The 546,621-nt window shown below is 57.6% G+C and overlaps 38 protein-coding genes and 1 long non-coding RNA gene across 91 annotated transcripts; 19 read left to right on the forward strand and 20 right to left on the reverse strand.

Annotated features, from left to right (window-relative positions):
* Positions 1–9,745: 9,745 nt before the first annotated feature.
* LOC117641231 (tubulin alpha-1 chain) lies at positions 9,746–12,158 on the forward strand. Its single transcript, XM_034378386.1, has 3 exons — positions 9,746–9,902; positions 10,577–10,799; positions 10,894–12,158. Exons 1-3 carry the CDS (start codon positions 9,900–9,902, stop codon positions 12,018–12,020), a joined length of 1,353 nt encoding a protein of 450 aa, XP_034234277.1. The 5' UTR covers positions 9,746–9,899; the 3' UTR covers positions 12,021–12,158.
* A 33-nt stretch (positions 12,159–12,191) lies between these two features.
* Positions 12,192–15,702, reverse strand: LOC117641230 (NHL repeat-containing protein 2). Its single transcript, XM_034378385.1, has 11 exons — positions 15,470–15,702; positions 15,176–15,342; positions 14,940–15,099; positions 14,535–14,809; positions 14,325–14,465; positions 13,692–14,254; positions 13,344–13,569; positions 13,054–13,266; positions 12,842–12,955; positions 12,588–12,762; positions 12,192–12,518 (listed from the first exon to the last, which is right to left on the reverse strand). The coding sequence occupies exons 1-11, from the start codon at positions 15,618–15,620 to the stop codon at positions 12,268–12,270; spliced, it is 2,436 nt and encodes an 811-aa protein (XP_034234276.1). The 5' UTR covers positions 15,621–15,702; the 3' UTR covers positions 12,192–12,267.
* A 311-nt stretch (positions 15,703–16,013) lies between these two features.
* Positions 16,014–24,245, forward strand: LOC117641530 (poly(U)-binding-splicing factor half pint). 3 transcript variants are annotated; one of them, XM_034378953.1, is made up of 15 exons: positions 16,014–16,180; positions 16,794–16,971; positions 20,456–20,512; positions 20,592–20,749; positions 20,896–20,942; positions 21,444–21,565; positions 21,665–21,887; positions 21,972–22,182; positions 22,269–22,380; positions 22,461–22,685; positions 22,760–22,872; positions 22,978–23,115; positions 23,200–23,285; positions 23,365–23,474; positions 23,591–24,245. In XM_034378953.1, the coding sequence occupies exons 2-15, from the start codon at positions 16,866–16,868 to the stop codon at positions 23,698–23,700; spliced, it is 1,818 nt and encodes a 605-aa protein (XP_034234844.1). In that variant the 5' UTR covers positions 16,014–16,180; positions 16,794–16,865; the 3' UTR covers positions 23,701–24,245. The 3 variants fall into 3 exon arrangements, with proteins under 3 accessions (XP_034234844.1, XP_034234842.1, XP_034234843.1); XM_034378951.1 differs by lacking the exon at positions 16,014–16,180 and adding an exon at positions 16,187–16,387; XM_034378952.1 differs by lacking the exon at positions 16,014–16,180 and adding an exon at positions 16,187–16,387 and having other exon boundaries at positions 22,981–23,115.
* Positions 24,246–24,339: 94 nt separating this feature from the next.
* LOC117641531 (protein krasavietz) lies at positions 24,340–28,285 on the reverse strand. The gene is made up of 9 exons (XM_034378954.1): positions 28,129–28,285; positions 27,347–27,418; positions 27,088–27,264; positions 26,735–27,021; positions 26,542–26,663; positions 26,363–26,465; positions 26,144–26,284; positions 25,835–26,054; positions 24,340–25,764 (listed from the first exon to the last, which is right to left on the reverse strand). Exons 2-9 carry the CDS (start codon positions 27,405–27,407, stop codon positions 25,613–25,615), a joined length of 1,263 nt encoding a protein of 420 aa, XP_034234845.1. The 5' UTR covers positions 27,408–27,418; positions 28,129–28,285; the 3' UTR covers positions 24,340–25,612.
* Positions 28,286–28,661: 376 nt separating this feature from the next.
* On the forward strand, positions 28,662–33,687 carry LOC117641528 (carnitine O-palmitoyltransferase 2, mitochondrial). 6 transcript variants are annotated; one of them, XM_034378944.1, is made up of 14 exons: positions 28,662–28,788; positions 29,318–29,395; positions 29,473–29,516; positions 29,630–29,812; positions 30,516–30,740; positions 30,825–30,966; positions 31,057–31,213; positions 31,316–31,473; positions 31,557–31,669; positions 31,736–31,932; positions 32,329–32,498; positions 32,588–32,813; positions 32,896–33,085; positions 33,162–33,687. In XM_034378944.1, exons 2-14 carry the CDS (start codon positions 29,360–29,362, stop codon positions 33,292–33,294), a joined length of 1,974 nt encoding a protein of 657 aa, XP_034234835.1. In that variant the 5' UTR covers positions 28,662–28,788; positions 29,318–29,359; the 3' UTR covers positions 33,295–33,687. The 6 variants fall into 6 exon arrangements, with proteins under 6 accessions (XP_034234835.1, XP_034234836.1, XP_034234838.1 ...); XM_034378945.1 differs by lacking the exon at positions 28,662–28,788 and adding an exon at positions 28,943–29,081; XM_034378947.1 differs by lacking the exon at positions 28,662–28,788 and adding an exon at positions 28,977–29,135.
* Positions 33,688–33,774: 87 nt separating this feature from the next.
* LOC117641527 lies at positions 33,775–43,429 on the reverse strand. Of its 4 annotated transcripts, XM_034378943.1 has the most exons (16): positions 43,169–43,425; positions 41,695–42,496; positions 40,116–41,547; positions 38,928–40,032; positions 38,712–38,780; positions 38,569–38,631; positions 38,258–38,477; positions 38,066–38,160; positions 37,648–37,986; positions 36,307–37,423; positions 36,026–36,180; positions 35,836–35,929; positions 35,574–35,753; positions 35,246–35,487; positions 34,794–34,925; positions 33,775–34,496 (listed from the first exon to the last, which is right to left on the reverse strand). In XM_034378943.1, the coding sequence occupies exons 2-16, from the start codon at positions 42,491–42,493 to the stop codon at positions 33,927–33,929; spliced, it is 6,612 nt and encodes a 2,203-aa protein (XP_034234834.1). In that variant the 5' UTR covers positions 42,494–42,496; positions 43,169–43,425; the 3' UTR covers positions 33,775–33,926. The 4 variants fall into 4 exon arrangements, with proteins under 4 accessions (XP_034234834.1, XP_034234832.1, XP_034234831.1 ...); XM_034378941.1 differs by having other exon boundaries at positions 38,258–38,453; positions 40,116–42,496; positions 43,169–43,426; XM_034378940.1 differs by having other exon boundaries at positions 40,116–42,496; positions 43,169–43,426.
* A 1,315-nt stretch (positions 43,430–44,744) lies between these two features.
* Positions 44,745–45,870, forward strand: LOC117641191 (tetra-peptide repeat homeobox protein 1-like). Its single transcript, XM_034378335.1, has 2 exons — positions 44,745–45,379; positions 45,834–45,870. Exons 1-2 carry the CDS (start codon positions 44,745–44,747, stop codon positions 45,868–45,870), a joined length of 672 nt encoding a protein of 223 aa, XP_034234226.1.
* Positions 45,871–51,260: 5,390 nt separating this feature from the next.
* LOC117641486 (neuronal acetylcholine receptor subunit alpha-10-like) lies at positions 51,261–106,112 on the forward strand. Its single transcript, XM_034378853.1, has 10 exons — positions 51,261–51,331; positions 75,578–75,714; positions 89,702–89,856; positions 98,851–99,034; positions 99,536–99,752; positions 99,883–100,017; positions 101,023–101,219; positions 102,594–102,735; positions 103,650–103,706; positions 103,996–106,112. Exons 1-10 carry the CDS (start codon positions 51,268–51,270, stop codon positions 104,208–104,210), a joined length of 1,503 nt encoding a protein of 500 aa, XP_034234744.1. The 5' UTR covers positions 51,261–51,267; the 3' UTR covers positions 104,211–106,112.
* A 155-nt stretch (positions 106,113–106,267) lies between these two features.
* On the reverse strand, positions 106,268–107,598 carry LOC117641485. Its single transcript, XM_034378852.1, has 4 exons — positions 107,440–107,598; positions 106,945–107,079; positions 106,634–106,879; positions 106,268–106,553 (listed from the first exon to the last, which is right to left on the reverse strand). Exons 1-4 carry the CDS (start codon positions 107,521–107,523, stop codon positions 106,398–106,400), a joined length of 621 nt encoding a protein of 206 aa, XP_034234743.1. The 5' UTR covers positions 107,524–107,598; the 3' UTR covers positions 106,268–106,397.
* Positions 107,599–108,301: 703 nt separating this feature from the next.
* LOC117641583 lies at positions 108,302–110,114 on the reverse strand. Its single transcript, XM_034379047.1, has 4 exons — positions 109,563–110,114; positions 109,270–109,482; positions 108,719–108,918; positions 108,302–108,508 (listed from the first exon to the last, which is right to left on the reverse strand). Exons 1-4 carry the CDS (start codon positions 110,030–110,032, stop codon positions 108,330–108,332), a joined length of 1,062 nt encoding a protein of 353 aa, XP_034234938.1. The 5' UTR covers positions 110,033–110,114; the 3' UTR covers positions 108,302–108,329.
* A 480-nt stretch (positions 110,115–110,594) lies between these two features.
* On the forward strand, positions 110,595–112,090 carry LOC117641584 (U4/U6.U5 small nuclear ribonucleoprotein 27 kDa protein). Its single transcript, XM_034379048.1, has 4 exons — positions 110,595–110,753; positions 111,125–111,307; positions 111,415–111,533; positions 111,639–112,090. Exons 2-4 carry the CDS (start codon positions 111,138–111,140, stop codon positions 111,833–111,835), a joined length of 486 nt encoding a protein of 161 aa, XP_034234939.1. The 5' UTR covers positions 110,595–110,753; positions 111,125–111,137; the 3' UTR covers positions 111,836–112,090.
* Positions 112,091–116,778: 4,688 nt separating this feature from the next.
* Positions 116,779–135,560, forward strand: LOC117641727. Of its 2 annotated transcripts, none has more exons than XM_034379302.1 (7): positions 116,779–116,927; positions 129,191–129,282; positions 132,183–132,351; positions 132,925–132,982; positions 133,561–133,882; positions 134,597–134,888; positions 135,085–135,560. In XM_034379302.1, the coding sequence occupies exons 1-7, from the start codon at positions 116,813–116,815 to the stop codon at positions 135,381–135,383; spliced, it is 1,347 nt and encodes a 448-aa protein (XP_034235193.1). In that variant the 5' UTR covers positions 116,779–116,812; the 3' UTR covers positions 135,384–135,560. The 2 variants fall into 2 exon arrangements, with proteins under 2 accessions (XP_034235193.1, XP_034235194.1); XM_034379303.1 differs by having other exon boundaries at positions 134,597–134,920; positions 135,085–135,222.
* Positions 135,561–135,705: 145 nt separating this feature from the next.
* On the reverse strand, positions 135,706–187,248 carry LOC117641726 (serine/threonine-protein kinase MARK2-like). Of its 15 annotated transcripts, none has more exons than XM_034379292.1 (19): positions 187,095–187,248; positions 185,429–185,634; positions 182,582–182,632; positions 174,926–174,994; positions 152,524–152,679; positions 152,389–152,442; positions 152,094–152,279; positions 151,827–152,019; positions 151,505–151,725; positions 150,888–150,987; positions 150,347–150,459; positions 150,027–150,273; positions 148,653–148,835; positions 148,410–148,575; positions 147,176–147,307; positions 146,058–146,297; positions 140,324–140,356; positions 139,256–139,364; positions 135,706–139,164 (listed from the first exon to the last, which is right to left on the reverse strand). In XM_034379292.1, exons 2-19 carry the CDS (start codon positions 185,507–185,509, stop codon positions 138,946–138,948), a joined length of 2,553 nt encoding a protein of 850 aa, XP_034235183.1. In that variant the 5' UTR covers positions 185,510–185,634; positions 187,095–187,248; the 3' UTR covers positions 135,706–138,945. The 15 variants fall into 15 exon arrangements, with proteins under 15 accessions (XP_034235183.1, XP_034235182.1, XP_034235180.1 ...); XM_034379291.1 differs by having other exon boundaries at positions 150,876–150,987; XM_034379289.1 differs by having other exon boundaries at positions 151,490–151,725.
* A 27,412-nt stretch (positions 187,249–214,660) lies between these two features.
* On the reverse strand, positions 214,661–220,078 carry LOC117641192. The gene is made up of 4 exons (XM_034378337.1): positions 219,838–220,078; positions 216,442–216,625; positions 215,768–216,353; positions 214,661–215,679 (listed from the first exon to the last, which is right to left on the reverse strand). The coding sequence occupies exons 1-4, from the start codon at positions 219,846–219,848 to the stop codon at positions 214,661–214,663; spliced, it is 1,800 nt and encodes a 599-aa protein (XP_034234228.1). The 5' UTR covers positions 219,849–220,078.
* Positions 220,079–233,872: 13,794 nt separating this feature from the next.
* On the forward strand, positions 233,873–238,428 carry LOC117641774 (actin-related protein 2). Of its 3 annotated transcripts, none has more exons than XM_034379393.1 (10): positions 233,873–234,030; positions 234,519–234,629; positions 234,960–234,974; positions 236,218–236,297; positions 236,368–236,503; positions 236,580–236,789; positions 236,934–237,083; positions 237,167–237,260; positions 237,382–237,566; positions 237,652–238,428. In XM_034379393.1, the coding sequence occupies exons 1-10, from the start codon at positions 233,983–233,985 to the stop codon at positions 237,820–237,822; spliced, it is 1,200 nt and encodes a 399-aa protein (XP_034235284.1). In that variant the 5' UTR covers positions 233,873–233,982; the 3' UTR covers positions 237,823–238,428. The 3 variants fall into 3 exon arrangements, with proteins under 3 accessions (XP_034235284.1, XP_034235283.1, XP_034235285.1); XM_034379392.1 differs by lacking the exon at positions 234,960–234,974 and adding an exon at positions 235,493–235,510; XM_034379394.1 differs by lacking the exon at positions 234,960–234,974.
* A 1,499-nt stretch (positions 238,429–239,927) lies between these two features.
* On the forward strand, positions 239,928–254,890 carry LOC117641771. 2 transcript variants are annotated; one of them, XM_034379386.1, is made up of 24 exons: positions 239,928–240,267; positions 240,364–240,670; positions 240,747–240,953; positions 241,026–241,193; positions 241,331–241,461; positions 241,549–241,884; positions 241,956–242,259; positions 242,338–243,020; positions 243,100–243,245; positions 243,330–243,552; positions 243,636–243,761; positions 243,842–244,022; positions 244,106–244,339; positions 244,425–244,700; positions 247,448–247,542; positions 247,649–247,827; positions 248,033–248,343; positions 252,491–252,984; positions 253,059–253,271; positions 253,364–253,657; positions 253,739–254,065; positions 254,148–254,385; positions 254,505–254,659; positions 254,754–254,890. In XM_034379386.1, the coding sequence occupies exons 1-23, from the start codon at positions 240,181–240,183 to the stop codon at positions 254,642–254,644; spliced, it is 5,700 nt and encodes a 1,899-aa protein (XP_034235277.1). In that variant the 5' UTR covers positions 239,928–240,180; the 3' UTR covers positions 254,645–254,659; positions 254,754–254,890. The 2 variants fall into 2 exon arrangements, with proteins under 2 accessions (XP_034235277.1, XP_034235276.1); XM_034379385.1 differs by lacking the exon at positions 254,754–254,890 and having other exon boundaries at positions 254,505–254,693.
* Positions 254,891–255,680: 790 nt separating this feature from the next.
* On the reverse strand, positions 255,681–259,867 carry LOC117641775. Of its 2 annotated transcripts, none has more exons than XM_034379396.1 (7): positions 259,636–259,867; positions 258,956–259,111; positions 258,653–258,870; positions 258,498–258,572; positions 258,276–258,422; positions 258,072–258,186; positions 255,681–257,990 (listed from the first exon to the last, which is right to left on the reverse strand). In XM_034379396.1, exons 2-7 carry the CDS (start codon positions 258,978–258,980, stop codon positions 257,839–257,841), a joined length of 732 nt encoding a protein of 243 aa, XP_034235287.1. In that variant the 5' UTR covers positions 258,981–259,111; positions 259,636–259,867; the 3' UTR covers positions 255,681–257,838. The 2 variants fall into 2 exon arrangements, with proteins under 2 accessions (XP_034235287.1, XP_034235286.1); XM_034379395.1 differs by having other exon boundaries at positions 258,498–258,575.
* Positions 259,868–260,013: 146 nt separating this feature from the next.
* LOC117641772 lies at positions 260,014–265,526 on the forward strand. The gene is made up of 11 exons (XM_034379388.1): positions 260,014–260,160; positions 261,021–261,391; positions 261,467–261,526; positions 261,615–263,309; positions 263,399–263,606; positions 263,689–263,859; positions 263,946–264,079; positions 264,157–264,290; positions 264,801–264,953; positions 265,041–265,189; positions 265,264–265,526. Exons 2-11 carry the CDS (start codon positions 261,028–261,030, stop codon positions 265,469–265,471), a joined length of 3,276 nt encoding a protein of 1,091 aa, XP_034235279.1. The 5' UTR covers positions 260,014–260,160; positions 261,021–261,027; the 3' UTR covers positions 265,472–265,526.
* A 936-nt stretch (positions 265,527–266,462) lies between these two features.
* LOC117641773 (gamma-aminobutyric acid type B receptor subunit 1) lies at positions 266,463–281,359 on the reverse strand. Of its 3 annotated transcripts, XM_034379391.1 has the most exons (12): positions 280,261–280,382; positions 279,235–279,393; positions 279,046–279,144; positions 278,446–278,968; positions 278,202–278,353; positions 278,001–278,130; positions 277,654–277,923; positions 277,192–277,354; positions 276,407–277,109; positions 276,184–276,318; positions 275,347–275,458; positions 266,463–273,564 (listed from the first exon to the last, which is right to left on the reverse strand). In XM_034379391.1, exons 1-12 carry the CDS (start codon positions 280,282–280,284, stop codon positions 273,560–273,562), a joined length of 2,475 nt encoding a protein of 824 aa, XP_034235282.1. In that variant the 5' UTR covers positions 280,285–280,382; the 3' UTR covers positions 266,463–273,559. The 3 variants fall into 3 exon arrangements, with proteins under 3 accessions (XP_034235282.1, XP_034235280.1, XP_034235281.1); XM_034379389.1 differs by having other exon boundaries at positions 266,463–275,458; XM_034379390.1 differs by lacking the exons at positions 266,463–273,564; positions 280,261–280,382 and adding an exon at positions 281,257–281,359 and having other exon boundaries at positions 275,198–275,458.
* Positions 281,360–281,820: 461 nt separating this feature from the next.
* On the reverse strand, positions 281,821–301,567 carry LOC117641769 (ATP-dependent helicase brm-like). Of its 13 annotated transcripts, none has more exons than XM_034379373.1 (17): positions 301,366–301,567; positions 300,857–300,890; positions 300,254–300,639; positions 299,102–300,142; positions 298,657–298,871; positions 293,016–293,135; positions 292,056–292,434; positions 291,864–291,929; positions 287,725–288,899; positions 287,425–287,626; positions 284,384–287,343; positions 283,964–284,266; positions 283,630–283,856; positions 283,413–283,542; positions 283,149–283,317; positions 282,934–283,065; positions 281,821–282,845 (listed from the first exon to the last, which is right to left on the reverse strand). In XM_034379373.1, the coding sequence occupies exons 3-16, from the start codon at positions 300,621–300,623 to the stop codon at positions 282,935–282,937; spliced, it is 7,488 nt and encodes a 2,495-aa protein (XP_034235264.1). In that variant the 5' UTR covers positions 300,624–300,639; positions 300,857–300,890; positions 301,366–301,567; the 3' UTR covers positions 281,821–282,845; position 282,934. The 13 variants fall into 13 exon arrangements, with proteins under 13 accessions (XP_034235264.1, XP_034235266.1, XP_034235269.1 ...); XM_034379375.1 differs by having other exon boundaries at positions 300,857–300,983; XM_034379378.1 differs by lacking the exon at positions 300,857–300,890 and having other exon boundaries at positions 299,402–300,142.
* LOC117641740 (inositol monophosphatase 2) lies at positions 296,816–298,430 on the forward strand. The gene is made up of 5 exons (XM_034379320.1): positions 296,816–296,842; positions 296,934–297,140; positions 297,282–297,678; positions 297,757–297,862; positions 297,949–298,430. The coding sequence occupies exons 1-5, from the start codon at positions 296,816–296,818 to the stop codon at positions 298,217–298,219; spliced, it is 1,008 nt and encodes a 335-aa protein (XP_034235211.1). The 3' UTR covers positions 298,220–298,430.
* A 463-nt stretch (positions 301,568–302,030) lies between the features above and the next one.
* LOC117641245 (formin-binding protein 1-like) lies at positions 302,031–340,296 on the reverse strand. 3 transcript variants are annotated; one of them, XM_034378404.1, is made up of 12 exons: positions 340,059–340,296; positions 313,108–313,223; positions 308,706–308,756; positions 308,467–308,614; positions 308,122–308,379; positions 307,839–308,024; positions 307,533–307,754; positions 305,762–305,859; positions 305,426–305,683; positions 305,218–305,340; positions 304,969–305,132; positions 302,031–304,884 (listed from the first exon to the last, which is right to left on the reverse strand). In XM_034378404.1, exons 1-12 carry the CDS (start codon positions 340,080–340,082, stop codon positions 304,724–304,726), a joined length of 1,809 nt encoding a protein of 602 aa, XP_034234295.1. In that variant the 5' UTR covers positions 340,083–340,296; the 3' UTR covers positions 302,031–304,723. The 3 variants fall into 3 exon arrangements, with proteins under 3 accessions (XP_034234295.1, XP_034234293.1, XP_034234292.1); XM_034378402.1 differs by having other exon boundaries at positions 304,969–305,120; positions 305,762–305,889; XM_034378401.1 differs by having other exon boundaries at positions 305,762–305,889.
* A 733-nt stretch (positions 340,297–341,029) lies between these two features.
* LOC117641886 (eukaryotic translation initiation factor 4B) lies at positions 341,030–346,544 on the forward strand. 3 transcript variants are annotated; one of them, XM_034379646.1, is made up of 13 exons: positions 341,030–341,057; positions 341,710–341,814; positions 341,888–342,057; positions 342,643–342,756; positions 342,837–343,020; positions 343,102–343,569; positions 343,658–343,946; positions 344,031–344,136; positions 344,209–344,318; positions 344,408–344,499; positions 344,590–344,737; positions 345,075–345,141; positions 345,219–346,544. In XM_034379646.1, exons 1-13 carry the CDS (start codon positions 341,045–341,047, stop codon positions 345,273–345,275), a joined length of 1,923 nt encoding a protein of 640 aa, XP_034235537.1. In that variant the 5' UTR covers positions 341,030–341,044; the 3' UTR covers positions 345,276–346,544. The 3 variants fall into 3 exon arrangements, with proteins under 3 accessions (XP_034235537.1, XP_034235539.1, XP_034235538.1); XM_034379648.1 differs by having other exon boundaries at positions 344,590–344,611; XM_034379647.1 differs by lacking the exon at positions 341,030–341,057 and adding an exon at positions 341,064–341,336.
* Positions 346,545–346,658: 114 nt separating this feature from the next.
* Positions 346,659–350,356, reverse strand: LOC117641885. The gene is made up of 14 exons (XM_034379645.1): positions 350,294–350,356; positions 349,919–350,136; positions 349,580–349,805; positions 349,369–349,504; positions 349,153–349,291; positions 348,892–349,079; positions 348,572–348,813; positions 348,312–348,471; positions 348,016–348,237; positions 347,743–347,933; positions 347,456–347,656; positions 347,147–347,370; positions 346,910–347,042; positions 346,659–346,833 (listed from the first exon to the last, which is right to left on the reverse strand). The coding sequence occupies exons 3-14, from the start codon at positions 349,696–349,698 to the stop codon at positions 346,731–346,733; spliced, it is 2,058 nt and encodes a 685-aa protein (XP_034235536.1). The 5' UTR covers positions 349,699–349,805; positions 349,919–350,136; positions 350,294–350,356; the 3' UTR covers positions 346,659–346,730.
* A 4,457-nt stretch (positions 350,357–354,813) lies between these two features.
* LOC117641887 (lysosome membrane protein 2-like) lies at positions 354,814–368,212 on the forward strand. Of its 3 annotated transcripts, none has more exons than XM_034379649.1 (9): positions 354,814–355,289; positions 355,723–356,094; positions 362,864–362,955; positions 363,035–363,195; positions 363,305–363,446; positions 364,375–364,569; positions 364,649–365,048; positions 366,315–366,568; positions 366,658–368,211. In XM_034379649.1, the coding sequence occupies exons 2-9, from the start codon at positions 355,752–355,754 to the stop codon at positions 366,856–366,858; spliced, it is 1,788 nt and encodes a 595-aa protein (XP_034235540.1). In that variant the 5' UTR covers positions 354,814–355,289; positions 355,723–355,751; the 3' UTR covers positions 366,859–368,211. The 3 variants fall into 3 exon arrangements, with proteins under 3 accessions (XP_034235540.1, XP_034235541.1, XP_034235542.1); XM_034379650.1 differs by lacking the exon at positions 354,814–355,289 and adding an exon at positions 355,432–355,579; XM_034379651.1 differs by lacking the exons at positions 354,814–355,289; positions 355,723–356,094 and adding an exon at positions 359,489–359,745 and having other exon boundaries at positions 366,658–368,212.
* A 1,680-nt stretch (positions 368,213–369,892) lies between these two features.
* On the forward strand, positions 369,893–402,642 carry LOC117641195 (scavenger receptor class B member 1-like). The gene is made up of 11 exons (XM_034378340.1): positions 369,893–369,900; positions 370,727–370,899; positions 397,301–397,392; positions 398,743–398,906; positions 399,082–399,223; positions 399,298–399,498; positions 399,593–399,830; positions 399,956–400,114; positions 400,206–400,321; positions 400,414–400,539; positions 400,670–402,642. The coding sequence occupies exons 1-11, from the start codon at positions 369,893–369,895 to the stop codon at positions 401,054–401,056; spliced, it is 1,806 nt and encodes a 601-aa protein (XP_034234231.1). The 3' UTR covers positions 401,057–402,642.
* A 146-nt stretch (positions 402,643–402,788) lies between these two features.
* On the reverse strand, positions 402,789–427,525 carry LOC117641344 (scavenger receptor class B member 1-like). Of its 2 annotated transcripts, XM_034378583.1 has the most exons (12): positions 427,422–427,525; positions 427,161–427,258; positions 420,372–420,608; positions 409,308–409,399; positions 408,519–408,679; positions 408,282–408,426; positions 407,372–407,572; positions 406,934–407,124; positions 406,562–406,860; positions 404,577–404,695; positions 404,120–404,245; positions 402,789–404,037 (listed from the first exon to the last, which is right to left on the reverse strand). In XM_034378583.1, exons 3-12 carry the CDS (start codon positions 420,571–420,573, stop codon positions 403,732–403,734), a joined length of 1,842 nt encoding a protein of 613 aa, XP_034234474.1. In that variant the 5' UTR covers positions 420,574–420,608; positions 427,161–427,258; positions 427,422–427,525; the 3' UTR covers positions 402,789–403,731. The 2 variants fall into 2 exon arrangements, with proteins under 2 accessions (XP_034234474.1, XP_034234473.1); XM_034378582.1 differs by lacking the exons at positions 427,161–427,258; positions 427,422–427,525 and adding an exon at positions 422,609–422,913.
* Positions 427,526–430,692: 3,167 nt separating this feature from the next.
* On the reverse strand, positions 430,693–436,056 carry LOC117641345 (lysosome membrane protein 2-like). Its single transcript, XM_034378584.1, has 12 exons — positions 435,913–436,056; positions 435,405–435,508; positions 434,263–434,405; positions 433,951–434,042; positions 433,710–433,873; positions 433,479–433,626; positions 432,888–433,103; positions 432,566–432,808; positions 432,326–432,476; positions 432,112–432,230; positions 431,747–431,860; positions 430,693–431,652 (listed from the first exon to the last, which is right to left on the reverse strand). The coding sequence occupies exons 1-12, from the start codon at positions 435,970–435,972 to the stop codon at positions 431,398–431,400; spliced, it is 1,809 nt and encodes a 602-aa protein (XP_034234475.1). The 5' UTR covers positions 435,973–436,056; the 3' UTR covers positions 430,693–431,397.
* Positions 436,057–441,634: 5,578 nt separating this feature from the next.
* LOC117641196 (epidermal retinol dehydrogenase 2-like) lies at positions 441,635–442,487 on the forward strand (the record flags this gene model as incomplete). Its single annotated transcript, XM_034378341.1, has 4 exons — positions 441,635–441,715; positions 441,798–442,037; positions 442,145–442,377; positions 442,478–442,487. Coding segments are annotated over 4 exons (564 nt in total), but the record flags the coding sequence as incomplete, so codon positions are not given.
* A 194-nt stretch (positions 442,488–442,681) lies between these two features.
* Positions 442,682–444,643, forward strand: LOC117641396. Its single transcript, XM_034378676.1, has 3 exons — positions 442,682–443,083; positions 443,404–443,532; positions 444,229–444,643. The coding sequence occupies exons 1-3, from the start codon at positions 442,845–442,847 to the stop codon at positions 444,572–444,574; spliced, it is 714 nt and encodes a 237-aa protein (XP_034234567.1). The 5' UTR covers positions 442,682–442,844; the 3' UTR covers positions 444,575–444,643.
* Positions 444,644–444,919: 276 nt separating this feature from the next.
* On the forward strand, positions 444,920–447,212 carry LOC117641744 (uncharacterized oxidoreductase SAR2567-like). The gene is made up of 6 exons (XM_034379327.1): positions 444,920–445,053; positions 445,142–445,390; positions 445,507–445,735; positions 446,088–446,214; positions 446,696–446,827; positions 446,944–447,212. Exons 1-6 carry the CDS (start codon positions 444,952–444,954, stop codon positions 447,053–447,055), a joined length of 951 nt encoding a protein of 316 aa, XP_034235218.1. The 5' UTR covers positions 444,920–444,951; the 3' UTR covers positions 447,056–447,212.
* On the reverse strand, positions 447,194–448,367 carry LOC117641747. Its single transcript, XR_004587498.1, has 2 exons — positions 448,233–448,367; positions 447,194–447,636 (listed from the first exon to the last, which is right to left on the reverse strand). It is a non-coding gene; the product is annotated as an uncharacterized LOC117641747 (long non-coding RNA).
* A 69-nt stretch (positions 448,368–448,436) lies between these two features.
* LOC117641197 lies at positions 448,437–460,724 on the reverse strand (the record flags this gene model as incomplete). The annotated part of the gene is made up of 4 exons (XM_034378342.1): positions 460,452–460,724; positions 455,451–455,534; positions 450,674–450,754; positions 448,437–448,576 (listed from the first exon to the last, which is right to left on the reverse strand). Coding segments are annotated over exons 2-4 (276 nt in total), but the record flags the coding sequence as incomplete, so codon positions are not given.
* Positions 460,725–461,485: 761 nt separating this feature from the next.
* LOC117641745 (ADP-ribose glycohydrolase MACROD2-like) lies at positions 461,486–463,211 on the reverse strand. Its single transcript, XM_034379328.1, has 8 exons — positions 462,997–463,211; positions 462,825–462,865; positions 462,473–462,751; positions 462,237–462,353; positions 462,061–462,164; positions 461,914–461,944; positions 461,765–461,838; positions 461,486–461,681 (listed from the first exon to the last, which is right to left on the reverse strand). The coding sequence occupies exons 2-8, from the start codon at positions 462,844–462,846 to the stop codon at positions 461,595–461,597; spliced, it is 714 nt and encodes a 237-aa protein (XP_034235219.1). The 5' UTR covers positions 462,847–462,865; positions 462,997–463,211; the 3' UTR covers positions 461,486–461,594.
* A 137-nt stretch (positions 463,212–463,348) lies between these two features.
* LOC117641746 (mitochondrial import receptor subunit TOM20 homolog) lies at positions 463,349–465,963 on the forward strand. Its single transcript, XM_034379330.1, has 4 exons — positions 463,349–463,571; positions 464,032–464,126; positions 464,215–464,388; positions 464,492–465,963. Exons 1-4 carry the CDS (start codon positions 463,442–463,444, stop codon positions 464,543–464,545), a joined length of 453 nt encoding a protein of 150 aa, XP_034235221.1. The 5' UTR covers positions 463,349–463,441; the 3' UTR covers positions 464,546–465,963.
* A 401-nt stretch (positions 465,964–466,364) lies between these two features.
* Positions 466,365–468,577, reverse strand: LOC117641743 (porphobilinogen deaminase). Its single transcript, XM_034379326.1, has 7 exons — positions 468,350–468,577; positions 468,184–468,256; positions 467,896–468,079; positions 467,701–467,786; positions 467,446–467,627; positions 467,044–467,360; positions 466,365–466,951 (listed from the first exon to the last, which is right to left on the reverse strand). The coding sequence occupies exons 1-7, from the start codon at positions 468,422–468,424 to the stop codon at positions 466,777–466,779; spliced, it is 1,092 nt and encodes a 363-aa protein (XP_034235217.1). The 5' UTR covers positions 468,425–468,577; the 3' UTR covers positions 466,365–466,776.
* A 286-nt stretch (positions 468,578–468,863) lies between these two features.
* LOC117641741 (conserved oligomeric Golgi complex subunit 7) lies at positions 468,864–472,528 on the reverse strand. The gene is made up of 13 exons (XM_034379322.1): positions 472,298–472,528; positions 472,070–472,159; positions 471,903–471,983; positions 471,600–471,836; positions 471,347–471,530; positions 471,066–471,259; positions 470,757–470,976; positions 470,392–470,666; positions 470,180–470,300; positions 469,927–470,100; positions 469,614–469,834; positions 469,268–469,496; positions 468,864–469,176 (listed from the first exon to the last, which is right to left on the reverse strand). The coding sequence occupies exons 1-13, from the start codon at positions 472,298–472,300 to the stop codon at positions 469,007–469,009; spliced, it is 2,199 nt and encodes a 732-aa protein (XP_034235213.1). The 5' UTR covers positions 472,301–472,528; the 3' UTR covers positions 468,864–469,006.
* A 49-nt stretch (positions 472,529–472,577) lies between these two features.
* LOC117641742 (heterogeneous nuclear ribonucleoprotein 87F-like) lies at positions 472,578–479,390 on the forward strand. Of its 3 annotated transcripts, none has more exons than XM_034379323.1 (8): positions 472,578–473,131; positions 474,973–475,118; positions 475,206–475,326; positions 475,522–475,945; positions 476,031–476,153; positions 476,237–476,359; positions 476,443–476,506; positions 477,997–479,390. In XM_034379323.1, exons 1-7 carry the CDS (start codon positions 472,748–472,750, stop codon positions 476,490–476,492), a joined length of 1,371 nt encoding a protein of 456 aa, XP_034235214.1. In that variant the 5' UTR covers positions 472,578–472,747; the 3' UTR covers positions 476,493–476,506; positions 477,997–479,390. The 3 variants fall into 3 exon arrangements, with proteins under 3 accessions (XP_034235214.1, XP_034235215.1, XP_034235216.1); XM_034379324.1 differs by having other exon boundaries at positions 476,031–476,054; XM_034379325.1 differs by lacking the exon at positions 472,578–473,131 and adding an exon at positions 473,959–474,119.
* A 21,773-nt stretch (positions 479,391–501,163) lies between these two features.
* LOC117641382 lies at positions 501,164–538,790 on the reverse strand. Its single transcript, XM_034378646.1, is given in 5 exon segments — positions 501,164–504,563; positions 504,566–505,257; positions 512,412–512,813; positions 535,673–536,221; positions 538,497–538,790. Coding segments are annotated over 4 exon segments (2,169 nt in total). The 5' UTR covers positions 536,142–536,221; positions 538,497–538,790; the 3' UTR covers positions 501,164–503,957.
* Between the last annotated feature and the right edge of the window lie 7,831 nt (positions 538,791–546,621).

The raw sequence follows: 546,621 nt of genomic DNA on the forward strand, positions 1-546,621 counted from the left end.
AGGCAGATAAAGAAGTAGGGGCACTCGACGCGTAGCGACAGCCACACGGCGCATCTCCGCCAGGACGCCGCCAGGACGCCGCCAGAGCGCCGCCGAGCCGGTGGCCACGGCTCCGGAGATTACTCCACAACACCGCGACCGAAGCTCTGAACGAAAAACGAAAACAGAAGCGCGGCTCACCTCCCGTCAGGCATCCCCGAGCAGGTAATCCAGTGGGGCACGCAGGCACGCAGCACTCGAGCCTCACTCACATTAGCGGCAATCACTTCGGGCCAGTCAAGTTGACTGAGTTGACCACTTGAGTGCCGCGCACGGCATGGTGCCCGCAGCACGCCGAGACGCCCAGCACGGCGTGCGGCTTGACGACAACTCTACTCCACCGACCGGAACTTAGCGGCAAATCTCTCAACAGCACTAACAGTCGGCGCCGCCGGTGGGACTGCTCCGTGTCACTCGACAATACTTTGGCGTTGCCTAACCAGGTCGCCTGCACCTCAACACGCCCGTCCCGTCCGTTCCCGCCACTCGCCCGGCAGACGGCTCGCGCCGCGGCCTCGACCACGTGGGGGGCAGGCCGCGTGTAAACAAATCGGCGCGCTGCCTCCGAGACGCGGGGCTTGTCGGTCTTCGCGGCTATTCGCGGGTCCTCGCGGTGCTTCGCGGCTTCGCGGCTTCGCGCGCCGCCGGTTCGCGAGAGACTACACCGTCCCCTCCTGGCCGGCGCCGCGCGCCGCCTCGCACCCCGGGCCCGGCGCAGCCATGGCCCGGCCCCGCCAGCAGGCCCCCCTCTCGGCACGGCTAGTGGCGCGCGGCGCGCAGGCCCTGCACCGCGGCACCGCGGCACCGCGGCCTGGCTAGACTCGACCGCCCGCCGGTCCCGCCGGCAGCGCAACAAGCAACAAGCGGCATGCCCTGCAGGGGCTGCAGGGTGGCTGTCGGCGCAGGCAGCACTGTCAGCGGCAGCAGGGCATGCCCTCTCCCTCTCTCCCTCGGGGCGCTCCAAACCGGTGCGAGGGAGACAGACCTACGGCCGCACTGCGTGGAATCGGTCTACCGGTGCCGCCATGGGCACGCCACATACTCACATGACGCCACACCCTGGCCGCGCCCTCGGCTACGCCGCCGACTCTGCGGCCGCTAAGTCCGTCACCGCCAGTGAACCGCGCACCGCGCACCGAGCACCGCGTCGTGGAAGCAAGCCAGCACCCGCAGCCGCGCCAGATGCGTTACTCGTTACTCCGCTGCACAGAAATTGCAGCCAGCCGCGGCAGCCGCCACGTGAGCCAAAACGGACCGCCCGCCGCCGGCCCTCGCGACGGGGCCCTCGCTCTCTTGCAGACTGGTTCCGAGAGTCGTTTTCGTTGTTCTGCCTCTCGCACTCATGGGGCGTTCTTATGGGTGCGAGAGAGACAGAGCGATGAAGACGACACTCGGAGTCAGTCTGGTGGCTCGCGGTGGAGAGAGGTCCAAACGCGGCCAGTTGGCCCCACGGGAGGGAATAAGGGCAGGGCTCGGCGCGGCAGGGCAGGACTGGGCAGGGCAGGGCCCCGCCCCCAAACACAGAGCAGTGGAAAGTGGACGTGCCGTTATCAGGGTCCTGCAGCCTGGTCAGTACGTACGGCCCAGCGCGGCCTGGTGCGACCCAGCCCAGCGCGGGAAGACTGAGCAGTGACACCACCGCGGTGACGCCGTGCCAGCACCGCCCTGCCGAACAGGGTTCGTCAATTTGCGCGCCACACCCGCCACGCCCGCCCCGCCCGCCACGCCACGGATAAGAGACTCGGCGGGCAATTAGTTATCGCCGCGGATCCGCGTTATCGGTCCTGCACCGCGCCGCGGTGTCGGGCGCGTCAACATCTCCCGCAGCCTTCACTTCTTTTTTCCAGGCGCGCGGCGTCCTCGCGGCGATCCTGGCGGAGTGGGAAAGTTGCTGCTGCGAACAGCGGGCCAGAGGCATCCCGCGGAAGCGTATTCGCCCGCCCGGCGACGCCAAGGGGCGGGGGAGGGGGGGGAGACTCTTGGAGCGCCGCGACGTCGCTGAAAGCGGTGCGCCGCGCCGGGCGCCGCGCATACCACGCAAAGCGTTTGAGAGCTGAAAGCCTCAGCCCGCGCGGAGCGGTGAGAAGTCGCTGTCGGCGCGGCCAGCCAGTCGGCCAGCCAGCGGCGACATGCAAAAATGGGGTGGGTTTCAATAAGGGGGCGGCTCATACTGGCATGCCTGTGGCCTTGCCCGCCCTGCGCGCCGTCGCCGTGCCCGCCGTGCCTCATAACCACGAACCACGCCGCGGCGCCGCGACGCCCACCCCTTTCATTACATTCTCGACACCCTTTCCTCTTCTTTCCTATTTCGCCATTCACGGCCTCGGCGGGCCTGGGCCCACGCGGGGACGTTCGCCCCCCGTGTGGCGCCGTGCCTGCCTCCGCCCGCCCTGCCTCTGAAGGGGACTTGGCCGCCGCTTCCAGGGAAAGGCCGCACTTCGCCCGTCTGTAGGCAACGCTTGCTCCATCGCTCCCTCCTGGACCTCTCTCTCTGGATTCGCCGCCACTCGCCGCTGCCTCGCCGATGTGAGACTCGCGGCATGAGGAGGAAATATCGCTGCTGCCTTTCGTGCCAGGTCGGGACTCTGCGATGCGAAATACACAACCGCAGCAACACAACTCTGAAAAACTTTGGCCGCGCGTCGGAGCTCGGCCACCCTTTTAGTGCGCTAGTGTGCGGCCGGGGGAAGGGGAGGGGATGTACGTCACCAAACACAAATCGGAGAGAAGGGTCCGACTGTTTCCATGTCCAACAACACCCTCCCCTCACGGCCCGACTCGGCCTTGAGAGCGCCCGCGCAGCGAAGGACCCGAGACCGAGGGCCAAAGACCACGGCGCGGGAGAGGCGCCCGCGGCCGGCAAAGAAAAGCACGCTCCGCTTGAGCAGGCAGGCAAGCAGGACCGGCCGACCTATTCAGAAGAGTCTGTCTCAGTCTCGCTCGTGGGCTCGCTCATGGGGCTCTCCATGAGGGTGCGAGAGAGACAGAGCGTCTCTTCTGTACCGCTCGGCAGGCCACCCTGCCTAGGCCACCCTGCCTAGGCCACCCTGCCTAGGCCACCCTGCCTAGGCCACCCTGCCTAGGCCACCCTGCCTAGGCCACCCTGCCTAGGCCACCCTGCCTAGGCCACCCTGCCTAGGCCACCCTGCCTAGGCCACCCTGCCTAGGCCACCCTGCCTAGGCCACCCTGCCTAGGCCACCCTGCCTAGGCCACCCTGCCTAGGCCACCCTGCCTAGGCCACCCTGCCTAGGCCACCCTGCCTAGGCCACCCTGCCTAGGCCACCTGCCTAGGCCACCTGCCTAGGCCACCCTGCCTAGGCCACCCTGCCTAGGCCACCCTGCCTAGGCCACCTGCCTACCAAGGCCACCTGCCTAGGCCACCCTGCCTAGGCCACCCTGCCTAGGCCACCCTGCCTAGGCCACCCTGCCTAGGCCACCCTGCCTAGGCCACCCTGCTAGGCCACCCTGCCTAGGCCACGGCCATGCCTAGGCAGTGCAGGCCAGCGCAAGGCAGGCCGAGGCCTGCCCCTGCCAGTCCCAGCCTGCCGTGACGCCGTGAGGTAGGCCACCCATCGGGCGCAGCAAGTGGTGTCGCTGTAGCTACCCATGGCGACGTTGGGTAGACCACAGAATGACTTATGCCGGTCTGCCACGGTAACTGCCATGCTTGCACTGCACAACATGACATACCGTCCGTACAAAGAGCAGGAACCTTTACCTCGGCGGCCGGGGTCACATGCCACACCGCACCAAGTTCCCAGTGAGAGCAGTCTTAAGGACGGCCATGTCTCGTTTTGCAGTGCAGGCGCGCATGTGTCGGGCCCGAAATGGCCTGTGCGGTCTAGCCTTTAATGGTAATGGTGAGGTAGGCCACCCACCGGGCGCCGCAAGTGTGTGGTGGGCTGTCCCCCTCCCAGGCGCGTTGCGGTGACAGACAGAAGCGCCACTGCAGGTACCTGCAGTCTCTCTCTATCTAGTTCACTTGACTCCAGTTGTGCATTGGGTGGTATCAGAGTCTGCGGGGGCGGCTGGTCGGTCGGTCATCGCAGGTCTTCCCCGGAGCAAACGCCGAGGCGTGGCGAGAGATGGAGGCACCGGCCGCAGCGGGGCACGCAGCAGCGCGGGGTATCGACAAGGACTGTCGGGAGATGGCAGCACCGTCGGGCCCGGAGCAGAGAGGTCCTGCAGCGCGGGGTATTGTCGGTCGACTGGACGAAGACGAAGCGTATCTCGCCATCACCATCATCACCATAATCATCATCATCATCATCATCGTCGTAGCTAATAGGCAATAGGCATCTAGAAGCTTTTAGCGTTTCAAGTCACATTCACATTATTTGGTTAATTAGCAAAAGTTGCGATACGAGTGCGTGCGCTGTATTCCTGATAAAGTTTTCGACTCTCTGACCGAGGGTGAAGCAAGCCAAAAGATCTCCCGAAGAGACTGTCAAGAGTTTTTGACTGAGCGTCGACGTTTCCTCGATCTTGGACAGCGACGACCTGACCTCAGCCTCGTGTCAATCAAACTCATTCAAAGCCTTCCAAGGAAAAGAAGAACAGAACTGTCGAAGCGAATGCCGGATTTCGGGGATAAGGTTGCTCTTAGATTTCACTCCTCCAGGGACAGAACTCTTTCTGTGAGGCTGAGTCATCGCCTCGTTGGAGGGTGGCGGTGGCCGTGGCGGTGGCCGTGGCGGTGGCCGTGGCGCCGGGGAGACCGTTTCGGGGGTTGGCTGTTGCGTGCGCGGCGCCAGCTAGCCAGAGCGCGATGACTCACCCCGGAGACCAAGGCGGTAGGGGTTGCCCCAGCGCTATCGACCGGCTCGTAGGGCCGACCGTAGGGCCGACCGTAGGGCCTTGTGCCTTGCTCTGTCTGCCGGGCCGCCAGCCCCGAGCCGCAGCACGGCTAGCAATGCGAGATCGGGACACCGGACAGGGGTATTACATGTCTCATGCAATCTTATCTGCGGCCGATGTCGCCCAAAAAGGCATAGCCGAGCCGCCCGTGAGGAGCGTCCCGCGAAATCGGGTGGGTCGCCAAGCGGCGCCGGCCACGAGGGCAACCCAGCGTACCGCATCCCAGCGCCTGCATTGCGACTGGCAACGAAACGCTCTGTACTGCCGTGCGGCAAGTCGACTAATTCGTTCTGGCAGTGAACTTCCCGCGCCCCAGCTTGCCTTGCCTCTGTGGGCCTCGGCGTTAAGTTCATGCATATACATTATTGACAGGAAGCGCACACACTGATGTCACTTTTTCGGGGCCGCCTCCTCCGCGCCTACGAGAGGCCCCCGCCGTGTGGTACCAGACCCGTGGGGCCCCTCGCTCCCCGTCCCGGCGGCGTCCCGGCCAACGCCCTGCCCCGCGCCGCCGCCGCGCCCCGCGCCTCACGCGGCCCGGCAGTTTACGCCCTCCTCGGCCTGCACGGCCTGCTCGGCCTCCTCGCGACGCCCATGCCGTGCGAGACAGAGACCGCCGCGGATAATGAGTCACATAAAGCGGGGCCGCGTCCGAATGCGCGGCTGCCCCGCCACTGCCGCCACTGCCGCCGCGTGGGCGGCCCGGCAGGCCCGGCAAAGGAGCAGCGCGGTCCGCGTTGGCGCCGCGCCTCCGTGGACAAAGTGCTGGCCAGCAGAGCCAGCAGATCCAGCGGGCTGGTCGGCGCTTTGTCTCTCTCGCACTCGCGGGGCGTTCCGTCGTAAGGACACAACGCGACGGCGCCGAGGTCCAAGAAGCCCCCGGCACGCAATTTGGTGGGTCCCAGCAGTTCCAGCCATCGAGCCCGTCAAGGCTTCAAGGCTGGCGGTGCTGGGCGGGATCCACCCCGCCCCGCCCCGCGCTCGAGCAGCGACAGCCGGAACAGACGGCAGTCGGGGGAGGGCCGGGCTCGCAGGGCTGGGGATATCCATGGAGGCTGGCGCTACCAGGCAGTGCTGGGTGTGCTGGGGGAACGGAAAACGGAAGGGGTCTTTATTTAGTCCGTGAAGCGAGGAGGCGAGGAGGGAGCGGCCAGGCTGGGTTGGCTCGGGCTGCAAGGGCTGCACTAGAGGCTGCACCAGAGGCTACACTGCCCGAAACGGCTGCACTGGCTGGTGCCCCGAAATAACACCGTCTCTCCCCAGCGTCTTGATCGTGAAACGGGCGTCGAGAGCGCCGCGCCGTCGACCTGCACTGGAAGGCCCTCGCGGGGCCCCTGCAGTGCGCCTCTGCGTCTGGCGTCGTGTGGCCCAGCCAGGAGAGTCACTCCGTCGCTCTGTCTCCGTCGCACTCATGGGGCTCTCCATATGAGTGCGAGGGAGACAGAGCGGCTCGGCTGGCCGCGGCCCTGGCCGTGCACATGCAGGTCAGTGGGCAGGTACCAGGTGGGCAGTGTGGGCTCCGCTCGCTCCGTCTGCTGCGCCGCGAACGCGGTCTGGCTCACGCCGCTCACGCGCGGCCGCGCTGCTCGCTGGACTCAAACCGCGATGCTAATTGGGGGCCGGGCTTCAATGACGAAGGGCCGGCCGGGAAACGGGGAAACGGCCCAACGGGGCCCCGGCCGTCCCGGCCGCTGGCAGATGGGAGTCCATGCGCCCCGCGCTGTCTCTCTTGCACTCCCGTCCCGTGTCTGGTAGTGTCTGGGTGGGAGAGAGACAGCGCGACTTGAGCTCTGTTCGGCACCAGCCGGCACCAGTCGTGCTCGTTCCCTTACTTGGACATGACCGCCGCGCCGGTGGAGGAGCAAGGGGTGGGGGGCGTCGTCCAGGCGCTCGCGGGGAAGTGCGGGGCCGCGGCGAACACGGCGAGCAGGAGAAGGCCGCAAGTTGCCGGCAGCGAATTGCGAGTGAATGAATGAATGAATGAATGAATGAACGAACGAACGAACGAGAGCGAGCCGTGCAACACGCTGATGTGCTGATGCAGATCAATCAGCTCTTTTGCCGATTTCCAACGACGCCATCATCATTATCATCGTTAGCGCCTGGTTCATGGGCGAGGCTGGAGCCAAAACACCTACTAACGTGGATGTGTTTTACCCAAGCGCCGCCGCGGCGAAGCACAGTCTGAGCCTTACGGGGAATCGTGCCAGTGGCCTCCCGACTCCTGGAGGGAAATAGGAAATGCGGGGAGATGGGAAACGGCTTGGGGTTTCTTTATCCCTTGACTGGGAATCTCCTCGTGGACCACTCCAACCACTCCGCTCGGGCATCCCCCGCCGGATGATCCGCTCGCCGACGCGCACGTGCAGGCCGACGAGGCCGACGTCCTGACAGTGGTGGATCCAGAGTCGGCCCAAGGGGGGGTCAAAGTAGCACTTTTTGCCTACTTACAGGGACAATGTGGTGCTTTTTGCCTACCTTTCAGGCGGCTATCTAGGGGTCAAGGGGGGAACAATTGTCCTTTTGCCCCCCCTCCCCCCCTCTCCCCCTGGATCCGCGCTTGCGTCCTGACGACGAGCAGGCTCTGGGGGCCTCTCGCCGTCCTAAACGGAGACCTCTACTCTAAGGAGAGCCACCAATGCGCCTATGGATGTAAATACCGGATTCTATGTCCGGTCCGGTGCCTATGTTGAGCCTCTATTCTCCTGCGGCTGCCCTCAACCGACTCGGCGCCACTCCGAGTTGCGCCCTGGCTGCGCCCGGCGCCCAGCTACGCCGCTGGCCAATGCTCAGCAATGCTACGTAAGGTGATGTCGGCAGCTACGCCGCTGCCTCGCCACGTCCACGCCCTCGTCGGTCGGCCAGCACACTCTGAGAGTCGTTGGCGTCGCTCTGTCTCTCTCACACCTACGAGGGCTCCCTGAGTGCGAGAGAGACAGGCCGACGCAAAAGACTCTCGGGATCGGTCTGCAGGGCGACCAGCCGCCCAGCAAGGAAGGCACGGCAGGATGTGTGGGCAGGACGGCGTCGCGTCGCGCGCGGGCCGAGCGGGGCGGTGCCTGTGACAGGGGCCGGGGCCAGGCCCCTCTGAGTGGGCCGAGCTACGCCTACGGACATCCAGTGCCGGCGTACTGGCGTACGGTTACACTGTGAAAAAGTCAATCGTCAACCTGGAGCGGTACAATTTAGGAACCCGCGCGTGTGGGCGAGTGTAGGTCTTGGGCTGAGCACGCGGGGCACCGTGGACAACAACGATTACAGCTTCAAAGGGCCAAGCGCCCGACGGCATTGCGTTGCCACCACACCAGCTGCAATCAGTCCGGTTTTCGTCCGTCAGTGGACGGTTTCTGGTGCGCCACGTCATGGGGGCGTTAAAAAGCGTTCGAAGCGCCAGGACAGGAGAGCACAGCGAGCTGAAGCCCCAAGCCCAGCCCGTCGTGCCCCAGGCCCCCCAGGCCCCAGCAGCGGCCCGAGGAGGCAGGCTGGAAAGCTGGCCGCGAAGTGAACGGCCACGGCCTGGCCACGGCAGCAGAGGAGCATTCCAGGAGAAAGTGACGCGCAAGTCCTGCTATGCCCCGGCTACGCTAGCTACGCTACGCTACGCTACGCTACGCTACGCCGGAGAGCTGGAGACGGCAAGACGGCCGCGGCCAAGGCGTTCTAGGCGCTAGCCGCGATGCAGCCTAGATCGAAGGAACAACCGCATCGCGCTGACCATGTTCAATGCAAAACAGAATGGGGAATGCGGGGACTCGAACCCCGGAGAACCGCTTTTGGCTGCGGCTGTGCCGCAGTGGCGGTGAGCAGGGGGTGGGTGGACAGGGTGGACTGCGGGCTTGTAAGCTGGTCTCTCTCTCTCGCACTCGTCGCATCGCTGGTTCGGTGCGACGAAGGCAGGTGCGGTTTTGCGATGCGACACGTCGACGCTGAGGCGGCGCTCCCGTTGGTCCGTGATGACGTCACGGCCAACGCGGCAGCGTCGCGGACGTCGCGGCCTCACCGCGGCGCTCCGGGGTACAGTGGTACAGTCCGTTGCACAAAGTCCGCCAAGCCGGCAAGCCGCCGGTTGTGGCCGAAAAGCCCGATTGCGCCGCACACCCTTCACGGCAGGGTAGCTGAGGCTCGATGGTTCGATGCAGCCCCCAGTGAGTGCTCTACAGACACAGTGCATCTTTATTCCAAACAGAAGAGCGTCAGCTTTCCCCTCGGGAATAACTGACATTCCCTGCGTGCGATACACCATGCCAACACCCATGCGAGTGAATGTGCTGCACCAGAAAAAGCAAATCTCCTACCCCCGTTGTTCCTGAGGGAGGGAGGGAGGGAGGGAGGGAGAGGGCGGGACGGGAGGGTGATAGTGACAGGTTATTGTGAATTGGGCCAAACCTATACTTTTTAATGGTTACATCTCTCAAAACCATACAAGCGACTTTACAGAGTATCCTCTTCTCTCCAATTTTCCCATTTTTGACTCGTCGCATGCTCGTCGCCTTTCGTGTTGGCGATCAGAAATTACACTTTAGTGCTTCGTGAACACGTCGTAGGAAACGAACTATACAGAAGCGACAGCAGCGACCTCGGGTGAGCGAAAATCAAAGCGCCATATGGCGCGAAAACACATTCCTGCACATTTCAACCCGATATTTACTTGCCGGAGGAAGGGTGGGGACGAATTTTTTCATCAAAATACACGGAGGATACAACTTTTTACCTCAAAACATCTAAATACGCCAGAAGGAACGATTCTTCTGCTCCGGGAGCGGCTTTGAACCGACCAATGGCAGACGAGGAGAGGGCGACGGTGGTGGGGAGACGACCGTTGCCGCTCGTCGCAGCCAATGAGCGGCCCGGCCTGGGCCAGACCGAGGTTATATATACGGGCCGCACGCGCTTTCCCGGCACAGTCAGTTTGGAGAAGCACCCTTACCGCTTCAACGAACGACATCCCTCGTCGTGAAACCCTCTCTCCCTCTGCCAAGACAAACTCCTCAAACCTATCAAAATGGTAAGTTCGCGTGTGATTGTGATACCGACGTGATTCTGTGCCGTGTGCCGTGCTGGAATAGTGATGGGTTTCTGAGATGCCTTTGGGGACCGTTTGCACAGTGGGCTGACGGCCCGCAAGCCGCTGCTCGCCCTGATCCAACCGCCATGCTGAGTGCGGCTCGCCTGTCTTTTCGCTTTTCGTGACGAGAAACTTTGGCCGCGTTGTAGCGTATGTTACAACCACGCCTCGCTTTAGACGTCCGTTGAGTCAAACTAGGTGAGCGGCACCTTGCTGACGTGCCGCTTGCCGGGCCGCGCCGCGCCCACGCTGCAAATGGCGTCGGTGACGCGAACCGGGCCGAAATCCGGCCGGTGTAGTTTTCTACCACGTCCATCTTCGATCACGAAGCGATTTCCTGCTGACTGCCATTTTGATCAAAGTTCTGGGCGTTGGTTAACTGGCCTCAATCGTTCGGGTTCGGATGCCCTGCAAGTTCTAGTCAAGGGTTAGGACTTCGTTAGGTCGGTCTGGGTGTGGTCGAGCGGAGCCGAGCGGAGTCGGGGCTGCGCTGATTTTGGTCACCTCTGCATCCTTGTTCTTTCTTCTTTTAATACGTGGTGCAAACCGGACGTTCTCCTAAGGCAACTCGATTGTGGCAGTTTTCTTACATTTTTTGTTCTTTGTGCTTACAGAGGGAGTGCATTTCCGTTCACGTTGGCCAAGCCGGTGTCCAGATTGGTAATGCCTGCTGGGAACTTTACTGCCTGGAGCATGGCATCCAGCCTGACGGCCAGATGCCGTCTGACAAGACCATTGGTGGCGGAGACGACAGCTTCAACACCTTCTTCAGCGAGACTGGTGCTGGCAAGCACGTTCCCAGGGCTGTGTTTGTCGATTTGGAGCCTACAGTAGTTGGTGAGTCATTGTTGCTTCTTGCAACTTTCTAGTCCATATGTAGGAGTATATTGTGGTTGGCAGCAATTAAAAACTGTTCATTCCTTCATTACAGATGAGGTCCGCACTGGTACCTACCGCCAGCTCTTCCACCCGGAGCAGCTCATTACCGGCAAGGAGGATGCTGCCAACAACTATGCTCGTGGCCACTACACTATTGGCAAGGAGATCGTTGACTTGGTGCTGGACCGTATCCGCAAGCTGGCTGACCAGTGCACTGGTCTTCAGGGCTTCCTGATTTTCCACTCCTTCGGTGGTGGCACTGGCTCTGGTTTCACTTCTCTGCTCATGGAGCGACTCTCTGTTGACTATGGCAAGAAGTCTAAGCTCGAGTTTGCCATCTATCCTGCTCCCCAAGTTTCTACCGCTGTCGTTGAGCCCTACAACTCCATCTTGACCACCCACACCACCCTGGAGCACTCAGATTGCGCCTTCATGGTTGACAATGAGGCCATCTACGATATTTGCCGCCGCAACCTGGACATCGAACGCCCGACCTACACGAACCTCAACCGTCTCATCGGCCAGATTGTCTCCTCCATCACTGCCTCCCTTCGCTTTGATGGAGCCCTGAATGTGGATTTGACCGAGTTCCAGACCAACTTGGTGCCTTACCCTCGTATCCACTTCCCCTTGGTTACTTATGCCCCTGTCATCTCTGCTGAGAAGGCGTATCACGAGCAGTTGTCTGTTGCTGAGATCACCAACGCTTGCTTCGAGCCTGCCAACCAGATGGTGAAGTGTGACCCACGTCACGGAAAGTACATGGCTTGCTGCATGTTGTACCGTGGAGATGTTGTTCCCAAGGATGTCAATGCTGCTATTGCTACCATCAAGACCAAGCGTACCATCCAGTTTGTTGACTGGTGCCCTACTGGCTTCAAGGTTGGTATCAACTACCAGCCCCCAACTGTTGTTCCCGGTGGAGACCTTGCTAAGGTGCAGCGTGCTGTGTGCATGTTGTCTAACACCACAGCTATTGCTGAGGCGTGGGCCAGATTAGATCACAAGTTTGATCTGATGTATGCCAAACGCGCCTTCGTACACTGGTACGTTGGTGAGGGTATGGAGGAGGGAGAGTTCTCTGAGGCCCGTGAGGATCTGGCTGCCTTGGAGAAAGATTATGAAGAGGTTGGCATGGATTCCGTGGAGGGAGAGGGAGAGGGTGCTGAAGAATATTAATCCTGTTCTTCCTGTATGATCTGGCAATTTCCTGAAATCTCAAGTTTGAAGCCTGTCTGTAGATCGACATTTATGTGCCAGTATTATGAAGCTTTAATTTATTCAGCCAAACAGAATAAAATGCTTGACTTGACCTGCCATGCGTATATTTCCTGATCCCAAACAAACTCATTCACTTTGAAATTTTTATTTGAATCTTGAATAATTTGTTATAAAAACGGAGTCAGTAGTATTAGTGAACAGCTCTTCACAATGCCAGTGTAGATTTATAAATAACTTCATTAGTACTCTTGGCATCACATTTAACAGTAAAGGACAATGATGGAGTCGCAACTTTACAAACACTGTCAACACAAACAAATAACTTTGTCGTAAGTCGAATTTTATTGAGTGATTGGTGCTGGTGCTGATCGTATGCTGGTGCAGTCACAGATATAGAGGCTGTAGAAGACTCTGAATCAAATACGCCGCTTGATGCATCACATTTCCAGGAGAGACCTGTAAATGGAAATATCATTTGAAGCCTTTGACAGAAACAACTATATCACAAATTAGAAATGTTCTCACCAGGTAAATGAAGACTCCACCGCTGAGGTGCACCTTCAGTGAGCTGAAGTTGAGGAGGTAGAGACAAGCCCACATGTAACATAATTTTGCCACCAAAATTTACTGTAAGTGGAATTGCTTTCAGTGCCTCATCGGTTTTATCTTCCGGCTCTTTATCTCCACAAATAAGAGCCAACTGAAAGTAAGACATGGGACTTAAAAATGGAACAAATGAAGCTTTTTCACAGATATTCAACACTAGAATAGTTTTGTACCTCAGTTATCGTACATGTACTAAAATTGAAAACTTTTATGGTGTGGTTGTTTGTATCAGCAATGTACAGTTCAGTTCCAGTCTTATTAACACACAGCCCGCCAGGTTCATGTAGCTGGAAGGTGAAGACAGGAAAGAGTTATGGGCTCATTAAGATACTGTGTGCATATGAAAAATATTTTCACAGTAATTATATTAGCTGGAAAGACAAACCTGAGACTTGAGTCCAGAAAGTAGATTACCAGGCTTACCAGTTCCAATGTAAGCCACACATGAATTAACACCAGGTTTAACAATTTTGATTTTGTGATTGTAACTGTCTGCTACGAAAAGGCTCTCACTTCTATCATGCCATGCTACTCCAAGGGGGTGCTGAAGTTTTGCATTGAATCCGTTTCCATCAATATCACCAAAGGAAAATAAATCCTACAACCGAGGCAACAAAATTAAACAAAAGCAAAAACCTGTTAAGATAAAGAATGACAAAAATATAATAAGCTTACATCTGGAGTTTTGCTTCCTCCGACAACTGCTGACACCTTTCCTGTTTTTAAACTTATACTTCTTATACTTGAACTTTCACTGTCTGCAATATAGATCTCATCCAACTTAGAACTGTACGTCAAGCCAGATGGCTGGGCAAAGGAAGCTGATCGAGGATATGAGTTGTTTCTGTTAGCTTCACTTCCCGATCCCGCAACATTTACACAGGTTCCAGCAACAAAAAACCTGCAAAGACCAAGGCAGTGTGGATTACCATAGAGGGAAGTCTTTCAAAATAACAAGATTATTGCAAATTTTGTGCAAATCTTCTGGTTTGTCAAATGGCTCCTTTGTGAATTATTACTTACTCTTTCCCCCACCATGTTGTGTCTTGGAAGAATAATGCCCAAATTTGATGACATCCAGCCATAGCAATGAAAAGCACTTCTTGCTCTTTTAAAGATTCTTCCTCTGTTATTTCTTGAGCAAATGCAGAGGTTCCCGGCGGTGGAGGTGCTGGGATACAAGGGGGTGCAGGGGCTGGAGGCATACAAGAGGGTGCAGGGGCTGGAGGCATACAAGGGGGTGCAGGGGCTGGAGGCATACAAGGGGGTCCAGGGGCTAGGGGCATAAAAGGGGGTGCAGGGGCTGGAGGCATACAAGGGGGTGCAGGGGCTGGAGGGATACAAGGGGGTTCAGGGGGTGGTAGTACAGGAACTCCACTTAAAGAGATGTGCCCAGGGGGAGCAGGAGGACAGATGGACATAAATGGCTGAGGAAGATGACGTGTTGAGGGCACCTGGCGGCGAACGAAGCAAAGATCCCAAGGAGAGGAAATACCATTTGCATTGTACACTGTGCTACCATCATTGCCGGCAGCTTTTAGTGTGTTTCCAACAATGGTTATTACTGTTTCTTTCGTCAGATCTATCTAAAATGTTAAAAATAAAAATCAAGGAAAGAAATGATGATTGATATAAAAAATTGCTATCCTTACTTGCCTTTCGGATGGCATGATTTTCTGTGTCCGCAACAAAGAGGACATCACACTGAGCAAATGCGAGTCCTTGAGGAGCATTGAAAAGAGCGGTGCTGAAATTACCATCAGCAAACCCAGGCTTCCCAGAGTTGCCTATGACATGCTGGAATAGAAAATACTAGGTTTTCACTGAGATGCAATGATTGATTTCTTAAAATAGAAACTTACTTACTTTAATTATACCATCAGCGGAAGTGATGATTACAGTATGCAAACCGGAGTTTGCAACAGCAACTAGCTCCAAACCATCTTGCTGAGTAGTAGAAGTTATCTTTCCAGGAAACAAAAGTGGCCCTTTGAGGACTGACGTGGATGAGGAAAGTGGTAGAGAATGAGGGGATAACTTTCCATGAGATCCAAAATAGGTGACAACTCTGCTAATGAAATCAACCAGATGATCTGCGTTGAACTCTCCGACCAATTTGTATAAAGGCTGGCCTTCAGGGCCTAAGAAGAAAAAGTACTAAAATGAAATTAAAAAAATGAAGCAACAATGAAAGACATATCAAATAGCCTAACAAAATAAAAAAATGTTCACAGAGCAAGAGAATAATAAAGCACAGAAACAGCAGCTTACCTAAGACAAGTACGGTTGGCCAGCAGGATATACCTAACTTGGACCAGAGCTCACCCTCACAATCATTCACAACTGGATGAGTGATGTCATATCTCTTAAGAGCAGCTGATATATTTTCAGAGTCTTTCTCATTGTCAAATTTGGCACTATGAACACCTATCTAGAATTTGAAAAATAAAAGCCCATGAGACATATGTCAGATCGAAGATATTAACCAAGTGTACCTTTCTACTCACAACAACAACTCCATTTTCAGTGGAAAATCTTTCTTCCACCTTCCGTAAATGAGGGAGTATGTGCAGGCAGTTAATGCAGCAGTATGTGAAAAAATCCAAAACAACAATTTTGCCTCGAAGTTGACGCCCAATAGAAAGTGGCTCGGAGCAATTAAACCACTGTAAACCTAAGAACAAAATTATTTTCAAACAACAATAAAAGGAGTATTTAAATGGATAAAATAGAAAGGAAGACATCAACATTTTTCAATATAAAATAGAGACTCTCTTTTTGCGGAAGAATAGACTACTAACCAACTTCAAAGTCACAAATGGGTTCCACAGGTGCCTTGAAGGGGGCGGGTGCCGCACCTCCGCTGGCAACAATTTCAGCAGCAGCATCAAGACTTGCAAAGTCACTTAAAATATCTTCTAATGTTTCGACTGTTTCGGGAGAATTTTCCATTGAACCGGCCTTTGATATGGAACTACGTGAAGTTCTGACACTGTCTGTCAACACAAGTTTCAAGAGCAAGGTGCAGGGGGAGGGGAGGGGGGGGGGGAGGAGGAGGAAAGCGTCTGCTGGCTGCTTATTTAAAAAAAAAATTTGCTCACGCTTAAGCATTTGAGTACCAACGGCTGATATTGAATGTGGCCACCTTAAAGACTCAAATTCTCTAAAGATTGCATCCAAGTTCAATTTTTTTTTAAATGATGCTTCCCGAAGACAACCACATTTCTAGTTCGTAGGGCTCGAAATAGAAAGAGAAGTAGGCTTCCTCCTGTGTATGTTCGTAAGGCAGTTGGCAGTCCTGTAAGAGAATTACAGTGCCACCAACCACCAGATCCCGGTGTTGTAGTTCCGGTTGTCAGAAACAGACGAAACTGTCTAGAAGCAACAGTAAATAGCTGCTCTTATCAATATTTATTCCCTCTTTGCTTGGGTCTGGGATCTCTTATGATCTAAGGAAGTTTATTATATTTGTAGATTTATTATTATGTTGGGGGTCTTTCTTTGAGCAAAGGGTGAGTTTGCCGTTTGCTTAACTCCCTTCCTCGTCACGGCTGGTCACGGCGAAACGGCACGGCGTTTGTGACCAAGTTGTCGTGCACCTTTTTCCTTTCCCATTACATGTTTTATTTGTTTACAATTTACGTCTGAAGTGAAAAGCATCGTTGTCAGCAATGGCTGCTTCGACAGATTTATCAAACGTTAACGGATCTTCAAACTCAGTGAGTTCAAACGAGGAGTTAAAATGTCAAGATGGCGTTCTGATTTAACTTTCAGTCTACATGGTGTTTAGTTGTATAATTTATTTGTGCACCAAACTATCAAAATTTTTAAACACATTCCTGTATTTCATTAGCTTTGAATTCCCTTTGTACCTTCCTATGTACCTCAGGACGCCTCTGCAACGTGTGGAGATGAGGCCCTTAACCTCCGAATACTACTGTTGTTTTCGTGGTTGTATTTGCGTCCGTGTCAACTTAGTCAACTTGTATTGTTGCTAAAATCGATAGTCCAACTTTGTCCCAATTATAACGAGATTATTGAGTCTTTTGTATAGCAAACAGAGCTGGCAAGTTATAATCCTAAACAGTCAGTGTTGAAACCATTTCTTTTACTGTTGTTTTCTAGGACAGCACTTCATCGTCACCACCACCACCCCCTGTACCTCCTGAGGAGATTAGAGACACTGCTATAGAAGAGATGGAGAATGGTGTTGGTGAAGTTCATATCAAGGCCATTAAGCGAGAAGCTGAAAATGGGGTCAAGCCGGAAAACGGAGAGCCAGCAGCCAAAATCAAGAGAGAGAGTAAGTACACTTACCAGATACTTTGTTTCTTCTCTTCCCTTCCTATAGTCTGTTACATTCATTGTGTACCAGGTTTGTTGAGTTATCATAGGAGATGCTACTAGGTGGGCAAAGTTACTGTGCTTAAAGGGTCTCAGATTTTGTTGGGAGTCAAAGTGAATTTGGTGTGAGGTAGAATGAACTTAAATTGATGACTGTAATTAATTTTTGCCATGAGTCAAAGGTATAATGCTGAATTTTGAGGCGAGCAGGGGTGTAGCAGTGTAACATTGTTCAAAATTCCCATTACCTGCTCTGTTCTCTAGACTTGGGTGAGCAATCCTCTTCTGTTTAGTGGTCTCTGCAATATTTTGTCATTGCTTTTTGAATTTCCTTTTGTCCACAATGTGTTCATTAGAAGTATTTCACTTGCAATGTGTTAATTAATTTATAAATGTAAAGCATCCTCAGTGTTTGTGTTAGTCTGAGTCTGTACGTCATGGTTTAATATGCCAAGAGGCTTTATGTCTCTTGCTGTTCCACTTTGTTACATTATCAAAATAATGAGTTTTGGGACAGATACCAGTCCCTTGTAGAGGGTTATTAGTTGTTTCTACTTGACTTCAGCTTTTTTAAGGACTCTCATATGGGCTTTGAGCCGGCTTTGAGGGATAACGTGTAGTCGCACAATCGAACACACATTCATACATTAATGGAAGACGGTTCTCTGGGTCTTTGGTATGATGAGGCAGTTCTCACAATTACTTCACTGCAGTATTGTCCTCAGCATCCCTTATGTTTAGTATTAGCTCAGTATGAGAGGTCTCTTGATTTTTTGAGATCATATTTCTAATGGAGTTTGTGTGGTCTGTTTCTGAGTTGTTACAGAGAGGCCCTTCAATTGGCTGACACCAGTGGCTGTCATTACTGTATAGTTTGACATTATTTTGTTACCTTATTAGTGATGACTCAAGCCTTGTAGTTCTCAACAAATCTTTGTAGTCAGAGAATACTTGTGTGTTTATCTCTGCTTATTAATAGGGGTCATGTTATAGTTGGATAAGTAACTATATAAGCAACTTTAAGACCAGCAATGCTGCTTGAAGATGCTTGTACATTTTTCTATGTTTTGTTTAATTTTATTTTATTTAATTTTTCTTGATATGCATATTGTTAAAAAGCAAGCAAAAAGGGACCTTTTCAAATAAAAAAAGGAAAAGAATGATTTTTTTTCATACTAAGATAAAAGAAACTGGTTAATAATTATTATTGAAGATCTAATGACCACCTTTCGGGGCTTGGATGTATGAATGTATGAATGTATGATGTATTTGCTTTTGTGATGCTCAGTGCCTATGTATCCCTTTTTGCTGGCTAAGTTGGCATTAATTTTGTGCTTTGATTTTTTTTCCTCACCATTTGAGCTACAGAGGGAGGGAGGGAGGATAGTTTGTTTGTTAAAGATTGTTTATATGTTTGGCTGTTTCATAATCAACACACTCCAACTCAGCTAGAGGAACGATCTCTCCAGGAACCCAAGGAAACTTGTCGGAAAGGTTTTACTTGTGCAGATATATGGTGTTAAGTGTAGTGCATTATTAGTGGTTACAAAGCAGTAAGTTGTCGGTTTTAAATTTGACATTGATTTAAAGAAAAGAAAAATTGTCTTGCAAGATTTAGACACAAATGAAAAGTTTCCCATCCCTATTTTGTACGGCAATTTACAATTCAACTATTTTCCTCTGAATGTTAACCTCAAGTTAATGACTTGTAAACTCTCAATTGAGTTTAGGGTCAAATGCCTTCATTCTGGCGCACAACAGAGTCTCTTCAAAGATGTTACTTCCGTATGAGGGTCAAAGTTTTAATTTTCTTGTTTCTTTTCTCTGTTTTCTGTGTTGTTTCATGGGTAGAGTTGCGTCCTAGCCTAGCCCAGGTGTTTTCAGCGATCGCTGCGTACAAATCGGGGACAGAGACCCCCGATTTTCATCGTACACAGGGGTAAAGGTCATCTTATGCCTCATGTCGCCACAAGCATTTCTTGTTTGTGTGGTACACAACCCAGACATGCTCCGCTTTCATGCTAATAAGTAATTTTGTATCTTATTCCAAAAATCTTTTCTATTATTCCTTTTAAATTGAATATTACTTCCAAAAATAATCTTGGTTTAATGTCCACCAATTACCAGCTCATCTTAATTTATAATTTTAAAAGTCATCTTGAAAGCTTGTCTGACTTGTGAACCACATCATCTTCTCTGTCCCCTACCCTTTCATTATTTGGGGTTTTCCAATTTAGTTTTGTTAAAAATTTCAATATATTTGATGATTTTATAAGAATATTTAAGACATAATAGGACCATTCAAATTTTGGCCTTGAAGTTGTGTTTTCACTTTCCTCCTTATTAGAATATTCATTGAGCCATTTTGGCCAACTTCAGAAGTTTGATTACCTGTTGTATTTTCTGTTTTGCTTTTGAGCAGTATTGCAAAAGCAAGACTCAGTGGGAAACGTCTGGAGCGTCCCCCACCCCCTATTTTATGATATTTCTCGCAGTATATGTATTGAATAAATACAATTGGTAGATATTATTTTTATTCACTCTGGAATAAACAGAAATAATCGCCTGTAGCCCCGGAAATATTTTAAGAACATTTTAATGTAATCAAAATATTTTCCTCCCACTCTATGATGACCTGCATGCGCAATTTCTCTTAAGATCTGACGCAGCTAGCGTAAGATCTGTTGATAGTAGCGTAAGATCTGTCGCGACGAAAGATCTGTTTGGAGCTCATTAGGTTAGTATAGGTTGGACTATTTAATTTCAGAGTTTGAGGGAAGGCTTCCGTCAGTCCACATGCGCATCTGCCCCGCACCATTCTGCAGCGAAGCAACCTCACGGAGCAAGCCTGCAATGAGAAATGCCCCATACAGCTCATCCAGGAGGAAAGAAGAAAAATTTAAATTATTATAAAAATAATCTTAAATATTGTTGGGATGATGGGCGATTATTTCTCTCTATTCCAGAGTGAATAAAAATAATATCCACCCATTATATTAATTCAATAAGTAAATTGTGAGAAATGTTATCAAGCAGGGGGTGGGGGGACGTTCCAGGCGGGGCACGCTCAAGACCGTGCCCAACTCAGCTTGGAAACAAAAATTTAAAGTACATATCTGTATTTCAATGAACCTTGGAAATGCGTGTTATAGTTCAGTAAATAGTTTAACTGGGCAGAGTTCATGTAGAGTTCCATTCCAGTGGTAGAACTGGAGCTGATCACTCAAATACATAATTAACAACAATAATGATAATAATATCTCAAGTGTAGAGGGGTGAAGCAAGACTCAGTGTGTCAGGTACTTTTGATTGATTTGTCAGGTTTAAGCAAGATGAATAAATCTATCAGGAGGCTTAAACCAGGAAGTCTTACGACAAAGACGTGTAGAGGAGGTATTAATTTCAATTGTGTTTCCATTTTTAATTCTGTTCCTTATTTGTAGGTGTTCACGCATCAGAACCACTCTACGACCTAAAGCAGGATGGTCAACTTCTTGCTGGTACGTCACAGTTCCAATATGACTTTTTAACTTGTTTGTTTACGATTATCTTGTTATCAATTGGATATTACTGTTGCAGGTGTCGGTGCAAGGTCAACTCTTCAAGGTATACTAGGTGCTGGATTACCTAAACTGTATTCTGAACAGCAAGAAAATGTAGCAAGGTCAAAGAAATATGCAATGGAACAAAGTATTAAAATGGTCTTGATGAAGCAGACCCTTGCACACCAACAACAGGTATTAAAGTTGACTTAAGTGGTTATTATCTTAGTAGGACTGTGGTTGTCATATTGTGGTTTGTTGTGGACAACAGCAGTTCTATCTTTTTGAAGTTTATATTTAATAAAAGCTTTGTCTAATTTATGGTTTTGTTTCACTTCCAGAAAGCCAAGTCGTTCCATCGGCAACAAGCTTTAGTTCTCATGTGCAGGTTAGTGCCGGAATTTATTAATGTATATTTGCATTCATACACAACTCCATTGGATTGGGTAATTTTAAGTCAGATCATGGCTCCTGTACTTGGGTGTGCAACACCTTTTTTTAAATCATCATTAGTTTTGGTGCTTGTGTAAGAAACAGCTACATAAATTAAAAACTGGCAACACAAGTCTGATTAAGTTTCTTTGGAATTTAACACTATTAGTACAGAATGATTACATTTATTTCTTGTTTGATGAGCCAGTTGAGCACCTTAATGGTTGTCTCCTGTCTTAATGTGGAAATTCAAGTCAAGCTGATAAGATCTGACTGTACTGTAGTGAAAGTCTCTTTATATTTGTTGCAAATTTTACTACCATTGTCAGTGCATGCTGATTTAATGTACCATAAATCCTGTTTGATGAGCCGGCTCAGCACTCAGGTAACCGTTTACTTTACAATATTGAAAATGGTCTTTACATAACCCCTCTGCTTTGTTTGTTTAAATTTGCAGGGTTTATGTTGGGAGCATCAGTTTTGAACTGAAGGAAGACACAATCAGACAAGCATTCCTTCCGTTTGGCCCTATAAAATCCATAAATATGTCTTGGGATCCAGTAACACAAAAACACAAAGGTAATGCCTTATTTCCCATCTTAAATTTGATTTCAATCCACTTGTTTTACTTGGTTGGTTTGATATTTTTAAATACATGTTTGTCTTTGTTGTGTTTAGGTTTTGCGTTCGTTGAGTATGAAATTCCAGAAGCAGCCCAATTGTCTCTAGAACAAATGAATGGAGTTATGATTGGTGGCAGGAACATCAAAGTTGTGGGCCGTCCCAGCAACATGCCTCAAGCACAATCAGTCATTGATGAAATTACAGAAGAGGCCAAACAATACAATAGAATTTATATTGCATCCATTCACCCTGACTTGACTGAAGATGACATAAAAAGGTAAATTGTTTTCTTGTAGAAATTTTCTTGTCAGTGCAACTGTTGTCAAACTTATGTTCTAACTTTCAACGTTGTTTCCATCAGTGTGTTTGAAGCATTTGGTCCCATCAAAAGCTGCAAACTAGCTGCAGGTCCTACTCCAAACAGACACAAAGGATATGCTTTCATTGAGTATGAGACTCAGCAAGCATCCCAAGAAGCAATAGCCTCTATGAATTTATTTGACTTAGGGGGGCAATATCTTCGTGTTGGACGTGCTATCACTCCCCCCAATGCTTTGCAGGCTAGACCCCCTGTAAGACCTCTTTATTTTCTCCCAGAACTGTTTCCATTTTGTTTCATTTATTGTGATTTAAAACTGGAATGTGTTTGCGGTTGCAGAATCCAACTCAAGGTGCAAATCTGATGCCAACTGCCGCTGCTGTTGCTGCAGCTGCCGCCACTGCCAAGATTCAAGCCATGGATGCTGTGGCAACAAACGCTGTAGCTTTAGGTGAGTTCTTTGGTTGAGCCCATTCTGCATTCTGAGCTTCTGAAAAAGTGACGGTATGATGCGTCTTGACCTGTGTGCAGGTATGGCAAAGCTTAACTCGTCCCTCGGGGCTCAAGCGGTTGCTGGCATTGGTGGCCCCCTGACTGCAATTCCAAGTGTACTCGGAAACCCAGCCCTTCTTGCAGCAGCTCAACAACAGGCGGGCCTACTTAACAGTGGGCTTGCTGCAGCACCTGCTGCTGTCATTCCACCACCAGGAATAGCCATTCCACAGCTAAGGGCACCTGCACAGATCCAACCAGTTGGTAAGAGGTGGAACATTATTGTTATTAATTTGCTCAAACTCTTAAACTAATATTCTATGTTTGTTTCATTTTAGCTCTGGGTCAGTCCATTACTCTCCCGCCTCCAGCTGTAGTAACTCCGACTGCTGTTGGTCAGCCTGTAGCACAAGCACAGGATGCTTTCAAAAGGGCTCAAGAACAAGCCCAAGTAAGAAATAGCACTTTTAAATTTGTGCTTAAAATTTTAACTTTTCTGGTTTTTATTATCTCTTTATGTTTGTTTTTGATGTTTCTTTTTCTTCTCACTTTTTAGCAGAAACAGCAGGAGGAGCTCCAGAAAAAGCTTCTTGAAGAGGCTGAACCGCAAACACTCAGTGCCCAAGAAAATATATCAATCAAGGGACAAAGTGCCCGACATTTAGTAATGCAGAAGTTGATGAGAAAAGTTGAGGTACAACCAAGTGAACAGCTTGTTTCAAATCTTGTGGTTAATTTCTAAAATTAGGAAACTATTCATTTTGTTTTTATCTTTCAGAGTCGTGTAGTTATTTTAAGAAATATGGTTGAACCAGAGGATGTAGATGAGACATTGCAAGAAGAAATACAAGATGAATGCAGCAAGTATGTTATTTTACAAATTCTTCTAGATTTAACTGATCTACCAGTTTTATTACATTTTCATCAAAATTAAAAATTACAGGTATGGTGCTGTTGAAAGAGTAATCATTTATAATGAGAGGCAGTCAGAAGAAGAAGATGAAGATGCAGAAGTAATAGTTAAAATATTTGTAGAATTTTCACAGATGAGTGGTATGTACTATTACTATATTAGCTCTGTGACAAACTCTGCTGTAGAGTTTCACAATACTGTCATTATTTATTTATTTATTTATTTATTTATTTATTTTTTTAATATTTTTTTTCAGAGGCTGAAGGTGCCAGAGATGGTCTTAATGGGAGATTTTTTGGAGGAAGAAAAGTGATAGCTACCCTTTATGATCAAGATCTGTTTGATCATAATGACTATTCAGGCTAATAATATTTGTATTATGTTTGTTTGTAATGATTTGTTCAAGGGTTTTGTCAGCACCCTTTCAAAGCTATTTAGCTTTGGCATGTATATATTTTTAAGCTTTGAGATATGCATGTGTAACTGTCTGCTTTATGTAGGTCAAACAAATCCGACCAGTCCTTCAACAATTTTGTCATGTTCCACCTTGAATGGCTGAACTGAAACTCACATTGCATCCATCCAATCCTATATCATATAGCTCCCCCCCCCCCTTTTTTTTTGTTGATCCCCGCCTATTTACTTTCATTTTGTATGTTCTTAACTTTTTGTTACATTCAAGATTTATTTGGTTGGTAAATTTTTGTTGACCTATCAAAGATGAATTAATTTCTGTTTTACATTTCCATTTTAATTGTGGATACATGATAGATGCAGATGACTGACTACAATGGTACTGTTTCACTTGCTTCTTTGATGATCATGAGCACATAATTGGCTGCATTTTAAGTGTTGCCATGTTTATAAAGGAATAATAAAGTCAAAATCACCTGTTGATGTTTTTAAAACAAGTGTTACTTTTTATGTCACCCTGAAACATGAGGGAGAGAGACTGTAAGCACAAAACAGCTCCAGGGAGGGATTTGATCAAGGTGGAAAACTGGCAACTTGGAACAATTCATTTATTTCTCTCACAAAGTTATGACTTTAATAAAAATAAACCATGACCTTCTCCATCAAAGAATAACAGGAAAACATGATTTGTGAAATGGTGTTACAAATAGTGATGAGGCACTAACTCAAGTTTCTTCCTAAATGCCACTGTATAAAATGGGATATACTATATCGATCCTTTCCACAAGCTGAGCTTGAGATTAACACAATACAACTGAGCAAACCCTGCTCAAAATGCTACTATAAAAATTCTGAAAGAGTTTCTAAAATTATCACCCTAACATTAAAAGAATAAAAGCTTTACTGCAATAGAAGAAAGTACCTGTTACCTTCCAAAGCTGCACACACAACAGAAGAATAAAATTCCTATGGAGGCTCATCGCAGACAATGAAAATAAATTAATTGATTTTCCCCTGTTCAATTTATCGAAAATGTAGGAGTATAACACAAGGTTTTTAATTCCCATAGTGAGATTAGGGTTGAGGTCTAAATGGACAGCACAAAGGCCGCAAATTAAGGTAGGACAAAAACCCTGACCTCAACTGGGCGATGTGTGCGAGTGGCATGCCAGGGATGGTTCACATGTTTATCCAATGAGAACTTGCCTTGAACATTGGCAGAAGAGTACTAATTCTATTTCCAAGACTGGCATTTTGGTGCCCTTTTAAACGTTCACGTAACAAAGGCTGTTCAGTTTCTGAAGAGATTTTACAACAGTTGTTAAGATTGTCCTCTGAGAGGATCACCAAAATTGAGTGGTCCATCAACAACAAGACGCTTGCTATACGATTCATAATTTACAGACCAGATGCTGGGGGGAAATAAAAATCAACACCAACATCCTACATAGCCTTTGTCACATCAATCCTAATTTTAACCAATGGTTTAAACAGAAGCATGGCCGAATTTTAATAAAAATTCAGTCAACTGTGAGAATAATTCATTGGTAGGAACTGTTTCCAACACTAGAATTTGACCAGATTATATAAGAACATTAAATCCTTGAATATTGTCATCTGTAAACTATTCTCACCTAAGAAAGCTGGCAAAACTACAAAATTGAACCAGTAAAGATGAGTATCAATTGGAGGCAATGTAAGGCACCTATTGATCAGTAATGACAAGACCAAGGAAGACAGGTTCAAATACAACAATTTTAAATAGTCCTGATACAGTCCATGTAAAATATATTTTTCTTTGTTAACATCGTGTTTTTCTAGCTTAAGATGGAGCAGCCACTTCAGTATAAATGGGTTCGACAGGTCAGTCATCCTCCTCCCCAGATTCAGACTCTTCTTCAGCGTTCTCAAGCCAATCCACAAATTTCTTCATCTGGTCTAAAAATAGCATCTTTCCTTTTGATGAATGATCCTCCTTGTACCACTTGATAATGACCCCTTCTGACAGCACATCAGCTGCAAATAAAAATTACTTCTTGTCATTGAGCCCAGCAAAATCAAACAGAGCAACAGTTGGAACACTTACTCTTGTAGAAGAGCAGGACAATCTTCTGGAACACCTTCATGAAAATCATGTTTCCATAACAGAACTCCTGAACCTTGAGCATGAGAGCAAGCTCAGAACGGGCAGTAGTTGTGAATGCCTCCAATAGCAATGTATATTGCTTAAGATGCTTGAGTGCCTGTTCGGCCACTAGCTCTTCCTTTTTGTTCCATTCAGCCTGAGACATGACAGTCGACCAGACCTAAAACCAAAAGATTTGAAAACACTATTAATTGAGCACTTAAATAAAAATAATGAAGACAAATGATTCAAAACCAAATAAAAACGTACAATGCCAATGATTTCATGTTCAGGGATATTGTTCTTGGAAGCCAAGTCCTTAATGTCAATGATAATATCTTTGATTGGGCGTCCCTCTTGCAGTTGTTCCTCCAGCTGCAGCTGCAGGTCTCGTTTAGCTCCTTGACTTGCCTAAAACACAAAATAAACTACTCTAACAACAAACATTATCAGAAGGGGAACAGATTCAAGAAATTTGAACTATCTTACCTGAGCTTTGTGAAGTTTGACTATATCAGCCAGACCTTTCTCTTCAAAAACTGCCTTAAAATGCTCTTCTGTCCTTTTGTTGGTAGGGAAAAACTCCATCAACCTGAAGATATACAGAAAGATCAAAATTGTAATCAGAAAGATAAGATAAAAATATGGACAACCTTGAATCAACTCACTTTCCCTCCAGTCCACCTTTCTTGAGAGCAGTGACCAAGCTTGATAATCCTTTCTCATTTTTCCATGTAACAAAAACTTCCAGCAAGAAGTCTAAAGCAAGGTTGTCCTTAACAAGATGTTCCTGTAAAAAAGGAAATAAAATAACTAAAGGTCTTAAATTATGCATTAAAAAAGGTAATCTATCATACTTACATTGCTCAGGACAAGTAAAACGCCTGGAGGAACAGATCCATTCGATATCCACAATGCTGTCATTCGCGCCAGTTTTCTCCTTTCAGTTTCACTGAATCCTTTGATAAAGACAAGGACTTTCTTCATCTCTTCCTCAAACATCTTTTCGAGGTACTTGTATCTCCTCATCAACTTAATGAAAACCTGTTCATAGTTGTGCATTGACTCCATGTCCTCCGGTGCGCCAAACAAACAGCATTCTGTCTTGCATGGTTTGTCACCCTCCATGGCAATGGAGCCCCCTGGCACTGAAAGAAAAACAAAGGTTATATCTATACTCCTGACTGAGCACTTAAAAACAGAACACAACGTACCCAGCAAACCACCGGCAATGAGGATGTCAAAGAGAGCTTCCCCATATCGGCGGTAGTCCAATTTGGAACCAGCTGTGTCAAGGTACTTCGACACAGCCTCTAAATCTGTGCCAGCTTTGTCCAAACCCAACAACACCGAATCTCTGAACCCTTGAGGGTCATATTTCTCTTTTTCATCTGAAAAATAAATAAATAGATAATTGATGAGATACTGTAAATGTAACATTGCAGATAAATCAATGACCTTTGAATTACAAACCTCTTTTTCTGGTCTTGATGCGCTGACCTGACAACACGGGCTTCTCTGTTTTTTGACTCATACAACAGATGGCTGAAAACAAAAAAAAAACAGACTTAGGAACACTTGAAAAACTTCGTTTCAGCAGAAGTCAAAAAGAAAAGAATCCTAACCTAACTTATAAACACAACATAATATTGACTTTATAAAGCAGATTTGGAGAAAAACGCAATTGAATGCTATAAAGACAACTGACAGATTTGGCTTGCATGCAGACGAGAAACATACAAGAAGGCCAAGTTTGAACCGGACAAATAAAAGTTTGACAAGACATTACACAACAGCTGAGGTTGGATGAGTCATCTGATATTACCGACAAAACGATCCTTTCAAACGGACCGCGAGAGGACTCACATCATGACAAAAAATACCGTAGTTGTGCGCGCAATGTGTGACCCCACGAAATTACAGAAGAAAAAGAGGTCATTGTCCACATTAAACCAAAAGAGGCACAATGACATTACGAACCGTGGAACACCTGCGCATGCAGCTCTCACACAACACAGCTGTACCAGTGAGACCATGCATAGGAGGACATTAAAATCACCACAGAAAATGCGACAAATAGCTTACTTCAAGAGGATTGGACTAGAAAAATATAAAATGCGGCGTAGGGTTGGCTCCGCTTTCTAAACTGCGTCAGTTGAAAATGTTCGCGAAGTGATGGAACCCGCCAAATCCTAGTAAGGCTGAGCTACGAACTAGTCTGATACTCACTTTAAAAAGGTACATTGAATACTTACTATTTAACCTGTGAGAAACAGTACTTCGCCTCGGGGATAGGCGTTTGATTTGGAGTGAGATCTACGGAGTACAGTACGCAACGTGTGAGACTCGGAGAAATGTTCTTCCGGTCATGTACTACTTGATCCAAATCGAGGGTTAAACTGTTAAACTAATTTAAACAAATTACTCTTTTAAAGACTCAAAGTTATGTTTAAAAAATTGAACACGAGTTAGGAGAGCTATAAAAGACGCTCTGGATTTTTTAGAAGCTGGCTTGGAGTTTTTATTCGGTTGGTTTTTGATCATAGAGGAAATCCGGTTACCTACCAGGCTGTGCAAACTTTGCACAAATGACATGAAATTATCATGGCTTTGTTACTCATTAAAGGAGAATGGAGTCTTTGATTTGAACTTGACCTTTTCTGCATTTGATTATTTTTTATTTACAAAAGTGAGTTCTGTAGTTAATCGGGAGACGATCTGGTTTTAATTTATTTTCTTATAGTGTCCCCCTGCCCCTGGCCCGCCTTTTCCTCTCTTCCACTCTCCCCCTCTCTCTAACACACCACACACACACACCAGCACACCACACATACACGCACACACACCCCTCTCCCTCTCCTACTGCCCTGCCCGGCACACGGCACACCAATCAATTAATCTGGGGAATTTCGATGGTAATGGATCAATGTTTTATTCGCTGACGACCAATTTCTAAATCACGCGATGAACTCTATGATCAAAAACATCGAATGTACCACAGCATAGATTAAGGGCGGATCCTTCACACCAGCTGCGTGCAACAGCTAAGCTAAAAAACACTTGCTCTCTGTACAGTAGTGCCAAAGTCGTAGTCGTAGTCACCTTTGAAACCCGAGATTTGTCCACTAGTGCAACAGTTCGAGGGTCATATTGCTGGATGCACGTGCACAGCCTGTCAGTCTGTGTGTTCGAATTTCATTTCGTTGATGTGTGTACTAAACAATCTTATTACTTTAGAGTTGCTGTGACAAGTTTTGTACAGGTTATGTTTATGATTTGTAAACAAATCAAGCTGTCATGCAATTTAAAAAGTCATGCTTCGTCGATGTGTCAGTAATCCTGCCCACGAGTCAACCCCGTCCATATTTTCCGTCAGAATAATCTCTCTGTTGTAAGTGTCGTTGATAACTTGAATAAGTGTGTCAAATTCTGTTTATTTTTTAGCTGTGGTGAACGTTGTGAGCCTCAACAAGTCAAGATTTCAGGATGAATTTACTAAGAGTATTATACCAGGAGAATGCTGTAAGTGTGTTTTAAATTTCAAACCGTTTTCAGTTCTATTCATTTTTAAAATTCCTCTATTTTCTCTCAATTTTTAGATCAAGTGCTCTGTTTATCAGTTTTCACTTGTCAGGTGGAAAAGGTAAGAAACTTATTTATGGAAATATCATTTAGCATGGAGTATGATCTCACCTCTTCAATGTCCATAACTATAAGCCAAACCACTCTCAACCATGTACCAACTATCTGTTCAAGCTCAACGAACAAGGATGCATATAATTACTGGCAACAAAGCAAAGTTCCAACACTGCATTTTCAAAAATCACTTCCACGACTGCCAATTCCAGAATTGTCCAAGACATGTGAGCGCTATCTGAATGCTCAAAGACCCTTACAGGATGAATCAAACTACAGAAAGACAGAAGTCATTGTTCAAAGGTAAGGCATAGCTTTAGAAAAGAAATAATCTCTGTCAGTAGGATTGCTCTCTGTTTTCCCCCTCTTTTATCATTTACTTAACTGTGTGCTGCTTTATTCTCAAGCTTTTCATCATTCTACATCATCTGGCTTACTATTGTGTCAGTTGTGATGATCTTGATTGCTTTTCTCTACATGATACATCAGTATCAAAGTGAGATACCTCTTTGTGAAAGAGCTCAGCTTTTGTCCTCAGTCATGCAACTTTTCTGTTTCATTCATTATGCATATTGTGTATTCACAATGCAAATGAGAGGATGTCTGCTTGCACTCCTCCCCGCTTCTTCTCTCCCATTTGGTCAACACCCTCAAGACTTTTGGTTCATGTGCTGAGGGTAAGCACATTTTCAATACTCCATTAAAAAGGGCTCCCAGCTGCAGAATATATTACTATTCAGTTAATTTTTGGAGAGTATCATTCGAATGTAGTCCAATTTATACCAGTCCTTCAATTATAGTACTTTTTTTCATTTATTAGTGAAATTAAGCCAAGCTTTTCATTTGGTATTTTTGGCATGTTGTTTTAGTAACTGTCACTTTATCAAAAGTATGAATCATCTGTCATCTATAACCACATTATCAGATTGTTCATAAAATCAAACTATTTGAGGAGGCAATTTAAATATTTTAAACCCTACATTTTCTCTCTTTTTCTTTGTTTAAGATTTTTAGCAGAGGACGGCATGCAACTCCATACCGAACTGAAGAATCAGGATCAAAAAAATAAACACACCAGTTATATTTCTGAACCATGGTTTGACATGTATCTGCGAGACCGCGTTCCATTACCAGTAAACTACAATCCACTGCTAGTCTTTGTTGATGATCCCAAAAAGGAGTACAATACACAACTGATCCGAACAAGTAACCTCCTAATCTCTTCTTTAAGGTAGAAATTTCAAATGTCATTTTAACTTTTAATGTTACAATCCTTTGTTACATCAATATCTGTTTGTTACTTGTGAACTCAAAGGTTTCTGAAATCACTTCGTGAAGGGGTTCTGGAACCAGAAGTATTCCACCTAAATCCTAAAAAGAGTGATACACAACTGTTCAGATCAGTCACCGGTATGTTGCCCCCTTCTCTGAGCTGGTACGGTGCTTATATGTTTAATGTAAGTGTTAAGTGTCCTTCCTCTGTTGGCTATTTCATCAAGCTTTATTATTATTATTATTATATTTAAACTGGGCTTTTTGTATTTCAGGCTTTTCCCCTTGACATGTCACAATATGATGGTCTGTTCAATGCAACTAGGATTCCAAGGAAAGACAAGGATCAGATTTATCGGAAGTCAGAGGCTCGTCATGTTTTAGTCTTGAGAAACGGAAATTTCTTTGTATTCGATGCTATTGATGAAAATGGTGTGTTGGTTTGTCTCTTATCAAACAATGTATGCTCTAGTATGCTATTGCCGTATAGGTTTATCTTTTCAGTAAACATTTCTATTTTTTTTTGTATCTTAGGAAATATTAAGGAACCAATGTACATCAAAAGCTGTCTGAAAAATATATTAGACAGCAATAGTGCCCCCAACAATTTTCCACTGGGTGTCCTCACCACAGAAAATCGGGATGTATGGGCTGAAGTCAGAAGTCATCTAGAAAATTGTGGAAACAAGGGGGTATGTGCATAGTTACAGTTTGTATGTGTTAAATTTATGCTTAATCTGAGGAGTTATATCTAAGAAATAAATCTTTTCCCTAGGTTTTAGAATTGATTGATAGCAGTATCTTCTGTATTTGTCTTGATGATAATTCTGTCGGTGAAAATCCTGAAGTCATCACAAGATCTTTTCTTCATTCTGATGGAGTTAACAGGTAGATTATATTTTTCCTGCTCACATCCTTAATGTAATGTGATAAACTTATTTATATTCCTTTTAGGTGGTTTGATAAGTCCATCTCCCTTCTTGTTTCAAAAGATGGCAAGGCAGCTGTGAATTTTGAGCACTCCTGGGGTGATGGTGTTGCTGTGTTAAGATTTTTTCAAGACATATACAAAGATTCTGCAAACCATCCTCATGTTCATCCTGGTTCAGAGAAATCACTTATTGATACAAATGCATATGTCCGCAAGCTTGGTAAGTTTCTTTATCAATTGGTTGGTATCTTGATCACTTAATTTTTAAATTTATGTACAAACAAATTAAAAGCAAAGTTCCAAATCAATAATAATTTTCATTTTTAAAAGTAAAAGGTACTTGAGACAATCACAGTGCCATCTTTGGTCCCTTGATCTGAGAGGTTCCCTTTTGTAATGAACTCAGAAAGTCACATACGGGTGCCAATGTGTGACCATTTTATGCAGTAACTTTGGATGGCCATGATTTAAAGTTTTAACTCGAAGTGCCATTTTTTAACTGCTAATCACCTTGGTGAAGTGACACATCCCCTGTTTTAGAAGTGTTATTTTCTTATGCATGTCTGACTGCTGTGTCACTCTTCATGTTTATTCTTGGCTTCTTGTTTGTTTTTAGAATTTGCTTTGGATGATAAATCCAAGCAAGACATTTTGCTGGCCAAAGAAAGGTACAGTGCTTTCACCAAGTCACTTGCTTTCTCCTTCTTTGAGTATCCCGAATTTGGTCGAAATCTATGCAAAGAGGCTCAAGTGAGCCCTGATTCAGTGATGCAGCTTGGATTTCAAGTAAGATTGCCCATTGTTCATACCATTGTTTTGTTTTAGTACTGACCTGGAGGACTACATTGTGGAACTAATCGAAAATTCTCTTTTAGCTTGCTTATAATAAGTTAACTGGTCAGTATGTTGGGACATATGAATCATGTAGCACGGCCGCATTTAAACACGGTCGAACGGAAACTATGAGACCATGTACAATTGCTACAAAAGAATTTTGTGAGGCACTCAGGGGTTCAAATCAGCCTAAACCTCAGATATTGAAGGAAATACTTATGAAGTGCTCAAAAGTTCATGTCAACCTTCTGAAAGAAGCAGCCATGGGTGTGTCCATTTCTGATAATTAGTGTAACTTTTGTATATTCTGGAACTACATTAATAATTGTATTTAAATGCGTTCTCACAGGGGAAGGCTTTGATCGACATTTGTTTGGTTTACGCAAGCTTGCTGAAATGAAAGGTTTGCTACCAGAAATATACAAGGATCCAGCTTATACACATATCAATCATCATATCTTGTCCACTTCCACCCTGTCATCAGATGTAGTGGCCCTTGGTGGCTTTGGGCCTGTTGTTAAAGATGGATTTGGGATTGGGTATGTACAGAATGAAAACTTAAAATTACCCTAAAAGTGATGGACCCAATCTTATATGAGCCTTTGTCTCCTGCAGGTACAGCATTTATGACAATAGACTTGGTTCTGTAGTAAGTTATTATGAGGGACATGCAGATGGTAGTGGCTTTAAAGAATGTTTAGAAAAGGCATTTCATGATTTACACCGGGCCTTGCTAGCAAAATCATAGTTGTCTTCCACTTAGATATTTCAATTCAATTTTTATGTGAGAAACTGAACTGTAAATGACTATCTTTTGTAACATTATTTTTTACATATCCAATCAAGAGTATTTCTTGAAAAAAGTACTGTTAAGTTTTGAAATGGGTGGGACACATGTTAAGATGCTTTCTCTTATGTAAATATTTTGAATGTCAAAACTGTCCTCATTCCCAATGTATCATCGATTGCAATCGTAGCTCCCTTTGTATTTGCATCTTCTGTACTATACTTGACCGAATAAGGAAAAAACAATGGAGAGATGAACAGTGCTTTTCACAGTTCTTGTTTGTATTACTGTCATAAGTGACTTACTGCCTGTACTAAAATTAAAGTGTTTGGAGTCTAACTTCTCAAAACAAGACTACAGATGGATTTATGCTCAGCTGTCTCCCCCCACATTCCCTTACAAGATAAGAGGAAGTAAGGACTAAGAATAATATTATGAACATAAGAAAGTATGAAATATTTAATCATCAATAAACACTCATAAACAATTACAAAACAAAAAGTAATTAACGGATTTTTCAAAAAAAAAAGAACATGCTTATTCAATTGATAAGAAAATACAAATAAGAAGAAGAAACAAGCACTTTCAGTCTTTCAATGCTGTCTTGGCTGCCGGTGTGGATGAAACCTACCCCGATTGTACTGACCACGGAAGGATCCTAATCCATACTGACTGTATTCCACGTTAGGGTGTCGGGGTCTTGCCCAGCCATAATCGGAAGGCACTGAGTAACGCGCATTGAAAGGCATCTCAGAATTACTTCCACTCCACTGATTTCCTTCATATGGTGCTGAAGGAGGATTAGGTACTGTCCAGTGGCCTGAATTGGAAACATGAGAATGCTGATGACTACGGTGGGGATGCGCATCACTAAACCTCCTTCCAGGGAAAGTCGTTGGTTCATCTCTGAAAGAACTTTGTCCTGGATACTGGATATCCGATCTCTGCCCTTCTTGAACTCCTCGTCTCTTACTGACATATCCACGTACAGAAAGACTATCTAACTCCGCAACTCCATGGACAAATCCTGACTTTATTTGAATTGGTAGTTTTGAGAGTACTTTAAGAACTCTTTCTTGCATGGCAGGGACAGATGGATCTATGCTCGCTAGATTATCAGGAAAAAGGAACTCTTCGGGTGCTCGAGTCGGTAACTGGCATTCCTGAAAAATAAAAAACAGTAAAAAATGTCAGGTGACAATAAAAAGTGCAAGTCAGTTTTTGGCACAAACAACTTTTCATTGTTTACTTCCTTAAAATTAACAATGCCACCAAAGATTGAGGGTGAGTCAAAATAACTACTTTATCAAATTCAAAGTGGATCCATAATAGATCATATAAGTGATGAAAAATCAACAGGTGATCAAAATTGACAGAAGAAAAGCAAATCTTTAGACAAGACACGACTTGTTTGCCAAGAAAAAATTACGATTCAGCCTCTTTCTTCATATTAACTTTACCTTTATTTCTACAGCAATTTGAGGAATTTCTCGAACATTACAGAGGTGGCAATTTAAAAGGAAAGTGAAAATGTTATGCACCTCATAAACATTCCACACAGAATGCAAATAAATGATGATTCTTGGACAACCCTGAAAATGTATGACATACATGAGGAAAAGCAGATAACTAAGAGGGTGGAGAGAAGAGGGATAGGCCTTGACAATAACATGTTCTAGTTGCAAGAAATACAGTACAAGCAGGTTATAAAAAATCAACTAGAAATTAAAAAACACTTTGTAACTAGCACACAGAATATGCTCATTTTGAGGTCTCAGTATTAAAACAGTACTTCAGTATTGGCTACTTAAATAACCTGCTCTGACCACCAATTCAATACAATTTACAAAGGACTGGAAATACTAGTTCTTATTATAAAATAAAGGTGAAAAGGCAAAATGATCCAACATACCTCAATTGATAAGGGAACAGCTTCATTATATGGCTCCTGTTGTAATATATGAAGCATTTCAGGAGTACAAGCAGTGTTGTTAGGTAATGTAGAAATGTAAGTAAAAATAAGACGATTTGTCTCAAGTCTGTAAGGTTTGAGATTGTGTTCATTATAAGCCCAAACCAAAAGTGATAAAACTTGACTGGTTTGAGCAGACTTCACTAGTGCTCGTAGAATATCATCAAAAAACTTCGTAACATCTGTAAAAATGAAAATGGTAAAAAAATTTAGTTTAATAGCTTATCAGCTCAAACACCTGAAACTTAATTCATGTGAGTTCTCTCACCTATTTCGTAACTTTCTTTGTACTCCAGCATTTTTCGAAATAAATTCTCAGCATCAAGTACATGTTCTTCAAGTTTTTTGCAGTGATTGAAAATGGTTGAACAAACACTATCCCTCAACTTCCCATCACTTGGCTTTGAATCAATTGACCAATTTTGGGGAAAGCCATAGAAACAATTGGCTGCAAAGTATTTTTTTTTTTTTTAAATTTGTCTAACTTGGCAAATTTATCAAATTATAATAACATAAATGGTGGTACTCACAAATAACTATGTCCAAAGCTTCTTTAACTTTATCATTTTTAACACAAACCCAGGCTGTTATTAAATTTAGGTAAGAGGAGGAGTGTTTATCCAGCTGAAATAACAATATCATAGAAAATGAGGGTCAACATAGCTTAGATTGATAAAGCATTACAACATATAAACCATCACTAGATTTCGAACCACTTGCCTTCACACTTAAAGGGTCCAATTTTTTCCACAAGACTTCATGCACCTCATTAGCCTCAGTAAAATGATCTCTCTGTAAAAATTCTTCCAGCATGCTAAGACCAACAGGTATCATTATCGGCTTCAATTGGTCAAATAACTTCTTTGGTGTTTGAGCTGGAAGGAAACATTATAGAGGTGTCTTTGAAAAAACAGAAGTACAACACTGATATAAACAGGAAAGCAAGACAACGTAATTGGAATTTGGCATTAAAAAATAACTTAGTTCCTAGTAATTCTTACCTTCAATAGCTTGTAAAATGCTCTTAAATTTTGTTTTGCTTTCATTCGAAGGTAGTGACAACAGTGTATCTGTAACACATTTTATCCTAGTAGTGTTGTCAGGATATTTTGTCCATCTGATTATGTACTTTGCAGCTTTACCACACTTGTTCTGTTTAATATGGTCAATCAATGGAGAAGGCTGAGGCACACTTCTGCTTGGGTTTGAAATTTTGACAGGTGATGGATTAGGCTCCTCATTTTCATTAAAAGGTTGTGGTTCCATGATCTTTCTTTTCTCAGTCTCAGTGTTAACCACTATTTTCAGCTTCAGAGGAGAAGCTGCTTGTTCCAGAGCAGGGCTCATGTGTACGGGAGCAAGAGTTCCATGATTGTTTAAGTTAAAATTAGTTCCAGTTGTCACCTTTATGGTTTCAAAGGTTGCTTCCAGATTCCTGACTACTTGGTCATTTGCTTGCAACAGACTGGACTGAACAAATTCTGGTTGAAGTTCTCCTTCCATGATGTTAAGATTTGACTCACCAGAACTTTGAGCAGCACCAATATCTTGTGAATTTCTTCCATTTTGCAAGTTTTGCACAGAGCTACATGGACCATGAGATGCCAGACCCAAGACCGCATTATCTTCTCTTGGTTGCAGAGTGTCATGTTGATTGCTATGACTGACACTGCTGAGAGCAGAAGATGCAACCAGGGTGAATCTTGGAGTATGAAAACCCGTGGTTGGACCTGCCGATGACTTGATTTTTTCTGCATATTTAACACAACAGTCATTCTTTAAAGGAATTTTGAAATGATCAGCCAATTTCTGAGCTCGTTGTGAAGTAACTTCATATTGTTGCAAGACAAACAAAAGTTGATGAATGTAATGCAACAATTGAAACTCTTCAGGCTTACGAGGCTGCTCGATTATTGGGCTCCTCAGCAGATAATCGCAAACTTCTGTATGCGATGCAATATCCCGAGATTCCTTCAAGATGTCTCTTAAAATTTCACGCATAACATTAGCAGGTATTTCATAATACGGTATGGTCGCTAATATCTTAAGGCAGAACCATAAATCAGATTCATCCTTGATAAAGTCTTCAAACAGCTTGTCAACTATGCTGTCTATTACCTGTAATGGATTGAAAATGGATGTTATTGACATATAAACAAGTTTAAGCTGGTAAAAACACAGGAGGCCTCACAAAGTCAATTTGACAAGCTCATTTTGACCCATATTCATTCACATGATCATATTGGTTTAATACAACACTAAGTCAAAAGGGTCCAACAGACATCTTCAGACTGTAACAGGTGAAAATAAGAACTAGAGGCAGAAATGTAATTTTAACTTACAACATAATGTTCTCTGAGAAGATTCTTTTTTCGATGTAACAAAACTTTGAGGATGGTTCTGGTGCAGAAAGATGGTTTCAACCCACATAAAGAAAAGGCTCTTGCAAGCTGCTTCCAACAATTAAAATCAGGTTTTATCATTTTTTTATAGTTGTCACAACAGATGCCCCAGAAATCATCAGCTATATGCTCCAGAGCTATTCTTTCACAGTAGTTTCCCAGCATTTCCACAGTTGAAGAAAAACAGTTTTCCCTCCAGTATGGATGGATAAGCATCTTTCCAATAAGTTTAATTGACTCTCCTTTCACATTACCATCATTCAAATTAAGCTCAGGGAACTGTAACAAAAAACTAAATAATAAGAATTGAACAGAAGATGACAGGCATGTATCTGAATGTAGCCTGATCCATAAATACCTTGTGTATCTTCAGACAACCATCAGCATTACATGTCCCATGATCTAAATGGTTTGGACAGTAATTCCCAATGAGGGGGTCCACAATTGGATCATCTAACACAGCAAAAGGAACATCCATTAGGCACTGCACAGTTTCTGGATAATGAAGCAGATCATAGTAGAGTAAACTAAAAAAGGAAGCAATACTTGCCTGCTACCTTTGGACTCTGCAAGGGTATGGGACATGCATTTTGACGTAAGTCAACATCTTTCAGACTCATCTGAAGGTGATGCCCTTGATCATGTATAGGATGAATGCCAGGTGAGCTCTCATTACTAGTACTTGCAGCAAAGATAGATTGTTTTGGATCACTGATGGGTGCAATGGCTCCATTAGGACGCATAGTCTGCAAGAATTGCAATATCATCATCTACGGGGGGAAAATTAAGAAAATAAAAATAATCACTAGATGTTGGTTTTAAACAAAAAAACTATGAGACTGTAAAAGATGCATGAAATACCTGTTGATTTTCTGAAGTCTGATTAACCAAGTCCAGTGGAGATTTAGCTGTCAAAATGGGTGCCTGTAATGAAAAAAAAAATGCTGCATTGAAAAACTGCAATTATATGAGCACACAACCAAACAAAGAGGGCAAAAACATACTGGCACGGCTTGAGCCCCTAAACTTGAGGGCAGACAGAATTCCGGAAAATCAGGTAAATTCTGGGTGTCCTGAAAACAAAATAGAAATAATCAAGCGGTTTCAAAAACACCACAAGGACTTACACCAAGATCAGCTAGTCCTTATTTTGAGATCTTTGATTTAGGTCAACTGTGCTTTCTAAAACTGTGCAAGACTATGATAAATATGAAGATTACCTGCTGCAATGGCATTGCTGTTGATGTAGATGGAACAGCGAAAGATGGAGAGGAGTCAGGAGTTTTAAGGAGGCCTGTGCTGTGATATGGAGGTGTAGGCAAAACTTTTTTAGGAGGTTCGAAATAAACCCCAGGAAATTCCATGATCAGCTTGTCATCCCCCACATCACATTCAAGAGGTTTGTGGGAGAGTTGTAGATTTGAAATTTTGTTGGTTTCCTGGATTGCAGTTCTGCATGTTTCGGGTCCTTCACGAGTTGTAACAGTTGGTGCATTTAACAAAGCCCCTTGCTGTATTGTATTGTTTCCAGAATACCTCTGATCAACAGTCCCAGTGCTGATTGATGGATTGTTGATTTTTGCAGGAACTGATGAGGAAGTTTTTCTTGCTTTGCTTGAACTTGAGACCTGAACATTTGAGATTTTTTCTTGGCGAGTCTTACATTTGACTCCGGCCAATTGTGAAACTGCACTTCCATGTGGAACCTGAACTGGACTGCCAGATGTGCTTGTAGAGGAAGATAATTTAGAAAGTTCAGTTCTTGTTGTCATTTTTAGACTTCTCTGTCTTCTGTTCTCTCCCTTCATATCATCTTTTACACACATGAGATTGCCAGTGCCTTCTTTATCACTTGCTCGTTGTGGTGAAACTAATGGTCCTCTTTCATTTACCTTCTTTTTACTGCATTTGACGCTCTTAGTTTTCAAGAGATCATGACTTGAGCTGTCATACTTTTCAGAAGTGTGATTTTTTGCCATCTTATCAGACTCAAATGGGTCGGTTCTAGGACTGGAGATCAACTCAGTATCATCATCACCCACCAGTTCTCCCGATTCAACAGAGTCCCTCTTAGATTCAATAGGTTTACAGGACGGATACACTTCAACAGGGATCCCTATCACACTTTCTTTGGGAGATAATGGGGCTGGTATGTGTTTTTCCAGCATACTGCTGTCATCAGCAGGAATAGTGCGATCATCATCATCACTATCTACTTCCATATCAGATAGTCTCCTACTGTCATCAGAGCCACATGATGCAACCGAATCCTTGTCACAGTCTCGAGCCTGCTTCACCAAACGGTCTTCCGTCTCATCCTCATTCCTAATAAAGGAAACAAAAGAAGACAATGAAATTGGCACATTACATTAATTGTCATAAAACACTAAAAATTGGGGAACACTTACTGAAAGATGGTGGAATCAGCATACAATGACATTGCATCATCATCGTCACCCGTCCCTGGCTCATAATCCAGCTCTTCTTCCATTCTTAGTTTTTCCATTGGATTAACATATTTCTTTTGCGCATGCCAGTCAAAAAGTGTGTCTGACAGCTGACCATAACTTTCAGAGGATTTAATAGGATTCTTTTCAACTCTAGGCTCTATAGGTTTGGACATTTTTAGAGGTTTACCTGTTCTTTTGGCAACATTGCAGCTTTTCACATTAGCAGCGACCCTTTTCTTTAAACTGGCATTTTTCTTTGGAATTGCAGGTTTTATAAAATGTTCTGTACTAGGAATCTTGAAGGTATTTGAGACTGAACTCGTGTCCCTGAAAGATAGCTGGTTATCCTGCTCTTTGGTGCTCACTTTTGGTGGGCTTAGTTTTCCTATAAGTTCTGGAGAGAGCCTTTTCACCATCACTTTTACTTCCTTAAAAACAACATCAGAATGATCTTGTACAGAAACTTCAGGTTTGACCAAAGTTACACAATTTTCTTTGTCCTTCACAACTCTTTTCTTCAATAAAGAATTGTGTTCCAAATCAGCAAACTTCCTTTTCAATGCAGTAGCATTTGTCTTGCCTTGTTCTTCAATTTCAGCAATGAAGTTATGCTCTAAATCCTTTTGATGAGTTTCATCCAATGCATGCTGAGGCCTAGATCCCATAAGAGAAGCGGAATCTGTCAAATTATCAAAGTGTTGTTCCAGATTGTGGTGATTATCGGCACTTATGTTAGATTCATCTTTGGTGAGCTGGTGCCCATGACCTTCCTTTAGCTTCACAACACTGTCCTCTTTCGTAAGCTTTCTTGAGTATTTTCTTGTATTCTGAGGTGTTGTTCCTTTCAAGTTCTTCACCAGGTGATTAGTAGATCCTACACCCCTAGACAAAGCTTTGAGTTCTTCAGAGTTCTTGGTACTGTCCTCGACTTGAGAAGGCCTTCTTGACTTCTTCACTGGAAATTCATTGTCACTAGCTGCTTCTTTCACCAGAAAATCAGCAGAATTTTCTTGTGTAGGCCCAGACTTGGTTGTTGGGGCAGTTTTTGTACTATCTTCGATTTTAGATGTCCTCTTGAGCTTCTTTATGGGAGATTCTGTGTCTCTTGCAGTTTGTTGGAAATCAGCTGAACTTTCCTGAGCCATAGGTGTTAGAGCTATGGGAGAAGCCTCTGAACTGTTTTCCATTTTTGGAGGCTTCTTTGACTTCTTTATAGGATATTCAATGCCACTTTTTGTTTCCTTCTCCTGAAAATCAGCAGACTGTGCTAAAGGTGCAACTATTGGAGCAGGTTCGGTACCATCTTCTAATTTTGAAGGCCCTTCAGACTTCTTCAAAGGAGATTGAATCAATGCTTTGTTCTTCACCGGTACATCAGCAGGAGCTTTCTCTGTCAAGGAAAAACTAGTTGCTGGAATAATCTTAGAAGAATTCACCCTCCTTAAACGCTTACCTTCATCTGAGTAACTCTTTGAATGTTTTGTATCAATGCTACTCAATGACTTGTGGTTGAAATTAAAATTTACTTTCAACCCACCTTTTATGCTCGGAATTTGTTCACCCTCATCTTCAGAACTCTTCACAGATCTCGGTGCAGTAACTGCATTGGCACCTGCCTTGCGGATCTGCTCATCATCCTCACTTCCAGAGGTTTTCACAGATCTCCTTCTTGACCTGGATGATTTTGGGTCACCTTTATTCTGGTTACAAACCACCACATTTTCCGTACGACAGGAACTGCCTGAGGCTGCAGCCTTGGAGGCAGATTTTTTATCTCCCATGCGGGTCTGTTCATCATCCTCACTTCCAGATGTTTTCAGAGATCTCCTTCCTGACTTAGATGATTTTGTGTCACCTTTATTCTGGTTACAAACCACCACAGTTTCCGTATGACAGGAACTGCGTGAGGCTGCAGCCTTGGAGGCAGATTCTTTACCTGTTGGCTTTGAAACCTGCTGAGATGGTGCCTTAGGAACAGTACTGTTCTTAGATGTTTCTTTCTTAGGTGCTTCTTGCTCTCTTTGACTCAATTTCTCTTCCCCTATTCGACTCAATTCCTCTTCCCCTCTTCGACTCAATTCCTCTTCCAATCTTAGTTTCACTTCCTCTGCCACTCTTTGGTTAACTCCCTCTAACACTCTTTGGTTAAATTCCTCGTCAAGTCTTCGCTGTCTTTCCTCATGCTCTCTTTCCGCTCTTTTCTGTTTCTCTTCAAATTCTCGGCTCATTTCTTGGAATTTCGCTTCCAACATTTGTTGAATAATCTCCTCCATTTTAAGTTTAGATTCTTCAAGTCTGGTAGGTGATGAATCTGCTTCTTTACCTTTCTTGCTCATGACCTGAAATCAAAAAGACAAAAACATGTTAGGTTATTCAAGTCACAACACTGCAGTTAGCCTGCCAAAAAAGTGTAAAAGAGATGGGAGCAAATTCTACTTGAAGTCACAAGCATGATGGGAAGGAAAAATATCATCTTAAATTGTTACAGCGGCAGATTATATTGACACATGGAAATCCAAATTCTGATGGATAATCAGATACAAGCAAAAAAGGTAGAGGTCTCAGGATACATAACCCCCAACCAGAGAGTATTGGAATTTAGACTTCTAAAATTTCTCCAAAGTAAGTTCATGAAGACATTAAAGATTCAAGAGACGTAGAAGGAACGCAAAGAAAGTAATTAGGGAGGAATGAAGTTGAAGGGTAAAATGGTCTAAATCCACAAATCTCGGCACGGGCAATGGGGTCCGTTTAGGTTAGGATACAGGCAGCAAGAGTGGCGGTGCAACTACCTTGAGAGGCAGAGATAACAACAAAACGATGAACGCAGAGCGAAAGCAGTGTAAGACTATCATAAAAATGAAAGTTTGGAAGTACATACTAAGTGACAAATCGTATTAAAAGTGAATTATGTGAGCTACCCACGGCATTCCCTCTGCGCTGGGTAAAATATGAGGAGCGTGCCAAAATCCTATGAGCGTAATATAGAACCAGATCTCAAAAATACTCACAAAGGAGACATGCAGAATGCGAGCTGCAAGTCAGCAAAAGGCCCTTAGAACAAAACGATCAAACGATATAAAGGCGCCGAACAAAAAGTATAACTCACACAGCACTTTGTCACTAACAACAACGTGTGTCAATGTAAGCTCCCCAACCTAGTGCAGGAACCTGTTGCTTTTCTAGACGGCTTCATTTGTGATTCACCGTCCTTGAATAAAAAATTAATAATAATAATATTCTTTTAATTTTTTAGGAAGTATTTTGAAGCAATAACGCAATACATTAGACACTTTGCACTTTCACAGCTGGACTCAAGCTAACGCTAGTGATGAGAAACTAACATATCAGTAGTAAGCGATAGTATGCGAAATATATCAAGGGGAAATTGCGCGAAAAGCGCGAACCCAACCCACGTTTTACGCAGTTTTACGCCCGTTACGTTTGCTAGAGTTTCTGAGCACTTCTATACCGGCTCCTATGGGTAAAGGTTATAGTTTAAACTCATAGAAAAATCATAACTCAATGGAAAAAATCTTGATAAACTTCAAAAAGAAATGATACTTCTTAAACTGAAAGAGAGGGGATTGAATGGACTTGGTGGAGGGTGGGGACTGTTCCAATGGCCGATGTCCCTGGAAATAAAAAAAAAAAAAGACCGGCTTTGATGGCTTTGATGGTGACGAACGAGCCTGACAGAGCCGACGGGCTGCGAGACGACCATCGTTGTGCCGCCTGGATCATGGAGTAAGATTGTAACGCCTCCTGTTGTGGATTGTGGATGGATATCAACTCGCGACGGCGCTCTTTCTCCGCCCACGTGTGAATCGTAAAATGGGTATGGGCGGAGTTCGATGCGTTCGACGTCATCACACACAGCAACCAACCTGACGAGGTGCTTCCGGGCGCTTCGAACCAGATGAAGCAGACCAAGTAAGTGCCTTGCGGCTGTCTGTGAAAGAAGAAGAAAAATCATCGTATTTTGCAGCGTGCTCTAGTGCTATCCCCTTTAACAGTCCCAACCGACACCTTTTTAGGTCATGGCATGATGTAGGAACCTCCGTGAAACTGCATTATGATAGAATGGATACTTTCGCGAGTCTTTGTACCATCCCCATGGTCTTCCCTGCAAGGAGAAGCTGTTTGTCGAGACTGGAACTGCAAGCCTATGAAAAGGCAGAGCTGAACTCCCTTAAGTGAATCACCTGGTATGTCAGTATGCATATCAGCATCATTGTCTAACAACCAAAAGCCGATGGGCTTTGTCGGCAAGAGCCACTTGGATGCAGGTGGAGTCCTATAGGCCCAAGGGGCATTAACGACTCTAGATGCAGGCAGCGGAGCGAGGCGAGTCGTTTCGTCGCTGTCTCTGCCACACTCGTCTTCATGAGGGTGCGGGGGAGACAGAGAGACAATCCACCCTTCTGAATCGCTCGGTTGACCATCCACCGCGGTCGCACCGTGCCAGCCGGTGCCAGCCATCATGCCGCCCGTGGGCCGCCCGAACCTCGTCCTCGCCTCGTCCTCGCCTCGTCCTCGGGCGACCAAGTTCCTCTGCCTCTTCCCCGTCCAGCAGCGAGCCGGCCCATGGCCGTGCCCATGGCCGTGCCCATGGCCGTGCCCATGGCCGTGCCCATGGCCGTGCCCACGGCAGTGCCCATGGCAGTGCCCATGGCAGTGCCCATGGCAGTGCCCATGGCCGTTCCCATGGCCGTGCCCATGGCCGTGCCCATGGCCGTGCCCATGGCCGTGCCCATGGCAGTGCCCATGGCAGGTGCCCATGGCAGTGCCATGGCAGTGCCCATGGGGCATCAGTGCCCATGGCAGTGCCCATGGCAGTGCCCATGGCAGTGCCCATGGCAGTGCCCATGGCAGTGCCCATGGCAGTGCCCATGGCAGTGCCCATGGCAGTGCCCATGGCAGTGCCCATGGCAGTGCCACATGGGCAGTGCCCATGGCAGTGCCCATGGCAGTGCCCATGGCAGTGCCCATGGCAGTGCCCATGGGCAGTGCCCATGGCAGTGCCCACTGGCAGTGCCCATGGCAGTGCCCATGGCAGTGCCCACGGCAGTGCCCATGGCAGTGCCCATGGCCGTGCCCATGGCAGTGCCCATGGCAGTGCCCATGGCCGTGCCCACGGCAGTGCCCACGGCAGTGCCCATGGCAGTGCCCATGGCCGTGCCCATGGCCGTGCCCATGGCCGTGCGCTGGAGCCCCGCGTTGTGGGGCGTCGCGCTGGGGCGTCGCTGGAGGCTGGTGGCGGGCCGGGCTGCCTGGGCTGGGCCATGGCTGGGCTGGCCCCGTCTACCCCGTCTCGCAGTCTGCGTCCAGCCGCCGCGTCGCGCAGAGAAGGGAGAGCGGGCCTCCCCACGCTCCCTCCGCGCCCTCCTCCGTGCCCCTCGTGTCCTGCGCGCCCTTCGCCTGGAGCAGCGTCTCGTCGACCTATGTGCGTAGCGTTAAGCCCCGATCAACCAATCAAATTTAATTTAATCAAAAATAACTCGGCTGGCATGTGGTTTTTTTCAATCAAATCTTGAATGAAAGAATTATAAACGGTATCAATCGGAGACATTTTTTTTGAGAAAGAGATCAGCTTCCCGATTAAAAACTCATTCTGCTGATATGAATCTGGGAAGTCCATGTTGCCGTGTACTTTTCTGATGCGTCTTACCACAGTAGTTTAAGATGTCCGTACGTGGACGAGGAGAAGTGACGAGGCCAAAACGAAGGGCTGCGTGCGATAGGCTTTCTAAACTAAGTACCCTGGCGTCGTGACTTACTTGTGAAGGTCTGTGGTTTGCCACCGCGACACGCACCGCGACACGCACCGCGACCGAGCAGGCCCAGGCCAGCGGGTGGAAACTCTATTGCCGAAAAAGACATGCAAAGGTTTTTTGTGCAGCTTAGATCTCGGAACCCAGAGGTGGTAGGTAAAATCCGAGGTCATATTTGGAATCCTCATAAAATTTCACTCGGCGTAGGGTATGTTTGGAGCGGGAGGTCAAGGAAATGGTCGGTCATTTTGCAATGAGAAAAAGAAAAAAAGGAGAAAAAACGCTGTGGGACCATGATCGAAACGTTGCATTGTTTTTTGGTAACACTTAATGCAAGAGAACGGGACCTCGTAGGTAAATTCTGAGGTCATATTCTGAATCCTGAGGAAATTTCCTGTGCATTACGCTGCCTGGGAGTCGTCAACACACCAAAATAACAGAAAACCGTTGCCGTGAAACTGAGAGAGGGTATGCAGCGATTGTATTGCATAAAATTACAAAACAGTGTGCCGTTGACTGCGTGTTCTAAAGGGTACAGACCCTCCTTCTTTAAAACTTATAGGTGGAATGCACACACGAAAGCACGCTGAATTCATATCTGTACTCAGAATTTGAATTGGCCTTACCGTTGTCTCACATTAAGCATGACCAAATAGCAATTTTCGGGATAAAGCGTAAATTTCAATCCTGGCCCCAGAGCGTTTTTCACCTGTTTTTTTACTTTCGCATGGCAAAATGACTGACCATTTCCTTTGCCCCTGGCACTAAATATGTCCTACGCCGAGCGAAATTTTATGAGGATTCCAAATATGACCTCGGATTTCACCTACCACCTCTGGGTTCCGAGATCTAAGCTGCACAAAAAACGTTTGCATGCCGGTTTTGGCAACAGAGTTTCCACCCGCTGCCCAGGCCTCGGCCGAGGGGGGAACAGCTTCCCACATTCGTTGTACAAAATTTGGCCACATTCCACATTCAGGCGGCTAAAACGCCTGTAAGTAGGCAACATGTGTGGCAAAAACGCCAGAAATCTTGCACATTCTTGCACATTCACACAATCATTGTACACAAAATTTTACAGTGGGTCACCCCTCGGCCTCGGCCCAGGCAGGCAGACACACGCGCTCAATGCAAACTCTGCAACGAGCTAGCCCGGCCTGGCGTTTCCCGTCACCATTTTCGTTTCATTCCGAGTGCATGCCTCGTCCTGTCCTTGTCCACGCGTGGCTGCCCGGGCCAAAGCTCCAAGTTCCCGCGTGCGACGAGCCTGGCGTGAAATATTCATGCACTTGTTCTCCCAGCCACACGCCGTGCGCCGAATATCGAATCAATGCGTCCGCTGTTTTTGAGGTCCGGGAAACAAGTAAAGGCAAGAAAAAGCGTGCGGCCCGCGCGGCAAACTGTGTGATAAATTGATCAACTTCCAGGTGCGCCTTCCAGGCACACCGCGCCTGCAACGCTGCCGCGCTTTGCCGTGTGCCGCGCCGCCGCGCCATTCCCTCCCGCGAAGTCCCGCGCCAATGTGACAAACGCCCCAACTTGGTTGCGTAGGAAAAAATAAGGCTACTTCACGCCTAAAAACGGGAACGGCATTTGGGCCGTCAATGCGGTGCATCAGAGCTGTGTTTGCTGTTTCTTGTTGTCGGTGGTGCTGGGGCTGGCTGGGGCTGGCTGGGGCTGGCTGGGGCTGGCTGGGGCTGGCTGGGCTCGCGATGACGCACTCTAACCGCCATTTACTAAACTTGCACGTGTCATTAATTTGTTATCAAGCCGTCGCGGTTGGTGTGCCTCCCGCCCCGCCCGCCCCGCCCGCCCCGCCCCGCATTAGAGCAGGTTGTTTCCGCGATGTGTTTCGGGCCCCTTCTATAACAGGGGCGCCCCGCCCCGCGTCGTGGACGTGGCAGGGGGTCCCCGTCGGCCGTCTCGGTGTCTGAGTGAGGACCTCGAAGTGCTGGTGTAATGGCAGACGATCAGTTGTGGTCCAGCCTCAAGTTCAAGTTCAAGCAGTGAAGCGCCTCCCCGCGTGCCAAGCGTTGAGGACATTGCCTGCCTCAGCCTTGGCCGGGGATCCCGTCCACCTTCAGGGCCTTCATGACCTTCAGGACCCTCTCGCGGTGCAGCTGCTGCAGTGTGCAGTAAACACGGAACACGGGCCGCCTCCACCGTAAAAGCGTCGCCAGGGATTCTCGGGATGCGTCCCAGTGTTCCACTTTGCCGGAGACTGTCTCGGGAAACGCGACAGCATTCCCGCGGGGCCGCGCGCGGGGCCCTCCTGGCCCTCCTGGGAACGGCGGAACGGGGAACGGGGCGGGACGCCCTCCTCTAAACAGCCCCGGGAATTAATCGACTGTCCTGCAAATCGGAAAAGAAGAAAAGAAGGGAAACATGTCACGTGCCTTGCTCGGCCGCCGTCGGCCGCGCCGTGTTGTCCTGTTCCTGTTGCGGGGAGCGTCTGCTTAGTCTGCTCAGGTCTGCTTCTCTGCTCGCGCCCGTCGCGCTGCCCACCGCTCAGCAGGCAGGCGGCCACCGCGCCGCACCGCGCTCCTAGAGCAGACTCGAGAGGCTGGACCGCAATTGATCGTATGCCATTTCGGGCCCGGCAGTGCCCAGGCACTGCCCCGGTCGCATCACAACCGGCCACCCGACCGCACTCCCGCGTCGCGCTAAGGTGGTGGCCGGTGGTGGCGGACACAGACGATGGGGTTGGCCGGCCGAGCCAGCTTGGGCCGGCGGCCTGCGCAGGGGCGTGCGGGCGTAGGGCCGCGTAGGGGTGCCTAGAGCTTTGCTGCGGCGGCGCGCCAATTTGTGCTTTTGATGTTGTCGCCTGGCTCGCGATTATTCGGCCGGGGCGTGCTAGGCGAGGGATGTTTCAAGCTGGAAACGAATTGGGGGGGGGGGGAGGCAGCACCGCGTTGTGGGGAAGGCTGCTGAGTGGTAGCCGCGTGCTCATGCCCACAAACTAATGCACATCACCCAACTTTACCGTAAGTCAGTGTGGTCTGGCGTGCCGTGCCGCGCCGTGCCATGCCGCGCCGCGCCGGTCCCGCCCGTCTTGCTTTGGCGCATCCCAGCATCCCGTGCGGTCGGGCCGCGTGCCTCGCTTGCCTCGCTCGCCTCGCCCGCTTTGCCGTAATCGCCGTAATGCGTGACCTGGCGTTCGGCGTACCGCGTCCAACAAGTTACGCCCTGCGATATCAGAACGAACGTCGGGGGCTGCGACTCTACGCGCCCGTCGTGCACCGTCTGTGGGCCGTCGCGCCCCTCGGCTTCCTCGCCGCCCCTCGCCCTCCCCTCTTTTCGTCCCGATTGACGAGATTGACAAGGGCACAATTAGATCTGCCAAGTTGGCGGTGTCGGTGTCCCAGAGGGCGACGCCAGGGCGGCGGGCGCGCCGTGGGCGCCGTCAAGGCCTCGGGCCGCCCCCGGCTAGTCATCAACAGCGTGATATTTTGAATGCAGCGTGGCGGTGGCTGCGTGTGGCTGCACAGCGCAGCGCTACGCAACGCTACGCGCACTCGATAAAGTTCACGTTGCTACATAGTGATCGGCTGTGGCTGGTGATCGAGTAAAGTTGACGATTCGGTGTGAAGACTATGACGGGTCCGTCAAGCGTGCTGAGAGACAAAACAGCATCCGCCCTTTTTAAAAAGTTGCATTTTACAAAACCAACGGCAGAAAAAGAATGCCGAAGATTGTCTATCGTCTGCGGAGGGGGGATGATATGAAAGCCAGATAGCGGACGCGCTCGGCTCGGCCATTCCTTCTCGGCGACCTCATTGCCGCCGTCGTGCGTAAGCGGCGCCCGCACTGCAGAACCGGCAGGGACCGGCTGGGGCTGCAGGCCGAGGGTCTAAGAGACGAGCAGCAGCAAGCGGCAAGCGGCCGCGATTCGTATGGGCGCCACGCACTGGTGCCGATTGCCCGCCCCGCCCCGCCCCGCACCACGGCGGCGCCTCGTTCAAATAGCGCGCCGTATTTTAAGTCTCTTTGTCGGCAAGGCCGGGCGCGTGCGCCAGCATGCGCGTGTCAATGGGAGGGCCGGGGATATATGACCACAAAGGATCCCCTCCCCCCCCCCTTCCTTCCTCGAACTCCGGCCGAGACGGGAGAGGCGCACGGCACCGCAAGGCACCGCAAGGCACCGCCCGGGCTGGCAAACACCTGCCAGACACAACACCGCCGTGGGAAAGGAAAACAGTTGCTCTTTAATTTCATTGGTAAATTGACTGAGAGCGCTGCCTTCCGGTTTGGCCTGCGACAACCGCCCCGCCACGCCCCGCCCCGCCCCTCGCCCCCCCGCGCCGGCGCCGCCAGCCTCATTGTTTGCAGGACGTGACAGGCATTAGGAGCGCCTCCCGACGCCGCCCTGCTCCCTGCGTCCCGCGCGTGGTTAAAAGCAAATAATCCCTTAGTGCTAAGTGTACTGGTGGCAAAGTGAGGACCGGAGATAAATCCGGGCGACAACGTTACTCCACGAAAATAGGAGCCTTTTCTTGGGGCGAAAAGAGTGCGAGTCGCGTTGAGAAGCGAGGCGCGAGTCCGCGGCCGACAGCGACTCGGCACGGCGACGCGGGGTCGGAGTCAAAGCGGGGCGTCCAGAAGTCCAGATTACAGGAATGCAGAACGGGAGGGAAAAACGAGGCGGAGCGGAAAGTTGGATGGTTGGATTAAAAAGGGGCGAGGCGGGGACGGGCGCAGGACCCACGTCCACGCGCTGCGGCGCTACACAACTCTCCAGTTATCGGTTTTGGAGAAGTGACCGAGAGGCCGGAAACGGACGCTGCCCTGTCCGGCCGGGGGGGTGACAGTGACTGCAGCCTGCCTTTGTTGGCGCGGGCCGCGCGGGGAGGGGGAAAGGGGAGGGGAGAAGTTGGCCGCTTCTCGGTGCGCACGACAACTTTGCATGCAGGCAGGCCGAGGCAGGCCGAGGCAGGCCGAGCTGTCCGCACACCCCGAGTGTGAATGCCCACGCTCGAAACGTGGGACCAGCATCGATTGGTCTTGTCAGCTTATGAGGGTGGCGGAGTCCAAGTTTTCAAGTCTTTGAAGTTTGTTTTAATATGACTGCAGCTGCATTGGCCTGTTCGCCCCACCCCAGCGTCGCCGAGTCTGGCAGGCCGGCAGGGAGTCCTCGACGCAGCGTGCCAGCGTGCCTGCAGGCGAGCCGAGCGGCGGCTGCGAAAATAAACTGCTTGATCTTGTTGCAGCCCGTCATGGCCGTCCGCGCCGTCGGCGCCGCGCCGCAGCCCGGGCCGCCGCCGCAGCGCTGGTAGTGGCGGTTGGTGAAGGCTGGTGGTGGTGCGCTCGCCGCGCTCGCCGCGCTCCCGGACCAGGCCATGATGGCCGCCAGCACGGCGGCGCTCCTCGGCCTGCTGCTGTGCGGCCTGCTCTGCGGCCCAGGTGAGTGACTGACTGACCCACTTCCGGGGTGTGAAGCGGAGGCGAAGCAAGCGAAGCCTCGAGCGAGGCTGCTGTCGACCGCCCGCTGGGGTGGACCCCGCTGGTCCCCGCTGGTCCCCCTCGGCGAGGACGACGGCGTGCCCGGCCTGTCCCGGCTAGTCCCGGCATCGGACGCGGAAGTTCGCCGCTCGTTTTGTCTGCGAATGGACTCGATCTGCGTTTTCCAATCCCCAACTTCCCGTCATATTTAAGATTTTGTTTCGGGGGTGCCACCCTCGGCCGGCCGGCCCTCGCCGACGTGGCCAAAGGGGAGGGGAGGGGGAAGGGCTGCTGCGGGACTCACAATGCCGCGCAAACTAATTAACAACTTTGACGCGATCAAGGTGGCGGCGGAGGTGGCGGCGAGGGCGGCGCACTTGCAGTGGTAGTTATTCCCCCAGCCGCGCCAGTCACACCGCGCCGCAACGCACCGCAGCATCCGCAGAGACGTCTGCCTTTCTGACGCCAAGGCCGCCAAGGCCTCCAAGGCTACCAAGGCCGCCAAGGCCTCCAAGGCTACCAATGCCGCCAAGGCCGCCAACGCCTCCAAGGCTACCAAGGCCGCCAAGGCCGCCAACGCCTCCACGGCTACCAAGGCCGCCAAGGCCTCCAAGGCCGCCAAGGATACCAAGGCCGCCAAGACCACCAAGGCTACCAAGGCCTCCAAGGCTACCAAGGCCGCCAACGCCGTCGTGGGTACCAATAGAGTCGATGGCGGGACCAGAGTCGTTATTGTCGCCCTGCAGTGCCTGCCCATTATTGCTGTTTGTATTTTCGCCGTCGGCGGCGCGGACGGCGGACGGGGCCGGCGGAGCGTGGCGGAGCGTGGCGGAGGGGACTAAAGACTTTCTGAGCGGGCCGCTCAGTTTCCCCGCTACACTATTGATTCTTTCTTTGGGCCGTTCAACTTGTCACCGAGTCCGGGCCCGCCCGCCTCGCCTCGCCAGCGCGGCGCGGCTACCTTGTTATTTTTTATTTTCGCACCAATTACAATGCGCGGGGATGCTGCCTTCTTCAATAATTGTTTTCCACCCTTTTTCCCCCTTTTCTGTTAACTCCTTCTTCGCCCCGTCCCGGCCGTCCGGGCCGTCCCGTCTCAAGCGCGGCGGGCGCGGCGCGATTCTAAAGAGACTCTGGCTTTGTGTTCAAGTTTGGCGCCGGCCGCCATGCGCTTAAAACTTGCCGGTCTCTCTGTAAACAGAAAACTTTATTTTTCACTCGCGTTTCGCCGTAAATCCACTCTGGGTTCGTCCGGCCCGGCAGAGGCCCGCTCGAGGCCTACCGGGCTGCTACCGGGGCGCCCTGCAGTCGGCAGCCCCGCCATCTGCCGCGCTGACCCGCGCTTAGGCCGCCAGGCCTGCAAGGCCAGGCACGGCGACCGGGCGGGGCGGAGCGAGCGCCCGATGGCGGCGGGGTAGGCAACGCGGTGCACTGGGAGGCGCGGCGGGTCGGCCTACCCTGAGGATTGCAGGCGTTCCCTTGGGCGTTCCACGTTCCACGCCGCGCCGGCGTCCCCTTCTTGCCTGTGCACCTTGAACCGCGTCGCGGCGGCAGGGCGGCAGGCCAGGGAGGCACCGGGCTGCCGCTGCCGCACTGACATGCGGGCACGGTTAATGCCGATGGGGGTTCCGCGTTCCGCTAGAGGCGCTAACGCGCCCCGCGGCCCGGGCAAGCCTTGCCCAGGCCTTGCCCAGGCCTCGCCACGCGCCACGCGCGCCAACCCCAGCGAGCGTGTGCCGAATCGGCTCAAAGCAGTGCTGCCGACTGCGATCCAATAAATGAGGGCGGACTGACGGGGCGCGCGAGGCTGTGGTTGTGTAGTGCTACCGCCGACGCCGCGCTGCTCCCCCTCGGCGCCCTCACCTTCCCCCATCAAGTCGGGACACCTGCTGACGGTCACATTGAACTTGGCTGAGAAATTGGCGCACGTCAACTCAGAACCCCGCCACGCCACGCCCTGCCCCACCCCACCACACCCCGCCCCGCCCCGCCACACCCCACCCCACCCCACCTCGCCCCCGCCGGAGCAGGTTCTTGTCGACGTTAAAATTATAGCGGTCGTCCGCCCGCCCCCGGGCCGTCTTATTCTGCCGGTGAAAAGTAGCGTCGGGGAAAAAGTGACAAGGACGCATTTTTAGAGTGCCGCAGAATGTTATGTTTCGTTCCCGCCAGGACCGCGGCTTGCGGCTTTCTCGCCGAGACACCCCTTGACACTAAATGGCAGTTTTCGTTCCAGATTTCCTTTTTGTCCCTGTTTTCTCGCCTTCTCGCCTCCCGCCGGGTTTTTCGGCCTTATTAGCTCTTTCAGCCGCATTAGACTGGCGAAAATGTGTGCCGTCTAGGCGGCCTGTGTTGCGCACTGGCCGCGCACGTGGTTTTAATCCGATAATTAATCAGGCAAACTGCCCGGGGCTGGGGGCACGCCTTAATGCTGCAGCTGTGGCGGGCTGGCGGTGGGCCGGCCCCCGCGGACGCGCGGACCCTGCAGCCAGGCCGGCATCCAGCACGGCAGCCAGCCTGCAGCCAGCCTTCGACCAGCCTTCCAGCCAGCCTGCAGCCAGCCTTCGACCAGCCTTCGACCAGCCTTCTAGCCAGCCTCCGGCCTCGGGCCGCAAGCAGCCCCGTTATCATTGGCTGAGAAATGGCCAATCTCTCCATCAGCGTCAGCCTGCAGCTGGGGAGCGCGGCGCGGCAGTCGCAAGACGCTCGCTGGTCGGAATCCCGCGCGGGGAACTTTACAGTGCCTGGCAGCCTGGCGGCCTGGCGGCGAGTTGGCCGGAGTTTTAAAGCGCGCGTGCCGGAGTCGTTCCCGGCATTGCGAACCCATCGGAACGTTTGATTTCCCGGATGGGGTCTGCACGCCGCGGCACGCCGGCCAGCCAGCCAGCCTCTGGAGGTCGAGTCCCACAGCCCGCCGCGCTGGAGTGCTCCTGGAGTGGGTTGCTGCAAAGCGCGGCTCCGGAGGCGCGCGCTCTAGACTGACTGCCATGCCGGGGCTCGTCCAGACTCGTCTGAGGCAGCCCTTCTTTTCCATTAGGGCCGTCTTGGCGGCCTCCCCCGCCGCGCCGCGCCGAGCCACGCCACGCCACGCCGCGCCATTCGTCATGCTGGATACACTAAATGGGCCGAGGCGCCGAGGCCAATCATTACCAGCGGCCTAATGAGCCGCCATTGATGCGTCGCGATGAGGGATTGTCGGCCGTGCGTCTCCACTGTCTCGACAGGGCTAGTACGGCGTCCGCCGCGCAGCGTAGTGGACAGCGAGCGCGCCTTCGGAGTGGAAGGACGCTGGTTCAACGCCTCCTCACGCCGTCCGTCTTTTGTTTCGACATTTATCAAACCCTCTCGGCTGCTCGAGTGAGTAGACCGTCGAAATGATGCCTCGGACGAACTAGGGGGGTGGGGGAAGAAGACCTGCGCGTATTATGGCATCGCAGCGCATCGCAGCGCATCGCAGTCTTGCGAACGGAATCTCCAGCTTATTGTTGGCAGCCTTTGCTGCGTCGGTGTGGATGAAAGCGGAAAGGAATTTTTCCGCCAGAGTGGTGACGGGCTGCCGACCCGGTATTTGTTGTTATTGCAGCCGCGCCGAGCCGAGCCGAGCCGAGCCGAGCCGAGCCGAGCCGAGCCTAGCCGAGCCGAGCCGAGCCGCGTCGAGTTGCGCCGCTCCGCCCATTCCCTTGTTATATTAGACGAATCGATGCCGCGCCATCGTTAGATAACGCGAATGGCGCCATTTTGGGTTCGAGTTCCCACGTGCAGAAAATAGGGCAACAGTGACAACAGAAAAAGTAGAATCAAAATCCTGTTTTTCTTTTAAAAAAATAATCAACAGAGTGGTCTTAATCTCAGTCAGTCTGAAGGCCTAGTTTTGGGACTAGGATACCCTGCAGGGCTGGAGTGTAGCCAACCCCCGCCCCGCCCCTCGGCAGCACTCCCAGCGGTCAATCGGGGAGCCCTAGCAAACTCTTTGATGTCCTCACCGCCAATTCCTCCCTTCGCCTGCGGCTTGAAAAGAGTTAGTTATGTCGCCAGCTACCTGGGCCGAGGCGTGAGGGAGTCTGCGCGTGGTTTTCACTCTGTGTGTGTGAGAGCGAGAGCGTGTGTGTAAGGCGTTGTGTGTGAAGAGGTGGTGAGAGATTTGTGGTCCTGTAGCCGTCTGGACGGTCTGGACCCGTGGCCCTCCCTGTGATTCTGTGGTCCCATGTCGCTCCTGTGTGCTCCTGTGATCCCCGCCCGGCCCGCGCTCGCTGACCTGTGGCCCGCCCCGCCCCGCCCCGAATGAGTGCGCCCTTTGCATCGTCGGCGTCGCGTCGCTGCAGCGTGCTTGATTGATGTACGTTATGTGTTTGCTCGGCACTCGGCGCTATCCAGCCTGCATCCAGCCTGCATCGGTGCACAACAAATCAAATAAGAGCCGAACAATCATGGTCTCTTTGCCGCGCGCTGTCCGCGCGAGTGTGTGCGCGTCGGCAACATCAAGACGGACGGACGATTGGCGCGTTGACGGACGCACGGACGGACAGGCGGGCTGTGCAGGTGCAACACACAATGCCCTGCCTGTCCTGGCCTGGCCACTGTCTCACCCTCGTCAGCCCGTCAGCATACCGTCGGCTCGGCCGTCGGCGCCCCGGGGCGAGGTAGCGGCCCGCTCTGCCTCGCTGCGCCGCGCACGCCTGTGTCAAGGTTCGCGGGTTCGCCTCCCGGTGCCAGCACGCAGCCGCACCGCCTCTTCTGCCCTTTCTGCGGCCAAAAAATAAATTGCACCGCAGCAAACACCCAATATTTTTAAAAAAATTGCAATTTTGAATTTGGTGGTTGAGGGTTAAGTATGAGGGGGGGAAAGGGGCGCTAAATTTTGTCTGTGGGGTCGCTTTTATTTTTAAATGGGGTTCGAGCCGTAAAAGGTTGAGAACCGTTGCCCTCGGGCCCTGGGCGCGGAGTGGCTCAGAGTGCTGCCGCCAGGGTCACTTTTTCGCCAACCAATGAAGTGCGCCGGGCACGCTCTATACAGTGCGAAGGTGGCGCACACCTCTTGCCCTTTCTATATACTGCGACACAGCTTGCCCCCCCCCCCCCTCCCCTCTCTTCCCCTTTCGATCTGTAGTCTGATTCCGAACCTCGCGTCCTGTCTCTCTCGCGCCCAAGAGGCGTCTCGGACAGGTGCGAGAGAGACGGAGCGACGACACGCCGCGCGGAATCCGCCCTGCCGCCCTTTGAGGACGGACCGACAGGCGGCTCAGTCGCCTCGGGGGACGAACCGGCAGGGGCGGCCAGGTGGGAGAGGGCGAGAGAGAGAGAGAGAGAGAGAGAGAGAGAGAGAGAGAGAGAGAGAGAGAGAGAGAGAGAGAGAGAGAGAGAGAGAGAGAGAGAGAGAGAGAGAGAGAGAGAGAGAGGGGGGAGAGGAGGCGCTACGCTCCTACTCATTACAAGAGCTGCCTTTCAGGGGCAAGGCGTTTGTCCGAATCTTCCGAGTGGAACAGCAGGTGTCTCGTCGAAGCTGCTACCCCTTGCCCCCGGCCGGCGGAGTGGTGCTGAGCTGAGGGTGGTCGTGGTCCAGGCAACCTCCTGTCATTTTTTTCGCACACAGGATTCTTCAAGGGCGAACAGCATTTCGCGAGATTCCGCAAAGATTTCATGATATTCTGCAGGATTTTTTCCTCTATGTCATATTCTACTGGACTTTGATGGGATTTCACTTGATTTCGCGGAATTTTTCGGCTTCTCAAGTGTGTAAAGAATTTAGCGAGTGTTTGTTGCTGCGGTGGTGGTGGTGGTGGTGGTGGTGGTGGTGGTGGTGGTGGTGGTGGTGGTGGTGGTGGTGGGCGGTGGCCCGACTGGCGTGTCTGGCCGCCGGGCTGACAGAGTCCCTTCCAATGAGCCTGCCAACGCTGCCGGGGCCGACAGAAAGGAGAGCACGGAAAGCTAGGAGAAAACATAATAGCGGGAAAATGTGTGTGTGCGTGCGTGTGTGCGTGTGTTCTGTATGTGTGTGCTGCGGCGATGTTGCAAAGTGGAGCGTCATGTTTTTGTTTATAACGGGGGCAGCCTAACCTTCTCCCTTCCCCCTACGCAAAAACACATCATGCGCGCGCGCGCACACACACAGGAACACGCCAAAGCGGTGCGGGAACACACACGCACGCACACACACACAAACACACACACACACGCACGCACCTACACGCACACAGGTGCCCTGCACGAAGAAACACGGCAGGCTGGGAGCTGCGGGGCCGAGCCAGGCGATGGGTTGTTGTGAGGAGGTATAATAAATTGGCCTGTGTAATCGAGATACTTTGGGCCGATATATTAGAGGGCTGGGATGCGGGCTTGTGGTCAGGGGGTGCTGTTCGTCTCGCGCAGCCCTTGTTGTTGTTGCACTCACATTGCTTTATTGTTGTTGTTTTCATTGTGTCACGCGTGCCCACGCAAATGAGGATGTGTATGGGTGTGTGTGCGGAAAAAAAATTAGTAAAAGAATATCAGTGTGTGTTTCACAATGTGCTGATTGGAGGAGAGCGGGGGAGGGGAGAGAGAGAGAGAGAGAGAGAGAGAGAGAGAGAGAGAGAGAGAGAGAGAGAGAGAGAGAGAGAGAGAGAGAGAGAGCAACGCCTAATGAGTTCCTTTGAACGCAGCTCGAATCTCGCTCTATACTTGTTCGGCCCGGGCCGCGCGCGTGGCCTGTGAGTGTAGTGTATGTGTGTGTGTCCGTGTGTGGAAGGCGGTAATAGAATGTTGGCGCGAAGGGAAGCGCAGCTGCTACCGCAGACAGGCAGCGGCCGCAGCGCAGAACCCTTCCATCGGCGCCACTCCGCAGGCAAGGTGTGCGGCGTCTAATTTAGTCTGGACGAGATGGGTTCGGGGCACCCTGCCCGCCGTCCGCCCCGCCCTCGGCCCCGGCCGCCCTGCTTGGACCTGCCCTGCCCCGGCTGGCTCTCAATCAATCAGAGACCGAGTAGCGTGGCAAGGCGTGGCGCGGCGTGGCGCGGTGGCTGCAGCGGGGCACAGCGGACCACGGAGGAATGCGGGGCTGAGATTGCAGTGCAGCGCCCCGCCACGCTGCCGTCCAGGGCGTCCGGGTCGGCCTGCGAGAGGCTGATTCCGAGAGTTTTTTCGTCAGTCTGTCTCTCTCGCACTCAAGGGGCACGCCGTGTAGGTGCGAGAGAGACAGAGCGACGATTAGGACTCTCGGAATGAGTCCGCAGGGCGCTCGGCTGCGGCGGCGTCAAGATTAAAGACGCCATTTGGGCGGAGTGACTCTGGGGCGCGCCAGGACAACCACCAGCAAGCGGCAGGCGCGGCCGGCGACAGCAAGCAGGCCTCGGTGACGCAGAGCTTGTGCTGCTGGAGGATGAGATACATAGCGCGACCACGGTCTGGATGGCCTGGCCGTGGCGTAGGCCGGCAAGTCAGCCCCGCCCAGCCCTGCCTGCCCTGCCCTGCCTGAGGCCCGGCTCGCTTTATCTCGGTCACAGTGTGCCCCTTGAATGGCCCTGAATGCACAGTTGTGCCTGCGAGCTGAGCTGGGGCCGGCCGGGGCGGCGGGGGCAGCCGGGGCGTGTGGCCCTGCTGCTGCTGCCGTGTCCACAGTCTGGTGATGGATCGGTGTACAAGGGCCGAAGGACCGAAGGGCCGGGCGCCGCGGGGACCGGCCGTGAATTAGCAGCTTGTTGAGTGCTGCCAACAAATTGCCCGCCGGGCCCCGCCCCCGCCGTCCCCGCCACCCCCGGCCACCACTCACTGCACCGCCAGGGCGCCAGCGGACGCGACCCCGTCGGGGGCTATCTGGCCGGCGTGCATACAACTTTCTAACGGGGACCTGGCTTCAGGTTAGGGCGGGGTCGCTACAGCAGCCCCGCCCCGGCCCGCCCCGTGGAGCCAGGCCGCGCCAGGCCGAGCCAGGCGCCGGGGGCCCTGCCACGGCGGGGTGGGGGTGGGGCTGAATGTGGAAACAAAGGCGGCGTCCAAATCCGTGCAGTCGCGCCGTGCGTCCCGTGTGGTTCCCAAGTGGCTGGATTAATCCTTGCATGGCTGTCGCTAGGCGGGCTAGGCTGTGGCAGCAAGCCGTGCCGCCGCGCCGCCGTGCCGCGCCTCGCAGTGCCGTGACGCCAAGTGAAGCAAGACTGGCTGCGCCCTTGCTGCGCCCTTGGCTTGCCGATGGCCGCGACTGCTTCCGGCGACGGCCTGCCTCCCTTTTCCGGCCTTGGCCACCGCTTCACCACCGCCCCTCCACCATTCTCCACTGCTTCGCCACGCTGCCGTCGGCCCGCCGCGAGCTCCTTGTAGCCATTAGCGCGCCGTAATCCCATTGCAGTTGTTTCCCTCTTATTGACATTCCAGACACTCCTTTGTTGCCGTGAGTGGCGGCGAGGCGCCGAGCCGCCGAAGGGTTGTTTGTCCGACTGTCTGCCGTCCGCCTGGTCGTGCGCCTGGCCGTCCTTCTGCCTGTCCGTCCGTCCGTCCGCCCGTCTCTGTGGGGTCCGGCCATACCTTGGCATCATACCGCCACCCTGATTTGCATGGCATGTATATGAATGGCCCGGAGAAGAGACCTCGAAGAGAGAAAGAAGAGAGGAGGGGGAGGGGGAGGGTCATTGGTGGCCACTCCAGCGGCGCGGCCACCTCTAGGAGCGCACTCTGCCAGAATTATTGTTTTCGCCGAGGCCGGCCGAGGCCGCCAACCCGGCGGCGCGGAAGGCAGCAATACGAAAACGGCGCGGTGTTTGCGCAGACTGCAAACAGCCGCCGAGGCCGCCGCGCGTGTGGGGGCAACAAAAATATGAAATATTCAATGTTTAGGGGGACTTGAGGGGGAGGACGGAGCGGGGGCCTCATTAATAAGCCGCCGCATGTCACGCACGCGCGTTCGATCACACGGCAGTGTTGACTGTGCGCGCACGCCAAAGCTACCCAAAGCCAGCTCAAGAGTTTCTCAATCCTTGTTGCTTTTAGCAGCGGAGCCGAGCGGAGTCCGCCACGGCGCGTGGTCGTAGACTAGTCGTAGAGTACGCGGCCGTCTGCCTCGACCCGGGGACAGGTCGGGCAGCTTGCGTGTTTCGAGCGCCGGGTCCCGTCGCTCTGTCTCTCTCGCACCCGTCCAGGGTGCTCCTCGAGAGCGAGAGAGACAGAGAGCTCGGCCGGCAGGCGTATGCTAATGGCGATATTCGCTGTGGGATTGTGTCCTGCCAGGCTCGGCCGGGCTCGGCCTCACTGCCCCGGGGGCGGCTCGGCGACACGGCGACACGGCCCCAATTGCTGCCACCGTGCCACTCACTCCGCGCCGCAGAATGATTCGTAGAGAGTCGTTTTCGTCGCCCTGTCCCTCTCGCTCCAACGGGACGCCCCTGGATGCAAACGACTCCCAGCCTGCAGCCGATGCGTTTTCCCCCGCCACTAGGCTGCGCGTCAAAGTAGTTCCCGCCCGCCCCGCCCCGCCCCGCCCCGCCCCGCCCCGCCCCGCCCCGCCCCGCCCCGCCCCGCCCCGCCCCCCCCGTTCACCGCGTTTCACGGCCCGTTGAGGCGTCCATTGGGAGCGTTGACGATAAACGGCGTTGGTCCGGCAGTGGCGGCAAGGCGTGCGCGTCGTTGAGCACGGAGCGTTGACGGCGTGGCCGGTCCTCCACGAGGTCCTGCACGTTGTCCTAGACGCCACGGCGCGGCGACACGGCACGGCGATAGGCCCAAACTCAATCCCGGCGCGTTGATGGCGTTGTTTCGGCCCGGCGCACCCCTTGTCTGACCCGCGCCCCGACCGGGCCGCCGGGCGCCGTGCCGGTTGGCATCGGCAACCCTCCGGCTGGCCCCACCAGTCCGCCAGTCCCGAGGCCGGGGCCGCCCCGACGACAGTCGGACGACTCGAGTTGCGGTGAGGCCCGGGCGGGCGTTCCGGCGGCGCTCCGCAGTCCAGTCACTTCCCAGACAGTTATTGGCGGGCGAAAGGATGGCCTCCACTTGGCGACCGCGGCGGCAGGGCGACGGCGAGGGGGGAGGGGAAAGGGGGGGGGGTGCTGATTATGCCGCACCTGGGCAAAGCTGCGAAGCGAAGGGGGAATTAGTTGAGGGTCCGCCACGCCGCCATCGCCATGCCGCCGCCGAGACCGCGGTCGCCGCTCGGTGTCCAAACGGCGGCGGCGCGGCTCATCGCGACTCGACCGCCGCCGAGAAAGTGACCGGACTCGAGACACAATCGAAATTAATGGATCTGTTGAATGCGCGGCCCCCACAGCCCCCACAGCCCCCGCGGCCCCCGCGGCCCCCGCGGCCCCCGCGCCCCCCGCCCCCGCCCCCGCGGCCCCCGCGGCCCCGCGGCCCCGCGGCCCCGGCCCCGCGGCCCCCGCGGCCCCCGCAGCCCCCGCAGCCCCCGCAGCCCCTCGAGTCACGGAGCGCGGCCCGCGGCGCCGGAACGCTTCCTCGCGACCCCCCTCGCCGTCCGACGACAACGACGGCGTCCTGGACAACGTGGCGGCAACCATTTCCTTTTCCAAAGGCCGCAGGCGGGCAGGGGACGAGAAAAAAAGGGCCACCGTCCCAGAGGCAATTTGTTTCACTCGCTTCTGATTGGGAGGCACGCTTGCGGCTTGGCTTGCGACACTCGTTGGGGTTAGGCCTGTTATTTATTCTGCCCGCGTGCCGCCGGGCCGCCGGGCCGCCGGGACGACTAGACGGTTCGCTGCATCGCCGCGTGCGAATCATTCGAGCCTAATTGGATACCCGGCGGACAACCGGCACGGCATGATGATAGACAAGCAGGCACAACGGGCTGACGTCGCTCTCTCGCACTCATGCGGGACGCCCGACGAGTGCGAGGGAGACAGGCATGACGAAAGCGGTGTTCGGAACAAACAGACAGCCATTGTACACTGGGCCAGAAGACAGGTGCAATGCAACCGGCCAAAATTCTAGATGCGTTTGAACACCAGAGTAGGTAACCATAGCTCGAGTCGAGCTGCTCGACTCGCGCCGAGCGTATGACCCCCCACCACCATGGATTCCTCGTTCGGAGAGCAATCCATTGGTGGGGTCAAACGTTCGCTTTGAGTCCCATTCGGCGACTCTCGAGCTCAAAACGCGTACGAGATTTTGACCGCCTCACCGGCCTTCCGGCCCACTGTGCCCACCCCTCCGATCGCCCGAAGCCGCCGGCGAGCCGACGCTTCGACGTCACAAACGGATTCATTTTACTTTTCATTTAACAGAGAAAATGCTGTAACCTCGGATGGGCGACATTGTCGATGCCCGACGGGACGGGCGAAATGAAATGAAGGACGTGGTCGAGAAGAGGGTGGGCGCTGACAAGCTCCGTGACAAGCCTCGTGACAACCCTCGTGACAACCGCACGCGAGGTCGCGGTCTCGGTTTCCGCTCCATTTGTCGGCGAGCCCTGCGCGGCCTGCGCGCGACGCGCTGCTGATCCGTGTTCCGATGCTGATCCATCCGCGTCCCGCAGAAGACCGCCGTCGTGCAGTTCGTGCAGTGCCCCCTCCCCGATTTGCCGCATTGCCGCTCGCTGGTCCCGCTGGTTCTCTGGTCGATGGCGGTGCTACGCGGTGCTACGCGGCGCGCCGCCGGTGATGCGGTTTTGACCAGCGCGGCGTAGCCTTTGAGCGCGGCCTCGCAGCCTCGTAGCCTCTCAGCAGGGGGAGCCGGGACTTACCTTGATGTGGAAGCAATGTCTTGGCAGGGGATTCCAACTTATGGAGGCTGGGCGACAACGCGGCAGCCAGGCAGCCAGCCAGGCAGCCAGGCAGACAGCCAGCCAGGCAGACAGCCAGGCAGGCAGGCAGGCAGCAAACAGATGGACAGGGAAAAGAAAAGGGTCGTTACGGAGCCTGCCTGGCTGCCTGCCTGGCTGCCTGCCTGTGTCGGAACAGCCCCGATGATGGCGTCCGCAGCCGAGCGATAAATGAAGTGGAAAAGGTAATGAAGGCCAGGCCGCATCAGGGACTGGTCGGGTCGGGGACTCGATGCAGATTGGGGCGGTTGGGGCGCGGCGGCCGTGTAATGTTTCCTGCCGTTAGGGCAGCCCCGCCCCGCCGCGCCCCGCCCCGCCCCGCCCCGCCCCGCCCCGCAAGCCCTTCCGCGCTGCCATCAACCTGGCGCCGCCACTGCCGCTTGGATGCCGAGCGAAGTCATCATCTTGTTATGCGCAGGCACCGGACCCATAAATCCGGTGACATTCCTTGAAAAGTTGGTAATCTGATTTGGCAGAGCAGAGCGCATGGCGGGACGGCACGGCGGGGCCTCCAAGGCGGGGCCGCGCGGCGCGGGGTGCACGCTGCAGCCGGAGTGAGCCGTGAGGGCAAGCTGCCACGCGCTGCAGCAGTCCTCCTGGACGCCCTTTCTCTCCAGGACCCGACGACGCGCAGTGGACCAGAACGGTGGAGGCGGTCAAAACTCCGGACGCGTTATGAGCTCCAGAGTCGCTAAATAATGGGTGAATGCTCACTACACTGTGCAGCCCGTACTACACTGTGCGGCCTGCTGTGTCGTGCCGCGCACTGGCCCCGCCCAGCACAGCCCAGGCCAGGCCTTCTGCTGGCGACAGTGCCGTGGCCCTCGCATACCAATGCTCCAGGGAGCCACCAACACCACCAAGCATGCCGGTGCACCGCGCAGCCCCATCGCCCACAACTTCCATGCCGGCGTGCTGGCGTCACTTCGACGCGCGTGGGTCGCTCTTGTGCGGCTTCTTCGCGACTCTGCCATCTTCAGCGCCATTGTCGACTTGCTGACTAATTTCCCGTCCTGTGTGCGCCACCGGCTGCCTGCCTGCCTGCCTGCCTGCCTGCCTGCCTGCCTGCCTGCCTGCCTGCCTGCCTGCCTGCCTGCCTGCCTGCCTGCCTGCTTGCCTCGTCGGAATCGATTCTGCCCTGCAGCCGCGCGGCCCCGCGGCACCGCGGTGTGGTCGGTCCAGACGCCGCGCTGCCGCGCTCCGTGTTTGGCAGGTGCGTCACGCGACACACTTGTCTGTGTCAACATCGTCACATCGTCACACGTGACCCTTTGTGCGCCGCGTCCCGCGTCCCTGTTTGTTTTTCGGTTTCGCTTGGCTCCGCTCCGCGGGACGGCGGTGCGGCGCGCGACCTATACTTCAATCGATTTGAACGGCCGCGCGCTTCCCGCTTCCTCTCTCCGCGGCGACGCGACCGCCTCTTCTTTACAGTGTGTCAGGTGGTTGCCAGTTTCGAATAACGCGCGGATGAATTAGCACGGCGCGTTTCCGCGCAGTGTTGCGCTGACTCACTTCCACCCACACTCTAGGACTCTACGCCCCACAAGTGCGAGCGGGGCAGGGAGGGCGCTGTTCGAAATCATCTCGCCGCCCCGCGCGCCCCCGCCCCCGCGGCCCCCGCGTCGTCGCCGTGAGAGGGGCGTAAAGTCGGGCCTGCACTGCAGGAGCTTTACTTCGCTTTACTTCGCATTGCTTCGCGTCGCTCTGCCGTGCGGCGCCGCTCGCAGCGCGGCTAAGTCCGTCTTACTGTTGTCCCGACGAGCACACGCGCGACTCGGACGGACGGACTGACGGACGGACGGACGGACGGACGCAGCCTTCAGTCCCACGTCAACCCCCGTCCCGCCCCCACTCCAATTAAAACAGGTTTTCTTTCATAAATCCCCGCAACATCGGGATTGCAGGACCGTCCCCCGTCTCTTGCCGTCGCCGCGGCGTGACAGCGGCGCACAGCGGCGCACAGCGCGCAGCGTCGGGATCGTGGCCCTCGCTTTTTTGCGCGCTCGCGCCCCCAAGACAGCCCGGCCGAAGCGGGGCGGGGCGGGGCGGTTGACGGGCACGGTTACGCGGAGGGCGCGGCGGAGGCGGCGGACAGGTGTTGATGGCAGGTGGTGACGTGGCTGCCGGAAGATTGGAGACGCGGAGACAGCTTCTCAGCCTCAGATATGCCTGCGTTTTATTAGCCCCAGAGAGGACCTCGAGAGGACCTCGCGTTATCCGCAAATAATTGCGCGGCCGCCCGCGTGGTGGTGCGTGGTGGCGCGAGCGAAGCCTGCCAGGCCCTGGTCCGGCCGGCCGGAAAGTCTTTCATTACGGCGGAGTGGGGGTGGGGGATACTCAGCAATTTGGCGCGAATTCGCCCGCGAGCCTCGCAACGCTACGCACCGCTCCGAGCCGAGCCGAGCCGAGCCAAGCCGAGCCAAGCCGAGCCGAGCCGAGCCGAGCCGAGCCGAGCCAAGCCGAGCCGAGCCGAGCCGAGCCGAGCCAAGCCGAGCCAAGCCGAGCCGAGCCGAGCCGAGCCGCGCGTGGAGGCCGTCGTTACGGTGTGACGGAGTAACGAGCAGCAAATGGCGGGCAAACGCGGCAAAATGGCAGGTGCCTCTCTTCGCCTTTGAGGGACGGCAGACATCGAGTTACAGCGCGTTATTCAGTGCCAGTGGCAGTGCCAGTGGCACCAATCGGGTCTCGACAGACAGACAGACAGACAGACAGACAGACAGACAGACAGACAGACAGACAGACAGACAGACAGACAGACAGACAGACAGACAGACAGACAGGCGGGCGGTCGGGCCGCGATGAGGCTAATTGGTATTCATCTCCGGAATGAGATCGAAAAGAAACACGTTTAGGGACACGGACTGACGCAGGGCGGCGCGGGGCGGCGCGGGCAACCCCGGCACGGCGCGAGCCCTCCGGCGCCACCGTCGTCACCCCTCCAGCACCTCCACCAGGTGCGCGACGGCAGAGCGGTGGTGCCGCGGGCAGAGATTCACGCGCGCTCATTGCGTTCGGGCCTTCGGGCCTTCGGCACGTTGCGACGCTGAAAATTTACAGTCGAGGGCCCTGTTCAATAAATGAGCACAGGTGTGCGCGGCGTTCGTTCGCCCTGCAAGCATGCATGCTGCATGTGTCTCTCCGTGCCGCCCGCCGGCCAGGGCGCGGCGTCGTGCCCTGAACATGACGGCGGTCCCAACAGATCATTGTGGCCAGCCTTATGCGCAACGCGCTGCGACGGGTAGGCCACGCCGCGGCACGGATGTCTCGCGGGCTGGCCTACCCTCGCTCCCGCAGGCGCTCCCTAGGTGAGTTGGAAGACCGGTGGAGGTGGCCAAAACCCTAAACGCGTCTAGAGTTTTGGCCGACTCCTCCGGTCGCCTGGCCCACTGTGCGCCGGTCGGCCGGTCGGCCGAGGCGAGACGGGGCTGCCGCCGCTGCCAGCCACCACAGCGCTCGCAGCGGCCCTGGCGTGCGGGCCACCGCGCTGCTCCGCTGCTCCGTTGCTCCCCTGCAGACCGACTCCGAGAGGTCCTTTTCCTCGTTCTGTCTTCCTCGCACTCATGAGGCGTCCCCTATTGGAGCGAGAGGGACAGAGCGACGAAAGCGACTCTCGGAAACGAGTCCGCTGCTCCGTTGTGATTGATAGACTGCGTCAGATGCAAATGGAAAACTGGCGTCGCGCCGCGTCGCGCCTCGCGGCCCGTCACGGCCTGACACTTCCAACACAAGGAATGGGAACAGACTCGTCCGCGGGCCGCGGGATGAGCGAGTGGCGGAAAGAGGAGGACGCGGTTCGACGCGGTTTGACGAGGTTCGACGCGGTTCGACGCGGTTCGACGCGGTTCGAGGCGTTTCGGGCACGTCCGCCGTCTGGCGCGGCGTGCCGCAGAGGCCGCCTGCGTCTTGTCAATCTCCCCTCCAGCTCCAGCACGCCCTTATCACGGCTCTGTTCCTCATTCCCTCGGCGAGAAACCGCCAGGTCAGCAAAACGCGTGGAACTGCGAGGCCGGGACGGGCCGGGCTGGCTGGGCGTGCAGCTTGACTCCGAACTGAGCGTCTTCGCTCGGTCTCACTCGCACTCCTGCGGGACGCTCCGTGAGAGCGAGAGAGACAGAGCGACGAGAGCACCGTTCGCAATCAAACTTCTGGCCGCCACAGCCGGCAGCGCCGTGCCGGGCTCTTCGTTCTCGCTCTCACTCTCACCCGGCAACAAACTTATCGGGCACGGCGGTGCGAGGTGGTGCGTGCGCGCTTCAATAACCCACGCGGCCCGCCGCGCCAGGCCTATCGCTCTGTCTCTTTCGCACCTCTACAGGGCGCCTTACGAGTGCGAGAGAGACAGAGCGACGACTCTCGGAACCAGTCTGCAGGGCGGCAGGGCTCGCTGGACGTCTCGTCAGTCAAGTGTCGGTATTCGATTCGACGGAGCGGATATCCTCGTGGCGTGAGAACCTCTCCGAGAAAAAAAAAATGGATTTGGAGTCTCTCCAGAGGGAGTTTTTGCGGGGATCGGGGCGCTTGGTTTTCTTTGGCCGCCGATCCCCGGTTCCCACTCGGGCAAGCCAAAATAAGATGGCATTTCCTGGAAGCTGCAGCTCTCACTCGCAGTGGAAGCAGCCCCGCGGTGGACGAACGCGGACCGTGTTTTTACCAGCATCATTACCAAGCGACGAGCCTGTTTAGTCTTGAGACTGAGGTTCAGCCTGGTATTTTTTGTCAGCTCATTTCTCCGAGCCTCCGACTTCCAACGCTTGTTAACGGGCTTTAAAGGGCCAGAATCACATCACAGGGAAGCGCTGCGAAAGAAGTTGGCCAAGTCACGTGGTTAACCCCGGCAGCGATAACCGAAACCCGTTCGCGGCAAATTACAAACGCCTTCACATTCGTCTTCATTGTTGGTGCGGAATGAGCGTGTAAGTGTTTTCCCCTTTCCCCGCGCTTTTATCACCGGGGTTAGTTCGGGAGCGGCGCGCGGTGGTGGTCATAATTGCCAGCATTCTGGAGTGTAGTGGCGCGGACCGACGCAGACGGCCGGGCTGGGCCGCTGGGAGGAAAGACTTTCCGAGCGGAGCGCCGCGCCGCCCGCTCTGGCGCGGCACAGTGGGCCAGAAGACCGGTGGAGGTGGCCAAAAACTCTAGAAGCGTTTTGAGCTCGAGAGTCGCTAAACAGGCCTCCAACCGAACGTGTGACCCCACCAATGGATTGCCCTCCGAACGAGGAATCCATTGGTGGGATCACACGTTCGGCTCGAGTCCCACTTAGCGACTCTGGAGCTCAAAACGCGTCTCGAGTTTTGGCCGCCTCCACCGGTCTTCTGGCCCACTGTGCGCGGTTGGGCTCGTCTTCGGCTGCTACGCCGCGCCGGGGCCGGGGGCCGCGGAGCGCGGACGGGGAGGGGAGGGCCGCGGGCTGCTGGACGGAGGCCCTAATGAACCTGTTGGACGCCCCTTTTTCATCAGCCCGTCTCCACCATCACCATACACAATAATCACAGCGAGGTGATCCCAGAGAGCGGCGCGTCGTCGCCGTCCCCTCGGCAGGTGTTGGCGGCGGCGCGAAGCACGCGAGGCACGCGAAGCACGCGAAGCAAGCCCCGTCCTCGGCGCCCCGGCAGGCCGACGCCGCCTCGTGCCTTCCACCACACAACTTGGCGACACTTTCTCGGCTAAGGCGGTTCCCGTGTCAGCCTCGGCCTCCGCCTCGGCCAACTCGACTGGAGCGCCCAACTTTGTATCGCGTATTGATCCCCGGCTACAGTGTCAGAGGTGTAATATGAATAAAAGAGCGGGCCGCGACGCGGGAAACAGGAAGCAGATTAAGGGCGAGTCTCTGGAGGCATATTAATATCGGGGCTTCCCCTGCGACTGCGGGGCTGCGGGGCTGCGGGCTGCGGGCTTCGGCCGGGCCCGGCAGACTGGGGATGGATATATGAGAGGAGAATCAATCCCACCCGTTGAGGTGATTAACTTCTTTTTCTGGACGCCCCATCCCATTTATGAAGCGATTGGTTCGGGCCGGCCAGTCTTGATGACGCAGTGCGACGCGGTCCCCGCCTTGCGTTCCGCCTCGGTGCCCCAGCGGGGGCTGCGGGGGCTGCGGGGGCCCCAGTGCACCTCGGCCAATCCCTCATCCTCGGGCAGATAGCATCGTGTGGTGCGGCAGGCCGTGCGGCAGGCCGGCAAGCCCCGATACCCATCGGCCCTATCGCCCTGTTTCCATCTTCGCTTTCATTTACTTTGCAACTTCTTCCCCGGGCTTTCCCCGCCACTGCTCCGCGCAGCCCCGCGCAGCCCCGCGTTTCTCCGCGTAGCTCCGCGTTGCCCGCGGAGATTGCATCTCATTCGGAAATTCGAAAACAGCATCGGAGACAAGGTAAGGCGGGCGCCGGGGCCAAGCAGCCCCCTCGGGCCGCTCGGGCCGCTCGGGCCCCGAGCCGAGACTGCAGGCATTGCTATGCTAATCGTCCAGTTAGGGAGGCATAATGCGGGGCTGCCTTGGGGACGCTCTCGAGGACGCCGAAAAGGAAGTCAAGTGTCCGAATGGCAGGGGAAATGCACACCGCCACCACCACCACCACCACCGCGCCGAGCGCAGGCAGCCAGGGCCAGTGCCACCAGATTTAAGGTCCCGATCGGAACTGTTAACAAGGTTCCCTCTGCCCCCGCTACCGCCCCCGCTACCAGTGTCTCCGCCCATTGTTGCACTGTTCCTCGCTGGCGCCCGCCTCCGCGCCGCCCCCGCCCCCGCCCGTCGAGAATATACACAAAGAAAGGCTTGTCCGTTTTTGCCTCTGCCTGGGCTCCTCGCCCTGCCGTCGCCGCGCCCCGCCGTGGCCCCGCCGCCCGCCCTCCGTATTGACTGACTGACTCGTGTGCCGCCCTGTGATTGTCCTGCCGGCCTGCAGGCTCATTCCGAACGGGGCGCCGTCTCCCTCGCACTCGCGGGGCGTCCCCGCCGTCCCCGCCCGGTCCCCGGGAGGTGCGAGAGAGACAGAGCGCTGCGTTCGCAGTGTGCCTGCCGGGCTGCCTGGGCTAAATGGCGGCCGAATCAGAATGCGCGCCGCCGGAAGGGCCGGAATGTTGAGGGGACCGCCAGGCCCTGCCAAGTCCCGCCGGACCGCCGCCGTCGCCAGGCCGTGGCCGCCGGCGGGGAGAGGCGAGTCCTTGAGGTCCTGGTGCCACCGGCCGGCCCGGCTTGCCCGTCCTGATGGACCTTATGTACGCAGGGTGCCGCCGCACTGTCCGCCGCCCCGCCGTGGCGTCGCAGAGACGCAGACTCCGAGAGAGCGCTCGCGTTAGCGGTGTGTCCGCCTGCTCGGCCCGGCCCGGCCCGGCCGCGGGGAGGGCGCTTTCAAAAAACTTGTTTCCCGCGGAATCAGCACGCCGCACGGAGTATGAGGCGAGATTGTGTTTCTAAACATCTCTGTCGCCGCCTCGCCCGCCTCGCCCCTCCCCCAGCAACATTTTGTCCAGGACGCGCGGCGCGGCGGGGCGGCCCACTTCCAGTCCTGCCTCCAGCACGTGATGCCGGAATTCTGGACTGGAAGGGACCGAAGTGTTTGCCTGCCCCGTGCGGCCCCGTGCCCCCCTTCCACCGCCGCCGTGTCTCTTTCTACCCGGCGTGCCCCTCGGGGTGTTTCCACGGCTGCACGGCGAGGAGTCTTTCCCGGCCGCGGAGCCCTGCCAGCGAACGGCCGCCGAACGAGTAACTCTTAGCCCGGCTTCGAAAGCCACATCGGCCCGCTTTTCCCTTTTCTCCTCCTCCCCCAGTCGGCCGTCATGTCTGCGTCAAGCCGGGCATTGCCGGCCGACGCCCCCCTATCGGCCGCCCCCCCACTTAGGTGCCCCCCTTGGCCCAGGGGGACTTGTAGGCCGCCCGTTGCAGCCCCGCTTGCCCTGAGCCCGGTTGCCTAAATTCCACCGGCCCCGGCCAGTTTCGGGATTCCCAGATAGTCCGGTTTAGTCCCGAATTTTCCCGGACCGGCCCCGCCGTCTGGCAACTGCGACTCGGTCGGCGTCGTCAGCACGGCCCCGGCGCGGCCCTGCCGGCCTCCGGTCTTGCACAACACACCTGGCCGTCGAGCCGAGTCATCAGTTGCGGTCCGGTGCGTGTCGCGGCCGGGTCGAGGGGCTGCTGGCTCGTCGCCACGCCGTCAAGGGCCTGATTGACACGTCAGCTCAAACTCGGCGAGAAGGCGGAGTGGGGGCGGGGGGTGTTCTCCTCTACCAGTGGCGACTTTTGGAAAGGCCGCCAAATAGACTGGCTCGCGGTGCGGCACTGGTGCGGGGATTACCGCACCGCCACCGGGACGACCGGGACGGTCATTATCATCAAGCGGAATTATTCGCGCCATAAATATGTGAGGGAGGTTTTCGCGGTTCGGCGGCGCCGTGGCGGCGCGGCAGCCACCAATGCCATGAATGAATCATGGACTCATGGATCGGGCGGCGTGACGCGGCGTGACGCGGCGTGACGAGGCGCCGTCGCGTGCCCGCGCAACCGGCAGTGCAACCGCGGCAGCGCAATCGGCAGCGCAATCGGCAGCGCAATCGGCAGCGCAAAAATTTTGGCCTATAATCGGCAACACGATAAATAATCGGCGCGCAATCGGAAAGAGTGTGATTGCAGTTCGGAAGGGATGCTTGTTCCGGCCGGTCTTGCGGATGTACTATCATTAGCGGCGAAGGCTCGACCCATCCACCACCCGGGGGGCTCTCGCCGCGCGATTGCACACTCGACACGGCGCGACACTGCGGGACACAGCGGGACACGGTGCGACACGGTGCGACACACCAGCCGGAAAGACAAAAAAAGAAAGGATGCATAAATGAATGCAGATTACCACAGAGGTGTGAGAACGCCAATATATTTCGAGCGTCCGCCACGCGGCGCGGCGAACGGCTTTGGCGCCAACGGGGGCGGAAATTCAAAACAGGTAAAGCCAAATTGGCGCGCTCTCTCTCTTTCTCCCCCTCCCTCCTCCCTCTCTCTCTTTCTCGATGTCTCGCTCACAGACATACTCAGGCGTGCGCGCGCACACGCACGCCACGGGCCGCGGGCCGTCTCGTCTCGTCTCGCCCCGACGGCCGGAGTGTCTCTTTGAAGGAGGCGTCTCCATTCCCGGCCCGCCCGGAGCCCGGCCCGCACAGTGGGCCAGAAGACCGGTGGAGGCGGCCAAAACTCTGGACGCGTGTTGAGCTCCAGAGTCGCTAAACAGGACTCGAACCGAACGTGTGACCCCACCAATGGATTGCTCTCCGAACGAGGAATCCATCGATGGGGTCACACGATCGGTTCGAGTCCTGTTTAGCGACTCTGGAGCTCAAAACGCGTCTAGAGTTTTGGCCGCCTCCACCGGTCTTCTGGCCCACTGTGGCCCGTTTGGCTTGCCCGGCCCGCCCGGCCCGCCCGGCCCCACACCTCCGAAGGCTTATTCTGATTGACTGTGGATTTAGGCCGGCAGGGCCGCGCGGACCAAGCGGGCCGAGCGGGCCGGCCGACGGACTGCCGCAAAGAGCCGCCGCCGGCTACCTGGCGGGGCGGGGCGGGGGGCGGGGCGGGCGGGGCGGGGCGAAGCAGTGCGCGGGGAGCACCACGGCCCGCCCCCGTTCCACCCCTACTCAGCACGCCGTCGAGCGCGCGGGGCGTGCTTCGCACTGCTGAATCGTTTACATCGACAATAAGGGATGTTGCCTCACCCTTTTATGCAAATTAGTGTCGCGGCTCTGTTGCCGTGTTGTGTGTCTTCCGTCGCTGTGTGCGCGTGTGTGTGTTCGTCTGTGTGAGCAAAGAAAGGGCTGTGTGCAGATAGATGCGCACTCTCAGTCGCAAGCCGTGCCTCTGTCTCTTTCATTGGAGGACCGTGCCGTGCTGTGCCGCGCCCCGCCCCGCCCCGCCCCGCCCCGCCCCCCCGCCCCGCCCCACCCAGCGCAGTGCGGCCTTGTAGCGATTAAGAGGCTGGAGTGGCGGCGTTCTGGGCGTTCTGGGGGCGCTGCACTGGGGGTGGCGCTCAAAGGGGGTGCTCCAAACGCGGCGTTTCGAGGGGGCGCTAGAAAGGGCGCTCATGGGTGGCTCTCGAAAGTGGATCTCTAAACTGGCACTCTACTCTACCTCAGGGTGTTTCGTCTACCTCAGACCATTTTTTTTTGTTGGCGAGAATTTCCCGTCCGCTGGTCCGGCGGGGAGCGCCTGCGGGAGCGAGGGTAGGCCAGCCCGCGCGACATCCGCGCCGCGGCGTGGCCTACCCGTCGCAGCGCGGGCGGCGGCGGCTTGCCTCGGCTGTCCGAGGAGGGCGTTGCGTTGCGTTGCCTTGGCACTCCACTTGTTCGACGCGGCGTGCGTACACTGTTAAGACGCGTATTCGCCGAAGTGATGCCGCGGCAGAATGGAACGGCCGATTGCAGGAAGGTGGGGCGTGGCGAGGCGTGGCGAGGCGTGGCGGGGCGTGCTAATGGCGGCGCCAAAGCCGGCGAGCTGCGAGGAACGCCAACGACATTAGGCACGGCCCGGGGCGGGGCGGGGCGGGGCGGACCCCGAGGCCGATGCCGGAGCCCTTCCAATTACCGACGAATTTACACGTTTAATACTAGTCGCCGTCAATTCCGGTGTCGCCGCCGGAAAAGAATTCGCGTCGGTTCGCAGAGTGCCCACACCTCCGCGCTGCCTCGCTGCCTCGCTGCCTTTTGTCTCGGCGGCGGGGGGATTCGATCCCACGGCCTTACACCCACCTCGCCCGTGTGATACAGGCGAAGTCTCCCGGGACGAGACACCGCCATGCCGCCACACCGCACATGACGTTTCCATCACGCTGTCACGGCGTCTGGCCCCGGCCCGCCCCGGCCCGCTCGCTCCCCAAGGAGAGTGGCGCCTCGCAGCGTGGCAGCGCAGCGTGTTTCGGCATTGTCGCGGTTTGTGTGGCACGCAGCCTGCGATCTGCCTGCGATCTGCCTGCGATCTGCCGGGGCCTGGCAGCATCGCGCGACGCCGTGCCACGGTGGGCCGGAAGACCGCGGTGCAGGTCAAAATTCTATGCGCGTTTTGAGCTCCAGAGTCGCTAATCAGGCCTCGAACCGAACGTGTGACCCCACCAATGGATTCCTCGTGCGGAGAGCAATCCATTGGTGGGGTCATACGCTCGGTTCGAGGCCTGTTTAGCGACTCTGCAGCTCAGAACGCGTCTAGAGTTTTGGCAGCCTCCATCGCTCCTCTGGCGCCAAGGCAACACCTCGCTGTGTGGACACCGCGGACATCGCCATCCGCCGGGACTCACGTTGCGTTCTATGGATTTTATCCGGTGTTTTAAAATTCAAATCAGCTTGAAAACGTTTGGGTTTCATCATTTTTGTTGACTTTGGGTCGTATTGGTGTGTGTACACGCGCGCAAATTCTTCTGCTACCTCGCGTCGTCTCCGCCAGCCCGTTACCCCGCAGTAGGCATCGGCTGGCCTACCCTTCGGGTTGGCCTGGTTGGCCTGGTTGGCTTGGCCTGGTTGGCCTGGTTGGCTTGGCCTGGGTGGGCTGGTTGGCCTGGTTGGGCTGGTTGGCCTGGTTGGCCTGGTTAGGCGCTCGGACGGCCGGGCCCTCGGACGGTCCGCTAGAAGGTGATCTGTTCTCATCCGATGACGGTAAACTTTTTTCATCGAGCCGGGGCCGCGATTCGGGAGGCGGAATGCAGATTCCATCTGGAAAGTAAGAAGCCGGGCCAGCCAGGCCAGCCGCGCCAGCCAGGCCCCAACGTGACCGCGAGTCGGAACGCTATTATATTTGCATTCCTCCCCGGGGCCCGCCGCCCCGCCCCGCCCCGCCCCGCCCCGCCCCGCCCCGCCCCGCCCCGCCCCGCCCCGCCCGCCGCCACGCCGGGGGCACGAGCCGTGTTCCGGAGCAGACAGACGGAGTTATGGCCGGCGAGGATTCCGATGAGGGGAGGGGGAAGCATCACTTTGCCTCGTGCCAACCGAAGCGTACCCGTGTCGCCGCGAGGAGTTAGTTAGCTGTCGGAGTGCTTTTTCTTAGCAGGGACTTCCAGGAGAAGATTTGGAGAAAAAAGGGAGGAAATTAAAAAGCGATTGGCTTGGCAGTATTTTACTCAAACACGAGTCTTATGGAAGGCTTGGAGTAGTGCTGAGGGTTGAACCACGGACCTTGCATTCGACGCACCATGCCGTGAACGCCTGCGCCATTTATTTAACACTGAGCACCCAAACGCTATGAATATAGCGTCAACTGGTGCAGTGCAAAAGCATTGCACATGAAGTGCAATGCCTTCCCATGCCCATGCATAAGCATAGGGCATTTTCGGGACTCATTGCACGTAAGGTGCAATATGGCTGAGGCATTGCGCGTATGGTGCGATTTCTCAGTGCATTGCACGACGTGCTTCGTAGCGTTTGGAACCTCAGTGAACATTCACTCGAAGTCACACGCACCCTTTTGATTGGCTGGTCTCTTATCTGACGTGTTTGCGTTCTTGCAGGGCTGTGCGACGAGATGGAGTACCAGCTGACGCGCTACCTCATGGACCGGTACGACGCGTCGGTGCGGCCCGTGGAGAACGCCTCCATGCCGCTGCAGGTCACCTTCGGCGTGTCGCTGCACCACATCATCGACGTGGTGAGTGACTGCATGGGTTGGGAAGAAACAAGCCTGCGCCCAGCGACGCCCAGGGCACAGTGGGCCAGAAGACCGGTGGAGGCGGTCAAAATTACGGACGCGTTTTGAGCCGAATGTGTGACCCCACCAATGGATTGTACTCTCGAAACGAGGAATCCATTGGTGGTTCCAGTCCTGTTTAACGACTCTGCTGAAGCTCAAAAAACGCATCCAGTGTTTTGGCCGCTGCGCCGGTCTTCCAACACACTGCGCAGCGACGCCCAGCGAGTGATCGAAGCATTCCATTTCTTGTCCTTTTGCCGCCGCGCTCGCTGCCGCCCGCCTCACGCCTGCCGCCCCCTCGATGCTTTTCCTGCTTCCCTCAAATCCTCTCCCACACGGCATATGTTGGGATGGACCCAGACGAGCGCTTCGGCCCGTATCAGCGAGGGCTTCCCTGTATCCCCCTCCCCGTTCCCCCGGTCCCCTCCCAGGAAATTGTCCCACAAAATGGATGGTCAGGCCGAAGCGACACGCCGCCGGGCCGAGAGAAGTATCGTGCGCCCGCTGCTCTCTGGAAGCGGAAAGAGAAAAAGGGTTTACATGAAGGTGTCGGGCACGTGGAGTGTGAGCGGTCGTGCCCTTGCCGGCAGGGATCATGTGTGCGGGGCCGTGGCGCCGTGACGCGGCCTCTGGAAATAATTGAGTAGGCTTTCGGGGACTTTGGTCCGGGACTCGCGACTCGTCAAGAAAAGGCGGCCTTGTGGATTATGGGGCGTTGACGTGCAAGGCCGTGGGGCGGGGCGGGCACCCCGTGGAGGCTCCAGGCCGCGCCTCGCCGCGCCCACCTCATTCCAGCAAATTAGGCAGCCGAAAGTCTGGCGCGGCGGCCTTCTCTCCTTTTTGCGGCGGCTGTGTGATTTACGCTGTCTGTCCCCGTCGTCCCCGTGCGCGAGGCCCGCGAGGCCTTGCCGGCCCAGCCCTGCCAGTCACTCGCTCCGCCGCGGCCACGCGGTGTTCCAAACAGAAAGCGTTAATCAGGAAATAAAAAGTTAAGCGCTAAGCGACGGTAATGGTTCTGCTCCATTGAGGAGAGGAGGGGGGGGGTTATGATTTAGGCAACAATATCAATCTCCTCCCCCACCCCACCCCACCCCTTGGCGGCACCTTCGGAAGGGGACGATGATTATGGTTCCTTTATTGTGTGATTGCGGAACCCCCGGGGGCGGCGCCCCCCCCCCCCACACACACACACACACACACACACACACTGGTGTACGTGGAGACCACCTCCGGAGCCAGCTTGTGCGAATGATGGCGCCTCCGTTGCAACGCGGCACACTTGGGGGGCTGCAGACAGGGAGACGGGGCGACGCTTTGACACTTGACTGGAAAATCGCTGACTAACAGACGGACGGACGGACGGACGGGCAGGCAGGCAGGCAGACAGGCAGGCGGGCAAGGCGGATGGATGGGTCGTTAACAGCTCGTTGCTCCTCGTCGCGCTGAACCACACACACAGACACACACCATGTGCCATCCCCGATTCATCCCCCCTTCCCCCTCAGGATGTAACAACGCCGCTCATCCCGCAGTCTTGGAAGTAGCTGTGTCGCTCTCGGCATCCGCGACCTCGGCGCCCCGCCCCGCCCCGCCCCGCCCCGCCCCGCTTCCCTGCTGCTTTGCGCTGCGACTTTGCCGAGTTGAAATTTGTTGCAAAGTAGAATTTCGCGTTTCCAGGACAATAATTTTACAGCAGCACGGACTCATCTCGTCTCGGCTCGGGTTCGCGCGTCGGCGCGCCGTCCCCCGCACCGCCTTCCCACGCTCCACACCTCGCTTGGATCGCAGTGTAGCGAACTGGCGCAAATAATTAATAACTCGGCGCACCGCACCGCGCACGACACGGTCCGGGGTTCGAATCCCAGCCGGGCGGGCCGCTTTTCCCATCAGTCGGGACCGTCGTCGGACGACGCGTGTAGCAGGCAGCATAAGTCGCCGGGCCGGGCTCGGCTCCGGTCCTGGATTCGTGTCAAGAGACGTGTCCATCTGTGCCATCGGCTTGCCATCGGCAGGACCGGGGCAAACAGGGACGGAGTGCTCCCCTAGCGGCCGCCACGGCCCGGCCGGCCCACCCCGCCCCGCCCCGCCCCGCCACGCTATGCTATGCCGTGCTCCCTTATCCCTGACAGTGATTTACACACTTTTGCCTCGGCCCGCCGCGTCCCCGCCTCGTCCCCGCCGCGTCCCCGCCACGCCCCCGCTGGTCGTCGAGAGCCCCCGGACTCCGCTACGGCGCTGCGGCGCTGCTCGGCGCAGCGCGTGTCGCTGTCAGGATCCCCCAAGATCCTCGCGGCTTGCCGAGGCTAAGGCCGCCGCCCGCTTCCCGCCGCGTCACGCCCGAGCCCTCCATGTAGTGCCCTGACATGTTTACAAACGCGCCGACGCGCCGACTGGCTGCAGGCGACTGGCTCGCCCCGGTGCGGCCATGGTGCGGCGCTGGGCCTGCCTTGGCCTGGTGCGGCACCACGCTTTATTGAGATGTTGGCCTGGAGACTGGTCCGGAGGCCGGTCCTGGAGACTGGTCCTGGAGGCCTCGTCTTGGAGGCCAGTCCTGGAGGCTGGTCCTGGAGGCCGATCCTGGAGGCCGGGCCTGCAGGCCAGCCCTCACGGCTTGTCCTCGAGACCGGTCCTGGAGGCCGGTCCTGGAGGCTGGTCCTGGAGGCCGGCACTCAGGCCTCGTCTTGGAGGCCCCGTCCTTTCCCTTCCAATTGATAGAATTGCTCAGTGGTCCGGCACGGCGAGCATGTTGTTGTCTACCGCAGCGCCGCCCTGCCGAGCCCTGCCCTGCAGAGCACCGAGCCGACCCCGAGTCAACCCCCACCCCGTGTCTATTCTCACCCCCACCTCAACGCAATCAGTCTACACACCTTCACGGAAAAAAGACTTTGTTGAGGTGTTCAACTCTGCTCGATGGACTGGAACCGAGCTGGGGTCGAAAATCTGATAACTGCAACCAAAACCTGGTTGGTAGAGGACCACGCACTTGTGCGACGACAAACAAACCTGCTTGTTCTTGTACGAATTTTTCGTCGTGCCTACCAGCTTTTGGTTGCGGGCACCGGATTTTCGATTGCAGCTATAAGGTTTAGGCTCTTGAACAAAGTTAATTACCACAACAACGTCTTTTGTTTTCCGCGTTCCAATCAACCCTTTCGGCGGGGGGTTGGTTGCGAGACTTTCGGGTGGTCTTTGTCTCGTGGACCGCCCGGCGGGCGGCGCAGCGCAGCGTGGCGTAGCGTGGCGTGTCGGTAACTGGAATATCAGAGGGAAACCTGGCCGTTCGGCCCGTCCACCCACAGTGGTCTATTCACCGGACTAGCCCGGCGTGGCACGTAGCCCCGCGCAGCGCGTACCGCGGCCAACCCTTGCGGTGGCTGCGGCTGTGCGCGCACAGCGAGTGTGTTCTATCCCACACGTTCCTTACAATGGCGTGGCCACACGCCTCCACCCCAGAGTGCCCTGTCCCGGGTTCAAATACCGACCTGGGCCGCCGCTTGCCCGCTCTCTCGCTCTGGACGTGTTACAGTGCGGTGCTGCGGCGCCGCGGGGCGCAGGGAGGAATCTGTCCTCGGGGAGGTAATCATGGAGCCGGCAGCAGGACGGTCTCTTTGTGATCGATGCCAGGAAGTTGAGGCCCGCGGCCAGAGGCGTGGCGGCGGCGGCGGGGACAGGGGCGCGGCGAGGGGAAGCAGAGACGCAGCGCGCGCAGCGCCTAGCCAAAGGGTAGAGGCCGAGGCAGCGAGGCGCCGAGGCCTTCGGCAGACGTTAACGAGTTGGTTGCAGGCGCGGCGCGGCGCGGACTGTTCCGAGGCGCTATTGATCATCCGAATAATGGAGGAGGCCCGTATCGCATCAATGGCTGCACCGCCACCGTTTCGTCCGGAGTTTCGCCGCTCTGTCTCTCTCGCACCCATGCGGCTCGCCGGCTCGCCCCTGGAGTGCGAGAGAGACAGACCTGTTTACGCGCCTCCGCCGCCGCGCACTGCCGCCCTAATAACGTTCCTATTTCACCGCGCGGCGACGCAGCGACGCCGGCAGAGCAATTCCAGACAGTAAAGCGGCGCTGGCCGGGTGAAAGTTGAGCTTCTGTAAACGAGTTAGCAGCTCCTTCAGGGCTAGGGCCCCGTCCCGGCCTGGCCCGCGTCCCGTCCTGGCTATGGCAATGCTGGGTGTCGAGGCGCGGGCCGCGCGGGCCGCGGCTGTGCCGTGCTGGGGTGGGGGGGAGGCGAGAGGGGCGGATCGAGAGGGGCGGCGCGGCGAGGGGTGGCGGCGCGCTCCACGCCACCCCCTGCCCACCTGGACGGCGCACGGCGGTGCGACGCGGCCACCTCCTCGCCGGGCTGCGGGCCTGGTCCTCCGTTCTCCTCTTTGACTTACCTGGCGGCCTACCTCGCTGGAGGCACCTGGAGCCGCGCTGGAGCCGAGTCACCTGGCCGGTGGAGGCAGAGCGCCGCCCCACTGGACGCCCCCCCCCCCCTTTCCACGGCCCGTCCGCACGGAGGGCTGCGGGGCCTTATTGCTTGGCGCGGCTGCCGATCCGATGCAGCGCCACTGGCGGGGGGAATTCACTCGTCGCGGATTGAGCTACCCGAATCAGAGTGAAAATTCGAGTCTTCGGGAAAACTTAACCCAGCCTGGTTCAAGTTTACTCGAGGCCGCCTGGCGGAGTGCGACGTGTTCCGAGTTTTCCGCGGCGACGACAACGACGGCGTCCCCCGGCGGTGCTTTCCCAACTCGTTCCCCGAGTACGAGACCGTCGCCGCTTCGGCGGCCACTTCGGCGGCCACTTCGGCGGCCGTTTCGGGCACCGTCTTGGCGGTCTCGGCCCGGAGCCGTTAGGGCTAGGGCTCCCCGTCCACACCGAATCCCGCCGTGTAATGAGTCTGGGGTCTGGCCGGTGTAGGAGGCGAACTGTACCCGTCGGCGCAGAGTACCCCCGGGTGCACAACGCCTAGGGCCATAGTACCCTGGGGTACATGACGACTATGTTCAATGTACCCAGGGGTATAATGCGCCTAGGTGCCAGGCGAATTGTACCCCGGGTACAATGCGGCTAGGCGAAATGTACCCCGGGGTACATTTTGCCTAGGCTTATTGTATCCCCCGCCGGCCGCAGGAGGATGCACGTCGCCTAGGCGCAATGCACCCCTCCCGGATACAAAGAGCCTAGGCGAGGAGTATCCCCTCGGCCGGCCGGAGGGGGATACAATAAGCCTAGGCGCAATGCATTCCACCCCGGATACAAAGAACCTAGGCGAGGAGTATCCCCTCGGCCGGCCGGAGGGGGATACAAAAAGCCTAGGCGCAATGCATTCCACCCGGATACAAAAATCGAAAAAAAAAAGAAGAAAAAAGGGGGGCCCTTCTCCCACCTCCGCACACAGGTCGGAGGGCCGCCTGCAACTTCGGTGGATCGGGGGAACCGGTGCTTTACAGGCGGCGACCCCAGGGGTTCTCGTCTGTATATGGGCCGGGCTTGAAGGGCGGGTTTGACAGTCTCTCTCTGCCTTGAGAGCCTTTGCTTTTCGCGGGGTGGTCTGTACCAAATGTACACCCGCTGTCCGGCGCTCTCTACCAAACATACAGCTTGTTTAAGGGCCAGCTTCAAAGGACTTATCATCTCCTCCCGACGAATCAGGAGGACCCACCCGCGACCAATTACGGGTGGCTGGATTGACGGATCAAATACTCCGTCGCTCCAGTGCCGAGGCCAACCCGCCGAAGCGCAGTTGCTTTTTAGACACCCCAGCGAAGTGGCCAGGTGAATGTGACTCTGACCACTACGCTATCAAGCTTGTACGTCTGGCGTCGTGTTGGACAACGGGTTTGAGTTGCAGTGGAAAGAAGCCAGTCGAAAAATGTAATGAAATGATGGGAGTCGATCCCAGGACCCTACTGCCGGGACCGCACGACTTTTGCCGCTCGCCCACCACAGCCCATGACGAATGGAGCGGCGTGAGGCGGGCTCTTGACGCGACAGGAATGGACCGACCCGGTCAAAATTTCACAAGAAGTTTGGGGAGTCGAACCGCCGACCTCAGCACGGAGAAGCGACGCCTCTACTCCCTAGACCATCACGGCACATGCAGTTCGTTGGCTGAAGTCACGGTTTTCAACCACACTGGGCGAGGCAGTAAAATTAAATGTTAATGTTTGTTAGGAATCGAACCCCCGACGTGTGGGACTGTTCTACACGGCTCCGCTCTGGTGGCCTCAAACCGTTCCACAAAAGAAAGGAAATCGGAAAAAAAAATTGAGATGCCGGTATTCGAACACCGCACTGTGCAAATGCGATCGAACATCTGTAACATTTGCACAGTGCGGTGTTCGAATACCGGCATCTCAATTTTTTTTCGATTTCCTTTCTTTTGTGGAACGGTTCGAGGCCACCAGAGCGGAGCCGTGTAGAACAGTCCCACACGTCGGGGGTTCGATTCCTAACAAACATTAACATTTAATTTTACTGCCTCGCCCAGTGTGGTTGAAAACCGTGACTTCAGCCAACGAACTGCATGTGCCGTGATGGTCTAGGGAGTAGAGGCGTCGCTTCTCCGTGCTGAGGTCGGCGGTTCGACTCCCCAAACTTCTTGTGAAATTTTGACCGGGTCGGTCCATTCCTGTCGCGTCAAGAGCCCGCCTCACGCCGCTCCATTCGTCATGGGCTGTGGTGGGCGAGCGGCAAAAGTCGTGCGGTCCCGGCAGTAGGGTCCTGGGATCGACTCCCATCATTTCATTACATTTTTCGACTGGCTTCTTTCCACTGCAACTCAAACCCGTTGTCCAACACGACGCCAGACGTACAAGCTTGATAGCGTAGTGGTCAGAGTCACATTCACCTGGCCACTTCGCTGGGGTGTCTAAAAAGCAACTGCGCTTCGGCGGGTTGGCCTCGGCACTGGAGCGACGGAGTATTTGATCCGTCAATCCAGCCACCCGTAATTGGTCGCGGGTGGGTCCTCCTGATTCGTCGGGAGGAGATGATAAGTCCTTTGAAGCTGGCCCTTAAACAAGCTGTATGTTTGGTAGAGAGCGCCGGACAGCGGGTGTACATTTGGTACAGACCACCCCGCGAAAAGCAAAGGCTCTCAAGGCAGAGAGAGACTGTCAAACCCGCCCTTCAAGCCCGGCCCATATACAGACGAGAACCCCTGGGGTCGCCGCCTGTAAAGCACCGGTTCCCCCGATCCACCGAAGTTGCAGGCGGCCCTCCGACCTGTGTGCGGAGGTGGGAGAAGGGCCCCCCTTTTTTCTTCTTTTTTTTTCGATTTTTGTATCCGGGTGGAATGCATTGCGCCTAGGCTTTTTGTATCCCCCTCCGGCCGGCCGAGGGGATACTCCTCGCCTAGGTTCTTTGTATCCGGGGTGGAATGCATTGCGCCTAGGCTTATTGTATCCCCCTCCGGCCGGCCGAGGGGATACTCCTCGCCTAGGCTCTTTGTATCCGGGAGGGGTGCATTGCGCCTAGGCGACGTGCATCCTCCTGCGGCCGGCGGGGGATACAATAAGCCTAGGCAAAATGTACCCCGGGGTACATTTCGCCTAGCCGCATTGTACCCGGGGTACAATTCGCCTGGCACCTAGGCGCATTGTACCCCTGGGTACATTGAACATAGTCGTCATGTACCCCAGGGTACTATGGCCCTAGGCGTTGTGCACCCGGGGGTACTCTGGGTCGGGGGGGTACACTTACACGCCGACACCGGCCTGGCCGGGCCTAGCTCGCCGGGGACTCGCAGAGCAAGCACGTCGGCCAAGGGGCCTCTGTGTGTGTGTGTGTGTGTGTCCGTCTGTGTGTCTGTCTGTCTGTCTGCCCGTCTGTCCGTCTGCCTGGGTGCTCTGTGTGCACCGTGTGTGTACGACGCTACTTTGATTTGAAGCGGATTTGTTTATTTGGGCGCGCTGGGTTTGGCTGGCTCGGCAGCAACACGTCGGCCGCTGGAACGCGTCGCGCTTTGAAGCACGCCGCGCTGCGCTGCTGCGCTGCTGCGCCGCTATTGGCCGTTCGGCCGGTCCGGTCGGGTCTGGCGGTCTGGCGGTCTGATAAGGGCGGAAAAAGATTTTGGTTGGATGAGCGGATTGGCTTTTTTTCCGCTCTCTCTCTCTCTCTCTCTCTCTCTCTCTCTCTCTCTCTCTCTCTCTCTCTCTCTCTCTCTCTCTCTCTCTCTCTCTCTCTCTCTCCGGGCCCCGGGTGGGTCCCAAGGGCACAGACATCCCAGAGCGGCTTGCCTGCGCCCTGCCCGCCGTGGTCGCTTGCCGGCCCGGTCGCGCTGCCTGCTCAGCGATTTCGCCAGGGGAGATGCGCATGTTCGTTAGATGAGCGTCGTGGGCCATGTTGCTTTGTGGAATTTGTGCGTGTCCACGCTGCGCTGCTCGCGCCGCGGCGGCCCGGTTCGCCGCCTGTGGAGCGCGGCCCGCGTTAATTGGGTCGGAGGCGGGCTCATTTTTTCCTTGCTTTTACTCAGATTCAATCTTGTAATCCGGAAATGAGTCGCGAACAGCGAACCGCGTTCCCTGGGGACGCCTTGCCGATGCCTTGCCGATGCCTTGCCGACGCCCCGCGCGTTTTCCTCAGGTCCAGTCCAGACTGGCCGGTCGCTCGGTCGCTCGTTAAGTAAGCAATGTGTCCGCCTGGCCGCGCCGTCTTCGAGCTGGGCGCTGCGGTTCTTTAAAATAAAGGGGGAAAAAGCATTTCTTTGTCTAACCAAGGTAATTTACTTTCCGAAGAAAAGTTTAAAGATTTAACGAGGGGCGGGGGGCATCGGCGCGCTGTTCTTGGGGCGCTGTGTGTGAGTGCGTTTGTTGGACGGACTGCTCCAAGAATTGACCAGGTCGAGCTAGTCGGCCCAAGTTTACCGGACTGGGTTGACTCACAGTGTGCCTGAAGACGGTGGAGGCGGCCAGAATGCCAGACGTGTTTTGAGCTCAGGTCACTAAACAGGACTCGAACCGAACGTGTGACCCCACGGGGTCGACCCCACCGATGGGTTCCTCTTCGAGCGAGGAATCCATTGGTGGGGTCACACGTTCGGTTCGAGTCCTGTTAAGTAACCTGAGCTCAAAATGCGTCTAGCATTTTTGCCGCCCCCACCGGTCTTCTGGCACACTGTGCGACTGGGCCGACGGGATGCGACGGGATGGTGGATGCGGTTTCTGGACCGGGCCTTTCCTGGGCCTTGGCCTCGGCAGACTTGGACGAATTTGTTGCTTGGGAGTAAATAACTACAACGCCGGCACAATGGTGTCGGGGAAATGTCGCGGAAACCCTTTTTCAGTCCTTTCCGCGCCGAGAATTAAATGTGATGAACGGAGCCGCGGACAAAGCGGCACTGCGGGCAGGGCGACAGGGTCCAGGCCGGCCAGGCAGGCCAGGCAGGCCAGGCAGGCCAGAGCCACAGCGGCCGCGCCGCGTCCTCGGCCGCAGAAGGCAACGCGGCGCAGTTTGGAAATTAACTTGGGAATGTAATTTAATGCGAAACAAACCCTGGCTCGGCGGCGGCTTCGGGCCCTTCGGGGCAGAGGCGGGCTCGTCTCCCCGCGTGCAGGCCATCAAGGCCTTCAAGCAGGCATCAACATCGCCGCCCCCAGGCGAGATAACCTGGCGCGCCGAAAGGGCCACGCGGATATGCCACCTGCTGGAAAGGGGAAGCGTTTTTTCATTAAGCTCACGCGGCTGTGAAATTCCCACTTAAAAAGGGAAGGCCTGCAGCCCATCGCGTTTGCACCTGGCCGTGTCCTGTGTACAGTCCTCTTTTTTTGTCACCGCTTTTACTGAATGCAGGACCGTATGTGGCGCCACACATCAAACGCTATCGCTGGGTATTCCCTGAGCGACGTCCATGTGTCTCTGTCGCGGCCGCGCTACTACGTGTTGGACGCACCCTGGAATATAAACAGAACCGCAGTAACTCTTGTGTCGCATCACTTGTTGGCCAGGACGTTTTCTGTCCTTCGTTTGATGCACGGCGTGCCAAAACCTTCGTACCTGTACACTCTCTCAAACATTCTTTTCCCTTTTGGATTTTTTAAAATTAGATTTTTACTTTTTAGTTAGTTTTTCTTTTGTAAAAAATGAAAGCCGTCTGGTTCTGAAGCCGTCTCACATCCCACGTGAAATTTGATTTCCCTACAGGGGCCTATTCCGGGAAAATCGAAAGAGCGGAAGCTTGCCAGTGGAGCGTCACGGCCAGGGTATTCCTCTTCATTTATTTTTAGTTGCTCTTTTTCGCTAAAAGAAGAAAAAGAGGCTGATCGCTGGCGTGCCTTATTTAGACCCCACGTGGGGGACTCGCTCTGGACCCGCTGCAGACAGGCCGCCCCTGCCGGCTAGAGCCGACCGGTGTGAAAATGGAAAAAAAGACGTGGAGTCTTTGATGAAAGTGGCGGATGCTTTGCATACCTGCGCACTGCAGCGGAAGCCTACGCCTTCGGTTCGGTGACGTGCAAGGCATCGGCTTTCTTTTTTTTTTTCCGCAGAGCAGAATTTTTTATTTGGTCGGGGCCAGGTTCGCCGTGAAGAAAAGCCACACATGGATCGGGAGTGCTGCACGGGGCCACGGGGCTAAGGGAATCCGCTTTCTTGTTTGAGTTTGAGCCCCTGCCCCGCCCCACCCGCCCCGCCCCGCCCCGCCCCGAATGGTTTGTTCCCATTTCGCCTTCAAAGAAAGTACCTCGCGGCGGGTCTCATTCCGGTTGCGTCATTGCCAGTGACTTCCGATAAAGATTACGCAAGTTCCACGTCGAGATTCTCGTGCATATTTATTTCTTCCCTCCTTGACAAATTCCTAATTTTGGCGCAGTTTGCGTGTCGAGATGCGCCCCTTCGGTAACCCTGCCTCACTCGCGAGGCGACGACGCCCCTTATCACAGGTTATCACCTCAGCGCGCGCCGCGCAGTCGGTACGGCCGGCTGACTCTCAACAACAGAGCTTCCGTCGCTCTGTCTCTCTCGCACTCGCGGGCCGCTAGGTCCTCCCGCGGGGGGCGCGAGGGAGATAGCAGATGAGCCTGCAGCAGCGTGGGCCCTGCGGGGTAATCTCTGGAATTATTCGTCGAGTTTGTGTCGCCTCGCGCCGTTCGGCCGATGCGCCGCGCCACGCCGACGGGATAATCCACCCGCCCCGCCCCGCCCCGGCCGGCTCGACTAATTCAAACTGAATTCGTTAATTCGCTTCGGCCGCGGATCCCAAGGCTGAAAAAGTGAATCGTTGCGGTGTGACCGACTTTGCTGAGGAGGCGGGAAAGAAGACCGGAAGTAGACCGGAAAGTCTGGTGGCGACAGTTCACCGTATTATGGTGAAACCTGGGTAGGTAAAACTGACTTTGTACCTTGACCACCTCCGCCTCATAGCTCTTATTGTGCCCAAGACATTTCGTATGTATTTCGTACCAAATTTTCACCATCGGAAGTAGACCGGATGTAAACCGGAATTGGACCGGAAGTAAACCGGAATTGGACCGGAAGTGGGGCGCCGCGCGGGGCTCATTAGGCTGGCTCATCCCGACCGCGCAAACGCGCGGATCGGCGCGGAGCGGACGGACCTCGAGGGACTCGCTTTCTTCGTACTGTGCCAGACTCAAGGATTCCCAGCGCAATTTCACCATCGCTCTATCTCTCTCTCGCTCGTGGGGCGCTGCGTAGGTGCGAGTGGGACGGAGCGACGAAAGCGGACTCTCGGATGTGCTGCTTGCCGACTCTCGCGCGCCGCAGCGCGCTCTGCACGCTGTGGCCACCAAGAAGGCCATGGCCGTGGCCTGGGCCAGGAGGACGTCGCGGGGGCTGGCTCGGCTCGCGTTGGTTGTCCTGCACGGCAGCGTCGGCACGCCCAGCCTGATGATCGCGGTTGTAATTCAATTTGGCAGTTCACCGGAGCGGGCCGCCGCGCCTCCGCCTGGCACACTGGTGGCTTGCTTGGGCTGCTCCTGCTTAGCGCGTCTCAGAATACTCGGCACACACGCGGGAAGGACTCCCCTCCCCGCCGCGGCGAAAAGGGGCCGCCGTTTGGAATTTGGGGCGACACCTGCGGTCTGGGGGGGCTCGTTGCTCATTCCGAGCGGAGCCCCTGTCTCTCTCGCGCCCTGCCGGGACGCGCCGTGAGTGCGAGAGAGACCGCGGCTCTGTTCGGGGTCAGCCTGAAGATGTGATGGATGGCCGTCGGCGGGGTGATGCCTCGCGTCGTCGCCGTGCCCTGCAGGACGCGGTGGCGGTGTGCGGCCGACCGTGCCGTCAAGCCGTCCGCTCGGTCCGCTTCGTCCTCCGCTTCGTCCGGTCCGGTCGGCCGGAGGGTTTACTGGCTGCGCGTCGCTGCCCCGGCCCGGCGGACCTTGCCGCCGACGGTCCTTGAGGTGGGTTGTGCTTCTCCTCCGCTTGGCGGCTTGAAAGGGGACGGCGCCTCTCGCTCCAGAGGACCTCGTTTCTTCAGCGCCTGTCCCTTTTTTCCGCCCTTCACATGTCCTGCTGCAGGAGCAGGGCCCTTGAGCGCCAAGCAGGCCGTCGCAGCGTGACCTTGAGAATGCGGAGCGCGGATTTGTTCGAACGGGACGGGGAACAGGATCAGGAACCGCCATTGTAGCCGCGGAAGAGACACTCACGGGTGCAGGATTCATAATGAGAGAGAGAGAGAGAGAGAGAGAGAGAGAGAGAGAGAGAGAGAGAGAGAGAGAGAGAGAGAGAGAGAGAGAGAGAGAGGACCATTGTGCCTGGCGAGGTGAGGCCGGTGAGGCTATTCTGGGACACGACGCCTGCCAATGCCGCTCCGTTATGGGGCGCCTCCGCCACCAGCCTGTCCTTAGCTCCCCGTCTGCCTCCTGGCCACGCACCTGCCCGGGCAGGCCGTGTGAGTGGGCGTGCCTTCTCAAGCACCAGCTGTCCTTAGCCCCGTCTCGGCTTGTCCTGTGTCCGGGGCCGCACACCTCGGCCCGAGGGCAGGCGGGGCGCCGCCCGTCCAGCGTGGAGAGATGGGAGGGTGCTCAAGAGGAATTTCTAGGCGCGCCAAGTACACCGGATACGAGGAACGGCAAAGTGGCGCTGGATGTGGCAGAACTGCGTGGGCGGAGTGGACGAACCGTACGAAGCCTATGGGCCTGCGGAGCGACCCGACCGGAACCAGCGAGAGAGGGAGGGTGGCCCGAGGAGATTTTTAGGCGGCGCCAAGTATCGCCGTGATTACGAGGAGGGTCGGCCGAACGGGCTGGCACCACTCAAGTCCGCTCAATGCCGTCGGGCTGGAGTGTGACCAACACGTACCAGAACCGCCTTGGCCTGCCTGAAGCAGCCAGGAGCCGGCAACCAGCAGCCAGAGCAGCTGCCAAGCGCCGCTTTTATAGGCCGGAAGCAGCCAGTCCCGGCCAGCAAGGCGCAGGCCGCCAGCAGCCGCAAGCGGCCACCAAGCAGCACAGCCGCCAAGTCAGCCGGCTAGAGGCGCCAGCCCAGCCTTAACAGCCAGCCAAGCAGCCAGCCAAGCAGCCAGCCAAGCAGCCAGCCAAGCAGCCAGCCAAGCAGCCAGCCAAGCAGCCAGCCAAGCAGCCAGCCAAGCAGCCAGCCAAGCAGCCAGCCAAGCAGCCAGCCAAGCAGCCAGCCAAGCAGCCAGCCAGCCACAGCAGCCAGTCAGCCAGCCGCCCCGCGCGAAACGCGATACTGAGCGGCCATACGTCCCAGCCAGCCCGGCATGCCGCGCCACCGCAGTCTTGGCTGTAAAAGCGAATAGTCTGTTGAAGGAGGGTGTGCCCCGCGTGCGGCGTCGGAAGGACAGTCCTCTTTATTGCACACTGCAAACAGGAAACGTTTTTGGCTATTCATTTTATTCATGAAGAGAACAAATCTTTTTAAGTTATAGACGCAACTGGATAACTAATTAATTTTCTCAACTTCCTCTCATCTTTGTTTTATTTTTTGTGCATTAATTTTCTCAACCGACTTTTAAAAATATTTTTTTCTTCTTTTGTGCAGGACGAGAAGAACCAGATCCTGACGACGAACTGCTGGCTGACGCAGATCTGGAAGGACCACCACCTCCGGTGGAACTCGTCCGAGTACAACGGCATCAACGTGGTGCGGATCCCCTACACGCGCGTCTGGAAGCCGGATATCATCCTGTACAACAAGTGAGTCGCTCTGGCTGAGCGTGTGTGTGTGAGTGCGTGTGTGCGTGTGTGTGTGTGTGTGTGTGTGTGTGAGTGTGTGTTGGTGTCTGTGTGTGTGCGGCTGGATCGCCTACTCGCGGGTCTGGGAAGGCAGACATCATCCTGTAGTACAACAAGTGCGTCGCCCTGGCTGTGCGTGTGTTTGCACGCGTCGTGTCTGTGTGTGCGTGCGCCCCTCCGAGGTCGCGTTGCCCTTGAGTGGAGTCGCGCTGATGAAGCGGCAGGAGGGATTCTGCCGACGCACGCACCTCGATGGAGTTTTAAACGGTTTAACGAGAGGGCTGGGCGGCCTGGGCGCTCGGATGCGGGAGGGGGAGAGGTTTATAAAGTGACCGTGGGAAAGGACGCGTCCTCGTTACTGCCAATGTGTCGCGGCTCGTCGGCATAGCGCCACAGCGTGTCAGCAGACTGTCAGCGCGGCCGCCACGGTCGCGGGGAAAAAGCGGCAGGGTGTCATTAACCCGTTCGTTCGTTATTTCATTGCGCCGGGAGATTTAGTCGCGTCGACCCATAAACTTTGCACCCCACTCTGCACCATGTTTCTCTTTTTTTTTTTGTCAGTGTGGTGATGGTGGTAGCGGTGCTATAGCTGCGCGCGCGGCGACCGTGGAGGCTTGATCATTATGAAAAGGGCCTTAGCGCTGCTGCTGCGAGCGCGGGGGCGCGCCGGGTAGCCGCGGGCCACGGGCAGGGGCGTGCAGAATAATTCACTGAGGCAGCGCGGCGGGGCGTGGCGCGGCGTGGCGCGGCGTGGTAACGCAGTTGCACCGCCCTGTAACGCATTGCGCAGCCTGCGCGGCGGCGAAAGCGTTTTAGCTGTCGCCGTCGACGTGTGTGTGTGGTGTGTGTGTGTGTGTGTGTGTGTGTGTGTGTGTGTGTGTGTGTGTGTGTGTGGATGAGTGTGAGTGCTGCGGCGGGACAAAACACGCGGCACACTTCACCACTGCTGCCACCGCCGCCACCCCATCGCCTGCAACCCCCCCCCCCCTCTTCCTCCCCGCGCGCGTCCGCCGATGCATGTGATGCGGTTAGACTGACACGGTGCATTCGCGGGGAGGGTAATAAAATTGGATCTGCCATTTTTGTCGTCACCCCGGCTGTATGCTGGCGCTGCGACGCTCGCGCACTTTGCCGTTGCGGGCCGCGGGCCGCGGGCAGGCCTGCCGGCGTGGCGCAATCACGCGCTCCACCGTCAAATTGGCTTTCGTGCGCGCGGTCGCGCACCACGCGTTTGTTCGTCACTCGCGGCGGCCTCTGACGTGGGCCGTCGCCGTCAGCACGTCTCCCGGCGGTGGCTTTGTGACAGTGTACAGCCCGCCGCGCCCCACCGCGCCGCGCCGCGCCGCCGGGACTCCCGAAGGGGATTGCACGGCGAGCCGCGACACTTTAAACTTTCACTCAAACTTTCGATGGTTTCTGGCGCTCGTCAAAACCGTCCGCCGCCCCGAAGGCTCGAAAGCCCGCGGGCCCGAAGACCCGCGCCGAAGGGCCGGAGACGGCGGCGGGGTGTTGCTCGGAGCCCTCCTCCCCGCCCTCGGGCCCGTCTAGTCCTTTGGGCGGTCTTTACGGCCTGGGGGTCATTCACCTGGAGACGTAAAGCTTCTTTTTCATTAATTGTTTATGCCGGCGCGTTATGTGCCATTACCCTGCCCGGGGTGCGGCCCGGCCTGCCCCCGCGGCCCCCGCAGCCTCGGCCAGCTGCCGCGAGATTGACCGCGGAGCAGCAGCGGCAGCGCCGGCCGGGCGTGGGCAGCGCGGCGCCGCTTAGTTTACGCGACGGGAAAGGCCAGAGGGAAAGGCAAAAGGGCTCGCCAGCCCCCCTCCCTCGCCACCATGTGCACCGCGCTGTCGGAAAGTGGAAAGCTCCCCGCGGCCTTTCCCGCTTGTTTGTTTTTCCGATCCGTAATTGTGGCGGCAGTAAAGATGATGTTGTTGGAGCGGGGCGCTGAGCCGGCCTGGCCTCGCCTCGCCTGCCCTGGCTGTCCAGCGCCTAATCCTCGCCCCGCGAGGCGGCCCGAGGCGCCCCGAGGCCGGGCAGTGCCTCGCCCTTGTCCGCCATCGGCGCGCTGTTTGCCCCGCTTTCGTTTGTACTGTGTCGCAGAACGTGTGCCGATATGGCCGGGAGGGAAAGGGGAGGGGGAGGGAGGGGGAGTCGAGTGCCCGATACGGGTTGTCACGGCGCGGGCACGGCGCGGGCCGCGCGGGCACGGTTCGGGTGTGTCTGCTCGGAGCAGGGACATAAATTAGACCGCTGCAACCTGCGCGGCAACATGCCATACCTCGCGAGCGGCCGCGCTGCGCGTTCCGCGTTCCGCCAGCCAGAGTCCCTGGCGCCCCTCGAGTCCCTGGAGGCCCTGGAGTCGCCGGAACAGCGCGGCGCACTTATTGGCGTCTTTCTTTCGCGGCCCCCTGCAGCACCGCCACACCGCCAACACCGGCCAGCAACACGCCACCCCCACCCCGCGGGCCAGCCGGCACTCCCAACTAGCCGCGCTGTATCTTGTTGTTCCAGCGGCTAGGTGCGAACGCATTGTAGCCCGACTCGGGCTGCGCAGCATTGCTCCATCCACCGTAATCTGCAGCGAGTCCCCCCCCTCCCCCACTCCGGCGTCAGCGCGGCAGCTTCACGTGCAGGCCCTGCAGCAGCCCGCCGAGGCCGCCGCGGCGGTGACGGCACTCCGCGGAGTCGGGGCTCATCAGATGGGCGGGGTGTCTGGCAGGGCGCGTGGCGGGGCAGCCTTCGGGGGCCTCGGGGGCGGCGCCGTTCGAAGTGAGTTACCGACGGCATCGCTTCGCGGCCTCACGACCGCCCGGGCGGTATTTCAGCCCTTTAACGCTGTGCTTGCAAAGACTCGCGGGTAGTTTTCTTCAAAAAAAAAAAAGAGAAAAAACAGCATAACGGAATAAAGAGCTATTCCATCGATATACTGTACGCGCTTCGCGAGTGATGCAAGCGCTGCGGGGGCGGGCCGAACGCGGTCGAGAGCTCGACGACGGCCAGCCCTGGGCGAAGACGCACCCGCCAAAGTTGCGGCGGGGAACACTACACTGTGGGCGGGGAACGCGGAGGCTGGCGTAGCGAGCACCAGCAGAAAGGTCGCGGGTTCGAATACCCGCCGCGGCATCGGGCTCATTTTTCCTAGTGTCGATACGCGGCGTACCTTTCTGCTTAATGCTGCGGGCACTCTCGCCCCGCGCCGCCCCGCGCCGCCACGCCACGCCACGCCCCTCCTCACCTCCCAGCGCCTCCACCAAGTCCCCCTCCTTGTTCTCCGGTCCCCGGGATTTGCACTGGCGCAACGCCTTAATGGAATTTTACGGGCGGTGCACTTGGAGAGTATAAAAGACGCGGCCAATACCGCGCGGAGTGTGGCCCGGTCGGGCCCGCTCCTCGCACCGGCAGCGAGCGCGTCTTGGCCGAGCGAGAGAGAGATATTGTGTGTGCGTGTGTGTGTGTGTGTGCGTCCTCGTCAACTCGGGTAGGTGGCGCGGCGAAAAGAAGCAACCGAGTCCATTCACCGTGTGCGCTTCGATATCCGGCAGGAAATCCGCATCAGTCCCTCGGCCCCCCTCCTCCGACGCCGCCCTATCGCTGGCGCTCTCTGGCCGCCCCGCCCCGCCCTCCCCGCCGAGCCCCGGAGAGCCCCCAAGAGTCCCTCGTCCCCGTGCCGGCGACGCGCGTGTACGTCGGGCTGCCTACCCGGCGGTCCGCGGGCGGCGGCGCGGTGGCCGTGCCGCTCCGTGGAGGCAGGCCCGGCGGGGAGGGGAGGGGAAGGGAAGGGTCAAGGCGAGCTTATTTGCTGCCCTCCTCCGCGTGAGGAGCAGGAGGCCTCTTTGCGGTCCGTCACCCGCAGTGTCGCCCCAAAAATAAAAACAAATTTGAAGCAGCTTCTTCTTCCTCTTTTGTTTTTTGCTCGGAGGATTAGTGGGCGACTATAAACTGGGTCGTGGAGCGGGGCGTGGCCGGCCGTGTGGGGCCGAACACGGCGTGGTGTGTGTGTGTGTGTGTGTGTGTGTGTGTGTGTGTGTGTGTGCCCACAATGCACTGCAAACGGCCCGATTAACGCCAGCGCCAGCCGAAAGTGCATACGGCGTGCACTACGCGCGGCCAAACACCAACACGGGACACGGGATGTGCTGGCGTGCGTGCGAGCGCGCGTGGGTGTGTGTGTGAGCGCGCCCGCGAGTGTGTGCGAGTGCGCGGCAACACTTGGCTTCTCATCAGGGCGGGTAAGAAGGGCGATTTATCAACATCATGCGTGCCGTGCTCGCCGTACAGCGTCGCGGGCAATGCATTATGGGACGCGAGGCATTTTTTCAACTTGTTCTATTTTTTTTGTTTTTGTTTTTGCAGGCTGGCTTGTTCCGGTTTTCGCAGCGATTGTGGTCCCCGCGTCCTCGTCTCTCGGGCGACCGCGCTCTTTCTCTCTCCCTCTCTCTCTTTCGCCGTTTCTTTGCAACACGTGTTTTAATGGGACGAGGCTGGATTTGGTCCGTCATATCAGCACAATAGCGAAATTACAGAAATATCTTTTGTTTCAAAGCGCGTTTTAAACGACAAATTACTTTTGGAGAAGTGACTTTTAAAAAATGACTCTGTCCAGGATTGAACAGCGCGGTTCCACCACACTCTGGTCGCATTCAGGGATTTGCTTGCTTCTCGGTCGCTGTGTCGCTCGTCGCCCCGCTTTGACTCCGCGCCTTTGTTGCCGTCGCCGGGCCTGGCTTCCCCACGCGCGGTCGCGCCCCGCCCCGCCCGCGCCCCGCCCCGCCCCGCCCCGCCCCGCCCCGCCCCGCCCCGCCCGGTTTAATGAGACATTGATGATAAGTAGTGCCGCATTGTGAGGTTTGACTCCCAGCCCTTGGTGCACCCTGATTGTCCCCCCGACAGTGCCGGCACGACGCGACCCCTTTCGGGGCCGCGGAAAAAGGCGGCGCGGACGGACGGGCAGGCGGGCAGGGACTGCGGCGCTGCGGTGCTGCGGCTGTAAACTGTGAAACCCAGAGGCAGATGTATCGCCCGATATCTGGCGGCATTGGCTGCCAATGGGCGACTTTTGGGACGCGCGAGTTTGGCAGTTGGCAACAAAATAAAACAAAAAAGATGAGGCGGCCGGGTTTTCTTCCCCATAGCCGCAGCTTTTTTTGTCTCCTGTTTTTTGGCGTGCGTCACTTGCTCCCGTCCCTTAATCGTGAAAATCTGAATGAGCGGCACTGTGGGGGCGGAGAGGGGCTTTTAAAGCCAGGGATGCCAGCGAATTGGGGGGGGGGGGAGCGCTGCCGCCGGGGGACGCTGCCGGGGCCGTAGTTGGCGGGAAGGGTCAAGTCCCGCAGCAGCTCAAGGCATTTTCATTATGTTCGGCGAAAGAAGATTCCGTCGGAACCTTTGTTTCCGGCCTACATGGCGAAGGCATGGCGAAGGGGTGGGGGGAGTATCGAAAGCATTGCAGGCATCCGCCAGGCCGTGGCCAGGCCGCGGCCAGGGTTTTGCAATGCATTGTCCGACGAAGAACGACGAGGAAGTGGCGGTGCCGGCGGAGCCCCGTGCCGTCCGCCCCGGCTCAAGTTGGCAGTGTGGCGGACGAGAAAGAAATGGGTGCGGTCCGAGGTCGCCCCGCTTCGCCTGGCTTCGCCCCGCTCTGGCCGCCCCCTCCCAATCAGACCCGGAGCGCTACACAACGTTTGGAGCTTTCTTCGGTGTCGGTGTCAACGGTTACCGACCAATCGCCATCTCGGTTGATGGTGCGGCCCGGACCGGCAGACTGATTCCGAGGGTCTTTTTCGTCGCTCTGTCTCTCTCACACCTGTGCGTGGCGCCCGTGAGTGTGAGAGAGACAGAGCGACGAAGACGACTCTCGGAACCAGTCTACTGGCCCGGCCGCCCCCTCGCACTGATTGCCCGTCGTCGACGTGGTCGTGGCTCGGCCGTTGGGGCCGGGGGCTCTGGGACGGGGGCGGACCAGGTGCCCTGAGGGCGCCAGCCGGGCAGCCAGGCAGCCAGCCAGGCACCTGGCCAGCCAGCCTCGCGCTCAGCCTCCAAATCCTAATGACTGTGGTGTCCTATTCGCGCTCGCTCGTATTCCCGGCACCTCCATGCCACCAAAACAAACACCAAGTTCTCTTCGGAGTTTGAACTTCGGTCCGTAGCTTTTCGGCCACGGTGTCCTGTGTCCTCCTACACGACCGCGCTCTCCTCGCAGTGTGGCGACACGAGAAAGCGCGTGTTGCTGCGATGTTTGCGGCGCTGTGCTCCGCGCCGGCGGCCAGCGAGTGCCTCGGCGAATGCTGCTTTTAATGAGGCCGCTGCTTATGGTTATGGCGCCGTGTCAATGGAGCATCCCGTCGGGACCCGGCACTGCACTGCACTGCACTGGCCTGGCCCCGAGCACGGCCCGCATGCATGTCCAGACCGCCCAGACCTCGCCGTCCAGCGCGTCCAGATGGTGTAATTGTCGTGGCGGGAATGCGGAACGCGGCCGGGGCGGGGCGGGGCGGCGGACAAGTCACACCGATGATGGGGAACCAGGCGGAGCAGGGGGCACCACCGGAACCAGGCAGAGCAGAGGGCACCAGCCCGTCGAGCTGTCGTTCTGTCCCTCTCGCACTCATGACGCCCCACGGGTGCGAGAGAGAGAGAGAGAGAGAGAGAGAGAGAGAGAGAGAGAGAGAGAGAGAGAGAGAGAGAGAGAGAGAGATCCCGCCGAATGAGAATTAGTGGCGCGGGAAACATACGGGCACGCTCTCAAAGGCGAGTGGCAGCGGGCCGCCCCTCCGGCGCCCCTCCGCCATTTTAATGAATGCCAACTTGCCCGCGGAACAATAACAACGGGCGGCTCTGTGTCGCTGGCGCTAGCTGTCTCTCCGGTCCGCTCGAACGCTCGGCGGAACGCTCGGCCCGCCGATTCGCGGCGCAGGGACGTCGCGCCCGTTCCCCGGACGTGCCGAAAGCAGCGGCCACCTGGAAATTGGTTAGACTGAGCCCGTCGACCCGAATCCCGAATCTCGGCGTAAGGGCTTTTGACTGTCACGAAGGCGGCGGGGAACTTGAGACAAGCCCGCCTCTGCGCGGCCGTGGCGTGGCCGTGGCGCGGCCCGCCCCACGACGGCCATCCCTTGGGCGCCTCCCGGCCGAGGCAGGGCGAGGCAGGGCGAGCCAGAGCAGGGCGAACCGGGCGACTGATATTGAGATTCCATCGCGCGCCGCGTTAAATCACTAGGCCACTGTTGCCCCCTACCCCTGCTTGGGCAGGGCCCGGGTCAGCCCCGGCCCCTCCCCGAGGCCCTGATCCTCGTCACGCGCCACAGCGCCGCGGATTAAGAGTGTCGTCCCTCCTCACATTTATTCGTCCCGTCTCCTCTCCGACCGGCCCGCCCGGCCCGCCCACGCTCTGCTGCCCGCCGCCCCGCTGTCCCTTTGTCTCCTCTACAGATCTACGTTTCAATCAAAAAGTTGTCCATAAACAGAGGCCGTTTGAGTTTTGCCCTCACTCGGATTGTTAGAAACACCAAAACTACACAACAAAAAATATTTATGTCGACCAAAAAAGCGCGATGAAGAAAATTTACGGAAGAGGTTTTCCCGGCGATCCAGTCCCCCCCCCCCCCCCCCCCCGGCATGGTGCTTGCTCCCAGCACTTCCCTCTCTCACCACAAGAGCAACCTCGCAGTAACCCGAGCAGGCCTCGTCATTGGACACGTCCACTGCGTGTAAGAGTCCTCTCATAACAGGCCACCTTTCCCGGTGCGGGATTCGAACTACTATCGTTTGCTTCGTCTCTCTCGCACGATGGAGCGCGCCGAAGGAAAGCAGAAGAGACCAGAGAGCGACCCAGTCCAAAAAAACCATGGGGCATCCCATGAGCCATGGCGGTGCATGGGATGCCATGGGCCGATTCTTTCCATGGGAACGATTCCCCGTGATTTTTGGAACAACTTCTCATGGTGTCTTGCGACTCATGGGGAAAGGTACCATGCAGTGTGAGTCATGGGAAGCCCTTCCTTGCCTTGGCAGAGTCCCTTGTGAGTACAAAATGATGAGATCAGTGCCTGATTTGGATTTAATCATTTCATAGGTGAAGTGTCACCCCCTAAACTTTTGACGCTACATCCGATTTTGCAATCATATTTTGTCTGGAGGGCACCGTTGACATGATATGACCTATAATTGAAAATTAGGCGGGGACTTCAACGCACGAGCAGGACTGCCTTCCCATGGGAAGTCCGAACCCATGGAAAAGTTCACATCATGGGGAAGGTCCTCCCATGGTGCTAGGCCTGCACCACGGGAAACGACCTCCATTTTGCATGGCATGCCACTTGTCCATGGTGCTGAACCGCAGTCTCATGGGATTTCAGTGCGCTGTCATGGGATTTGTGTCATGGGATCCCATGCAATCCATGGTTTTTTGGGACTGGGGACGCAGCTCTGTTCGAAATGAGCCTCCAAGGCCGTGGGGCCCCGAGGCGGCGTGGGCGTCGAGGTGTTTCTTTCCGTTCGCGTTCACGTTCGCGCCGACACTTGGCCGTCGGTGGTGCGCGTCAGCGGCCCCGCCTCGCGTCCCGCGGCCCGTCACGAATTAAATTACCGCGGAGGGTCGCGGCGCGGAGCCATGGCGGGGCCCCGGCCCTGGACCCGCGGACCGGAGGGCCCCCGCGGCCCTAAACGTCCGCGCGGCCCGGCAGCGCTCCGCCGCGCTTCGGCCTCATTTTATCTGGAACAATACCCAGCGCCGTGCCGCGCCGTGCCGTGCCGCCGTGCCACGCACACCCTGCCGGGAAGCACGCACTAAACCGGCGCGGAAGGGGAGATGGAATATCCCGGCGGCTGCGTGAAAGAGCTCCTGCTCTTGAAAAAGGCGCGGTCACGCTCGGCCGCCGGGCTCGGCCGGGCGGCGAGAAAGCAGCAATTAAACGGCTTGTTCAAGGGCGTGTGTGTGTTTGTTTTGGCTTTTGCAGCGCCGACTCCCAGTACAGCACGGCGGCCATCAACACGAACGTGATCGTGTACAGCAACGGCATGGTGACGTGGCTGTCGCACGGCATCTACCGCTCGTCGTGCGACATCGACGTCGAGTTCTTCCCCTTCGACATCCAGGCCTGCAACATGAAGTGGGCCTCGTGGACGTACGACGGCTACCAGGTGGGCGTAGACGGTGTGCAGACGGTGTGGAGACACACGACATATTTTATTTTCCGGTGGATACAACCGTCTCTGGCGTGCGCCGTGCCGCCCGCGCCGCCCCGCCCGTCGTGTCAGACATGCAGCAAATATCGCCCGCCTCACCGGGGCGTGGCGGGGCGTGGAGTTCGATTATCTTCGTCTCCGTCCCGCCGAATGGGCGCGAGCGAGACGCAGCACTGCGTACGCACCGAATCCATTTCGCGCGGGAAATACAAAATCTTGAAAAGGGAGAGGGGGTGGGGCGGCGGGGCTCTCGGCAGACACAAATCGGGGGAAGCGGAGACGCCGGGGAACTCGGGACTCGGAAACGGGACGTCGATGGCAAGGGAAGTCGGGCCGAAGTCTGTCCAATGACTGGCCTGCAGGAAGCACCAGCAGCAACGCCAAAATGCGTACGGCCTTTTTCACAGTGGTCCTTCTCAGCGAAAGAAAGTGGCACTCTGTCTTTGTGTTTGGCAGCTGGACCTGGTGAAGCAGACGGAGGAGGGCGACGTGTCCAACTACCAGGCCAACGGCGAGTTCGACCTGGTGTCGTTCGACGCCATGAAGCACGTCGAGTACTACTCGTGCTGCCCGGAGCCCTACCCGGACATCACGTACGTCATCCGCATCCGGCGCCGGCCCCTGTTCTACGTGTTCAACCTCATCCTGCCCTGCATCCTCATCAACTGCATCGGTGAGGACAGTCTCATTGCGGGCGGAGTGCACTTTGCGCCGGTGCACTCCGCCGCGCCCAGGTGCGGCCAGGGTGCAATTTCGGCGACACTGCTCTGCTCATGTGTGTGCGTGTGTGTGTGTGTTGGCAGCCCTGCTTGTCTTCTACGTGCCCTCCGAGTCCGGCGAGAAGGTGACCCTGGGGATCAGCGCGCTCCTGTCCATGACCGTCTTCCTCATGACAATACGAGAGTCCCTCCCCCCGACTGAGAAGACTCCCCTTATCAGTGAGTAGTGGGGCCGCGTGGGGCCGGGGCGGGACGGGGCCGACGGGGTCCTTCTCGCTGTCACGGCGAGGGCCCGCCCGGGGCCCCACCCCGCGCGCGGCCGCGGCGGCCAAGGCGAGGCGACGCGCCGCGGATTACCAGGGAATCGGGCTTCCGGTCGGGCCGCGTGCTCCGCGTGCTCGCGGTGCTCGCGCGGTGCTCGCGTCGCGACGCGTCGTGGCGTGGCTTGGCGTTGATCCTTCCTTTACACGAGTGTGTGGCTTCGGGTCATGCTAAGAGGATAAAGGCTGCACTGCGCGCCGGAGAGGGGGAAGGGGAGGGGGGGCCAAGATTGGAAAGCCAACAAGAGAAGTTGCCGTGTAGCTGGCTGCCTGCCTGCCTGGCCGCCTAGCTTGCTGGCTGCTGCGCAAGAGTTTCTTTCGCGTTGAAGCCGCCCAAGCAGCTCCATTAGAGCTAGAGCGGATCCGGGCGGGGCGGACGGGGCTGGCAGACGGTACAAGACACATCCCAACACGAGTGGATAAAGTTTGGCCCAAATATTTTCATGACGAGCTGGCTGTTCCTCGGCCGTTGCTGCCAGCCCCGCCAGCCGCCAGCGTAGCGCGGGGCTGTGTCGGCCCTTCGGCCCGCTGGCCCTCGGCGCGGCCGGGCCATGTCAGCGGGAAGGGGCATAAGCAGCAAGCAAAGGAAATGATGTGGGGGTGGGGTGGGGGTAGATAGAGCCCCGTCGCTCCAGCTCACTGCACTGCCTTGTATGGCTCGGCGTTCTATTCCGTCTCCTGGTCACAAGCTGCTTTCCAAAACGCGCTCCGTTCCGTTTTCCTGTTTTTTTTTTCCTCCTCCGAGCTCCGCTGCTCCGAGGGTAGCGCCCGCAGAGTCGAGGGTAGGCAGCCCGCTCCGCTCGCGTGCGTGGCGGGCCGGCCTGCCACGACCATCCAGGCGCTCGGGGCGTGTGTTGCAACGCGTGTTGCAACGCGCGTTGGCACGCCTGTTGCTTGCTTGCAGGCCTGTACTACGGCGTCAGCATCTGCCTGGTGTCCTTCGCGTCCGGGCTGTCCGTGGTGACGCTCAACGTGTACCACCGCGGCGTGCGCGGCACGGGCGTGCCGCCCATCATCAAGACCATGGTGCTGCAGCACCTGGCGAGGCTGGTGTTCCTGCGCTTCGAGCCCCGCGACAAGGCCAAGGGGCCGCACCAAGGCGCCGCGGCCGCCGCAGCCGCCGCGGCAGCCCACCACAACGTCAACGTAAGTCGCCCCGCCTTGATTGCGGTTCGCTTTCGTTTTCGTTTAATCACACCTTCCTACACTGAGTTCCGAATGCGAGTGAAAGTGAAAGTAAGATTGCTGGTCACGCCTGGCTTGCGCCCACGGCACCCCGACGCTCACACCCCGTGCAGTGCACACAGCCTTCTTTGCCACGGCGCAGCTGGCGGACAGTGGAGTGGACGCGTCTGCCGTCGTGGGAATGCGCCCACAAAGAATCACTCTGGAGCAGTCCGAAGTCCGCCCGGCCACCACACTGCATGACTCCATGACACCGCGACTCCGTGACGCGTCAAATTCTCTTAGGCAGATGGACATTTTCAGGAGCAGCCCGCTGGCGGCAGATGGGCCAACATTTGGGGGTCCAGCCGCAGGGCCCGCCGCGGCGCGCCACCGCCCCCACGGGCGCACCGAGCTAGTTCCCTTACCCTCCTGGTGAGCGCGCCACCGTCGCCCGCCGTGGCCCTGTTGGACAGAGCGGGTTGCCAACTCGAGAGGAACTTTCCCTTTGCCCAGTCAGTCCAGTTTGGTTCCAACTTTTTTTTTTCGAGCGTTTCCGATACGAGCCCATGTTTGGTCTGGCGCTTCTTTTTTCAAACTGACAACTTTTAAATAAAAATGATTCGACACATATGATGCCATGCGTTAGTGCATTTTTTTTTCAAAGGCCGTGTCACGTTCTTGTGCATTCAGGGATTGCAGGGAAATTTCCCCCGGTTGGCAGCACCGATGACCTCAGTGGGCTACTAGGTGCGAAGTGTATTCCGTAATTTTGCTCGATCAATGTGTTATGTTCTGTGTCGTTTATTCGTACTGTCGTTTTAGTTACACCAAGGGTACCCACACACCGGGGCACCCTCACCACTTTTGTTTCTGTTTGGCCGGTTTTCCAGCCGTGCTTTTTGTTCTGGAATGACTGTGTAGTGAGAACACCTGAGCCTGTCTTGGTACTTCCCGAGTACGGCAGCACTCCTGCACTCTAAATGTTGTACAGTGAAGATTCTCCATATTATGGTGAAAATGTTCCATATTACGGTGGTGCAGCTGACTTCGTAACATACCATTCAGAATTCACTGTAGCTTATAGATATTTTGACAAATTTCGTTGGTATTATGGAGAAAATCTCCACCATGATATGTTGGTGCAGCCTTTCACCGTAAGACATTTACTGTGTGCTGCGCCCCGACTCGCGCGCCGAGCCCCGACCCGCTGGCATGTCACCTGTAGCGATTGTCCTAGCGACGCACCGGCCCTCCGTCCTCGCCTCTCCTCGCCGCCTCGGCCTCGGCCTCACCCTCGCCTTCTTGCAGGACGTGACGCGGCTCGGCCCGCGGCCCGACAAGTGGATGCCGGAGGACGCGGCCAACGCCGACCCCCAGCAGATGAGTCCCCGGTTCAGCATCCGGCAGCGGCCCAACGCCTCGCGGACGCCGGACGGACGGCCGGACGGGCGCCCCGACGGACGTCCCGCCGCCGACGCGCAGGGCAACGGTGAGCCAGCACGGCGCGCACGGCCAGCGACGCGCCCCCTTCGCGGCGAACAAAGCCTCCAGCGAGGCCAGCGAGGCCGGCCTCGGCTAAACGCCGCTAATGCTCGCGCCAGAAGCCGCCGGGCAAAATCTTTCTTTCTCTACCGCCATTATTTTGGCGCCTTTTTGAGGGCACCGCTTCGCCGCTTTCGCCCTCACATGCCCGGGGCGCGGGCGGCCAGCAGCCCGGCCAGCCCGGCCAGCCCCCGCGGCCTCCACACAGCCTGTTATTGTGCACGGCCACGGCGCCACGGCCGGAGAAAACCAACAGGACGCAGAGTGCCTGCTAGTGCCCTCTCCTCTATCTAGTGTAATCCGCAAACCGGCCTACGCCCCTCGCCCCTACCCCCTGCCGCTCCCGCTGCCCCCTCCCCCAAGACGATGAGTAAATCCGGTGGCGGCAACAAGGCAATCGTGTGCAAGTGCACTGCATTGTAATCTCGGAGCTTGGTGGGGCACGCACGCCTCAGGGCGGGACCGAGCGCTCCCTCCCCCCCCCCCCTTCCCCCTCCCCTCCCCGCCGCCCCTGCGCCTCGGAGCGCCTCATCAGCCTGCCGCAAGGCTTGTTTGGGAAAGCAGGGCGTGATTCTGGCCCGCTGCACATGCGCCCAGTGGGGGTAGCGGCCCTGGCGATGCCCTGGCGGTGCACTGGCGGTGCACTGGTGGTGAAGCTGCCCTACGGTGCCCCTCCCCCTCCCCTGCCGATGCACGCGCCGTTTCCGTGTGACACCACGATGGCGGGCTGGGCCAGGCTGGGCCGGCTTAGTCCGCTCGGCTGCACCACTGCGAATGCCTCGGCGAATGCCGTCTCTCTCATGCCGGTGGTGCTTCTTGCAGCGGCCTGGGCGGGCCACAACAGCAACAGCGGGGTCCTCAGCGGCGCGTTCTCCGAAGGTAACAACTTTCTTCCTCTTCTTTGCGCTTTCTTCTCTATATAGGGCCGCAGCGCGAAGCGCGAAGGGCGGATTATTGGAAAAAACGACGCCGCGCTGAAAGGCGGTGTTTGAACCTACACCCTGGAAAAAGGATTCCCCGGGCCCTGTCGCTTTGTCCACGCACGTGGCAGGCTATCCACGCAGAGGGCCGGGTTCCAAAGTTCAAGGTTCAAACACCGGCTTGCGCGTGCTGTTGTTGTTGTTGTTGTTGTTGTTGTTGTGTGACTGTGCCTGTGACGCGTGCGCAGACCTGGAGGCGCAGTTCGTGCGCGTGCTGGTGCGCGTCAACGCCACCATCGAGCGCAACGAGGCGCGCCTGGCCGAGCAGGAGCGGCGCGAGACGGCCGAGCTGGAGTGGAAGCAGGTGGCGCTGGTGCTGGACCGCTTCCTGCTCTGGCTCTTCATGGCCACCACGGCCATCGCCTCCACCGTCATCCTCTGCGGCTCGCCCTACGGCCCATGATGGTGGACCTACGAGGGCGCCACCGTGCAGCCCAGGGAGCGGCCCCGCCTGGAGCCGCTGCAGCCCCTGCAGCGCCCCGGGAAGCACTGAGACGTCGCCAAGCGCCGCCAAGAAGGCTTCGCTTTCCTTTGGCGCTCCGCGCTCCGCCGCTGCGCTCTAAGCCGCTGATGCTTTCCTAGTTTGGTCCGGACCTCGCTGCTAGCTGCCCCGCCGCCGTGTCCCGCTTCCAGCAGCGCTTCCAGCGAGGCGAGAGGCGCCGCTTTCCAGCTGACCCCTCGCTTGTCTAGTGCTTCGAGTAGTGACGCCGTTCGCTCTCGCCTCCTTCAACTTCTTGCCTCACTATTTCGCATTTCTTACCCCCCCCCCCTCGCATTTCTTATCCGCGCCACTCTGCCCTTCCCCCCCCCCCCCCCCACCACCACCACTTCAAATTTCTGCCGCTTTTCACTCTTCAAATCCCCCCTCCCCCAGAACAAAACACGTTGAATTTCTCCCCTCCTTCCACCACGACCTCTCTTGGCTTCCCCCACCACCACCTGCCCCCCGCGTCTTGCCCTGTCCTCGCTAGAAACCTTGAAAAGTCAGCGGTTTGGCGACATGGACGACTCCCGTCCATCCAGCGGCGCGTTCGAGCGACAAAGGCCTCGTCTCATCCCTGTCGTGCCCTCGTAGGTCACCAACGTCACCAACCAATCGCCACCACCGAACAATTCGTCCAGAGCGAATCTCTCTCGCAAAGTGGAAACTTGACTCGTGTGTGTACAGTGCAGGCGCGGATCGAGTGGGGTGCAAAAGGACAATTGGCCCCCTAGACAGCCGCCTGAATTGTGGGCAAGGCAGCCCTTTGCCCCGGTAGGTAGGCAAAAACATTGCCCCTCCCTCGGGCCGGCCCTGGATCCGCCACTGCCGTCGTGTTGATGTGCGCACAGCGCACAGTGCTCCGACTTGTGTTGACTGCTCAGCGTGCTTCCGGGCGCTTTGCGTAGATCACTGAGAGGGGCGCCTCTAGTGCATTTATTCGTTTGTTTGTTGGCTTATCCGCCGCACTGTACTTATACAGTGGCGTAGATTAGATGGGCTCCAGTCGTGTAATGTGCCATGTTCCGACACACAGTACCTGTTTTGTTTGCGTCTTAAATCGCGTGTTTGCCAAAGATTCACAGATTTTCGTTAACGGACCTTATTTTGTCTCATGTGCGAAACTCCGTATCAATTGTATAAAAATTTATATATTCTTTTTTATTTTAAATGTAAGGACAGTTCCTCGACTCCAAACGTTTTCTACTTTGTCATGTCGTTATGGCGGAGATTAACAAAACGTAGAGTATTTAAGGTTAAGCGTTCTAGACGCACCGTATCTATGAAGACTACGAGTTACCGAATGTGAAAAAGCAGGTCTCAACTTTTTGTCAAATTCAGAATTTATTACACTCGGGACTTTCCAAGTGATTTGTGTACATTAGTGACATGGACTTTCTCAGGGTCTGCCGCCAGTTGGCTAGGGTTGTGACTATCCTCATTTTGATTACTACTAAGCAAAGACCCTGCACAAACAATTATTGGGTAAGACTTGACAACTCATGTGCATAAAGTCCATTTAAAGTTCAGGGTGTGCCATGAAAAGCTATGGCTGAGATCGTTCCCCCCCTGTTATTATTAGCCGTTCTCCAAAGTTTACTTACTTGTTTGGTGAGTGCATTGCACTTTGTATTGACAACGGATAGCGTTGACGGGATGAAGCGTCCTCTTCGAGCCGACGGCGCCGACGGGCTCGAAGGACACCAGGCATGTGGAGCGTGCCGAACAAATCTCATTGAGGAATCACAGGGTAAAGTAGGAGTCGTGCCTACTCATTTAGCGTCTTTCTAAAAGTTCGTTTTCATCGTTGTTTGGTGGCACCTTCATCCCCATACTAGCGTATAACTATTGGACTTAATTACTATGTGTTACCGATCGTTTACATAATTTTTTTATTTGATTTCTTAAGTAGTTGCGCAGGGAAAAAAATATGTACAGTATGTACGACGTAAACAAATATTTGAAATAAATATAATGTATTGGAGATTCCTGGATATCACTTTAATGCATCTGTACCTGGATTCCGAGATGGATGATTGATAAGTAACGCAAGCATTCATACACACACGCACACTCACACACAAACACACACGCACACACAAAAGCGGCTCATTCGTATCGTTCGGGGAAGTCGTCGCTCTGCAGGGAGAGGTCCCTGATGCACTTGGAGGCCGTCTGGTACGCTGGCTTCAAGTCCTTCACCGACTGCTTCAGGCCCGACACGGCCTCACTGTCGAACTGCTTCAGCGTCGGCTCCAAGTGGCTCTGAAAGGCGAAAATGGTCAAGAATTATGATGCCGTTTGGTTACTGACCGCGGCGGATCTCGGCCCGGGGAGGGGGTTACCTGAACTGTCTGTACCACGCCGGCCATCCCCTGGTCGGACAGCACGTCCGTGAAGAGGCTGAAGATCTTCTCGTCGTACCAGGCGATCTGGCGCACGATGCTCTGGCGCAGCTTGTCCTCCAGCTTGGCCCTCACGGCCTCCGCCGACTTGACGTACTCCTGCTGGCAGACGAGGATCGCGTCGGCGATATCCGTGCCGGCCGGCGCCCCCGCCACCACGCGGGCACCCCACTGCCGCAGGTAGCCCTGGCAGGACACTGTGTAAGTAGAGAGCAAAGTCTGCGGTGGACACGGTTACAAAATTTTGTTACCTCCATCGTGCTGTTGGTCTCCATGAGTTGCTGCAGGGTGCTCTGAGTGGTGCCCTCGGAGAGGATGGTGTGCCTCTTGACCACCTTCTGGCAGGCCTCCACCGACTTGTACAGGTCGCCGTCAACCCCTTGGGCCTGCGAGGGAAGAGGCAGAGAATTGGCCATGGAAGAGCGGGCCACAGTGGGCCAGAAGACCGGTGGAGGCGGCCAAAACTCTAGACGCGTTTTGAGCTCCAGAGTCGCTAAACAGGCCTCGAACCGAACGTGTGACCCCACCAATGGATTCCTCGTGCGGAGAGCAATCCATTGGTGGGGTCACACGTTCGGTTCGAGCCCTGTTTAGCGACTTGGCAGCTCAAAACGCGTCTAGAGTTTTGGCCGCCTCCACCGGTCTTCTGGCCCACTGTGCGGGCGGAGTCGGTCACTCGCACAAACACGCGCGCCCTTTTCCTCGGCAAACAAAAAGCCAATAGAATATGTATGGTGTCCGTATACCTGGGCGCAGCCCGCCAGGTGGAGGAGGCAGGCCACCGCGAGGCTTGCTGCCTGGCCCGTCCGGCCCGTCCGCCACCGCGTCATACTGCTGGCTTCTTGGCTGCTTCGCGTCGCCGCCACTCGAGACGACCGGCCGCCCGGCACTGGCCGCCCGGCCTAGCCTAATCGTGGAAAGGTGCATCAGTCAGTGCTCCGGGTATTCCTCTGCGGGGGCTCCTCGCCGGGGCCTCGTTGGTTTCCCAAAGCCCTTTTAGCGATTGAGAAAATTAATTTTGGGCCCTGAGTTTCCATCATGGGGGCCCCACGTCCGGGGGAGGGGTCCGGGCAACACGGGGGAAAAAAAGCAATGAGAAATGTATGTGTCCGGATACGGGCGCAGCCCCCGGGAGACACCCCGCGGCTTACCTCCGGTACACGAAATTTCCAGGTTACTGTGGTTTTTGCGCCGGTCCCGCCACTCGAGACGACGCCCCGGACTGCCCCGGCTTACCTTCTAAATCATCTCCGATTATTTCCCGTCTGCGGTTCCTCCCCGGCTAGTGCGAAACCCTTTCACCGATAAGAATAATTGGCTGAGGCGTTTCATCCCGTCGGTCCGAGCACGCACCCATCGGGCACGCCACTGCGTGTTCGACTTCTGCTGGCACTTCCCTCCTTCCCCGCGCCATTTTTCCAATTCTCATCATCGAGTCTTGAGCCCTTTGTTCAGGAAATAGGGGCGCTTCGTGGGTACACTGTGAAACTGAAGTGTGTATACAGTGCACACTTAAGTGCTTCATGTGTGTGCTCAGCACACACTTTAGTGCTCAGTGGTTAAGTTTTCAGGAGTGAGTGGGTTGAGGTGAGAGGTGACGATTGAAAGTGGAGCGACTGCCAGGCTAGTAGGAACTTTATTGCTGGCTGTACAGTTCGAGCTGCAGGTTCTCGCGGATGGCGTTGCGCTGGTAGTGGACCTCCTCCTTGCAGAAGCCGCTGAACAGCCACGGGCACGCGTACTCGATGCTCTCGGTGCAGAGGGTGGCCATGCCGCCATCGCGCGGCGCGAACCGGAACTCGGACAGCGTGGGCACTGCGGCAGGGGGTAGCGTCGGCTCGCTAGTAGAGCGGAAGCGCGGGGTAGCGACACACACGCGCCGGAGCGGCGGCCCGCGGCGCTACCCCGCGCGCGGAGAGACGTTATCGGCAGCATGATAGAATGCTTCCGGCGGCCCAAGGCGGGTCCTGTCGGCCACGCACGATTCGGGGGCCCTCTGCGTGATTGAATTTCAGATGTACTCACGGCAGAAGAAGTCGGTGTAGAAGCAGGTGCTGTGCGTGGAGCGGATGATGAAGTCGCTGCCGGGCTTGGCGGGCAGCACCTCGAAGTGGGCGGTGGCGTAGTTGGTCAGGGACGGCATGCCGCTCAGCCGCTCCGAGTACCGCACCGTGTACTTCCAGACGCCGTGGTTGCCCGCGTCCGAGAGCAGGTCCCAGTCCAGGCTGCGGGGGAAGTTTCCGGAAATTTCGAAAACAAGCGTTTGGCCGGGTTGCCTTCTGTCGACGCACAGTGGGCCAGAGGACCGGTGGAGGCCGCCCGAATCCCCGACGCGTTTTGAGCTCCAGAGTCGCTGAATGGGACTCGAACCGAACGTGTGACTCCACCAATGACTTGCTCTCCGAACGAGGAACCCATCGGCGGCTTCACACTTTCGGTTTGTCCTGTTTACCGACTCTGGAGCTCAAAACGCGTCTAGAGTTTCGGCCGCCTGCGACCGTCTTCTGGCCCACTGTGGGGGCGTGCGTCATGTTTGGCGGGCTGGCGGGCTGGCGGCGCGCCGTAATGGCACTCACATGGTAGGGTTCAGCTTGGGCATGTTGCTGAAGTCCGAGACGAACTCCCACACGTCCTTGGGCCTTGCCTGCTCGATGACGTACTCCTCGTGGTGCAGGTAGGCCCTCGGCGACAGCAGCAGGTACAGCACCAGGGCCACCACGACGCACACGCCGGCGCGGCGCGCGCACAGCGAGCCCCTCCGGCCCAGCTGCTGGCCCAGCTTCCTCGACCTGCCAATGCAACCGCATGTCCGGCGCTGCTTCGAGTCCGAAAACGAAAGCTACCAATAACCAGCGCTGCGTGTACTCACGTCGAGACTGTCATGGTTGTTGCTACTCCAGTTGCTGCCGGCTGCTCGGTTTCATGCTGACGCGGACACGTCCGCTGGTCGCTCCGTCTTGGCACGGACTGGCGTTCTGCGGCTGGACGGCTGGTGACGGTGTCAGCCAGCCAAGGGCTCCTCAAACCCGCGGCGGGAGGGAGGCCTGGCCGGGGGCAGGCGTGCCAACACGGCCAGCACCAACACACAGCCGCACGGAACGAGGGTCTTACGGTAAACGGCACGGAGGATGAAAATGGGCTCTGGATCAATTCGCTGCTTGCGGATTCGTATCGTTGCCTGTGCCTATATGCAGAGCCGGGAACACCGGGACGGGCGGGGTGAGGGGGCACTGGGCGGGAAGGCAGGGCAGTGGCACTGGCCGTGGAGCTCGTTGGGATTTCAACGCACTTGAAGGAATTTCTAGGAGTAAGGGCGAAACAGAGCTGTAATGATGCCATGGCCCGGAGCAATAATGCAGTGCAGTGCGTGTCCGACACACGGGGAATGCCATGCCGTCCTGCTTACGCTGTCCCGCCGCTTTTCGATGTGGCACCATGGTGGCACGAGGCTCCGCAGATCGGATCGGCTTACTGAGAAGGGTCGACCGGATGGCCGCCTATTCGGGCCGGAAAGGGGGAAAGGAGGTGGAGGGGGCATTTTGGTTATCAAGTTTCGGGGCAGACAAACCGTGCTACCGTGCCCGCTCTTCCTAGAAAATTTAAGGCTTATTCGAAACCTTGGAAAAGGCAAATAACAACACAAGTTAATAACAACAGAAAAGCTGTAAAATAAAACGCACGGTCAGCATCATTTCACTTCATTGCCATCGCCTTGTGAATAAATAACGATTTTAAAATATTTGAAACTAGATTTTAAAGAGTTGCCTGGGTTTCGTTCGAATCAGCGGTCTCAACTCTCAATGGAATACTTTTGCAAGTCAGTCTAGTTTCGTCTGGCCTCTGACGCGTAATGGTTTGAAAATTGGCGTTTTACCGCCCTCTGCTCTGTCCCGTTCCGGTCCACCTCCGCCATGACACTTTCAGTTGCTATGCTTCCGGTACGAATCCATGCCTTGTAACGCTTTGCGTTTGTTTTACGTTTGTTTTGATTTTGAGTGGTTAACACACAGGTTTTGATAAATTCTCGCCGACTTCACCTATCTTCATCGGTCACACGACCGTAAGTATCTTTTCCATGTGGTTTGTAATTGTTGCTGTTGTTGATTTCGTAATCTTCACCTCCCTTTGCTGCCCCAGGAAGGGCTCCACAGTGGCTTGTAGGTTATGTTATGTTTGGAACGTTTCTGGAATATTCATAATATTGTTCTGAAAAGCACTTACATGTCTCTAGTATACTTTAATGTGATATGTGATTCACACTTTTGATATACATGAAAGAACTGACGTTAGTTTCATTTTTATGAAGCGTTGTACATCTGTCACTATGCCCCTCTTACAAACTGGAACCACATTATTACTTTCCCTTGGCTCTACAGTTTTTATCATTCTTTGCCTGTCATATAAACACTTTAATTTCTTTTCAATTCTCAGGTGGAGTGCAACCATGGGCAAGAGCCGTTCCCCTTCACCCAGAAGGAGGCGGAGTCGCTCCAGGGACAACAGAGACCGTCATGACAGGGATCGGGAGCGCGAGCGAGAACGAGAAAGAGAAAGAGAGCGCGACCGGGATCGCAGGAGACGCCGCTCCAGGGAGCGAGAACCCATCAGGAGAAGGTACAAACTGTCACTCTAATAAATCACTGCTTTGCGTGTCACGAGCTCGCTCAGCCTCGTGTTGACTGTGATTGTTCAGTTTCCTGACGGATGTCTCTGTGTTACAGGTCAGAAGATCGGGATAGAAACAGGGATCATCGACGCTTCTCAAGATCAAGATCAAGATCTAAGTCTCCTGCTCCTAAACCAAAGGCTCGACCATTTGCAGCACCCAAAGTTGTGTCTGGTAAGCTTTGAATATTCGTATATGATTTTTGTCTTATGTCACCGTTAATATTTCCTGTTGCGTTGTTATGATTCCAGTGTGCCTAACCAATTAATTTATTTCCAGATGCTGACCTTGCTGGGAAGACACCTGAGGAACAAGAAATGTTGAAGGCAATGGGATTCTGCTCATTTGATTCATCTAAGGGGAAACGAGTTCAAGGAAATGATGTTGGAACTGTCCATGTTATTCTGAAGAGAAAATACAGACAATACATGAACCGGAAAGGTGGTTTCAACCGACCTTTGGATTTTGTCGCTTAATTTTTCTGTGTTAAATATTTTTTACCTATTATTTACTTTCACTCCGAATTTTTTGTCAGATTAAAGTTTTGTTGTAGGAGCAAGTGTTTTGTGGATAAATGGGATGAAAGAGTGTATGTGTTTGTGCTGTCTGGTATGTTAAGTTTTTGACTTGGTATAGATATGATTACCGGTATTTTGTTTTTGTTACATTACCAGACTGAAGAATACAATTGTACATAGCTGTGTATCTTAATAAATACTTTGTAAGGAGTATATTTTGAAAATTTTGTTTCCCTTTCTCTTTTTGTGGATACCAAGAGTACAACTAAGCCAAACATGTATCTATCACTCAAGCTAAAATGCAGACGAAGAATATTGCTAGAGGGGAGGGAAGACCACATTCTACTTCATTCGAGGAGTGGGGAAATGCCGAACAAGCATTCTACCACATCTCAGCACATCAGCCTATGGATCGCACCTGATGAAGAAGAGAGCCTTGCCAAGCCTGAGGTCCTCCTGTGAGCAAGTCCTCGCATCCTCTTTCTTTTTCATGTTTTCAATTTTTGATGTCAGCGAGACGTCTTGGTGACTTGGCGTTCTCCCTGGGCAGCTCGTTGGGCGGCGCGGTCCGAGGGGCGGCCGACTCGCCCCCCTCCCCTCCCCATTGGTTATGCAGCAGCCTGCGGTCATGCTCCCATCATGAGAGTCCGCTGGAGTTGGCTGGAGTCCGCCCGGGCTGCGAGTGCGACAGAGAGGGACGCTGGGCGCCGTCCGTGCCGGTCCCGGACTGCGGACGCGCTTGGGACGCAGCCCGACGGGGAGCCTGCCGCGTGTCGCTTGACGGCCTGGTCTGCCCAGGTGTCGTGCAGGGCGGCAGGGCCAGGCAGGGCAGGGCGCGCGTGCGGGGGAGGCCAGCTGTTCCTTCGCAGGCAGACTGATTCCGGAAGTCATTTCCCTCACTCTCTCGCACTCATGGGGCGTCCCGAAGAGGTGCGAGAGAGACACAGCGACGAAAGCGCCTCTCGGGATCAGTCTGCTGTTGGCTTGTTCGCGGCGGCCGGGCACTGCGTGGCTGCGTCCCGTCCAGGCACGCCAAGGCTCGCAAACCAGCCGCCAGCCCGCGGGCATCTGTGCGTGACCGCTAAGTTGAGCACTTTGGGCGTCGCACCGCGCAGCCACGGCACAGCCATGCCGTAGGAACGACTCCGTTCCGGGGTAGTTCTCTGCAAGCATGCCAGCAGGGAGGGCAAGGCAGAGAAAAACGGCTCGACCCTTTGCACGGCGCGTGACCCCCGTTCGGATAGCGACACGGAAGGGTGACATGACATTCATATTCCGCTGTTCGGCCCTTCTCAACGCGGTTGATGCCCCTTTTATGGCGGTGTAATATCCCCGCGAAATTCTAGTGTGCATTCTTTTTATTGTGGTGGTGCGCCTCCACGCATGAAGAGGGTCGCGGGCTGCAGTCATGACGGAAGCACTTTAAGAGGAGAGGGTGCTGTCTGGCGGAGCGGAGGGCCGCGCTGCCGCGCTGGATGTCCTGCAGGCCGTGCTGCAGGCCGTGCTGGGGGCTCCTCCAGTGACGGACGGGGGGCGGGCGGGGCAGGCTGGGTCGTTTTAAGACGCGCGCTCCATTAATTTGTCCCCGTGACTTATTGGCGCGCCCCTCCTCCGGATAAGGAGGAGGAGGGGGTGACTGGGGTGGACAGATAGGGCAGGGGAAAATCGGGTAAAAATGACGTCGACCTTTTTTATAATTGCTTCCTCCTGGCCCGTCTCGCTAATCTGCTAACATGCAACTAAACGCCGCTAAGCTGTCGGGCCATTAACAGTCATTTTGGCAGCGAGGGAAGTGACACGGGGACAGGGAGGGTGGCTGCACGCGTGGGAGGGAGGGAGAGGGAAGACAGTTCATAATAACTCACTCAGGGTGACGTCACCGCCTTGCCGCCTTGCTACCCTACCCGCCGTTCGAATGAGTCACCGTACCAGGAAGCCACCCCTTGGAGTGCACCCCTCCGCTCCGCTCCGCTTCCAGACCGTCCGGGAGCGCCGCGCCAACCACGCCGCGTGCTGCGGAGTCAAGAGTAGGGAAGGGAGAGAGGCGGCGTGGCGTGGCGGCCCGGCGGGGCGGTGTCGGCGCGCCGCGCCGCGGCTCACTCGGTCAGTAGCCCGGGAGGCATCGTGAGGCTCGCTGCGCTGCGTCGCTGCGTCCGTGTCGCCACCCCGCCGCTCGCCGGTCGCACCACGTCGCGGGAACCTCACCGCCGGGGAAGTCCAGGCCGAGCCGTGCGTCGCGCGTGCGTGCCTGCGTGTGCGTGTCTGTGTGTGTGTGCTCTGCTCTGTGGTGACATCCTGGCCGGCATGCCGGACGTGAGGACTCCGGCCGATAGCCGCGCCGGCTGCCAGGCCGGCTGCCCCGCCAGGTGAAGAGGGCCGTCCCCGTGATGCAGCAGGCCCGGCACGAGGACAGGCCCGCACCGCGGCGATGAGCGCCCACCCCGTCTTCCACAGCCCCAGCGTGCCGCACCAGCGCGGTGAGTCTTAGTCGCCGAGTGCGAGGCGTGTGAAGCGTGTGAATGGCCGCATGGCGACTTGCTAACGGAAGCGCCGTTCGGCCGCCTCAGCGAATCCACGCCGATGCGCCTCGCAAGGCTGTCAAGAACCTTGCTGAAAACATCGGCCTGTCTGTCTGTCGTTTGCCAGGTAGGCTGCCCGCCTGTCCGCCGCGGTTAGTCTAGTAATGGAAGTCGAAGTGGGCGCGGGGCTGGCATCGGAGTCTGGTCAGATCCTCGAGCAAATTAATCCCCCTTCCCCTGCCGTCCCACCCGCGCACAGAATTCTTGAGCATTCGACCGGGCCAGCCCCCGGCAGGCAGGCAGGCAGGCAGGCAGCCGCCTCCCTCACCCCCTGTGGCGGGGGCGGGACCGTTCGTCTCGGCTGTCAAATCTAAGTTGTAGAATCCAATCTATCTTGGTGTCGTCCTGGGCGAAAAACTCAGAGACACTCTCTGCCATGCGATTGCTTTCCGCTGCGCTGCACTGCCGTTTGCTCTGTGCGTTGCAGTGCGTTGCAGTGCGTCGCGAGCTGCACTCCCCCTTCTAATTGCGATGCAGATCCAGCGGCTGCAGTCGTCCTCCTCCTCTCGGATGATTTATTTCCCACGGCCCGGCCGGGCCTGATAATAAAACGCGGAATAAACAAGCCGCCCGAATCGCGGCTCGAGAGTTCCCTCTCTCTCTTTCTCTCTCTTTCTCTCTCTCTCTCTCTCTCTCTCTCTCTCTCTCTCTCTCTCTCTCTCTCTCTCTCTCTCTCTCTCTCTCTCTCTTTCTCCCTCCCTCTTCCAGCCCCTCGTCTTGGAGTGTTTTCGCGCCAGCCTTGGCCCTGCCCGCCCCGCACTCCGCGCACCGCACTCGGCAGCACTGCAGCCCGATGCCGAGAGTCGTCGCTCTGTCTCTCTCCCACTCGAGGGGCGCCCCCCGAGTAGGTGTGAGAGAGACAGAGCGACGACTCTCGGAATCAGTCTATGCTGGTCGTGAGAATTTCCCGATGAACGCCGCAGTGGTGGCCTTATCGAAACTCGCCGGCCTTCCTCTACGGTGTTTCTCTTTATCTGTTTGCGGCTCAAACTGAAATGTTTCTGGCCGCTCCGGCTTTTTGTCGCGCTGAAATTCATCCGTGCTCCTGGCGCGGCGTGGCGCGGCGTGGCGCGGCGCAGAGAGGTGACACAAAGGAAATAATCTCCGGCGCCGCGGCAGAGGCAGAGGCAGCGCTATAGTCGAATGGCTGCTGAATTCTTTTCTGGACAATTTACGGCGAAGGCGCTGCGCGCTGCGCGTGTGCCATGGTGCCATCCGCATTCCACTGCCAGGCGCTGCCAACGCCAGCAGCAGCCCTGCAGCCCTGTGTTTGCGGCCGCGCTCTTTTTCGCCCTCCAGGCTCCAGGCGCACAGTGGGCCAGAAGACCGGTGGAGGCGGCCAAAACTCTAGACGCGTTTTGAGCTCCAGAGTCGCTAAATGGGACTCGAACCGGACGTGTGACCCCACCAATGGATTGCTCTTCCGAACGAGGAATCCATTGGTGGGGTCACACGTTCGGTTCGAGTCCTGTTTGGCGACTGCGGGGCTCAAAACGCGTCAAGAGTTTTGGCCGCCTCCACCGGTCTTCTGGCCCACTGTGCCGCGCCGCCCCGCTCCGTGCTGTTTTCACATCCCCGACCACGGGACGACAAACAGCAGCGCGGTCCCGTCGCTCTGTCTCTCTCGCACCCGTGCGGTGCCATGCGGTGCGCCCCACGAGTGCGAGAGAGACGGCGCGCGGCCCCTCGCGAAATGACACGGGCGTTTAATTGAAAGACGGGCGATGCCCGGGCCGCCATTGTGTGAAATGCCCGGGGCACCGCGCACCGCGCGCCGCGCCACGACACTAGCAGACGCGTCACTGCAAAACTGGCGAGCACCGCGACGTGACCTTTGAGAAAATATCGCGGAAAGTAAGCGGGCCTAAAGTTCATGCCGAGTCGCGCGTCGCGAGGGCTAACCTTTCAAGTTTGTTCAATTTCCAGCGGGCTTATTACTGCCCCGGAAAGGGCTGGGCCGGGCCGGGCTGGGCTGAGGTTTAAACACGGTTTGATACTGCGCGGCGGGGAAAACGTTTCGACACGGGATGTTTTTATTGTGGTGACGGGGCGTGCCCACCAGAATCTCGATGTGAATCCGGACCGCCTCCCCCGCCTCGTGAGGTCATCGGCATCCCAATGTGAATCCGACTCGATTGCTTCGATACTCATCTGTGTCGTCTGTCTCTCTCCGTCCGCAGGCCGCTACCGCGACTGGCTGGCCGCGCCCACGTCGCCGGCCCCGGACTCCAGGCTGTCCTGGCTGTCCAGGCTGTCCAGCGAGGCCCCGGCGGCGGACTGGGAGCTGTACCCGGACAGCCGCGAGAGCGCGGCCCCGTCGTCGCCGGCCGCCCCCGCGGCCCCCGCGGCCCCGGACATGGCCATGCACCCCCCGGACCCCGACCCGGAGGTGGACAGCGCCCTGGACGGCGCCCTGGGCAACGGCCTCAGCCACGGCCTGCACCGGTGGAGGGTGTACACCCGCAGAGGAGGTGAGTCCACCCCGTATCAGTCAATCCCTCGGCGATAAGGGTGGCCGAGCCGAGGCTGGCGCAGCTCGGGGTAGGTCGGCATGACGGCGGCAGGGCGGCAGGGCGGCGGGGCCGCGCGGGGCTTGCTTTGCTCTGTCGATGCCGAATGTACGGCTTCGGGGAAGGAGGGGCGGAGGGGGCACGTGGGGGCGGTATTGTGCCCCGATGTGTCCCGACCGGCTGACGGCTGTTGATGCAAAGACAAGTTGCGCGGATTGGAACCACAGAGAACGCACGCATTTGCAATTACAAATACGAGCGAGAAATCGACTGGCAGACAGACAGACAGACAGTCGGACGGACGGACTGACAGACCGGTTCATTATTCCAGCGGGCGACGAAGGCAGAACAGCGCACGCAGCCCGTGAGGACGCGCGGTGCGGCTGGAGCGGCTGGAGCGGCCCACGCCCGCTGCATCGCTGCAATCGCACTGTCTGGGCAATGCCGGGTTTCCAGGTTCCCGGGTTCGAGTCCCGGCGCCGGCGGGGACGCATTTGTCCCCTTCGGAGCGTGCTTCAGCGGCACACCTGGGCCCGGCCCGGCGCAGCCCGGCGCAGCCCGCTCGGCCACCCGGGACGCTATCTGTCTCTGTCATTCCCTCAGTGCCGCCACGCCGTCCTCTCTCTCTCTCTCTCGCGTGTCAAGGGCGGCGATAGGTTTGTACCCGCCGCGCGCTTAAACGGTTCCAACTATCGTCCGTGTGTTTGTTTGCGCGCGCGTGTGTGGGTGGGTGGGCAATAACACACACACTCGCACACGGCGGCACGTTGTCTGTGACGTCCGCTTCGGTCTTATCACCGGCGACGTGAGTGGAAAGAGGAACGGGAAGGGAGGGGGGCGCCAAAGGAGGGGGCCGCTGAGCCGCGAGCAGCCAGTACAGTCCCACGCCCCCCGCGGCCACCGCGAGGAGCCGCGAGGCCCGCCAAGCCCGGCCAAGCCACGAGGAGCCGCCAGCCACAGTGTGGCGGCGCGGCCCGGACCGCGGCGGACCGAGCGAGCCACCCGGACGGCCTGCACGGCGACGGCCTGCACGGCGACGGCCTGGACGGGCAACTGGACGACCCGGCGCCGCAGCCAGTCTGGCGGAGCCCCAGCGAGGTGAGCGTCAAGCCCTTGACGGCGGCCTCGGCGCCTTCAGCCTTCGGGCAGGCCGTGCCGTCACACTGCCGTGTCGGGCGGGTCTGCCTGCCACCCGGGCGGCAAGACGGCCGCGTCCTCGGCCGTGATGAGGACGGACGGAACCGGGACGCCGTCGTCGTCGCGGAGTGAGGGCGTCGCTTTCGATCTTGCTCAATCCCCGAGGCCGTCGCAAAGCCGCCCATGCCGCCCGCCGCCTGCCCGCCGGAGTTCGCCACCCCGGCCGTCGCCGCCCGTTTACGGCTTATCGTCTGTGTGCATACCCCTCCCCGTGCCCCGCCTGCCCCGCGTGACGTCACGCCGCCCCGAATCCATCCCCATAGATCCCTAGTTCCGACACTTCTGTGCCTCCTGATTACACGCCCGGCAATCTAATCCGAAATTGGTGCGATGGCATCAGCTGATTGAGTGGGGTGCCAAGTTGGGGCACTCCTCCTTCTTCTCCTTCGCGCGCCGCCGCCCCGCTTCCCTCGTTCTCGCGACGTTCCCGCGCCTTCTCCTCGTGTAATGCCGTTGTCGCCGTGAACAGCAAGGGCCCGAGCCAAAATGGAGTCAACTTTGCACTTTTCTTTTTTTTTCCGCGCATGAGATTTATTCTCTCTCGTCCCCTCTCGAGGCTGGATAATGTGACGTGGGAACGACGTAACTTGCTCGCGCCGAAAAGACAAACTTTTCATCGGTCCCACAAGCAGTAAAGGCTGCCCTTTTTTTCTGGCCTCACTTTGCGGGGTGTTTTGCCGCCTTTAGTTTTTTGCCGTGTAGATGGTTTGGAAGAGACGAGTGGGGTAATCTGGCCGTGTCACAGCACAGCGCACAGTGTGGTGGCGCGCACAGTGTGTGCGGTCAGGCCGGTCAGGCCGCGATGCCCGCATCAAGGCGCGCCCATTTTTCCGCCCGCTGGAAATGATTATTTTGTGGGGCTGCTTTTAAAAAGAATGGAAACACGGCTAGCGGGCTGCCCTGCTTTCCTCCTTTTTCAGCGCCAAATGAAACAACAAGCTGAAATATCTTTCGCTGACGTGATACAAGCGCTGGCGCGGCGTGGGGCGGCCTGGGGATGGGGGACGAGGGAGCGCCATAGTATCGCGTTACACACTTTGCATGGTGCAGTGCCATTTTATCACTCGTGGAACTTTTGCTAATAATTGGGCGAGGCGTGATGAAAACATCCTCACCCTCTCTCCGTCTCTATGCGTCATGGTCATGGAGCCGTTTTTCTTTATTTTGCGTTTCGTTTTTTGTTACTTTTGCTGGCCGCCTGCATCGTCCGCGCCGGTCCGGCCGCGCCGTCTGCCCTTCTTCCTTCCTGGCTGCTGCTTGCGGGCTTGCAGGCAGATGCGAGATACCACTACCGCGGTCACTCTGTGTGTGTGTGTGTGTGTGTGTGTGTGTGTGTGTGTGTGTGTGTGTGAGGAGAGAGAGAGAGAGAGAGAGAGAGAGAGAGAGAGAGAGAGAGAGAGAGAGAGAGAGAGAGAGAGAGAGAGAGAGAGAGACAACGGCCCCGCGGCCCTCGCCCGGCCGCCGCATGCCGCATGGGGTATGGTCAGGGAGTCAGGGAGATGCCGGCTTGGATGCCGGCACGGCCCGGCCCCTCGACGGACCCGCTGACTCGCTGCCAAGCGCGCTGCCGGCCTGCCGGCCGACTAGAGACGGGTGCAAATCACTTTGGCAAGGCCGCCCCGGCAGGCTGCACTTCGCAGGCAGGACCTTCTGTGACGCATCGCGCTTCGGTTGGCCGCCCCTGCGGCACGCCCAGACGGCCCAAACAGTGGGGCGGCGAGGGCGGCGGCGCCGCGGTCACCGCGTCGACCCGTCCCGGACCTTTCCGGAGCGTCCCGGACGTTCGCCTGGAACGTTCCACTCCGCGCCGAGCCGCCGTGCCGCCATCGCCATGGTGCCGCCGATCCGCGGAAGGAAGGTGTGCGACTGTACAGGCTGTACAGGCTGACGCACGGATGAATTGCCGCACGGGCCTCAGTGTCGGCACGAGCGCACCGTCTGTCTGTCTGTCTGTCTGTCTGTCTGTCCGTTCGTTCGTCTCTGTCCGTCTGTGTGTCGTGCGGAAACACTCCTGCGCCAAACTCTTAGTCCGCGTCGGCCCGTCGCGGAGGACGCGAAGTCCGTGTGTGTGAGTGAGTGTGGGCGTTTTGAATCGCGCCGCCGTGTGTCGTACAGGTGATCCAGGACAGGTGCAACAGCGGCTTCGCGGGGGAAGGGGAGGGGGGGGCGGTCTGCTGCGATTGGCTGATCAGACAGCCCGTGGGAAGACGCGACATTATGGCCTCTGGATAGGCTCGGCCGACCCGTGGACTCCTAAATGGGGCCACGCCAGACCGCGGCACGGCGGCAACGCGCGAGAACGTCGTGGAAATGACATGGACAACATTTGCATGGAGATTGTGTTGCTTCCGGGCGCACCTCAGGCAGGCCAAGGCGAGGGCCAGGCCGAGCGCACCGCGAGGCCCTGCTGCTCGCCGTCCAGGTGGGCGTCGGCGCCTTTCGTGGACGCGGGGACCGCGTTGTGGTGCAGGGGGCAGCCCGCGAGGAAGCTGAAGGCACCGCCAGTGATGCGCTTTTACTTGAACGTAGATTACGCGCGGCTTTAAATAACGGGCAACTCGCACAGATGAGTATAAATCTAGCCGTGTGCCGGGTTCCTAAAATTTCACGAAGAATTCTCCGTCACGAATTATATTATTCGCACACGGAGAGCGCACATTTACATTCTGACGGCGTCTGTATGCGTGTGTATGTGTGTGTTCGTGTCGGGACCAAAAAGGCAGAGGACTCCACTCGGGATGGCGCCTCGCCACGGGCACTCGTACATACAGACAGACAGGCCGACAGACAGCAGACAGACAGACAGACAGACAGACAGACAGACAGATCTTCCGCGAAATGCAGCACGTTCAGCCAATGCCAACGGAGTGGTGCGGCATCACACGCCGCTTTGCAAATGCGTTCTGTCGACAAAATGTGAGTCAGCGGCCCGAATGTGTGTTGGGCCCCTCCACCGACGCCGAACGCTCAGCGTGTCTGTGTGAGTGTGTGAGTGAGTGTCGCGCCGACCGGTACGTGACGGCCTTGGGCCTGCCGCCCCTGTAAAAAAATTTTAGTGCGTTCTCGTGCTTTTTTGGTGCGCCCGTAGGGGCATTATCGTGCAATCGAAGGGCATTCACAGTGCTTTTTAGTGCGAACATGGAGCCGCCGTAGTGCTTTCGTGCAATCATAGAGCATTCGTAAGCATTTTAGTGCGAATGAAGTGCAGTGGAAAGGCAAGCGCAGCGCATTCGTAGAGCGAATTAGCGCTAGCGTAGTGCATTCGCAGCGCGCGTAGCGCAAACGTAGTGCAGGCCGCCCAAAGGCCGCCCCCCCCGCGTCCATCAGCCGCAGGGCAGCGCCTGGAGCCAATTTCAAACTTGACCGAATACACATCACCCTACAGAATTAGATTCGTCTCAAAAAGACAAACAAAAAATGTCAACACATATCATGGGTTAAAAGGGAAAATGAAAGAATTATTGAATTTCCAATGTTTTTTTTGACCATTTTTGCACTCAAAAAAATCCAATAACTCTTTCTTTTTCCCATTTTAAGCCATGACATGTGTTGACATTTTTTTTTTGTCTTCTCGAGATGAATCTAAATCTGTAAGGCAATGTCTATTTGGTGAAGTTTAAAAAATCCCCTCATCTCAGCGAAGTTAAAACCCCTGCAACAAAGCCGCTCTTGTCAAAATATCCCACCCCAAGGTGGTCCGAGGTGAGAGATTGGGTCACGGAATCGGTTTAAACATTGTGGGCTCAACAGTTACCATTAGGACCTATCAACACTAAGAGGGAGGTTGGCCAGCACAAACAACACCTGAGATATTTACATTTTTTCTACTTTGAAAAATTTTAGCGGGAAAATGTCGCTTTTTGATCTTATGATAGTTTAAGTTGTTTGCTCAGTACTGGTTTAAATTTTCTTCTTTTAGTCAAAAAAAGGGAGGAAAAAAATGGTCCCGACCAAGTTTTGAACGTTGCTTGGTTTGGCCTACTCAAGGAATTTTGTCGAAATCATCGAAACTGTCATCCCCAAAATAATCCACCTAAGATTTGTCCCTGGTGGGGTGGGTCTCATTTCACTTACTCTCCTCTAATAAACAATTACTATAAGGTCCCTGGGAGCAACAATCTGACAGGAATTATCATGACTACCCTCATTTTAGATAGAATCTAGGGTCAAATCTTAGGTGGTTATTTTTGGGGGTGACAGTTTCGATGATTTCGACAAAAAAACCCTTTAGTAGGCCAAACCAAGCAACGTTCAAAACTTGGTCGGCACCATTTTTTTTTTCCCCTTTTTATGACTAGAAAAAAAGAAATTCAAACCAGTAGAGCAAACAACTTAAACTATCATAAGATCAAAAAGCGACATTTTCCCGCTAAATTTGTCAAATGTAGAAAATGTAAATATCTCAGGTGTTTTTGTGCGGGCCCAACCCCCCCCCCTTAGGTTGATAGGTCCTAATGGTAACTGTTGAGCCCACAATGTTTAAACCCATTCCGTGACCCAATCTCTCACCTCGGACCACCTTGGGCTGGAGATATTTTGACAAGAGCGGCTTTGTTGCAGGGGTTTTAACTTTGTTGAGATGAGTGATTTTTCAAACTTCACCAAATAGACATTGCCTTACAGATTTAGATTCATCTCGAGAAGACAAACAAAAAAAGTCAAACATGTCATGGCTTAAAATGGGAAAAAGAAAGAGTTATTGGATTTTTTTGAGTGCAAAAAAGGTCAAAAAGACATTGGAAGTTCAATAATTCTTTCATTTTCCATTTTAACCCATGATATGTGTTGACATTTTTTTTTTTGTCTTCTTGAGACGAATCTAATTCTGTAGGGTGATGTGTATTCGGTCAAGTTTTAAATTTGGCTCCAGGCCCTGCCCCCGGCTGATGGACGCGGGTGGGGGGGGGCCTCGGGGGGCCTGCACTACGTTTGCGCTACGCGCGCTGCGAATGCACTACGCTAGCGCTAATTCGCTCTACGAATGCGCTGCGCTTGCGCTACCACTGCACTTCATTCGCACTAAAAGCTCTACGAATGCTCTATGATTGCACGAAATTGGCCCACGGCGGCTCCATGTTCGCACTAAAAGCACTGGGAATGCCCTTCGATTGCCGATAAAGCACTACGGGGGCACCAGAAAAACACGAGAACGCACTAAAATTTTTTTACCGGGGCGGCCTGGGGCTCTGCCGGGCTCTGTGGACGGCCCGTCGGCCCGTCGGACCGTCTGGTCGGGTAACGCATCATCTATTTTTATTGTTGTCTTATTGCCGCTCAAAATAAACAACTTCATCCGTCACTGGCGGCAACCATACACACGCTTGATGGGAAGCCGAGGCCCAACAACGCCAGTCGCGCTGTTGATTAAGCATCGTCGACATCTGCAGCCTTTTGCCTCATTAGGCGTTTCTTTCAAGGTTTCTTTTTCGCGTTGGAAGTTCACTTGGCGTGCACGCCTGGCCCCGCGACCGACGCTCGCCATGTGCGAAGCTGCGCCAGCCAGCCACGCCAGCTCGGCGAAGCTGCTGAAAACCCCAACCGCAATCGCGTGGAACATTTTGGTCGCGTTCTGTCTCTGTCGCGACGGGCGAGCCGGACCAACCGAACGGGCCGAAGAGGCGAGCTGATTGAAATGTGCGCGCTGCTTGTCGCGCGGGGCGTGGGACGGACCGGGCGGCCGGACAGGGCAAGGCGGACTCGGCGAAGTGTCCCGGCCTGCCGGTCCGCCCTCGGCTGCTCCCTGCCGTCGGCCCCATCGGCCCTGGCTGGGCTCGGCCTTGGCGGCCTGCGCGACATCAGCGACACCAGCGACAGATAGCCACGGGTCACTGCTGCCGCGTGCCGCGCGGCGCCGCGGCCAGAGAGAAGAGAATGCCACCGAAATACTCCCCCCCCCCCCTGTTCCCACCCCGTTCCGAGAAGCACGCGCCGCGACGCATCGGCCGCCAGACAGCCCGCAGCCCTCGAGGCCCAAGCTCGAAGCGCGAATCTCGAATCTCGAAGCGCGAATCTCAAATCTCGAATCTCGGATCTCGAATCTCGAAGCGCGAATCTCGAATCTCGAATCTCGAACGAGGCGATAGGGAACGCGACTAAGTGCGGGCCGCCATTGCACCAAGCCGCTTCCCGACTGAGAGTCGTCCCTCTCTCTCGCACCCCTATGAGAGCGAGCGAGACAGAGCCATCAACCTGCTCGTCGCGCTTTTGTCGCCGGCCGCCGGAAATGGCAACGCGTGCTCGGCGCGCTCGCGCTCGGCCACGCGGCACAACATCCTCTCCTCGGCGCCCGCGGCTCCGCGCCCGCCCGCCTCCCACTCGCGGTCACGGGCATCGCGCAGCATCGCGCAGCATCGCGCAGCGTCGCGTCCCGACGTCGTCCTCGGCCCGTCTATTCCACTTTTCAGCCGCGCTTCCACCATCCGCGCCGCTCGGCCGAAGAGAGTGCATTAGGCTTTTGTCAGGTTATTGACATTTTTACTCGCGGGCTGCCCATTAATAAAATCCCCCTCCCCCTCACCCCTTCCCCTCCGACGGACTGCTGCCCCCAATTACCCGACGGACTGATGATGGCTGGCTTTTGAATTTGGCGCGTTCCTTTGTCTCGCCGCCACGCCCCGCCACGCCCCGCCACGCCCCGCCACGCCCCGCTACGCCCCGCCAGTCGGACGTCCAAACAACGCCGTAACTACCACCCTCCCCTATCGGAGTTGGCCGGACTCTGCTCTCCATCGCCGTCACGATGATGATGATGACGATTCGGAGTGCGACCCGTATTGTCGCGTGGGTTCGAATATCAGCCGCGCGGGGGCCTTTTGGGCCTTCGTCCGTCCGTCTGTCTGCCGGTCCGTGCCTTCCGAATTGGTGGTGCCAAATGGCTGGCAAGTGGCCGCCCCATCCATTACAAGCAAGGCATGCACGCGGCAAGTGGACCGGCATGTATCCCGTTACGGTTGTACGTATGATATGGGCGCGGCCTGTAGTAATTGTTGGAGCTTGGAGCCGAGCCGCCTCGTCCCCGGAGCCCGCCCTGCGCCGCCCCGACGACTCGACGAGCCGACGAGTTCGAGACTATCGAGACTGTCGAAACTGCCGAGACTATCGAGACTATCGAGCGCCCGTTTGAGGAGAATCATACAAAGTTTGTCAGCCGATTGGCTTCATCGTTGGCAAGCGCTTTCGCGTGGCGTGCCGTGCCGTGGCGTGCCGCGCCGCGCCGCTCGCGTGAGTTGATGTGCCTCGCAAATGTAGCCAAGCAGAGACCAAACTTTTCGCGCCTTTCCTCGCACGCTGGCTCCCTTATTTCTCTTTCTCTGATATTTTTCTTTCCCTCTGTTTTTTTTTCTCCTCCTCGTCGTCGGAGGAGGCGCAAGCGGCGCGAGCCTTCGCACATGGCGAGCGCGTCGAGCACGCACGCACGTCGTCTGCGTCTGTGTGTGTGGCAGTAAGCCGCGTAGGAAAGACATGGCGGAAAAAAGAAGGGACGTCTTGGACTCGAGGCCGTCGAAGGACGCTTTGCATTTGGAATTTAGGCGGTGCAGTGTGGCCAGACTTACGCCATCCCATCGTTCCTGGGCCTGTCCGCCGCCGAGCAGGCCTCGATGTTGGCGGCGGGGCGGCGTGGTGGCCGTGGTGGTGGCCGTGGTGGTCGCGGTCGCCCTGTGGCCCGTCTTCCCAAGTTTCCCCTGATACGTCACTCCGTTTCCCCGCTCCCCGTCAGCCGGCACCACGGCACCATTGTACTCCCCCGCGTGACGTCACGCGTCAGAGAGGGGAAGTTTGTGTGTACACTGCCAACAAATTACCGGGTCAATCAAACATTTACGCGCGCCGCCGACTACCGCCAGGTAAAATTTACTGAGTAATTACTGTGGTTTCCGCTCGGGCGACCGGCTCGGTCGGTCTGTCGAACAAGAGGATTAAAAATGCATGGAAGCAGTGAAGAGAGGCTTTTGTTCTTCCCGTCCCCGTTCGTGCGGGTAGTCCATTCCGATTTCCGGCACGGCGGAAGATTTCTGAAGCGGCCATTGTATGGAGGCTGCGTCTCGGCTGCGCGAGCCACATCGTGGCGCACGCGAACCGAGTGGCGAGCAGTCGGACTGGAAGCTCGAAGCTGGAAGCCTGCGGCGGGGCGCCTGCAGCCTGGAGAAGGGAAGGGAAGGGGGAAGCTGCAATATCGAGCACCCTTCCCGGCCTTCCCAGTGACTGTGCAGCAGAGCAGGGGCTTCGGCCTTTGGGCTTCGTTGGCCCTCAGGGCCGTGTACGCTGCGGATAAGCGGGGCGGGGCGCCGAGCCAGGCTCCTGGAACATGTTTCAGCACGAAGCCGCTATGGCCCGCGACTGCAGCGACCGCCTCCGAACTCGAACGCGCCGTGATGAATGGTTCTGACGCAGCCCCGCCTTGCCAGCCTTGCCAGCCTTGCCGCCCCAGAGGGCCCAGACAGTGTGTCACTCGCAGGTGTGGCGCGGCGCGTTGAGTCATTGTGGGTGGTCAGTGCCGTAAGGACTCCCCCACTCCGGCCGGGGTGCGTGCTCGACGCACCGACACACCACCGCAACTTTGCGGTCTTGTCGCCCGCGGTCGGTCGCTGCAGCACTTTGGCGGCCCGGGTTCGACTCCCGCCGCCAGCCGGCGCTTTCACTTTGGCCGTCGCACTGGGAGGCTGGGAGGCTGGAGGGCTGCGGGGCGGAACACCACTTAAATGCCGTGTCGCTTTAAATATTCACACCGCCGCCCGCCCCGCTCCGCCCGCGCCGCCCCCGTCGCGTAATGGGCCTCTTTCTTTATTGACCCTTCCGTCCTTCTCGGTCCTTTCCGCAGTCCCTAGTCGTCGCGCTGGTTGTTGCTCGCGTTGTTGTTTTTATGTTTTTTTTCGGCCAAGACGGCGAGCGGCGAATTAGAAACGAGAAAGGATTTCGGTGTGGGCAAGAGATAAGGAGGCAAGGCGAGCCAAAGGCTGCCTGGCTGTGCTGGTGGTGCGGGCCGGGCCAGGGCGGGCCAGGGCGGGCCAGGGCGGGCCGGCAGGGTAGTCTTAGGGTCGGATAGTCCCTTCATGACGGAGGAGGAACCAAATGAAAAAGCAGAGTTTACACTCCCCGCCACTGGAAGGGCTGGCGGTGCTGGCGGGGCTGGCGGGGCTGCTGGGAGGGCTGGAAGGGCTGCTGGGCTGTCAAACACGCGGCCCCCTCGGGGCCCATGCAGGCCGAAGCAGGATGTGAGGCCCCTGCAGGGCCGCGGGGGGCAGCCCGGCAGCCCGGCCCTTGGCCCTCGGAGCTCGGCGGTGAGCGCGGTGAGCGCCCTCCTTGAGCCCCACCTGAAAAGCGGGGCGTCCGCGGCGACCCTTTGCAGTGGCGTCGGCGCGTCGGCGGCGTTCCGGTCGCGTCGACACGTCCCGACACTTCCGCGAACTGCGTTCCGCTGTTTCCGGCGTGTAGTGGCGGGCCCCGCGGCCCCCGGACCCCCGTCACGCCCTGCCCCCGCGCACGTCGCGGTCGCTTAGCTGTCTCCGCCCGCGCCCCGCGCCCCGCAGCAGCCTCCCCAGAGGCCCCGGGCCGCGCCGCGCCCCCGCGGGGTGGCCGCGCCAGACTCCCGGATGCAACGAACGCGGGGCTGGCCGAATGAATAAATAACGCAACGTGCGTGGGGGCACCGCGCCTACGGGGCGGTTAGCGGGCCGCCCTCGCCCTCGCCCTCCAACTCGAACCTCGCTCGGCCCAGCCAGGCACGCCAGGCGGGGCGGGGAGCGCGCCGTGCAGCAGGCAGCCCGTCGGACGGCCGTGCGGGCGAGTGGCCTACCCGCCGCGCCGCAGGGGTTCCCGGACTGGCGGCGGCGGCGGTGCGGCGCTACCATTCGGATTGGGGTTCGTGTCGCGGCACGGCACGGCCACATTCAGATTGGGGTTGCGCTGCTGCGCGACGCACACAATGTCTCCCTTTGTGCCCTAGGCTGCCTGTGCTGCCGGCGCGGCTGGCGTGCCCTACTTGACGGCGCGGGGGTCGGGGTCGGCGTCTTATCAGATGGACTGGGACGTTGCGGCGGCGGGGCGACCGCCGGGGACCTCCCCCGCCCCGCTGCCACAGCCGCTGCTCCGTCGCGCCCTGCGGCCTTACTTTATGGCTGGGCGCCGAGCCGGCCGAGACGAAGATGTCCAACCTGGGCGAGCCTGGGGCTGGGGCTGGGCCTGGGCTGGGTCGGGCCTACGATATACTGCAGGAATATTCAGGACCTGGCAGTGCCTGTCGCGATGTTCCTCCCCCGCAGCTCCGCCCGGCGCAAGGCGAGACTGCGCTACACCGGTTGGTTACCTACCTTCGCCGTGGACCGCTCCTTGTCCTTTCTTCTTCCTTTTTCTTTTATTTCGCCGTCTTTTTGCGACCTGCAGCTGCGTGCTGCCCCGGTCCCTGCTCCCACGGGGGTGATGAGTCATGAAAAATTTTGGCTGTAAAGCTCGGCTGGGTAGTACCGTCGCCCGGACCGAGGCTAGAGCAACCTGCAAAAACAGTGTCTGGCCCAGTCTGCTTCAGTCTGCGCCGCGCCGCGCACTTCGGCCAACTCTCGGCGCCGACAACTTCCGTGTGGCCGGGCTCGGTATTTAATTGGCGCAGCGTGGCTGCGAGAAAAAAAGGGGGAAAAGTGAGAAAGGAGTGGGAAGTAGGAAGGAGGAGGCGGCGGCGCCCCACGGCGAGCACTGGCCGGGCAGGGTGCGGGACGAGCAGGCCGAGCTGGCCGGAGCTGGCCAGCATGCGGGAGGGAGGGCGCCGCAGGAAGTCGTTTTTGCGCGCAAGAAACGCGCGTCCCTCCACCGGAAACTCCGGACGCATGCTGCTGAGGCTGCTGATGGTGCCCAGCCGGCCTCTGTGACGAGCGCCGGGCGCCGACGGGCCGTTTCCGGGCAGGGCCAGGGTGCCAGGCCAGGGTGCGAGGGTAGTCCAGGGCCCGGGCCGGCCCGTCCGGGCTCCGGGGGCGTGGCGTGGCGTGATTACAGAGCGAGCTAACACTGTGTGCGTGTGTGTGTGTTTGGTGTTGCAGATGAGGCCCCGTCGGGCGAGAGCCGCGGCCACTACGTGCGCGCCCCCATCTTCCAGCAGTCCGTCACGCTGACCGCCAAGATGTGGCCCGAGGTGAGTAGCGCACAGTGTACAGTGTGGTGGGTGGCGGGAATGGAGCCGTGCTGCGCGGTGCGGCGGCCAGTGTGCTGCAAAGTGGAAATTGGCTCCACATTTTGCTCTTATTAGCCCTGCCGCGGTGCCGGGGGGCTGTACGCGCCTAGTCACGCACAGGGTGGGGGTGGGGGGTGGTGCCGGGCGAGGCGAGGCGGGCCAAGAAGCAGGCGTGAGGTCCTAATCGGATGACGAGGCCGTCGTCTGCTCCCCGCGCCCCGCGTCACGAGAAAGAATAGGCCGGCCAGCCTTTCTGCTCGCTGGCGGCAGGGCTGGCGGCAGGGCCGGGACAAGGCCTTCTTGGGCCCTTCGGTCTGCCAACGTGGGCCTGGGCCGCGCCCTAATCCCCTAAGCCCTTTTTGCTCTCCCTTTAATTCATGAACTGGGCCGGGCGGGCAGGCAGGCAGGCCGCGCTGCGGGGGCGCAGGGCGCAGGGCGCAGGGCGCAGGGCGCAGGGCGCAGGGCCGGCGAAGGGCGCAGGGCGCAGGGCGCAAGGGCGAAGGGCGCAGGGCGCAGGGCGCAGGGCGCAGGGCGAAGGGCGCAGGGCGCAGGGCGCAGGGCGCGGCGGCCGTATACCGCGACGCCCTTTGAAGCCCCGCCGCGTGTTTGTGTTGCCGTTCTGCAGTGAGCCAGTGGGCCGCACCCCGCACGCACGGCGACCTTCACCGCCACGGACATGGACCGCAAGCGCAAGGCCGTGGCCGACGGCCGCGTCGATCGGCCATCGTCCGGGCTGGACGGACCGGCCCACCGGAGTGTCATGTTTATTCCACTCGGGCAATAAGATGCAAATGGGGACGCCGGGCAGCGGGAACTCGGGTTCGACTCCCCCGCGCTGCAAATCGGCTTTGCACTGAGGCGGCAGCGCGGCAGCTGGGATCGAACTGGTGGTCGCCGCTGGATCCGCGGGGACGTGGGGGCACAGCCGAGTGCGGCGGGGCAGGGGTCGGGCTCTGTGACTTATTGTGCTGCGGTCGAGCTGGCCGCACGGGGTTTAAGCGCCCCCTGGTGACTCCGCCCCCACCCCGCCCCACCTGCCCCTCCCCGATCACGGCACCTTCCCCCCAATAACGTACACACTCTCCAGCCACGGCTGGACGAACACCACGTTAATCAAGACCAATGATGCGACATGGCACACCCCACCCCGCCACGCCACACCGTAAAAACAGGAGAAATATCGCCGGTGTTGGCCCGGCCGTCTTCCTGCCAGCGCCCCTGCAGTGCGGCGGGTAGGCAAACCGCCGGCACGCCTACGGGACGGGTGGCCTATCCTTCATTACCATTACCATTACGGGCTTCCTGCCGCCGCTGCTGCTGCTGCTGCTCCACTCCCTGTTCCCCGTCTTTCATACCGGAGTCCGCTCTGGCCCCCCGCGGTCCAGGGCTATTCTCGCCTGCGCCCTTACCTGAAAGCGCCCTTTTTTTCCCTTTTTGTCCTCCGGCCTCCCTGAAAAGACGTCGAATGAGGCGGAGGTAGGACAGAGCAGGTCATCGGCGTCCTGGGTTTCAATCTCCCCCTCCCCTCCGGCCTCCCTGAAAAGACGTCGAATGAGGCGGAGGTAGGACAGAGCAGGTCATCGGCGTCCTGGGTTTCAATCTCCCCCTCCCCTCCGGCCTCCCTGAAAAGACGTCGAATGAGGCGGAGGTAGGACAGAGCAGGTCATCGGCGTCCTGGGTTTCAATCTCCCCCTCCCCTCCGGCCTCCCTGAAAAGACGTCGAATGAGGCGGAGGTAGGACAGAGCAGGTCATCGGCGTCCTGGGTTTCAATCTCCCCCTCCCCTCCGGCCTCCCTGAAAAGACGTCGAATGAGGCGGAGGTAGGACAGAGCAGGTCATCGGCGTCCTGGGTTTCAATCTCCCCCTCCCCTCCGGCCTCCCTGAAAAGACGTCGAATGAGGCGGAGGTAGGACAGAGCAGGTCATCGGCGTCCTGGGTTTCAATCTCCCCCTCCCCTCCGGCCTCCCTGAAAAGACGTCGAATGAGGCGGAGGTAGGACAGAGCAGGTCATCGGCGTCCTGGGTTTCAATCTCCCCCTCCCCTCCGGCCTCGCTCCCTCAGCCGCCGAGGCATGGCGAAAACAAAAGTGTGAGTGTCCCGGCTAGCCCTGGCGGCCATGCCCTGGCCATGCCCTGACTGGCGGTCCTCGTGTCAAAGTACAGCAAGCCAAGTTTTCCGCTGGCGCAGTGTTGTCTCGTAGTTTCCGCCCTGGCCCTTGCCGAAACGGCTTCAAAAAATAGTTGCGCAAGTATTCTAAAAGCGGCGTGGGCCTCGGCGCCGCTTTGACCAGGCAAGGCAGCTGCGCCGGCTGCGCCGCGCCACTCTGCTGCGCTTCTTCTTCTCCTCCCCCTTCTTCTTCTTCGCTGCGCCGAGGCTGCCGAGGCTGTGCCGCCGCGCCCCTTTGGCGTTCCTTGCCTTTTAAATGTGAGGTGGCCGGTGAGGGGCCGGGGCCGTGCCCGGGGCCCAGGCTGGGCCCTCACTGAGGGTCGCTAAGCGCCTGGGGTACCCTTGTGAAGCACTCGACGCCTGCCTGCCTGCCTGCCTGTCCTGCAGTGCGGCCTCGCCACGCCTCTCCTCGAGAGCCCCCTGCCCCCGCAGTGCAGCGGTGCAGCGAGCCCCTTACACACAGACGCGGCACGCGGACATCCCCCTGCGCCCTGCAGTGCCCTGCCGCATGCGGGGCCGAGTAATGAGCCCAGCCGCGCCATTTTCACCCCCGCAAATCGAGTGACTGAGCGAGTGACACTGTGGAACCAACGCGCGAAGCACTCGCCGCGGTCCTCTTCCTTCTCGGTTGCAGGTTGCAGGTGCACTCCACTGTTCCGCGGGCCGTAAACCATAAACCTTTGTTGTTGTTGCAGGAGGGCGACGGGGCGGGCGGCAGCGCGGGCGGCTGGTCGGCCTGGCGGGTGTCCGGGGAGCACCTGCCCCTCGTGGTGGGCGGGGTGGCCGGGGGCGCCCTCATCGTCATGCTGGTCGTGGCCGCCGTCGTCTGGAGGCTGTGCGTCCTGCGCCGCGACAAGCAGTACCGTGAGTACGCCGCACCGGCCGCACGCCGTGCGGGGAAGGGTGGGAAGTGAAGGAGGGGCGGACCTGGAAATGGAAAGATTAAGGGGTGGACTGGACGGGCGGGGACAGGCGGACGGTCCGGCTTCGATCCCCGCCAGGAAATGAAGCTCTCCAGCACGTAGCACGTTGCGTCGACGGCCGGCCCCGCGCGCCCCGCGTGTCGTGTCGCAGATGAAATAATCGTGTTGAACCCTCCTGTCGCGCATCGCGCATCCCCGTCGCAGAGACGAGCCCGGCGGCCGTGACTCGTCGCCGCCTTGCCGCTCACTCACTCCGTGCGGTATAAGTCTCTCTCTCTGTTTCCCGTATGGGTGGGAGGGGGACAGCGACGGGGCCTCCGTGCCCCCGCGCGGCATCGGCCTGCTGTCATGGCGTGTCCCCGTCGCGTCCCCGTCGGGGCGCTGCGCCGCGCCGCGCTTCCCTCGCGTGCCTCGCGCCTCGCGCGACGGCGGGGCGGACAGCTCGGAGGACAATCTTCTAGCTCTGCTACTGCATTTGCATCCAGTGAGTAATGGCGTCTCCTCCCTGCCCCAGGTGTCCGTATGGGAGAGTGTGCCCCGGAGCCGCGGCCCGTTCAGCCAGTAATGCCGAGGTAAGAAAACTCTTTCCCCCACCCGCGTCGTGCGAACACCACACACACACACACACACACACCCACGTACACTCACATCATACACCCACTTACCCGTGCACACACGTTACGCTTATACTTTATTTCTCGGGGGTTGCTGTGTTCCAGAAGGCCTGGAATGTGTTTGCACTGGTTTTTCAACATAAAATATTACTTTCCAGAGCGAAAAACATCCCCTTCCCGGCCCCGCCTCGCACCCCGCTCCGCCCGCGCTGCCATGCGTGCCTGGCATTCCCGCCGCTATTCCCCGTATCGACAAGGGGGAAGGGGTGGGGGAGGGCGCCGACCACACATGCCAGTGTGGGCGGTGTGGGCGGACTGAGGTGATAGGGGCGGTCGCTTGCACGAGTTGCGGGTTGCGGCCGCCGCTTCGGCTCAATAATTTCGCCCGGGTGTACTCACACGGAGTGTCTGCGGGCCTTGCACGCTGGACACACACAGACACACACTCAGACACACACACACACACCACTCAGACGTTCAGATGACAGTACGTGTGGGTTTACTCCCATTCCAACCACCCTCGGTTTCTGTTCCAGCGAGTCTGCGGTGTTCGCGTCGCCCGTGTCCGGCCGCTGGGCCTACCAGAGCCGCTTGCTGGGCTCCCCTCACGGGGGCAGCGGGGGCAGCGGGGGCGACTGCTCCCCCCGGGGCACGTCCACGCCCCCCGCGGGGCTGCGCTCCCCCGTGCCGGGAACGCCCCCGCCGCAGGCCTGGGTCTACGGGGACACCATCGTCGCGGACCCCCTGCAGCGCGACGCCTTGCAGGCCATGCACAGAGCGGCGTCGGCGTCGGCCTCGGCCTCGGCCTCGCCCAGCCCGGCGGTGCACCGCTCCATCAGTCTGCAGCTCGCTCAGCAGGTGGGTGTTCTCGGTGCAGACAGCCCAACAGCAGCCAACAGTCGCAGACGCTGGGCCGAGGCAGGCAGGCGCTGAGCGAGCGAACACGGCCAGTGGACCGTCGTCAACAGACGCGCTGCTGTGCGTTGCTGGCGTTGCTGCCGCTGCGAGCCGCGCCTGTCTGCCTTGCGCCCGAGGAGCATGGCCGAGTCCGTGGCACTCGCCGCTGCGGCCGCTGCCTGGCTCCGAGACGCTTCGGCCACCGGCTCTCACTTCTTGCTGGGCTGCTGCTCGCCCCGATCGTCCCGACGGTACTGCGCGCAGAACGACGACGTCGACCGCACGGTAACAAGGGGGCCCTTCCCTCGGCACCGTGTGCAGGGTGTGCAGCAACACGCAGTCAACGGCGTCAGCGGGGAGGGGTGCAAATGGCGATGCCGGGCGATGCGGTATCGTGTGCGACGGAGAGGGAGAATGGGCTGCAGTCACGCCACTGGGACGGGGTGGGGGTGAAATACTAGTGAAACAGGCGAGGTGAGGTGAAGCAACTCCAATATCGCCTCCGTCACTGCCCATGTCCATGCAGTTCGGGTCGGGGCGCTGGTCCCCGACTCGCCTCCTCGACGCCATGGAGGCCGTGGTGGCGAATGCGTTCGAGTAACGCCGCCGTCCGCAGGAAGTCTCGTCCACCCACCCGGTTCCACCGATTGACACATTTCTCTCACCTGCTTCCAGAGCCCCGTGTCTCAGGGCGGGCGGCGCGGCTACCCACACGGCGCGGTGCACGGCGGGGCCCACGGCGCGGGTTACGGCCCGAGCCGGCACCCGGGGCGCCCCCTCAGTGTGGTGAGCTCCATGGGCAGCTACTCGGCGGGCTGCAGCCCGGCCACGCCCCGCCACTCCGCCGTGCTGCCGCCGCCGCCACCGGAGTTCCTCCTGCCGGACATTTGCGAGTTCAACCCCGGCGCCGGTGCCGCCTCTGTGGGCCCCGGCGCCGCCGCGTCGGCCCAGTACGCCTCCAGCAGCGGTAAGAGTCGGATCCACCTGCATGAACCTTAGGTAAATTCAAACCGGAAATGTAGCGAGCTGGTGCCAGCGCTTAAGCCGCTATTTAGAGGTCCCACGCTGGTCCAGATCGGCCGCTATTCTGATTTTTGTTATCATTCCAAAAGTGGGCGGCAAGGAGCAAGTTTTCTAATGGAGGCGCGCCTTTTGTCCCTCAGTCCTGGATGACGCTGGCTCGCTGGACGGCGACAGCCTCTCAGAAGCACTTCGCACTCGGTCGCTGCCTTCCAGTGTGAGGAACAAGCAGAGGCCCATCGCGTCTGAGGAGGACCTGGACCAGTTGTACGCCAAGGTCAACTTCAGCAAAAAGCGGAAGAACCGAATGCGGCACGACGAGGCCGCCATCATCGCCATCAGCAAGTCCAGGAGCCAGTTCCTGGACAAGGTGGCCACCGACACGGAGACCCTCGTGGACAACGAGGCCGTCATCGTGTACAACGAGCGCACCGCGCTGTAGGGCCCCAGGCCGCCCCGCCGCCCCAGGCGTGGTGCAGCCCCTTGTCTTTTGCGTCAGATGTGGACAATCAAGTGATTCATCGGATGCTAAGTAAACGCGAATAATTTCCACACGGTTGAGTTGTGTGGTTGACTGATGTATGTATTGATTTAATAATAAAATGTCGTGATATTTATATTTGGAAAGTCGTACGTATTCCGACAAAGTATTATTTCCTTGACTTGTTCAAGGTAATCCCATGGCCCATGGACATTCAGCTTGCTGCGCCAAAGGAACCAAATGTAGGTACTGGTGCGGCAGGTTAAATAATAACTCAACCAAATAAACTTAATTTTATATCTTCATTCTTTTATTTGCTTGTTAGGACAAGTTTAGTATAAACACTTTTTGCACATCTCTCTTCAGTACCAGACATCTCTTCAGTATGCTTATGGTCCCTTGTCCTTTCTCCAATGTTTCAGTATAAGTGTTCCACAATTACATTTTGTTGGCCTGTACCCAGATTTGGCAGTTGCCGAAAGAAATAGGTAGAGTTCTACATTAAAACATAACATGGAAACGATACTGTAAACAAGATTTACCAAGGTAATACTGCGCTTAAAATGAGCTGTAACGGCATAGCATGGGCTCTTTAAAAATGTAGTGTTTTGAGGCCTTTTCCTCTCTTCCACACATACTACCTAAACATTTGTATCACAGATGGAGAGATGAGTAATCAGTTTGACAATCACAGACAGATGATAGAACATTTGTAAACCACAGCTAGTACAAAATAACTCAAAACTGGAGTCAAAGAAATAAGCTTGTAAAGCAAATCAAATTTAGTACAGGATCTATGAACCGGAGTGCTTCAGTTCACAGCTGTGCTGTGGAAGTTCAGGGCAGAACAAGAGGGTCATTCCAGTTTATCACACGACTGTGCCCTGCCAGCCACCTGTCATATTGCGCCAAAAATGAGTAATAAAAGGCACTAGAAACAAACAAACAAAAAGAAGTTATAAAATTGATTTAGAAAACCCATTTGGATCACTATCACAACTTCGAATTCATTCATGTACAGGTCAAATTATTGTGGATGCCATAAAATTATTATACAAGTATAAAATCACGGTTTAAAAACACTATCCAAATAGAATGAATCAAAAGTATGAATGAACACAATGGATTTTCGCAGCGTGCAAACAGTTTAAGGAGTTAACACAATAATAAAAAATAATAATACATTCCCACTCTCAGATTCTCACAAATATGGACTCAAGAATAGGAGGGGTATGACAACAGAGCAGCAACAAAAAAGCATCCAGACTTCTCTCAGGCCATCTATCTGATTGCTTAAGATAGATCACAAATTTAAAATATTTACAAGAAATTAAATATTAAAGAAAGAAAAATAATACAAAGAGATGAGGCTTTGGCTCTACTATTTCACAATAGTAGTGCATTCCATCTCATGTTGAAGCATCCAACAAAAGATATGAAATTCATTACAAACTTTAAACATAAATACACATCCTTTAACTTAAAAGATGGCAAGCAGTGCAGTCTGGGATGTTACAAAAATGGGGGAGGGGGGAAGCAGAAAACAGACATGTTTTGTTTCATATCAATGCAGGGGATTTTGCTTTTAAGTCCATGACCCTGCAAGTCACTTGTAAATTGATGCAACAACTGCTTGGCACTCCTGAATGTAAAAGCATTAAATAATCAATCAGCTCTTTGTGAAAATAAAGCTCAAAGCAATTTATGCAAAAAAAAAAAAAGATTAAAAAAAAACAGTTGATAGACAGTAAAATAAAAGTGGTGCCTCTGAGGATATAAATTAATGAGGGTTTACAGAGGTAAACAAAGTTTCTTTTTCCACAGAAAATTCATGCTTCTCATAGTTCCAATTAAATGTATCCAATTAAAGATTTAGCATAAAATACAAGTAAGCTATGTCAAGTATGCGAACAAACAGTAAGAAAAAACATTATGTCAGGAGCATGAAGGAAGAGATGTTTCATGTTCTTTCTCAACTCCAAGTAAGGTACACATAATTGACATAACTTTTCTTGTCCTGTCTGACTGACAAACTGTTAACTCTACTCATGACCTCATGATTAAGTACCAGAAACAACCAAATTAAAATATACACAAATTAACATGTTCACTCCAAAACAAGAACCACAGTTCTCGAATTGAATGTGTTAAATGTTAATATATGCAGGGTACAATGTCATGAGCTTTACTAAGAGATACTTGGGGGCCGTTCAAAATAACATTATGCTGATTTGAGGCCACTAACCAAATCCCACAGGAACTTAAACTGAACACATTGGTTGTAAGGAAACCACTTGTGGAACCAATCTAAAACTTTACATTTTTGTTTCCTGAAAAAAGCATAATGAAATTCATGGACAGCCAGACCATTTGGCAGCATGCAAATAACATTTCAATATTCACGCAAGTTTTTGTCTTACATTGTCATTTCAGTTCTACGAACAGACAAAAGTGAACAACATTGTAAATACACCTCTAAGATTTGGCCTAGAGGCACAAAATTCCATGATTTTGACAAAAGTGAACCATGCTAAATGAAAATATATGAATGACTACGTAATTATTCATAATTAAATGAGTTTCATGATCTATCATCTGGTGAAATTAAAGGAATATGAAAGCTACCACAATCTTCTCAATGCAAGAAACACATACTCAACTTGATAGGATTTACACAGGACATAACAATACAATGTCTATACATTTGTACAAGACTTAAAGTTCAGCTAATTAACAGCCTACACCAGCACACTGAATGCTGCCCGGTCAACACTGTCAGTTTCCTTCATATTGATTCACAATTATTCCTAGGGGACTATTGAATAGATAAGAAGACTGCAAAGACTGTACATACTTCTTCCACCAAACCAATATTTTATCATTTGTTCACTGATTAAAACTCAAGACAGCTATTTACAGTGAGTTTTTTTTTGCTTTGTACAAATTGACAAGATTTGTTTCATTCGTTTTTTAATCACGAATGCTACAGAACTTGTATTACACATGTTGGTTTTGAAAACAGGAACAGACATAAACTTGAGCGGCTTCACCTTATATTGGGCACACAACACTCTCGCGGATTGGCTTAGTAATGCTTCTTGAAACATTTATGTCCTCATGGGAAGGCTTCAGAGAATTTAGATGTTAAAAATTAGTTTCTGGAGGGAGATATGTCCATCAAAACCATATTTGGGAACCAAGTAAAATGAACAATAAATTTGACATGGGGAGACAAGATATGAACAGGCGAGAGAAACAAGTCTTACAATTGGTGTTTGGGAGCGAACTATTCCAATGTTTTCTGGTAATGCAAGCTTCTTCATGAAGCTTGTTCATGCGATTCCTGACAACGGCCACGAGTGGGTAGCTTTAGGAGTTGGCGAAGCCTTGTAATCCAACCAGCCCGCTCATGAGCCGAAACCCTTTGTCAGGCATTTGAAGAAGGGAGGGGGGAAGGCACACAAGGAGAAGGTGAAGGTGATTCTGCCTTCTCTTCATCTGCCTCCCCCTCCATTACAGGTAGTCACAGTTTCAGTTCATTAGCTATCTTGGATGCAATATTTTTGAAGCCAATTGATGTTCCAGATATGCGCTTGAAACGAACACCATTCAGAGATAGTCGAGGAAGTTTACACACTTCAATTTCCCACTGGACTAAGGAGTCTGTGTTTGGGTCTCCGTGAACACACAGAAGAAGGAATCTTTCCCGCTGCTCATAGTCACAGTTGTTGGCGTCCAGCACCTAACATAAAAACACAAGTTTTATAAAAAATTATTCAATTTTGATTTTAAAGATTAAAAAGCAACAAATGTGAATGAACAATCATTTTTACCTTTCTAATTTCTGACATGATTTCATTTGGGTCCCTGGATGACGTAGTTTTCATACTCCAGGTGAATCTTAGAGAGCGTGGTTTGGCTTGATCATCATTTACTGCACCACTGAAGAGAAAGAAAACAATCAATCAAAATAATGAATGTCTATCTTCCACCATCCCATCACCTCATAGCCAAAATTTCTACAGAAAGGGTTAAGGTCTGCAGTTGTCATATTTCTTCTTATAAGTGGCTAAATCCATTACCATAAGATATACAAAGAAAGGAGAGAAAATTCAAAGAAACAATTTTGATGCAGACAGCCCAGAACCAGTTTCTTTACATTTCTCTAGCTGTTTAGGATAAGTGGATAGCTGAAAGAACCAACACCTGGTATGTGTGGAGTCCCAGCCTACTCAGAATAACGCCAAGAAACACTCGAACAATTACACCTTACGATGTATTAATTTGTGGTCAAATCACAGATGAAAAATAAAAAAGAAACTAACAAATCCTGAACATTTATCCCTTAGTCCTATAATTTGCAAGACTTAAAAAGTACACAGTATGCTGCAGAAGCTCATGCTTGAAATACTGGCTCAAAATAGACAATATCTACCACCACCATGAACACAAGTAGTACACAGCTTTAACTGAAATCGAGAAGCAGCATAAGGACTACCACATCAAAGCAGAATAGTATTTTTGGAAACCAACAAGATTATTATTGCAGTAAAAATAGAAACATCTTAAAAGAACAAAATAGAGCCGCTTCAGGCAGAAAAATGGATTGGAAGAAATATATATTAGAAGTTATGGTTCACTTAGCAAGAGACTAAGAGACTATGATAGAGATTTTGACAAAAGGTGGTTCACTAGTAGGCAATTCCAAATGTCCCTTAGGTCAAGAAACCATTATTGTATGCATTGACAGAAAGAGAGAAAAATGGATAGTGAAGAAAGATGCCAATAGTTTAATAGTTAAAATCACTAATGCACTTCCATTCCATGTGCAAAAGATGGTGAATAGTCAATAAGAAACATGCAAAGTAAAATAAAAAAAAGGTCACAATTCTAAGACATACCTAACTAAATGCTTAGGAGGCGGATCCATGGGGCTGAAATTAAAACATAAAAGAAAAATCAAATATAAAAATTCCATTCAAACACATAGTAGCAAGAGCAAAACACAAATGCACACACGACCGAGCAAACATTCACAGTGAGGCAAAATCCTGAACTTAGTAAATCACTACAACACCTTTTATGGGGTCAAATTACGTTACAACCAAATACCAAGCAAGCTGAGACAATAGAACACTACAGTATGTTGCAGTAGTGCTGGGATTTAAGTATCGTATTTAAAGCGGAAAAATGTCACTACAAATGGCAATTAACCAATACCGCATATTTGATTAAGACATGCCTTTCATACACCATCTTACACTGCAAAATAGTACCTGAGGGGATGGGGTAATAACTATAGGGCAACAAAAGGAGAGGTATGTTTTTCCCAAATGGAGAGAAGTTAAACCAGCCATGGTGCAAATAAGAAAACCAAAAACAAAATGAACTCACTTATTTGTTGAGAAATGAAGATTAGAGAAATTTCTGAAAAGCGAGTTGAGGGTAAAACCACCTTAACAAGTATTACTGCAAAAACTAGTAGGATGAAGGGACAAACAGATCATGTTTTGAGCGTCACACCATATAAAGGTTTCCAACAGGCATCTTTAGAAAAATTACATGGATGTAGTTGAGTTTGATGCAATGCACCTTTTAAGTGCTTCTTTTCTTTTCTTTTCTTTATTAAAGGCTGCTTGGTAGCATCTTTATAAAACATATTTTTACGCAACAAGAACCACAATCTTGATTAAATTTAAGTTGGAGATTCTATCATTTTATTTGAAGCAAGCATTCACAGGATTATAGCGGCACAGGCGAGAGTCAGAGACAAGAGCAAAGCTCTAGCCAGCAAACCAAACTACAGAACCTGTTGCCACATAGATAAAGAAAATTGAGTCACTTTAGAGCAAGGAATAAATTGTTCAGAATTTTTAAAGTAAAAGCTACCAAAGCTATTTGTGATATTGCCAGGTGCTGAGAAAACCAGATAAGTGATAGTAACATCTAACATCAGGTCCATACTAAACAGCAAGGTGTTATTGATAATGATAGGGACACAAAGGTTTCCTCATTATGGCAGAAAACAAATGAAGTGAATATCATCTTTTATTAACATGTTAACACCACATGATTGAGTCAAAACAGAATGCTCTAAGGTAAAAAGGAAAGAGGGCATTTAAAATCATTTACATGCAAGAATTTTATTTCAATTTGAAAAAGTATAAGTTGATACATTTAGCCCAAAGGACTTTTCAGAGTAAAAAAGCCACCATGACTACCTCAGCTAAAAGTCAGCTGCAGCAGTCCCTTGACTAGATCTTCAAACAAAACTAATTCAAAAAATGACCAAGGTAAATAAAAGAAAAAGAACAAACAATTAAAGTGGAATTTAAAATGCTTTAAAACAGCAGACCATTCAAAGATGGACACAATACAGGTTGCAATAATTAAAACAAGTGTTGACACTTGAAGTACAGTCTATATACTTCTGATCAAAGCCTGCCAATTTCAATTCTCTAGAGTATTATGCAAAAAGTATTCTACAAAGGAATATAGAGACAGACACAGATTTCCTTTTTTTTGCACATTGCTTGTGTAATACTTTTAAATGTGTAAAGACATACTCTGAAGATGATTCTATACACATAAGAGATGATGTTTCTGTGCATTCTAATAAAAAATTGTTCTGAGCTTATAAATCAAAATTATCTCACTTGGCAGTATAGAGATAGAAAAAGAGATTGTTTTTCCATGCATCAGGAACACATCTGACTCAGACGAAAGCTGGTGACATAAGCAGGAGCCAATCACCAGGGGGTGTTACACTCGAGTCATAATTCAATAATTGACAAGGCTAGGACATACATCAAACAGCATAACAAATTAAGATAAGAAAAATCGAACAAAAGAAGTTGGAAAAAAGGTGAGGAAAGCGCTAAAGGTCAGTCATTTAAACCTTCCTCGTGTCAGAACATTTATACAAAGAAGGCACAAAGTACAGATCTCTGCTGTGTTGTATCAAATCCTAGCCTATCGATAAAAAGCTCCCAGTCAAAAACTGAATGGAGCAGAAGTGTGTTCAAAACTTCACTTTGATCTTCTAAGGAACAGACGTCATTTAACAGTTATCAGGATAATGCCAACCAGGATTGCCCAAAAATAAAAGGAGAAATGCATTGCTGCCAAACATTTACTCTTTCACATCACTGAAAGAGCTCTAGGTAGGTAATCTGATCTAATATAGCAATATTAAGGCACTGCGATACTCAGGGGACTTTAACACGAAAGCAAAATCAGCTCATCAAAACCCATATTAAAACATACTTGTAGCAAGTTTTACACGCTCACTACTTTGTAATGAACAATGTTAACTACCCTTTCAATAAAAACATCTTTCTCTCTCTCTTTCTCCACAAAGAGACATAACAAGTAGGACAACTACACAACATAAAGAGATTGTTTGGTGCACCAATTTCTCCACGGACATAAGTCTTTTCAGTTGAACTTAACACCACAATCTAAAATAATTTATGATTTAAAGTATCAGTGGAATACTGTCATAAAATTGGCTGATAATAGCACACCTTCAAATAGTCTCAAAAAATTTAACTACCAGGAAAAGTCGTTAACATAAATGAAGTGAGGTAAGTAATGATGGTTTGCAGCTGTCAGGACAAACGTAATGCTAAAAAGTAAGGCAAATTTTACTGAGGTAGAATACAGCAGCTCTCAACACTTATCAACTTAAACCCGCCAAAACTGTTAATTCAGTGTGTTCTTTAAATGAAAAAGTCCTTCCCGTAAAAGAAAGGTTGGCACATTTAAAAAAAATAAAAACATTGCTGTCTAGGTCGAAGAAAATTTTCAGCCTTCAGAAATTTACCAAGTCACAAAAAAGAGAGAAAGAAAGGGGGGAAAAAATAGTTTCTACTTATTCTTACTCGATAAAAAAATACTTATAACAATATAACAACAATATCTGAATAATCACAAAGAAGCAGCAGACACACCACAATTGATTCCGCTCACACCAAATTAAGGACACGACAGATGTGAAAGGTGTGCACAGGTTGCAACAAGCTTGCAAATGACCCGAATATGTACACAAAAAAATTTCTTATATACACAAATATCACTTTTTTTCAGAGCTGAACACATTCTGGCTTCACATAGGTAGTCTGCAAGTCATGCTGCTGCACTGCATTGTCTTTTCTGCATCCCAACACACCTACCCACACAACACAACACGCACACCACTTGGTTCGTCTGCATGTAGGGCGTGGCGCGTAGCAGCGTAGCGTAGCAGGCTGGTTTGCTCTGAGGTGGTGTCGGGGCCGGTGCCTGCCTGCCGGACGGGAGGGCCACAGAGCGCAGAGCCAGCGACCCAGCATGGCAGCGGCCCATTGGCAATGGCGATCCATTAGGTCCTGAACGCAAGCAGAGAACACTGCCTGTCAGATGTGTTCAGTGCCACCAGCCACACCGACAAACCAACCCTCAGAGCAGGGACCACCAGTGAAAGCCTTGCTTGCACAAACTCCAAAAAAAAAAAAAAAAAAATCTTTCTTAATATTTTATTTTAAAAAGTAAAGTAAAAACAAAAAGAAAAGAGCTTCTACAGATGATTTATTCCTTTCCTTTTTCTTTTTCTTTCTTTTTCAACATTTTACCAAAGCAGATGATGCTGTCAACGACACAAGGAAGACTTCTGCATCTCACACTTAGATTTCACAGAGTATCGCATGAAGCAGTTATTCCAAAGTACACATCCATCATAAATAACATGATCAGTGCAGAACGAAAAATATGTTCCGTTCATCAATGTAAAAATATTGCACTATTTTTCGCACTGAACGTGTTAATGAAGGATTACAAAACATGAGCAGCGTGCACCATTCAAAATATTAAGAAATAACAGCAATGCATTTCTACACATAGTGAAAACTTTATGGGAAGGAAGTACAAATGAGATGCACAATGAGTTAAGTTTTAAATTAAGATAAAAAAAAAGAAAAGAAAAAAAGAAAAGAAGCAATACATCTAAGTCAAAGTCTCAAAGAGCATTCTTTATATTAAACGTAACAGCAAAGCTTTCACAATGGTCTCTGTTCTTGAGGATGATGTTAACACAATAAACCACAAAGGTAAAAAAAAGGGGGAAAAAAAAGGAAAAACCCTTCAACAATCAAAGCATTATAAACCATTAAGTTAAATCATTGTGCATCTCCATGACCAAATCTACAACTAATGCTGCCTGCGTTGTCAGTTTTTCTGTTGCCCTAGACGCGTAGATGGAAACATCCTCTGAGAAGTCGATTTTTTCACATTCTCACTTCATGCACTTCGTTCAGTTCTTGAAAGGAAAAGAAAACCTGCATTCCCACAAAGAAAAAGAATGCCACTGTAATGATACTTTAACTTAATGGTAAATTGATATGCTACCAATTATAGAAGACAAACGCGTCACAACTCTACAATCACAAAAGAAAATTTTATCACATTATTGCTCCAAACATTATCCAAAGGAAAAGTTTGTTGGAATAAAACTTTATAATCTTCCTTCAAGATAAGGAAGTGGGTAAAAAAAAAAAAACGAAAAAAAAAAAAAAACAGCTCCCAAAAGACCCTTTTCTCTACCTAAAAGACATTTTGTCAAACCATAAAAGGGAACTATGTCAGATGTAAGAACTGTCTTGAACTATGCAACCATGACTGGCCTCACATTATTTCAGGGGGGACAGACGGGTCCTGGACTATAGCCTGAAAGTTAGTTTAGTGTAGGGGAGCTTTTGTATATTGGCATATAAGGACCACTTCATACTTTCGGTGGGAAAGTACGGTGGCAAATAAAAAGCAGTGTAGAAAGTTAAGATGGGCAAGTGCTTTCAAACCACATCTCAATCTAGCTGACTCATTGAAATGTCTGGTATGAAAATGAGAATTACAGCACAAAGTTGTGTAGCTTAATGAGGCAGACCGGACTGTCAACCACAGAAAGTCTTAAAGCAACAGATACTGAGTGACAAAACTTACAATTCTGACAAAAATTCGGTTTTGTTTTGTTTTGGCTGAAATTTTTAGTGACTAGCTAAGTAGAAACAAATGCAATGCCTAGGCCTTATATGCCAAATGATGGGATCACATGGCTTAATCTTGCTTGACTTTGGAGGGAACTGATGTGTGCTACTATAAACTTCCCTTGGAGATAGAGAAACAATTTAGAAACTATACTTGGTAATATTGTGAAGCATTTTAACTCTGTGCAAATGCAACTTATTACAAGGAAAAAAAAAGCAAAATTAAGGAAAGCAAGATTTTCCAGTGTGACAAAAGGGTTATGCCTTGCCATGCATCTAAGATACTTCTAATCACACGCGTCTCTCAGATACATGAGTTAGTGAGCTCTCAGCATCAGCCTCAGCCTACCATAATGAATTGTCCACAAAAAACCAACAGCCAAAAGACTTGACACTACAAATTAGAAGGGAATATTTCCAGAATTAGGGTTTAATCAAACTGAGATGTTGATCAAGGAAATGAGATGATTTAGGTATTCAATACCTATGCACATCTGGCAAAAGATAGGTATTCCACAAAAATGAAACAAAAAATGAAAAAAGAAAATCTGTTGGCTATTGAGTTTAAGTAGGGGAAAGTTGGTAAAGTTGCAGTCAAAATTTGAATAACACTCACCGCTTGGAGAATCTTGACGATAGCTTAGAAAAGAACGATGATGTGCGGCCATGAGGGATGGCAGAGGTATCCTGCGACTGGAGAGGGGAAGCACCATATGCCGACACAGACCCCGTGTGATTTCTGGGCCGGTTCTGACCACTGTGGAACGTCGATCGGCTTGGCACATTTCTAGGGAAAGGTTGCTGAGCTCGGTTGCCAACAGCAGGAGAAACGGGAGGTCCTCTGGTGACCACACTGCTGTAAGCACACAAGCAAACACATTGTCAATTAAGAAAATGAATGGAGGTCATGAAACATAGACAATCAGCTAAATCAACATGCAAGGTGTAATTTACAGAGTCCTCTCTACAGGCATCACCTGCAACTGTGTAACCACACATAGATGCTACATTTCAATTCACTTTCAACTGATTATTTTCAATGAAGAGCCATTCACACTTTCATCCCTTATTTCAATCAAAGACAATAGAGGGTAGGAAAGGAAAGGAAGGAAAGGAATAGGAACCAAATGTTTTTAACAGCTAGGCAAAGTGCAGCCATGTGATACTCCTGCAGCTGACAAAGAACCACTTTGCCTTTTCTATGCCAAGCACTGATTACTTGACAATAAAACCAGAAAAATATATAGAGCAAACATATATGAAAGTAGACTAAAGAAAAGAAAAGCCTGTAGAGGTAACGCTCCTAAAATTTTCACCTACTTCTACCACATGAGTGAGACTTCCTTGAATACAGCCAATATACCAAAATACTTGAGATGTCAAGTTCAGAAAATTTCTACACTTCTAAACATGCAAATAAATGAGTAACAATATGAAACATAACTGATAAAAAAGTACTGACTTCACTGTCAAAGAATAAGACATCTGTTTCGATTCTTTTAAAACATGAGAACTCTACAAACAACATAGATACTTCTTTCATACTCTACATGTTCTGTTTATGAACAGGACAACCAGATCAAAAAGCTACAGTTATTAATTCAAGAACTACACATTTTATGGTACAGAAGTTCAACTCTGCCCTAACTACAAAAATAATAGCATTCATTTTTTTGAAAGCTGGGTTGCAAAGCAGCGCAATGTCTCAGAGCAGAGCAGAGCGCAGCATACTACCTTTGCCTTAAGGTATCAAGAGTTTGGTCAAGGTTCGAGTGGTCGGTTCGGCCGGAGGTTGAAATGCTGGCAGACTTGATATGCCCCTTCACAGAACGGTTGACAGAAAGGCTGTCGCCCGCCCCCTGTCCGCTACAAACAAGACGGCTCATGTCAGGGACAAAGCGTCACACACATCATGGGTAGGGTAGGATAGGTTTTATAAAAGCTGGGCTCACGGCCATGCGCCATGCCCAAACATTCCCGCAGAGAACTGTTATTAGACTTGATGCTCGAAAAAGTTAGTGTTTTAAAACAATTGAGGTTGACAGAAAAGTTTCCTTCAATGTAATATATACTTTACAGGGAAGTGCGTACTTGGGTGCCTCAACAGGAGACATTTCAAAATGAGATATGCTCCAGTATTCCGAACAGAGCCACAGTAAAGCATGTACTACATTCTAAGAAATGTCAATACTTGTCACTCTCCCATTCTGCTACTATGGAGTGTAAAAGTGATTGTAAGAAATGGAAATTTTACTAGTGATAATTGTCTAAGTTACGATAGATGTTGAAAAGGCAAATCATATCACATGACAGTAAATAAAAGTAAAATTAATTAAGATTTAAAAAAATGTCAAAGAAAAGAGTTGGTCACAGTCCTCAGCTAAGCTAAGAAGCCGTGCCAGGAGAGACCAAATGTGTACAGCAAGATCTTGAACATGCAAATGGTGCCTGCCTATCGAATTCTGACAATAGAGTCCATGCCAAAAAAATAAGACTGAAGCTAAAGTTTCTTTTTTCTTTGATGGTTGTTAAGTTTTGTGGTGTTTAAATGCTTTCTCTTCCCTGACCAACATCTCATTAACAGGGTGCCTGGCAAATTCCTAATTCTGAGCTTGTAAATGCTGCACATGATCTACGTCTGTCCTACGTTCAAATTACCACATTCTTCCTCTATATCGCACCTTTTTCTCCCCTTTTGAAGCCTTCTCAGGCCTTCAAAGCGAGGCTGGCTTAAATTAGCATGCTGTAGGAATAATGAGAGTAATAAGAGAAATAAATAATGGCATACGAGGTATCTAAAGACCGGAAAACTCACTTATTGCAAAGCAGGGTGTGTGAAACCTAAATTACAAATAAATTGCCAGGTTCTCTTTTTTCTTTTCCTTTTTGTGTGTGATTTGTTTGCTCATAGGATGTTGTATGTGGTCAGGAAAGAGTGACGTTAAGTGTAATAAGGTCAAAACCTTACCTAGGAGTTTCTGAAGACGCATTGCTCTTGTCGTCAAATGATGGCTTGTTAGCATCATAAATGCTGCGTCTACCAACAGACCCAGCAGATTCCAATTTTCTGTTACCCCCTGACATGGTACTTGATTTATATCCCATTCTGGGTTTGCCAGGACTTGCTGCACTACCTAAAAACAAGGAAATTACTTAAGAACTCACATGAAACTGAATGACACGATAAAAATAGAGGTCCAAGGTGACTTACTTGAGTCTACAGGCATATTAGTTGAATTCTTAACTGGGGTTGGTCTTGTTGCAGCTGATGCAGAATTAATTCTAGCAGTGTTTTCTTTGATGGTGGCAGAATCAACTGTGTTTTGTCGTTTGAAGTTAGAAGTAGTTGAATTGTGGTTGTGGTTTGAAGAATTTGGCGTTCCTGCTGGTACACCTGGAAAACAAAATCAAAGTAAGTTGGGGTATTCAATATCTTCCGAGAGGGGTAAATCAGCATGAAATAGATCATAACACTTAATAAATCAACAATTGAAATGCACACAAAGAAATGCAATAACAGATACTAAAAACACCAAGACAACAACGACAGCCAGATCTAAACTTGGTGAGAGATTCAATGAAGGAGGTATGGGTATGGGAAGAGAAAAGTGTTTTTTTTTTCCTCTTCAATGCTTTGAATATGCACAGATATCTACTACAGTGATTTAAGGAAAGCCTATATGACATAAGGCTTTCTCATGCTTTCATGTAAGTAAGTTTGATGATAGCGCCCCCCCACAAAAAATGGACTTGGAGATGCCATTGCCAACCCCTGAGCTACCAACATTCAGGACAGGAATGAAAGAACACAAAAATGCAGGAAGATGTGCAAATACCAATACAGAACATGCTCACATCCACTATAGACCAGGACAGAAGCTTCATTTAGTTTAGGACAGACAAAAAGAAACAGAAAGGGTGACGACACATGATACAATCAAAGGCATTGAATGATTGCAGACTCAGATAACCATTTAAATACGTACTAATAAACAGAACGGTGACATAAAAGGTTCTAGAAAACAGAAGCACTGGTCTTAATATTTGAGCAAAATATGTTCTGCATTTTCTAGAATAAAGTGCCAAGGTGAGCCCAAGAAAAATGGTGCAAATAAGTGACACAGGCCTGTCTAGTGCATTGAGAGTACCACAGCAAGACAGCGTGGTAACGTCTAAGCCAAGACCGGCTAGTCTGGCTGGCTTGTCTAATCTAGAGTCCTAAAGTGGAATCTAGGGAAGAGCTCGATGTAGAAAAAAAGGGGTTGGGGTGCCAACCGCAGGCATAGGCATAATCTAGAGCGAAGGAAAGTGTTTGATTCAAGGGCAATAGATAGGTGGGGAGGCTAGGCAAGGCATGGGGCGGTGCGAGGCCGGGTGGACATGGACTAGGTGACAAGGACGGTCACGTGACATGGCCGGTCCGAGTGACATGGTCCAGGGCAAGGCCTAAGGTCCAGACTAGGGCCATGCACGGGGCCATGCGCGGCACGCGATTCGCACGCGATTTGCACGCGATCTGCGCGACTAGGACGAGCAAAGATGCCAAGATGCCAGGCATGAGGCGAATCCACGCAAATCCCACCACCTGAGGCTGTCCCTGTTGTCGCACTGTTTGCACACGCCGGCTGGGCCTGAGCGTGCGCGTGCGACTCACGCAAGGTTTCCCCACCGGACGAGGCCCTCCTGCTGGGCTTGGCGTTGGTGGCCGAGATGGAGCGGTGCACGCCCCGGTGCACGTGCGAGGGCGACTGCGCGTTGCCTGACGACACGGCGCCGGGCGGAAGGTTCCAAAGCGACAGCGAACTGCCCGACCGCGACCCATCGCTCTCCGGCTGCAATCAGGGCAACGACATCATTAGGACATCATTTCAATTTACCACCCTAATCTGCCTCAGATGTACTTACGTCTGTGTTTTTCCGCCCTAATAAGAGGTAGGTGGCGAAGACGTCATCGTATTTTGCTTGTGCCAGGCTGTCTTCAATCTCGCTTCGACTGTATCCCATACCAACAAGTGCTTCTGTAAACAGATGTAAGGAAGAACCGATTACTGCACTTTCAACCCAGGTAGATAAATAAGTCCAAAAAAGCACAGTATGATACAAAGAAAAGCAGTCTCTAAGAATTATCATTGAAGAATACACATTTGTTACTGAATACAAAAAACCCAATAACAAATAATGTAATGAATGTTTGTTGTATTAAAACTTATAATACACCAGACAATAAGATACTGATGACCATGAAGCAAACGCACACACACAAACACAGCATACATACACACACTCTTTTTCTCCAAGAAATCATTAAAATTTGATTGAGGTGGTTCAACTAATATTAGTATTTTTAAGAGTTACTGTATTGTGACTTTAATAAACACGCACACATCTAATTCTACTTCTAAAACACTACTTAGTAGTAAGTTAAAGATCAAACCTGATGTCATACCTATCCTCTTCAAGTCCTTGAAATCTGGTTCTGGTTCTAAGTACGGTTTGAGTTCATCTTCTTCATAACCCAAATTCATCCATTTGTCTTTCATAATTGTCTGAAAAGGTAAAAGAAGAATGAGAACAAGTATTTACAGACTACAAGAGTCACACACCCCAAATTGCATTGTAAAATTGTTAAGACAAATTTACAAACTATGCAGACATAACACAGTGCAGACAAAACACAACTTTCAAAACAATATTATTTTTTTAGATAAGGGGAAGAAAAGGCTGGTGCAATCTTACATATGTACAAACAACAATAACAAAAGTAATTGACCATGCTGATAATGACTTTTTAGGATCAAATATCAGATTTATTTGTGCACAGATGTTGAGCAATGAATGTACTCATGCATGAGTGAATGGCTCACACAATAAAAACAAAGGAAAGAACAAATCTACTTTCAAGAAGTGTGGCCATATCTCAAAAGTATAAATAGAGAACTCATTGCATTAATAAATATGACATCAAACCAAGACAAACACAAAGCATGGTACGTGTATACTGAAGCACCACATGGAGCCATCAATAGTTTTTGTTAATTGTTTTAGTACCTGAGTAGAATTTACCTCTAATGACGCCCTCTTGGCAGGGTTGAGGACCAGAAACTTCTTTAAGAGGTTCTCACAATCTGTTGACATGTAGAATGGAATTCGGTACTTCCCTCTAAGTACTCGTTCCCTTAGTTCTCTCAAGGTGGTGCCATCAAAGGGCAGGGACCCACTGACAAGGGTATACAGGATAACCCCAAGTGACCAAACATCAACTTCTGGACCATCATACTTTTTGCCTGAAAAATCAATCAAACCAAGTTAAAAACTCAACGAACAATTGTGACCGAAGAAAAAACAACTTTGAAACCAAAGCCACTAATTAATTAGAATTCCATACCTTGAAACAATTCTGGCGCAGCATATGGTGGACTTCCGCAAAATGTATCCAATTTGTTACCAGGTGTGAATTCATTGCTAAACCCAAAATCGGCAATTTTGATGTTCATTTCACTATCAAGAAGTAAATTTTCAGCCTTGAGGTCTCTGTGAATGATCTTTTTTTGATGACAATACTGAACTGCAGATACAATCTGAAAAGACAAACAACATGAACAAACAAGAACACAATATTGCACTAAATTGTACATTAGGGGTAAACACTAACCTGCCGAAATTTAGCTCTTGCTTCCTTTTCCTTCATTCTCCCATGGAGAACTAAGTAATCAAACACTTCTCCTCCACTTGCATACTCCATCACCAGGTACAGAGTTTTCTCAGTTTCAATGACTTGAAATAGTTTAACTATATTAGGATGGTCTAACATTTTCATTATTCTAACTTCCCTAAAAAGCTGTAACAAATAAGAAAAATTAACAAATGTGGCTCTTGCAAGATGAATAAGTGCTGAAACAGCTGGAGAGGTTACATTAATCAGCATGTCCAATTAAAAGGCTCTTTACCTTTTGTAAACTGCCAGGATTTAGTTGTGTCTTGTCTATAATTTTTATTGCTACCTGTAAACAAATGCACACATTAAAAAATCTTACGTCTTTTCACTAATCAACAAATAAAAACAAATTTACGGCGAACCTCACCTCCTTCCCCGTGGGAATATGCTTGGCCAATTTAACCTTGGCAAAGTTGCCTTTGCCGATGGTCTTGAGCAGTCGGTATTTGCCGATGTGGGGTTCGTCTGAGGTGCGGCTCCTTGAGGAGGGCGTGCGGCCACCGCCACCGGTGCTCTCCCCGCCCTGCAACACCAAGAGGAGCGAGACGGTCAGGGCGACGCCAGGGCAACAAGGCGGCGGACTTGAGCGGTACTAGAGGGAGTACGCAAAACTTCGGCATTCCGCCCTCGTTACGACAGTCGTGTCACAACAGCGAGCCGCACAACCACAAAACCGGCCGCCCACTCACACAAGCGCCGCGTTTGACGTCACAAACCAATCACACACACATGCACACACACACACACATACACACACTCGCGCGTGCGCGCCCTCGCCTGCTCTCGATATATCGTCGACTGTCTGAAACGCTCCGAAGCGGCGAAACCAAACAGACCACATTGGCAAGATACCGTCGACGCCGACGCCGCGGGGGCTGCCATTGCCATTCATTTCCACGGGCGACTTGGGCAAAGCGGACCAAACAATCCCTCCGCACCAACGTGCCGCCTCGGCACTCGTTTTCTCCTCCTGCCCGTTCTTCTCCTCCTTCTCGGAGCAGCAGTGTCGTGTTCGTGTCCACGCGCCGACCCCGTCAGACCGGGGCAGGTCAGTCCCTCAACAGGTGGGCCTGCCTGCCTGCCTGCCGCGACGGGTAGGACCGGTGTAACCGCGGACCGGTGCACCGGTCCCCGTGGGTATTGGACCCTCACGGCGGCGGCCCTCGCGGCGGCCGCACCCAGAGCGGCAGGGAAAGGCAACAGGCAAAAGGCAAGGCACCCGAACACACCTGGAACCCACGGACCACGGAGTGCGGAGCCGCAGGGCGATGCAGACAGGCAGAACAGTTGGCCAAACTGCTACACGACTGAACGGCGTCTAGCGTCCGCTACCCGAGCCCTGCCACTATTCGCCAAAGACAAAGACGGCAAGCGACGCGTCGCGGAACGACAAATTTACGCCTACTGCCTCAATTGGACTTCCCCCTCCCCTCCCCGCCGGTCGGCGTGCACGCTGTGTACCCGCCGGCCGGCCGGGCCTGAGAGGGGCCCCCTCGGGGTAGAGCGCGAGCACGGCCTGGAGAAGGGCACTCCGCACTCCCAGCGCAACGCCGAGGCTGCCGGGGCTGCCGGGGCGGAGGGCGGATGCGTACGGCAGCGCGGCTGGAGGCTGGACCGGGCCTCGCACCGGACTGGACGCAAGGGCTTGCGACACACCGCGGCGCTGTCGACACCGCCCAGCCCAGCCAGCCCAGCCCGTCATCTTGACCGCCGTCATTGTAATCAACAAGGCCGGCCGGCGCGGCGGACAATGGCTGCCCCTCCCTTTCACCCATGCACGCACCGCGCACCGCGCACCGGGACCGCGGCCGAGGCCTGGGGCCGAGCCAAGGTCGACGCCATGGCTACCCCGCCGGGCCGGGCCGGGCCGCGGCGCAGAGTCACTTTCACTCGGCTCGTCGCAGCACTGGCACAGCCTCAGCGCACCCACCGTTGGGGCGCCGGAGGCCGGGGCCGAGGCCCGCATGGAGGCCGTCCTGGACGTCGACTTGGCCGCCGTCCGCGCCGAGGAGAAGGTCGACGAGGCCGTCGTCGTCGAGGCGAGGCCGGAGACGCGCGACGGCGGCGGCAGGAAGGCCGAGGCCACCGGCAGCGCGGCAGACGTCCCCGACGCCGGGGACCGGACCGGCGACACCGCGGACACCGAGGGCATGTGGGCGCTCTCCACCCACATCATGGTGGGCGTCACGGCGCCGCCGCGCCCTCGGTCACACTCGCTGCACCACTCGGTCAACAAGGCACTGCACTGCACAGCACTGCACACGCGCGGCGGGGCGCAGGGCCGCGGCCTGGCCCAGTGTTCACTTCACACCGTGAACGCGTGAACGCGGCGAGCGACTGACTGACGCGGGGCGGCGGGACGCGGCGCGGCGCGCACCAGGACACGCAGCGCGCAGCGGCCGGGAGGGGGCGGCGGGGCGGGCGGGTGACTCAGCCGTGCGACTGACTGGAAGGCATGGCTGGGCGGCTGGGCCCGGCTGGCTGGCCTGCCTCGTGGCTTTCTCTCTCTGCCGGGCCTGGAGGGGCCTGGAGGGGCCTGGAGGGGCACGGCCGGCACGGCACACGGCCCACGTCACGACCGTGCCACCGTCTGTGCCTCGGCCACCTTGGGCACCTCGGGCCGAGCCGAACGACCGTGCCCCCTCCCCGTCATCATCCTCCGGGACTTATCCAACAGTTCACCTGCCCGGCCCGAGCCGAGGCCCCAGCCATGCCCGTCCGCCATGCTCCATTTTCAAATGCGCCGTGCTGGTGACGGCCCGTGGACTTGTCCAGGCCGCGCCAGCGCAGCGCCGCCACCGGAACGCCCTATCCGGTTCGCGGGGTTATGCAAACGCCACGCCGATGAGTTTCGCGTTTCGCGGCATACACACACACACACACACTGACACGCAGTGCCACTCCTCGCGCCGCTCGACCCATTAGGACACATGGGCGGTATGGTGGGCAGCGCGGCTAGCGCGGCTAGCGACCGCGAGGACGGCACGGCAGCGGATGGGAGGGGGCCGCGGGGCCGCGGGGGGCCGGCCGGGCGTTGCGGTCACTTCCGGACGAGCGTGGAACGGGTTCCTCTGCAACCGGAAGCCGAGCCGGGAGGTAGGGGGCGGCCAGAAAGATGCATCTCGGAAATTAAAGACGGGCCCCACCAGCCGGGGCACAGCGCGGTCGACATCCGGGGCGCAGGGTCCGCCGCGCGAGCAGCAAGGGGGCCTTGTCCGCCGCGCCCCGCGCCTCCAGCGCCACCGTGGACGACGCGCACGGCGGTAGGCAAACCGAAAGCTCGCCCGCTGCCGGGAATGGACTCGAGTCGGCAACTCCACTGCCAACTTGCAACTTGCGCGACGCGCAGGACAACGCCACTGTAAAGGTCACATCCCTCGCGGTGGGCCCACCCCACCCCACCGCCTCCCACCCTACCCCGCCCCACCCCAATCAATTCCATGCACGCCGAGCGCAGAGCGCAGCACTTTTGTTCCAAACCACTCTCGACAATACGTAGTGGCGCGGCTCGGCACTCCGCACCGCAGACACGCGAGTCGGTCCTCACCTGCAACAGAGAGAAAAAGACACCGTCAGCACGCCGCCAAATAACGGCCAAAAACAAAGACAGAGACATTAGTTTCTCGGGTGCGGGGTAACGCGCCATCGCCCATCGGCCCGGGTAAGAAAGCTCGGAGGCGCGCCGCGGAAAAAGTAATCAAGGCGGCGGGCAAGAGGGACGAAAAAAAGAATGGAAAAGAAAAGAAAATAATAGAGAAGAAACAGGCACCCCCCGGCAATGCGCGGCGCGACGCCAGGGCTGGGCCGGGCCCGACCCGAGGGAAACTCACACAGCAGCCAACGCCGAAAGGCGAAAGGATTCCGCGGCCGCGGCACCGCCGCGGGGCGGGCACGAGGGACAGGAGGATAACCCGCGGCCCAAAGTGGGAAACGCGGCGCCGTCCACGCCCACGCGCACCCACACCATTATCGCTCTTAATTCTATTAATATTGTTTCCCCGACGAGAGCTGGCCCGCCGCGCCAGCGCGCCGGCACCTTGCCACCGCGCTTATCAGCGCGAGAGAGACAGGCGCCGGGGCCCTTATCAGCAAAAGCTCTTTTCACGCGGCGGCGTGGCAGCCGGCGCAGCCAGCGCAGCCCGCCGACACGCCACTGACGCATCACCTGCACCGCCCGGCCGCCTGGCGCCCTTCAAGATTATCTTGTCCTATGTTGTTATTGGCCACCTTTTTGGTTAAAAAAAAAATTGCAAATGTAGTTGTCTACACTGTGAAACCAAACGTGGACAACTCCACACTTCCTGGTGTGGAGTAAGTCTCCACACTTGGAAGTGCAGAGTTAGCAGCCTCCACACTTCAAGTGTGGAGCAGCTCACATGGCCCCTATCTCTTAGCATGGTGCAAACGTGGACAACTCCACGTTTGAAGTGTGGAGACTGCAAACTCTGCACTTCCAAGTGTGGAGACTGAAAATTCCGCTCCTCCGCATTTCAAATGTGGAGTTGTCCACGTTTGGTTTTACAGTGTAAACATTACAATTGGCCAATATTTTATTAAATTCCTCAGCGGCGCAGCGCGGCGTTCTACACACTGGAAAGAATGATTTGTCCGCGGCAAGCCGAGCGGACAGTTTCCAGAAAAGCCGGTGTGCCCACCATCTTTCTCACCCTCGGGAGGATTTAATAAAAAGGAAGAGAAAGAAAGCAGCCAACTATATAAGCCGCCGCTGCCGCCCCGCCTGTCGCCCCTCACCACTGGAGCCAGAGCCGCCGGCTGGAACCGTTTCCACGCGCCATCAGGCTGTCGGGCCGCACGAGTGGCGTTCAAATATTGCCGCCAAATGGCCCTGCCTCGGCCCTGCCCCCGCCTGGTCCGTCCGCGCCGTCTGCGCCGCGCCGCCACGCCCCCGCCACCCCCTGCGGGGCGCAGCGGCACAGCGGCGCAGCCTCGGACGAGCCCAACCCGGCCCTGTCCAGGTGGAGCCAGAGCCAGGCCTCGCATGCCCCGCAGGGTCAACCCGGCCGCGCCGCGCCTCGCCGCCGTGCCGTGCGCGCCAAGCACTTGTTTGTTTATTAATAAGCTGGCCTGAAATAGCCGCGAGCACGCGGCCGGGGCGGACACGGCCGTGCAGACATGCCTTAATGAGACGGCGAGGGCACGGCACGCCACTGCAAAGGACACAGGCGGGGCAAAGCCTATACTCTGACCAGAGAACGAAGAGCCCTGGGTCCTCGCGGTCGAGGGCTGCCTGCAATGCTAGCCAAGGCGGCAGATGCCATAAACCGCGAGAACACAGGGCTCTTCGTTTTCTGGTCAGAGTATACTTCGCAAAGCCCTTCCGCCGACTCACAACCCTTCCGAATCGCTTCGGTCGGGCCGGGGGACGGGCCCCACTTTCCGCGAGGCCATGCTGAGTGAGGGAGCTGACGGCGCAGCGCGCAGCCCCGCCGGACGAGGGCGACGTGGGGGTGGCCCGGTGGGGCCCAGTGGGCCGGGCCTCGGCCGGGTAGGCCAGGCCGCCTCGGGTGGCGCTGGGCTGCTGCGCTGCTGGGCTGGCGCTGCGGGCCAGAGCGAGAGGGAGACCGCCTCACCTGTGGCCCACAAGTCGCGGGGGTGGCGTCGGGGGGCCGGGGGCCAGCCGCGGGGGGCGGCGGGGGCGGCCGCCACTGCGCGCCCAGCATCGCCAGCGCCTCGCCCGCCACCGCCCACGCCGCGGTCAAGTACTGGAACATGGCCCCGCCCCACACACAGCCTCCGCCCCCGCCCCGCCCGCCGCGCGACGCGGAAAAAGAGAGCGGATGCGTCGGGGATTCGGCGGCGCATCCCTCGTTTGACGGCGGTGCGCGCGCTACTGGCTGCCAGGCCAGCCCCGGCCAGCCCCGCCCAGCCCGTCCCAATCAACGCGCCGCGCCACGCCCCGCCACTAACGAGGCCCGGGGCGCCGACGCCAAGCCACGCCGAGCGCGCCGCATCGCACACGTCGGCCCCACGTTAATCCACATCGTTATCCTTTGCAAATTTTTCCCATTTCGGCGGCCGAGGCCACGCGTGGCTCACGCGCTTGCTCACGTGGGACGCGCCGCACGTGCACGCAGGGGCGAAAAGGCGCCCCTCCCCTCCGCCCGCGGGGAGAGTCCAAGTGGGAGAGAGAGGGCAGGCAGTGTCGCCGCGATGAGTACCTCTCTGGGGGGAAGGGGGCAGCCACACCCTTGCCCTACCCTACGCGCCCGCCCCGCCCCGCCCCGACCCGACCCGTCCCGCCCCGACCCGTCCCGCCCCGACCCGTCCCGCCCCGCCTGACGCCTCGGCCACGGCTGGCGGCGCCACCATGCGCTGCCCGCCGACGCCGAGAGCGCAAAAAAGGGGCAGACGGAGACACGAACTGCAACAAATCATCCGACTTTTGCGAGCAGCCTGCAGCCCTGCCGAGCACGCCGCCAGGCGGAAGCTCGGCCCGCAAGCTCGGGGTGCTGCGCCTTCAGAAGATCGGCGGAGGCGGCCAAAACTCTCGACGCGTTTTGAGCTCCCTAGTCACTAAATGCGACTCGAACCGAACGTGTGACCCCACCAATGGACTGCTCTCCGAACGAGGAATCCATTGGTGGGGTCACACGTTCGGTTCGAGTCCTGTTCGAGGACTCGGGAGTGTGTTGGCCGCCTGCGCCGGCCTTCTGGCCCACTGTGCGGTGGGCTGCGTTCGGCTGCGCCTGGCTGCGCGCGGTACAGCTGTAGCGCCGCGCCAAACGTCAAGCCAACCCCCTGCCGGCCCGGCCTGCGCCTGGGCCCTGCGCCGCTCGGCAGAGCGAGGGAGACGCGAGATAGAGGGGGCGGCCAAGAGACGGGGGGCCGCGGGGGTGTGCGACGGGGATAGGGCAATCAATAGCGAGGGGGCGAGAGAGACGGCGGCGAGCGCGGCGGCCAGCCTGGAGGAGCCAAAGCCCCCCGCCAGGACGGACCGAGTCAAACGGAAGGCGCGGCGCCCCTCCATCCGATTATGACACCCCCGCACTCGATAATGGACCAAAGCAGTCGCCCCCCCCCCCTCCACCTTCATCAGCAGGCCAGCAGGCACCGCCGCCCAATTCACTTTGTGCGCTTTGGCGCCTCGTCAGAGTCAGAGTGGCGGCAGTGCCGCGCTGCAAAGGGCTACACAGTGCGCCAGAGAGCGCGGCACAGACAGACAGACGGGCCGGGCGTGGGGCCCGTGGGGGCAGACAGCCCCACCACGCCAACCCTGGCGGAAAAGAGAACGTGGAAGTTCCGTGCTTTCAACGTGTTTTTTTCACGTTGAGAGTACGATTCAAACCGTGGTCTTAACGCGGAAAAGTGCGTTGAGAGCACAGATTATGAAACATAGCGCGTTGAGAACGCGTTTTAAAGCACGTTGGTTGCACGTGAAGAACACGTTGGAATCATGAATTGCCACCCGCAAAGCACGTTGGAAATGCGTACAGAACGCGTTGCGAGTTCGGCCGTCCGGGCGCAAAAGTGCGTTTAGAACGCGTTGGATGTGCGTGCAAATCACGTTTTGGGGGCGGGGCTGCAACAAAAGGACGAGCCGGCCGGGGCGAGGGGGGAAGCAGGTAGACCGTCTCGGCTGGAAGGAAGGGATCAGTATACACACAGACACACACACTCACACACATACACACACTCAGAGAGCTGAAAGAAGGACTTTTGTTAGTAGTAGAACCCCGAACTCCACATTGCTGGACTGCGACACTGCCGACTACACCACCGATGAGCGCTGGGGAGCGGGCCCCGGGACGGCGAAGACTCCGCGCGGGCACGGACGGCACGGCCGCTCTGGCTGAGGAGGGAGTGGGGGCGGGAGGCTCGCGCCGCCGGGTAGACTCCGGCAGGCAGGCGGACGGCGATAGGCAGCCAGGCCGACGGACATTGCAGCGCAGAGCGCGCTGGCGCGGCCAGGACTCTAGTTACGTACGGCATTTACGCGGTGAAGACGCCAGGATGGGACTTGATTTCTCTGCCTGCAATGCCTACGGTCACGGCCGTTGCTGAAAAGCTACGCTTCTTGGTTTAGAACCTCGGATACGCCCGCTTGACTGCTGGAACTGAGGAAACTGGGGGACACATGGGTACAAATCTTCCGGGGGCTTCAAGCAACGAGGTCCCGTCCCGTCACCACCCTGGCCTCGCACCTGTCACTTTCCCCAATTTTCTCTCGACCAATCAGCACACTGGATTTTCGGCCGGCGTGCAAATTTCTCACAGAGAACTTCCCCTTTCATTGGCCCTTTCTCAAGACCGCCTTTGTCAGTTGCCCTCATTTTTTAAACACCTTGTTATTCTCAGTAAAGGTGGATTCCGCGTCCCCAATTACAGATGAAATCCGATTCCCGAAGCCACCATAAGCGTTTTGTCGCACTGCCACTCTCGCTCCCACACTATAAACCTAACTGTCTAGTAAGTACACACAAATGCATGCTTTCAAGTACACACTTACAAACGCATGCTTGACCCATGGAGTTATGCGGCGTCAAGTATGCGTTTGTCAGTGTGTACTTACAAGCATCCATTTGTAAGTGTGTACTTAGTAGACTGTAAGGTTTGCAGTGCAGTGGCGTCAAGGTGCGAAACAGGGCGTTGCGGCGTGGCGGTGTGGGTGCACCGCGGATTAGGAAAGGGGCGACGGAGACCAAATCGTCTAATCAATACACAAGGGGAAGGCGTTGTGACCGCGTTTCGTGAAGATGCGCGCTGTGATTTAAGTTACAAAACATGCGTTCAACGCGTGACACTGCGTTGGGAGTGTGTGGAAAGCGTGTTGTTAACCCACAAATAAAGTGCGTTGGGTGAGCCTTTACAAAACGTAATTTAAACGCGTTATCACGCGTTGAGAGTGCGTTCAAAACACGTTGTTGGTCCACGAGAAAAGTACGATAAAAACGCGTTCTTGAATCGTGTTTTCAACGTGTAACGCCGCGTTGAGAGTGCGTAAAAAGCACGTGGTCGATCAACAAGAAAAGCGCGTTGAGAGAGCGTGCATGAATCGTGCTTTCAACGCGAAATTGTGCGTTGAGAGTGCGTAAAAAGCACGTTGTTGATCGACAAGAAAAGCGCGTTGGAAGTGTGTTCAGGAATCGTGCTTTCAACGCTTAATGCTACGTTGAGAGTGCGTAAAAAGCACGTTGTTGATCAACAAAAAAAGCGCGTTGAGAGAGCGTTCATGAATCGTACTTTCAACGCGTAATTCTGCGTAAAAACTGTGTCAAAAGCACGTTTGGTCGTCAAAACGTACTCTCAACGCACTTGCAACGCGCTCTCAACGTGAAATAGTTGTAGCGCTTTCCGCCAGGGAACCGCTGGCCTAGCCTAGCCTGCCCTGGAGAGAGGACCAAAATCAGCATCCTAACAAAAAGAGGTATCACCTTGGGGGTCTCCGACTCGGTCTCCGACGGTCCCCGCCCCCCAGCGCGCCTCAGCCCCGTTCACCCCTCCCCCCCCCTCACCCCGTCGCCCTTGCATCGGGCATGCGATGGGACCCGCGCGGCCCAGAGCACCTCCACTTCATCCCCCCCCCTTCCTGCTCCGCGCTCACGGAACCATTTCCCAGCGACAAAACCGTCGCCGTGGGACCCATGGCCGTGCGTGGCGAGGGTTGTCACTGCCAACACACCCGCTGCTACAATGCCCTGCTCCTGCTCCGCCGCTCCGCCCCCCAGAACAAAAGGGCTGCTGACAAGAAGAGGCTTGAGCGCCTGGAGGGTGGGCCGTGCCGCCCGACAGGCCCGGCCACCGGGTTGCCTACCCGCCGCTCGCACGGCGCTCAGGACGCGGGCGGAGCAAGGCGGCGGGGATTATGATTTGGGACCATTCGTCACCCGTCGGACGGACGGACGGACAGACAGACAGACAGAGCCAGAGGCCCGGAAGCGGGGAGACACACTGGCGGTGGCGCGGTGACGCGAGGACGCGACCGCGACGACGCACCGCGGCCCTGATAACGGCCAGCCGAGCGTGACAGCCGATTCAATTTCCTGCGCGCGCCCACGGGACCGGCCTGCTCGGCCTCCTCCAGCGAGCGGCGCGGCGACGAACGGCCGGCGGGTGGCCCACAGATGGCAGCGCAGCGCGGCAGCGCCCGAGGAAGGGCTCACTGCACTGAGGTCCAAAGCGTACATCGTGTTTTCATTTTTGATCATTTACGACTTTTCAAGACCGCAAAATTATTCGTTGATTTGTGATTTCATGTGAATCATGCATGTTTTGCTTCTCCTCGTGCCACGATTTTTGCCTAGTGACCTCCCTCGACAGCGTCGCCATCCGTATCCGTATCGGCTGGCGTCCCGTCCCGGCGTTGGGCGCATCTGCGGCCCGTTGGCCCGCCACCGCGCCGGTCCGCCCGATACCGGTTGGGTTCGCGCCTCGCGCTTCGAGCACTTGGCGCGCCTTATCGGCCCCATCGGCCCAGCGGCACAGCGGCCCAGATAGCGGCGGCCGCGTCATCGGCGAGCATCACTCCGTGCAGCATCGCCAGCGCCAGCGCACGGCCACGGCCGCGGACTCACGGTCGGAGCCACGGCCGGGCAGGTGCACGGCGGACACGTGTCGCCAGCACGTGCTGCCCCGCGGCACCGCCGCACGCCACCAACCAGACCGCCCTCTCCCAACAGCCCGCCCCGCCCCGCCCGACCAAACCGAACATCGACTTCCTGGCCTAATTCAGTGGCGGTGCTAATCGGACCCGCCCCCTCCGCGGCCCGGGGCGGGGGCGGCGTGTCTGCGGGGTGGACGGGCCGGACACCGTGCCTGGAGAGGAGCGCCTCGGGGGCGCCTCGGTGAAACAGGAGGCGAAGAAGGTCAAAGTGTCAAGTGAAGGGCCGAAGGGGAACGGGCGGAGTAATTACAAGCAGAGCCGCCACCACTTTCCCGCGGGGAAGCTCGCTCCCCCCCCCCCTCCCCTCCCCCTTTCCCACACCTGGCCCACCTGGCTCTAACGAGACGAGACAATGGGGCGGCAGCCCGGTCTTTGCCGAAGCCTCTCCGGAAAGGCTTAGAGAAAGAACCGCAGAAATTAGTGGCGCCGCGCGGGCACTGCCGGGCAGCGCTTCTGCTCCTCCGTCCGCCAACAAGTCGCCCAAGTAAGCCAACCCGCTCCGCGCTGCTCCGCGCTGCTCCCCGCTCGTCGACGCGTCTCCGCCACCCCCTCGTGGCTCAAATCCGGCTCCGACCGCCCTGGCCGAGGCTGCCGACGCTGCCGAGGCTGCCACCGAGGCCCTGGCCCACCCCAACCTCCTCCCCCGCGGCCCCAGCGCCTCGCGCCTCATCGCGGCCCGCCGTGCCCGCCGTGGCGGTAATGGGTGCCGCGGGTCAACATGACCTTTCGGCTCGGGCCGCCAGTGTGACGCGCGAGAGCACGCTGGCCGCTGGCTGGTCGCTGGGCGCACGCCTGCCGAGGTGCCGAGGTGTCGAGGTGACCCACTTACCAGGAGTCGCGTGTGCGGGGCGTGCGAGCCGCCCTGGATCACAATGCGGCGAAGGTGCGGCGGCTGCGGGCCGTGCGCCGCGTGCCCCGAGCTGACCCCGGACGACGAGCGGTGCGTGGCGGGGCGCGCGGCCGCCTGCCCGGCGCCCTGCTGGTGGTGGTGATGATGGTGATGGTGGCGACCGCCGCCCTGCGGCCTGTGGCGCGGCTGCGTCGCCAGGGCGTCCGCCATGCTCGCGCCGCCCGAAGAGCCGCCGGACGCGTTCCCCGAGGACGACCCCCCGGAGGACGAGCCCTTGTGGGTCTTGAGCGTGCCGCCCAGACCGGAGCCGCCGCCCGAACCGGAGCCCCCGCGAGGCCGGGCCACGACGGCCGCCTCCTCGTCGGCCGCGCGCTCCGGCTCCGCTTTGGGGGCTTCGACGCGCACGGGGGCTGCAACCTCCCCATCGGCCTGCTCCGTCGGGGTGGCAGCGGGGGCGCCGGAGCCGGAAGCCTCGGGGGCGCTCATCGTGGCGACGCCTGGGCGGGCCCGTCCGCACTGCCTGGGCACCGCCAGCGCCCGCTCATCCAGCCCCAGCCTGGGCCTGGGCGGCCTGGACCCACAGCTCCAGCGCGGCCCTCCCGCCAGCCCCGGCCACGCCTCGCCTGGCCTCCCCGGCCTCCCCCCCGGGTGCTCCTGGTTCCCCGTCTCGCTCGCGCCCCCGGCCGGGGGTCGGGATCAACGACAAGGACGTCCTGGCGCACGCTCTCCAGCCGACCCACCCCTGTGCCGTCCCGCGCCGCCCTGCCCCGCGCCGCCCCGCCCTGCCCCTCCTCGCGCTGGCCGCGCTGGTCGATACGCGGGGGGCGCTGCTCGCCACGGCCCGGCCCGTCACGCCCCACCCCACCAGTCAGCTGTTGGGAGGCGCACGCCTCGGCACGCCCCCGCCCCGTGCGCCCCGTCACGACGCCGTCACGGCGCACGCGAGCAGCGCGCCACGGTTCAAACCGCGCGCGAGTACGCGAGGGGGGCGGAGCGCCGAGCCAGCGGAGTGGAGCCTGAGTGCCTCACTGACCGCGGCAGAGTCCCCGCGCCCCAAATTGCCAATATGCCGCGCCTTGCCAGGCCTAGCAGGGCCTTGCCGCGCCGTGGGGTCGGAGAGGGCGAACATCGAGTGGTAGGGAACACGGCAAGCAGGCGCGCTCCCCGCCCCTCGGCGCCGCACCCCCGTCGTCGTGTAGTACGTCGGCGTGTTCCCCGTGTTCCCGGCCCGCATGGCCATAACGGCACTCACATGTCGGCGTGCTCGGCGTGCCCGCGCCCCGCGCCGCGGCTGCGAGGCAACCGTGTCGCGCACACAACACACTCACCTGCAACAAACAGAAACCAGAACACCTGTTGTAGTCGAACCCACGCAGTCAAGCACGCACAAGGCAGGGAGACAGAAACACAGAAAAACGCCGGCCGTGTTCCCAAACCCGCGAGGCGCGCGAGGCGGCCGGGCGCAGCCGGGCGTGGGTACCGCGGCGCGGCCAAGGCACGGCTGCATTTCGAGTCGCGGCTTCGCGGCCGACCCACAGTCCCATTCCCAATTCCTCCTCCTCCCAGTCCCAGTGCACTTGCACATTCATTCCGGAGCGGCACGGCTGGGCAGGGCGTCGACAGCCCGGCTGGGCCCACCACCTGCCGCCCCGCGGGCCCGCGCAGCCCTTCCGACCGTCTGTCTGTCTGTCTGTCTGTCCGTCCGCCTGTCCGACCCGCCGTCTGTCCGCCTGTCCCCCTCGACCGCGGCGGCACCTTTCCATTAACGCCAGTGATAAGTTACAACTGGCGAGCGGCGGCACGGCGGCCCAACAACAAATGGGGCGTGATTAGCTTTGGCACGCGAAAATAAAGTATAACGTGACGTCACGCACACACACAGTGTGTCTCATCGCCCACACAAGCGCCACACGGGCCAGTCCTTAAGAGAGCCAACCAGGCGAGCGCCCTCCCCCCCTCCCCTCCCCACCCGTCTCTCCTCTCGCCTTGCCCGCCTCGCCAGCCTTGCCGTCGTAGGTCCATCCTACGCCTCGCTCTACACATGCTGCAGCAGGTCCGACAGACGGCTGCACCCAGCCCATGGCAGCCTATGGCCGCCACACGCTCACATCCTCCACCAGACAGAATATACGTCTTTCTGTGTGTCGTCGTCCCCGGACTGTTCCCCCCGCCCCTCTCCCGTCTTTCGCCCATCCGATACACTTGGATGACAGCGGATACACCAGAAAAGGACGCGCATCGACGCACACTGCCATTTGCATTTCGACACGAAAAAAAAAGAAGAGAGGAAACTGCAACGGCACGCGCGCGCCTTCAGTTTCATTTTCATTTCAATGTTGTTTGCGGTTTTTTTTTCGCAGTCACAACAACACGCCATTTGGGGCAAACAAATAATCAGCCGAGTGCCGGACGACCGTGCTTGACGAGCGTGCTTGACGCTCGAACTCGAGTCGCGACTCCAAGGTGGCGGTCGCGATCGCTATCGGTGCTATCAGCCGGCGCAGCCAGCCACCTTGTCAGGCCGCGTGCGGACTCGCGGACACGGCGCACTACCCGGCGGGGCGGGGCGGGCCACAGTGGGCCAGAAGACCAGTGGAGGCGGCCAAAGCTCTAAACGCGTTTTGAGCTCCAGGGTCGCTTAACAGGACTCGAAGCCAGCGTGTGACCCCATCAATGGATTCCTCGTTCGGAGAGCAGTCCATTGGTGGGGTCACACGTTCGGTTCGAGGCCTATTTAGCGACTCTGGAGCTCAAAACGCGTTTAGAGTTTTGGCCGCCTCCACTGGTCTTCTGGCCCACTGTGCGGGCCGCGGGCCCCAAACTAAGACCGCCAGCCTTGCTATCAAGGCGCCGACACGCCCAGCCTGCCCAGACCGCCAGGCCGGCGAGAGGGCCAGCGGGTAGGCAGCCAGCCACGCCCGCCCTGGCCTTCCGCGGCGTTCCGCGGCCAGCCCGTCGGGCCGTCGGGCCGGCCTCCACGTGCTAATGGCGCAGGCAGCGCAGGCAGCGCGGCGAGGCGCGATATCCGGTGCACCAGGCCAGGCCGGCAGACTAACGGCCGGCCAGACACAAACGGCTGCAGCGCCAAAAACAAACCCCCTGACGTCACAGCCGCTATCTAGTCCTGTGGGAAACACACCGCCGGGGCGGCGCGGCGCTGCGTGGCGTTACCTCGATGTGGTAGTTGAACGTGTGGTGGCCCTGCGCGCGGCGCACCACGGCGGGCGAGGCCTGCGGCGAGGCGGACGACGACGCCGCCCTCTTGGGCTGCTTGTTGAGCCAGCGGCGCTGCACGCGCGGGGTGGGCGCCTCGGCGTGGCCGTGGGAGTCCGAGTGCGTCCGCGACAGCGTCACGGGCCGCCGGTTGGCCGCGGCGCCCTGCACCCGGGGCGCGGCGCCCGACGGCAGTCGCTCGGACTCACGGCGCACGATGCTGGTGCCCGGGGTGCCCTGCGCGCCCTGCGCGCCCTGCTGGGCCTCCAGGCGCTGCAGCTGGCGCTCCATGGCGGCCAGTTCCCCCAGGGGCCGCCGCGCCAGCTCGCGGTCCGCTTCGGCCGAGTCGGCGGGCGACACCACCGTCTTGGGCACCATGGCCGCCAGCCACTGCGTCACTTGCGCCGGGTCGCCGCCGCGGCGGTACTGCTCCTCCACGGCGCGCAGCTCGCGCAGGTCATCCTGGCTGGGGCCGGGCTGCAGTCCGGCCGGGGCCTCGTCGTCGGCCGCGGCCGCCGTCGTGGACGTCGACTTCTTGAGCGTCCACTCCTTGAAGAGAGGCTTGCGCCGCGAGTCGAGGCGCGCGTCCACCGTCATGTTGTGCTGCATCCTGGACACGTCGGGCTTCTCCGTCTTGAGGATGTCCGTGAGCCGCACCAGGCCCGCGTGGCCGCCGTGGCCGCCGTTGCCCGAGTCCGACGAAGAGGTGGTCGCGGCCGACGTCGCGGACCCGGCGGTCTCGGCAGCCGTCTCGCGGGGCGCTTCGCGGCACTGTGGGGTGCGCTTCTTCCAGCCCAGCATCTTGAGGGGCATGCTAAGGGACACGCTCAATCATGACTCGGCTCGGCGAACGCGGCCAACGCACACACCAACACAAACACACCGACCAAACTCGCGCACGCGTGGATCGGCTCGCGACTGGTTCGTTCGACTCCGCGGTTTGCCCGTCCCGTCCGCGCGAATGCCGCCACGTAGGGCACGAGGTGTGCGGCGCGGCGGGGCGCGGCGGCGGGGAGGACACCGGGCCCCCACTCCCGAACGGGTTCCCCTCCATTCCATTCTCCATCGTTAGCTTCCTCTCCGTCCGCCCGTTCTCCCTTCCTCTCCCTCGCCTTCCCGCCTTCGAGCTTGTCGATGTTGATAAGGCCCGCGCCAGATAAAAGGCTGGCCGAAGGTCGTCGGAAAACACCTATAGCACCGCACCGCCAACACCGCCCCAACGACGGGCGGCCCCGCTAAAATCCCATCCCCGAGCCGGCCGTCGTCGGCGTGGTCGGCGGGGGGCCTCGCCGAGTAGAGGGGCCGGGCCCGCCGGGCTGGAGCGGGGCACCGGCGGCTCCACTACTAGCGCCCCGGCCCGGCCCGCCGGCCAAGAATATCGCGCAGCAAAAATAAATCCAAGGCAGCGCGAGCGAGCAGCCCGCCCGAACCACTGGCGAATGGGAAGAGCGACGAGCCAGCGCGAACTCCATCCAGACGTCGAGGAAAGGGCCTGCCCGCCCGGTGCACCGCGGCGCCGCACAGTCAGCCAGAAGAGCGGTGGAGGCGGTGTCAGAATCCCGGACGCGTTTTGAGCTCCAGAGTCGCTACAAGGGACTGGAACCGAATGTGTGACCCCACCAATGGATTGCTCTTCGAACAAGGAATCCATTGATGGGGTCATAAGTTCCGTTCGAGTCCAGTTTAGCGACTTTGGAGCTCAAAACACGTCTGGAGTTTGGGCCGGCGGCGCCGGTCTTCTGGCCCACTGTGCGTCGAGAGCGAGGCAAAGTGCGAAGCCTGCCAAGCCCGCGGAGCACGTCCCGGACCGCCCAGCGTCCTCGGCGTCCTCGAGTCGCCGCGGACACACCGGCCTTTACCCCAGGCACGGCGAGGCGACGACGGCGCCCGAGTGCACGTTACACCCGGGCAGTCAACAAGCCCGGGCTGGGCTGGCCGCGCCGGCCGCGCCGGGCCGCTAACGCGGGGTGACACGCGCTCGCCAAGTCCATCGAATACAATTACCAGAGTCGTGGAAGAAAGAGAAAAAAACAGTCCCCTCCCGCTCCCGCCCACTCCTTTTATCCACCACTCAAGTGACTTAATCCGCTCCGATACGCGCAGCCGGCCGACCCATCGTCGAAAAGAAAGGAGGCAGCGCCGGAAAACGCGTTTTCAAAAAGAATATTCCATTTCTCTATTTTTTTCAATTAGAGTTTGTTGTTGCCTTGGAAATTGCAGCCGGGGCCCCGCCGCTGCAATTCGGCAATTCGTCCGCTTTTCCGGTCGGCAACGGCACGGGCCGCGCTGCGCTCGCTCCCACGGCCACCGGCAGCCAAGAGCAGCAGTTTGGCGGTAATCGTCCACACCGTGTCATTTCGACTGTTGTGTGTGTGTGTGTGTGTGTGTGTGGCGCCCGAGTGTTGTACCGGCGAATTGTACACCGGCAGGCTGCGCGCTGTGCGCTGCGCCGCCATGGGAGCAGCCACGTCGGTTGCGGACCGGCCCCGGCCTTGAGACGTCAGCGAGCCGGGCTAGCTGCCCCCGAACCCAACCCAACCCAAAGTGAGCAGCAGCGGCAGCAGCGCGGTTGACTTTAAAAGTTTCGGACGGCGGACGCGACGAGAGTGGAAAACCGGCAGCCCGGCCACAGGGCGGCGCAGGGCGCTGGGCGGCGCGGGGAGGGGTGGACGGGAGATGTACGTCGCGTCGCGGGTATTTACTACCCTCAACTAGTACGAGCCGAGGCAGTGGCGTCTAATTGCTCCAAAACACAAACACGGACACACACCCACACACACAGAGGCCCTTTACTCAAAGCGATTCAGGCCCCAGTGTCACTGTCTTGTCAAACGCCGGCAGCGCCTGCCTCTCGGATGGCAATCTACCCCGCGCAATCGCGGCCCTGCCTTACGTCACACGGACGCGCGCACGCACGCACGCACACAGACGCCGAGCCGAGTCACTAGCACACACACACACACACACACACGCACGCACGCACCGAGTCTCGCGGACACGCGCGAAAGGGGCGAACAGGCCGCGGGGCCGGCCGAGCCACTACTGATCGGGTACCAGAGCCCATGCACGCTGCACGGCGCAGATAAGCCTCGCCGGGGGCCTACACGGACTCGCCGCGAGTCGGAGCGAGACAGAGAGGGGCGCTGGACGGCGCGCGTTTCCAGTGCCGGGAAAACAAGGCGACTGGAAAGGCAAGGCGCCAGCCGCCACCCGATGGCTCCATTCAGCGCCAGGCCAGAGGCAGCCTAGCGCGACAGCAGTGTGGCGACAGTGGCGAGCAGGCCTGCCGTGCCTCGTGCCTACCCTGGTCCTGGCGGGGCGGGGCGCTATTGTCGGCGCGCTGACAGCGGCACTATCAGGCGGCAGGAAGGAGCGCCGGAGGGCCGGGCAGGGCCACCGCCGCAAGGCACTCCACGGCCAGGGGCGGCACGGCTAGCGCCAGGAACACGGCACGGCGGGGGATGCGAATGGCGAATCAAAGAATCATTTATGCCAAGCCGACTAGTGGGCCCGACAGCGACCAGAGGCCCGGCCGGCAACGCGACGGGGGGCCGGTGCACCGCGGCCCCGGTGGGGCTGGTGGGGCTAGCAGGCGGCCCAGGCGGGCACGCTGACATGGGTCTGACGCGGGCCCCTATCACCACGGCGACAAGCCCCGCCGCCACGCCATCCAGGCACACACTAGTTTCGGCGCCCCACACGGCGAGGCCTTGACCCAGAGCGGAGCAGAGCGTTAGCGGGACCGAAATATGCCCCTTCGCCTCTTCGCCACGTCTCGGTGGGTCGGTCGCAAAAGGGCCCCGCAAAGGGCCCGGCCAGGCACACGCAGCCCGCCACACTGCCACAAACCGCCCCCGCCGCGGTCCCAGCGGGCCCCAAGCCCGCAACCCCTGCCGGTGTGAGCCGCTGGAGCACGCTGGAGCACGCTGGAGCAGGCTGGAGGCCTGGGGCCGCCTGGGGCGGGCTGGAGAAGATGGGTCATGACCTCTTCGCTCGGGTCCAGCCGCGGAGCCCACATCAACCGCGGCCTCACGATGAATGAAAACCGAAAATTTCTCCGCGAGAATGGGAGGCTGATAGTTGAACCAACGCCCCGCCCGGCGAGCGCCAAGCCCGCCTAGCGCCAGGCCCACGGCCCGCTGCCAAGGAGGAGCGAGGCGCCATCTGCCGGCGGCGCCCCGCACTGCAAAGCCCGGGCACACGGCGGCTCGACGGCACGGCGCAGCGCGCGCAGCGTCGCGACGCCAGTGGCGCCCTCCAGCGGCGGCCTCCCCAAGCTCGACGCATCTCGTCTTCTTCGCGGTTTACTTCACACGGGCGGGAACGGGCGGGGCGGGGCGGGGCGGCGGGGCGTAGCGCGCGGTGAGTCATAAGCAGTGGGGCGAAGCGTGCAGAAAAAAAAAAGACAAACCCGCCTCCGCGGGGAGTAGAACCAACGACCGCAAGCGCTGTCCGCACCGTCGATAGTGGTAGCCAAAGCCGCTGCAGCGATATCTTTTACCCGACAGAGCGGAAAAAGTGAGAAACATCTAGGCGGAGAGGGCGTCCAGCCGATCCAGCCAGTGAGACGAAGCTACACGTCTCAAACCGCCCTGTCTCCTAAACCATATTACGTACAATAAAAGACTCTTCTCTGGCTGGACTAGGAAAAAAGGAGAGTAAACAAAGTTAACTGTGCACACCGTTGGCCGCAAACGACCCCCCGCGGAGGCAATGTGCACGCACGCCCCCCCCCCCGGTATCCGGAATTCCTTTCATTTATAATTCGGGTCGATGGAATCGGTGATGCGATTGCAGCCGGCGACTGCACTGTCCCGCCGCCAGTGCCGCCCCCGCGACGCTCTCTAGTGCTATTTCGAGCTCGATTTCGACCCCCCACCCCCCTCCCTCGGCGCACACGTGCCAGACACGTGCCCAGGGCCCCGGCCAGCGCGCAACAACGGTAACCAACACTGCCGGCAGGACGACGAGGTTCCGGGTTCAAACCCCGCCACCGGCACTTTTGGCCGGCCTTCGTGTTGGCGGCCCTGCAGTTGGATGAGCTGACCCCCGCGGCCGGGGAGCCCGGGGCACTTACCCCCGCGGCACCGGAACCGGCACCGGAACCGGCACGGGCCCTCCGGTGCACTCTGGTTCCGGTGCCCTGCGGACGCGTCGCTCATCCTCGGCCGGCCAGAGCCACGGCCCAGAGCCACGGGGCGCAAACACGCCGCGTTCCCACCGCCCGCCCCGCCCCGCCCCGCCTGCAGGTGTTTTGTTTACACGGCTCGGCAGCGCCACGCTGGCGGCGCTACGCCAACGAGACGGACGCAGCGACGCAGCACGCGGCGGCACGCGGCGGCACGCGGCCCGAGGAGGCAGAGCGCGGCCTGCGCGGCGGCACGGCAGCCACTTTGCAATTTCAATCCCGCAGCCAGCGTCTACCGAGACGCCCCCTTCCCCCACCCTGGCGTTCGCTGCCATTATGCAGCCAGCCAGTAGTGCCCTTGCCCCACATGCAGCGCGGCGGCGCGGCGGCGCAACGAGGAGCCCCGAGGCTCGGGGGCCAATTGCCCCGGGCCCCGGTCGCGAGCACAGTGAGGGCAGTCCGGGAGTCGAACCGGGCCGCGCGACCCACCGACGGGCACGCCTGGATGGACGGATGGATGGGCCCAGACTCGGCTAGCCAGGCCACCACCCGGGGGGCCACCTGTTCACGGCTTCACTCACTCACACGCACACACTCGCACGCACAGCCTACGGGCCGATCGGACGGAAATCACCAAGGCTGTCTGATGACGTCACGGCCCCGCCCTGCCCACCCCTTTCACACGGCGGACCCACTCCACACGTCGCCGTCGGCGCGACGTCGGCGCGCAGGCACTAGACCGCCACCGCCACGCGCCACGTTCGCGACGGCGGTCCGGACCGTCCTGGCCGCGGCGGGCGGGACGGCGTACGACGGGCACGTCGATCACCACAGCACGACGGACACGACGGACTCGGCACTTGATCGACGCGTCGAGGCAGACCGAGCTAGCCAGGCAGGCAGACCGCCGCACCGCCGTCCGTCCCAGCGCGACTCGGGCTGACGGACGAACTGAGTGGTCCGCGGGCCGCGCTGAGCTGTCGGCGCCGTCGGCGCCCAAACCGAACCAAAGGCCGCGTCCGAAACGGAAAAAGGACAAGAGGAAAATAAGGCGAGCGCACGCCGCGTCACTCCCCCTCTCTCTCTCGCACTCGAGGAGCGCGACGGGGAGCGACGAGGACGGAGCGCGTTGCCATTAATTAAGGCATGCGGCTCGGCGCACCGCCACTCATTGACCACATCCACCAGCCGGCGGACGGACCGCGACGGACAGACAGACAGACAGACAGACTCGATGCTCTAATACACATTAGGGAGAGTAAACAAGCAGAGTATATTTAGCGCGAGGGGCATCACACCGCTAGTCCGCCACACCAGGCAAAATAAACACAATGGCACTTGGCGCAATGGATTCTGACGGATCATGCCCGATCGGCGCGGAGCGCCACAGCACACTGGTGGCGCCGCTAAGTCTAGGCCGGCCGGCCACATGCACTCGTGCAGCGCGGCCAGCGCGGCCCGAGGGGCCCTAGAGGGGCCGCCACGCCATCCACGGCGGCGTCCGAATTCGCATGCCGCGCCGCGCGTGCTCTGGTGGGAAAGAGAATCGAGAACGACAGACAGCCCCCCCCCCCTTTTTCCCGTGGCCTTTCGCAAACAGCTCGTTCGTTCAGAATTAATCCCTCCATCACGAGAGCGGGCACCACAAAAAAATAACAGAACGTCACCACACAAAAGTGTAGCAGCAGAGAGCATGGCACTACGCCGGTCGACCTACAAAAAAATTGGAGGGGGGAGGGGGTTGCCGCCAGGCAAGCGCGACGAGCCCAAAAACGTCCCGACCGCACTGGTGCGAACCTGGCAGAACCTGGCAGAACCGCGTCCACCACGCTCTTGAACCGCGGTGTGTCCGCCAAGGCAGCCAAGGCCGGCGCGGACAGGGACAGCCTCGCCGGTCCTCGGCCACTTATCCAATGAGGCAGGCCGACGGTGCCGACGGCAGGGCCCCTAAATATAGGCAAGACGCACAACGGGAGCGACAGACAGAGACAGAGAGAGGCGAGGCGTCCACCCCGGCGGCGGCATAGCTTCTCGGAAACGCGGCACCGCGGCCGTTACGTGGCCATTGTGCGGTAACCGGCACTAGCGGCACTTGACGGCAGAGAGCCGCTTGTCGAAAACGGGCAAACTTTCACACTAGTATAGCACCGCCGCGTGCCCTGGAAGCAATCACAGCGCACGGCCGCTGCAAAACCAAGAGACGGAGAGACTGTTCACGCTGGATTAGTTTTACCGCCGCGGTGGCGGTGGCGAGTCCCGATGCTCGCGGCGAGACGGAGACTTTCACTGCGGCACGGGGCAGCGCGGCGGCGGCCCACACGAGGGTGGCGCCGAGGTCGCGGCGTTGCGTTCCTCCCGTCTCCACGCTGCGCGGCCAGCGTCTCCAGCAGTGCAGCGTCCAGTTAGCGTCGCGACAGTGCAATCGACCAGTTCGGGGATCAATGCGCCGAACAAGCCAACAAATACACAATGGGCGCCGACTTTGATCCAGCCCCGCTGGCATCGCGCGCCTCGCGAGGGGGGTGCAGGGGGCCGCGGCAAACAAGAGGAGCGCGGCCGCCACTCGCCACACTGCAAAAGAGTGGCCCAGCACGCCGGCGGCCCCGCCCCCGCGGAACGTGACAACGTGACGGCGGCGCTGCTCCGGCAGCTGGCGGCGCGGTCCGCCGTCGTCAGTCAAGTTCCTGCAGACCTTGAGCTTCAGATGATTCGACACTGCTGCCGCGGCGCGCCCCCCGCCCACCGGGACCACGGCGGCAAGTGCAGGACTAGGCCGCCGCGACGGCCGCGACGACTACACTGGTCAGTGGAGAGACAACAGACTCGGCGCGCGAGGGCCCTCCAGCGCCAACCCTCTCCTGCAGGCGGCCTCTACCAGCCTCTACCTCCGCCAACCTGGCCCTGGCGGGTCATTGCCATTTCTCTCCCCCACCCACCACTACGCTCATGCGGCTCACCTTGCTGGGCGTGCTGTCCCCCCGGCCATGGATCGGGTCCTTTGCTCGAGTACTCCGCGGTGCACATACCTGAAACAACAACAACACAGCGTCATTACACATGCAGCGAGGCCGGCAGGCACACGACCAAACACTGGGAGGGCCGGGGAGAGGGCGGAGATGGGATGTATTCCTGCCACGTACGGGGAGCCCCTGGCCCCAGGAATGCAGAGACATTCTCGGGGACGCCTCCACTTTGAGGCGCGAGACGCTATTAGCATGGGCGCAGCGCGCGACGTGGCGTGGCGTGGCGTGGCGTGGCGGGGCGTGGCGCGGCGCGGTGGCGCGAGCCCGGGGCCAAAAAGGCGGGAAAGCCTGATACGGACACAAAAAACAACGCGCAGGTGGCGCGGTGCCGCACGCGGTGCCGGCACGCCGTTCAAAACACCCCGCGCTCTTCCCTTGAGCGAGCCGCCGAGATAGCGTCACCGCGATGATGACCGTGACCCACATCAGCGCCCTGCCCATCTCGTGCTTGCTCGCGATCCGCCTCCTTTTTACTTTCATTTCCAAGCAAGCGCACGCTCGTAAAGCGACACCGTCGTTTTGGAAGTTGACGTCGTTTCTGTTGTCCCCTTTTTTTTCCGCCCCGGTCCCCGGCGGTCCCCGCACGGAGCGCGCGTGCACGCCGCAGCCTCGCGTCAGTACAGTGTGCGCTCGTTGCCACAATCACCGAAGGTCAACGCGGGGGTCAACAGGGCGGCCCGGCCGGCCGGCGTCCTCCCCCACCCCGTCGGGCCGTCGGGCCGGCAGGCCGTCACAGGGACACCGACAACAACAACAGCGAGGGGCGCCAAACAGCGTTAGCCGGCAGGCCGTCACAGGGACACCGACAACAACAACAGCGAGGGGCGCCTAACAGCGTTAGCCGGCAGGCCGTCACAGGGACACCGACAACAACAACAGCGAGGGGCGCCTAACAGCGTTAGCCGGCAGGCCGTCACAGGGACACCGACAACAACAGCGAGGGGCGCCTAACAGCGTTAGCCGGCAGGCCGTCCAGGGACACGACAACCAACAGGAGGGCGCCAAGCGTAGCCACCGCACAGGGACACCGACAACAACACAGCGAGGGGCGCCTAACAGCGTTAGCCGGCAGGCCGTCACAGGGACACCGACAACAACAACAGCGAGGGGCGCCTAACAGCGTTAGCCGGCAGGCCGTCACAGGGACACCGACAACAACAACAGCGAGGGGCGCCTAACAGCGTTAGCCGGCAGGCCGTCACAGGGACACCGACAACAACAACAGCGAGGGGCGCCTAACAGCGTTAGCCGGCAGGCCGTCACAGGGACACCGACAACAACAACAGCGAGGGGCGCCTCGGTAGCGGAGGCCGTACAGGGACACCGACAACAACAACAGCGAGGGGCGCCTAACAGCGTTAGCCGGCAGGCTCGTTGCGACGAGTCGTGTCGCCGCTGCCTCCGTCGCACTCACGGGGCGTCGCCCAGAGGTGCGAGGGAGACGGCGGACAAACGCCCCTCCGGCGTCGCTCGGCAGGGTAATTGCGTTAGGGGCGGCACGACGCGTGGACGGCACGCGGGGAATGCCGGCGGCCGGCCGAGCCTCGGACAGGGCCTACACCGCAAGCAGAGCGGCCCAGCGCGGCCGGCGCGCCAACTGGAGCGCGCCAAAAGGGAAAACCGAAACCCCAGCCGGAACCCCAAATCGGCCAATTGGCGTGATTCACCGCGTTCGCTTCGTTCCGAGCGCGGCGCCGCGGCAGGTTCCGCTACTGCACTGCTAGTGCCGTCCCGCGCGTCCCGCCATTGTGTGTGACAGCCGCGACAGCCGCCCGCACAATGGACTGAGTCATCCACTCGGACGGGCAGCCCCAAACTTGCCCTGGGCCCCTATCTCGAGGGGGCAACCTTTGCCTGAGGCCTGTGCAATGCCTCTGTATGGAAATGCCCCGCCTGGGCCCCGCCAGGGCGCGTGGCTCACGGCCGGGCCGCGGCCGGGCCCAAGCCAGGCCGACACGCTTGGCTCGGCACCGTGTCACCTCTGGAGCGCTCTGGTCACCTCCACGGCCAGCACGGCTTGCGCGGGCTCGGCCACCAAATCGCAGCAGCGCCGCGCGGCCTTGCCTGCCTTGCCGCACATCTCATCAGAGCCAATTTGCTGCGCCGGGCGGAGGGGGAGGGAAGGGGGGGGGAGGCTGGAGCGCCGCTGGAGCACGGCGTCGCGGCGCCCCGTCCGTGAGTCAGAGGCGCCCTCGCGCTGCAGTGCCTCGGGCGACTCGACGCGGCGCAACTACTACCACCACTACGAGGCGTGGCGAAGTGGAGCGTGGAATAGTACAGCTCGCAGAGAATGGATCCCATCCCGGGTTATTTTCCTCGCCGCCTGCCGCTGCAGCTGCGGCCGATGTGGCCGCTGCAGCGGCAGGTTGGCGAGGATCGCGATGTCCTTGGCCAGCGCAGTGCAGCGCAGTGGATGAGTCATCAACAAAGTGACGGGCGCCGAGTGCACTTGCGCCGAGTGCACTTGCGCCGCCAGTGCAGGAGTCGGGTTTCGAAAGGGCAGGCAGCGCCGCTGCGCCGAAACGGCTGCGAAACACCGACCGACGCGCCATGCACCTGCGCGCGCGTCGGCCGGCCGTCAGCACAACTCGCCATACGCTTGCGCACCTGCGCACACGCCGCTCGCTGGGCCGTCTTGTCTTGTCCGAGGCCAGGGGCGGAGCTGCCGGCCCGCGGTGCGCCGCCGTGCGGCGGGACAGCCTGCCTCCCGGGCGGACGCCGCCAGCGGGTCTAGAGACCCTCGGGTCTGGAAGCGGGTCGGTTCCGAAAAGAGCTTTTATCGTCGCTGTTTCCGTTGCACTCGTTGGGCGTCCCGTCTGGGTGTGAGAGGGACAAAGCGGCTGTGCGGAATCAGTCCGCAGGCCGGCGGGCCGGGAGGCGACGAGCGCGACGAGCCTCGCGGCGGCCCCCAAACCGGCCCCACGGGCCCCACGCCCACTCGGCGCGCGCGGCGCGCACGCGGGTCAGTCCCCGCCAGGCTCGGTGTGAGATCACCGCCGGCCGCCCGAACCCATCCCATCCCCGGGCCGGGCCCGGAGCGTGCCGCCGCCTACAAGTCGATCGGCGAGTGCGCCGGGACGGCGCTCCGTTCCGGCCCCCGCGTGCAGGTTACCGCCACGCCCAGCCGATTCGCGGCGGTCCAAATCGGTAGCGATTAGGACCGACAGCCGGCCGGGCCTCCTCAGGGCGGAGCGCGGGACGCGGGGCCACTGACCGTACCGCGCGGATCCTTGGAGCACTCGCCGCGCCGACGTCCGTCCCCCCGTCCGCCGGACGACCTTTCTTCGCGTTCGCGCTGTGCGCGCTGCCCGCTACGCGCTGCCGGACGCGGCGGACGGGACGGACGCGACATTATGCCCGGTGAAAGGCGTCAACAAGTGTCTCAGGGAAGAGGAAGGGAGAGGCGGCCGGCGTGGCCGTGAGAACGAACCAGTCCGCGGCAGTCCGCGGCGCCGCCTCCGTCGCGAGTCTAGCCGAGTCGACGCGGTCCGTCCGTCCGGGCGTCCGCGCCGCCGCCGTCGCGACGCCGCCGACCCTGTCGCTGCCTTTAGCCTTTACCTGAGCCCTGGCGCGTCGCGCGGACGAGTGCGGCCGGTGCACCTCCCTGCGGTTGCTGACGGAGCGCGAGCGCGCTGCGGCGACGTGGTGGCTGCCGTTGGCGCTGCCGTTGGCGTGGGCGGCCGCGCTGCTGTGGCGGTGGCGGTGGTGCTGCGCGGACGCGGCCGCCGACCCCAGCGCGATGGGGAAGGGCTCCGCGATCACGGGCGGGCTCGTCACGCTCTGCTTGTTGGGGATCACCATGTCGGCGGCGCGCGGGCGCGTGCTCGTGCTCTTGGACCGCCGCAAGAAGCGCAGCATGTGGTTCTTGACGGTGGCGGCGAGGGGCATGTCGCTCGCCGACCGAGTGTCACCGCTCGAGCGCTTGGCCGGCTTGGCCGCGCCGAGCATCCCCCCGGGCAGGGGGCCGGAGTCCGTCTGGGCCGTCTAGGCCGTCTGGGCGAGGAGGCTTCACGGCGGCGTCCTCGGCCGGGTCGGCATGGACGCGAAGAGCCGTCGCGCCGTCGTCTGTCGAAGGTGTCGACCAACTGACCACGACGAGCCGAGTCCTGGGGTCAGAGGGGGCTTGGGGTTGGGTTGCCACCAACGGGGAACGCAACCCGCAGTGTCTCTCAGTGCTGGCTGGCTGGCTGCCCTGGCTGGGCGGCCACGTGGTGGTGTTCGTTTCGGTGTTCCGCGTTCTATTCTCTGCGCACCGCTTCCTACATGCGCCCCAGGGGCCCCAGGCATGGTCCCCACTCCCCCGACGCGCCTCGCGCGCCTCGCCTCCCCGGCGTTTCCGGGAGCTTTCCGGGTGTCCCAGACTGCGGCGCTGCGCGTTGCGTCACCAGGCGATAATGCCGAACGCAACAAGGGGCGCAGGGCGGCAACGGACCGATCGCGGAGAAAACGAGAAAACTGCCGCGCGGAACGAGCAGACGGCGACGCGCGAAGGCGCCAATCCCGGCGGGACAGCGATCCCGACCATCTCTCTCTCTCGCACTCGCGCGGCGATCCGTAGGTGCGAGAGAGGCCGCGCGACCAGGCGGAGGGCCGAGCCTCCAGCCAGCGGGTACCGGCGGGCCAGGTTTGGCCAGGTCCGACGAGGATGACGAGCAGCCTCGCTTCCTACTTCGATCCCCCCTCCCCTCTCTCCCTTCCCCGCCCGGAGGAACGTCATCCCATTTTTGGTCGCGCATCGCGCACTACAGAGAACCGCGGAGGCGGAAGGCAGTCTGCGGCGTCTGCAGTGGGACAGTCCGTCAAGGGGCCGTGCTGGCCGTGCTGGCCGTGCTGGGCGAGCCGCTGGACACGACGCCGCGTTGCCGCGCGGTGCCCGCCAGGCTCCGCCAGGCCCGCGGCCTGCCCCGGCCCCGCCCCCTGGGCCCCGCTCCAGCGCCGGGCCGGCAACGCCGCGGCCCGCGCCACGCTCTACGCCCAGCTCGCCCAGCGGCCAGCGTGCATTCCGATGGGTACCGCGCGGGTACCGGCTGGGCGCGACTGGGAGCGCGCCAAAACGCGGAACTAGCCGGCTGGCAGGCCGGGCCGGTGCGTCAGCGCGTCGCCGGGCAAAATAAACAAAGGCGGGCGGCGGGACTCGAACCCGCGGACGAGGCATGTCCCAGAGCGACTGCAGCTGCTGCGCAGTAGCGCACACCGCGCCACGCCCACCCGCCGCGGCCATGCACCTGCAGCGCACCTGCAGCCTTGGCCGCCGAGCCGAGGATTTGCATACGAGATGAGGAAGACCACGACGCCAAGACGCCAGCGAGTCCCCTAGTCCCCTCCACGGTGCGCGCCAGGCGAGGCGCTCCAGACCCGCGCCAGCCAGATTCAACCCGAAATCTCAGCGGATGACAAATTTATAGCCAGCCACGCCATGTCATGGGGCGGGCCGGGGCGCTGCGAGCGAGCTTATCGTCAAGCGGCTGTAAATCAAGGCGTCCCGCCGCGCCAATGTCAAACAGCAAGTAGCAAGGGCGCGGAGCAAGGCGGGAGCAAAGGCGCTGCCGCGCAGCCCTACTGCCCAGTCCGCGCACGTGAGCGGCGTGAGACACACCGCGAGCGCCCCCGCGTGTCAGTAGTGTCAGCGATTCCGCGAGTGCGCACGCGACGCCGCGAGGAAGAGAGAGAGAGAGAGAGATCGAGCACGCGGCCGCCGCGACGCTTGAAAAATAGAGAAAAGAAAAACACAGTCTAGCAGCGCGTATAAATTCTTCAGGCCATATCTATTCGCCGCGCTGCCGCGCCAGTCTGCAAGTTTGCAGTCGGCAAGTTGGCTGCGCAGACTGTACCACGTCGGGCGGCAGAGCGGCACGTGGAGGACGCCAAGGCTGCCAACGCAACGCGGCGAACGCGGCAACCAGACGCAGGCCTTTCTTGCGACTCGCGGCTCCCCGCGCCCCCCGCGTCTCCGCGGCTCCGGCCACCGGACCCGCCCTGCCGCGGCAGTGCCGCCCAGGCCCTACAGTGCACCGGACAGCCCCGCCCTTCGCGATAATGCACGGACCGCGCGAAGGAGACAATGCGAAAATGACGCCGCCCCGCCCGCCCCGCCACACCCGCCGCGCCGCGCCCCGCCACACCCACCCCTCCCCGCCCCGCCCGGCCGCCAACAACAAGTGCAGGCTGCTGCAGCGTCCGCAGCGTCCGCGGCCAATTACAATCCGATAATGCGGGGCAAAGTTTCCCAACGCGGTCGCCATGTTTCCGAGCGGCCTGACGCGCGTCACCGCCACGGCCTCAGAGTGTCGGCCCAGCTGCGGCAGCACGTCGCAATCTACGCCGTCGTCGCCGTCATCCTGGTGCCGGCCAGCCAGCCAGCATGGAGACACAAAGGGACAGGGGTCTAGGGGGTGGTCGCGGACACCAACCACCAACGGGACGCCGGGGACTCTTGCTTGTCGTCGGCGAGGAGGACGATGACGATGATGAACAAGAAGAAGAGGATCCAATCACATCCCTCCGACCACGAATCTTCGGCGGGTCTTTCGCCAGTCACTCCACTCCGGGCGCTTTACACCGTTTCGACCAACGGGCACCCTATCAGACCAAAAACTCAGACACACACCAACTTCTCGAGGAACGCACCACCACACGCGCTGCGACACGCACACACACACGCACGCGGAAGCACTCGCGGAGGTAGTCGTCGGGGAAGTCCCAGTGGCGGGCGCGCGTCGACACGACCACCTTGCGTGGCCACCGACAGAACACTGAGTCAGAGAGACCGACCGACCGCGCCGCGCCAGTGTGCCGCACCGCGGACGGAGGCCGCGCCAGCCACGCCACGCCAGCCGCGCCAGCCAGGCACACCGGCACCGCGAGGCGGGACGGGACGGGCGGGACGAGGAGGCCCAGCCGAGCGCGGGTCTGCAGAGCCAAGCCGGGCCGCGACCACCGCGAGGCACCGCGCCGACCTGCCGGCCAACCTGTGCCGTGCAAACCGAAGCCACGCGGTCGCCGCGTCCGTGTGCAGCGGGGAGCCTCAAGCGACCTCGTGACGCGATAACCCCGCCGCGGCCCCCGCATCGCCGGAGTGAGGCAACGCCAGGCAACCTCGGCGGTGGTAGAAGATAAAATAAAAATTGGCCTCATGGCTTATCGGCGCGCGGTGCCCGGCGGTGCCCGGCATGCACAACATAATTAGGGGCGGCCGGCGGGGCTTCTCCGTGCAAAAGGACGAGGGTCACTACGGAGAGCAGCCCGGCCGAGCGGCCGAACGACGGCAGGGTAGCGCGACGGGGAAAGACGACGGCCAGATCGATGTACGTCCGCTAGTCGCCACGCCACGCCACGCCGCGCCAGGCAGCGGGGTGAAGTGACGTCCAGTCCAGCCCGGCCGGCCAGCTCCGGGCTGCACTGCCAGCCCCGCCAGAAGACACGCGACCGCATCACTATAAATACCCCAGCGGGGCGCGGCGTGGCGCTAGGCGGGGCTGCCGGTGGCGTGACAGGGCCCTGATTACCGCGAGGGGCTTCACGGCGACGCGCCGCACGGATCATGCCGCGGAAAAAGGGGGTGGCAGGGCAGGGCAGGTAGAGTATACTCACCGCTGTCGTCAGTTCGCCCTGCTGCGCCGGCTTGGTCGTGCTCGAACTCACCTGGAAAGGACAATTTTAATCAGATAGGCGTTCACCAGGACAAACACCGCCGTGCGGCACGCCGCGTTTGGTCCGGCGAGCGGCCGGGCCGGCACGGGGCGGCGCGTGGCAGAGCGGGGCGCACGCGCGGCGCCGGGCCGGCTGGGGCTCCCTAGGCCCCGCGGGGGGCGTGGCGGCGCGCAGCGCGGAGGGGAGAGCGTCAGCCCTATCGATTGCAGTGCAGTGCAGCCACACCAAGATCGAGCCGAGGCGAGCATAGCCGGCTGTCACCGGGCCGGGGCCCGGGCCGGCAGGGGCCCAGAGCAATGACACCAGAACACCGGCGTGCCAACGCCGGCCGCCACCCCGCTGTGCACACGGCCTACGGCGCCTACGGGCCGCCCTCGCCGGGGGAGGAAATATTTACCCCACTTCCGCCAACGCCGCGCCCCGCCTTGCCCGCCTTGCTCACCGAGACAGCCCCGCCCCTCATTTCCATGTTACTGTAAATAAAAACAACCCCGCGGCCACGACGGCAAGGTCATGGCACCGCGGACGGAGGACGTCCACGGCGCAGCGCGGCCAGGGCGGCCAGCGCGGCCCGCCCGCCGACAACGAGCGCCAGATACACACGCCATTTATTTTGACAGGCAGAGGATACTGGCCAAGCCCCCCGGCGTGCGCACCGCGAGAGCCGCCAGCACCGCATGCGGGGCGTGGCGGGGCGGGGCGGGGCGGGGCGGGGCGCGGCGTGGCGGGCGGGGCGGGGCGGGGCGGGGCGGGGCGGGGCGGGCGGGCGGGGCGGGGCGGGGCGGGGCGGGGCGGGGCGGGCGGGGCGGGCGGGCGTGGCGGGGCGTGGCGGGGCGGGGCGGGGCGGGGCGGGGGGGGGTGGCGGGGCGGGGCGGGGCGGGGCGGGCGGGGCGGGCGGGGCGGGCGGGGCGGGGCGGGGCGGGGCGGGGCGGGGCGGGGCGGGGCGCGGCGTGGCCATCCGAGGGCGTGGGGAGGGGCGTGCAGTGTAGTGGCGGCGCTAATGTCAAGGCCGAGCAGGCGGGGGCGGAGCGCGGCTGTCGCGACGGCCAGTCGTCCGACTCCCCGACGCCTACCTAACCACCGTCGTCGCCAAGGGGCCCTGCACTGCACCACGCCCCCTGCATGTCACAGCCCCTGGGCCCCTAGGCCGCGGGGCCGCGGGCCCGCACCCCTCCGTTGCAGGTCACTCAACCCGATACCTCCCCCACCCTCCGCGCGGGGCGGCGCGGGGCGCCCCGACCACGTCATCGAGATCAAATTCCCCGTCACATTTCCAAACGGTGGCGCGCCACGTCAGCGTGCACCCCGCGAGGCCACAGGGCCGCAGGGCCGCAGGTGGGGCGGCGCGGCGTGTCGTGGGCCGATCGGCGACCCTCCAGGCCTCCAGGCAGTCCGGCCAGCCCCGGCCCCAGGCACAGCACTCCATCGCGGCGGCCACTTCCTCGAGCAACAAGCCGAACCCAGTGCAGCCAAGCGCAGCCAGACGCCGCGACGCGCCATATTTGAGCAAGCGACTAAAATAGCGCCACGCTGAGTTATTGCTCCGGTGTGTGCGCGGCGATAAAGGACTGAAGGGCTGCTGACTGACTCCGAGAGAGTCTCTCTTTCGCACCTGCACGGCACGCCCCGTGAGTGCGACAGAGACAGAGCATCAGTCTGCGGGGCTGAAGGCGGCGGCGTTATCACGCCAACAGCAGCCGAATCAGGTGGCGGCGCGTCTAAAGAGCGAGATGCTATCGGCGGCAGTCGAACCCGCGCCCTCGGCCGCACCGGCGCCGCCAGCACCGCCAGCACGCGAACCCGGCGTCAAGACTAGGAGGAAAAGGGGCCGCCGGGAGTCGAACCCACGACGACGACAACGGCCTCTGGGCCCGTGCGGCCGTCGGTCTACCTCTCCCGTGCGGGGCGCCACATGAGTGCGAGAGAGACCTCCCACTCGGAATCGGTCTACTGGCCTGCTCCGCGGCGTGCCGTATGCTCGCGCGAGGCAGCGTCCTGCCCTTGGCGAGGCGGGGCCGTAAGGGGCCGGGCCAAGGTCGGGGCGGAATCCAAGTGACAGGACGGGGCGCAGGGCAGGCCGGACTCCTCCGGATCAGCTTCACTTCACGCCTTTCTGCCCGACACGCCTCGTGACCCCCCCCCCCTCCTTCCCCTTTTCCTCTTTCCTCGCCCGGGCTTGTCGCCTGCCCCGCCACGCCGCCACGCCGCCACGCCCTGCCAGGCCGACGCCCCCTCCCCCTCCCCCACGCCCGTCGCGGCGCCAGGGCACAAAATGACAGACACGCACACACAACCAAATTCAGGAGCGAGGCCCAATATGCAGCACGAGGACGGAGGACGGCGCTCGCGCCACCTGCCGAGCCGACGCCGATAATGCGAACAGCCGCATGCAGAACACCCGTCCCCGCACTGTCCGGGGGACAGCAATTGTCTGGCCAAATTGATCCCCATACGCATATCACGGTCTGCATACAGCCACAAGAATTTTTACTTTTCTATGCAGCCATGCATGGAGAAAAAGACATTTCCAGGCCCACAAACTTTCTCTTACTCTTTCTCAAATTTGACACAGCACTGTTTAGGCAAAGATGCCATTCTGTACAATGATATAGAAAAGTAAGGGTATAGTTCATGACAAATGACTCTTGATTGATTTTCATAAATGTCATCATTTGCCAAACTTTGAGACCATGAAAATGTTTTACTAGAATACGATTCAATTCTTTTTGTCTTTATGACATGCATTGTCTCATGCCTTAATTAAAATGAAAAGAGAACTGGACTTACCTTTCCGCTAGCATTACTAACATGGTCAGCGGGTACAGACTCTGGCACAGTCTGCAGTGTAGGACGCATGCCGGTCGACATCGTCGCCAGTGTGAACAAAATGTGAAAATGCACACGACGCAAAGGTCACAATGTTCAGGTGTACCCAGCTGACTGTCCTACCATCCAGCATCAAGTTTGTGGATCTGTACAATGACGCATTACACCTGTAGAAACAAAACCACAAGTTAAACACATAAAAGTGCAATAGCAAAACCCACAGAAAATAAATTTAGAATCAAACGCTGCAAGTAAGATAAGACTACGTTTAAGTTGAAGTCAAGTTAAGGCTCCAGATCAGGTTACAACAAATGGTCAAAACACAAGCAGATAGGTGTGGGTATTTTTTCTACATGGATTTGGAAAGGTTTCGCATAATCTTTATCCAGTTTCTATGACCAACACTGGCCTTATCTGATAGCAGAACACACACAAGCCTCACAATCTGAACCAGACCAAATAGAAGACTGATAAGAGGCATCTGCTATCATTACAGCAGACACTCACTAGCCTTGCAGTACCTGAGCCAGCTACCACTATCCCTCAGAACATCCAGCAGGCCTCAAACACATGTAAGTACACATACCATTGAATCATTATTAACTATCAAGCAGTTCAGGAGCTTGATACCATGGTAAAGTTGATTTCAATGGTACACAGGTACAATGAAAATGGTTATCAGATATTCTATGAGTAATAGATCCTGATCATGTAAACAGTAACCTAGATAGGTATAAATATTAATGTAATAATTCCAAATTGAACATCAAAAATGACATTAGACTGCATAAGAAAGGGTAAAAAGTCTTTTCTATACATATAAATCATGTGCAACCATAAATCAAGCTTTCAACCATTCTTAAGAAATACATAGACCATGATGATCTCACAGGACTCAAAATAACTGAGCTACAGGGGGGCTCCAAGAGGACCCCCCAAACACAAAATTTTATTCTGCTTTGAGCTCAGTGCTCAAACTAACAGGCATTTCAGCCTTTAAATTAACCAAAGGCACAGCAAATACGCAATTGACCAACATCTTTCAACCGGATTGACCGAACCTGAACTGTATCAGGTACTTGGAGGTGTATTCAAACCACAAAAATAGGCCAACAGAGAGTTAGGTTAGTTGGCCTTTAAAAAGTTTTGAAGGATCGCTGTACAATTCTGGTTTCTGACTTTACACACATTCCCTTTGCAGGCAGCGACGTCCCAAAATGAGCTGGGCTCTGCCCAAGGACGCCGGCTCAATGAAAAGCCCAAAGACATGCCAGCAGGACATCCAAATCTGTTCCCACAGGTCGAGTCGAGTCGAGACGAGCACTCCAATGGCAAATAGGCTTCTCGGCTGTCCGTTCGCAGAGGGCAGCCGCAGCCGGCCGAGGCACTGGGATCTTGACCATTACTACACCGCGTCTCGTGCTCACTTTGGTTCAATTTGCGAATGCCACCCGCGGCGCAAGAGCAGCGGCTAGCCGGAGAAATGCTTCAGTGTCACACCAGCCACATCCACTCGACCGAGTACGGGCCATCCCGCACTCACAAAACAAACATTTTTTTCTGCACTTGATCGCACGTCGACATAGGATAACCAATTTTTAGGCAATGCGGCACCAACTATACTAACCCATTTAGGAGTAATAATTTTATGTTTTGTCAAACATAAACGTAAACGTCTTCGGTATTTTAATTCATTACAAACTTTTGCTTAATCCAAGATGGCCGAGTCGAGTTTTCCCCTTGCTCGTAACATAGAATTGTGTCACTGCGCAACTCGGGCCGATCCAAGCTTCTGATTGGTTGATACGTGAGTGACGTCACCTCAGGTAAACGTTCCCTTCTTTTCACGGATCTCAGGTGCCGTGTTCGGCGCGAGTTTCACTCAAAACATGAATGGAGCGTGAACCAGAAAGGCTGTGTTTATTTTCGCTCCTCGTGTATCTTTTCTTATCTCTCGTCCAGCCATTCGGCGCGGCCTTTACAGGCAAACAGAGAGTTTTCTCTTTTCACACCAGAGAGAACGGCTGTCACTTGCTTGTTGACGACCCTACCGAGGGAAAGTCAATTATTGTGTTGAAAAGGAGAGGTAGCAACTCTTACACACTCTAGTAATGTCCCTTTTAAAGTTCAGAATCCCTATACGACTTGGGGTTTGTGAAAAATCAAGCGCAAAGGCCCATTCAAGGTACTTTTCTGAAACACAGCAGCGCGCGAAAATTTGAATCCGGCAGAGCACCGTTGACGTTTAGGGGGGGCCGGCACCTCCGTGGGAGGAAATGAGGGAATTCCCTGACACATGTGGCATCGGACGTCGGCCTGCACTACTGTTCCACATCGGCTCTCCTTCCCGTCACCGGGTTTCTCCACAAAACCTCGCCGGTCGCTGTCTGGTCGTTTGCGCGCCTGTACACTAACCTCCTCTTGACGTGCTTGACGAGCTGGCGGCGGTGGCGGCCCACGGTGGCGGTGGCGCGCTCCCTCGGCACCAGGCCGCACCACTCTGCTCGCGCGCCGAGCTTCCAGCGTCCCCCGCCAGATGGCAGCATCGTGTTGGCGAGCGGCAGCACCGGCAGCACCGGCACGGTCGCGGCAAAGACGAACGCGTTCGCGGTGCGGACACGGATACGACCTTGGAGGAGGGCATTTGTATGGAGTGGTGATTCCCTGGTGCACCTTCCTGTTTGTCAGTCTCTAGCGCCCTTAATATGTTACATAGAAAGCAATGCCGTAGCTTATATTGCTCCATAAGGACCACGGATGAACGATTTGCACCCCTTTCCGACCATTACTTTCATATTTCACCTTTAAATCCCGAATAACTCAGTAGCTCGAGCTGTCTGGAAGATTGTAGAGAGAGACAGACTCTGTTTTGGCGCGGCTCAACACGGCCCGGTCGGCGCGGCGGGGTGTCATGGCGAACGGCGGACAGAGGCGTTGGCGACAGTTCTCCATTTTTATGTTTTTGTGAAATAAATCAACTCATTTAATTTGCCAAATTGCTTAACCAAAACCGGGTCATTTTCCCCTTGTTTAAAATGCAGTTTGGGAACTATCCAATTCTTTTTATCTTACTAATTTTCTTTTGCTGGGGTGTTCCCATTTCCCCAAAAGTCGTGCCGAAAGGCTGTGTTTTTGATCGCCCCCGGTATCTTTTTTTATTCCAACCCAGTTCTCCTTCGGAAACAGAGTTTTGATTTTTTAAACCCCTGCCCTGTTTTAAACGCCCTACCAGGGATACTAAACTTGTTTAAGGGAGATCATTTACCCTATTTTAATTCCTTTTACGATTCAGAATCCCACCGGGGAAAAATAACCTATGGGCCCTTTCGGTACTTTTCTGCAGACGCCTGAACCGCATACAACCGTTACGTTTAGGCCACCTCCGTGTAGGAAAGAGGGAAATTCCCGACAGTATTGGCTTCGGATTTGGGCCTGACTATGTTCCACATGGGTCTTTCCCCGCACCGTTTCTAAAAAGCCGTGTGTCTGGTCGTTTGGCTCGTGTGCAAACCCCCTTTGACGGCTCCAAAGTTGGGCGGCGGGGAAGGCCAGGAGAGAGAGGCCGCTCCTCGGCCCCAGTGCCGAACCGCTCGAACGCCACTTCCAGCGCCCGCCAAGGCCATGTCGGGGAGGGAATTGCTACTCCATCCCCAAAGCCCTTCCTGCGAAGGATACGACGAAGCAAGCCTGGAGAATGGGGAATGGGGCACGGAGCACGCTGCCGAACCGAACTGCCATCAGGTGCACCAGACTCCGAGGGACATGTCTCTGTCGCACTCTGGGGCGTTAGTCTGAGTCCTTCGCTTACAGTAGCTGCTTACTCGAACGCTAGAGGTCTGCTGAGGCCTAACAGCGCTGATGATGATGATGATGATGATGATGATGAGGGCGCGGGGCGCAGCTACGGCAAGACGGGCAAGGGCGGGGTCCTCGGAGGTGGCTCGGAGGGAACGAGGAAACGCCCCGAAGAGGCCGTTTCCCTCCCTACTCATTTCTGGAGGGTTCAATGTTCAATGACTCCCGGCACCCTTTTGGCACGGGGCAGCATCGTTCCCCTCCCCCCTCCCTCCCCCATCTGTCCGCACACACTGGGAAACAAGGCGGCTTCGACGGCAGGGCAGACTGGACGTGTAGAGTAACGTCCAACTCACTCCTGCTTGGGCACTACCGTCCTCCTGTTCGGTTAGACGGCGTTTTTGTTGTCAACAGCGGCAGGCCGATTCCCAACAGTCTTCTCCGTCCCTCTCGCACTCATGGGGCTCCGACTGTCCGTGCGAGAGAGACGGAGCGACGTCGAGGACTGCCTTGCAGGACGCCGCACAGAAGGAAAAGGACCGTCCAGGTGTGGATGCTTGTCGCGTGTGACGCGTTTCGTATTTTATTGGAATCACCCGCATGTGCCCGGCCGCCCGGCCTCGGGGCGGAGCGGGGCGGGGCGGGGCGGGGCGAGGCGGGGCGGGGCGGGCGGGGCGGGGCGGGGCGGGGCGGGGCGGGGCAAGGGGTAGAGGATAAGGTGACAGATGATGGCCGCGCGGCGCAGCCCGAGCTGCCAACACGAAACGATTAGCCCTAGAAGAGGTGAGCGTCTCGGACGCCAGGAACGCATCGCAACCCACTTGCAGCTCGCCACAAACCGTATTCCACATGCCTACAATGCCGGCAATGCGACAAATCACGCTTGACCCACCGCTAGACACCAACCACCAGCAGGGTTGTTGCGCCGCCGGGCTGGGCCACACAGAGTCGAAACCGCTGCAATGATGGGAGATTTGAAAGAAAGAGTTGCGTCCGTATTGTTGACACGCGCGCGGCAGGGCACGCCACGGCACGCGCGCCGCACCTCCAAATCCGAAATGACCGGAAGCGCATTGTGTTGGCAGCGCGGTGTCTGCTATTAGCCCGGATAAAGGCGGCACCACAAAGGACTGAAAAGGCCTGAAGGGACCGCAAACAGGCCGGATTTAATAAAGTGGATCAAGTCTCGTTGTCAATCAGAATGGCGATCGCTGATTCGGCAGCAAAAATCGCAGTCACTCTGTGCCCCTCCTGCACCCCCCACCCCCTTTCCACACACCACCACGCCCTCGGCCACGCCGCAACCCTTTGGTGCCGTCTACCCTCTTCACTTGATTTTATTTCCCGGCGTGTTGATGGGGTGAGTGCTTTGGCTGACATTGTGTCCCGCGATGCGGTCGCTTCGGGATGAACTCTCTCTAGAAAACGGGAAATAATGAGAATGTCACAATATTTTGTTTATTTGCAAAATTCAAATTCAGTATTTCATGATTTCCTGCATTGGTCCCTCTTCAAGACGCCACTCGATTTCTTCGGCGATGCGCACCCCTCTCCTCTCTTTCCCCATTGTGTAAATATTTCGCACCACTGCGAAGCACTGCGAAGTGAGCAGTTAATGCGATTACAATTAGGGCCTGTTTACGGGGGATCAGCTTTGCTCACTTCGTTCACTGTGCGCCACCCTCCCTTCCCCGCCCCGCCACGCCCCCCCCCCCCCCCCCCCGCCCCGCCCCGCCCCGCCCCACCCCAACCCGCCCCGCCCCACACCCCTCCCACTGCTGCCAACGGCCGCTCGCTGCAAACAACGGGTTCGCGGTGAGCGAGGAAGTCCGGGAAAATCGAGGAAAATCCATTTCCACGCAGCCAGCGGAAAATTTGAAGGGACGGGGGGTGATGGTGGGCTCCTTTGGGGGTCTTTCCCTCCTGTTCTTTCTTACAGGAAGCCTCAGTCTCATGTCCTGTCGCGGGTTCGAGTCTCGGCGCCGTCGCAGGTGACTCGTCCGTCACTTTCGCCTGCCTTCGCCTCCCCGGACCACGGCAAGACGGCAAGACGACCTTGAAACAACAAACTGGCGCTGCGTCCGCGGCCTCCGCGGCGCGACGTGTCAAGACCCTAATGCCGTGTTGGATTATGGAGGGTGCGAGGCCCTCCAAACTAACTAAGTTATTATACATTATATTTTCACGTTATTTACATACGGCAATAATAGCGATATATTAGGGATGGGCCGCGCGGCATGGTTTGCATACAGGAAGTGTCATCCATGCATGTCAGAGTCTGTCGGAGTCTGGGGTCGCAGCAAGTCGGCAGGGAAAGAGTTTCGGGAGCAGTGGACTTCTCGCACCGACACACGCACGCACACACACACAGGGTAGGAAAAAAAGAACCCAGGGGTTGGAATTCGCCCCCCGCCCCACCGCGCCCATCGACTCCCCTTTCTTTGTTGGCGACTGTTTGGTTGGTGGCGAGGTGGCTGGAGAGTTCATAGGGTGAACCCTGCCCGATTGTCTGTCCTTTTCTCTCTCACACGCCCTCCAGCTCCATTGGAAGAATAAGACAGACAGAGAGGGAGAGAAGGCACGTCGGAATCTCGAGGCCTGGTTCTCGACCCATGTAGATGGGATGGGAAATCTTTCGCAATGTTGTGATGACCATTTTAATGCTCGTTTTAGCGAGGACCAGCCCGTGCAGCGGGGCACACTCAGACTACCGTAACGAGAAATTTCTAGTCCGGGGTCAATGTCAATATTTATTTTCTATGCTTCATAATTCCTATTGGAACTGAGAGGCAGTTAAACTGAAAAGCAGGCCAACTGAGAGAGAGTCAGGCCAACTGAGGAAGGCAGGCCAACTGAGAGTCAGGCCAACTGAGAGACAGTCAGACCAACTGAGGAAGGCAGGTCAACTGAGAGGCAGGCCAACTGAGAGGCAGGCCAACTGAGAGGCAGGCCAACTGAGAGGCAGGCCAACTGAGAGGCAGGCCAACTGAGAGGCAGGCCAACTGAGAGGCAGGCCAACTGAGAGGCAGGCCAACTGAGAGGCAGGCCAACTGAGAGGCAGGCCAACTGAGAGGCAGGCCAACTGAGAGGCAGGCCAACTGAGAGGCAGGCCAACTGAGAGGCAGGCCAACTGAGAGGCAGGCCAACTGAGAGGCAGGCCAACTGAGAGGCAGGCCATAACCGCTCCACCCCGCTGCTTGCTGGTGCTGCCGGGGCGTGCGGGCCACGCGCCGGCAACGCTCCGCAACATCGCGCAAACGGCCCAGAAAAACGACAAATCGGCGAGCATGCCTGGAGCATGCCTGGGGCACGCACGCACGGTGGCCGCGACACAACAAAAGCCGCAAATGATCGGCGATAACCGATAAATAAACATCCTCACTAACAAGACGAGAGGAAACCACCCAAAACATCCCTGCGCCTCCCTCGCGCCGCGCCGCGCTCCCCTCCGCACACAAATCAGTATCTGTTTCCCCGTCCGCCTTTATTCCTTTCCCGGCCCTCCAGGAGCCTCATCAGCTGCAATATGGAAACCTTCGTTGGACTTAAACGCAAAAAAATGCACGTACGTACGTACAAACAAAACCAATCGATTGCTGAACTACTGAAGGTATCAAAATAGAGTCTGCCCATTGCCGTTCGTCAAGGTTACCCAAGCAGTGGACTTCCCCCGAACACCATTATTTTTTTTTTTTGCCTCAACTTTTGGCAGTGCAGCGAGGATGCGCTCAAGATCCTTCCAATACAGTAACAATACGTTTCGGAACGCGCGCACCCCGCGGAGTTCGCGCCACGCCCCACCACTCGTGTGCGTGTGTGTGTGTGTGTGCGCGCGTGCTTGCGTGTGTGTGTGCGCGCGCGCGCGCGTGGAGCATCCCGTCATCTACATGCGTAAATGGCCGGCCTCGGTTTAGCCCGGCGCGTGCGGCTCCGCCGGGCCGCGCGCTGCCTTTGTCTAACATGATTCACTCCGGAAACGGGACGGAGCCCGACCCGAAAGCTCGCCGCACTCTTCACCGTTGTTGTGCTCACTGTTTGTTTATACAAAACGCCTCTAAATCATCGTTTCCCGCGGCGCTCGCGTCGCCAAGCCCGGCCAGCCCGCTCGCGCGTCGCACGCCGACGGCCGAGCCGACGGCTGTCCGACGGTGGGTGTCACCGCTTTCCCCGAGAGGAGCACAGTCCGGCTGCTTCCACGGGCTTCCGTAAAATTTGAGCAGAAATGAAGGCGAAGTCGGAACTATAGATTCTACAGAACACCGGCCAACCAAAATGAAAACCAGCAAAATTATAGCCAACGCTATCAGAAATTATTCATCCCCCTAAAAAAATTGGTCCCGCGCGACGGGTATTATTGAACCCTCGCCATCAACATAGCACGCGGATATTTTGCATCCCACTGCGTCATCCGAGAATCGGGCGCGTCTGGCGAGTAGGCTGCCTCGCGAATAGATCAAAGTTGGCACGCCGTAATGAGCGTGTCATTTGTTGGCGGGAAATACGTCCGCATTACGCATTCACGAGGGTGCGTGATTCGCAACCCTGCCGAGTACATCTCATTAGATGAATTGCAAATTTGCGCGCCTCCTCATTGGCTGCCGCGAGGAGTGCGACACCAGCTAATTTTACGATTGATTATATCGGCCGGCCGGCCTGGCCACCCGGCGCGGGGGAAAGGGAGAGAGGGAGAGAGATAGACGCGTGGGGTGGCGGAGTCATTTCCGCGACGGGGATGCTTTTACTGAAATAAAAAAAAGGGGGGGCAAACGCTCTCAACGTATTTCCTGAGGCATGGTTTTGTTTCACAACTCTTTCCCCGTGACGGAAAACCCTTTTTTGACTGTTACAGTGTTGCATGTTCCCGATCTGAGTAGTAGGTGCGTAGTTTTGTCTCGGAGGAAGAAGACCGTTGGTTTTTAGATATTATTGTATGAAAAATGAAAGCTGAGATATCGTCCAAATCTTCCGCGTGTACCGCGGCGATGGGACGCGCCGGAGATGTTCCCATGAAAGTTGAAATAAAAAGTTATCTATGATGTTGGGCTTTTGTTTCTGAAACACAATCCAGGACAATAACGTCATGGGAAAGGCATTTCCGATCGGAGTGCGGGTGTGGAGGGTTGGGGTAGGGTGGGGGAAGGGTGGGGGAAGGGTGGGGGAAGGGTGGGCGGCGAAGGGGTGCGTCGGGGGAGGAATCCGATACTTTGAAAACCGTGGTCAATTATCGAGTTAAACATTCAAGTGTGTACGTTGGGAAAGAAGGGGAGGGTGATTAGGCCGTTGTATTAGTTCCACGTTTTTGAAACGTCGCAAACTCTTGCTGTTTTTCTACGTCGTACGACCCGAATTGTTTCGCCTCCCGGGAGGCAGCAGCTCTGGTGGAGTCCTTCCTGGCGGAGTCCTTCCTGGCGGAGTCCTTCCTGGCGGAGTCCTTCCTGGCGGAGTCCTTCCTGGCGGAGTCCTTCCTGGCGGAGTCCTTCCTGGCGGAGTCCTTCCTGGCGGAGTCCTTCCTGGCGGAGTCCTTCCTGGCGGAGTCCTTCCTGGCGGAGTCCTTCCTGGCGGAGTCCTTCCTGGCGGAGTCCTTCCTGGCGGAGTCCTTCCTGGCGAAGTCCTGGTCGAGTACTGGCGAGGCCGTGCCGCCCGAGCATAAAATGAACGCGTGGCGGCCTGCCGATAACCATCGGGAACCCCAAACCGCCCCCTCCCTCCGCGCGGCACTCACACGCGCCTCTCCGCCAACCGCGAAATAATAAACCGCGCCGCGCACAAAATATCAAATTTGCAGCGCTATCTCCGACAGGCTCTGCAGTACACTGCTAAAATGAGTTCTGTTTGTTTTGTTCTGCTATTCTTCTCTCTTGAAGGTTTCGATAACGCACGACGCACGCCCGTGCGCGTAAGTACGCGCGCGCGCGCACGCGCACACACACACACACACACACACGCGCGCGCGCGTTGACACTCACATACGCAGTACGAAGCGAGGGCTGCGGTGTCACCTGCTTCAAGCTAATTACCTACCTGAGTTGCTCACACACACGCAGGCACTCTCACACACGCACACACTCGAGCGATTAGAGACCGCGCTCCTCCCCCGCGGCCTCCCCCACGCCCCTGCCCCGGAGTGGCTCGTTTTCTCCTCTTTCCGTCTCTCTCCCTCCACCGGCGGGCCCCGCTCCGCTCGCTCTGCTCGCACCGTGTGCCGTGTGCCCCGCTCTGTTCCGGGATCCCACCCGCATGGCCGCATGCTGCACACGATCAGAGCCAAAGCCCCGCGCCGGGCCGTCGCGTGGCGTGGCGTGGCGTGGCGTGGAGAGCCCCCCCCCGTGGAGGGGACCAGATAGAGCAGTGCAAATAACCAGGGAAACGACGTGCGCGAGTGGTGGAGGGGCCGAGCGGCAGTGCCGTCACCCACGGCCCACGAAGGCCCACGGCGGCCCACGGCCACCCCTAGCGACGCGCAGAGGACCTTTCCCACCTTTTCCCTTCCCTCGCTCGAGAAGGACACTGAGGATCCCCCGAGGAGGGACACCTGCCGCACAGTGGGCCAGAAGCCGGTGGAGGCGGCCAAAACTCTAGACGCGTTTTGAGCTCCAGAGTCGCTGAATGGGACTCGAACCGAACGTGTGACCACACCAATGGATTGCTCTCCGAACGAGGAATCGATTGGTGGGGTCACACGTTCGGTTCGAGTCCCATTTAGCGACTCTGGAGCTCAAAACGCGTCTAGAGTTTTGGCCGCCTCCACCGGCTTCTGGCCCACTGTGTGCCGCCAGCTGCGTCCGCGTGATCCGCCACCTAGTACTCCATGGACGACGTGGAGCAACAACCATTGAAAGCATTGGCATAGCACATTCATTGCAGTTTTACTGTTTTTTGGAGGAGGGCGGAGTGAGTGGCCCTCCCCGGTATCCCCGCCATATGGCCGCAGCTTTACTGTCCGTTAGCCACGCCAATTGACTCACAGTCACTCGCAGTGCGGAGGGCGGCAGAGGGGTATCATAGCGTCGACAAGTTGACAACTTGTGGCATGGCGCGAGGCATATGGCTCCGTGGGGTACCTCGCTGTCTGTCTGTCCGTCCGTCCGTCTGTCTGTTTGCCGGCACGCGTCCCGGTGGGTCAACCCCCGACGCAACCCCCGGCGCACGCGCGCTGCGCCGGTATTTAAAACCATCTGTCGGGGCGGGGGTGCGCCGACGCCGCGGCCGACCCGCAACCAGCACGCCGAGCGGGCCGCCACCGCGCCGCGCGCCGCGTTGGACACGCCCGTTCACACTTGTGCCGCGTCACCGCCACGCCGCCGCGCCACTGCGCCCCGCGGCGAGGCTAGGGCGACGCCAACCACACCGAGTCATCCATTGGACCAGGCCGAATCAGAAAAACAAAAGGAGGAAGCACACGGTGACGACAGGCGGCAACTACTGGTCATTCGGTGGGGAGGAAATGACCTCAAGTGTAAAATACATGTGTAACTGCACCAAACAAAAAAACATAAAAAAGGACGTGGCGAGTTTTTGTGTGATCGTCAGACAGGTCGGGCAAGTCCAGCACCGTGTCTTGATGATGAGCGAAGGGAGACTTCATAAATTGAAAACGCGCCGAGCCCACTTAACGTGCGGCCATTAATTTAAATTTAATGATAATTAAGTAATTTAAGATTGGCCGACCCGAGGGACTCTCGAAGATCCCCCCGCCACGTAGCCTGTTTTAGGCGGCAGTCAGAAGGTTCGTTACTGCAAAGGTGAAACTTTTCCGAACGTTTTGGCCCATACTCTGATGGCACATGGCTCCCAAGCCCTGCTTAAGGCCAAACTACAGGCAGATGTGAGACCACAGCGTTTCGTAGACGGAGTAAAGTCATGGCTCTCCAGATGTTGGCCTCTTACGACTTTGAGATTTTTGTCCAACTTTGATGGAACGCAGCTCCCTAACTAAGCTGGCTAATCGTGCGCCCTGCTCGGGGCTCAGTTGTAGAGACCGCCCTACAGGGGGTACCATGAACAGCCGGGCCAGGCCGCGATGACTCAAATTTAGCCGGCCAAAGTCCGTCTGTCTCTATCGCGCCCGCCGCCGTCCACGCGCCGGTCACGGGCTGCTGATCACTTGACCGTGGAGAAGCTGCCTTCATCGCTCTGTCTCTCTCGCACCTCTGCGTGCCACTGCGGGTCGCACTGTGGGTGCGAGAGAGACAGAGGGCCGTTCGGAGTGAGCCTGCTGCCTATCTCAAGTGGCGATCGCGGAACGGCCAAAGGGTGTGGACCGGCCCAGCCTAGCCCAGCCGCGGCCATCTGGAGGTGGGGAGGGTGGGTGTGATCTCGGTTAGTTTGTTGTTTCCGTGAAGCGGCCGCTGTTGTTGCGTAAGTAGCCCCAAATGTAGATAAGCAGGTCCTCGCCCCCTGTCGGGAAGTAGTAGATGAAGATTCCGGACTATTTTCAACACCAGCAGGGCAGGTTCGAACAACAGAAGTCATTTCTCAAAACGGTTGCTTTCTGGACGTCGCATTTTCAGCAGATGATACCTTTATTTTTGCTGTGCACTCACGTCACAGCACAGTGCATCGTTGCGTTGTGCGGTATCTCCGTGCCGAATCTCGCAGTGCAGCCTCCCCTCGGACCGCCGGCCGGACCCCCTGGCCGGACCGCACCCGCCTTTTGTTTTAATGGAAATTGCAGGGAAAATATTAAGTTTCCCAGCGGGAGACAAAGGGGCGAAAGGTGAGAGCAGCGGCACGAGGTAATTTATGGCGATTTCAACGGCAAGCACGGCTGTCTGCGCGAGTTGCAGAGGTGATCAGAGGCGTGGAAGGACACGGACATTCTATTGGTCCTTCCGGTGGTCGATTGCAGTCAATGGCTTTCAAAACAACCTAATTTTTTTAAAAAAGTTTTTAAATGGACACCAAAAAACAGGAACTGAAACACGAAAACGGGGCCGTGTCTGGGAATGCCGCCGCATGCAGTATACGGTACTGGCCCGGCGGGAGGCTTCCCCCTCCCTCACACACACACCACCACACCGAGCCGACACCAAACCCTACAATTGTGTGCCAATTAAACATTGACCCCTCGCGGCACGGCGCGGCACGGCACGGCTCCCCTCCGAATACCCCAACAGCTGACTGTGCGCTCGGCTCGGCTCCGCTCCTGTTATCGGCAGACGAATCTTTGTACCATCCCCGTCGTCCTCCCCTCCCCACGATTTACTCCATCACATTGTCATACTGCCGCCTCTCATTCTGATGCATGGCCCCACCCTGAGCGCGCGCGTGTGTGAGCGTGCGTGTGTCTGTGTGCGTCTTCGCGCTCGCATATCTCTGTGCGATTGCGGGTGTGCCCCCGCTCTGAGGATGCCGTGCATTCAAGTCCCTGCGGCGGAGTCAGTAAGTCAGTCCAAAACAACTGAAGCTATTAATCGCTATGAAAAAATAAAAAACTATTTTTTTAGAAATAATTAAAAAGAGCCCCTCTTTGGTGCCGCCCCACCCACCGGTTCCTGCTGGGGACGGGCTGCACCGAGGCAAGCATCTAGGCGGCTGCATAGGACGCCTTTTAAATGACTGTCAATTGACGCCACGCCGCCCTGCCCCCGCCCCGCCCCGCCACGCCCCGCCACGGCGCTTCAGCGCAAGTGAGAAGGGCCGGGGGCAAGGGGGAGGGCGGGCAGGGGCTTGTCCCATAGGGCCGGTTAGCTTAGGTTATGATACATCGTCACGAAGGCAAGGCGGCTCGTACTTATGGTCGCCGTCGCCTATGTTGACAGCCCCTCCCCCTCTCCCCTCCGCCCCCTTCTGTCCAGGCCCTCCCGACCGACCAATTGCGCGGGGACGAGTCATGAAGAGTCCGTCTAGACTGGCGGCAGACACACAGACAGCGACGCATCTTGGACCTTAACATTGGAAATCATTTCAAGGGCAACAGGGGCCGCGCCGCCGTGCACTGCCGGTCTCTGTCTGTCTGTCTGTCTGTTGTCTGTCTGTCTGTCTGCCTGTCGGTCGGTCTGTCTCACTGTGCTCGCGGCCCAAATACCCCCAGGGGGTTAGCCCCGCGCCCGCGAGGCCAGCAGCCACCTCGCCGAGGGGTTGGCGTGGACCCTCTCAACTGCCGCCACCCTGGTGCACCCTGCCGCCAGTTACGTGGCCAGCCATGTGAACTGATGGCAACACATTTTCCGTGTCACTTAAAATCCTATTATATATCGGATTTGTACTTTATGGGTTCGGATCGGCCTAATTCCCCGCCACTGGAAGAAGGCGAAGGCGGGGGAAGGAGGCTTTTCTTCGGTACCAGACGGAGGAGGAGCTAGCTTGCCCGATCTGGGCGATTTCTTGCCTGCCGAGGACGCCGAGGACGCCGAGGAGGCCGAGGACGCTGCTCGCGTCAAGTGAGTAACAATGGCTGCAGTTTACTTACCCAGTGGGGTCCGTTCCAGCCACTTAATGCACGGGATGATTACTATTACCGCTAACAGCGTGCCAGCGTGGACGGCGGGGAGGAGCAGAGGTGGTGGGGGGCGGGGCTTCCTTCCTTCTTCTTCCTTTTCCCTTTTTTGTGCGCGAGCGAATCGTCTCGGTGGTGGGTGGGGTTTCGGCCGAGGCCTTGTTGTGTGGGTCCTGCTTAAACGCCGGCACGCGTCCGCGCCAAGTCAAACCATGCTGGTGGCGGGGCGGCGGGGCGGCGGGGCGGCGGAGGGTGTGAGAAAATCTGCCCAGCGGGGGGAGGCGAGCTGCCGAGCTCCAAGTCCTCCTTCCTGCCGGCCGGGTGGAGGGAGGATGGGGGGAGTCCTCATCCTCGATCCTCGGCCCGGACTCATCAATACACTATAAAGTATTACGTGTTGTCTAGCACCCCCTTTCGCACGCTGGACCTTCCCGCCCCCATCCTCCACCCCGGCAGCCACCGCGGCCACGGCGGCCACCTCCTGCAGCCTTTGTCCGCGCCGCCTGCGCCGCCAGCCCTGCTTTCTGATGTGATTCATCTGTGGTCGGTTCAGGGTTCAATTGGGAGTCCACGCCCCAAGACGGACCGTCCAGAGAGTCCAGCGGTCCAGGCAGTTGGAGCGGTCCCACGAGCGCAGTGTCGAGGAGCGGGGCGGGGGCGGGGCGGGGCGGGGCGGGGCGGGGCGGGGCGGGGCTCAGCGCGGCGGAGCGCCCTGCGAATCTTGGGGCAGGCCGACCCGCCGCACTGGCGTGTCGTCGCGATGCCTACCCGCCAGGCGCCCCGAGCGGCCGGCTCCGACAGCGTCCTACACGATCGGGCAGCGCCAAAACGAAGCTCGCAGCTAATGCACAATCAGTGTTTGTGTAAGCGCGTCGCGCCCCCACCCGCCTGAGAAGCGAGAGGTGAAGAGGTTGCGTCGGACCATGCTGGTGGTCGTCTCGCCGGGTCGAGGGGGTGCATGCAGTGGTGCAGCAAGCAGTGGTGCAAGCACGGCTAGGCTGGCCAGGCCGCGGCCGCGCCGGCCCAGCGGGGGGCTGGGAATCCGGCCCCTCCCTCCCCTCCCCTCCCTCCAGCGCACAGGAAACACTCGGGCTGTTTGCCGTCCGAGAGGAAGCTGTTTGGCCGGCCGGCGGATGACGACTTGGTGACGCTGCATGCGGCGCACTGCCCAGCGTCCACCTCGCCGCGGAAGGGTTGCCCATTCACGGCCACGCGACTCGCAGTGTCGCGGACGCACATGCAAATGCAATGGCCGGCCGCGCGATGTCTTTATCAACAAACCGTTTCAACCTCTCTCCCTCCCCTTCCCTTTTTTTTCGAGCCCAATAAAGGGGGAGGTGGGAAAATTGCCCGCGCGACGTATCAAGATCCGCCGGCCGCCGCCACCGCCTTGTGAACTCTTCCCCGGAAGTCCAGCAGACGTCTCACGTGCAACATCTTTTGTTCTAGAAGGCGCCGTGTCCCCCCTCCCCCTTTTACTTTGTCGAGGGGCGGCGCGGGGAGGGAGGGGGAGAGAGGGGAGGTAACATCTGAGACGAGGCGGCCGGGTTTCCACTAAAGAGTTTGTCTTCCTTCTTTTCTTTCTCACGACGAGCGAGACAAAGCGCGGCCTGCCTGGCGCCGTGCGGACTTAAATGAACTACCCGGGTCGGAAACCACGCGTTTATCAACCACACATTTTATCAACTTTGAAAAATTTTACCACAGTTTTTGCACTGCTTTTTCATTATTGGTTTCAATATTTTTAAAAAAATAAAAGAGTTTTGTTTTTCTTTCAGTGTTTCCCAAAGCATCTCTGGCCGAGGGTCGAGGGTCGACGACGGGGCAGTACACTGTGTGGGCCAGCGCGGGGTTGTCGGAGGGTGCGTTCCACAGCGTTCGCCGCGGCGCTGTGGACGCAATGCGACGCGCCTCCGCTTCCGGTCACTTAATTGACCGCTTTCCGGGCGAGTCGCGTCACGCCGCCACTCCGTCACTCGGCCACTCCGCGCCTCGACCGCCGGACGAACGTGACCGGCGTCTCAAGCGCCGAAAACGCCGAGAACGCGAGGAAAAAAGCAATGGTTTCAAGGAAAGTTGGACTGGGTGCAAATAACCGAGCGTGCCGAGCCCTGGTCGAGACAGAGTGGTGGCGCAGGGCGGCCAATTCCTTTATCTGGTCGCAGTTTTGAGCGAGGGAGGACAAAACCCGGACGAAACACACAGCCAAGCACTAGTTGCCGTGAGAGGCCACCAGAGCGCGCGGCGCGCGCCCCGAGTTGGCGCTTTGTGTCTCATTTAATTTGCGTACTTTTGGCTTTGTTATTGCGTATCCCAGTGAGTGTGTGTTTGTCCGCGCGCGCGTGTGTGTGTGTGTGTGTGTGAGTGCGGTGCGCGAGTGTACGTGCGTGTCTGTGTGTATGTGTGTGTGTTATCAGGAGCGCGATGCGGGTAGTGTGGTGTGCGAGAGAGAGGGGGACAGACGGACAGCAGCGAAACAAGACTGACAGAGGCAAAGAGCGGCGCAGAGTCCCAACACGAGAAGTTCTCTCTGACAATTACAGTGAGCAAGCAACGCTGTACGCCGCGCCGCACCCTGTTTGCTTTGCTTAACAAACTTAAAAGCTATTTTGAAAAAAGAACAACTTGAAAGAGAAACGTTGGGGGCGTGGAGTAGCGCACAACTGGAATTTCTATTTCCTGAAATAGAGACACCATGTTTTTGATCCAACTTGAGAAGGACTCTGATATTTGTCAGAAGTCGTGAGCCGAGTAACTGACTGCATGGGGTTCGAGTCTCGACGACAGTCACGTCTTCTTCAGTTTTCCCCTTTCTGTCCCGCCTGCACTGGAAAACCAAACGTGGTCCAGACCGCACCACTGGTGTGGTCAGATGGATGCCATTTTGACCACATCAGTTGGTGTGGTCTAGACCACGTTTGGCCACTTTTGGTGCGGTCTAGACCACGTTTGGCCACGTTTGGTGTGGTCTAGACCACACCAAACGCACCAAACGTGGTCTAGACCACACCTACTGGTGTGGTGAAAATGGCATCCATTTGACCACACCAGCTGGTGCGGTCTAGACCACGTTTGGTTTTTCAGTGTGGTCGTTCCCCCGAGAAGTGAAACAGTGTTTCTCCCTGCCAGGGAGCGCCGCTGACGGGCGGTCCGACGCATGCTCGGTGTGCACCGGCCGCGCGGGTCCGTCCCCGGGCGGTGCTGGGCGGGCAGGGGCAGGCGCTGGGGCAGCCGCGGGGCAGGCCGTGGGGCAGGCCGCTGGGGCAGGCCGCTGGGCAGGCCGCTGGGGCAGGCCGCTGGGGCAGGCGTGGGGCAGGCGCTGGGCAGGCGCGGGGCAGGCCGCTGGGGCAGGCCGCTGGGGCAGGCCGCTGGGGCAGGCCGCTGGGGCAGGCCGCTGGGGCAGGCCGCTGGGGCAGGCCGCTGGGGCAGGCCGCTGGGGCAGGCCGCTGGGGCAGGCCGCTGGGGCAGGCCGCTGGGGCAGGCCGCTGGGGCAGGCCGCTGGGGCAGGCCGCTGGGGCAGGCGCGGGGCCTGGGGCAGGCCGCTGGGGCAGGCCGCTGGGGCAGGCCGCTGGGGCAGGCCGCTGGGGCAGGCCGCTGGGGCAGGCCGCTGGGGCAGGCGCGGGCAGGCCGCTGGGGCAGGCCGCTGGGGCAGGCCGCTGGGGCAGGCCGCTGGGGCAGGCCGCTGGGGCAGGCCCACGGCAGGCGCGACGCCCCGCCCCACCCCGCCAGCCCCGCCCCCAGAGTGGTGGGGGCTGGCTCGCCACGCACGCCGTTTTCACGCCAATTTCTCCGGTACCTCGTCGGCTACACTGTTGCGAGGAATGGGGCACCGAAGAGGCGTAAGAGGCCCCACGTCGCGACGACAGCGAAAGCAGCGAAAGTCCGGGAAGGGCCGGAGCCGCGGAGGGGCGTTTCGAGCGGTGCCTCGGTCCTGCAGTCCTTCGGGCTCCGGCCCTCCGGCTCCGATAATCCCAATCAGGCGGCGTGTTTGGACTCGGCGAGGGCCAGGGGCGGCCAGGGGCGGCCAGGGGCGGCCGAGGCCTCTGGACTGCAGGGCGGGGCCCGCATGGGGCCCACCTGACAAACACCCCAACCCCTTCCCGAGGGGCGCCGCATCCAGACCCGCCAGGCCCACCAGGCCAGCCCCCCGAAGGAGTGCAACAAGAGAAACAAGAGCAAAAACTTTGCCTGTCCTCGCCACTTTCACGGGCAATCCTCCCCGTGCCTAATCCGCCCTGACCTCTGTCGGACGTTGAGCCTCGGGAGCGGAGAGGGGCGGGGCGCGGCGGGGCGGGGCGGGGCGGGGTGAGGCGGGGCCTGGGCGATAAAATAAAACGATCGACTGCCGGACTCGCGCCGACGCGCCTGCCGCCGTGTGGGGCCCTCTGGCACACCGTGCTCGTCGAGCTCGTGCCTCTGGTCGCGTCGCAGGGAAATGCGCGCCCGTGTGTGTGTGTGTGTGTGTGTGTGTGTGTGTGTGTGTGTGTGTGTGTGTGTGTGTGTGTGTGTGTGTGGGTGTGTGTGTGTGTGTGTGTGTGTGTGTGTGTGTGTGTGTGGCGCCCGGTGTCAATGGCCACTGCCTCATGTTGACATGTGTCTTCATTTCATTCGGGTGGCAGCTTTCCCCGCCACGCCGTCCGTCGTGTCGCTCGCGTCGTCGTTGGTGTCGTTGGTGTGGCGGTCGCGTCGGCGGCGTCGTCACCGAAACTCTGCACTCGGACCGACTCTCCCCGTCCGGATGCAGCGGCGCTGTCCGCGCGCCACGGCCGTACTCGGCCGCACTTCCACGGGATATTTCACGCAGTGCGGTGCGGACATTGTTAATTAGTCCCCGCCATGATTAGCCGGCAATTTATCGGTGCGATATCGGTGATTATTTTTGAGCGGGTAAATGGCTGGCGCGTTATTTATGAGTATTATGGGTATCAGGTACTCGGGCCGACAAGGTAATGCCAGGGTAGCCGGCAATATAGGTCACAACAGGCCGGCGAATAGGATAGGCGAAAGAGGAAAAAATAAAATAGGAACGGACGAATGAATCAGCCTCGGCTTGGCCGGCCGCTGAGGCTCGAATTTGAGCGCTCGCATTAAGGACGACGAAATTGGCAAGGCGATTGGACAGGTCCTGGACGCGTCCTGGACGAGTCCTGGAAGGCCCTGCTGGACCAACGGGCCCTCCAGCGCACCTGAGACCGGTTCCAGAAAAAAAAAGAAGGAAAAAAAGGCAAAAAGACCAATTGCTCTTCAGAATACGTCTCGTGCGCTGTGTCCGCAGCTGCCCTAACAACCGCGTGACAATCCGCCAGCGAATATTCTACACCGTTTTATTGCTTTAACCAATACTGACCAACACACGCCAAAAGGGTGCCCACACTGATCCAAACCATAAAACACCCAATTCGGTTAAAAGAGTGCTGTTCTTTTCAAATAAAAAGAACATTGAGAACGCTCAACAATATAGTAGCGCCGTTTTCTCCGAAGTGTTGCCCAAGCAACCAAAACAAGGAGTGAAATAATGAGAAAGGCCACCGCACAATGACCGACCTGTAAACACACACACACACACACACACACACACACACTTTCTCTCTCACACACGTGTGCCTTTGATTCGATGACACGGCCGTCATTGTCCACCTGCTGCGCATCCATTACCACCTCACCCACACCCGAAGGGCGAGGCGGCCCCGCCACTGTGCCCCGCCGCGCCCCGATCGGGTTACAAATGACACGGGCAGCGCAGGATTAATGCCCCACGCTGTACTCAGTGTGTCGTCGCCATCCGTGCTCGGCCCTCGGCACGGCCCGTGCGAGTCGCAGCGGTACGTCTGTTCGGTTTTCGGTTTCGCCAGAGGCGGGACAAGGGTACCACTACGCCACTACAACATTTTGATTGTTTCTATTTTTTTTTCTCTTCCTACCCGGGGCATAAAGTCCGGCGTGGATAGGCCCGGGGCGAGCGGTGGGTCCGTCCAGCTGGTCCGGTGGCCGTAAAGGGGCAACTGTGTCGCGCGACGCGAAGCCCGAGTGAAGCCCCCGCCGCACCCCGCGTGGGCACGGAGGGCACGGTGGGCACCCCCGCCGCGCCCCCTTCCAGAAAACGCAGCGATAAATTGATGGAACGGTTTGTTGCCGCAGCGAGCCACCGCGAGTGTCGCCCAGTGTCGCCCCCGACGTCATCTTTTTATTAACCACCTGGCGGACGGCGCGGTTAGTATTCGGTGAGGAGAAAAAGAAAAACTTTATGGCGGCAGATTCAAAAGTGGGAGACGGCCGGCCGGGGGAATGCTAGAGTAGTTTGCCCGAAGTCTTTTTTATCGTCCTCGTACCGGCCACCACCGGCCGGAGCCATTACATGATGACAAGTTTTGCTGGGATTAAAGATAATCTGACTGGCAAAGATTATTGGTGATCGCCACCCAAGATGCTGCCGCCCTGCCCGTGCTTTCGAAACCGATACCTCCAGCCACCTACAATAAAGTTGGTGTTGATTTAGTGGGGATGGCGCGGTACTCTATTCTCTATTGGCCCTGCTTAATTACTGGGTGCGAGGGAGAAGGGGAAGTGAGATAAAGGAAGCCCTTGTTCGGAGCGCGCTCACCGCTCAGCCGACTTCCGAGACCCGAACCGGAGGGGGGCCGAAGCAACATCGGTAGCGTTCGTCGGCCAGCCTGTCCTTCCGTGACTAATTATCCAGCGAGCCCCGGGGCCCCGGGGGCCGCTGGGGCCGCCACTCCGTCAAGACAGTCAAGACCGCCGGGCCACATTCTAGCGGCGCAGCGGCGGCGAGTTGTTTGTCACGAAAAAATTCGCAATAAATTAGGAAACTACAAAAGGCCCGAGATTCTACGCGCAGATTCGGCCTCGGTATTCCCTTGTTCTCCTGCCTAAATGTCCTTATCTGAAATTTACGGCCGGCCCCTTATGACAGAAGCGACGCAGGGCTGACACTCTTAGAGAGTTGTCTGACGGGCGCGCCGCGGCGGCCCTTGGCCCGGCTGGCCGGCGCGCGGGGGAGTCGCGGGGAGGCGGCCGCGGTTTATCTCCGAACAGAATAGGACAGAGTGTCGTCCGAGGTTCCGGTTTTCACGGCAGCACGCGGCACGCCGCGGCGCGCTCCGATTCTGCAACAACGTGGGACCACCCGCCTGGAGCCGAGTGCTGGGGCCGCTGGGGCCCAGGCTGGTGCCCGGCCCGGCCCGGCCCCCTGCAGCCTGCCTGCTAGACTCGGCTATGCTCGCTGGAGAGCGATGCGAGACGAGGCGCCCTGCCGCACGGCCCTCGAGACAAAGCCTGTCCGCGGCGCCGCGGACTCCTCGGATTCCATTCATTTTTCGCTTCGCCTGTGCCCCGTGCCCGCCGCGGCCGCGGTGTGTGTTCTGGCTCATACATCACCCTGATCCCCCGCCCGGGGCGGCGCGGGGCTGCGAGGAGGCTCCGCTCGTTTTCGTACCTACGAATTAGGAGTCGTTATGCGATCGTCACTTGTCTTATCCACGTCCGATACCGGCCGGTCGGCCGGCCGGGCCGTGGCGAGCCCAGCCGGACGCGGCGACGGCGCGACCAGCGCGACGCGACACGCGGTGCTCGCCCGGGATGGTTTTCAAGGACATGTCGCCCTTATCTGAAATAACGCGGCAATAATTATGCGCCCCGCCGCCTCCTGCTTCGGCCTGGCCGCGGATAAGGCGCTCATTTGCATGTCCTGCATCGCGAGCATCGCGCCGCCCTCAAGGATCCCCTCGGCCTGCCTGCCGTCCGGGAGTCCGGCAGGGACGCCGCCGCGAAGCGCAGCGACGCAGTTGGAAAGTCGCCGTTTTGGAAAGAATGTAGGCGGCGGCCGGAGTGTTCACGTTATTGAATGAGCGCGGGCCGCGGGAAGAGCCGCGGGACGTTGCCCAACTCGCCATAAGTCATCGGCGAGGATCCCGATCCCCCGCCACGCCGCCACGCCGCGGCGCCCCGGGGGGCGTGCGCCGGCCGGGGCGGGGCGGGGCAGCCCGCTCCGGCGTCGCGGCCGAGGCTTCGGTGTTCGGAAACCGGTAGCGGCTCGCTGCACTACAGTAGTTGTGGCGACGCGTGGGGCCTGGCGGGGCCTGGCGGGGCCCGGTGGGCCGCCGGGAGTTTGGCGACACGTCGTGGTGACGGGCCGACGGGCCGACGGGGCGGCCTGACGGCTCGGGATTTATCGGCCTTCTCACTCGGGGGAATAATGGAATTAACGGCTCGGCTGCCGCGGCGCGGCTCAGTGGGCCGGAAGACCGTTGGAGGCGGCCAAAACTCTAGACGCGTTTTGAGCTCCAGAGTCGCTAAACAGGACTCGAACCGAACGTGTGACCCCACCAATGGATTGCTCTCCGAACGAGGAATCCATTGGTGGGGTCACACGCTCGGTTCGAGTCCCTTGGAGCTCAAAACGCGTCGACAGTTTGGGCCGCCTCCACCGGTCTTCTGGCCCACTGTGCGCGGCATGGCGTGGCTGGCGAGGCACGGCGCGCGCACGCGGTGGCGGCGCGGCGGCCCATCCCCGCGGTGGCGCGTGGTCAAGCCCTACAGTGGGGCAGACAGAGACGTCAGGGCGGCCGTGCGCCGAATCCCCAATGCGTCAATTTGGTGGTGGAACGTGGCCTAATTGGTGTGGATTGGGTGCGCCGGCCGCCCCAGTGCGCTGCAGCAGCGCGGGCAGCAGGTGACCGTCGTGGCCTACCTGGCTGTCCGCGGTCGGCGATGCGGGCCAGACGACGCACTGTCGCAGCCTGCGGGGCGGCGGCGGGGTGTGCTCTAAAAATTTGTCCCCAGGGGAGAGACAGAGCAGAGAGAGGGGGAGAGGGAGTGAAAAAATCGGGAGAAAAGGAATGAGATAAGACACAAGGAGCGGGCGCGTTATTGAAAACGCAGTAACAAGGCGTCATCGCCGCCCTGGCCCTGCCGCCCGATGACTATCGCGTGTTGGTCCACACGGCCCCATGGGGAGCACAATGCCGCACCGCGCAGTGGGGCTTCCCTCTGGAGCTGGAGTGCATGAGCGGAGTTTGAGACTCGCCACTACAGGCGAAGTGGCACTGTGCAAGCGAGGCGCTGGTTCAGTTTCCGCGAGGTGCTTCGGCCTGCTTCGCCTGCTGCGTCGCCGCCGCCGCCGCGTCGTGGGAGTCGCCTCGGACATGACATGCTTTCGGACCGGAAGCAACGGCCGGCGCGGACGAGTGGACGAGCCCGGTGGCGACGACAGCGACGCCGTCAGCGTCACACACGTGTGGTCAGTACCGGAGGACGAACGGCCGGGCAAGCCGAGCAAGGCACGGCCCCGTCGGCCCGCCGGCCCGCCGGCCCCCACCCGGATCCGTACCCTCACTGGTACACCTGGCCGGTCCTGGCTGCCTGGACGGGGCCTGGACGGGGCCTGGACGGCGTGGACCCCCGCGCGTGCTCTATGCCCGTCCTTGTCGCACGGCGCAGCGCGCGGCGCGCTCCGTGGGCAGGTGGCGCACGTCGCAGCCCCGGCCGAGAACAGGCCGGCCTGACTCTTGCAATGAGCGTCCGGCGAGGCGCACTGTATTCGCAGTCGCGGCGCGCTTGGCAGTGCAGTGGGCTGCACGGGGGGTAGGGAGCTCGATGGCGCGGCGATAGCACCCCTTTGGTGTCGACGCCGACGCCCCGCCCCAACCCGCCACGGCCACGGCGCGGCCCCCGCGGTACGGCCGCGAAGGGATGACAAACAAACCGAGGCGTTTCTCAGGGCGATGCCGCCGCGCCGCTGCCCCCTCTATCGCTTCCGCTTCGGGGTCCGGAGTCCGGAGGGTGGTGGCCGTGCTGGCGTGGCGCTTGGCGAGGCCCGCGATAAGGGAGTAATCGTCTTTTAATCCCGCGGAGGGTCGCGCCTCGGCCGCCGCCACTGCCTCGGCCACCGCCACTGCCTCGGCCACCGCCACTGCCTCGGCCGCCGCCACTGCCTCGGCCACCGCCACTGCCTCGCCCCGCCACGCCCGCGCCACTGCCTGCCGGCCATGCCTCGGCCCCGCCACTGCCTCGGCCACCGCCACTGCCTCGGCCACCGCCACTGCCTCGGCCACCGCCACTGCCTCGGCCGCCGCCACTGCCTCGGCCACCGCCACTGCCTCGGCCACCGCCACTGCCTCGGCCACCGCCACTGCCTCGGCCACCGCCACTGCCTCGGCCACCGCCACTGCCTCGGCCACCGCCACTGCCTCGGCCACCGCCACTGCCTCGCCCCCCACTGCCGCCACGCCTGCCTCGGCCACCGCCACTGCCTCGGCCACCGCCACTGCCTCGGCCACCGCCACTGCCTCGGCCACCGCCACTGCCTCGGCCACCGCCACTGCCTCGGCCACCGCCACTGCCTGCCACCGGCCACCGCCACTGCCTCGGCCACCGCCACTGCCTTGGCCACCGCCACTGTCTCGGCCTTGCCGCCACTGCTGGCCCCCCGTCTCGGCCTCGTTTACGGCCGCGGACGTTATTCCGTCCGTTCATTTCCCTTTTCCTGCAGGGAAATGCGTGCTTTACTGCCCTGCCTGCCCTGGCGTAATAGTGGCCGAGGTGTCCCCTGTCCCACGGCACGGCACGGCGCAGCCCGGGGCGTTGCGCGTTGCGTTTACGACGGGGTATCGTTGCGGTTGTCGGGTTGTCCACAGACCGCGGTTGTCCGCAGCACAAGGCCGTCCTGCCCACACCTGGCCCACCGCCGCATCCCAACCCGCCAGCCAGCCAGCCAGCCAGCCAGCCAGCGTAAAACAGTCGCCCCCCATTTTCGGACCCTCTCAAACGTCTTTACCCCAAACGGTCGCAACACACACTCCCACAAACACGCACAGTGCAGATTTCCAGATAGACCGCTCGTCTCGTCTCTCGTTTCTCGTCGCCCCGCTGCTCTGATTTCCTTCCTAATGACCCTCATGGCCAGGCTGCCGAGCTCAGCCCGCGGTGTCGATACGTCGACAATGAGACTGTTGCGAGATGGCCGGATAAGTCGCCGCCACCCTCGAGGCGGCCTCCACGGCGTCCTCCACGGCGTCCTCCACTCCGGCCGCGACGACGGTAGCGGCACTCGGCCGATTAGGGCGACTTGCCTAATGGAGGTGATCAGTTCCCACAGTGACCCCCGCCGGTGCTAAAAGGTCCGGCACGCCGGGCGAGTCGAGGCGAGGCGATGGATATCTCCCTATCGCTTTTACCTGTTGTCGTGTTCCCCGGCGTCCCCCGGCGTCCCCCGGACAAGCCGCGGCCGCGGGCACGCCTCCGCACGACTGCCGCGGTGCGACTCAGCGCAACTCGCACGCCGTACGACCGCGACCGACACACCGGGCGAAATTAAAATTAAAATGAAAACGAAGGCCGAAGGGCAAACGCGGCGCCCCAAGTTTGAACTCGGGATCGGCTCGCGCCACTTTGTGTACTTTGTGGCGCGGTGCCCGCCGGTCCCGCCGGTACAAATGAGCGCGTTTAATAGGCCACTTCCGTTTCCGCGACGTCGTCCGTCGTCGTCCGTCGTCGCCTGGAGTGGTGCCGCGGAGGGCCTCGCCTTCCAGGGGGAATGATACCTTGTGCCGCCCCTGCCGCCCTGCAGCCACGCCCATTCCCACGCGGGGCGGGGACGTCCCCCGGCCCCCCGGCCCCCGGGCCTCGCGGGGAGCAGAGACGGACCTGATTCCGGGCACAGAAAGGCCTGAAAGTTAAACAAACTTCAGCCAAGCGGCGTTTAGAAATAATGCACAGTCGAACGGAAAGCTTGTTACATGTTCAAGAGAACAATGCCGAAAAGTGGATTGTTGATTTGGCCGGGATTCGAAGCCGAATTAGCGGGGCGGGCGGAACGGCGTCGTAACTAACTGAGCCACCGAGACAGACGTAGCGCCGCGCCACCCTCCGACCGCCCGGCCTGGCCGGCCTGGCCCCTGACGCGTAATTGGTCGAGCGGGAAGTATTAATCGCTGCCTGAATTCCCTCTCATAACGGGCCGGATCAGGACGAGGAGCGAGAGAGAGAGAAAGACAAGGAGGGGGAGAGAGGGGGAAGGCCCAGACGGATGGAAGTCGCCTCCAACTACTTGAACAGTATTTTAAAACATATTTAAGGTTTCGTGGGAATGGCCCGCGCGCACACACACGCGTGCACTCGTTTGAAAACGTTTGCGGTGTGGGAAACTGTTTGCTACTTTGTGCGACTTTGTCGTGCCCGGCTCGTCGGCTCTCTTCGATGCGCGGCGTGGCTGCGTCGCTTCGGGGCGTCCACTCCACTTGTGCCGGGCGGGGCCGCCGGCCGCGCCGGCCGCGCCGTCCCCCCGCGGCGCTCGAGGACCCAGAGCATCGCGACGTCCCCCGTGCTGCAGTACGTACTACAGTAGCGTGCTGAGAACAAACTCGGCCGCGGTCGGCCAGTGTTGCCAATCCTCCCCGGAGGCGCACTCGATCGGCTCCGGCGGCTCCGGCAGTTCCAGCGAATCACCCTCGCCACCTCGCCCCGGACATCGATATTCAAAACGCGGACCCATGCCGCGCACTTAATGTTTATTTACTTTTTATTGTTCATAACCATTGCCATATTTGTGCTTATGTAAGATACATAAATTAGGGACAATATTTCCATTTTGTACTTAAGTGTTTATAAAATTGTTGCTAAATTTATGTGAAAACATTACATAACATTCACCTGCACAAACACGTCAATTCTTATGTGCAAAAAGTCCTTAAACATTTATTGTGTCCCTAAGAGCATTTTTTCCGCTCTAAGAAAATTCCTTTGGCCTAAGAGCTTTTCTTCTGCCCTCAGGGCATCTTCAAGGCATTTCCTCTGAAATTAATCGATCTAAGCCTCAAGCTCCAAACTACTGCTTGAAAATCTTTGTTTTCATTACGGAAACACGTTACGATGTGTTTCAAACCCGTTGGAACAGAAACGACGCAGCGTTTGCGATTAAGCTGCGACTTCTACGGTGCCACTCGACGCTCCACCGGGCTATGCAATAATACAACCCAACCCGCCGCCAGTCCGCACACACGCGCTGTTCCCATGAAGTTGACGGCCAGAAAAAATAACATATACGGATAGGAAATAGCGCGCTACGCTCCCAACAAGGTATTCCAAGTGATCTGTTTTTTGGCGAGGGGTGGCTAGAGTGGCGGCACTGCAGGCCGCGGCCTAGCGGCGGGGGGCCGTGTCGACGTTCGTCGTGGACAGCGCGGGCCGCGTGCCGGCAGCCAGAGCGACGGAGCCAAAGCAAAACATCTGCTGCGGGGCCGACATCTCACCCTCTTGACCACAAGTGTAAAAAAAGTTAAAATAAAACGAAAAGCGAAAAGTGCTGCATGTCCTCGACGCGCAAAAAGAATGGATACGACCGGGAATCGTGCACTACATGTCCCGCAGATGGTCAGTCGTTAAAATGACGTCAAAATGAATTTTAGCTCCCGTGCGGTTGGGCCATTTCGACACATTTGATCGATTTCTTCGCATCGTTCTTATGAGGAGTTTTGGTGAACTGGGAAATAATGTCTCCGACCGGCTACGGCTTGTCCCATGGAAATCGGGTGCTGAGTGAAGTGAACCGGTGAAAAGTAGATCCCCAGCGCGCTCGGGACAGCAGCACTATGTGCTTGGCAAGTGCTGCAGCGATATCCACACATTATTTGTTACACATCTGCCGAGGGCTCAGCATGGAAACGCCTGCGGCGGCTTCCGTAGTCGCAACGCAAGTGGCGCGCAATACTTCAAACTTCTCTGATATTTCCCCTCCCTCTGTTCTTTTGCATTCTCAATCTGCCCCGAGGCGGCGAGTGGTAGCCCCGACCTCGGCTCTGGTTCGTCATTGATCACTGTGGGACCGTGCGTGTTTCGGCTTTGAGGTGTGGAAAAATTATGCGCAGAGAGTTGAATTAACCTTTTCTTTATTTTCTTTGAACGAAACTTTTTTGGTTCCATTCAATAACACGCGTTTCGCAACACATATTTTATAATAAACATGTACACTATACATTTAGCAACCACAATATTACACCTTGAAGTTTATTAAAGTCTTTTTTAACAAAAGGAGATCAATAAGTTGTTGACTGGGCGATTCCCCTTTCCAAACTAATTACAGAAAAATTCTAAATCACAGTGGGCAGAAACTTTGTTTTCTGCTTACAGTGATAAGAACTTCAAATATCATAAAGTGAAATCGCTTAACACAGATGTTGCTCTTTGTACTATAACAAATGACTGGTGATGATTACAAAAGAAACATGAAACTTTATATAATAGGAACTTTGCTTTGTACAGTTTTATTTACAATAATATCATATATCTGTGCAAAATAAACCTATCATATAGATACAACGGGATCGCGGAATGGATTGGACTCATTCGACGCACCCACAGAATGCACTAGATTGTTACACTCATTATTTAACAAGAAAGAATTAAACAAACGTTACTTACGTAACCCAATAAACTTTTCATTATGAAATAATTTTTGAAATATATGAAGTACTTTACAATTGACTATAAACACACAAAGACGAAAAAACAACTATTGACGAGTATTTCAAAGAAACGTCAGCAAATGTCAACAGGAGAACCGTAACAAACACATAATATGACTAATAGTAGAAAAAACATTCACAAATCTTAAAACAAATAAACTGCATATGCTGGCATTTATTGGTTTCATATCGCAGTCGGTAGGTCATGGCTCTATTCACACGAAGACACTTCGTAAGACACTCATCACTCCGCCAGTGCGCGCTGCTCGCGCTGCTTTGCGTGGCCGGTCTGGCGGACCCGTCCCCGGAGGGGCTCTGGAGGCGGACCGTGGACGCCGAGGCCGTCGTCGCCACCGCCGCGTTCCACTGCGAGAAAACGGAACGGCCACAGGGCCGCTGGCGCCGCTAGTTATCACAACCGCCCGTCCGCCAGACTCTGCGCCACTGCAACTGGCTGGCCGTGCTGGCCGTGCTGTCCCTGCCTCACGAACACACGTCCCCGCCGTACACGTCGCCTGCCCATTTGCCGCAGTCCCGCCGAGGCACGGGCACGGCGAACGTCCTGGCGTGGCAGTCCTTGTCCACGTCCACGCCCGGGTGCACGCCCGCGTGCATGCCGTACCCGTAGTCCTCCATGTTGTTGTTATTGTTGTTGTTGTACTCGCCGTACTTGTAGGCGTCGTAGTGCTGCCAGTCGAGGTGCTGCTGCTCCGGCAGGTCGTCGCCGGTCACGTGGAATCCCCAGGCCCGGAAGCGGCCGGGGTCCTCCATGAGGCTGTCCGCCTTGAGCTCCGGCTTGGGCTTGACGTCGCACAGCCACTCCCCGGAGCCGCCGGTGGCGGTGGCCACGGCGGGGGCGGGCTTGGCGGCGTCCGCCTCGAAGTAAGGCGTGTCGCCGGGCGCGGGCGAGCAGTGGCTGTTGCCGTACACGTCCATGGGCACGGCGCCGACGGCGCCGACGGCGGGCGGCGGGGGGAAGGCCAGGCGGCCGCTGGTGCTGCTGTCGTCCGAGCACGTCGTCTGCTCGTCCGAGTGGAAGCTGGTGTTGCTGTTGCCCAGCACGAGCAGCGTGGGCGGCGACTGGCCGCGCTCGTACGCGCACGACCGCACGGGCTGCTGGCCGAGGCCGCCGAGGCCCTGCTGCTGGGGCACGGGCATCGGCCGCAGTGGCGCGTCCAGCTGGAAGATCTCCTCGGGCTGGAACAGGTCGCCGTCGATGTGCGGGAAGTCGTAGCGCAGCATGTCCTCCTCGGGCACCAGGAACTCCTGCGCGGGCTGCGGCGGCGGGTACATGGCCTCGGCGTGCGAGTGCGCCAGCGGCAGGGGCTGCATGGCGGCCGCGGGGTCGTCCAGCCAGTAGGGCGCGGCGTGCTGGGCGCCGTGCGGGCCGGCGTGCGGCGCCACGCTGTAGTTGACGGACGGCGGCGGCAGCGGCTGCAGGGGCTGGAAGGGGAGCGTGGGCTTGCACAGGCACTCGAACGGCGGACACGAGCACGAAGAACCTGCAGCAAGGGACGACAACGTCACGCACAGTCCTACAAGGACCCTCCCCAGCGGAAGGCCACACGTCTGAGTCCGACGAGTTCTCACCTGCAGGGTCCGCGATGAGGGGCGGCGGCAGCGTCCGCGGCCGGGCGGACTGCGCGGCGGCGACCTGCGCGACGGCGGCCGCGGCGCTGCTGGCGGACATGCCGCTGGCGCGGAGGGCGCGCGCCCCCCGCCTCAGCACGCGGCCGCCGCGAAGGCCTCTCCTCGTCTCGACGGACGTCTTGACCTCGGGCCGGGGGTGGTCGTGGCTGCCCTTGGCCTGGAAGTAGACGGCGTGCTCCGTGTGCCTCCAGAAGTGCGTGACGGGGTAGCCGCAGTGGCCGCGGCACGGCAGCACCTCCAGGCGGCCGGCGCAGGCGCGGTTGGGGCACGCCTTGCCCTGCTGCTTCTTGCGCGCCTTGTCGCAGATGGCGGGCCGCATGTGCACCTTGCCGCCGTCCGGCAGCATGCAGCGCGCCGAGCACACCAGCACGCCCAGGCAGGACTTCTTGAGGATGTGCACGTTGTGGTTGTTGGTGTTGCGCATGGCCCAGCCGGACGCGTGGCGCTTGGCCTCCTCGCTGGCCGCGGGCAGCACCAGTCGGCAGTGGCCGTCCGCCCACTCCACCCACTCGTCGAACGCCGAGACCTGCGGCAAGGGGGAAAGGCGTGGCGTTAGGAGGACTCGAAGCTGGAGGCCGTGCTGTTCTTGCTGTCGGCCTTGCCGCCGGCCTTACCTTGGGGATGGTGGTGTCGTTGATGTCCCAGTCGGCGTGCTGGCTGTGCGTGCTGTGCGCGCTGTGCGTGCTGGGCTGCCTCGCCGTCAGGGGCTGAGGCTGGGGCGCCGCGGCTCGCGGGCTGAACCCGGACACCGGGAACCGGACGCCCTCGCCAGCTGTCGCGCAGGACCCTGGCTCCATCCTGGGGCGGGGCAAAAGGAGACGCACAAAGTCAGAATGAGGCCTTGCTGAGCCTGAGGAGAGGATTTCGTGAACATCACGGGAGACTCGAATGCGCGAGGCAGGCAATAGCGGGGAGTGCCCGCGAGTCGGTCCGTCCGACCGTCCGTCCGTCCGTCCGCCCGTCCGTGTGTCCGCCTGCACTATAATCCCGTCCTGCCGTCAAGTCGACACCGGTCGCATCAACATCAAAACCACGGGACGGTTCTGATCTCTTCATTGTGGGTGCAACCTGTGGCCTGGTGTGTGTAACCCGCCTCGCGGCCGCGGCCGGCCCACCGCGTCTATTTCCTACATTATTCTCAAGTTACACTCCCTTTGTTTTCTTTTTGCACTTCTGGTGTTACCACAGACCAGCTCGATTTGAATAAAGCGAGGTTTCTTTTCCCCTTTCCGTGAGATTCCACTTTTCCCGCCTCGACTGGATTTCGGCACGGGCTGGGTGGCGGGGCGCGGCGGGGCGCGGCGGGCCCAGCCAGGACCACACAAAGCAATGGCTTTATCGACGCGGTCCTGGATGTCCTGGAGGAGCGGGGCGAGGAGGGGCCGAGGAGGCCGAGGGACGGGTCGGGTCGGGACGCGACCGGTACCGCACCAGGACCATAAACGGAACGCCAGCCCAGCACTTCCCGAAAAGCGCGATGCACCTCGCCAATAAGGAGTTGTGGCCCGTCAGCCGCCAGCCCGTCAGCCCGTCAGCCCGCCAGGTAGGCAACCCGGGGACGCGCCTGCGCCACGGCCCGGCCTACCCGCGCGTCCGCAGGGAGCGAGAGAGAGGGGGGGGGGGGGGCGACGGTCAGGCGACCCGTTCAGTTTTGACACGGCCGACCATAGCCGCATTCCTTGGCGACACTTCGGTGTCGTCTCCTGGTGCGTCCGAATCGGCCGGCGTACACCGCCAAGCATCCACTGCGGCGGCAGGGCCGCGCCAAGGGCCGGGCCGGGCCAAAGAGTGGAGGCGCCGCTCTGCGATTTAGTAAGCATTCACGTCCACGAAAACTGCGGCCACGAGTCAATGACGAGCGGCCGGCACCGCGACGGACTGCCAGAGAAAACGTTTTCCTTTTTCGTCGTAAATCGAACGAGCTTATTCATATCGTCCTGCCTTTTATCCGAAAGAGGAACGCAACCGCAGCAGCAGTGTACACTCGGAACAAAAAAGAACGTAGCGCAGGAACAAAACGCGTCATCCCGAAGTCAGAGTAAATCCAGTTTGCGGCCCGACACGGCGGCGCGGCGGCGCGGCGGCCCATGTGACAAGGTGTGTCGTGTGGCGCGTCACCGCGACTCGGAGACTCGGACCACACCGCCTCCCTAATCTGACACGCGCGCCGAGCCTAAACACTATAAAACGCCACGGCGGCGCGCCAGCGGACAACCTGGAAGGGGAAGGGGGGGGAGGCCGCTAATTGTGCGCCTTCCCATCGTGAAGAAGGCCACCGTACTCTCCGTCGGCCTGTCGGCCTGCACGGTGGCAACGGCATTGCAATACGGTGCGATGCGCGATGCGACGCACCGCAGCGCGCTTCTTCGCGGCGCCTCCGCGGCCGTAAACAAGTGCCACCCATTGCCCGTCTCTCTCGCACTCGCACGGCGCGCGGCCTAATGAGCTTGGCAGCGGAGCCGCGGAGGGAAGTCCAGGCTGGTCCTGGCGCGGCGGCGCGCGCGCCCGTCCCTGCGTCCTATCCCCGGAAATGATTGACGTGTCCGAAGTGTTGCGCTGGACGGCCTGCTTGGCCTGCTCGGCCTGCGCGGGCATTCCTCCGCGCTGGGCGATAAACCCGAGGCGTCGTCGCGGACGTGGCGGCCGGCGGCCACGGCGCACGGCGACCGCCAAATAGAGGACCGCGTCGATGAAGTGACGTCAATACGGGGGGGCGGTAGCGGTAGGTAGCGGCAGTGGTCCGGGCGCCAGTGTTGACAAAAGGTCACTCGATGTCGCTATCGCGGAGGTGGGATTTGTAGCGAGCGGTGTACTTCGCGCGCTACTGCCCGGCTCGGCCCGGTGCCCGAAGCCCGGTTCAGCTCGGCCGGCTCGGTCCGGCTCGGCTCGGCTCGGATGCCGTACGCGATGCTATCTCCTCTTTGACAGAGTCCGAGAGGGCCGTATCTCTAGCGGACCTTAATGGCGACACGGGATGGCTCCGGCCGAAGCCCTGGCCCGCGTGCAAACGCTCATAATTTTACAAATTTAGCTTTTCGTTTCCTGAAACCTGACGCCGTGCCTGGCCGTGCCGAGCCGAGCTGCATGGAGACAGCCGCGCATGTCCAGCATGTCCAGCATGTCCAGTGGGGCCTAACGACCAGCCGCTGTTATTAGTGGCGCTTCTGCAACCCCTGCCCCCCCCCCCCTTTTCCCCCATCACCGCCCCGGCCCAATCCGCGCTCTGCAGACAAAGCTTGTCGGTACAGTGGCAAGGCGCCACTCGCCCGCACCGCCGCGCCGGTGCACCGCCACGCACCGCCACGCACCGCCCGTCGGCCGATCAGCAATTTCTCATCCCCGGGACGCGCGTCGCCGAGACTCCAAGTCTCCAGGCGTGGCGTCGTCCTTCAGGCAAGGCAAATAAATTGTCGCGGCCGAGTCCCGGAGTCGGCCGGCATATCGCCGTACCCTAGTAGCGCGTCTCTGCCTGTCAGTCGGCCGTCAGTCGCCTGTCGGTGACATTTCTGCTGCAGAGATCCTCGGCCTGCCTCGGCGCGTCGTTCGGTGCCTCTCTTGGCACGCGCAGCCTCGTCAATGTTGCGCGTGCATGTGCGTGTGTGTGAGTGTGTGCAAGTGCATGTGAATGTGTGTATGTTCTGGTCACGCCAGTCGCCAGCCAGCCCAATCAACTCGTTGCACGGTCAGCCGCAAATTTGGTTCGCTCGTTTTCGTGTTTATTCGACTCGAGCCTCGCTCGTACGTCGTGCGATAAACATGCCATTTGCAAGGGAACGCCTCAATCACAAGGAGGCTTGCCTTCAACACAGCGCGAAAAGCTTCAGCTCAAAGCGTTCTACGACGATTCAATTATCAGTACGTCTCTGTGCTCTTGCTGCAAATGTCAGTGCCAAGTTTCAACGTCATGAGACTAAGTCAAGCAAGTCAAGCGTTCAGAACGGGAAAAAGTCTTCCCGTGTGCACAGATCGCAACGTAAGTCAATGCTTTCAACGACCGCTCTGAAACTTACATGATGACCATCTCGAACGGTGGTGGAGTTGTTCCGGTGCGGCCGCCGTGATGACTTGAAGGGTAAAGATCCTTGCCGGGCCGCGTCACGCCGAGCCCGCCACTGTTACACTGTCGTCACACTGTCGTCACACTGTCGTCACACTGTCGTCACACTGTCGTCACACTGTCGTCACACGCGGCACCACACACACGCGCACTCACACACTCTCACGGCCGCCACGCGTGGCTCGCGTGCTGCTCGTCGGTCGTCCCGGAGTGGACTGGCGGGCCGCCGCTGGGCCGCCGTCGCCGCCGCCGTCGCCGTCCCGAGGGTCGCGGCTCCGGAAGCGTCCCCGCCGCCCCCCGCCGCCTCGCCCCGCGGCCCAACGCGCCGCTCCCATTGGCTGCGGCGCTCGGGGGCGGGGCGACGCCGCTCAGGCAGCCAGGCAGGCAGGCAAGCCACGCCCCCCGCCAGGTCTTCCCCTCCGGACCGCGGCTCCAGTCGCTCCAGTCCGTCGACAGCACTGGAAAAGCAGTTAGAACAGAATTTCCTACACTCGGTAAGAAAAAATGACCATTTCCTACTCTGTTTGCAAAATAATCAACGCTTTTGCCTACAATTACTGTTTAAATTTTTTTTAAAATAAATTGTTACAACCATGACTTTTAAAAAACGAAATCCAACTTTTACTGCTGGGCTTTGCACCCTTCGCCCAGCGCCCCATCCAGGCTGCACGCCACTCCAGCCGGCCCGCTGCCCCCGAAGCGCTCCGAACACAGAGCGAGCGACAGGCGACAGGGACTACTTGATTCGAGTCATTTCCCGTTTTACCCGCCTCCTGTTTCCCCGTTCGTTTTTTTTTTCCACCGTCCGTGCGGCCGGGGTTTTGGCGTTCCCGCGCCGCGCGCCGCGCGCCGCATCCTCCCAAATAATCGACGAATCAAATCCTAATCGTGTTGCCTCTTCGAGTTATTTTCTCCTCTCCCCCCCAAAAAAAGAGGGAGAGGAAAAAAAAGTATAGAGGTTTGCGCGCGTGGAGGTCCGACGTATTAATGGGAGTCTGCGCGTGCCGCGTGGCCGCGTGGCCGCGCGCACAAAGGCAGGCCAGGTAGATACGTGCGTGTTTTTGTGTGTCTTCGCAGTCTTCGCGGTGACGCAATGAATGGAATGGACTTACCTGCACCCGCTGGCACTTGACTGACGCGAAAAGCACTCACGAGGCGCGCCGCGGACTGTCCGGTCGCTCGAGTCGCGAGGCCCGGCGAAGCCCGGCCAAGCCCGTGAGAATTTGGCATCCGATTGGCGACCCCGTTCCGCCCTGCTTTACCGATCCATCATGCCGCTGCCACTGCACTGCAAGGCACTGCACTGCAAGGCACTGCACTGCAAGGCACCCCCGCGGGTCCGACCCGCCGGCCTCCCCGTCGCCTTGATCAAGTCCCCTCAGTGCCACCAGCTGCCTCCGCACCGCGCACGCACAGCCCTTGCTGCGTGATCCTCCGCAACTTTACATCTTCGCGCCGTTCTTTTTTATGTTTTTTCCTTTCGCGGATGTCAGCAGCACTGGTCCTCTTTTCTTTCCGTCTTTTGTTTCACAGTGGATAGAGATAGAGTGTGTTTGCAAACGCACCTTTCCGCGCGGTCCTGGTGGCCCTGGCCCTGGTGGGGGAGCGCGTGGACAGATGACCCGTCCCGACACCAGTCACCGCGAGGTGGCGGGGTCGTGAGGATGGATGAGTTGCCCGTCAATAGCGCAACGTCCGCGACGTGTCATTTGTTGCACCAGTTTCGGTCAATCGAATTCGGATCGGCAGCGGTGGCATCGGCGCAGCTGAACGAATCGCCGTGTGTTTTGCGCTCGCATTGTTTCCCCCCCATTCGGCTGCAGGGAAATCCTGCACTGCCTTGGATGCGTTCGCCCCTGGCTGGGAGTTTCGCGCGCCCAGCGGGGATCGAACCTCCGTCCCGGTCCCCGATCGGAGCCATCGCGTCGGGACGGGGGCGAGGCAGGGCTAGGCGGGGCGAGGAGGGCGAGGTCGAGTCCCATGCCGATAGTGTCTCCACCTTGGCCGATACTTATCGGCTCCCCGCAAGACTGCCGCCTTTGTCCGCCGGAAGTGGAGCACTGTGCCGAAAGCCGAAATCGAAGTCGGAATCGAAGTCGGAATCAATGCACGTCATCGAGTATCGCACTGGCACCCTCCATGAGAACGCGAGGCCTCGCCCGGGGAAGCCGAGGCGGGAGGCGGATCAGGGGAATGGAATGGGGGCGCCCGTCTCGGACCTCGTTACGAAGGGAGGCTCCGTTTCATTCGAGGAGTCCAGCGGTCGGGTCAGGTCGACGTCTTGATGGGTGGGGCGGCGCACAGTGGGCCAGAAGCCGGTGGAGGCGGCTAAAACTCTAGAAGCATTTTGAGCTCCAGAGTCGCTAAATGGGACTCGGACCGAACGTGTGACCCCACCAATGGATTGCTCTCGGAACGATCCATTGGTGGGGTCACACGTTCGGTTCGAGTACCATTTAGCGACTCTAGAGCTCAAAACGCGTCTAGAGTTTTGGCCGCCTCCACCGGCTTCTGGCCCACTGTGCGGCGGCCTGTCAGGGCGGAGGAGACTTGAACGCGGGTGACTCACAAGAAAGTCACACGCACACACGCACACGCACGCAAGGCTGCAGGGGCACGGATCGTTGGCGCTGCTGCTGCTTCGCGGTGGGTGGGAAGCACAAGAAGAGCACCAGCATGTCCCGCGGCTCCCACGGTGGCGGCGCGATGCAACGAGATGCAACAACTCGTTGCAATCACTGGCATTGGATCCATCAGATGATCGGCGAGCCATCGGCAGCCATCGGCGGCCATCGGCGGCATCATCCCCTAAACCTCAACTGCCGCCTCCGCCCGCATGCAAGTGCGGAGCCGAGCCGAGCCGAGCCGAGCCGAGCAGAGCCGAGCCGAGCAGAGCCGAGCCGAGCCGAGCCGAAGCCGACACCTCCCGAACGCATGCACACTTTTGGCCCACAAAAAGCTCCAATTGTAGTACTTACTTCTTTTGCATGGCGCGCGTCGCGTCGCGTCATACGGGCGGCGAACCGTTAAGTTGTCGCCTCCAGTCGCGGTCGCCCTGCGCGCCCTAGCCAAACGCCAAGTAGAGCCCTGCCGCCGCTCCACAGGCCCAACTATTCCGGACGTCTAGATGATCTCAATTTTCACCTTCGGGTTGGAAGTGAAAACCCAAGTCTGGAAACTGATATCCGCAAACGTCCGGAATATTTACACTCATGTCAAGTCGTGCGTGTTCAAGAAGAGAATAGGGCTCTGGGCTAATCCACCGGTTTAAATTTTCCTGTGCACCATCAAATAATTTTTCTCTAGTTTCTTCCTTTTTTCCAGTTTCTTTCTTTTTTTCCAGGTCGGCGGTTGTCTGGAACGAGCCACGTGCGCGATACGCTGTAGATTTGTACCGCGCAGCCGCAGGTGTGGGGACAGCAGGCGGGCGTGGCCGGGGGGAGGGGGAGGGGGGGGGGCACGCAGTATGCGGGGCATATCAAGCAGTGTCACTGGGCCCTGCAAGGGATCGCCACTAAAAGCATCAGCGACTTTTGCCTTTCGCCATCACACTATCATCGTAAGGTCCTGCATTAAATATGAACCACTGTATCCATGTGTTATACTTCACGCTAAGTTTAAACCGTGCTTAAAATTCCCGGAGCGGCCAATGAACCTCTTCAGACAACATCGCACCGTGTGTGCGTGTGTGTGCGCGTGTGTGTGTGTGCGTGTGTGTGTGTGTGTGTGTGTGTGAGTAACTCACTTTGGGACGCGCTATTGGTTGTTTAGATGCTGCAGTGCGATAAGGCCTTCGAGTCAGCTGTCCTGAACCGCCACCGCGCGCCACCGCCCGGCCGGCCGCAGTCCCGCGCCCCAACTTTACTTCAAACATTTAATTTTTGTTGCTAATCATGAAGGGAAGTGGCCGGCGAGATAGCCATCGCACCGCGACGCTTTTGTGTGTTGAGGTGCGGTGCCACGCGCAGCCTGGCGCGGCGCGGCGCGGCGGGAAAGAGTTTTCGTCTGTCATTTGCAAACGCCCCCGCGCGCCGCGGTCCCCGTCCCCCACCCCGCCTCCGCCAGCGCGTCCCCACAGCGTCGCGACGCCGCCCCGCCCCGCCCCGCCCCGCCCCGCCAGGCTCGAATATCATCCGCATGAGAGGAACAAAGATAAAAGGCGGCAGCCCTCCCCGACAATTAAACTCGCTCTCTCTCCTTGTTCCCCTTCACACTGTGGACATGAACTGTTTCGCCCCCTTCCCCTCGCCCTCCCCTCACTGTCCCTTTTTCTCCCGACGCTGTAGGCCCTTCATCGCATTATTCTAGCCGGGCATGGAGAAGAAGAAGGAGAAGGGGAAGAAGGAGGAGAGGCGGGAGTACGCGCAGCCCGAAATGCCACCAAAGTTGAGCCTCGCTCCTTTTTGGCCCTTTCCCCTTTGCGGCCGGAGGAGAGACTGCGACGCGTTTTAGTGCGTGCGTGTGTGGCGAGAGCGTCCCGGTGCTGGCCGTGCCGAGCGTTGAGACAATCAAACCAAAGGCCAGTCAATAGCTCCATAATTCACGGGGTTCACGAGTGTCCCAAGGCGGTCTGCAGGACGGTGCGGTGGGTGCGGTCGCTGCGGTCGGGGGCTGGCAGTGTGGCAGTGCTGGCAGCGCGGGCAGGCCGTCGCAGTCGGACGCAGCCGGACGCAGCTCGGCTTGGCGCTTCAGCCTCGCGGCTTGCATGGCTTTCAGGGCTTGCACGGCTTGCCCACAGGGTGGCCACGAAACGCGAACTGCGCGAAGCTCGCCTCGCCGCCTGCCAACTCGGCCTGGGCCGTCCCGGGAGGCAGCGCTGCGTCCGGGCTGCCTACCTGCCAGGCGGCATGCCAGTGCCAGTGCCGGCGCACTCAACTGGACTGACGGGGACGCCGACAACCGGACAACGCCCACCAGTAGACTCATTCCGTACAGTGCGGCCGTCGGTCTATCTCTCTCGCACCGCTTCGGAGCGCCCAATGAGTGCGAGAGAGAGAGAGAGAGAGAGAGAGAGAGAGAGAGAGAGAGAGAGAGAGAGAGAGAGAGAGCCGCCGCGCCGGCTGGATGGCTGGGCTGGATGGCTGGATGCCCGCAGGGGCAATCAATTGGACGGATCGACTCGTGAGCCGAAACCGACACCGAAACCGATCGCGTTTGTGACGTTGTGACACCGAGCCTCCCCCGCTACCTGCACCGCGGCGTGCCGTACCGTGCCGCGCCGTACCGCGCTGGCGATCACAGATGGTGATGTTCCTTTTAATTTCGCGTGCCTAGCGGTGCGTGGGCGGCGGGGCTGGATTGGGGGAGGTGGGGAGGGCGCGGCGGAGGGGCGGGGCGTTGAGGGTTCATTATAATTTGTGGTCCGCACGCTTTGGTGACGTCAGCGGCAGATGCTGACACACGCGGCGCTGGGTGCCGTACCGGCTGGACGTGGCTTCGGTGCAGTGCGCAGCGCGTGGTGCGAGTCGGGCCAGTGGGGCGGACGGCGCCGTCTCCACGACGGGGAGGTGGTGTAGTGGGACGACGTCGTGCAGGTGCAGGGCCCGGCAGCGCCTTTGTCTTTGCTGGCAGCCCTCCCTGCCACGGACCCCCAACGTGGCTGCGATCCGGGCGGGGCCGCCTCCCGGCCCTTCCCTACGGCCCTACCCTACGACCCTTCCATACGACCCTTACCCATGGCCCTTCCGTACGACCCTTACCTACGGCCCTTCCATACGACCCTTACCTACGGCCCCTCCGTACGACACTTACCTACGGCCCTTCCATACGACCCTTACCTACGGCCCTACCGTGCGACCCTTCCCTGGCCCTTCCCTACGACCCTTCCCTGCGACCATTCCCTCCGGCCCTTTCCGTAAAACCCTTCGGCCCCGCCCAGGGCTCAGTTTCAGCGGCTGGACCGTGACGGACTCTCAGACTGCTGGTAATAGACTCATTGTTGTTACAGCAAAGCGGAGCATGAAGGGTTGCGGAGGGGTGTGAATGAAGGAGGGAAAGGGGAGGGGGGGGGGAGGTCGTTGCGTGGCGCGGTGGGAACGCAGCAGGCTGCAGCCGTGGCCAGCGTCAAAGGGATGTCTGTTTGCCGAGACCGTGTTTTCCGATCGGATGCGATCAGACTCGGCAGGCGGACGGACGGACCGCAAAGTTGGGGCAGACATCAAAGTTGCAATCAGTTAGTAATCGATTTCGGTCGGTATTCGAACGCCGAGCCCGCGCCCCGCGTGGAGTGCGCCGAACCGACCGAAAATATATCGGCTAGGTATCGACGGGGGTCGACGGGGATCGACGCGGCCGGCGCTGCGTGCGCAGCGTACCAAATCTCTCCGGGCAGCGTTCCGTCGGCACGCGGTGGCGCGGGCGGCGTGTGGCGCGGGGCTGGGGGTGGGGGTGGGGGCGGGGGCGGGGGCAGCGGACCGCGACGCCGGCGAGGGGTGGCCGCGGGGCTGGCGTCCATCTGTTGCCTATCAGCATCTCTTCAAGTGGCCACTTTGTCCAGCGCACGCCCCGCCGCGCCCCGCCACGCCCCGCCACGCCCCGCCACGCCGCGGGGGTGCGAGAGGTGGTAGCGGTGCCTGGGTCCCTGCCCAGACAGGTGAAGGGCAGCGAGGACACCGCCGGCACTCCCCGCTGCAGTGTGCGGCGCGGTGCGACGCGGCGCGACAGCACGCCGTGACTTACGTCCCCCACGGCGCGCGGCGCACGCGAGCACCTGGCGGCCGCCACCCCCGCGAGGACGACGACGAGGACGACACAAACGCTGCCGGCCGGTGGCTACCGGTGGCCCATCCAGCCTGCCATTCTTTCATCGCCCGAAAACTCGATTTCCATATAATTGTGAGGCAAACACTCGAAGCACTCCCGGCTTATCGCAGCATCGAGCATCTCGGGCACATGCCGCGGCGCATGCCGGCCGGCCCGAACTTGGTTCATTATATGCAGCGGCCTGCCTGCCCGGCTTGGCTACCTCGGCGGCGCGGGGGCGGAAAAAGTGGACGTGCCCCCGTGAACACTTCATTACGCGAGGGACGCGTCGCTGCGTCGGGGTAGAGGAGCTCGTTGAGGTGGCGCGCGCCGTCAGGGAGTGCCAACCAGTGCCAACCGGTGCCAACGCAACGAGGAAAAAGAGTGTGTCTCTTAAACGGGTGGAGTGAAGCGACCGTCATGCCTGGGGTCAAACAGTCAGGACATTCAATTGAAATCTGTCACCCAAGGCATTACTTTCGGGAACGCTAGCCGCGTTTCAGAGACTGAACACCTGAGAAGTTTGAATTCCGGTGGCGTATTTTTGTCTCCAAAACCGATGAGGTCTCGATGAAGCTCCGTCCGAGTGAAATAAAGTTAGGTGGGAAACCTTTGCATAATAAGCTCCGCCGGGTGGGAGCGTCCTCAACAACAACAACGTTACAACCCCCCCGGTCGTCAATCACGGGCTGTGACACTCCTCCGGACCCCCTCGTCCCCTCTCTCTCTCTCTCTCGCACGCACGGCGTCGCCCGGCCGGCGGGAGCGACAGAGAGAGAGAGAGACAGAGCGCGCAGCGACCGCACGGCAATCACGGGGCTGTCTCTCTGGCGTCGCCTCGTCCTGCCTGCGGTTATCGATGTCTGCGTCCCGCGTTCGCGATATGATGCCATTCGGAGAGCGAAAGTGGAACGCGTGTTGTTGTTTGCATGCTGCCAGCGCGGCGCAGTGCGGTCCACGCGGTCCCCGCAAACGGCCTGCTCGGCCTGCTCGGCCTGCTCGGGGAAGCGCCAACCGTCCGCGGGAGGGGAAGGGGAGGGGATTTGGTTTGCCAGCCGTTGTCCAGGTGGGCCCAGGCAGACTTCGCGGGCCGCTCCATTCCAGTGCGCCCGCAGAGTCGGGCGTAGGCAACCCGCTCGCCTGTTACGCGTCAGGCTTTCGCCCCCAGGCTGTATACACGTGAGACTACTACAACTCGTCGACCCACAGAGCGAGACTTGCCCAATACAATTTCCACGGCGAATCCAAGACGGGGCGAGGAGACAGGCACTCCATAATAACACGGTGAAAAGGGTGGCGGCAGCAACTGTTTTGATTCCGGAGATAAGGCGTCGGCGCGGCCTCTTTCACGGCCCCCTTCACGGCCTCCTTCACGCCTCGTCGTCGCCCCGGGGCCGGGACCATGGCACGCTGGACCCCCCGCAGCACCGCCCGGCACAGCCCGGCACAGCCCCGCCGCCGGGGTGCTCCCGCGTGCGTTGGCCGAGCCGGGCCGCGTTTTCTAAAGGCGCGCTTCAGATAAAGACCTCTGGAATCACCTGACACGCAGCGCCCTAATCGAGCGGGGGTAACGCCCTGCCGCCCGGCACACTGCAGCACGGTGTCTTCGTCCCCACGACGCCGTCCTCGGGACACCCGACACCTGGTGGGGCGTGGCCGGCGGACAATTAACGATCCATAAAGGGAGTACACCGGGAAAAATGGTCTCGATGAGGTAGACGACAGGGCAGGGGCTCAGCTTCGTTGAAACGTTTGCGCCTGGAGTCTTATGACAAGCACTCCACTTTCTGCCGCAGAAGCTCTGCGCGGGGCGCGTTGGACTCCCTGCAATGGTCTCCCTACAGGACGCCTGGACTCCTGGAGCAGGGGACGCCGAAGACACTGTCGCCCGTCACCCCCGCCGCGGGGGCAGTCAAGGACACCCCCCTCGAAGGCCTCGAGGCCGTCAGGTAGCCGGCGACCTGGAGCGACCTGGAGCTGGCGGCACACCGCGACACGCGCCGTCTTCCGGGAACGGGTTCATTTCAATTTCATTCGATGCATTCTTCCATTCATTGTCCGGCCGGCCGTTCGGGTGTCAAAATAACAAACCCCGGCGGCACCCGGGGAGCAGCAGGGCAGCCAAGTCGCATTCCGAGGGCCTGGTGCCAAAACTAGGGACCAAACAATGACCAATTAAAAGCCCTCGGCCAGGCTCGGCCAGGCTCGGCACGCGCGGAGAGGTTAAGGCTGTGACAATATCCGAGCAAATGAATGAATATTAATGAAGGAATAATATCGCTAAACAGCAATCCATTTATCAGCCAATTAAAGGGGATGGGTGGGAATGGAAAGCAGCGTCTGTTCCGGCACGCGACCCCTATATCACTGCAGGCGACACAGTCAAAATAATAGTAAGAAAACATAAATTTTACGGGACTCGACTGTCAAGGGCAGCTTGCTAAAACTGTAAATTAGTTCACTGTGAAATTTCATCTCGAGGGGACGCGGCCATCCAGCTGCACGCGGACGGCATCGAGTTCCCGCCCGATCTATCGATTCGGCGTCGATACTTGATTCCGACACTGGCAGCCCGTTTCCAGTTTTCTGCCTGGCTTGTTTCCCCTGTTTGCCAATTAAAGGCGCACACAGCCAGACACAGACACACACAGACACACACACACACACACAACACACACACACACACACACACACACACACACACACACACACACACACACACACACACACTGCAACGAGGTGAGCGCGGTGCCGCGGTGCCGCAGATGACGGAGTTTAGGGGCGGGCTCGGTGTTTTCCCTTATCTCGTTTTTTTGATCGTGTCGCACAGCTTCGACTAGTAGTTCGGCACTGTCCCCACTCACTCTCCGCATATTTTTTTATTCTTAATGGTCGTCGCTGTCTCCTAACACTTTGTCGTTTTTTATGTTGCCACCAAGCATAAAAACGATGTGTGTGTGTGCCTGACTTCCCCGGCCGTACCCCACCCCACCCCCCGCTGCGGTCAAAGTGTGCGGAGCTTGCACGGACGTATAGAGTACTCCACGGCCACCTTTCTATTTCCAGTTTCTATTTATTTTTTTCATCTCTCCCTCCTTTTTGCTATTTACATAGCCCAACGCAAAATTTTCAGTGTGCCGCGTTGGGCGCGTTGGTTTTTATTTTTAAATCTGCCTGAAAGTGCAGTGAATCGTTCGCAGCGCTACTGCACCTCGCAGCGATCGGGACCGCATCATTTGGAAGTTCCTCTGGCTGGAAAGGGGTAGGAAGCCAACCCTTAGATAAATGGACTCCGAGCAGCACCGATAGCGTAGACCATACGTCACTGAATTTTTTTTTTTGTATTTCCACTTTTTTTATATTAAATGCTGGAGATAAACTTGTCTTTCGCACGCCCATCATTAAGGCCGGCTGGAATGACATCCCGCGGGCTAAACGATGTCACGGGACGAACGGGTGCAAGAGAGAGACGTTATGGAAATTTTATGAACCAATACAACACATTATAACTTTTGAGACTCTATGTACCGTGGCGTCTCCCGGCAGCGCCGGCACCAATCACTCATGAGTGGTGGAGCACTCACGCGGCAAAACCCGACGCCAACCCGGAAAAAAAAAATTGGATGGGAAGTGGTTAAAGGGCCGAGGACCGGTCCGGGGGAAACTGGGCGCAATTCTAGGCCGCGTGCTTATCCATCGGCTTGCTCCACTGCTGCTGCAACTTGTTGGACGCCCTCACCCAGGCCCTCACCTCGCCCGGGCTCACCCAGTGTGCCCAGCACCCACGGGCTCGTGAGCCAGAGGGGCTACCCCGGCCCACCGCCGCGCCCCCCAGTGGCGTGCATTGCATTTCTAGCGCGAACCGTTAGCCCGTATGGGCGGCACGGCGGCACGGCGGCACGGCACAGCGGCACGGCGTGGCGGAGCACTGTACAGTGTACGAGGTCGTGCACTTGTTCGATTGCACCTGCCTTTGTCATCGGGACTTGTTATCAGCGAGGCGCAGTGGCTACGCGCTCTCTTTGCTCGTTGACGCTCACTCTGTTTCTCCTCCTTCTTTTTAATTGGAGCAAAGCGGGCAGAGGGAAGGGCGGCGGGGCAGCGTTGCGCTTTTCATCGTCTTCCCCTTCGGGCCGCGTCGGGCCGTCGGGCGCCCAGACTTCGCCCAGGTAACACAAGGGGAGCAGCCGCGCTTTGTCCCAGGTATGGCCTTTTGTGGTGAGCGGCGCGCACCCGTTTAGCACGCACGCACACACACGCGCGCGCGCACACACACACACACACACACACACACCACACACACACACACACACACACACACACACACACACACACACACACACTACCCTCGCCCCCCGCTCTTCATTTGCCTTGGTCAAACACATTCAGCTCGCCCTCCGCTTTTGTTCTCGCAGCCTCTCACTCCGCTCTCCTTCTGCTCCTCGTCTCTCCGTCTTTAGCGCGCTTTAGCGTCATTATGTCCACATTGTTCGCGGAGCACGGCGGAGCACCAAATCGGCGTTCGGTAAACACTGCACAGGGGTGCGGCGAGATTGCGGGGTCGTCTGCCGGAATGGGCGCCGTCCCGAAGTGGCTACACTGGGTGTGTGCCTACACTGGACAGGCTGGACACGCGTGCCAACACGCAGTGACCTCGGCGTCACGGACCATCGGGCGGCGGGGTGGGCTGGTTCTGGACAGCGCTTCCGACCACCAAAAGTATACATTTCGGTGCATCTTTTGCTCGCGGCCTCCGAGTGGGGTGGGATGTGTAGCTACCCGCGACTTGTAAATTGATTTCGCGACCGCCGCGGGGTAGACACTCACGCCCCCCGCCCCGCCCCGCCCCCCGCTGAGGGTGGCACTGTGATATCCGATAAGGCAACAACAAGCCTCGCACTTCACGCTCCATTTGGCGACTATTAGGGGCGGCTCGCCACGGCCGAGGCCACGGCCGCGGCCTGCAGGCTGTGGAGGGCTGCACGCGGCGGGGCGCGAACCGGGGAAGCAGCGAAACAGGGACCAGCCCGTGTAACGGCTAGCCGGAAACAGGCCACTCGGTGCAACTCGGTGTGCAGCCAACGTCCAGCCTCGTACGCAAGGCTCGCGCAGGCCGCGACCCGAAGCGACTTCATTGTCGGGTATCCGATCGAAACCAGCGTCAACGGCCAGCCCATCCGAGCTGACCGGGATCCGGGACCAGTCCCGGTGCCTTGGCCGCGTTCCCAGCGCCGGGATGGCCGCGTCCGCGGGGACGCACTTGGCCACGACCTCGGCCACGACCAGCCAATCTGGCCGCACTCGCCCCTCCTCTCACCTGCGGCATCGCGGCGTCTCACTCCCCCTGCAGGGCATGCCCGCCGTGGAGGCCGTGGAGGCCCTCGAGCACAAGGAAGCACGGCCAGCAAAGCAGGGAAGGCGGCGGAGCGAACAATCGCTGTAAATGGCACGGTAAAAGCTGCCGACGGCAGTGCCACGGCAGCGCCGTGCACCGAGCAGTCCGGGCACGGCGATGGGGCACTTGAGCAGCTCGAGAGGCCTCGCCACAAGTTACACATCGTGAGAACCACCAGCACCCGCCGTGCGCGACCACAGGACCTCGGGACCACAGCGCAGTGACGCTGCTGCTGCACCGATTTCCACCGTCCCGACGGCATTGTGCTCCCTGAAGGTGGGCAAGAAGCGTCCCTCCGCGGAGGGAGCGAGAGAAAGCCTCGGTTGTCCTCGGCACAGCCACCGGCCCGCCGACGCGATGGCCGCCGTCCAAGTTAAATTAATTAGTCCCTTTGATATGCGAAGACGACGCGCTTCGCTTCCGATCGCTTCCTTGAATCTCCGCCGCCGACGCGGCAGGCTGGGCTGGCGCGGCTGGCGCGGTCTGCAGGTGGAAACTCCGCCCAGCCCTCCTCTCAAGGCGCAACTTGGGCGGTGATAAGACGCCAGCCGCTCCTTGGCGGTCCCCTTCGGCCTCCGGTCCGCTTCTCCCCGCCGCACATCCTCCACATGATTCTCCTCCCCGTCTTGGCCGGGCCTCGGCTTATCGGCGTCCCTCGCGGAGGCCGCGCCGGACGGCCCGGATTATTGGATTAATTGCGCCACGCCGAGATAAGAGCGGAGAGGGCCTTTGCGGCGCTCTGCGGTCAAGCCTCTTTGTCCTGGTGCTCGTCTCGGCCGCCGCCTCGGCCGCCTCGGTGGCGTCTTGGCCGCGGCGCGCCCGGCCTCGGGCGGCGGGCTTCGCGCACGGCGCGGCCGCGCGGCGGGCTGCCTACTCGCGGTCGCCAGGCGCCGCCCGCCGCCCGGCGTGGCAGCTGCTCTGCAGTGCAGGCTGATTCCGCACGGCGTTTCGTCCCGTCTCTCTCGCGCCGATGCGGAATGCCTCACGAGTGCGACAGAGAGGCGAAGGCGCTGTTCGTGATCGCTCTTGTCGCTCTGCAGGCCTGCGAGGCACTTGGTCTGTCGGGCGGAAGCAGATAAGGCGATAGCGCCGCTCCTTCCGGCGAGACTGGCGAGACTGGGACTCCGCGGTCCCCTCGGACACCTGCCGGCCCGCCGGCCTGCCTGACTCGGATTTGCCCGTCATTCTGGAGACGCCGTGGGATACCGCATACCGTGACCGAGGGACACCGCGCCGCGCCGAACGGATCAACCCGCAACATGAGGGAGGACGGCCTGCTTGCCGGCCAAGCCAGGCCCGGCGTTCTGTGGGACTCAACTTCACCCCCAGCGTCCCCGCCCCGACGGTGCCGGAGGCTGCAGGCCTGGCTGTCCCGCGGGTTGAAGATACTCCATGGCGCGACGCGACGCTACCCCGCGCCTCCCGACGCCATGGAGTATTCACACAGTGCCGAGCCATTGGGTGGCGATGGCAATCGATGGACAAGGCATAACAAATTTCTTCGAAACGGAGGGTGTTTGAGCCATTTAAGGTTCGTGTAAAATTACACGCAGTTGTTTTGTCAAGCGAAGGGCAGCGCAAGCAAAGAATTTGTTTTCCATCTTTATAGTTTAAAATGTAGCGCCAGTTTTCCCCCGTCGGGTCACCAACAACGCAATACTAAAATTAGTATTACCATCGAAACGCAGATGTTACAAGCCGCATATACTTAAGTTAGCCATACACCACTGTCGTTTTTATCTTCAGAAATCCGATGTAATGAAATTATGGTGCTCAAGTCAAAAGGGCCGTCCGAATCCAAAACATGCCGGAGTTGGCAGTGCTCCAACTCTTCGGTCTCTTCCCACTCCACTCTTCACTGTTCAGTGACGTATGCGGCGAATGCGAATGATGCATAGGGAGTGTTCGCTGGGGGGTTAGATAGTCATCAAAATATCTGGATTGACTCGTTAAATTTTAACAATGGACAAAAACGGGAAGAAGGTTATTGTTTGCGACAATGGAACAGGGGTAAGTTGATGCGAAGCAAGTGTAGATTTGTCGTAAGATCGGAAGACCGATGACTGCATCGGCTGACCTAGCCTCACCCACTTAGGCCTGTCTGTCAAACAGTTTCCTATTTTAGACAACACTTCTGTATTTAGCCCACATATAACATTTTTATTTTTGCCCCATAAGAAATTTTATGTGGTTGATGTTCATTTCCGAATCATTTCATGCAAAATTGTAAATTTGTTCTCCTTAACCTAAATCTGTGTTGTTGTCATAGAGTTACTTCATTTATTTTAATGTGAATGGAGATACCTGAGGTATCCTCCTCCTGTTTTTCTTGTCAATAATTTGATATCACTTCTGTAGCAGCGGTATGTTGGTTGTAAATTTTTCGTCTCCCACTACACCATGTAAACAGTAATTTTCCCTGTTACACAGTAGTTTTCATAAGTGGTGTTCTTGTGTTTATTTCTTGTTAATGTGATATTTCTACTCTGTTCTTTTAGTTTGTCAAATGTGGCTATGCTGGATCAAATTTCCCGGCCCATATATTTCCTTCCATGGTGGGACGGCCTATCATCCGAGCAGTCAACAAAATTGGAGACATCGAAGTGAAGGTACAGTTCCATCACTTAACATTTTTTTATGTTGTATATTTTGTATCTATTATTACAACAATGTGGTTAGTTGCTCAATTATGTGTTCGTATTTGCTATGTGATGTATTGTCCATATTATCCACTGTTGTTGTCAACATTGTTTTACATAATTATTATGATACCAAACCAGTCTTCCAAAACTATGTAGAAATCTTGCTCATACTTTGACAGATTCAGCTCAAAAAATATTTGGTGGCCCAAGTTGTTGAACAAGGTTTTCCCTAAGTATATAATGTTTCTCACTATTAGGGACAGGATTCTATATATGTCGGTAATTTCTCATTTCCAGGAATACTGTGTCAGAGTAAGAATTTCGCCTATTCGTAAGCTCTCCTGTGAATGTTTATCTCTGTTTGATTTTTGTTTATCTCTGTTTGATGTTTGTTCATCTCTGTTTGCTTTGATCAGAGTGTTGTTTGGTCCACCTTACGCACTGTGTGAGGCTGAAGAGATTCAAACCATAATCAGTGTCACCTAAATCATGACATTACATTTTTTTGTACTAACCTTGAATCCTGAATCCCTTTTAAAACAAGTCTTGTGCCTTGATACGTGTGTAAAATGCTCCATGCATTTCATTAACCCGTACTTGAGTAAATTTTTACTAAATTTTGTTTCAAATAACTGTGCTTACTAATATTGTGGAGTGGATAGGTAAACCTTCACATGCTGTTTCTGCCATATTTATGGTTTTCCTTTTTTAACCGTACTAACAATTCTAGGGACTACGTTGGAGTTGAAGTTAGGACTCTGTCTTTGATTCATAACCATTCTTCTAATTCCATTCTGTTTCTGTTCCCTACGAACATGTCCGATTCTTAGGACTTGGCCAGTATGCCTGTAAGTACGCATGGTCTCTTATAATATACTGGCCTTCGATGTAATTTTAGATAGCTGTGTATATAGTTTTAGGAAATTTGGTATGGGTAAACATGTAGCACTATAAGTGAAAACATTATACAGTTTGTACACATTTCATCATAGATTTATTATAAATAGAATTTTTTCCTTGCTCTTTGCACAAAAGTTGTGAAGTTTATAATTTTGAATGCAAGTTGTAACTTTAGGGTGTTGATATAAATATGTGGTTTCTTTGTTGCCTTTTTTGTAGGAACGGGCATGTGGAGGAGGGGCTTCATAAGTGTGTGTGGGGGTGAATGTATATAATCCAATTTCTGTAGCAAGATTGTTTGATGGTTTGTAGTGTGTAGGCTGTGATTTAAAAGTGTTTTTTGTTGTCTTTGCTTACTGGCCCTGGATTGTTTAAGCCAAGAATATCATTTAAAATTTAACATTTATCTGCACCTATGCTCAAAGATTCTATCCTCTCCTGAGTTGGCATGATGTATTTGCAAGCAGCATGATCAGCCTGCCTGAAAAATGCCCCAGTGAACCTAATTATGTTATGTTATATTCTTTTCTTATTCTAAGAAAAGAGTTAAATTTTTGATAGTTTGTATAAATTAAATTTGTTTTTCAGTCTCAAAATTTTCAGGCAATTTCCTCCTTTGTCGATTGAAAGCTAAAAAGGTATTGTTTGTTCTCAGGATCTTATGGTTGGAGATGAAGCAAGCAAATTACGGTCAATGCTTGAAGTCAACTACCCAATGGAGAATGGCATTGTCAGGTAAGTTTTAGTGCTCAGTGGCTCTCTGTTTAATTTTGACTTCTCTCTCATCTGATGTTTTCTTTGACAGAAATTGGGATGACATGTGCCATGTTTGGGATTATACTTTCGGCCCAGAAAAAATGGACATAGATCCAAAGGAATGCAAAATTTTACTCACGGAACCACCTATGAATCCAACAAAGAATAGGGAAAAAATGATTGAGGTATCCACAAGACATTTGTCTTAAAACCGTTATCTCTGTAAGAGCATTCCTTATATATTCTGTGTAAATGTTACAGGTTATGTTTGAGAAATATGGATTTGCTGGGGCATATATAGCAGTTCAAGCAGTACTCACACTCTATGCTCAAGGTCTCATCACAGGTGTGGTGGTAGACTCAGGGGATGGTGTAACTCATATTTGCCCAGTATTTGAGGAATTTGCTCTCCCGCATCTCACCAGACGCCTTGACATTGCTGGACGAGACATCACACGGTATCTCATTAAGGTATCAGTCAGTCTGTTTAAGAAAATCAAATAGTTATCTTACATAACATTGTGTGCTGTATCTACATACACTTATGATTTGGGAGACTCCTGAGCTAACTATCAATTTTTTATTTATTTTTTTGCTTAATCTTCTGTTTTGCAGCTTTTGTTACTTCGAGGATATGCTTTCAATCATTCTGCTGACTTTGAAACAGTTCGAATGATGAAAGAGAAACTCTGCTATATTGGCTATGACATTGAAACTGAACAGAAGTTGGCCCTGGAGACAACAGTTCTTGTTGAACCATACACAGTATGTATTTTTGTTGTATTTTTCACTGCAATTCAAAAGTACTTATTTCTGCATCTTTCTTATCCTGCGTCAATTTCTCTCAGCTTCCTGATGGCAGAGTAATCAAAGTAGGTGGTGAAAGATTTGAAGCTCCTGAGGCACTCTTCCAACCGCACCTTATCAATGTTGAAGGCCAAGGTAATCCCCAGTTTATTAGTGAAAAAATTTAAGCACTGTAGTACAAGTTATTGCCTTGTCTTGTTTAACAATTGGAAGCATGTACAGCTCTTAAACGTCATTGGTTTTTTTTTTTTGCCAGGTATTGCTGAACTCGTTTTTAACACTATTCAAGCTGCTGATATTGACATGCGGTCCGAACTTTATAAACATATTGTTCTATCTGGTGGTTCTACCATGTACCCTGGTTTACCGAGTCGATTAGAGCGTGAAATCAAGCAGCTCTACCTGGAAAGAGTGTTGAAAAATGATACTAATAAACTCTCCGTGAGTATTTAATAAAGTCAAATGATGCTTAATACCAAAGAAATTGCAAGTTAAGCGGCATCTAAATCATGTATTAATTTTGCAGAAATTCAAAATTCGAATTGAGGATCCACCTAGGCGGAAAGACATGGTGTTCATAGGTGGTGCTGTGCTAGCTGAGGTATCCAAAAATTCAGACACCTTCTGGATGACAAATGAAGAATATCAAGAAAATGGAGTTGGAGTTTTGAAGAAGCTTGGAGCCAGGGGCAACTAAGGTACCTTTCTGTAGCTCATCATCAACATTTCAAGCTGAAAGAAAACTTCTTGTCTTAGATCAGATCCATTTTTTAATTGATGTTATGAAATGAAGTCCAGGTGCTTCAGTGTGTGCTCTAGTCCACGTAAGTGTACTACAGTATTCCAATTCTTGCTTTCTATTATAAGAAAGGTTACCGTTGTGATATTCTCGGAGCATTTAAGACAAGTGTTCTTGTGAATTTACGTAACCTTGTTATGAGAGTATGAATGTAATGTTAGGTATGTATCTAATGTTTCTGGCTGTCCCAGAATTATTTTTTCTTTTTTGTACATGATAATTGCTCCAACACACAATTGCTGGGTTCATATTATGTTTACGTATTGTAGATAATTAACTACCAGTGCTGCCAGCAAAGTTGATAGTAACAACAATTTTTAATAGGATTTTGTACTGATGTTCTATTTGAGATCTTTTTCTCTTTTAATCATGTTCCAATACAACAGTACTGTCCACCTACTGTCAGTTTTGAGATTTCTGCTGCAAGCATTTGTATTTTGTTTAACTTGTATGTATAAATTCTTTCCCCAGAACAGGCTTGAATATCAGTACAAATATGTTTTAGCCGCATTATTTATTTCCTATTCTTCATCTTTTTCTCTGCTATGTAGATTGGTGTGCCTCTGCTGAAGTTCCTACTAGGCTGTAGAGGGCACTTTACCACAGGGTTCACTGACTTAACTCAAGCCCTCCATACTGAAGAAAACGACACACTATTTAGTTAAGCTAGTGAACCCTGCTTTACCATCTTTTATTTGATACAACCTGTTGTATTTATAAAATAATAAAACAATTATTGTGTATGTAAATGCCATATATTTGATATGATTGTAAACAGTTTTTTAGCTTAAGGAAATCATTGGTACTTAATGTTGCGGTATTTGATTCAATTTTTTTCCACTCCTTTCGAGTTTTCTTGGTTTTTGCTTTCCTTTCTAACTCAGTATAAGATATTGGACGTGGTGATCGTCTCGAGTTGTGAGAGGTGAGGAAGAAGTATCTTCTTCATTATCTTTCTTTGAATTAATTTTGATGCCAACCAAAATTACCTTTGTAAAAACATGTGGCTTAACCCTTCTTGTTTTCTTTGTACAACTTATTGCTCAGGAAGAAATACTGGATGGGAAGTAACCTTGAGTGTACTCATGTTTGCATTCCATTGCTTGTAGAGCAAATAAGTTTTTGTACCCAAATATTTTTTCCCCTGTCCTTTTATGTTATTACAAGTTTATTTCTTTGCGCTTATGGAAACCATATGATTTCATAAAGGATTTATAATAAATGTGAGTATGTGTAACAATCTTTGTACTGAATTCTGTATGCATTTACTGTTGTTCTAATTTTATATGAAATTGTTAAAAAAAAACGGATGAATGCAAATAAACAATACAATGTATGTTATATGCTTGCTTTATTATCAAGTCAAAGTGAAAGTCAAACAATCGTATAGGAACATGAAGGACCTTATTACCTGTTGAAGAAGGGAGGCAAACACATTTGCTTACTGAAGTTGGGGTCAGTTGCTCTGCTGACTCCACCCCACATCGAACTTTGAACTTTGTCATTTGTTGATTCCCCAAGCATTTCCTTGAAAGGGAAACTGACAACAGGAAAACAAAACTGAAACCAGGCCGTGGTCCCCGTGGCACGTCAGCCAGGAAGCCGACAACAAGATTCCCGTGAGGTCATCGCTATGCGTGGGGCGTGGGGCAGTCCCTTCGCGCTTCGTGTTGGCGGGAGGCGGGGGCTTCCTCGCCTCGGAATGCCCAGAATGCCCAGCATGTGCACGACGGAGGCGCAGACGGAGACCGGCACGCAGCGCGCGCAGCGTGATGCAATGCAGGCCTCCTCGGAAGCCTCGGCTGCCTCGGCGGACGCCGCTTCGAGAAAGTCGTGAAATGGTTCTCATGACCAATGACGGAGGGGAGGGGAGGGCGGTTTGGCTAACGGCGACGTGCGTCCATGTCGTGTCCGCGCCCATTGATTCAATGAACTGGGGGAGGGGAGGCCGGCCTTATCAACGCCCGTCCGTCCGAGCGAGCGAGCGCGTCGCGGAGACACAGCAGGAGATAAAGATGGGAAAAAAGGGGTTGCTGCTGCTGGCTGCTGCTGCTTGCGGCGGTCAGAGTCACAGCGACATGCGAGGCCCCAGTCAAGACACAGCCGCGGAAGCAGAGCCACACTGAGCAGTGCGAACGCAAACAGTCCGAGTCGGAGACAAACCGCTTGCCGTAGGCCGCAGCCCCAGCGGGGGCCATGACAAGCGCGTTCAGCGAATAGTCCCCCGAGACTGCACCAGCGCATCGACGCTCCGAGATGGCCGTCAAGGCCCTGGCCGAGGCCGCGCCCCGCCTGCTCTGCGGGCTTTTGCTGCTGCACCTGCTGCTGCAGGGCTGCGTCGCGGTGAGTTGGCGTCGTCGTTGGCGGCGCACCGGGGTGTTCCGCGGAGGGTGGGATGGTCGCGGATGGTCGCAGTCACGGCGCTCTATGCCTTGGCAGATTTACGATCCCGGTGACGACCTGGACGACGTCACCACCCCCACCAACTTCGACGACGACGAGGGCGCCGGCGTCCTCACGGTGCACGCGGGCAAGAAGAAGCCGCCAGTGAGGTCCTGGGGCGCGCCCGCCGTGCCGCCCACCCCGCCCCCAGCCCGGGACGCTCGGGACAACCCCTGCCCGGAGAGGGGCTGGAGGAAGAAGCGGGCGGCCAAGGCGGCCAAGCCGACGCCCGTCCGCATCAAGCTGGACCAGACCAAGGCCAAGCGGGACGTCAGTGACTACCACTGCCCGGAGTCCTGGAAAGGTGGGACATGTCTGCGTCGATGTAATCGGTATTTACATAGTTGTCGTCCGCCTTGACACGTTCCTCTGACGCGCAGAGCTGAACTTCCTGGAGGTGGAGGAGCTGGAGTGCCCCGACAACGCGACGGGCTGGTTCCCCTTCCCGCCGGACTGCCGCAAGTACCTCAACTGCTGGAAGGGCCGCGGCTTCCTGCAGGCGTGCGCCCCGGCCACGCTGTTCCACCCCATCCGCCGCGAGTGCGACTACCCGCAGAAGGTCAAGTGTCTGCCCAACTGCCGCTCCGGTGAGTCACCACTTGGCCCAGTTGCATTGGGCGTGGGGCACTGTACTTAAACTACTGTGTGTCGGGGCGTAGGTCCGCCAGCCCGCGGCACCGATAGCATCATCGACGGCGACCCGACGGACTTCGAGGACCCCGACGACCCGAACGCTGCCTCGCCCCTCCTCGACGTGCGCTCTGCAGCGGGGCCTCTGAGGCGCGTCCCCCCCGGACACGCCGACGCCACTCCACCCCCTCGCGCCGGTGAGTAGAGAACCGAGATCGAGAGGTAGAATCTAAAGGCGGAGCCTGTGCCGCTGGACTCGCAAGTGCGGCGCGTTGCCTACCCCGCACCTCGCAGGCGCCAGCCGCTCAGGGCCGCTTGCTCCTTGGCGTTGCAGGCCGCGGCCGGCGGCAGACCTTCCACAGCGCGCGCCTCGCCGGCGCCGGCGGCGTGCAGTGCCTCATGGAGGGCGGCACCGGGCTCGCGGCGCACCCCGTCGACTGCACCAAGTTCATCAACTGCTGGCAGGTGCGTCCAAGTGATACAGTGGAACGGAACGAACCGACCGCTGCTGCAGGCTGTAGGGGATTCTAACGGGATTCTGTTCCATCTCAGGGCAAGCCCCACGTGCAGAGCTGCGCCCCCGGCACGCTGTTCAACCCGCGCTTCAACGCGTGCGACCACCCCAACAAGGTGCCCGAGTGCGTCAACGGCAAGCGAGACCCCTCAGCCGCCACGGTGGCGGCCACGACGGCGCGGCCATCCAGCTACCGCCAGCAGGACTACACGCAGAGCTACACGCAGGGCCACCAGCACGGCGGCTACAACCAGTTCGGCAACCAGGGCTACCAACCGCCACCCCGGCAGACCTTCCACAGGCCGGGCCCGGACGGCCAGGACGCTGACCAGACCGCCGCGGCGAGCTCTTTCCAGGGATACGGACCGAACCAGGTAAGGCTCGCGGCCGTTCGGTCGTGTTGCCCGCTTGGCGAGGGGCTTGACAGCGTGGCCCTGCTCCACAGGTGGCTCCGCCGCCGGGCCCCAAGGGGAAGGGCCTGTACCCAGAGCTGCAGCCCCTGCAGCCAGTGCAGCCCTCGCAGCAGTACGGCGGCGGGTCGAATCCGAGTCGAGACACCAGCCCCGCCAGCCCAAACCCGGACTCGGAAGTGGAGGACTTCGGGATCGGCTCTGCTGGTGTCATTGGGCCCCTACCCAATGGGCGGCCTCAAGATGGCCATCAGACGGGCCACCATGCCCACCACGGCCAGGGAGCCGGCCACAGCGAGGACTGGCACAGAGACCACGGCATCCCCATGCCTGCGCGAGGTGGGTGTTGGTGGTGGTGGCAGCACTTGCCGCCTTATCTGCTCTGATTCGCCGTAAATGAAGACGTTTTTATTCCAGACCTACCTCCGGGACACAGCCCCGCCTACCACCAGCAGCACCACCATCACCACCACAACCATCAACACCAACCGGGCCACAACCCCCAATGGCACAGGGATCACGGCGTTCCAATGCCGGGTGGACACACCCCTTCTCAAGGATTCAGACCACCTCAGGGGGGCTACACCCCACAGCCCAGCGGCTACACCCCAACACAGGGTGGCTACAACCACCAACATGGGAGCTACAACCCTCAGCAGGGAGGCTACAGCCCCCAGCCAGGTGGCCGCAATCCGCAGCAGGGAAGCTACAACCCCCAAGGAGGCTACAACCCCCAGCAGGGCAGATATCCTCAGGGTGGCTACACCCCACAGCCAGGCGGCTACACACCTCCACTCGATGACTACAACCCCCGGCCGAGTGGCTACCCCGGCGGCTACCGCCCCCCGGGCTCGCCGAACAACCCCCAGTGGCACCGCGACCACACACCCACTCCGGCCGGCGGCAGGGGTGACTACGGGGGCCCGACCACGCCGGCGTACCCCGCGACCACGACGTGCGAGCCGGACACTGACTTCGACCTGGACCCAGAACTGGACATCCGGAACGGCAACGGCGTGGATTTGGAGTCCGGCTCCAGCAACTGGCTCGACGTCCTGGACCGCACCAGGAACTTCAGCCGGCCGCAGTCGGGACAGATGGTACAGTATCTCGCGCGCTGCGCGCTGCGCTCCCGATGAGACACTGGGAATTTGACCTTACCCGCTCCTCTGTTGGCAGGTGCGCATCCGCGGCGGCCCCACGCCCCTGGAGGGGTACGTGGAGGTGATGGGGCCCGGCTCCCAGTGGGGGTCGGTGTGCGACAAGCCCGCCAACTGGACCGTGGAGGAGGCCAGCATCGTGTGCAGGACACTGGGCTACGAGAGGTAGGCGTTGCGACCATGCCGTTGGGCGATGACGAGCTTGCGCGATGACCATGATGACCATTATGACCCTCTTTGACGTCGCAGGGGCGCCGAGCTGGCGTGGCAAGGCCGCCCCCGCAGCGCCATGGGCGTGCTGCCCGTGCACGTGGAGGAGGTTCTGTGCACGGGGCAGGAGCGCTCCCTGGTGTCCTGCTCCATGCGCTCTGGGGACGCCGGCGAGGGCTGCAACCTGGAGACCCAGGCCGCGGGCCTGCGCTGCTTCCCGAACTACGCGGCGCGCTGCCGCCCCGGGGAGAAGCCCTTCAAGGTAGGGCGGACGACGGACGATGGGCAAGGCCGGTAGTGCAGTGACAAGACAAGGCACGCGCTGTTTTTTCACCTTCTGCGCAGGGATCCTGTTACTCGCTGGTGGTCCCTAGGCAGGACCGCAAGGTGGACGCCATCGCCTTCTCGCAGGACGAGGCCATCAAGCACTGCAAGACGCAGGGCGGGCACCTCATGGACATCAACAGCCAGGTCAGTCTATGCGGGACGGGCGGCGTCCTTCCTTAGCCCAGATTGGCGCCTCGCTGACGCGTTGCCTCCCTTCCCCGCAGGCGGAGAGCGACTTCGTGTCCGAGTGGCTGACGGCGTCCTACCCGGCGCTGGGCAGCGTGCTGACGGCGGGCGTGGGCGTGTCCGTGCCGGGCAGGGACGTGTGGGTGTGGGAGGGCACGGGCGCACCGTTCCAGTTCAACCTCTGGTGGCCCGGCCCGCCCAGCAAGGAGTTCGATTCGGGTGAGGCACACTCTAACGCTGCTCTGTGGTTCCCGGTGGTACGGAAACGATGACAACGGCCTGTCCTTTCCTTCCCGCTACAGCCAAGGCCCCCAAGGTGGGCGAGCGGTCGCTGTGCGTGCTCCTCAAGAAGGACTTCCCCTGCAGCTCGTGGCCGGGCGCTGGCGGCGGTGCGGGCGGCTCAGGCGGTGCGGGCTACGGCAACTGGCAGGGCGCGCGGTCCTGCGGGGCGGAGTACTTCTACTGGCACGCCGAGGACTGCGCCATCAGGCAGAAGTCGTACCCCTACGTGTGTGAACGCAGAGCCGATGACGTGGGTGAGTGAACCGGGGAGGGAATGCCAGGCAATGCGAAGCGCGAAGCGTGCGGAGCTGACTGTAACGCCGCGCCCTCGTTCTGCAGGTTGCCTCGGCCCGAGCGGCACGGAGTACGACGGCACGGCCAACGTGTCGTGGATCGGGCAGCCCTGCGTGTCCTGGGACGCCCCGGCCGCCGTGTCGGCGCTGCGCTACCGCGTGTCGGACGAGGTGCGGCGCGCCACGCTGGCCGGCCACAACCACTGCCGGCGCGTGGCCAGCGGCAGCGCCTCGAGCAGCGACCCGTGGTGCTTCGTGGACGCCGGCAACGCCGGCATCAAGGCGGAGCGCTGCGACGTGCCGCTGTGCAGGCAGAATACAGGTACATTCCAGGAAGGGGACGACGTCGACGACGTGCGCCCCACGCCGTCCCTGTACCAGCCCAACGGCAGGCCTCGCCCGCCCGCGGCGCCCTCTCGCCCCTTCCAGCCGCAACCCTACCCTCCCGCTCCCACACCGCCACCACCACCCAGGCCCAGCAGCTGGGACACGGACGACCCGCTGGCTGAGCCGATCGGCACCGCCACTGCGACGGGGCGGCCGTGGCCCACGCTGCCGACGTCGAGGACCTTCGTGAGAGAGGACGGCGACGACGCGCCCTTCGAGACCACCACTTCCTGGCCCGACCCGTTCGCGGCGAGGGGGCGCGCCACCACGCCCGGCTCTTGGTTCGGTGCGAGGCCCGGGCGGGGCGGGCCGAGCGGAGGGAGCGGGGCGGGCAAGAGGCCTGTGACGCCCACCGCGGCGCCGCGCCCCACCACGACGACATCGCCTTGGAGCGCAGACAGCGATGACTGGCCCGTCAACTACGCACCGGGATTCAGCCACCGCGAGGAGGAAACCCCGGCCGCGCCGCCCTCACGAGACCTGCTGCCGCCCTACGACGACAACGCGCCGCCCGCCGGCCCCACCGGCGCCACCGAGCGGCCCTGGCCCACGCTCCCCACTTCCAGGACGTTCACGTCGCCGCCCACCACGCCCGCGCCGCCCCGCGACAGGGAGGAGTACGAGGCGGGCCGCGAGGAGGACTACCCCTTCGTTCCGGACCCGCTGACCATGCCCTCGCGCTCGCCCATCGTGCCGCGGACGGGCTACGGCGAGCGCCCCGACCCCCGCAGGGGCTACGGCTTGCCCGCCGCCGCCGAGTCCAAGCCCCCCGTGGTGACGGCGCGGCCCCCCGTCGAGCTGTACCGCAACCTGCTGCTGCCCGGCTCCGACTACGCGCCCTACCCGCAGCGCGGCGACGGCCAGGGCCCGCCCTCGTACCGCGACGTGTTCGGGCTGTTCCCCGCGCTCGCGCTCAACTACCCCGGCGCGGAGCGCGGCGCCGACGCCGCCGGACGCTACCCCGACCCCGCGCTGAGCTACCCGCTGCCAAGCCAAGGCACTCCGGGCCGCAGCGACCCGTACTCCAACGTGGGGTACTACCCGAACCGGCCGGCGAGGCGCGGCAGCGAGGAAGCCAACTCCGAGAACGCGTCCGGCGACTCCAGCTCCAGGGAGCGCGCCGGCCGGGGCGGCGGAAGGGAGGACCGCGATGACTCCGGCGAGTGGCCGCCCACGTTCAACGGGCACTCGGGGCCCGCGGGCGGCGCGGTGGCATCGCGGCAAAGTCGCACCGCGGAGCAAGCAGGGCAGGCAGCCCCCGCCGCCACCAACCCGCCCTTCCAGAGGCCCAGCGCCGCGCCCAGCGCGCCCACCGCCGAGCACGTCATGAAGATCCCCAAGCCGGGCGAGAAGCAAGCGAGCGGCCTTCAGGTCACCACGGAGAAGATCTTCTTCATGTGAATGGGCCTTTTCATCCGTTTTCCTCCACCCCTCCTCAATCCGTTTCCTTTCGCCAGGGCGCAAAAGGCATGAGCAACCTGAGCCCACAGCGAACCTCTGTTTGTTTTGTTGACATTCGTGATTTAAAAAAAAAATGATAACTTGAGGGTTCAATGTGTAAATTTTCCGAGAAGGCGGCAAAGCGAAGAGGAGACTCGTGCACTTTATAGACTGTTGTGTTGTTATCTCACTCATTTTATATTTTTATTTCTCATTTCTACTTAACTTCGATTATTTATTATTTATTACATCCCCAGTGTGAACGCTGTGATTCGAATTAGAAACAGAGAAGGTCAGCCAACTTTCCATGTCCTATTGTATTTCTTTTTTTATTTTAGCTGAAGAAAAAATAATAATAAACGTGACCTCGTATTTCTCTTTAGTTTTTCGTTATTTTGTTTTTGATCCTTATTACACGAGAATGAGAAAGAAGTAGGCCCAACACGCGGCCACAATGTTGATGACCAGAGCAAAGCTTTTGCAACACATGCAACATTTCATAAGTGCACGTTTCTTCTCGGAAGCTTGATTGGGCGAGGGAGGGGAGGGGGAGAGAGACCGTCCGGCCACGTCAGTCTGCCTGACCTTGAGACGCCGATGTGGACAGTGATAATTAGGCCACGGCCAAGGCGCGCGCGGAGCAGCGTTTCAAAACAGAAAATAAGCCGTTGTGTTTGTCTGAGAGGCAGCAGTGGCAGGGAAGGCCGACGTGCCGAGAGGGGAAGGCGGGAGGGGAAAGGGGGAGGGAAGGGGCGACGCAAAGACCTGTCCGAGTCCACACCACGCAAGGCTGGTGTTCTGACTCGCGGCGTGCGCCAGGCACCCTGCGCTTCGTTTTGGCTCGCGCCTCGACGAGCTCGCCTCGGCCGCCGCATGGCCACCGCCAGCTAGCAGGCCAATGCCGAGGAGCGTTTCGTCGCCCTCTCTGTCGCTCTCATGGGGCGTCCCGTAGTCCCGTGGGGGTGCGAGAGGGACACGGCGACCGAACGACTCCTCGGAATCGGTCGGCAGGCCCCGCGATAAGGTGCCGTACACTGCAGGGGCACGGGGGTCAGGGCGCTCGGCGCGGCGCAGCCACGGCCGCCATGGCGCAGCCGAGGCCGAGGCACGCGGCGTGCAGTGGCGCAGCGTCGACGACCAAAATAAATATAAAGGGCGTTGGCGACGTGGACGCAGCCCCGCCTGGAAGCGGCCTGCCACTCTCTCCCTCACTCTGATGCAGTCGTCCTGTCCTTGTTGCAGCCATCAGCAGGGCCGCCCTACACTGCGGGCCCCAGCAGTTCGAATGCGGCCCCAACGAGTGCATCCCCAGCGTGTGGCAGTGCGATGGTGAACCGGTGGGTCGGCGTTGAGGTCGGCGGTTCGAGCACCCCGCCGCCGGGATTACCCTTTTTGACAGTGGCGCAGGGAGTTCGAGCCTCACTTTGGGCCTCCGCGTTGCAGGACTGTAGCAACGGCCTGGACGAGCAGGCCTGCTCCAACTACCTGCTGGACTTCAAGGCGGTGCGGGCCGCCAAGCTGGAGCGCCACGACGTGGAGCGCTGGCTGCACCTGGACGCCAATACGTGCGCGCGCCGCTGCCTCGACTCCACGGAGTTCACCTGCAAGTCCTTCAGCCACAAGTAAGGCCAAGGACTAAGGACGCAGTACGCGTCACGTCGTGCAGCGGCGCAGGCGGAGCGCCCGCGGAACTCAGGGTAGGCAACTGTGTGCGGCCGCGTGGTGCGGGTCTGCCTACCCCGAGTTCCGCGGGCGCTCCACCGCACTGGCCGCACGTCCCCGTCCTGCCGTCCTGACGGCGACGCGCCCTTTCCTTCCCCTCCCCAGGAGCTCCACCAAGGTGTGCCTGCTGAGCGGCTCCAACGTGGGCGAGACCGGGTCCCTGGCGACGGCGAACCGCACGGCCTGGACGTACTACGAGCGCGTCAAGCTGAGCGTGGCGTGCGACGGCCCAGCGCGCTTCCAGTGCGCCAACGGCAAGTGCATCAACGCCACGGACAGCTGCAACGGCAGGGACGACTGCGGGGACCGGTCCGACGAGGCCCCGGCCGCCACCAGCTGCACGCCGGCCAAGATCGGCTACGAGCTGCGCCTGGCGGGCGGCAAGGCCAAGAGCGAGGGCCGCATCGAGGTCAAAGGTCGGTGCAGGCACGTCGATGTCGCTTAGAGAAGCTCCAGACAAAAAAAACCACTTGGTCGGCGACATCCTAGGAGCGGGCGCTTGTGGTGTTTTATCGGTTCCTTGTATGTATACGAACTGCCGAAAAGACACTTGGACGAAATCCGACACCCCCTGTGGCTTTGGTACGGGTCTAAACACCCCAAAAACAGCTGTTTTCGAGGGTTTGGGACTAGATGGGTTCTCGCAAACCGAGATCCAAAAAAGTACCCAAATGGGTCTCAGATACTCAAAAAAATGCGCTCTTTCGAATGCCGTGTCGAACGAGGCTCTACGACGTCGGGTTTGGATGCTAAGGGCTCTCAAAGTTGCTCAATTTCACTATTTTTACTGAAGATTTGAGCATATCAGGGCCGTTTGAAGTAGACCATCGGCGATTTCGCTCCTCTTTGTCTTAAATGGTGCCTACCCATAGGTAAACACCCCCACAAAATTTCAGCCATGTCAGGCAATTACTAGAGGAACTGTGAACAATTTAAGTTTTGGGTCATTTTACCACTGGGCTTAGGTAGTTTTGGGTCCAGAAAAAATAATTTTTTTAGCTATCTACTTTTGATCAGCACCTCTTGAAACGCCTTTTTAACATGGTGCCTCAAAACTTTTTTTCAAGGACAAACTTGTCTTTTTCTAGCTGTAATTGGAACATAACTTGGACATACGGCTTTTGGTCTGCCTCATACGGTTTTTGGTTTGCCGCATACGGTTTTTTGTTTGCCCTATACGGCTTTTGGTCTGCCTCATACGGTTTTGATTTGCCGCATACGGTTTTTTGTTTGCCCTATACGGCTTTTGGTCTGCCTCATACGGTTTTTGATTTGCCGCATACGGTTTTTTGTTTGCCCTATACGGCTTTTGGTCTGCCTCATACGGTTTTTGATTTGCCGCATACGGTTTTTTGTTTGCCCATACGGTTTTGGCTGCCTCATACGGTTTTTGATTTGCCGCATACGGTTTTTTGTTTGCCCTATACGGCTTTTGGTCTGCCTCATACGGTTTTTGATTTGCCGCATACGGTTTTTTGTTTGCCCTATACGGCTTTTGGTCTGCCTCATACGGTTTTTGATTTGCCGCATACGGTTTTTTGTTTGCCCTATACGGCTTTTGGTCTGCCTCATACGGTTTTTGATTTGCCGCATACGGTTTTTTGTTTGCCCTATACGGCTTTTGGTCTGCCTCATACGGTTTTTGATTTGCCGCATACGGTTTTTTGTTTGCCCTATACGGCTTTTGGTCTGCCTCATACGGTTTTTGATTTGCCGCATACGGTTTTTTGTTTGCCCTATACGGCTTTTGGTCTGCCTCATACGGTTTTTGATTTGCCGCATACGGTTTTTTGTTTGCCCTATACGGCTTTTGGTCTGCCTCATACGGTTTTTGATTTGCCGCATACGGTTTTTGTTTGCCCTATACGGCTTTTGGTCTGCCTCATACGGTTTTTGATTTGCCGCATACGGTTTTTTGTTTGCCCTATACGGCTTTTGGTCTGCCTCATACGGTTTTTGATTTGCCGCATACGGTTTTTGTTTGCCCATACGGTTTTGGTCTGCCCATACGCGTTTTTGATTGGCAACACATACCGGTATTTGCGCAAATCAAAAACGTATGAGGCAGACCAAAAGCCGTATAGGGCAAACAAAAAACCGTATGCGGCAAATCAAAAACCGTATGAGGCAGACCAAAAGCCGTATAGGGCAAACAAAAACCGTATGCGGCAAATCAAAAACCGTATGAGGCAGACCAAAAGCCGTATAGGGCAAACAAAAAACCGTATGCGGCAAATCAAAAACCGTATGAGGCAGACCAAAAGCCGTATAGGGCAAACAAAAAACCGTATGCGGCAAATCAAAAACCGTATGAGGCAGACCAAAAGCCGTATAGGGCAAACAAAAAACCGTATGCGGCAAATCAAAAACCGTATGAGGCAGACCAAAAGCCGTATAGGGCAAACAAAAAACCGTATGCGGCAAATCAAAAACCGTATGAGGCAGACCAAAAGCCGTATAGGGCAAACAAAAAACCGTATGCGGCAAATCAAAAACCGTATGAGGCAGACCAAAAGCCGTATAGGGCAAACAAAAAACCGTATGCGGCAAATCAAAAACCGTATGAGGCAGACCAAAAGCCGTATAGGGCAAACAAAAAACCGTATGCGGCAAATCAAAAACCGTATGAGGCAGACCAAAAGCCGTATAGGGCAAACAAAAAACCGTATGCGGCAAATCAAAAACCGTATGAGGCAGACCAAAAGCCGTATAGGGCAAACAAAAAACCGTATGCGGCAAATCAAAAACCGTATGAGGCAGACCAAAAGCCGTATAGGGCAAACAAAAAACCGTATGCGGCAAATCAAAAACCGTATGAGGCAGACCAAAAGCCGTATAGGGCAAACAAAAAACCGTATGCGGCAAATCAAAAACCGTATGAGGCAGACCAAAAGCCGTATAGGGCAAACAAAAAACCGTATGCGGCAAATCAAAAACCGTATGAGGCAGACCAAAAGCCGTATAGGGCAAACAAAAAACCGTATGCGGCAAATCAAAAACCGTATGAGGCAGACCAAAAGCCGTATAGGGCAAACAAAAAACCGTATGCGGCAAATCAAAAACCGTATGAGGCAGACCAAAAGCCGTATAGGGCAAACAAAAAACCGTATGCGGCAAATCAAAAACCGTATGAGGCAGACCAAAAGCCGTATAGGGCAAACAAAAAACCGTATGCGGCAAATCAAAAACCGTATGAGGCAGACCAAAAGCCGTATAGGGCAAACAAAAAACCGTATGCGGCAAATCAAAAACCGTATGAGGCAGACCAAAAGCCGTATAGGGCAAACAAAAAACCGTATGCGGCAAATCAAAAACCGTATGAGGCAGACCAAAAGCCGTATAGGGCAAACAAAAAACCGTATGCGGCAAATCAAAAACCGTATGAGGCAGACCAAAAGCCGTATAGGGCAAACAAAAAACCGTATGCGGCAAATCAAAAACCGTATGAGGCAGACCAAAAGCCGTATAGGGCAAACAAAAAACCGTATGCGGCAAATCAAAAACCGTATGAGGCAGACCAAAAGCCTTATAGGGCAAACAAAAAACCGTATGCGGCAAATCAAAAACCGTATGAGGCAGACCAAAAGCCGTATAGGGCAAACAAAAAACCGTATGCGGCAAATCAAAAACCGTATGAGGCAGACCAAAAGCCGTATAGGGCAAACAAAAAACCGTATGCGGCAAATCAAAAACCGTATGAGGCAGACCAAAAGCCGTATAGGGCAAACAAAAAACCGTATGCGGCAAATCAAAAACCGTATGAGGCAGACCAAAAGCCGTATAGGGCAAACAAAAAACCGTATGCGGCAAACCAAAAACCGTATGAGGCAGACCAAAAGCCGTATGTCCAAGTTATGTTCCAATTACAGCTAGAAAAAGACAAGTTTGTCCTTGAAAAAAAGTTTTGAGGCACCATGTTAAAAAGGCGTTTCAAGAGGTGCTGATCAAAAGTAGATAGCTAAAAAAATTATTTTTTCTGGACCCAAAACTACCTAAGCCCAGTGGTAAAATGACCCAAAACTTAAATTGTTCACAGTTCCTCTAGTAATTGCCTGACATGGCTGAAATTTTGTGGGGGTGTTTACCTATGGGTAGGCACCATTTAAGACAAAGAGGAGCGAAATCGCCGATGGTCTACTTCAAACGGCCCTGATATGCTCAAATCTTCAGTAAAAATAGTGAAATTGAGCAACTTTGAGAGCCCGTAGCATCCAAACCCGACGTCGTAGAGCCTCGTTCGACACGGCATTCGAAAGAGCGCATTTTTTTGAGTATCTGAGACCCATTTGGGTACTTTTTTGGATCTCGGTTTGCGAGAACCCATCTAGTCCCAAACCCTCGAAAACAGCTGTTTTTGGGGTGTTTAGACCCGTACCAAAGCCACAGGGGGTGTCGGATTTCGTCCAAGTGTCTTTTCGGCAGTTCGTATACATACAAGGAACCGATAAAACACCACAAGCGCCCGCTCCTAGGATGTCGCCGACCAAGTGGTTTTTTTTGTCTGGAGCTTCTCTTAGCGCGGGAATGTCGGCGATGACAGTGACGCCTGGAACTCTCTCGCAGTGAACGGCATCTGGGGGGCGGTGTGCGACGACGGCTTCGGGCTGCCCGAGGCCGACGTGGTGTGCCGCGAGGCGGGCTACCGCGACGGCGCCGTCGAGGTGCTGAGTGGCGGCGTGCTCCCCGCGCCGTCCAAGCCCCTGCCCATCCTGGTGGACGAGCTCATGTGCGCCGGCAACGAGACCTCCCTGATGCGCTGCGAGCACGCGGGCTGGGGCGTGCACGACTGCACGGCCGAGGAGATGGTGGGCGTGCGGTGCGCCACGGCCGCGGGGCTGGAGTGCAAGGCGGCGGACACCGCGTCCCCCGAGCTCCACGGCGGCTTCGCGTGGGGCGCCATCCTGCAGCTGGCCACCAAGCACTGCCGCCAGTCCAGCCGCGCCTGCCCGGAGAACCACTGGCAGTGCGAGTCCGGCGAGTGCGTGCCCGCCAAGTTCCTGTGCGACTCCGTGGAGGACTGCAAAGACGGCAGCGACGAGCACACCAAGCGCTGCGCGGTGAGCCACTTCCCGTGTTGCTACCAGTGCCCCGTCCGCGCTTCGCGAGCTGACGCAGGAGCCGCGTGTTGCAGGAGCCGATGAGCATGCGCCTGGTGGGCGGCGCCAACCCCAAGGAGGGCCGCCTGGAGGTCAAGGTCTACGGCGAGTGGGGCACCGTGTGCGACGACGACTTCAACGAGGCCGCCGCCATGACGGTGTGTCGCACCCTGGGCATGCCCGGCAAGGCCGCCGTCAAGAAGGAGGCGCACTTCGGCCAGGGCCAGGGCATCATATGGATGGACGACGTGAGTACTCCCCGTTCGGCCCTTCGGCCTTCCCCTACGAGGCCAGCGAGTGCTGGTTGGTGCTAGTGGCCGGACTGCCGGACTGTGCGCAGGTGCGGTGCGCGGGCAACGAGTCCGCCCTGGAGAAGTGCCGCCACGAGGACTTCGGCGTGACCAACTGCAAGCACGACGAGGACGTGGGCGTGGAGTGCCTGGGCGGCGACGAGCAGGCCGCCACGCGCGCCCTGGAGGAGAAGGCGGCCAGCGACCGCCACGTGGACATCAACAAGTACCTGCCCAGCGACTGCGGTACTCGGCCGCCCCTGGAGGACGAGTTCACCCCCACGGTGCAGCTCGCCAAGGTGGTGTCGGGCCGTGGAACGCCGCGAGGAGCCTACCCGTGGCAGGTAAGGGCCGCGGGGTGGAGACTGGAGACGGAGTGCTTGAATTAAACCAGCAACTTGACTCATTCCGCTCAACGAACGCAGGCCAGCATACGCGTGCGCTCCGGACTCAAGTCGGTGCACTGGTGCGGGGCTGTGCTGGTGGGGCCGCAGCACGTGCTCACCGCGGCGCACTGCATGCAGGACTACACCAAGAAGGCCTACTTCGTTAGGGTCGGCGACCACAACTCGGAGGACGAGGACGGGACGGAGCAAGAGTTGGACATCGAGTCGCTCCACTCGCACGAGGACTTCAACAAGAACGTGTACTTGGAGAACGACCTGGCGCTCATCCGGGTGGCCAGCCCCGGGTTCCGCATGACGGACTCTGTGCGGCCGGCCTGCATGCCCAAGCACAACACGAACTACGCGGTGAGGACGCTTTCCAGCGCTGTGGTTGCCGTTGTTTTGCCGCTCCCCTCGACGAAATAAGCCAAAGCCTTTTTCGCTGCAGCCCGGCACCAACTGCTCCATCTCCGGCTGGGGCTCCGTGGGCACGTCCGGCGCGGGGTACTCGAGGCTGCTGCGGTCGGCGTGGCTGCCCATCCTGCACACGGACGCGTGCAGCGCGCCCAGCGTGTACGGCAAGAAGGCCATCGTGGCCGGCATGTTCTGCGCGGGACACCTCGACGGCGGCGCCGACTCCTGCCAGGGCGACTCGGGAGGGCCCATGGTGTGCCTCTCAGACCAAGGTCAACTCTTTACATCTATATGCATAATTTGCTTTTCGTTTTCTATTTTATTTTTTATGACATGCAGTTACATGGGTTTGTTGGAGGGTATGAAATACAATTTTTTCTGTTGGTTTCAGATCGCTTTACTCTGTACGGAATCACCAGCTGGGGTCATGGCTGTGGAATGGCAAACAAACCTGGAGTCTACTCCAATGTGGCTCACTATTTGGACTGGGTGCATGACAAGATTCGAAAGTCTGTTCTCTCCTCTGGCTGAAACGATGAGAGGAAGGTAATTTATTAATGAGAATCCATTAGTTTAAAAACTGTGTTTTATTCACTCCTGCAGCTAATAATCTCAACATACATTCAACATACATTTTCAGTATAAACTAAAAACATTTCATCAAGATATGATACTACCAGAGCGGGATAAACATATGTAATTTTCGCAAAAATCGACACTGTAAATGTTCCATTACAGAGAATGAATAGAAGACATCGGCAAACTTCTGGGTCAGTTGTATTACCTTAAGTAATATACTACAGCAAAATGCTCCTTCATGAGTAATGTGGTTATGATGAGTATATTACGGCAATACTGAAGCAAACTTCATAAACGACATTCCTTAAAAGGCATATTTGTTTTAAAATCTTCTCTTTTCAGAGGAATCAGAGGGATCCAGCCCTATAACATTCACACACTGCCACTTTCCCTTTAAGGCACAAACTAAAGGAAAATGGCAGTTTTTCCTTTGGTGTCATAAATCCAAATGGTCACTATTCCACATCCACGTACCCTGTAGAGTTCATCATGTGGCATATGGAATCAGTGGATAGAATAGGACAATACACATTTTCTTAGAGCTCAGCCTTCTATAAAAAAATAAATATGAAAACAGAAGGACATACACTTTTCAGTAGGAAGATGCCCAAGTGCTTTAGGACAGTATAGTATATTTATATGAGGACTTGAACAGGAATGTAAACCACACACATACACACACACACAATACCGGTACGTCAAATCCAATATTCTCTGTTCAGACCTAAAACAGAAGGTGGAATGGAAAATGTAATGACTTAAGTTAGACTTACAGAAACTTATATAAAGATGCTGTCAGAACAAATGCAATTGTTGAAGTAAACAAGGAAAGATGCATTAATCGAAAAGGGAGACTGACAAACGAAACAAAAACACTTAAATATAATTCAAAGCTTACGGTAGCTACAAAATGTCTTGGTGTTGCAGGTATCACATATCTCAAGCTAAATTGTGAAGCGTAAAACCATAATTCAACAAAACGCTAACATGAATATTTAGTCAATTTTATTAATTTTGAATCCAGTTCAATAACAATAAACATGATGAAGACTCAATTTCTGTTTCAAAGCTTAACACACTTAACACAAAAATATCACAAACGCAAACTTGACAAAAAGACAACAGACTGGTATCAGCTGCTCTTTCCAAACTGACTATGATGACTAGGAGGAAAAATTAACGTTGGATACATATTTTCCATTACTGTCACACTTGATAGGCACAATAAGATTTCAAGGTATGAATGCACAAACCACAATATCTTTGTCATCAAGAAAAGCTGCAAACTAATGCACATGCATCAGTTCTTGAATATTTCTTGCATGGAATTGCTAGATTAAAGATAGATAGATATTGATCAATCTGTTAAGATCTGATGCATCTGAATTAGTACTTGAAACCTCCGACTAAGCATTCAAACTTGACTTTTCAACCCCAAGAAAGGGAGGAATAAAATAAGAAATAAGGAACAAAAAACCCAAAACTTAAAAAATAAACAACAGAACAACCAAGAAAGAAAAAAGAAACATTCCTTCTTTTCATCAAATAAAATGTGTACAAAATACAACTGTGTTACAGAATGACTCATTCACGTAACATGTCCCAGCAAAACCTTTTCAAATTACAAAAAAACTTGTGCCATTCTGAAGAAACAAAATCAGAGCAATAAAAATGTCATTAAAAATCTTAATAAACAGGTTTTTTTTTTTTCAGACAATGTGAGAGATCAAATAAAGTAGAAAATGCCACAAAGCAGGAATAAATTTTCATAAGGTCTTGCATAGTCAGTATACAAGAAAAGGTGATGGAAATTGAGATAAGAACTAAATACTGGTGTAAAAAAGGAGTGAGGAATGTTTTTAGGAAGCCAGTGTAATACCATGCTCAAATTGAGAAAAACTAACAATAAAATTACAACTTTCTAAGTATTTGTCAAGGATGAGGAATGTTAGTCAAGATAAATCTTTTAATAATGGGAGAGGGCCAGCCTTTCTTATTGGAATCAAGTTCAACTTGACTTGAACAACACAGCCCCCTAACTCCAGAGCTAGGGCTGTCAGAAAATGAGAAAGAGAAGACCGGAGAGAAAAATAATTCAAGTAAAGTTTTGAAGAGAGACAGAGGAAAAATTAGAGAAAACAAAATTAAAAACTTTGCAGGATAAACAAAATCAAATCAAAAAGTCATAAAAAGAAAATTACATAAAAACTTTGGCATTTTTGTACATTAAAATTAGCAGTAACCACTGCGGATAAACAAGAGTCAATGCAACAAGCACAAAGTGAGAGGTGCAAAATGACTAGAATGTTTCATCACACCATATTGGTGAATATAACTCAAGCCAGGCAAGAATAATAAACTATAAACATGAACACTGTATGTTAAAGCTCTCGCCATAAATATTTGAAGAAATAATTTATGATAAATATGTATTTTTTTAAATGGAACTTTACATGCACAAGAACGTAAGAAAAGCTGAAAGTAGAAAAGTGAGGAGTAAACCTCTGATATTGATATCATTCCTCAACATGCAGTTTCTGAGGTTAAATAGATGTAGAGTGACAAAGTTTGAGAGATTTGTTTGTTGAGGTCATTGGAAAGAAATTTCTTGGACCAAGTCTGCCAAGGCGCAGAAGGCAGACATTGTCTAGGAATCACTTTCAATGAAATGACAGTTATTTCACTCCGATTGCTAAGACTAATACTTACTAATACAGCTTAACTTATGCATGCAGACAGAGGCCTGTAGCTACAATTCTTTGGACAGTATAATTTTCTGTGTAAAGGCTTTGACATGCTATCAGGTTCGAACATCATTATAATCATCATCATCTCACCTTCAAAATTGCTCAAATTGTTATCGATTGTGCTACTTTAAAGACTGTTGTTAATTCAACTTACACATATTACTATAGTTACAATTACCAAAAGCCCAGGGATAAAACTTCTTTTTTCTTGTTTTTAAATTGAGCACATAAGACTGGTATTCTACAAAAACGCATATGCCAAAAGGGATGACTTGACACCTATGGCTCTATGCCACTAACATACAATTACAGTCTGAAGGGGGTTAAACTTTCCTTACTTCAAGTGACAGAACATTGAAGACTTTGTAGTACTTAATTGCTATTCCAATCTAAATAGACTTAATTAACACAGATGTTTCCATCAGCCTCAGGTGATACCAGCCTTTCGTTGTCATCTCCACTTTTGCTATGCAGACGGCGCACCTCAGACAGCGAGCGCATTGGGGCAGGGCTTAGAAGAGAGAAGCCACTGCCTCCACTTCCTGTACGTTCTGCAACAAGGATATTTAAATTAAAAAAAAAACATCAAAATTTGTTGCAGACTTAACAACCAAATGAAGATGAAAAGTTACCCTGAGATGCAGGGCTCCGCAACAACTCCCGAGCCATCTCTTCTAATACTAAAGCACCTCTGGGCTGGCGGGGTGAAGCCATTCTGCTTGGAGATTTTCTTGCACTTCCATGGTCCTATAAAAATGAAATTTTATAAATACACAAATGAAACAGGAAAAGAATTTTAAAATGTAAGAGGTCTTTGAAAATGATAAAATAATTACCTGACTAGACTCATCATCACTGCCCGGAAATCGAAAAGCTTTATAATTTGGTGATCGAGGCCATGATGTTGGAGGGGGAGACCTGATCATATGCTCATGAATTTCAGGCAAAGTAAAAGGATCTGGATCTGAATCTGATGGAAAATCCTGAAAGTAAGGTATTTATTATTAGTAATTAGTAATTAGATTGTAACTTTCAAGAGCTAGGACGTAACATAGTACCTGATTCATGAGGTTTATATCATCCGATTCTGATTCTTCTAAGCTGTCTGCAAGACTTTCACGGCTAGCAAGTACCTGCTGATAGAAGAAGACAACAGAGATTGAAGTAAAGTTTAATGTATGTTCTCTCAACCGAAGTTAGAGGTTGAAATTACCTGAAGAAATGGGTTGTCCTGTCGGGATATTCGAAGAGCTTCCATATCTTGGTCAATGTCTCGAGTGCGTCCAGGAGTAAGTGTAAGGGTAGACAGGGCATGGGCTGATGAATTCGACAACACACCCACGTCAACACCGCTAACTGACAGGGTAGATGGGACTCTGGGCACTGCATGGACAATAGTTATTGGACCTGACTGAGGGCCAGGTCCAAAGCCTGTCGAATAAACAGTAAGAATTAAACATAGCTTGTTAAATAGACTTTTAATATTCTGGTAATTAATCTATAACTGACTCCTCACCTGAACCAAGATAGTTGTTATCCATTTCTCTAAAGAGATGCAGCAGCACAGTTATCACAAAAGAATGCAATTTGCAGAGAGGAGGGGAATGCCATCTTGATTAATCTTGTGTCAAAGCCCATTTGGGAGAGAAATTAGAAAAGCATGAATTGCATCCTGCAGAAAAGAGTTACGAGACATTAGTGGGAACTTTCAAGGTTAGCAACCAAGGTAGGGTAACTAGACTTGGTAGGACAATAAGCACTAGATCAGAATTTTAAACATGGAGATGAAAAGCAGTATATGCGTGCAATTTTCAGATAAGAAGAAAAAAGCCAATACAGCAGTTTTAAATGTCAAACAAAAAAACAAACATGAAAGCCACACAACAAAAGCAGAATAAAATAAAAACTTCTATAGCTTCATGTTCAAACAAAAAGATTGATTGTTTATTCATAAACATGATTGTTTGGGGATTTAAAAAATAGCAACAGTTAAAGAAATGGCTGCAATGCATTCTCAACAAAAAGGTTAGAACATGATGAAAATGGATAGCATTATTTATAGTGAACACCTCCGTCATTCCGATAAATTGCTGATGGAGTTTAAAAGAAAAACATACCTAAATGTGCCACAAAAAATGAGCTAGGCAATAATAACACATTCTAGAATCCGTAAGAAGGAGATTACATTCAGCTCACCTTTCAGATGGCGAAGCTACTAAGCTATTTTCTCTTCATTTATGTCCAATAACCGCTGTTGGAGGAGATTTGTCATCAAATTTTAACGAATTTAGGACATTTTCGACGTCAAAGCACAGCAGAACAGAAAATAGGCATAAAGAACTATATCAGTTGACTCCAGTAGTAGCAGCAGAAAACGAACAAGACACTATCGATGCAAGGATAGTACTGCCAACCCAACAACACAAACTACGAAAAATTTCAAGATAAAGACTCGGAAAGATTTGAATTTGGCCGATCATATTCTACCTAAGCTCTATGAGTCTGAGTTTCCTACTTTTCTCACCGAATCATAGGTCACTTGGACCCAGTAAAACCAAAGTTTATTTTCCCTTTGTTTCATCGCAGCTGCAGATAAACGGAACGGAGGCGAGGACGCAACAGCGCGTCACCCACCACCGTCACACCGTCACAGCACCACAAGCACAAGCACACAGCGACAAGCGTCAGCGTCAGGTCAGCTTCGGCGTCTACAGATTCACGGTAAGTAAACGTTTGTCCTTCGCTTCACTTTTCTTTATCTTACTCGATCAGTTCGTGCACCCATCCGACCGATTTTGTTCGCGAATATCAGAACGCGGGATCAGAATTCCGTGAGAGATAAACCTCGTTGCAAGTGGACGGGCGGGCGGCAGGGCTATCGGCTCCTTTGGGAACGATTTGGTTCAGTTTAGGCCTGGATGGAGGAAACTAGGGGCAGAGGGGTGGGATCCGAAAGCGAGACGAGACGAAATAGTTGGTCTAGTCGCTGCGGTCGCTGATAAGACGGCCCTCGTGTGCTCTTTGTGTCGTTCTGTACCAACATTCTGTTGGTCGGTGTCGCACTGCCGTGTCGCGTCGTTTTGTTTGGCGGCGTTGTGGCTTGGGGCGTCGCGTCGGCGTCACTCCCGTTTGCCGCTGACTGCAGTATGTCTTTGAGAAATGGTTCGGAGGGTTCTGTTCGAAAGCAACTTGATTCTAGCCGCGCGGAATCGGGGCTTAGATATTTGTGAGCGCAACTGACCGCTTCAGTTTGCGTACATTCAACAGGTTTGCTCGTGCATTGTCGCGGGAGAGGGGAAAGGGTAGGGGGTCCTCCAATTAGCCCTGTCCTTAACTTAGATATTCTGTATGTCATGGTTTTTTTCAAGAGTAAAGTAGCTTATTTCCTTCAGTTTATATCACATCGCTCTAAATTTGACCCTGTAGCTTCCCCTCTTTTTGTTGGGGTATGGGGTGGCATCATTATGAGCTATGTCATGGTCTTCAAAAGCCCATCAGTCCGCATTGCTTTTGCGGTGTCTGAATGTAAGGAATAGCAGTTAAAAATAATAAAACTAACTTTCAGCATTCTTTCCCCTCAGGTGCACAATGCCTCCAGTACTGAACACTTATGGTGTTAAGAAGAAAAAACGTGGCCGCTTGCCAAAATTTTTGTTTGAGGAAGATGCAGAAAATGATGATGTGTTCGAATCCCTAAATATCGAAAACATTAAAGAGACCAAAGCATTGCTGGTAGAAAAACGGAGACCGAAATTGAAGAAGAAAGAGACTGTGAAGAAGCCTTTCTATTCCTTGGGGCTCTCTGATGATGCTGATTCGACCTTTGATAGACTTCTCAAGGAAGGACCTACTCAAAGCTTACCTTCTCCACCCAAATTTTCTGACTCTTCCACGTCTTCAAATGATTCTGATGAATTTGAATTTAGGAGGCTGTCACCGAAGAAAACTTTAGGTAATTTGATGCTGCGTGCTGCTTACACTCATGTTCCCGTACTTATTGAATATTATCCTAATTTCGTTTTTGTAGGAAAGAAACAGACTAATAGAAATTTTAAATCAGTTGTGAAGACTAGGAAGGTATCTGAAGGTAAAGTATTCTATTGTATTTTTATGTGCTAGAATTTCTTTAGTATCCACCTTGTTACTTAAGTGTTGAGATTTTCTTTGCTTGATAGGAAGAGGGAGAAAGAAATTAAAGAAATCAGTGGAGGATAGCTTCTTTACCAAAGATGAAGAGGGTGCAGTCAAGCTAAGGAAGGAAGCGAAGGGGGAGGACAGCTTCTTTACAATGCGAAATGTTATTCAGAACGCTGGTCGACAACATAAGAATGTTTGTAAGGAATCGTATGAGACCACCACTCCTATGCTTTCAAAACGAACAAAGAAGCAGCTTGAAGCCTTGTCTCCGATACTTCCTATTAACTTAACAAGCACACCTGTTGGAAATATGATTGGCAAACATTTTGAATCCCCTTTAAGCTGCAGGCTCTCGCCAGGTGATGCTGCATTTATGCTGAATGAGTCTGCATCGGTGAGGAGTGCTGCAAATGTCAGTGTGGACATGTTTGCATCTTGTGAGCTGGAGGAGAATCAGAACCTCATTGCGCCTGATAAAGCTTCGAGTGAGGACCATCCAAGTTCCCCTGAGCAGAGTATGGCAAACATTCTGCCTGTCAGCAACAGCTCTCTTGCCAATCACGTTGAATGTGGCGTCAATCTCTCTGGGAACTGCTCAATGTCTTCAGTAAATGGATGCCAAGACTCTGAATGTAAGAAGCCGACTGATACCCAAATTTGCGTTGCTTCTGATGAGTTTGGGGATGGCGCACATGAATGTGGTATGTCCTGTGAGCAGGCTACAGCAAGTGCTTCAAATATCAGTCGTAGCTTTCAAGATTTTCCTGAAAAGTGTGGTAATCTTTCTGGAAATAGCGCGTTGTCGCCGGGTGAGGACTCCAAATGTAACAGATCAGTGTCCAAACAAATTGATACCCCAAGTTTGATTGTTGTAGATGAAAATGATGGTATCTCACATGTTGATATTACGGGGTATGCTGACAGTGACATGTCTGGTCATGATGCCATTGTTGATGACGTAAAGACATCTTCATTACGAAGAGAAATTTGTTCAGAGGAAGGGGAAGAAATAGTTTCCAGCAACACTTCTGACCCTTCAATTAAAGACTGTGTAGTCATGCTATCTAGGTGTGACTTGACGGGACAGCCTGTCTTGTGTGTTGATACCTCGCCTATGGACTCATCCAACTCCCACAACAGGACTGAAGACTTCAACATTTCCCAAAACATTTCATGTCAGAATGATGTCATTTCTTCCTGTCATCAAGCCTCACCAAATATTATACCTTTGAAGCAATGTGAGGTGCTGCTACATAGATGTGATGCTGAACAGTTTGTTGGGACCCCATTTTCAGTTGAGACTATGGATTCTAGCAGTTGCCCCGTGCTTGTACCTCACAAAACTAATGATGTTTGTAATTATAAGTCAGAGATAGATCCTCGTGTGCCTTTTGATTGCAAGATAACATTGACTCGGTGTGATAATGTAGAAAAAGATAATTCTGAATTTAGCTCTACAGCGATATGTAGTCCATCAGGAAGTTTGATCCCAGAAGCTAATTGCGAGTCATTTGTTGGATTGTCATGTGCTAGACCAGATGAGAGACGCAGTACTACACCAGAGCCAGTTGTCTTGAAACCAGGCAAGCACTGGCGTAGGTCTCTATCTATTTTAACCAAATTCAGAAACAGTTTAGATGAGCCTAGCAGTAGAAAATCCCTTGAAGGTAAAAGTAAAGGAAAACTCTGGGAATCCTCTGTCAACTCCCTCATGCAGTTACAGCCAAATAGAGGTGAGCATTTCTTTTTTTTGTGGTGGATGAGGTTTTGGTGTTTTGCTGTCTTGAATCTGCATGACTTTCAAGTGCGATATGGTTTACAGAAGAAGTCATTCTTGAAGATTTCGAGGGTAGTGTCAGTTCTTGTCACACAAACGAATCACAGCGCAAGGATTTTACCCACTCCGACGAAGATGATTCTGTCATTATCTGTGAAGCATCATCTCGAACTGACAATGTTACAAGTTATGAAGTCTTGAGCAGATGTGGGCAGGAAGAGCCCCTTCCATTCCTTGATTGTTATCCTAGTAGGTCAGTGGGTCGACCTTCGCCACTTCCTTGAACACTGGACGTAGTTAAATATGTACTTCATATTAATAGTTATTATTTTCAGTATGAAAGAACAGTGCCAAAAAATTGGAGAGGGTGTTTACGGGGAAGTATTCCTGTATTCTGGAAACCCTGTATCAGTTATTAAAATAATACCTATTGAAGGTAAAATGGAAGTCAATGGGGAGCCACAGAAAACATTCAAGGAAATATTCTCTGAAGTTTGTATTGCTCAGTAAGTTCAGGACAAAGCTTAGTTTGTATATCATTGTTTTGATTCTTTGCCAGTGGGTATAATGAACATTTTTTTTAATAAAACAGGGAACTGAGTGACCTTAGGAAAGGCACTTGCAATGCTACTTGGACATTTAATGAAGTTCAAGCTATTCGTTGTGTGCAGGGGTCTTACCCAGCTTGGCTTCAAGATTTGTGGCATAGCTATAATGATACCAAAGGTGATTTTAATAAGATTAATTTCAGGTGTCGTCTTTTCTTACTTTCTTTTCTATATTTTGTATGTAATTCCTACCAGGCTCTGAAAATGACTGTCCAGACATGTTCCAAGAAGATCAGCTGTTCATTGTTTTGGAACTCCGCCATGGTGGTAAAGATTTGGAAAGCTTTGTATTTAGCTCTGCTGACCAAGGACTTGCCGCTTTTAAACAGGTGAGATACACTCATTGCCAAATTTTACTTTTCCAGCCACGCTTCTCCGTCGGTTCCTCTCCCTCGGCGAGTGAGTTTCTGGCTCATGTTGCCCACTCATGACTAGACTCTCACTCGTCTAGGGATGTGAGCATAAAGCTTTGAACCATTCATCATGTCACCTTGACCAAGGATCATGGCGTCAACTGTTTCACCAACTCCATACGTGTTTTTAGCTGTTGCTCTTGACGAGTGGTGTCCTAGTGCATGTTGATTTTGAAACCATGACTAGACACACACTCGTCCAGAGAGGCAGTGAGTCTTCAAGTTGCTTCTTTCAGCATTTTTTTCTATCTGTTATTAATGAACACCAATTATATGATTATTAAAAGATGTAATAGCACAGATGATGTGTTGTCCTTTATTGATTATGAATTATCTATGTAGCTCAGTAACAATACTCTGTCCTCAATCCTTGCAAAGCTCAGTACATAACACTTCCGTTTTGTTTTGTTTATTTTTTCTGTCTAGATTGCACTTACAGTAGCTGTTGGGGAGAACGCTTTAAATTTTGAACACCGTGACCTTCATTGGGGCAATGTGCTTTTAGCTAGTACAAAAACTAAGGCAGTCGATTTTGTGCTGAATGGAGAGGCTCGGAGTGTTCTCTCAAAGGGTGTCGAGGTACTTCATTAAGCCAACGCTCTTTGTGGTTACTTCTTCACATTTCATTTTGAATTTTATTTTCTCTAACCTGTTGTAAATCTGCAGGTTTCAATAATAGATTTTACACTCAGTAGAATCAACAATCCTGACACAAGAAGTGCTGTGTACTACGATCTCTCTCAGGATGAAACCCTGTTCACTGCTCAAGGAGATTATCAGTTTGATATATATAGGATGATGAAAGATTATTGTGGGTAAGTTAATGCTTGGAAACAATTCATAATCATACTTTGATTGCGGAACTCCCTAATGTAATCCCTAATTCCAGGAACAAATGGGATGGTTTCACTCCCAAGACCAACATAGCATGGCTTCATTACCTTCTTGATAAATTCTGTACGATGGTTCGCTATAAGAATAGGACAAGCAAAGTTCATACCAGTGCCTTAGATACACTTAATGAAATGAAAGATACTGTTTTAATGTTCAGTGATGTGGTCTCATTTGTAAATTGTCCCCTTTTTTGTAATAAGTAACGTTCTCTCTTGCGCTGCTCAATCATGTGAATAAACTACCAGTGAATTTTGTTCAGTTGATGTCTGTTTTCACCCACCATTTTCTGAAAAATACTCAAATTAGGTGAACGGACATTTAATTAATCGTTCATTTTTAAAATTAGCTCAAGTAATGGGTGGAAGACTCCCCTGTTAGAAGTACAGAGACAGACCGTAGCGTCCTATGAGTGGCCTACCCTCTGTGCGCCTCGGCTGAGGAAGCTGCCACACGCGAAGGGAAGTGAGCTCCAGTTCGACTTCTCTTAGAGAAGGTACTTCTTCAAACCTTGCAGTATGTCCCCAGGGGCGCCGACGCGTTCGTCTTTCAGGGGAGAGCAACAAGCGGCGTGGCGCGCCTAGATTTAGACGTGATTATGTTGCAGCATTCGCTAACGTGAATGTACATGACAAAAGTGATAAAGACTCAGGCCCTACCAGCTCAGGGCGAGGCCTTATGCGTCGAGCCAGTAAGGAGAAGAGTTTTGCGCCCTGGACGCCTCTGAACGATGGCGCCGGGAAAGTAGGCCACTCATTCGACACGACACAGCGCGGTGAAGAGAAATTTTTGGGCGTCCTGGCTGAAAGAAAAGCCAACTCACGTTTTTCCTCCTGTAAAGAGGCAAAAGAGCTCCCCCTCATCCGACGTGTCGAATGGGTGGCCTACCTTCACGGCGTCATTGTTCAGGGCGCAGAATACTTCTCCTTACAGGCTTACAGGCACGACTCTTAAAGCCTCGCCTTGAGCTAGTTTTCCCGTGACGGTTTTCTGGTGTGGTGAAGAGGCTGCGCACGATTGGTTGCCTACCTTTCCGGCGCACGCTCCAATGATTCCAGTTTTTTTGCAAATGGTCCAGAGACTCTGCTATGGATTTCCGTGCGCAGTCCCGGGTGCCTGGAGACGTGGTCTCCCATTCTGAGACTCTTCAAACTCACTGCACTGCATGACAATAGGGTTCAAATTAAATAGAAAGGCTCCGGAGGTTTGTCACCATAAAAAATTTATTGAAACATTCAGGTAGATGAGATGAAAACAACCGATGCAACACCAGGCAAACCACTTATTGACCAAAGTAGGAACGCAAACAAAAACAGAAATAATCAAACAGTATTTTGTTTCAGAGTAAAAAAGTGGAGGAATTTCAGAAATTCTCACGTTCTTGGTCCGTGTACATTAATGTCAATGGGTCTGACAGATTCCTCCAGCGGGTGTCAAATAGCAATCCTCAAACAATGCAAAGAAAAACAAGGCAGTAAAATCTCGGTCCAAGTTTCACTACTTTTAATAGAACTGAATGGAGCGCATAATGGGCCAGTGGCGCGAGGCAATCAAGAAGGCAAGGCAAGACAAGAACTCCTTTCCACAGGTTTTTCGACCCGCGGCCACATTCATCCTGCTTGGGTGTCTCCCATTCCCCCCCCCCCCCACCATGGCAACCACGCAATGAAGATGGCAAAACCAAAGGCGCGAAAACGCCGCGACGTGACACGTCAAACAGTAGGGAAACTTCGCACGAAGCGTTTCCGCACGTCACAATCATCGTTTCTGACGACCTTGATTTTGACATTCTCCAGGAGAGCGGAGGGAAAGCGCGCCCTGGAATACGCGCACTGCGGTAACGCCCCACTCCTCCCTATGTACAGATCTACTTCCGGAAACAGTGTGCGGCTGCGACAGGGAACGCGCGGAAACCAGGAACAGTCCACACCGCCTCTCGGCCGTGCTTCCGGGGCCCCCTGTGCAGGCAGACTGCACACCGTCCACTGCGTCGGCCTCAGCGTTAGCCTCAGCGTCAGCCCGGACGCGCCAACACGTCGGCAACCACTACTACACCTAATCATCACTGGCGGCTAAATGAGGGGAGTCCGTCAAAGCGTTCCCTCGCGAATAACGGGTAAAACAAAAACAAAACAACACTTACAACGAGTATTTACACTTGTTTGTACACGAGATACAGACCGTCGACCGTGCCCCGAGAGGGGCCTTCCTGTCGCGTCCAGCTAGTTTGGTGAGTATTTTTTCACTCATCAAGCACGGCGCCGTAGCGCCGAATGCTTGAAGATTCAACGAAGAAAATAGAAGAAGAAATAAATCGAAAGAAAGAATTTGGCTTTGGGGTCACTCGGGGAGGTAGTGAGCGACCGCCAGTTCACTCACACATACACACATGCGCGCGTACACATCAAAGGATATTGCTAGAGTTTTTCTGGCCTTGGGATCATGGTCATCATAGGTCAAAATATCGCACTCCATCATCGAAGTGTGCGATGCCGCTCCGATTGATTCCCTTAAAGGTCTTGATGGAGAGCGACATTTTGACCAACGACGACCACTAGCCCAAGAGCGAGAAGAACCGAAGCAAATCCTTTGACTACACATGCAGCGCGCACACGCACACACACACGCACACTGAACTATTCTAGCCTACTATGTACATTATACAACTTGCCATGGTGCCACCAGCGCCTTCGCTTGTCCTGAGTAGTGCGGCCCCGAGAAGATAGGCAACCCACACGCCAGGGGCCTTACACTTAGGTGCGTAGGGCCTTAGAGAATGATGAAAACAAGGACAAACATAAATAGTAGTTATCTAAAGCTAACTTACTATGTATCGTCCACTCAACGTCCCTTGCCCCTTACCGTTAGTTAGATTTACAGCTACGAAAACGAGTTTTAGTGTTTTACCTGAGACCAAAGGGGACTGACCCAGAGGGCGCGTGTCTACCCTTGAAAAATAGGGAAATAAATCAAGAAGGAAAATTAAGATGTCATGCGACCTTAGTCTAGGCTTATGCTAATGAGATAGAGTGTTCCCGTTAAACCCCCTCCCAAACCCCTCCCACTTCCCCTGTAAAAGCACCATCAGATCCACCCGCACCCCCAAATTCTTCTCCCTTCGTTAACTTTATATAAACTGTACAGTATTGTTAGCTCAATGGAAGACTTAAAACAAAGAGGTAAAACTACTGTATGGATACTGTATGGTACAACTTACATAATAATGGTACCGACTTATGCCCACATTTGCCCATTTTCATAGGCAGAGAAAATTGGAAAATTAGGAAGAACAAACTTAGGCTTAGAATTACGTTAACTTATGGTCCTTCTCAACACTAGATTCCCATCCCCACCCCCGTTTAATCTAATTCTAAGGAAGCCCTGGACAGGCTGGCCAACACACGGAATTGTTCCTACCCCCAGAAAGTGGCCTTTCAACTTGCGATGGTAAAGGGGGAAGTCCCCACACACACGACACGCACTCACACATTCACACACTACTAACATCCGTGCCATCGCCGACTTGGGGGCTCTGGCAGGCGGACTCTACTAAGAAATTGGTGTCTCGATGCCGATGCCGCAATGCGGAACTCCTAAATTATAGAATTATCCTAGAGAGACTTGATTGAGCTTAGAATTGCGTCACATGGGCGCCAACTCAAACCCAAATCAAAGGCCTTGCTCGTAAAGTTCGTCATTAATTACTAAAGCTCTACTTACAAAAATAACTGCACTCACTCACTCACTCTCCCGCGACCCATTCAACTCGCACGCTACGCACTGTCACTCGCACTCACACTCGCCCACTCGATCTCAGACGCTCTCCACTCTCACACCCCTCGCGCAAAACTCGCGCACTCCCAAACGCACTCCCACTTACTCCCACCCTTTCCCACTCACTCACTCCTTTTCACTCCTATTCACTCTCACCCACTCCCACCCTTTCCCTTTCACTCCCACTCACTCACACTCTGACTAGGCGCCGCCCCACCGCACCGCAGCAGGGCCGCCGGTGCGGCAGGCGTCGCCGCTACTGATGTCCACTTCATTGGGTAGATGAGAGACATGACCCGACAGACAGTCACATTAGAAATATATGTACATCCTAACTAGGAAAAGTCACTTGGAGACATTTGGGCCGCGAAGTCGTCGGGATCGACGTCCTTCAAAATGGAGGAAATCAGGAGAGAACAGACAAAAACTGAAATGACCTCTGCTTTCGCCTACCGCCTACTTTATAAACACCCTCAGACCGTCAAAAGAATTACTCTCACTCTCTCGCACACAGTCACTCCTAGTCTAAAATTGAGAAAGCATGGTCCTTCCCCGCGCGCTGCGTCAGCAATCTGCACGGAGACAAAGCAGTAGACCACGAATGGGACTCGTAATTAATACGATGGATCACGACTGGCGTGGAACCGCGCGGAACCGCGGTGGTGAGAACGCGAACTAAAGGTCAAACACGGTGAAACGAAACTGGAACTACGTATTTACAAGTCTACAGAAAAGTGGCTTGCTGCGCACCAACGTCACTGCATGGTCGGAGAATCTCATGTTTATCCAGAAACAGGAATTGTAGATTTTGAATGTGTTTTTAGGTTTAGGAAGAACAAAATTCCATGACGCCAGAAATTTACTGGTTGATTTAGACACTTCTAGCAGAACCTGAAGCTAATATCGAGAAGAGAACCGTGGCGACCCTTGCAGTGGAGACACGCAGCAACCAAGACCTCATACCCGCTCGGACACTATCAACAACTCCCAAGGACCCTCCACGGGGCCTTGCCACGAAACTCAACGCACAGAGGCAACTTACATTTAGAGGCGGGTACACACGTATTGTCATGTCAACGCAACCGCGGAGGTAGAGGAGTTGAGGAACACATGTCTACAATATTTACAGCTTAGAATTAAATTTAGTGAACAGTCTAGTCTATGTACGATGGGTTGGAGCGTATGGTTCGGCCCGTCGAGCAGGCACTCACCTCAAAATGGGGAAAGAAACTCGAAAACGGAACGAAACCTCTACACTAGTATTAAAGTAACTTACGGTTAGCGTGAGAGAGAAATCTTTGCTTCTGCTCTCGCGGTCCTTCTAGTTTCAGCGGCACTGTGTCCATTTTTCAAAGAGAACGAGAAACGAAAGACCAAAAAGGAAACGAAAATCCGTCACTTCTATCGCATCTTCATGCACTACAACTTAACCTACACTTAAGACTATTTCAGCGGTTGGCCCTACACTACAAATCCGTTCACCTCACCCCCACGCCTCCCCGTACTCTACTTAAGCTAATATGGCACTGATACACGATGTGGTATAGTGAGTTTGGGTCGAAGAGGATCCGTCCCGAAACGACCACAATTAAGACTCCTTCGACTCCATTCGCAATGGCCCCTACACACCAGACACATTTACAAAAACACGCGCACACATACTCACACATTCCCCTCTCCCTCTGCTCACTCCCCACCCCCCACACGCTCTCTCTCTCTCTCTCTCTCTCTCTCTCTCTCTCTCTCTCTCTCTCTCTCTCTCTCTCTCTCATACACACACACAAACGCGCAAAGGCACGTGTATGATAATCCTAACTATATCAACCGACTGCCTGACGACGATAGGGTCCGTCGACGACGAGACTCCCTGAGAGAACGAGAACGAAAAGGCGGCCGGCGGACCTGGAGTCGACGCCGGCCAAATCAAGAAAAACCTTACATTCCTATTTATTTACAGATGATTACTTCATATTTGAGTGGCTTTGCTGCGTCGTGGACCACCTCGCCACGCACCAGCGGCGCGTGGCCGAGGACTAGTCTAAGGGTTGGCGGCTAGGCCGTCCAAATTGAACCTAACTATGTACACTAATTGTGTGACATTCGTACATAACAGCGTACCTACAATGGGATTCCCTATGAAGATACGTTGTTCTGTCAGATGATCACTCAATGTCGGCACTTTCTTTGGGGTCCACGCGCACTTTGGCGTCAGCCGAGAAGGCGTCCACCTCAGTGCGAAAATAAAAGAAAACGAACCTTATAGTACCTTACCTAGATAAATACAGTTTAGATGAGTATGTGCACCGCGCAAGGTGGTGAGACACCGTTGCAGAGAACGACCAACACAACGATAAAGGGAAACCAAAAAGAACCTTACTCGAGCTTACAGAGCCCTTGCTAATGCTAAGTAACGCACATGTACTGTGAGGCACTGCGCAGACAATGCACTCTCAGATAATGCACATGGTACGTTCCGGTCACGATTCGCAGACGAATGCGTCGGGCACGGGAGCAGGCGTGGCATGGCGCAGGGCTGCGGGCTGCTTTCGCGAAGCTTCACAACCAGCAGCCCTGGCGCCGCGCCGGCTAGGCTTGCCACACTCCGGCCGCGCACCGATAGAACGCTCAACTAAAAGTACGGCAAATAAAAGTGTCCTTACTGCTAGCTAATTGGCTTGCACCAATACGACTACGCGATTACACGATTTCAACTTTCCAGGGTGTTTCCACAAGGGTTCGTCTGGGACGAAACCCGATAACGCGAAACAAAAAGAAAACTTCAACGAAACACACTTACTTACACTACCGAGGGGGCGGTGCCGCAGTGCGCGTTCGGCGCTAAACTCACCAAACGGAAATGAGCTTTTTTCGTGCGAATTCCCTCATCGATTCAGAAAAACAAACTTTTGGGGAAACGCGCACGAAGTAAGTCCATTAGCATCTGGCGCGAACGCACTCGCGCAGTCCGCGTGGTTGCCATGCATGGTGTATCCCACTCTCCACTCCCGCCCAGCACTCGCAGCACTCCCAGCCAGCTTAGAAACCCCTTCTTGCCTCCTACTCGGCCTTGCCTCGTCTTGCTTGTTTTGCCGCGCTTTGCCTCACGCACACGCGCCAGAGAAAAGAAAGAAAAAAACCAAATCGATTTTGAGGCGCTTCCTCGCATGCTCCATGACATCATTTCCCCCGGTCCGTTTCTACCTGAATGAAGAAGAATGAGTCTCGATAGAAGAGTCACGACTGCAAGTACGAAAAATCAGGGCTTTGCGCCGCTTTGCGTTCCCCCGGCAGCAAAACACAAAGCCCCCCTACCCTTTGCTTATGATACAGTGCCGCAGGGGGCTAACTTCGCCGCCGCGGACGCCACAAATGCCTTGATTTCTATTCTGTGAAGATGAAATGTATGAAACTACAAGGGGAAAGAAAAAAGGCCTGAACTCCGAATTTCACTTCCGGTCAGAAAAAGAAAACAGAATGAGGGCGACAGCGAGGCGAGTGCTGGGGGCTGGCCCTGCCCGGCCGCCCCCGCCGCCCCCGCGCCGTCTGGCTGCGACTCGCTGCCGCCGAGTCTACTCTACGGCCCGCGAGGCCCACTTCCGGCCCACTTCCTGCTCATTTCCGGCTCAATCGGAACCACTTCCGGCGCACTCCCTTGCACTTCCGGCTCAATCCGAACCACTTCCGGCTCACTTCCTGTCAACTTCCGGTTCCTTTTGACTCACTTCCGGCCAGCAGGACGAGGCGCAGGCGCCCCCCGCCCTCCCCCGGGGCACGCCACAGGCATCCCCTGATTCCTTGGTTTCGTTTACGTTCCCCAGGGCGAGGGCAAGGCGCGGGGCTTCGCGAGCAAAGTTTGCATGAATTAGGCTACTGTTTTCAATACGTACAGACTAAAGGATACACGAAATCAGTGGGTGGACAGGGACAGGGTCCGTGCAATCATGGTGCGATGAGCTCTTATCTGCCGACTATTCTAGCAGAGCCTAACTGAAGAACAAGAAGAGGACGATGAACAATAAAAAGCACTGGAACCAGTAATAGAAATCGCCTTTTTTTCGAGACTTTGGCAGAAATAAATAATTAAATTCAGCTTTCTTAAATTTTTAGATTGAAAATTAAAACAAATTTTCAATAAATTTCCAATGTTTAGAGTCTGTGTCTGGTTTTTGTTATCCCTCTCATTCTTCGGTCTGGTTTCTGCTAAAATAGTGTCCAATCGATCGGATGACTACCAAATCACATTTCCTTCTGCACCATTAGAACACACCGCGTCACCCGTCCCAACACTCTAAAATCCTTTACAAGGAAAGTCTTGGCCATGCATTATTGTTTTGTACTTGGCGCTCGTTTTAGGTTACTTTGTAGCAGTCTCTTGTTGTCCAAACGCAACGCGTGTTAGCTTTGGCCTCTTATTGATCTTTTCTTTCAGTCTCTGGATGGCGCGCGCCAGCGCTGGGTGGCCGTCTGGCGTCAGGCCGTCGGCTCTTGGCTCGTGGCTGTCCAGTGATGGGCCTGATGGTTCAATCTGTGCGTGGAAACAAAATCCCCGTTAAAATCACAGCGACAGTTGGAAACGCAGCGGCATGCGAGCTGCCTTTCAAACGTAACCATGTTTTTAATGGTGCAGGCCCGCCACTGCCGCCACTCCGCAGTCCCCGGCCGGGGCAGGGGGAGGGGGAGGAAGCGAGCCGGCACCCATCCGGGGGTCCGTCCACAACGTCCACAGCCCATTGTGCGCACTCGCTTTCATGTGACGCAACTCCCAAATTTATGAGATTCCAAAACGATGCGACAGTACAATCCCAACCATTTTGCACAAGACCCGCGTCGAGGATCGACTGGGGAGGACTCGTGGACGGATTACCGGACGAAAGTGGAAAATCTCGTTACAACCAAGAGCCTGCAACCCGTCCGAACAACCACAGTGGCACGCAGTCACGCACACAAAGAAGTGACCCGCGTCTCATTTTGAAAATCACCGATAAATTTGGGAGAAGCTGCAAGGACGAAAGCGACGCCCACACTGTCCAGTCACTGAGCCAATGAGGAACTCGCTGTTTCGTGTCACTTGTTATAACGAGATTTTACTGCACAATCAACAAAAAATTTAGTATAATGTAACGGCTTATCACTAGACACTCATACAGAAATCACAAACAGATTTTGATATATTTCCAGAGTTTTGCTGAGCAATGAAAAAGAAGGCAGTCTTAAGGGATTCGCAATTTCACGATGAGATGACCTGCGATGTTCTGATGGAAGCGATGTGGATCCTGGCTCACGATACACTGACATAAAGCTAGACGTCTAAATGGGGAAACGGGGACAGGAATGGGGAATGTCTCGGGAAAAATTAATGATCGCAAGTAACGGAAAGTTTTGGTTCGATATAGGAAAATACATGCTCACACTCACAAAATAGGGAAATGCAAATATATAGATTATCTACGGTTCTAATGTGTTACGTCTAGGGTTATTATCCGTTACAAAGGCTGTGTGTTTGAAGGGGTTCCAATTCCACATCTTCACAACGAGGTAATGAGGTAAGTCTAGGTGTGTCGGGCCGAGCGCGGCTGCCCGGGCTGCCCTGCTCGACCGTCACAATGATTGTCTCAGTCTGACAGGGTGTGACAGTGTGGTCCTCAAAATGTACCAGAGTACCAGCACAGACGTCTCGGGAATCGTAAACCCTACCGAAAAGGTGCGGTTACAGACATCTATGCATCTACACGGTTCTTTAAAATGATCAAAATAATGAAATCGATGGAAGCTGGCGCTTCTTCCAACGCCCGCGCCCGCGCTGCTTATTGGCCACGCGAGTTACTTTTTGGCAGAGGCGAACGAACATTCCGATTGTTACTTAAAAATGCGATTTGGAAAAGGAAAGTGTTAAACGTTGCAACGAGTACTCGAACGGGGAATGTGCTGGAAAAAGGGGTGGGTGGGTGGGTGGGGTGGTGGGTTCTACAGCTAAGTTACGGTTACACTGTGCGACGCGGCCCGCCCCAGGCAGGACCAGGATCCAACTTAGACCAACACGACCGACAGGAAAAGACCCCCAACCCCCCGCAGTCCACGCCGTCCACGCAGTCCACGCCAGCTCGTTGTCCCACAAAAGCCTCCTCTGTCTTCTGTGGAACAACAAGCGGCCTGCAGGCCTACAGGTACGACTCTGAAAACTCCAAGTCGGACGTGGAGGCGCGCGAGGAACGGGTGTGCACCGAGAGCCCGCCCCCGAAGGCCGAGTCCGAGGTGCCGGCGTCCGTGATCAGGTCGGCCACGATGAGGCTGTCCTTGTAGCCCGCACCTGTGTGCAGCAGTCCCTCCGTCGTGCCGCCCCCGCCGCCGCCACCACCGCCGCCCCGCCCCGCCTCACGCTCCTGCAGCCTCTGCTTGAGCGCGCGGATCTTGTCCTCCTTCTGCAAACAGAGATACGATCCAGTCAGGTGGAGCGCCTGGGGAGTTCGCTGCGCCGTCGAGCGCGCGTGCGTTGCGGGCAGGCCTACCCTCCCGTCGTCGGGCGCCGAGGCGCTGGGTAGGCCGTGCCGTCGAGCGCGCGTGCGTTGCGGGCAGGCCTACCCTCCCGTCGTCGGGCGCCGAGGCGCTGGGTAGGCCGTGCCGTCGAGCGCGCGTGCGTTGCGGGCAGGCCTACCCTCCCGTCGTCGGGCGCCGAGGCGCTGGGTAGGCCGTGCCGTCGAGCGCGCGTGCGTTGCGGGCAGGCCTACCCTCCCGTCGTCGGGCGCCGAGGCGCTGGGTAGGCCGTGCCGTCGAGCGCGCGTGCGTTGCGGGCAGGCCTACCCTCCCGTCGTCGGGCGCCGAGGCGCTGGGTAGGCCGTGCCGTCGAGCGCGCGTGCGTTGCGGGCAGGCCTACCCTCCCGTCGTCGGGCGCCGAGGCGCTGGGTAGGCCGTGCCGTCGAGCGCGCGTGCGTTGCGGGCAGGCCTACCCTCCCGTCGTCGGGCGCCGAGGCGCTGGGTAGGCCGTGCCGTCGAGCGCGCGTGCGTTGCGGGCAGGCCTACCCTCCCGTCGTCGGGCGCCGAGGCGCTGGGTAGGCCGTGCCGTCGAGCGCGCGTGCGTTGCGGGCAGGCCTACCCTCCCGTCGTCGGGCGCCAAGGCGCGCCGCGCCTTCCCCGAACAACAACTCACCTCAGCGATCAGTCTCTGCAGTTCCGAGTTCTCCTGCACGATCTTGCGGTACTTCTCCTCGTCCTCCTTGGACCCAATGTCCGGGTTGTACTTGGACTCGGCGTGGTCGCTGGGGTGGCGGATGACCTCGATGACCTGGAAGCAGGCGGTGCGTCAGCGAGGCCCCACTGCAGTGCACTGCACGGGCCGGGGCCGTGCCCAAAGGCCGTGCCCCGTCACTCACCTTGGGCACGAAGATGAGCGCCATGGACAGGAAGCAGCAGAAGATGACGGCGAGCGCGACGAAGGCGAACACGGCGTCCTGCTGCGACGCGATGACCAGCGTGACGGGGGCCGTGATGAGGCACAGCACCACCACGTTGTAGATGGACATGCCCACGTAGCGCGAGTCGTTGATCTGCTTGACCTTGATGGAGCGCGTCTCGTAGGCGAGGAAGAGGCCGAACACGAGCACGACGCCCTTGTAGCCGTAGATGACGCCCAGCCACACCGTGTGCTTCTCACTCTCGCAGTGCTCCAGCTGCGGCCGGATCTTGACGTCGTCGTCGGTGTTGTTGGGCTCCTCCAGCGGGAACTCCTCGATGCTGCGCTGCAGCGGGTCGTATAGCTGCCACGTCATGAGCAGCACCAGGTCGATGAGCAGCAGCCCCGTCACCATGGTGTACAGCTTCCAGGGCTCCACCTTCTTGGTGTCGGGCTTGTTGTGCGTGGTGAGTCGGTGCACGCGCCACACCTTGCTGAACATGGCACCGTACGCCAGCGTGAAGCCGATGGACAGCAGCCAGACGCGCGCCTGGCACACGAGCGGGTACACACCCGGGGACACGAACTGGCCGTCTAGCCCCAGCAGGAACACGCTCCACAAGCACGTGATGACCCCCACCAGCATGATGGTGTTGCACACCGGGTGGGACGACTGAATCACCCTAAGTTCGGAAAACGACGACGGGTCAGCACGTTAACACACACAAAAGGCAAACGTCGGAGACTAAAAGTGTGGTTGCGAACCTTCGGTGGCGGTACCAGATGTTGAAGATGATGAGGCCGATGGCGGCGACGATGCCCAGACTCGAGATGCTCCACATTGCAACATGGCCCCGGCCCCAGGGAACCCGTTGGAAAGCACCGGACGGCCCCGGACACGTGCGGTCACGACGGGGCACCTTGCCGCCTGCGACAGAAGGAACAAGGCCCCAAAGCACTGTGACCCAAGCATATTTTGAACGGAAGGGGTACGACTGAATAAAATTTAAACGGAGGGTACACGAGAAAAACGGAAACTTTCCGGAGACTTGTGCTTTGGGAACCCGGGGGGTAAATGTTCGGAGATGAAGGCCACGGCGACGATCCCCGTAGTTGCCAAGTACGGACGGCCAGGGAAGTTAGACCAGGACTTTGTTCGGTCTTGATTCCGACCTCACAGAGGGTATTTGAACCCGGAGCTGCGCCGTGAGTCGAGCCCCGCCTTACCGATCCAGCGCTCCTTGTTGGCCCAGGTGAGGTTGTCGGCCTGCGTGTCGTAGTAGCCGAGGTTGACGTAGGAGCCGTTGATGACCTGCTCGATCTGCGTGAGGGCGATACGGTCGCCCTGCGAGCTGAAGGCCACCCCGCCCGACACGCCCAGGAAGCGCGTCGAGTTCATGGCGCTGTAGATCTCGTCGGCGATCTCCTTGTTCGTGTACGTGAAGTTCTTGAGGGTCTTGCCGTGCTTGAGCAGCTTGCTCATGGTCTTGTTGAAGGCTGAGAGGGACGGGCATGCCCGCGTTAAGGATGGACGCAAACGTGGAAACCATTTTCGAATCGATTTCGTGACTCACCCAACGCCACCGACCACACGGCGTCGTAGGCCAGAGGTGCCTCCTGGTACCCCTCCGGGTACCGCTTGTTCGCGATGTCGTACTTCTTGCTCAGCACCTCGTTGAGCCTCAGACGGAAGTCCTCGGATGTCTGCAAAAAGAAGCTCGTCAAGAAGGCATGGCCACGGCAGCGCTAGACCGGCTCAACGGAGACGCACTCACCATTTTCGAAATGGTGGTCTCCTCTTTGTTCTGGTTCCACATGAGGGCCTCGGTGGTGAGGTGGCCCTCGGCCGCCATTCGCATCTGCTCCGCGGTGCAGTCGATGGACTCTCTCTCCAGATTTTGCTCGAACCAGTTGTCCTCGTACCAACCTGCGGTGGGGAATGGAATGGAATAGAATCGAGGGCGAGGCACTTGAACCAAGCCGCGGCGCGCGGCGCGCTTGGCGGCGCGAGCGACTCACCGATGAAGAACCAGACGTACTGCTTGCCGTACAGGCCCTGCTTGAAGACCTCGCACAGCACGCGGCGCGCCGCCACCACGTAGAACAGCCCCACGATGATGCGGGCGTCTTGGCGGCGCAGGTTGCGCACCGCGTCCGTCGGCTCGCTGAGGAAGCTCTGGCGCGTCACGATCTCGATGCCCGCCACCTTGCAGCGCGCCTCCAGGTCCTCCACCGTCGAGATGAACACCTCCTCGGCCTGCTGGAGGATGGCGACGCGCGACCAGCCGAACTTCTCCATCAGCTTGATGCGCGTGGGGTTGTGCACCGTGGCCGAGGGGTGCGTCCGAAACAGGGTCGGGAATCGGTTACGGTCCGACAGCGCGGGCGAGCTGGCGCCGTAGCAGAGCACCACCAGGTTCCACATCTTGGCCGCCTCCGCCACCGTGGTGCACACGGTGGAGCAGCCCGCCAGCAGCAGCAGCTTCTGGGGCTGGTTGTACACCAGGTTGTACATGACGGAGGCGCCCAAGCCTGGCTCACACTGGAATGAATCACTCGTTTAAGGCATAATGTCGAAACAGCAGGCTCAGTTCGTTCCATTCCAATCGCTCCGCTCACCTCGCTGTCATTCCAGTGCAGCTTGAGTTTGAAGCCTGGCAGGAGGTCGCGCCGGTTGTTCACATCTTCGAGGGCGAGGTTGGCAGCGGGTTCACAAGCCTGCCAGTAAAGACAGGCCTTAGTACTTCCTTGATCCTAGAACTCCTGCGCCCTCCTCAACAAAATAAGCAAAACGCACAAATGGCTTACCTGACCCCCCTGCCAACCCCCTTCTCCCCGTATGGGGAAGATCCCTCCGATGTGAAGAACGTTGTCGTCGTCATCGTCGTCGGCTGACGCCGCCGCCTGGAGCACATGCTGGCACCCGAGCAGGAGCACCAGCAGCAGCGCCAACGGCAGCGGCGCCAACTGCCAACACATATTTTAAAATGAATGAATGAATTAATAGCATATTTCCATTTCACGGCGCTTCTCCCACGACCACGTGAGGGGCGACTCGGGCCACTGGCCCCGGCGGCCCTGGGGGTGCGCGCGAACCGCGAACCACGCACGAAGGACTTGGGAACGGCGGCCATCTTGTCCATTGCTCCCTCACTCCCTTCCCTCACGGCCTTACCCTTACCTCGCGACGCCCTCGGCGGCCGCGGACTGTTGCTGCACCGCCACTGCCCGCCTCGGACCCGGGCGTGACGCCACCGTCACGGAGAGGCATAAGGCCGTCACACCCCGTCGCCACGAAGGCACGCGAGCGCGCCGTCACGAGCACGCCGCCATGGCGCGTCACAAAGACGTGACCCCTCGTCACGCCACATCCCCGCCACGCTCGTCACGTCACTGCGTGGGCCGCCGCGTCACTGCGAACCCCGAACCCCATCTGCGGGCTCGCCGCGGCTGGGAACAGGAACTGGGCAGCCAAACCCTCGGGGCGGGCAAACCCACTAAAACCCCGGAGCCTGCAGCAAAGCGGACTGAGCTGCCAGTTCCGGTGACAGCCGCCAGGTAGCGCTAGCGCTGGGCCCCGGAGCTGGATGGGAGAGAGCAAGGGTGTGGTCCAGAAGCAGCGCTCAGCTCAGCGCCACCAACCCCTCGCCGCCCCGCGCCACCCCCGACGGGCCGCCAAACGGGGCGGCTCGTCACGGCCTGGCGGGGCTGGCGCACTGCGGGGTCACGCCGCCAGAGGGCAGCAGCGGGAGGCGGGCTGGATATTGATCCCCTCCCTGCGCCACAAACACCTACTGTCGTCGTACGTCCCAAATTACTGGCCATGGTACTCACCCGGTGTCTTTCGAACATCGCCATCACTGGGGCCTCGTCCTCGTCCCGGCAGGGGAGCGCGGGCTCTGGCCTGGCCTCGGCCCCCGGCACGGCGGGCACGGCCCTCGCGCCATCACGTCTTGCTTGGCCTCCAGGCCGCGCCCTCTGCGCCCGACCCGCCACTCGCGCCGCGCGGGGCTCGACTCCAGGACTCACTCCAGCACTCGGCCGGCTTGGCCCCGCCGCCCCCTGCGCCCAGCGCCGCGCCCGCCCGCCCCCTACGCCCAGCGCCCTGCGTGACCCGGCCCGGCCGAGTCCAGGTCGTCTAATTCACCCCCTCCTCCTCCCCCGGTCTAAGCCGCTCATGCTGACACCGCTCAAATTGGAAATCTTAATCACCGCCCGCCCACCCCGGTGCTCCCAACGGCCCTCCCAGAGATCACGAAGCGGAAGACGGCTGGGTTTGGGCTTCCGTATCCACCCACAGTCCGACCCGACGGCCACCGACAGCCTCCGCCTGACTGACAAAACTTGGCGAAAGGCCACTGCAGGACTGCGGTCATCTCGTGACAAACCCTCTGAGACCATGAAGGAACAATGAATGCTCCGTGCCTCGGCAACTCCTTCCGTCGTCTTTAAGTCCGTCCAATATGGAACCGGGGCATCTCTCCACTCGCGTTCTGGGACATTCCCTAAAAACCCGTCGGTTACGCCCACGTCTCCGTCCCAGCCAAACGTCCCGGCGCCCACACTACAGCCTCCGACGGCCAGGCCATTTTGGCAACAGGTACAAAGTCCCGGTGCATTTCTGAAGCGGGCCGCCATGACGCGCCATGACTCAGGTCAGGACCGCAGTCCGGTCCGTCGCGGCCAGTCAATTTAACTTCTCCTCGACGCCGACCCGGCCGTCGCCGAGGAGCGGCAGACGCCGGCCGGGGTGCCGCGGGCGCCAAGCTTCAGTTTGAAGCCACTTCTGGGCCCGCAAGGCGCGAGACACCAGAGAAATCGCAAACTTACCTGGCACATAACCAGCGCCTCCTGTCAGGGGGAGCTCGGCGCCGTCTTCTCCGCCATCGATTTTCCAGGCATCAGGCTGGTGCACTTTGAGAGCGGGCGAGGGGAAGGGGGGGATGCAAGCTCCCCTCCGCCAGGACCATGGTGTGGGGGATGCGCCTTTGGATGGAGGACCGGGAGGCAGCGGCGCAGCGCGCAGCGGCCGTGCAAGACTGGCAGTTCATCGGGCCATTTCGATTTTGGAACGCGCTCCGGGCTGGCGGGGAACGGCCCATAGTGATTACGAAGCGGAAGTCGGGTGGCCTCTCGCATCACAATCACAATCCGAGTGCCCAAAAGTCAAAACCTTGGCGAAATGCGTCGCACTAACAGGCTACAGGCTCAAATGCACTTCCCTGAATTTTTCATGTTCTGAATGCGGCTGATGTGTTCAACTTTTACTCGTGCTGTGCCCGCGACTCTACCTCCTCCAGATCGTTTTCTTTCTTTTGTTTGGAATCAGTAAGTTTTTCTTTGTCTGTGATGAGAGTAGGGCCAGGTTGAGAAGAAACGCAATAGACAGCAATGTAGACAAAGTCAATTAACTTTATTATGATGCCACTAATCCATTACAAAATTTGCCTGGCATCTTAGGAGCAGAGATCTACAAAGAAATGAGATTGCATTTCCCTCAAATCATTAACATAATGACATTTGCTATGGTTTTCACCTAACAGGACACAATTTAAGGTGAGATCCATGTGCAATGTAATCTTAGTAAAATTGAATATACTACCACAATAGACTCATCCAAAATAGGTGGAAAAAAATGATCAAAGGTCAGAACGAACTCTGTTCTGAAAACAGAAGGGGCTAATCAGAGAATGTTCATCATTACAATTTTAAAACAATTAATAAAAATAAGTAGACTTAACAAACAAGCATACCAAAGACAATCAAGTTCCAGTAAAATGAACAGTAGCTAAAAGTATTACTTCATTCCCTTGAAAGCAGTACATTTAAACCAACATTTTTATACTCCTAAAGTAGAACCAAAATGAAAAAAAAAATTCATTTCATAATCTACAGTTACAGAATACTGGAAATGACAAAATTTAGTGAGACCAGGTATATTATCATAATATAATGCAGATCCAGATGCTTCACTAACATTGATAATCATAAAGGCAAGCAAAGCATGAGACAAGAATGAATATGCATTGGATGAAACTTCTTTGGAAATGCATTCTGAGGTCATGATTTCATTAGCCTTGTCCACCAATAAAAAGAAGTTAATAAATGGAAAGGTTTTACACCCAACCACCACCATTACTCCTGCCCAGACAAATATTGCTATTTACAATAAAATACTGTTGCACGATCATATAATACAGAATAAAAGACAATAAATATGTACAAAATAATCTACATTGAAGACATATCCAACAATGATCAAGTCACTAAGACTTCAGCTGCACATATTCTGGCATCAGTCGACACAGCACCATGTACAGAGTTCATAAACACTTATACAAAAATCATCAATAACATCCAAGCATAACTTAAGATTTGCTTTGTTTTCAGCATTACTCAATTCTTTCAGCATCACGCCACTGAAAGAGACCACAAAGAAAAGATTAAAGTCAGTGCATTAAACTTTAAACCAATTTAGACTCGGTCGAGAGGATTTAGAGGACTTACCTCAATCATCTTCCTCCTCTTCATCACTACTGACATATTTCCTAGAACGTTTGCGTCTCCCTTTCTCTACCTTCGGAGGTCGGCCACCACGCTTACTCCTCGGCTTTGATTCTTGTTCAGACTCCTCATCATCTATCAATCATAACAAATTTGTTAACAAACTAAATTGTAAAAGTAAAACAAAACCATAACCACCAACCACATCAGTAGTTTACCTTTATCAGATTCTTGCTCCTGATCTTGCTGCACTTGTTGACGAGCATTAGTGAAGACTGACTGAAGTACAATTGAGTCTTCATGTATGAGAGATTGCTCTTTGTTGTACAACTGAGCGTTTTTACAGAGTTGCATAAAGTCTTTTTCAAGATCGTCCATTTCAAAGTACTTGAGGACAAAACAAGAACAGAAGAAATTAAAATTAGTAAAGGAAATTATTGTTAATATTAAATAATATTTAGAAGAACACAAGAGACACTCACTTTAGATTCACTAATACGGGTCAAAATTCTGTTAATATCCATAGGCTTTTTGATGACTTCATAGTAATCAGGAAGAGCCTTACGGGAAGGAAGCTTCATGAATGGTTCACTAAGAACTCTTCCTTCCTCACTGTAATTAGAGGAAACAGACAACAAATCAGCACCAAGTAAATAATTGACAGTGTATGAACAAATAATTCATAAAAATATACCATACCTATCAGTGTACTTCACAACAATTGTCATGATTTTCTTCATCTGTTTCTTCACTTTTGGGTCAAGTGTGCTTTTCTCAGCAGCACCTCTCCTCTTCTTGATGGACAAGGGCTCGTCTTCATCATCATCATCTTTCTTTCTCTTCTTACGGCCCTTTTTGGAAGCTGGGCGCCTATCTTCTTCCTCTTCTTCCTCCTCATCGTCGAAGTCACCAAGATCATCCATTGCCTACATAAGGAATAAAATAGAAGATAAAACAAGTCCCTCACAAGGTATATTAGCTAACTTAGTACATGGGACAGAAAAAAAAAAAAGAAAAAAGGGGGAAAGCTCACCTTAAACCATTCTCTTTCAGTAAGACTATCAGTGTAATCAACCTCTTTCCTCTGCCTAGTGCCACGACCTAGACACTGCTCTGCTTCCTCTTCCTCATAGGCCAGGCGTTCCAGCTCTTCCTCTCCCTTTAGGAGCCACTCAGGGAGTTCACTTTCATCCACAAGTCGTGACTTGCGGCCCGAACCCTTGGCTGCATCCTCACGACGTCTATCCAAGTCCATCTTCTGGAAGGCTTCAAACTCACTCTCTGAGCGAGCCAACATTTGGTTGACCACTTCATCATCCGGAACCTCATTCTCTTCCTATATTTAAAAGAGCATAACATTTTTTTAAGAAGAGATAAAATTAACACCATTAACAATTGCAAACAGAATTCAATCAATCAATCACTAGAAAAAAATCAGAAACACAAAACCCACCTCATCATCAGCATCATCCTGGTGCAGAATGGTTTGCAGGAACTGCTGTCTTTCAGAACCAGTTGATTTTTGGTCAAACATACCAGCTTGAATAACTTTCTCATCCATATTCAGCTTGTATCGAGCAGCAGCTAAAATTCTCTCCTCTACAGAGTTGACAGTCATGAGTCTCAAAACCCTCACTTCATTCTGCTGACCAATACGATGAGCTCGATCCTGGGCTTGCAAATCTTGATGAGGGTTCCAATCAGAATCGAATATAACAACTGTGTCTGCAGCTTGTAAATTCAAACCAAGACCACCAGCACGAGTACTCAGCAAGAAAAGGAAGTATTCTGATGTAGGGCTGTTAAATTTCTTAAGGAGATCACCACGATCCTCTGCTTTAGTTGTACCATCAAGTCGAAGGTAACTGAAATTTCTCCAGGTAAGGTAATCTTCCATGATTGTCATGAGTTGTGTCATTTGACAGAAAAGAAGCACTCTGTGGTTTGTGGCCTTCAATTTGGGAAGAATACGATCCAGAAGCTCAAATTTGCCTGAAGTTCTATAGAGTTCTGGGCCTGTGACAGCTGTGCCTGTGTGCTCACTGTATTTCTCCTCAATTTGTTGGAACATGAATGGATGATTACATAACTTACGTAACTGCACAATCGTGTTCATTAAAGCCTTAGCACCACCCTTTCCTTGCTTTCCACGTTCAGTACCGTCAGTGAGGAGCACTCCCTTGCTCTGCATGTGTCTGTAGAGCACACGTTGAAGACCAGACATGTCACACTTAATGATGTATTCTACCTTATCAGGCAATTGAGACTCTACTTCCTTCTTGAGACGACGCAATAAGAAAGGTCTCAAAACTTTGTGAAGACGGCGAATAATAAGGATTGTTTCTTCTTCATTCAATTCTACCTTCTCACCAGTTGTTGCAAATGGTGCATTGAACCACTGCTCGAATGTACTGACAGATTTGAAGATTGATGGCAGGAGGAAATTCAACAAAGCCCACAATTCTGGCAATTTGTTTTGCAAAGGGGTTCCTGTCAAAAGCAGGCGATGAGGTGCAATGTAATGAGTATTCAAAACCTGAGTCAGTTTACAGTGGTGGTTCTTCATACGATGGCCTTCATCGATGATCATGTACTTCCAATGAATTTTAGCTAGAGTTGCTTTGTCCTTGATAACATATTCATAGGTTGTCATAAGCACATTAAATTTGCTATTTCTCATCTGAGCTTGTAATGATCGCCGGGCTTGTGGAGAACCCTTATAAGCTAGGCAAATGACAGAGGGAGCCCATTTTTCAAACTCCAAAACCCAATTGGACAAAGTAGAAAGTGGGACAATGATTAAGAAAGGTCCATTTACTTTCTTTTTCTCCATCAGATAAGTAATAAGGGCAATTGTCTGAATGGTCTTACCCAAACCCATCTCATCTGCCAAGATACCATTCAGATTATTATTGAACAAGGACACCAGCCATTCCAGACCCTTGACCTGGTACTCTTTGAGTTTACCATTGATAAGAATATCAGCTTGCTCTGTGACATGCTCATGAATAGTATGGGCAATGCTGTAATATGTGTGCTCTTCTCCTTTCTTTCCATATTCATCATCTTCCACCTTGGTGTTCTTCTGAAGAGCTCCTTTCTCACCTTCTTCACCCTCTTTTTCTTTCTTCTCGCCTCCCTCTGTTTCTTCTTCCTCATCATCAGTGTACTCTTCAACACACTCCCATCCTGGATTCTTTTCTAACCACGCATCTACTTCACTGGCCATTGGGGCATCGTCACCAGAAATCTCTTTACCAGTGGCTACCTCTCTGACGGTTACGCGGTAGTCTTCCTCATCTTCCTCCTCTTCATTGCCTTCTTGCCCCTCTTGACCACCTTCACCTTCCACTGGCTTCTTCTTCCTCCGTCTGCGTTTCTTTTGACTGTCTCGCTGCTTGAGCTTCTGCTCTAATTTATGCTGCTTCACCATTTCAGTCAAATTTCCAATGTACTCATCAGTTTGAGAAAGCAAGAATGCCAAACGCTTGTCTTTCTTTTGATCGATAAGCTTTCTGTAACCTTCTTCATCTTCAGCCATAAGACGGCGCATACGCTCTTTTTCAATTCTTTCTTGCTCCTTCTTTTGTTCCCTTTCGGCATTGGCGTGGTAATTCATAATAGCTTTGTTCAGACGGCCAATACGACCAAGGTTGTTGCGATGGAATTCTTTAAGGTCCTTGCTGTGTTGCAAGACTGTGTCAAGGTATTCCTTATGCCTCTGTCTGCGCTTCCTCTCAGCTTCGATCTTGAGTTGCTTCTCCAATTTTTCAGTAGCACGTGCTTCACGCAATCCTTGGCGTTTCGTTCGCTTGTAAAGTTTGATATTATGAGCTGTTTCAAGAGTTGTCATTGCACGGGTGTGTGCAACAATATCACTTCTCAGCTGACGCTGCAGGTTGAGAACACGCAAAGCTCTCAACTCAATCTGAGCCTGCAGTTTATCCTCTTCAGAAAGATTAGGGGGCAGATTGCTTAGAATTTCAATTCTGGATTGAATATTTTCTGCCACCTTCCTTTCACGCTCATCCAATGTTGCGAGCGGATCTATTCCACTGGGTTTGGGCATGGTCGTAGTGCGGGCATTCTTTCCCATGATGCTGGAAGTGGTGCTCAGCACCTGTTGCTGGATTTGGTGCGCTCCTGGGGGCAGACCGCCTTGATGCATTTGGGGGTGAGGAGGCATGCCTGGACCGATCGGGCCCTGGTGCATGGCTCTGCTCTGCATGCCCATTGGACCCATTGGGCCCATCGGACCCATGGGTCCCATCGGAGACATGCCCGGGTGCATCGGGCCGCCAGGATGCTGCATGGGGCCATGTTGTCCCATTCCAACCATGGCACCAGGATGTCCAGGATGTCCAGGGTGTCCAGGATGCCCTGGATGGCCTGGATGCGGACCCATTGGACCACCTGGAATACCACGAAAACGTTTTAGAAAAATCGTTCTTCAATTACACACTATCAACATTTCTCCTCAAAGACGATACACACCAGGATGAGGTCCCATAGGCCCACCGTGCTGGCCTGGGTGCGGTCCCATAGGACCGCCCGGGTGTTGGCCCATGGCGCCGGGATGTGGCGGGTAGCCCATGGGGCCACCTGGATGCATGGGGCCATGGGGGCCGTGAGGACCGTGAGGGCCTTGTGCAGACGGAGGACCACCTGGCTGTGGACCCTGAGGCATCATCTGACCCTGAAAACAAAAGACCAAGTTACAGACTCTGAAAGTAAAAATTTTTGAAATCAAGAAGCAAATTACAAGCCGGTTGAGTAGAAAAAGTGAGTACTTACATTGGTGTAGGACCTCACCTGGTGAGGAGGGCCTCCAGGTGGTGGAGTAGGACCGGGACGCTGTTGCATCCCTGGCGGTCCCGGAGGACCAGGAGGGCCTGGCGGACCTTGTTGTGGCCCTGAGGGCATTCCATGAGGGCCTGGTGGACCCGCTGGGCCTTGAGAGCCAGGCGTGGGTGGTCCACCGGCCGGTCCGTGAGGTCCAGGCGGTCCTTGCGGAGGACCTTGAGGCCCTGGAGGGCCGGGTGGGCCCGACAAGGGAGGTGTTGCAGCGCCGCCAGGTTGTCCCTGTCCTGCAGGGCCTTGAGATGGAGGGGCAGATCCCGGAGCTGCGGTGGGTGGCCCCGGGGGACCAGTAGGTGGCCCACCATGCGAAGGACCGTGGGGAGCACCATGAGGCGGCCCTCCATGGGGAGGCCCGCCATGAGGAGGAACGCCGTGAGATGGTCCGCCATGGGGAGGTCCGCCATGGGGAGGCCCACCATGGGGAGGTCCACCATGTGGAGGAATGCCATGTGGAGGAGCGCCGTGTGGAGGAGCGCCATGAGGAGGTGCACCATGTGGAGGTACGCCGTGCGGAGGAGCGCCATGAGGAGGACCGTGGGGCGGTCCATGAGGCGAGCCGCCATGAGGAGGACCGTGGGGTGGACCGTGGGGTGGACCATGAGGACCACTGTGTGGGCCACCGTGCGGTCCTCCATGAGGACCTGCGTGAGGTGGGCCGTGAGGTGGTCCGTGCGGCGGTCCGTGTGGCGGGCCGTGGGGTTGACCATGTGGTGGGCCATGAGGTGGGCCATGAGGCCCGCCATGAGGTCCACTGTGAGGACTCCCATGGGGAAGGCCATGCATACCGGTCGGAGGGCCACTTGGGGGCCCCGTTGGTGGGCCCGGGGTGGGCGGCCCGCTTGGAGGGCCTGATGGAGGGCCAGATGGTGGGCCTGAGGGTGGGCCGCTTGGAGGTCCTGGGTGGCCGGGCGGTGGTCCTTGCGGCGGAGGCGTGCCAGCGGGCCCGGGTGTTGGAGGTCCTCCAGGGGGCATTCCTTGGGGTCGCGGAGACGGCGCGCCGTGTGGTGGCATTGCCGGGCCTGGCGTCGGAGGCCCAGACGGAGGTCCAGACGGCGCTCCAGGCGTGCTAGGAGCAGGCGGTGGAACGGCACCAGCTGGTGTCGGCGAACCTGTGAACAGTCGACTGCAGTTAGAAAACGACAAACAATGCAGCACATTGATGCTGAAAAGAAGAAAATAGTGTCAATTGAAACATGATTTCAAAATAAGTCAAAATACACAACACAGACATTGAGTAACGTTCTCGTAAGACTACATATGATATGTTAGATAGGAGAAAGCGAAAGAGTACTTGGCTAACTTATGATGCGAGATGATCGAAGCTCGAAATAACTTGAATGCATTTCAAAAAACATTCTTCCCATCATTCTTTTTAGTGCCAAAGCTCAATAGAGCAATCATCAGTTAAAAATCATCACATCGGTACTTTAGTTGAATTAAATTAAGATTGAGAAGAAACTAGTAGAACAATACTACTCGCATTTCATGCAAACAAGATGTGCTATCATATTTGCATATAAAAGCTTCAAAATTAACATGCATTTTCATAGACACTTATACATAACAAAATAAAGATAAAGTAGTAATTGGATTGTGTTTAAAATATTTGTATCAAATAGAATTGACAGGGGAAATTTAAAATGATATGACTTTTGGTTTGACTTTACAGACAAAGGAATAGACACGTACATGAGTTTTAAAATTTACTGTAAATCAATTTATACTGATGGGGTGAAGGAGCATTGTGGCTTCTTTGGAAAATTGTGTATCATGGAGTGAGGTTGGTTGACAAAGGTTACAGAAGAGGGGGGACTTTGAAATTCCTGCAAATTATGTGCCATTAGAATTACATCAATGAAGATCTAGCCTTCATTCCATTTCAAACATGTCCTGCTAGAGTGAGAAAAAAAATTGATGCTTGGGTTCGTTTCAAGTTGTTCAGGTCCTTGCCTAGACAAAATAGATTAAAGATAAGTATCAAGCTTGGGAGAAGAATGGAAAGGAAAGTCCTTCTGTGGAAACTTAAGTTGAAAATTTTTCCTGAACAATAATCCAAAAATACAGACCAACTCAAAAGATAACCAAAATAAATTCAACAATTAGTAAAAAAAAAAAAAAGCCGAATAAAGTTTTTAAAAAACAGCGTTTGCAGAGAACGCCAAAAACAAAATGAAACAGCAGCTTGCCTCAGCAACCATTTAAAAAAATACAACAAAATAAACAAAAATGACAAGAGTAATAATTGAAAAGGAAATCTCTAAGACAGGACATGCCATAATGTGCCCGCAGCACACTACCTCCTTCCACTGGGGGTCCCACAGGGGATGTTGCTCCATGCTGACCAGGGCCTTGGGCGCCTGGTCCGGCTCCAGCTCCGGCAGAGGGCGGAGTGGGAGGCTGTGGAGGGCCTGGAAGGGCCTGGCCCTGGGCGGCGCTCTGAGCGGGGCCCTGAGCGGGGCCCTGAGCAGGGCCCGGTGGAGACCCTTGGGCAGGGCCAAGGCCGGCAAGGGCAGCGCCAGCAGGGGCTGCGGGGACACCGCCAGCGACGGCGGCAGCGGCTCCCTCTGGAGAGCCCTGAGACGGGACTCGCGAGCCTTGGGGAGAGCTAGGAACTTGCGAGGGCACGTCGGGGGAGGTCGACGCCGGAGGGCCCGGTGGGCGAGGGGACGGCGACGGAGCGGCGTGAGAGGACGAAGCCTCGGCGTCGGACGCTGAGGCTTGCGGTGACGGCGCCGAGGATGCTCGCGGCGACGGCGACGGAGATGGTGCTTCCCTCGCCACTTCCGCAGGCTGTGGAGACGCCGGAGTGCGAGCGTGCGGAGGCGGCGAGGCTTGCGACGACGAGGGGCCCTGTGGCGGCGACTGGCGGGCAGCCTGGGGAGAGGTCTGGCGGGGGGTCTGGGGGGCGCCGTGGGGGCTGGCGGGTACTTCGAAGGCGCTCTGGTGTCCTTGGTGAGGACCTTGATGTGACGACTGCGCGCCGTGGAGCATAGGCCCAGGGCCGTGATGACCTGGCAGGCCGTGAGGGCCCTGCCCGTGGAGAGGCCCGTGCAAGCCTCCGTGCGGTGGGCCGTGCAGTCCGGCGTGGCCGTGGAGTCCATGGGGGCCGTGGAGCGGGCCGTGTGGCCCGTGCAGCGGGCCGTGCATGGAGCTGAGCGGGCCGTGCGGGCCGTGCACGCCGCCGTGCGGAGGGCCATGCAGGTGGGGGTGGCCGTGGTGTGGCGGCCCTGGCCCGTGGCCGTGATGCAGAGGCCCATGGCCGTGGTGCAGGCCGCTGTAGAACGCGTGGGGGCCGCCGTGTGGACCGCCGTGGGAGGCAGCGTGGTGGCCACCGTGGGGAGCGCCGTGGGGTACAGCAGTTGAACTGGAGACTGGGCTTGGGGACGGCCCGCGCGGTGGGCCAGGCGAAGGTCCGGGAGAAGGACCTGGAGATGGGCCTTGAGGACCTTGTCCTTGCATGGCCTGGGAGGCACCCGAATGGGCGTGGGAGGGGGCGGGAGGAGACATTTGAGGCACCTGCGAAGGCTGGCTGGATTGGGGAGACACCTGAGAGGAGCTCTGGTGAGGAGGCTGTGGGGTCTGAGAGGGCTGAGGAGGGGTTGGGGGAGGTCCTTGATGCGGTCCTGGGGAAGGGCCTTGAGATGGGCCTGGCGAAGGTCCCTGCGGTGGTCCTGGAGAGGGTCCCTGTGGATGCGGATGTGCCTGGTGGGGTCCAGGAGAGGGACCCTGCTGTCCTGAAGATCCATGAGGCTGGCTCTGAGACGCCATTTGAGAATGCAGCTGAGAATGACTCTGCAGAGGACTTTGATGAGGACCTTGATGTGGTCCGTGAGAAAGGCTGTGAGGATATCCATGAGAGAGGCCATGAGACAGGCCATGTGCAAGACCATGAGGCAGGCTGTGAGACGGGCCATGTGACAGACTGTGTGAGAGACCATGAGATGGGCCATGAGGCAGGCTGGGGCCATGGGCCATGCTGTGAGGTAAACCGTGAGTGTGGCCATGACCCATATTTTGCATGTGACCCTGCGAAGACACATGACTGAAACCTTGCGAGGGTCCTCCGGTCATACCTGGTGCTCCTGGAGTGCTTGGAGTGGATGGGGGCTGGCTCGTTGCAGGAGTAAGTGGTCCAGGCCCTAAAACCAGCGAAAAAAAAAAAAAGTCATTTTGTGTCTTTGTGAAGAGCAAACTTTGATTTGTTAAAAAGGAAAAGAAAGAAACCTAAAGGAAAAGAGTAAACACATTCAGTTCACTGTACACACCTGCTGGGCCTGGTGGAGGCTGTTGGGGTCCTGGAGTCGGAGGGCCCTGGTGAGGTGAAGGTCCCGACTGAGGAGGGACTTGTGCTGCTCCAGATGGGGGCGGTCCCCCTGGCGGGCCAGAAGATCCGGGTCCGCTGCCCGGTCCCGGAGAAGCACCTGGGCCACTTGGAGGTTGTTGGAAGCTTGGTGGAGTTGGGCTCTGAGTTGAAGGGGGTGCTCCTTCGATTGGCTTGCCGCTTGCACCCAGTCGAGCATGCGGGGGAAGCAGGTTCCTTGCCATGCTACGGTATGATATGATTTGGAACCGCAGCATGTTCATTTGTGTCGGTGTGAACTGGTACTTTTGAGGCATCTCACTCTGTTGAGAGCCACCGAAGCCCTGAAAAACAGACAAATAATACAAAATCAAAATTCAATGTTCAACAACTCTTTACGCAGAGCAGGCTCTGAAAACACACATCTGCTAACACTATGCGGGGTATCTAATAATGCTATCTAATTGCACGATCTCAACCAGGGTTCTAGATGTCTAGTAACAAAGTTCAATAATACATTTCTTTAAAGTATAGTTAATACACATACAGTTATAAAATATTATGCACACAAAAACAAAAGAGAAAAAAACAGAACACTCTTGAATGATGACCAAACCAGAGAAAATAATAGAGTTGAAACAAAACAATGTACCATGCATGAAATCGCATCAGGCTACAAATATAGTACTCAATGAAAACAAACATGAGCCCGCAGTCTTCAGTATTCTACTATATAACCAGTCACGAAGTTGGCAACTGGGAAGCAAACTGTTGTGAATAATGACAGCAACACACCCTCCAGCATGCAAATTAATGTCCATTTACAGGGGATGACACAGCGAAACGCAAAGGGACAACGTGTCATGGAGAACACTACCACAGCGGACAAATACCACTACCACAACGACCTTGAAAAAATACGGACCTGCATGGGGGGACGCCCGCGCATCATCATCTGAGAATATCGAGGGTCTTCCGCCATACCCTTGTCTTCCATGGAGTCCACGCTCCGCTGCAGGGCAGTCAGGTTTTCCTGGCCACAGCCCTGCCAACACCAATTGCGTCTTCCTTCATCTCTCCTTCTACGCAACTACTAGCCCACTCAAACTAACGTCACATACTATTTCAAGGAGACTGACAGTCTTCTCCCAATCATCAACAAACCCAATGGAGTGAAACCTAACCCTACAGGTGTAGAACAACAAGTGCTCTGAAAACGTTCGCGGGGCCCCAGAACTACATGACAGTTCCTGGCAGACGACTGTAGGCAACCTGGCCGCTGGACTTCCCTACTTGCGGCGCGACTCGCGACCTAGGTGCAAAGAGGAGATGCGGCTAGGTACAACTAGGTGCAGACTGCCTACATGGCACCAAGCCGACCAGGCCGGGGCAACCTAACCTCATTTCCATACGACAACAAACACTGTTATCACTACACCGCGGCGAGCGGACTAGCAGACTACCGCGGGCCGTCCCGCGGCTGGTCAATCTGACTTGTAAGTCAATGGCGGGTAAAAATGTCCTATGGCGCCAGACGCGGCCAGGCAAAAGCCCGGTGGGCGGAAATTAGAGCAGAGAGCGACCTTGGCGACGGCGGCGACGACGGCCTTATCTCGACTGGGCGCCGCGGCCGCACCCTACCCCGCCCGCCCCCGCACCGCGCCTCGCCTCGCCGGCACCGCGGGGAAGTCGACTCCTGTACGTGCACCATGCACCCCTTTAAAATTCAGCAAAGCCACGGCGGCCACCGCTACCACGAGAGGCAGCGGTGGTGCTGCCGGACGAGGGAAGGACATGGGGGATGGGATGGACAAGGACCGGTGAACGGCGCGCTGAAGGCCGCCGTCGGAATCGCGAGTTGACGAGTTCTGGCGCCATTTTTTTGCAGGGTTCAGGCGGTCGCATCGAGACCGCGGCAACGCATCTCGGGCGAGAAGATGCAGGTGCAAGGTCATCGCCGTTATCTCATTACTGAGTCGAGTCGAGCAAGTCGGCGGGTCTGCCTGAGAAAGCCCAGCCGGGGCCACGCCTGGGGAGCCGAGCCGAGGCGGGCACCCCGCCGGCCGGAGACTCGCCAAGGGTAGGGGTGGGAGGTGCACGGGTAGCCCCGGGCCTCGGGGTGCCCGGCAGGGGCACGCTGCAGCACGCTGCAGCACGCTGCGCAGAGCACACGGTTCTGGGGCTGCATCACGCCCCGGCCACGCCGTCAGCACGTGATCCGTGCGTGGCCGGGAGGGCCGGGACGGGGTGGGGGAGGGCGGCCCTCTGCCTCGGCCGGCCGGCATAGTCCGTTTGCCGAAACGTGCATCTTATCTACTCTGTTATGCACGGCGCTATCAAATCCGCGCGCGAAGCCACACCGATCGCGTCGTGCTGTGAGTCAACCGCGGAAAGCAGCGCGAGCAGCGCGCGGCCAGTGACGCCACGAGCCTTCTCCACCCACACGCAGCCCGCGCCGCCCGCCGATATCGGGCGTGGCCGTCAAAAGGGCGCGCACCGCTGGGATTCGAACCCGCGCGACCCGGCGGCCACGATCACGCTGCCTGCTGACGCCAGGCGCGTGCCGCCAGTGCTGCCCGCCGGCCGAAGCGTGCGCTGATCTCTGCACCGGCGGACACCTGCAGGTGCAGTGCGGTGCAGCTGCCGCGCGCCGACTGGCCGGCCACACGGCCAGGGGTTGCGCCACGGCCGTCTGCGGCGTGTCTGTCCGCGGAGCCGACACGGAGCGGGTTTATTTCGTTCTGGAAGGTTTGGCCGGCAATCGGCAAACATCCCCCGGGCGCGGCGCGGCGATACGAGGGAAGGGCCGCGGCCGGTCGCGTGCCGGGCCGGCGAGCGCGGGGCGGAGCGGCGGAGCGGAGCGCGCCGCAGCGGAAAAGTTCCGGCCGGCGCAGCGAACTACTCTTTGCGCTGTGCACGCGTTGCACGGGGGTTGCCAGCAGCACGCTGGGGTGAAAACATTAGTACTCGGCAAACACGCCCCGCCCCGCGGGGCCCACGCTCGCACCGCGTGGACAGCCACACGAACGGCGGCACGGCGGCCACGCCGCAAATGACGAGGCCGCGCCCCACTGACGACGTTCCCGCCCGTTCAGATGCGTGTCCTGTCGTTTTCATCCGCCGGTTCAAACGTTCAAACCACTCGCTGGGCCGCCATGCCGCGCCACGCGAACACTGTTTGCAATTACGATAAGTGCAATCACGCACCGAGCCCGTGGCGTGCGGGGCGTGCGGCCCGGCCGGGGAGGGGGAGGGGCACCCCCGGGAAATGTTGGAAATATTCCGCCCTCGGCTCCCTTTCTCCTCGCCATGTTCGAACCCTGCGCAGGCTTAGGAAAATTTCGGCGGTCCGGGGGAGTGGGTCAACGCGCCTCCAGCCGCTCCAGCCCGGGCGGGGGAGAGGGGGCGGGGAGCCCTGCCCTATCCCTTCGCAGGCTTAGGGCAGCGTCCCTCACCCTCCCAAACTAAACCTGACGCACGCAACTACCTGTGGAACTTTCCATGATCAGAAAGCCGTGCCACAGCGCCGCTGCGCCGCCACAACACAAAAGGGGGTGGGGTGGGGAGACAAACAAGAGGAGAAAAAGGCCCTAAGAAAAGGAGACGGTTCTCACAGGACGAAAAATTCCCAACTGCAGACACCCCCTGCACTGTAAAATGTAAATTCTGAGCGAGGGCTGTTATGCATACAAACGGCCTAGAAAAGTTGCAACTACACAGCACATACAGTACCAGTGCGAAACAATTTGAACCGAGGCCCAAAAGTCGTTAGCAAAAGCATGTGGTGCTGACACATTGACAGGGGCGAAAATGATTTCCCAAATCGGGGGAATAATTTAGCCGACCCCATCAACGCTAGAACGGTCAGCCGGAGGTCGAGGACAGGAGAACCATTTAACGAGACATCCGCGTGCCCCCCCTCTTTTCCCCTAGAAAAAGTTAATGGACCGCCAGGCTGGGCGAACAAATGTACAAATAGCCCTTTGCCTACACCTGATCATTGATGCTACAAGCCTCCCGAGGCGGAAAATGAAAAAGATTAAAATGGCGCCCACTACAAGTAAAACATGACATGTGGATGTTGCGGGTGATTTAACGGCGCCGTGATAAGAGTTACTTTTGGATGACGAGGCAAAACACACAACGTTACACTTGAGCAGGGGGACGCCAAAGCTTGCCGTAAGCCAGCCGAGCGCCACGCTAAACATTTACCCCAACGTCGCGTCACGGCCACGCCGCCACGCGGCGACAAAACCGCGACAAGATTGGTCCCGGGGCCACGTCCGGAAACTTGTTCTCTCATTCAGACTGCTCGCAAAACACCGACCAAGGGACAAAGTAGCCAAACAAACTGCAGCACGTAAACTCGAGCTCTCACGGCGCCCGTCAGCATGCACCACGCCAACACGCTCAGACAACCTTCCGCGTAAAACGCACCTGCAGACAACAGTTTCATTCCCCGGAGAGAGAGAGAGAGAGAGAGCGAAACCACACATGGCACGTGGAATTTAGAATTCCAAGTTGAAGCAAAGCAACAATAAAACTTCGGAGACATACTAGTCGAACGCAGATCCAAACAAAACCACGCACCTCCACTGCGGGGAAATCAGACACGGTCGAACACAGGCGTCGCCCTCTCACCCACTTCAAAGCAAACTAAACACGAGTTCAAACATTTTCGTCTTAGAATGTTCAAAAATCAAAACATTGCCAAACTTTGGGCCGATGGCAAGTTTGATGGCGCTGTTCAATGTTGTTGGCGAGGGCTTGGGCCAATCAGGGAGCTCGCTCGCCCCGGCCATGCGGCTCCCCCACCCCGCCCCGTCTGTTTACCCCCGGCTAGCATAAAAGCAGAGCGCACCGACCCGAGCATCACAGTGTGCCTGAGCTTCCCATCCGAGACGCATCTCTCCGCACAGCATCGCCTGCCCGACGCCAGTCACTCTTCTCGACGAGCATCTTCACGTCAACCAACTCCGTCAACATGCCTGGACACGATTTGGACTTATACTTCAACACCGCCCTCGGCCTCGCCAAGGAAGCCGGCAAGGTAAGCAGCACTCTTGGTTACGACTTTGTGGCAGAACGGCTTGTGTTCGAGTTGGCCGCGCTAGAGCCGTCCCGTCCGCGCTGTTGACTCGCTCGCCCCATTCGACATGTGCGTGACATGGCCCGGTACTTGTTGTTGTAGATCGTCAAGGAGGGTTTCCTGACCTCCAAGAACGTGGTGGCCAAGGCCGTCTCTTGGGACTTTGTCACCGAGTACGACCAGGCGTCCGAGAAGTTCCTCATCTCTGGCCTGGCCAAGGCCTTCCCCGCCCACAAGTTCATCGGCGAGGAGACCGTGAGCGGCAGCAACGAGGAGCCCGTCCTGACCGAGGAGCCCACCTGGGTCATCGACCCCATCGACGGAACCACCAACTTCGTGCACGGCTTCCCCCTGACGTGCATCTCCATCGCCCTGGCCATCAACAAGGAGGTCGTCCTCGCCATTGTGTACAACCCTGTCTACGACCACATGTTCACCGCAAGGAAGGGCCAAGGCGCCTACCTCAACGGCGAGAGGATCTACGCTTCAAAAGAAACCGGTAAGTCAATGTCCCACTGTCAGCGAAATTGAGTTTCTTCCTAGGCAAATGCTAACTTGTTAAACTTTGTTCTTGCAGACATCAGCAGAGCTGTAGTCGCCCTGGAGCTTTCACTTGCCAGAGATCCTAAGCTTCACGACAAGATCATGAACAGGGCTAAGAGCATCATCTCCACCGCCACTGGGTAAGTTCAATTCTATGGAGTACAAGTTTCCACAAATGAAAGTTTTCTCTGTAATTGCTGAGACTAACAATTTGTTCCACCCACAGCATCCGTGTGACTGGTTCCTGCGCTCTATCCCTCTGCTACGTGGCCTTAGGAAGCTTCGAAGCCTACCAAGTTGACCACCTCCACAGCTGGGACGTCGCAGCAGGCTCTCTCATCATCACCGAGGCTGGCGGTGTTGTGGTAGACACCAGTGGAGACAAGTTCGACATGATGGCACACCGAATTCTGGCTGCAGGCACACCCCAAATTGCTGAGTCTCTATCATCACTCATCAAGAAGGCAGATGGTGAAATGAAAGCTATTGCCAGCTAATCCTTTGAACTCTGTGATATTATATGTAGGATTTTCTCCTGAACTGCGATAATTTGCCTCTGTGAGGTCTGTACAAACTGATAGATATATAATTTTAATTTTAGTCATAATGTAACACCATCTCATGTACGGCATAAGATTTGTGTTAAATTTTAAATTGAAGACTGCACTTTTATACATATGATTTATAATAAACTCGAGTATTTTTAAACTTCAACTTGTGATTTTCCCCACCTGACCTTCAAAGCACACATTATGAATTGAATGGAATATGGAAAAATACTACAGCTTTCTGGTTGCCAAATACATAGAAGCAGCACACTAAGATGAAGTCAATTTCAGCAGTTATTGCCATCAGTAAAGCCTGTGCCCACAGTATCTGCCATTTACTCGACCCGCTAGCTCCATCCATGCAACGATATACTACTTGCACATACCTGGGGAGGACCCGGATTCGCCATGCCATGCTGGAATCCTTGGCCGAGTCCAATGTTGCCCGAAGGCCCATTCATGTGCATTCCTGGAGGTGGGCCGTGCCCAGGGTGGCCTGAGGGCTGTCCAGGACTTTGAGCCGAATGAGGTGGAGGTGCCGAGTGGCCAGGTGTATGAGGTCCCGGAGGGCCAGCACTGTGTGGTGAAGATGGAGGGTGACCTGCAAAATGATCCAAAGACGGGGATACATATAGCTGACAGTCACTTTTTCTTTCAGTGAAAAATTGGTTAAACTTCAAAGTGCTTTAAACTTATGTAGCAAATTGACAAGATCAAGCGAAATTTTACATAACAGAATAATAGGTGAAGGGCATAACAAAATGTTAGTGCTTTCTTGTCTTTTTATTACTAAAATAATCTCAATAACACAAGGTAGGCACCATGCCGCACCTGAAGGAGTATGGCTTGGGGCTGGGTGGGATGGGGGTTGATGGCCAGAGCCAGGGTGACTCTGATGGCTAATAGGATGTCCTGGGTGTTGACCAGGATGCTGGCCAGGGTGTTGGCCTGGGTGTTGGCCAGGATGTTGGCCGGGGTGTTGGCCAGGATGTTGGCCAGGGTGCTGACCAGGATGCTGGCCGGGGTGCTGCCCTGGGTGCCCCTGCCCCATGTGACTTGGGTGGCTAGGGTGGGAAGGACTCTGTCCAGGATGACCCTGGCTTGGGTGAGCTTGCCCAGGATGTCCCTGACCAGGATGAAGAGGGTGGCCGCCAGATCCGGGATGTCCTGATCCAGGGTGTCCGGGAGGATTGTGTCCAGGTCCGCCTGGATGTCCTGACGACGGATGGCCGGGGCCTCCTGGATGTCCTGAACCCGGGTGGCCAGCACCAGGGTGGCCTGAGCCAGGATGACTTGATCCAGGATGCGATGCTCCAGGGTGTCCGGGTCCAGGATGCCCAGAGCCTGGGTGCCCTGAGCCAGGGTGGCCCGGTGAGGGGTGGCCAGCTCCTGGGTGTCCAGATCCAGGATGTCCGGAAGCGGGATGGCCAGATGATGGATGCCCAGGCCCGGGATGGCCGGAACCAGGATGTCCTGGCCCAGGGTGGCCGCCGTGAGTCGGTGCAGAGTGGCTGCCGGGATGCCCCTGACTGGGGTGTCCAGGTCCTGGATGTCCTTGCCCTGGATGTCCTTGACCTGGATGGCCTTGCCCCGGATGTCCTTGTCCTGGGTGTCCTTGTCCAGGGTGTCCTTGTCCGGGGTGTCCTTGTCCGGGGTGTCCTTGCCCCGGATGTCCTTGTCCAGGATGTCCTGGACCAGGATGGCCTTGACTGGGGTGTCCTTGACTGGGGTGTCCTTGACTGGGGTGTCCCTGTCCTGGATGTGGTTGGCCAGGGTGGCCAGGGTGGCCCGGGCCGGGATGTCCTGCCTGAGAAGGATGACTTTGGCTGGGGTGACTTGGCCCTGAATGTTGATTATGGTGGCCAGGGTGTCCTGCAAAACAATTAAATAAAAAATTAATTTAAATATGAAACTAAGAACACAAACATGCTTTTACAAATGGCACATGATAAAAATAATAACTGATAATTAATTAAATCTCACCAGGATGTCCTTGATGGCTTGGGTGGCCAGGGTGGCCAGGGTGCCCAGGGGGTCCTTGCGAAGGATGTCCATGATGGACATGATGCGAAGGAGGCCCTTGGTGCTGTCCCGGGTGACCAGGCGCCCCAGGGTGGCCAGGCCCTGCATGCTGTCCAGGGTGCCCTGGGTGCCCTGGGTGAGGTGGATAGCCTGTGGGGCCTGGGCTGTGTGGGTGGTGGTGAGATGGAGGCCCCATTGGTGAAGGAGAATGTGATGGTGGAACCATCCCAGAAGGTGATGGCATAGGGGATGGCGACTGTTGTGGTGGCCCCATCGGAGATGGAGTCTGTGGCGGGGGCATGGGAGAGGATTGCGGTGAAGGGCTTGCCATCTTGCCCTTCACTTATCTGCAAAACGCAATAATAAAACGATAAAAAACACAAAAGTTAAATGGAGTTGGAAAATTTATTACAATATGTTGTGATTTCATAAATGCACAATTCTAGCTAGTAGTTTTAGTCCCAGGAGAATACACATGAATTTTAGTTCGAATTTAGACAAAAGGAAGTGTTTTAGAAACAAATCAGTAATGAGCAAATGGTTTCACAGTGAATTTTTACCCACAAGAAAGACAAACCGCTACGGTCGACAGCCCAAACTGAAGATTGAGAAAATTACACACTACATTTTGAGTCATGGGAGAGGTTAGCAACGCCCCAGCAGTTTCTAATACAGATAACCTCAAAGGGCCCTAGCAGACAGAAAAATATTGTAAACTGACCGAGAACTCTGATATCACCGAAATAATAAATAAAATTGTCCATTAAATACGTGAGATTGCATGATTTCTCGTACAAGAAAATACTTGAAGCCGTGTAAAATTTTGCTCCCCACTACCCTTCCAACGACCCGGGTTAGGCCACAAGACGCAGCCCGGCTCCCACACGGCTTAAAATTGTGCACATAGCCCCGTTTGCAGTCTCGTCTGAGAAATCAAGTGGAAATTGGAAGTGTGAATTTGTGTGAGACAAATAATGCTGTATTTGTAGCAGTATATCTACAGAAAGGTCGGGAACGAGGCTACCCAACCATGAATAGGAAGCATCGAGAGACGCTAAAAGTCGGCTACTTACTTTAGCTCTTGGAGCTTTTCCACTAGATTAAAACCATTCAAACGTTGGCTCCCACTTCTCACATATTTGAGGTGAAATAGAAATTTGTTCACCAATTTTTCTGTTACGTAAATTCATTCGATAAATGTAAATAAGTCTCTGATTCGGCGAAGCCGTCCACTATGCCCAAATAAAAACAACACCGCTGCTGCTTTGCTGACGGACGCCGTCTCACTACCAACTTTGACACCAAAAATACTTCGGTTCCGAAAATTTATTATTTGAGCACCGTTATCTTTTAGTTGAATTACTTATTTCCTGGATAGCTCATGGTATTGTTACATATCTTTGAAGATCTTAACTACAACGTGAAAACTGGAAAATCTTACGGAAAGAACCGCAAGCGGTCGTGGAGGAGTCCAGCAAGCCGTGACTGAGACACCATCACTTTCCAATCACATTTTTTAAATTAAAGTTCCCTTTGGCCCAGTAAATTGCGGTAAATTGTTGAAAATGAACTAAGATTACGCAGATTAGTATTTTCCTGGGTCTGTTTCGGCCAAACTTTAATTCATACTTTTTTTTTGGTGTCCCAATCGTTTATTTCCTCGTGAAAAAATAAAATTGTTGATTACGGAGTAAAATGGTGGAATGGGATGGTAGAAAATAAAGGTCACACTCATATATTCATTGTGAAAGTTTAATACTATAGATACTCTCAGGCATCACTCACACAATTTATCACATAATAATCAACTCTCCTCGCCAAAATTGTATGATGTTGGAATCAAATTTTCAGAACATGGCAGATGGTTACACCAAACACTATACAAAACGTTTTATTCACACAAGAACTCAACAATCGAAATACTTAAGCGCTGTACAGACTTAAAGAACAAAAAGCATAAAACAAAAATTTTGGATCAGCAAACTTGAATTAAAACTAGAGCTTATCTTCAATATACATGGGACGGATAAAAGTAAAAGAAAAGATTTGGTAAGTTGATCCTACTACGTACATGAACCACATGAAGCAATGGACAAGACTGTAATCACCGAAAACTTCATTAAATTAGGACATGACCTCACTGAGAGCCTTGGAGTAGATAGAACTTCCCACACAGTGAGCAGGTCCAGGCAAAAAAAAAATCGTCAAACTAGGAAAATAACATTTGAGTACATTGCATCCTTAATTTAAACAAGAAGTCAAGACAACGTCCATTGCGGAAAAGAAAGAAAGAATGTCATGGATACAGCTTTTGATCTACATTAATTAGGTATTGAGTCAAACAAAACATGTACCTTAGAATTTTAAAAATGAAGAAAGAAAGCAATTAACAAAGTCACAGTGAGAGTAGGTAAGGAATGCATGTATACTTATGAGTTAAGTTGCTGCCAGTTAATAGTAGTAGCGACTCAACTAAGGCCCACTAAGCGAGGATGCGGTTCCTCCACCAACAAAAGCGGGTCAAAAATAAGATAACATCTGCACACAAGCAGCAGAAGAAGAAATGGATTAATTCAAATATTAATATTGACAAATACACATGGTTTTACACTTTATTTATTAAATACAAATTCACAGAAAAGTAAATAAATTGAATCTGTACATGTGAAAGAAATATCTAACATAAAATAGACAAAAATCAATCTTGAAATAAAATTAAACAGTGCAAGATAAAATAACAAGAACGTTCTCACTTTAAAAGAATACCAACTGAATTCTATTACTTTTATGTACATCAAAAGTCACCATTTTAAAATAGACAGAAAAGTGACATGTAATTAGAACTATTTACAGAAAATATTTACAGACAACAGACTATTCTTATTTACAGGAACACAACATATCAACCTGAACCACACTGTCATACCATAGCTAACATCAGTCATTCTAGAGCATTTACTTATTAGATTTTCCTAACATATTAAATATTACCTAAAAGTTGCAGCACACTACAAACAGGCCTCCAAATGTCAGCTGAATGGTCACTGCCCAGTCTACAAAAGCAAGGTTTCAATAAAGAAAGCATTGTAAAATGCAATTGGATTGAAATAAAAAAATCTCCAAGACAGGAAGACCATACAAAAGGAGAGAAGAAAATACAGGGCAAAAAAGCAACAAGATGGCTAATATGACACATACTAAGCTGACATTTTCCTCGAGGTGTGTGCTTGCAGAACATTTACAAGGAAGAAATGCAAGACACAAGCCCACTTCACATAACTTTCATGTCAGCAATATTTTGTGGCACTTTCTAAGCCTCACTGCAATTGACCAGTGTGCAGATAACTTTCTACGTAGTTAAATGATTTTTAAATGCATTGATTGGCAACAAGTTTCAAAGGATTAAAATTTTGAGACCCAGTAAAGGCTCATTGCATTACAAAGAATTTTCTACAAAAGAAATACAATAAATTACATCAGAACAGTACATGATAGAGAAAGCCCTAAAAGCAGTTGATGAGTGATTTCCACCTAAAACTGCCTAAATTGCATCAGATCAATACAAATGCTGGTATCATAAAACATTGAAACAAATAATGCAGGAATCTTTCTGTTGAAGGGAGTGGGGAGTATAAACATAATTTTGGTAGGACCTGTGACGTTACAAAATATAATTCCCTTGTGTCATGAAACTTCTTCACTTATACTCAAACTACACCACACACCTTGTAATACAAAAATAATTATATCTTTAAAAAAGTGAAGCACAACTTGTAACTTGAACAATACCTCCATAATTAACAGTCTTCATGAGTGATGCTTGTACTGACTCTTGCTCACCACCTCACAACAGTTTCACACTTTTCTTAGATCTAAAAACGATATGACAGCAGTTGCAACAAAAATAAAACAGCTCATCGAGTTAAATTTTGCTAACAAATCTAGAACGAAAGCAATAATCAAGGCAACAATTCTCCAAATCCTTAATTGTTACTCTTTATTTTTACGTCAATTTGTAAAATGAATATATTTCAAGGGGTGCTTTAAGAATTACACAATCTAAAATGTGTAGCTTAAAGGTATGTAACTAGACATGACATATGTCCATACAACCCAAGTATGCTACTTGCCGACTAGAGTGATCGCCAGATCGATCTATTTTAATGACAAGTTATGTAAACAAATGAATTAAAACAAAAAACTTCACTGCTCATGTACGCACATAAGCTGAAGCACAACAGTTATGTTAACAGCACCCGCTTGATGTCGTAGATGCTTAGTACCAGTAGAGGGTGAAAGTTTGAGCAGATGATAGCCACCACACTGTCTCTGACTCCCTTACATATTGAGAAACCACTTGACCTTGTTCAAGTGGTGGGCCAATGTACTACGGGCAGATGGACGATTAACGTCATCTGCCCGCATGGGGCCCTAGGAGTTATTGAACAGTGTACATTCAATGTAAGATGTTGGGACAAAGCCTTCCTCGGTGTCTCCCTGTCTTCGAACTCGCGTCCACCCATCTCCTTGGTCCAACTCAATGATGTGGAGTTCTTCACCATCGTACATTGGAATCGAACCCTCACTGGTGGCTAGAGTAAGAAACACGATGAGAGATAAGTTAGGGCTAGTACACTTTAATGTTGTTACTTTTAGTTAAACACAACATAGCACACCTTCAAACGGATAAAGTGCTCTGCACATTCCTAATGCAGGAAGTTGGTCGGCATCATAATACTCGGGTTGAGCATTGCCATCAATGTCTGTAGGCTCCGGTTCATCTGAGTCCGGCAAGGAAGTATGTGATGTGCCCAGTCCTGACTCGGGGCTGTGTGAAGAGCTACATGTTACACACCAGTGTCGTTAGACACAAAAATATGACTAGATATTGGGAAGATTTTAAGACTTGATAGATAGTGACTTACTTGTGGGATGGAAGAGGGGTTCCTGGAGCTGACTGCTTGTTATTTGTTGTGGGGTTTGAAACACTTGAGTCTGATGCTGAGCGGCTGAGAGATTCTTCTTCCCCACCCGAACCTCCACTATGTCTGATCAAAAAAATTCAAAGCATATCAATCAACAAGAGCAAAAATGCAACATAAGAAACATCGAAGAGAATGAACTAGCATTTACCTGTGATTACGCTGCCCCGCCCCATTAATCAAACGAGGAGGTTGTGATTTGAGCCGTCGGCCGGGCACTGAGGGGGATACATTCATGATTGAAGCACCATTGTCCTGAGCATCCTCAAGATACATTTGGAACTTGTGTTGTTCCTGTCTGAGCTTGTCTAGCTTATGGCCACTTTCATTTAGCTGACCCTCTATTGACATAGGATCACCCAATGCTGGATTTTGTTCATAAACTCCTTTCATTTTCATTAAACCATCCCTTCAAACAAACAAATATTTTCCGAATGAGGACACAAGCCAAAGTGCACTTAATTGATGAATATTTTATCTTGTATACCTGGCAGCAGTCTCTTGTTGAATTTTAGCAGAAATTTCCTCTAAACGTTGCTGCAATTTCTTCTTCCTTTGATTGGGAGGTAGGTCACTGTAGTCCTCCTTGTTTTCACCATAAGGAGATAGATTGTTCTACAATGTAAGAAGAAACAGCAAATTAATTGCAAGCAATAAAGGGATATAAAATACCTTTTCTTATTTCTTTCAGGAAAGCATGTTAGTTTTCTTATGAGCTAAGAGGAATATAAGCTTAAAGCTACATTTGTACATTAAATGAAGATTTTAAACACTTCAAGACAAAAGTTAGTCATAGTACACTTTTATGTAAAAAGCTGTTTATCTTTTCTAAAAAAAATTGACAAGACCAAAATGTAATAATCAGAACATATGTTAAAATATTTCATAAGGAACCAAAGGAGACAGAGAGAAAATCTCTAGATAAGTGGGATAAGAAGTGCTATTATAGGAATATCTAAGCTTCTCCTCTGATATAAAGCTAGGGAAAGCCTTCCTTACATAAAACCTTGATAGATTCATCAATGACAGAACAATTGATAAGAATAGAGCCATGCACATGCAATTGAAGAGACGCCAACAAAGCAGCAACAATGGATTCAGAATAAGGTCAGTACACAAGCAGTTTCTTAGACTCGATGGCCACATTATGTTCTTTTAATGTGTCTGGCACATTCATACTTACAAAAAATAGCAGCAGAGAAGGCCAGACACCACCAGCACCAAGTTGCAATGAAATTCAGACAGGGATAAGACCAAGATTCAGTCAGAGAGGGAAGAGAATTAAGGCAGACCAAACCAAAGTTAAAGTCAAGCAGTCAGTATTAAAACTGATGAAACAGTAAGAGAAAATTGATGTTTTGGTCAAATTTGGATGGTGTACTTTGGATCATTGTTTATTAAAAAGGACCTTCAAGAAATAACAGAGGGCTGTTTCCCAGCTTCTAAACCACAAGAACACTTCTGATATTTTTCAGTGATAAGATAAGTAAATGAAACCAATCAATTTTTAAAATGGTAACTACATTCAAACCACACAACTGACTAGTAAAATACTAGGATTTATAATTTTAGCTAAAATGGAATTGCCTACAGTTTTCAAATTTTGAAGTGCAACCACTCAAACAAAAAAGAGCCTGGTCTTACTTTGATACAACTGATTGTATGTTAAAATACATACACTCCTTAATTCTTTTTTGCATACCAAAAGAGCCAGGACTTGTAAAACAGAAAACTTCAATACTCATCAATGATTACTTGTGCAGACAAGTATTACACCAACCAGGTAATTTTACACAAACACATGCATAGTATTGTACGACAAAAAATGGTAAGTTCACAAAGACTTTTGTTTCAGATCTGAACAAGTCAATAAAAAAAAAGAAACAAAAAATTATTCTCTCAAAGAAAAATCATCTTTAATTTAAAATATGGAATTCTGAGGAATAAGAGTAAGTCTGACAGAAAGAATTAACCAGACATACCCATAATAGGGAGCAAAAGCAAAAGAAAATTTGGGAGAGATGCACATTCCAGTGAGAAATGAATCCCGTCAAGTAAACGTTCAGCTGCAGTTATTTGTAAATACTGTACTTCCAAACAAGGTAATTTTAGGCAACGTATTGAATGACCATGAAGCTCCTATAATTTAACTTTATGACAGAACTGCAGGAATTTTCTGGATGCACACATGATGTACTTAGAAATTTGCACTGCAAACTTTTGTTGCAAATTAATAATAAAATGTGAAAGGTACATACCTTGTTAGAGCTGAAAATGTTAAAAATTCCTACTCTCTTCTTTAATTTATTAGCAGACATCGTTCCTCTGACTGTTATGGCCTCTGGTCTGATGGATGTGATGGCATTATTTATAATCATTGGCTGTGCATCACCACTCTTCAGAGCACTGAGATCTTCAAATTGGAAATCACCAGGAGGAATGAAGCCAGACTTATATCGTTCTATCACCATTTGTGTGTCCTATAACAAATTTAAAGTAATGAGTGTCATACAAGGAAAAGTAAAAGAAAATTACAGTAATGTACAAAATTTGTAGATGCTTACCTCTTTTTCATTTATTTGATCTGCTGCTCTGATAATTCCGTCTAAGCATTGGTTTATAATTGGAAAAACACTCCTTTCAATGTCTACGGATTGTGTCATAAAATTCTTTATGTTTTTGATTCTTTTCTCATCTAGCTCTTGCAAGTGTTGGAAAATATCTGGCATAAGATGCTGATAGTGCTGTGCCTAAATTTTAAACAAGTAATGCATGTTATCTTATGTTTGTAATGCAATACTGTAGCATCAAAGCAACCCCGCTATTTCCAAAAGGAAAGCAACTAACCTGAAGGTCATTAGTTTTTTGTAGTTGATTGGCATACTCATTTTTTGCATCTTCACACTGTTGTGATTTGATTGTCATGTTAGTTCTTTGCTTTTCAACATCCATTCGTGACAGAGCAAGGTCTGCATCAGCTCTCTGATAATTGTCTAGGGCTCGCTCAGCTTCTTTGAATGCCTTCTCATAATTTTTACGAGCTCTTTCAAGAGTTGCTATTTGATTGCTCAGACTTGTCATCATTCTAGCTCCATCTTGTAAATGCTAAGAGTGAAGAGAACAATAATTAATCTCGAGCTTTAAGAAAATTTAATAAAAGCAAACATTAGAAATTTTGAGAAAAAGTAGTACCTTTTTCCTGTCCTCTTTAAAATCCTTGACAAGCATATTAACTTCGCGGATAATGTGAGTCTGCAAATTTTCTGCGATAACCTCATGCTGTCCAGCTAAATCATTGACCTCATTCATTACAAGTTTGAATGCTCTGCATGGGCTGTACCTGTAGGCACAAGATTGAAAAAAAAATTATCAGCACTGACACAAGAAAGCGACACTAAATAGGTGTTGTTTCCTAAAAATAAGACACCCACTGATAATCTTCCTCCTCCTTCTTCTTGGGCTGGTGGTTCTTGACAAGCCTCCTGGAACAGAAAAGAAAACGAGTTGAAAATGAGAGTCTTGGGTGGGTCATCCGAACGTAGCCATTTGGGCCAGAGCCAGGCGCCAAGTCGGGTCACGTCACGTCACGGGTTTAACCACCGCCAAGCCGAGTGCCGAGCGCAGAGCGTGGCGGCCAGTGCGTCTTGCGCTACGCCAGCTGCGCTTGGTTTTGAACCCAGGGCATCTCCGTGGAAAAGGTCGCCGTGGCCCCCCTCAATGCGCTCATCCCGATGCGGTGCGGGATAAGGCATTCTCTCTGGCCGACACTGCGCTGGCTGGCTGGCAGGCTGGCTGGCGGGTCAGTAAACTGCCGCACTTTATCGGCAAGTGATATGGTGGCGCCGTGCACGCCGGCGGGGCGGACGGCGGACAGGTGCATCACACTCTCGGGGAGGTGCACGCGGCGCGCAGCACCGCTTTCCTTCCTTGCAGCATTCGACGCCGTCCTCGGCGGCGCCGACCCGACCCGACCCGACCCGACCCCGGTCGCGTGGTCGCGTCTTGCGTCAAAGCGACGCCGCGCCGCACCGACGGCCACAAGTACGTGGGCGTGCTTTGTTGCACCGGTCCACGCAGTACGGAAAGGGAAGGTCACGCGCGGCCAGACCCAGGCCCGCCGAGCCCGTCGCGGAGCGGAAAAAAGAGAGGTGAAAACACCGAAACCCCTTCTCCCGACCCGAAAAAAAAGACGAAAACAAACGACAACTCTATTTCGAAAGCACACTAGGGCCAGGGCCTTGACGATTACGCGGGGTGACAGCCGTCGTTTTTTTCCCCCTTGCCACTCCACTGTGCCCCTTTCGCGCGACGCGCGCCCCGGGCAGGGTCATCCCATCCCCGGGCCTCGGCCGCGACCGCCGCGACGACGGGGCCCTGGTCCCTGGTGTCTGGGGGCGGGCAAGGCAGTGGCGCGGCCACACGGGCACGCGGCCACGCGCTCCTTGTAGGGGACGGGGAAGGCACGCCGCTCGCCCCGCCAAGGGACACGGCAGACACGGCCGCGCGGCGACACGGCACACGGCCGGGGCGTTCCAGTGCGTCGGTCCCAGTGCGTTCCACTTGGCTCCGCGTCCCCGTCCCGCACCGACTGGTGCCGCACTGCTAAGCGATTCCCCGTCTCTCTCGCACCCAGACGAAACGCCCCGCGAGTGCGAGTGAGACGGAGCGACGAGGCGAAACCATACCGCTGATGCCGCTCTCGGCATGACGGCGTGTCTCACTTTTGCAGCAGTGCAACAACACGGCCGCCAGTCGATCAATCATGGCAAGGCGGGCACCGGGCGGGCACGGGACACGCCGAGACCGCGAGACCGCGAGGCAGCCATACACTTGGCCACTTAGAGACATCTGTTGCGCGGAGCGCACTTGCACGCCCTGGGCGTAAGTCCATCAACTTGGCACCGCGGGCCGATGGCCGACGGGCACGCGGCTCGGGTGCGCGGTGCGTCGCTATTGGCGGACACCTCGGCCGCCTCCGCGCCTCGCACCTGTTGTGGGCTTTGTGGGCCAGCTCGGGCGTCGGGCACCTCGCTGCCCTTTGCGCGGCCGTGCCTGGCCGTGCCCGCAGCGGCTAAAGTGTCTGCAGTGCCTGCAGGACTCCAAGTCGCGAGTCCCCAAAGGCCAAAGGACGAGGTTGTCACCGGAAAAGGAGCGGGGCCAATTTCACCCCGACAGACCGACTGGCCGCCGGGCGGCAGGCAGATCCCGAGTCTCTCTCTCTCTCTCTCGCACTCACGGGACCGAGAGACGGGCCGACGAAAGCAGCACGGCAGCACAGAGGCCGCGAGGCCGGGCAGCAGCACGCGCGCAGCCTTCGCGTCCCCGCGAGGCTTGCTTGGGCTTGCTGCCCCACCCCCGTCCGTCCCCCTCCGCCCCCGCTTTGGCGTCGCGGTCACGGAGGTGCCACCGACCGGGAGCCGCCGAATTAATTCGCCAGTATAGTGGCGGGCTGTGCTGCCTGGCTATGCCGCCGCGGCCCACGACGACGCCAGCCCGCCAGGCCGTTCGGGTCGGGCGTGCGGCGCGAGTGGCGCGTGCCCCGCGCCGGCCATTATTGAGAAACGGAGAGTATTTGTCCTTGCTCCGCGCTGCTCCGCGTTGCTCCCCGCCGCCCCTCTCCCCCGGCCACACGGGGCCACACAGGGCCACACAGGGCGGGGTGCGGCGGGGTTCGCCTTCCGCGAGACGGGACGGCGGGGCGTGGGCCGCGTGGGTCGGGTCGGGGGCACAACCCTTCCCCCTCACGTCGGCCCGGGCCGGCCCGACCGTGTCGCGGCGAGGCGCGTTGGACGGCTGCCCAGAGCAGCGCGCGTAGCAGAGCGACAACAAAGTCCCCTCCCCTCCCCCTACGAGGCCCACACGACGACGGCGCACACAACGCCGCCGCCGCGCCGCGACGCAAATCCCAGGACCGCTCGTCGTTTTTACAACTCATTTATTCCCCCGCGTAGTTGGAAAGCGAGCCGGCGGCGACAACGCGGCGTTTCGGTTTTTAACGACATCGCCGCCGACACTTCGGCGCGCGGAGAAACGCAACGCCAACACGTGTCGCCTTGTTTCCTGTTTCCCGTTTTCAATTTTTATGTCCCTTTATGCCCTTTCTTTTTCTTTCCGTCCGAGCGAGCGAGGGCGCGACGCGACGACGCAGGGATGGACCGGCCGGGCCCGGCAGCAGAGCCGAGCAGAGCAGGCGGACGGACGTCGGCGGCATGCTGCCTGCAGGCGGCACTGTGGCGGCACGGCGTGGACTCTGTCTTCTGAACGGCCCCCGTTTTCCTTTCCAGTCTCCAGGCTCGCGGCGACACTGGAAGCCAGCTGGAAGCTGGAACACACTCCCCGGCGAGACAGAAAGGGCGCGGCGACAAGTCAAGACGTCAAGACGCACACGCGGCAAGGTCGACGCGCCGCTCCTGCCTGCCTGCCCGCCGCGCCCTGCGGACGGCGTCACGGGCGTGACCAGGGCGTGACCACGGCGTGACGCACGGCAAGTGGGGCCGTGACTATCGCCGTGCCTTGCCGTGCCGTGCCGCGCCGCCAAGCTACCGTGCTGACCGCGGCGCCGCGGCGTGACCAGCGTCGGGGAGGTCGCTCACCCGCGCGAGGCAGCGCCAGGTAGGCAGCGCCATCAAGGCGTCGTCGGCGTCGTGACGCCTCAGCGACGCCCGTCCCGGCGACGCCTTGCCTCGCCGGCCTCGCCTCCCTCGCCGGCCTCGCCCACCGCGCTGGCCTCCACTCCGCCAAGTACCCGAGGCAGATAAGGGCGTCGGGGCTCCGGGCCCCAATCGACGCCAACCCAACAGAACCGGGGCGAACCGAATGGCGAGGAAAGAGAGCGGCGGCTCCGGCGGCAGGGCGGCGCGGGGGAAGGGGGAAGACGGCCACTCCCACGCCGGGCGAGACGCGCACACTCACACACTGCACACTCACCGGCAGGCAGGAAGCAGCGCGCCGCAACGCCAAGCAACGCGCAGCAACGCGCCGCCCACGAGGACAAGACCCTCACCCTCACCTCCGACACTGCAACGCAACGCCGCAACGCCCCGACGGTGGGAGATTGAAGCCGGTGTCTCCGTGCGTACGCGCGTATACGCAATGCCGAGGTCACCGCGGACGCTATCGGACACCTGCGCGATAACGACCCGACCCGGCGAGCACGCCGATAACGCACCGCGACAGCGTGCGCGGCACGCCTCACTTCCCATTCCGCGCGCCTGCCAAGTCCAAGTCGGACGGTATTCCTGCGGGGTGCGCCCTTTCGCGCGACCGAGAGGAGCCACGGCCCGCCAAGACGCCGCCACGCGCACGCGTTGGCACGCGGCGGCAAGCGGCGGCGTGCCTCGGGCTTGGCCGCCTTCGGGTCCTTCTGGCGCCCGCGGACCCGAGCGCAGGCAGCCCAGCGACACACCGGAGCAGGGCGGCGGCCGCGTTGCCTACCTCGCCCGGCGCGCAGTGCAGTCCCTTCATCACCAGCAGCGACATCGAGATCGAGACCAAGGTTGGCGTGCCTTCTTTGGGGAGGCATCCCGGTCGGCGTCGGCCGGAGACTTAGACGCGCGACGGCAACCCGACGGCGGGCGGGGCGCGGGGGGCGGACAGCGAGGCGAGAGTGATGAAGTCTCTCTCTCGCCGAGAGCGGTCGATGAGATATAGGGGTATGACTCGGGCAAAAGCACACTATGCTGTCTAACGAGATCCCCGCCCCCTCAGCCGGCCTGCCGGCCTCAGCCCGCAGCCAGCACGCTTGCTTGCTTGCTTTTCGCAGCGGGGAACGCCCGACACAATCTACTATCGCTAAAGCAAACGAAGCAGGCCTCTGTTTGCGCTCGTCCTTACCTGAGTTTTCCAGCATATTCCATCTCTATTTGGCATCTGTCCCGGATGAACTGTCCATACTTCTCCAGAAAGTCTATCCCCTTCTGCGTGTGAAATGACAAATTGTCATACTGGTCCTGCAACACACGAGAAACAAAAAACACGGTCAGGCACAGTCGGTCAATCAGCAAAAGCCCTCATCACACAACGCGTTGAGAGGTGCGGACCGAAAAAAAAACATGATCAGTGAGTTCACGAACGAAAAGAGAAAATAAGTTTTGATAGATCACTGCTTCTGCGAGTCGACGCAACGACGACTTTCTTCCCGTAAGAACGGACTGCCGGGAAAATCTATAAAAAACAAGTGGTCCCGAACAAGGGAGTAACAGTGGCAGCCGTCACCACCAGCACCGCCAGCAGCAGGGCTGTCCGTCCGGGGCTGCTGCCTCCAGTCCAGTCTCCAGCCAGCCTCCAGCCTCTCCAGCCGCGCTGCCCCAGGCGTCTTGTCGTCCCGCTGGCCGCGCCGCCTTCGCCGTGCGATTCCAACTTTTCTCGCGGGTGATAGATCCAGTCCGGATCGGGACTGGAGGCGGCAGAACCGAACCGTGCGAAAGAAGGCCTGCGATTTTAAGTGGGAGACAGCGGCCCGTATAAATCAGTGGCGAGGCGAGAGGCGACACAAGCCTTTCAGGCCTTTCACCCGTAAGGCGCGCGGGGATGGGGCGGGGCGGGGCCGCCGGCCGGGGCGCGGCGTGCGGCGCTGTGCCCAAACATTTCTGGAATTCGTTCCGAATCAGTGTCCGGCCGTGTCTGGCACGATGCGCCCGGAGCGGCCTCGTCCTCGCCGTCGGGGAGTCCAGCGCGTCCAGGGCGCCCTGGGCGGCACGTGGGGCGACACGTGGCGGGCAGGGCAGGCCGAGGCCCTTTTGAGGACCTCTATGGAAACGAGCGGGGCAGCGGGGCCCTGCGCGACGCGACGAGCGATAAGCGGCCCGGCCCGGACGCGGCCTGGAAACAGCTGGAAACGCCTCCTGGACCTCGAGGACCTCCTGGAAGATGCAAATCGGGCGAGCCGGCCGGCACCAGCGCGGCGTGGGGCCGCCAGGGGTCAGCGGCGTCAACGCCAAGCACCCTCGTGTCACCCTAGTCGCGTGGGAACCACTGTCCAGCGGCGAGACTCTCCAGCAGAGAGAGGTTCTCCAGCAGAGAGAGGTTCTCCAGCAGAGTGACTCGGAGACTGCAGCAGGACGCTCTTCCCGCTACCGTGGCCCACGTACACGCATTTCGGCGCTATCGCCCAATCGGAGACGAAGGCGGTACAAAAGGCCAATTGAGTCGGCATTCCGCTTGTCCCGCCCCGCCCCGCCCCGCCCCGCCGCGAATCAGCATAAACAATCGGGCCATCAGCTGATACTGCCGCGCCGATAGCAGGCCGGGCCAGCCTGGCCCGGGCCGGCGGGCCGCCCTGGACGCCGGGGCCTTCGATGTAGGGCGGCGGCAGCAGCGGCCGGTGGCGGGCATATGCCGCGTAATTGCGGCCCAACACCAAGTACGTCTTTTTCATTAAGTAGCCACTTTCCCTTCCTGCCGACGAGGCCCAGCGAGGCCCGGCCGAGGCCGTGCGATCGCCAATCAGCGACACGTTTTCGGTACACGTTTTGCGCACCGTGAGCGCCGCCACGACCGTCGTCGTCGTGGTCGTCGTCGTCCGCGCGCCGCGAGTGCCGCGCAGTGCAGTGCCGTGAAGTGCTTGGCCGCCGCACCGCCGCGGGTTCGCCTCCGGGCCGTCTCTTTTCTTTTTTCCCAGCGGGGCGACCGACAATGAGAAGCCACAGCCAGCCAGCCCGCCACACTGGACTGCAGCGTGGCGCGGCGTGGCGCAGTTTGCAGCCGATCGTGAGTAGTGGCGGCTCATAATGAGTCCACGCCCTCCTCTGCCTCGCTCTGCCTCTCCGGGACGACCAGGACGGCCCGACGGCCGACCGGTCGCGCTCATCAGCGCCCTGCCGCCCTGCCGGACATGCACGCCGTGCTGCGTGCTGCAGCCCACTTGCGCTGCCGCCGCGCCACTGCATTTTTACTTCGTCCCCCAACCCGCCTCGCCTTGCCTTGGCTTGCCTTTGTCGCGTCCGTTTCCGAGTCCCTCATCGGGTAATCGCCGCATCACCGCCGCTTTCTCGACAGTCTCCACATGGCATCGCCACATCGCCACGGCATCGCGGGCTGTGGTCTGCGTCCTGCGGGGCGGGGCGGGGCGGGGCGTACCGCTGCCGCCGCAAGTCACCGCCGCGGCCGGCATCGTAACTATGCCGCGTCGCGCGGGCCGCGGGCACCAGTCCAAAATCCCGCCGCTTTTTGCGCAGCCAGCCAACGCCGCGCCGCCGCCTCCACGCCGAACGAACCAATACCACCAACGAGAAAAAGGCCGATTACGCCGCGGACCCCCTAATGGGTTCCTTATTGGGTCCCGTGGCGCGGGTCCCGCCAGAGACACGCGGCGTCTAGAGTGTCTGGAGGTGCGGCCAACGAGCCTGCGCGGTGCACGGCCCTGCACCTGTCGCACCGCCCAGCCAGCCAGTCAGCCAGCCCGGCGTGTGAAAGTGTAGCCTATTCGCAGTGCATCGCCTTAATTGCCCGCGGCCCACACACTGCACACACTACACTATTCGCAGGCCGTTCGATAAGCGGCGCCATCAAGGCCGCCCCGCCCCGCCCCGCCACACCGGATGTCCGGACTGCAGCGCGCAGGGCGGCTCGCGGCGTGGCGGCAAAGTAGGCGAATCATACATGCAGCGCGTCTTGTTTACGACGTTTTAAGGCGCCAGGCCTGTCCTGCCGGCTGTCGGCCTGTCGCCCTGCTTGCCGCATGCGCCCCGCCAGCCGCGCCACTCCGCAGCCACCCGGTCAAGGTCAGGCAGCAGCACAGCCAGCAAGGCTCTGTGGGGGCCGTCCTGGAAGCCGCTTCGCACCGCCCCGCCAGCTTCCTTTCTCCCTTCTCCTTCCTCTTGGGCTTCGAATCAATCCGACCGCGGCGGGGGCCGGGCCCGCCGGGCCTGCGACGACATGGGGCTGCCTCTGCTTCGGTCGCGGCACAAAAACAAAGACAGGACGAAGTGAAACAACAACCCGCCTGCCGCGTGCCGCATCGCAGAGGTGCGTACGTACGTACGTGTGTGGTAGACCGTCACCACCCGGCCCGCTCCCCCTCCCAAAGGTCTCACCTTGAAACTCCAGCCGGGTCGTGCCCCATGTGGGGCCCATGTGGGGCGGCCCTAACCCTAACCCCTTGGCCAGGGCCGGGCCGGCGGGCCGGCGAGGCAGCCAGGGCCGGGCCCGGCCTAGCCCGGCCGTCTTACTTTTGGACCAGTTGGACCGGTATGGCGTCGCGGCCCTCGCGGCCCTCGCGGCCCGGCCCGGCCCGGCCAGCGACGTGGACGTGCCCATCCTGCCCCATCCAGACCAGCGCGCCGCACCGCGCCAGCCGCGCCGGCCGCGCCCAGTACGGTACCGCGGTACCGCGACACGGCCTAGACGGCCTAGACCAGCACCGCGAGGGCAAGGAGAGCACGACCGAGCCAAACCGCCACGCCGAGACTCCGAGCCCGGCCAGGCAGGCGAGCCTTACACTCGTCCATTCATTTCCCAGACCGGCCGAGTATGATAACAAGAATATGGAAATGCGAGTCAGGGCAGCACGCGGGCGGGGCGGGGCGGGGCGCGGGGCCACTCCCGGACACAAAGCAGAGTGCATTTAAGCCCTCGCCCAGATGGACGCCGCAGATACAGCGACCGACAGGGACAACCCAGGAGAGGAAAAAGGGGGCAAGCAACACAAAACACGATCCATTACGCTTCAATTTATTTTTATCTACGACGGCGGCGGCGGCGGCAACGCACAAACGCATCACGAAAACTATTTTACTACTTGTTCCTGTAACGAGCGCGGCGCGGCGCAGCGCGGCTCGGTGCAAGTCGGCGCACTTATTCCTATTCGTTGTTGCGGCCCGAGAGAGCACTGCCCTCCAACGCATGCACATATTACACACACACACACACGCACGCACACACACTCACACAGAGTGCCGCGGGAGCAGAGCTCCGACAATTAGCCAGGCCACAATTTGTCTCTGGCACATGTCACCCACGCGGGCAGCACTCGCTTGCAGCGCGAAGACGGCGCGGGGACCGCGAGGTGCGACAGAGAGAGAGAGAGAGAGAGAGAAACGGCGAGCAGAGCCTTTCCGCGGAGCAGGAGGAGTGAGGACAGTGTGACAGTGCGGCGACAAGCGCACGGCGAACGAATCACGCCTGTTTGTGTGAGTGTGTGTGTGTGTTTGATGTTGTTCGTCTTCCTCGTAATTAATATCGACATGTGGGTGGCTTCGAGCCACTGGCTTCCCTCTCCCCTCCGCGGCGCCTCGCGGTCTGGTCGTCTGGCCGGCCGTCCGGTGCCGTCCGGCCCACCAGGCCGGCCTTTCGGGCCTCTCGGGCCGCCTCGCCTCGCGTCCCTCGCTTGGGCCCTTCAGGCTACTCTACCTTACACTGTTCACAAAAAGCGACACCACAAAAAATAACCTAACAACAAAAACAAGCTGGGATGCTGCTACGTGGCCGCGGGCCGACGCGCACAGGGAAATAATTAATACCTGTACTAAAAGCGGGGGGCGGTACTACGCGGCACAGCGTTTCCAATTCCAATAAATTAAAGAAATGACTTCATTACATGCAGGCAGCATCCCCCTGGGCCCTGCACGGCCCTCCACGGCCCTCCTGGGCCCCGCGTCGTGTAGTCCTGAGCAGCATCGTTTATCGACAGCAGCCTGCACTGCAAGGCCAGGCCCGGCCAGGACCCCCGGCCAGGGAAGGGGAGAGAGAGGGAAGCTAGTCGGAGACAGCATTCTTCAATCGTCATTCCTATTGCCGCGGGCCCGGTAACGGTCCGCCCGATGAGTTCGCGAGGTGCATTCGAGGCGCCTGGCTGGCTGCCTGGCTGGCTGCCTGGCCGCCAGGGCCTTTCGGGAGCCTCGGGGGACGCGCCATCGCCGTGGACGCGCCGCGGACGCGCGGACGGCGCGGGTAGTAATGACGGAGGCCTGGGCACGGCCTGGCCGGCCGAATCCGCGGCGTCATCACACACGGCAACGCATTCCGGTAATGAGGGGCGGGGCGGGGCGGGGCGGGGCGGGGCGGGGCGGGGCGGGGTCACGGGCCGGACGTGCGTGGGAACGCGATCCGCGTGCCGGCCGCAGGAAGGGCTGCCCCAGTGACAAGTGTTCCTATCCGCGGCCGCACCGTCCCGCTGACCTGACCCGCCTTGCCCGCCCTGCCCGCCTGCTCCCTTGCGAGATTTTTGACCTTTCTAGACTTTCACTGCGTCCAAGCCGACGTTATCTCATCCCGAGAGCCGGCAAGCAGGGCCTAGCAGGGCCGGGGCTGCGCGCAGCGCCGAGCCGAGTCCGTGTCAAGCCGAGCCCAGCCGCGCCGCGACGGCGTGCCCCACGGCGTCGAGCTGAGCCGAGCCAGGGCGAGGGGTCGCGAGCTCTTGCGGTCCCGTGACCAACCCGGCCAACCCGACCGCGGGGCCGCGCCGCATGCGATCCTGGAGCGCGGAAAGCAAACCAGCGGCCGGCAGCAGAAAAAAATAACAAGTGCGAGTTTCCGGGCGGGGAGTCGAACCTCGAACCCGGGCCATCGGCCTGTTCTGCCCGGGGGAGGGGGAGGGGGGAGGACCGGCGTGACTCCCGAAGTGGCGCGGTGTTCCGGGGAAGCCAATTTAGCTAAAACGCTCGGTATGAGTCTAAGTGGGCACGCCACCCGCAGCACCGCTCAGCACCCGGCCTCGGATGGCCGGCAGCAACTCGCCGTGCCCAGCCAGAGCCCGGTCCACCCAGTCCGCCCGGTCCGGCGGGGGCGTGAGGCGCGAGGAGCCGCGGAGCGCCGGTGTCAAGCAGCGCAGCAGCAGCAGCGCCGAGCAGAGGCACTCTAAATCCTCTCCGCGACAGTCGACACCGACACCGCCACGCCGCCATCCCCCGCAGGAAGCGGCATGCCGACGCCAACCCCGCGCCGTCGACACTCGCATGTTTTTCCAGGACGCGCGTCGTTCGGCACGGCTCATCGCGCGCACTCACACACACACACATTCCGCGTGCGGGGGAACTAGGAGGGGCATTTCGAAGAGGCCTGCAATTCTTTTGTCCGCGACAGAATGGGCCGGGCCGCGCGCAGTTCGTTGCCACTCCGGCGCGCGGTGCGTCGCGGTGCGTCGCGGTGCATCCATCCCCCACGCCGCGGCGGCCGGGGAATGCAGGGCGCCACGCCGTCCGAAAATCCAATCTAGAAAGCTCATTCGCATTTCCGAGCCAGCCAACGGACAGACAGACTTTTTTCCCCGCGCCGCTGCCGAGCACGTGGCCCAGTGGAATGAAGTGCGCGCCCCGCGGCCGCGGCCCGGCCGGGCCTAGAGCGCCTCGCCTCGCCTCGCCTCGGCCTGGGCCCCGGCCTGCATGCAGTGCGCTGCGCGCTGCGCGCTGCGCCTCCCATTTCTTTCGAATGAGGGGCACGACGCTCTCTGGCCCACATACCGCCAGCACCAGCGCTCGCGGCTCGCGGTGGCAGGGGGCGCTGCGCCTGGTGAAACCGACCGGGTGGCGGGGCGGGGCGCGGCGGAGGCAGGGACGACGCGCACCTCGCGGCGGTGCATTCGAACGCGCGACAAGAAGCGGCGCCGTCCGCTTTCCGGGACGTCCCCGACCCGGGCCAACAACGAGACCAGCGGCCCGCCGCCGGCACGCCGCCGTGCCAGTTACCCGGCGATCGTATTTGTCTGGGGGACTAACGAGGCCAGCCCGGCCCGGGCCCGCACGTAGTACGGCACGGCCCGCAGTTCTGCGGTCGGCCGGCCGAGGGCTTCCAATCAAATCCATCACCGTCCAAACACAAAGGCATAAAGCACGGCGGCATGAATCGGACGGACCGACGCCCCGCTCGGCTCGCGTTCGCGTCGACGAGGGGCCAACGTCCGGCCGGCCGGCCGCCCTGGCCGCGGCCCGCGACGCCCACTACCTGCCCGTCTGCCAATGCCAGTCTGCCAGTCCACTGCCAGTCCCACACACACTCACACAGCCAGACAACGCCCGCTGCAAGCAGGCCGCTTGCAGTCCGCTTGCAGGCTGCAAGCGACACAGTGGGTGCGTTGTACGGAGAGCGGCGAGGCGGGCCGGAGGGGCCGGAGAGTGAGGCCGGAGGGGGGCTCGCTGCTAGGCGCCCCGCCCCGCCCTGCCCCCTCCGAGGCTCTGCCTGCTCTGCCATGCGCCCATGTGGGTCAGCTGATGTCAGATAGCGCGTCCCCTCGGCATCCCCCTTGTCTAGATCGCCGGGCCGCGGCGGCCGGCGCAGCGGCGCAGCCAAGCCGAGGCCTCCCCGCCGGCTGACGCCACTGCGACACCGCGACACCGCGCTGCAGGCCGCGCCGCCCGGCCAGAATCAGCCCCCCGGGCCCCGGGAGGGAAGTGGTCCAGTGGCCACACGGTGCCGTGACTCAGACTCCGCCCGTCAACCGATTCGACCTTGCGGACCTGGCGGAGGGGGGCACGCCAGTGTAACCGAGCCCTCCATGACCCGGCCCGTGTCAGTGTAGGCCCCGAGAGGTGCCCCGGCCCGCGCCCCAGCGGCCCCAGCCACGCGCCAGCGCGGCGGCGAGATTGATTACGGCCGGGGTTGGCATTGGCGGCGAGGACGTCACGGCGAGGACGAAATAATTGGCACAACCTCGGCCACCCGACAACACCGGCGCACCGCACCGCGCCGCGCCGAAGGGGGATCGACCCCCGACCTCAGCAGCAACCTCAGCTACCCTTATTGAAAGCCGGTTAGGGCGGCGCAGGCGGTGCAGGCCGTGCAGGCCCGGCGGCACGCGGCACGCAGGTGCCCGCGTTGCCCCGGTAACCAACCAACGACCCCACGGCGCCGCGCCCCGCCACTGCCGCCCCGCCCCGCCCGGCGACACAGGGGGCCTTGCGGAGCTCGGGCCTGCCTCTCCAAGCGGATCTGCGCAACACTACCAACCATAATAAAATGAAAAGGCGGCACGACAGTTCCACTTTCCAGCGCCCCTCCCTATCCGCCCACCCATCCCCCTCCCCTCCCCCGGAAACGGCGCGCGGTTCGCATGCTCATCAAAAACGCTTGCTCCGTCCGCCAATAACAAACTTGATGGCCAAGAGCACAATTTATGGTGCACTAGTCCAGGACAGGTGCCAAGTGGAGCGGATCGCGGGGCGAGCACGCGGGGCACGCCGAGCACGCGATGCAGGGCTGGATGGCGATGGCCTGGACGGCCTGGACACGGTCGGCATGGCCCTCAGCGAGCAAGCGCCGCAATTTGTAGGGGAAAAAACACGGACAAGAAACGAGTACCGCGCTGCCGCGGCGTAAGAAGACGAGGTGGCCAGGAAATTAAAATCGACCCATCGCGACAGGGGGAGGAAACCAAACCAGAACGACGAGTCCCGGAGGCAGCCCGACTCACTAAACGGCACAATAATCTCGAAAATATCGAAATTAGAGCGAGCGTGACGCACAACAACACGGCGTCCACCAGATTGCAGCTATTTAATTATGATTCCTGCTAGGCGCTCGTTCGCGTTCAACACGCATGCCGCCGGCTCGGCTCTCGGCTCGGATCGCTCAGCGCGCTCCGATCGAAGGCTACACGGAGGGGAACCGAAGGGAACCGTTGCAGCTAGCCCGTACATGCACGCCGCGCCGCCGAACGTGTCGGGCCGTGTCGAGCCGCCCCTAACCTAACCCGCAGCGATGCTCGCGCCAAATTGTTATGATTTGGCGCGCCGCTTCGCCAGCGCCGCGGGGCCTGTACAATCATCCGCGCTCGAATTACGCCGCGGCACCGCCCCGTTCAGTCAGTCTTCAGAGTCGCACCGCTTTCTCTAACACCTTTCCAATCCCATGCGAGCAGCGAGGGCCGCGAGGGCGCGAGGGCCGCGAGCGATGGATATCCATTATCCGCCAAACGCGGCGCGCGGCGGCAGCGCGGGAGATTCGAACCCCCTCCCCTCCTTCCCGCTCCAATTGTTCCCCGCCGCGCCGCCACACACTTTTATGCAATGTTTTGACGAAACGCAACGCCTCTGTGATGCGCTCCTGCGGCTCCTCCGCACTCCGCCCTGGCGCCTTGGCCCGCCCGGCCCTTTGTGTGCGTGCGGCCGACGGTGTGCCGACGGCCTGCCGTGCCGACGGCGTGCCGCCAGTGTGGGAGGCGCGGCGAGGCGGAGGAAGCCACGCGGCCGTCGTCGCGGGCGTGGCGTGGCGTGGGGCGCCGTCCGCCCGGCACAAATCCCGTCCGATTACCATCGCCTCCCAATGGCCGGCGACAGCGCCAGCGCGCCGGTGGACAGCCGGTTGACAGTAATAACAAAGTGACAATCCAGCAACCAACCGGCCGGCCGGCCGGGACAACGGCCCAGGAGCTCAGGAGCTCGGGGGGAAGGACGGCGAGGCTCAGGCAGCAGGAGGCATTCCAGGGCGTCGGCAGTGCGGCGCGCGGCGCGCGGCAGGCGATCTGCATTCGGTAAATGGCGGCCACTTGGCGCCCATTCTCGTCCGCCACTCGGCCGTTGTGCCCAGTCCGTGTCCAGGCCGTGCCCCCCACTGCCGTGACGGCCACACTGGAAGGAAAACGGCAAAGCGGCCGTCGCGGGGTCCGGGACCTGTCCCGGTCCACGCACCGCGTACGGCGCACGGAAAAGCGAGCTGCCCGCGGTCCGGTCCTCCGGTCCCACGCCGCCAAACCCAGGCGCGCGGCCACCGCGGACGCCGCGGATCGCTCACTCACTCACTCTCCCGCCCAGCAAGTACGTCGGACTCGTCCAGCAACACGCGACACGCCGGGACGGCGAGGTGTATTTACCTGCAACAACATCAACAACAATTGTTAGTTACTTTCGTCCTGCTCGCTGGACCAGGACAGGAAACCAATTACGGCCGTGGTGCCGTTGGCCGTGCGTGGGCAAGGCGGGGACCGCGAGGACGAGGCGAACAAAGCGCCAAGGACGCTAGGGCGCCCCGCCCCGCCCCGCCCCGCATTGCCACACCGCGACGTCCACGGCGCCCTCCCCGATGCCTGCGATGCCGTCGGCCCTTCTCCGCGTGCCGCAGCGTGGCGCAGCGTGCCGCCGGGCCGGGTCACGATGAGGGACGCAAGGCCGACCCGGCGCCGCACGGGCCACACTCACTCACACACCCGTCAAGCCCAACAGAGACGCACGGGCGGCACGGCAGCAGGGATGGGGCGGCGCACGCAACGCCCTGGGCCGCGCGGCCACGCCCCAGACGCCGTGATGGGCCCGCACTGCTACGCACTGCCAGCAGCAGCACGACATCCCACGTCGCCGTGCTGGGACGCCGTCGCGTCGCACGCAGGCAAGGCGCCCGGCCGCCGTGCTCCGCCGCGCCCGGGACTGCATGGCCCAGGGCCGCGCCCCGTGCATCACGAAGAGGGACATCATGGACATCATTACGCGCAGCGGCGCTCCCCACGGACCCCGAGCACCGGCGAGCACCCCGGCACGGCCGCCATGCCCCATTAGCACCGCGACGGCCGCTGTCCGGGGCTGGGCGCGCTGGGCGCGGCTTGACGGCCGCGACAACACGGCCAGCGAGATTACGGCCTCCATCGCCACGCGATAGCGTAAATCACGGCGAGGTGGCCGCCATGCAGCGCCGTGCCGCCATCGCCGTGCTGCCGTCGCCGCGGCGTTCCCAGCTGTTGCTGGCCGTGCCGGCCGTTCCCAGAGCAGCATTGGCCGACATGCTTCGGCAGTCCGCTCGACTCGGCCTCTCCTCTCCTCCATCGACAGATCATAGAACGCCGCCAATCCGTCCACGCTTGGATTCCCGCGCCGGAAAAAAGGCAGCGAGGTGCAGTGACCGGACCGGAGCGGCGCAAGAGAGGAACTGCCTCGTTGGGGGAGTGAGTCGAGTCGCATCTGCTGCGCCATCAAGGGCAAGGAACCCCGCCTTCCTTCAAACGCCCCGCCCGGCGACGCCGGGTCATGCTTTTCCGCTGGAGGGCGGTACTGTACCAATCCGACGCCGCCGACCGGCGAAAGAAATCAAATGACGCTTTGCCGGGACCACTCCGGCGTCAGCGAACGCTGCAGTGCGCTGCACCGCTGCACCGCCGCACCGCCACGCAAGACCCACATCGCATCGCCGCGAATGCAACGCGCAGAACTACTCCGTTGGGCAACGCGGCTCGCGGCTGGCTTGGCAGGCCGGACCGATCACGCCGCGCCGTGCCAGACACTCCGGCCGGCCGGCACGGCCAGCAGGTGAGGCTTCATGCCGCTTCATGCCACTTCATGCCGCTTCAAGCCTCGTGACGAAACGTACTCGTTTTTGCCGGGCTTTTGTCCCGGCGGGTCGGATGCCGATGCCGCGATGCGGCCCGGCTGGCCGGCCGGCCGGCCGAAGCCTGGAGGACTGCAGCGTCGCAGCGTGCAGCGACTGCAGCGCCAGGAATGCAGTTTGACAGCGGCGTGGCGTGGCGGCGTGCCCGCGCAGTGTGCTGCGCCGCGCTCCGTCGCCATCCTGTCCGATCCCGATCGCCGCGCCGAGAGCCCCACCCCGCTGATAACAGAGCCGTCACTTCCGCGCGGGCAACAACGCATCCACCTCGTCGAGCGTCAAGTGCGTCAAGCGCCGCTCGAAGGCAGCCAGGCGATTGCCCATAATCCGCGCCACATTCGTCACCGAGTTGCTCCACCTTCACCGCGCCGCTCTGGTTCGAGTGCCCGTCCCCTACTTGGCGCTTGGCGGCGCTTGGCACCGCGGCCGCGCGAAAAACGGCAAAGCCCCAATCCGCCATACAGTAATGAGGCGCTTTGCCGACGCTTCGAGCGCTTGCCCTACTTGGCAAGGCCGCGGCGGTCGGGTCGTGAGTCATACTGCACACGGCGCGAGGGAGGACGACGAGAAGACTCCCCTGCTCCTCGTGTCGAGGCGCCTCTCCTCTCCATCGCCATCGCGGCATCGCGGCCGGGCTCCGCAGGCGCCGCTAGAGCCGGATGACTCACCGCCTCCACGTCGGGGCGGCGGGTGGCGGCGCGGCGGGGCCCTGCACCGCCATCGATCGGGTGCGTGGCGGCGGGGCGGCGGCGGCACGGCGGCGCACGCGCCCTGGAAGGACTAGGAAGGGCGGCCAAGCGCCCTCGGCGCCGCCATGGGGTTGCGCAACACGACGCGCCAAGCGCCACGCCGAGCGCCAGCAAGCGCCCGCCCTCAGCCCCCAGCCCCTTCGCGCGCTCCTGCACATCATCATCGCAAGGCCGCGAAGGGCAGCGGGCAGCCTTGGCGAAGGGCGCGCGGCCGCGCTCGCGTGTAAACGTCCCTGCCCGTCCGGCGTGACGTCATCCCGACGTCGCCGATGACGTCACGGGCCACCGAGGGCGTGGTGGACGCCGGGGAGGACGACGGGGGAGGACACGGCTGGCATTATGCTCGGCGCCTCGGCGCGGCCAGGCAGGCCGTCAAGCAGGCCGTCAAGCAGGCCGGAAGGGGCGAAAGGCTTCCCGGTCCGCGTGGCCGCGAGGGGCACGGCTACAGGCTACAGGCACGGCGGGCACGGCCTGCATGCGCGGACGTGGCGCCATCTGCATCCGATCATTAGATAATCGTGCATAGACCGTCATTGCTACGGCTTGACGAGCGGGCGGACAGACGGACAGGGCCAGACAGACAGACAGACAGACAGACAGACAGACAGGCCGCGGCGGCAGGAAGGCGAGGGTAGTGTGGCAAGGAAAAAGCAGCCACACACGTCACTCCACTCCACTCTTCACGACGCCAAGGCGGCCGCGGTGCGCCGCGATGCACTCCCATGATAATCTCGCACTTCTCTCTTTCTTGGCGCGCAAAATTAAATTGTCCGCGCCTGCGCCCCGCTCGCCGGGGATTCGAACCGGCGACGTTGCAGCTCGCGGGGCCGGAGGGCCGTCCGTTATGCAACTGCATAGCACCGCCGCCGCCGCGCGGCTGCGGCAGGCCGGCAGGCAGGCCGCATTCTTGTCCAAGAGCAGTCCGGAGTGGCCGCAGGGCAATTAAAAATACCAAACCTCGAAAAAACAACAACAGCAAGCAACCAACGCGGTCGAGGAGTTACTGCTCACACACAACAACAAAACACGACGCCAAGCCCGGCGAAACCAAGGCACAATTTGTTTTCCAACGAGTCCATCATCTGGAGAGAGGCCCTTCCCCTTCCCCTCCCCCTCCCCCTCCCACCGCGCGGCGGGGCGTGCTCCAGGAGGCTGACGAGTCACAGGCGCAGTGGCCTTCACCCTTTCGGTCGGCCCCGTCCCCGTCGGCCCCGTCGGCCGGGTGTGGGGGTGGGGGGTGAAGGGGTACCCGGTGGTGGCAGAATGCAAGGGGGTCGGCCTAGCCCGGCTCTGCGCCGAGGCGCCGAGGCACGGCGCCGTACATTTTATAGAGGTCGCCCCCCCCCACCTCCTCAGCGAAATGGACAACCTGCTGTGGCGAATGAATGAGGACGCGACACGCCACTACACTACGTCACCGAGGCACTCACTGCCAGGCAGAGCCGGCATAGAGCCACAGGCGCCGCGAGCGTCGCCATATCAGCGAGCCGACAATTGCCTCTGCACTGCAAGCGACTGCAAGCCAGTCGCACTGTACACGCAGGCACAGACACAGGTTTGCGTCTCGACGCGGTACACAGTGCACTGGACCCCGTGCACAGTGTGCCGTACCGAACAAGAGGGACACGAGGAGGCGCTGCTGCCTGCTGACGGCGGTGAGGCGGCACGAGCGGCGCAGCGCGGCAGCCGAGCGTCCAGGCCGGACGGCCGGGCCTGGCCGGGCACGCTCCGAGGGGCACCTGCCTCGGGGGCCCCGTTGGGGTGGCAGGCCGCCAGCCAGCTTCTGCGTGACCGCGACTACACCGCGACGAGGTCCACGGGGCCGTGCCGCCGGGCCGCCGGGCCGTCCACCGCGGCAGCACGTGCAGGGCCGAGGAGGGCGCGCGCCACACGTCCGTCGTGCATCTCGGTTTCGCCGTCTCGCGGTCCCGCATCGCCTTCCTGGACTGACAAAGGCGAAGCGCCGCGGCGCCACGGCCTTCGGAACGGAACTCGGCCATTTCCCACGGGCCTGGCGCGCCTCGCGCACCGCGGCACGGAGCCCACAGCCCTCGCCGCGGCGCACCGCACACAGATCCAAACGTTACAGCTCCCCGCTTTTTGCATCACGCTGCGAGGGCATGCCAGGCCTAGCCAGGCCTAGCCAGGCCCAGGCCACGCGCGCGGAACTTCCCCGGCCGGGCGGGGCACGGCTCCTCCGTCCGCGGCGCATCTTTCGCCGAAAACACGGCCCGCTTCGAGAGCTTCGAGTGCGCCGCGTGACTCACCCGGTGCGGCGCGCGTGCTCGCGGAGTGGAGGCCGCGCCCAGCCGCGCCCCGCCCCGCCCCATCCTCGCGACATCCTCGCGTCGCACTGCACCGCGTTGCACCGCGTTGCACGGTGGCCGCCCCCGCTCGCCGGAAGCGCCAGCACCGCGCCGGCAACGCGCTAGCAGGCCGAGCATCGAACCGCGGCGAGGCCCCGCGGCCAGCACAGGCCAAGCCAAGCTGGCAGAGCGGAGAGCGGCAGCGTGGCGGCCCAGAAGGTCCACAACGAGACGACAAGCCGCCCACGCAGTGCCCCGCTGTGCCCCACTGTTGGGGCAGGTCGCGGCGGACGGGCGGCCACCATTAGGACACATCCGCCTCGACGCCAAGGAGGCCCCTCGGCCTGCAGGCCTCCGCCGTGGATGCATCACCCCGACATTCCGGCCGCCGAGAGACAGAGCCACATTTGACTGACGCTCAGCGGCCTTGCCCAAATTAAGTCCCTGGCGTCGGTGACGTCACGTCAGAGTGAGGCCAGGCCTGAGGCCAGGCCTGAGGCCGGCCGGGCGGCTTGTCAGCATCACGCCGCCACTAAATTCTTGGCCAAGGTTCCGTTCGAGTAAACGCCGGGGCGGCCGGGGCCAGGGGGCGGCTGCACACTGGTGCGCGCTGCGGCGCTGCGCATACTCCATGGCGGCGGCTAAACTTAGCCCTTCCGAGCCTTCAGACCGCCAAACTACATAATGGGGCGCAAAATAGATCCGCGGCTGGCTTTATAGAGGGCGAGAGACTGCGCAGAGCCGGCGGAGCGGCCGGAGGGGGAAAGGGGCGGCAAAACGGCGGCTTATTTTTGAGCGCCTCACTCCGTGCTCGCCGGCCACTCCTCCACATCACGGGACCGTTCCCAAGTTTGCCGTTCGCGAAACGAAATGGACAAGCGGGCACTGGGCGATGGCCGCACCACCGTGCCGCACCCGAGCCCCCGGCCCGGCAGCAGGCACACACACATTGTATTCAAATCCCAGCCAAAAAGCTGCCCGGTCGGTCAGTCAGTCGGTCAGGCAGGCAGCCAGGGCAGGCAGCCAGGGCCGCACAGTGGGCCAGAAGACCGGAGGATGCGGCCAAAACTCTAGACGCGTTTTGAGCTCCAGAGTCGCTAAATGGGACTCGAACCGAACGTGTGACCCCACCAATGGACTCCTCGTTCGGAGAGCAATCCATTGGTGGGGTCACACGTTCGGTTCGAGTCCTATTTAGCGATTCTGAGGCTCAAAACGCGTCTAGAGTTTTGGCCGCATCCACCGGTCTTCTGGCCCACTGTGCCCCGTTCGACCTTTCGGCCTTGGGGGGCGCGGCAGATTTTAGCGCGGCCGCGTTAATTCGACGCGATTTACTTCGCATTGGCTGTCGCCCGTCTGCCTCGGCGGCCTCGACAGCCACGGCGGCCGCGGCCAAGCCACTTGGCGCGGGTTCAAACTGCCGCAAAACACAAAATGCGCGCGCACGACCCGCACTCACACAAAGGCGGCCCGAAACGGATTCGGACGCGAGAGAGTGCCCGCCATCGCCATGCCATGCCATGGGCCCCGGCCCTGCTGACCGCCGAGGCACGTGACGGAAACGGAACCGCCTCGCGACGAGCTGGCCGAGCCGGGGCTGAATCACTCCGGGGAAGCGATACCGTGAATCACTACACGGCAGGCCACGCAATTCCTCCCCCGAGCGAAACGCGTGCACACACACACACGCACACACACACACGGGGACAGCGCGGCGGCGGGCCCAGCCCAGGCAAGGCGACACGCGGGAGAATTCCAGTGGAGAAACGTCAACAACGACACGTGACTAGGCGCACGCGTTTTCCCCTGCGTGCGTGCGTTCGTCACAGCCGTGGCACCGCCGTGGCACCGCCATGCTAAACTGCACGCCAGGCACGCCAGGCACCGTTGCCGGAGAATGGCCCCTCGGTCCGCAGTTGCACCGCCCAACCGACCGGGATTCTCGTTTTATTTTTTTACACTGCCGGTACGCCAACGCGCGCACACACACAAACGCACTCACAGTGCAGTGTCTGCTGGAACGGAAGCGCTGCTCGGCTTGGCTTATGGCCTGGCCTGGCCTCGATGCGAGCGTTGTTGTGTATTCCAAACGCCCCGATTCGATCCCACTCTCCGGCCTTGTCACTCGCACGCCGGCGTGACGTCTTCCTCCGCGCTCGTGACGGACGACGTGACATGACGTGACGCCTCGTGTGTGTGTGTGTGTGTGTGTGTGTGTTTCCTCACGAAAAGAGAGATTAAAATAAACTCTCGCGTCAATCAGGGCTAATCCAGGCAACACGACCGTGGCGGCGCGCGCATCACACGCACGATGGGTCAAGAAAAAAGAAAGAGAGAGAAAAAGAAATCGAGCTGCCACACGTTGTGACGGTCGTGAAAAACAAAACGTCGCACCGCAGCGGGCGGCAATCCGAGAGGCGGAGAAGCGGTACGAAAAATCTCCCGCCCCTTCATACACTAAGTACAATAACGCCATTTTTTTTCGATTTCCCTTCTTTTTTTTCGCTCTCAGGGCGAACGCGGCCGACGGTCCGTCAGGTCCACAATGCACGCCGACCAGTAATGATCCGACATTCATTAGCCCCTCCCTCCCCCTTAATGTGCCCCCCTCCACCTCCCCGGGCAAGACTATCCCGGCCACGCCGCGCGCGCGGTGCCGGTGGTGGCCGGCCGGCCGGCGATACGTCCATACGGGCGGCCAAGCCAGGGCGAAGCCATTCCAGGCCCTGGCGCAGCCCTGGCGCAGCCCTGGCGCCCTGGGTGTTCACAACCGAACAGGCGAACAGGTGCATCGTGCGATACAATGGCTATTGTGCCGCTAGCGCAGCGCTAGGAGCGCTAGCGCCCCGCACCGGCCATCGCGGCCAGTGGCGCCGCCAGCGCCGCCATTCGGCTAGAAAGCAGTTACTTCCTGCGAGTGGCGGATTGCTCCAATTAGCACATAACGCAGCATGCAGCGGCGCAGACCCAGCGGCGGAAAAAAAAAGGTGGAAAATTAAAGTGCGGGCGGTTGGCAACACGTATGCACTCCGCGCGGCACAGCCTGGCTGGCTAGGCCGCCCCTCCCCCTCCCCCTCGCCGCTGCAGCGGGGGAGTGTCGGGAGGGCGGGCACGCCACGCCACGGAGCAGAGCGCAACGACTGTTTGGCAATAACGCGGATCGAAACGGCGAGAGCGAATCGGAGGGCGCCGCGCAGTCTGCAGCCTCCTTGAGCCCTCGCCGCCCTCGCCCTTGGGGTGTCCGCTGGGCGCGGCGAGGGCGGCGAGGGCGCGGCCCGGGCTGCACCGGCACGCCCGGCGCCCGGCTCCAGCGGGGGGCGGGCCTAGGCCGGGCCGGCGGCAGCGCGGCGTCCCTGGGGGTGGTGCGGGCCGGGCCGGTGTGCGCCGCGCGCCGCGCTTTGGGGTGGACGGACAGGGTCGCCATGACAACGCCCACGTGGCGGACGACAACACGTCCCCCACCGCGTAGACGGCCTAGACGGCGTGCGCCCGGGCCGTGACGGCACGCAGCGGGCGCACCTAGGGCGTGCGTGCGCCGCAGCGCGTGCGCGGCGTGCGACTCGCAGTGCAGGCGCATGCAGGCCGTCGTTGGGCGGCTGCACCGCGGCGAAGGCGAGGCTGGGCGAGGCGACGCGCTCCACACGCGGCCATTACCTGGCCGGCGCGGCCGGCGTGGCCGCCCGGAGCACCGCGAGATTGAAATAACAAATGAAATACCAGAGCGGCGCGAGCGCGGGGCAATCTCGGCCGATCGGCTAGTGGGTCATGTGCATGGCGGCGTGCTCGGCGTGCTGGGCGCCGCCTCGGCGGACGCAGGCCCGGCCCGGCGCACGCGTGCTGCTGCGGAGAGCGCGTTTTCCTCGGCGCCAAACCGCAGCGAGGCGCGAGGCGTGTAAGAGGCAAAGAGCGCCATTCCGATTCCACAGAAATCCAATTGGGGAAACAGGTTCGGTCAGACGGCCGGCCGGCCAGTCACGAGGAGGAGTCGCCAGCCCCCCAGGCCCCAGCCAGCCAGCCAGCCGGGCCGTATCAAGATGTACAGACATGATGCCAATACGCCTCCGCGGTCCCTACCGGCCCACCGGCCCCTACGCCGACATCGGCCGACATCGGCAGCAGCGACCCACTGACTGACTGCCTCGGACAACACGCAGATCATATCGGGGAGATACTGCCCGCATTCGCCTACTGCAGGCCGTCGTCGTCGTGGCCCACTCCCTGGCGGAGTCCCTGGCGGCGCACACGACAAGATAAAGAGGGGAAAATAGCGGCCGCCGTGTTTCGGACAGGGTTGCATTGGCACGGGGTCGAATCAGAATCCGATCCAGCGCGGCGTAGCCGCCATGGCATGTCCCCGAGATGACGGCCTGCCCCGCCACGCCGCGCCCCGCCGCGCCCCGCCCCGCTGACCTACGACATGCCGACATGGGCGCATCCCCCGCCGCCCCCGCCCCCCGCCACGCCTCCACCTTACGTAACGTAACGAGTAAAGAGAGGTCAGGCCGGCGATCAAGATGGGACCGTGCGAACCCAGCCGCGGGCCTGGCGGGGCGGCAGGGCGCGGCGGCCGGATCGCAGTGGAGTGGACAGGTGAAAAAATAAAAACTCAACCAAAACCCAGACCGGCATGCCACGAAATCGGGAAAGCCGAATGCAAGCCGAATGCAAGCCGAATGCAAGCCGAACGCAAGCTGAACGCAAGCCGGGCCAGGGCGCCGTCGCGGCCTGCTTGACCTGGTTGCAGCGAGTCGCATGATGAGGAACGAGAAAAACGTGACGAACTGTGAGGTAGGTCAACGAGGAGAAGGAGAGGAGGAGCACACCAGTACGCCAGTGCACCAGCAGGCTGTTGACGACGACTAAACATTAGTGGTTTGTTCCAGTTGGAAGCGCACCGACGACCCCGCGGGGGGCCTCGGGGACCCACGGGGACGCACGGGGGCACGGAGTGGCACGGAGCAGGTGTCGCTTGTTACTGCAGTGGTGGCCCGTCTCCGCTTCACTGGAGGAGAGAGAAAGAGGGAGAGAGGGAGAGCAAATTGCACTCGACACTCGACTGCCGCGCTCAAAAAGAATTACCACGGGCTGCCCGAACCAGCGAACCACCGACAAGGCGGCAGGCTGCGGCACTTTTCCCAGACGCAAATACCTCCGCCCCACCAAGACCCGGCCGCCCCGCCCCGCCCTGCCTCCAGGCTGAAGGCCCGCGGGGCCCGGGGCCCGCGCTGACACATTCCATCTGCGCGGCCGGGTCGCCGCGTCGCTGCAGACATACATGCACCGCCCGCACGCTGCACCCCTCCGAGGCATGGAAACAGAACAGCAGTCGTTCGACCACGCAGTTCGACGCGGCCGGGGAAAAGAGTCCCTCCTTGCGAGCCGCGCAGTGGCGTGCCGACGTCGCCGGCCGCCCCGGGCCAAGGCAGAGCCAAGGCCACCCCTCGGCCCGGCTGCACCCTCTGGAGGCCATCGCGGCCGTAATGTGGATTTATCAGAAACGCAGGGCATGCAGGGCACGCACCCCAAGGCGGTGACTCACCCGGCGGTGCACTGTGCACTGCACTGCCCGCGCCCAATCAATAGCCGCCCCATCCCCTGCATCTCGAGGCGCCACACTGGGAGGGCCAAGGGACATCGCTAGGGACATCGCCGGAAAACCGCCAGCCAGGTCGACGGCGAGCAGCGGCCCCCAAAACCAGACGGGGCCCCGCCACCGGGCGGGGGGAAACAAAACGGGAAAAAGACGCGCCCAAGTAGAGTGTAGTAGAGGGCCGCGCGGCGCCCCCGCCTCATCCAATTTCACAAATTGCATTTAAGGCCACGACAGGGCATCGGGGCGGTATGGCCGGGGCTGGCCTACTGCCGCCCCCGCCGCCCCGCAGCCCACACAAGTGCCGGCACTTGCAAAACAGCTAATTGGCACGCCGGGGTCAGCCCGCCCGCCGCCCCAAACGCACCGCGTCCGAACGTCCCCTTCGTTCCGGCGGCGACTTTTCACGGAGCCAGAAGGCCGGCCGCCCTCCAGCCCGCGGCCAAACCGGCGAAAACCTTCAAACCAACAAAACGGGGGCCGTTCTTTCTTTTTTACGGTCGTCATAAAGTAACGAGCGAAAATTCCGCGAAGGCGCTGCTGGCCGCGCCGAAGAAAGGGTGGCCGGTAATTGAGACACACCGGCAGATTGTTTCGGCCGCCACGACGACGGCGTCCTGGGCCTCCTGGGCGGGCCCATTGTCGAAAAATTCAATCGTCCTTTTTGGAGGGGGTCAAGTTGGGGGGTTGTTTGCACTGCGTGTGTCGCCGGGAAGCCGTACAAGAGAGGCGCCACAACACCGCGCCGCACCTCCTCGACGACAAGCAGGCCACGAGCAGGCCAACCAGGCCGCCCCCTTCATGCCCTTATGCAAGCCCTCCTCCCTCCCTGCCGGCCTTCCGCGATCTCACACTCGTCATTGTCGTCCGTACCGTCGACTCGCGGACGCGCAATTATTGCCCTCATTTGCGTACAATAACGCGGGGGGGTTTTACGGCCAGAACTCAACGGGGTAAAACAAACACCGCGACTTTTCCTTCTGCGACGTGACGAGAGGGGCGCACTGGCTGCCGTGCCGTGGCGTGCCCGCGACACCCACACCGCCCCGGCCGTGTCGAGTGTCGCCCATGTGAAAGTAGCCTACGTACTCGTCTTCGTCCGGGTATTCTTTTACACCTTCCTTTCCAATCCACCCGCGCAGCCCGCGGAGCGGGGCGGGGCGAGGCAGGGCCGACGGGGCACAGCAAAAACTATACCAAACACGCCATCACCTCTGGCTGCTGCTGCTGGCTTTCCGCGAAATCGGTGCTGCTGCTGCTGGCGAGACCCGAAGTGGGAAATTTCCTCATCGGGGCGTTTTATCATCGCCGAGAAAGACGATAAAAACGAGCGATGCCCAGGGGGAACTATTGGCAGGGCAGTAAGACGGAGTAAGACGAACCGGGCGAAAGGGGAGACGACAGCCGCATGCCTCAATGGCGGCGATCGTGTTACTCCACTGCGTACTGCACCGCGCTGCACTGCGAACACTGCGGGCGAATCGGGCTGGCATCGTCCTGGCCGCGGCCGGGGGCAAGGGCCGCAAGGGCCGGCAGGGCCGGCAGGGCAGCGCCTCAAGACTCGCAGAGTATTTTCGTTGAGGCCCTTTCAGCCGAGCCAGCAGCGATAAGCCTGCACATGGCTCTGGCTTTGATCTCGGCCACAATATCAACGGAGACATCCGGCCGCGCCGCGCCGTGCCTTGCCGCGGCAGCAGCGAGCCGAGCCGACTGGCGCCCGCGAGTCCGTCCGCGCTCCGCGACGTCGCAGTGTAGTGTACAGTGGTATCGCGGGGCGTCGTCCTCGGCCCCGCCGGCCCCGCCCATCCTTGCCGCTGGACGCTCCAGCAGCCCGGCAGCCAGCTGCGTCTCTCTCTCTCCCGCCCGAGCGCTACGCCCGAGGAGAGCAAGAGCAGCGACGGGACGGCTCGGAATCAGTCTGTACAGCGGGACGCTCCGGCCTCCGGCAGCCCGCGGGACTGCGGCAGGGCGACGCGACGCGTGGCGGACTCAGCCAGCCCGTCCGTCAGACAGTGCTGAGGTCGCGGAGGTCATCGCAAACCGCACGCCCCAGGCCCGGGGCTCGGCCCGGCTCGGCCCCAGACCGCTCCGACGTGCTCCACCCAACCACCTCCAGCTGATGAATTGCGCGGCGCACAATCGGACAGCCTTTATTGTCGGCGCAGTTCTAGCTGGGAGTGAAGACAGGGGAGGGCCTCGCGCTAAAAAGAAGAATGCCTTGCAAGCGACGGGCAAAAAATTTCTCCGGGTCAGCAAGTTATTCGCTAGTTGTAAACGTCGATGGATGGATGAATGAGTGAGCCGACGAATGGACGAGATAGCCGAACTGAGCGAGCGGACGAAGGGATGATGCAGGGGCCATAATGGCGACCACGTGATGATAACAGGCCTCCGGCCGAATTACTCTGTCACATCACTGTCGCTGCACGTCGCTGCTGTCATGCCCGGGCACACAGGAAATTTCCAACGTCGGGCTAATTGCGGAAAACGCGACGCGGCATTGCCAAAAATAAAAGCCCGGGCTTCAATCCATTCAGAAAAAACAAAAAGAACCGAAAGTGGGAAACCTCCTCCTTTTTCGTTTGCCTCCTTTCTTGGACGGGGACGACGACAACAACGAGACGCGGGAGAAAGGAGTGTCACATGGCCGTCGTCAAAACGGTTTCTGTCCCACCCAATGATTGGCCGTGGGCAGGGGGAGGGGAGGGGGGTGCCGGCCGGCCACGCCGCGGCAGGCGCGGCGCACCCGTGGAACGGTACCTGCCCCGTCCAGACGGACTAAATGCAGCTACACCGCCAGAAACGCGGACACGCGGCGCGCGCTTTAGTGCGGCCTCCAAAATAAATGAATACCAAACGGCTGGAAATAAAAAGTGTTGCGGCACGGCGGCCCGCTGGGCACACCGTGGGGGCACCGCGGCGAGCCGACCGTGCAGAATGTTGTGACACGACTGGAGTGCACCGGCGTGGACGGACGGGCGGACCGCTCCGGGGCACAAGTGACCCAGCCAGCCGCGCCCCCCGAAATCTGCACAACAATTGCAGGCGGCGGCGCAGCGGCACGGTGACCGCACGCACCGGGCACCACGCCCCGGCCCGCATTCCGGGCTCCGGACGAACTCCTTTTCCCCTCCTCGGTTTTGAATGCGCCGCCAGGAAGTGTGTTTGGGCGGGGGGTCATCGCCCAGGCCGGCCAGCCACGGCCAGCCAGGGCCAGCCCAGCCGGGCCCTAGAGGCCCCAGGGCGCCGTGGCCGTTGACAGACGGCAAACAGGGGTGCCTGCCGGGCTGCCGGGTGAGGGACTAGCGCGGCGTAGCGGCGTAGCCAGGCAGGCGGCCGGTGAAAGGCAGCGGCGGGCTTCGAACCCCGGCCGGACACGGCTGCAGGCTGCAGCTGCTGCAGCGACACGCGTTCGCTCGGCACGTCGCGGCGCTTTGCACGGCGGGGCTGCGAGTCGCAATCTTGCAGCTGCCAATGAGCCAAGGCTGAATGGCGGGGCGGGGCGGGGCGTGGCGGGCGACAAGGGAAGGGGCGCTGGGAGCTCACGCCGGCTATGCCCTGGCTATGCCCTGCCATGAGCCAGCTCTTGATGATAATGGCGGCATCCAAGCGTGTGAACCAGCAAACCAGCAGACTGCACTCCAAAAAACACCATGCCGATACACTATGCCCCTCGAGTGGCATAGCCAGGCCGGGCCAGGCCAGGCTGCCAGCGTTAGTGTTGCCGGCGCGGGGCGCGCTCCCGGAAGGACAGACACCCAGTCCAAAGTCAACACGAGGCGAGGACACCAGTTTCCGGGCGGTGCGCGCGGGGCGTGGTCGATCGACACCCACCCTCGCCGCGCCACGACGCGCACCTGGACGTATTCTCTTTTTCCCGGCGAGGATGAGCGAGGATGCACGTACGCGCCGGCCGTATATTACTCCGGGCCCGCTACGCCCCGCCCCGCCCCGCCCCGCTCATGCGCTGCCATTGCCGGATGTTTAGGCAGAGTTACGGCCGTAGTGGCAACGAGGATGGCTCTAGAGTTTGTAGGTCACGCGGCGGCCCGGTACCCCAGCCAGCACCGCGCCGGGCCGGGCCGAGCCGCGGGCCGCACCGCAGCACAGCACGCCGACGAGTACCCATCAGTACCGTTCCGCAGACACCACCACACCAGTGCCGCGGCCGCCACGGCGAGCAACAATCCACGCACTCGACGAGTCCCTCGAGAGCCCCGTCAGGACGTCTGATGGGTTTCGCTGTTTGAATCGGCGCGGGGCGCACCGATGTCGCGGCGTCGCGGCCGTGGACGTGGACCTGGCGGTACACGGCGGCACGCTATCGCCGCGCCGACCCGCAGCCTTTCTCCAGTGGAGGCGCTCTGATTGACAGCGCCATGGGGGCTGCAGGCTGCGACCAATCAGCGGCCAATAAATAAAAGGACGTCGTCGACGGGGTCGCCGGGGCGGTGCCGGCCGCGACACGCCGGGACGGGGCGTGCGGGGCGTCAACGGTGGCGTGACGACGGACAGGTGCAGGAGAGGGCCGCCGCCCGGCCCGCCCCGCTGCGCCAAAAATAAGGAACCCAGGGTGGCGGCCGTGGCGGGGGCCCGGGCGGCCCGGCTGCATTGTAAAATTGGGGACGCAGGTGCAGGCGCCAAAATTCGAGCCGACGCATGCAGCGTCACTTTCCCTGCGGGGCGGGGCGGGGCGGGGCGGGGCGGGGCGGGGCGGGGCGGCTCTCCCACGCCAACTCCCCTCCGCCGCAGGCCCTGCACCAGTGCAACGAGCAGCACCGTGTTGACACTCGGCCCTCCGCTCGCGTGCCCTCGGCTTTCTTTTCTAGCACCCCTCCGTCCACTCCGGCCGCCGTCGCACACTGCGGCAACAGCGCGCGGACGGGACTCCAATTTGAAAAATCAGGCGCGGTCGGCTGTGTGTGTGTGTGTGTGTGTGTGTGTGTGTGTGTGTGTGTGTGTGTGAAACACAACATGGGACTTGTAGGGCCCCAATGGGGAGTCCGGGCCCTACACAGACCAAACACAAACATTGCCTTGTTGGCGGCGGCTGGCTGGGGCATGGGGCGGTGGGGCCGCGCCTACGTCGTGGCCCACGTCGTGGCCCACGCCCGCCACGACACGCAGTGTGCCAGTGGCCAGTTCGAACTCGGTAAGCGGCAAAAACGCGCCCCGCGTCGCCACTTGACGCGGCGAGGCACCTGCCGCCCCACTGGTAGCTGCTGTAGCTGCCGGCCCCGGCGCGCCCTGGCCTAGCCCTGGCGCCCGAGCCCTACTTGGGCCCGGTCGTGACGAGGCGCGCACCGCGGCGACCGCGGTGACACGGAGAGGGGCTTAGAGCGGAAAGTGAAAAGAAAATCCCCGGCGTCCGCGGCGACGAGCGTGAGCACCGTGAGCAGCGTGAGCGACCGTCTTCCCCGTCTCCGCGACGCAGTGCGCGCCAATGGACACTCGTGTGATAGGGCAGCTCGCACCGAGTGGCGTGGTGGGGCGTGGCGAGGCGTGGCGGGGCGTGGCGGGGCGTGGTGGGGCGTGGCGGGGCGTAGCGACCAAAGCGGGCGTCTCTCAGGGTCGCTGACCAGGACCCGGCCTGCCTCTGGAGTCTTGCTGGAGCCTGGCCGCAGCGCGGCGCAGCGACTTGCCGGAGCGCATGGCGAGTGAGATGGACGGTGATGCACCGAAGTGTCAAGGCGCAGTCCTGGCGCCACAGACGTTGCCTTCGGCCTCTTCCCACCGAGCGAAGTGTCACCAACGTCATGCTGAAATTGCTGTTTCAGGGGGACGCACAAGCCACCTGCAGCCGTCAAGAATGGTCTACGCCTGTAAGTCGGCCGCATCGTGACTGCCCCCGCCCCGCCCCGCCCCGCCCCCCTACGCACCTGCCGGCATGGAGGCAGCAAGCTAAGCTACCTCCTCCCCCCTGACCCTCCCATTCTACTTAAGACCAGGCAGGCCGGGTGGGCCGCGGGCGGGGCGGGGCGGGGAGAGGAAGGGCTGGGCAGGGCCGCGTCGAGGCCCTGAAGGCCCCTGCGCCACGCCACGCCACGCCACGCCGGGACTGGGACCCCGGGAGCAGAGCAGCAGAGCCGGGCGAACGCAGGCATGCTGGCTGGCTGCCTCTGGGCCCTGGCGGCTTGAGCAGCTCTACAGCGGCAAGCCGGAATGCAGCTACTACTACACTTGCTTTTGGGGACTTCGCAACAATCCACGACACTCAGCAAGCAGCCCCTGGGCACTAAGCTCAGATAATTTCAGAGGCTCGTTAATTTTGTCGAGCAGCACAGGTGATCTCTACTGCCCTCCAGTGTGGTATATCCGCAGTACACCTGCTTTGCACCTGGATGTAATGTGTTTGGGAATAAAACAAGAACACACAAAAAAACGCCCCAAAATAAAAATTAAAAAATACATGATCCAAGCTTCAAACAAAATAAGTGCAATAAAAATTGGTGTAAAATTCACATTATTGGATTGAGCGTTAAAAATATAATCATCAAATCATTGCAAAGCCAGTTAGTTCCAATGTTGGGCAAACAAAATAACAACCTACAAAACACAAAAAAATATTACAGCTTCTAAATGGATTTAATGATACAATTGTATGCACAATCATATGGCAAGATTATTTTAAATAAAAGTGCATAGTTATGTTTTTCAAAAATTATTTGGCAACGTTCCTATGTGATAAACACTGCTTTGGATGTTGACACAGGGAGGTAATATGCTTGTCAGTCTGATGGACAAAATTTTTTATTCTGCACTAAGCTAAGTGTGAGGTTACGGCTCGATTGAACTCAAGTCGATAATCTAGCGGAATTTCACTACAACTGAAATTATTTTGATGCTGATTGTTGTTATTTAATTGTTTTGATGAGGGTTTAGGTTAAGGCAATTACTCACCCAAAGCTCTGTGCCCCAACTCATGATGAAGAGAGTGCAAATCCAGTAGAAGGGGTAATCCACAGCACAAGGGTAACACTTAACAACTTAAATTCACCAACACAAAGTAAAATTTACGCCAGCAATTGGGACTTAAACATGGCTGAATCACGTCAACAGCACCGGACACGAAACGACGTACACATCCCGCAACGTCCCCGACGAACGCAGAAGACACACTGACGACTGACGTCACGGCACGGCCGATCCCCAGCGAGCGGCGAAGCGGCGCAGTTTCAAAACAGGATCTGTTGGAGGGGGGAACATTTATCCACACAGCCAGAGTTGGTCGAAGCTGCGGACTAAATATTTTATGGTTTCCAGCTTGTATCGACTAGAATGGAAATTGACAACAAAGCAAGGCCGCCTCGTGGATGGATCGATGGATTTCAATCCAGATGCTTTTTCTGGCTCATATCGAAATGAAAGAAGTGTTTATGAAGTTGGTACCTAGCAACAAGGAACAAGTGACAGTAGAGCGCGGTGGTGCGCGGTTTGTGTCGGTGTGGTGTCTGGAAACATTCCCTTGCAATTTATTCTCATTTCTCATGTTTTCATACGTCACTTAATGCCCCATTACAGCAAAAGTCTCATTCAAACGAAATATTTACTCTCCTGATGACAGATATATCTCTGCAGATGATAAAACAGATAGGCTGCTGACCTCAGCGCTTTTGAATGTCCGCGCCAAAGTAAATAGAGGGAAACGTGGCAACGCATTTCGTTTGCGCCAACCTCAGCAATAATTGTCACAGAAGTTCTGGCTTGTGAAATAAAGGATCCTCATAGCTTTCACAATCTTTGTTACGAACGTTTTAAATTAAGTCACATCTAATCTGTCAGCTAAGTCAGTCTAGTTTCAATACTTACCACATTTTGATCTCTTCAAAATGTCAAGTGTGCTATATTCATGTTGGCACTACTTTACGTAAATTGTGTTCTTCAAGATGGCTGCTTCAGGTGGGTAGCAAGCTGCACATCACGTGAAGTACATTTCACTATTTATAGCGTGTTACTGTCAACTTTTGAAGGCTGAACGTTCACAAACACACTCTGCATTCACTGCCGATTGTTTTGAACCCATCTACGCTCCTGTGTGTCCCTTAAAATATTTTTAAATTCTATAAATCGCTGTGCCCCTTGAGCAACCTCGTGGTTAGTTCAGAAATTCAAGCTGGTTGACGAGTGGTTGAAATTGAGTCATCCATTTGCCGGCTTAGTTCCAGCTGTGCAAAATGAGTACGTATTCTATTCTGAAGCGATTCCACCAAAATGCGGCGCGTCTTTCGGTCTATTTCTTCGGGCAATTGAATGATCCATTCGGTGGAATCTTGCTTAAATTGTGTCTACCATCTGATTTTGTGTGTTTAAAGCCGAATTTATTAAACACCACGATAAAACGATAGAACGCGTTGCTCTCAACAGTTTTTCTCCGTGAAAATTTGATTGGCCTCCTTTATAAAGTTTGTTTTGATAGAGATCTGTCAAAGTGAAGTGCATTGAAATCATATGAACGGAGTCATTTGTGTTCAATATGTTATTCTTTTTGTATAATCTTTTAGGCGCTTTCTGAAATAGCTCTGTAACTTAAAGATGACAACTTTGTCTACAGGTAAAAAGAACAAGAAAAACAAATGGAAGCAGGTGGACCTTGGCACAGTCCTACAAGAAACCCGTCCAGTAGCATGGGCGGAAGAAGTTGAAATTGATGAACGAGGTGAGTGGTTTAAGTTGTAACTTTTAAATCATGATGTGTTTGAGTTATTTGTAATGTCTCATTTTATGTTCAGATCTGCAGATAGCAGCGGCTCGCAAGTCTGCTTTACCAACAGCGCCACGTTCTGCCAGAGGTACTGATGATGAACGGGTACCAAATTCTCCACCCTATGTGGCATACATCACAAATATCCCGTTTGAAACTATTGAAGAGGACATTGAAGAATTCTTCAGGGACCTCCAGGTACTGTTGCACTTGTTTATAGTCTAAGTTACAATGGTCACAATGGTGCACTTAACTTCTCTCCAGTCTGTACCTCAATTCTGGTAGAGTTCAGTTTATTGTGCTATACTGAATAGTCACTAAGACACCATGAAGCACATTTTTGCATTATTGGTCACAAGTGGACTAACAATTTCCCACCGTACGAAATGTTGCAAAACTCTTGTATATTAATACATTATTACGAATTTTGTGCCTATGTTTGTGGAGGTGTAGTTCAAAGCTGAGATTCTGACACTAATTGTGCTCTAGCATTTAGATCACACCTAATAAGCATGCTTTGTTCCTGATTGGTTGATATTATTCGGTTTTCAAGCTTTCTTTAAAATTATTGTTAATCTAATTTATCTCTTATTTCTATTGAAGCACATAACTTCTTTTAAAGCTGTAATCTGCTTTAATGGAGTTCAGTTACATGTGCCAGATTACATGTTCACTCAGACACCAGCAATGCAAATGAACAGCATTGTTGGTCATAAGTTGACCTACAATCGTTGCTTTTGTACCGTAAATCGTGTGGTTCTATTGTTTTCTCTTCTGTTTCAGCTTGAAACTATTAGGCTTCCAAGAAACGATGCTACGGGAAAACTCAAAGGCTATGGATATGTTGAGTTTACTGAGAGGGCGGGCCTCATCGAGGCTCTTCAAATTGCGGATACGGTAAGTAAGCCCCAATTGATCGAAAAGAGAAATAATTATGCAATAAATTCTGTACTTGCAATTTTCCTTATTTGTTTCAGAGCATGAAGGGCCGACGGATAAGGATCGATGTATCAGAAAACAATGACCGAGACCGGGGCTACGGCAGGTCAGACCGCATGGGCCGGGACCGCATGGGCATGGGTATGGGCCGCGAGGAGGACCCGGAACGGACGATGGGTGACTGGAGATCGGGGCCTCGGTCCGAGCCGGCCGGAGAAGACCGTGAGTACTCTTGTGACTCGCCTCGTGTTCTAATTTTATAATGACATTTTTAATAACGACTCGTTTGTTGGCGTGCGGCAGGCGGGCGGTCCGGCGGGCGGCCTGGCTTCGGCGGCTTCGGCGACCGGGACGGCGGCCGCGAGCGTGACAGCGGCTTCGGGGCGCCCCGCGAGATGGACAACCGCGAGGGCGGCTGGCGGGAGGGCATGGGCTCTGGCACCGGCGGCTCCAGCTTCGGCGACAGGGACAGAGACAGGGACTCCTTCAGAAGTCGAGGTTTCGGCGACAGGGACCGCGACGGCGGCGGCATGGGCAGCCGCTACGGCGATCGCGGGGGTGATCGCTATGGCGACCGCGGCGGCGACCGCTACAGCGACCGCGGCGGTGATCGCTATGGTGGCGACCGCGACGGCGACCGTCCGCGATTCGGCGGCGACCGCGACGGCGACCGCTACGGTGGCGACCGGCCCAGGTACGGTGGCGACCGAGAGGAAGGCGGCGACAGGTTCGCTCGGCGCGACGACGGCCCTCCCTCAGACTCATCAGGAGGTGAGTTGGAAACGCATTGCCCATTGCTGCCCTTGCTCAGACCTGTGGTCGGCCCCATGATACTAAAGCCCTTAATTTGCCATTTCAGAAGCGAGAGCTCGCCCCAAGCTGCAGCTGCAGCCTCGCACTCGGCCCGTGGAGGTCATCCAGCCCACTCCAGAAGAGAAGAAGGAGAAGGAGATTGAAGAGCGAGAGAAGCTGGAGAAGGAGAAGGCTGCACAAGCTCCCCCCGTTCCACGTGCGTCCATTTTCGGAGCGGCCAAGCCCGTGGACACCACTGCCAGGGAGAGGGAGATCGAGGAAAGGCTGGCCAAGGAGAGGGATCGCGCTCCTCGTCGCGACGACCCGGAGAGGAAGGACAAGGACGACAGTGGAAGGTGGGAGAGGGAGGGGGAAAGAGAGTCCTAGAGAGCCCTTCCAGTATGCAGGGCCGCTAACAGTGTGCTGACATGTGTTTGCAGGTCCAGGGAAGCCAATGAGGACGGTGACGAATCCAAGAAGGTTGAACCCGCACCACCTCCCAAGGAGAATGCCTGGTCCCGCCGCCCGCGGTTAGATGATGCAAGCGTAAGTTCCTTGAGAACGCTTAATTTTGGGTCTTCATCAGGTCTGTTTGCCTCATTATTGCTTTGTCTATAGTCCAACAATGGTGACACCAAGGCCAACGATCGTGGAACTTCTGAAAATGAAGGTAACGACAACAAGGATGATAGAAGCCGTGACAGGAATCATATCAACAACAAGGAGCGGTAAGTTTTATCCTGTTAAGGACTGGATTTGCACCACTCCAATCGGCCATTTTATTTCATTGTTCACGATTAAATTCATTTCTTCTCAGGGAAAGCAGTGATTTGAAGGAAGACGAGTTCAGAGACTTTCGCACAAATAGAAGCGGCTCGAGGGACAAGAAAGATGTGGATCTCCAAAAAGGTAAAATGCCCCTCAATCTACACCTGGTGTCATCTATTTGGGGTTTTTAACATGGTCTTAATCCTTTTCATTTTTTTGTGTGTTTTGCAGAGGATGGCAGCAACGCTGACAGGTATGAGCGAAAGGCAGGACGAGGGCGCGTTGGTCCTCATGGATCTCAAAAGGGAATGGGCCATGCTCGGGTAGACAGGGTGACGAGTGGTGGTGGTGGTAATAAGGGCAAACAACCCACAGATAGGTGAGCGCAGAACAGCAGTGCTGCTCTGCATGACATTCTGGCTGTAGGAAATAACTGTTAGAGCTTGGGTGTTCATTCTTATTTTTATCTAATAGCAATTTAACCCGAACTGCTATTCTAACCTAATTAATAAATAAGTCCACTTTTTGTACTCAGCATGGGATTAACAAATTATTCTGTGAATGTTTTCACCCACAAGCCTTGAAATTATCATTGACTTTTTAGTCCTGCTGCTCCATATTAAATTCTCATAACTTAAATTTCAGTTGCTGATGAGAGGCATCATTTGAGTTCGTTTTTGAACAAAATTTTATTTAAGAATTCTTATTTTTTCCAGACCGTCACGTAGAGATCATTCCAATGAAGATCGACGTTTGCCCAAATATGAAGAGAAGCCTCAACCAGTGAGTAAACTTTGATTGAGTTCTTGTAATGCTAATATTTGTTTCAATTGATGCTAATGGCCTTCTCCTTTCCACAGAACTTCGTTGCTTCAAATAAGTATGCTTACTTGAATGAAGATGATCAGGAAGATTAATGTGTGCAAAAGTCCCCTAATTTGATAGGCCGTGTGTTTTAATTGTAAAGGCATTTTGAACATTGCATCTGCTAAAAAGTCTTGAAGATTGTTGGTGAGAAGATGTTGCTACCTTCTGTTTTTGAGAGCAGCTGACTTTAGTTTGTTTCTATGGTGCAGATCTGCATTTTTTTGGCCCTTAACTATTCACTTTTATTAAGATGGGGTAAAATGGGTGTAAGAATTTTAAATCAATACGTTGTGGTGCAAAACTTGTCCTCATGTTTACCAATATTGACTTGAACATGTGGATAAAGTGTGATCAATTCATATTTCATGTGATGTGTAAGAACACATCTCAAACTATTAGAAATGCCTGGGAATTTTTATTCTAAGGGTCAAATTTTCTCAAGTCCTTTTCATCTTATTTTAATTTTATTATGTTTATATCTGACACAGGTGGCAGGTCCAAATTTTCAAATGTGTCATCTGATCATTGAATAATCTGGATCATTGCTGAAGCTATTGCCAGTATAGGTCAAAGTTTTATTTTTGTCTTATCAATGGATTCAGATATGTACACAACTTCTTGTCAACTGATATTCAAATAAGAACATTTAATTGTAAGGTTTATTGCCTGACCTTTGACATTGTGTGGTAGAAATGAATGTGTTGATAAATTTTGAACAATTTTGAAGATAGCCTTAAGCGTTTCAGTTGAGGTTTAAAAGAAACTTCTCAACTTTTTCTGTATTGAGACTGTCCCTCATGTTTCTGGCTGACTGATGGCTTGGTTCTGCTGAATAGCTTGTGGCCTTTTTTCATTAGTGGAGGCTGAGACTGTGCCAGTAACCACTATAGTGTAAAGGAAAATGTGTAGATTTTAGATACCTGACATGTAAAAAGTACTATATCTATTGCTCATTCTGGTTCTAATATTTTACCTTGGGTTATGTTCCAGTAACTTTTGATTGTGTGTGGTGGTTGAGGATATGGTCTTGTCAACTCCTGTAGTGTACATCTGTCTATGTTAGAATTGGTTTGTCAACATTTTCTACCTCATTTCTGGTCAACAGGCAATATGCTTTCAGGCTAATTTTCGCAGAAATGTCTTTGATCTTACTTATTTCATCCTACCCCTGCGTAAGTTCAGCCATTTGTCTTCACTGAGATATTGTATAAGCCGAATAGTGATGTGGAGGAACTCTTGTCAAGTCATAACGATGTGGGTTACTCTGTGTTACTCTGTATGTATTACTGTGGTTATAAATAAATGTTTGATCATAGATAGGTCTGGCACAATTTTTCCCTCATCTATGTTCCATTACTCATAATTTTTTTGTGATTACCATTCTAGTTAATTGGTCTGAAGGAAAGGGGCAAATAAATTTTGTTAAGTCTGGAAAATTAAACTAGTTCTCATTTATAAACTTATTTGATGAATAAATTAACCTTAGCAACATTTCTGGAGCAACTTTAACATGGCTGTGCCTTATCATATCTCTTACACCACTCTGTGAAGACTGAACCATTTACTTCTAAGCTTTCAGGAATTGCATTCTGGACAGGTCTTTCCAGCCTAGGGACATAAAAAGACGAATATTACATACTCAGAACAGTTAAATTAATTCCAATGAACAAAAATAGCCACTCACCAACAGTCAAAATTTGCATTGCTGTTGGTAACCAACAACTTAATGTGATTGAGAGATGCACGAACAAACTCAGTTTTCTCTCTCAAGTCAGATTCATTTTTCTCACAGGACTTATTAAGTGTTCCAAGGTGACCTGAAAAGGAAGAAAACAACAATTCAATACAAAAAATGTTGACATGATAATACATAATTGAAACTAAATAGTTCTTGTAATAAAAATAAAAGAGAAAAGCTTACCAGAGACATGATGATCAGTGGAAACAGGAATTTCATGAATTGCTTTATAAAGATGAAGAGCCCGAACGTGCGTCTGAATGAAGAGCTGCTTTAGTAATATATCTGGGGTACTTGAGAAAGGAGTACCTCGAACAATTTGGAGGAAATTTCGCTGAGGCATATTTAAGCAGCGAGATGTCATTAATGGAGCCTGGACCATCAAATTACACACTGATTCTTTCCGCCTGGAAACAGAGGAAACTTTTAGACAAGAAAGCAGTTTGATTAAAATATTAATAAGACAGTAAAGGTACCACCAACCCTACTCACCCATTAACAACAACAAAAGGTACAGATTCTAGATGGACTTTGATGAATAACTTGGCTTCTTTTGAAATAGATTCTCTCAATACAGCCAACATTTCAGGGCTGTCACTATATTTATCACCAACTGAGTCACAGGTAGTATTAAAGGATAAATTAGAGTCAGCTGTCTCATTTCCAATCATGGTTGAAGAAGCACGAACATTCCTGACAAAAGAAACAAAAAAGAAACACTTGTATAACTGAATGGAGAAAATTTAACAGAGCTGTTACAGAAAGAAAGGAAAGGAAACCTTAGGTCAGGACTAATAGCCCCCTCCTCTGAATCAAAGTAATGACGATTTCTCATCATAGTGAAAAATGATGGCACTTGGATGTTGAAGTTGCTTCGTTGAGCAAGTGCTTTTGCTCGGACTGATCTCAGTTTGCAAGCAATCATTTTCATGTGAACAAGATTTTCAACAATTTGCTTTTTATCAGAATCCTAAAGGATAAATGATACATCAACAAGATAGATACAATCAAAACTTATCAAAAACGATTTTATGAAGCAACCTGTTACTCACTATTTGTAAATCAAGTCTAGCTAATTCTTCTGTAGCTAACTTCAAACTGTGAGATGCAGCCGCGCAGTCAGACATTTTCTCCTTCCATGGAATGAGTTCTGCTTTGATGCCTTGTAACTTCCCAGATAGTACTGCCTTTTTTGATTGCGCTTCAACTAAAGCTCTTATGAACTCTGGGGCGCTCACTGTCTTGTTCAAATTTGTTGTGTTTAGCTTGGCTATCTATCAACAGGAACTTTACTTGTGATTTGTGCAAATAACATTAGTTGTAAACCACAATATAGGAAAAACCCCACCTCTACTGAATTTATCAATTCCTCTTGAAGTTTTTCCAGATCATTTTTCTTCAATCGGACTTTTGTTTCTAAATTTATAAATTCGAGCAAAGACGTCATGTACTTAGCCGGCAATATAGAGACAGCACTTTGAACAAGTGATGCTTGACTATGAATAGGTCTATCCAGAAAAACAGAATAAAACAATCCAATTATTCAATTTTTTAAGCTAGAAATGTTACTTTGGATGAATGAAGAGCAGAAAAAAGATACAAGGCTACCTTGCATTCGAGTCATCTCCACAGAACACTGAAATTTCTTCCATTAATTCTGTAAGAAGTTTAGAATTAATGGCATTCCATATTTGCTGAGCTCCCCAACCATTGCTGTTCAATCTGATTTGTTTCCAGAGCTGTTGCAAGGGTGTTTCTATGGACTGGTCTCCATCAGGAAATTCCATATCACCTCCATGATCCTTGGAGTGGAAATCTTGAATGGCATCAATACATTTATACAACATAGTCTGAAAATAAAATAAGCATTTGAAGATGAGAATCAATACCTTCGTTTAGAAAGTGCAACAAACAAATATAAAACCTGCCTCTGAATCTGAGAACTTTGCTGAAGCCGGTTTTGCATTAGGAGATGGAGGACAAAGATCACGTGCTACATCTGCCACATCTTTCAACCAGGCAAGTTTTGAACGGCTTTCTTCACTTTTCATTTTGAATAAAAGCTGCTTTTTTCTAAACTCATCAATTTGGTTCTCGAGCTCAATAGACTTGTGACCTGTAAAATAAGGCATGGTTAGTACTGTTTCTGAAAACTTATGAAAAATGGAGCACAAAACAAATTAACTAACTTGATTTTCTTAGTGATTTTTCTTTGGCTCGAATAGATGATTCTTTTTTCTGAATAGATTCCAAAAGAGTGTCTCGTTCTTTTTCCTTCTCAGCAAGCTTGGCGGCAAGAAACATCTGTTCACTCAGATGCCCAGGTACCTAAAGAGAGGTAAAATTACTTGATCAGTATCCTTAACAGCAGTCCTAAGAGTTTGAGAAGTAAACAAATAACTGACCGGGTTTTTATCCAATGGTTTCCCTGATCTGAGACGTTGCAGTAGAAGGTTTTTCTGAATATGAAGTATCTCATCCTTAGGCCTGACATGTTTCATGACATCACTCCACAGCTTTGTGACTTTGCCCTTGCATATTCTGCAAAATAAATGTGTCAACACACAAAAAGTGTGAAGAGAGAATAGGGTGATAAAAATGATGTGATGAACTTACTTTTGGAATATTTCAGGTTTTGGATATTCTTCTGAAGAAACAAATTTCAATCCGGGAACAAACCCCATGGTCTTTGCCCATTGCTGTAACTCAGCAGCGGTTCGACAGTCGGATTCCATTTTCTTGAGATTTAGAGCCGTATCACCATCATAAAGCGATGTAAACAAGGATCACTGGATCGACATCAACAGACTTGACAGGCAGCACATCAAATTTGCTTCTTTTCCTGACGCAAAAGTAACAGAGGGTGACAGCACAATGAAATAGTCATGAACCTGTTCGTTTTTCGTTGTTTGATTTTTCGTCAAAACATACGAAATTAGAATAAAATAAGCTTACCTGCTTGATGCAGATGCAGAAACCGGTGTCACAGTTCAACTTCAACTGTTCGCGTTTGAAAAACACTGATGCTCACTTGTTTCTCGGTCGACGCGCCTGATTGGTGCAGCCATTTTGAGCCTGAACGCGGGCAATTCAGTTCGTTCGCTCCCTGGTTCCTTTGCTGGTTTGGAACGAACGACTCAAAGTGCAGCAACAACGTAAATCCGAAAATGGAGCTAGAAACGAGAAAATGAGCATCAGCGTGAGGATTTTTCCTTCTTCTTTTTTTATGAACTGAAAACATTTGATCTATGTTTGGAAATCAGTGAAACAACGCAAAGAATATACAAAACAAAAATCCAGATTTTTTAAAAAATAGCTGCAACCGACAACCTTTGGACCCTTCTTCACCGAGCGAGAAAACGAAAATGTTAGACTGTAGTCTTCTCCCGAAACATTACCGATTGATAATGCGAATGTTATTCTGTTTGTGTTTTGACAGCGATGCCACTTGGCGTGACCATCAGTCAGCCTGCTGTGGGTGCGTTTTCATTAGACTAACGGCGAACCCCTCCGCTATGCCGTTACGCAACGCAGAAGCAGAGCTCCTGCAGAGAGTATTGCTACTCCAGTGCGTCACTGTTTTCATTTTGACACTGATATGCCAATTGCACGCCACTTCGTCAAAGTGTCGGAGCGTCCGTCCAGGCTTCCGACGACACGAGTACCAAGTGAAGTACGAGGGCGCGGAGGCAGTGTAGGGTGTAGGGGGTTGCTGCGGATCTTGGCGACGGTGCTGCTTCTTCTTGTCCTTCTCTTTTTCCAAACGGGGGTCTTTTCTTTCCGTCCCTTGGGGAAATCCCGCGCGGTGGGGGGGAAGTCCCTCGGATTGAGGGACTCATTGGCGAGGGACGGCCGTCGCTATTGTTTCATCGCGCGGTGACGACAATCTTTGGTCCGGATCGGAAAGCCCTCGCGTCGCACGGGACGCACGGGACGCACGGGACGCACGGGACGCACCCCCACGGCAAAAAGCAGCGATGGATCAACGAAGACAACGCTCCAAACATCAGCGCGCTGCTGACGGGCTGGTGCAAAAAGCCAAAAAAGCCCGGGGCCCGCGATCCGCTCGAGTCCGCTTCGGACGCATATAGCTCCGACACTGTGACGTGGAGTATGTACCCGCGCACTCCGGGCTCTTGTGAATGGTAATCGGAGCACACTGCGGCCACGGCGGGGCGGGGCGGGGCGGGGCGCGCGAAGACTGACAACAGCAACACTCGTCCAAACCGTCACACTCTAATCACCGCGGGACTCGCTTCTTTCGATCGCAGCTCTGCACCGCAGCGTCATTCAAGCCTTAATCGAGCAACAAAGCCACAGGCGCGGCTACGCAGTGCTGCAGCCGGGGGGCTGGGCCTCCAGAGGCCGGAGCAGCGGCCTTCATGGGTCGGCTGCACGGGGGTGTGTCCGTCCGGTGTGGTCGTGGCGGGCCGAGCCGATGGGGATAAAGGGCGAGCGTCCCGCGTCAGCCAAGACCGGCGGGGTGCCCACCCACCCCACACGTTGCGCCTGTCAAATATTATTTTCCCAGGGCGTGTGGCATTCAAACACCCGGCTGGCGGCAGGACGCGGCCCAGGGTGGGTGACTTTGAAACGCCCGGGCCAGGCCGGGCCACATGCAACCGGGCTGCTTCCAACGTCACGAATTTTAAAAACGGGAAGCGACTCATCCCACCCCAATACCTTTTTTCAAAAACCTGTATCCCCACGTCAGCCCTTGCGTCAGCCGACGTCAGAGGTTGCTTTTAAAAGTTACAACATTCTTTTTAGGTTCATGATTTTGAAATTCAAATCTGTTGTACAAACTACTTTATTATTACTACACAGTCTTTGGGAGCGGCGCGGCGCATTGCTGACGGACGGGGCGTGACCGGATCCGGCGAGGGCGAGCGGGTGGCGACCATGACCACTCCGTTGGAACGATCGGGAACGATCTCGTTGGCGAGTTACCGAAGGTCCTGGATTGCAAATCTCTACGCGACTTGGTCGGCCCGGTCGCCACCCCGGGCGGGGCCACCGCGGAGGAAGAGTACCGCGGGAGCACCGCCTGCTACGACCTTGCGGCCCATTCCGAAAAAGTCTCGTCGCCGTGCCTCCCCCGCAACCCCTCGAGCACAAAAGCGTCGGAATGAGCTCCAGGGTCGCTAATAGAGGGACTCGAACCGACCGTGTGACCCCATCAACGGATTTGCTTTCCGAACGAGGAATCCATTGGTGGGGTCACACCGTCGGTTCGAGTCCTGTTTAGCGACTCCAGGAGCCGCGCCAGGAGCTCAAAACGCGGTTAGAGTTTCAGCCGCCTGCATCGGTCTCCCGGCCCGCCTCGGCCCACGGGGTTGAACAGGGTTGCGGTTGCCCGGCGAGCCGCTATGTCGTGGCGTGTCACGGCACGGCATGCCACTGCCACGTCATGCGGGGGAGTCGCGGAGTCACCCGGGGCCGGGCCGGGCCGGGCCGCGTTGTTTTTGCCAGCGACCCCGTCCGCATTTGAAACTACGCTGCCGTGGAGGCCCGAGACGATTCTAATGCCCCCTAATGGGGTCCGCACTCGCGGCGCGGCTTCGCGGCGTGCGGCAATAGACTTGGACGCGTGGCGCGTGCGGGTCGGCGTGCCCGGCGTACGCGACGCCGCGACGCGTCGGGAGGCTCCCGGGCCCGGCTAGCGTGCGCGAGCGTCGCTTGGCGGTGGCGGCCGGAAAAAAGTGGAGCATCCACTGCCATTGATGGGATTCGAACGCGGTTCGCGTGGCACGGAATAATCTCGATCAGTCAGGAGGCCGAGACGCGTACGCGTTGGGGCAGGGCGGGGCGGGGCGGGGGTATAGGGAAGGCCGCTGGGAAGGCTGCATCCTATCCTTCGCGACTTCCCCGACGTTGCTCTAAAACTCCGTGCATATTCCTATCGGCTCCGCGCCCATCCGCGCTGCTCCGCGGAAGTGGGGGCCGTGGGGGCAGCCCGGCAGCCCGGCAGCACGCCGATTGCTGATTGGCGGAGGCAGAAGGTGGTGCGACTCCGAGTGACTCGCCGCGCCTCGCGTCGCCAGACCCGACGCGGCCACCGGCCCGGGCCACGTACGAACACCACGTGTCCACGTAAACAGCGCGGAACGCGCGGAACAGGTGTGGACTCTGTGGACGGAGCAACATAGCATCAGGTGCGCCACGGCTCGCGCGACCACACACACCCAGCGAACACACACACTCACACATACGCACATACCGCACACTTACACACACGCACGCTGGCTCGCGATGAATGGGAAGGAGGAGCAGCATATTTTCGCCTTTTTATTTCCTCGAGCACAGCGGATGGGCGCCCTTTTTCGCGAGTGGCGTGGTGGACGTCAGAGGCACCGCGCGGCTGAACGCGCCCCGACAAACTGCCCGGACCCTGCAAGAGGGAAGGGGGAGGGGCGGCAGGCTGCGGAGGCAGTCCTCCAGCTACGCGGCCACGCCTCGCGCGGGGCACTGACGTCGTCCTGGCGTCCTGGCGCGATGCTGGCTCCGCGTCCTTGGCGGAAGGGGCTCGTACGTCCTGCACCATCCTGGACTCCAATTGAAGTGTGAGCATGAGGCTCGGTGCGGGGCGGCGGGGCGAGAAGGTGCTGGAGGCGGGGGCGCGCTCGGCTCGTTTCTCGAATCGCGTTCACAATGTATAAATAGCCCCTCAATACGCGCATTGGCCGGGCCGCCACTGGCCCGCCCACGCATTGCCCAGCATTGCCCGGCACTGCCCGCTCCAATCTCTTTTCTCCATCAATCATCGCACAACTATCCATGACGTCAACTAGCCGAACCGTGCGGGCGACCAGGGCGACGCATCGCATGGCTTGGCCTGGCTGGGCCTGGCTGGGTCCGCCACGCTGCATGCCGCCTAATTGGAGCATCGCCCTGTCGACTGATTCCGAGAGGCGTTTTCGTCGCTCTGTCTCTCTCCCACCTAGACGGGACGCCCCGCGAGTGCGAGAGAGACAGAGCGACGACACCGACCCTCTGAATCGGTCTGCTGCCGGCCAGCCTCTTGCCCCTCTTGCTCAAGCCGCCGACCCCCTCGTTCTCGGTGACGTCCGCGACCGCAGCTACGCCCGTCGCGGGGCGGGTGTGGCGCACGCTGGGCCGCGTACCGATAAGAAGGAAACGCGAGAGCGATAATAACAACTCACGCCGCCAATTTACCTAAGGGAAGCCCCCCGCCGCGCCCCGCCGCGTCCCGCGCGGTCGCATAGCGCACGCCGGGCCAATATTGGCGGGCCGTCTTCGGCGTCTTCCGATTCTACGTCACGCCCCCCACCCTGGCCGCGACCGCGACGCAACGCAATGCGACGCGCCACGCGCACTAGACTTGTCCGCCGCGAGACACCTTTTCCCTCAATCCCTGGCCGGCACGCGAGAACGCGAGTCCTCCGCACACGAGCACGGCAGCCCCGCCCGCCAGCCCCGCCACCACTTCCTGCCGCGTCTCTCGCGCCCATCCCGTCAGGACACTCCGCCGCCGGGCTGCCTGTGCCCCTCCGCCGTCCAGTGCGTCCCGTCCAGTGATAGTGACATTACGATACGCCCCGATCGGCTTATCGCCTGGAGACTTGGATACGCCGGGCCAGCCAGCCAGCCCGCCAGCCACCACACCTCGAGCCCCAAACTTGACCGCCACTGCCGCCGCGACGACGGCGCTATCTCCCGGCGCGCGTGGGCACAACGGGGAGCACAGCACTCCAGCAGACGACAAGACGACGCAGTGGTGCGTCGTAGTGCGTCGTGTCCGAGTGCGAGGGCGTCGACAGAGGCACGGCCAGGCACGGCGTCGCCCTGCCGCCCGCCGCCCGGTAGTCAGTCCCAGCCAGCCCGCGCCAGCCCCGCCAGCCCGCTGCGTCGCGTCGTCCGGGCGCCGCGTCGAGTCACGCCACCACGCCGCAGACGCCGCATGCGTTCGCGTTTTTGCGCCTTGCCGGGAAGTGTTGTGTGTGATTGCCAGTGACAGTTGAATCAGAAGTGCAAGCCGAGGACGCGCCGCGGCGCAGTGACACGCAGTGATCCAAGACCAGAGTGTTGTGGGTGTTTACGTTCGGGACATCGACTCGGCCGCCGCACCGTCGAGCAGCATTTGACAGCGCCAGCGACGCGGTGGTGTTCTCGGCCACGGCACCGCCAGCGCACCGCGGCCAAGCCGAGGCCTAGCAGCCTGCCGAGGTCTGCGCTTTTTCCGTCTCTACTTCTCCGCCTGGACAAGGAAAGCTCGGCCCACCGGGCCCACCGCCGGCCCTCGCAGCTCGCAGCGTCGGCAGTCTTGCACTAGACTCCGCGGCCGGCAGTCGCCCTCCAGACCAGAGTGAGTAGAACGACGGGGCGCGTGTTGTGCTCGGGGCGCGGCGGCGTCCTGGCCGCCTGTCGGCCAGGTGGACGGGGACGCGTCACTCATTTCTCTCCTTGGAAGGAAGAAAGTCGATAGCGTAACCGATAAGCCAGTCGGGCGTGATAGTGCAGATGGGACGGGTTAGACCGAAACGGCCAGTCAGGATGGCGTTATTTGGGGTTCTCGCGACGCGCAGACAAGCACAACACTTGTCTAGTCGTATTTTGGTCCGCCCACTCGAGTCCGGACTGCGGGAAGGCAGTGAGGTACGGCTCGCTGGCCACTCACCGCGCAAGTGCTTCGGCCTCGGTGTTTGGGTGCCGACGCCGACGTCAACATTGGCGGAGGCCTTCCGCCAGCCACTCGCGTCGCGACCGCCCTCGCTGAAGCCGAGCCCCTCTGTCCCCAGGTGGTGACCCTCCCCACCGCGACATCACCATGAACACCCCGGCCGTGTCCACGGCCCTGAGCGGCCTCGTCTCCGACGAGCCGGACTGGGAGTCCAAGTCGTACAGCGGCCTGATGGACAACGACGGCAGCATGGAGCTGATGCTGGCCGAGGGGGACAGCGACGAGCAGGACCAGCGCTCCGTCACCAAGATGATCCCCGGCGAGGGCAAGCAGGGAAAGGCGCTGCCCTTCGTCAAGCAGTGGAGCTACTCCATGCACCGCATCCCCACCACCAGGGAGGCCACCAGGCTCACCCTCCGGGCCAAGGCCAAGATCCAGGAGGACCTGCACTTCCGCGGCTACCGCGCCCTCGACTGCAGGCGCAAGTGCGGTGAGTACACACTGCTTTTCTGTTGTCTGTTACTTTGTCCGCGTCGATGCTCCGCGCCGAAGCGGCCGCGATTTCTCGTCGTCGCGGGGTATCGTTGCGATCGTTGCTCCCCTTGCGGCGATACCCCTCGTCGCGTCCCGCGCTGCGTTGCTGCGTTCAAGTTCCCGCGGGTCGCGATAAGCAAGGAAGGCGGGCGCGTGGAAGGGAGCCGAGCCAAGTTGCGGGCCGAGGCTGCGAAGAACAGGCTGCACCTGGAGTTCTGGAGTGCCGGTGCACTGTGGACCCACTGCAGCGCTGCGCAAAGGCCGTAGTGCGGCTCCAGGAGTGACAATGCCTCTGCGGCAGGGGGGAGGGGGGGGGGAGTCGACTGAGACGACTGGGAGGGAGGGGGGAGGGAGGGAGGAAGGGGGGGGGAGTGGCCGAAAAATGTGCATTTCGACTGCACGCGGCATCGATATTCAATTGATTTGGCGCGGCGCTCCGGGCATCAGCCTTCAGGCAGGGCCCCGCCCCGGCGATGCAGGTCATCGGGCCGGTATCGCTTTCAATTATATTATTGGTGTCTGGGCCGCGGCGGCGCGGCGCGGGGTGGGCCTGGGCCGGGCCCTGCAAACAAAGTTATCGCCCGGAGACGAAGACGGCGTTTTGAAACTGCCACAGGTCGTGTCGCGCCCCCAATATTCATGTGCGTGAACACGTACGTATCGGTCAGTTGATGTTAATTTTTCATTTTCAAGCATTCGCCTGGAGAATCTAAAAGGGTGGAATAAAACCGTTTTTCTGCCACTTAAATAATATGTACATAAATTATGCAGTGCTGAGTGGCAACTTCAGGGAAAACTAACGGTGCAGAAATGAATGCATCCAGCTTCTAAAAGTAAAATTTGGTCGTTTGAAGTGGCGAACGTGACTGGCGAGAGGAATGCGTGGCCGAGAGTGAAATTATCTCGAAAGCAATTTAATTAAAGTATTGGATTATTGTTGTGGGGTGGCCCTCGGTGCCCCCGCGTTCCCCGCCGTCGCGGACCATTAGCGGCCACCTCGATGAACCCGCGGGCCGCGCCGGGCCGGGCCTTCCTGACCCTTCATCGGATTTGGCTTCGGCCGCCGTTGCCAACCACAACCACCAGGACGATGGCCTTGCCCTGGCCGCCCTGGCCCGCCCTGGCCCGCCCTGGCCCGCCCTGGCCGCCACGCACGGATATTCAAATTCCAGCCGGCTGGTGCTCTGCAACGTCTTCCCCCCTCTCGACTCCTCTGGAGACGCCAACGAACCTGCGTTGTTTGGTGGTACGTCAGGACACCTCAGGCCACCTCCGCTTTTTTCCCCTTTTTGGTTGTCATTACTCTGAGCTCGAGCGTGACGTGGTACACCGAAAACGCGCGCCAAGCTTGGAGTCGGAATGTCGGCCTCCTCCGCCTACGCCGTGCACGTGCATCGCCTTGCATCGCGGTGCATCCAGCGTCTCGACGTCCGCTGCCGGTTTCCCCTGTTTTTACCGGGCCGTAATGCCACCACCGCTTTTTCGACCCAATTACTGCGACTCGGGCGCCGCGCCCGTTCTTGCCGTTACGCTATTTCCAAGGCCGGACATCTCGCCCGAAAAAAAGCGGAGGAAAACAATAAAGAAGGAGCTAATCGTCATTTGAGGCGGTATTATCTGGTGCGTCGCTCTGGGCGGCGTCCCTGAGCGCTCGGGTCGGGCAGAACACGGCAGAGACCGGCAGGTGCGAATGCGCCGGGCGCTGCGTTTAGGCTGTTTGATTTGCACCGCTGTTATCGGCGCCTTTTTTCTCGGGCCGCAGGAAAAACGCCTTTAGTACGTCTGGCGGGGAAGGGAAGGCGTGGCCTCTCCGCGCGGCCGCCTCGGTCTCGCCTTGTGGTGTGCCAGCATGACCGCGCCAGCCAAGGGGCTATGCACTCCCAAAAGCGGTGACCCGACTACTACGTCTATGATGCCTCAAAATTATCGGGATTTCGTGAAAAATGGCCCCAAAACCACCCTGACACATGTAAAATTCCGAGAATTTCGGCTGTTACGCTGCTGTTTTGCAAACTATTACGCGTGCTACGGATGGAGTGAGCCGACTGTCACGCGAATGCACCCCCTTGGCGCGAACGTTCCCACCCGAACGAAAAATTCTGCGTCAAATGAAGAAGTCGTTGTCTTTCCAGTATTCGGGCGCTTGAATACGCTAGAATCCGCGTGCCTTGACCTTCCACTGAACGTACCTCGCAGACTTCGGCTCAAAATATTGTTCGCCCCCGCGACTATCTGATGGGAGTTCTCGGCCGTCTCGCCGCCTCGCCCTGGGCCCTTGGGTGTCAACACGCCGCCCTCTGCCTGCCTGGCTGCGACCTTCGAGGCTTTGAGGCTTCGAGGAATCGAATCGAACGAGGCGACACACACTCTGTGCGTTTTGGCCGAGGCTGATCATGCGCTGGGGCGGTGTGCTCTCGGCCGCCAGCGGCAGGCCATGAAGGCTGTGGCCCGCCCCGCCCCGCCCCGCCCCGCCCCGCCCCGTCCCGCCCCGCCATGGGCTTATCGTCTAGACTGCGTGCCCTTTGCGCGCCCTTCGGCCGCCCCCTTTTGGCATCTCCGAGGCCCCCGCGGCCGTGGTGGCCGTGGTGGCCGTGGTGGCCGTGGCGGCGTGGCCCGCACCCCGAGTAGAGTCGCACTAATTGATGCCTCTGACCCCGCGGCCCTGCGCGCCCTGCGCGGCCCTGCGGCGCAACGCCACTGCCCGGCCGTGGGTGGTTCTGCCCAAGCAGCTCAAGGCGAGGCCTTCCGGGGCGTTCCGGGTCCGCGCGCGGCCCGCTGCGGCGCAAAATAACACTGCGTCCTTTTATGACTGACGTTACTGACAGGCGCGCGACCCGTATCTGTGCTGCGCTGCGTGTCTGTGGCCGGCCGGCCAACCCGTCAACACGGTGGTCGGGGCGGGGCGGGGGCGGGGCGGGGCAGGCACCCCTAGTCCGGCCAGTCTGTTGGCGCGACGTGACGTCACACGCAGGGCTGGTGAGGCTAGTGCGGCTGGTGAGGCTGGTCCCGGCCCGCGGTGGGTGGGGGTGGTTTTCCCCGCCCCGGCCTGCCGGTCTGCCGGTTTTGGCAACTGGCGGTGCAGTGAATGGCCCGCCGGCCGCGTGCCCCGCCGCCTTATCAAGGCCTGACCCCCGAGGGGTCCGTGCCGCACTGGCTGCGCCCGCCCCTCGAGGGGCCTGGCCGGCCTGGCCGCGGAGGCAGGCGCGGAGGCCCTCCGCCGCCAGATGACAACTCTTTGGTGGATATCCGAGCAGGACGGGACGGGGCGGGGAGGGGGCCGGGAGACAAAAAGTCTAATGAAAAATAAATAACGAAAAGCGATAGCGCGCGCGCTCAGCATCAAATGCACACATCGAGTGTCTTCATTCGGTGGTCAGCTGTCTGGGGAGGCGATCGGTCGGAAAGAAGGGAACGGGGCTGCACCGAGCCGTGCCCTGCAGTGCCCTGCCGCGCCCTGCCGCGCCGCGGACGAGACACACCAAGTTGTTCATTGCCGCCAAGGATACTTCCATGAAGACGTGGCCGGAGACGCGTCAGTGTTCGATGAAGCGGCCCCTCCGGCCCAAGGGCTGCAAGTACTCGCACAGCATGGGCTTCGTCACCAAGGGTGAGCTTCCCGCAGCCTGTTGGCCCTCCTTCCCCTCCTGGGCCGGCCCGGCCCGTCGCGGCCTGCCTGCACCGCACCTGCACCGGCGCGCAGCCACCAGGTGCGCGAGGTGCGCGCGGGCCGGGCCCCTGTGGAAGAGAGGCTAGGCAACCCGAACGCGCGCGTGGCGGCGCATTGCCTACTGCAGCCATAAATGCAGCAGCATCCCCTTGCACCGGTCGCCGCCGGTCTCCGTGTGCGGCGGCCGGGGGTGCTGGCGATTTCGACGCGCGGCGCGTCCAGGCAGGCCCGGCCCGGCCCCGGCCCGACAGTACGCCTACGCCGGCTTATCGTTGGCAGAGCTTTTGTTCGTCGCTGTGTGTTGCTCAATCCAAAAGTTTTGCCTCGGCGACGTGGCGCGGGGGCGGGCCGCTGTAGGTGGCGCGGGGCGAGTGGTGCCAATTACACTAATTGATGCCGGGAAGTCGATAGGGAGGATACTGCTATCAAGGGCGCGGATGTGTCGCCTGGACGATAAGGGCAGCTAGGGCCGCGTCGCCATGCGTCGCCATGCCTCGCCGTGACGGCAAGGGCCCCTCCGCCGGGACAGCTCCCTGCCGCCGCTCACGTTCTCGCCGGCCGCGACGCCGGGGTCTGACTCGCACAGTGGGCCAGAGAACCGGCGCAGGCGGCCGAAACTCTAGACGCGTTTTGAGCTCTATATAGAGTCGCTGAGCAGCACTCGAGCCGAACGTGTGACCCCCCAATGGATTCCTCGTTCGGAGAGCAATCCATTGGCGGGGTCTCAGGGTCGGTTCGAGTCCCACTTAGCGACTCTGGAGCTCAAAACTCGTCTGGGATTTTGACCGCCTCTGCCGGTCTTCTGGCTGGCCCACCGTGCGACGACGGGCTGGGTACTTGTTGATGTGCTCCGCGTGTTTTTGCCCGCTGTTATCATGCATGCACTTGCAGTGTAGACGGGACGCCTTTCCCGGCGGCGCTGGCTCTGCGTCGATTGATTCGCCTCCTTTACCTGCGTCAGTGCGCGCCTGTGTACGCGAGAGAGAGAGAGACTGTGAGGGGTAGAGAGACTGCGTGAGAGACTGTTTGTGTGAGAGCGAAAGAGAGGATGTTTGAGTGTGAGAGAGAGGCACTGTGTGAGAGAGACTGCGCGCGGTGCTTGCGCGAAGGGGCGCCTGCGTGTCATTTTTTCCGCCGCATAGGCAGTGCAAATGGGACGGAATAGTGGCGCAGAGCCGTGCAGCCAGACAGCACACCACGGGCCGCGGGGGCCGCGGGGGCCGCGCCACCGATTGGCGGGCCGCGCGGGGCTGTGCCGGCCCGGTGGCGGCGCGGCCAATGGGTGGGCGCGTGCCAGCGTGGCGCGATGTCCGAAGCCAGCCGCTCTCCCCTGACGCGGCAGTGACGCGGCCCGGCCGCTGCGCAGCGGGAAAGCCGGGAAAGCGCTTTTCGGAAAAGCCGTGAATGGCGGCAGCCGACGGCAGCAGGCGGGCCGGGACAGCGCCGGGAGCTTAGGCAATGCGGAGTCGCGACCTGCTCGGCTGCGGCTCGCGGAGGTCCTCGGCGAGGTCGTGGCGGTGCCCTGGCGGTGCCCTGACCGCGCCCTGAAGGTGGCGCGCAGGAAGTCGCTGCCCGCCGGCACACCGCCACTCGATCCTCCGCGCGGTGTCGGCTGCCAGGCAAGCCAGGCCAGCCGCCGCGCTAGGCCGCCCGATTTCTGATTGGCTGAAGGGCGAGTCACGCCACGACGCCCCGCCGCGCCCCCCGCGCCCCGCGCCGCCCCACGCAAGTGCATGTTTCTGCTGGCGTCGCCTCATGGCCGCTCGGCTGCGCCACCGGACACGCTATCGCTGGTGCATAGGTGTGCGTGGCGCGGCCGGCGCGGCCCTTCGGCCTCCGTGCGATTGGCGGCGTCTTCTGGGTGCGTTGCTCCTCCGCGCTGACCTGCCGAGTCATGCCGGGGAGCCGTCGCGTCGCGTTGCCTCTCTCGCACCCCGCGGGACGGCCCATGAGTGCGACAAGGACAGGGCGGCGTCTATTCTCGGCCGCTCCAGTCGCTGAAAGACGACCCCTGGGAGAGGGGAGGGGTGGCTGATGCAGCCTGTCTGGCGCGTGGTGGCGGCCGCGGCAGGGGTGCCACGGTGTCCCCTCGCCGCGCTCGTGGAGTGGAGCAGGCTGTCGAACACGGCAAGCAGTCCTGGAGCCTCGCCTAGGCGCGTGTGGCGTGGCGTGGCGTGGTGGGCCTGGCGGGGCGAGCCCCATTGAGCGATAAGGCGCTTGTCCGCGCTTGGCCGTGCTGCGTGAAGGTTGCGATTAATTAGGACTCGCCGCTGGCTGCTCGCTGACCCGGAAGAGCTTTATGGGCCGCGGTGTCTAGACTACGCGCGTCTCCGCCATGCTGAGCGATACGCGTTATCGCCCGATTAATCTGGCTGCGACGGCGCGGAGTGGACGCCGAGTGGACGCGCCTAGGTGCGTGGGCGTCTTCATTGACGCGTCGCCGCGGTTGGCTGCAGTACCGCCGCTCTCTCTCGCACCCCCGCGGCGTGGCCCTGGAGTGCGAGAGAGACGGCGTGTTCGGATTGGGCAGCAGTGCGCTTGGCTTCGGCCCGTGCGCTGCTCGCCAAACGTGGCGGTGGTGCGGGCCTGCTTCATTAGCGGCTTATCGAGGGCCCCAGGACCCGAGGACCCCGGCCGCGGGTCAGGTGCCGGCCGACGGGTGCAATCTGCATGTCCGAGTGACGGACGACGGCCAGGCCCCGGGCCAGGCCCAGGCACTGCAGGGAGGCGGCGAGCGCGGCGAGGCGCCGCAGACAGGGGCAGTGCACCGGCTAGCCGCTGGCCCCGCTAGCCACACCAGCCACGCTAGCCTCCCCGGCCGTGACCGTGCCGCTGGCCGACTGCCGCTATCTAGACGGCGATGACGTTGGAGGCGATGCAAAGCGGGCGCCGCTGCATTGAGGTGTACTGTGCGCGGCCCGGCCCTGGCGGCCCTGCAGGCCCATCCGCGGCCCTGACCCTAGGTGGGCGTAGCGGCCGGGCACCGCCAGGCGTGCCGCCCTAGCAGCGCGCTTATTACTTTAACTCCCTCGCTAAACGAGTCTCGTTTGTCCTTCAGGGTTGGCGTCCTTGTTCGCCGCCTTCTTGTTCTGCCTGGCGGGGACCGCCGTCATGTGGTGCACGTCGCTGTTCCAAGACCTGGTGACCGGGGTGAGTGTCGGCCTGTCGGTGCGCCGTGCGCCGTCCTCGTGACGCGTCCTTGACCGCGGCCTTGTTGTTGTTGTTGCAGACCATGGTCATCTCCAACTCGTCCAACACGTGGGACTGGTGGCGGGCGCCTCCCGTCACCCCGCTGCTCATGGTGTACATCTTCAACTACACGAACGCGGACTCGTTCGGGCGCGACGGCTCCAAGCTTCGCGTCCAGGAAGTCGGGCCCTTCACCTACGAGTACGTGTCCGTGCGGCCTGGCGGGCCTGGCCAGTGGCAGCCAGCAGCGCCCCCTACTTCATCTACCGGCAGTGCCGAGCAGCCCTTTACACTTGTTGACTTTGCGCAGGGAGACGACGGAGAAGGTGAACGTGCAGTTTTACCCGAACTCGACCCTCTCGTACCAGGAGAACAAGACCTACACCTTTCGGCCCGACCTGTCGCCGTACCCGGAGGACGCCAAGGTGTTCGTGCCCAACATCCCCTTCATGGTGAGCTCTCGCTCTCGCTCTGGCCTGGGCGGTGGGGCCAAATATTACACGTTAGGAAGCGTAAAAAATGGCATGTTTCGCACTTGGGAAAGTGTGGGATACATGTGCCCCACGCTTCCTGGCGTGGAATTGTTGGATATGTTGTGATTAGCAGTGTACGGCCCGACGCGACACGCCGTATATGCCGTTATCGGTCGCACGACGTCGTTTGCGTAACATGGCGTGGTGGGACGAGACGCCTGTGGTAATCCTGGCCTTCTTGAGCTGCTCCCGATACAGTCTTCCCGTCGGATGTTGCCGGCGGCGTGACCGCGTGGCCGGCTGGCCGACGCGCCGCTCTTCGGTTCACTTTTGCCGATTTCTGCGAAGGTCACTCACTCCCCTCTCGCTGCAGATGACTGTCCCTGCCGCGGTTTGCCGCGGCCTGCCTGCCGACCGGTTCAGGAAATCGGTTTGTCGCTCTGTCTCTCTCGCACGCTTATGACGAGCCCCATGAGTGCGACAGAGACAGAGCGACGAGACGACTCTTCTGAATCGCTCGGATGCTGCCTGGCCTGCCACTCATTAATATTGCATCGAATCGCCGCGCCGCTGCTGTGCGCCGCGGCACCGCGCCAAAAAAGCAAGCTCGAGCACTGAATGTTTTTGTTGCAAATATTGAGGTCATAATCCCCCCGCCTCGGCGGCGAGCTCGCTGACAGGCTAGGCAGGCCTCGTGCCCCTCAAAATCCCACGGCTCACGCCACCGGATTGATTAATAACAACGCGTGGTTCTCGTGACGTCGGCGGCTGTTTTTTGATTGTTTTTTTGGGGGTAGGGGGCGGCGGGGGGACTGTATCTCCAGGGGATTGTGGCGGACGGATAATGTGAGGAATAAAGAAAGTAGAGTGGTTCGTTGAGTCGTTATCCTTGTCTTCCCCTTCGCAGAGTGCCCTCGCGACGGCCCGGGAAGAGAGCTGGGTGAAGCGCGTCGGCATCAACACGATGCTGCGGCTGATGGACTCCAAGCCCCTCCTCCACATCCCGACCCGTGACCTGCTGTTCGGCTACGAGGACAGCCTCTTCAACATGGCCAAGTTCACCAAGACCATCCCCTACACCAAGTTCGGCCTCATGGTCCCGGTAAGTCCAACGCCGCAGTGTCTCCCCCCTTCCCCGCAAGCGCCTGTTGTTTTTACCGCGCTGTTTGTTGTGGCTGCAGAAAGTGGGCGTGTCGGACCACGTGATCACGATGCACACCGGCGCGGACGACATGAACCGCCTGGGCCAGATCGTCAACTTCAACGGCGAGACGAGCCAGGGCGCGTGGCGCACGGACGAGTGCAACCGCATCGAGGGCTCGGACGGGTCGCAGTTCCCGCCGCCGCAGGTGTCGCCCACGGCGCGCCTCTTCGTCTACAACCGCGACATGTGCCGCCGCCTGCCGCTCGTGTTCGACCGGTACACCGAGGCGCAGGGCATGCCCGCCTACCGCTTCCACCTGCCGCCCAACGTGTTCGACAACCCCGGCAAGAACCCGGACAACGAGTGCTTCTGCCACCACGACGACCCCGAGCAGTGCCTGCCCAGCGGCGTCTTCAACTCGTCCGCCTGCAACTTCGGTGAGAATGAAAGTGGAGGAAGTTTCCTGGCCGCGCAGCGCCGGGCCGTGGGAAGCGGCGACGCGACGGGACGGGACGGGACGCTACGGTGCGGCCGGGTCGCCGTTTGCGATTCGATGCGTTTGAATTATTTGAGTGGGCTTTGCTTGAATTCAGGCGGCTGTCTGGCGGCCCAGAATTCCCACGGCTTGGAGTTGGCGGCCCTGCCCGGCCCTGCCCCGGGGTGCTGTGTGACGTCGCCGCGGTGGTGATGACGTCCGCAAGGGTTTATGGGCATAAAGCCGCGCACAATGCTTTACCCACGGAACTCGTCTCCTACTTAGTCCCAAAAATGTTAAGTTGTTCAGCATCGCGGTCTGGGACCGAGGCATATTTCGTGGGTCTGCCTTGGCGTGACGTTCGCCTTGGAGACCAGCCGCTGACGTGGCCGACGTGGCAACGGGGTTTGGTTTAAAGCGATGTTGGGGTGATTCCCCGTCGACATCTGTAGGCAGGCCTGTCTTGTGCCGCCGTGTATTTGGCCCGGATTTGACTATATGTATAGCAAGGCCGTTGGGTAATGCCTTGACGCCCCCTGCCCTCCCCTCCGCTGCTCCTGTTGGCGTTGCGAAACTGGCTGCCTGACGCGGCGCCTTGGGTCCCCTTCGGGCCTTGGGGCATTCATTGGGAAGGGCTTGTTTTAATGAGCTGGCCGTGGAGTGCGCGTGGTGCCTGCCTGGTGGTGCCTGGTGCGCGCAATGGCGGGCCGCGGCGCGGGGTCGCGGCGGGTCAGTGTTTTGGCCGCGTTGGCGACGTCGCGAGTGCCGCGGAACGGAAAACGGCTCGGCCTGTCCCTGTCCCCGCCGATGACGACCGTCTCTTCGGATGACGGCCGTGTCAAAAACGCGGTGCGGTCAACAACGACGGGCACCCGGCTTCCTTATTTTTCGTCCTCAAGGGAATGACTCGTTTGCGAGGTGCACTCGCAGTTGGGCTCCGGTAGTCTAGGGTCCTTCTGCTCGGCCAGCCGGGATGGGCTGACCTGAGTTTTTGCCAAAATTATCGGCGGTCCCTGCCGAAAGTGGCGAGCCGCCTCGCGGCAGGCCGTGCTGGGCGTGCTGGGCGATCTGATGCAAGGGTCGCGTGACCCGCTGTGCTAATCGGCCGCCACCGCCAGCGCGGCCAGCGCCTCCGCCTCGCGACTCGCATGGCATTGTCTGATTCGCACGGAGTCAGCGTTACACTGCCGACGAAAACTAAAACGCCGCATTTTTTTTGTCGCCACAGATGCCCCGCTCATCATGTCCTTCCCCCACTTCCTGCACGGCGACCCGGCGCTGCGCAACAACGTGATCGGCCTGAACCCGGACCCCGAGAAGCACGACATGTTCGTGGACATCCACCGCACCCTGGGCCTCACCATCGGCGGCACCTCCCGCCTGCAGCTCAACGTGCAGGTGCGGCAGGCGGCCGGCGTCCTGGGCGCCACCATGACCCACTTCAAGGACCTCAGCATTCTCCCCGTAGCCTGGTTCGAACTGGTGAGTCGGCCGCGCCTCGGCGTCCTGATTTGGAACTGCCTTTATCCGTTCCAGTGACGTTTCCCTAATGTGATGGTCTCGTCTTGCAGAAAGTGACGGACTTCCCCTCGCCGCTCAAGACGCTGCTGTACCACGCCACGTTCACGGTGCACATCCTGGAGCTTCTGCTCATGTACGGCTTCCTGGCGGGCGGCATCGCCTCCGCCGCGGTGCTGTGCCGCCGGCTGTTCCTGCGGGAGCGGGGCACCCTGGACCTGTCCACGGACTCCCCCGACTCGGACTCCGCGTGAGGACAGTGAGGCCTAGGGTTGGCCTAGGCCGGCCTAGGCGAAGGGCTGTGCGTGGACGCCTGTTTCAGTATTCGGCCAGCTTGAAGGCGGGCCTGTGCCGCCTCTCCCCTCTCCCCCTCGTTCCCACGCTGGAGGGGGGGAGGCGGGTGACGCCCGCCTTTCGAATTGTACTGCGAAATCGGGGCGTGGATCGCCACCGAGGGGCTAAGCCCATGTCAGTATTTCTCCCGGTGTCTCGAGAGCGTGCGTGAGTGTGTGTGCGTCTGTGTGCCAGTGTGTGCATGTGTGTGTCTGTCCCGCCGATTTGGACCCTCGGAGTGCAGGGTAAATGCCGTTGATCGGTCTAGTTTTTCTATTAGCGCTACTTTGTTCCACCGGGATGCAGCCTGGCTGCCAGCCTGGAAGATGTGAACAAGTCACTTGTGTTCTTTAATACTCAAATTGTTGTTTACTCAGTACCTATTAGATGTGAACATTGTGCTCAAACGCGGGCACCTCTGGGCGGAGCTCCCCAGAGGTCCGTCTGCCTGGACCAAATCTAGCTTTAAATGGAAGGGGCTCGTATCTGTGCCCCATGTACAATGCGTTAGTTCAAATAGTTTTTTTTGCATTCCAAGCTGTGTGGTTTTTAAACGAGTTTCAGTACTTGAACTAATGTTCGGTACATCGTGATTGAGTTTTAGGCTCAAATTTAAGTTTAGACTCCCTCCGCCTGTGGATGAAAAGCGTTTGTATGATTGTTGACCATTTGTTATATTTTTGTTCAGATTTATTCATGCAATACTGTTTGACGTTGAGCGTCTGATGCAGAATGGTATGTGTAAACACTGTCACATTCCTCTGAAGTGTCTATTGTGTCTTTGTTGTCATATAGTTAATGTTACTGTTAATGTATTGGTTGCCATATGTTCAATATTTATTTCTTCATCAACTTATCATAATTATTATAATATAAGTAATATCAATTTATTATAGTGATAGAGGTATAGTGTATATGCCTCATGTAATGCTTAGCAGCATCCTAAACCCTGTGCTGAATTTTGCCTCATTCTATTTCTTCCATGAAATGTCCAAATCCATATATCTCGCTTGTATTGTTTATGAAACGTCTAGTCTGGATCTTCATTGTTATCTTTTTTCTAGTAACTGTGTCGTCTGTGGGATAGCCGTTTTTATGTTTTTCTATTGTTGAAGACTGAATGTATTTATTACCAGTTTGCGCCGCGTTTTTGCGGGTCTGCTTATGAATTTTGTCCAAATCGTACCAATTAGCAGGCTATCGAAGCAGTGCTCAGTCATGTTGTATTGTGATACTGGTGACGTCTGTAAATATACAAATTGTTATTTATACAAAGGCTTTTGTGTTATTTTTTACCAATTACTCCCTTAAAAGCTCAAATATTCATCAAAACATTTATAGAAACAAACAATTTCCTTACTTGGGGTACTCTCATCCATCCGCATTTTTGCAGACTTGCAGCAGAGTGTCTCATAACTGCATGCCATTTTGACTTAAAATTTTTGCCAGAGACCCAAAATTGATAGTTTATACTTGTGCCCGTTTAACAACCGCATATTTGGGCGAGCCATGAGATCAGAACAAAAGACTTACTCGCTTCACTACACTGTCTGAGAACATCTCAGCCGCCATTTGGGCTGCCTATCCACAGGCGCGAAATAATCTCACTCATCTGGGCGGGTTGCCGTCGTTTGGGTTGCCTACCCACGGCCCACGGGCGCGGAGTAGACTAAACCTGTCGCCTAAGTCGCGCACTCTGCAAGGGTGCATATCAGTTTACATGCCTCTCTGTCACCCACATTTCCATTCAAGAAATATTGATAGATTCGTTATGTAAACACTCTTCTGAGAAATCCTATTTTTTCCCGTTTTAGTTGGCCTCCCTCTAGGTTGACCTTCCCAATTGCGGTTCTTGATCCTTCTTTTGCCTGCGTTGTTTCAACTCGGCCAACAGGCAACTTTCCACTGCCCTCGACACGGTTCAAGTCCGGCGTCGAACACACTCACTCTGCTTCTGCTTCGCGACTTCCCCCTCCCCTTCCCGCGGGCAGCTGGCAATTGAGTTGCCTGACCACGGGCGGCGCAGCGCCGCGCCGCGCAGTCCCTAGAAGGTGCCGGTTGGGTTGCCTTCTTCAAGGCGTTGAGTTGGACCTCATCCACTCGCTGGCACTCTGCGTGAGACAAAGTGTCGGAGTAAAGCTCACTCAAGACACTCGACAATCCAGGCGAAGACGCGAAACTGTCCACGCGCGGTCTCGTCTTGTTGTAAAGTAAAACAACCGGCTGCGTGTGTTCGTGCGATTTAGTGGTGTCGGTTCCGGCCGTCAGTGTGTGCGCAGTGCGGAGCGTGTGTGTGTGTGTTTTTGTAAGCGTGTCCGCGCGGTGTCGCCGCGGGCCACGTGTACCCGTGTCCCCAGCCCCGCGCGGCGAACGGCGAGCAGCACACGGCCGACGGCACACCCAGACCACAGTGTAGACGAGACACATGAACCGCCATTGATAACGCCTATTTGCTAGAAGTGGCGGCCGGCACTGTTTTTCCAGAGGGGAGGGGGCGCCGCCGGACGATGACAGGATATTGACCGAGCCTGCAAGGCGGACCGCGTCGCCGAGTCGCGGGCTTCCGGTGCTTCCGGGCCGCTCCGCTCCAGATCCTCCAGATTGGCGTACACTGGCGAGCGCCTGGCGGGTCGGCCGGCCCGTCGAACGCGCGTGCGTCGCGGCACCGGTGTTGCCTACGCGGCAGGCGCTCCGGACTCCGGGCACGAGGGCGCCCCGCCCCGCCACTTGCACCGCCGCACCGCGGCCGGCCGGGCCGGGCCGGGACCCCAACGAAAGGAAGAGCGCACCTCGCGTCTCGCCCGCCTCCCTTCCGGCGGGCCCAGGGCTCAGGGCTGGTCGTGCTGGCGGGGCGCCTCGTGCGATGGTGCGAGGCAGGGCAGGAGGCGGAGAGCACGACTCCCTCGAGGTAGGAGCCAGGGGGAGGCAGCGTGAGGTGAGCATAGGAGCTTCAGGATGACCAGGTGCACCGGGCCCCGGTGGACGAGGTGACCGAGGTGTGAGTAGGTAGATAGGTAAAGGACGGCTAGTGGTGACTGACATAGGGATGCTCGGGGTGCGTTTCGGCGTGGGGATGGATTCACAGTGAACCGAAGGGGCGGGGGAGGGGTGGCTGCGGTGGCTGCCTCCGCCTGAACGGACATTCCGAGCCGAGGATGCGACCGCGCATCGGCGCGGCGCGGTGCGGTCGCGCGGTCGCGTAGCGCCGTGGCCGCGGCCCTGCCCCTGCCCTGCGCGGAGAGGCTCGGCGCGGCGGGGATGGGAGTGGCGGGGAGGGGAGGGGAGGGGGGAGGGCCCCGCGGAGTGCGCCGGGAAGACCTTGACTACTGCGAGAGGAGAGAAGCAGGAGAAGCAGGCAGGACCCAGGGGGGAGGGCACGCCGCCCCCGCCTCGCCCCGCCTCGCCCCGCCTCGCCCCGCCACTGGATGGTGTGGTGGCATGGCATGGTGGCATGGCGGCCTCAGTCGGTGTTTGGTCGCGTCGTGGTGGTGAGGTGCACGCAGAGCGGCACGCGGCACGCGTCGAACGGAAGGAACTCGGAGGGGCGCGTCGAGCACCTCCCCAGCCGAGCGGCCTCCCCGCCGACGCCATGGCGACCACCCGCGGGGACAACGATGACAGCGAGGTCCTGACGCGGCCGTCCATCTTCGCGTCCTGCACGCTCACGCCGCGCATCCTGGAGATGGACAAGGGCGCCGGCTTCGTGGTGGACGACCTGGACGTCGAGGACGCCGTGGCGGCGGGCGGCGGTCAGCTGGTGGCGTCGCCGGCCTGCGCGGCCACGTCCAGGCTCGTCATCGACGTGGGCTGCTCGTCGTCCGCGTCGTCCGCCTCCAGCGACGTGGTCTCCTCGGACGGCCTGTCCAGCGCCGGCGACTGCCGCTCCTTGGCGCGCGACGCGCGCGACGCTCGCCGTCGGCCCGGCCCGGGTGCCTCAGCCTGCATCGGCAGCGCGGACAAGGGTGAGTGCGGAGTACACTACACTGGGCGACGCGGGGCGCGGCAGCGGGCCGTCGCGCTGCACACTGCACTGCACACGCCCAGTCGCTCACTTCCCCGGCGCCTCGTTGCTGCCATTACCTCCATTACATTCCGCCAAAACGACCAGTGGCGTCGTCCCCGTCGGTGCACTTCCGCGGTGACGCAAGCCAGCGCAAGCAGCGCAAGCAGCGCATCCCTCGCCCGGCCCCCTGGTTTACTGACCATGGCACTCTCGCTCTCTCCACCTTAACGGCCTGCATGGCCTGCATCGGGTCGCTCCGGAGGGCCGCTTGGCCGGGCCGCCTCGGCGTGAGGCATGGCTCCTAACCCAAGACCCGCGGAGGCAGGGGTGCGTCGTACTGCCGGTCCCATCGGTCGCCGTGTTTGCCGCCCTGTGTGGCCCTGTGCCCTCCACTGTCCGCCTTTTCGGAAAGTTTGGGCGGCGTGTTTGCCCAGTGTGTGTGTGTGTGCGCGTCGGCGTGTGTGGTTGCTTCACGTAATCGGACGGACGCCCGTGTCGCCTTATTTTCCGGACCGTCTCGACGGACGGACGTTGTCACACTCACACACACACACGCACTAACACCCACCCACAAACAAACACACTCTCACCCACAGACACACACACACAGCTTCCAATATCTCCCCCTCGGCAGTGGAAATAATTAGCCGTTTGGTCCGATACTGGCGCCCGCGGCGTGGCGGCGCGCTGCGCGTGTTTGCGAAAACACTATCTCGCCGAGTCCGGGCCGGGCCGGCGTGATACTACGTGATACGCGGTAACGCGGTATAACCCTTCGCGACACCACTGGTCCACTGGTGGAGCTAGAGGCGGCCAGAGCCCCGCGGCGCGCAGCAGAGGGTTCAGTGACCTCCAAGTCGTACTATTTGACGTCGGCTGAATGGCGTCGCCTCAAGTGGGAGAGTGCACGGCGGCACGGCGGGTTGTGCAAGCGGTTCGGCTTTGGGCTCTACTCTAGTGGACGTCACGCGACGCCGAGCCGCGCGACACCGAGTGCCATCCTTGGAGGATCGAGTGGGCCACAAAGATTTGGCAGTGGTCTGATGATTGCCCTGACGAGACTGTTGCCGATTCAAACTAACGCCCACCACTGGTCCATGCGGCCAGGACGCCCCCTCTCACGCTTTGGCGTATTTTCACGCACATCTGCGGATGTGAATTGGCACAAGTTTGTTCGAAAATGTGTCGTCTGCTCCCAATCGGTCAGAATTGACCCTATTGAGATGTCAAATTAGAACCGCGACGTGTGCCTGGACGAACTGGGCTTTGACAGGACCGAATCGCCTCGTTTTCAGCTCTTCGACTTTTGTGTTCCGCCTGGGATGCATTAGGCACCAATCAGTTTTACATACAAGTGGCAGGAAACGAGCACAGGGCGTTGCGGCCCGGCAGGCTGTGCTGGGCCGCCTGGGGCCGGGCCTAGGCCCAAAACCCCGAGGGGTTTTGGGCCGCGCCCGGGACTGAACCAACGTGTGGCCCCACCAATGGAAGCTCCGAACGGGTCCAAATTTGGGGGGTCACACCCCGGCAAACCCATTTGCGACTCGGGCCCGCGTCTAGAGGGCCCCCTCCATGGCCTGGCCCCCCGGGCCGCCTCCCTGGAAGGGGTTTTGGGCGGCGCCGCTGGTTCGGGGGGGATTAAAGGGGCCCCAATCCCTGCACTACACTGATCCACGAAGCGGAAGAATGGCCGACTCCAATCCTTCATCGAGACAAAACAAAAACAAAACAAGCAGACGATGCGTCCAATATTCCCTTTCTTCCGCCTCCTGGATCAACTTGAATGGTGCGGGAATGCAACGTTCTAATGCGTCTTACGTAGTCCGGCATGTGGCAGGTACGCCAAAGTAGTTTCCGCCGAGCCTTGATTGCGGCTGTCAGTGACAGTGTCTGGCAGTGTGGGCGGTGAGGAGGGGAGGAGGCGACCTGCCGATACGGGCTGACCTGGGCTGACCCGCGAGGGAGTGAGGGCCTCCCTTTCGGCGGCGGCGCTTTGAAACCGAAAGTCAACGCGCATCACGCGCAATACGCGCCTGTCTCCTTGCGGCATAAGGTCATACTCACACAAATAATGTATCACCGAAAACGGGTGATACTCCGATGTATGACCGAAGAAAGGTCAGCGAGGCTGCCCTTGTTTTGCTCACTGAAATATCACCCTTTATCGGCCAGTCATAAAAGTATCACCCTTTTTCAGATCCAAAGTATCACCATTTTTCGGCCCTATAAACATCAGCGAGGTTTACCCTTTCTTTACTGACAAAAATATCACCCTTTATCGGTCATGTCAAAGTATCGCCCTTATCCGGTCATACATTCAAGTACTCCGGTACCACCCTTTTTCGGTCGGACAGTTGTGTCTCACCTTTCTGTTTTTAGTGAGGTTTGGCCTTGGGTTTGGCACACTGCGTGGGGCAGTCAGACGGCGCACTCGCGCGGTTCAGGTGCCATCCAGGATGTGGCTGGTCGAAAGCCAGCACGGCCAGCACGGCCCCAGGGGTCAAGGTGGATGCTGGCCGGTCGGGCTGCCAGCGGCGGGCAGCCAGTGCCAGCCCAGTGCCAGGCACACGCCCACTCACCGGGCCAAAGCCAGCCAATGCCGAGGCACACTGGAGGCTGCATTCGCCCGGCGGCCCCGCCTGGACGCATGGCTCGCCAGGGATGACTTGGAAGCGAGTAATTGGCGACGAGGCGGCGCCACACAGTGTCCGGCCAGAAGCCGGTGGAGGTGGCCAAAACTCTAGACGCGTTTTGAGCTCCAGAGTCGCTAAATGGGACTCGAACCGAACGTGTGACCCCACGAATGGATTGCTCTCCGAACGAGGAATCCATTGGTGGGGTCACACGTTCGGTTCGAGTCCCATTTAGCGACTCTGGAGCTCAAAACGCGTCTAGAGTTTTGGCCGCCTCCACCGGCTTCTGGCCCACTGTGCGCCATCGGCCGGCGCTTTCAGCCTCCAGTGCGGCATGAAAACTAGATTCGCGGGGCAGACGACGAAAGGGTGTCGCAACGCGAAGGCCTATGGCGCGGCCTATGGCGACGCAGTGTGGTGCAGTGCGGTGTCGGAACGGCATCACATTAGACGCACTCGGCGACTGTTGACGACGCACGCGTTGCACTACCTGCAGCGCCACGCGCCCCGCGCCCCGCGCATTCATTGGACGTTTAAGAGTGCGAATCTTTAGTGTTCAGCAGCGGTGAAAAATGCATTGCGCACTGCCACTGCACTGGTAAAACTAAAGCGTAGTTGTACGCTTCATTCAAGCGTACAACTACGCTTCAAGACTGTACGCCCTTCTTGAAGCGTACAACTACGCTTCAAGGCAATGCCCCCATGCATTTAGATAGGAAGAAAGGAGCGCATGAACTCGACTCTTGTACGCTTGAAGAAGGGCGTACTGGCTGTACGCTTCACGAAGGGCGTAATAGTACGCCTTTGTTTTAACAGTGTGAGTCAGTCCGTTCAAGCAGGAGGCGGCGAGCGCACCCCGATTTTTTTTGCCCCCCCCCTCTCCTCCCAGACGCGTGGGCGGGGTCGCGGTGGCGCGGCGCCTGCCTGGCGGCGCCACATTTTAAATTGCGGGTTGCTTTGCATCGTGCCCCCCCCCCTCTTCCCCCCTCCAGCGCCGCAGCGACATTGGCCCCCATTCTGTCAAATTAGGATGCCGCTGAGCGCGCCACGCACAAGTAAGCCGTGCAAGTGCCTGCGGAGGGGAGGGGGGGGGACGCCAGTTTTTTCTGTTTTGGAGCGTCGACAAACGGAGGCGAGCCGGTTGCGATAGTGCGCCACGCCACGCCACGCCACGCCCACGCCACGCCTAGGTGCTACGCGCTGCCAGCCTTTGCTTTTTTTTCTGGCGGTGCTTTCACCGCCCGAGGTGTGAGGCTGCTTTGGTTGAGTGCCGTGTCACAGTGCCGTGTCACAGTGCCGTGGTCTTTAACCGCGCGTCCGCCTGGGGTCACGTGCGAGACGCGAGCGGCGGGAGGGCGACGGGAAAAAAAGCGGCGTTGCTTGCGGGGAATCGAACCCGGTTATGTCATGTCACCCCGAATGCAGTGTCGCCGTCATGGCGCCCCACACGTGAGGAGGTGAGGCGGGCGTGGTTCCGTCATGCGATTCCGCGCTGCTCCGCGCTGCTCGCGGCGTGCTTTGGGTGCTTTAGGTGCTTTCGGAGCGAGGCCGCGGGGACCGCCCCTAAGCAGCAAATGATAACGCTAAATGCGCCAATGCACTCCGCCGCCACTCCGCCACTGCTCGGCGCGGCGAACGCAGCAAATTGACACCGCGGCGGAACTAAACGCCTCGCCTGCTGCACTGCTTGCACTGCCGCCGCCGGCAAAGGCTCCGGGCTCATTCCACACAGAGCCTCGCGCAGGGGTGCGAGAGAGACAGAGCGAGCCCACACTGTGCCGGCGCACGCGGGCACGTGTTGGGGTGCACGCCCGTGTCGGCGCGGCGGCGCACCGCGGCAAGGGCACCGTCGGCACCGCATGCGTCGCGGAGGACGCTGGGAGCTGGATCTGGAACCGGTCCGGTCAAGAGCGGCAAGGTCAAGACTCAGGACGCGCGCCGCGCACGCTGGGCCGCTGTCGCAAGTGTTGGGTTGACTGCCCTGCTGGCCTGCTGGCCTGGTGCCCTGCTGCACCGGACCGGACCCACCGGGCCCATCGCGCTCGGCGCCCTGCCCTGGCCCTGGCCTGGCCCTGCCGACTGCAGTCTGTCCTTGCCGATGCACTTCCGGTAGGACTTCCCCACCAGCCGAAGGGCCGGGGCGGAGGCAGTCGGCCAGCGCCTCTTTCACCAGCGTCTCTTGTGACGCACGCTGCCACCATCACCTCTTTCACACTGGCACACCGGCGCCCTTCCCCCAGCGCCTCGTTGTTCGTCACTAAGACCAAACCTGGGCGAGCGACATGGCGCAATATTTGGCTCGCGGTGCGGCGGTGCGGCGGTGCGGAGGTGCGCGCGGCGCGCAGGCAGGCCGCGCTGGCCGCGGGGAGGTTGCGGGGAGGGTCGCAGCTGTCGCGGTCCTCCTCTGACCCGCGCCTTTTCTCCAGCCATGTGGATCGCCTTCGGACGTCCCGCAATAATTGCTTTCCCCGACGTGCAGGATGGCACAATGCAACAATGCAGTTCCAGCGCGACGACCCTGCCCGCCCTGCCCGCTCGGCCCCTAACTGGAGCGCGGCGTGCAGTGCACTTCAGGCAGCAGTTTGAGCTGGTGCACTGCGTTTTCGCGCAGCCCGAAGCTCTCGTCAGGAGCAGGGCCATGCCGCTGTGCCGCCCGCCTCGCCGCGACGTCGCGGAAGGCGAACCGGCGAACGCAGTCACTTTGCAATGCAGGCGACGCACCGCGACGCACCCTGCCACGCCCCGCCCCTCCACGTGGACCCGTAAGCTATTTAACGCCTAATGTCTTTGTGTGCGCGCCCGTCCGCGTGCCGGGCACGGCCGCACAGCCGGCCGTGCCGAGCCGCGCTAGCCGGGCTGGGCTGGCGGGGACGTCGCATGAATATACATGCCCTCCGGCGTGTCCGCGGCTACCCGCCCAGCTGGTGCTGGTGCTCCGGCGACGTCGTGAGGCCGTTTCGTCGCCGCCGCGCAAGGCCCCGAGTTGGTTCCCTCGCGACGCGGGATTGGGCGTTTGGCCGGCCCGGCGAAGGCCGTGGCGCTGGTGGAGGTGGCGGCGAAGACGGGGGCGTCGCTACGCTTGCTACGCTTGCTACGCTGCAGTGCTGCCGATTGCCCGGGTCGTTGGCCGCCATGACCCCCATCGACGACTCGGACCCACGTGCGGCACTGCAGCAAGCGGCAGCATGGCAGCTCAGTAGTGTACACTGGGTCAGTCGGCTGGCCCCGCCCGCCGCCTGCCCGCCGCCTGCCCGCCAATTGGCCCCGAATCACATTGGTCATCGTGGCACACTTTTCGGCCTGGAGCGCCGACCGCTCTGGCGCGCTCATGACCGTCATGACCCACACCTGCGACTGACTTCGCGCTCCGCACATAGCTGTCGTCGCCTCGTCTCCCTCGCACTCGAGGGCCGTTTCGTCTCGGTGCGAGAGAGACAGTAGCTTTCGTTTTCTCTCGGTCGCGTCGACATTGTAGTGTCACACGTGCCGCCCGCGCTGGGCTTGCCTTCGCGCTTCGCGCCGAGACGTCCCGTCGTGGCGTGAGGGCGAGGGCGGCGGACGGGACGGCGGGCGGCAGGAAGCAAGGCGAAGACAGGGAGGCCACTTGAAAGTTTGTCCTGTTCGCCGGCTCGGCGGCGACTGCGTCCCAAAGTGAGCAATTTGTGCGCAATGCTTGTTACAGTCGGTACTCATTAGTGCTGTCCAATGCCGATGTCTCGAGTCCGCCGGCCTTCCCTCGCTGTCGGCCTGTCGGCCCATGCCCAGTCCCGGTCGGTCGCGATCCCCTCTCTTCCTTTTTCTTTTTCCAATCTTAAACAGAGGATAAATGACAGAGGCCAGCAGCCGCAGCAGCCATAGTGGGGCGAGCCGGACGAGACGAGCCCCGACTGCCCCGACCGTGGGACCGCCGCCGCCGCATGTCCGCAGCAGCCCGCAACAGCCCACACCGCTCGCAGAAGCCAACAACAACATTTTTTTCAGAGCTATTAGCCGCGCTTTCAGTGTGCCGGAGTGTTTCCACTTTGAATATGGGTCAATTTGGCGGCGGCTCTGGAGGCCGATTGCATCGTATCGCTATACGGACTGACAGACTCGCACTGACTCGCTGGTGACCAAACCGACGGCCGAAGCGAAGGGGTCCCATGGTCGGGGACGCGGTGTCACTCGCGTTCGAATTCCCCAGCGAGGATCAAGTATGACATTGGGTCAGCGGTCCCTCGCCGCGTCCAGGCTGCCGCGGGCTGTCTCTCTCGCACTCGTGGGTCACCTTGCTGCGGTGCGAGAGAGACGGAGCGACCGCCTGCAGGTGGGCGGGCGGCGGGCGGGGGAGCGGTGTTGTGATTGACTGTATCGCACGTGCTGCGGATGACTGGGATGACTCAGGGGAGGAGGAGGGGGAGGGGGGTCCCGTAATGTCAAGGCCACGGCGTGCGAAACGCTCCGAGTGCAAGGCCCAGAGCCCGCCGCGCCCGCCACGCCCCGCCCCACCCCGCCCCGCCCCGCCCCGCCCCCCCGCCCCGCCCCGCCCCCGCCCCGCCCCCCCGCCCCGCCCCGCCCCGCCCCGCCCCGCCCCGCCCCGCCCCGCTCCACGTCGCGCCGCGTCCGCCACGCCCACCCCGCCCTCCGCCCTCCATAAACCGAGACGAAAGGCCGAAAGTCCTGGAGGCTGCGGCGGATCACACGCGCACCCCGACCTGCCCAACCTCGCGTCCGCGCACCGCCTCGCCGCGGTGACGTCACTCGTCAGACATAATTGCGTTTACGCCAGCCTTCGCCTTCGCCTTCGCCTTCAGCGGAAAGCGAAAACCAGGCACGGCGCGCGTGTAGGTACATCCATTCCCTTGAAAGGAACAGAAAAAAAAAACGGGAAAAGGCCCGGCCCGCCAGACGTGCCCGTCATGCGATGTGTCTGGGTGCGTGTCATCGAAGTGTCTTGGAGTTAAACAAGGAAAAAGCGTGCATCCGGCCGTACGGTACACTTTGCGCAAACTGGTTTGTCCGCGACCAAGGCTGCCGCTGAGGCCGCAGGGACCTCCGCCGAGTCGGCCGGCACCGTCGCTAATGCACTTATGAGTGTCACTGTCACTGTTCGCGGGTACGAATCCCAGCGCCGCCGGGCCGCCGCACAGTGGGCCAGACGACCAGTGGAGGCGACCAAAACTCTAGACGCGTTTTGAGCTCTCAAGTCGCTAAATGGGACTCGAACCGAACGTGTGACCCCACCAATGGATTCCTCGTTCGAAGAGCAATTCATTGGTGGGGTCACACGTTCGGTTCGAGCCCTGTTTAGCGACTCTGGAGCTAAAAACGCGTCTAGAGTTTTGGCCGCCTGCACCCGTCTTCTGGCCCACTGTGCGCCGCGACTCTCCGCCCCCTCCCTGCCTCGCTGCCTCGCTGCCTCGCTCACTCCGCACTCCGTGGAGGACGTCCGCCGCGGTCCGCCGTGTGCAGGACTTCGCAAAGGCCGCGTCACACTAACGTCCGGCGCCCCGAAAACAAACTAAGGAAGGCAATGCTACATCATCCGCGCGGACGGGCCGAGACGGGCGCCTGTCCACGCCTGGCGAGTTAGAGGCGACGCCTGACGGGGCGGCACCCCGCGCGCCGTCCAGAGTGCCGAGTGGATTCCCGCTTGAACTTGAACTAGAGAGGCTGCCACAGTGGTCGTGGCACCCACGAGGGCGGACGCTGCCGCCGCGGCGTTTGGGTGGTTTGGGCTGCGATGCGGCGGACGCCCGGCAATCCATGGAGGGACCCTAGAACGACCAGCCCACCACCGCGTCGAGTGCAGTGCAGGCTGCGGCCTTTGACCCGCAGCCGGGGAAGCTGGCCGTGGAGGCCACAGGCATCGTTGAGACGCATGGGCGGCGAAAGTGGTTCGCATTGCAGACAGTAGTGTAGCACTTGTGCGGCCGGGCGGGGGGAGGGGGAAGGGGCGCCGAGTCCACAAGGCGTCATCTGTTTGCTCGCCACGTCCCGTCTGGTGCGTGTCCGTCTGGGGGTTCCCCGGATTCAAAAAAATAAAACGCCTTGCCGGGTGACGAGGAGGTTCGCGAGGAGGACGACGACGACGAGGGGGAGCCTTCCCGGCCGGCGGGATGGTGGAATGCGGCACGGCGATGGCGTAGGCCGGACAAATCCCCTCCGGCAGCCCCGGCCGCTGGCACTTAAAGGCTGGTCACACCGTGTGCGACGTGCGCGTTGAAACCCCGCCAACAAAGAAGGGGCAACGCAAAAGGCAAAAATGTTGCTGCCGATGCCGGCGTCGGCGGCGACGTGCGCGACGACGGCGGCGCTGTTGCCAGGCCGGTGTAGGAGCAGAAGGGGCGACCGGAATCAACGGCGGCCTCCACCACAGCCTCATGGCGAAGCTGTCCAGTGTACCGCCAACTGGAGCACGCTGGAGCCGCGTCGCGAACTGCAGAGCGCGGGGCTCGGGCCGGCGACTTGCACGCACGGACGGGCTGGAGCGGCTGGAGCGTCGCTGTGTGTTCAGGTCGGTCCAGAGCCCGCCACTGCCCGCCCGGCTCCCAGACTCGGAGTCCAGGGTTCCCGGGAGGAGCGAAAGGACGCACAGTGGGCCAGACGACCGTGGAGGCGGCCAAAACTCAGGACGCGTTTTGAGCTCCAGAGACGGTAAATGGGACTCGAACCGAACGTGTGACCCCACCAACGGATTGCTCTCCGAACGAGGAATCCATTGATGGGGTCACACGTTCGGTTCGAGTCCTATTCAGCGACTCTGGAGCTCAAAACGCGTCTAGGGTTTTGGCCGCCTCCACGGTCTTCTGGCCCACTGTGGGACGCCGACGGAGCGGCTGGTGCGTGCGCGAGGCGCCTCGCGGTGCCTCGGCGGCACACCTTTGCTTTTCCTACAAGTGGACGCCGGACGGTCGGTCATCCTTGTGTGCGCGCATTTTTGTTTTTCTAAAGTTGGTATTCCTGAAAGGAGCGATGACGCCTCCAGACGTCCGTCCATCCGCGCGCCCCGCCACGCGGTCTGTTTGTTTTGGCGCCAACTCCACCACGGCCGTCGGGACGACCCCCGCCCCGCCCCGCCCCTCGACGCCTCAATGCAAACGCATCGGCGCGAGGCGCAAGTGCAGCGGGTGCAGCGGGTGCAGCGGGTGCAGCGAGTGCTGCCGCGCGTTCGCTGCTTCGCTGCGCATTCCGCTCCTCGCCTTCCTCGCTGCGAACGCGAACTCGGGCCGCTCGGGCGATGATTGGTCTCCCTCGGCCACCAGGCGTCCGATCGGCAAGCAATGCCTTCCGGGGCGCCGCCTCGACGCGCAACGCGAGCAGGGTGGCGCCCTTCATGTCGCTGTGGAACGGAGACGGAGGAAAGCCTGGCGGACGCGCGGACACGCGGACAGACAGCGCGACTGAGAAAGAGCGGCATTGCGTGGGCGGGCTTGCCTGTCGGGACAACGCATGTGGGTCAAGGGGCAGGGATCCTCAGAGACGAATTTACCGACGGAGGCGGTTTCCGAATCGCCGCCGTCGCCGCCGTCCCGCCCATCACGGCGTCCTTGCTAATGTCGGCGCCGTCGGCTGCCGATCGTGTTTTTGTCGTTCGGCGTGCAGCGGGGCAGCGGAGCAGCGCCAGGGCAGCCATGATGGCAGCGCCGACGCACGGCGACAGGCCTAGGCCGCGCTGCGTCTGGCTGCGAGACCGACCTGAAAACGGAGAGAGAGAGAGAGGGAGAGAGAGAGAGAGAGAGAGAGAGAGAGAGAGAGAGAGAGAGAGAGAGAGAGAGAGAGAGAGAGAGAGAGAGAGAGAGAGAGAGAGAGAGAGAGAGAGAGACGGCGGTCCAGTCGGCTGGCGTTCGCGGTCCAGTCGTGAGAATGATTGTGGGTTAAAGGCGGTTTTGGGTCGAGACCGGGCGAGGCGAGACGAGCGACAGCCTGGAGTTGGACGCGCCCGTCCGTCCTACGACCAGCGAGTCGCTTCCTGGACCTGGCTGCCCTGGCTGCCCTGGCTGCCCTGGCACGTGTGCGCTCCACTAGAAAAGTGTTTGTGCTTTGTGCGGTGACCTGAACGCACGGCCAGACCGTCCTGCACTCCCGACGCCGACCTGCTTGCCGGCTGATTCCCTGCGGGACTCCCCCACGAGTGCGAGAGAGACAGAGAGACAGAGCACCGGGCGTGCGGTTCGCGTCCTTCCCGCGGGCCGCCGAATCCCACCGCGTCACTCCGCTATTCACGCTGCCTGCCTGCCTGCCACCTGGATCCACGAAGCAAAGCCGCTGCAGGCCGCCACGCCGCCACGCCGCACGGGGCAACGGACTTCTTTCAAACTCCTCTCGCCTCGGACTGGGCCTTTATCACCGAAAGTCAGGGTCGCTCCTCGGCCTAGACGGGCAAGACTGGGTAAGACGGGCACAGACGCCTCGGCGCCGAGCCCCGCGTCGGCCCGAGGCCCGAACCGGAGGTCCAGGCCGTCCAGGCTGTCCAGGCCACCGTCCAGGCCGCGCTGCGGTTGCCTCGCGACCTGCGCGTACCGCTGTGGGTACCTGTGGGTACCTGTGGGTATCTGTGTGGATACCGGATGGGTACCTGACGCGCACCAACTGACCCTGATGTGAAGCTAGGCTCAATGCCGCGCGCATTCTTTGTATCGACTGGTGTCCGCGCGACGCGGGGGGACGGGGTGGCACGGCACGGCACGACGGCGCGGCACCGCAGACGCATCACGGTGACCCCGCCTCACACCGACCCCACCCCCACCCCCACCCCCACCCCCACCCCCCGCCCACGCCCATCGCCGCCATTGCGCAATCCGAGCCACTGCATGGACGGACCCCTCAATTGCAGGCGGCTGCCGTTCAGTCTGTTTGCCCTCCGGGGCTCCGAGGTCTTTTCTCCGAATCCGAATGCGACTTGTGGGCACACTGCGAAAAGAGGCGGGAGAGGACGCGCCGCCGGTGCGCGGGCCGCACTGCGCACGCTGACTGCTGATTGCTGGTCGACGTGTTTATATCCTTACGACGACGGCGTTGAATCATTTTCAGCAACGGGACTTGCCGCCTCAATCTGTTCTTGTCGGCTTGCCTTTCCGTTTTCGAGTCGTAAATCGAAGGCCGAGCCGATTGCTGCCGTGGCGTGCTATCTGCCGAGCTATTCTTAAATCGCGACACGTAACGCTCGCAAACGTCGCGCCACCCCGCGCCTCCCCGCGTAGCACCGCGTCGCGCCGCGCAGCACGCACCGAAAACGCCGCGCCACGCCACGCCACGCAGCGGCGAGGCGCGGCAGCACGGCGGCATCGCATCGAGTCGGGCGAAATTAACTAGGCGATCCTGAACCTGCCTTGACACGTCACGTCGCGCGCTTCACTTCGCCGCTTAACTTGCCCGCCTCACCTCGCTCGGCCGCCGCGATTCCCTTCTGCCTCCCATGCTCGCGCCAACGAGGTGGCCGTCAACGAGGAGCCCGTCTTCGAGGTAGCCGTCAACGAGGTGGCCGTCGACGAGGTGGCCGTCAACGAGGAGCCCGTCAATTAGGTAGCTGTCAACGAGGTGGGCGTCAACGAGGAGCCCATCAACGAAGTGGCCGTCAACGAGGAGCCCGTCAACGAGATGCCCGTCAACGTGTTGGTGGCTCCTCTACGACATACTCTTGTTCCGGCTCGCTCCGGGCGTCCCTTTTCGGGCTGCGGTCGGTGAGGCGCTGCGGTCGGCCGGCGACTTTGTCTTGGGCGCACTGCGACTGCGTGGCAGTGGAGGCCGCCGATCGGTATACGGCTAGACGAGCTGACCGGGCCGGCGTCAAAGTGAATGCTTTGCGGTTGCTTCGCTTCTAAAAGGCTTCCCGAAGGCGCCAAGCGCGGACAAGCGCTTCCGCCGTGTCATCGCCTTGGGATTGAACACGTGCTTCGCGGCTCCGCGGTGCCTCACATTTATCCAACATTAAGCATTGTTTATAGCGCGTGACTGTACGTGACGAAATCGCACGCGCGTTCACGCGGGAAGCGCCGCGGCTCTCCGCGCACGTTCCCGTCGTCAAGGGTGAGGCTGGCGTCCGGCTTGCGTCCGCCTTGCCTTCCCAGCACCAGCCAGCCGACCAGCCAGCCCTGCGGCGCGCTGGAGGAAGCTGCAGTCTCAGGCTGCCATTCCGAAGGATCGTTGGGTCGCTCTGCCTCTGTCGCAACGGGGCGTCGAGAGAGACAGAGCGACGCAGCTACCCTCCGGAGACCTTCCTGAATTCTCTTCTCGAAGGTCTCATCCTTCATGAAGCAGAGGGTGCGCTCCCAACCCTGCGCCCCCCAAGTTCGCCTACTTTCCCCGGGGCGATGATAAGTCAGCCGCCGATTACCGCTAAACGCGATCGTTGCTTCGGGGCGCGGAGACAGGCAGAGACAGTCAGAGACAGTGCCTCGGCGAGGTTGGCAATAATGGCACGCTAGTCGTGCCAGCCGTGCTACCGGACTTTTTCTCGCCAACCTGATTGGCCGCGCGGCCCTGGCGGCAATCCGCGGACTGTTCTGTACCGACTGGGACTGCCCACTGCGACTGTACTGACTGGGAGTCTACTGACTGGGACTGTACTGAATGGTACTGCACTGAGTGGGACTGTACTGAATGGTCCTACTGTACTGAATGGTACTGCACTGACTGGGTCTGCACTGAATGGTACTGCACTGACTGGGACTGCACTGAATGGTACTGCACTGACTGGGACTGCACTGAATGGTACTGCACTGACTGGGACTGCACTGAATGGTACTGCACTGAGTGGGACTGTACTGAATGGTACTGCTCTGACTCAGACTGTTGATTGGTACTGCACTGAGTGGGACTGTACTGAATGGTACTGCTCTGACTCAGACTGTACTGAATGGTACTGCACTGAATGGTACTGCACTGACTGGGACTGTACCGACTCGACTGTACCGAGAGCGCGAAAGTGCCGTTCGTCGCCCCGTCCGGCCCGTCAGTCCGTCTCTTTCCCCACAGCTGCACCGGGCGTGCGTCGTCCTGCGTCGCCCTGCGTCGCCGCGCGTCGCCGTGCCTGTAGGTGACCTACCTCTGCGTCATCAATAGGCAAGACGGCGTCTCTTTTTTCCTTTTCTTCTTTGGAGGTTGGCAACACTTGGCCGGTCCGCACCGCGCGGGGCGCCCTCCGGCCGTCACCGCCAGGTCACCGCCAACGGGCACCAGGCACGGGTCACCTCTCCGGTAAACAGAATACCGGCCGGCCGGCCTAACGATGGCGACAAAAGCCGAAATAATGGCGCCGGTGGCGCGTCTGGGCTTCCGTTCGCGGGCCGGGTTTGAGGTTTGTACAGCCCGCGCGGGGTGGCACGGCCACGCAACGGCGCAACAGCGGCTGTAAGACTTACACGCGCACCACACACGTGTCGCCCGCATGGGAAGCGCGCCGCCGCGCCGCCGCACCGCCAAGCAGGCAGGGCCAGGCCGGGGTGCGGCCGCCTCGCCTCACCGCCTCGTGAATGGACGGAGCGTCTCATTCATGCGATTAGGGCCCGCCTTTTGTCGAGGCGGCGGTGGCGGTGGCGGCGTGGCGGTGGATGGTGGTGATGGTCGCGACCAGGCAGAATTCCAAGTAGTGGCGTGGCGCTGGTGCCTCTGGTCCATTGCTATGCGGCCCGGCGGCCCGGCGGCCTGGGCCATCCGCACTCCGCACGCCTAGCAGGGAGTAGGTCCGACAGTCTGCATGCCGATTCGTGGCGGTGCCACGGTGCCGCGGTGAACGCCATCGCCGCGGAAAAGAAGCGACGCGGCGGCGCGTGCTCGAAAAACACATGAAAATGCGATTGCGCTTGCGAATCGAGGCAAAGCGCCTGAAATTATTCCGCATGTTGCATGTGGTGTGCGATAAGTCCCCGTGACGCCACCGCCGCTTGAACCCAAGCCAAAGCGGGAGGCCGGCGATGAAGATACAAACTGCCGCTCAAACGACTTTTGGATGAGATGGCGTGATACTGGAGCGCAGCGAGCATGGAATCGGATGTGGCGTCAGACGGCATCGCGTCAACTCCATTTATTACAGAATTGAGAGGAAATCCCGCTCGCAGAGACGCGCGGTGGTGCGCCTGGAACGTCACCACCGCCTGGCCTGCCTCTGGCTGCCTCTGGCTGCCTCTGGCCCTGGCCTCCAGCCCCTCCCCTCCCCCGCACGCCCCCTGCCTCGACAAAGAGGAATCCATCGACGTGCCCGCGGTGGCCGCGGTGGCCGAGGCGGTGCGTACAGCCGCACTGCGCACAGCCTGGCTGAGCCTGGCACAGCACGCGGGACGAATGCACGGCACTCCCAGGCGAGCCTCAGCCAAGCGGGGCACGTTCCAGGAAGCGGGTGGCTGGGCGGTTGCTAAGGGCGCCAAATCAGGGGCTGAGTCACCACGCCGGCCACGCCACGCCGCGAGGATGAGGATCAGTCTGCTGCACTCTCCCAGAGGTGTGACGTCGCCCGGCCCGACTTTACGAAACAGGATGGACCACGCGCTTACCCAGCAGCCGGAGTGGTTGCCGAGCCCGGAGCGCCTGGAGGGTAGGCAACATCTTCCCCCGAACGCACGCCTGCTTGGCGGGCCTGCCTACTTGCCGGGCTGTAGAGAGCGCCTGGAGGGTAGGCAACATCTTCCCCCGAACGCACGCCTGCGGGCTGCACTTGCGGCTGGGGCCCTGGAGGGCCTCGCCGAACGCACGCTGCTGGCGGGCTGCTACTTGCGGGCTGCCGCAGCCGAAAATGGCGAGAAGAAGGGATGCTGGGACTTGAACTTCGGTCCTCAGGGTCGCGGGCTGACGCGTCTACGCTCTGGGCCGCGGAGGGGCTTCGCTGGCCCCACGCAGGCCGTTACCCTCGCGGGCAAACATGCGCGAGGAAGTGGCAGAGCGACGCCAGTGTTTTGAGAGTCCATGGTGCCCGGCGTGCCTGGCGTGCCGGCCTTGCTGAGTGTTTGCCCGCGAATTAGAAACACTGCGAGGACCGGCGGGCCGACCTGGTCGCCACACCGCGCCGCGCCGCGCCCACCCACGCCGCCGCGGGCCGCTGCTGGCGTGTCCGCCGAATTCGACCAGCTGGTCGCTCGGTTCCGACCGTTCTGACCGTTCCGACCGGCCGCGGGGCGCCGCCAATGGAACGTGCCTGGTCGCGTGTTGTCGATAGGAAAGCAGCTTGATTGGCGCGCCGCAACATGAGTTAGTTGTTTTAAACGACGCACCTGCGAGACGCTTTTGGCGTCAAACATCACTTCACTTCCGCGAGCGGTAATTGTTGCGTTGTTCCCTCTTTGCTGCACGATAGGCGCGCCGACGCACGGCCACCCGCCTCGCCTTTCGTCGCCCGACGAACTTTCCCGCCTCGGCAGGGCAGAGAGTCGAGCGTGGACTGTCCACCAATTCTTCATTTCATTTCATTTCATTCTTCATCTCGTTCACCGACGCCGACGCCGCGTTTGTTGGTGGAAGGTGCCGCCCTAACATAGCCAGAAATAGGATGTCGATTTAAATCGATGTCTGTCGAATCGATAACGTACGTCGCTTTAACTTTGATGCCAAATTAGTATTGATTATGATTTATACGCCGGATTGATGTTTAATCGATATCAAAATCAAAACGGGTACTAATTCGACGTCCTCGTTCTGGCCGGTGCACCGCGGGGCCCGCGCGCGGTCCGCGGAGGGCCGGCCGGGACCTTGCGGGGCCTTGGCAGGACCTTGCGGTGACTATGCAGTCCCGCCCGCCAATTCGGGAGAGAAATAGTCGTGGAAAAAAAAGAGAGAGAGAGAGAAAAAAAATTCCAAACGACGGGACGGACCTTTGCCTTGGCCTTGGCCGTGGACCGCGCGGCCGCGCTTACGGGAGCACTTTCACTGCCTGCCGGTTGGCGGCACTGCCTGTGGGCTCTGCACCTGCACTGCCCAGCCGGCCTGTCCAGGCCTCCAGGCTGGCCAGGGGAGGTTCGAATGGCCGACCTTGAAACGCGTAGGGGAGCTCATGGGTCACTTCTCGTGGTTGGAACCCTCGCTGAAGCACCTGTCGAGAACGCCGGCGGGAAGAATAAAATGATTAAACCAACACTTAAAAAAATCAATTTCCCTTGCGAAAAAAGTACTAAAGTGACCAGCAAGCAATCCTACGGCGCCTCTCCAAGCCGAGTGTCGAAAGGCACTCGGTGCGCGGCGTCGAAGCGTCGCCGTGCCGTCTGTTGAATCCTAGCCTAGCGCTGCCGCGCCGCCACAACTGACCTGCTGAGGTCATTGCACTTGTTAAGGGGCGATTGGGGCGACCCGCCACGGCACGCACGGCACGCACAGACGGCACACGCGCGCGCTCGGACGGACGGACACAGATACACACGCGCGCGCGCACACACACACACTCACACAAACACACACACCCACAGGGTTCGTCCAGGAGTAGGAGTCCGGCCACTGCAGACGTCAATGCCGTTCCCGTCCGGAGCGTTCTGGGATTTTTGGGTAGTCGAGCGTTTAGCAGTTGTTTAGATTCCTGGCTGTAAATCAATGACGGCATGGCACCGCCCGCGCCGGCCGCCCGGCCCCGCGCGGCAGCCGTGCGCCCGGCGCCCGCGTCCGCGCCGCGCCGCCCCGCCCGGGCCGAACCTTCCCGCCCCGCCACGCTCGCTTGCACACAGGCCGAGCCGCCGTAGGCCAGGACGGCCACCCAAATCCCGGAAGAGCCGACGAGTCTTTGAACCCGCGACCTTCCAAACCACCCTGACCTAGCGACTGCTAGCGACGGCCCGGGTCTCGCACTCTCGCAGTCTCGTAGGCGGACGACTAGTTATCAGACGCGGCACTTGTGGTGGCAGAACGCAGTGAATCGGTCAATGCCGCCACTGCGTCACTGGTTCCATTCGCCCCCTCCCTTCCTTTTCCCCGACACCCTGACCAATCGCCTCACATTATGTCTCCTGCTGCTTCATTTTCATAGCAATACCCGAGCAGGTCGCGCTGCCGCCGCCGCTGCTTGTTTTTGGGCGCCTCCCATGATGCGTGACATGCGCGACACACTGCTGTGCGTGCACCGCAGTGCAGTCCGCCTCTTTTGCATTTTGAGTTCTGAAGAACAGCTCGACAATGATCGATCGACGCGTTATGATTTCCTGAGTCCCTGTCGCCGGAAAAAAGAGACAAAGTCACAAACACGCGCGTGCACACAGGACCAAAGCTGCCCGAAAAGAAAACGGCGGTTGCATGCGGGAGTCCGTTGTCGACGCGTGGTAACCATGGTAACCGGTAAGTAATCGAAAAAGGAAGGCGGTGATTATGATGACCGCACCGCTCCGCGGCACGGCCGGCACGGCCGGCACGGCTCCCGGCGGCAAGGTTATGCGTCCTACGGGATCCCAGGTATCCTACGCCGCGGCGAGCCGAGACTCAACGAGGCCGAACCATTATCCCGGTGCGTCCGTTTGCAAAAGCCCGAGCTAGCCGCACGGTGGGCCAGATGGACCCCACCACTGGATTGCTCTCCGAACGAGGAATCCATTGGTGGGACCACACGTTCGGTTCGAGTCCTGTTTAGCGACTCTGGAGCTCGAAACGAGTCTAGAGTTTCGGCCGCCTGCACCGGTCTTCCGCCGACCCACTGTGAGCCGGCACGCTTCGGCCGAGATTTTGAGACTGGAGGCTCTCGACGTTAGTTGTTGTTGTTTACGAGCAGCGGGAGGGATGCGTCCACATGGCGTGCGTCGTGCGCACGCGCGGGAAAGTCCGGCGTCCTGCGTCCGGGGCTTGCGGGGCATCCGGGGCGTGCGGGGCCACTGGGTGACACCAGTGACACCTCGCCGCCAATCATCGGCGAGAGGCCGAGAGACGCGGGACTGTACAGTCGCCGACCGTGTCGCAACGGTTATTGCGGGTCGAATCATGCGAGCCAGTTCGTGATTAAATGTGTAATCACGTGTACAGTGGCGGTGTGTGACTCGCAAACAAACATCTCGTCAAAATTGACACTTTGGGATATGCAAAAGGAGAGCCATAAACATTTAGTCAGCGGAAAAAAAAGTAACCTGTGAATGCTTTCGAGTGCCCATTGTAGAACTTGGCCGTTCTTCGCCTGAAAGGCGGGCGAGTCTGTCTGTCTGTGTGTCCGTCTGTTCGCCCGTCCCCGTCCGTCCGTCTGCCGGAAACTCCTGGCCTTGGCAATGGCGCATGGCGGCGCTGCGACGGCCCATCCATAGTGCAAAGGGTGCGTCGGAATGCAGATGGCACTGCGAAAATAAAAATAAAAGCACTCGTCGCTACGGTGCATGCGTGCGTGCGAACGAGCGTGCGTGCGAACGAGCGTGCGAGTGTGCCTTGCGAGCGTGCGAGCGTGCGTGCGTGCCCGCGGGGCAGGTGACGCATCGTGTCGCCACGTCACGCAGTTGCGACGCTCGACGCTCGGCCCGGGCTCGGCTGGGCCGTTCGGGTCGTCACCGTCGTCGTCACGAAGCGCCATTCGCCTGATTAATCGTCGCGCTGATCTGCTTTTGTCTATTGTCGCCTGCGTCGCGTCGCGCGTCGCGCCGGCGTGGCGTTGCCACACTCGTTTATGTAACGTGACGCGGCGACGCGGCCGAGACGCGTGCACCGGGACGGCCCGGCCCGGCCCGGACGGCCCATGCTTTCGGCGCTCTGTTTCTCTCTAAACTCGTAAACGTACCGCAGGGGGTGCGAGGGAGACAGAGCGACGGGAGCACTGTTGGTGCGCGTCGGGTGGTCATGAAGACCCTGAAGACTGATTCCGAGTGGGAGCTCTCTCTCTCGCACCCATGGGGCGCTCCATACCGGTGGGAGAGAGATAGACCGACGGGTACACTGTGCGGAATCAGTCTACAGGTCCCCGACGGCCACCCCCGGCGACGGGGAAGCGCAGACGCCTGCATCCCGCTTGTGCCGGCCTGCACTGGGGCAGCGACGCGACCACGGCCTCGAAACCCCCGCGCTTGGGGGAGCGGCTGGAGCCACCTCGACGACGCTGGACGTGTGCAGGAGCGTCCCTCGTCGCGGTCCCCGTCGCGCTGGAGCGGCTGGAGCCACCTCGACGACGCTGGACGTGTGCAGGAGCGTCCCTCGTGCGCGGCGCAGCGGCAGAGACACACACATAGACGTAGCCGCCACTCGCTCCCTTTTGTCCGCGATAGGATGCGAACGCGGCGCTTCATTTTTCTTTGGACACACATACAAACACACACAGTCGCCCTGACGCTGACGCAACGCGTTTGTTGCACGAGATGGGGCCATTGGCGGCATCGGGCGGCATCGGGCAGCATCGGGCACCAGACCAGGAAGTGGTTCGGAACCATTACCCTAACCAGCCGCGTCATCCTGCCCCGTGCGGGCGGTAGCGCGGCAGCGGGCGGGCCCATTCTTTGATTCTCTTATTCTGCGATTCTCTGAGTCTCTATGGGTGCACGTCGAGGGGACCAGCCGAGCCGGCCTGGCGAACAAGTTTTGAGCTACCGTCCTCGAATGGGAATCGAATCAAAACACAACACCGGAGGGCTGTCCTTCAAGCGAGGAATCCACTGGTACCATCATGGGTTCGATATTCTGGCGACCTATTCAGGGACGTTAGAAAGCAAAAGTTTTTATCGTTAGTTTGCTCTCTGCGCGGCGCGGCGAGGTGAGGTTGTCACTCTCGTGCGTGCAGTCTATGAACGGGGTCGGCTCTTTTTCTGGAGGCAGAAAAAGGGTAGCTTTCTTCTGGGACCACACGGTCCACAGTGTCGCTGCACAGCTGCGTCGCTCTGCCTCTGTCCCACTCATGGAGAGGCTCTTAAGGGTGCGAGAGAGAAAGAGCGTCAGCAGCTCCACAGATCATCGCGTGGGCAGCGGCCGGCCGGCCCCGCGCCGCCCTGCAGCAGCGGCTCGCCGACAAGTAGCCCGTCGCCTTCGACACTGGAGGCGTCGTCGGCCGGGTCGCCGCGTGTCAAGTTCAGCTGTCACTTGGCCGCCGGTTCTTTGTCGGGGAGCTGCAAAGGCCTTTTTGCCGCCTGATGTACTGCATCAAGGCCGGATTATGCATCCATGTTATCGATTATGCCGGCAGCGGAAGCTAAAAAAAAAGTTTGGCGCCGAGTTTTGCGTACCTGTACACCTGACTGGGCTGCTTCCCAGCGGTGGACTCCCCGCGGGCCGAGTGTTTTGTCGCTCTGTCTCTGTCGCACTCAAATGTGGCGTCTGGGGTGCGAGAGGGACAGAGCGATGCATGAGCCCGCAGGCACGCGTGCGGGCGGCACTGTCGCGTCGTCCCGGCCTGTCCGTGCAGAGCGGTGCCGTGGCGGTGCCATGGCGGTGCGGTGCCGGTGTTGCATTTGCCGGTTTACGAGCACGGCGACGACGGCCGCCAGCGCGGCGCCATAAAACTCAGCGCCTTGTAAATTCTTCAATTGTGCAGTGTGTAATGTGCGGTAAACGGCGCGGAAGACGCGCGAAGTCGCGGAACAGTTGTTTTGAAATTAAAGCGCTCCTCCATTGTTCTTGGTGTGTAAGAAAGAGTCAAGTCCTTATCGTGCTCCGAAACGCCGCATTTTCCTTGGCCTTGTCATTCGACGCTGGAAAATGGATTGGAGGGAAACCTTTTTTCTGCAAGGCTGCGCTGCGGCCGGCCCCGGGCTGCCTGGGCTGGCGACACGGTGCGTGGGTGGGGCCGGGCCGGGGGCCGGGCCGGCCAGGCTAGCCAGGCGGGGCGCAGAGGAAGGGGAGTGGCCGTCCCTGTTCGTCTCAGCTTTTGCACCGCCCCGGGGACGCGCTGCCCTCGGGCCCGGCTCGGCCCGGCGCGCCGCGCACAGGACAGCAGGACGGCCGGGCACTGCCGCCGCCTCACCTAGAGGCCAGGGGAGAGGCCGATGGCCGCGCAGGACGTCACCGCCGGCTCGGGGAGCGGGGAGGGGGCAGGAGCGTCGCACTGCGTCGCGCCGCCCTTGGGGACCCAACCGGCAAAAGGCAAAACGGGCAAAGAGGAAGAAAGTGCGGCCGGGCCCTGCGCGCCGCGCCGTGAGAGGGAGAGAGACAGACAGGCCGGCTCGCGGAAGTGCAGCGGTGCAGCGCGAGCACGCCGCGGCGGCTGCGGCGGCCGCTCGCCACTTTCATTACCAATTTGCAAAGGTGAGCCGGCCGGCCGGCCAGTCCGCGCTCGGCATCGCCAGCCGGGGCGTAATGCTGGCACGCCGGCCGCGCGCTGCCCTCCAACTTGACCCACATCCTCAAGAGCGGCACAGCCGTTCCCACACCGTCCCTCTCTTTCCTGCTCATCTTTCCTGACAGGACGGCCGATGCGATGCATCGCGGGCGTCGCGGACTGCACTCACTCAGGGCCGCCGCTGTCACCGGTCTGTCTCTCTCGCACCCCCGCGGGACGCCGGGGACGCGCCGCGAGTGCGAGGGAGACGGAGCGGCGACAGCGACACTCGTAAAGGCAGCGGTGGCGCCAAAGGTAGTGTGTCGCTGAGTATCCGTATGGCCGCGGTGCCGATTCGCTGTTACGGGCGTTACGTGGTGCCGCGGCATGGCGGTGACAGCACTGCCCGGCCGGCCGGCCCGGCCAGCGCGAGCGTGCGACAGAGATGCCGACACCGAGCGCGCCGAGCGCCGACCCCGCGCCTCTTCGGGACCGACAGTCTGACAGCCGTTCAATGGGCAATGGGGATTAGGGCGGATGGGACTCCCCGCCTCACATCCGGCGCCACCTTACAGTGTCGCGTGTTACGTCACCCCTCCCCCCTCCCCCTTCCCCTTTCCCCCGGGACCCAGCCCGTCGTCCTTGCCCCCCGCCACCTCGCCTCGCCTCGCCGCGTGTTGTCTGAGGTAAGGAACCCGAAGGAACCGTCGCCGCCGTGCCATCCCCCTCCAACCGCATCGCATCGCGCCGACTTCGCGGGCGCGGGTTCGATCCCCGAAGATGCTGCTGACGGTTTTTACGGCAAAATTTTTGCCTGCCTGGCGGTTCCATACGGAGCCCCGCCTCGTGGGGCATATTGTTTTCGTACTTATGGAAAAACTATTTCGAATAAAACGAACCACCCCTTTCCTCCCTCCCAAAAAAGGAAAAGAGCTGTCAATGAACGTGCACGAGGTGAATAAAAATCCCGGTGGCAGTAGGGCTTTATGCTTGGAGCCTCCATTGCTAGTATTCGATGCGTTACGTACCAACTACGCAGTCGCGTCGCTGGTGTGGAGATGGAGGCACCTTGGGCTGACACATTAAATTGACAGAGGCTAGGTTACGATTATTACTACACATCCCCGCGGCCAGTTGTAGTGTAGTAGTGTGTGGGAGCCCTCGCATGCAATGCCACTGGTTCAAGTCCCCAGCCCATCCTATTTTTTTTACTTTTTTTCAAATTCCATATTTTTCTGTGTCCTGGAAGCAGGTGCGGTTTGTCGAGCACAAGCCGCAGACATGCACGAGTGGTTTCTCAACCGCCGGAAAGGCGGCAAAGGCACACACACTGTGGAGGAGGAGCTGCACTGCACGCTTCATTGCTAGTCAGTCAAGGTGTCGCTGCGGGCCGCCGCGGGCCGCGCCCTAGTGCCGAAGTGCCTGACGCCGTCGTGCCCGACGGGGAGCATCGCCGCGTCCAGGAACCGAGCGACCACTTCCTCTTTCACACGCAGTGAAAGCGAAAAGGCCGACACAATGCTCTGGCCGGCTCGACGCACCCACGCCTAGACCGGCACCGCGCCACGCCGCCACACGCGTCGCGAACTTGACCTCGGCGGGGGGGGGGGGGGGCGCCACACCTGCGAGCCGCGAGCCTCGCCGAGGAAAGCCTTTGGATGCTTTGCCTTTTCACGGCCGCGAGGATGGCCGGCCGCACGGCCGCATGGCCGCGCACGCGCATCGATTGGGCCGCGCCGGACGGTAGAGCCGCGACCCAGGAAGCGCGGCGCGGCGGGCGCGGCGTCATCCGATCCCGTCCCGGCCACCCGCAGCCCGGCGCCATCCCCGCCGTTTATTGGGCTGGCCGTCTCTCCGGCTGCGCCATGACCACGCCGTGGCCACGCGGGGCATCGGCACTTGTCTTGTCGCGACCGGGGCATCGCAGCATCGCGGTGCCCGTCATCCATCAGGGTGGCCCAACCGGTTAACCTAGCGAGGTGGTTGACTGGGGCCTAACTTCACTTCCTGCAGTAGGTTTCCAGCAGCCGGTGCGGCACGTTCGGCGGGACGCAAAGAAAAGAGGCGAAGAGCCGCCGTGCCCACCCGGCACAGCGCGCAGCATGGGCACAGCGCAGCGCAGCGCGGCAGTTGCCGCCACTCGCCCGGTCGAGGAGTCCGAGAGCTGGCGCTCCGAAAAGTCAAGGTCCCCGTCCTTCGCCCTTGCCCTGCCTGCCTGCCTGCCTGCCTGCCTGCGGGCCGGCCGGCTGGCTGCAATCTCAATCTGAATCCGGAAGCGAAGGTGCTGGCCATCCTCACGCCGCGACCGCCGCACCAGCCTCACCAGCCCAGCACCCTTGAATTAGCGCCTCGCTGAGCTGCTTTCCTCGCACGACGTGGACGCGGTGCCGACCGCCCCGCCAGCCCCGCGAATAGCTTTGGCGTCGAATCCGCATCAGAATGGACGTCGCCGACGTCGATTGATTCGGTGTCGATTGCACCGTGCGGGACAATCGGACCAGCCCGCCGGACTGCGCAATTTCAAAACGATCCACAATTAAAGACCGCGGCGCCGCACTTGTTGGCGTGCTCCGCGTCGCGCCACGGCACCATCAACGAGTGACGGATGCAGTTGCACACCGCGGCGCGGCGGACGCATTGTCTGCGGCACGGCGTCGCGGCGTCGCAGCGTCGCCCTGGAGGCCCTCGGCGTCGTCCTCCGCGCGTTAACGTTCGACTAACGACCCTCCCATTACCGTGGGCACGCCGCCACGCCACCACGCCGCCACGCCACGCCGCGGCACGTGCGTGGACGGGATGTCCCATTTATGAGTCGCGGCGACATTTCGCTCCGCCAAGGAGAGGAGCGGACGGGGATGCGCGGCGTGCCAGGCGACATGCCAGGGCGGACGGCGCGGCCAGGCTGAGGGCCTTCTTCTGGTCCGCGGCGAGCGGCGAGAGGAAGCCACGCGCCGCCCATTGACACCGCGGCGGCGCGGCCAGGCCCGGCCCGCGCGGTGATGTGCGCCCTGCACCACCCTGCCCTGCACTCTCTAGGCGGAGGCGCGCAAGGTGAAGGTAAGGCGGCCTGCCACTTTTATGGCATCGCACGGCGCGGCCGACGGCCCGCCTGCCCGGGATGGGTTTGGAGTTTGGCGTCCGGAAAAGAAGTCGCCTGGAAGGTCAGTGGCTAGTTTTAGTCGGCGCGGTGCTGCGCGGTGCGGACCCGCAGGACCCACAGCCAGCCGCTGTGTGAATGGCAATGGAACGCACGGGCAACTAGGCGCTTCGCACCTGGGTAATAACATCCTTGTTCACGTTCACCAGGCTTCATGAGGTGCAAGACTTTTATTTAAATTATTCTTCCGGTGTGTGTAATTTTAACGGGGGAGCATTTTAAAATACCTGTTATTTTGCGCACTCGTCGGCGCCTTCTCGGAACGAGTACCGCGGCGGCGACGAACGAAGCTGTGCTGTGCAGGCTGTGTGCGCAGGTACGCCGAGACCCTACCCGCCCTTGAGGAGTCAATGGTCTGGCGAAAGCCCACTCCACGCCTCGGCAAGGGCAATAAGGGCCCCGACTACGCGAGTACACTGGCAGTGCCATGGCACCCGACGACCCTCACACCTGTCTGCTCGGATCCTCGCCGAGTCCCTTCCAGAGGAGCTTCGCGACCACGGCCCCGCCCCGTCCCCGCCACCCCCGTACCCCTCGGCTTCCCGTGGCGGGCGGTGTTTTTCCTCGGCGGGGGTAACAACACTCCAAGTGGACCCATGAGTCGTCGCTGGAATCCTTCCTTCGTTTTGGACCATGACTGACTCGTGGCGATGACAAGGTAGTGCAGCGCCTGCAGCGCGATGCACTCAGGCACTGCAGTGCAGTGGCCGTCACGGCCGGGCAAACAGGCGGGCAGGCAAAGAGCGGGCACGCTGGCGATGCTGACGGAAGCTACGCGAACCCATTCGGATTGGTTGGAACGACCTGGTATCTTGTCGGACATGACAACGAGCTGCTAGGGGCGCTGACGACAGCATTGCTCCCTGCCAAATCCTTTATTGTTCTCCAAAAAGGAAAATGAGGTCTCCAAAAGTAATCCGTTCCCACCGGACCCAATCCCGCAGTCATGGGCAATTTTTGTTTCATTTTTGCTCGCCGCCGCCACGAGGGCTGTTGTCAGGGGCCCTCGGGCAGAAGATGCCCGCCGTGCCCGAGCGCGACAAAGCAAGCACCATGAAGCCGTTCGTCCTGGCAGGCGTGGCAGGTGCGCGACAGTCCGATCCCTCGCCTGCCGGAACGCGAGGACACCGTGCGAAAGCGTCCCCGCGACGCTCGCGTGGGCCAGGACGGCCTGGACGTCCGAGACGTCCGAGACGGCCAGGCCAGGACGACGGGGACCCTCGGCCGGTGAGCGACAGGATGCGCGCCGCACGTCCTGCCTCGCTCCGCGACCCTGACCGCCGCGCGGTGACCTAAAGGCTAAAGGCGTTGTGACCTGGAAACATTTACGCGGTGAGGTGCCGGCCGTGCCGCCGCCCTGCAGGCTGGCATGGCCTGCACCGCTTTTCGCGCCAAAACGGCAACGCGGCGGCCGCTTCCGCATGGCCGAGGATGTAAGGACGTCGTACTCATGTGCGCCGTGTCTGTGTTGCAGTGACGTGGGCCCTCCTGCTGGCGGGATGCCTGTGCCTCTTCCTCGGCGTCGTCACCACCGTCTTCACGCCCTACGACATGCTGATGCGGGAGGTAAGTGCAGGCGGCGGCCCTTGAACCCGGCGGCGCTTGCGGGCGGCTTGCCGACGGCAAGGTGCTGGCTCGAGTCAGGGCCCCGCCCCGCGCCGCGCCACCGGAACCCACTCTTTTGGCCGAGCCTGCCGGCGGCGCGCCAGCGCCAGCAAGGCAGACGGATGGCGGACGGAACGGCCGGCGGGGCGAACCGCGACACTCGCGGCAATATGGCAGCGCCAACGCCAACGCCCCTTGTGGTGTAGCTGCCGAGTGATTCAGAAGATCGCTTTGTCGCTCTGTCTCTCTCGCACCCTTACGGAGTGCCCCATGAGTGCGAGAGAGACAGAGCGACGAAACGACTCTTCGGAATCGCTCAGCTGGACCGGTTCGGTGCAGCCAGGTTGGTGGCGTTGCTGGTGCACCGGCCGGCACTTCGCACGTGCGCGTGTGCACGTGTGTGAGTGAATCCCTCCATCTCATGTAAACAAAACCAACCGCGGCCGCGGGTGCGGGGGAGGGGGGCGCGGCAGGTGTGGGGAGGCGGGAGGGGGCAGTCGCCGCGCTGCGCCGCGCTGCGCCGCGCAGAGGAAGTGGAAGGGTAGGGTTGGCAGCAGGAGGAGGCAGCCGCTGGCCCACATCCGCAAGGTCGCCGCCTCGCCGCCTCGCCGGGCCGATGGCAGTGCGGCGCTACGGCACTACGGCGACGGCGAGGCAGAGGCAGCACAGCCCGCAAAGCCAGCAGAGGCAGAGGCACCGCGCCGCACGACGGCGGCGAGCCTAGCGCGGCCGCGCCGCAGCGCCGCAGCGCGCCGGCAGAAACGTGGTAAAACTGGCAAAGCGCGGAATTGAGGCTCGGACGAGAAGGTCCGCCGGCGTCGACGTCGACGTCCAGGGGGTACCTTGAGCCGGCCAGGCGATCCCTTCCCATCCCATCCCCGCGGGACGCACCGTGACGAGCCGCCTGCAGCACGGCCTGCTTGTCGGTGCGCGGCACGGCGCGCGGCGCGTGCACGCTCGCCATTTGTTGTCCTCTCGGTGCACCGGCCTGGACGGGGCGGGGCGGGCGGGGCTGTCTGGGGCGAGGCGGGGGGCGGCCGCGGGGCGGCCGCGGGGTCACTGACCGCCGACACAGTAGCCGGCCAGTAAGTTGCAGTCAGCCATGTAGGGACGCAAAGGCTGGTACGAATAGGTAATGCGCCACCGTACCTGCAACTACGAGCTGCAAGGGCGACCATTTTATACTTTCCACTTTATATGGAAACAAAGTTTATTTTTCTTAAAAAGAAAAAGAAAAAAGAGTGAGCTCTTTCTTATTACCATTGGAACTGCATTTGTGCCCGGGCCCGATACACATTCCTGTTGTTGCAGCGGCTGAAGATGCAACCCGGGCTGCCGGCGTTCGAGTGGTGGGCCACGCCCCCCGACGAAGTGCTGCTCCGCGTCTACGTCTTCAACGTCACCAACCAGCACGACTTCGAGAGTGGCCGCACCAACAAGCTGCACATGCAGGAAGTGGGGCCCTTCATCTTCAGGTAGACGCACGCGGAGTGCGGCAGTGGTGGCGGTGAAGGGTGCGCCCGCCGCGTAGGCAGCCACGGCGGGCGGCGCGAGCGATGGGCGGCCTACCCCGCGCGGCGAAGGCAAAGGCCTGCAAAGGCGGAGCGAAGGACGGCAAGTGGAACTGACTGTCTTGCGATCTGTCGGCAGGGAAAAGCTGGCGCACACCAACGCCACGTTCCACGAGAACGGCACCATGACGTACACGGCGGTGCGGACGGCCATCTTCCTGCCGGAGATGAACACCCTCAGCCTCAACGACACCATCACCGTGCCCAACCTGGCCGTCCTGGTGAGGAGCGCGGCGATGGAGGTCCGCCCTCTGTCTTTGTCGTCGTCCTCACTGACCGCGCTCTCTGTCCGCAGGGGATGGCGTCGTACCTGCACGACGCGTCCTTCCTCACCAAGATGGGCTTCAGCCTGATCCTGCAGCGCCTCGACTCGCAGCCCCTCATGAACATCTCCGTGTACGACTACATGTGGAACCTGACGGACCCCCTGGTGCACGTGACGCGCCGCCTGGTGCCCCACCTCGTGCCCGTCGAGAACATGGGCATCTTGAGCAGGGTGGGCATCCCTTGGTGGGCATGCCAAGGAAGCAAAAGGGAGACAGGCCGGGGCTTTGAACCCATGACCTTAACCACGGCGGTTCCTCTTCCAGATCTACGACGACTTCACGGACGAGGTGTCCGTGTTCATCGGGCCGGAGAACGAGTACCGCTTCTTCCAGATGGACCGCTTCCACGGCAACCGGAACCTGGGGTGGTGGTCGGCGGACCGCTGCGACTCGGTGTACGGCGGCACGGAGGGCGTCTCCTACCACCAGGGCGTGCACAAGGACCACGAGCTGCGCTACTTCCGTAAAACGCTGTGCCGCGTCACCCCGCTGTACTACGCTCGTGAGTACAGGGTACTGGAGGGTCGCAGCCGCGGCCACTCCTGCGCCCCGCACCACCCTCGAACCCTTGGCGTCGCGCGTCAGCGTCACTGTAAACGCCCTTCTTGTGAATGCGAATGTGCGCAGGGGAGGAGCACCGCCTCGGCATGTCGGCGATGCGCTTCGAGCTGCCCGATGACGTGTACGACCGGCCGGAGAACGCCACGTCGGAGACGGACTGCTTCACCAGGCCGGGGAAGGAACCGCTGCCGGCCGGCCTCACGGACCTTGCGCCCTGCTACTTCGGTGAGACGAACACACTGCGAAAAGACAAAGACCCTCGTGTTTGTCTTTCCCCGAGGTTTCTACATTGGAGGGAACTCTGTTCGTGTTGCAGACTTCCCCATCGCCGCGTCCATGCCGCACTTCTACAGCTCGCCGCACCTGCACGAGCTCGTGGGCGGCATGCAGCCCAACCGCAGCAAGCACCACTCCTACGTGATCGTGGAGCCGGTACGCCCCGACGCCCCGTTCGAGGACCGAGCCCTCCTTCGCCTCCAAGGCCCACGGCCTAACCACGCCACTTTGATCTTGCTTGTCCGCAGACGACGGGCGTCCCCATGAACGCCGCGGCGCGCAGCCAGTCCAACCTCATCGTGCACGACGTGAGCGGTATCACCAAGGTGGCGCGCTTCTCCAACCAGGTCATCCCCATGTTCTGGGCGGAGTATGTAAGTACCAGTAGGCCCAGCGCGCTCAGTGCGCCGTGAGGGTAGGCTGCCCAACACACTGTGGCCGGTCCCACCGCCCGCGGAGCCGCGGAGGACGGCATCATTCCATCTTTCTTTTTCTTCTTCGCAGAACCAAGTGGGCCTGCCGTGGTACATCCAGGCCACCATGTACTTCACCGTCATGATCCTGCCCTGGTCGCAGCGCCTGTGCACGGCGGCCATGATGCTGGCGGGGCTCCTGATGGTGGCGCTGGCGGTGCGGCGGTGGTCGCGGAGCTACCGGGCGGCGAGGAAGCGACTACTGCGCCGAGGCCTCCGCGCCGTGCACTCGTCCAAGGCGCCGCCGCTGTCCTCGTACAGCTCGCTGGACCTGCTGCCGGCCTCGTCGTCGGGGTCCTCGACGGGCGCGTCGCCCTCCACGGCCTCGTCCGCGGCTTCGACGAGCGGCTCCACCGCGGAGACGCCCTTGTCGTCCAGCAAGTCGTCGTCCACGGAGCAGGTGGCGGCCCTCAGCTAAAGCAGGAAGGAGCTATTCTATTTTCAAAGTCGTAATTTATTTTTCCTAGATTGTTTTCTATTTTTGTTTGCGGGGCGCGGTGAGTCCCAAAGTTTAGCTAAATGGCGCCCCGCGAACGTGATCGTGTGAATTGTGATGGATCTAGGACCAAAGTTCCTTTTTGTGACGGCACTGCTGCACTGCATCAGGCGAGGCCAGAGGCCGGAGCAGCTCGAGAGTGCCGTGCTCGCGGCGCCCCTCGCCCTGCAGCGCCCAAAACACGGGCTGGCTGTCAACGCCGTCACAAAGCCGGCGGAGTAGAATAAGAATTGTTGCCGAGTGTAGTCGCCCCGTTGGGGTGTCGAAGCTTGGCTAGTACTTAGAGGCTCTTTTTTGAAGACTGCGACCTGAATGGCCTGGAAGAGTCCAGTGCCGTGTTTTTCTCGCCAAGACTGGTTTAGTTTTGATCAAAATCTCTGTTGTGCCGATATCAGCTTGAACCCAATATCCCACCAGATTTTAGCAATAATGTAATTTGTTTGTGGAAGCCGCGAGTCAGTTCTAGATTTTGGTAGATGTGTCCATAACGTGTGGTTTTTACGATGCGTTTCTGATTGCGGAAGTATCGTGCTTAAATCTTTGCTTCCTGCTTGTCGTTCCTGGCCAAACCAACCGAAAAAACTATAACATTTTGCAACATTCACACGGTACTTGATATTCTGAGTAAGTTCACCAATTATTATTATTTTGTTTCTGTGAACAGGGTGAAACAGGGTCTTATGTATCATACGTATAAGCTGTATAAGCAATGGTGTTATTTAAGTCCGACCACGTCATGGATTTGACTGTCAAATCGGGAATACCAAGAATGCCCATTCTTTTAATCAAATCAAAGATATTGTATATATAGATTTATAAGTTGGAAAGCGTTTACCGAGAGACACGTGTGGTAAGATAATATGGGTCACTTACATTGTTAAAGACTTTTTACTGTAGCTTTTTGTAGGCATACGAGTTTGAGGAGGCAAGTATGTCACAGGCACAAAATTTTGCATGGTTTTACCAGGCAGCCATACCGAAAAATGAAATCTTTTGTCAAGCGTTAATCTTTTCTTTTGTAAAATACTATGGGAGACGTTTGGCATGCCCATTCTTCCCCCTAGCGGCTGTCTGTATGTTGGTCGGTGTTGGCTGTAACGTCTGTGCCACGAGTGATATTACGATTTTGTTTAACGAAACTTAAGCAATTTTAGGAATTTTATTTGTACAAGCGCAAACATGGGGCTTCGATTTGGCCCCGGGGGGTCCTTGTTGTTTCTTGTCGTGTTTTGTTAGATAATGATTGAAAGGGTCGTAGTTGCTCGATGTCGTGACGACGTTCTGAGATGTATGTACTTTGACTATTTGTATGTATTGTTTTAATGTTAACAAAGAGCAAGACCAAAACTAATGGTACAATGAAGGTGATCTAGCTCATTTGACAACCCTAATAGTTTAGCGTAGGACGTAATAAGTGTTAGGTGTATTTTGTCTGTGATTGTAATTTTTACCGCCTCGAGGGTGACCTGTTCTTATGTAAAATAAACTCCATTACATAGCAAATGTAATTCTGTGTTTCTTTTCTTGTGCCAGAATTCTACGGGCAGTCTATGACGTTGGGCCGAGAATCCACGACCGAGTGCCAATATAGTCAACCTGCTAAGGCTGATCTCTTTCAAACTCAGGGAATAACTTGCTAAAAAACATCACAAGATCTTGGTTCATAATTTAATCCATCGTAGCGTCAGAGGGTATAAATTAACATTAACGATATAACTTAACAGCATTTATCACAATACTCTTCAATGATATGCACAATTAAAATCACAATTTCATGGTCCCCTAATGATTGGCGTCAAAAACATGAACTATGTACAATTGAGGATTTCACCTTTTTCAGGACGGGTACAATATGACAATATAATTAATTTACGCGTCAAAATGAGTCAACGTGAGTTCGTATACTTGAGGTAGAGATTATGAAATGGTGAAAAAACGAACTGGACGGGGAGATGAGCCGTTCGATCAATTGAGTGAGCAATAACTCCACTAGGCTGCCTTTCGCACGATTTGCCGCATGAGCTATGAATGAGCATAACGCATTTTTGTTTTCACCAGAAACAAAATGCACATTTTCTATGTACACTTAACATAAAAATAAATTACCAACTACACATAGTGTCACGGCGCGACAAAAGCGCCCGCCCGGGCGATGCCGCGTTCGTTGGCGCGGTGCTCGGCTACGGGGAAGTACTAACTCCTCCCCTTGTAGCCGTCCGCCCGGGGCAAGCCGAAGGCGGGCTTGGCCTTGAACGCGGCGGCAGCTGGGCCGGTGCGACGGGAGGCTTCGGCGCCGTGGTCGCGGAGGCGCGCGCCTTTGGTGGTGGACAGCATTGCCGCCGTGCACAGCATCCCCGTGCCCACGAACAGCACGGCGCCCGCGCCCAGCGAGCCCAGGGCCACAGCAGCAGCTTCGGCCGCCATCTTTGCGCAGGGTTGCGCGGGGGCTCTAGAGATCAGACCCGGCTGGGTAGAGGTTGAGCAGCGAGCCGCAAGTCCTTACGCTAGCTACACAACTATCACACGAATGAGGCAGGTAACTCGGTGACCCTGTTTCGTTGGGCAGAGTCTGCCCGGCAGGCTGGTCGGGCCGCTGCCTACGCCCTGCCCTTGCCGAAGAACTCTGGATCCCTGCCCAGCGACAGCACCAGGGACTCGGGCGCGGCGGCGGGCTTCACGGCCTTGATGATCTTGACCTGGCTGTACTTGTAGGCGTCCTGGACCGGCGGCCGCCGGGTGGCGTGCAGCATGCCCGCCGTGCAGCAGACGCCCACGGCCGCGGACACGAGCAGGAGCGCGCCGGACGCCACCAGGACCGCGATGACCGTCGTCTGGATGATGGGCGCCACTCTGAGCATCAAGTCGAGCAGCGAGCTGAGGGAGTCGGGCAGGCCGCGCACCGTCTGCAAACAGCCAGCCAGGTGACGCAGAGATAAGGCTTGGCTCAGAGGGAAAGGCAGATAAAGGGAAAAGACAAGTACTCACCAAGTCCACCCAGAAGATGGGCACCGTGAGGTTGTTGAAGGGAGCCACGCGCGGGTTGCCCTTGGTCTTGTGGACCACGAGGTTGGTCTGCACTCGGATGTGCGCCACCAGCGGCACCCCCACTCTCTGTTTGTAGGGCAAAGACAAAGACAGATACGTGAGACGACTCGAGACAAAAACACGCAGAATGGTAGCGCCGGTTCCGAGAAGTGGCAAGTGGCTCGCAGAAGGTGGTATCTGGGCACCGCGGCGCGCGCAGATACGCGCTTGCAAGCTGCTTATCGAACATATCGACCCGGCTGCTTTCAAATCGGAATAAAGGCAGTGCTGCTGAGATGGTCTTGTCTCTCTCTCACTTTCTGGCACCGCGGTGGCGACATAGTAGCCCAGCAATTAGCTCGCCAGGTGCGACCGAGCGGCGGGCGGCAGCAGGTGTGACAAGGACAGGAACACTCACCGGCTGGATGGCGAGGGTGGTGGCGTGCAGGGACTCGTTGGGGTGTAGCCCGTCGATCTTCTCCAGCAGCCTCTCGTCCGCCTTGTAGAAGTGCGGCAGCGACACGGCGGCGGGGATGTCTGCAAGGAGCGAACGCAAAGCCAACGTGATGAGCGAGGTTTCGGTCATTTCGGCAAGGACGGCCCGGACGACCTGGACGGCCGTCGTGGCCTTGGCCCGACAATTTCCGCAGTCTAATAATAACTCAAACGTCTCTAGGCTCAACGCGTCCACTCTTTTTTTTTCGGCCAAACAGATGCTTGTGGCAGCCTTCCCCTCCCCGCGCGGCAGCGGACACTTTCGCTGTCGAAGCGCCAACACGGTGAAGACGCGCTGCGACGCGCGGCGCGCAGCAATGTTCTAGGAAAGGTGAGCGCGCGCGCCAAGGCATGCCGGCGAGAAAGAAACCGACTTTCGTTCATCAAGCTCACCGAGTCCGGATTAGTCTTGACACTCTCGCCCGGAGCGCACCGCGCACACCCTCTTCGCCTCCCCTCCCTTAATGCCCGTGAAACGGGATCCTCTCAAACGTATAAAGCCTTGCGTTAAGCACTGACTGACACCCTCGGCTTTCATCCGCCAAATGGAAATGCACTCCCGCCAGTGATTCGAACAAAGTTCCAACCTGCAGGCAGGACAGGGGGCTGCCGTGTCGCGTCGTCTCAAGTCTCAAAGTCAACTCACTCTAATATGGCACTTGGACCTGGGGCCACCAGGACAGGCCTGCTTCTGCTACCGGCGGCGCAAGGCGGGCAGCGGGCAGCGTGACGTGACGGACTGGTTGGTAGTGTGGCGGGCAGGCGGCTGGCGGGCTGGCGGGCTGGCGGGGGCCGACTGAACCGAGACCGAGACCCAGCCGCGGACAGGCGAGGGGCAGGCCTCGCCCCACGCGGCCCTCGGGGGCGGTGGAGGGGCGGGGTGCGGGGTGGGGCGGGGCGGGGTGGAGGGGTGCGGCAGTCCGGCGTGGTTCGCACTATTCGCCCATCCGCCCTTCTCGCCGCGACCGACGACGACAACACAAACACCGATGTGGAGCAGGGCGTGCCTTGTGCATTTTCGCCCCGCTCGGCCCCGCTCGGCGCCGGCGGCGACGAAACTGCGTTTCGGCCTCTCCGCTCCGGGGGCGCCGTCCGCATCGGTCACGGACTTAGCGAGCGGCCGCGGGTGGCCCCCGCGTCGCTGCTAAATTTACTCGCGGTACGTGCCGCCAGCGCCGCACTGTGACTGCTATCGACGCGCTGTGCCCGAAATGCCGAACGCCGAGCTCCGTGCGACGCAGCCAGGCGGCCACCTCACCGTTCCAGAACGCGGAGGGAGGAGAGGGTTGGCAACCGCAATGCCCGGTCGAGACTCCCAGACAGCCGCAGCCCGGGGCGTTAGTTCCAGGCGTTCCAGGTTCACTGGTTCACGGCTGCGGCGTTCATGCAATGCCGCGGTGCCCTGTGACTCACTGGACCCGCGGGCCGCGGGACGGCGAGAGGGGCGGGGAGGGTCTCGGTGCCCGCATGCCCGGGCACGGCAAGGGCAGCCCGGAAGGTGAACCGGACCGGCTCCTCGCAGGCAGATCCAAAGGGACGCTGGAGGCCCCAAGGCCACGCCGCCGCGCCGCCGTGGTCGTGGTCAACGAAATGGTCCTTTTGCGCACGCCGCACGTCGTGTGACGGAATTCAAATTTCGAGCTAAATAAAGTACGGAGCGAATGTGCGCGCTGCGCTCCGTCGCGGCCACTTTGTAATGCCACTCGTGTGTCTCGCGCTTGTTTCTTTTCTCGTCGGGCTTGATGACGTCTCGATGCTCGCGGCCCCGTCCGGCCCGTCCGGCCCGTCCGGGTACGAGGAAGAGTCGCGCCGACGCGGCGACGCGGCTGTCAACAGGTCCAACAGGCACCGCGTCTTGCTGTGCGTCGTGCACTCCACCGTCGGCGTGCTCCGGCCGACTCGACTCACCGTAGTAGCAGGGCGTGAGGTCGCTGAGGCCGCGCGGAAGGCACGGCGCCACCTCCGGCCGGCAGTAGCAGCTGTTGTCGGGGTTCACGTCGGCGGTCTCGAAGATGTCGTCGCCCAGCGTGTACCAGTAGGCGGGGACGTGGTCCGGCGTGGGGCCCTCGCGGACGAACTGCAGCGGCAGCGTGCGGCAGAACGCCTTCCGGTACACGGAGAAGCGCATGTCCTTGCGGATGTTGCGCGGGAACAGGATGCCCTCCGTGGCGCCGCGGATCGTGTTGCAGCGCGTGCCGACAGTGGCGCTGCAGGCAACCAGCGAACTCAGGTTTTGGGTTCAAATCCCCACAACAGCCATTTTTTGAAACACAAGGGTACCTGTCGTGATCGTCGCCTTTGCCGTAGCCCCAGTGCGCCAGGCCGGGGCTGCCGTTCCAGGAGTCGATGGCGAAGGCCCTCCTGGAGAACGTGTCGTTGGTGCCCGCGGGCGCCAGGTCCGCAGAGGGCACCTTGCCGTCGTCGTCGCCGTAGACGTTCATCGTGACGACGTTCTCGCCGTCGTCGAACATCTGCAACGCCAGGGCCCGGCAGGGGATGTCATTGGCACTCTATCCAAGGTCGCTGCAGTTGCTAGCACCGCTCTCGCGGTCAAAGTCAACAACCCGACCGCCATCGTCGCGGATATCGGCTCTCCGCCTCTCGAAAACAGAGGCAGCCGAGCGACTCCGTGCACAGGCTCTGTCTCTCTCGCACTCCTACGGGATGACCCGCGAGCGCGACAGAGACAGAGCGACGAAGCGAGTCGCAGGCCCTCACCCTGTCCATGACGCCGAGCCGCGGGAAGTGGATCCACTTGGGGAACAGCTTGGAGGCGAGGTGCACCAGCGGGTCGTCGAAGCCCCACAGGAAGTCGTGCACCGTGAGGTGCAAGAAGGGCTGGGTGTCGAGGTAGGACGTCAGCGTCGCGAACGCGATGTTGGTGAAGATGGACGAGTTGTGCAGCGAGGACGCCAGCCCCTGCATCAAGAGACCGAGACGTGAGCCGTGAGACGACGCCCAAGCGGGGACAGCAGCGCCAGCCCCGGGTGGGCAGGCAACCCCTCCGGCACGGCACGCCTGGAGGGTAGGCAGCCGATCGTGCGTCCAGTAGCCGCCAGTTGCCAGCAGCGTGGCGCCTGGCGCGCGGGCGTCCCTGTGGCTGCGCCTGTGGACGGGCATCCCACCCTACCGCTGCCACGCCGTACCACAGTGGGCCAGAAACCGGTGCAGGCGGCCAAAATTCCGGACGCGTTTTGAGCTCCAGAGTCGCTAAATAGGACTCGAATCGAACGTGTGACCCCACCAATGGATTCCTCGCTCGGAGAGCAATCCATTGGTGGGGTCACACGGTCGGTTTGAGGCCCACTCAGCGTTTCTGGAGCTCAAAATGCGTCTAGAATTTTGGCCGCCTGCGCCGGTTTCCGGCCCACTGTGCAGCGGCGAGCCTCCCGCAGCGCCCTTCGCGGAGGCAGCCTGCGACACGGTCTCTCTGCGCCCGGCGGGCGGGCAGCCCACTCTGCACTACACGCAGGCCTCGCGTGCCCCGCGCCCTGCGCCTCACGCAGAGCGGGCAGGCAACCCTTCCACCACCCCAGTACAGTACGTGTTATCGCTGCCTCACTTCATTGTGTCGCTATCGTTATTTATTTTCCAAAAGTTGTCTATAATTTTCATTTGTTTTCCTCACCAGCAGCGCGAGGTTCGGGGCGATGACCACGGTGGTCCGTGGATCGCCAACGGACAGTTCCGGCACCGGGAACACGTTCCTCTTAGGGGTGTACGTCACGGTGTCGTTCTCGTTGAACTTGACGCCCGTGTTCTCCAGCTCCTCCCTGAGAAACAAACAGTTGTTTATTTGGCGAGGTCCTGGTTTCCACTTCCGGCGTCCTGGCTGGTGCACTGGGGTGCGCCCTGGTCCGTGTACCTGTAGACGAAGGGGCCGACCTCCTCGACGCGGAGCTTCTCCTGGCCGCGGAGGAACTCCCTGGGGTTGGTGACGTTGAACAGGTACACCTGCACGTAGATGGACACGGGCGGCTTCCGCCACAGCCCGAAGAGGAAGGACCCGTTGAGGAAGCTCATGCGCTGCAAAGAGAGCAGAGCGAGCGCCGAGTTATTCGGAGTTTGTTTGCTGTGGAATAAAACCGATCGCCGCAATGCAGGCGCGCGGCGTGGAACTTCCCTGCGCCCTCGCCGGCGCGGCGTGGCGCGGCGCGGCGCCCTTGTGGTGGGTGCTCGCCCCGTCGTCGCCTGCATCACGGCGACCAGAGCACTGGAGGCGTCTGGAAGGCTCGAAGGCGGTGCGCGAACGCGACGGAACGGAACGGCAAGGCGGCGGAGCGGAAACCTACCCGGCAGGCGGCAGGGGTGTCCTCCACTTCCATCCGCCGAGCCGAACAGCAAAACAGCGCGGTCATCGAGGGGCACAGGCTCAGGGGTCCGCACGGAGAGTGCTGCCCTTATTACCGGTTTTCGCGGCGCGCGGCGCGTCGGCTCACCGACTCGGCGGCAAGGCCCTGCAATGCCCAAAGCCCTCGGACGGCCCACCGCGGCGGCGGGGCGGGGTGCGGCCAGGGCGGGGCGGGGCGGGGCGGGGCGGGCGGACACCAACCTGGCGGTGACGTCCCGGACCGTTTAGCCGGACGGTTATCGAGTGGATCGGCACGCGGAAGGAAGCCGGAGGCGGCCAGGCGTGGCGGAGTGGCGTACTCACCACGTTGATGGCGATCTCTATGGGGTTTACGAGGTAGACGGCGTAGGCCAGCGCCAACAGGGCGACCCCTATGGTGCCCAGGAGCCGCAAGACTGCAACAGAAAGCGGGTAAACACACTGCAAACCGACATTGCCTGCTTGGCGCCCCTACCACCCCCGCCCCGCCCCGCCCCGCCCCGCCGCGCGCGACTAGATCGGATGCGGCGATAGCGATCGGCCGGCACGCCTCGCAAGGTTCATAGCGCGGCGAGCTGAGCGGCCGCGCCACTGCCTTATTACTCAATGATCATTATCGCGGCACTCCGCGTCCGTTCCTCTGTTCATTATGGCGACAAATGAGCGCCATTCTTGTCGTCGCGATCATGACCGGCTGCTGGACTCGTGCATTAAAACATCGGAACATTAAATCCTGAGCCTGCGTGCGGCGGCGGCAAGGCGGCACGGCAGCCCCGCGCTCCCCGCGCGGGCCGAGTGCGACCAAAACAACGACTGAGTGCTCCGGACGCAGCCGTCGGCCGAGGTCTATTGAAGCGATTAATCAGAAAACATCACTCAGCCCCTCACGGGGCCAGACGGGCGCGGCGCGGGGCGGGGCGGGGCGGGCGGGGGGGGCGGGTGGGGCGGGCGGGGCGGGGCGGGGTGGGGCTGGGGGTTTCCGCGGCCCGGGAGGTAGGAAGTAAACGCGCCGAGTGCAAGTCGTGCGGACCGCCCATCCGATATACGCAGGCCGTCATAACTCCAGCCGTCGCGCCCTTGTGCACTGAGGAGCAAGACAACAACACGACGGAGCCGACGGCGAGCGCCCGCCGAGTCGAAGCTAGGCCACCGCGACGCTCCCGTGCGCCGGGCTGGCCTGCCCTCCGGGCGGCGCAGGGAGCTGGTGGCGCGGGTGGAGCGGGTCACTGGAGCAGCGCGTCGCTGCGGCTTGCGGCGCTCGGTTGGACGGCGATGCATGCGGCGCTGCACTGCACGCCGCCTGACGGACATGCCGAGGCTGGAGGTCAGTTGTCAGCTCGTTTGGCTCACTGACACGCCGCGGCGTCCGTCAGTTGTCAGCTCGGCGTGGTACACTGACACGGACACGGCGGCGCGGTGAGTGGGTGGCGGCGAGGTGGTCGGCCGGGCAGGGACAGGGTAGCTCTGGCTTACCCAGCGGGCCGCCCGCATGACTTACGGCCTGACTGACACATCATTCGAGACGGGGGCGGGCCGGGGCGGGCCGGGGCCAGCCGCCGGATTCCGAAGGACCGTTTCGTCGCTCTGTCTCTCTCCCTCTCCAGTGTGGCGACCCGCGAGTGCGACAGAGACAGTCCAGCGGAATGCAGGCCGATGAAGCGGCGCGCTTCCGGAAGGGAAGGGGCGCAAATGGACCGCCGAAAAAAGCGAAGCTGATTGGTTCGGAGGCGTCGGGTCGGCGCGTCGGTGCATTGCACGCCGCCGTCATTATTTTTGGAACACTCTCGGCTCTCCTTGTCCAGGGCCAGCGGGCCAGCGACTCCAGCGGCGACTGGAGGCTGAGCGGAGGCTGGAGGCTGCGCGGAGGGAGCGGGGCACCGAGGGGCGCCGCCACGGCATTACTGCCCAGCACTGCTGGCGTCCCGGCCGGGCCCGGCGTCCTGACCCTTTCCCCGGAGGCGCCATGCACGGCAGCAGCAGCAGCAGCGCTGCCCTGCGGCGCAACGAGGTTTACGACGTTGCGACACACACAAACACACGCACACACGCCGCGGAGGCCGCATGGTGCGTAAACCCGTCTGCACACTAGAAAGGGCTCCTCCCACTGCCAAGGCCGCCCCTCCCGTCCCTCGCTTTTGGCGCGTCGCGGGTCGCGGGCGCCGCGGGGGCAGTGGAGCAGCCGGCGGCAGGGCAGTGAGGCTCGTTTCCGCGCCACTCCGCGTCAGTCCGCGTCAGTCCGCGCCAGTCCGCGTCAGTCCTCGGCCACCGACGCGTTTCCGGCAAGAGCGCCTCTCTGCCTTTCAGGGAGGCGGCGGGGATGCTGATGCCGCCTCGTTATCGTGCGCGCGATCGTGCCTTCGCTGCCGTCGCTGCCTTCGTGTCCGAGAGCGCGGCGGTGCGGTGCACTGTCCGCCGGACACGCCGGACACACCGGCGCATGCACGCAAAAACAACACGAGCAACAACAACGCGGAAACAATGACCGTGCATACGGGGTGCTTGAACTGGGGCACGAGGACGGGCTCCATGGAGCCTCCAGGCTCCCCGACTCCAGCACGCGACGTCCGCGGGGACTCCGCCGGAGAGGCGCGACGGCGCGACACTGCAGACGGCGATCCGGCAAGCGATTCGCCGCCTCGCCGCCGCATCGGAGAATCCCGTCTCCATCTCCACGTCGCGTTCGTTGTCCCCCCAACCTTCTTCCTGACGGACGCGCCTTGTTGTTGCTAGCGCGCACACGCACACTCGCACACACGCACGAACGCACGCACACACACGACGCACGCACACACACACGACGCACGCACACACGCACACTGGGGTGCATTAAAGTGGCCATTAAATGGGGCGCCCGTGGCGGGGCACGGCGCGGTCGGCGCCCCGAGCGAGGCTGCGCCAGGGCTGCGCCGTGGCTGCGCGCCGGGTAGACCCGGGCTTGGCTCGGACCCGGGTAGACCACGGCCGGGCTCGGCAGTCCGGGCGCAGCCCCGACGACGACGGTCTTCGCGCCTTCCTCCTTGTCCTCCCCGCCGGGCCAGGCCGGCCGGGCCGGGGCGTCGTAGCGTTTTGTTTTTCTTCGTCGTTTTTGCTTTTACAGGGTGTGAGCCGCAACGAGCCGCAGAGTGTTTATCCCAATTCGGTCCGCCGGCGGGGTCTTCATTACTGCATTCAATTTGTTCCGACAATAACGCATCGCTCTTTGCATAACCGGTCCGGCGACGTCGCGTTGCGTTTGCGTTGCGTGGCGGAGCGGCGCGCCACCGCAAAAAGGGGAGCAATCGGTGCAGTGCGTTGCGGACGGGCGGAGTGGCCGCGGTGCGCCGTGGTGGCCGGAAAAGCGGAAAGCCGACTTGCAGCGTCGCAACTTGCAGAGAAAGGCGCGGGGAGAGCCTCACCGGAACAAAGCGAGAATTGCGGGCTGTAGGGGTGAATTATCGCATCGCCCACCACATTCTGTGTTACAAAAAAAGGGAACACAATCTAGGCACATTCAGGCATTAAAAACACCTGCGCGTAGACATATTGAGTGACAAATAGCTCAGAAGTGTTGAGCATCTTTGCACATTCCAACAATTCTGTGGACGCACAACTTCACCGCGGTTCGTCATTTTTTCAACAAGTAAAATCAAATGCGTTTGCTATACAAAGTTTGAGGAGTTTGAGGTTCGACATTCACGACGCCTATTACAGCTTGCAGCGTCCGAAGCCGAAGCGAGCCGAAGGCCTCCGAGGCGGCCAATGCGATCGATAAGCTCGGCAACACGGAAAGCCACTCGGCTCAATAAAAGGATGAGGAAGGAAGAAATTCAATACGAGGGTGTACTCTGCGTGCGGGCACCGCGGAACCGTCCTTCGTCCTCCAGACGACGCGAATGCGAGGCCGTTGGCGGTCAACTAGTCCCAGTGTGCCAGCCCAGGGCGAGGGTAGGGTTGTCGCGAGGGCCGAGCCTGGCCGAGCAAGCCCGAGCCAGGCCGAGCGGTGACCCGAACTGCTCCTCTTTTTGCCACAGGGTAGCCGAGGCGGCCGGCCTGCCTACGTCACGCGGTGCGGGGTGGTGCAGGCTGCACAAAGTGGCCGCAAAGAAAGAGAGAAATAAAAAGAGAGAGAGGATCATATCCAGCTTTATGACGACAACAATCGAAGCCATTTTTTGCGTGAATGCGACTTGAGTGGCGTCCTGAATACAAATGGCGACGCAATATCGGCCGGTAAATCAAAGAAACGGCTGCACTCTCAGCAGCGAGCACGTCTGTGAGAGGCATACCCGTGGAAATTTGGCGCGGGCCACGCGGTCCTGGCCGAGAAAGCCAGGCAGCCAGGCGGCAGTGCCAATAAATAAACACGCGATGGCCTAGTGCCACACAACCGCTTTGACCTATAATTGCCCGCCGTTTATCTTCTTAGAAAAAACGCACGAAAATAAGCCGATAATTTGGGCAGGTGTTCCATACCGCCGCGTTTCCTGGAGCCCCCCAACCTTGCCGTCGTGGTGGACGGGCGGCCGCACGCGAGGCCGGCGCACCTCGGCGTCAACAAGTGCGTCTTCGGCGACAGCGCTTCGAGCGCTTCGGGCCGTCGTCACGCCACGGCCTGCCCGGGCACGGCCGGGCATGGCCAGGCATGGCGCGCCACACAAGAGTTATTTGACGGCAGAAAAAAAGTGCACTTCCTGAAGCCTGGGTCGACGGCCGCTGGCGAATCCGAACAATGAGCGTTTGATTCATTCCCCGAGGCCGAGGAGGACGTCGAGGAGGACGTCGCCGAGGAAGGGGCAGTGCACCGCGAACCGCGAGTCGCGAACCGCGCCTAGGTGCATCGCAACATAGTCGCGTTCGTGGACTCGGCCAATAAAAAGCGTCTCCCGACGGCGACAAGATCACGGCGAGACCCCGGGCAAGGCCGGGCAAGGCCGAGGCTGCCGAGGCACGGCGTCGACGACCCCACGGGGCGCCGGCGCAGCTAGCGCAGCCAGCGCAGCCGCCACGCGCCTCGCCGGGGCCGGGGCCGGGCCGGGCCGTGGCGATGCGCAGTGCATTCGAGGACCGGTCCCCGCCGATGACGATCGCGGGTGTCAACCGACTAGTGATGTAACAATGTAAGGCGAGTGCGCTTCGATGGGCGTGCCTGCGCTCTGCACTGCAGGCTGATTCCGAGCCGCCGTCGCTTCGTCGCGATGTCTCTGTCGCAACCGCAGGCGCTGCACTGGGAGTGCGAGAGAGACAACCGCGGAACGACTGCGCCGACTCGCCCTCCGACCCTTTTCCTCCCACGTGTGCCCAGGAAGCCGGCGCCGCGTGTCGCCGCTGACCCCACAGGCCACCGCGGCCCGAGGGCCTACGTGTCCACGAGCGCGGCGCCGTCGGCGTGGTGCGGCGCCCGGAGGATGACGGCTTCCGGCAAAGCGCTGCGCGGACGAAGGCAATGGAGGATGAGGGGCAAGGGGGCGGCCACTTGAAATTTTTTCGTTCACAGGATTCTTCAAAGGTAGGGATTTCGTCAAGATTTCGCAGGATTTCGCGTTCATTCATTGCGCGATGAACATCTGACAATCGCGGTGGGTTCAGCCATCGCGCGATATACTGGCCGGAACTGGCGCAGTATCCGAGGGGGTATACAACTATCGCGCGATGAATGAACCCCGACTGGCGGCCGGCCAGGGCCAGGGTGGGCACAATCATCGCGCGATGGCTGTACCCCGGTACATTCATCTTGGGAGATACCTCCATCGTCACCGGGCCGCCCAGGGCGGCCAGGGCCAGGGCCAGGGCCCACGGCCTGCAGCGTGCAGCGCGGTCACGTGTGTCACGTGCCGTCCTGGGCGCCTCGGCCTGTTCGGCCACCTCGACCACGCTCCCGAAGAATGTCGCCCCTTCCTGCCGGCAACATGACCGCCCGTCCGCGACCGTCCGCGACCGTCCGGAGCGCGGCGGGTTCATCGCTCTGCTCGGCGAAGCTAGGCGAAGCCCACGGCGCCAATAAAAGACGCCGTTCCATCATCCAGCCTACACGGCCAAAAATTGTTCCCGCCGCACGCAGTGTAGCGGCGTGTAGTGGAGTGGCGCTCGCGTCTTCGCATACGCGATTTGCCGCCATTTCGCCAAAGTGGCGCGTGTTTACGTGTTGACCGCTTAGCCGCGCTTAGGCGGGCCACAGGCGGGCCGCCCCGCGGACGCGGAAGGACCGCACCGTATTCCCAGTCGTCCTACTTGAGAGTCCTGGACGCGCCTGGACGTCTTGGACTCGTCGTCGACTCGTCGTCGACTCGTCGTCCCGCGGGACCATCGCTCGGCCCGCCAATAAAGCCAGGGACTTCCTCGATACAGTAGTCGCGGCGCCTTTCCCCGCCGACGTGGACGTGGGCTCTCGAAACCTCACTTACGGCTCACGTGTTCAGAGCCGCACTTAACGCGTCACGTGCTCATAACCCGTCATAATCTCACTTCAGGCCTCACGTGCAAAGAGAACTAGTTTTTCGTATGACAAACTAAATAGTTTGTACCCACACTGTATTCCCCGGGGGCCTTTTCCTCACACGTGAGCCCAGTTTTGGTTGAGAATCACGGCGTTGCTGGCGTTGCTTCGGCGTTGCTTCGGCGTTGCTTCGGCGCTCCGCGCGCACGCCATGTGCGCTGCGATCCATTAACACTCGCACTTCCCAGTTTGGACAGCAGGATGAAGAATGCCGCTCGCGCGCCATTGAGCCGAGTATTTCAGAGGAGCGGCATGTCGTTCTGTCTCTCTCGCACCCTTGTACAGTGCCCCGCGAGTGCGACAGAGAGACGAGACGACTCTCCTGAATCACTCGGCAGGTCCAGTGGATCGCTTTCGTCACTTGGTGTCGTTATTGTCGACCCGAGTGTGACGCGCCGAGCCACGCTCCTCACGTGTGGACGCGTTGACGCTCCGACACGTTGACGCACACTCTCAATTGCGCTTGCGCCTGCTTCTTTCTGCTCCTCGCTGGAGAGCCGATTTACATTCAGCCGCGTTTCCGGGAGTCATTACACGTTACACCGGTCGCCCGCGTGCGTCACAGCCCTTTGGGTGCGGTTTGCCTAGGTCGGGCGGGCGGGGCGGGGCGGGGGGCGGGGCGGGGCGGGGCGGGGCGGGGCGGGGCGGGGCGGCGCCGCAGGGCACACCTTGGGCTGGTTGCGAAGAGCCGCGCCATGCCATCCCGACGACGCTGTGGTTGCGCCGTTGATGCGAGCTACGCCGCCGCGCCGCCGCTGCGCCGCCGCGCAGCTATGCTGGTTTGCTGGTTACGAAGGACGTGTCCCACATACAAAAGAAAAGCAAACGGGACTTGTTTCGATGGACCCCTGGCACCGCCAGCGACCGCCAGGCACGCTGACTGACACCAAGCTGACACCGTTCAAAACGATGGCACGAGGCGGGGCGGGCTGCGCTGCTGCTCCGCTGCTCCGCTGGACGAGTTCAAGAACGGTTAGATAAGTGAGTGAGGTCACAGCGGCGCGCTAACAGGTGGGAGTGCCGGACCCGTCAAATGCGTTTCGCGGAACTTTTCCACGACTCCAAGGGAAGCCGCTCGGTGTTCGCCGTTGTCACTCAGCGGCCTCATGTCATCGATAAAAATGCACGGCCCACCGCCCAGTGGACCAGGAAGACGGCACGGCACGACGTCACCACTCCTCGATCGGCCTCAAAGTCTCGCCGCGTTTGTTTCTGTTTTTTGTTTGTTTTGTTTGCGTTCTCGCGCTCGCCGTGTGTACACAAAGGTGTTGATGCCCGCGCCCTCGCTCCCCTCCGCCGTTCAAGTCACCGGCGGGCCCACAGTGTCCTGGCGCGCGTCCTGGCTGGCGTCCTGGCGCTCTCCAGGCACAGCAGGCAGCCCAGCAGCGCGGCAGTCTCCCAGGATCAGACACAAACAGTGTTTTAAATTATCCACGGACAGGTAGTGGTACACCGATGAAGAGGCCGGGGGGTCATAGGTTCGTCGAGTGCGAGTGCCAGGCGCCCGGAGTCGAGATATCGCTTTCGATTTTTTTCTTTTCCCGTCGCCGCTTGAGGAACTGGCGGCGAGGCGGCCGGGCCCGCCCCCACCGCAGAACAACAATGAGGACGCCGAAGCACCGCGAAGGGAAGTGGCTGACGCGGGGCTTGTTGTCGCTGCGGCTTCGATGCGCGTTTCCGCAGCCGTGGTCGGCGTCGCGTTGGTGCCGGCCTGCAGCAGGGCCTGCAGCAGGGCCTGCAGGGCCTGCAGGACCTCCCCCACCACGTCCTTGGCGCGGCCTTGCCCCGCCTTGCTCTGCCTTGCTCCCGGCTGGCGGCCTGGCGGCCAGGCGGTCGCCGAGGCCGCGCCGCCGCCGTCCCGTTGGACTGGTCCACTGACAAGAGCTTCTTCTTACCGGGCCGACGGAAGCCGAAGGCCGCGCCGAAGGCCGCGGCTCGGTTTTTCGTGGTTTTTCGTCACGCGGACAGCGCGAGCACGGCGCGTTAAAAATGCGAAACTGTCAAAGAGGGCGCGCCGGGGAAGCGGACGCGGTCAATGCCGAATGTCGTTCATCGATATTTCACCCGATATTTCTGTCAGGTCGGTCTAATGGTTTGCTCTGGAAAGAACGTGAGAGAGCTTTCGCACGCGCGCACGCACACTCGGGTGCGCCTGCAAGAGCGCAAGACGCGAAGGCGTCGCTAAAGAGGAGAATAAGAATGATCCGATTGGTTGGCGCGCGGAGAGGGAGGGGGCAAGCCACGGGGCAAGCCGTGCACATGTCAACAAAGCAGCGAAGCAGCAAAGCAGGGGCAGGCCCAGGCAGGCCTTGAACCTGTGCAAGCGGCCAGCCCAGCCAGGCGGCCCAGGCCCAGGTGGCCCAGGCGGCCCGGGCGGCCTGCCCGTCCAGATCCAGGTCCAGGACTGCCAATAAAGCGAGGCGCAGTGCACGTGTTGGTGCAACGCGGCGAAGGACGGCGGCACGGCGGCACGGCACTACACGGCACCAGGGACGCCACTGCACGCGTTTCGGGGAAAGTGAGTTCGGTTCGGCAAGGTTCCGGGCCGGTGGTCGGCCCGTCGGCCCGTCGGCCCGTCGGCAAGCGGGGACACGCGAAAGGGCGTTTAAAACGGCCGGCCCTGAGCAGTGACCATTAGCCGGCCATTTGCACCGGTAAGTGCCCGTCCCGTCCCGTCCCGGCCGCGGGGGCCGGCCGCGGGGGCCCGGCGCCCCAACCTCCGTCCAAGTCGAACGCTCTGGAGGTCCATCGTCAGACTCGACGCCGCGGAGGCGTTGGCGTTCTGGCGGCGCGGCGCGGCGAGGGGCGGGACGCAGGCGCTGCCGGAAGGTGGAAACCTTTTTGTTTTCTTTCCCGAGAAGAGTGCGGTGGATTGTCTCTAGCTCCGGGTGCGCGCGCAACGCGCATGCGCCAGGAAGCCACCTGCCGCAGCGGCGCGCAGCGGGTCCTGGCCCTCCGCCAAGAGGACGTTTATTGCGCGCGCGCCGATACCTGATGCATTGTTGTCATTTTGTAGTCCGTCCACGCGGGGCAACGGCCACGCCGTGCACGCCGTGCACGCCGTCCACGCGGCCTGGCCGGCGATCCGTCACCCCATCCGGATATCAAGGTGGCCTGCCCGCCGCCCGCTCCTTGTTTGAAGCCAATCCGTCCGGAACTGAAGGGGTCCAGTCATCGCTCGCGGCACGGCTCTTATAAAGTCCAGCAAATAAAAGACGCGATAGGGGAAGCCGCCCGCCGCCGTGGTGCCGGCGCCCCCCGCGACCTCCACGCCGGCGGTCGGAGTACGTCCTGGGGCGCGAACCTCGGCCCGCCGCCCTCCGCGTGTCCCTCCACCGCCGGGACAGTGTTTCAAAGTGAGTGCAAAGTGAGTTCGCCAACGGGAACCTTGGGGGAACCGGATCCCAATCCTCCACAATGCTGCAGTGCTGCACGTATGGCGTGGCCGGCCGGGCCGGGCAGAGCGCGGTGCGCGGGTGGGTGGCGCGGCTAGCGCAGAGCGCCCGGCAGGTAGGCAACGGCCAGCCTTCGGCGCGGCCGTGCGCGGCGGGCCTGCCTACCTCCAAGGCTGTCGCTCCGGGCTGGTCCGGGACCCCTCCTAGTGCTGCGCGACGGGCAATAGGCAATCGAGCGCCCATCGGCACCTAACGGTCGCCCGGCGTGCCTGGCCGGGCGTCGGGACGGCCGGGCATATCATCATTGCGTCACGGCTGCCCCGCCCCGGCCGCCCCGCTGGCCGGGCAACTGGCCGAGTTCAAGGCCGCGGTGCGTCCCGCGTCCCACGTCCCGCGTCCCGCCGCGGCCCGGCGTGGCGTCCCGGAGCAGAGCGGAGCAGAGCGGTCCAGACGCGTCACGGCGTCCGGCGCGACGTGCCCGCCGTGGCGTTCCTCGTTCCTGGCCGGGGCGGGGCGGGGGCGGGGCGGGGCGGGGCGGGGCGGGGCGGGGCGGGGCTGGGCCGGCACGACGCCGTGGTCAGGTGGGTCTGGTCGTCCACCCGATCCGGGTTCAAGTGCCCCCCGCACTGCCTGCTCCCGACGAGGCTAGGTGACTCCTCTCGCAAGGGCAGATTTTCTTACAACATCTCCGCCTGCCCAGACGAAAACGGTCTCGCAGCCCAACCTGTCCGTCGTCGCCGGACCGGAAGGATTTCCTCCTCTCCACTCGCTCACGTGCACTCACTCATGTTCATTGCCGCTGGGTTTATTCCCACAGAGCGCCGCCGGATCGGAACGTGACCCGAGGCGGACAACGTGAGCATTCCCCGCACGAGGGAGCGGCGTAGCGGCGCAGCGACGCCTAACAACTTTGTTGTTTTTTGTGTGTTTTCATCTCCTTTCTGGGCCGGACTGTGTCAGTGTCAGGGCGCCTCAGCCTCAACCGCAGCCGACCTGGCCAGCGGGTGCCAGAGTGAAGCAACGGGGACACCCGGACCGCCCCGGACCGCCCCGGACCGCGGCGCCCAAGGAGACTCAGGGTGCGCTATTGGGGCACAACCTGATCGAGTGCCTCTCTTGGGCCGTCGCGGCCGGGGCTACGACTGCAAGTCAAGCAGAACAGTCCGGTTGAACCTAAAAGCGTGTGTGTGTGTATGTGTGAGTGTGTCTGAGCGCGCGCGTCTCGCCTTGGGCCGCGGGTTATACGAGTCAGGGAATCGCCACTCTAAATCAATCAGCAAACACTGGAAGACTGACTGGTCTGGGCATTTTCAAGTTGACGGCTGGGAAGGCTGGGAAGGCGCGCGGCAGGCCGCTCTAACTAGCCCGTAAAAGCCGGCAAGGACGCGCTGCAGGCGGGGCGGGCGGGGCGGGCCAAGCAGGCCAAGCAGTGCCCCTCGCCGGTCGCGCAGCGCCGCGCAGCGCTGCAGCCCAGTCGGCCCAAGTGTCAGGGGAGTCTGGGGAAGTCCCAGAGTGACTCACCTCTGAACGGTGGCAGGTTCCGGCGGAGGTTCTCGGAGCGCTGCGGGGTGTTTCGGCTGCGGCCCGCGTGCCGCGCGTCCCGGTGGGGGTGGTAGCGGTAGTCCTGGACGCAGTCCTGCCATTGTCGGTCGAACCGGTCCCAGTCCAAGCACCCCACGGTCACGCTCTCGGCGCTGCCGCCGCCGATGTTCTGCAGGACCATCTTGGAGGGGTGCAGGATCACTGCCGTCGCATAGCCTGCGGGACAAGTCAATTCATTACACTCATGCCCGACTGCGGTCAGATAATTGTTGTTGTTGTTGGTGTTGTTGTTGGTTGCGTTTTATGCGCTCCCGGCGGTGAGGTGCTCTCCAGCCCCGGGCAGTAAAAAGGTCCTTTACGCGCGCGTCCTTCGCTTAGTGACCTGGTTCCAGCCGGCGTCCCAAAGCACACACATTCACCAATAAGAAGACAAAGTCGCCAAGTAAATGGCGAAGCGCCGATCGCCGATCGATAGATTCCTTTTCGTTCTGGCCGGGCGCAAAAAACTACGCACAAAGTTGTCCTGTTGCTCCATCTGGCGTGCAGGCCGTGCAGCCTCTGCCATGCCTCTGCCATGCCGGCAGCGCGCACGTGGCGGTGCCGATGGCCGCCGGGCCGCCGGGCCGCGGGCCGGCTAGTCGCTAGGTCCACCTGGGTCCACCTACCCGCCGCCGAGGCTTGGAGGCTTGGATTGCCACTGAACCATTCGCCGCGCGGGCCCGGGGCCCCAGGACTTCGTCGGTATGGCTCCAGAGGGTCCCCGCCCCGCCATGGAGTGGGGACGACAGGCCCTCTGGACTTTGGGGTCCCGAGACCCCCGCCCGCTCAAGTCAAGTGTAGGCCTTTGGCCATCATTTTACAGCCTGCCACCCGATTCCCGAAATTCGAAATCCCGATTCCCTGACTCCGACAGGGCCATCAACAGGCGTGTTCACGGTGGGACGTCACCGATGACGTCATACCCACCACGACGGTCACGCGAGAGGAACCCGAAAAATTACAATCAACACGTGAGCCGTGGGTCCACGTTGAGACGATACGGCGAGATACGCTCAACATACCCGTTTAGACTCCAAATGGCAAAGGTACAAAGTCCAATGGTCGGTTTAAAGCAAGCTTTTCGCCACGCCTCCAAAAAAAAAACGTGTGCCAAAAACTACCACCGGACTAGCGCCTCCATTTCGAGTCTTAACCTATAACACGGGAATACTTCTTTTGTTCGTCTCGATGAGACGAATCCAGTTCAGTCGAGTTCAGTCCTCAGTTGTTTTTCGTTTCCGCCTCTTTGAGTTTTCATCCCCACAATCACGCAAGGCACGAGGGTCACATTTAAAAGATGCGGAAAGTGTCAGTAATTAAGAAAATGTTAAAAAGTAATTTTCTCCAATTTAGTGAATTAGACGCTTTTCTCAGACGATCACAGATTTGAAAGTGATGAAAACGTTATCCACTATTTTGTCACAAAGTGACAACGAATTTTCACGGTCAGGGTGTTCTTGGTAGCTGATACAAAGACGTAAGCCTTACTTCGCACCACGAATTCTTATTTTTGGAAGCATTCAAGGTGAACGAAATGTTTTACTTTGCATACGAAAACGAATCAAAAACGATGACGTCGGTTTGACAAAAAAGCAATTGAGGGCGGAGCGCTGGTAGTCCTGCTGACGTAGGTATTAATGCGCGTGTTGCCGGGCGCGGCCTCGCGACAGCCCGCCGACCCAGCTTAATTAATCTTACAATGTAGTGCCCCACTGTACAGGCCTACACTGACTGTACACTCTCTGCCCCAGACAATAGGCGGGGACAAATCGACTTCAGGAACTAACAAAAACAAAGAGGCGCAATGAATGGCGCTAGGCCGCCGACACCGCGCGGGCCACCACCCACCCCAGCGGGAGCAGCGGGACGCGACGGACCCCGCGGGACGGACCCTGCGGCGAGCTCTTCAGGGAGGTCCCGGCGGTGTCGTTGGTGTCGCCACAGCGCGCTGCCTCGCTGCCTCGCTGCCTCGCTGCGTGCTTCGGCCGGGCCGGGAGGGCCGGCTCGTTTGCTGGTAAGGGCCCGTCGTCCTGGGTCCAGAGGCAGTCCAAAAGTGGCCCAAAAGTGGCCGAATCGCGGCCTCAGCGAGAACCGAAAATGGTCCAAAGTCGGCCCAAAGGGGCCCTGCGGCGGGCTGGAGGCAGCCCCACGGAACACTGAGGTTGCACTTGAATTACCGTCGGCAGGTTGAGGCTGCTTCGCCGCAATGGCGGTTTATCTGGGGCAGCGAGGACGCCGACAGGCCGACTGGCCGACAGCGAGCTGCAGCAAGCCGGGCGCTCGGAATCACGTCACAAACACGTTCACCACTTTTGCACTTCACAGGAATCGATGACAGCCGCGGCACTTGGCCGTGTGGGCACGACTAGCACGACTAGCACGGCCGGCCGGCACGGGGTCCACGGGGTCCACGGGGTCCGCGGGGGGCAGTTCAGGTGGGGTTCGGCGCGAAGTCGCGGAGTCACTGCGCGCGGACACTCTTCTCGGGGATTGCTGGACAACTGAACCGGCCGATTGTGGCAGGATCATTTTTATCAACTGCTCTGCGTTGAGCCGCCACCCTCTGCAAACACACGCCCGCGCGCGCGCACACACGCACACGCGGCCGCGCCGCACAGGTGGTGGTGGAAGTAGTGGTAGTAGGGGATGTAGTGGTGGTAGGGGAAGTACGGAAGGAGAAGAAGAAAGGCGGGAGACAGGCGGGCGGACGGCGCGGGACGCGGGACGGGCCGCAAGCAGAGAGCAGAGGGCGACCTTGACGGCCTGGAGGTAGAGGTAGAGGTCGCTGCGTGGCGGCCTGGCGGTGCCGGCGCAGCGGCGCAGCGCGGCGCGGCCTGTCCTGCAGCACACGGCACGGCCGGCGGTGCGGCCGGCGGTGCGGCCAGCGGCACGGCCTGCACGGCCGGCACGGGGCGGGTCCAGCGCGGCGCGCCGGCAGCGAGCGACGGGGAGGGCGCGAAGGCGGGGCGTGGGGAAGGGCGCGGGGGAGGGCGCGGCAGGGCGCGGGATAGGACGGTGCACCCGCACTGGCCGCGCGTACTCAGATGCAGGTCAACAACAGGAGGCGCGTGGAGGGGACGGAGGAGGGGGATCAGGCAAAGCCCTAACTCATTTTTTTCTGCAGTAGTTTGCACTGAAAACGAAGAAAACACATGAGTTCCAAATCGTCTTGGCAGACACCACATAAAATGCACTGTATCTGCTTTCTCGTTCTGATCTGTTCTAACAAGCTTTACTCAGCTTGTTTTTCTAACTCGTTCTAAGCTGTCATTATTTTTGCTGACGCTCCGTGCTAATGTGGGAATGCGCTGCAGTGTCACGGGCAAATTGACCGTCGAAATCGGGATGGTTGCAAGAAGGTGGCGCGACGCTCGGCGACTTTGTAGCCGGCGCCGACTGTACGTGCTCACGACGAGCACGGCGGGGATGGCGGCGGCGCTGATGATTGGCTGCTCTCCGCGGCGCGCGCTGTCTGCCCTGCCGGCCCTGCCTGCCCTGCCTGCTCTGCCACGCGCGCGCCCACTTTTTAGCACACTGTTCTCGCGGTAGTGGTGTTCACGGTACCGTCGGTAATCTGAATAATTCGCTGGAAAAAGAAGCGACAACTGCGATTTCAGTCGTCGAGCACCCTGCGGCTCGGGGCCAGGTGGGGCCAGAGGTTCAGTCGGCCTACGTCCACGCGTGTCTGCGTGATCGCAATCGCGGTGCTCCGACGTGTGCGTCGTTCGCGTGGACTCCGCCGCAGCATCGCCGGTGCCTTGAGGTTCGATCGTGCAGCCGCGCGTTGCTCGGCTTCGACTCCGGGTCGGTCCTGCTGCTCCGCTGCCCCGTCGGACACGGTGCTGGTTGTTAATGCAGCCATTTCCTCCTTTTTTTGCGTGGCTGCATTGTGTGTTCGGGGCAGCCGGGGGCAGCCGGGGGCAGCGCAGGCAGTACGGCGTGTCCGGGTGATGCACGGTGCGCCCCGTCCCTGTCCCTGACCCACGGCCACCACACCGGCTGCCTGGCCGTCCTGGCCGCGCCGGCATTTCCTCCCGACCCTTGCCGTCGTCCTCCCGCCCCCGCCCCGCCCCGCCCGCCGTGTGCAGTCCGTTTTCAGCCGGTCCGGCGCGGCTGGTCGCGGCCGCTGGCCGCTGCCTCCGCCACGGCCTGCGCCAGGGCCTGCGCGATGTGAACGCAGATTGGAGGCGTTGGCCGGGTCGCCGCGCCGCGAACCGCGACGCTCAACAACACTGGGGGCGCGTGGCCAGCCGCCCGATCGCCCGTCGCCCCGTCGCCCGTCGGCCCGGCCGAGCCGACGAGATGCTTTCGGACCGTCCGGCCAGACGGCCTTGATGACGGAGCTGATAGCCCTTGGTGCCGCGCTGCCAGTGCTGCCAGCGCGACCAACCCAGCGCCCCTCGCGGCCTCCGTGAAGGCCCCCAGGCCCGTGCCCCCAGGCCCCTGCCCCCAGGCCCCTGCCCCCAGGCCCCTGCCCCGGCGCCGGGTCGTTGTGCGCCATTGTCTAGGACAGCCATAGCGCTCCTTGCAAACACCGCGCACGCGACACAGGCCGCGCCGCGCTGAGCGGTGCCGTGCGCAGCACACTCATTCTGAGAATCATTTCGTCTCCATCTCCGTCGCACTCGTGGGGCGCCCCGCAGTCCGCGGGGGAGCGAGAGAGACAGGACGACGAAACGAATCTTCGGAGTCGCCCTGCAGTCACGTCGGCCACGTCTAACCTTTCGTCTACTCGGACGCGGAAACTCTCTACACGCCGCCGGGCCGCGGCTGTCCTGGCGGTCGCGCTGGAGGGGGCCACGGGTTCACACGCGGTCTTCGGGGAATTTCGGCGTTTCGGCGCTTGGCGCCAAACTGGAGGAGGGTGGTGATTATCGGGGAGACGGTGTCGGTGTCGTCGTGGCCGTCGTGCAGGTGCCGCCCCCGCGCCAACGCGCGCCGCCCGATCACGGCGCGGCGCCAGTAATGAGGACGGCGAAGGGAATGGAGCGACTCGCGAGAACCTTCTTATCGTCTGCATGACGTCCACGGCGACGCGGCGAAGCGGCCGCCGTTTCTGCGCGGAAGGGACCCGCCGAGCACCGTCTGTCAATCATTGACACACTTTCACGACGGCGGGGTGACGAGGCAGGGCCAAAGAAATGTCAAAAAATATCGCGTGGTGCGGACGGTCGAAACTCCAAGTCGACGACACACACCACGTCATGCACATATTATTCGACTTTTGTTTTGAAATAAACGAGTTTCGTGTGAACATCGTTGTAAAATCAGTTTTGGCTGTGTGAGCGGCTGGCTTCTTACTCCCTCGCCGCCACCGCCGTGGTTGCGACGAAGACACCCATCGTCCACAGTGTCCACACACAGGGGAAAGCCCGGCCGCATTCCGACACTCTCAAAAGTGCACGCGGGCCAGGCCGCCAAGCCGCCAGGCCGCGCGAGGTAGGTAACACGCAGAGGGCCTGTCGCCCCGTCCGATTGTCTTTATTTTTTCTTTGCCATTGGATCGTCCGAGCCGGAAGGGGGCCAATGTGAAGCGCCTTATCTACCGACCTTTTTCTCTCTTTTTAATTAATTCGGTTCGCCCCGAAAAGGAAAGGGGGCGACGGCGACGCGATAGCGACAAAGTGCGCGTGGTCCGGACCATCGCATGCCCGGCGAGGCATGGCCACCGAGTCGGCCTGCCATTGCACCGCGGTTCCAGGGGTTCCAGCCGACTGCCGACTGTCTGGACAGCGCGACGGGCGTGAACCTCGACAGCCCCTCGCCTCGCCTACCCTCACCAGCCCGGCCCAAGGCCCGAGTGAGCGGACGCCTTCGAGGGAGCGCCGGAGAGCCGCGGCGGGCCGCGGTCTCCGAACACGGTGCCGAGCGCCCGCCGGCGATGCACCAGTGGCGGTGCAGTGCGCCCCCGATGGGTCGACAGGTCGATGGGTCGATAGTTTCGATAGGTCGGTAGGTCGACGGGTCGATTGGTCAGAGGGGTGGATGGGTCGGTGTCGGTGTCGATGTCCGTGCCGTGGCCGTCCTGGCCGCCCGGGCGGCACGCGGAGCCGCGTTTCCTGTTCGGCGTCCCGGCGCGCATGCCAAACTTGTCCTGCATTTTTTTTTCTCTCCCTGCTTTTCGCTTACGACCCGCAGCGACCTCTCCAGGTTCATTGCCGCGCACGGCGCGCACTGCCATTGCGCTTCGTCGCCAACGTGTTGTTGTTGGGCTGCAAGTTTTTTGCCTTTGCCTTTCAGCGCGCCGCATCGGCGCTACTTACTTGCGGCGGCCGGCCCGTCCCTGCGAGGCGCTGCGAGGCGCTGCGAGGCCTTGGGGTGTCCGACGGACTGCCCGGGTGACAAACGCGCCGGGCAATGAACGGCGGAGCGCGGAGCGGGCCGCGGAGATGCGGCGCCGCGGCCTTTCTCCGGGCCTGCTTGGGCAGCGCGCGGCGCGGCGCGGCGGCACCACGGTGGCACGGGGCGCGCGTCCGGGCAGGGCGCCAGCATCGCCATCACCGCCGTTTTAATCAACCACTTCCAGATCAATGGAATTTTTTTCAATCTTTTTTTCCTCCTCACAAGGAAGTAGCAGCTGTGACTGTAGCCGAGCGCTCTCCGCGCCGATTCCGAGCGTGGCAATTACTCGAGTCGGCAAATTTGACAGAGCGCTTGTCAACACGTGTCTCGGCTTGCGTGCCAGTGTGCGTGGCACTGCGAGCGTGTGTGTTTTGAGCACGAACTCACCGGCTAGTTGACTGGGACCACGCGCCACGCCGGAAGTACTCCTTCTCCGCCTGCTGAACGGCTGTCCCGGTCAAGAGCAAGTTCACCTCATCCTCCTCCTGTGCACAAAAAAATGTGAAAAATACCTCTGTTTATTCAAAAGAAAAATAAAGCAATGTTTGTTTTTCGGCATTGGATCGTCTTGGTTTTTCCTGATGCGATTCGAACGCGCAGTCATGATTTCCCGTAGAAAGGCTTTAGCGCGCACACATGCATACTCACGCGAGGCGATGCGGGTAAAAGCGCAGTCGGGTGTCGGGTCGGCCACACTGTGAGTGAAACTAACCCGGGGCAGGGCGGCAGGGCGGCGGCGGGGCGCGCAGCGCGCACGCTTTGACAGGTGGACCAGACAGACTGCACTAGCGGAGGGCACAGCAGCGCGGCGCGGCGCGGCGGAGCTTGGAGGTGGCGCTTTGAGGTATGTCGCGCTCAGGATGACGATGACATGACGATTGTTGTTGCGTTCACCTGCTGCTGGAGTGGGAGGACAGGTGTCGCGAGTTGCTTCAGTGGCGTTCCGCGCGTGCGGTCGCTGCGACGCGGGGTGGGGCGGGGCGGCGGCGGGGCGGAGGCCTTTCGGGCGGCGGCGGCAACGCCGAGGGACTTCCCTGCGGCTCGTCGGCGAGGGTTGCCGTCGGCCCGGAAGTGCCCCCCTGCGGTGCCTGCGTGCGTGCTGCACCACTAGGCCTACTAGGCCCTCCAGGGCGTCCCGGCCGCCAAGGCCCCGGCTAGACGTGTTTTACCGCTCCAATGACCCGCCGCGGGGTGGACGTCGACCAGGACCTGGCCGCCAGGCGGACGCCGGGACGACGGGACGGTTCCTCTGGCTAGGCCGGGCCAAGCCTCGGGCAGCCTCGGGCCTTCCCATGGCGGTGGCGCCGGCCGGTCGGGTCAGCAAAACGCGCCAAAACGACCACCGCGGCGGCGCACCGCCCCTGCGGCCTTCAGGGCCACGGACTTGCCCGCGTCGCCCCGCGTGCAGGTCTCCGGGAAGGCGCAGGCGTCCTGGCTGAGGTCCTGGAGGTCCTGGAGGCGGCCGGCCGGCTGATCGAAGTACGGACTGACAATCCACCCGCCGCGCCCGCGGAGGGGGGAAAAGCGGAGGGGGGCGGGGGGCGGCCCGCTCGGAACACGTCGTGGAATCCACCGCGGAAGTTAATGCACCACCACGCCGCCGTGCCGCGCCTCGGCCACGCCATGCCGCGCCGCGAAACTATTTCTCATGCAAATTTTCAGCGCGCAAATCCAACGGCCGCTCATCGCTGCTCCGTCTCCCTCGCTCACCGCGCGCACGCCGAGCGTCAAGCGCCAAGCGTCAAGCGTCAAGCGCCAAGCAGCGCGGCGGCGGACGCGGCGGACGCGGCGCTCGAGGTAGACCTGCCGTCAACTGTCACTCAACCGGACGGTGCAAGGAAACAACATGGAACGGAAATTTCAGCTCAAATCTGTAGGATACGGCGGGTCGGCCGGGTCCGTGGGCTGCCGTGGGCTGCCGTGGGCCTGGCCGGCCTGCCCGATGGGCTGGCGGCGCGTGCCGCCGGGGAAGGGGGAGGGCCGAACGCGGCCTTGACACGGCCTTGAGCCAGGCGCAGCCCGCGCAGCGAGACGCAGCGAGACGCAGCCCAAAATTTGTTGTTGTTTTGGCGGGAAGGAGAGTGCGTAGCGGCGCGCCGAACGAGACTCCTTACGACGAATCCGTTCGTACTCCTCTCGGCGTTTGCTTCTTGTCGAACGTCGTGTGCCGTGCGGCCGCGAATCAATGGCCATCCCGACTATCTTAATCGGGTCGTTATACTGAGTGGGTATTAAAAATTAAGACAACGAGGGTCGAGGCGCACGCAGACAAAAAGAGTGAGACTGTTCGAGTACCCAGCAGACGGCCCGGCGGTCTGGCCTGGCGGCCTGCCCTTGAACCTGGAGTGACTCATGGCGACCCGGCGGACGCGGCCGGAAAAGCGGAGCCGCCTCGAACAGCACTCGCGACCAAACCTTCTAATTTAGGGCTAGGGCGAGGCGTCGCGTTGTTCGCCAAGTGTCGAGCGATCTGGGAAGGACTCTGTTTCCCGGCAACAAGGCGCCGCCGGTCATCTCCGCGCGGTTAAGTTGTTTTATGTCCGGCACTTTCCTTGCGAATCGGATCGCAGTGATGGAACCGGTTTCGCTGCCGTTTCTTCTATTTGACCGAGGCGTGGATTTGTCGAGACGAGCCCGACGAGCCGAGCCACGAGGAAGTCAAAGTTCGGGCCTCGGTCTTCGGTCCTCGGTCCTCGTCCAGCGGTTCATACTACGGTCCGGCGGTGCGTTTGATTGATTCTTGTTCGCTCCGCACTTCCCGGAGCACTGGCCGCGCGAAAAAAGACCAAAGGGCACTACCGGCACTACCGGAGCGGCAGTGCTGCACGTCGTCTCGGGGCAGCGACACTTCGCTCTGTGGCTAAGCGTTCAAATCCCTCACTTACGTCGATTCGTTTTTTTTCTCGGTGCACAACCCTCTAAAAAAATGATAGGGTCCTAGTTTTTTACCCTAATATGCCCAGTTTAACAGTTGAACTTTTACTTTATCGCCGTAATTATAGTTACTGCATGGTAAATGTTTAGCTGAGGTGCTAAATTTTCTTTTCTAATTTCCATTCAAGACGTCCCTTTAAAAAAAATGCCGTAAAAATGTGAGTACGGGCCATGTTTAAAACCAGGTCATGTTGGGACATGATTTGTTTGCGTGTGTGTCTTTTTTTTTGTGCTGTGTTTGTTTTGGCAAATATATCGCGGAGAAATTAACGAGAGTGACACTGATGTGCACAGTAGCGGCACCCGAACAACGGCGGGGCGCTGGCTGGCGCTCGCGACACGCTGAGTCACTTCTGATAATCTCTCTTTGATTGTCAGGAGCTCATCGACTTTGTATGACCCGGGTCATCCGCCACCGTTCGTGGTGCGCACTTTGTCTGAGGAGGTGCGCACTGTTTCGCCGAGTGTGCTTGAACCAGGGGGCGTGGGGCCGCGGGGTGGCCATCCATCATGGCTCAGCAGGGGAAGTCAAATTGGCGCACCTCGCCGTCAACGGAACTTTCCTCCGCCTGCCGCCCCTGCCGCCCTTCCAGAAAAAAAGGCGACAGGCCTGGCCAGTGCTGCAGCCTGCAGGAGGTCAGCGGCAGACGCTCGATAACTAGCTAGAGAAGTGGCGGTGGCGGCGGTGGCGGTGGCGGCGGCGGTGGCGGTGGCAGCAAGGCGGTGGTGGCATTGCTCCGGAAATCCAATGACGCCCCAAGGCACGCTGCGGCTGATACGTTATCGTCGATGGAAAGCGGGACGGCCGGCACCCATTTATATGTGTTTCCATCGAGCAAAAGACAAAAAGAAAGAGGCAAAGTTGGAGAATACGATTTGATGTATTTACTGCACACGTTTACAGCAGTTAACAGATTATGACAAATATGGAATGTACGAATGCTTTATCGGCTTATGGTAAATAATGTTGTTGCCAACGCAGTGAATGAGAATAATAAAATGAGAGTAATGAGGAACGTTGGCTGTGTCCGTGCGATGCAAGAGAAGTGAATCAATATACAATAAAATGAAACATGTTCGAGAATGGCCCTCGTCACCCTGAATACAAGTGATAAGAAGGAGAGCAATTTCGTCCATAAATAAGCACGCGAGTCAAATTAAAATTGCCAAAAAAGCGACAAATTCGAGACAGTGTTTATCATACGTACTTGACAAAAATTTGTCGCTATTTCGGGGGACAAACTCTTTTCACAGGCAAAAATGAGACCCCAGTTGGATACAACTCTTCAAGAATTACAAATTAATGATACTATAATTAATTTGGTTTTCACCTATAAAATAAGAAGCGGTTTATCCACTCCGTCCGTATGCATACAAAAACTGACTGTTTTTTAATCACACACACATATACGTACACTCTAAAATCAACACACAGGCACACATAATCACACACACACACACGCTCTCACACGAACACGAACTTCACCCTGTTCTTAGCACTCCTAGGGAGAGAGCGCGTCGCCTCCGCGTCACGACGACGGAGTCCTTATCACAAGTCGTTAACCAATGGCTAACGGAAATCACCGGAGTAATCGAAACAAAAACAAAAACTGCGCGTCGTCGGGGCTCCGCGGCCGGCACGCGCCCCGCGATGCACGTCCTTTGTCCTTGTTGACGGCGGCGACGCGGCTCAGGCGCAGGCGGCCAGCTCCTGCTCGCCGTCCTCCGGGCGCTCGTCGGCGTGCTCCACGGCGTTCTCCGCGGACGTGGGCGCCGCGGCGTACGGGCTGCGCCGCGCCAGCAGCAGCAGCCTGCGCGCCAGCACGAGGGCCGTCAGCACGGCGGCCACGGGCAGCACGTACAGCAGCACGAACTCCAGGAAGTCCAGCGCGTAGCTCGCGATGATGATGATGGTCTTGAAGCCGGCGTCGTACGACGGCAGGTCCTGCGGCAACACGCACGGTCAGTGTCGTTCCCCGTCAGGTTATGTCTCGTTTTGTCTGCTCCGATTGGAGGGCCGACGGGGTGCATGCTCTTACCTGCGCGAACCACGCCACTGGCAGCACCATGCCCACGTCCAGGTGCGGCGTCTCCTTGACGACGCGCAGGTTGAACTGCAGCCGGGACCTGCCCGACAGGGTCATGCCCAGGCGCTGCAACATTCGCAAAGTCAGTCAGAGGCTGGAGAGGCTCACTAGCGGCGGCGCCCTCAGGCCCGCAGTGTCTGTTGGGTTGCCTACGCTCCGGGCGTCGCTGGAAAGGGAGCCAGAGGGATTGCCTACGCTCCGGGCGTGACCGGAAAGGGAGCCAGAGGGATTGCCTACGCTCCGGGCGTGACTACCTACCGGAGCCGCGAGGCCTGGTCGCCTCTCTCTTCAGCGGCCGCCGACGGCGGCAGACTTACCGGGTGGATGTCTGCGAACATGTCATGCTCCTTGGCGTCCGGGTGCATCCCTTCAAACGGCTCGAGAGCAGCGGGGTCCGTCAGGTAGAAGTGAGGGTACGAGATGTACATGGGTGCGCCTGTGTGCGGGTCGAAATGAACAGGTCAATCGTGGCGCTCAGCAGTTCTGATGTTTCTTTTGCGAAGAAGTGAGGTCATTAGTTGAGAAACGTACCGTGTGCGCAGGGGCTGGTGTCGAAGATGCCATCCAGGGGGCACTCTTGGAGGTCGGTTTGGTTGCAGAAGCACAAGTTGTCGGGGTTGACGCGCGGCGACATGAAGGTGTTCTGGTCCAAGATGTAGCGATGAGCGCGCACCCCCTGGGCCTGGAGCAGCAAGTTAGACAGATGGTCGGCACACTGTGCTGGCACGGCGCGGGAAGGCGCATGGTGGCGCGGGAAAGACTCCAACTTACGAAGGACTTGCGCTGGAAGATGAACTTGATGAGGCGGCAGGCCTCCGGCTTGTAGGCGTACAGGGTGTCCTTGGCGCGCACCTTCCTGGGCGGGAACATGGAGCCGTCCGAGCCCTCGAACGAGTTGCAGGCCGGCTCGGACCACGCGCCCAGCGAGGACTTGTGGTTGAAGCGCACGAAGTAGGACAGCTTGTCGATGTCCGCCGCCCCCGTCAGGATCGTCAAGTCGTCCGGGATCGTTTTCTGGGCACATCAAGGAGAGCGTGTGAGGGACACAGCTTTTTGCGACCGAGTTTGGCGGCGTTGGTACCGATGAACTCACCATGGTCAGCAAGCCGACCTGGTCCATGGGGACCTTGTTGGTGGGGTCGAGCTTGGACAGGGTGAAGAGGTTGTCGTCGTAGCCCCAGATGAAGCCGTTGGCCGTCACGGAGATGAGGGGGTTGAGCTTGAAGGCTCTAGACGACAGGTTGAGGATGACAGAGCCCGCGGTGCCGAACAGGCCCTGCCCCCAGCCCGCCACCTTGGCCTTGGCGCCCTGCAACAGCCGGACACGGCGCGTCACTCTCCAGCCGTAAAAGGGAAGAAGCCCTCTAGGCGACGGCATCCGACAGCCGAGTCGAACCGCCCCGCCGAGGAGACGCGCGGTCTTCGCGACCTTGAACCCGACTCGTGCTCGTTCAAGGCTGGACTGTGACGGCATCTAATTTGCCTTCGCTTTGACCGTTCCACCAGGCAAGTGATAAGTAAAGGTTTCATAAGTGATAAGTGATAAGTTTAAAAAATTCGAAAGCCAGTAGTTGCGTACTTCCACTGCTAGAGCGCGTCACTGTTGGCCACTGGCCACATCCCAGGTCATGGAACTTTCCTTCCTGAGAAAAGATGCAGTTTCACAAAATGGTGGGGTACTTACGAAGTAAGGAATGTTCGGGACGACCACGGTGGCGTTCAGGTCCTCAGTGGCGGACATTTCGGGCATGAACTCGTAGGTCTTCACCTCCCTGTACGACAGGGTGATGCCCTTCTCGTCGAACTCGATAGCCTCTCGCCTGATCACCTCTCTGGAAAGGGGGAGGTTAGTTGGTGCTGGCCGACGGAAATGTCGATTTTGACATCGTCCCGAGTCCGAACTGTTGGAACTCACCTGTAAGTGAAGGGGCCGACCTCCTTGAGCTTGATTTTAATACTGCGGTCTCTAGTGTACTCGTCCCAGTTGGTGTAGTTCCAGATGTACACCCTGAACCAGGGGTTGATTGGTGGCGTGACCCACCAGGCAAAGCTCCCCTTGTTCGCGTCCAGCACCATTTGCTGTCAAAAAAAAAAAAAAAAATCATTTTAGCTCGTGCTGGAATGTCCAGACTGCCGGATGGCTGATTGCGACTCACATTGGCGACAAAGTCGTGGAAGGCGTCCGTGGTCCACATGATGCAGGAGCCGGAAAAGCAGAAGAGGCACGCCGCGAGTAAGAACGCGATGCCTGGAACGAGACGGGTGCACTGCATGCAGGCCTCCAGTCGTGCGCCACCGCCAGCGCCAAGACCGATGTCAAGACCGAGGTCGAGACGGAGGCCAAGACCGAGGTCAAGACCGAGGTCGAGACGGAGGCCAAGACCGAGGTCAAGACCGAGGTCAAGACAGCGAGGAAAAGACCAAGGATAAGACTGAGGCCTAGACCGAGGTCCGAGGCCAAGACCCACCTCGCCACCGTGGTGCGCCGTCCGTCTTCCTCCGCCTGGGCTGCGGCTCCAGGGAGATGAATTCCAGCTCCCCGGGCTTGGCGTTGGCCACATCCCCGAGGCTGCAGCGGCCCGTCGGGCTGGCCTCCACCGGCTCCTCGTCCCTGGAACCGAACAAGGTCTTCAGCCTGCCGTCACGCTCTCGGGGGAGGGAGCCTCCCTTCCGGAGTAACGACACGGTCGCGCGGACTCACTGCAGCCCCCACCAGGCGGGTGCTGGGCGCCGAGCTGGGCGCCGCCTCCGCCGCCCCCACCGCCCCCGCCGTCCCCGCCGCCCCCACCGCCTCCGCCGCCCCCGACGCCTTTGCTACCCCACGAGGCGAAGAGGAGGCACAGCGGCCAGGGAGGCGGCGCCCGGCCGGGCTTGTCGCCGAACATAACTCGCGGGGGGCACCGGTTGCACTGGTGCAGCGTGGCCGTGGACGTGGCCGCCCCCCGAGGCCCGACAGGCCCGATAGGCCCGATAGGCCCGACCGGTGCAGATGCACCAATTACGCGGCGTCGTGGCAAAAAGCGCGGCGACGGACGCGGCACTGCATTGCTAGGCAGTGCTAGGCAGTGCTAGGCAGAGCTAGGCAGCCCCAAGCCGACGCGACGGTCCACCGGCCCAGCGGCCAGCCAGCCAGCGTCTCGTCTAGGCTGTCTAGGCGCCGTGCCATCTCGCGTCGCAAGTCGCGTCGTCAGGAAAAACAGGTGGTTTCTTTGGATGCTCGTGCAAGCTGCAAGGCTGGCGCGGGCTGGCGCAGGTTGGCGGTGCTGGCGGCATGAGTGTGACACGTGTTTGGATCGGAAATCGCACCAGAATGTGGTTCGCGGTACGCCGCTATGTTGTTCACCAGACCGGGCGGCCGCCACGGACGGGTTTAGTGATATGAGACGGTCCATTTTTGATTATCAGCTGGGATGCTCCCGATGCTTCTCGAACGACTCGGAGGATAGCGGAATAACGAATCCGAGCGAGGCAACGCCATTGCAATTATATAGACATGTGCACTGCAAAATAGTGTCTAGTTTGCAGGCTAATGGTCTATATTCTGCTCTACTATAACGTCACCAGCGCGCGCTGATGTACGAGGAGCCCCCCGTGACGTCTGTTTACTCACTCTCTGCCGCAACACAGCCACGACCGTCGGCATTCCTGGATGTCGGTCTTCTTGAGCGTCTCCAGGAACGGCTTCCGAATCTTGCCGAAGAACCATCGCGGGCTCTGGAACGGAAACAGGGACAGTGTTGAAGGGAAGGGCGACGTCGGCGCGGCCATGGCCCCCAGCACTGGGTGCACGGGGTGCACGGGGTGGCTGGTCGCGGCTTTCGGGGTTGGCGCGGCGCGCGGAGGGCTGCTGCTACTGCGGAAGCTACTCAACAACTGCCGTCTGCTTACGCATGGAGCCCGGGCTGATTGCCAAAACTGATGAAAGAAACGGCCAAACGGCTTTTTGCCCGTAATTGCGCCTTGGCCGTCTCATCGTCTCAGCACCGCGACCAGGCAGCGGGCACCGCGAGGCTCCGCGACAACTGCATGGCGATGATGTATCACTACTTGGACGCCACAGGTCGGTGCGCCACCTCGGCGGGGGCCGCCCTAACGCCCTCGCCTGCCCTCGCGCGCACCTTTTCCTGGCGGATGAAGGACGCCTCCCTGTCCAGGGTGTTCTTCTTGCAGGCTGTCATCCTGTCGGAGGGGGAGGACAGTCCGGACCGCCTCTCGACACGCCGCGGGTCCACGATGCACTAGACTCTGCGGCGGACGTCGGTGGCCGGCGGCCCATCTCGACGCGCTAATCGGCGCGACACCGCCGCCCCGCCCCGCCCCGCCCGCCCCGCCCGCCCCGCCCCGCCCCGCCCCGCTCCGCCCCGCCCCGCCCTGCCCGCCGCCCCGGCCCGCCCCGCACCGCCCGCCCCGCCCGTCCCGCCCCTCCAGCCCAGTCTGGAGATAACCTAACCTCTAACCTAAAGGTTACGCGCCCCTTACACCGGACACTCGCCTTTCGCCTTGAGCATCTGTCGATCTCATTGCATTTCGATCGGTTTCGATCGACCGGCCGCGCGTCCCAGACCGCAGCCACTGCAGGAATTGCAGGAACTGCAGGGGTCGAAGGGACTGCACGGACTACAGCAGCTGCAGGGCCTACAGGGATGCCCCCCGCCTACACGCCCTCCTCGCCCACGACGCGGCCTGCAGACAGCAGTCCCCGCCCTTTGTTTACTTTCGTTCACAAAATAATTTCACCAGTCACCCTCACAGTGGCGGCGCGCCTCTTGCTCCTGGATTTTCGACGACGTTTGTTCTTTACTCGGTGACGAGTGAAAGGGTCTATTTTCTAGCCGTTTTCCCTGGTGCCGAACATGAACTTGACCGGGCTCGACCCGACGTCCCCTTTCAACCCGCTGGGGTTCCCCCGAGCCTCGGCCAACCCGTTTGCAGCCGTTCCCAAACAGCGACCCGGCACTGCTATGACACGTGAGTCTGGCTTTGCCTCCGATGCGTCCGTGCTTCGAGCAGCGGGCTAATAAATGAACGGTGCCGGTTCGGCGGTAGGACTAATCCGCCCAGTCGGCCTCACGTGCAGGCTCGAGCTCACGTGTCACTCCAGGACAGCTGCCGCCGCACAGTGGGCCAGAAGACCGCTGGAGGCGGACAAAACTCTGGACGCGTTTAGAGCTCCAGAGTCGCTAAATGGGACTCGAACCGAACGTGTGACCCCACCAATGGGTTGCTCTCCGAACGAGGAATCGATTGGTGGGGTCACACGTTCGGTTCGAGTCCCATTTAGCGACTCTGGAGCTCAAAACGCGTCTAGAGTTTTGGCCGCCTCCACCGGTCTTCTGGCCCACTGTGCGCCGTGGGTCGGCACCTGCCGCTATCCTGCAGCGGTGGCTGCATGGGCAGTAGGACCCTCCCCTTACCTACCCCATTTCCCAGCGAACTGGGGTCGACTGCAGCGCTCTCCCGTGGTTGACAGCGGGCCTCGCGCCGCTTCGGCATTTCCGCCAAGCCACGGCGCCGTGAATCGGCACTTTGGTCATCGCCTGATCGTCCGCGATGAATCCGGGGGGGGGGTATCGCGCCCCAGCCTCCGGCTCCTCGAAGGCGTGCAGGCGTGCACTGGCAGGCTTGCAGGGTCAGGCGTAGGCCTGTGCAGCGGCCAGGTAGGTGTCAGTTCTCGCGCGTGGGGCGTGCCTGGCGGCTGGCGGCCCTGGCGGGGCCCCGGCGGTCTCTGGGGCGCGAAGGGCGGGCCTTCCGAAAATAACGCCGCATTGTCTGGTTCGGCGTACGGACCTACATGACGACCAGCACGACCAGGTTAGGCTAGTTTGCTCTGCTTGCGTCTGGTCAGGGTCGAGCTGCCGCGAGCTGCCGTCGTCTAGGCCGAGGGAGAAACGACTGAGAAATTTTGTGTACATCGGATAGGGATAACCCCGGATAACCCGCGGATTACCTCCGGATTACATCGAAAAATTTCCTGGATTACCACTGGATTGCGCCGGATTACCCCGGATTACCTCAGAATTTCCCCGGATTACCCCGGATTACCTCAGAATTTTCCCGGATTACTTGAAAATTTCTGGTTATCCGGATAGCGGATAACCAATTTGCTGTACATCGGATAACCGAAGTCGTTTCCCCCTCGGTCTAGGGAGGTCATACGAGCACTGGCGGAAACAACTTTTAAGTTGATCAAAACGGTCACAAATGTCTTTGAAAAATCGTGTTTTGGGCCGACTTTAGGCATCCACTGCGTCTGATCCGAGGCGGTATTTCGTCCTCCCTCAACGGGCAATTGGTCTTTGGGCCTTCCTTTAGCATGCCTTTGTTACGGAGTGCGATTATTTGCCTTGGTTTGGGAGCAGTATTGCCGCAAAGTTGATCAAAACGGTCACGAATGTCTGAAAAATCGTGTATTGATCAACTTTGCGGCAATACTGCTCCCAAACTAAGGCAGATAATCGCACTCCGTAACAAACGCATGCTAAAGGAAGGTCCAAAGACCAATTGCCGGCTAATGGAGGACGAAATACCGCCTAGGATCAGACGCAGTGGATGCCTAAAGTCGGCCCAAAACACGATTTTTCAAAGACATTTGTGAACGTTTTGATCAACTTTGCGGCAATACTGCTCCCAAACTAAGGCAGATAATCGCACTCCGTAACAAAGGCATGCTAAAGGAAGGCCCAAAGACCAATTGCCCGTTGAGGGAGGACGAAATACCGCCTCGGATTAGATGCAGTGGCTGCTTAAAGTCGGCCCAAAACACGATTTTTCAAAGACATTTGTGACCGTTTTGATCATTTTTGCTGCAATACTGCTTCCAAACTAAGGTGGATTATCGCACTTTGTATCAAAGGCATGCTAAAGGAGGGGTCGCGTGGGGTCGCGAAATTTTTGCTACAAATTTGGGGTCGCGAACCGAAAAAGGTTGAGAAACGCTGGTCTAGGCTCATTCCATGGGGCTGCGAGGGCTCTCTGTCTCTCTCGCGCTCGTGGGCCGTTTCGTAAGGGTGCGGCAAAGACAGAGCGACGATGCACTGTTGCCCGGGACCAGCCTCGGCGCGCCTCAAGGCTCGGGGCGGGTTGAAGGCGGAGCAAATTGGAGGTTCAATGTCACAGCCGTGCGTCCCCCGCGTCGCGCCCTCCTTTCGCCTGCCTGGCCTGCCTGGCCTGCCTGGCCTGCCCGATAAGCAGCACCAAGACTTCCTTATTTTGAGGCGTATCAGTTATTCTTACCACATAATGAAAGTTCGGAGCCACTCCTACGTTACGCCGCGTGGTGGCCGTGCCGCCATCAAGGCCGTATGACCTTCCCCGGTGACCCTCCATCTTGCGAATGTCGTTACATCTCATGGATGGACGATAACAATAATACTTCACTCTCGAGTACCATTTTATTTGTGGAAAAAATAAGTTTTTGCCCCTCTTTTTTGTTCGATTAATTTTCTTCGTAACCAAATCCCTAGAACATTAAATAAAAAGAAAGGCGCTTCAAAAAAATGTCTTTGTTCTGGGAAGTGGTAGGTTTTGAAAGTAGGGCGTTTGCTAAACGCAAAATGATCGGAAGGAATCGTGTTTCGTTCCTCGGAACGCGCGCCCCCTCCCCTCCCGCTTGTAGGGCCGTGGGCTGCCGAATAGCGTCTTGGCTGTTCGCGACGCAATACTCGCCGGCGTGGCGCCACGCCGCGTCCTGCCGCTCGGGGCAGCGGCTCAAAATTTCGCCCTATTGACCGATTTTACTTATCGCTCGGCAGGCGCGGCGCGGCGGCCGATCCGACGACATACGGAAGGGTTCCGAGTCGCGCGGCACCCGGCCGGACACGCCGCACCAAACAAAAACAAAAACAAAACATCGCGCTTCGCTCCGAGGGTCCGGCTGAGAAAGCCAAGCCACTGGGAAGGCGTGCCCACGGAACGGGGTGGCTGCATCGCCCGCTCGGCGTTGCTTTTGGTTCGGATCAGTTACCTTTTCCTACCTACGATTGTTCTACCCCGACCCTCTCCTAAAGTATACTTCTTCTCCTACTTAATATTTTCCTACTGATCTTTTGGTTGCTTTGCCACCGGGTGGTTCATTCCGTTGCCTCTCTGTTTCTTTGCTTTCTGCGGCGGGGCGCGAGGCGAGGGCACCAAGCCCCGGGCAGCCTAGTTTCCATGCGCTGCGAGACGGTGTTGCCGTGCCGTGCTGCTGGAGACGCGCAAGATGTACAGAGAGCCAACAGCATCCGGTAAGGTGGCGGTGGCGGCCTGGCGGACCGGAAGGGGCACGCCCCGCACCGCCGCTATCTCGAAGCACGCCCCAACGCCCCAGTGCACCCGCCACCCCCCCGCTTCACCCACCGCACACCCACCAAGCCCCGCCCAGCCCGCGCCACGGGTTGCCGGCCGCCACCGCAGTCGAGAGCCACCCAGCATCCGGTAAGGTGGCGGTGGCGGCTGCACCGAAGGGCACGCCCCGCACCGCCGCTATTCGAAGCTGCCCAACGGCCCACGTGCAGCAGCCGCCAGCCTGCTTCTACAATCGTTCCACGCACCCCGTAGGTGGTCGGCACACTGCAGACAGCCAGACTGGGCAGTTTATCAATGTATTTGCAGCCTCCGAGTGTGGGCGCCCCAAATAGTGAATCGATTCTTAGGAACGTCTCGTAGGGTGTAAGAGGAGCACTGTCAGAACATTTTGGCTGTGCCGCTTTGGGACAGTGCAAATTTACACCGGTGCCAGTGGCGCCAGTCGGGGTTCTGTGTTCTCTGTGTGCAGACGCGGGTAGGGGGAGGTATGGTGGCCAGTGAGGTGCCAGACGCCAGATAATAGTTGAACATATATAGTTTAGCGCAATCGATGCGATAGTATCGACTTACTTGCTTCGGGACATACGTAGAAGAAGGCGAGTGTACTTGCTCAAGAACAAGTGGAAATACGGAAAAACCATTAATCTATGATCAATCGGTTCCTGCCGCCACAGGACTTGAGCGGTGAAATTAACGATCAAACCTACGCTATTTTGGGCTTTGCGGGACACTTTTCAAGTGGGAGTGGGACCCGTTCGACAGCACATTCGGCAGCACATTCGGCAGCGAGCGGCACTAGTGAGTGACGTCGGCGATGTCGCCGACGGAGACCCTCCGCCGGAACTTCGTGAACTTCGTCCTCCTTTCGCACCTGGATTCCATGACGTCCTCGCTGGTCCGGGGTAAACCAAGGCCCGTTCGGCAGCATTTTCGGCAGCGGCACTGGTGACGTCGCCGACGTCGGGAAGGCGATGACCCGCCGCTCCCCACTTTGTCCTCCTTTCGTCCCCGGCATCCATGACGTCCCCGCTGGTCCACGGCACCAAGCCCCGTGCGGGAGCATTTTTGGCAGCGGCACTAGTGACGTCGGCGACGTCGCCAAGGCGCCCCCCACTTCGTCCCCGGCACCCATGACGTCTGGGCACCAAGACCACGCGGCGCCCGAGGGGCAGGCCACCCATTCGACGCCAGAGCCGTGCGGGCGGCGACACTGCCAGGCGCCGGGCGGCCGCTCTAGCCGCTAGCAGTGCAGTGGGGCAGCGGGCCGCCGAGGCCAGCCGTTCCGTTTCGAGCGAAAAAGTGTCGCTGTCGAGGAAGTGTGAATCAGCAGGCCGCGCCGGAAAGGGCAGAAGGGCGAGTTGACGGCTGGGGGTGGGGAGGGAAGACGGAGAGGACACTGAAGCCAGACCGCCGCAGAGTTTTCCGCTTTCAGCACTCTCGTCGGCAAGGCGGGCCAGCACAAGTGACGCGGCAGTCGGAGCGGAGGGGTTGGCTGCCATGGACGTCTTGCAGGGCTTGGGCTGCGACGTCGGCCTCGGCGTCCTGGTGCTGGCGGCCGCCGCCCTGGCCGTCGCCTCGCTGGCCCTGTGGAGCTGGCCTCGGGGGTCCCACAACCTCCAAGGCAAAGTTGTGCTGGTGCGGGCGAGATGAAGACTCTGTGTTTTCAAGTCGAGTGTGAGTGGCGTACAGCTTACAGCTCTGTCTCTCTGCCCTGCAGCTGACGGGCGCGGGGGGAGGCCTGGGCCGCCTGCTGGCACTGCACCTAGCACGTCGGGGGTGCGTGCTGGCCTGCGCCGACGTCGCGGCCGAGCCCAACGAGGAGACCGTCGCCCTCGTGCACCAGCAGCAGCAGCACAAGCAAGCCGCCAGGGCGTACACCGCGGACCTCACGGAGAGGGCGGACATCTACGGCCTCGTCCAGAAAGTCCTCGAGGACTTCGGACACATCGACATCCTGGTGAGGCACCCCCATCCTCTATGTTGGCTTCATGAAAAAGTGTTGCATATAGGCAGGACGAAGATATGTTTTCAAAATGACGACATCGACTTTGGAACCCGCCACAGCTCAGCAACGCGGGGGTGATCCAGGGCGGCGCGCTGTGGGAGTTGAGCGACGCCCAGCTGGACCTGGTGCTGGACGTCAACCTGCGCGCCACCATGCTGCTCGTCAAGGCCGTGCTGCCGCACATGAGGGCGCGCGCCGAGGGCCACGTGGTGGCCGTCAGCTCCTCCACGGCCCTGGTGCCGGGCCGCGGCATCGTCGCGTACGCCGCCAGCAAGGCGGGGCTCAGCCGTGCGTATCCAGTGGTAAAGTCGCAGCGCACCGCGAGATCTGCCCGAGGCGACGTTCGAACCCCAGCTTCTGTTATGTTTTATCACACTCTCCTTGCGCGCTAGTGCAATGTAGCCTATAGCTTAAGCCGTTTAGCCGTAAGCTTTTTCGTATTGCCGCGTAAAATGTGTGCCAGCTAGGGGGTTTCAACACAGAAAATGCAATTCACGAAACTTCACGTCTTTATTGTGCCCTCACACACAAGTACAGAGTCACACTCACACTAGATTACTGCACGAAATCCTTCGTTGCAACACTCCAAGGTTGGTTTGGTTCAGTAGCCACGAGAAACTGCTTTATTATATTGAATGGGATACCCAGCGCGATTCGAAACTGTCCGACCTGTCTCGGCGAGTCTTGAGCTGCTCAAATTCATCTGCCAGCTGCATATGAGACCTCCATTTTTGTTTCTCCGGTCCGTTCCGCGCGGTCATGCGTGACGGCGTGGGCGCACCAGCCGATGCCGATCGGGCCGCCGCGGAGGTTGGACGATGCAGCCATGAGCCGATGACGTCCGCGACTCACGAAGGGCCGTTCGTTGCAGACGCCATGGAGTGCCTGCACCACGACCTGCGGCACGAGGGGCTGCACCGCCACATCCACGTCACCACCATCCAGCCCTTCTTCATCAACACCTTCGCGCGCCTGGGGAGCGCCCTCAAGTTCGGCGGGTGCGTAGTGGCGTGGCGCGCAGTGGGCCAGAAGACCGGTGGAGGTGGTCAAAATTCCAGACGCGTTTTGGGCTCCAGAGGCGCTAAATGGACTCGAATCGCACGTGCGTGACCCCACCGATGGATAGCTCTCTGAACGAGGAATCCATTGGTGGGGTCACACGTTCGGTTCAAGTCCTGTTTACCGACTCTGGCGCTCAAAACGCGTTTAGAATTTTTGCCACCTGCACTGTGTGGCGGTAATGGCGGCGCTGGGCCGCCCACCCAGGACCTTTCCACCCCTTTCACCCCCGCTGCTCCGCTGCTCCACTGCTCCGTAGTCCGTTCCGGGCGCTGATGCGGTTCCTGGAGCCCGACGAGGTGGCCAGGCTGGTGGTGGAGGCCGTCGCCGCGCGGAAGCACGTCGTTTGCATTCCGGGCCACGTCAGTTTGGTCGGCAAGCTGCTGGGGTAAGTCTCAAACCTTTGAGCTCAAGCTTAAAAGAAAATCCCACGCATTTCCATAAAAATAATATTTTTATTAGTTGCATATTCGTTTAGGCATTCGCATTCGAGAGCAAAGCTCAGCGCACTCTGGCTGCTCGTGCTAGTCCACCATTGGAACTGCCCGACGTAGCGACTAAACCCAACGCAATTTTTGTACTGCACTTATGGCTTTTTAACTCTAAAACCAATTTCCAGCAACAATGTCTGAGGCACCAGAATCGGTAAAATGCCTTTCACTCAAGCCAGTGATAGGCTCTTTGAACTGGCACTTTCAAATCCAAGTGGTGCTCGTGACTTTATCGCCGACATTGTCGCGCTCTGTCGCCTTCGAATGCGAATGCTGATATGCTGAACACTTACGTTGACAAGCAGGTTCTGCCTCTGTACACCGCAAAAAGGTGTCCGGGTTCCCCTGGCCCATCCAGAGTGGGCCTGGGAAACCCGGATATTGTTTTTTCCGAGTATTTCGAGGTGTACTTACAGTGGCATTCTGACAGACATTGCGCACAGCCTGTGCGTCATATCCAAGGGGTGAAAGGGGAATTAATCGCCTCCTCCTTGGGCACCAGGCAGATCCTCGCGTAGATCGGGCACCGCCTCCTTAGAAAATCCCACAGATCCGCGCCGGCCAATTCACACCCGCTCGTCTTGTGTGCGCAGCTTTTTGCCGCGACGCGCCCTGGCCTTCGTCTTCGAGCGCGTCATGAGGTTGGAGTCGCGGCCGCCGTTCTCCTACGAGCACCGCCACAAGGCGCTGGACCCCTGCATCCTGCACGAGCTGCTGTCCAAGGGCTACCCGCTCGAGGAGGACCCGGTGGACGTGTGCGCGGGGCTGTGCGCCGACCTCGGCGACGACCTCGGCGACGACCCCCAGGGCCTGCAGGGCCTCCAGGACGGGCCGCTGCAGTACGACTTCAGTCCGTTCTCGCGTCAAGTCGCGGAATTTTACCGATCGCGTGGCCAGGACATCCCGCCTTCCGTCAGGAAGGTGTTCCACGTCGCGTAGCGTCGCGCGCCCCGTCGGCCCGCGCGTTGCCCTGCAACTGTTTGACATGTAGTGCGAAACGGGCAGGAAGGAAACGAGAATGCTAAATAAAGACCTCGCAGAAAGCCTTCGACCTTGTTATCACACCCACAGTGCTTTAGGCCTGAGTTGCGCGACGCAATGGCAATCAGTGCACACGTGCATACAGTGCAGCGAGCGGCGCGAGCAGCCTGAGCATCCCGGGGAGGGGCAGAGCGGGCAGGGGCAGGGCCAGCCCGGCCAGGTAGGCAGGGCCAGGTCCGCCAGGTCGCCGTGACTGTACCAGAGCGCAAGCAGAGCGCGCTGTCTGCAGCAATGCCAAACGAAGAGGTCGGTCAGTCTATGCGAAGCACGGCACCATGGACGGCTTCATCTGCGCGCTGGTTGTCCTGGCGGCCGTGGTCGTGTACCTGGGGTGGCGGCAGGGCCCGGAGCACGACCTGACGGGCAAGGTGGTGCTGGTAAGGTGGTAAGGCGTGGCCGGCGTGGCTCTGGCAGTGGACATGCAGGACCCCGTCCTCAGGGTCCTCACTGGAATGACGGTCGCAGCTGACGGGCGCCGGCGGGGGGCTGGGGCGGCTGCTGGCGGTAAACCTGGCGGAGCGGGGCTGCCGGGTGGCGTGCGTCGACCTGGCCACCAAGCCCAACGAGGAGACGGCCTCCATGGTGCACGCCCGGGGCCGGCAGCATGGCGCCCAGCCACTGGCCAAGGCCTACACCGCGGACCTCACCAAGAGGGAGGCCATCTCGGCCCTGGTGGAGGACGTCATCAAGGACTTCGGCCAGATTGACATCCTGGTGAGTCGGTGACGAGGAGACCGCGTCGAGCCTGGGTGTTTTCCGGGACAAAATCGGCAAAAATCCTCGTTTTGGGCCGTGTCATCTTCTAATTCGAAACCGCCACCTGCCCGCAGGTGAACAACGCGGGGCAGCTGCAAGGTGGCGCGATTTGGGACCTGAGCGACGCCCAGATGGACCTGGTGCTGGACGTGAACCTGCGCGCCTGCATGCTGCTCGTCAAGGACGTGATGCCCCACATGAAGGCGCGGCGCTCGGGGCACATCGTGACCATCAGCTCCATCGCCGCCCTCGCCCCCACCCTCAACACGTCGGCCTACGCGGCCACCAAGGCGGGCGTCAGTCGTGAGTAGAGTGGGCCGAGCAGGCCCAGCAGGGTGTTGCCAGAAACCGGTGGAGGTGGCCAGAACTCTAGACGCGTTTTGAGCTCCAGAGTCACTAAATGGGACTCGAACCGAACGTGTGGCCCCACCAATGGATTGCTCTCCGAACGAGGAACCCATTGGTGGGGTCACACGTTCGGTTCGAGTCCCACTTAGCGACTCTGGAGCTCAAAACGCGTCTAGAGTTTTGGGCGCCTCTACCGGCTTCTGGCCCACTGTGTGTGGGGCAGTACGCGGGGCAGGGCGCGGGGCAGTCTCCAGGTCCAGGACGGGGGCGTTGCGAGTGACGAGGTACCCGCCGGCGTGTGTTGCAGAGTTCATGGAGTGCCTGTACTACGACCTGCAGAGCCAGGGGCTCCACGAGAACATCCACGTCACCACCGTCCAGCCGTACTTCATGAACACCTTCTCGCAGCTGGAGGACGCCGTCAAGTATAATGGGTACGTCGGGATTCCAATGTAATAGGTGGATCACATCACCTAGTGCAAAGGACATACGTATCACTGTAACTATTCCAATTGCCATAAGGACCGCACGTTTAGCGCAATACAATAAATTTCATGACACCTTTGTGCGATGATCATCGCAAAAACGGCGTGATGAATTTTGGTACTGCACAATTATGCTATGATCATCTCATAAAAGAGTGATAATTTTATTGAATTGCAAATTTAATTTCTGTCGTCATATGGCTTTTTAGCGATTATTCAGACTTTCATGGCAGAAACGTGCGATGATTATCGCAGCTGTGCAATTAAAACATCATTGCATCTGAGGAGCCAATGATTTAAGGGAATCGCACATTGAGGATGTCACCGCAGTTTTTAGCGCTGAAAGTAAAGCAACTCGGAAAGCACTGATTTGCGCATTCTAATCTGCACTAATCTTGTTTCCTCCTTTTTTGCGTCACCTTAATCGCAGTCCGCTCGGCAAGCTGCTTTTCTCGTTCATGGACGCCAAGGTCAGCGCGCGGACCATAACGAAATGCATCGCGACTCGACAGCACGTGGCCAACCTGCCCGCCCACCTTGGATTCACCGCCAGCCTGCTGCGGTACGTGCTGCACAGACGACAGGCCAGGCGATGCGCGGCGATGCGCGAGCGCGCTGCCCCCGCCGTGTCCCGTCGCCAGGCAACTCTTTCCTACGCCGCACTTGTTTTCGTTGCAGCCTCTTCCCCAGGGCGGCGATGGGCTTCGTCATCGAGTCCCTCGCCAAGCCGGACATGAAGATCTTCGACTACAGCGCGACCCGCCACGGGCGCCAGCTCGCGGAGAAATGACATCGTTCCAGCTGCCGGTGTCCGCGACCGCAACGAGGACCCCACTCGGAGTTCTCTGCGGCCTTCATGACCTCCTGGAGGGTGATCTCGACGTTGGGGTTGTGACGGCTTGGCTGCTTCGGGCTTCAAAACGAAACATGACACAGTATTCACTTTATTGAATGTCTTACGCTATTTTATTCACTCCGCCTCAGTATGCTACAGGAAATAAGTTAAGTCCGGGACCGGCACTCTGCACACCGCTGCAGTCCAATGCTGTCCTCGCGGTCGGTTCGCGGCCATCGGCCCACACTTGTTGCACTACACTATGTTGGCTACGGCGACCCCTCCGCCTCCTCCGGGCGGGGCGGCTTCGTCTAGTCCAGGGCGACGTCGCTCAGGTCGTCCGGGGCCGCGGTCGGCCTCCTCGTCGTCGTGGAGGTCTTGGTCTTGGCGGTCGCCTTGGCGCGCTTGGAGGGCTTGGCGGGCCGGGCCGGGTCCTGCAGGCCCTGCAGCTGTAGGCGGCTCGGTGGACTGGCTTCCTTCCGGTACAGCTTGCGGAGGTGCGACACCAGTGGGGCGCCGGAGAGCTTGGTGGGGTCCTGCAACACGAAGAGCACCCCGTCATTTCTCAGAACTAAAAGCCACCACAAAACGACGGCAAACGGCCGCGTCACCCCCACGACGACGACGTCGTCGACGCGCGCGGCTTCCGCGTGCGCTGCGGTGCGGCGTGCAGCCCTTGACGGGCTCCTCGCGGATGGCGGCGCGCGGCCCGCGAGCGGCCACCAGAACGAATGGCACGGCTATAAGGGGAATGTGAACGATAGCAAATGGTGCTGGCGAGGGCATTAGCTTCGCGGCGCTGTGCGGCGCTTTGCGGCAAGTGGCTGAGCGTTGCCGTTGCCTGGCGGCGCGAGGCGCGAGGGCATTACGTTCTGCATAACTGGCTGGATTCGTGATCCGTGGCGCCGCGCCGCGGAATCACCCCATTACAAGGCGGTGGCGTTGGGGGCGGCTGGGCCGGGCTGCGTCTCGGCTACGCCACGCCAGGCTACGCCCCGGGCAGCGCTCCTCGTCCTGGGCGTGTCGACACCGCGAGGCGCCGCGAGGGTCTGCTTTGCCTAGTTATGCCTGGTTATGCCGCGCACTGCACGCTGCCCGCTCTAGACCGTTGCACCATTCTGGGGCTCCTTACCGGCGCGGCGACTGGCACGGAGGCTGGCCCGGAGACGTCGGCCTGCTGGGCCAGGTCGTTGTCGATGACGGGCCGGCGGGCCGCCTTGGCCGCCACGGACGTCCTCCAGGCCGTGAGCCAGTTGCCGGCGGCCGCGTTGACGGGGACGGCGGCGACGGCGTTGTCGAGGGCGTCGTTGTCCAGCGGCTGCAGCGCGGCGTGCCGCTTGCTGGACGACGCCGAGCCGAAGTTGGGCCCCCCGGCCTGCAGCGGGCGCGTGTTGGTCTGCGGGCCCAGCTCCAGCACGATCTGCGCGTCGGCGTGCGGGCCCAGGCGGAAGCCCAGCCCCACTCGCGAGTCGGTTCCTGCGGACAGGTAAGGAGGCAGGACATGTTCAGCGGCGCCGTGGGATAGGCAGCCCAACGCACGCCGCGGCCGACGGGACAACTTTTCTTGGCACCACGGTGGGGTGGGTCCGTACAGTCTCTTCAGCGATGAACCGAGGTCCAGGGTGTCATGCTGCCCTGAGACGGAGGCGGGACCGCCTACCTGCCTGCCCCAGAGGAGGCCCCCCGCCGTCCAGTCCCAGTCCGAATACTCAATTTGGCGGGGATTGAAAATTCAACCAATTGAACGATATATTCGGAATCCTTGGGATCTGCTGAAGAAAGTGATATAAAAATTATCTCGATTCCACTAATTTCTTCAGTAGAAGTTCGAATAAGGAATACCGTTCTAACACGATTTTCTCCTGAACGGAACATCGTAGAATTGAAATTCAAACTGTGTCTTGTCCGTGAAATCGTGACGGAGACAATGTCATGCAGCATCAAACTTCAAGGCAATTAAAAAAGAGTTTAGCAAAATTGATCCTTTTTCTATTGAGGCCTTTTCTTCCGAGAATTAGGGTCGCTCGTCGCCTGGTCGGGTCCCCCGTCCCCAGGCGGTCCCGCCCCCTCAGTGCATGGCGATGAGGCAAAGACGAGGTGGACTGTACCGACTGTACAAAAGTAAAGCAGTTCCGGGCCCTCACTCCTATGGGCACGCATATGGATACGCACTGCACTGGCCGAAAACATTTTGGGTGTGACATCCCCGGCTGCTGCCAAGAAAAGTTGTCCCGTACTCTAGCGGCTAGCGGCTAGCGACGCCCGGCCGGCCGCCATGGTAATTGTCCCGCTTCATCAGGCCGGCGAAGGCGTCGACGGTGGAATAATTGCAATACTTTTCGACTCGAGCGCACGGCGCACGGCACCACCGGCCACGCCCGTCGACGCCCGGCCTCAGCCCACGCGGCCCCACACTGCTGCAATATGCTTCGCGCCGGCGATGAAATCCGCCCTGCTCGCGGCGGCGTCGGCGAGGACGCGGCCGACTCGATCACGCGCAACGACAAGCAGAGCCAGGTTCTGTTTATTTCTCATTTTCATTCGCCAAACAGTACGAACTTCGCGCGGATCGACACGGCTGTCCTTTGGTCCTTTTGGAGACTGCCACTCCGCCTCGACAACGCCGCATTCCTGGCCACGTTCCTTCCGATCTCTTCCAACGGCGGCATTGAGTGGCGGGGCGGGGCGGGGCGGGGCGGGGCGGGGTGCCGCGCGGTGAAAGGGCCCGGCGGCAATGAGTCCTGAACGAGGCAGGATGCCAACGCGAAGCGCCAAGGCGGCGTGGGGCCGAAGATGAGCTAATGTCTCAATCGCCCTGCCACGGCCTCGCGCTTACAGTGCCGTGCAGCAGTACCTTGCAGTGCCGTGCCGGACGGACCGCGGGACGGCCCCGGTGGGACGGTGCCAAGCGATGACCGGCGACATGCCGGCGATGACGCCAAGGCCAGATGCAAACACTGCCCCTTGAGAGCGACGCCTTCGCGCACCTTATTACAACCCTAGGGTTGAATGTCACTACTTGGCGTGGTGGCGCACTCGAGAGTACAGGACACTGCTGAATGAACAAGCAGTTTTACGGGGATATACAGCACAAGAACAGAAAACAAAAAATAATCAAAAACAGCGGGTTCCATTGTAGTAGCGCACATTATTTTTTGATGGACCTTTTGTTTGCTGATTTTTTTCTCGCGAAAGAAAACATGGTTTTCTCCGGCATTGTTTACTTTTTTCGCGGTGTGTGTCCGAGTGTTGGCCGTGGAGCAACAAGCTCGCCCCGGCGGCCCGGCGGCCACGCGTTCAGTCACACGAGTAATAAGCAGAACAGCCCGAGGAGCACCGGGCCGGGCGGGGCCCTGGCAGCCCCGCTGGCCCCTCCGCGGCCCCACCCGGCCCCGCCAGGCCCCGCCACTGCTCCGCGCCGACGCAATATTTCTCGCGACCTCCTGCCCTAGTGTCTATGATGGCTACTTCGCACTGATTGGTTCGGGCACATAAAAACAAAAATTCTGAACAAATTTCGGTTTTCTTTGGGTTTTGGGTTTCTTGGGTCAACGGAAAGCGGGGTGGACTCACCCTTCCGGATGGGCGGGATGTTGGAGTAGACGATGGACAGGAAGGACACCAGCTCCTCGGGCACGATGAAGGCCGCGGCACCTGCAGCAACAAACAAGAACCGTGTCACATTCGGATTCACATTCACCGCGACCGCACGTTCGTGTAAGACACACATTCGGGTCCGTGTCGCGAGAGCGAAGGCCGCGGCGCCGCCGGCCGCGGGGGGAAACGTGATCCACCGAGGGCGGCGCGAGGCGCGATTACTCATTATATCCAGATTGAGATTCGCATGCCGCCGGATCCAGATTGGCGTCCGCAGGCGCCGCGTGCCGCGCCCACGCGGTGACGCGTCGGCCGGCCTTCCCCGCGCGTCTCGTCGCGGACCCCGGATTGTTCGGACTTGTGCGTGTGAGTGTGTGAGTCGCCGGGTGGCGACACCACACGGTTTATTGCCCTTGCCCACCCGGCCCGCCCGCCGCCGCCAAATCCGATGACGCGCGCCGCCAGCAGTGAGCTGCCTCCATTTCCAAATTAGTGAAATCTATTTCAGATTCTCTTTTTTGCTCACTTTGTTGGCCGCGGACGCGCTAATCTGCGGATTCGGCGCGCTGCGCGGAGGCAGGAAAGGAAAGGTGTGGCGCGGAAGGCAACGCGCGTAGCCGCCAATCTTGATCCTTGCACGCTGCGTTTTGAAACGCGCGCTGGGCCGAGCTGGCCGTGCTGGCCGCCGGTGACACGGTCTTTCAACGCGCGCCGCGCGACCGTGCTGGCCCTGCAGGCCCTGTTGGCCGTGCACAGGCCGTGCAGGCCGTGCTGGCCCTGCTGGCCGAGCTGGCCGTGCTGGCCGTGTCGACATTGGGGAAGGCGATGGCCGGTCGGACGACATCGCGACGTGGGCTTTACATGCTTGCGATATTGCGACGCGAAGGACGACGAAGTAACGCGGCCCTCCCCGCGCATCCCTGTGCATCCTCGGCGTCCTCGGCATCCTCCACTCAGACTCGTTGGCGGTTGGAGCGTTGGCGCCTCGCCTCGTCGCCAGAGCGACGACGCCACAACGGCACCCGCCACTCCGCCAGGGCAGGCCCAGCCAGGCCGCGCCGGGTAATACGAATCTAATCAACCAAATACCCGGGTACCCGGGTTACCGCGCCACTCCGCGCCACTCTGAACAGCGGAAAAGAGTTATTACGGCGCCTAGTCTCGATCCGCGCCACGCACCTCGCCCGGGCGTGGCGTGGCGTGGCGGGGCGGGGCGGGGCGTGGCGTGGCGTGGCGGGGCGTGGTGGGGCGTGGTGGGGCGGGGCGGGATGCGGCGAGGCGGGAGCTCATACGGCAGGGCAGAGCAGGGGCAAGCCCGTCACGGCCAAGAGAGAAAGCGGGCGAGGATATCGCCTGGCACGCCGCGCCGCTACGCCGCGAGCGTCACGGCTAAAGGCAGAGATCGGCTGCACTTGTTGCATCACTTGTTGTACTCCATCGGGAGCCAGCCGGCCTGCCCCTGGCCTGCCCCGCCCGGGCCGCGGCGATGAGTGGCACGAGCCAGAGGGCCAGGCGGCCCGCACATCCGCTGCCCGGCCAAGGAGGCCGTCGGGCTGCCTGGACATGGCCTGGACGACAGGCAGGGCAGCCCGTCTTGGCGCGGTTCAATTAGTTGAATGCCAGCCAGCGCCCGCGGCCAGCGAGGACCCTGGCCCCTCGGGCACCCCCGCGGCCCGCGCCCCACGGCCTCGCAGCCTCGCAGCCTCGCAGCGGGCCCAAGGCCGTGCCTGCTGCCCTGCCGCTGGCCGCCGCTGGCCGCCGCTGGCCCTGCATTTCGACAGGCAATGCGTCAGGAACGTCAGGAACGACAAGAGCGTCAATCGAGGCGGCGCTCCGAACGGCAGGCCGGCCGGCCATTGCAATTCCAGGCGGCACCGCGTCCATGCCGATGTCCATGCCGATGTCGATCGGAGACGAGACGGATCGCTGTCTTGGGCCCCGCCACCCCCTCCACGACCCGGTCCCGGGACAACGGCCACGGCAGGCCCACCTGTCAGAGCGTCGCGGACTCGGGGAGGGCGGGGAGGCCGAGAGGGAGGCGAGCAAGCTTTCCTGACTAATGCGTTCTGGCCGATAGCGAGGCATTATTTATGTGGCCCGCACGCTGTCGCACCCTGGCCCTGCCCCGCCCCGGCCAACGCTGGTCGTTCATAGCGGATTTGACAGCCAGCGCCGCGCTACCGCGCCACCACGCCCGCAGGCCGCGGTGCACACAGTCCAAGTCAACTAACTCACTGCATCCGACAGAGACAGAGACGAGCACGTCTGCTGGCCTTTAGTTCCTCCATAATGTTCTCCAGCTTTACTACTGCAGGGAGGGAATGGGAGTTAGCTCACGAGAGTGGTCTGCAGTGCGCAGTCTCTCCGAGAGATGGAAATGGCGCGGATGAGAAATTGCGCGCTACGCGTTTTTGACGGGCGCGGGAAAATGAGCGGTCGCCGGTCAGGGCTGGTCGTTCTGGCGCTCTCGCAACGGCAACCGAGGCGGGACTACCCCAGGCTAAGAACGGTCCGAATGCAAAGAAAGGACTCGGATCGAATCAGGTCAGCCACCGTCAGCAGCTACCCGCCCCCTTTCTTTAAGCCCCCGCCACCTGGTCTAAAGCGCGCATCTTGAGAGATAAATGGCGCGAAGAGTTGCGCGCTAGCTTTTTACCTGACCGGGAAAAATGAGCGGTCCCCGGGGTTTTCAGGCCTTGGTCGTTCTGGTAGCCTCGAACCGGAGAACCGAGGGGCTCCCCAGGTAAGAACGGTCCCCATGCATTAGATGGGAACTCGGCGAATCAGGTTTTTTAAAGTGAAACCGTTCAGTTAAAAACAGTGGGAATGTACCCTTTTTTCACAACCTGACCATGCCACACAAATTCAAGAAGATGCACATCACAAAGACAAGCAGTGGGACTTCCCCGGATACGGTGGGGCGGGGCGGCGCACGGTGGGGTGGGGTTGGGACGGGACACATCGGACACCGCGTTGCCCGCCGTTGCCTAACGCGGCCCGTCGGGGATCGCCGAGTCCGTGTCAAGGCGGGGCCAGGCCGGGCAGGGCTTGTCCGGCGCTGACCTTTCCTGCATGGCGCGGTGGCGCAGCGCGCAGCGGCGCAGCCACGAGGATTCCGAGCGGCATAGTCCCTCTCTCTCGCACTCGCGGACGGCACGTAGGGGCGCGATGAGAGAGACAGGAGTCCCAAGGGGCCGCGCGCTCGGCCATCCGGCCGGGAACCCTCTGACGGGGACGTGAAGGGGAAGGGAAGGACGGCCATCGCGCTCTGAATGCCCGGGATGCCCAGCGCCGCGTGGAGTCGTGCACGCCGTTCGCATGGTGTGGTGTCGTGCCGGATGCGTCGTCGGCCGGTTCACGGCCGCGTGGCCGCGTGGCCGCGTGGGTCGGCCTCACTTACGCCTTTTCTTTGGCGCACGCAACGCAAAGCAACGTCAGTGTCTCCCTCGGCCGGGCTATTAATTCATCACGATTACGCTCGTTACATCGCGCACTGCGCCTCCACTGCGCGTGGCGTGCCGGCAGAAGGACGCACGTTTCTTTGTGACCGACCGGCCGGCCGCCACGACGCGTTGTGCTTGGTTGGGTTGGCATGGCACGGTGCTGCCGTGCCGCAGCCTTCCCTCTCGATGCCCGGGAGGCACAGGGCAGGCACAGGGCCGCCACGCCACTAGCGGCAAAGTGCAAGCAAACCTGACTAGTATGCTCCGGGGTCAAGCAGTTTGTCGTCCTCTACGAGCCAGCGTGTGTGTGTGCGTGTTATTTGTGTTTATCCTCAAGCTTTCAAGAGCCGGTGTGGCTACCTCGTGTAGTTTGTCCACCGTAGGACAGGACAATAGGAGACAAAACATGCGAGTGCGTAAAGAAACAGCTGCTTCCTTGGTTCACCCGTCCTCTGAGAAGGCCACAGTCGGATCCGACTCAGACGAAACTGAAAAGGAACACCACTCATTGCCTATCCTTGTTTCAGAAATGCTACCAACGTGAACGGCGTACGTTTTACGACTCCATTTGTGACTCCATAGCAAATTGTGCGTTTTTTGAAACGTCTTTTTTCCCAATTGTGGTTACTTTTCGTTGAAAGAAAAACCATACAAGGAAAGCCTGCGACACGATGGAATGCATGCACTATCTCCGGGTTCTCCGGAGAGCAGAAGGGGGGACCTCTCCCCTCACTCGAACCCACGCGCTCCTGAATCCGCAAGTCACAACGCCGTCTCTTTCCAGCCCGGCGGCCGCCTCTCTGAGACTCTGAGACTCTAGACCCCTGGCCTGTCGACCTTTGCGAGCCCTGCGTTGTTCTGGCCGCAGCTCCGCCGCCCTGTTCCTCGTGGGCCACACGTCGTGCCACGCCGCCACGCCGTGCCGTGCCGTGCTCCGCGCCGCCGCGCCCTCTATCCGCCACGCGCCGTAAAAGTGCTCCGGGCACTAAAGTTGTGACGAATATATTGCGGCACTTCTCGGAGGCGGCCGGCGCGGCGCGGCCGGCGCGCGGTCCGCGGCTTGACGGCGCGGGTCCAAGGCCAGGCAGGCAGGCCAGGCAGCCCCGGCCTGGAGCTGGACAAGCAGCGCGGGCCGCACGCACCACCTTTATCAGGCTATCGGGCGGCCGGGCCGGGGCTGCGCTGCGCACTGCGCGACGTGCGTGGAAAGTGGCAAACGCGGTTGATTCGTTTTTAAAGACGCGCTCAAAGTGGCGCGGAGTGCCGTCGCGTTACGCCAGTCTCGCAGCGCGTGCTGCAGTGCTACTTACAGGAGGCCAGCAGGGCCCAGACGGCGCACTGGATGGCCGCCCGCGGCGCCCGCATGGTGGAGCAGGGACTCGGGACGCCGATTCCTGTGGACACACGCAAAACAGATTAAAGCGTTTCATGTGGAGCTCGCGAGAGACCGGCAGGCACGGCACGGCACGGCACGGCGAGGCGGTCGGCGAGCAGCCCCTCCGGTCAATAAACGCATTCGGGTTTACGCACCACGCGCCGTACCCGCCGCCGCCGACAACGGGGAACTCGGGGAACGAGGTGCGAATTACCGGGCCGATCGCTCCATCGCCTCGCCTCGGCACTGCGCAGTTAACGGGAATTACCACCGAGATTACCGGCCGGGCCCCGCCCGGACCACCCTACGTCGAGTCGGGGAGCGCCTGTCATCGGGCGGGTGGACAGCCCCGCCCGGACCACCCCACGTCGAGTCGGGGAGCGCCTGTCATCGGGCGGGTGGACAGCCCCGCCCGGACCACCCCACGTCGAGTCGGGGAGCGCCTGTCATCGGGCGGGTGGACAGCCCCGCCCGGACCACCCCACGTCGAGTCGGGGAGCGCCTGTCATCGGGCGGGTGGACAGCCCCGCCCGGACCACCCCACGTCGAGTCGGGGAGCGCCTGTCATCGGGCGGGTGGACAGCCCCGCCCGGACCACCCTACGTCGAGTCGGGGAGCGCCTGTCATCGGGCGGGTGGACAGCCCCGCCCGGACCACCCCACGTCGAGTCGGGGAGCGCCTGTCATCGGGCGGGTGGACAGCCCCGCCCGGACCACCCCACGTCGAGTCGGGGAGCGCCTGTCATCGGGCGGGTGGACAGCCCCGCCCGACCACCCCACGTCGAGTCGGGGAGCGCCTGTCATCGGGCGGGTGGACAGCCCCGCCCGGACCACCCTACGTCGAGTCGGGGAGCGCCTGTCATCGGGCGGGTGGACAGCCCCGCCCGGACCACCCCACGTCGAGTCGGGGAGCGCCTGTCATCGGGCGGGTGGACAGCCCCGCCACGCAGCCGCGCGCCGCGTCGCCTCGCCGGCCTGCCTTCCAGGCGGCGCACAGTGGGCCAGAAGACCGGTGGAGGCGGCCAAAACTCTAGACGCGTTTTGGGCTGCAGAGTCGCTAAATAGGACTCGAACCGAACGTGTGACCCCACCAATGGATTGCTCTCCGAACGAGGAATCCATCGGTGGGGTCACACGTTCGGTTCGAGGCCTGTGTAGTGACTCTGGAGCTCAAAACGCGTCTAGAGTTTTGGCCGCCCCCACCGGTCTTCTGGCACACTGTGCGGCGCCTCGTTTGCGGTGCGGAGCGCGGCGGGGCGGCGACCGCAGCGAGGAAGTCGAGTGCCACCACGGCGCCACAACGCGGCAAGCGGGGACACGCCCCGACGCCCAGCAGACCCAGGTGTCGTTTCGTCGCTCCGTTTTGTCGCCCTCGGGCGGCCCGAGGGGTGCGAGGGAGACAGAGCGACGAAACGACTCTTCGGAGTCGATCCGAACGCGCGGCGCCGGCGGCGTGGCGGACAGCTCGTGCAGCATATCGACACCCGGCCGCCGCGGCGCACGCGACCAAGCGACCCTCCGTGCAGTGCAGTGGCGGTAACGACTTGCAACGTCCCCGACTGGGCCGCGCCGGCCGCGCCGGGCAGCGGGCAGCGCGCTGCGAACTGGCCGAGGCCCCCCGAGCCCCGCCCCGCGCCCCCCGCGGCCCCGCCCAGGCTCACTTTCCATTCCAAACAAGACGAGCAGAGCAGAGCACGCGGCGAAAAAATCTGCGAGTGGGTCTGCCTTTTGCCTGGACCACCTGGGCCGGTCGGGTCGGACGGCGCGGTGCCTCCCCGCGGCTCAGCCTGGCTCAGCCCCCGAAGCCGGTGGGGCAGGGTCCGGCGGGGCGGCGGCCGCGGCCGCGGGTCTCCCCGTCGGCCTCCAGGACCGCGGCTTGTGTCACCGAGTCGCCGATCGGGTTGCATCAACGGGGCGCTACTGCTTGGACCTTCTTCGGGAGCTTCTTCGGGTCGGGGCTGGCTTCGGGGCCGGCTTCGGGCCTGGCCGCGGGCGGCGTGGGGCAGGGGGCGGGGAGGGGAGGGGGGCGTTGTGCCAGGTGGACGGCGGCGTCACCATGTCGTTGTTCGGCGCCCAAAGAAAAGAAAGTCTGCGGACGGCGTGGGGCGGCGTGGCGGCGCGGCCGTAGTCGCGCAGCGCCTGTACCGTCACCGTCCCGATGCTGACCGCCACACCGCCACCCCCGCCCCGAGTCCGTCCGGCCGACATTACTGGTGCGGTGCGCCTTGCTGTGACGTTACCCGCCAAGGCGCGTTCTCACAGCTCCAGCGCGGCCAGTCGTAACCGCAATGAGGCGGGGTCTCGGGATCTAACTAATTCAGTAATTTGAAAAACGCCGCCGTCGCGTCGCGTGGCCGCGCGAGGAGGCCGCCTGCGACTGGCCATACTGCGAGTGGGAGTCGTAGCCGCTTGAGGTTCTTCTCCGCCGGGATAAAGTGTCACCTTAGTAAGGACGGCCATGTCTCGTTTTGCAGTGCAGGCGGGCATGTGTCGGGCCCGAAATGGCATACGATCATGTGTGGTCTAGCCCTTAATGGTAATGGTAATGGTGCGGCCGGGCCGCAACACACGCCTGCATGGCCTGGCTGCCTACCCTCCGTTCCGCGGGCGCTTTTCGGCACCTTGAGGCACGCTGCTTACGCAAGTGTCCCTTTTTCGTGATTCCTTTGCAGACTGGCGTTAAAATCGTGACACTAATGTCTCTCGATGCCGGTTTCTTCCTCCGGGCCGAAAAAAAGAAATAATAGCCACAGAGATAGAACTTCCAGACAGCGTGGCTCCCCGCGCGGTCGCGACGGCCGGAGCTTTCTAGCGGCATGTCCGTCCATTCTCGCTCGCAGTGGTCCGCAGTGCTCCGTAGTGTAGAGCACCATTCTTGTCAACGGGGCTACTGACCCCTCGCCTGACTCACTCCCTCTCTTTCCTCGCTTATACGTCGTCCACCTTGCGCAACACCAGGGTCCGCGTCGCATCGGATCGCTTCGGATTGGCGCGAGGCGATGAATGAAATTAGTGGAATTCGGTCAATGTATGCTGCGGAGGCGACGCCATCTCCATAACGGCACCGCAGCACCTCACCTCGGTCTCGGGCCGATCGCATCGAGCAGGGCCGCCGGGGACCGCCGCACAGTGGGCCAGAAGACCGGCGGAGGCGGCCAAACTCTGGACGCGTTTTGAGCTCCAGAGTCGCTGAACAGGACTCGAACCGGGCGTGTGACCCCACCAATGGATTCCTCGTCCGGAGAGCAATCCATTAGTGGGGTCACACGTTCGGTTCGAGTCCCATTTAGCGACTCTGGAGCTCAAAACGCGTCCAGAGCTTTGGCCGCCTCCACCGGTCTTCTGGCCCACTGTGCGCCGGGCACCGCCCTCCCTCCCAGGCCCACGCCCGCATCGCCCCCTAGCGAAAGTGTCTCATGGAGGAAAGACTCACTGGGACTTGGGCGGCGTGGCGAAAACTGAGGGGACTTGCCTGACTCGCGCTCCAAAGGTCACGCCGAGTACTGTTGTTGATTGTTGCACCGAGGCGAGGCGACGGACACCTTGCTGCCGGAGCACTCAGAAAAAAAATAGAAAATGGGACTAATCCAAGACAAGAATCACAAAACAAACATTTGTTTTCAAATGCGTAAGAACAAACTTTTTGTTTCTGTTTTTGGTGATGGTCGCCCCGGGGACTGTTCCTGGCAGTGTATGTAGGCTCCCCCACGCCCCCGCGGCGCACGCAGCACGGCATTGCAACGCCCTCCCGTTCGGACTCGGGCCCAACCGTTTCCAGGGATTACTCAGAAATGCCCCGGCAGCCAGCGCCGGGCCCGGAGGAGGATGGAGGATGTGGGGAGTGGAGGCGGGCATCCACGGTGAAGCGTCATGCGATCACGGGGAGAAGGGAAAGGAAAGGGAATTCGGCCTTTGTTTTGAGGCGAGCAAGGAGTCCAGCACACCGGCAGCGCGGCAGCAGACCGATCAGGGCAAACGCTCTGCTCCGCTCCCTGCGCCTTACGCCCCCCCCCCCCTCCCCCTTTGCCAAGGCTGAGCCGGCGGGGCTGAGCGCCCGGGAGGCCAGTTGCCTGACACCAAGAAACTGAGGCTTCTATGCACTAGGAAAGAGGAACGTGGAACGATCGACTTAGCCGTAACAGAGAATCGGCCCTCTGGTCCGCGCCGACGTCGCCCTGCGTCGCCCTCGCGCGGAGCAAGCACCGCGTCCAACATGGTCATCTTGGTTGTCTTGGTGTGCCGGCGGGGGAGTAGACGCAGCAGTACCGATCGCACAGGGAGAAAATGAAAATCCGTGACATTCAGACTCGCCGAAACATCCACGAACACGCACACACACTGTCACGAAATGTGTGTCGCTTCGCTTGCATTGGCGAGGTCATTTGCAGTCAAGCGAAGTTGGAGTTGTCTTGGTCCCCAGTCCTCGGCGACCTCCTCGTGGGTTTACGCGGCCGTCGCGTTGTCGCGCGCGCACGTTCGCGTGTGTGCCGCCGCGGCCCTGGCGCCTGCCGACTGATCCCGAGTGTTGTTTTCGTCGCTCTGTCTCTCTCGCACTCACCGAGCGTCCCGTCAAGGTGCGAGAGAGACAGAGCGACGAAAGCGACTCTCGGAATCGGTGACCAGGTGCGGCGTGGACCGAGGCGGTGAAATGGCTGGCTGGACGCGGTGGACGCGGCAAGGCCCAGGGAGGCACGCCGCGAGGCCCGTGATGGACGGCAAGCTGGCAGTGTCCGAGTCGTCCACGGCACGCTCTCGGGCACGCCGGCATGAAGCAAGCACCAAGCCATCAGCCTGGCTCGGCCTGGCCGTGGAGCGCAGAGCGACGAGCAACGCACCCCCGGGACCGGGTCAGCGCTTTTGGACGCGAGTCTGACGACCGCGGGATGACTCGACGCTGCGACGCTGCCCGGTGGGGGTCGTCGCCGTCGTCGGCTCACCTGTTAGATCATGGCCCGTCCTGGCCGTCCTCGCCTCCGCCGAAAGGACCGGCAGGTAAGTGCAGATCAGCCCCTCCCATGGGGCGAGCGGACGCCGCGGACGGGGCGCTGCGGGGCACTGCTCGATCCCTTTCCGATGACTTTCACCCAACTGCAGTAAAGTGTAGCGGACACGCGTGACAAGGCCGACACGTGTGACACGACGCGGTGCGGGAGACGCGGTGCGGAGCGGCACTCCGGCGTACTGGACGTACTGAACGTCGGCGTCGGCGGCCCGTGCGCGACTGACGGCAGAGGCAGATGGCAGGGCGGAGGGGCGGAGAGGGGCCCAGTCTGCCCAGGCCCTCGGGTGGGGCCGCCCCCTCCCCCTTTCCCCCTCCCGCCGCCGGACACGACGGACCAGAATCCTGCGGCCAACTACCTCCTGTTTTCAATTAAGGCATCGCACGATTACTGTCGGTGCGTCTCCGTCCCCGCATGCAGCACCTGCGATTTGATAGTGCCTTGCCTTGACAACGCTGCTGGGGAGGGGGAATACCAGCGGCTCGGTGTCTCCGAGTCTCGGTGCTGGCGGCGAAGGGCGCAGGGCGCCCTGCCTGGCCCTGCCTGGCGCGGCCCTGGATGTGGACTTGTGGAGCCCGTACCTGAGAGCTGTACTCAGCCTCGTAATGCCTATGACGACTAGACTAAGGCAGTGATGTGATAGCCAGCCCCCCTCCCCGTTCCCCCGCCGCTCAAAAGCGGTCTGCCGGTCTGGCTCGCCACACCTGAAAGAGAGAGTGAGGTGAGGCGCCCCCCTCCCGTCCGGAAAACCAACGCCCGGCATCCGGATGGCCGGACGCCAAAACACGCGAGGGCTTGCCCCTGGGTTCAAATACCGGCTCTGTAGTTGCAAAATTATTAATAGTCTTTGTGCATTCATCAGAGATGAGCCGCGCGACCAGTCGGCCACACCAACTCTTCATTGAGGCTACTCGTGCTGATTAAACATCCTGTTTTGATTGACTTGTCAAAGAATACAAGAAATGCCATCAGAAGAGAAAGAGCATGATGTAATTTAGAGCAAACTTTTGTCTAGAAATTACTTAACATATTTACAAATACATAAAGATCTTCTTACATTTTATTTCCTACTTTTTCCAACTATGATTTTGGGAAAAACATTTGAAGGAAATTCTCATATATTGTCACATCTGTTGGTAGAAAAACACAGAAGATAACTCGATCAATCTGGAAAAATAAAATCAGTATAAAAGAAAAAATAATTGATAACTAGTGCAACAGATACAATCAGTTTGTGGTGAAACACATACCTCACTGTGATTTTTTTCCAAGAATAGACGAATAGTTTTCAGAGCAACTTTAGCTGCTGCCTCCTGTGGATAGCCTGGATAAGAATAAAATGATAAATTGATAAAACTATTCTTTGACATAAGAACGAGGATATAGAATCATTACTTACCATATACACCAGTCGAGATGCATGGGAATGCCTGACAACAAAACAACAAGCCTCTTTAGAAAATTGAGCAAAAAATCATTAAGAGAGACCAATGCAGCAATAAAATCAAAACGGTCTTTATGGCTTTTTACAGTAAAAATTACTTACAACAGATTTCAAGCGGTTTTCTCTAACAAGATCCAGGCAAGATTCATAGCAATTCTTCAGATCCTGAGGATGTTCACCTTGAGGCCCAACAGTGTGAATGACATCTGCAAAGAGAGTTCTAAAAATAAAACATTGTTTCCAACTGTTTGATTTATTAAAGGAATATTCCTACGTACATTTAGCTGGCAGCTTGTACCCTCCAGTTATTTTTGCTTGTCCTACTGAGCATCCTTTCAGGGTGCGGCACTCTTCTTTCAGTGAACCTCCAGCAGCTCGATGAATGGCACCATCCACTAGAAAATATTGAAGTATCCCAGTTTAGCTGAGAGGGATATCATGAACAGAGTCATAGAAATAGTGGTTGTTTCAATGAGTTATTGTGCTTTTAGAAAGCTTTGACCGTTGTACTTACCACCACCTCCTCCAAGAAGGGATGAGTTTGCTGCATTGACAATAGCATCGATTTCAAGGGTGGTAATGTCTCCCTTCCATAAAGAAATCTTCTCAGTTAAGGAAGGTTGAACAGAGTGTTTTTCCGGAAGCTGAACACAAGCCTCACGCTGAGTGATGAGACGGCTCTCATTGTTTTGGAAGTATGTCGACCATGTTTCTATGTCCGACAAAGTTTTGAAGTCCTTATTGCACTTGTACTCCAAGCGCTTCTCATCAATGGGTAGGGAGAGGTACTTGGCTAAACAAATGATAAAACTTCAAGTAACATAAGCATAACAGGAGACAAGGAAAGAAAGAAAATTGATGCCTACCTTTTTCTTCTGAGAAAGTCATGGTGGCCAGGGAGCGTAATCTGCACAGAGAATAATTTAAAAGAGTAAGAACTGGTGACAGCTTCAAGGAGGTATGCATATCAGTAGATGGGTAATATGCGAAATTCCAAGATATTTGAGGTGCACTCGTAAATACGAATCCGACTCTAACCTCTTACAACGCAGCGGTTTCGTTTAACGTCCCGGCTTATTCCTTTCAGCACACAGAAAACTGAAATTCTGCAACCAACAAGAACAAGAGAACAACACAACAACACAAGAAGTGCACAAGGCGGATGACTCCCTGATTGGTCGCAGCAGCCGACGACAAAACTTCCTCTTTTCCTTCTTCTTCCGTTCGGCTTAACTTGAAAAAAAGTCGTCTATTTCCTTTAAAATTTAAGAAAATTGTCATTTTTTCTTGCAATAAAGATATTTAATTTACATTTCATCAGCTTCAATATCAAAGCTTCTTTTCCGGAAATCTGGTCAGTTTCTGAACACACCCAACACAGCACGCCGTAGCCAGCTGTTTCGAACACTCCCCTCTCCGTGGGATCAATATGTCTTTTTAGTTTATATCCTTTCGAAACAGGGCCGAAATTCGCTAAATTAATATGACTACGGTTTCCAAGGCCGCAATTGGCATCGCTGCGGGTGTCTGCGGCACCTTGATCCTGGGATACTGTTTGTACTTCGACCGGCAGAGGAGGAGTGATCCCAATTTCAAGAAGAAGTTGCGCGAACGTGAGTAACTCCATAACCTCTTCATAGTACTTTAAACTCTAAATTAATATTTAGGCGTCCATTTGTAGAGCTTTAATTTTAGTCTCTATTGTTCTTGGACGCACTCACCGTCGAAATAACTCTGTTGCTTCGGTTGTCGCTGGTTTAATAGCAAGCCACTTCGATGTTGCAAACCTAGTTTCCAGGCATGAAGGCATGCTATGAACCTTAAAAAAAATCATGTGTTACTTTACAGTATAGTTTCAATCACAAGTACCCCTTTCCTGGGTTCTTTCGTTTTTGTTATCATTCACTCATTTACTGATGTGTCGATATGTTTTGTTGAGCTGTAAGAAGGAAAACAAAGAGTGCTGATTATCACTTCTTGTGTAGTATTTGTATAGTGATTGTGTCCAGTGGTACGACTCCTCTCAGTGAGATAAAGAAGCCTTCGTCTGATGCATGATTCATTTTGTTGTAGGTCGCAAGGCCAAGAAGGATGCCAACAAGAGGGGTGCATCAAAATTCCCAAATCTGAAAGATCATGAAGCTGTCCAGAAGTTCTTCCTACAAGAGGTAATGAAACTACACAACTATCTTTCATTCATTTTATTCTTTTCCAAGTGATCTTCTATTAATTTTATTTTCTAAATTTCTTTTTCAGATTCAATTGGGAGAAATGATGCTGGCCAGTGGAGAAATTGATGAGGGAGTTGAGCATTTGTCCAATGCCGTAACAGTTTGTGGTCAACCCCAGCAGCTTCTGTCTGTCCTGCAGCAGACATTACCACCTCAAGTTTTCAACCTCCTTCTTCAAAGACTTCCTGCTTTGGGACAGGTTTGTACCTAAAATATTAAATTTGTTGACTGTCAAGGCTTTCTTTCTGTGTGTGTGTTTGTATGTCAATTTTTATTTAATTAATTGTGATTTTTTTTTTCAGAGGTTAATGAGTCATGAAATGGGAAAAGGATTAGAGGATGAGGATGTTGAATAAGTTTCTTCTGTAGAAATGTGGACAGTAGTTTGCGAGTTCCTTTTGTTGGTGAAAGGGCAAGTGATCAAGCTCAGATTAGTGGAGAAGTTGTAATTTAACTATTGCAGCAGTTATTATTAAAATGTTGCCCCAAATACCCTGAAAAGCCTTATGTTTGTATACTATGTATCTTTGTTACCATTGTCTTGATGTACTGCCACAAACTTTTGATCCCATTTTCCCTTGTCATTTGTCCTTCCACCCCCTAGTAAACCAAAACTTAGATTACATCTGTGACAGTGACTTCTTATAGAATAAACACGTTTTTTCATAATTTTTTTTCATTTTGGTAGTTGTTTTTTCTTCTTTTTTTTTAACTTTTATAGTGTAGAGACTCTCAATTTGTTCCCCATTAAGTAGTAATGATCAGACATCCATTCCAAATTAGGTGTGTGTAGTTTCTGATGCGTATAATTTTCATGTTAAGCAAACTATTCTCATTGATGTTAATGTCTTATGTTTGGCCGAGGCAAGTAAGTAATTTCCACTCTGATTTTCTTACAATTTCCTTAGTCCTTCAATAACTTAACACACTTGGTTTTTGTTAATTCATGTCTTTGATCACAACTTATCTTTTTTACATGTGGACCTTGCCTTGCTCAATTAAGTTGAAAAGGAATGGAAATGCACAGCAACAGAAATAATCCAGTTTCATTTCTGTTGTAAAATAAAAAATTCTTTCTTATAGCATGTTTTTTTCTGAATGGCTATCACTGTTAACTTGCAGTTCCTGCTATGGCAGATGGTCCATAATTCATCCTCTGATAAACACATGTGCATGTGTGTGTGAGAGTATGAATGTACCAAGTTTCTGCATTTAGGCATTGGCATTACTTGAAGTTGTTATGAATGGCATGCAAAGTCAGTGAAAGAATTTGCTAATGAGATCAATGCAAACCTTACCATGCACTGTTGTGTCTCCACCTGTCTGGTTGTTTGTTGTTATGTACATAACAAATTTTATGTGAGATATCGAAGTATTTTTTAATCATATTTTGTGAACTCAAATTTGAATTGTACTGCACATTGTCAAAGGTCATTTCTCACTAAACATGTCAATGTTTATTTTCAAAGATGTTGGGTATCACTCTTCTGATATATAAAAAATGAGAGGAGTGTTTACTCTTATCTTTGAGTATGAAAGAGTCCTTAAAAATTTGGCAATATTGGCACAGCATGCATAAATTTAGGAAACATTAGTATTCTTCTCTAATATTGTGGTCAGATGTGTTAAGGAATACTACAGAGTAGAAGTTCCACTGAAGGAATGTAGTTGAGAGATAAAAATAAGTTTATTTTTTCTTCTCTGACAGTGGCTAGTTTTAACAATATAACAGTCAACAAACTCCCTAAGGGGAATAAAATTCTAAATCAATAAATAATGTTTCTTTTATTTTGATCACCTATCTATTCCACGTGCTAATGCTAACACAAAATACATCCAAAGACCATTGTAAGTTGAGCAGTGTAGGATGAAAGTGACGCTGTATTCATGAGAAAGGCTCCTTCACATTCACAATTCCTTCACTCAATGTAAATGTGCTGCAAACTTAAGTCAAGGGCCCTGATAAAAACCTGCTGATAATGAAGCAACAGGCATCATCAAGCAACATCATCAATCTCAAAATTCTACTAAGACTGGATAGCTAGCACACATCAAGGGGCTCAAGTTATGAATAGCTGAGGTCTTCAGATGATACAGATGAAAACATGACAAAAATGCTGTCACAGTATGACGAATGGTGTTAAAGAGAACAAACAATCTTCTCTAGACCAGCTAGGAAAATATGAAGTTTTAGGAGAATTGATGCTTCCTACTACAAGAATAACTTGGCAGCAAATTGTTAAGTAACATTTTTTTTCAGTCTCAAGCACCAATAAGTAAATGTATCAAAAAACAATAGCACATTCATTCATACAAAATGGTTTGTCAAAAACTACACACCAATAAGCTGATTGAGCAGTTTATCACAGCTAGCCCTAAAATGTAATGGTCTTTGCCTCCATGGCAGTCAAGTATGGTCTTTAATTGTAACTAAAATGCACAAAAAGATGCATGGATCTAATGTGATAACAATTAAACAACAAAATTAATTCTTTCAAAACTTAAGAACATGGAAGAGATTCAGATTTCCACTTGTGGAAAACAAAAGATAAAATAAATTGTACTAGTTGATCAGGCTTGATTACAGTCATGAGGGCTCGTTTGCTTTCCTTGCCTCTTCCATTATTGATGAGGCTCCCTCACTAATAAGAGCACTTGCCAAGTCCTGTCCAAGCTTGAATGCTGCTCTGTAATGCTCTATGTCTGATGCTGGGCTGACAATACCACAAAATGTTGTCTGCTGAGATGGTGCAGATTTCTTCCTGCAAAAGAAACAAAAAAGGCAAACTTGTAAGATGCATACATAATTTAGTCCCACATGTACTGTCAGCATGACATTGTGACATGAGCTAACCTTGGTGGCTCTTCTGAACTTTTTTCTAAATTACAGCTAAGTTTCTTAGTCAACTTCTGGTCGCCATCCAGACTCCACACACCACCCTCAAGAACCAAGGTTTTTCCTTCATTACATATCTCAGAGACCACTCCAACAGGTGCTGAACATCCTCCACCCAAAGAACACAAGAAGCTCCTTTCTGCCACCACTTGAAGAGCAGTTTCTCGATGGTGTAATACAGAGAGCAATTGCACAGTCTTCAAGTCATCACCAACGCACTCAACAGCTAAAGCTCCTTGTCCAACAGCATACATCATTTCAGACCCATGTAGAACCTTGTCAAAATCAAAAGGTTTTAATGAACAATTTGAAACACTGCATTGTAAAAGTGATAATGTTGAGTAAAATGATTAAACCTACCTTAGTTATTCTCGGGTTCCAGCCCATACGATTAAGCCCTGCCACAGCTAAAATGATAGCTGAGAATTCATTTTTCTCATCCAGTTTCCGAAGCCGAGTATTAACATTCCCTCGAATACTTTGAACATCAAGATGCGGGAATTTAGAAAGCAGCTGTGCTTTTCGTCGAAGAGAGCTTGTGCCTGCAATAGTCATAGTTCAGTTAACTTCGGGATTGAATCGTATGAAAATTAATGTTAGTAAGGTGTAGTTTACCTATAACACTAGATGCAGGTAAACTGTCTAAGTCGTTGTTTTCTAAATCCTTGTGCATGACCAACGCATCTCTGGGATCTTCTCGTCTAGAACAAGCATTGCAAACATGAGAATCCTTAACATCTATTGAATGTGAGACTGATTTTTTCAACAGAATTAGAGAAACTCTCTTGAATGTATTAAATGAAAGCTTACTCTAAAACTGCACCAATGACAAGGCCTTCAGGAAGAGTCGTAGGGAGGTCTTTGAGAGAATGTACCACAAACTGAACATCTCCAGCCTCCAAAGCAGTCTCAAGTTCCTTGGTAAATAAGCTCTTTTCACCAATCTTTGGTAATGCTTTGTCAAGAATTTTGTCACCAGTTGTGGACATAGAAACTAAAAACACAAAATAAATAATCATTCAGTATTGAAAAGCAAGTAAAACATCTTCAATAGAAAAACTGTACAGCACCGCAGTCCTCTACAATGTAGCCTCTCACCCAAATCGAACGATTTTTCAGGATAGTGTTTTTCCATGAGACCTATGACATGGTTCGTCTGCACCAAAGCAAGCTGTAAAACAAACAACAACAATGAGATATAGAATATAAACACACGTGGCACACGTAACCTTCACCGGGCTTATGATCTTGCACTTCAACGCACCTGGCTGTTGCGGGATCCCACCACAATTTTGCTGATCTGGGCGTCTGCTGGGGCCGGAGGGCTTGTGTCCGTCATGTTGCTGCTTGTTGCCGGTGTTAAGAGTCCTTACAAGACGAGGCACATTTCGATAAACGACACTATGAACAAAATATTTACATATGATTTGTCATCACGGTTCGATCGTCCTCGCCTTCGTCTGCTTGCTCGGACACCCCAACCCTCCCCCCCCCCCTCTCCTCTCCAACCACTTCCGTGACCCGCTTTCGAATCGATGGCCGGCACGCCGGCAAGTTTCTCTTATCTCTTATCAAAACCTCCATGTCATTCCCCTCAGGTTTTACGCGAGCCAGAGTAATTAGGAAGATAATCAACATAACTGCTGAGACAATCTACTGACTGAGAAAAGATTGATAAAAGAATACTTGGGAAAGGATGGTGCATAGTGAGTTGTGTGAGTGAGAATAGAAGAAAGCTCTGGAAAACTTTTAAAAAATTATAAAAAATTGAGCATACCGTAGTTTAACAAGATTATAGAATTTATTGAACAATGAAAGAACAGGGGTATGAAATATAATTTTCCTGTCCAAGGAAATGGGTAACACTTGATAATCAGTTAAAACATTTCATAAGTGAGATTAATACATCAACAGGACTTCATTAACTTGTAGTAATTTCACGCATTTGACGAACTGCTGCAACAAGCTTGGGTTGGCATCCAGAACTTTGAGACTGATATTCGTCCGCAGGAATTCGTAGTAAATTGGATAATTGAGAAAGCTGATCAGAAAGACCCAGGCCCAAGTCCTCAAGTACATTCCCGAGGTAATCTGTAAAAAAATAAAATGGAATATGTTTAAAAAAGTAAAAAAATAGAACCCCAAAAGCGTAGCCTAATTACTTCCAATATGAAATAAATACCTATGTCTGTAGCTAACTGTTTGCAAGCACTTGATGTGAGCTGGGAAATGCCTAAAATGCGGTCACAATATGTGAGACATGTGGTGCGAGCAACTCCAGCCAGTAGTAAATCTGCACTTCCCCCAGCTTCCTCGGAAACAGCAACACTTAGTGCCAGAGTAAGGGCTGGATTGTCACGCAAAAGAAAAGGCTCCAGATGTTGAGGTAAGGTCATCAGATATTGACCAATCTTTAAAGCAAATACAAAATCAATACAGTAATAAACATTTTGTCACAATTTTCACAGTCTTGTAACAAAAGAAAAATTTTATAATAACAATAATAATAAAATACATTTGCTTCACACCTGAGTTATATATTCTTGTGGAGCAAAACTGTAATCAGGCAGGTCTAGAGTTAACGTGACTGGTGATTTTGCAACAGATGCACACCAAGCAGGAGCACTTTGAACAAGATTCAACTGCACTGTTATTGGAGCAAGAATAACTGCAAATGTTGTGCGATGCACATCTCCACAAAGTTTTTCAATTGCACCTAAAACTGATTTTAAAACATACTCTTCTTGACCTGGAAACCAACCAGAAATGTAACTGTATCAAAAACACAAACATCATCAATTTTGTTAAAAATAATAAAACAGCAAAATCTTAAGTAATCACCTTCTTGGAATGATTTCAAAAGAAGATCAAACTCCTTACGGCCAGTTTCATCTAAAAGTAACAGCCTAAAATTTGTAAAGGGGCTAGATTTTTCATCTGGTAATGTTTTAGTGGAGTTAAGAAGGCTTTGCAATAGTTCTTTGTCCAGATGGCGAACTTCACTTAGTAACTGGCCTAGATAGAGATTGTGCATGAGTAATGGAACAAAGGCAACAAGTTAAAGTTTCATAATTGTATCCTTAGGTATCCTTACCTACACCCTGTAGAAGAGAAAGGCACATTTGGAACATGTTCCAATCTTCACCATTTCCCTTTTGTTTATCGAGTCTTTTTAGAGCAGTTTGGAACTGCTCTAAATAATTATTGAAGTATGACTGTAAGAAATAAATTTTTCATTTAAATGAATGCACTTAAAACAAAATTATTACAGATCAAATATTTTTCACACATTGAAATCACAGTTACCTTGATAGCCTTGAGTAATCCAATAAATGCACACCCATGACTGAGCTGAAAGCAGCGCTTCTGGGCATCAGTCATAGTTCCCACTGCACTTGTCACCGACAAACCCAATGATTGTACCGTTTCTGCAAGGTCCTCTTGAGGCACAATATTTGAGGACATTTGCTTCTTTAGGTTTTCTGATTCCAGTTTTGAATATTGTTTTACATATGGGATCCAAGTGTGATACACAGACCGAGCAAGCGTGAGTATTTTCTCATCAGGCACTGAGTATTTTCCTGAGATACCGGTAGGGAAATGTCAATAAATAATAAATACATTTCTTTTTTTAAACCAGAGATTCTGATAAATTGAGTGACATAATTCACCTTGACTGGATGATTCAATGGTAGCCTGGAGGTTTGCCACAAATTGCTGAGTGCACTGACTCAATTCTAAAAGTAAAGAAAGTGGATCTGCTTCCTCCTTTAGTGGACCATCAAAACAGCTATTGAGGCTTGGCTCCAAGGAAGCAAGAGTATCCGAAAATAAATCAACCAATATCGATGGGGGAGGGATGGATGTAAAAACTTGGCTGCACCATTTTACCTGCAACGTGATATCAATAACAGGAAAATAAAATCTGGCATGAAGTATGAAGAAACAGCAGCCTTTGCTGGTTCAACTCGGTAACCAACCTGATCATTCCAGGCAGCCAAGAACATTTCATAGCACGATTTTAATAGATGAACTACTCCTTCATCCTGTTCAATATCAACAATGGTCCTCCACTGCTGGAGAAGAATTCCCTTTTGACATTTATGGTAGTATTTGAGAAGTTGAGACAAGCGATCCATATTAACAAAAATACGAACATAAACACGGGACTGATCTGCAGAAATCATAGAACGCAATACTCATGAACCTTGTTGGATCAGCGCTTAAAATTCTACATTGTTCAATCTCGTAACACACAAACCTATGGAGCCAGATGTAAAAGCTTGAACAAGACGAGGGCTTGCAATTGCCTCTAAACGGTTTTTGAGCCCTTCCAACTGCAATCGTCGTTCTTCATAGTCAGGCACACTTGTCAAGGCCCCCAACGATTGCTGCATTTTGGTTAGTCTTGACGACATACTTTCAATATCTCCCGATTCAAATACCTGATACATTAATACCAATTATAATTTTCCAATGAGTTATTGGTTCAGAACATGTATGACAAAAAATACCTCTTCAAGATCAGCAGCCAATAAAGACCAATTGTCTGCTTCATGCAATGCTTGCTTTGCTTTTTGGAGCCGTGTTTTTAATTGGTCTATGTGCTCCAGTGTTGCTAGTGACTCCCCAGTGTCACTCTGAACTTTAGACATTTCTTCTCGGACCGTTTTCATTTTCTCTCGGAGCATTAATGCTTCCTGTTGAAGAATATCAGTATCACGCATCACGCGCGGTAAACTTTGTAGAACCTGCAAAAAGAGTACTCATCAATGAAATAGCTCATTTCATGTTTCAATGCGATAGTGGATGCTTACCTGCTGGCTAGTTTCCTCTAATGAACTGTTCACTTGTTGAACGTAGAGTTGTAGTTTCATAACCAGAGATGATGCAAATACCTGCAAAGAAAAAGAAAATATTGAAACATATTTTTGAATCCAATGAAAGAAAGGAGACTGGCTCACATGATACCAAACCTACTTACATCTCGATTTTCTTTAACTTCAGGTGACCTAAACGTAGTATTTATCCAATCCCTTGCATTGAAATTGTCATCAGAAAATGCTGACATATCCTACATTGCAAAGAAAAGAACACACAATAACAAAAACTAAAGGCAGTCTTATCCCAATAAATAAACAGATACATTTGAATTAACAGAACTAAACTTGAGCCAATGAACAATAACCTTAACTCAACCAAGTATACGTACCATGATGAGAAGATAAAGAGGTAAATTGAACACCAGCAATGCTATTCTATACTGATTTCAGCAAAATAATATCTAAACAGGAAATATAATTGTGCAAATTTACATCATTGTCACCCACAATGACGGTTTCTGTTGACAAACACTGAACTGACACTTGGCAGCCGGACATAAAGAACAAAAACAAAAACAAAAATGCTAGCAGACTACAACGGTGAAATGAGGACCAATCAGGAGCCCGGAAGCAGAACAGTCACCATGAACCCATGAACACGTGTGGTTGTCCGAAAATGTGACTCAAGATATTAGGATATGTCAGGTCGCTGTCGCTCTGCAAAATCGGTGTGCGCATTCGATTGACCGTCAGAACGAAACGGACACGTTTCCGCTCCCACGAACTGCAGCTTCAGTCACCAGAACCAAAATCCCACGTGCCGGCACCGCAGGACCGAAATGGCACGGACCAGGCAGACGAAGCGAGGAAGGAAGAAGCCGAAGCCGACTGCGTCAAGCAATGACAACGACGTTGTCGAGAAATCGGCATCGGCGATAGAGCCTCCGTCCGTCGATCTCCAGCACACTGCTCATGGGCAGGGCCAGCAGGGCCGCCAAGAAGCGAGGGCCAAGGAAGAGCCCTTGGAGTGGGGCCTGTCCCAGGTCAAGGCAGAACCTGTCGATGACACCGACGATGGGGCGTATGGGATGCATCTCGGTGACATTGAGCAGCAGAATCCGGAGCAAGGGTTTCAAGCTAGAATCAAGGCTGAGCCCGAGGAGGATCATGAGCGTGGCAGGGTTCATAAGGAAATAACCGAAGCCGAGCCCCAACACATGCGGGTGAGTAAGCCTCCATTTCCTATGCACCGTAGTGATTGCTGTTGTTTTTTGTTTGTGACAAAATTGGACAAAAGTTCACAGTAAACAACGAGGGGAGGGAGGGAGGGCTTTTTAAATAGCGTCGCTCATAGTCGGGCTCACACTCTATTAGAGTCCTAAAGGCCCAAAGGGGGATCCGCGAACTTGAAAAAAGTTCGATTTTGCTTCTCAACTCGAAGAAAGTGCATGCGTAATTCCTCAATTTTTTTTTGATGTTGGGTCGTTTCTGGGCCTCGTGAAGCCTATGAGCCCTGGTAGCACTTCGAACAAGTCCCATAACCTCCTCACTCTCTATAATAGTTTGAAGACTCCCTTTAATATCGCATGTCGACAGTTTAAACTTTTGAGGCTCATCACGGAATTTTTGAAACCACGCCGGAAGCGGAAAAAGCACGGCGGACATTTTTTTCGTCCCCACGCTTTTTTTTGATTTGGTCGTCTGCTTGAGGCATCTTGAGATCAAGGGGTTGACGGCGCTTGGAAAAGGCCAAAAACTCCTCATTTCTCTAAAATAGGCAACTGAACAGTTATGAACGGCAGATGCAAATGTTTAGACGTTTTCAGGCTCTCTAGACAAACTTAAAACGCAAGCCGGAAACGGGAAACGCATGGGGGAATTTTTGGGCGTCAATGAGCCCCAAAAACGGTCAGAAGTCAAAACGCGGGTTTGCGGATCTCCCCTTTAGGGGCCCTTTTGGACTCTACACTCTATTGAGAGCGTACGTAAATTTTTCATAACACGGATCAGCTAGCCTCGCCTCACTTGGGCTCGACGGATCGACGTCCGGTTACGTCCGGTCCGGTGGTGTGGTGTGTGGTGTGGTGGTGGTGGTGATCGTTCGTTTCGTTTCGGCGTGGCAGTGAGAAGATTGGGGCTCTTTGACGTGGACAAGTTTGCTCTTTAGTAAGCAAATTTTGTCCCGCTTTCCCCACAATGGGAGCATCAGAGGTATGTACTTGCACTGTGAATTGCGGCGTCGCTAACAAATCCCCTATTTTGTTTACTTTGCGTGTGGGTTATCCAGTGCCTATGCAAAGAGTTGCGCGAAGGGGCGAGCTGACTAGCCATTATTACTGCCATGGTTTTAGAGATGTCTTCCTTTAACTTTTCTTAACCATTTTCTGGCCTTTGCCTTATTTGACTGTCGACGATTCCTTTTTTTTTAAATTTAGTGAGTTAGGTTCATGGTTTTTCACCGAACATGTGTGTGTGTGCCTATTGGCCTAGCCTAGCCGGTATTCACCATTTGCTTCGCTACGACGCAAAATTTTAATTTGTTTTGTTCGTCCATTCCTATTATTCGCTATACATCCTGTAGCAAGACCCGTTTCTTTTCGACAAAAGTGTGTGTCTAATGCGTTTTTCTTGGAGATGGCCTGCATTTTTCTTGTCAAGAGCATAGGCTGACATGTTGTTCTTGGTTTGGTGCGATAATTTATATATGATAAGGCTGGCTGAGTCGGCCCATACAGTATGATTCATACCATATCTACCAAGAGTATTATCAGGAACAACTCTAATTTATCATTAATAAAGAGTATTCAATTTTTTAAAATGTGAGGTTATAGGTATACATCTCGCTGAAGGTCCACCAATAACATGGTGGAGGGAGTCCAATAATGATGGGGAGTAGCTATCTCCATCTCCTCTGTTCACTCGCTTCACACAAAGCCTTCTCTTTTAATCTCTTACTCTTCTCACTTTAGACTACACTTGAGAGTGCTGTTGGCCACATTTGAAAAAGGCATAGTGTTGTAAACTTAAAAGCAAAACTGACATGGTGTTTTTCTGTTCTTTCCAGGAGGGAAAGTCTGAGCCTGAACAGCTGCGTAAGCTGTTCATTGGAGGATTGGACTACCGCACTACCGATGAATCTATGAAAGAATATTTTGAACAATGGGGCGAGGTTGTAGATGTTGTTGTTATGAAGGATCCGAAAACGCGAAGGTTAGCATCTTCACAGGAGTTACTCAGTTTCTTAATAGCCTCCAAGTACTATCTTAACAAAGTCTTCTTGCCCCTTTTTCTCTCTAGATCCCGTGGATTTGGCTTTATTACATATGCACAAGCTCATATGGTTGATGCAGCAATGCATGCAAGACCTCATAAAATTGATGGACGAGAAGTTGAATCAAAACGAGCTGTGCCACGAGAGGTTTGTCATCAATTTCAATGCTTCCCTTGCAGAGGACTTGGCCCAAGCTAAATGTGTCACCAACCGGCCTCTGTCTGCTGAAGAGACTGTCTGCCAAGTCCGGGAATATTCTTTTTCTTCTTTTACCCGGGCCAAGTCCTCTATTTCTCCATGCATTTTCATACATTTCTCATTTACATATTTAACTCTTTGCAGGACATTGGCAGGCCAGAGGCTGGTGCCACTGTGAAGAAATTGTTTGTGGGCGGAGTCAAAGATGCTCACACAGAAGATAACCTCCGCAGTTACTTCAGTCAGTTTGGTAATGTTCAGCAAGTTAGCATCGTCCTCGACAAAGAAACCGGCAAGAAACGAGGCTTTGGCTTTGTTGAGTATGACGACCATGATGCAGTCGACAAATGTGTACTCCACAAGAATCACACTGTCTGTGGACACACGGTGGACGTGAAGAAAGCCATCAGCAGGGCGGAACTGCAGTCGGGAGGCGGCCCTAGGGGAGGCGGTGGCGGAGGCGGAGGCCGCGGGGGTGGTGGCGGCGGCGGCTCTGGCTCTGGCTGGGGAAACACTGACAGCTGGGGAGGCCGGGGAGGCGGCGGTGGCGGCGGCGGCAACAGCTGGGGTGAGTACTCTTTGGTTCTTCAGGATCTACCATGAATGTCCTTGCGCGAGTTCTCACCTGACATTAAAATATAATTTCATTTCAGGCAACCAGGGTGGCTATGGAGGGGGCCCATGGGACAACCAGTCAGGTGGATGGGGCAGCCAGGGTGGTAACCAGAGTTGGGGCGGTGGCATGTCAGGAGGTGGCGGCGGTGGCTATGGAGGGGGTAAGTTAGAAGTCTTTATTTTCCGGATGTGCAAGTTTGTTAAATTTGCTAGTTGTTTTTCATTCATGCTTATTTGCTTATAGGAGGATATGACAACTATCAACAGAGCTATGGCGGTGGTCCAGTAAGGAACAACTACGGTTCCTCCAACCGCAGTCAACCCTACGGCGGTGGTGGTGGCGGCGGAGGTGGCAGCGGAGGTGGAGGTAAGTGTATTTCAGTTTCAAATTGTTTGTTTTTCTCATGGTTTGTGGTGCGAATGTTCTACAATGATTCTGGACGTCTGCAGGCTATGGCGGCGGTTCTGGCGGAGGATATGGCGGTGGACGTCGCTACTAGTGGCTGCTTCTTTGGTAAGTAATTTTTGAAGTGATGTGTGTGAACTGATGTTGAATTCTGTTAGTGGATGGCAAGTAAGGTACTTGGTGGCAAACCAGATTGAAGGATTTAATTTATTTTTAGCTTGCATGTTGGGTTGGACAGTGGTCACTTTTGTTTTTTCTCAGTAAACTTTGGTGGCTTGGAGGGCTCAGTGTGGCATTCTTGACAATGCTAAAGTTAGTGGGTTGTTTTTGTACTCATTCTTTTGATTTGTTCTTCTGTAGACTTATTTCCACACTTTTGGCAGTATGCTCAGGCTAGTGCAGATGTAGAATTTTCTATATAAACCTAGCATCTTTGATGAATTTTCTTAAGAAACAATAATTCTTGCAAAGTTAACATTCAGCTTGGCACTTTCTCTAGAATTCTTTGTTCTCTTTTCCTGTCTGTGATGCATAATGACTTGGGAATCTGTTTCATTCTGTATAATTTTCAGCCTGTAGTTATCAACTCTCATGCTGGGAGTTGCATTTACAGGGTGGTGAGCATTTTAGTTATTCCTTCCTCTCAACCTGGAAATGTTAATGCTTATGGTGCATGCCATGTGTCATTTGCCGCAAACCTGCTTAATTTCACACCTTTTCCTGCACATAACATTTTGAACAGTTAAATGTGTTGTGTTTTATCTGTCTATCTTTGCAGTAAAGTTTTCAGCTTGAATGCTGTAGTATTTAGACTTCAACATTTATTTCAACAAGTTTAAGTTTGATTTCAAATTTTTTGTTTGTAGGGTTGTACAGACTATTTCTATTTTTGTCATTAACAATTTAAAAGCCCAGCAGAAAGTAAATTCACTAGTTGCAAATTCTGGTCTTTGGACAGGCTTCCATAAATCACATCCCAGGGAGCACGTTTTGTAATTTTACTTGTAGAGTGAAAGGCAATTGTCAGGTGGGACAATTACACAAAACAGCTGCATTTCCATGAGTTTTCCTCTAATTGGGCTACTTTCTTCTACTTTCATACTAGTACTATAAATTGATCATTATCACTGATCACTTGATTTAAGAACATCTTCCTGAATGAAAATTACAACTTGCATATTAGCTCTTAGTAGTGAATCTTTCTAGTGAATCTTACTTAGGACTTGTTCTCATTTTTAGATTAAGGTAACTTTTGCACTCAGCCTGAGTTCTCAGACTTTTCAGTACAGTTTCTCCAAATTGAACTATACCACAAATTTTTCTTATCAATAGGGGCCATTACAGACAGTTTGGAGAGCACCATTTGTTGCTAAAACTAAATTGTGTTTCCTACTGCTCCTCACGTGTGGCTTGATTTAACTGCCCTTTAGGTAGCTGCTCACTGTACTGAAACATGCTTTATTGCATTAGCGTGTACCTATACAAGCCATAATGTAATAAATGCGAGAGGCAAGAGACTGAGTGGCTGATCGCCATGTTGTAATTTTTCCAACTAGACTGTAGGTGTGACTAATATATGTTTGCGTTTGCTGCCATAGGTAGTTCATGGAGTCAGGCAGGCAGGCAGGTTAGGCAGTTAGAAGACAGCCTAAAGCTCAATAAGCCACACAACAGCCCAGGAGCAGGAGCAGAACAGGACGTTTCCATCTGAGCGTATAGTTTGAAGGATTTTGTGCGATGAGACTGTCTCACTACTCTCGCTCGTTTATTGTTCATCTAAGGAAAGATTTTCCCCATTTAAAAAAAAAAGATACCTTAGACTCAGCTGCATGATGTGCCTTGTTGGTTTGTCTACACTGTTGAGGTTTTACATGCTGTGTGAATGCGATAAAGCTAGTTATTTTGATACTTATGTTTGGCTGATGAGGGTCAACCGGTGTAACAGATTGATAGTACCCATGACTCCCTTTGCAGGAAATTTGCAGTAGTGTGAATATGACATCTCAGCTGTGCTTGGTCCACCCATGATTGTTGATGTCAAATTAACACTATTGTTTGATTTCTGTCAAAGACTATCAGCATTTTGCACTGGTTGTTAAGGAGTTGATCAGTGTGGCCATCACATTCTGCAGATAAAATTTTAGAGGTTGGTTGTTTAGTTAGATATTTTGTTCAATACAAAACTTCTGTTGAATACATGTAATTTAGAACATAGTTTTGTTTATGGTTATTAAGCAGACTGATTAATGTTGACCTCGAGCCTTATACTTTAACAAAATTGAGGGTGAGTGTTATTTTTCTGTATCAGGTAGTTATTGGTATGGTAGATATTAGCCGGATCTACTAAAAGTTTATTTTCAGATAATTTTTCCTGCCACTCAACATGTCACTTCATTCAGTCATCATTAATTTGCAGAGTTCCATTATTTTCTCAAGTACCTTGTGTGGTGCAGGAGGTGAATGCTTGATAGTGTGCGTGTGTGAGTGCAAGTCTTGTGTTTGTGTGTTGCACGATAAAGTTTTAATTATTCAGAGTGCAAATCTTGCCGCAAGAATTTTAAGTGCACAGATCTGTACGAGTTGACTGCATGGTGACTACGTATGAGCGAAATGTGGACCATGTTATATTTAGGCTGATAGATGTTGCAACCCAAAGTCCCAATTTTTTCTCATTTATCTTTAATTTGCATTCGTGAGTTTTATAAGTCTAACTGCATTATGGTCTGATCATAACATGAGGTATCGATCTATTTCCATTGGTAGATAAATTAAAGTATTTAAATCATGGACTTTAGTCATAAGGTTATAGGAGCCTCATAGCAATTTATTTTCATCAATAAGGAAATTCATTCCTTGAATAGGTGTTGCTTATGCTTATTCTTGTGATTGAAGAATTGGGTCCACTGGTTTCCTTGCACTCCAACCAAATTCACCTTGTTCATAGTTACCTGTGCTTTTTTTTCATCACTTATAATAAATGTTTCTACCTATACCAAGGCGTATTTCTCTACTTCATCCCCCATCCCTCGACACTACATGGGCCCGAAAGGTTTTCTGGGAAACCCCACAAATGGTTCAGAACAGGGCGGACACGGACACACATCCAGCGCCACCCCTCCCCTCCCGCGCCGTGCGAGGTGCGTGGTGGTGCGGCGCTCCCTTTCTCGGCACGTGATTGGCCGCCCGTCCTGGAATGACGTCAACCCTGTGGCCGCGGGCCAATCAGAGGGCAGAGTTTCCTGGGGAGGGGCGGGTGCCTGGTGGCGTCGCCATGGAAACGGGGCTGCTGCGGCGCTGGAGCAGCGCTCGCCGTGTGACGTAGGGCCTCACCGCAAGGGCCTAGTCTCAAGGGGTGGGCCTGGCCCAGGCCTGGCCGCCGGGGCGTGACGTCACCGCCTCAGCCTGACGTCGGCCCGACCGTCTCCTGCCTGGCCGGCCTGGCCCCGAGCACAGGCCGGCGGCACCACCGGCACCCAGCGAGACGAGGCCGGAAACGAACCTGTCACGGAACCCGCACGGGAGCCACGTTCTCGTCGTCTGTCGTCCCGAGAGGCATTGAGAGTCCTCGCACACTCACCGACCAGAAAACGAAGGACTCAGATGTCTCCGTTTTCTGGTGGGAGTATAAAATTCCCTACACGATGAAATGATTACGTAGTGCAACGGTAAAATTCATCGTGCCTTCCGATGAATCACGCGTGCGTGAAGCACTTAATGTCGAAAATATGCACAATACAATGAAATCATGCGCACCTCACACTGAAAAATACGCATTGGTGCAAATTCAAACGTGTACCCTACTATGTCAAATCATATCGCAACACGGTTGAAAACAATGTAAAGGAAGTTGGCGTGCCGGGCGGGGCAACGACCATCTGACAAAGCCATACCAATTCAACGAGTTCACATGGACCAGCACTCTGTCCTCAGTCGGCAATACTCTGCGCTCGCTGGGGTCCTTTACCGGGAGGCGAGGGGTATCCCCGCATCCCACGCACGGACGGCATCTGGAACAGGTGGGGTGAGGCTCGGAGGGAAAGGCCACGAAGCGCTACTTGAGCTTCAGAATGCAATTCAAGCCTGTTTCCGGGTTCAATTCTGTCTCTGGAAGAAGGACCCTGACTAAAACGGTGGTGCTGGTTGCGTCGGGGCCTCAGCACGATTATTTGTGGTCTAGCCTCTTAAGGCAAGTCAAGAGTCAGCCTGTGAATGGCGGGGTAGGCAGGCCCGCGACGCTCGCCCGCAGTGCGCGTGGCCGACCCTCGCTGGACCGTTACCATTACCATTGCGGGCTAGACCACAGCTGTCCGAGGCAGTCGCTCCCTCAATCGCAGTGTGTGTGCGTGTGCCGGCGGCCCGGCGGCGTCGCCGCCACTCTAGTCCGTTGTCCCTGGCAACGCTGGTCCTCAATGACTGCCGTCCCCCTGGTCGCGAGGGACTTGGGACTCGGGGCGGAAGGTCAAACGTCAGCAGACAAGAGACAGGCATGTCCAACAACAACCCCCGGCGTGCAGCAGACATTCCGAGAGTCGTTTTCATCTGTCTGTCTCTCTATCATCCATGGGGCGTGCCGTGTAGGTGCGGGGGAGACAGGATGGCGGAAACGACTCTCGCAGTCAGTCTGCTGCCTGCCTGGTGGAGAGCCAGAGGAAGGCGGAGGGAACAAGCCGCTATTGCTGCGGAGCAGGCGCGGGCCCGCCAACAGGTCCTTCACGCAAGCCGATTTCGAGCCGCGCTACGTCTCTCTCACACCCCAGGACGGGCGTCGCGTTGCGTCGGGGTGCGAGAGAGACGGAGCGACGAACCACTGTTTTGAATGAAACTACTACCGCCAACAGGTTGCGGCAGTGCCCTGCTCCAGGGCGCGGTGTGTGGCCGCGCCCCACCGTAGGGCGTGAAGTCGGTTTCGTTCCCTGCTTCCAGCTCCAGCCTCGTCGAGCTTCCCTCCGCCTTGCGGCGCCCCGCGGCGACGGCGTGCTTTGTTCACGTGCCAGCGGCTCGGGCTGCGCGGGCTGCGCGGGCTGCGGGGCTCAATATGCAGATGCGCCCTCGCGGGCCTCGCGGGCCTCGCGGGCCTGGCGGCGTCCTTGGAGGAGCGGAGCAAGCGGAGATTGGTAAGGGGCCTCGGCCCGGGCCGGGCATGCCGGGGCCTGGGTGTTTTCTCAAGCGCAAGTGAAAGCAGAAGCACGCCTACGAGGAGCCCGTCGGGCCGAGGCCTTGGCTGGGGCTGCCGTTCTCAATGCAGGGGGACAGCAGCTTCTCCGGGCGCACGGTGGGCCAGAGGACCGGAGCAGGCGGCCAAAACTCTAGACGCGTTTTGAGCTCCAGAGTCGCTAAACAAGACTCGAACCGAACGTGTGACCCCACCAATGGATTCCTCGTTCGGAGAGCAGTTCATTGGTGGGGTCACACGTTCGGTTCGAGTCCCATTTAACGACTCTGGAGCTCCAAACGCGTCTAGAGTTTTGGCCGCCTGCTCCGGTCCTCTGGCTGGCCCACTGTGGGGCGGCCACCTGTCTCAGAATCCTCCCCGGGCGGACCGAACGGGCCTGGCGCGAGGCTAGGGCGCCGTTCTCAATGCAGGGAGACAGCAGCTTCTCGGGCGTCCACCTGTCTCAGAATCCTCCCCGGGCGGGCCGAACGGGCCTGGTGCGAGGCTAGGACGCCGCTGGGCTGAGACAGCCCACCGTCAAGCCGGCTGGGCTGGGGCCGCTGGGGCTGGGGGCGCCGCTCGCGAGGCTAGCCTTGCCGGGGCGGGGCGCGGCCATGGCGCGGCCGGGCCTGAGATCGATAGTGCCGCCGCGCGAAGCCGACAGAGTGCGCCACCAAGTGCTTCGTCTTCTCCGCATGGCCGGTGGCACCAGCAGCCACATTCATGCCGGAGGGGGACATTTTTCATTACCGGTTTCCGGGAAGTGGACCATCAAGGGTTGATGCACGCTCGGGGCTGCTTTTTGTGCTCGATTGCCATAGCCGCGGTTCGCAACCAGCTGCCACCAGGTGGAAAAAGTGGACACACACCGGTTGGGTCTTTGCCTCAGGGCGATCAGGGAGCGGAGAAGGACACGCTTTCAGAACAACATGGTCGTCGATCGGGGAAAATTCAGGGAAACAAAATAAGGGTAGGAGCGTCGAAAAATGTAGGGGAGTTCAGCACAAGCCTCAGGGAAAATCGAAGATTCAGCGAAAGCACCTCCCATATCTGCTACGTCACTTTGGATATCCAAATCGCGGCGCGTGTGGGCGCAAAAAAGCCGGGGGAATACTTCGAGTTGGACAGGGAAATGTGAGGAAATGGAGATGCAGTGAGCCAGGCGGAGGCAGGTGGGCGGCGTGTTGGCGGAAGTGGGTCGGGGCCGTGCCGTCCGCGTGCCGTCCGGCCGAGCTGCCTGTCCCGTCCACTTCCACGCCGCCGAGGGGATGAATAACCAGGCAGCCGTCCACCTGTCCACGTGCCTGCATTAGGCATCATGCACGCTGAGTGCCTCCACGGCCTCCTGCCAGTCGGCCTGCGCGGCCCGGCCCAGTGACGCGCGAGGGGGCGGCAGAGGGGGCAGGCTTTGCCTCCCTCGGAGGGCACGGCGAGAGGGGCGCGCTTCGCCATGCTTGGCCGCGCTTGGCGGGACAGCCCAGGGCTGCCCAGGGCAGGCGGGCTTTGCAGTGCTCTGGCTCTGCAGCCTAGACACGTGTCGACCTGGCGGGCTGCCGGAGTGCCGGGCCGGGGCTGCACTGTGGGGGGATGGGGATGGATCCATGAATGGAGGGCGAGTAACGCCAACGCCTACGTCAGAGCCACGCGGAGCCACGCGCGGCGCTCCCTCCCCTTCATTGAGGCCCGCGGCGCGGCGCGGCGTCCATTCAGCAGCGCTCGCTCGGAGGGGAGGGGCGGGGGTAGGTCTAGGATCTCGGAGCAGGGATCTCGGATGTGGGTTAGAGCAGAATGGTGAATGGGACACGCGGCGTGATTGCGGTGCTGCCAGTCACTTCCTACGCCTCGGCACCTGGAGGCTGTGGCTTGTGGCGCGGCGCTGCGGCCACGGCGACGGATCGACCAGGAATTTCATTACCCGAAGCAGAAGCAGGTCACGCCGGGGAAGGGGGCGTCCGGGCGGTCCTGGCGTGCACCTGCACTGCACGTCCACCGCGCGCTGCCATTGGTCGCCCACGCCAGCGGCGCCGTGGAAGGCATTCCGCGGGGATGCAGTGGCCTCTCTGTCTCTCTCTCTCGCACCCTCAAGAAACGCCAGGCGCCCCGTGAGTGCGAGAGAGACGGAGCGACCACAGCCTGCAGTTCGGCTCGTTTCGGCTGGCATTTCGCTGGCGCGTCCGTGACCCCGCGGCCTCCTGGCGCATCCGCGCGACGCGACGACGCCGTGGTGACAAACAGTTATGGGCGCGGCGTTGCGTCGCGTCGCGTTGCGGGGATGCCCGGCGGCCCGGCGGCCCCACCCACGCCGGCCTTGTCGAACGACGGAACGACGGTCTGCCGAGACAGTCTGCCGAGGCAGTGTCGGTGCAGAGCGGCGCAAGTGCGGCGCTGGCGGCGGCAGTTGCTTCCCTCGGCCGTCGGCAAGGAACCCGCCCGCCGCCCCCACCCCGGCCTGCGGGACTGATTCCGGGAGTCGCATTCGTCGTTCTGTCTTTCTTGCACTCACAAGGGCGTGTAGGGAGACAGAGTGACGAAAAGACTCGGAATCAGTCTGTCGGATGAACTTCCCACGCTGCACACAGCCATGCTGCGCCATGCAGTGCCGGCTCCTTCCCTGCAAGCCCGGCCGCCCCCATTGAGCCCCCAGCCCACTGCATAATGGCCCCATTTGTGCAGCCCGCGGAGGCCCAAGGCAGCAAAGTTGGCCAAGTTCCCCGGCCGATGCCGATACGTCGCGCCTCGGCCGCGGAGGCGAGCGCCTTATGTCTGCGGGATAGGCCACCAGCGCAACTGCAGTGCGGCCCCGTCGCCTACCCGCCGGGCGCTCTGCCGCCTTGACGACAAGCCGACGCTGCCAAGACAGCCGAGGCGGGGGACGCGGGGGATGCTGTCGCACGTCGCCCTGTCCCCGTCTAAGCTCCGACGTCCCCCGGCCCCCGGCCTGGCGCGCTAGGGCGTGGCGGCAGCAGCTTTGACAGTCTCGGCGTCGCTCGGCGTCCTGGCGGGGTCCCGTCGATTGCGGTACCCTGACGGCCCTTCCTGGAACCCGCCCGGCGGGGGCATGGGGGAAGCACCCGGCCGGCGGGGAAAAGGAAATTGATGGGGGAACCAGGGTGGCGGGGGGCTCCTTCCCATCGCACGCATGCCTGGCCCAGGACTTTTCCCCCTTCACCCGTGACGTCTATGCCCTTTGGGGCAGTCCGATTGTTTCTCACCCCATTTTTTGTCAACGGTTGGGCGAAGTAAACGCACCACAAACGCCCCGTTACCTTCTTTTCTGGCTCGCCCGTTTACTGCCCTTTGGCTTGCCCGCCAGGGCCATTACCCCGTTCCGACCCCCAAATGTTTCCGATTCGCGGAGCCCTCAGGGGGTGGCGCGGCTCGGCGACCGAGTCGGGGGGGCCCGCGACCCCGGGGGCGGAACAAACGCAACCGAAAGCAATTTCGCTTTTTTCCGCGCAACAAATCCCGTTTCTCCCAATCTTTGTGCCGCAACGACAGTCCGCTCAACGCCCCAGGGATGTCCAATCGAGTACACTCTCCTCTTCATCCCCGTCTTCGGTACCGGTTTGACCGGCCTTTTCCGGAGCGGGCCTCACAAAAGGGGATTAAAATTGAAGCACCCGGCCGAACGGAAGGGGGGCATTGATGACGTTTGGGGGGCAGGGTGGGTCCAATCTAAGCTGCCGGCCAAGGCCTCCCCTCACCGCGTCGCCGCCTCGCCCTGGAGGGTCCCGGTGATCCCACGCCGCGATTTGGCGTCCGCGGGGTTGGGCGGATACGCGAGCAGCGCCAGCGTCTACCTCAATCTGGCTCGCCCGTTTCCGGCCCTCGGCTATCTCGCCAGGGCGATTACGTTCGACAACTGTTTTCCGATCGCGGAGCTGTACAGTGGTGGCGCGGCTCGGCTCCTCGTCGAGGGTGCCGCGACGCGACGGCGGAGAAACGCAACCGAAAGCTAATATTGCTGTCTTTGGGCGGCCACTGCGTCCAATCTAGCTGCGGTCAGAGGCCTCCCTCAACGCCCCAGTATTCTTCAGACCCCACTCTTTCATGCCCCGTCTCGGAAAGGCTTTGACCGCAGCTAGTTTCGGAGCAGTGGCCTCACAAAAATGATTAAAAATTGAATAAATTTCCGAAAGAAGCCGGTTTTGCTGACTTTGGGCGGCCACTGCGTCCAATCTAGCTGCGGTCAAAGGCCTCCCTCAACGCCCTGGTCTTCTTTCGACCCTACTCTTTCAAGGCCCACCTCGGAAAGGCTTTGACCGCAGCTGGTTTGGGAGCCGGCGCCTTTCAAAGTTGGTCAAAAGGCGATTGAATTTCTAAAAGTATGATTATGATAGTGAGGCCATTATTTTGATTAATTCACTGATTACCAATACGCCGTACACTGATTATCTTGAGTTGGTTACCCCAGAACGCTCTATTATGAGTCGTGCTGTCTCTCTTGCGCTCATGGGGCGCCTCGCATGTGAGCGAGAGAGACAGAGCGACCAAAACCACCCTGTCGCCTGGGTCCAAGGCCTGACACGTGCCACTTGTCTCGCATGGCAGACCAGACCGACCAGGCCGGCCAGGCAGGCTCACCCCCACCCTAGGGGAGGGGAAAAGTGACATGGGGCCGTGAACGGGGCCCTTCCCGGGGGTGTAGTGCTCGGTGGGGGCTACGCTAGCAGGGCTGCTTCATTCATGCGGCCCCACCACCAGCCGTACCACCAGCCCCACCACCAGCCCCACCACCAGCCCCACCACCAGGCCGCCACGCGCCGGGGTAGCGCCTGCATTATTTGCCGTCCCAGCTCAGAGGCTCTGCATTTAGCCGGCTGCTTTTGATCCCCTTCCAGCTCTCGAGCCCTCCAGCCCTCCAGCTCCAGCGTTCCAGGCTTCCGGCCGGGTAGACGCCCCGACCACCCACGCGGCCACACGGCCACACGGCACTCTCCCCTTCGACCTCGTTTCATTTTTCATTTCCGCAACAGCCTTTATGAATGGCGGCCGGAACGGCGCGCGTGCACGGCCCGGCTCGGCTCGACTGCGGAACGCCGCTCTAGGGTCACTAAGCTAGTGCTCCTGGCCTGCCGGTGGGACGCGCCCACGCGGGCTGCACGTGTGTGCACGCCTTGCACGTGACTCTCGAATGGCAGTGACGTCGCCGTGGCAGTGTGGCAGCGGTGGCGGCACTCGGCGAGCGTGGACGCGTAGTCCTGGCCTGCGGGTGGCCCGCGGGTGGCCTGGGGGTGGCTCAGGGTGCGTAGTGGCCTTGGGTGGGGCCGGGCTTGGACAAACACACTCTCTTTCGAGTTTCCCATCCCCCTCCCCACTTTCCGCCTTTCCCGCGTGACGTCAGAGTTTCATTCATCCGCGGCCGGGACCGCCGGGGCCGCCGGGGCCCAGTGACGTCACAGGCATCCTCAACGGCACTGCGTCAGGGCTGGCAGGGCTAGCAGGGCTGGGCAACAGGTACGCTGCCATGGCAACCACCCCCTCCAGCGCCGCCTGCCGCAACATCCCCAACGGCCCCTAGCTTTAGCTAGCGCGGCAGAGAGTCCCTGACCGCGCCGCTCCGCCACCGCCCCTCGTAACTGCGCTGGGGCCTCGTCCAGATGCGGGGTTCTGAGCGCACAGCTCCACCCTCTCCGCCCCGCCGCGCCCCGCCCCGAAAGCCGATGTTCCCTCGGCAGCATCCCGAGCGCGTCGCGTCCGTTCGGGGAGCGGAGCGAGCGGAGCCCGGAACGGCGCGGGGCCTCCGGGACCGGAGCGGCCTGGCTCGGCCTGGACCGGTGCTGGGGCTAAGAATAGCACGGCGGCGGGGTGGCTGGGCTGGCTCCACCGGCCGGGACCAGTCGCGGGACCTCGAGGAAGTCAACCAGGTGGAACCGTGGAACCCGGGGACGGTTATTGTGGCTGGACAAAGCACACACGGGGAGAGGGAGGGGGAGGGCTTGGCTCCAGGGAGGGTCCATTCGCCGTGGGAGCGCGGCCACACACCGCACTATGGGCCCAGCGCCCCCGGCCCTCCCCGGCCCCCACAGGGATAGACCGCTAGAAGCACCACAAAGTCCCAGGCAGTAATAAACCTTCAAAATATACACACCGGAATGACATCTACGTAGTCTTTCACTGTAGGGCTAAGACACGACTTTCTGGACACGATTTAAAAAAAAAAGTGGTTGTGCAATGTATATGGGACTAAGCTTACAGAGCAAACGGCCCGCCGCAGCAAAATTTTAAGGTATGTTCTCTCGGACTGACTTTAGAAAATTAGAGAACTACTCGGAGTCAAACGCTGGTCACCCGGTTCCACAGGCCAACGCTAACGACTCTCTACACCGCAGTGATGGCGAAGGGTGGGCGGGGGCTGTGGGCTCGCTGCTTAATCCCCACGGCCCTCGAACCGGGTGCCGGGCTGCCGGGTACTGTGGCGAGGACTTACTCGGGCTGGCCGAGGAGGCCAGCGCCCTCCGGCTGCCCTCCGGCCCGGCAGCGCCTTTGATCGGTTCCTCTTGAACGAGGCACTCGTTGGCTGGAGCGGCGCTGGAGCAGCAGGCGGCAGGGTCAAAGCCCGATCAAGACCCTCTTCCGGAATAAACGATGAAAGACCCGGCCTCAGCGCCTGCCGGCCGGCAACCCTTCCAACGTCGACGACGTTCGGGCGTCCGCGCCTGCCGGGTAGGCAACCCATCCGGCACGCGTGCTGCGCTGCGGTCTGGCGGCGCGGCGCTGTCCCTCGCCCACTTGTTGTGTCGCAGGCGAGGGGCGGAGAGAGACGCGGCCCGTCGCCGCCAGAGCGCACCTCTTGTCTCGAAACGCGGACTGCTGCGCTCGGCCGCGCTGCTGGCGAGGCAGCCGCACCGGTGTTTTCGAATGGACGGCCAGGGCCGCCTCGCTTGATCCGTTCCTCCAGAAGGGGTAGCTCTGCGCCACTCGGCGCTCGGCGCCTGGCGCGCTGGGCACCGCACCGAGCCGCTAGCAGGGGTTCGCGCTTGCAAATTCATGATGCCCCGCAGGCGAGGTGAGGCGAGGCGAGGCGACGCAAGGCGACGCAAGGCGAGGCCGGCGCGCTCCGGGGAGAGCGAGGGTTAATGGAAGAGACGCGGCCGGGGGGAGCGACGGGGAGGGAAGAAGGCTCAAGTTTGAGCAAAAACAACCCCAGCCACCTCACCCAGGGGTCACGGCGCCGTGGCAGAGGAGAGAATCTTGAAGCCTTATTTCGTGCTGCAGAATCTTAGAACCAGTGAAGGAACTTCGCGGCGTCCACGGAATTTGAAAACATGTAACCTCGTTGAAACCGGCGTTTCTCCTGTTCGGAGTCTTGTTCACATCGTCTATTCAGTGTGCGCGCTGTTGCCAAAGCAGTGGCGGGGTAGAAGAAGAGAACCAGGGGCGGGGCGGGGAGGGTCCACGACCGTGCCAAAGCCGGCGGCCCCGGCGGCCCGGCCCCAGAGTCCGCGCTCTGCTGCGCGCTCGCTCGGCGCCCGCTCCGCGGCCCGAAGGTGGTGGGTGTGTGTTTTGAGGGGGCGACCGGGCTGGCCGGGCTGGACCGGGCTCGGTCATTGGCAGCCACGGCGTGCGGCGTGCGGGGCCTTCGCCGCGGCCGGGCCGCCAAGCCGCCAAGCCGCCAAGCGGGGCCAGGGCTCTCTTTGTCAGGGCGTCAGCCGCGTCAGCCGCGTCAGCCGCGTCAGCTGATGTGTCAGGGGCGGGGTGGGCTGCACGCCGCCTTTGTCACTTTTTGGAACGCGCCCTGTCGCAGCTCTCTGAGTTTTGGACCATCTCGAGCCGACGCGCGTCTGTGTGTGCACGGTGGTGGAGGGTGGGGTGAAGGTTGGTACCGAGTGGGTACTGGTACGACTGGACTGCGGGCGGCTGACGCGTCCCGCGGCCACCACCATCCCTTGCGGTGGAGTGACGACTCGTCGGAGTCGCTGCCATTCCCATTCCTCATTTTCTAGTGCGGTTTCTTTTTCTTTTCGGCACTGTTCGCCGGTTTGGCAACGTCCACTAGTCCAGCAAGGACTTCCAGCCAAGAGTGGCGGAGTGGCAACGCCGCGCAGTCTTTAAGAAATTAACGGCGATCCTTTTGGGGCGGACTGGGACCGTGTGTCTCCGTCGCTCCGTCGCCGCCAGTGGCCGCGGCCGTGGCGGGCCGTGCGCGCGACAGGGACAGACCAGCCTCCCAGCACACGCGGTTCCGGACGCACGGCCGTGCCGCCAGACGGGCCGCGTGTGGGCGACGGGGCGGGGCGGGGCGGGGCGGGGCGGGGCGACCGCGCTAAGAAAGAGACTTTCTCGGCGCCGCGACAAAGATGAAATCCGGAGGAAAGCTCTCCGGCGCAGGGCACTACAGGGCACAGCGCCGCACAGCGCCGCACAGCGCGGCACTCTGCAAACAAACAACAACAACGTACCGCGCAACGTACAAATAAATGAACGAGGTATTAAGATTGCTGTGCTCGCCAAATCGAAGACTTTTCGGTCCCGTTTCGGCGCACCGGTGGATCGAACCTCGGACGAAACTTCCGCCTTTACGCGCCTTCACGCTTCGCGCTTCCGAACGGCGTCACCCATTGGCTCGCGCCACGCCACTGGTTCCTTTCGACGCCAGCCAATCCGCGGAGGCGGGCGGAAAACAATCAAGCGAATCACGGAAGAATGGCAGTAGCAGAGGCAGTCCCCTGGAACACCCTGGCCTGGCCCTCGGGCTGAATGGCAATCTTTGAGGCACGCCTTGTCGTGCCACTGCGCTTTAACGCTTTGCCTACACTGAAGCGACGCCGTTGACCGCGAGACGGCGATGCTCCGCAAAACAAGTTGGCCGAGCCGAAACGCACCGAACCAAAACCCAGAACCCGCGCGGCGTTCGCGTTCGGCGTTCCCCTCGCGATCCGGGACGCGTTGTCTTGGAATGCTCGGAGGTGGCGGCGGCGACGCCCGAGCTGCGCGGGGAAAGATGATAAAATCCGATTTTGGTTTGGGAAACGCAGAGCCCGGCCCAGCCGCTGGAGTGGCTGGGCGCAGGCAGCCAGCAGTGGCATGATTGTGGGACATGGCAGCGGACAAATTTGTCCGGGATTCCTGGGACGCTGGGCGTGCCGATGCGTGCCGGCAGGACCGCGTCCAGAGCCCAGGGCGCGGGGCCGAGGACCGCCGAGGACCCAGGGCTCCTAGTTCTCACGGTCACGCCGCCCGGGCCGCTGGCGGCCTCTGGGCTGGACTGGCTGGACCCTCACGGCGGACTCCGAGCTGCGTCAAAGCCATGACGACAGCACCGCCTTTCGCACACGGGGCAGGGAAGCTCACCGAAGGCCACCTCTTTCCGCGGAAGCCCCTGCAGGCAGGCAGGCAGCCGCGGGCAGCGCGGTGCCCGCCAGTGGCGGCCTCCTTCTTCAACAAGGCAGACATGTCCGACGGTGGGTGCGGCTGGCTGGCTGGCCCTTGGCCCGGGCCGCGCGGAAGCCGAGTACGTCGAGCCCGAGATACCCGGCAGGTCGACGGCAGGCCGTCAGGGAGGCGGAGAGGAGAGGCCGAGATACAAGGCTGTAGATTGGTGCACCTCACGCCCGCCGGATGCACGCGGCGCCGCGGGGCTGCGTGCGAAGAGCCTCAGCGCCTCGGCGTCTCAGCGGCCACCCGTGCGAGTGAGAGGACAACGAGAGGGCCTCGAGGACGGCGCCGCGAACGCGGCCCGCACCGTCCCGGTGACAAATCGCTCAGATTCCCTGGACGCGCTGCCGGGTAGACCCACACTGGAGGCCCTTCGGAGGCCCGGCGACAAGCCTGGGAGCCGGGCAACACCGCCACCTCCTGAGGGACTCCGTTCTGGTTCGAGTGAATGCTCGGAAGCGATATACCGGGTTCAACACCCGTAGCGCTGTTTTCAATTTTTCGTGTCCTAGTTTGTGGACGCGCCCCGCTCCGGACGAGTCGCACGCACCCCGTGTGTTTTGTAGCGCCGCCGAGAGCGCCGTGCTGTGGCGCTGGGGCGCTGTGTCGCAAACCGCTGCTCTGCCAACTCGGCGGAGCGGGGCGCGGCGGGGCGCGGCGGGGCGGGGCGCGGTGGGGCCCCCAGCTTGCCCCCAGCACACAGGCAGGCGCCGCTTGGCTACGCCGGCTACGCGCTGCCGTGAGGACGGCGAGGACTTTGCAGAGGTAACAGCGCTGGCCTGTAGGCCTGCCTTGCCGGGCGGGGCGGGGCGGGGCGGGGCGGGGCGGGGATTTGGCGTGGGCAGTGCAGCTGGCGTCGCGCGACTAGTCAGGCGCCCCGACTCCAGGACTCCAGCTCCTCCAGCTCCAAGCGGCCTGGCCCTCGGCCTGGCCCGCGCCGCGCCTGCCCGGCCTGTACCGCCACGCCAGCCACGCCAGCCATTGACTGACAGGGAACAGGGACGTCCTCAACGGCCTCCGTTCGTTACTGTACTTTGTCCCGGAGGAAACGCCGAAAATAAATATGAGTCTTCCAGCGTGCCACTTCCAAGTGCATCGCCCCGGGTCAGGGCGGGTCGGCGATCCACACCGCGCGGCGTCGACGTCGTGAAGGTCACGTGCGCGATGGCGGCGCCGTTTTCGCCTTGGCCACGCCGCTGAGGCTTGCTGCGGCCGGTGGCCAACTCCCATTTCCCTTGCACCTCCTCCAGGCTCCAGGCTCCAGGCTCCAGGCTCCAGGCTCCAGGCTCCAGGCTCCAGGCTTGAGTTTCCACTCCTTTCTCCTCGTCCTCACTTCCGCTCCAGCGGGAGGGCGCTGTGGACCGCGCGGAGAACAAACTCGGGACACGTATTTGTCCAGCGCGGCGTCCTCCCTGTGCCCCCCGTGCCTCCCCGCAGCGCCCGGGGTCCGAGTCCCGGAGTCTCCGGAGACCCTTTGACCGCGCACGCGCTGGGCCGGGGGCGGCGGCACGGCGGCGCTGCCGTCCAAAGAGCCGTATCTGGAGGGGGCTCTGCCCGGGCTTGCTCTGTTCAGCGACTTCTTGTCCTCTCCAGTTCCAGCGCCGCCGCAGCGCCACTCCAGCCGGCGCGCTGTGGCCACGCTGTGGCCGTGGGTGGCTCGCCGGAGAAGAGTACCGTAGCGCACCGCGCCGGCCCCAAGCGTCCCACCTCGAACACTAGGAACCAGTGTGATGAAATAATCCAGGACCGAATCACACTTTGAATACGGCAGCGCCGCCATCTTCCTCTCTCCCGCCTGTCGGCGACGCCACTTTGCAGTTTTGACGAGCACAATCGTGTCAGTGTGTGTGAGTGTGTGTGTCTGCGTTGACGATCCGCAACAAGAGAGGGGGCTGAGGACGAGAGGACGAGAGAGGAGGCAGAGTGAGAGAGAGGCGGTATCGCGCGGCTCCGCGACGGAAGTCATACATCACGGGGCCGGGCCGGGGTCCGGTCCACACTGCTCCGGGCGTACCCCGCCCGCCGCGCCTCGCCCCGCCCCGCCCCGCCCCGCTCCGCCTCGCCCCGCGCTGGACCACTGGGGCCCGCTCGGGCGGCGCCGGAGGACCTGTGCTGTCTTAACGTGCGTGTGAAAGAGTGTGAGTGCGCGTGCATGTTTGTGCGAGTGTGGGTGTCGGTGCGTGTGTGCGTGTGCCAGACTGACCTAGCCCAAGGAAGGCAAAAGTGCAACGAGTGCAACCGGGCGAAAAGAGGAAGGCCGCAGTAAACGTGTTTCCCTGAGCGAATGTTGATGGTGAATAATCAGGGAGGGGGAAAGGGGGGCGGGTCAGCATCAAGCCGTACTAGAGCTAGTGCAAGTGCCGGAGGAAGGCACCGAGGGTACCCGAGCGGTACTGGTGGGCGTGGCCGCGGCGGTACAACGGACCACAGGCGACGACGCGGGCAAGGCAGGGCGAGGCAGGGCGAGGCAGGGCGAGGCAGGGCGAGGCAGGGCGAGGCAGGGCAAGGTCGCGGAGGCAGGCAGGGCGTTGAGGGCGCAACGCCTGGCAGCGCCGCGCGGCGCATGTGAGTCATCCCAGCCTCAATTTCGCCGCTGATTGTCGCTCGGCGGGGCAGCCAGGCAGGCAGCCAGGCAGGCAGCCAGGCAGGCAGCCAGGCAGCAGCCAAGCAGGCAGCCAGCCGGCCAGGCGGGCACCGCACCGGCGCTACCCATACTCATACCCATACGCGAAGCAGCAGGCCACTTGTCTCCACCGTCTCGGCGTCGCGGCGACTTTACTGGCGTCCTTCGCGTCCTGTGCTCTCACCGTCGTCGTCCTGGCCCTGGTCCTCATGGCCTTCCTTAACGATCCGCCTTGTCCCTGACGCCCGGCCCAGCCTGGTCCTGCTGCTGGTCGTCGGCTTCCTCTCGCATGCCTCCATCGCCGTCCCGAGGCTCCTTCAAAAGGAGGAAAAAGTCAAAACCTTGGACAGCACAGGGCAAGGACATCTCAAGTGGCCGACTGTAACTTCTCAAATAGAAATCATGAAACTTGCTGGCTTGTCTTCATCGGCGTCCTCGCCGCCCCTCATCCTCATCCCCCCCGCTCACCTGTCCATGTCCAGTCATTGTGGCGGGGCCGGCGGGGCTGGTGGGGCTGGTGGGGCTGGCGGGGCTGGCGGGGCTGGCGTACCCTGCTTGTGGCACGCGCCATTGTTCTGCCCCCCACCCCCGGTCCCTCTCTTTCTATCTTCCTCTTTCTCCCTCTTGCACCGGCCAGCGGCGGCTCCGGCCGGCCCCAGGGTACTGGTGGTACTGGTGCACATGATTGTCACTGCCCATTTCCGTTCAACACTTTACAGCCCAGTGTCCTGCGGCTTGCGCTGTGCGTGGCGCGGCGTGGCGCGGCGCGCCGTGGCCGCTCGCGTGCCGGCAGGCTCGGCGTAGCTTGGCGTCGACGTGCTGCCCTCTTAAGCATTCAACTTTCGGGGCCGAAGTGTCGGGAGTGTGGCTGCCCCGCGCCCCGCCTGTCCGTCCGAATCCGAGTCTGGCCCCCATTAGTCGCGAAGTGCGGGGAGCGCGCGGGGAGTGCGGGCGGTATGCGGGCCGTGCGGTGCGGCCCTCGGACGTGGAGGCCGTGGAGGCCGTGGAGGCCTCTCTGGCCACTGCCCTGACCACTGCCCTGGGCTGCGCGCCGCTCTGCGCCGGCACGCCGGCCGGCCAGCAGAGTGCCCTCGCCCTCACATACCAGAGCGTAATATGTACAACAGGCGAGAGTGAGGAATGCCCCGGCCGCCCCACCGCGGCGCATCGCGCACCGCGCACCGCGCCTCAAACGAGGAATACAAAAAGCCCGCGCTAAAACAACAACCAGATGCAACAAATGAGTTCCGTTGGGCTTGGGCTTGGGCTTTCGGCTTTGGGTCCGGATCCTCACGTCGGCCTGGCAATGGCGATGCGGGGGGCGATGCATAGGCGCAGCGCGGTGCACCGTTGGATTTATTGAACACGGGTGCCGGCCTGGGCCTGGGCCTGGGCCGCCTGCCGCTTGGAGTGCTCTCGGCTCGGCCTGCCCTCGGCCCGCCGGCCGCCGAGGCAGCTCTGATTCCTCCAAATTGAGGACCGCATTACCGGGCGGGGCGGGCCGGCTCGGCGCAAGCGTTCGGCTGCGCCAGTAAATCATGACACCGCTTCACCGATTTGGGCTAAACGTGGCTGCTGCCGGTCTGCATGGCAACGGAGGGGAATCCGGAGGGGAAGGGGGGGGGGCTTCCACGTGTGGCTAGTTTTCGTATTCGCCGTCTCTGGCCGTGTCGCCGTCGCCGTTCCGGGAAACTACGAACTGCCGGGGCCCTTTACGTTGCTGAGGCGGCGGATCGCAGGCGCGGTCGGGTGGCGCGCTGCTAGGCCGTCCTCGCCGTCCTCGTCGTCCACGTCGTCGACGCCACTGCCAGCGCTTCAGCCCTGGTCTCAATCTCGCCGTTAGGGTGAAGGCCCTGCCGTGCCTGCCGGGACCCTTAGGGCCAAGGGCGTCCACCAGAAGGGACTCGCCTGAGGCACTCGCCTCCGGACAGGTGACCCACTGGAGTCAGTGCGCCGCGCGCCTTGCGCCGACACGGCTGAAATGTGAGCCACATGCCGCACGCCTGGAGGCCGCATCTCATCTTCAGATTCCGACTCGCTCCGCGCCCCAAGCCGAGCTCACCGAAATGCACGCTAAGCGCGCCGCCGCGCCGCTTTTTGAGGTGGATCTGTTGACCCTTAGTCAACCCGCCCAACAAATAAACTGGACTAGAAATATTGGTGACAGATAAATAGTGCTGCGTTTATTGCGTTTTATTACTGTTTCTGAGGAAAACTTGACGGATTGCTCGGGGCCCGCGGGGCGGGAGGCAAGCATACGGGAGTAGACCAGACCCGGCGATGAAAATGAAATTGGAGACACTTGTTTTTACTGGCGCTTGTCCTGCCGACAAAACTTCTGTGTGTGTGTGTGTGTGCGCGCGCGCGCGTGTGTGTATGTATGTGTGTGTGTTTGTGTGCGCGCGCGCGTGAGTGTGTGTAAGTGCTGTGCCTCAATTTGAAGTAATGACACCAATGGAGGCCACTGCGCGCGCGAGCGGCTCGCGCGTTCGCGGTGTGTGTGTGTGTGTGTGTGTGTGTGTGTGTGCTGCGTGCGTGTGTGTTTTGTATGTGTGAGTGTGTATGTGTGTTCCCGTGGACTGAAGACCCACCTTCTGCTAGGGCTGTAGGCCGTGTTGTACGATGCTCTATTGCAAGTGCGAAAACAAGGCAAGCGGTGTTGGCGGCAGCGGCTCGGAGCGCCCGGCGGGCAGGCAACCCGCTCCGCTTGGGTGCACCGGGCCGAGAGCGTTGCCTACCCGGGCAGGCACTCCATCTCCTTCTCCACGTCCCCGTGATGGACCCGTCATACGGGCTGGCCCTCTGCGCGCGGCGCCCTGCCCGCCCTTGCCCGCCCTGCCCGCCCTGCCCGGCGATTCCCTTTGTTTTTCTCCTTTATTAATCCTATTAACCGTTTAAACCACATGAAGGCTGGCGGGCTGGCAGGCTGGACCGGGCCGAGCCTGGGCGCGCGTCGGCCAACACGCGCAAGCCGCACAAGGCGAGCACACTGCACCGCGCGGCCCAGGCTCACTTTTCAAACTCACCCGCTGGTTTGGTCGCGGGTTCAAATCCCGGCGTGTGTGATTTTTGTTTCGTTTTGTCTTTTCCGTGCCTTACGTTTGACACCCAGAGCTCGTGCGCGACGAACATCGCCGGCGGCAGCGCCGCGTTATTATGGTTGTTTGCGTAAGCCGCGTCCAGCCGCGTCCAGCCGCGTCCGGCCCATTTCAACACTTTGGGGCTCATCAGGGAAATTACAGGCTATCTCCTGGAAAGGAGACGACGGGTGTACAGATGAGCGAGAGAGACAGAGAGAGAGAGGGACAGAGCTCGAATTATCCTGGAACCACCCTGCTATGGTAATGACCGATCAGTATTTATCACCTTGGCTTGACCTGGGGCTCCGTTCCACCTTCCTCCCGTGTCCGTCCGTCCGGCCCGGCCGGGTGCCGGCGAGGAAGAGGGCGGGTTGCCGCGCCCCGTTCTCCAGACCATTGCGGACGTGTGATAATAAGGACACTGAATGGAATCGCTCCCCGCCACCGTGCAGCAGGCCGGGGCTGCCGTCGTGGAAGCCGTCGTGGACGCCGTCGTGGACGCCGTCGTGGACGCCGTCGTGGACGCCGTCGTGGACGCCGTCGTGGACGCCGTCGTGGACGCCATCGTGGACGCCGTCGTGAACACCGTCGTGGACGCCGTCGTGGACGCCGTCGTGGACGCCGTCGTGGAGCGCCGTCGTGGACGCCGTCGTGGACGCCGTCGACGCCGTCGTGGACGCCGTCGTGGACGCCGTCGTGGACGCCGTCGTGGACGCCGTCGTGGACGCCGTCGTGGACGCCGTCGTGGACGCCGTCGTGGACGCCGTCGTGGACGCCGTCGTGGACGCCGTCGTGGACGCCGTCGTGGACGCCGTCGTGGACGCCGTCGTGGACGCCGTCGTGGACGCCGTCGTGGACGCCGTCGTGGACGCCGTCGTGGACGCCGTCGTGGACGCCGTCGTGGACGCCGTCGTGGACGCCGTCGTGGGACGCCCCCCTCGAGGGGGTGCCGTTGATTGATCGCACCTCGTTCTCGCTCCTCGTGCGGCACCCAATCTCGGGCGGGCGGTGAGGCTCACCAAGGCACACCGTGGCACACCGTGGCACACCGTGGCACACCCAGCCGACTCTGCCGCACGCGTGATAGGGATCGTCGGCTCCCTTGAAGCTCGCAGCTTGCAGCGCGATGGGCGGTACCCTGCGGTACCCTCGGCGGTGCGGCGGTGCGGCAGCAGCCAAGGCCGCCCGATGCGGGCCAACTCATTCCAAATCACATTAACGCCGGACAAAACAAACCGACAACTTTTCGAGGCGGCAGTGCCGAGTTCCGTTTTTCACCGAAACGAAAAAAGTTTGCATTTCGGCTAGCTAGGCAAAGGGATCGGACGGCCGGCCGCGCGGCCCGTGGACGTGCCGGATGTGTATCAGCGTCATTTGCGCGGAAGGACGTGACCTTTCTGTGGCGGTGTGGCAGTGTGGCGGTGTGACGGTGTGACGTGACACGGAAAGGCGAGCAAGGATGTGGCGTCGGTGGCAGCGCGCTAGTTTGGTTGGTTTGACGGCCGCGAGGACGTTGACGCGTTGACGCGCCGTGCGTTTCGGCGTGTGTTACAGTGCCGCGTCCCCGCGCCCCGCCCGCCCGATTGCTATTTCATTTGCCAGTGCCGCGAAAGCCGCGAAGCGTGTTCACATTAAATAATAGATAGAATAAAAAGCGAGCGCCGACGCGAACAAGAAAACTGGCCGTGCTGGCGTGTGCTATCGAATTGACAACGGGGTGCCGCACGAGCTGGTTTATGGGCGCCGCGAATATTATCTCCGCACAGTAACGAACGAAATGGGGCGCTTTGCTTCGCTTTGCCTCGCTTTGCTTTGAAATGGTGCCAAACCAGCCTTACATGTAAGTGCACTCCTCATTCGTCGCCAAGGTATTCGCCCCTTTCCCCCTCCCCGGGTCGGCCGGGCCTGGCCGGGCCCCGCGTCGTCCTTCCCTGTCGCTGCGTATTACGATACAGCGGCTTGCGAGTTGCTCTTCGATCGGCTGCGCTAGCGAGCTCGCTACTCTGCTCTGTTTCGCCAGCTTCGCCAGCTTCGCCAGCTTCGCCAGCACCCGGCGGCCCCAGCCCCTCTTCCTGACGCGGCGCGCGGTGTCGCCCGGGGCCGGCCGGGCCTTAGCCGGGCCGCCCTAGGACTAATTTGTGAAGACACCTCGATACGGCGGCGGCGCGCCACGGCGTGGCACGGCGCGGCGGGCCCCGATTTCCGTGTGATGGATGGGCGCTGCGCGGTGGGCCGCTTCCCAGCGGGTTGTCGCCTCTCTCTCGCACTCGTTGCCGTCCGCCACGGAGTGCGAGAGAGACAGACCGGCGGGACACCGCGTTTGGAACACCGGCCGCCACGGCGCCGCAACTGCCGCGCCGCCACCGCGAGTCGCGTGGGTCTTGCCGACCACTTGGAGGCGCCCGGCCGCCCGGCCGTCAGCCACGTCCCGGGGCCGCGGGGCCGCGGGGCGAGGCTTCGAGGCTTCGAGGCTTCGGGCGGGACGCGCTGCCACCGCCCGGGTGGACCAGCCAAAAACACCGAAACCACCATGTGCCTTTTGACACGTTTGACGCGAGGCGCGCGAGGCAGGAGGTTTCTTCCCGGACTGTACCTGCCCGTCAGCGCTGGCCGCTCCAGCCCGCCGCCGGCCGGAAGCCCCGCGGCCATCAATACGCTCAAAAATCCACCTTGTTATGAAGCTAAGTAATTATTCCAACGGCAGCGCTTATTTCTCACTGCAACTTATTAACGCGGCCGGGTTCTAAGTAAACGTATTAACACGCCAACCGGCTGGACCGCACGATCAAGGGGAGGGGAGGGGAGGGGGGGGGCTCTGGTTGCCCAAGGTTCGAAAAGCCGTTGTCGTTTTGACACGTTTCTACAATACGATAAATTGCCAGCAACGTACTCATCATAATTAGTAGGAATGAAGGATGGCACCCGGTCCGGAGTGGCAGTGCGACCGGCAGAGCGACCGGCCGAGCGGGGCGGGGAGGGGGCGAGGGGCCGGGCAGTCGAAATGCAGGAATGCAAGACGTTCGCGCGGTTTCCGCCCCACTGCCTTGCACGTCGCCTTGCACGTCGCCTTGCTTTACCTTGCGCCTTGCGTCGCCCCGCATTGTTTTTCTCGTTTCTCGGCCGGCCTGCCCGCCGCCGGCCTGCCTTTGCCGCCCCTGCGACGCCCCTGCGACCGCGCGTCGCCGCGCGTCGCCACTCGGTGCGTTAATTGGCCCAAAACTGTTTTCGATGCATACTAAGCGCAGTCCACGCCGTCCGCGCCAGCCTATTGAATCACGGCGATTTAATCAGAGGAATAAAAACGCACAGCATCGGAGCGCAAATTTTTTTCTATTTGTTTTTTTTCTTTTGGTCGCTGGCTTGTATTATGCACAGCTTGATTAGCGAGACGGGTACACTGGTACACGGAGTGACTGCGGCACCGCCAGGCCCTGCGCAGCGCCGCGCGCAGTGCACATAGTTCAAGTTATTATCCGAGTGCCCGTCGATTCGAGAGTCATTACTCATTACCGGCTCGTCAGCACCAGCCTGCACCAGCACACCCATCCTTTTTTTTCCTTCTCTTTTTCTTATCCCTCTTGACCTGCACTGATCCCATCATCAACACTCTTTTCAATGTGCACCTATCGCCTTATTAACGCGCCCATATTTTTTCCCGCTAGTGTATGCACCCCAGATTAGAGGAGCCTCTTGTAATGAAAGCAGAAGTTACGCGCATAAGCAGGGCGATGCAGGGCGAAGCAGGGCCCGCCGCGTAGCCGCGTCTCCCCATCGCCCAATTCTTAGTTATGAACTGATTTTACATAAAGGACACGCGCGTGACTGAAATGATATGGCGTTCGCCCATTTTCGGCTCGTAATTCGTTTCCTAACCCGCCTCGCCGTCGTGCGGTCGGCATTAGGAAAACACAAAACATTCAATTTGAATTTCCCGCGATGTTTTCCCCGCAGTAACTGACACTTGCTCTTGCCGCCCCCTTCCCCGCCTCCCTCCCCGGGGCCCGTCCCGAAATGGAGTGCGCGGCTCGGCCGCGTAGAAAGCGGCTGTAAATCTCGCCGGCAATAATAATTTGCGGAGATTCCCTACGGAAGCCAATATACGTGTTTGTCTGTTGACCGGCGGACCGGCCACGGCGGCCACCAGAGCAGCTCCTGCGCGCCGCCTCTGCCCGCCTCGCGGCCGGAGCGGGTTTTTCTCGCCTTCGGTTTTCCGTTCGCGTCCTTCTTCGCGAAGGGCAAATTATGACCAGATCCTTTGCGTTTGTGGCGTCGAAATTATGTTTTCCCCCGGCCTGATGGCGGACTAACCACACCAACTGGGAAAGAGCGGGCTCTGAATATGGTCGCGGCCACGGGGGCGTTTATGCAAATGCGCGCCGCGAGCGACAAGCTTGGCCAGCCTAGTTGCAGCCACGGGCTCTGATTGTTCCACACCCAATCAGGCGGGTCGAGTATGTCAGAAATCCTCGCCAATCGTGTGTTTGTGTGTGTTTGTTTGCTTCGAAAGGACGGGAGAAATCAAGAGGTCAGCGTTTTCGGACATTTTAAACGATTGTTTAAATTTATTAGTATAGTTACAGACTTTTCACAGTTTACAGCCATATATTATTTTAGATCATTTACGTTTACAACAAGAGAAAATGATAGAAACAGGGAAGGATAAACACAGATACAGTATGGTACAAATAAATAGACTATTATGAAACTTTATTATGCTGTAGGTGCATGAGATTCCGATAGGCTTTAAAACTACGTAGGACTCCTACGGTAAATATTATAGCAACAGGTATACAAAAAGAAACAGTTTCAATTGTCTTTATTCTCAGAAATATCACATTCACTATATTTAACAGCCTCACACAAGATCTTTCCTATCTAGAGTCTAATAAGAACCTCTACAAAATTTTGAGCAGAATCGGGTTGTTTTGGTGGTGGCTGAAAAGATGCCATGCCAAGAAACGTTTGTTTTCGCTTTGACGTTTTTTTTCTCCGGGTTTACTCTGATCCTTCCCACCGATCTTGTCAGCGTCACCACCAAATCAAGCCACCGCTTAAACTGATACATAAGGTTGAACCATAATTTAATTATGCCCTTAAAAGACCGCAAATGGTTTTACATACATCGTGCATCACAAGAACATCAAGTGAGAGCATTTTATGCCCAATAGTAAATACATGAAATTCGTAGCATACCAATACAATGACACAGAAAATCGATAATTATCAAGATAAGGGGTGAAATAGACAGACATAGAAATAGTAAAACCAAATGTGTTCGTTTCAATTGTGTAATTAAATTATAACTCTCAACATTACACATATTGACAAAACATTAACATGTTCGGTCTTAAATAGTCAATAAATTAATAATAAATCTTTCACTAATATGACATGGCAACTGAAAAAAAAAATGATTTGACTATTCGCCGGTTGGGAGATACAGAAGGTGGGACCTTTCTGCAATACTGATTGGACACGGCCTATTCCTTAATATCACATTATCACGTCTTGACTATACAAGAAACTACTTGCCTAACAAGATATCTCCCGTCGTTGCGCTTGGCGCTTCGGTAAAGACTGTTTCGCCCTGTTTTTCTAACGAGGACAAAAATGAACAAAAAAGCATTAAATACTATGTGCGGGTCGTTTAGAGGCCATGTCCAAATACAGCTATAGGAAAAAACAACAAATAAAATAGCAAAAAAACATCAAATAAAATATAAAAACGGATTCGCCAACGCAATGGTAAGGGAATTCCAAACAAAATTTGCATATCCCTAGAGGGACCTTTTGCAGGCTTGAAAACTAGAAAGCTGGGAAACGTTCCCATAAACGAACATAAGTTAACGTGAAAATGTAACAGTTAAATATTTATTATATGTACACAGTTGGGTTTCGAGAAATTTTAGTCGACTATCTAATATGTACATAAATTAATTGAAACGGTATTAGGCCTAAAGAATTTGTACGCTGATGTTTAAAGTGGTAAGCACCACTGGTACGAAACAAAGTCACGTAAAATAAACCCGGGTTTATACAGCAAGTTTCGGACAAAAACAAATAAATACAAAACGATGATGAGATCAGATCCTCCCCTCGCTAAGGAGAACCGGGGTTCCAACCCAGATCAGTCCAACTTGCCGGTTCTAATTCACGGCAGAACCAGAATCACAACCGTCTCGGGTTTACAACCTGCAATTGGGAGTTCTTTTCTACAACACAGCTATGATGGTGGCTTTGTCCGTGAAACACAGAACCGACGCCTGAAACCCAAGGGGTGAAACCTAACACTTTGTACTCCATCGGTACTAACGCTCATTTGGTAACTCAATTTGTGGAACTTGAATGACTGAGTTCAAAGTGCCTTCAACCAACCTTTATACACGTTGCTTTGGTATGATTTTTAAGCAGACAACCGATGATTTAATGGGACTCCTTCGTTGCCTCATACGAAAAACGAAAAATTGAAAATGCGCGTCCGCGCGAAAGAAGTACGCCCAACATCCCGATGTTATCATTGTGGCCACTTTTGGTTTTGTTTGGCAACGTCCCAAATCAACCATATGTAAAGGTCCCATGCAAAACATTCACGCCGGAAGAGCACCCTGGCACCTAACACACTCGCACGCACGCACACGCACACACACACACACACTACCTCACTCTCACGCACACATGCACTGACTCGCTAAAGTTTTCAAACACTCAATTTTATTTATTTTTAAAAGGTATACGCCCTCATGCCCTCTGATTGCGAACTCGTTTCCATTCGTTATTTTAGATCCACATTTTTTGAAGTTTTAAGCATAGTACGGAATGTCTTCTTTCTGTTAAATGGTTATTTAACGCTCAAAAATATAACAATTTAATACAAATAAAAAATAAAAATAGCATACTTCGGTCCTTTGTAAGTTACCTAATTAAAGCTTGATTGTTACATGTATTCAGTAGGTTAGCGTCTTCCTTATGGACACAAAGAATAAAACACAAATTGTCGTGCTAAAAATTCACAACAGACATAAACATAACATAACAGGTTTGTTTGCGAAACAGAAATCCCTTAACAAAAAAATGAAAACAAAGTAACTGACCTATCAGATTCCTTGGGGGCCTGCCCCCTATGCACTTGAAACACTCAACACTTTGTTCACTGGTCGAAACGTCTTGACTCATCACACATTCGCACACTTACACACTAGAAGAAATGTTTTTTGAGACACACACAATCAGTCGTACGTATCAGACACCATCACTACAGGGTACAAAAAAGAGAAAAATCACAGCAAAGAGAAGAGGTCTAACCGGGATTCGAACCCAGGTCCTAGCTTACAGCGCACTCGACACCACCGGCATGAGCCCGTCGTCCACCATGAGGTGCTGCTGGTGTAAGTGGTGGTGGTGCACGTGGCTGTGCTGCGGGTGATGCTGCTGCTGTTGCTGCTGCTGGTGACTGCTGCTGCTCAGCTTCTCCTTCTTCATGCGCTGCTTGAGGTGCACCTTGGCGTGCCTCTTCTTCTCGTCGGAGCGCGCGAACTTGCGGCCGCAGACGTCGCAGGAGAAGGGCTTCTCCCCGGTGTGCGTCCTGATGTGGGTGGTGAGGTGGTCCGAGCGGCTGAAGGAGCGCATGCAGATCCGGCACTGGAAGGGCTTCTGCCCCGTGTGGATCCTGATGTGCCTCGTCAGCTCGTCCGACCGCGAGAACCGTCGGTCGCAGTTCTCCACGGGGCACGCGTACGGCCGCTCGTGCACCGGCGTCTTGCTGGGCCGGTTGGGGTACTTCCTGGGCTTGACGGGCACCAGCTTGAGCGGCAGCGGCGACTGCTGGTACACTTGCGACAGGATCTCGTGGCCCTTGCTCGTCGAGGGGTTGTACTCGGCCAGGTTGACTGGGTTGGGCGGCCCGGAGAAGGGCTGCTGTTGCTGCTGTTGTTGTGTTGCTGCTGCTGCTGCTGCTCCGCCGCCGCGCTGAAGGGCTCCTGCTTCGGCACCACGCCGGGGGTGGCGGGGCCGCCCATCATGTTGTAGTCCTGCGCCGGTGAGTCCAGCCACTGGTACTTGTTGGGCTGCTGCTGCAGGCGGTACTCGGGCTGCTCCAGGCAGCTGCTGTAGCTGGGCGGCTGCTTCATGCAGGGCTCGATGCTCAGCCCCAGCAGCTCGACCTGCTGCTGCTGCTGCTGGCGGTCGTCGTAGTGCTGCTGCACGGGGCTGGAGCTGGTGGCGTAGTGGGAGTGCTGCGGCGGCGACGCGGCCGGCTGGTTCAGGATGCCGAAGATGGGCGGGAAGAGCGTCTTGTCGGGCGACGGCAGCAGCCAGTGGTTGGGCGACGGCAGGTCACCGAGGCCGCCCTGCTGGCCGGACAGCCCCATGCCGGAGCCCGTCGTCGTGAAGATGCCGCGGTAACTGATGCGCTGGGGGAACATGCTGCTCTGGCTGGTGTTGCTGAGGTCCTCGTCGGCCACGCCGGGCACGGGGCTGCCGCACAGCTCGACCTTGGCGGTCAGGCTGGACGAGGTGGCCGTGGAGGCCGTGCTGGCGGCCACGGCGTCCGGGACGCCAGGGCTGGCCAGGCTCTTGTCGGGAGTGGCGGCGGCAGTCTCCAGGTCCAGCTCCTCGCTCGGCAGCGCGCCTGCAACACAGAAGCACACACGTGGTTAGCACCGGGGCGTCAACGCGCGTCCACGCGGAAGCCGCGGCCCGAAGCCCGCAGGGCCCGCAGGCCGCGGCGTGGGAAGGAATAAACAAAAAATACACTGGGACGGCTGACCCGGCGAGCCACACATGTCAAAACTGTACGCGCGCGAAACGGGGTGCGCGCACACTCACGCGCACACTCACACACACAGACACACACACAAGGCGGAAGTTCCTTTCTGGCCCGCGCTAATGCTCCAGTGATTGACCGCTTCCTTGCGTGATTCCGATCAGAGCTCGAGGACCTAACGAGGTGTCGTCCTCGCCCTCCCCCGGACCCCGAAAGTACCGCTCCTCCACTGCCTTTCCCCGGTACGTCAGTCCGTCCACGACGGTCCATGACGACCGCCGCCAAACTCACCGCCTATGCCGCGCCGCGCCGGGCCGCCTCGCGCCGCCTCGCCATGCCGCTATCTCCGAAACGGACCAAATTATCGCACAGCGTGTGGCCCACACTGGCTACACTGGCTACACTGGCTCGCCGACACGCAGCACGTCCGCGCGCGTTGGGCTCCGTGTCGCACTGTTTCGGCCGCCTCGCCTCGCGGACTGACCTAACCGATTCCGCGGCATGGCGCGCGCCACAAGGGCGTAACTGCGCCGCCGGTCTGGAGGCTTGAGCGGGTTCGGCTCGGCGACACCTGACACGCCTGCCCTGCCCCTCCCCCCCTCCCCCGCGCCGCTCCGCCCCCGCGGGTTGTGCTGAAGCACCTGTTAGTGGCGCTCCGCGGGTCAAAACATTTCGCCCGCGCCGACGCGCTGACGGCGCCCCTTTCGGCCGCGGAAAAAAGGAAGGCAAGATTTTCCCGGGCGAGCGGCGCGGAGGCGCGTCTGGGACGCCTGACGCGTTGCCAGGGCAACCCGAACTCAGGCGGGGGAAAATCGTCGCTCTAGGAGATAGCGTGTTTCTCGCGACCAAGTTCCGCACTTCGTTCCGTTTTGTTTCCGAAGCTGCCGCCCTGCCGACGCGATGCGCCGCGTACGCGTACCTGGCAGACTCGGACGGCCCAGACAGCCGGGGGGGTCTCCGGTGGATTTAGCTGACTGTCGTGAATGTGGCTGCGGCCACGCCACCGATAGAGAGACAGAAAAAAAGAGAGAAAAAGTTGCGAAGCTATTTTTAACACTTCTCCGAGGCCCTTCTTCGGCCACTGTGCCAACAACATGTTTCTCGTTTTTTTCGACCAATTACGGGGAGGTTTGTCTTATTGGTCCAATTAAAACACGTTTTCTTTTTTTGCCTCTCTCCTGCCTGCTCTACAAGTGCTGCTTAAGTGAGTCTAATGGCAACCAATGCCGCCAGGGCGCGCCAGCTGTCACCCAGGCGCCCGCAGCCGCCAGGCCACCGCCAGCACCGAGCAGGCCAAGGAGGAGAAGAAGGGGAAGAAGAAGAAGGAGGAGGAGGCCGATTCGTTGGATGCATTTCCCATAATGCACGCTGTGGGAGACCGTACGCTGTTCCCTCGCATCCGCGCCCGCGGGCACGGGCGGGGCGGCTGCGGCGATCGGGCGGGGCGGGGCGGGCGGGCGGGGCGGCGTGGACAGGGCGTACCCCAACGAAACGATATGACACACAGGCCTTTATGACGGTGATTTTGGGACCGGCTAGTGCGTACGGGGAGTACGGGGCATCTCAATCATCGGCAGTCTGGCAGAGCATGGCAGAGCGCGCCCCGGGCCATGGGGACACGCCGGCCGACGGACAGACCGACAGACAGACAGACAGACAGACAGACAGACAGACAGACAGACAGACAGACAGACAGACAGAAGACAGACAGACAGACAGACAGGCATGGCACAGAACGTGTTAACTCGTTCCCATCGTAAAGCGCGATAACGGAGGCAGTGTTAGATTCCCACAATTTCCCATTAAATTATGCCATGATCGTTGCCCCTCCCGGCCTGCCGCTTGAGGACACCACCCTACTGTCCGCCTGGAGAACAACAACAACACCGTTGACGACGTGGTCATAACTGACGCAGGCCGTGGTGCTTACAGTGGCCACTGCTCCCTGGCGTCCCCCTCGCCCCTCCCCGCCTGCTCCTGTCCTGACTACTTGCCCCATGGCATGGGCCCTGCCGGGCCGTGCCGGGCCATGCGGGTCGGAGGTTAAACGCCTGCATGAGACGATTCCGTGCATAAATCCCATCAACTGCCTGGCGACTGCCTGGCGACTCGGCGACGGGGCGAGGGCCGTCTTTCGTCACCGTCTGGCAGGTCTCTGGAGGTCTGGAGGTCTGGAGGTCTGGCAGGGCGCGGCGAACGACGCGGGGAATTCTCCCTTTATAAAGTGTGCGATTTGCAAGGCGCCGCCAAGTCCGTCCGCCGCGTCCGCTGCTCGTAATGACGGCCTGGACGGCCTGGACAAGGCCTGGACAAGGGCGGCGGGGCGTGGCGCGGCGAGTGCGGCGCGCGAGGAAAAAAAAGGACTGCAAAAAACGGGGAAAGACCGACGCGGAAACTTATTTGCAGTGCCGTGGTGACTTTGTAACTGCAACACGTGGTTCCGGCGCGTGCCACCCAGCGCCGCCGTAATAATGGCCCGTTTAATTGCGGCGCCCTGCAGCCGAGCGTCTGTCTCTCTCGCACGCACGGCGCGCACGGCGCACGGGTGCGAGGGAGACGGCGCGGCGCGCACCGGACACCGCGACGTAACTCGACCGCCACGGCCGCCGCGCCGCCGCGACGACGCGCCCAATCGCGGCCCGCTCTTTTTAGACTAATCTTGTTGTGGCGGTTTCGTGTCGCCACCCGCGCTTTCGTACGGCCGCGGCGCGCGCAGATCCCGGCCCGAAAAAATAAATGAAATAGAAAACGAGAAAAATAAAGGCAAGGTTCGAAAGCGGCCGATGGACCCGAAGATGCTATTATTATTGGGAAACGGCGCAGTGTCGTCAGCAGCCGGGTCGGGCCGAGCGGGCGGCGGGCGGCAGGCTCCGCGGCGCGCTACGCGTTCGGCTACGCGTCGCATCGATTGGCCGGCACGGCAAGGTCAGGGCACCGCGGCACCGCGGCATCGCGACAAAAGTGACACGCGAATAGCGCGCTCTGGAGAAACTCCAGCGGTAGCGCTCGCTGTTGGTACTGCTGGTAACGCTATCTCGGCCGGAAATGGCGACGAATAAATCAGCTGGGCCCGGGCCGCGGCGGGGCGGCGGGCCGAGCAGCGGGCACGACGACGACGACGACGACGCGACGACCGTTCGGCGCGCGTCCGCCAGAGCGCGCTGCCGTCGCCTCAATTTCTTTCCAATTTCGTTTTCGTTTCCAGCAACTCCCCCTCCCCCTCCTCCCGCTGCAGCTCCTGCCGGCCGTCGTCTGGCACGAGCCAAGTGCCCCGGCAGGTACATACGCGGGAAGAGATTCCAGTTCATCCGGATGGGCGTCGACGGGCCGAGACCCGATCCAGCGAACAAAAAGGGAGAGAGAGAGAGAGAGAGAGAGAGAGAGAGAGAGAGAGAGAGAGAGAGAGAGGGGCTGCAGGAGGTAAGCGCTGCAGCGGCGGGCACGCGGCGACGTGTTGTCGCAGCCAGACGCTTCTGTTTCTGCTCTTCTCCTTCGCCTCCTTCTTCGAATTGACACGGGGCACGTGAAGGGGGCGGAGGACAGGGAGAAGCACGTGCACACGGCGCCACACACGCGCGTCTGTTGACACAGCTATTGGGGCGAGCGCAGCATCAACACACACGCGCACACACACACACACACACACACCGAGAGGTGCTTTCTACCGCGCTGCATGGACCCCTCGCTGCCTCGCTGCCCCACTGGGATTTCGGTCGTTGAGTCTGGGTCGGTCGTTGAGTCGTCAGTCGTTATGGTGTCGTGGCGCAACCTCTTCCTCCTCGGCAACGACACCTTAAGGACAGCTGTATAGCGTATATGGTGCCGATTTGTCAGATTGGAGGCCCCCTTCGCCACCAATGCATGCAGAGCCGGCAGACGGGCGGGCGGGCGGGCCGCGAGCGGACGGGCGGGCGGGGCGGCGGGACCAGGATTGATTCCCAGTGACAATTGAGTCTTCTTTGGGCCGAACCGTAAACCGGCACTTGCGGCCGATGGCCGACGACGGCGACGGATGGACGGCGGATGGCCGATGGCCGATGGCCGATGCAGCCGCTTTACTGCCTGGACACACGGACACACGGCGCGTGCGTCGCGCAGTAAAGTGGAGCGAACGGCCACGACAAAGTAGCCATTCCCAACGGGAGGAATTTACTTTTGCTGTGCTTGTTTTGCGCGAGAGGGCCGGTTGGTTACTTTGAAGAAATAACGAAATAAGCGGGCAGGCCGGGCGGCGGCGAGTGGGGAAGGGGGGGAACTCGACTCGCGCTTGTGCCCTCTAGCGGGCGGAATTTATAACAGAGGAGGTGTTTTTAATGAAGGCTCGGCCAGTGTCTTCTGCCGGGGGCTGCGAGGCGAGCGAGGCGAGCCGACAGTTTGTCTCGGATTGTAGAGTGTAAAGCTCTTCCTGCCTTGCATATTAAAGAAGTGGCCCTTTATTTATAGGTCGGCCGCGTGTCTTATTGTGACGCCGTTAATTCGTAAACGGCAACGGCCGTGGCGGTGGCGCTGTGTGGCGCTGTGTCGTCACGGCCCGGCGGACCCTCGGCCGGCCCGCCAGCCCCGCCAGCAGCGCCACCGCCAGCACCGCCAGCCCCAGCAAGGGTCAGTCGATAAACGGCGCACGTCACACCGATAACCTATCAGTGCGCGGCCGGCCCGCCACACGGGGGGCAGCTTGGCGCAGGGCGGCGCAGGGCGGCGCAGCCCCGCGCGGGGCCCAGCATTGACGTCACACAAATTCAATTTTTGTCTTGCAGCGAGCCTCGCCGCCTCGCCTCGCCTCGCTCCTCGGACCGAATGCAAATAAGTGGCAGCCGCATCCCTCGCGACGCACTGCTCCGGGCGGCCAGCCCCGCCAGCCCCGCCAGCCCCGCCAGCCCCGCCAGGACGATAAGGCTGCAGTGACGCGCTTCTTTACGGGCTGTGCTCGCTGTGCTTGTGCCGGCCGGGCGGCTGGGCTCGAAAAAGCAAGCCCGCCCGTCCGCCGGCCCTCTCCTTCCCCGCACGGTCCACCACCACCACCACCACCACCACCACCGCCACGGCCGCCCGATCGTACGACGGCAGCCTGTCGACTCCGCTCCACGGCGCACGCGGCTCGTCTTTGCGAATTTCGCCCGAAATCAATCTTTGTCAGCAGCGCGTGCTGGCCTGGCCGGCGGGTGCGGGGAGCGGGACCGGCCGACGCGGGGAGTAGGGAAGGGAGAAGGGCATGCCGGTATTTATTGTGGGCCGTACGTGTGCCGCGTCCCCAGCGTGTGCAGTACTGCCTGCGTCGCGGCCCGTGTTGCCTCGCATGCAGGCACGCCGAGGCACGCCGTCCCCCGCGGTGATCCTCTTGTTTTCCCCGTGTTGTTGTTTTTCTGCGCGGCTCTGCGGCTGTGCGGCTGTGCGCCGCGGGCGAGGACGATAATCTAACCCTCGGGGTGTGCCACGCCACGCCACGCAAAGGCAGGCCGACCTTCGACCTCCGGCCCGGCCCGGCCCCCGGCACAGGGCTCCTCTTTCCGCCGCGCCCCCCTTGGAGGGTCCTGGACGGTCCTGGAGGCAGGACGTGCAGCCTGCTTATCGCTCGTTCGGCAGGTGTCTTCGGCGACCTCTGACCGCGCGCTCCCCTGCACCCGAGCCAGCCCCGGGTGTCGACAAAGAAAGCAAAAGCAGAAACCAAAAACAACAGCGCCAAGGACATCGCCGGCGGCGGGGTTCGAACTACGTAGTGCCCGCCAGGACGCAGGCGCAGAAGCGAGGCGGCGGTTCTGAGGGTTCTGAATGGGAAGCGGGAAGCGGCAGGATGGGGAAGGGGCGGCGGCTCTCTGCCGGGTTGCGCAGTACGGCAGCACGGCGCGCCCGGGACGGGGTGGGTAAACGGGTGGGGATGAAAGATCGATATCTCGAGGCGTCGCTGTCCGCGGTGACGTCCAAGGGTCGGGCTGCGCGGGGCTGTGCGGGGCTGCGCGGGGCTGTGCGGGGCTGCGCGGGGCCCGGGAAGCTCGGAGGGCCTCGGCTGGTGCGCAGGGCGAGCGGCAGGGCAGGCAAAGGCAGGCACCATCGCGGAAACGAAACGAACGCGCGCAACCACCGGCGCAACTAGTGACCTCGCGCCCGGGGGCTATCCGAGACAAGGGCCGACGCCAACAACAGCAAAATCAAAAACGACAATAACAGCAGCAAAAACAACAACATGACGACGGCGGCCGTTTCGCCCGGTGCATGCGTGCGTGTGCGCGTGTCTCAATAAAATCAGCGCAGTGTTTACTGCCTCGGCAACGGGCACCACGACGCGGTCCACGAGCACCACAGGCAGGCCGGTCGGATAGCTGCAAGTCGTTGGGCTGGGCAGGGCTGGGCAGGGCAGGGCAGGGCTGGTGGGTCGGTGGCAGGGCGAGCGGGGCTGGGGCTGGCTGGGGCTGCCCAGGAAGGCCTTGGCCGCTGGGGCGGTGCCGGGGGTTGGCGCAGGCCCGGGCGCAGGGTACGATCGATCCACCACTCCCTCCCCTTCCCCCACCCCGACCCGACCCCGGGCCACCCCCACCCCTAGGCCCGGGCTCCATTCATGCCCAGCCACCCTCGCAGCGGCGCCACGCTCCACCCCACCCCGCCCCGCCGCGCGCCCTGCCGCCCCCATTGGGGCCTCCCATTCATGAAAACCCTCTACGAGCAACCTGTGGGATGCCAACGCTCCGTGCAGGGTTGGGCAGGGCAGGGCGTGGCGGGCACCCCAAGTCACATAACACTGCCACACGTACGCACACACACACACGCCACGCACTGCGTCGCGAGGCGGCACAATCACAACACACTCAGAAAAAGCGCGCGCAAAAGTGAAAATCCACAGAAAACTATCACTGCCCGGATAACGATTCACTGCACCCACCCACACACGCACGCATATGCACACGCACAAGCACGCACGGGCAGACACACTCTCACACTCACACAGCCGCACACGTTCACTCAAATTCGCAAGACAGACTATCGGCCTCATTGTCCACTTGTCACTGGGCTTTCACTCTACTCACCAGAGATGGGCGGCGGCTCGACCACATTGTTGGGGAAGAAGGAAGGGATGTCCCCGGAGGTGGTGACGGGGGTGTTGAGGTCGCCGGGCTGCACATCAGGGGCGGCGGCCTCCTGGCCGTAGACGTCCGAAGTGGCCTGGGCGCCGGGGACGGGACTCGAACCCGGGTCCTGCCCGGCGGGCCCCTTGATGAGGCACGCGTCGAAGCTGAGCACGTTGAAGTGGTGCTGGGCCGCGGCCGCGGACTCGGTGAGCAGGAAGGCGGTGGACGTGTGCGGGTAGAGCGGCGCCAGCGGCCCGGGGTGGGCGCCGTGGCCGCCGTGCCCTGACGCGGAGTGGGGCGGCAGCGTGTCCAGCCCGTCCATGGTCATCGTGGAGGTGCCGGCGTTGGGGCCGGCGGCACCTGCAGCAACGGGATGGCACTCAGCGGTCTGCGCCCACTTGTCCCTGCGCGGGAGCACGCCCGTCGTGGACGCCCCCGTGGCCCCGGCGTGCGTTTCGCGCCTTCCGTTCCGGTGCGGGGGCTGCTGGTTTGTTTACTGCGCGGCGCTGCTCGGCAGGGCGCGGCGCGGCGCGGCACTGAGCACTGAGTGGGCGCTCGGAGCGCGGCGCTGGCAGCGCAGGCGCGGCACAGAGGCACTGGGATCCACTCTGGACCAGGGTCTAGAAGAGACTGGCGCGGCGCGGCCGACCCGTCCCGCCGTCCGGCCCGCGCAAGACATTTACTTTTATGAATGGAGCATCTGTCCCATATTTGGAGCCTGGTAGGGGAGGGGACGCCGCCAATGGCGCGCGTGCTGGGGCCCCACCGGGGGCACGGGCGGGGCACGGGGGCCGGCCGGCCGGGGACGTGCCCCCTCCGCGCACGCGCGCGGACCCCCACTCCGCCACCGCCGGCAGCCTGCCGCACCGAGCCCCGCGACCCGCCCGCCCAGCGCCTCGCCGGCCCGGCCCGCCCGGCCCGGCCAACGGTGACGTCAAAATGACGCAATGCACTGCATATAGACTTCGGCTCAGCTTCGGGAACCGTTCGGCCGAGTTCGGGTCGGCGCGGCACGCGCGCGGCTTGAACACCGCGCGTCTCCCTGTGCGCAGGCTGGCCCAGGCCGGCGCGGCTACTTAGCCACCCTTGGTGTGGGGCCTGCGGGTCCGGCCGTCCAGCCTGCCGTCCAGCCTGCGTGCTGGGACCTGTGGAGCCTTGTGACCAGTGCCTCGCCGTCTGGAATCACCAGCCCCCAATGGTCGGCAGCGCGGGCACCTGTCCGTCCATCCCTGGTCCTTCCCCTAGCCCTTTCCATTCCCTTCTTACCGCTTTCCCATTTCGGTTTCCCACTGACTTCCAGCTTCCACCTTCCCGGACCCACATCCACTCCTCTTCCCCAGTCCCCTCCTCACTCCGCGCCTTCACTCGCCTCTTCCTACTTGCTCCACTGCCGGCCGCTCCCATGCCCCGTCTACGGCGCGCTCAGCTGTTCTCAAACGGCGACGATCATGCGTGTCGCCTATGCCCCAAGAGAGACAGAGAGCGACCGGGCCGGCGGCGGCGGGTGCGCGAGCGAGCGAGACGGAGGTGGCAAATCGGCGCTCATTTGGCGCCACGACGGCCTGGACGGCCAGGACGGCCGGGTCCGAACGGGACGCGGTCTCTATAAAAACGCGCTCTCCTTCGCCTTATAAGGGGCCGCGGCGTCCTCCGGGCCATGCCGGGCCGTGCGGGCCTTGCTGGGCGCGGTGACGTCACCACGGCGCCACACCTGCGTTCGGCGACACGGCGACACGCGGTGCGACGTGCGACACTCGGCGCGGCGTAACAGGTCCTGGTCCGCGCTCTCTACGCAGCGCCGAGGCTGCAGCCTGGAGCGCCTGCCGCGTAGGCACCGCGTCGAGGCCGTCGCGCAGGCGTGCGCACCGGGTTGCCTACCCCGCGCTCGGCGGGCGTTTTCGCGCACGCTGTAGCGCCTGGCGGGTAGGCCGCGCGTGGGCACGCGTGTCGGCGGGTTGCCTACCGCGCAGGCGTTCTGGAACTTGCGGCCCCGCGCTGTACCGCGCTACCGCACCGGGAAGCGCGGAGCCCGCCAACCTCCACAAGTGGGAGAGCGGCTATTGATTGGCCTCGGCCGGCGAGGGGTGCCGTGCCGCCCCCGCGGTCGCGGCTGGCTGCCGGTCCCGCCGGCAGAATCCGAGGGGCACGCAGGCCGACTCGCAGGCCGACGCACCGACGCAGGCACACGGGGACTCTCTGGCTTTTCATCGGGACAATAACGTGGCGCGGTAACTCAAGCCGCGGTCCGCGTTGTGACGGCGCGCGATGTCTCGCGGTGTCACCGCGTGTAGCGGGGCCGGGGCCGGGTCGGGGCCGGGCCGGGGACGACATCTCTCGCGGGGGGATTATTGAGTCGCTGAGTCGTTCCGGTGGTTGTAGCGGCTGTCGCTGTCCGGCGGCCATCTTGTCCGTCAGGCCGTCAGGGCGACGTGCATTGGCCAATTCGGCGACACATTGATGTCGAGGGGCCGGGCCGGCCGGCGGCGCCCAGACACCGCGGCCCGCTTGTCGCCGGGACCTGTTTCGAGGGGAAATTAAGAAACGACAGCGCCGTCGTCCGGCCGCGCTGGCGGCTGGCGGCTCGTGGTCGCGGTTTGCGCTGCCGATCGGCGGTCCGTGATTGGCCAAGCGCGGCCAAGCGCGGCCAAGCCGAGTAGCCGGTCCCCACCACGGCGGCAGTGCGGCAGGCGCCGCCTTATTGCTAGTGCCGCTGGTTGTTGTTGTTGTTGTTGTTTGTCCGCGACTCCAGGCGCCACGCCGCGGCCCCGCGGTCGGCGCTGACCATCCTTCGACGCGGTACCGCGGCCCTGGCCTTCAGCGCCTGCAGCGCGTCACGTCCGAAATAGACGCCGGCCACCCCAACCCGCCCCGCCGCCACGCCCATCGGGTGGCCGAGCGGGGTGGACGCGCAACGCGCACGGCGGTTACCGCGGTCTTTACCTTCTTTCCCAGAAGGCGCCCCGCCGGCCAGGGCGACGACGTCACGGGCCGCCCGAACGAGCGCGAAAACAATGTGCTAAAAGCACGGCGGTCTCGCAGTCCCGCCCTCGCCGCGCGTCCAAAACTCCCCGCGGCATGGCGCGGCCTGTTGCGGGATGCGAGATGCTGCCGGCGGGCCGCGCGCGTGCGCATGTCTTTGAACTTGGTGACGTCACTGACGTGGCGCGCCGCGTGCGCGGCGTGCGCGCGTGAGGGGCACGCGCGTGACGTCGGCCGTGACGCGCCGCCGCGTCAGCTGTTTGAAAACTCGCGCGCCGTCCAAATACAGACCGGCCACGCCATCCTCACTGGGGAGGGGGAGTGCACGGATCGTATTATGTCATCTAGTGGAAATTGTTATTTTCGGGGCTTGGCGCTTCTTCGGCCGTGTGAGTGTGTGAGTGAGTGCGTACTGTACGTACTGGCCGGCTGCCACGGCCGCCGAATCGCGTCCTTCCTACACTGGCCGACAAGTGACGTGCACTTCGGCATGGTAATGAGCCGGTAATTGTTTGACGGTCGATTGTGCGTGGGAGCGGCGTGACCCCGGCACACCCATGGGTGCCGTGCGGCCCGGAGCGGCCCGGAGCAGCCCCCAGGCCCAGGCCGGGCCCTCGTCGTGAGCCCTCGGGGGGTCACTGGGTCCCCGGGGCCGGCCGGGCCGGGGCACGCTGGTCCAGCGGTCACGGCGTGACTCGGCTCGAAAAGGTGCTGATGGGCTGCCCGGCTGGCGAAGAGGTGCGTCTTGGAGGTGAAAACGATCGCCCCCCAGCGGCCCAGCGTCCCGGTATGGCACCGGCATGGCCCCCGTCCGGCCCGGCCGCCAAAGCCGTCGCGAGGATGTTTTCATTGGAAGCCGAGCGACACTTAGTGGCGCGTTAGTCTTGATGATGAGTCGAGGGTCGTTTGGCCGCGCACCAAGCGCCGCACCGCGCCGCCAGAGTCCCGCCCTGTCCCCGCGGCCGCGCCGCCACGCCTCGAGCAGGGCGGCCAGGGCGAGGGAGGCAGAGAGGGACCTTTGTTTGAGAACGAGGCGCCGCATTTTACAAGAAAACGTAAAGTCGCTTTCTTGACGACACAGCGTCTGTCATGTGTGCGCGCTCCATCACAGCCTTCTTAGCCAACGGCTTCGCCGGCGCGCGCGTGTGTGCGTCTGTGTCTGTGTGTGTTTGCACGTTTCAGAGTGTGATATAACTTTCGTTCTAGCGGGGGATTTTTAGTTTTGGCTATAGTTTAGGAGATGAAACGCTGGCGGTGGTGGATCAAAGCTAAATTTATTCCGGCTGACCAGTGCCACGTGCTGAAAAATGAAATGCTCCGAACACGATCATCCACACCTGCCCGACCCAGATCATGCCCAAGAAAATCCTGCCTATTATAGAAAGACGATCGAAACCGGCATACGCGTCTCGGATTTTTTCTACGGCGCATGCCGACGTAAAATCTCGGGAACATATCCCGGCCGGCCTCGGCGTGGGGTCGGCGTGGGGTCGGCGTGGGGTCGGCGAGGGGTCGCTGCCGGAAGCGGTTCCGGGGGAAGCCGGAAGGCAGTAAACCGTACAGCTGGGACAATGCGCGGCCTTTAGTGCCCCGCGCCGTGCCGCCCCGCCGAAATAATGAAATGATCGATCCGCGGCGACGCGTTCGAGGCCACCGCCGACACCACCACCGCCACCGCGACGCGCCGAGACGCGCCGGCCCGTTTCCACGGCTTGTTCCGCGGGGATGCGCGGCCCCCGGCCCTCGGCGCGGCCCCCCGTCACGGCGGCAAGGCGGGCACAAACAGCCTGCCAGAATTGTGTCAGCAAGCCGCCGGTGACGGCGGCGACGCGGCGACGCGGCGGCCCTCTAGACGCCGCCGGCGCTGCGTCCGAGACGTCCGGGACCTCACCGTCGTCGCCGCAGGGCCGCGTCCGAGGCGCCGAGATTTGTTGTGGACGCGAAATACGGCGTCGGGATTACCGGCGGCTTCGCGGCCGCCAGCCTGCAACGTTGTAGTCGTCGACGAGTCCGCGCGTGGAAGCGGACCAAGCGGACCGCCAAAAGCAAAAGGCGAGCCGGAAGCACCGACCTGGCCTGCCTGGCCTCCTCGCCGACGGCCAGACTCGCCAGCGGGCAGTGCGGCCAAATAGAGCGGCCGAGCGGCACGCTTCTTGAGCCTTCTTGAGCCTTGTTGGGATTGGCCGATTGGGCGATTGGGCCGATGGGGCTAGCCGCTCCGCAGACTCCGCTCGGCCGACCGCGGCGTTTCCTCTTCCGAGCGGTGGGGCGTGGCGGGGCGTGGCGGGGCGTGGCGGGGCGTGGCCGAGCACTGCCAGGCCGAGGGACTGACCTAGGGGTGCACGCGGAACGAGCCGGCCGCCCGGCCGCGGTGAGTCAAGCGGCCAAAATAACGAATTTGCTTGCTTTACACCGCGGCGACGTCACTGCCACACACACAAACACACCAACACAAACACACACTCACACACACGACCGCAAAAGGATGGAGGGGGGGTGTCTTCGCTCCCAGTATAACGTCGTGGGGCTCATTCGGGGGCGGCTCCCAATCAGGCACGGCTTATAATAGCGAGGCGGTGTTGTGGTGCCGGCCGGTCCGATGGGTGGGCACGGGGTGGGCAAGGAGTGGGCAAGGGTTGGGCAAGGGGTGGGCAAGGGGTGGGCAATGGGTGGCAAGGGGTGGGCAAGGGGTGGGCAAGGGTGGGCAATGGGTGGGCAAGGGTGGGCAAGGGGTGGGCAAGGGGTGGGCAATGGGTGGGCAAGGGGTGGGCAAGGGGTGGGCAAGGGGTGGGCAAGGGGTGGGCAAGTGGCGCGCAAGTGGCAGGTCGAGACATCGATTAGCTGCTGACTCTACGCCGCGCACAGCAGGAAATGGGGTGTATATCAGTAGACCTATACCCATTTTTCTACTCTAGAAAAATTGATAGGAATACTATGGTAACATTGTTCTGCAAATTCCCATATTTTGCCCTTTTCAGTTGATCTACCACTCAGTAGGCAGGTCGACTGATCCACCCCCGAGAAAATGAGACGCAAAGCGTTTTAACTGCCGATCAACTGACAGTAATTTTCACCCACGATTATTAAACACGTCGGACTGATTGCCGCAGCAGTAGCAGTCAATTTAGTTTTCGCGGCGAAACTCCCTGCGGCCGGCACTGCACGCGTTTCCGCGCGTTTCCGCCACACGCCCCGCAGCGCGCAGCGCGCGCCGCGTGCCACAGAAATTAGTTTTGACGGCGGTCGTAAATTTGGGGGTCGTGTCATCTGCCGCGCGGCCTGCACTGCCTGCACGGCCCGCTCGGCTAGCGGTGGCGGTGGCGTTAATTGGCGCTGCTTTTGGACAGGCCTGGCATTCCATTCCGCGGCGTTAGGATGAGGATCCATCTTGGACGACAAGCTTTTTCTTTCTTCTTTTAGCAGATTATTTTTTTCACCCTTACCGAAAATTTTGTACATATTGTAGTATTATCTGTGTAAAATTTTGTAAAAACTTTGTAAAATTTTGTACATATTAAGCAGACTACGGCTGTTGCAGAGCTAGCGGGTACCGACCCAGCGTTTGAAAGAATTAAAATATTTTTCAAGAAACCTGGTGAAGGTACTTTCTTGTGTTTTCGACGCCTGTGTTTCTAGATTGGCACAGATACACCGTTCGAGGGCATTTCGTTGGAGGCAGTGACGCCACCTGAGACAGTGCAGCAGTGCAGCGCCAGGGTGTGACGCCGCGCGGTGACGCGGCTGGTTCTTTGAGACGCTGAGCCGCGGCGGCTGGCCGGCCGGGGGAGGGGGGTGGGGGTGGGGGGAGGGGGCCGCTCGCCAAAACAGTGAGGCCGTGGCCGTGCAGTGCCGCCGCGCTCCCATTCGGGCAGGTGACTAAGCGGTGGGACGTCGTGAGGACACCAACTTGAACTTGATCGAGGCGAGCCGGCGCGGCCACGCGGCCGCGGTGTGGTAACGCGGTAAGACGTGGAAGCGTCAGCTCCGCTTTGCAGAGTAGTAGTTGTGTGTGAGTCCCCGCGGACGAAGACAAACAAGCCCGGGCGGGGCGCAGGGCCCCGCGACGAGCCGTGAAGCCGCGAAGGCGCGAAGCCGCGACCCCCAATACGCTTAATCAGGCGACGGCGTGCCATGGACTCGCAGGGGGATTCCTGCTTGGAATATTTGGCTTGGGCGCGTGCCAGCGGTGCCTGCCTCCTCCCTGGGCGCCCTGGGCCCTACGGCGCGGCGCAGAGAGCCGGGCGGGCAGCCCGGCATAGGCAGCCGGCCTAGACACCTACCTATGCACCGCGGTCTACACAACCGTACAGACAACACGGTCTTGACAGTTCACCATTGACAGTTCACCATTGACAGTACACCATTGACAGTTCACCATTGACAGTTCACCATTGACAGTTCACCATTGACAGTTCACCATTGACAGTTCACCATTGACAGTTCACCATTGACAGTTCACCATTGACAGTTCACCATTGACAGTTCACCATTGACAGTTCACCATTGACAGTTCACCATTGACAGTTCACCATTGACAGTTCACCATTGACAGTTCACCATTGACAGTTCACCATTGACAGTTCACCATTGACAGTTCACCATTGACAGTTCACCATTGACAGTTCACCATTGACAGTTCATTATTGACAGTTCACCATTGACAGTTCACCATTGACAGCCCCGCCCAGATAGGTCGGCCTAGGCCGCCAGCCCGACGAGTGGGGAGGCAGCCCGACAGACTCGGCGCAACACAAGCTAGCCGTCGACCTGAGAGACCTGCTGGCGACGAGGTGCCGTCTGCCATGGTGCGTCGCGGTGCGCCGCCCGAGTGGCCATTCTTTACCCGCGAGGCCGACCTGAAGACTTGAACCCCCTCCCTCTTGGCGTTGCCTGTCGCTGCCTGGCGCCCTGTCGGCCTGTCGCCCGCCACCTTGCCGCACGGTTGAGATTAGACTTTCACACCAGCGATTTAAAATTAGACACAATATCTCCTCGCGCTGTCCCTGTCTCGGTGTCTCGCGCTAGATGATCTCGGATAACCCCCTGGGATCGCAGATCGCGCATGGGGCATGGCCATTTTAAAGGCAGAGTTAGCTCTCGCTGCCGTGCCGAAGCAACAACTTTTATCTCCGCTTGAAAACAGATGAGGAAGAAATAATTTTTATCATTACGAAGTCTTGGCAAAACCGTCAGTTTTTTTTTCTGTTGCGGAAACCTGTCATCGTCCATTTTGTAAACTGCAGGGCGGCAAATGCAACTTTGTAGAGGTTTCCGGATGTTTTGTCGATGCCAGGGGAAAGTGGGGAAGGGGGGCTTAAGTAAAACCTCTGGCGCGGCTCGCCTTTTCCCTCATTATTCCCGGGCATTTCGTGGCCGAGCCGCCGAGCCGCCGAGCCGCCCAGCCCCGTGGGGACGATCGCCAAGAAGACAGTGGACTTGTTGAAGGAGGAAGGGCAGGGGGGAGGGTGAGACCTCTAAATCTAGAGAGGTAGACCAGAATAGAGAGGCGCGTCTAAATTGGGCCGGGCGCGCTTTACGTGGGAATGGCTCTCTAGAACGGGGGAGGAGGAGGAAGAGCTTCGCGTACTGTACTACCGACACACACACATACACACTCGCACCAACACACAAGCAGCGCCGCTTCTCTCTCTCTCACACACACACACCCACGTGGTGCGCGAGGTGACGTTGACATGCCGAAGGTGTGTCCAAGTGGCCGCATCACATCCAGCGAAACAGCCACCCACCAAATCAGCTGGACTTCTCGGTCTGTCCTCCACCGCCTTGGAAGGCCTTCACCCCCAGCCCCGCCACACCAGTACACGACCAGTAGGGCGGAATCGAAAGTGGCGGCCACTGCCCGGTCTATTTCCACTCCGCCGACGTGGAGCGGAGGACCGAGGGACACAGTGGGTGTACCTGTTTGCCTCACCGAGAGAATGCGGGTGGCGTGCTCCCCGTCGGCCTGTGCCGGGCCGGCGGCCGCGCACCGCGCAGCACCGCGCCGGACTGTGTCGGCCGCCCCTTATTTTAGTTTTAAGGGACGCGCGTCTCGTCGCGGCGCTCCGCCCGGCGGGCCACTTCGTACCGCCCCGTCTCCCTCGCACTCTCGGGGCGCCCCGCAGTCCCGCCGAGAGGCGAGAGAGACGGAGCGATGCTGCCGGCGACAAAGGGATCGTCGTGTCTCGTTTTCTGCTAGATGGGCGCGGCGATAGGTTCGCCTCGCCTCACTTCGTCGCGCTCGGTCGCGCTCGGACGCACCGTCCCGCACTTCCCCGTGCTGCCCCGTCGCCAGGCCGGCGGCAGCGGGCCGGGGACAGAATGCCGCGGATGTTGTTTTTGCCGGGGAGGTTGCTTTCAAAGGGGATCTTGGAGTGTTTGCATTAAGGAATCATTGGTCTCACAGGGGATCCTGGCTCTAACAAGCTCCCTCACGACACGAGCTGCCTTGCCCGGCCCGGCGGCCCGCGTGCCAAAGCTGCCGAATGCATGGACCACCACGGCGTGAAAAAGGACGTGTCGCGTCGGCGGCACCTCTTAGAGCTAGCGCGTCGCCCCGCCCCGCCCCGCCCCGCCACGGCCCGCGCGGTTTGGATGCGGTACGTGCGGTTCGACACACGGGCGTGCCGCGACCGCGAGAGGCGCAGCGCGTCGAGCGTGTTTTAACAGTGCCGCTGGAATGCGCTGGACACGGTGGCGCCCCGGCAGCCCCGGCAGCCCCGTCCAGCCCCATAGCCGTCAAAGGCGGCGATCCATCACCGTCCCCACGCGTGTCGGTATTAGGCGCCTGGGCGGGGCGGGGCGGGGCGGGCCATCGAACCACCGAGCGGTGCCGCCGAAATGCCCGACTAATTGGAGCACGGGGAACCACCCGCGCAGGCAGGTCTAGTTTCCCCTCACTGTGGTTTCAAAACAAAGAAAGGAATGAATAAAAATACGTCGATTGATTGGACTGGACACCATTTTCCGCTTTGCTTTTCGAGAAGAATCAAACACCAACTGACGTGGGCAACGTGCCCTTCCCTCTCGCGGTGTGGATCGTCAGAATGGGCCTCCTCAAAGCTTGATTTTCAAAGTCGTAGTAGCAACCCAATTTGTATAAACACAACACGTGGAAGAAGGCACTGCGCTGCTGCTCCTCCGCCAGCATGGCGATCCAAATTAAATCTGTCCCTCACCGTCAGGCCGGCCGCGCCGACCCGAGGGCGCCATGCCCGGCAGCGAGGCGGCCAGCCCGGCTGGCAGCCCAGGCAGCAGGGATCGCCCTCAGACTGCCTCGGACTGCCACACGAACCAAACAAAACAAACACGCGCCGGCATTATGTTCTAGCAATCAAAAGTGTGAAAAGTGGGCATGCGTGTGATTGGACCGCCAAGTGGTAGCACCTGGCGTGGCGGCCGGGCCCAGGGCAGCCGGGGTCCGACTGGCGAGCGCGACGCGGCGCCGCCCCGAGCGAGCCGCGTTTCCGCCTGCCACCGAGTACTGCCAGCACTCCCGGGACGCCTCGAGGGAAAAGAGGGAAGAGGAAGCCGGTATTCGAACCCGCGGCAGCTGCTGCTGCTGCAGCCCCTCGAAACTCGAGATTACCCGGCCCTGATTTGGCCGGACGGGAGGACGACGGCGTGGCCCTGCGTGCCGCGCCGGCTAACCACACACTTCCCCAGCGTGCGCGTGCCGCGCTGGCCCGGCATGGCCGGCATGTCTGCGCGATGCGGGCAGTGGCTCCACTCGCTTCACTCCGCCACTGCAAGTGCCCGAGGACCGCAACGACGACACTCCCATTGCCGTCTTTCTTTTCATATAAGGCTGGAGAGAGAAAGAGAGAGACAGACAGAGAGAGCTTTGATGTGTCCCCTCGAGAGATGCCTCCAGCTTGTCACGAAGCTTGCCGCGAATATTGAAACACGGCAGCCAGCTCAGGGTGCACCGCCACAAACACAGAGTATCGTCGTCAACATTACGAAACCGAGAGCGATAACGACTTGGCCCGGGGAAAGAAAGAGAGAGAGAGAGAGAAAGGTTTGCTAATATCCACGCGGAGATAGAAAGCGATACGATGGCCCCGCGACCCGCAGGCCCGCAGGCCGCACCGCGAGGGAGGGAGACAGAGACAACAAGGTCCTCAAGGCCGCGATAGTGCAGGGGTCCTCGATGATAACGCCCCTCGAACATTCATCTTTACTTTCTCTCAGCCGAAAAAAGAAAGAACGAGAGAGATAATGGTTCGCGCGTCATTGGAGAAAGCAATCAGGCCATCCCAGAAAAAGAAAAGCCAATCGTCAACATCTTATTTCTAATCCCCTCTTTTCCCAAGTTTTAAAAGTTGCTTGACATTTATATCCGACGTGAAGGTCTAACAACGAAATTCCGTGTTATCGAAAAGTGTATCGATATAACTTCGGAGAGCGTTTTGGAGAGCTCGGCAGCTCGGCAATTGTGTAGCCAGGCTCGTTTTACTCCGGAAGTACCCCCGCTGTGGACCCGACCCTAGTTGGAGTGCGTGTGCGTGTGTGTGAGTGTATCGGGCCTGTACAATGTTATCACAGCCACTGTCGAATTCCCGCTATCAGTAGTCGGTGCCCCGGCCGAGTCCGCCGAGTCTACTGGCGAAGTGGTACCAACGCTTCTAGCTCTGCTGGCTCCGCTCCCTTAAATCAAACCGCGACGCCGATTTTGTATCTCGAAACTTAGCGGCCGCCTGGCGGACTGAAGATGCAGCGACAAGTGTGGCGAGAGGAGCACGGTGTAGTGGACGACCTGCAAATAAGCACGCCGTTCTGTCGTTCGTTTTGCGAGGCGTCCTCGCTACCGACCATTTATAACCGCTTCGACAGACGGCTAGTGGTAATAATAATAACAATAAAAAACAATAAAAAACAATAATAATTTATAAATACTGTCGGAGAAGTTTGCAAAGAGCGCGCGGACGCATAAATCGTGGCGAGTGCGGCGAGGAGGCGACGCGACGAGGAGGCGACGCCCCGGCGGCTGGCAACGCCAGGGCAACGCGTTGCAGCACTTGCGCATCGCGACGGAGAACAGCGACTCCAAGAGTGATTCGAATTAGCGGCGCCTCTCGGACAAATGGAGGAAGCGGACGCAAAGTGGGGCGGGGCGTGGCGGTGAGTGGCGGAGCGTGGCAGCCTGACGTAACACGCTTTCGATCCACAACGCTCGCGCGACAAATTGCGACAGAGACCGGCGTCATCCGTTTGCGAGGCGTGTCGGCCCGATCGAAGTGACGCTCCTCTTCTCCACGGGCAGGCCCAGGGCCGCCCGGGGCCGCCCGGGGCCCAGGAATAGAGCGGCTGGCTAAAGTTCGGAGGGCCGCGGCGCGGCGCGGCGCGGTTCGGCCCTGTGGCCGATGGGTCGAGGGAGTGGCGGTGTCGCGGTGGAGCAGCGGGGACATCGGAGCCGAGCCGCCCCACGCGCCGGGTATCGATTCAGGCCCTTTCACTTGAATGGGGCCTAATTGTGGGGTTCGTGGAAGTTGCAGCCCTCCCCGCCACCGCAGCCCCACCACCACCCCTCCCGGCCACGCTACCCCCTCCACGCCGGGCCTTCCATTCAGCTCCAGCCCCCCGGCCGCCCCCAGCCGCCCCCCGGGCCGCCCCCACCCCTATGGCTCCGTTTCATGAATGGAGCTTCCAGGACGCCGAGCGTAAATCGTGGACCGCGTGAATGAACGTGCTGGGGCGCGCTGGGGCGTGCTGGCGGGGCGTGGAGGTGACGGAAAGCGGCTGAGCTGTCATCCGGGGTCACGCCTTGGGTCGTACCTTGGGTCGCATCTTTAAGGCGCACCCTCGGATGGCATCCTCAGGTCGTACACTAGGCGCAGCAGCCGCCCAAACCAAACTCGGACTGCTCGTCGTAATGCAGGAAGCTGGCGGCTGCAGTGTTGCACAGGTTTGCCTCCGTGCCTCGGGCCTGGCTGCCTCTCCAGCGAGGTAGGCAACTAGGCCTCGACACGCGCCGCAAATCTTGAAAAGCGAGGCGGGGCAGACGGGGCTGGCAGGCCGGCAGGCCGCGGTGTCCCTTTAACGCATCGATCGCCCCGCCCGGCGTGGCCCGGCGTGGCCTGGCGTGGCGGCGCCACCGGCAGCGCACTCTACCTTCGCGTCCGGGAATCACCTCGCGGGGGCGGCTCGCGCGTGCGCACCGGCCGCTTCCGGCTGCCCGTCGAGGTGCCACTGCTCTGTCTCTCTCGCACTCACGGGGCGCTCCGTTCCGGTGCGAGAGAGAGAGAGAGGCCGACACTGTGCGCCGCTCTGATAGAGTCGCTGCGTTCGCTGCGTTCGCTAATTTGGCCGCCGGCCGCCGCCAAAGTGAGCAGCCCGGTGCAGACGAGCCCACCGCGGGACCGCGGGGGGAAGGGGGCCATGCGCTACTTCGGGGCGGCCAGGTAGCGCGCCGCGCACCGCCGCGCACTGCCGCTCACCCATGAATCATGAGAGAAATGAGTACTTTCTAATATTAAACACATTTCCCTGGCGCGAGCCTATTTATACGGGACAGGTGCGACACCTTCGGCACCTGCTATTTCGCGTCCCGTCCAGCATTCGCTCCAATTCGGGCCCAAGCCAAATTACCCTAGGCGTTTGTCCCGAGCTTGAAAAAAAAAAAGCAACAAAACATACCGGGATTTTGCATGTGAAATACAATTTCTTTTACGCCAGGCCAGGGTGATAAACAAATAACACACACCCGACTTTTTGAGGTTGCTCCGGATTTATTTTCCGCTCGCAGCAGGCAGCAGGAAAAGTATACTCTGTCGGGCCCGCACTGCTATTTCGCGGCGTCCAAAGGAACAACCCGGTGTCGGGTAAGTGCATGTTATTATGGGTTGTCAACGGCGATACGAAAGCCCGCCGGACCAGGCGTACCAGGCGTCGGACGTTGCGCGCGAAAAAATAAAAAGGAAAGAAAAATCAGTTTGGCCGTGAAGGAAAAAGGGTCCGCCTGACGCGTGCCACACAAGGACCGGCCTCAAAGGGGCGTAACCGCTGGCCTGGACGAGGAAGGAACCAGGAGAGGGGGCGGGGACGGGGGGTGACTGGAAAGTGAAAATGGAAAGAATAGAGGCCGTGCACCGAAATTGCGCGCGAAATCGGAGCAATAATTGATCACATCCTGTTGGACCCTCCCATTGGACGACACCACTAACTCGCATTGCGCGGACGTGTCACCTCTTCGTTTTGTATTTCCGCTGCATCCCGCCCCGGCCCCGCCACGCCCCGCCCCGCCCCCCGCCCCCCGCCCCGCCCCGCCCCCGCCCGCCCGCCCCGCGCCCGCCACGCCCCGGCCCGATCGCTTTAATTCTGTATCGAGTGGTTTTGTCTCATATCTCTTTGGTATCGCCCCAGAGCTTGTCTTCACACCTCGACCTGTCGAGAGGCGAATACTTTTGCTCCTCGTTGCTCGTTTTTGCTGGCCTTTTTGTTGTTGTTGCTCTGATATGCTGGTGTCCCCTGCGGTCCAGGGCGGGGCGGTACCCGCCCTGTCCTGTCATGAGGTCCGCCGAAGTAAGAACTGTGTGTGCGTGTGTGTGCGTGTGCGTGTGTGTGTGTGTGTGTGTTTGTGGAGAGAGAGAGAGAGAGAGAGAGAGAGAGAGAGAGAGAGAGACAGAGCGTGCAAGTGTGTCTGTGTATGTGCCAGGCTGCTGCATTTCTTTCCATTTATTTGCCATGTTTCCGAGAGGGACACAACTTGGAATATTAATGTACACATCTTTTGAATTACTTCACTTAAATTACTCACCGTGATTTCCTTTTCGGAAAAAAAAATAAGAAAAGAGAAAGTGCTAGATTTATTATCGGCTACTCGGGTATTTTTGTTAGGAGCGTTTCGCCCAACACGCCCTATTTCTAAACGACGGGCCAGGTCGATTCCGTCCTCTGGTTTTACAGCAGCCGGCGGAGGCGACATGGGAGCCAAAGTGGTTCAGCGGCAACTGCAGTAGTAGCGGGAACAAGGGTGGCAACGAGGCCAGATAGCAGTGTAGGGCCACCGAATCGGCCCTTATTTGGGCGTAGCATGTTGCACTGCTTGTTGCATCGCTTGTTGCTCGCTGCAACGACTGCAATAACTCTTTAGGCGTGTCGGAGATTGCGTTTATTTGGAGTCCTTGTAAAGGCTTACGCTCCAAAATAAAGGTAGAATTAGTCCTTCTGAAAGGGAATTTTTTTTTCAAGCGTCCTTTTTCTTTTCTCAGGCGGGTGACTTAGTTCGTCGTCGTTTTTGCCGTTCGCGACCCCGTTGCGGACGCCCCTCCCAAATCACACAGAGTGCGCGGAGCCGTCCACGCCAGTGTAACGCCAGCACCGCCGGTACCGCCCGCAGGCTCGCTGCACAAAAGTGAGATATTTTCTCCCGGCGGACGCCACGCCGGCCCTGCAAATGTGATAACTCAATCCCCCGGCAAGTGGCGCTCGTTCCAGGGACCGCAGTGTCGAGGAAAGTATACCCCACAGTGGGCCAGAAGACCGGAGGAGGCGGCCAAAACTCTAGACGCGTTTCGAGCTCCAGAGTCGCTAAATGGGACTCGAACCGAACGTGTGACCCCACCAATGGACTCCTCGTTCGGAGAGCAATCCATTGGTGGGGTCACACGTTCGGTTCGAGTCCTATTTAGCGATTCTGGGGCTCAAAACGCGTCTAGAGTTTTGGCCGCATCCACCGGTCTTCTGGCCCACTGTGTACCCCTTTTGGCGGACGCCTTGGAGCCTTTGGGCCGCAGCTGGCGCAGCTCGCGGCAATAAAAGGAATTAACTAAATTGTCCCGCTAAGTGGCGCGCGGGCCGGTTTGAACCATATTGGGCCGCCATGATGAAGAGATCAATTGGATGAGCCCAATGCCTAACTTAATTAAAAGTCGTGATGAACCGAATTCATCCCGAAGGCTTCCCGAAGGTGAGTCGGGCTACTGCACCGCCCTGGGGGACTCTGGCCCCGCGCAGGCGCGCAGCACTCGGGCCGCGCCTGGCCGGCCGCCGGCCGTCCGGGACGGGTTGCTGGCCAGCGCGTTTTTCGATATGGCCACTCAACGTCTCATGAGAATATCTTTAGCAGCCACTGCATCGCCGGGCCGGGCTGCCAGGGGCTGCCGGGGCCCGGCTACTCTCTTAATCTGGACGGGATGGGTCGCCACCATTAAACGGATGAATTATTTTTGCACTTTGATCGGGCCATTTTGCTGCAGTGCGGCGATAACGCTGCTGTGACTCGCCCCGCCCTCTTTATGCCTTTTCTAATTCGCTGTTTATGCCGGCCGCTTTACGACCGGGACCTAGAAGTAGAACAATCCGGGCAAATCCATCGCGGTAAGCGACGCGCAGTGGGCCGGAAGACCGGTCAAAGTCCCGGACGTGTTTTTAGCTCTGGAGTCACTAAACACAACTAGAACTAAACGTGTAACCCCACCAATGGATTGCTCTCCGAACGAGGAATCCATTGGTGGGGCCACACGTGCGGTTCGAGTCCTGTTTAGCGACTCTGGAGCTCAAAACGCGTCTGGACTTTTGACCGCCTCTACCGATCCCTGGCCCACTGTGCGCCTTGCCGGCAGCCAGCCGGTGGCGGCGCGTGCCGAAAGAAGAGGGCCTGATTTATTGGGCGTTCATCCCGCCTGCCCGTTAATCGGGCGGCCGGTACTGCTCACCGCATTCCCATTATTTTTAACGCACCCCGAAAAAAGGGAAGCAAAAAGAAAAGAAAGAAATAGAAGCGGGAGCATGCCAGTCCTGGGGCACCCAATTTCCAATATCTTTCCCGCCCCGAATCGGTTACTGTCGCTGTCGAACGAGGAAGAAACAGCGTCGCTGGCAAGGTTCACAGCACTGGATGACATGTTCTCATAAAAGCACTCCGCAAACCACGACGAAATTCAAGTCTGCACTCTGCACTGCAAAGCGCACGCACACCCGACAGCTGGCCGGGCCTGACGCGTCCTCCTAGCGTCCTCGCGCTGAACTGATTAAATTTCATTGAATAGGAATGGATGGACTCGGAGTTCCGGTCCGGCGCGATGCCTGCCGCGATACGGACCGTACTTCAATCCGTGATCGGGAACACGGCGGACGTCATGTTGCCGCCTCGCCGCCATAACTCGGAAAGAAGCTCATAATACCAAAGCCAACACGCCAATAAGTTTCAATCGGGGAAACAAGGCGCCATGGGAGGTCCCGTGCGTCCGTGTGTGTGTGTGTGTGTGTGTGTGTGTGTGTGTGTGTGTGTGTGTGTGTGCGCGTGTGTATGTGTGTGCCCTATGGAAGGCCACGGGCCTCATGTCAAGTGGACACGGTGTCTTGTGATGTTGACTCATGTGGTGCACAGTTTGGATTATTTCGGCTTTGTATGGATTAAAATGCATGATGACGAGCGGTGGATGGTAACGAAAATTTTCAACCACTGGATTATTTTTTTTGGATCTACTGGTGCGGAGACTTCCTTTTGACGATTTTGTAGAGTATGTATGCACGTGTTCCACGAATGGTTATACATTTGTGTTTTTGTCGCGTGCTGCGCACACAACATGCGAGGCCACACACACACATACACACACGCACGCACACACGTGATGTGCGCACAAGCGTATGTACAGCCGCTATGTGAACACGGATTGAGCATGTAGCTGTGTGTGTGTGGTGTGTGTGTGTGTGTGATGGGTGATGGTGTGTGTGTGTGTGTGTGTGTGCGCTCTGTGACAATGGGGGACGTTGCAGCATCCCGTTGCAGCAAGAAAACGGGGAGGGAAAGAGAGACAGTTTTCGTCCAGTGAGACGGAGAGAGACGGGAGAGAGGGACTCCCGAACGCAACCCCGGCCGGACTGAATGAGCCTCCGCAAAGGGAGCCGAATAAGGATTTGTCGTGGACTCGGAAAGAGGAGAAGAGGGCGCGGGGGGAGAGGGGAGGGGGCTGGAGAAGGTGGGGGGCCGTAGGAAAGGAGAGTGCTACACGAAAACGCGTAGGCTTCGAGTGTAGGATGCGACAGCGCGGCAGGGGAAGTGCCACACACACTGGGAGGGGACGCGGCGCGACGCGGCGTGGAGGGGTGGGGGGATTCATTAAGGAGCTACCTCTGCGGCGCCCACGCAGCTCCACGCCACGCCGTGCCACGCCGTGCCACGCCACGCCGCGCGAAGCAATGAGGTGCAAACCGTCAACGACAATGGAATGTAACAACACCACTCCATAGAGCGTCCCTCCATCCGCGGTCTGCCAAAAACACCAACATGCCCTGTTGCACCCCTCCACCCTCCACCTGTTGCCGTCGGACCGGCCGGGCCTGTCGTGGTGGCAAATCGGCTTGCCTGCCGCGGCCTGCCCGCCGGTTTCCCGATTCAGCCCCGCGTCGCGCCTCGCTCCGCTTATCCACGTGTCCATCTGACGGGGGCTGAAAATCGAAAACACCGCGACTCGGATTATTTATCGCTCGGAGTGGATTCCCGGTTTCCGTATAAGCTCGTGGCGAAACGCGCCTCAAAACCACATTTCCGAAGTGTCACTGCGTGAAGAATTTCCGAGCGTCGCCCTATTGAGTCCTCAGTCTCGGCGGACTCCCTTGGTCCAGGTGTCCCGGGATGTAGGGTCACGGGACGGGGTCCCTCGGGGCGCGGCGGGGCGCGGGTTCGACTCCCGGCGGGCTGATCCATGAGACGCCGTTACGGGCGTGCATTCGAAGCGCGTGCCCCGCGGCCGCCCGGCTGCCTAGACCGAACCTAGACGAAGACGGGCATCTTGGGCCGGAGGGGCGCGCAGTTACGGCACGGACCGGGCCGGCCAGGCCGACGCAGCGGGCCGGCCGGCCGGACTCAGGTGTGGTCAATGGTATGACACGGAGTGTCCACTCCCATTGAGAAACGATATGCCCTCGTAGAGGAGATAGGGAGGAGGGAAGCGAGTTTCCGGCCATAATGCTTGTGATGCATGCCCGAGCGGCCGCGGCCCGCGGCCTCCGGGTCGGAAAGAACCGAAACGAAGCAGGGGCCGTGCCGAGCGCGCCAAAGCGGGTGGCGGGTCAGAGCGAGCAGGGACGTCGATAGTGGAGGCTTTAGAGCGCGTCGCGGCGTTGCGCGCACGGGCGCCGTAAAGAGACAATTACGGCGTTGATTGAGGCTCGTTTACACAGGGATTAGTGCGGCCGTTTAATTGCGGAACGTGTTCTCGTCAATAGCTTTCCAATTACTGCCGTGGCTACTTTGTCAATTGATCAAGCTTTTTATGGGCCGCTTAACGAGAGCTCTGCTCGTCTGGAATGCGAGGGAAGAAAGTTCACGAGCGTGGCGTGTCTGCATGGCATCTCGCTGCAGAGCCAACAGTTTTGCACGGGTTGCTCAAAATTTAGTAGAAATACTAATTTACTTTATCTACCAAAGACCGTTTCCCTTCGACGCGACTGTTACCAAATAATACCAATGTACGAGTGCCCCTCGCACCACATTAGGACTGGGATTACTGAACGCGGCTCTCGATACGGTGACGCGCGCCGTGTCCGGCGAGTCCACCGAGTCCGCGGGCAGACCACTGTAAGTGCAGCCGGCTGGCCCGGCAGTTACGCGTCCGCCGCGCGCACCCCCGGAGCCCCCCGGAGTATCCCGGAGTATCCCCGGAGGAAGGCGGCGGTCGCCTCGAAATTTACGATCTGGAGCGCGGGCTGCGCGGGCCGTGCTTGACACTGGTTGCCACCCAGGTGGCGGGCTAGCTGGCTGGCGGCATGGCCTGGCCGGCGTGGCGCGGCGTGGCCCGGCCCGAGGACCGTGCCCGTCCTTTGGCTAGACAAATCTTGCGCCGGAGCAACGGCAATATCTCGGCCGTCATAACGCAAGGCAGGGCGGAGCTTCCCTGCTCCGTTTCATTAACAACACAAACAACACTGCAGCGCAGGCACGCGAGGGTTTATGAAATTCCTCGGCTGTAGCGCCCGCAGTGTCCTGCGCCAGCAGTACGCCACACAGTGAGCCGAAAGGGTGGAGGCGGTCGAAATCCTGATCGTGTTTTGAGCTCCGGAGTCGCTAAACACGACTCGAACAGAACGTGTGACCCCACCAATCGATTGCTGGGGTCACACGTTTACGAGTCCTGTTTTCCGACTCTGGAGCTCAAAACGCGTCTAGAGTTTTGACCGCCAGCGCCAGTCTTCTGTCCCCCTGAGCACCAGCGCCGTGGGGTGGCTGGCTGCTGTTGGTTCTTAGTGTGTTTGTGTGTGCTGGTCACTCTCGTGTCAACGACTCAATATTTGCCCCGCAGCGCCGCGGCAAACAGACTCCTTGGAGTGTGCTCCGGAGTGACAAGCGGGCCGGAAGCTGAGGGGCGCCGGGGCATGAATGAGTCCCGCTTCATTCAGGGGCCCCACTGGAAAACCGTAAGGACCGAGAGGAATTTAATGACTATCTACGGTATGAATGAATAGGAATGTGAATGCGCAAATGAATGAATAAGGGAGTAAATGAGCGAATTGATGGACAAACGAATTGATGGACAAACGAGTTTATGGATGGATAAATGAATGAATGAATGAATGAATGAATGAATGAATGGATGAATGAATGGATGGATGAATGAATGAATGGATGAATGAATGAATGAATGAATGGATGAATGAATGGATGAATGAATGGATGAATGAATGAATGAATGAATGAGTGAGTGAGTGAATGAATGAATGAATGAATGAATGGCAAATCAAAGGATCAGAATAATGATGATTAAAACGGAGTGATTCATGAAAATGACAGAACGATAAATCACTTGGTCTGCTCCATCTCACTTCGAAGGCGCACGTTCGATTGGCCAGCCTTCTCCTTTTCGTTTTCTTATCCCGGCCGACAAGCGCGCGGCATTTCGTCCCCATTGGCAGGCCTGGCAGGCCCATCGGCAGGCAGGGCGTGGCGGGCTGTTGCTCCCGTCTTACCAAAACGGTGCAGGCAAGTGCAAGGTGCGGCTGGCCGGTCGGCCGGCCTGTCCCAGCCTGCCGGGCCTGCCGGGCCGCTGGGGGTCGTAGGTGTAGCCGTGGGTGGCGCGGGGAGGGGCCTAAGTGGCTGGAGGGGGACCGCATGAATGGGAGGGGGTGCTGGAGGGGGTGCTGGAGGGTGGTGGAGGGGGACGGGTGGGTGTTTTTATGCTGGCGAGCCAAGCGCCCCTTCTTCACCCCCTCGCCCTGCCTCCCCTGCCCTGGCGGAATGCGGCGGCCCAAACGGGGGGTACTGACCCCGGCAAGCAACAACGCGCCGGCTTTCGCGGTGGCTTTTTCCGCGCCGCGACGCGCCCGGCGCGCACTTTGACACGAAACTGCACGTCGAGCCGGTGACTTGGCAAAACAGCAATTCGCGGCCGGCTCACGGCCGGCCCAATAGTGTGGCAAGTCGAGCCAAGCGTGCGTAACGAAAAGCACGATGCAAACACATGGGGACACCGGCCAAAATGTTGGGACAAGCCGGCAAGAGGTGTTTTCCCGCACCCCGCCACTGTACTAAACCGAAAAGTGCCGTGTGTTGCACTGCTTGCCTCACGAGGCCTCCTGCCTAAAATGGCAAAACATCTAGCTGCACCAGAGTGGTTGTGGAGACGTCTGCCCCACCCCTAAGGAGGTGAGAGGTGTCCCCTTTGCACAACGTGACATTTCCCCACGAACGTCGCACTGCGTTGCACTGGTGTTGCATTGTACGCACGATCTAAGGCAAGGCTCGAGCAAGGCTAGGTTAATGGTTCACGGCGGATGAATGAATTGCAACGTGGCGCTTGCGCGGCTTGCGCGGCCTGCGCAACCCCCGAGGTTGCAGCGTTGCCTCACGCGCCTCGACGGAAGACAAAGCAAATGGCGGACGCAAAGACGGCGGACGCAAGGACAAAGTGTGTACAGATCATGTTTTCGAAAGTGGCGCGCTCGCGCGAGTGATTTGAATAAAAAAGCAGCTAGCGCGTTTAATTGCAGACTCTGCATGCAGATCAGGGGCAAACTGATTTGCAGCCGCAAGTGTCGCAATGGCTTTCTGGTTGGCCAATGGAGACAGAGTTCCCGCTTGCCACACAGCGAAAAGACAGACAGGGGGATCAGTTTCCCAACTATTTTATGAATTGATCGATTTCGTCGGAGTAGCGCCGCTTGAGGTATATCCATAGAATCCCATACCTATCTTTGGCATTGAATTGTATCGCAAAAGGTGGCTGCAAAAATGAATCTTTTCTTTTCATACTCTATCGTAAGATAGATATACGGGTAATTTGTTCGAATAAAATGAGATTTTTCCACCCTTTTCATCCTAGAAGACTCACTCCCTCCTGCTAGATGAGGAAATGTAACTCAATGCCGAAGATATTTTTTTAAACAATAAACCACAGCAAAAGTCGAAATAAAGAAGTGTCATTTCTTTTGGAAGTGGATGGAAGTCGTTTCCCGAGTGTTCGCTCCCCCCGAAAGGCCTCCGCGCGTCGTGCCTGGTACGACTTGCTGCCACCGAGCACGCTCCAAAGAAAAAAGCGGCAACATGGCTGACAGTCCGCGCTCTCTGATTGGCGGAGCGCTCCGCGGAGTGCGCCCACTCGGTTCGCGACGCGGCGTGGCGCGGCGTGGCGCGGCGTGGCGACGGCCCACGCACGGAGACGAGCATTCATTGTCTCGTTCGGCCGCATCGGAGAAAAATGAGTTCCCGGCCGCCATCTTGGAGCCGCGGAAAAAGCGCCGCGGCGAGGGCTTCTCTGGGCGGCCGCCGAAAGAGGAAGGGAGGGGCCGAAAGACTGGCCTCAAAAGATACACCATTTCTCAAACTCAAAGCTATCTGGTTCACACTACACAACCGTTCACTAACTTTCCAGGGGTGGGACTCTCTCAATGTAAACTGCGTCAGACGCTCAGCGAGGCCAAAGTGTAGCAAAACTTGAGTAACACGACAGTTTGGGGCCCCATTCAGGGTAAGCAGACAAGTTGAGTAAAAGGCAAACACATGTTGAAGAAGCCCGTCATTTAAACGGCAAAATGGATCAGAATGACACGTTTTTCAGAACAAAGTTAGCTTTGAGGTACGTCTTAAGCATCACAGACTTTGAGTTCATTTTTACTCTGCCTTGCTTGCTTTTCCTGGGTGTCCGTTGCTAGGAACCACAACTCGCTATTGTCAAGGAAAACCAGCAAGTGAAAACAAATTTAAGGTGGAGGCAAAATCGGACTCTTTGCGTAAGGCTGCTAGCTAGCGCAATGGGACCCCAGACTGTCTCTCCAAAATGGCGCTCGAAGCTGCTGCTTACCTGAGGTAGAGTTGAGCCACAGCGCGAACAGGTCCTCCACGGGGTAGTGCACGTTGTAGTGCCCCGGGATGACGCCGAGCTGGCGCTGCAGCACGCGCCCCGAGGGGGGCCCTGACGGCGCGGTGGTGGTGACGGGCGCACTGTGCAGCCCGCTCGCGAGGAGGAAGGCCTCCCGCAGAGAGGTAGGGGTGGTGTTGGCGCTCGAGGTGGCGGCCGCATGCTCGGCCACCCCTTCACCACTGTCTTTGCCACCGTCGGCAGCGTCCAGGCGGCTGCGTTCCCCACGGTCCGCATTGTCCAGCAGTAGCCTCTGCACCTGGAGGATGTCGACAAACTCCTCCTGGGGGTTGCCGTTGGAGGGCGGCGCCGACGACAGCCCGTCGTCGGCCAGCTCCCCGAGCGCGGTGGGCGGCCTATGGGCGGCGTCCGGGAGGCACGGCCGGCGCATAGCCGCGGGGATGGTGAGCATGGTGCAGGGGCGTGGGGCTGGGCGCGGGGCGAAGGCGCGGGGAGCACACGGCGGCCATGCCTAGGAGCCACGCATCATCCCTGCAACACCGAGGAACCTGTCAGCGTGGCTGAACTCACAGGCACTTAGCGCCTACCAAACATCAAGGACAACTCAGTCAGTCCACTAGAAGTCACCTCACTCGTGATCCCGGTGCAGGAGAAACCACGCCAGGATCTAGTCAGTAAACAAGCTGCTTTCTGAACGAAGTAGGGTGCCCACCTCGCTCCGCCAACCCCCTTTCAATCTCCACGGATATCTGCCAAGCTAGGCGTCTGCTCCCCTCGACTGACCAAAAAGAAGCGAAAGCACGACGTTGTCTTTTCAATTTACTTAGTTTTACATTGAGTAGGCCAGCGGAGTCGATTCTTTTTAGTGCTGGTGTATTAAAATACAATAAATATTGCCATGCGCCGATGACATAAAATGATTGAAATTTCACTGAGATATCAATATTATTTCCTCATACTTTGTCAACAATTTAAGGGCAGTCATCAGTTTGGCAGTAGGGCAACCCCTAGTTTGTTCAGTTGTAAGGGTGGCCCCTAGTTTCAGCAGTAGCAAGGGCGGCCCTAGTTTCGGCAGTAGTATGAGACCTCCGTTGTTACAGTTAACAGTAGTAAGGGGGTCTTATTGTTTCAGCTGTCATGCTTGACAACTTGACGCCTTCGAGTTTGGTCTGACCGGTGTCTGACCGCCAGAAACTCTGGCCGCATTATCCGCTCGCGTCAACCTCATCAACGTCCTCCTCCTCCACCTCGGCCGAGACCTCGGCCCACTCGCGCGGTAATGGCCCCAAGTAGCACTTTCAATACCCGGATCTGTCCAATCAGCGCGCGGCGGTAAATCAGAAACAAAGCGATGCGGCGTGGGTTTGCTAAGAGGCGGCCGATTTGTTACTTCTGCGCGGAAAAGTCTGTGCGGCGCGTTAATTTTGCCTGCCGCGGGCCTCGCGCCGCGCGGTGACAGACTCTGAGTGAGACTCCGAGGAGGACTTTGATTCTGCTCGCGGTGGCGGCGGCATCCGACTCGGCGCGTCGTGTTTTGTCGTCCCGAGCTAACTTTGAAACGCAAAACAAAGCTGCGGCCCTCATACCCATACGTCCTGTCTAGCGGTGGCACCAGAGCGCGGAAAATAGAGGAGATCCTCGGCGCCGTGCCCGGCCGGCCGCGTCTCGCCGGCCTGGCCCGCCTGGCAGGGCCGCGGCCACCAGAGGGACGTTTTCCGCCGCTTCCGTCTCATATCCGTCGCCAGACAGATTTTTAGAACACGCTGCAAAGACGGATGGGCGACCTCGCGGGACCGCGTTCGCAGTGCGTGCAGCCGTTGCAGCCGCCGCAGCCGCGGGCAAAAGTAGAGTACATTCTTGTGTGACGCGGCGGCGCGCTGGGCACACTGCTCGGACAGTTTTACAGGATCTAATAGGAGCACGTTGTTTTAAATTTAAAGGACCTAGACCACATCAAAACAGACCCAGGGTAAGAGGAATTCATATTCTTTGCTGGGAAACGATTTGCTTCTTTTATCGTTCTTAGAAACCACCAAAGCAAAGCATTCATGTTTTCTGAGGAAATCACCGTGCTGTTTTTCCTTGAGCAACCGACATTTTACTGGCCCCTCTCCGAATACGACGGACTACTGCTCAGTGCTTGACTGTTCAAATTTGGTCGTAGTATTGTTTTTAACCACACACTTCACAGGTCTCTTAGTGACGGGTAGCGGTTGGCCAGAACCTTGTGAAGGTTTCGCGCTGAGAACACTTGCCACTTGAACGATCTTTCGAGGAACTCTGGTGACATCAGGAAGAGCGAATAACAGAGCTCCGCGCTAAAGTGGAAAAAGTCCTCACGAGGCTGACGCAATTTTCTGCTCAGTGATTGCCACCTAACCTCAATAAACGTCAATCCGCGAAGAGGCAGCGAGGAAGGAACGATTTGCTCCCGGTGAATGAGGCTGAGCTTCTAGAGCAGCTCGCCCAGAAACTTTTTCGAGAAGCACCATTCGGGTGTCGGATTTCGTCCGGTGCTTCTGGTATTAAGGCAATCGGCCACGCAGCAGATAAAAGGGCGCGCAGAGCTGCCTGCCGTCGACTGCCGTCGGCTGCCGTCGACTCCGATTTCCGAACGTGGTCCCCTGGGGAGACCGCGCCGCGCGAGCCGAGACGCGCCGGTGAGGCTGGGGTACCATAACCTAACCCGGTCACGGGTGCGCCGGTACCGGCGCGCGGGTACCGCCGGGCAACGGGTACCCCCACTGTGAATAACCGCGGCACCGTGCTGCCAGTGGCGGCCAGCCGCTCTGCGAATAATACTAACACTGTGCGGGCGGCTCGGATGACGGAGAGGTGATGTTAATCCAAGTAGGTGAAGTAGTCACACTGCACTAGGAGCACTCCTATTGGAGAGACCATCACTTTATCACTTTCACATTCACTTTCATGTTGGCAACACTGAGTATCACTTCACATACACACGCGCACAATGGCGAACGCACACACTGACGCTGCACTGATACACTCACACACACACGCGCGCGCGCGCGCTCGCGCTATCACTTGTTTCACGGCGGCACTGGCGACCACGTCGACGGCGACGTGCCGACTTGTTCGGGGGCCTCGGCGGTGCGGTGTCGGCCGTCACGAGCGGCGCGCCGCGGCACGACACATGCGAGCGTCTTTCGGGACGGAAGTGGCCGGCGCGGCCGAGGCGGGGCGTGGCGGGGCGCGAGCGCGGCGAGCGTGGAGCGTGGGAGCCGAGCAGAGGGGGTGTGCCCACACGTCGGCTACGTCGGGGCTACGTCGGGGCTACGTCGGCCAGCGCAGGACGACGACTGAAGGAACACACTTACCCTGACGCCCCCGCAGCCCCAGAGGCCCCCGCAGCCGCCCCCGTGCTTGTGCCCACGCACCGCCCGGCCCCCGCAGCACCGCGCCACCCCGCGCCGCCCCTCCCCCGCCGCGCCCGAGAGCCCACCAACCCTCGGCTCCCCGGCCGGCGCGGCCGGCGCGGCCAGCGCGGACCGAGCACCGGTACCGGGGTACCTGCCGGGGTGGGGGTAGCGAGGCGTTCTGCTTCCTGCTTCCTGGTACCCGGTTCCGGCCCGGTACCGGAAGATAAGTCCGCCTTCAACAGAATTATGTCAGAATCAAGGGCAAGTTTTTTGCAATTCCGTCAATCGGTGTTGATTGAGCTACATCAAATATCGGCAGTTGGAACTACTTTCTGAGGCACTCGTACTTCACGAGGACCTTCCAGATGACGATCCCAGCTTGCCGCGCCGCCGCGCTGCCGGGCCGGGCCCTTGAGGCCGGGCGAGCTAGACACACAATGCCTCGGGCTGCTAATTTGGCGGCTCATATCGGCATGAGGACGCGTAGGACGAGGACGGCGAGGACGACGAGGACGACGACAGTGAGGACGGTGAGGATAGTGAGGACGGCGATCACGGCGAGGACGGCGATCACGGCGAGGACGGCGGAGACGGCGACGACGGCGGAGGGGAAGGACGAAACTATGTTGGAGATGATGAAGGGGCCCGAAAGAAGGACGAAATAAAAAGTAAAGACACGCGGTGGAGGGGGGACCGGCTTACAAAATGTGGAGTATATTGGGATGGGATGAGCCACTTGGCAGTGTGCCTGCGCGGCGTCACGGCGTTACCGCGCCCCTTACGCGTTACGTCGCCAAGCAGCGTAACGCACCGTGCCATTGCTTGGAAAAACCGCAAGTTCCGCCTAAAAAAAAGTTGCAAAAAAAGTAAACTAGAAAAATTTAGGTGGCAAGGCGCATTTTATTTAAGGCGTGATTCGGCGAACCGGCGGTGGCCGTATGCAAATGAGTCGGAGGTACCGAAGCAGCCGCAGGGCGAGGACGGCGAGGACGGCGAAGGGCGGCCGGAGGCAGCGCCCTAAGTGACGGCGGCCGGCGATACAATGCGAGATTAGGGCCGCCTGGTCGGCCTAGTCGGCCTAGTCGCGTGCCGGCCGGGCGTGCGTGAGGGCCGCACGTGCGCGACTCTGCGTGTGTGTGAGTGTGTGTGTCTGCTAAGTGGGAGGTGTGGCTATCGCCGGGCCGCCCGCGGTGAGCCGTCACAACTCGGTCGTTGTGTGCGCTGCGCTGCGCTGTGCTGCGCGGCGCGACGGTGCAGTCCACCCGGCCGGTTGGAGTTCGCGGTAGTGTGCTGTCATCGGAGACATAGGGTCCATCACGCCGCCGCCTGATCCTCCCGATAGCGCCGCCTGCCGCGCCAGCCGCACCAGCGCAGCGACAGCCGCTGCTGCAGCATCTCGTCACGCCCGACCGCGCACCGCACCTTGTCGCCCCTGGTTGCACCTTGTCGCACCTGGTTGCTCGTCGCCCCTGGTTGCACCTGGTTCCTCCTGGTTGCTCCTGGTTGCACCTTGTTGCACTTTGTCACACCTGGTTGCGCCTGGTTGCGCCTGGTTGCACCTGGTTGCACTTTGTCACACCTCTGGTTGCACCTGCACCTGGTAGCACCTGGTTGCATCTGGTTGCACCTGGCAATGTCGTTCCGACAATTGCGAGACACAGCCACCCGCTTTGCATGGCGGCTGCAGCGTGCGTGCGCCCGCCTCGCGAAAACAAGCCGTCCGGAGTTATTCCGCTTATTAAATTTAACGAACGGCGTGCGTTAGCTTGACTATGAATTCGGAGGGTAAGACTGGCCGGCGAGCAGCTGCACTGCACGCCACGCCACGCAACGTGCGGAAAAAAGCGTAAGGCCAGTATCGGCACGCAATCATGACGCTGGGTCGTTCGGGCTGCGTCGTGAGCACTACGTCGTTACCTTGGGCAGGAACGGCGGGAACGGAACGGCAGGGTGGCAGGGCGGCAGGGCCTACCGGCTACCTCACCAGTTATCGATAAATATAAATTATGAGAGGGGCGGGGGGACGGCTCGGCCGGTGGAGTGAAGGCATGGCCAAGGCATGGCGAAGGCAGAGGAGTGAAGAGGTACGATTTTGATGTTTGCTGCTCCTGGAACTTGCTTATGTGCCTCTATCGGAGGCCGAGTACCACCCATGGAGAGCCCCGCGTGTGTGCGCGTGTGTGAGTGAGTGCTGCGCGCGCGAGCGTGTGTGTGTGTGTGTGAGTACAAGTACCCCGCGATCGGCTCAGTACAGGTACCCGCCACGCCCGTCCCGGCCGTCCCAGCAGTGCTGGCCGCCCCGCCCCGCCCCGCCCCGCCCGATCTCGGCGCATCAGCGCTGTCATGCCGCGTCTACAGTAATCGCATCTGTAAAGCGTGATTGATAGATATGGCTCGTGGTGCTCATGGCGGAGCGCGGGGCGCGCGGCTCGCCAGGGTACCGGGGTGGCGGCGAGGTGCGGTGGGGCGCGGCGGGGAGGACGCCGCCTGCATTTTGAGGTCCGGCGAGCTGACTAGATCATGCTTCCGCACGGGTCCCTCGTCGCTCTATCTCTCTCGCACCGCGACGGGGTGCTCCAGGAGTGCGAGCGAGACAGGGCGCCAGTTCATCAGCCTGCATGCGACGCCCCTCATTCACGCCTAGCACGGCGGTGGCGCGCGGCGCGGCCGAGGCCGGAATTTCGAATGGCCCTCTGATTGACCGCCACCGGGCCGCGCCCCGCACGCCCCGCACGCCCCGGGCACGCGCCGCCAGCAACAAGCAGTGCGTAGGCCGGCCGAATTTGAATCCCCCGCCATTCGGCGCTCTGCACGCTGCTTTATTGAGGGCCAGCGTCTTGAGTGGGCCGACAGGCCGGCGGTCGACGGGGAGGTGCCGGACCCTCCGCAGCCGCGGCCCTATGCGCCCTGAGTCCCCGCGGCGCGAGCTGCAGCGCGTGGACGTGGACACGCGCCAGGAATCCCGATGGTTTCCTCAAAGAGTCCACGACACAAACAACAGAAATGGGTGCGACGACGCTGTGCCGCGCTTTTAGCAGTGTGGCGACACGGCGACACGCACCGCCGCGGGTTCAACTAGCAGTGCATCGTGCAAGGTGCGCCTCACGCATGCCGCGCGGTGCAACAGGCTCGCGTTGTCCCAATTAGTCGACAAGGTATCGCCTGATCGATTGGTTTCGCACGAGCCAACAAGCCGCCGTCGTCGCGCCGCCGTCCTCAGCCTGGCCGCGACGCCGCGACCGTCGCGTCGGCCCGTCGCACATCGTTAGCCTGCTGCAGCCTGCAGCCTGCGCTCTGTCTCTCTCACACTCGTGGGGCGACCCGCACCGCTGCGAGAGAGACAGAGTGACGACCTGCCTGCTGCCTGCCCTCCGCAGTCCTCTCCGGCCGGCTCCCGAACGCACGCCAAGAAGCCTGGCTCGCGGCTCGGCCAGACACGAAACCGAAACACGAAATGGCGGCTCGCTCCGAACCGATCGCGAAACGTTTCGCATCGCGCGCGGTGATTTCGAGAGCCGTGGGGGAATTTCCAAACCGCCACACTTGTTGCTGGCAGGGTAGTGCATTTGCCTGTTTGGCTCTTTATAGTGGAACGAGTGGAACGCACTCCCTGCTTCTGCAGGTCCGTCGAGACTCTCGAGAGGCGATTGACTAGTGATTAATGCGACAGCCTGACACCCCAGCACGCCCATAGGGCCTGGGGCGTGGCGAGGCGTGGCGAGGCGTGGCGGGGCGTGGCGGGGAAGGGGGAGGCGACGGCGACGGCGGTGGGGCGGGCCGGGCGGGGCGCCACCCAAAGCAACCCAAGCCGCGCGAGGCACGACGTCGTGCAGCCCTACCGACCAGGATGCCCGGCGGGCTCCGAAAACGCGCTGCTATTGATGCGTATAGCAATGCGCGGCCCTAGTCGCGGCGCCACGACAAGTACCACTGTTGCCCGTGCCTGGCACACTGGTTGGCAGTGGTGGGCACGCCCGCCGGCTCACGCAGCAGCCTGCAAGAAGGGAGCCGTCCTGCCGGGCCGTTCCGCCGTTTCTGCCGCGTTCGGCCGCTCGGGTTGTTCATGTTAATGAGAGACACGAGTTACGCGTCCCCAGGAGTGTTAAACGGTGTCCACTAATGCGGGCGCGCCCGCTGGCTGCGCAGGCCAAGTCGCAGGCCGACGCCGAACGTCGCCGTGCGTCTCTCTCGCTCTCTCGCCCCGCTCCGTAGAGGTGCGAGGGAGAGAGACGCGGCGACGATGTTACGACGACGACGCGGAGCCACGCGGAGCCAGCCCTGCCGCTCGCTGGCATGCAGGGCATGCAGCAGGCTCCAGGGCGGCGGTTGGTTGGTCGCTGTCGCGGTCTGTCGCAGGCCGCCATTTAGCACGCGGCACGACCCGAATATTGGCCGTGTTTGTTATCGTGTGCCGCAACACTGTGTCGCCTTCGCGCTCTGATTGCAGGACAGCGGCCGAGTGAAAGTGTGTGTCGCGGTGTGCGTGCACTGCCTTCTGTTTTGTCGCGTGCCTTGGTAACACAATATGGCCGGAGCATTGTTGGGCCGTGTCGCTGGCGTTGCTGCGGCGTCGCCGGGCGACAAGGCGCTCGATCGCTAGCCGTCTCCGCCACTGCGAAACGGCCGCTCGTTCTCCCTGTTTTGGGCGAACCTAGGCCCTGGAGCGCCGCTGCCTGTCTGTCCGTCTGTCCGTCCGCCCGTCCGTAATCATGTTAATAGGCTCATAATGATGCGGCGGCTCGGGTGACTCGGCTGGCCGTTTATACGCCGCCAGTAGTGCAAGCCGTGGAACGTGGAACGCCACGCGGGGCGTAATTTCGGTGTAATGGTGTAATGAAGCAGAACTTGCAAATGTTATTGAAGCTTCCAATAAGGGCGACGTGCCGCGCGTCCCGCCGGCTACCGGGACGCTCCACACACCCTGCGGGAAAAGAGAGAGAGGATCGACCTTGTGGAAATTTAAATCCTCCATCGATAAAGGAGTCGGACGCTGATTAACGGGTCAAGTCAACGTCTGGGCCGCGCCGCGCGGGCCCTCCACCCGCCTTGCCTTGCCTTGCCTTCGCCTTGCCCACCGCACCGCGCGTCAGGACTCACCGGAAATGCCTGCAGATTAATACGAGTCATGTCTGGCGTACCGGTACCGGGCCGGTACAGGCACTCGAAAAAGTGCCCCGGCGAATGGGCGAATGGGACGTACGCCGGGTCGGCGCTGGCTTTTCCCGCGGACTGTATCCGAGGGCCCCGCTGCTGCTGCCGTCGGCCGCGCCGGCCCGTCGGGCGACAATATTTGGAGAAGACGCGCCGTGATGAGGCATTCCCAGGCATTCCCAGTGTGGTGGACGCAGACCGACGCGACGGGACCGTGTGAGGAGGAATTTCGTGTGATGCCGCCGAAACTAGCCTTTTACTCCCTGTTGATTGAAACGTTTTCCGTTTTGATGAAGTTCACGGGGCGCTGAGTGGCGGCCGCCTTTGAACCCCGCGCGGCGGCACCGGCGGCAGGACACTGCGTTATTTTATGCTGTTATTGGCTGGAGCAACCAAGTGTCTCCAGGAGATGGGCACGAGATAGGCCAGGCCGCCAGGCAAACCCGTTCTAATCTGCTCCCTGGGCCCCGGGTTGGCCCCGGGTCGGCCCCGGGTCGGCCCTAGGCCGTCGCGTCGCCTTCGACGGGAAGGCCGGCACGCGCGCCGAGGCCGCCGTCGTTATGAGAAATCGAGCGGCCAATTTCTCACGTTGCTGACCGAGTATCGACTTTAACAAGGCCTTGTTGACCGTGGAAAGCATCGGCGACCATTTATATAAATGTCATTATTTTCTGTTATTCTTATGTTTTGTAAACGTTAACGCATTCATGAAACGTGTTTCAAATAAGCGTAATAAGCGCAGGATGCTGTACCATGAGAGGGTAAAAAAAGAGGATAGCCCGACGCCCTTGATGGGAGATGACACAGCCGATGCTGGCGTTGATACGGTAGCGGCCGCGCCGAGGCCGAGGCCACGCCCTGTATGTCACCTTCTCCGGGAAATCTGTTGAATCGGTCAGCCCGCAATGACGGCCAGCACGACGCGGCCACAAAAAAATCATTTCAAAAACCACGACATTAAAAAAAAACGAATACATTTCGCATCGCTCAACTGCGCTCAACTGCTATGGAGTTTACTCATTGCCACTCCTCCTCCTTCTTCTTTCTTTTTTCGTGAGAGGCGTCCAGCGAGGCGAGGGGGACGGCGGCGGTCCGGCCCCAGGCGCTTCCGTCTCGACGATCGTCGTCCAGCTTCACACACTCCTCGTCCTCCTCGGCGTGGCGCATCGATCCCCGGGGGGGCCCGGCGTCGGCCCGTATCACCGGGCCATCTCACGGCAGCCGCGCCTAGCGCTTCCTGCGACCGAGGGCCGAGCGGGCCGAGCCGAGGCCGCGGCAGAGGGCCCGTACCGCAGCCAGCTTTCCCACAACGCGATATCCCGCCTCTCGAAAACGCTCGGGCGCGCACCCCATCCACGCCACAGGTGCGACCTTTTTGGGTAATTGCCGACCGCTGCCCTCCGTCATCGCGTCATCGCCGTCATACTCTCGGCCGCCTCGCCGCCAGCGCCGCTCCGAGGTGTGAAAAGGGGCGTCCCGCTGTCACGACCTCTGCGCGTCGGCGCCGCGTCCGCGCCGCGTCGAAAGGTTCGGAATGTTTGGATTTCTGGAAGGCGTCGCCGGTAATAACACACGCGCCAATCCGGCCGACGACTTTCTCATACTGTCCACTCCGAGGGGCCGACAGGCACGCCAGGCGCGCCAGGCCGGGCAGGCTCGGCCGCGCTCAGGCACAACCTGGCCGTCATCCACGCGCCCCCTGTAATTTACTAAATATGACCTGTCAACCGAGAAACAATTAGAGCCTCGTAGGGACTGCGACGAGGCCCTGTCGCTGAGCGAGCGTGCGTGTGTGTCTGTGTGCGTGCGAGAGGGAGGTGATTTGGGGGGGGGGGGGCTGAAGCCCGAAGGGAGGCTGTTGCAAAGTTTCCGGTCGGCTCGCGAATGCCCTTTTCGAAAACGTTTTTAGGACGGCGTTTCGTTTCCCGCGTTCCTAGAACGACTCCTCCTCCGCGCGCAGCGAAGGACGAATGACGACGGAGGGCTCTAGGGTGCATTAGCATACGAGATCGAATCACGCCTAATAACACAGTTCGGGACATCCGAAACACAGCGCGGCGCACTGCGGGCTCAGTGTCACGTGTGGCGGAGCCGGACAGGCAGGCAGGCAGCGAGCCGGGCAGACGGGGCCGCCAGCCACGTGGGGGTGGGAAGGGGTGCGTGTATTTGGCGGAGTTGACGACGATTTCCCACGAAGTGCATTTAGAGCGCTGGAAGTTTTGGAGACAAAAATTAAAATTAGAAATCAATTTTTGAGCCATGTCTTTCTAACCATAAACCGCTCATGCCATGGTAGCAAGAATGAGATTTTGTTAAAAAGTGCTGCCCTCCCGAGCTGGACACCTATTTAGAAGCCTTTAAGAAGTATGTGGACTTCGTGCTGGTGTGAGTGAGTGCGTG

Source organism: Thrips palmi, unplaced genomic scaffold (assembly GCF_012932325.1).
Source record: "Thrips palmi isolate BJ-2018 unplaced genomic scaffold, TpBJ-2018v1 HiC_scaffold_15, whole genome shotgun sequence".
Lineage (NCBI taxonomy): Eukaryota > Metazoa > Arthropoda > Insecta > Thysanoptera > Thripidae > Thrips > Thrips palmi.

Excerpts from the sequence above, each read along its gene's own strand:
- LOC117641231 (XM_034378386.1), top strand. Across the intron at positions 10,800-10,893 it reads TTTGGAGCCTACAGTAGTTG|ATGAGGTCCGCACTGGTACC; the intron begins GTGAGTCATTGT and ends CCTTCATTACAG.
- LOC117641230 (XM_034378385.1), bottom strand. The coding sequence starts at position 15,620 with ATGGAAAATTCTCCCGAAACAGTCGAAACATTAGAAGATATTTTAAGT. Across the intron at positions 13,570-13,691 it reads ACAACATGGTGGGGGAAAGA|GTTTTTTGTTGCTGGAACCT; the intron begins GTAAGTAATAAT and ends TGGTCTTTGCAG. Across the intron at positions 12,519-12,587 it reads GTGGAGTCTTCATTTACCTG|GTCTCTCCTGGAAATGTGAT; the intron begins GTGAGAACATTT and ends TTCCATTTACAG.
- LOC117641530 (XM_034378951.1), top strand. The coding sequence starts at position 16,340 with ATGGCTGCTTCGACAGATTTATCAAACGTTAACGGATCTTCAAACTCA. Across the intron at positions 16,388-16,793 it reads TTAACGGATCTTCAAACTCA|GACAGCACTTCATCGTCACC; the intron begins GTGAGTTCAAAC and ends GTTGTTTTCTAG. Across the intron at positions 23,286-23,364 it reads ATACAAGATGAATGCAGCAA|GTATGGTGCTGTTGAAAGAG; the intron begins GTATGTTATTTT and ends TAAAAATTACAG.
- LOC117641531 (XM_034378954.1), bottom strand. The coding sequence starts at position 27,407 with ATGAGTCAAAAAACAGAGAAGCCCGTGTTGTCAGGTCAGCGCATCAAG. Across the intron at positions 27,022-27,087 it reads CATTGCCGGTGGTTTGCTGG|TGCCAGGGGGCTCCATTGCC; the intron begins GTACGTTGTGTT and ends TTTTTCTTTCAG. Across the intron at positions 26,285-26,362 it reads TCAAACTTCACAAAGCTCAG|GCAAGTCAAGGAGCTAAACG; the intron begins GTAAGATAGTTC and ends TTTGTGTTTTAG.
- LOC117641528 (XM_034378944.1), top strand. The coding sequence starts at position 29,360 with ATGAATTTACTAAGAGTATTATACCAGGAGAATGCT. Across the intron at positions 30,967-31,056 it reads ACGGTGCTTATATGTTTAAT|GCTTTTCCCCTTGACATGTC; the intron begins GTAAGTGTTAAG and ends TTTGTATTTCAG. Across the intron at positions 31,933-32,328 it reads TGCATATGTCCGCAAGCTTG|AATTTGCTTTGGATGATAAA; the intron begins GTAAGTTTCTTT and ends GTTTGTTTTTAG.
- LOC117641527 (XM_034378940.1), bottom strand. The coding sequence starts at position 42,493 with ATGAGCAAGAAAGGTAAAGAAGCAGATTCATCACCTACCAGACTTGAA. Across the intron at positions 40,033-40,115 it reads GCTGATTCCACCATCTTTCA|GAATGAGGATGAGACGGAAG; the intron begins GTAAGTGTTCCC and ends TTCCTTTATTAG. Across the intron at positions 37,424-37,647 it reads TTCTCAGAGAACATTATGTT|GTAATAGACAGCATAGTTGA; the intron begins GTAAGTTAAAAT and ends AATCCATTACAG.
- LOC117641191 (XM_034378335.1), top strand. The coding sequence starts at position 44,745 with ATGGCCGTGCCCATGGCCGTGCCCATGGCCGTGCCCATGGCCGTGCCC. Across the intron at positions 45,380-45,833 it reads GTGCGCTGGAGCCCCGCGTT|TAGTTTAAGATGTCCGTACG; the intron begins GTGGGGCGTCGC and ends GTCTTACCACAG.
- LOC117641486 (XM_034378853.1), top strand. The coding sequence starts at position 51,268 with ATGATGGCCGCCAGCACGGCGGCGCTCCTCGGCCTGCTGCTGTGCGGC. Across the intron at positions 75,715-89,701 it reads TGCACCACATCATCGACGTG|GACGAGAAGAACCAGATCCT; the intron begins GTGAGTGACTGC and ends TCTTTTGTGCAG. Across the intron at positions 89,857-98,850 it reads GATATCATCCTGTACAACAA|CGCCGACTCCCAGTACAGCA; the intron begins GTGAGTCGCTCT and ends TGGCTTTTGCAG.
- LOC117641485 (XM_034378852.1), bottom strand. The coding sequence starts at position 107,523 with ATGACGCGGTGGCGGACGGGCCGGACGGGCCAGGCAGCAAGCCTCGCG. Across the intron at positions 107,080-107,439 it reads ACCTGGCGGGCTGCGCCCAG|GCCCAAGGGGTTGACGGCGA; the intron begins GTATACGGACAC and ends CTTCCCTCGCAG. Across the intron at positions 106,554-106,633 it reads GCGTGGTACAGACAGTTCAG|AGCCACTTGGAGCCGACGCT; the intron begins GTAACCCCCTCC and ends TTCGCCTTTCAG.
- LOC117641583 (XM_034379047.1), bottom strand. The coding sequence starts at position 110,032 with ATGGCATCATTACAGCTCTGTTTCGCCCTTACTCCTAGAAATTCCTTC. Across the intron at positions 108,919-109,269 it reads CCCAAGCTGAACCCTACCAT|CCTGGACTGGGACCTGCTCT; the intron begins GTGAGTGCCATT and ends CTTCCCCCGCAG. Across the intron at positions 108,509-108,718 it reads CTACACCGACTTCTTCTGCC|TGCCCACGCTGTCCGAGTTC; the intron begins GTGAGTACATCT and ends CCCCTGCCGCAG.
- LOC117641584 (XM_034379048.1), top strand. The coding sequence starts at position 111,138 with ATGGGCAAGAGCCGTTCCCCTTCACCCAGAAGGAGGCGGAGTCGCTCC. Across the intron at positions 111,308-111,414 it reads CGAGAACCCATCAGGAGAAG|GTCAGAAGATCGGGATAGAA; the intron begins GTACAAACTGTC and ends TCTGTGTTACAG. Across the intron at positions 111,534-111,638 it reads AGCACCCAAAGTTGTGTCTG|ATGCTGACCTTGCTGGGAAG; the intron begins GTAAGCTTTGAA and ends ATTTATTTCCAG.
- LOC117641727 (XM_034379302.1), top strand. The coding sequence starts at position 116,813 with ATGGCCATGCACCCCCCGGACCCCGACCCGGAGGTGGACAGCGCCCTG. Across the intron at positions 133,883-134,596 it reads GTCTGCAGCTCGCTCAGCAG|AGCCCCGTGTCTCAGGGCGG; the intron begins GTGGGTGTTCTC and ends ACCTGCTTCCAG. Across the intron at positions 134,889-135,084 it reads CCAGTACGCCTCCAGCAGCG|TCCTGGATGACGCTGGCTCG; the intron begins GTAAGAGTCGGA and ends TTTGTCCCTCAG.
- LOC117641726 (XM_034379285.1), bottom strand. The coding sequence starts at position 185,509 with ATGTCGACCGGCATGCGTCCTACACTGCAGACTGTGCCAGAGTCTGTA. Across the intron at positions 152,680-174,925 it reads GGGACAGCACGCCCAGCAAG|GGCGGGGAGAGCACCGGTGG; the intron begins GTGAGCCGCATG and ends TTGGTGTTGCAG. Across the intron at positions 140,357-146,057 it reads TCGTCAAGATTCTCCAAGCG|CCCCATGGATCCGCCTCCTA; the intron begins GTGAGTGTTATT and ends TTTTAATTTCAG.
- LOC117641192 (XM_034378337.1), bottom strand. Across the intron at positions 216,354-216,441 it reads ACGACACCACCATCCCCAAG|GTCTCGGCGTTCGACGAGTG; the intron begins GTAAGGCCGGCG and ends CCCTTGCCGCAG. Across the intron at positions 215,680-215,767 it reads CCTCATCGCGGACCCTGCAG|GTTCTTCGTGCTCGTGTCCG; the intron begins GTGAGAACTCGT and ends CCCTTGCTGCAG.
- LOC117641774 (XM_034379392.1), top strand. The coding sequence starts at position 233,983 with ATGGACAAAAACGGGAAGAAGGTTATTGTTTGCGACAATGGAACAGGG. Across the intron at positions 234,031-234,518 it reads TTTGCGACAATGGAACAGGG|TTTGTCAAATGTGGCTATGC; the intron begins GTAAGTTGATGC and ends CTGTTCTTTTAG. Across the intron at positions 236,298-236,367 it reads ATGGAGAATGGCATTGTCAG|AAATTGGGATGACATGTGCC; the intron begins GTAAGTTTTAGT and ends TTTCTTTGACAG.
- LOC117641771 (XM_034379386.1), top strand. The coding sequence starts at position 240,181 with ATGGCCGTCAAGGCCCTGGCCGAGGCCGCGCCCCGCCTGCTCTGCGGG. Across the intron at positions 244,701-247,447 it reads GCTGTGCAGGCAGAATACAG|CCATCAGCAGGGCCGCCCTA; the intron begins GTACATTCCAGG and ends TCCTTGTTGCAG. Across the intron at positions 252,985-253,058 it reads AGCACACCAAGCGCTGCGCG|GAGCCGATGAGCATGCGCCT; the intron begins GTGAGCCACTTC and ends CGCGTGTTGCAG.
- LOC117641775 (XM_034379395.1), bottom strand. The coding sequence starts at position 258,980 with ATGGATAACAACTATCTTGGTTCAG. Across the intron at positions 258,871-258,955 it reads TAACAACTATCTTGGTTCAG|GCTTTGGACCTGGCCCTCAG; the intron begins GTGAGGAGTCAG and ends TTTATTCGACAG. Across the intron at positions 257,991-258,071 it reads GCGGAGCCCTGCATCTCAGG|AACGTACAGGAAGTGGAGGC; the intron begins GTAACTTTTCAT and ends TCCTTGTTGCAG.
- LOC117641772 (XM_034379388.1), top strand. The coding sequence starts at position 261,028 with ATGCCTCCAGTACTGAACACTTATGGTGTTAAGAAGAAAAAACGTGGC. Across the intron at positions 263,607-263,688 it reads CTTGATTGTTATCCTAGTAG|TATGAAAGAACAGTGCCAAA; the intron begins GTCAGTGGGTCG and ends TATTATTTTCAG. Across the intron at positions 263,860-263,945 it reads TCTGAAGTTTGTATTGCTCA|GGAACTGAGTGACCTTAGGA; the intron begins GTAAGTTCAGGA and ends TTAATAAAACAG.
- LOC117641773 (XM_034379389.1), bottom strand. The coding sequence starts at position 280,284 with ATGGCGATGTTCGAAAGACACCGG. Across the intron at positions 278,131-278,201 it reads AGACCACCATTTCGAAAATG|ACATCCGAGGACTTCCGTCT; the intron begins GTGAGTGCGTCT and ends TTCTTTTTGCAG. Across the intron at positions 277,355-277,653 it reads CAACAAGGAGCGCTGGATCG|GCGGCAAGGTGCCCCGTCGT; the intron begins GTAAGGCGGGGC and ends CTTCTGTCGCAG.
- LOC117641740 (XM_034379320.1), top strand. The coding sequence starts at position 296,816 with ATGGCAAGTTTGATGGCGCTGTTCAAT. Across the intron at positions 297,679-297,756 it reads CTACGCTTCAAAAGAAACCG|ACATCAGCAGAGCTGTAGTC; the intron begins GTAAGTCAATGT and ends TTGTTCTTGCAG. Across the intron at positions 297,863-297,948 it reads ATCATCTCCACCGCCACTGG|CATCCGTGTGACTGGTTCCT; the intron begins GTAAGTTCAATT and ends TTCCACCCACAG.
- LOC117641769 (XM_034379370.1), bottom strand. The coding sequence starts at position 300,623 with ATGGCAAGCCCTTCACCGCAATCCTCTCCCATGCCCCCGCCACAGACT. Across the intron at positions 284,267-284,383 it reads AGGATGATGCTGATGATGAG|GAAGAGAATGAGGTTCCGGA; the intron begins GTGGGTTTTGTG and ends TTTTAAATATAG. Across the intron at positions 283,857-283,963 it reads CTGAAAGAGAATGGTTTAAG|GCAATGGATGATCTTGGTGA; the intron begins GTGAGCTTTCCC and ends TTCCTTATGTAG.
- LOC117641245 (XM_034378401.1), bottom strand. The coding sequence starts at position 340,082 with ATGAGTTGGGGCACAGAGCTTTGG. Across the intron at positions 308,757-313,107 it reads GAATATGCTGGAAAACTCAG|GAGGCTTGTCAAGAACCACC; the intron begins GTAAGGACGAGC and ends TTTCTGTTCCAG. Across the intron at positions 305,684-305,761 it reads CAACAAGAGACTGCTGCCAG|GGATGGTTTAATGAAAATGA; the intron begins GTATACAAGATA and ends GTTTGTTTGAAG.
- LOC117641886 (XM_034379646.1), top strand. Across the intron at positions 341,815-341,887 it reads AGTTGAAATTGATGAACGAG|ATCTGCAGATAGCAGCGGCT; the intron begins GTGAGTGGTTTA and ends TTTTATGTTCAG. Across the intron at positions 343,021-343,101 it reads CGAGCCGGCCGGAGAAGACC|GCGGGCGGTCCGGCGGGCGG; the intron begins GTGAGTACTCTT and ends GGCGTGCGGCAG.
- LOC117641885 (XM_034379645.1), bottom strand. The coding sequence starts at position 349,698 with ATGGAATCCGACTGTCGAACCGCTGCTGAGTTACAGCAATGGGCAAAG. Across the intron at positions 349,505-349,579 it reads AAACCTGAAATATTCCAAAA|AATATGCAAGGGCAAAGTCA; the intron begins GTAAGTTCATCA and ends TTTATTTTGCAG. Across the intron at positions 346,834-346,909 it reads AATGCAAATTTTGACTGTTG|GCTGGAAAGACCTGTCCAGA; the intron begins GTGAGTGGCTAT and ends TTATGTCCCTAG.
- LOC117641887 (XM_034379649.1), top strand. The coding sequence starts at position 355,752 with ATGAACACCCCGGCCGTGTCCACGGCCCTGAGCGGCCTCGTCTCCGAC. Across the intron at positions 365,049-366,314 it reads CTCGTCCGCCTGCAACTTCG|ATGCCCCGCTCATCATGTCC; the intron begins GTGAGAATGAAA and ends TTGTCGCCACAG. Across the intron at positions 366,569-366,657 it reads CCGTAGCCTGGTTCGAACTG|AAAGTGACGGACTTCCCCTC; the intron begins GTGAGTCGGCCG and ends CTCGTCTTGCAG.
- LOC117641195 (XM_034378340.1), top strand. Across the intron at positions 399,224-399,297 it reads TGCCCAACCTGGCCGTCCTG|GGGATGGCGTCGTACCTGCA; the intron begins GTGAGGAGCGCG and ends CTCTGTCCGCAG. Across the intron at positions 400,115-400,205 it reads CCTTGCGCCCTGCTACTTCG|ACTTCCCCATCGCCGCGTCC; the intron begins GTGAGACGAACA and ends TTCGTGTTGCAG.
- LOC117641344 (XM_034378583.1), bottom strand. The coding sequence starts at position 420,573 with ATGGTCCTGCAGAACATCGGCGGCGGCAGCGCCGAGAGCGTGACCGTG. Across the intron at positions 406,861-406,933 it reads AAAGGCGACGATCACGACAG|CGCCACTGTCGGCACGCGCT; the intron begins GTACCCTTGTGT and ends GGTTGCCTGCAG. Across the intron at positions 404,246-404,576 it reads CCACCCTCGCCATCCAGCCG|AGAGTGGGGGTGCCGCTGGT; the intron begins GTGAGTGTTCCT and ends CCCTACAAACAG.
- LOC117641345 (XM_034378584.1), bottom strand. The coding sequence starts at position 435,972 with ATGACAGCCTGCAAGAAGAACACCCTGGACAGGGAGGCGTCCTTCATC. Across the intron at positions 432,477-432,565 it reads TCTTCCAGCGCAAGTCCTTC|GCCCAGGGGGTGCGCGCTCA; the intron begins GTAAGTTGGAGT and ends TTGCTGCTCCAG. Across the intron at positions 431,653-431,746 it reads CAGTGGCGTGGTTCGCGCAG|GACCTGCCGTCGTACGACGC; the intron begins GTAAGAGCATGC and ends GTGTTGCCGCAG.
- LOC117641396 (XM_034378676.1), top strand. The coding sequence starts at position 442,845 with ATGCGTGACGGCGTGGGCGCACCAGCCGATGCCGATCGGGCCGCCGCG. Across the intron at positions 443,084-443,403 it reads AGCGCCCTCAAGTTCGGCGG|TCCGTTCCGGGCGCTGATGC; the intron begins GTGCGTAGTGGC and ends ACTGCTCCGTAG. Across the intron at positions 443,533-444,228 it reads TTGGTCGGCAAGCTGCTGGG|CTTTTTGCCGCGACGCGCCC; the intron begins GTAAGTCTCAAA and ends TTGTGTGCGCAG.
- LOC117641744 (XM_034379327.1), top strand. The coding sequence starts at position 444,952 with ATGGACGGCTTCATCTGCGCGCTGGTTGTCCTGGCGGCCGTGGTCGTG. Across the intron at positions 445,054-445,141 it reads TGACGGGCAAGGTGGTGCTG|CTGACGGGCGCCGGCGGGGG; the intron begins GTAAGGTGGTAA and ends TGACGGTCGCAG. Across the intron at positions 446,828-446,943 it reads TTCACCGCCAGCCTGCTGCG|CCTCTTCCCCAGGGCGGCGA; the intron begins GTACGTGCTGCA and ends TTTTCGTTGCAG.
- LOC117641745 (XM_034379328.1), bottom strand. The coding sequence starts at position 462,846 with ATGACTTTCTCAGAAGAAAAAG. Across the intron at positions 462,752-462,824 it reads GACTTTCTCAGAAGAAAAAG|CCAAGTACCTCTCCCTACCC; the intron begins GTAGGCATCAAT and ends TCATTTGTTTAG. Across the intron at positions 462,354-462,472 it reads CCTTCTTGGAGGAGGTGGTG|TGGATGGTGCCATTCATCGA; the intron begins GTAAGTACAACG and ends AATATTTTCTAG.
- LOC117641746 (XM_034379330.1), top strand. The coding sequence starts at position 463,442 with ATGACTACGGTTTCCAAGGCCGCAATTGGCATCGCTGCGGGTGTCTGC. Across the intron at positions 464,127-464,214 it reads AGAAGTTCTTCCTACAAGAG|ATTCAATTGGGAGAAATGAT; the intron begins GTAATGAAACTA and ends TTTCTTTTTCAG. Across the intron at positions 464,389-464,491 it reads GACTTCCTGCTTTGGGACAG|AGGTTAATGAGTCATGAAAT; the intron begins GTTTGTACCTAA and ends TTTTTTTTTCAG.
- LOC117641743 (XM_034379326.1), bottom strand. The coding sequence starts at position 468,424 with ATGACGGACACAAGCCCTCCGGCCCCAGCAGACGCCCAGATCAGCAAA. Across the intron at positions 467,628-467,700 it reads ACCTGCATCTAGTGTTATAG|GCACAAGCTCTCTTCGACGA; the intron begins GTAAACTACACC and ends TGACTATTGCAG. Across the intron at positions 467,361-467,445 it reads GGAACCCGAGAATAACTAAG|GTTCTACATGGGTCTGAAAT; the intron begins GTAGGTTTAATC and ends GATTTTGACAAG.
- LOC117641741 (XM_034379322.1), bottom strand. Across the intron at positions 471,531-471,599 it reads TGGCTGCTGATCTTGAAGAG|GTATTTGAATCGGGAGATAT; the intron begins GTATTTTTTGTC and ends TTAATGTATCAG. Across the intron at positions 470,301-470,391 it reads GATTACTCAAGGCTATCAAG|TCATACTTCAATAATTATTT; the intron begins GTAACTGTGATT and ends TATTTCTTACAG.
- LOC117641742 (XM_034379323.1), top strand. The coding sequence starts at position 472,748 with ATGGCACGGACCAGGCAGACGAAGCGAGGAAGGAAGAAGCCGAAGCCG. Across the intron at positions 475,119-475,205 it reads AAGGATCCGAAAACGCGAAG|ATCCCGTGGATTTGGCTTTA; the intron begins GTTAGCATCTTC and ends TTTTCTCTCTAG. Across the intron at positions 475,327-475,521 it reads AACGAGCTGTGCCACGAGAG|GACATTGGCAGGCCAGAGGC; the intron begins GTTTGTCATCAA and ends AACTCTTTGCAG.